Source organism: Neofelis nebulosa, chromosome 3 (assembly GCF_028018385.1).
Source record: "Neofelis nebulosa isolate mNeoNeb1 chromosome 3, mNeoNeb1.pri, whole genome shotgun sequence".
Lineage (NCBI taxonomy): Eukaryota > Metazoa > Chordata > Mammalia > Carnivora > Felidae > Neofelis > Neofelis nebulosa.
The window spans coordinates 172,122,433-172,699,148 of NC_080784.1; the positions used below are offsets into that span (position 1 = coordinate 172,122,433).

At 41.7% G+C, this 576,716-nt stretch overlaps 3 protein-coding genes and 1 long non-coding RNA gene across 17 annotated transcripts; 1 reads left to right on the forward strand and 3 right to left on the reverse strand.

Annotated features, from left to right (window-relative positions):
- Nucleotides 1-79,315: 79,315 nt before the first annotated feature.
- On the forward strand, nt 79,316-84,109 carry PHOX2B (paired like homeobox 2B). The gene is made up of 3 exons (XM_058722741.1): nt 79,316-79,791; nt 80,639-80,826; nt 81,821-84,109. Exons 1-3 carry the CDS (start codon nt 79,551-79,553, stop codon nt 82,334-82,336), a joined length of 945 nt encoding a protein of 314 aa, XP_058578724.1. The 5' UTR covers nt 79,316-79,550; the 3' UTR covers nt 82,337-84,109.
- Nucleotides 84,110-138,029: 53,920 nt separating this feature from the next.
- Nucleotides 138,030-468,583, reverse strand: LIMCH1 (LIM and calponin homology domains 1). 13 transcript variants are annotated; one of them, XM_058722742.1, is made up of 34 exons: nt 468,391-468,583; nt 340,907-340,977; nt 317,974-318,043; nt 246,325-246,431; nt 240,681-240,711; nt 237,851-237,961; nt 230,703-230,898; nt 224,338-224,590; nt 222,982-223,248; nt 214,135-214,437; nt 211,171-211,413; nt 210,070-210,399; nt 208,616-208,731; nt 208,395-208,506; nt 207,692-207,952; nt 202,857-202,892; nt 197,923-198,049; nt 196,352-196,509; nt 195,733-196,141; nt 191,629-191,844; nt 176,655-176,745; nt 174,874-175,037; nt 170,496-170,601; nt 165,730-165,770; nt 160,970-161,050; nt 157,908-158,000; nt 156,941-157,045; nt 155,496-155,626; nt 153,403-153,524; nt 153,013-153,136; nt 150,865-150,942; nt 148,893-149,001; nt 146,596-146,698; nt 138,030-140,954 (listed from the first exon to the last, which is right to left on the reverse strand). In XM_058722742.1, exons 1-34 carry the CDS (start codon nt 468,484-468,486, stop codon nt 140,929-140,931), a joined length of 4,887 nt encoding a protein of 1,628 aa, XP_058578725.1. In that variant the 5' UTR covers nt 468,487-468,583; the 3' UTR covers nt 138,030-140,928. The 13 variants fall into 13 exon arrangements, with proteins under 13 accessions (XP_058578725.1, XP_058578727.1, XP_058578726.1 ...); XM_058722744.1 differs by lacking the exons at nt 207,692-207,952; nt 208,395-208,506; nt 208,616-208,731; ... (2 more) ...; nt 214,135-214,437; nt 222,982-223,248 and having other exon boundaries at nt 468,391-468,576; XM_058722743.1 differs by lacking the exons at nt 207,692-207,952; nt 208,395-208,506; nt 208,616-208,731; ... (2 more) ...; nt 214,135-214,437; nt 222,982-223,248 and having other exon boundaries at nt 160,970-161,053; nt 468,391-468,576.
- Nucleotides 212,088-214,091, reverse strand: LOC131507664 (uncharacterized). The gene is made up of 2 exons (XR_009259618.1): nt 212,555-214,091; nt 212,088-212,302 (listed from the first exon to the last, which is right to left on the reverse strand). It is a non-coding gene; the product is annotated as an uncharacterized LOC131507664 (long non-coding RNA).
- Nucleotides 468,584-532,577: 63,994 nt separating the features above from the next.
- On the reverse strand, nt 532,578-547,404 carry UCHL1 (ubiquitin C-terminal hydrolase L1). 2 transcript variants are annotated; one of them, XM_058722756.1, is made up of 9 exons: nt 547,357-547,404; nt 547,228-547,239; nt 546,624-546,752; nt 543,728-543,878; nt 541,564-541,649; nt 541,438-541,485; nt 540,495-540,561; nt 539,277-539,335; nt 532,578-533,015 (listed from the first exon to the last, which is right to left on the reverse strand). In XM_058722756.1, the coding sequence occupies exons 1-9, from the start codon at nt 547,387-547,389 to the stop codon at nt 532,929-532,931; spliced, it is 672 nt and encodes a 223-aa protein (XP_058578739.1). In that variant the 5' UTR covers nt 547,390-547,404; the 3' UTR covers nt 532,578-532,928. The 2 variants fall into 2 exon arrangements, with proteins under 2 accessions (XP_058578739.1, XP_058578740.1); XM_058722757.1 differs by lacking the exon at nt 547,228-547,239.
- Between the last annotated feature and the right edge of the window lie 29,312 nt (nt 547,405-576,716).

Sequence of the window (576,716 nt, forward strand, 5' to 3'; positions counted from 1 at the left end):
GACTTTTCAAGATTCCACATATAAGTCACATAGTACAGTAGCTGTCTTTTTCCATCTGACTTATCTCACTTAGCATAATGTCCTTAAATTTCATCCAAGTTGTTGCAAATGGCAGGATTTCCTTCTTTCTCAAGACTGAATAATATTCCACTGTGTGTGTGTGTGTGTGTGTGTGTGTGTGTATACATTTCTTTATCCATGCATCCATCAATGGACACTTACATTGTTTCCATATCTTGGCTATTCTGAGTGATGCTGCAGTAAACATGTGAGTGCAGATATCTTTAGCAGATTGGAGCCCCTCTTTGGCTTTGGCATATCCACTCACATTTTTTGACTAAAGCGAGTCATATGTCCAAGCCCAAAGTTAATAGCATAGAGAAATATTTTCTATCTTACAAGGAAGCACTGTGAGGGTAGGAAAGGAATAAAGAATTGTGAATAGGGGCACCCAGGTGGCTCAGTCGGTTAGGCATCCAACTTCGGGTCAGGTCATGTTCTCTCAGTTTGAGTTTGAGCCCTGCGTCCAGCTCTGTGCTGACAGCTCAGAGCCTGGAGTCTGCTTTGGATTCTGTGTGTCCCTCTCTCTCTGCTCCTCTACCTGTTCACGCTCTGTCTCTCTCTCTCAAAAATAAATAAACATTAAAAAATTAAAAAAAAGAATTGTGAATAAATAATATGGTCTACAACTCCCGAGTCTGAATTCTTAACTAGCTGATATGATCAAGGCACGAGGCACTTAGTCTTTCTGAGCTTCATCTATGAATAGGGATGATACTCATAACCCATAGGACTATGTTTACTATATGAGATAACCCCTATAAAGCAGAGTTTCCCGATGGTGTGCCACAAATGGATCACAAGAGTGGCATGATACTGTATTTTTCAGATGACAGACCAGCCGCATGAGGCCTGGAGCTTCCACATCCTCTCAGCCTGTGCACTAGCTGCACAAATAGTATCATTTTCTGCATTTCGTGATGTGAAAAATGTGAGGAAGCACTGGAAACCAAAGCACCTAAATGGTGCCTGGCTCTTGGTTAAGTTTTAAACCAGAGGCAGCTGTCATTACTGATAAATGGAGAGAAGACTGGGGAATTCTGCGGTTTGGATGGCAGTGAAGGCATCAGTGGGGATCACTGACAGCAGAGAATCTCGCCCTCACCGTGGCTTCAAAAAACTCTACTTGATGCTCTGCTGGTTTCCTCTCTGTGACCCTGTAAGGGTCGTAACCCCTCCTCCCCCACTCCAGCAATTTGAGAAAATCCTGGGAAAGAGGATGCGAAGACAATGTCCAGAGCCCGTGCTCTGTGTGACCAGAGTTGAAAGTTGAATCTAAAAATATGTCTTGCTATAGAACACCAATTGTGGCTGTTTCTATAGGCATTCCGCAGCTTATTACGAATCTACCCCAAAAGAATTCCTGGAATTGTGTTCGTCTGTGAGTGGCTGGGAAGACACAGCTCCATTCTTGGTCTGGCATGTGGTCGAGGCAGACTTGCTTTGGTTGGAAGTTGGAGCTCCTCACTGCCTCTCTGCAGCCAGTGCTTGGGTCTTTCTCATTAGGAACCTATGCTGGCGGCTGAGATAGTCTTTTCTTACTGCCAAGGACATGAGTATTCTCAGTGTAGACCAAAAACCCAGGCAACAGCCTAAGTCATGTGAAAACGTCGCTAGTCTCCCCCCCCCCCCGCCCCCATCCCCAAAACGTCTCTAGTCCTTAGGCTACTTATATTGCCAGACAAAGCATGTGCCATTATTTTACTCTTATGTTTTTCCACTACCCCGCATAGATATAGTCAGGGTCTAGTGTCCTAAAATAAATGTAGCAGTTGAGAATAACACAAAGAACCAAAGTTTTTAAACTAGAAAAGTCAAATCCAATTTTCATGTTATTTCGAAAACACAGCTTTGACACATAAAGTAATTTCCATAGCATGACTGACCATTGGTTTGCCTGACGTGGGTTTAACTTTCTTTTATTCTTGACTTCAACAGACGTTTACTGAAAGCCTTTTATGTGTGAGATGCTGGAGATACAACAATAAATAAGGCATAGGCTCTGGCCCCAAGGAGCTTACATAGTGGGAAGAGCCTGTTAACTAAAATCAACATTATCCTGAAATCCTCAGTGTCAACCACTACTCGAATATCTTGTACTGAATAGAAAAAACTGCATAACAATTCTCTAGTAATTAAGCGGCACTTTCGATACACATTTCAAAAGTGTTGGTAACGAAGTAAATCCCTTTCTCCAAGCTCAGGACTTGTAATGAGAGTCTCTGGTTATCTTTCTGTGGAGGAAGAAAAAGCACTTGGTCAGCAGTGTTGTGAAGGCAAGAGGGAAATGGACATTTTCATGACTGCTGATAGGGGTCTAAATTGGTTCAGGCTTTCAGGAACAGCAATCTGGCAATATGTAAATGCCCTACAATGGAAGATTCTTTAAATTGTGGAACATTGCACAAGGGAATACTATGTGAACCATAAAAATGATGCTCCAGATAGATAATGGAATGAAATATGTTGTTGGGTGAGAAAAATGCAAAACAGGAGACACAGTATAATTCCAATTGTGTGTGTGTTAAGTATTTATATACATAGACCAAACCTGGAAAATGATAATGTGGGTGTGTTAAAGGTGGTTGTTTCTGAGTCTTGAGATTACAAGTGACTTTTTTGATTTGCAAAGTGCTTTTCAGCACCTCTTGAATTTCCTACAAAGGACATGTATTGCTATCATAATCAGAGGTGGCAGGGGAGGGTTTTGGATTTTTGTTGGTTTTGTTTTTTAAGAAATAAAGTCTGGATCAGGTCATGTTTGCTCCAAGACCCTAGGCAGGTGTGTGGAGGTGTGTGTGTGTGTGTGTGTGTGTGTGTGCCTGTATGTGTGAATAATTCCAAGTAAAAATATTTATAGTATGTGGCAGAATTAAAACCAGAAGCTTGGTAGTTGATGGGATTTCTACTAATGCAGACTTTGCCAAACTAGGCTTATTGAAGAGGCAGCTTCAATTTTTTTTTTTTTTTAATTTGTGTAAGCAATGAAATGAATGGAAATTTAGCACACTCTCTGGGAGAGGATGAGCTCAGCTCTCCTAGACAAATCATGCTGTCTTTGGTGATTTTTCTTTGGAAATCTGGAAAAGAAGCAGCTGGGAGTCTGCTTGCTGGGCTTGTGTTAGAGTTAGCTCATGTCTTCCCTCACATTATTGAATTTATGGAGTTCAAGAGAGCTGATCTTTAAGATTTCTAAACAAATTGATTGTTTTTTTTTTTATGTTTATTTATTTATGAGAGAGAGAAAGGCAGAGCATGAGCAGAAGAGGGACAGAGAGAGGGAGACACAGAATCTGAAGCAGGCTCCAGGCTCTGAGCTGTCAGCACAGAGACTGATGTGGGGCTTGAATTTGTGAACCATGAGACCATAACCTGAACTGAAGTTGGAGGCTTAACCGACTGAACCACCCAGGTGCCCCTAAACTTGATTCCTTTATTTTAAATACTGATTTTTTTAAAAAAAAAATCATCATATATTTTAAACATACTTGAAAGAAATAGAAAACTATGGAAAGAGCACGAGCCTTATATACTGCCTTATTTTCTTCAGATGCCCCCCAATATAAATATTATAGATACAGCTGAAGCCATTATTGAACCCCAATTCTACTTCTGCACCTTCCTCCTTAGTGGTGACCACACTAATTATTTCAGTGGTTACCATTCTCATGCATATTTAGTCATTTTTTTCTACATATTTTGTATAAGTAAACATCCAAACTTTTTCTTCAGTTTTTACTCAACTTTTTGAGGGGCATTTTTTCTAAATTCCTGCAATTTACTTCTTTTGGTCACTGTTTCTGAGATTTATCCTTGTTGGTAGATGTCACTGTAATTTATCCCTTTTGGCTGTTGTATAGTATCCCATTGTATAAATTCGCCACAATGTATTTTTCCCTTCTTCCATTGAGGGACCCTTGGGTTGTTTGCGATTTTGTTTTTGTTTTTGTTATTTCCAACAATGCTGCAATGAACATGGGTAAACTGGTGTCCTTGTCTAGGGTGTAAACCTACAAGTGGGATGTCTGAGGGTTCTTGCAAATCTTTGGAATCATCGGTCATTCTTTAAATTCTTGCAAATCTGAAGAGTGTGATATGGCATCTCATTGTTATTTAATTTGATGTCCCTAATTAATACTGAAGCTGCCCTTCTTTCTATATGTTTATTGGCTATTGAGATTTCTTCTCCTGTTATTGATGTTTATATTCTTTGATTACTTTCTGTTTTTAAAGGTTTATTTATTTTTGAGAGAAAGAGACATAGCTTGAGCGGGGGAGGGGAAGAAAGAGAGGAGACACAGAATCTGAAGCAGGCTACAGGCTCTGAGCTGTCAGCACAGAGCCTGAAGCTGGGCTCAAACTCATGAACCATGAGATCATGACCTGAACTGAATTCAGACGCTTAACCAACTGAGCCATCCCGGCACCCCTGATTACTTTGTTAATGGGTTGTTAGTCTTTTTCTTCTTGGCTTATTCTCATCTTAGCTTTAAATAAATAAAAGAAAGAAATCCATCCATCCATTTAAAATATTGTTTGAATGAAAGTTGGGGGCAGATACCACGAAAGAAGTATGGAAAATGCATAGTCTCTTATATACAAATACTTGATGTATAATACTCTTTTTGATGATGAGAAGAGAAAGCTTCAGGGGTGCCTGGGTGGCTCAGTAAGTTAAGCGCCTGACTTTTGATTTCGGCTCAGGTCATGATCTCACAGCCCTGAGACTGAGCTCTGCCTCAAGCTCCTCCGCTGACAGGAGGAGCCTGCTTGGGATTCTCTCTCTCTCTCCTCCTCCCCCACTCATGCTCTCTCTGTCTCTCAAAATAAATAAACTTAAAAAAAAGAGAGAGAGAAAGCTTCTTTTAACCTCAGGTGAGTGTTGTATTAGGATGAACCTTTTCTTCATTTACATTTTTGTTCTTGAGGCTTATATCAGACTATTGCTAATAATAATACACAATTATGTGGTTACGTTTATTGCTTCGTTGTCCCTTAATTGTCAAAATGAACACACCTTCTAGAGTCTCAAATCAGAAAATAAAGGAAGATGGCCACGCTCCCCCAAGGTTATCTTGCACTCATTATGCAGCAGCACATGTGGGATGGATGGTCAGGGGTGCGCAGAGAATGACTAATGCATTAATAAGGCTTACATGTACCTCCCGTCCCCCCCCCCCCATAATTGCATTCCTTTCATTAGCTTTTACCCAGCTGCTCTGAGTTGCAGAAACAAAATATTGTGTAAGATCAGCCCATTGATGGTAAATCAGAACAATTTTTGTAAAACTCTTGCCAAGTTACATACTGACCCCAGGGTCTTTAAACCAGCCAAAAAAATGTGAAGCAAAAACTGAATTAAATCTATTATCACAAATTTGTGCCCCCTAATCTGATGAGACTTCCAGATGTCCAGCCTGAGACCATCTGCTGAATGTCTGTGGGCACACACTCCCAAAACATGTGCATGGATAAGAGTAACAGATCGAGGGCTTGAAGCTCTAAAACTCTAAGCAGTTCCTGCTCAGACATAAAAGCAGACAGAAAAACAAGTAAGAGAGGTATTGGGTTGTTGTTGTTGTTGTTGTTGTTTTAAACCATTATTTGGTTTCTGTTGAATCCACCAGTTGTTTTATTCTTGGAGTCAAGTGGCTTTTTCAACATATCATAAGACTGGCTCATTTCTCTCAAAGATTACAGACTGTGTGAATTCAAATATTTAAAAAAAATTTTTTTAATGTTTATTTCTTTTTGAGACAGAGAGAGACAGAGCATGAACGGGGGAGGGGCAGAGAGAGGGAGACACAGAATCCGAAACAGGCTCCAGGCTCCGAGCCGTCAGCCCAGAGCCCGACGCGGGGCTCGAACTCACGGACCGCGAGATCGTGACCTGAGCCGAAGTCGGCCGCTTAACCGACTGAGCCACCCAGGCGCCCCGTGATTTCAAATATTTTAAAAAGTAACAACACTTCTGGCAGTCAGCTGCTAACTTAGACTTGGTTATTATTCTGAGTAGTATGTTTTGTTCATTATGGTATCTCTGTATTATTTCAGGAGTCTGAGAAAACAGACTCTCAGAAGGAGTTATACGTACAGAAGTTTTACTGGGGGGTTGCTCTTGGGAACAAAATTAGTGAGAAAGTAGGGGAAGCAGGGTTAGGCAGTGGGGGGTCAGGAGTTAGACTGAGGGGCAGGGGCAACAGGGGAGCCATTCCTGGGGAGCTTTACAGGTTGACTGGCGTGACAATTAATTTTATGTTGACTTGGCTAGGCTGTGGTGCCCAGTTGTTTGGTCAAACACCAGGCTAGATGTTGCTGTGAAGGTTTTTTTGTTTTTGTTTTTGTTTTGTTTTTAACGTGTAATAACATTTAAATCACGATGCTGGGGCGCCTGGGTAGCTTAGTCGGTTAAGCGTCCGACTTCAGCTCAGGTCGTGATCTCGTGGTCTGTGGGTTCAAGCCCCACATCGGGCTCTGTGCTGACAGCTCAGAGCCTGGAGCCTGTTTCAGATTCTGTGTCTCCCTCTGTCTCTGCCCCTCCCCCGTTCATGCTCTGTCTCTCTCTGTCTCAAAAATAAAGGTTAAAAAAAATTTAAATCACTATGCTTTCAGCAAAATAGATTACTATCCAATAATGTGAATGGACCTCGTACTATCAGTTGAAGACCTTTAGAGCAAGACAGGTTTCCTGAAGAAAGAGTTTTCCTTAAGTCTGAAACACAAAAACCTTGCCTGAGTTTTCAGCCTGCTGGAAATTTGACCTCAAGACTGCAATATCAACTCTCACCTGAATTTTCAGCCTGCGTTACAGATTTCAGGCTGTAAACCTGACAGCCCCCACCGTCATGTGAGTCAAGTCCTTAATTAAAAAAAATCTCTTTTGCTCTCTGCCCAGGACCCTAGGGGTTTATATCATGACTCTTCTATCGGGGTTTGCCATAGACTGCAGTGTCTGTTTCCATCACAGTTTCAAGAAGTGTGAAGGGTGTGAAACTTTACCCTACTTGCATGCTAACAAGTTAGCCTGCCACCATTTCATGGAGGCTGGTAGAAGACATGAGGCTTTTGGGTCAGAGATGAAGAGTAGTTTATTCAGCTGTAGCAGTAGCCAGAATATTAGCATTTTTGAACTGAGTGTCTGAACCCCAATTCCCATAAGGTGATGCAAAGAGTGTCACATCACAGTTGTATCCACAGTGGGTTGTCACAGAAGAGGGACCCTGCATTTAGGGAACCCAAATACTTTTTTTTTTTTTTTTTAATTTTTTTTTTCAACATTTTTAATTTATTTTGGGACAGAGAGAGACAGAGCATGAACGGGGGAGGGGCAGAGAGAGAGGGAGACACAGAACCGGAAACAGGCTCCAGGCTCCGAGCCATCAGCCCAGAGCCTGACTCGGGGCTCGAACTCACGGACCGTGAGATCGTGACCTGGCTGAAGTCGGACGCTTAACCGACTGCGCCACCCAGGCGCCCCACCAAATACTTTATAGTGGGCAGTAAGTATGCCTGTTCATTCCTCCAGAGAGAAGTACTATCTTTATCTTCCAAGGCTGTTTGCTATACAAACATCTTTGAAAAGATTAGTCCAGAACAAAGGGCAGATAGTGCATCACTCACCTTGCATGCAATAACACAAAAAGCCATGGAAAATTGTCTCTCAACACAGATATCTCTAGCATATGGTCGCCAGGTTATATGGCCCAAATGGCATGCTTCTTTTTTTTTTTTTTTTAATGTTTTTATTTATTTTTGAGAGAGAGAAAGACACAGAGACAGAGAGATAGAGAGACAGAGTGACAGTGTGAGCGGGTTAGGGTAGAGAAAGAGGGAGACACAGAATCCAAAGCAGGCTCCAGGCTCTGAGCTGTCAGCACAGAGCCTGATGTGGGGCTTGAACCCACATGTTGTGAGATCATGACCTGAGCTGAAGTCAGATATTTAACCAACTGAGCCACCCAGGTGCCCCAAATGGCATAGCTTCTTGCACGGGGGCCTGGGTCTACTTCAGAGCCCTGTACTGCTCTGGGCTTTACCAAAATTGGCAGCCTTCCATGTCACCTGGTCAGCTAATTGGGGTAATACTCAAACATTTAGAATACACTTCTTTTTTTTTTTTTAATTTTTTTTTTTTTAATGTTTGTTTATTTTTGAGACAGAGAGAGACAGAGCATGAACGGGGGAGGGTCAGAGAGAGAGGGAGACACAGAATCTGAAGCAGGCTCCAGGCTCTGAGCTGTCAGCACAGAGCCTGATGCGGGGCTTGAACTCATGGACTGTGAGATCATGACCTGAGCCAAAGTCGGACACTTAACCGACTGAGCCACCCAGGCGCCCCAAGAATACACTTCTTCTAGGGGTGCCTGGGTGGCTCAGGTGGTTAAGCGTCCTACTCTTGGTTTCAGCTTAGGTCATGGTCTCATGTCTCGTGGGTTTGAGCCCCACATTGAGCCCTGAGCTGACAGTGACAAGCCTGCTTGAGATACTGTCTCCCTTTCTCTCTGCCCCTTCTTTGCTCATGCTGTCTCAAAAATAAATAAATAAACATTAAAAAAAAAAAGAACACACTTCTTCTAGACCCCAAAAGACATGGGGTTTTCTTCCTAGAGGCAGAGGTAAGAGAGGCACACTGTGGAGAATATTTACCCAGATGTCTTGGACTACTGAACTCCTATAAAATTTTTTAACATGTGAGGATTATGAATCTTCACAGGGTCTATCTTTGACACACTGGAATACATGGATCTTTTTTTTTTTTTTTAATTTTTTTTTCAACGTTTTTTATTTATTTTTGGGACAGAGAGAGACAGAGCATGAACGGGGGAGGGGCAGAGAGAGAGGGAGACACAGAATCGGAAACAGGCTCCAGGCTCCGAGCCATCGGCCCAGAGCCCGACGCGGGGCTCGAACTCACGGACCGCGAGATCGTGACCTGAGCTGAAGTCGGACGCTTAACCGACTGCGCCACCCAGGCGCCCCTGGAATACATGGATCTTATGAAAGCCTCCACCATACTTATTACTTCCTGCTTATCTAGTCTGATGACCATATGTCATTGAGAGAGTGGACCAATCTGATGCTTCGTGGTATCTGAGGATGGTCAGATACCTTTGGAATATATTATAACACAGGGCAGAAGAGTTGATATACCTGGGGACAAACCTATAAAAATACACTCTTATCCATCCCTTGTGTATGAAAATAGGTTTTGACTCCCCTTCCTTCTATGGATGGAAAAGAATGCCTTCATAAATTTTTTTTTTTTTTTCAACATTTTTTATTTATTTTTGGGACAGAGAGAGACAGAGCATGAACGGGGGAGGGGCAGAGAGAGAGGGAGACACAGAATCAGAAACAGGCTCCAGGCTCCGAGCCATCAGCCCAGAGCCTGACGCGGGGCTCGAACTCACGGACCGCGAGATCGTGACCTGGCTGAAGTCGGACGCTTAACCGACTGCGCCACCCCGGCGCCCCAAGAATGCCTTCATAAAACTGCTCCAGCAATGATGCTGCATTTGGCACAACAGCTGTCGCTGGGGCTACTACTTGATTGAACTTGCAGTTGTCCCGCTGGTGTCCACAAGGATCCATCTGGTTTTTGTAGGGACCAGACTGGTAGGTCGGAAGGTGGCACTAATCTCTACCATTCTTCTCCTGGGATGTGAAATTGTTTCGATGTTTTATTTTGTGTCGATGAGCTAGTTTCAGAGGTTTCCATGTATCTTTCTCCACTATGACAGCTCTTACACCTTTGGCCAAGTAACCCATATAGAACTCTGTCAATTACCAAGTGTGTCCATTGTATGTATGCATTTGGGGACCACGGATATGATGATCAGATGAATCTGTGGATTCAGTGGACTAAGTAACCAAACTTAGGCCTAACTTCCTTGGCTCCCATATGCTCCCACTCTAACGAGGCACCCCTGATAATGTTTCAGGTACCCAGGTAGAGTCCACAAAATGTGGAGGTTTTGTCTAACAGTCCTCAAGAGTCTTGACTTTTACCTTTGCTTAGCGTATGGTTACGTGAATAAATGGTCATTGGTCCCTTCAGGTAAGGACCAAAGGAATCCTTACTGTATATTATTGCCATTCTGTTGCCAGGCCTTTTCCCATGGGACCTATTGTCTTCTTTAGTCAATGAGTTCTGGATTGAGAACTGGCTCAATGTTCAAAATCAGGTGAAGGATCATGACTAAATATTAGGGCAGCTTCCCTTAGTCTCCTGATTATCTATCTTTGATTTTTAAAATTTTATTTTATAAATTGAGCAAAATCCTCGTGGGCTACCCATCTGCCTTGTCCCTAGGTATTCCGTATCCTATTAACCATCTTCATACATCTCTGAGGTCAGGCCTTCTTTGCTGCCAATCTAACCTTGCTGCCTATTATGATATGTGCACTCGCTTTGCTTCTGATTTTTAAGTGCCACTACCTAGCCTCTATTATTTTAGGATTCTATCACCCTCAATGCTATCGACGAGCTCAGTCCGCGAACAACATGGTCTACCATCGGTTATCACCTATCACTTGGAGATCGGCAAACTACTGCACACGTGCCAAATCCAGCCTATTGCCTGTTTTGTAAGTAAAGTTTTATCGAAACACACAGCCTTGTTCATTCACTTACATATTGTCTACATTTGTGCTACAACAGCAGAGTTGAGCCGTTGTGGCCGAGACCGTGTGGCTTGCAAAGCATAACATATTTACTCTCAGTCCCTTTATAAAAAGTTTGCTGATCTCTGCTATGGAGGACAGCCATCTCAATAGTGGTGGGTGTCTGTTTACTGCTGCATTGGTGATTGCTTCAGTAAAGGGGTTTCCTCTGGGTTTTCCCATGGAACACTGCCAGCTGGTAGCTTATTCTAAGGTAGAATACCTTACCTCTTTTTTGAGCCTTCGCTTCACTTCTCCTTCTGCCTTCAAGTGTCCCTTAAGGACCCCCTATGGGTAGAACCTAATAGGAACAGCTGCAGTTTGTAGTCCCTATGAAGCAGAAATGTATTTTGCAGGAACCCAAATGAGAGTTTAGAAAGGGAGAAAAACAGATTAATAAAGAGCCCAAGAAGCAGAATGTGAGTGGGGAAACCAGTTCAGAAAGTTTATTGCGGTAGCCTGAGGAGGCGATGGCAGTAGAAACGGGGGAGGGAATGGATTCAAGGCACATTTGACATTTATGTTAACAGGGCCCTGTGCAGAGAATAAGAGGAAGGGAGGAAACAGGGGGACTAACTAACTGGATGATGGTGGCATCTACTGATGTCAGGAATGCTGAGAGAGGAGCAACTTTGTGGGTAGGCAGTTTTGTGGTAAGATTTGAGCTGGCCTTGAAGGACAGGCAGAGAGCAGCTGGGAAAGGCAATCCAAGATGGCAGGAAAGTCAACAAAGAACAAGTTAAAAAACAAACGCCCCACAATTGTGTTTAGGGGACAGCGGGTCTGCCAGTTTGCCTGGGGAGAAGATGGGCACAGAGGAGGAAGGCCAAACCGGGTTGTAACCACAAGCTATTGAGGCCCACGCAGCCACAGAGCTATCAGCATGGCAGGCCCTCAGGACTTGCACTGACCGTTAAATATTTAGCTTTTGTTTTTCTTTTTAAAAAGTTTTGTGGAGAGATTGTCAACAAACATACAATTCACCCACTTCAAAGGATATGATTCGGTGGTTTTTAGTATATTCAGAGTTGTCCAACCATCACTACAATCTAATTTTAGAATATATTCCTGACCCCCATTCCTGAGAAACCCAATCCCATTAGCAGTCTATCCCCATCCCCTCCTCCCACCCCCAGCTGCACTTTCTGTGCCTATAGATTTACCTATTCTGGACAATTCCTATAGATGGAATCATACAATATGTGTTCTTTTGTGTCTGCCTTCTTTCACGTCACATGTTTTCATGGTTCTACATATTTAGCTTTGAGACTCATGTGTATGCTCTGAGAATGTATGGCTAAAATGAGAAGGAGAATAACATTTGAATTATTTCATCACCAAGGTATATTTCAAGTTTTTCTAATGTTTGTTTCTTTGAACCATCTACCACGAACAAAAACATGATAAAAAATAGCATTCTAGGAGCATTAAGAAAATGTTAACAAAATGGCGAGTAAGAGAAAAGGATGGGACTTTAATTCTTGAGTTTTACTTCATCTCATATTTTGATGAAGATGTTGCATTTTGTGAAAACCTAAGAATCTGCTCTCTAACTTTATGTTAGATTGTTCAGTCTTTCTTTGGCAACTTTTGATGAGTAAGTTAAGAGTCAGACTGACTCAGTTTGATCTTGGCTCTTTACATATTTGCCGTCACATAAATTGACCTTGGGCAAGTGAATCAGCCAGCCCTTTTGTGTCTTAGAGGCTTATCTGTAACATGAGGAGAGTAAGAGGACTTTTCTCCTAGGGTTGTTGTAAAATGTAAATGAATTAATATAGGTAAAGTATTTAGAACAGTACTTGGCACATAGCAACGCTGTGTTATCATTCAATGCCTTTGACATTTATGCTTAAAGAAACCGTTTGCCTCTTCCTCTTCTGCTCCTGACAGGTATGTGGAGGAAATGAATAATCAGTCCAGATGGAGGAATCAATTCATTTTTTTTTTGTTTTTGTTTTTTTTACAAATCTCTATTGCAGGGCATAGGCTAAGGTAGTGGATATTATTGCCTAACCCAATATCCATTTGCCCTCTCTTCCTTAGTACTAGAACTTGAATTCCAGGCTTGGACAAAAGACTATATTTCCAAACCTCTCTTGCAGCTACATATGGCTTTATGACTATATTCTAAATTTTTTTTTAATGTTTATTTATTTTTGAGAGAGAGAGAGAGAGAGAGAGCGTGCGAGCATGAGTGGGGGAGGGGCAGAGAGACAGGGGGACACAGAATCAGAAGCAGGCTCCAGGCTCTGAGCTGTCAGCACAGAGCCCGACACGGGGCTCGAACCCACGAACTGTGAGATCATGACCTGAGCCAAAGTCGGACACTCAGCAGGCTGAGCCACCCAGGTGCCCCTATGACTACATTCTAGATGCCGAAGTAAGCGGAATTGTTGTGGGGGCTTCCAAGCTGCCGAACAGTAGCTGCCTCAGCTTGTTGGGGCTCCCTTGTCCTTCTACCCTCCTGCCTTCTAACCTTCTATCTGATGTGATGGCAGTCGCTCCAGCAGCTACCCTAAATCAGGAAGGTAGAAGCTGTTTTCTGAGAATAGCTGCAGAGAAAGGAGACTGTGTCTCTGAAGACAGCATGGAACGGCCGTCTGTATCAACCTCATACCGTTTGACTCCAGAATTCATTAACGTGAGTTGAAATCAACTTTTTGGGGGTGAGCCATGGTAATTTTGCTTGTTTGACATCTGCTATATGCAGCTAGCCTCTCCTGACGCATAAATGCTAGTTTCTGTACTCATTGATTTTTTTTTTTTTTTTTTTTAATTTTTTTTTTCAACGTTTTTTATTTATTTTTGGGACAGAGAGAGACAGAGCATGAACGGGGGAGGGGCAGAGAGAGAGGGAGACACAGAATCGGAAACAGGCTCCAGGCTCCGAGCCATCAGCCCAGAGCCCGACGCGGGGCTCGAACTCACAGACCGCGAGATCGTGACCTGGCTGAAGTCGGACGCTTAACCGACTGCGCCACCCAGGCGCCCCTGTACTCATTGATTAATTGATTCTTTATTCATTCAAATGTTTATTGAGTCCCTACTCTGTGTGGTAGGCTCTGAAGAGTTAAAGCAACCTCCTGAAATATTTCCTTCTCCAGGTCACTGGTCTCATGGAGATGAGTTGTGGCTCCTATAAACCCAAATAGAATATTACACAAAATGATTATGTGTGTGTTATAGTATCTTCCTGCTTTTAAAAATGGAGCTGTCTAATGATCTGAAAATCACAAGTTCGGAGAAAAGAATGAAAGGACTGGAAGGACCATTGGTGATGTAATTGTGGAGTGCAGAGTGTTCTAGAAATTTGTTTTGAGCTTGCTTCCTGCTCCTTGGCTCTGAATTCTTCTCTGCCTTCCGCCTTTTGTTAGAGATGACATAATCTCTCACTCCCATCAGCCAAAAGTGAGCTGCCCTTCATCTCTACAACCATGAAAGTTCCTATAAAACCTCCTATCTTTAAGATGAAGGGGAATCAGAAACCAGAGTATACAAAAGAATCATGATGATAATAATCATACCCTCTCAGTTCTCAAAGTAAAAATCACCAGACAATCCACTAGGCACAGACAGCTTTCAGTCATCTCTTGATAGGCCAGTCTATTAATAGACATATTTAGGTTAGGTCTATTCACGCAAAAGGAAACTGAGTGTTGAAATTATAAAGCTTCAGGAACTCATGCAGTAACTATTTATTGAGCGTCAACTACAGATTTGGCACCAGAGATGGGGGAGGGCTGTAAAATCAGAATGGTCCTTGCCCTCTTGTTGCTTAGAGTTTTCTATAGTTCCCCTCCTTCCCTGACGAGAATCAGTCACATCCCCACTCCATGTGCATGAATCATGCGGAATTAGACTCTTAAAATGGAGATATAAGTGACATGGTCTCAACTTGACCTTTGACCCAGTGTAGACTCACTGTTAAAAATAACAGATTTAGGGGCCCCTGGTTGGCTCAGCCAGTGGAGCATGTGACTCTTGATCTCAGGTGAGTTTGAGCCCCACATTGAGGGTAGAGATTACTTTATTTTTATTTTATTTTATTTAAAAAAAATTTTTTTTAACGTTTATTTATTTTTCAGACAGAGAGAGACAGAGCATGAACGGGGGAGGGGCAGAGCGAGAGGGAGACACAGAATCGGAAGCAGGCTCCAGGCTCTGAGCCATCAGCCCAGAGCCCGACGCGGGGCTTGAACTCACGGACCGCGAGATCGTGACCTGAGCTGAAGTCAGACGCTTAACCGACTGAGCCACCCAGGCGCCCCTAGAGATTACTTTAAAAAAAATAACAGATTGGGGTGCCTGGGTGGCTCAGTCGGTTAAGCGTCTAACTCTTGACTTCAGCTCAGGTCACGATCTCACAGTTCCTGAGTTTGAGCTCCATGTCGGGCTCTGCGCTGACAGTGTGGAGCCTGCTTGGGATTCTCTCTCTCCCTCTCTCTCTGCCCCTCTCCCGTGTTCTCTCAAAATAAATAAGTAAACTTAAAAAACAGTAACATATATTTTTCCAAAGAATGCCCCCACTTTACTGTATATAAGCTGTGTTGTATGTAAGTCTTAGGGCGATATGAGCCACCCTTGGAGAGTTCTGTGCAATACACATTTATTTACTTCTCCAGGAATCCACTTTCCCCATGCAAATTAAATCCGATGTGTCTCTGGGGCAAATACTCAGTATTCTTTTTCTCCCCCTTACCTTTTGGAACATCCTCACCTGTTCAATGTAAATCATATTTATAAGGCAGCTTTTGTTGTTGTTGTTGTTGTTGATTATTTTGTTTTTCAATATCTGGAGTATAATTGAGATAAAATGTGGGTCACTGAATAAAAGAGACGTGTATTTTTCCTTCAACAAGCAGCCCTTTGATCTATTTAAATTCATCAATAATAGATTAAGCACATTACCATTTTATCTATTTTCCACAACCTCAAATCAGTTTGAAACTTAAAAAAAAAAGAAAAAACCCATATAACTCTATTTGTATGTTTGTATGTCTTTCAAATAGCATGAATTTGACAGGTTGGCATTTCTTTAGAATTCTGGTATGGGGGAAATTGTGTTTAATTGATGCGATAAAAACAAAGAGAAGTAGCCAAATTAAAAGGGCTTGCTTCTCTTTTAAGGAAAGAAGACCGGACGTAATATCAACAGTTGTATTTTTCAGTTCACTTTGTTTCGTGTTCTCCCTCCCGCCACCAATCTAATTTACTTTTGCATTAAATAATTCAGCTCCTTTCCCTTTGTAAGGGGTTGTATTTAGGGAGACGAAGACAAACTGCTTAGACCTTGAAAACCACATGGGCTCCTCGGGTAGATGGCATCTGTGAGGACTCAGAACTCTCTCTACATTCTATAGGGAAAAAACAGAGCCAGGTGCATTTCTTCCCAAATCAAATTAGCTGCAAGATGCCACATCCAATTGTGGCAAATTGATGTGAGAGTTTGTGATGTCTGCAGCCGCTCTTCCAGCAAAGGTCACCACGAAAAGGCACAGACACCGGGCGGGGGTGCAAGCAACTTGTGCTCAAGCCACTCTGACAATAGCAGGGAAGATGTAAAATGCAATCAGCTTTTTGAAAATTGCAAGAGAATCCAGTTGTAAGTATGTATTCTAATTGGATTTACTGTGCCATCATTTACCTCTTTAAGGATGTTAACATAACATTATGTTTAATTGAAAAAATGGGTAGTTAACTATTCAGAAGAGACTCTCCAGCCCCCTGTATAAGCCACAGTCGACTCAGGCACAAAATAGAGGATGCCCTAATCACATCGCCCGTTTTCACATTTCTTAAATAAAATTTACTTATTTACCAGCGAAAATTAACTAAAAATGTTGACATGTGACAAATTTGCCCATCTTGATAGTTGTTTTTAAAGATCTCCCCTGACATTAACAAGTTTACATCATGCTTTATGACATTTAATTAGTCATATTTTATTTAATTAGCATGGTAAGACATCTAAAGCAATTCAGATGTTTTCCGAAATGCCCAAACAGGAGGCAGCAGTTCCATACGTTTTAAGAGACCAGGCATATATCTGCTCAATCGCTTACCCCACAGTCTGCCCTCTTGGCTAGATCTGGTGGGGTGCTCTAGCTGAGAAATGGGAATATTTTAAGATTTCAACAAACTATTTCAGGACCCTCAGCAAAATCTGGTTGTAAGGTGCACATGCTCGTCTAAGCCAATTTAACCCAGGACATGTCTCTGCTTGAAGGTAAGAATAGAGTTATCTACCGCACCTGGTGGGATCATAATATAACCGGATTTATTACAGAATGAATGGATAACTAAGTATGTTACTTTGGAGGAGATCATTTTATGCAATGCAATCCTTCCCTCTCGCTACGTTCTTTTCAACTCCTCACATACTTTCTTTTCGCAACTACTGATGGTTTTCAGAGCGCCAAGACCCTGCTGTGAATCCAAGTCTTGAACATACTGAACGTGTATCGAGCACTTGTGATGTGGCAGGCATCGTGCTGGGCACGCTCATGCACTTAATTCTTCCTCACATCCTAGGGAATAAGAAGCCTCTAGCACTCCCATTTGTCAGATGGTGAAATCAAGGCTTAGGGATGCTTCCTAATAGCTGGCAAATACGTGACAAAGTTAGGGGTCAAACCCAGAGCTTCTTGGAGTAGAGCAGGTGCCCTGCAGAATATCACCCTGTCCCTCAGAGGGCAGATTTGTGCTCAGAGGCAACTCCTCAGCCACGTTCTCAGCCAGGCTGCTCGATTCCAAATCCAAAGTGTGAGATCTAATTTGTCCACATCTCAGCCCAACTCTTTGGTGGTTAATTGTGGCCGGTCCTATTCCTTTAAAAAATATCTAACACTAAACGATTCACAACACCATGGAATATTCGTAATAAAAGTACCGCAGAAAACCACAATGGAATGTTATTTCTAATTCTAAAATGTAAATTCTGCTTCCCTCCTGCTGTAGCCTGGTAATAAAACCAAGTCATCTACCCTGCCCTGGTTTGCCTAGGTATAAGATTTCATTTTAAATGCTTCTGTAAACCTGAATGGTGTGTCCAAACTTAATGAATTTTTTTCTGTTCAGACATAAGTGGGTTCAACTTTTTAAACTCCAGGAGGCAGAGAATCACCTTTGTTTTATGCTCTCTGAATTGAGGAGGCCGCGATACGCGAGGAATCCAGATTCTGTTCGGCCTTCACCTCGACCATACAAAAACCTCAAGGGGGGTGTTTAAAAAATGCTCACACATATCTGTTTCAGATTTGAATTGCTTACAGTTGAAAGCGAGATAAATGTAACTGTAAAGCATTTAACTTAAATATTCCAGTGGATACATGCTCCCCATATCTGTGGTTTCTCCCACTGTTTCCAAACTACCCCCCCCCATATAGGGAATGCAGATGTAGGTTTTATGCTAAAATAGCAGAGCTCTAAGTGCATTAAGAAAATCATTTCAATATAGCATTTACTAATGCAGACGACTTCTAAAATGAAACAAGGCAGATACAATAGCAGAGGCGCCACAGATTGAATAAATATCACTTAACCAATTACCAATTATCCATGGTAATGAAGAATGAGGCAGAGCCCTGATAAATTAAAACCCCAAATAAACCGAATGTTGGTTTAACCAATGATTCTCCCCCTTTTGCAAGAGAGTCTAAGGAACAACTATAAAAAGACTGATCTGAATTTTACTTCCTTGCCCTTCCTCTGTCCGCCCACCCTATGACAGTGGCTCTGATGGGCAGGAAAACGGTCAAAGGGCAGACAGCTGGAGGGAACTCAAAGGGAGTCGGGGGGACCCACAGAGTGGAGACTCTGCCCCTGGATAATTGAGAGTTGATTGGATACACAATGGCCTCCTATTGTCCACTTCTCATTTCAGATAAGGGGCCAAAGCCAAGCCTGACATAAGTAGCTCTTTCCTGGACCTTCCTCTCCTGGGCCAGCTGTGAGCATTCATGGGTGACAGCCGTATTTGGCCCATTGCTTGCTTCACTTCTCCCCTCTGAGAAATCACAGATTGAACTAGAAAACTCTGGCCCTACCAGAAGTTTGGTTCTTCCCATTTTGCATAACCTCAGTCCGGCTCAGAGACTGGAAAGGACTGAAGACGGCTGCAGAGAAATGTTTTCCAATGATCTGATACCAGGAGCTTCAGACCACAGCATTTCACAGGCCTCTGTTTTGTCCCTGACTTCCACGATGTCTTCCTTCCTTTCTTCTCTTACTGGCGCCCTATGTTCCCTCATCTGGATTCCTTCCCCCACTCGATTAATGCTTTAGTGTTCCATCTTGTCACCCTTGTCCTTTGCCTGATCTCTACTTTGTTGGTGGCCTCATTTCTCTGAGCCTCACCTACATCTTGCGTGTGACTGGGGTAACAGCCAGTTTTCTGATGCTCTAAGCACCTTGCCCAGGGTGAACAGGAAGCTAGGAAGCAACCGTATGGTGATAGCATTTGCTAAAACGTCCGAGCCGCTCAAGTGCTAACTTGGCCTTCTCAGCGCAACCCTTAGGATTCCCTCCATCAGATCCCCATGTTTCAGCAACAAAAAGGTTAAAGGTGAGCCTAGCAGGGCATCTAGTTGTATCCATTCTATTTGGTAGGTGCCATTGCCATGCCCCTTTGGAAAGACACGCTCTCACATGGTGCCATAGCTCAAGTGCACTCAAAGGTAGCCCCAGGAACTCACAAGGCTAAATGTTTACAGGCAGCAGTAGAGGAATAAGTATAAAATGTTAAATATTTTGTCATGTGCAGGCTAGAAGTTGCTTTCGGGGACTAAGAGCAGGGTTCTGACTTGTCAATGGCAGCAAGTGTTAGAACTTAACATAATTTGGGGGCTCCTGGGCGGCTCAGTCGGTTAATTGCCCACTTTGGCTCAGGTCATGATCTCACGGGTCTTGAGTTCGAGCCCCTGCTGGAACAGTGCAGAATCTGCTTTGGATTCTCTGTCTCGCCGCCCCCCCCCCCCCCCCCGCCGCCCTTGCTCACATGGGTGTGCACACTCTCTCTCTCTCTCAAAAATAAACATTAAAAAAAAGAACTTAGTATAATTTGAGGAAAAGATTTCCGCTTATTTTAGAATTCCAAAAATTGTTCACAGATCCATGCCTCTGTCCGTACTCCTTGCTGTACCTGGAATGCCCGTCCCAACCAAGTGCACTTGGCAAGCTGCCACTGATCTTCTAAGACTCTGCTCGTGTGTCACCTTTTCTGTGCAGTCTCTGATGACTCTTGTCTCTTTGAGGAGTCAGATGCTTCCTCGTGTTCCCACAGAGGCTTGTACCTTTCTCTCTTAGAGCCCGGATTGCCTTACGTTGGAGCTATTTCTTGACCCCTCTCTCTCCTCCACTGAGCCAGGATTTCTCGGCCTGGGCAGCACACGGCCAGCACCTGTAGTTAGTTCTCAGAGATTCTGATTTAACTGGGAGGAGGTGAGACACGAGCGCTGAGGGTTTGAATGCTTCCTCAGGTGACTGGGACATCGAGCCAAGTTTGAGCTCCACTGTAGTGGACAGTGAGCTGCTTGAGGGTAGTTACCGTGTGCCATTCATCTTTATAACCTCTGTCCCTGGCACCGTGCATGACAAACTTTAGGTGGTCATTGAATGAATGTGTACCTGCATTAATTGGCTTCGTGCTGGGTGATCTTTAAAGGCCCTGCGGCAGAGGCCTTTCCACCAATATTTATTGGTGGAATATAAGAGGGACCAATATTTATTTTCCCTTCTCTGGAAGATGAGGTCGAATTTTTAGCTGCAGGTGCCTGGCTACTCAGGAGAAAGTCCACATTTCCCAGCTTCCCTTGTGGGTAGGAGGGGCCAAGAAAGTGGTTCTGGTCAATGGGATGTGAGCAATGACAGTGTGTGCAATTTCTAGGCTCTGCCCTTGAAAGACTAGTTGTACCCGTCTGTGGCCTCTTTTCTCCCTCCCTGCTGGCTGGAATGCTGCCCAGGTGGTGGGCCATCTTGAAGCACGTGCATGAGAGTGACAGAAGAGAGGGGGACCTGATCCATTACGTGTGGAGCCATCATGTTGCCCTAGAGAAAGATGTAGGCTGAAATCACTATTATTTGTGGTCTCTGTTACAGCACTCAGCTGTTAGTGCTTGGCTAACTTGGAACAATTTTATATTTTACTACCACAGCATCTGATACTTGAACTTGTCTGCACTTCAGTCTGGCAGCCAATGGTTGCCTATCATTCCATGGCAACATTTACTCGGGGTCTGTGATGACTCCCCATCACTCTTAGGCTAAAAGACCAAAATCCGTGACACAGACTGCAAAGCATGGTCTCTGCCCACCCTCTGCTCCCCTGCGTCTCTCTGTCCCTGTATCATTGGCCTTCTCTCGGTTCCTCGAATGAGCTGTGCCTTCTTCCACTACGGGGGCATTGTATGAGCAGTTCCATCTGTCTGGAATGATCTTGCCCCGCGCTTACACCTGGCTAACTCTAGCTGAGCCTGCTGTCCTTTAGACCTCAGCCTTCATGTCCCATCTGACCTTTCTGACTCAGGAACCCCATATCATACATGCAGAAACTCTGAGAATTCACCACAGTTGTGATTTTGCATTTGCTGGGATGATTATCAAATTAGTAACTGTCTGTATCACTAGACTACTAGCTTCACAGGAGCAAGTCCTGTGGTTGTTTTGGCTCACCATTGACACCCCAATGCCTAGCATAGAGTGGAGCATATAGCAGTTGCTCAATAAACATTTGTTGCCTGAACAGATGAATATACGAGTAAACCCAAGGGGACAATCTTTCTCTTCTATTGCGGAACCAGGCAGAGGCAGGAAAGATGGAATACATATGGTTAAAATAAAGAGGGACTTTATTTCTTAACACTCTTGCCAGATAGCATCAGCCAACCATGATCTGGCTAGAGGAAAGTTAGCCAAGTGTGATCTCACTAGCCTCAATCCCAGATTAAGTTGTTCTTGGCATTGTTGCCACTGGCTCAGAAATGGGTAGACTGGCTCAGCTCTGGGTAGCAGCATTTCCTCCTTGAGCTACGATGAGGGGCAAAGCATGAGTTCTTACTCTATCCTGTTTGCAAACTCATCTGCCTAAAAGCCCCTGCTCTGAGCTCCCCTTAGAGAGTTATGAGCTCCTATCCCACACGGTTCTTCTTGCCTGGAATCACTTCCTCCTGTCCCCTTTCTAAGTACCCAAGTCCTACGCTTACTTCAAGGCCTGAGGTTGTTCTACCCTTCAGGGAGATTCGATGAGCTACAGCAACTGGGGAGCACTCTCCCCCTACCCCTGAACTTCAGGAGTTTTGTTGGAAGCATTCAACCAGCCCTTATTATAAGTTGCCTAACAACATTATTTTTATGTAACTATACAATGTCCCCAAACAGAATATAAGTTCATTTGGGGTAGGAATATGAATCTTTTATTCTTAGCACCAAATCACAGGGGTTACTGCCTAGTAAGAGTCTAGTGAAGCATGGATTGTTTTTTAAGAAGAAGTGGAGTGGGGCGGGGGGAGGAAAAGGATAAGGATGATATGAGGAAGTATATATTCTCTCCTAAAGGGTATTGGCACCTTGCTAACCTGTAATCCTGTACCCCAGAATTAGGGCAAGAATAGAGGGTACAGGGGTCTTAAGAAAATATTTCACCCCAGGATTGAAAGCTAAGTCACTTCCAGCTCTAATTTATTCACAGCCAGAGTAAAATAGCTGAGATCTGAATCTCAAAATTGCCCAGGGCAATGAAAACTAAGTGAATTGAAAAAGTCTCCTTTAACTTTGGTTGCAACGGAAGAAAACCACCAAACCAGTTAGGCTAAAAAAAGCATTAATCTTGGGTGCTAGGCCTGTGTTCTGTGGTAGTCACTTGGTGCCTCAAAGCCACTCACATTTGACCTACCTAATTAAAATACCAAATTTTTTTTTTAGGGGCACCTGAGTGGCTCAGTTGATTGAGCGCCCCACTCTTGATTTCCGCTCAAGTCATGATCTCACGGTTTTGATCTAGCTTCACATGGGGCTTTGCCCTGATAGGGCAGAGCCTGCTTTGGATTCTCTCCCTCTTTGCCCCTCCCCTGCACGTGGGCTCTCTCTCAAAAATAAACATTAAAAAAAACCCCAAGCTATTTTCTTCTGAACGTGGATTGGTGTGTTTGTTTGCTTTGGTCTGTCCTTCCTTTCTTCCACGCATCAGCCAGCCAGCAAAGAGATACTGAGAGTGACCCATATGCTAGGCACTAGGCTAGGCATATGATATAAGGACAGATCTTAGTAACTGCAGCCACCAAAATAACGGCTAACGTTTTTTGAGTGTTTACCAGGTGACTGACGTACACAGGGCTGCATTTAACCCTTCCAACAACACTTGATGTACAGGACCATTGTATGTCTCACCCCATTTCTTCTTCACTCTTTTTTTTTTTTTAAATGTTTATTTATTTTGACAGAGAGAGAGAGCGCGCGTGCACATGAGCCTGCACACATGAGTGGGGCAGGGACAGAGAGAGAAGGAGAGAGAATCCCAAGCAGGATCCGAACTGTCAGCTCAGAGTCCGACTCGGGGCTCGAACTCACCAACCACGAGATCCTGCCCTGAGCCGACATCACGAGTCCCCTGCTTAACCGCTTAACGGACTGAGCTACTCATCTTTTTAGTCCAGCTGTTGCCATGACAACCAGTTTCCTATAGGTGTGGCCCGGCCGTGCCTTGTTTCAGCTGCATCGCTTATGTCGTGCTTTCTGCGGGGCTTCGCTTGCCGCTGCCAACGACTGCACCTGTGTAACTGCCCGGGCCTTTCTGATGGGAGCTCAGAGTGAAAGTGTGAGCGTGATGCCCACGGGGCCAAAGCCACGCGGGTGATAAATGCTCCCTCTTCTGTCCCTCAAAAGGACAATTCCGAGGTCATCCCACACATCCTCAGAGGGTCCTCAGCAGGATGGAGCCCCAGCTGCACACAGACACCAGCTCAATAATGTATGACTTTCTCTCCTTCCCTGTTTTACTCTTCCTACTCCCTCTCTTGTTCCCTGGGATCGCTCCCCTCCCCCCCAAATCCTACCTGCGTGAGTCTTGTCTCAGGCCTGCCTTCCAGGAGGCAAAGCTCAAAAGCAATTAGTATGCACATTGTAACAGTTGAGAAATGCAGCGGTGGCCCCAAAGATGTGAAATCCCAAATCTCTGCTCCCTGTAAATGTTACCTCTTTTGGAAAAAGGGTCTTTGCAGTTGTGATTAAGTTAAGGATATTTAGATGGAAGATTATCCTAGATTATCCATTGGGCCCCAAATGCCATCATATTCATCCTCAGAAATGATTCACATGACGAGGCAGAGGGAACTCTGATACCCAAGGAATAGGAGGAGACAATGGGGCCACGGTGGCAGGGACTGGAGTAATGTGATCACAAGTCAGCGACTGCCCACAGCCCCGGGAAGCTGGGGCAGGCACGGAGAGAACTCTCTCCTAGAGTCTCCGGCTGGGAGTGTGGTCCCCTGACACCTTGATTTCAGCCTGCTGACACTGATTTCCAGCTTCTGGCCTCCAGAAGTGTGAGAGAATAAATGTTTGTTATGTCCAGTCACCAAGTTTGTGATCGTTTGTTACAACAGCTGCAGGAAATTGATAAAGACACTGAGGTGTATAGACCTCAAATAATTTGCCTACGGTTAGTAACCAGCAGAGCCAACATTCAAACTCAGTTCTGAGTCCAATGCCAAAGTTCTTAATACTTTGCTTCCTCTCCTCTCCACATAGAGAAGGCAGACAACTAAACAAAGAATCATAGCTGCTATTGGTAAGGGTTACAATGGAAGGAGGTGGGTGTCTGGAAGGTCTGGGGAGAAGAAGGCTTCCTAGTGGCAGCCAGGAAACCCTTGTGTGAAATGGATCCCTTCACTGGGGCACACACCAAACGGATTCCTGTCCACCCGTTTCAAGCCACTAATTCTTTCTTTCATTTCCTCTGATGCTGGCTGAAAGCCAGATCCCCACCAGGTCAGTCCAAAATATTTGTTTGGCTTCTCTCACCCTGTTACCTAGGGTGGGCTGAAATGAATTCTCCACAGGAAGGGCTTCCCACAGTTCTAGAAAATTCTCTAGGCTCCCACTAATGTAAGACATTCTGTCTTTGAAGCCTCCAAGAGATAATGTATTTGTGGACTCACAAGTACCTCCAAGGCATGCCCCACATAAAAATACAGGGCCCATCAAATGGGGCTGAGAACCTACAAAAAGCATGTGGGAGTCCACTCTGGAATGGCAGATAAGGGGACAAGAAGTGGGAACGTATGTGTAGCAAACAAGGAATTTTGCTGGGTTTGTTCAATGGTGGATGTTAACTCCCTAACTATGACTTTTCTAATCTGATCATTAAGTCGCAATAAAGTCATAAAAAATCCTAACCATTACCACTTAACATGAAGTGTATTTCACTTCTCCAATATTTCTGGGGCTACTTCCTCCTTTCACCCAACAATTTAACTCTGAAGAAATTCCTTGGGTGAGATGATGAGAGAGCCCTGCTTGATCCTTCTCAGGGTACTAGGTTGGCATTGTGAGGCTCTCTTATCCTATAAAATTTATCAAGCACCTTCTGCCAAACACTGGACAAATCTCTGGGGGTGCAGAGATGACTACCTCAGGAGTGTTCACAGTCCAGGTAGCAAGATGGTTGGGTACACAACACTCACAAAATGATACTAAAGGCATGCACGTGGTGATCTAGGAGAAGAGAAGAGGGACACCCAGATTAGCATGAGAAAGTTCAGAGAAAGCCACTGTGTTGGGTCTTAAAGTAAAAGACTGGAGTTACCCAGGTGGAAAAGGGGGAGGGTGGTGGTGGGGTGATGGGAGGAAGGGTGAGGGAAACATGTCAGCCTCGGGCTGCTATAATAAAACACCACAGACTGGGTGGTTTATTTTTTTATTTTTTTATTTTTTTATTTTTTTTATTTTTTTTTTTCAACGTTTTTTATTTATTTTTGGGACAGAGAGAGACAGAGCATGAGCGGGGGAGGGTCAGAGAGAGAGGGAGACACAGAATCAGAAACAGGCTCCGAGCCATCAGCCCAGAGCCCGACGCGGGGCTCGAACTCACAGACCGCAAGATCGTGACCTGGCTGAAGTCGGACGCTTAACCGACTGCGCCACCCAGGCGCCCCCAGACTGGGTGGTTTAAACAGCAAGCATTTATTTCTCATGGTTCTGGAAGCTGGGAAGTCCAAATAAAGGTGCCAGAAGTTTCGATGTCTGATGAGAATGCTCTTCCTGGTTTGCACACGACCACCTTCTTGCTGTATCCTCCTCTTCTTATAAAGGCACTGATTCAGTCATGGGGACACTACCCTCATGACCTCATCTAACTCTAATCACCTCCCAAAGGCCCCACCTCCAAATATCAACACATTGGGATTAGGACTTCAATGTACGAATTTGAGGAGGAAACACACATTCAGTGTGTAGCGTGCAGAAGGAAGGATGTGAGAGCAAGAATGAGCCAGCCAGACCCGGTTGTATTGGAGCACAGGGTATGTGTGCATGTAGCTGGAGAGGTGAGCATGAAAGCCCATATGCCATGTTGAAGTTAGACTTTGTTATGAACGTAATGAGGAGCCATTGAAGGATTAAGTCAGGACTGACACGATCAGATTTACCTTTTAAATGATCACTGTGGCATCAGTGTGCCGAATACACTGGAGTGAGGCCTGACTGGAGATGGAGAGGCCAGTTAGGAGCTATGGCAGTGATCCAGGTGAGAGATGATGAAATGAGCGTGACAACAGGGGACAGATGCGAGAGCAATTTAGGCTACAGAGTCAGCAGGAGGAATTGGCCTCAGACGAGCCCTGGAAGCTCAGGGACGAGCTGAGGATGACTTCTAGATCTCCAGCTTGTGCCAGCTGGTGAATGAGTAAGATCTGGGAGAGAGGGGAAATAATGAACTGTGTAGGGAATATTCTGAATTTGAGAATATTCCCCACCATCCCAAATGGAGATGTTATTCAAAAATCAGTTCTAGACCCTCTTCTCTTCTTAATCAATACCCTCTTCTTAGGTGGTATCATCATTCGTGAACATCAGCTGCCATCTCGTTGTTGATAACTCGAGTCTTTAAATTCTGCCCAGACCTCTCTTCTGAGCTCCAGCTTCCTGGATTCAACCGCTAGTTAGGTGTCTCCTCTTGGATGTCTCATCTCAGAGTTTGAGTGGCTACCTCCCACTACCAGGGCAAAATCTTTCGAAAGCTGTGCTGTCCAATACGGTTACTGTGGAGTACTATTGAGTACTTGAAACGTGGCTAGTCCGTTAAGAAAATGAAATGAGGCACAGACCAGGAAAGCATGCTTGCAAAAGACATATCTAGATAAAGGACTATTATCTATGACAAACAACTCTTAAAACACAACAATAAGACAAAACAACCCAATTAAAAAATGAGCAAAATTGGGGTGCTTGGGTGGCTCAGTCAGTTAAGTGTCTGACTCTTGATCTCTGCTCAGGTCTTGACCCCAGGGGTCATGGGTTCAAGCCCTGCATTGGGCTCCATGCTGGGCATGAAGCTCATTTAAACTAATTAATTAATTAATTAATTAATTTTTAAGAATAAAAAAATAAGCAAAAGACATGAGCAGTCACTTCACCAAAGATATACAGATGACAAATAAGCATACGAAGAGTTGTTCAACATCCTATTATCAGGCAACTGCAAATTAAAACAAATGTGAGATATCACTACGTACCTACTAAAATGGTTAAAATTCAGAACACCGACAACACCAAGTGCTGATAAGGATGCAGAACAACAGGAGGTCTCATTCATTACTGGTGGGAATAAAAAATGCTGCAGCCACTTGGGAAGACAGTTTAGTAATTTTAGGAAATTACAATCCAGCAGTTGTGCTCTTTAGAATTTACCCAAATGATCTGAAAACTCATGTCCACACAAAAACCTGTACCCATATGTTTATAGCAGGTTTATTGATAAATGCTAAAACTTGGAAGCAACCAAGAGGCCCTTCAGTAGGGGAACAGGTCTGTAAACGGTGGTACACCCACACAATGGAATATGATTCAGTGTTAAAAAATGAGATATCTCAAGCCATTAAAAGACATGGGAGAAACTTCAATGAGTGTTACTACGTGAAGGAAGCTAATCTGAAAAGGCTACATACTATATGATTTCAACTATATGACATTCTGGCAAAGGCAAAATCATGGAGACAGTAAAAGGTTCAGTGGTTGCCATGGGTTAGCAGGGAGAGAAGGATGGATAGGCAGAGCACAGAGAATTTTTAGGGCAGGAAACCAGTCTACATGATACTATAATGGTGGATCCATATCACTCTACGTTTGTCAAAACCCACAGAATGTACAACACCAAGAGTGAATCCTAATGTGAACTATGGACTTTGGATGATGATGTATCATTGTGCGTTCATCAATTGTAACAAAATGTCACCCTGGAGCAGGTTGTTGATAGTAGGGGAGGCTGTGCGAGTGTGGAGTGCGAGTGTGGAGTCAGTAAGTGGGGAGTCTTTATACCTTCTGTGTGATTTTGCTGTGAATCTAAAACTGCTATAGAAACAAAGTCTATTTTTATTTATTTATTTATTAAAAAAATTTTTTTTAATATTTATTCACCTTTGAGAGACAGAGAGAGACAGAGCACAAGTTGGGGAGGGACAGAGAGAGAGGGAGACACAGAATCTAAAGAAGGCTCCAGGGTCTAAGCTGTCAGCACAGAGCCCCACGCAGGGCCGAACCCATGAACCACGAGATCATGACCTGAGCCCAAGTCAGATGCTTAACTTACTGAGCCACCCGGGTGCCCCAAAGTCTATTTTTAAAAAGTGACCAGTCCGAATTGAGATGTAACTATAAAATGGACCCTGGATTTTAAAAACTTATACAAAGAAAAGGATGTAAATATCTTGTTAATAATTTTTATGCTGATTACATGATAGGAAGATAATATTTGGGATATATTAAGTCAAATGTCTTATTGAAATGCATTCACTCTTATTTTTAATTAAAAAAATGTAGCTACTAGAAAATTCTAAGTAGTATGAGGCTTATATTCTATTTCTCTTGCACAGTGCTGGCTTAGACTATGAACAAACAAGCACTAGAAACCAGGACTTCTGGCTTCTAATCCAGGATGAACCATTCATTCAGCAAACATACTTAATGTACCTACTCTGTGAGGAATAAGAGAGATGGTCCATGCCCCTGTGAAGCTTACAACCTTTTTCTGACTTATTACTGAGATCAGTATAAGAAACAATTTTGCAAAGTACAAAGCACCATAACAATATAAAAAATAATATGAATATAATTTCCAGGTAGAAAGAAGACATGCTCTAATTTCTAGATGAGAGATATATTAGGAACCTTTGTATGGGTAGAAAATCATGCAAGCAGTCCAATAATTGTGAACAACTAAGTGACCTTGAAATGGCATTGAGGTTATACCAGAGGATAAAAAAGAGAGGTATGAGGTCTATACAGATCGTAATTTCTAGCAAAATAAATTCAAGTTGGGACTCCCTGAATTATACATAACCAAAGGAGTTCTGCATGGAGAGTTTGCATGTTGACTAGTCTTTGCCTTGGTAGTAAAGTCAGAGGTTGGATTTTTGTCAACTCTTCCTGGACCAGTGTTTTTGGGAGAGTATGGCAGGAGCAGGCAGGGCAGAAGACATGGTTAAACAGGCCATGATTTAAGGGCAGCTTAAATCACACATAATTGGCAAGAAATGGCAGAAACAGCAGCCACATAGCCGGGGCAGCTGTGTTTTGAAGGGTAACTCACTTTGAACCAAACCTGTGGAAGGCCAGGGAACTAAGGAGCAGGTGACCAGTAGCTCCAGTATGAATGGATTGAAGGGTGGGGAAGTGGAGGCCAGGACCAAGCTTTACAGAGTGCTTAGCAAATGCTTACCTCAGGGACCCTGTGCCCGGGGAGGAGGCCTTCAAGACTAAGCCTCTCGTTTTGTAGATGAAAGGAAGGAGCAGCAGGCAGAGGTGAACTAGGCACCAGGTGAGCTCCTGCTTTGTACCAGGCCCTGGGCTACTGTGGGAGCTGGGAGGAAAGAAGTTGGTCTCTCCTTCTTGGCTGTGAGGAGATCCCATTTTTTTGGCAGAGTTGTTTCTACATTGGACAGTCTGTAAAATGATTAGCTTAAAAAGTACATTGTACTATTTAAAAACCAATTTTGATAAAATTGTCCAAACTTTTATGCATGGTTCTGTAAAGCTGGGATGGCTAAAAGAATCAATTTTAAGAGGACATTTTCTACTTCAAAACAAGCAACAACAAAAAAAGGGAACAAAAGGAAGAAACCCATTGTGCTACAGCGGGAATAGTTCTTTATTATTTGTGAATTTCCCCCCAATTCAGGTTCACGCTGGAGTTTACATAGTGATTAAATATGTAAGATGGGCTTTAGAGTCACAGGCCTGGTTTCTTTTTTTTTTTTTTTTTTTTTAATGTTTTTTATTTATTTTTGAGAGAGAGAGAGAGGCCCACAGGGCACGAGCAGGGGAGGGGCAGAAAGTGAGGGAGACACAGAATCTGAAGCAGGTTCTAGGCTCTGAGCTGTCAACACAGAACCTGACGCGGGGCTCGAACCCACAAACGGCGAGATCATGACCTGAGCCGAAGTTGGACGCTTAACTGATTGAATCACCTAGGCAGCACCCCCTTATTATTTTTTTAATGTTTATTTGTTTTTGAGAGAGAGAGAGAGAGAGAGAGAGAGAGGAGTTGGGGAGGGGCAGAGAGAGAGGGAGACAGAGGGTCTAAAGCAGGCTTTATGCTGACTGCAGACAGCCCCCCATTGTGGGGCTCAAACTCACAAACCACGAGATCATGGCCTGAGCTGAAGTGGGACATTTAACCGACTGAGCCACCCAGGTGCCCAGAGGCCTGGGTTCCAACTCCAGTCCCACAGCTTGCTAGCTGCGTGTCTTGGAGCAAGTTGCTTTATTTCATTAGGCATCTACTTCATTTGAAAAATGGGGTGATGATACCTTAAGAGGCTATAAAGGGGATCAAATTAAATAATTGAGTATGCTCAAACTCAAGGCATAGTATCAGGAAGCTAGTAATGCTCAATAAATGGTAGCTATTTTTATAGGTGGTGTTGTTAACATTTAAGCAAGCCTAATATCTGGATTTTTCCAAAAATTCCCCTCCCTCTCTTACATGCATTCGACACACTTACTCGTATGGTGAATGTGTCAGAAACAGAACTGGGGCTGGAAAGCCTTAGACCTCCATCAGTTCCCTGTGTGTCTGTCTCTGTCTCCCCACGCTACTCTCTGACAAAGGTCAGATTCTATTAGTGAGAGCTCCTAGAAACTTAAATACATTTTTTTTTGCACTTGAGAAAATGACTGCATTGACTATTAAATATGAAATATAGGTGTCATTGTATGTGACATAGAATTTTTTTTATTTTTTATTTTTTTTTTTATTTATTTATTTTTTTTTTTACAAAGGACCTCTGTACCTAATGTGGGGCTTGAACTCATGACCCTGAGATCAGGAGTTGCAAGCTCTACTGACTGAGCCAGCCCAGGAGCCCCCAGAAGCGTTTTTTTCCCCATTTATTCCACAAATATTTCCTGATCAGCCACCATGGGTCAGGCACAGTTCCAGGGCCTTGGGGATATAGTTGTGAAGAAGACCCAAATCCTTGCTGTGAGGATCGTCTGTTCTAGGCAAACAAGCATGGGGTGTGATGTCAGGGGCTCTGAGAAGCAAATGCAGCAGGGACTAGAGAATGAGAGGGTGGGCTGGTTTTGAAAGGATGAGCAGAGAAGGCCTCTTTGGGAAATTACATTTGAGCAGATGAAGCTCGCGAACAATCCATGGAAACACCTGGGGCGGAGTGCTCCCGGCAGAGAAAGCAGCAAATGTGATGGTGAGGTAGTTTTTGACCGTGACCGTATTCATCGAAGTGAAATTTGCCTCTGTGAAGATGGCTGTGTCTATACTCCTTAGAGAATTTGCAGTGCTTATATGGGATTTTCAAGAAAAGTAGAAATTTGGAGGATAATCGGTGAGAGGTAGGAGGAGAGTCTGGGAGCATGGGGGGAAGGCTTGAGGGAATAATGAGGAGAGATCTTTAAATGGCTGTATCTCAATGGTCTCATTCTCCAAAAAAAAAAAAAAAATTAATGTTTATTTATTTTTGAGGGAGGGGGAGGGGCAGAGAGAGAGGGAGACACAGAATCCGAAGGAGGCTCCAGGCTCTGAGCTGTCAGCACAGAGCCTGACACGGGGCTCAAACCCACAAAATGCAAGATCACGACCTGAGCCGAAGTCAGATGCTCAGCCGACTGAGCCACCCAGGTGCCCCTCAATGGCCTCATTCTGAGTGTCTACATCGGAGTTCCTTAATCTTGGCACTGACGAAATTTTGGGTGGAGAGCTCATTGCTGGGGTTGGGGGAGATGTTGTCCAATGCATTTGCAGAATGTTTAGGAAAATCCTTGGTCTCTGCCCACTTGGTACCAGTGACATTCCCCATTTGTGATCCAAAATATCTCCAGACACTGCCAAACATCTTGTGGGGAGCAAAATCACCCCTGCTTTAGAGTCACTGGGCTACATATTGGTGGAACGAGTATTTGCAATCTCTTTACTTAAAACGTTTCATCATGGGAAGTTAGGTCCCACATTTAATTCCAATTTGCTTGGGAGGTTAGCTGTGCATATTGAACAGCTGCGCACCCAAGCATTCTTCACGTATGAGCTTATTCTGATGACAGAAGTATCACCAGTGCTGTTTTCTGTATCAGGAGACTGGGACTTCTGGAAATTGAGTGACTTATCCAAGGTCACACAGCTAGTGAACAGCAGAGCCAGGATTCAAATCCAGGTTTGTTTGACTCCACAGACCTTCACTGATGTAAACCCCTGAGAACCAGATCAGACTCTCATTTTAGAAGCATGACCCCTCAGCTGTTCTGTAACCCCTGGCTACAGACATTCAGGAAATATTCACCGAGTTCCTTATTTGTGCCAGATACTGTTCCAGGTGCTGATTTTACAGCAGTGAACAAAACAAACACCCCTGCACATCTGGAGCTTTCATGCTACTGGGGAGAGACACACACGACAGAAAAGACCTGGGTAAAATACATAGAATGGCAGATGAGATCATTGCTATGGAAGAAAGTGGAGAGTTGCAGTTTTACGTTGAGTGCCGAGGGGTGATTTCCCCGAGACGGTGCCACTTGGGTAAAAACCTAAATAAAGTCATTTGGGTATCTGGGAGGCTCTGCATGTCAGGCAGAGACAGCAAGTGCCAAGGCCCTGGGGAGGTAGCAGGAACAGCAAGGAGGCTATAGCTGTTGGAGCAGAGAGAATAAGGGAGAGGGGCTAGGAAGTGGGTCAGAGAAGTTGCAGGGGCACCGGAGTCTGGAGGACCCTAAAGCCCACTGTAACAATCTGGCCTTTACTTGAGTGAGATGAGAAACCACTGAAGAGAGAATTGACATAAATGATCGTTCTGGGTTCTGTCTTTGAGAAGAGATTATAGAGGTTCGTGGTGGTTTAAAAATATGTGCCCACAAATTTTTTTTTTAATGAGAATTCACAATGGGTTTTTAAAGTTTATTTATTTATTTTGAGAGAGAGAGAGAGGGAGAGAGAGAGAGAGAGAGAGCAGGGGAGGGACAGAGACAGAGGGAGAGAGAGAATCCCAAGCAGGCTCCACAATGTCAGTACAGAGCCTGATGCAGGGCTTGAACTCACAAATCCCAATATCATGACCTGAGTGGAAACCAAGAGTCGGATACTTAACCGACTGAGCCACCCAGGCGCCCCTCTCCTCCCCCACCCCCCCAAATGCTTTAATGCTCTTCTTTTCAAAGAATGGAGCCTAATTTCCTCCCCTTGAGTGGGGACTGCATTTAGTGACTCACTTCTCACATATGAAGGTGGTGGGAGTGATGGTGCGTGACTTTGGAGATCAAACGTAAGGTGTAGCCCAGCCTCCTCCTTGCTCTTTCTTCATTTGCTTGTTCTGGGGGAAGCCAGTTGCCATGTCATGAGGGCACTCAAGCAGCCTGTGGAGAGCCTATGTGGTAAGGGACTTCGACCTCCTGTCAGTAGCCAGAACCGAGGTCCCGTGGCAGCAGCCACGTCGATGAGCCATCTTGGAAGCAGACTCTCCAGTCAAGCCTTCAGATGACATCTTGATGCTAACCTCATGAGATGCCTGGAGCCAGAACCACTCAGCTAAACCACTCCCGGATTCCTGACCCATATAGACTGTGAGGTAGTAAATGCTCATTTTAAACTGCTAAGTGTTTGGGATAATTTCCATGCAGCAATAGACAACGAACCTAGGAAGCAAAGGGAGAAGCCAAGAGACCAGCTAAGAGGCTACTTCAGTAATCCATGTGAGAAGGTGACTTGGACATGGTGAAGAACAGTCAGATGTGCAGTTAGACTGGATGTGGAGAGGATGACAGAGTGGTCAGGCTTTTAGCCCGGACAACGGGAAGATGAAGAACACTTACCTGAGCCCTGAAAATTATTGGACACATCCAGTCATTCTTTCTTAGAGTATTTTCTCTTGGCTTCTGTGATGCCACACTGAATCTAGTTTCCCTCCTATATCACTGCCCCTTTCACTGTCTCTTGCTCATGTGTTCTCTGCTCAAGCCCTTAACGCTGGAGTCCCCCAGGACTTGATTTTGGACTTCATTCTCTTTTCACTGTACAGTCACTCACTAGGAATTTTCATCCTCTGTTAAGACTTTAAATACTATCCTATGACCAATGATTCTCATTCTTCCGGCTGTGTCTTCCCCGTTGAACCCCAGACTCAAAAGCCCCATCGCTTATTTGACATCTTCATGTCTGTGTCTAATGGGTTCTGGATTTTAATATGACTGACATGGCAGGGTGTCCTGCCATCCCACTCTTACTACAATTATCTCCATCTCTATAAGTGGAACCACTCTCACCCTAGTTCAAGTTCAATGGATAGTGGTCCTTCTTGATTTCTCTTTCTTTCATTCCCACCTTCAGCCCATTAGGAGATCGGAATGACCCTATTTCAAACACGCATTTCAAACACGCATTTCAAATACTTCCTCCCATTGCTGCAGACACGACCCTACTCGAGGCTACCATCATCTTTCACTTGGTCTTGTTTCCCCACCCTCCCATGGCAGCCAGGGTGACATTCCAAGAACACAAATCAGATTGAAGAGCTCCTGTTCTTAAAACCCTTCGATGGCTTTCCACTGCACTCAAAATCAAATCCAGACGTGTCATGGCTAACAAGTTTCTACATGAAGTTGGCCCTGTCTATCTGTGACTTCATCTGCTACTACTTTCCTCCTTGATTTTTCTCCGGGCCCCCTGACCTTCTCTCTGTTTCTTGATGATGCAAAATTCATTCCTGGATCAAGACATTTGCATTTGTTGTTCCCTCTGCCTGGAATCCTCTTTTTCAGATATCTGCATGGCTGTAACCTTCCTGTCATTTTGGTCTCATACCAATGTCACTTTCTTGGAGAGCCCTTCCCCGAGCTCTAAATCTGAGTAGTCTTCTTCCAGTCACTTCTTGTCATTTCGTCCTTTTCAGTTTTCTTTATAGAACTTACCTATCCAAAAGTATCTCATCTATTCATTTGTGTACTTATTTCACTTCAGTCTTCTCTTCTCTGGATATGTCGACCCTGACCTTAATGCTAACCCCTATCTCTCTTGTTCATTAGCATATATATATCCTGAGACCCCATCACAACACCTGGCCATTGCAGGTATTAGATAAGCCACTGTTGAATGTATGCATGAAGGAATAGATAAATGGACTGACAGAGAAGAAAAAACCCAGTCTTTTTTACCATCTCTGTCTGAACTCGAGGTGGAGGTAAAGAGGAAGGCCTTTGAGTTTCACCAAGTCCTCTCCTATCTCAGGGCCTTTGCATTTTCTGACTTCACACACCTGATCCCTTCCTTCTCTCAGGTGTCTGCTCACCTTATTGAAGAGCTCTACTGACCACTCTTTTTTTTTTTTTTTAAGCTTATTTATTTATTTTGAGAGAGAGAGCATGAGTGAGGGAGGGGCAGAGAGAAAAGGAGAGAGAGAGAGAATCCCAAGCAGGCTCCACACTGTCAGCGCAGAGCCTGATGTGGGCCTCGAACCCATGAACCATGAGATCATGACCTGAGCCCAAACCAAGATTTGGACGCTTAACCGACTAAGCTACCCAGGCATCCCTCTACTGACCACTCTTAATCACATAGATGCCCCTATCATTTATTTCTAGGAATTTAAGGAAATACTTCAACACTATTTTCTCCAAATATTGCCCCACATATTGGAATGTTTTTTACTAAGTGGATGAAATTAATTACTATGTAGCCTCCCTCAGCTTGATGTTTAAGCAAGTTGCTTCAATCATTTATCACTGCATTACAAGGCACCTAAAACTGCTAGTGGCCTAAACCAGCAGTTTATTTTCTCATGATTCTACAATCTAGGTGAGGTCCTACGGGGCAGGCTGATCTACGTGGCTGGTAGGGCTAGAGGCTGGGGGTCAGCGGTGGGAGTGTCTACCTGAATGCATTAGTACTCCTCCACCTGCCTCTTCAGGAGGTGTTTTGCAGCAAGGCAGCTAGCTGGGTTCCAAGAAGGAGCTGAGTCTATGAAGTCGGAAGCTGCTGCTTACTTGAGATTCAGCCATGGCAGTTATACCTTGTCACCTGTGCTACATTTTGTTGACAAAGTCAGTCACAGGGCCACACCAGAATCAGGCACAGGTAGGGGGATGGGAGGAATGGTTTCCACCTCTCAATGGAGGATTGGGAAAGAATTTGTGGTTGTCTTTAATCCATCATCTTTAATCAATTCAGAAAGGCAATCATTTTGACTTCAACTCTTGTTGATGGAAATGTTTCTAAGAAAATATTAGTCCTACAAGTAGATTATAACGGACCTACTGTCCTCAATGGTTAAAGGTCTTTTGGAAACTCAGGGTTTCTGTTCTTCATTTCAATGATTATTGCCAAGTTTGGGTTCTAGCCCCAGCTCTGTCACAAGCGAACTAGTCTTATTATCTTGGGAAAATCACAGAGGACTTTAACACTTGTGTTCTTACCCACAAAGCGAGGGTATGGAGTTACACGACTTCTGTTTTCATATTCAGTTCTGAAGCACTATGATTTTATCATTTCTCGTAGAAAGTACAGGAGATTGGACTACAACTGTGATAAATTCAAGACATACCCTGTATGCCCAAATTTCTTGTAAGAGCTTTTGTTTGCTTATGTATGTTATTTCTCAGAGAATGGAAGTATATAGCATTTGTTAGATGGCTGAGGGGGGATAATTTTTTTTTTTTTCTAGATAAACAAAGTGAAGAAGTTTGTTGCTAGTTGAACCACTCTGAGGGAGGATAATCATTAAGTTCAGCTAATCAAGTTATGGTAGACAATGGTAGGTGTCCAAACCCATTTTCTCATCTTCTTGGACACATAGCAGAACTGGATTTCCCAGCCCTCCTTATAGGTAGGCGTGGCCATGAGACTGTGCTTTTACCACTGAGATGGGAGTGGAGGTCCTGTATGTCCTTGTCCCCGTCTGTAGGCTGGACTGAAGATAACCTCCTCCCTGAGAGTGACCTTGAAAGCCCCTTCTGGAAGATGGCAGAGTCTCTATCATTGTGTGTCCCTGGGCAACTGGAGGGTGGGGGGGAGGAAGGGCTGACCTGTTCACCTGCCCATTACTGTAGTAAATGAACTTTGTTGTGCCTGAGTATTTAAAAAAATATTTTTAATGTTTATTATTTTTTTTTTTAATTTTTTTTTTTTCAACATTTTTTATTTATTTTTGGGACAGAGAGAGACAGAGCATGAACGGGGGAGGGGCAGAGAGAGAGGGAGACACAGAATCGGAAACAGGCTCCAGGCTCCGAGCCATCAGCCCAGAGCCTGACGCGGGGCTCGAACTCACGGACCGCGAGATCGTGACCTGGCTGAAGTCGGCCGCTTAACCGACTGCGCCACCCAGGCGCCCCTAATGTTTATTTTTGAAAGAGAGAGAGAGACAGAGCATGAGCAGGGAAGAGGCAGAGACAGAGGGAGACCCAGAATCCGAAGCAGGCTCCAGACTCTGAGCTCTCAGCACAGAGCCCAACACGGGGTTCGAACCCATGAACCATGAGATCATGAACTGAGCCGAAGTCAGACGTTCAGCCTGTTGAGCCACAACCAGGCAAGTTATGCTTGAGTCTTTATTATTGTGCATGTTTATTTGTCACAGCAGCTTATAATACATATATTTCACTGTGTTTTTCAAGATGCTTCAAAATATTTTACTTCTACTCTACTGGCTACAAAAAAGAACTAAATACTTTTCTGTTGGAACATCTTCAAGGTTAAGATGATGTCCACAGTATCCTAGGTATCTCCTGAAGCCAAGTCTTAGACACTTCAGCTATTTTCAGAATATGTCTTGCTAGTGTTCTTTATACCCCTCCTCATCCCTGCCACCCAGACTTCCCATCAGCTTTTAGTTATTTATTTAACAAATATCACTTTGGGCATCAATTATGTACCACCAGTGTCATTGTTGCAAAAAGATCAAGCTGTGCCCTTATAAGCTTAGAGGGGGTTAGTGGCTTCAGGAGGCTCCTTGGTCAGTCATACTAACTATCCCAGTGCCGTCTCGAACCCCCGCCTCCCCGTCAATAAACTTGTTCTAATAATTGTGTTTACCATATAGTTGAGCTATCTCACTGAAAGTTTTTTAAAAACTATTTCTAAAATGGGTCACATATTCTTTTTTTCTCAACTCTGTACGGAATGCAATTCAACCTCGTTATCACTATAATTGCATTGTGTGGAAATACAGTAATACATCAAGGGGCAATGAGGTGCAGAGAACTATTTACCCCATATAAGATGGCCTCAGATTGCCATGCACTCTGAAGCCTTGTGTCTTCATCTCTGTTGGGTTGTCACCCTTCCGCCAGAACCCATTGTCACCTTGCAGTTGGCTCCACATAGCTACGAAAACTGAAAACTCCTATTTTCTTGAATGGGGGGTTCTAATAAGAGTGACAAAGTGAGAGGGCGTGTGGCTGTTGGGACCTTGGCTTGGTGATGCTGCTTCGGCTGCTTAGGAAACTTCCTTTATCTGTTGCCTCCTGAGCTGTAAGCAGCTGAGGTCGATGGATATTTGATTTTTGTACCTGAGCCAAAATCTTGCCTGATGTTTGCTTTATTATTCTGCTTTTATCCTTGTGTAGAGATGTTCACACTTTGCAGAGAGGGGGATAAAGAGATTAATTGCCAGAAATTCTGTCAGACTTGGGACACCTTATGAAAACAGATTTCAGAGAAATTTAAAGAAGTGTGATGGTGGAGAAAAAAGAAAATAAGAGTTCCAGTGCTCCATGAAAGCTGATGTCCAGGGAGCCGGCCTAGCCTGGGGAAGGCTTTCATAAGGAGAGACCCCGGGGCCTCAGTGGAAGAATTCCAGGAGGGGAGTCTCAGGTGACTCTGATGAGGGTAGTTTTGCCTCGAAATTTTAAGTTGGGCCTAAAGTCCAGACAGATAGGATTTTGCCTTCTCCCTGGGGATTGTGGTAAATAACTGTGGCATTGACTTAGGGGAGACACAAGTGGTTACACTGGAAAGTGGAACTGTAGTTGACTCTGAAAACCTACTTTATGGGTTAACCAGTGCCCAGTCAAAATGACTAATAATTCTGGGACTATAATTACCCACCTGTGGGCCTTGTTTTTGTCCTCCAAACTTTCTGTTTTTCTGTATTTTACAAATGTTTAATAATGAGCATGCATTCCTTTTATAATAATAAAAAAATCCCATTAACGTAATTAGAAAAAAATTACCCACCAGGTGATGGGTGTTTTCTCATTAATTTATCATCAGGCATCATAATCTGGCTTCGTGATATCCGCCCACCCAGGAACAGTTATTTTTTGTGCTCTCCATGGCTGACCCCGGGGGGGGGGGGGTGAGGTGCAGGGCGTGTGGTAGGGCAAGGAGGTGATAGGAAGAGTGAAGGGAAAGATTGCTTCCCGGAGCACTGTCTGTGAAGGCAGCCCCATGGCACCTCCTTCTGAGTGGGAGCAGGCACACATCGGCAAGTGGCTGTTGGTGACTTCAAGGGGAAAGGGGAGGGAAGGAAGCAGAGGTTCCGCTGAGGGTGGGGGGGAAGCTCTCTGAGTGGCTGGTTTTGTCACACTAGGTGCACCATCACCGATGGCCTTACATTTGGAAATCTGGGTCTGGTCCAAACGGGAGCCTAGAAGAGAAGTCTAAAACCGTGCTGCCTGTCTCAGGCAGGTATGGTTCCTGCAAAGGTGCCAGGATGGAGCAGGCAGCCCAGCCTCCCCCGCCCAGGACCATGTTCTAGCTTCAGCTGCTGGGCTATTTGGGTAGATTTGTTGGGTAGATCAGTTCGGGTACTTCCAGAAAGGTCACAAAGCCTTCCTCTGGGGTAGCCCTGACGTTGCTGTTTGGGGTCCCGAGTGGAGCCTCGGGCAGACCTGACGTGATTTACTCAGCGTAAATCAAATCATTCATTTTACGTTTTACTCATCTGAGAGAACGACGCAATCCTTGCCAGCTGAGCGTCCCGAAGAAAATGTCTTTCATTTCTCTGAAATGGGGTGCGATTCAGGGATTCTAATATCGCACACCACAGGTGGGGAGAAAAGGAGTTTGGTCACAGTTGGTACTGAGACTCAGAGGACTGCAGATGAGGATTGCGGAGACAGTGCAAAAAGAAAATATATCATCCGAGGGGGTAAAAAGTATCTGGAATTTGGAAGAATGTTCATACTCTGAAAGAGACACTCATGCAGTACGTATAGCCAATGCATGACATCTTCATAATAATCATTCCATTAGTGATTAACTTCACATGGTGCTTCAGTTAGTTAATTGTAGCCTTTTCCTGTTTCTGGCTCTGGTGTTTAAAGGCAAAATGGGCCCTTTGTTATGCCCTCAGAGGAACTATTTACACATTTTGATTTGGCAAAGAACAGCTCATTTTTCTGGGCCCTTCTGGCTTTTTTATTGGAATAGGCAAGCAAAACTGGCTGAACTTTCAAGTATCAGCTACAGCCCAATAATCACTGGAGCATTTCTTGCTTTGCTCTTCTCGAAGGGCTATATTTATTATAAACCAAGTCAACCTTCTGCTGCAGAAAGGTCATTGTCTCACTGGTACATTGGCTTGCTTACCAATAGTCCCAGAACCAGAGCCCCTCTGACATTGATCATTCAGCTTTGCAGGCATCCTAAGCTGGAATGCAGTTCTCTCCCCCAGAGAAGGGTCCCCAGGCATCATGGGGCGGGGGAGGTTGTGAGCAAAGTCATCAGCCCCTAAGAAGGCATCCTGACCTCCCCAGGACTGAACTTTCAACCTCTTGAGCTGACAGTTAGTGGTGGATGCACAAATTTTGTTTGCGACTAATTGCAGCTTGTAAATGGAGCATTGTGGCCCCGGAAAAGAGCCAGCAGTCTCTCTCCTCAGGGTCACCCAAGTGGAATCTGGACACAAGAAAGCCTGTCCCCTAATGGGCCTCCTCCCCAGCCCTTCCCAACCTCTGGGCCCTGGGCTCTCCTCCTTCATCAAGTTGAGAGCTAGAGGGCACAGCGGGGGACTCCTCTCCCACTCTTCTCCTCCAAATGCCAGGCTATTCATAGCAACTTACAGCTCCCTCAGGAATTCCCACAGACCAACTTGCCAGAGCGGACTATTGTCTCCCCACCCGGCAGCAACGGTATTTCACAGACCCAAGGACACACACGCCATCTCAAAGCACAAAACGCCCGGCAAACCATCCACAGGGGGTTCACCAAGGAAACCCCTGGAAGTTGAGAGGAGGAAAAGCAGAGACAAGTAGCAAGGGCAGATAAGATTTTCCAGCAGACTGCTTATTTTTAGTTTCACAAAGCAGCTGTGCTTTGTAAATGACGAATAAGCCGGAGAGTGGCTTAGAACGTGCAGCTACATTTCCATTCATCGGAGGCAGGACGAGGGCTGCTCCCGGCATCCATCCGCAGAGCACAGCTGGCTGCAGTGTGAATCGTGGATCTCACGGGCCAGGCGAGACCATCGGCTCTAAGACAAAAGGGGTAGCCAAGGGTGACTGTCTTTGTTTTCTCTGATAGTCTCATTGGACTGAGGTGGTAGCTAATATCATCCTGTATCCTTGGACCATGAAAAGAACATAAGGAACTCTGTGAAAGTGTAGAGTGAGCTTCCCAGGCAAGCATCATATTGTTCTCAGTTAATCAAATTTGTCAAATTGTTCCCAGTGCCTTAGAGCTAAAGGGTGATACTTAGGACCGCAGTAAACAAACCCCCAACCATCTGCTCTGACAGCTGTTGGACCTTGAGCAAGAACTTGTACCCGTGGAGTCTTTTGAGAGCCCCTAGGCGGGGGATGGACTAGAACGAGCCAATCATCAAGTGGCCAAAGGTTAAAACCACCAGCAGCCCTGGGATAACTACACCCAGCTAGAGGGGCTCCTAGGAATGAGCTATGCGAACAAAATTTCTCTTTCGCCAAAGCCTCCAAACACCCCACTTTCTGTGTCTGCTGGATATTTCCTCAATACCTTCAGCCTGGCCTTAAAAATCGATGCAGTTAGTGAACTGCTTAGTTGAAACTGAACACGTCTATCGATGCTGAAACGAGAGCTGGGCACTTCCAGCCAATTTAAAGAAATCTGCTCGGATGATCTGTTCGATTCTGTGCTTTCGAGTGCGAGGGCTCTGAGGATTAGCTCGCAGTTGCAGTAAATTATTTCTATGAAAGTTGTTTGCTTCTAACAAGTTAGTCTCTGTGTGCCAATTCCATTAGGCCAATTACGTTTCATTAACAATGTTAGAATAGGGTGACCAACTAGCCCAGTTATCCTGAGACTGCCCCAGTTTTAAAACTAAAATCCTGCATCCTGGGAAATGGCTCATTCCCAGAGGAACCAGGATGGTGTGTTACTATCTACCAAGGTGTTTGTCTGCCAATAAGTCAAATTCTCCTAGTGAATTTGAAAAGGGCAGCAACGTAACGGTAACAATGTAATCGACTCTGAGTTTCTGTGTTTAAAATCATCTTAGGGCACACACTGAAAGGGGGACGTCTGAAAGTGTTAAGGGGGGTCTGGCTGCTGGGGGTCTATTTATTTTGTAGTTATCCAAGAGTACAGGGACCCTTTGTGTCACCTGGCGGGTGAGGGAGCTTAGCACCCAAGTACCCCATGCTGCGTCACTACATGTGGGTATTTAATATCTAGTGTTTTCATCTTTGTTCTGTGTCCTCAATTTCTGATAAGGAAACAAACTCACAAGACAGATTTTTATAAATGTTTTCTTGGGACATTTTGTATTTCCATTTGTACACTTTTGGGCACTTGGGAAATGTATGAGAAAGAGATAAGATAGGAACAAATATTTTAATTGTGTAAACCTCTCTTTTCTTTTACTGCCTTCTTAGGAGATCAAAGTCATTTTGTATGTTACTACCTATCCGTATCTAAACTTACACTCCACTTTATGTATTCTACCCAATTTGACCTAAGTCAGTGCTTTAAAATTTTTTTTTAATGTTTATTTATTTATTTATTTATTTATTTATTTTGAGAGCGAGAGACAGAACACGAGCAGGGGAGGGGCAAAGAGGGAGACACAGAATCCGAGGCAGGCTCCAGGCTCTGAGCTGTCAGCACAGAGCCTGACACGGGGCTTGAAATCACGAACTGTGAGATCATGACCTGAGCCGAAGTCGGATGCTTAACCGACTGAGCCACCCAGCCACCCCTGTCAGTGCTTTTTTTAAACTCAAATGTGCCAACGGACCACCTTGGGGATCTTGTTACACGGCAGATTCTGATTCAGTAGGTCTGGGGTGAGGCCTGAGAGTTTGCATTTCCAGGTGACGGTGACGGTCGAAGGGCCACAGTTTGAGTAGCCAAGTCCTGGGCGACCAGATCGAACTTTGCTCTTCCCTTAGGAAATTTTTTAAAAGGGGAAGAAAAACATTTTAAAAGGAGTGGAGGGAGAAAATTGTGCTTCAGATCTTCACAGATGATGCCTGTTGAAACAGAGAACTCTGTGTGCTTAGCAGGCAAACAAATGGAATTAGAATCGAACCCAAACATCAGCGTACCTAGGAAAGGAAGGCAGATGGGAGGAAGTGGAGAGCAGTTAGGAGGGCCGTGGCAATTGCCGTGTCTGTGGCTGGAGGGGGGGCCACTCTTCTTCAAAGTCCTGGCACCTGCCTTTTCTTCCACCGCTTTCTTTCCTGGACCTTAGCAGCCAGGCCTTTCCTTCCGCGAGTTGCTCAAGTGTAAGCCGTACTTTTGGTAGGAGGCAGGGAAATGTTTCATTCTCTTTCAACTGGTTGCAAGAACTCTGCAAAAAGATCCATTAAAGATGAAAAATGAAGCATGCTCTGAAAAATGTACCAATCTTTTCATGTTGCTTATAGTTTATTGTGTTTCTGAAGACACAAAAACAGATAATGAAATGCATAAGTAAGGAGAAGAGGAAATATCATTAAGTCAAATGCCTGACAGAAAATGGATTCTAGTAAATCACATGCAGTTCTGATATTGTTTTACAATAAAAATTGTTAATGCAATTCAATGAATTGCTGTTGCTCACAGCCCCGGTTAATGAGATGACACATTTAGGGGCAGAAAAGGAATTCCGGGATTAAGTGTTTTAATTATTTAAGAACAAAATATATGTGCCTCCGAAACGGATGAGATGTTATTCCCCAAATTGCATCACTTCTGACCTTGGGAGAGTTTCCATCTTTTTCCCTGAAGAGGAGGATCGAATGTGGAAGATTAAATTGTCACAAAGCACCAAATAAACAAACAAAATCCGCCAACATATGCTTATGTTCCATGGGAAGTATGTAGCCAGGGCTCTCTCCAGCATGACTTGTACTTACTGTCCTTTCGGGGGGTTTTCGGCTAAAATAGAAAACCCTTTTTTCTTATAGGTCATCGCAGCAGAAATGACCCAAATCATGCTCCAGGTTGCTCTGTGTGTTCACAACGGAAGAGTGTGTCATTGGAACAAAGAGATTTCAATATTTTCCCCTTCCCTAGGAACCTGCCTCTGCTCAATTGTCTCCCTTATTGTTGTTTCGCATGGCCAGCTGCACATAAGCGTTCCTTTTGATCTGATGTCCTCAGATGCCCTGTTGCACGGTGACATCCTAGGGAGCGGAGCTGTTCATTTGCTCGTCACCAACACAGTCCAGTGCACCGCACTCCAGTTCAGCTGGACAGCGCTCTGTGCTGCTTTTGTGTCTCCAAAGGGAGGAAATTCAGTCGCATCTTAGGCTTGATTTCCTCTCCTTTCCCTTCATACGGGTGTGTGTGGGCTAATGGAGGGGAGGACGAAAGGGGGACATTGGAAGAGGACCAGTTTTATTCTTGTGGCCACGTTCATGTTCACCTCGGCTCGGAACCTCGCACACACCTCTATCTCCTCGCGACTCCACAGATTGGACTTTGTCACTGCTGGCGAGCATAGCTCACAGGCGGTGAGATTGTTTAGTGTCCCTCCTGGTTTTCTTTCCTTTATTTTGCTCAGTCATTTGCACAGCTTCGTGTAATCATTCCATTTATATGTCGTTTGCGCGCTTACCCCTGTAACTTCCCCCCCGCATTTTCCTGTTCGCGGCTACTGATCTGCACATTTCCTACAACTGCCCAGTCACATCTGACTCTGGGCTTTCCGTGCCTGAGGCACGGGCTCCTTCAGTCACTCAGACATTGAACAAAGCGTCTCCGAGTGCCTTCTATCCAGCAGGCACTCTTGTAGGTGAACAAAACGAAGTCCTTGGCTTCTTTCTTTCTAGTGGTGGGTGGAGAGAGCATCAAACAACAAGCAAATAGAGGGGTACTACCTCAGATGGTCATTAGAGAGAAGGATGCACGAGGTAAGGGAGATGAGTCCTGCAGGGGGTTGTGGGTGTGGGTAGTCAGGGAACCCCTCATCTGGGCTGGCTGGCTGGGTTTCACACAACCCCAGGGGTTGCCTTTTCCCTTCTGGCTGTTACACATCCACGGAGTTGTGAACATTTCCTAGCAGACGGTACCAAAGTGTTTGAGGATAGTGGTGGGCTTTGATAAGGGTGACATTTTAGCAGAGACCTAGGGAGAGTGAGGAAGTGGGTCACACACCTACCTGAGGGAAGAGTATTTTAGGCAGAAGGAACAGCAAATGTGAGGCCCTGAAGCAAGAGCAATTCTTGGTGTGTTAGAGGAACAAGGCCAGCGGCTGGAACAGAATGACTGAGGGGCCAGGTGGTAGGAAGTAAAGTTGGGGTGGAGGAGGGTCGATTACAGGGGGTCTTGGAGACCACTGTAAGGCTTTGTCTTTCATTTTAATGGAAACGGAAAGTAGGTGGAGAGTTCTGAACTGAGGAGTGACATGATTTGATTTGTCTATTTTAATGATCACTACATTGAATGTATATATTCAATGTAGGGGACAAGAGTGCGAGAAGATAATGATGAAGCCATAGTGATTCTGATTGCTGAAGATGGTGATTGGCCCAAGGTGGTTAACAGTGGAAGCGGTAGGATATGCTTGAGAGAAGCCTTTGATATGATTCTTAGGATCTGCTGACTTCTTGTGCATTGTGACGAGGGTCCCTGTTTTGCATGCCAGATCCATTTCACCAATTAATATCCTACAGAGGAAATGGCAGAACCTCAGGGTTGGAAGGGTTCTTAGAAGCAGGACATCTAGGGGCGCCTGGGTGGCTCAGTCGGTTAAGCGTCTGACTTCGGCTCAGGTCATGATCTCACGGCTTTTGAGTTCAAGCCCTGCGTCGGGTTCTGAGCTGTCAGCACAGAGCCCGGAGCTTGCTTCAGGTCCCGTGTCTCCCCCTCTCTCTGCTCCTCCCCTGCTCATGCTCTCTCTCTGTCTCTCAATAATAAATAAACATTAAAAAAATAGAAAAAAAAAGGAGGACATCTCGTGGAAGAGAAGTGAGAACAGAGATACCTGGTCTCCAAGTTGCATGGTGTCGAGTTTTGATGGGGCTAGATAAGGAAACGATTGATGCTTCATAGTAAATGCCGGTCCATTTGGAATTCAGAGGTCCCACACTAGTAATCTGAAGGCGGAGGCTGGATCCTAGTGTGAAGTGGCACAAAATTTGAAAACTGCCGGTCTCACTGAATTCTCTTTTGGGGCCGTCTGTTCCAACTTCTCACACATGCAGGGATCCGCTGCCCAGCATCCCAGAGTGCATAAACCTAGCCTTGACAACATTTCCAGTAGCAGAGTGCTCATTATTCTATGCACTCACCCTGTTGTTGGACAGCTTCAAGCTTCTGGAAGGTTTCTCTTGTACAGGGCTGAGATCCTTTTCTGCCCTTACTGCCCTCTGGAGCTATGCTGGCCAGGAGAGGCAATGCAGCTGTATCGGTTAACAGCATGGGCTCTGGAGCCAGATGGTCGAGGTCAGAATCCATGTTCTTTGTGACCTTGAGCAAGCTACTTAAGTCTTCCATGCTTCAGTTTCCTCATCAACAAGGTAGCATGTCTAAAGCACTTACAAGAGGACATGATACAGAATAAGTGCTTAAAACATGGTAATCATGATGATTCATCTTGTACATTGATAAGAATGTGAGAACCTGTCCTTCACAGATCTCATGACGACGTGCTTTTCGTGTTATTTGCCAACTGTCATTAAGTTCTGTGGCCCCACATCATCCCTGATAGCAACTTTCAGTGAAATCTTACAAAGGGGGCTGGTGTTCACCTTGGGCAGCAGGGAAAGGGGAATTACTCCTTACTCATTTGGGCTCAAACAGCAAGAAATCTGTTGGTTGGTTCTCTGGAATTTAGAAGTTAAGTCCATCTCAAATATTGATTCCCAAACCCCGTTTCACTTGGTAAGAAGAAGTCTTTCAGGACTCACTGAAGCAGTGTGGTGAAAAGTCTAGGTTTTGGAGTCTGATTTTCAGCATTTGAATCTGGACCTGGCAGGTATTATAATTATTGATAATTTATTTAATAATAATGCTACTTTTCCTTAGGTTTGCTATGAAGTTTTTTTTTTTTTTTTCTGTGAAGTTTAAATGAGACAATTATACAAAGTGCTTAGGACAATGTAGCAGATCAAGAAACATGAGCAACAATTTTAAGTTATGGAAATTAATTTCCAAATGAAGTCAGTTCTCAAAAATGACCTGGTTTGAAAGTAACCCAAACCACATCTTGTGGGCTTCTGAGTCCATGTTAAGGAGAGAGGAAGAAAGGAAAATCAAGACTTGCTGCTCCTACCTTCTTGCCAAAGTGCAGGTCTTGGGACTCAAGGAGGTTCACCGTTGGAACCACACAGAGCTGACTTCACGATCACGAGAAATGCAGGAGCCCCTGAGGTCGGCTTGCCTGATACCCACCCATCAACTGAAAATTTAAAAATTTGTTGGAACTCGTGATTTGGTAGCAGGTATGTTTAAATAACATTTTTTTTTTTTTGCTGAAAACAAAAATAACACATTTTTATTATAGAAACAGGAAAGCATGAAATAACACAAAGAAACAAATACAAAGAAACAAATTGTATATATTTCTATTACCTAGTAGTTGTCCCCTGTGAGGTTTTCTGCACAGCATACTAGGTGGGCAAGAGTGGGAAGCAGGGCTGTGTCTGGTCTATTTCCAAGATCCTAGCAGGCGACTCAGGGCCTAGTACAGAGGAGTGCTCAATTAAGAATGTTTGGATGAGGGGCACTTGGGTGGCTCAATCAGTTGGGTGTCTGACTCTTGCTTTTGGCTCAGGTCATGATCTCACGGTTTGTGCGTTCGAGTCCCACATCAGCCTTTGCACTCAGTGCTTGGGATTCTTTCTCTCCCTCTCTCTCTCTCTGCCCCTCCTGTGCTCTCTCTCTCTCTCTCTCTCTTGAAATAAATAAGGAATAAACTTTACAAAAAAAGAATGTTTGGATGAATGGCATATTATCATAAGAATTAATGTATTTCTGTCCCCACCAGGGATTCTAATTGCCAGGTAGATTTTTTTCTTCATGGTTGTTTTACTTAATTGGGTCCCCTAAAATACTGAATTTGAAGCAAGCAGGGAATATAAGTAGATCCTAAATGTGCCAAGAATCACAGGTTCTTGTTTTTCCATCTTATGGTCCACAGCCTAAGAAGTGCTCATATGAATGGATCCAGAAGGCTGACCAGGCTGATCTCAAGTGGGTGGACCCTGCCCTGCCTTCTCATTTCTAGGCTCCAAAGGGCAGTGGTCCCTTAGCCTGGTCCCACCAGAAATCTCTTCTCCTGAGATTTTTTATTTTTTTTAATTTTTATTTATTTAAAAAAAATTTTTTTAAATGTTTATTTATTTTTGAGACAGAGAGAGACAGAGTGCAAGTGGGAACGGGGCAGAGAGAGAGGGAGACACAGAATCGGAAGCAGGCTCCAGGCTCCCAGCTGTCAGCACAGAGTCCAACGCGGGGCTCGAACCCACGAACCACGAGATCATGCCCTGAGCCGAAGTCGGACGCTTAACCGACTGAGCCACCCAGGCGCCCCGAGATTTTTTATTTTTTACCCTGCTCTCAATCACTGGGAAAGTTTTACAAAAATCTCAGAGAATTTTCTCTCCCATTCTGACTCAACTTTCCTTCTGATTGTAACAGGTACTACTTGTCGAATACTTAGAATAGGCCTAGTCCTATGGTAAGACACAAATGGGTGGTCTTCACAACTCTGTGTTGGCTCTCACTATTCTTATTTTGCTGACGAAAAAAATGGAAGCTTAGAAAGGGGAAGGGATTTGCCCAAAGTCGCACAGTTTGTAAGCAGCAGATTCTAGTCTACGTCTGCCTGAGTCCCCAATCCCTGCTTCCACTGCCTTGATACACTGTCATTGGAGTTCGTGCAAGTTTGCGTGTGGTTCTCTGCATTTGGCTTCGTGTTATAAGCCTTTATTCAAACTATTCTATTACCTTCAGCATTATCATTTGAAATGTCAAACTCCTATTCGGAGTGGATGTACCCTAATGTCCTCACCTGCTTGCCACTCTGTCGAACACCTGGGTTGTACCGAATGTCAGAGCAGAGATGCTCAGAGTTTGAAATTCAGAAAGTCAGGAAGAGTGTCTCATTGCAGAGTCCCAGCAATGAGATGGAGGGAAAGAGAAAAACCTGTAGTGTGAAAGGACCAGATGGAAGCTGGATGCTAGGAGACTTGAGGCTAGCTAGGACCCAACATTTGGATCCCAGGAAATAACAGGAACAATGACCAAGAGAGCTACAGAAGAAGGAAAAGGAAGGTTCTAGACTTTTACATTTTCTTACATCTGGTTTTTGCCCATCTGGATACTTCATTGGGCCGAACGGTCCTTATTATCTAAATGACATGACCTGGTACAAGGGTTTGATCATCAGAGGCTGGGCGTAAGTGGGAGATAGTCTCAAATTTTGATCTGCTGCTATGATCTCTCTCTCCTGTGAAGAATCTGGAGGATGACTAGTGAGGGGTAAAAGAGGCTCTTTTTCCTGTCCCCCCTCCTCCCCTTCCCGGGGCTGGGGCTTTCTGCTCTCGGAACCCTTGGCCCTGTCAGTGATTGTAAGAGAGGCTGTGCAGACTCCTGCTTCAGACACTGCCTGGGGCAGAGCACTGGACGCCCAGCCCAGCCCTGCCTCATAAACAATGAAGAGCCTTCAGCTTCTCCACCCCTCCCCCAGCAGTCTGGGGCTACCCCTAGTGGCGTGGGGGTGGGAGACCAAGTGAACCCCAGTGCAGGAGGGCATAAGGAGGGAGGTAGAAGGCCACCGTGAAAATCAGACTTTTTTCTTGAACTCTGAGTTAAAATTCAGCCCTGCCATTTATCTGCGTAACTTTGGTTTGTGTTACTTCGCCTGGTGGAACCTCAGTTTTCCCGTCTATAAAATGGTGATGAGGATCCCTAATTTACAGAATGCGCTGAAAGAATTCAGTAAAATTGAACGGTTGTGTTTGCCAATCAATACATGGGCGCTGATATTGATATTGTCCGCCTTGGTATCCAGAGGAACTACTTTCTTCTATTTTAAAACACTCCTGTTTCGATGTAATCTTCTTCTACTTAGTTAAATGGCTTCATTTATGCCTAGATTAATTTACTAACCCTCCCTTCCCTTCCTCTCCCCCAGAGGTTTTGTTCTTCTAGGTTCATGGTTTGGAGAAAGGAGATGGAGGTCCTTTTTGTTTGAAGGATACTGGGGCCAGAGGTGACCCTCGGGTGACCTTCTGTTCTAGCTGGAGAATCTGAGTGTGCAGGAGGCACAGGAACCACGTGTGACTTTTTTGTTCATGAGTATCTAAAGGCACGTGTGAAGAAGCTATTCCAACATTTGCAAGGGAGAGAGTGCAATTCTCCTTTCTCAGGACAAGAGATTCTGTTGGCATTATCATGTTTTTAGTCTCGAGAGCCCAGAAGAAGAAAGTGGGACTCTGGGAGGAAAACGTGACCAGTAATTCCCAAAGAATTAACGCTACTCTGTGATCTGTGTGGTTGTTATTTGCAATACAGAATGACTGCAGCGGGTTTAGAACAATTTGGAAGAAAGAAAGAGAAAAGAAAGACATAGAAACTAGGGACAAGACGGTGAGATATTCTCTCATGAAGACTAAAAAATAATTCTCACCTAAAAGCGGATTGAAATGGCTGCTTGCAGCCTTTGGGAGAAACCGTGCACACAACACTCAGAATATAATTACTCCACTTGGCAGTTCAAAATGCGTCTTGTATTTTAAATAAAACAAGTTATTATGGAAGGAGAAAAGTTAGGTCCCAAAAGCAGGAAGTGATTTGGGGGTTAAATTGTGCCTGTTTACCAAATGCCTGCTTCATCTTTTTATTCCTTTACGAAGTTCTTCAATTCTTCGACGCTCACCCTGTTTCTACTTTTAGGGGGAAATCCTGTCATTTCTCTTGTGACCATGGCAAGCCACTTCTTTTTTCAGAATGTGGATTCAGACAACTGCAACTGTTAACACTTCAGTATAGAAATTTAGGACAAAACTGAAGAGAAAATTAAAGTACTGAATTGTTTCTAGGCACTATTTGAATTTAGGAAATTTTAAATCACCAGTAATCTCCCTGTTGAATTATTCTGGAAGTGATGGGGTTTACCTAAGTCTCAAAATTGTGCACACAGTTCGTTTGATTGCTATGTTGATGTTTCCCACAAATAATCCCTTAAAGCTCAGCATCCATTTTTAATTTTTCCCCCAGATTAGAATTTAGCTTTTAAATAAAATTTGTTTACAGTTATTTAAAATTCCATGTAAATTATATAAACTCCAACTTACTCCCATTTAATTTCTCTGCCATTTTCACAGGCAATTTTTACATGCAAATTGTGTCACCCTTAACAACCTAGCCTTATTTTCTAATTTCCCTTTAATGGTTTTGTGTTCCAAGTTTAATTTAAGAATGGATTGCTTACATTTCACTTACAAATCTCCCTTCTAATCATTGTTATTAATATCACAATTTGGTTGTAATATCTGTAAGAGCACAAAATGTGTCCTCTTAAAGATGCATTTGCCAACCACTGGATTGCATACATTTCAATTACAACTCTCCCTCGTAATTATTATTATTAATATCACAATCACTATTGTAATATCCATAAGACTGCAGAAGGTGTCCTGTCAAGGGTGCATTTACAAACAGTTTTCCCAGGATCCTCTTAAGAAAAATGCGCCAGACTTTCTCTAAATTCGACTTGTCCTACAATTTACATTAGGCAACACACGCCATCGATAAAACCATCAAAATGATCTACTGCATCGTAGACAAAAGTTATTGTGTCAAGTTGACACTAATCAGTTAATTCCAGTAAACCTTCAGATAAACAAAAGCTTGTTGTCTCCTACTGATGTGTGTGATGGGCCCCTTGTATGTCCTATGGTTATGCCCATCTATAGAGACGTATCTGGCAGACACTTGCCCTGAGGCATCTATATGGAAACTGAGACAAGATCTATAGTTAATGATGTTGACCCTGACTCACCCAACAGAGACTGAATTCAAGTCCTCATAATATCTCGACAGCTGATATGTATACTGTGCTAATAATATTAACAATTACTATGCCACTGGGATTCCCCAGGCTCTGGCTAAAAAAAGCGATCTTAAAGCTTCTCCCTCCCTGATATGAACTGATGTCCTTGTTTGTACCCATCATCAGCACTGTCTCTCCACTGAGACAAGGATGAATTTTTGAATGGGGAAAGGCTTTTCTTAACGTAGGTGTTTTATATTAATGAGAAATTCTGTGCGAGTTAAACAACTTCTAGAAAAGCTGATCACATCAGCGACGGTCTGAGGAAATGTTTAGTTACTATTTCCCTGGCAGACCGAGCTAGTACAAATGGGGAGAGAGAGTTAGCTTTACATTACTGTTGTTGACGTGGATCAGAAGGCATCCAGAATGTCAACAGGCCGTCTCTGACGTGGTTTTCCTTCGGACACAAAGGGCCAGTGCGCCAATCCCTCCCTGGCATGATGGGCGGCTGCAGAATCGGAAATCGCCCTTGGGTCTGCTCAGCTCGCTGCTGAGCCAGGACAAAAGTGAAGGGATTGAACCAGACCTCTTCTCCTTACCTGTTTTCTCCTCCCCTTCCTGCTCCTCATTCCTTTACAAAGACTGAATGGGAATGGGCACGGAGAAGCTTAGGATGAAATGTTGACAGGGGGCACTGTCAGAAATTAAATTCTGCCCTATTTTGTGTACCATTCTTGTGAGTCACATTTGTGAATAGTAGCGAGAGATTTAATGATCGCATATTTTTTATCTTATTTCCCTTCGGTCGATGGCAATTTTTTTCTGTTAATGTCAACTTAGAGCTCAAAGTAATTTAGTAATTGATTCTAAGCACAGCAGTTCGCCAATGGCAGCTCTCCATTTGTGGGGAATATCTTTGCTAATTTTATCCATCAGAATGAGATTACCATGCTAATCTCTCCTATCCTCATCTCTTGGTCATTTGGGACATGCTGATGCAAATGACTTATTAGACACAAGGCCTTCGTCCATCCCCAGGATGAGGGAAAGATGAAAGGAAGCCAAGATAAGGATATTATAATGCCTCAACACACACAGATGGTATGCATACCTAATACTAAAACGATAAGACCCTAAACTGGAAACCAGTAGAAAAACTAGTTATGACAAATGAAAAATGCAGTGGATCAAAATATATTAAATACATCGAAGGGAAAGGACAAAAAGAATTAAAGCAGAACAAATGCATCTGGGGACATGTAATTGGAAACCTAAACATTCACTGGGCCGGAGAAACCTAGAAAGTCGTAAGTCAGGTGGAGGGAGGGGGGCACCCTTAATGAGATTAAGTGGAGAAAACCAAAATGGCTGTGTTAACAAAAAGATTGAGGCGATATCTACGGACACAATCTGTCTGACTGTTTTCAGTGAATGGTTACTAAGTTAGTGATTGGTTGTTCGTCTGATTTAATTAAAATGCTCAAACCAGGGTGAGCGTGTGTGGTAAAAATAGCCTGAAACTAGTTTGGGTTACACATACACAATAGGGTATTGTGTCACACAATGGGCTGAAAGGCCTTCCAAAGACATTTCTAGTAAATGGACACATTCTAAAATGCCTTGCTTTATGAAATAGCAAAATACTTAGAGGGAGTTCAGAAAAGATCAGTTTAAATAATTCAGGTAAGAGGGGATTTCAAGAAAGAAAAATTAGCTAATATAGTAGCTGGGTGAATGTTTATGAAGGCAGAAGACCCCCCAGAGAGATAAAAGATATTTCGCATTTCAGATGCCTGATGTGAGATCAAAAGAGGAAAATCTAGATATTAAGCAAATAAATAAATCCTGTCTTTGGTTTCCTCCATGAAAGGGAGGAGGAACTGACATTATGGTCATTTTATCCTCAAAAAGCCAAAACCTTATTACCAAAATAACAAAAATATATCATGAAAATGTAAACCAAATTATTTCCAAGTTCTAATCACAGGCCCAATTATTTCAACCGTTTTATACTCTGAAGTTGCTATATAACAATGTCAGTAGCCTAACAATAGGACAAAAACCTCCAATGCATGCTGGCTGTCACATCCCCTGAATCTGAGGCTGACATCACCCCTCCCAAACCAGGGTTTTTCCCCTGATTTCCCAGCTCTGACTAACAAGGCACATTTCTGAAACTCAAGAGTTACCTTTAGCTTTTCCAAGTCATGCAATTGTCTTAGGGTCCTCGGCCTTGTTCTTCTCACACGTTGTCCATTGCCAAGTGATACAGACTCTTGTCTAAAAAGTCTCTCCCTGTGTTTTCTTTTTTAAAAGTTTATTAGTTTATTTTGAGAGAGGTTGAGAGAGAGAGAGAGGGAGCGGGAGGGGGCAGTAAGAGAATCCCAAACAGGCTCCGCACTGTCAGCTCAGAGCCTGATGTGGGGCTCGAACTCACGAATCGTGAGATCATGACCTGAGCCGAAGCCAAGAGTAGGATGCTCAACTGACTGAACCACCCAGGCACTCCTCTCCCTGTGTTTTCTATCTTCACTCCCAATTTCCTTATTTGGGTACTGATTCATTATTGTTGTTGTCATTGTTGTCATTTTGAGGGATAAACTTTTCTTTGTCGTCACTTTTTTTTTATGTTTATTTATTTTTGAGAGAGAAAGAGAGTGCAAGGCGGGGGGGGGGGGGGGGGGGGAGGCGGGGGGAGCAGGGGAAGGGGCAGAGAATCCAAAGCGGGCTCTGCACTGAAAGCAGAGAGTCCAGTTCAGGGCTTGAATTCACGAACTGTGAGATTATGACCTGGCCCAAAGTCGGATGCTTAACCGGCTGAGCCGCCCAGGCGCCCCTCTTCATGGTTACTTAGGGCAGTAGGTGAAGACCGGGATGGAAGGTACAGAACTAGAAGCTGGATTCCTCCAGCTATCTTGTTTTATAGATTTGACTTTGGAGCCACGCATTTTACTTAATTATAAAACAAATTAAATCAAAACACAAAGCTAAGATTCAAAAGCGAAATTAGCCAAACGATCCAAGTAGGTATCAGTTTGACGACATAACCACACGGAAGGGAACTGTTTTAAGAAGCTTTTAAACACAGTGATTTGACTGCTTTTGAGCCATTCTTGGCTATATTTTTGCACCAGCCCACTCTCAGCTCCCACTCTAAGTCATCACCCATCACAGCCAGATTACTTTTGTTTTCAAAGCAAATTCCCAGGGGGACTGGAACAAGGGTGAGGCAGGTAGAGGGCTCACCGAGGGTGCAAATTTTCAGGGGGCCATAAAACGCTCAGTAATCAAGATAAATATTATCTTAATGCAATATTTTTGTATCAAAATTATTGCTGAACAGAATGATAAAATATAAAAATGTTAAGTAAAGAATAGGATCCAGCCCTGTTATTTGTCCAACTCTGACTCACTTGCCTTACCTTAATCTTGCCCCTGATTTCAATCAAACTTTACAAAAAAAAAAAAAAAAAAGCAGAAAAGGGACTGGAGCTGTAGTTTGCTGATTTTATTTTGTTTTTAATATCGCATTACAATATTATTGATCTGGATTACTGGGTTTTTGGTAGCCCTTAAATTGTGTGCCCAACGTGAGTCGTTCATTGGCTTCCCCCTAGTCCCGGCCTGCCCCGTGGGCCCATCAAATCAAGTGCAAATTCCTCATCCTGGCATTTCAAGATTTTTTGACATGAGAGGTAGTATGGTTTAGTGGTTAACTTTATGGGGTTTGAGCTAGCCAGTCCTAAGTACAAATCCTGGCTTTGCTGCTCGCTGGCTGTGGCAAGTTTGGGCAAATGAATTTACCTTTTGGCTTCTCAGTTTCCTTATCTGTAAATGAGGATTAAATACCATTTACAGAAGACATCATTATATTTTTCCAGTCTTCCCAGTTCCCTGCTACAAAAATGCACAACTCTATATAGTGTTTCATTTACATGTTCTCATTTAAGCCCAATAATAACCTTGTCAGGGAGATATGATGCCGCTTCCCCTAGTCGGAACCTTCTTCTCCCTCAACTCCACGAGTTAAAATTATAGCCAACTTGCAAAGTCAGCCTCAAAACCACCACTTGTTTGAAGCCCCTCTTAACTTTTTCACAACCATCCAACAATAACAAACATGCACCGAGGGCCTACTAGGTAGCAGTCATTTGGGATTCCACGGTGACCATGACAGAGATGGGCCCCATCCTTACGGAGCTGGACTCTAATGGCAAAAATAGTGTGATTAGATGTTTCTGTCTCCTTTTATAAAATACTATGTGGTTAAATTTTTGCTCAATCCTGCCCCAATGCATATATACAAGGACTCCTAAGGACATCCAAGAAGGAATAAATCTTCAAAAAGCATTCCGAAGAGGATGAAGTGGACTCTTTACATCATGTATAAATGGGAGTATAACTTCAGAAATTTCCCAAAAAATATTTTGGGAAATATTACAGCAATGAAATCTAGCAATAGGTAATCCACAATATCATGTTATTAGATATGCATGTACACATGCTTCTGCATACATTTAATTTAATCTACAAGATTAAATTCAACATATGGTTTTACCTACTAACATCCTGTGAGTTAGGGCTTAAAATCAAAACAACAATAACAATAACTACCATGTATTAAGCGCTTACCCTATGCCAAGACCTTTGTGACTATTATCTTGTTTATGCTCATAGTAATCTACGAGGCTAACATTTCTTTATTTTTAATATATTGTTAGCTCCATTTTGTAGGCGAATAAACTAAGGCACAGAGATGAAGTAACTTATTGAGAGTCCTTGTAGAACTGGGGTTTGAAGCCCAAGTCTGGCTTCAAAACCGATGTTCTTGGTACTACCCTGGGTATTTTTCTCCCATGACCCCTCAGTCTAGTGTTCCGCTCTCCATTAGCCTTGCCTGAGTCATCCAATGTGTAGTCGTGCAGTCATTTCTAATATACATTCTCCCAAAGTGCACAGTGAAAACACAACACGCCCCTCATAACAACATGAATGGCCATCATCTCAGATGTGAAGGGGTTGATGGGGTCAGGACAGTTCTTTTTTGAAGCTGGCACGATCCCTGCACACATGTCACCTATGGCTTTGCCCGTGTCTGACTGCCCAGACCACCTTTGCTGTCACTAACTTGCCAAGTGCAGAGTTCTTTCATTAAGTCTTAAAGAACTGAGAAATCAGTGAAATTACTGATAAATATAGAAGAGGGCAGGAGGACATTTTGTTGTTATTTTAAAATGCTTTATTGAGTTCACACCAACAGGAATATTTTATTTATGAATTTAATATAAATGCCATGAATTATATGCAAAAATACATGAAATCTGTGAACAGAACATTATCACTACTCAAGTTCCACATGGTTTAATTTTACCAATATCCCCCCTGGGTTCCTGGGAAGAATTTCAGTATAACATAATTATTTTCAGTTCAAAAAAAAATATTGACCGAGTTTCTACTATGTGCCAGGCGCTGAATCTCTAAGAGTGAATAAGACCTATGCCCACTCTCTCTTTTCTCTAACTTTGCCTAATATGGTCCTTTCTAACCTTCCTGATATGAATTGAAAGTCTATCTGTAATTCTACATTTTAATAATTCCCCAACCCGAAGTCAGGTAAAATGGTTCCTTAAGTAGCCTTATGTACTGGCTTTTGTTACAGAAGAGAGAACTCGGGGTCTATAGGCATTCCTAACTGAGCGTGGAACAAATTCCTAATGGACCGAGAGTAAGCCTCAGAATCCTTCTTAACACAGCACTCCAAGCAGTCCCTAATGGACTGGGCATGGGAGGCGCCACTCCGCTTTTAAAGTTTTTCACTAAATATGTGAAATGCCATCCACTGACAGTGGTTACCATTGCAGCTACACTAACATTCAACATTCATTCCACAACGATTTATTGAGGGATATAATAGCTAATGTTATGGAGCTCTGGCGACTTGCCAGGCACTGTGCCAAGTGCCCTTCTTGCATTACTATTTAATTCTCATAAAAACCCCATGAAGTTAAGGTAGATGTTATCATCCACTGTAGTAGACAGATACAGATTAGTTTTGTTTTGTTTCCTGTCTTGCTCGGGACCCACTGTCCCTTCGTCTGCAAGTAGCAACTCAATTTTTCATCCAAGAACTGTCCAACAACGACCTCAGTCTGTGTAGTCAGGTGACATTGATTCCGTGCTTAACGCCAGCACTGGGCACATGACTCAAGCCTTGCTGGTGAAAACATACATCTTCTTAGCCACAGCAATTGTTCAAGTTGGGCTGGGACCCAAGTGGGACCAATCACAGGCAAAGAGAGCCACTCTGGGGACTTTTGCTGGGACTCCTGGCAAAGAGGCACTTCCTTCCCTGCGTTTGTTAAAGCTGTTTTTATAAACTGGGAATGAGCTGTTGTGCCCATCTCGCCCCTTCTTGGAGAGATCCTGGCTAAGAATGTGGGCAGTACAGAGGAACGCAGAACTCAGAAATGGAGAAACAATTCCCACGCCAGAGTTTGAGAAACTCAAGTTGGCCACATCTGAAAGGAACTCTTTAGCTTTCTTCCTCTGCTTCTGCAGTTGTGCAGTTGTAGTAGCTAGTGAATCCCAGTGTGTGTGTGTGTGTGTGTGTGTGTGTGTGTGTGTGTGTGAGAGAGAGAGAGAGAGAGAGGGAGGGAGGGAGATTAATAAGCCAATTTGGTTTCGGTTTTCTGTGTCTTACCACCAAAAGACTAACACAACCCCATTTTACACATGAAAAAAAAATTTTTTATTGTTTAATTTACATCCAAGTTAGTATATAGTGCAACCATGATTTCAGGAGTAGATTCCTTGATGCCCCTTACCCCTTTAGCCCATCCCTCCTCCCACAACCCCTCCAGCAACCCTCTGTTTGTTCTCCATATTTAAGAGTCTCTTATGTTTTGTCCCCCTCCTTGTTTTGATATTATTTTTGCTTCCCTTCCCTTATGTTCATCTGTTTTGTCTCTTAAATTCCTCATATGAGTGAAATCCTATGATATTTGTCTTCTCTGACTAATTTCACTTAGCATAATGCCCTCTAGTTCCATCCACATAGTTGTAAATGGCAAGATTTCATTCTTTTTGATTGCCGAGTAATACTCCATTATATATATATATATATATATATATATATATATATACACACACCACATCTTCTTTATCCATTCATTCATCGATGGATATTTGGGATCTTTTCATACTTTGGCTATTGTTGATAGTACTGCTATAAACACTGGGGTGCATGTGTCCCTTTGAAACAGCGCACCTATATCCCTTGGATAAATACCTACTAGCGCAATTGCTGGGTCGTAAGTAAGGTAATTCTAGTTTTAATTTTTTGAGGAACCTCCACACTGTTTTCCAGAGTGGCTGCACCAGTTTGCATTCCCACCAGCAGTACAAAAGAGATCCTCTTTCTCCGCATCCTTGCCAACATCTGTTGTTGCCTGAGTTGTTACTGTTAGCCATTCTGATAGGTGTGAGGTGGTATCTCATTGTGGTTTTGATCGGTATTTCCCTGATGATGAGTGATGTTGAACATTTTTTCATATACATAAAAAGTTCTAAAGTTACAGAAGGTAAGTGATGTGTCCAAGGTTATATAACTGGACAGTGGTAAAGCAGGCTTAGCCCTCAAAGTTGGTATTTTAATCATTCCGCTATTCTATTCAGGCCCTGTGATAGAACTTTCTCTCAGTACTCAAGACTGAGTATTGAAACCATAGAGTTGGTATTAAACATGACAGGGTTTCTTCAAGGCTTGAGGACTAATTTCCAGACAACTGAGGTGGAAGATATCAGCTGCAACAAAGTTGGCCGTGGTGAAAGGAATGGCGGCCAGACCCTGGGTATCAGGGTCTGGACAAAGGGCTTTGTCCTGCGAAAGGAGAGGAATGTATGTTTCATCTCCGAAAGTGGTAGAACTCTGGAAATCTAAGCATTCTGTTTATGTTTGTGGCTTTTGGGTCAGAGATTTATTTATAGACTATAAAAGAAGAAATTATTTCCTAGGTCTCAGAGTATGTGGAGAGCTTACCAGAAGCTTCTTTTATTATTTTAAGAGTCCTTGATAGCTCAGTAACTACCTTTTAAAAAATCCCATAGGGCCAAAAGTAAAGGATACCATCTAACGTTCTCTAAGAAATTATTTATTCCTAAAGGTAACAAAATAGAACCTCAACCTTATGTAAATCTTTGAAAAGTTTGGTAATTACCCCCAGATAAGTAATAGCTTACATACAGTCTATATATCTTTTCAAATCCAAAAACTTTTTTTTCAATGTTTTTTGTTTTTTAATTTATTTTTGAGACACAGACAGACTGTGAGTGGGGAGGGGCAGAGAGAGAGAGGGAGACACAGAATCTGAAGCAGGCTCCAGGCTCTGAGCTGTCAGCACAGAGCCCGATGAGGGACTCAAACTCCTGAACCGTGAGATCATGGCCTGAGCCGAAGTTGGACGCTTAACCGACTGAACCACCTAGGTGCCCTTCAAATCCAAAAACTTTTAAATGTATTGAGACATACTTAACTCCTGGTGGAACTAGGTCAAAAATGCTCATTTAATCATTAATTAAAATTTGGCTGTTCCCAAAGTGAAAAATAAAATTCCCTAACCCAGCCCTCAAAGAACTTAAACATATTCAACATATGTGGACTTAGCAGGTCTGCAAGCATTTGGTCAAATACTCATTGCCTCATTCCTAGGAAAAAAAAAAAAGGTTCGTTTGGGAATCTCAATCTTCCTTCAAACAGATTTCTCAGTGTCTCAATTTTTTTTAATGCTTTCTAAAATTACTTGAATTAATTGTCCTTTTTTTCTGGACTAGGATATCTGAAAAATATATGTAAGAAAGGTGGGAAGAAGTACCCAACATAGAACATATTCTCTGACATTTTTTTTTCTGCAGAGAATTGGCTGGAAGATAAAGCATGCCTGGAGGCAGAGGGATGGATTCAATGGCTTCTTAAAGTTCTTGGCAACTGGGTATGTCTAGGATCATGATTATGATTATGCTTATTTATTAACATTTATACTGGGCCATTTTAGTTGATTAGCACAATGCAATTACTAAAAACCTGCAGTTAAAAGTTCTGGGAAATGTCTGTAATGCTAGGAAGGGCTAGATATGATATCATTTCTGATTTTCAATGATTTAATTAAAATAAACAAGCATATTACCTCCATGTTACAACAGTCTCTTAGCATAGTGTCCAACACGACAAAGAACCCAGTCTAATTGCTTAAAGTGGGGGCAAGGATAGTTGGTTAGCAATCTCAAGTTTTTTGCTAATTACACATAGAACGCTTCTCTGTTCATAAATCAAGAAAGAGATATTCTCTTAAAGTGCAGGGGCTCTGGAAGACCTGAACGTGGCAGCCAGTTTGCTCTTTTCCTGTCTCCAATGGGTCTAGTCTTGTGGCCACAGCCTCCCTCTGGTCTGGAGCAAACTTCAGTGGAGGCTGAAGGGGTAGCAGCCCATGAAGTGGACCAGAACAGAGGATCCTTAACCAAAGACCTTCTGTGGTTTTGAAATGCTGCCGTGAGCAGGGCACCTGGGTGGCCCCATTGGTTAAGTGTCCGACTCTGGATTTCGGCTCAGGTCATCATCTCGCGGTTCATGAGATCTGATAGCACAGAGCCTGCTTGGGATTCTCTCTCTCTCTCTCTCTCTGCTCCTCTCTCTCTCTGCCCCCACTCTCTCTTTCTATCTCTCAAAAATAAATAAATAAACATTTAAAAAATAAAAAGAAATGCTGCCATTAGAGATTGATCTGTCTGAGGAAGACTTTATTTCTTAGTAAAATGCAATTTACTCCGAAACTTTCAACCTAGTAAGTGTTATCACCTACAAATGAATGATTATAGATTAATTTTATACATCATTTCTTTAGAGCAGTGGTTCTCAAAGTACAGTCTGGAGATCCCTGGAAATCCCCAATGTTCATTTGAGGGGTCTGTGGGGTCAAAACTATTCTTATAATAATACAGATACATTGTTGACCTTGTTCGTTCTCTCTCAAGTGTACAGTGAAGTTTTCTAGAGGTTACATGACATGTGATTGCAACGGTTTGCAAGCAGAAGCAGATACAAGTCTCTAGGTGTCTTCTATTAAGCCAGATATTAAACAAAAACTTGCAGTATTTGGTAATGTATATAACCTTTTTATATTTATACGATCTTATTTCTAAGTAATATGCTTTTAAAAGATTTTATTTGTAAGTAATCTCCACACCCAGTGTGGGGCTTGAACTCACAACCCTGAGATCAAGAACAGCCATGCTCTACCAACTGAGCCAGCCAGGAACACCTATAATGTATATAATTGTTGAATTATATACGCCCAAAGTTTGGGGCATACAACATACTGATTTTGTAATTTTGTAAGTCAACTATACCTCAATTAATACAAATTTTAAAAAGGAAAAGAAATGCAAGTTAAAAAATAATAAAGAAATTTGCAAAAATATAAAGCAATGCTACTCTTACAGTATTTTTTTTTGTTTAAGAAAGTATTTTCATCAAAAACATTTTGTTCATGTAAACAATTAGTGGATTTTTGTTATTTTTAAATAAATTAATAAGTATAAATTATACATTTTCTTCTCAGTTTTAACTTCTAATATGGCAAATATCGATAGATATAACCCACATAGGCAAAAACTCTTTGAGGTCCTGAATAATTTTTTAAGAGCATAAAGGAATCATGGGACCACAAATGTTTGCTGTAGAGAATGTCAGAGTGAGAAGCAGCCTTAACAAGCATTAAGTCCTCTTGGGGCGCCTGGGTGGCTCAGTTGGTTAAGTGTCCGACTCTTGATTTTGGTTCAGGTCATGATCTCATGGTTTGTGGGATGGAGCCCCGAGATGGGCTCCGTACTGACAGTGCAGAGCCTAATTGGGATTCTTTCTCTCTCTTTCTCTGCCCCTCCCCTGCTCACATGTGCACGTGCACACACACACACACTCCCTCTCTCTCTCAAAACAAACATTTTTTAAAAAATGTGTCCAATCCTCTCACATCATTTACAGGTTGGAAATCAATCTCCCATAGAGTTAGGGTGACTTACCTCATGTTCTGGTTACCTTTTGATATGCTAGGAACCACCCCAAAACTCAGTGGTTGAAAATATGACCATCATTCGTTTTTCTCTTGAATGTGAAATTTGGACTCATCTTGGGGGGGGGGGGATGATATCTTTGCCCCACATGATGTCTGAGGCTTCAGCTGGAGTGACTCAAACATCTGAGGGCTAGGACAACTGTGACTTTCTGGGCATCTCTCTCAATCTGGTCTTCCCTATTGGTCACAGGGGATCCTCACAGAATGAGCATTCCAAGAAGCTGGGGTGAAAACAGCAGGGCTTCCTATGACCCAGTCTTAGGAGACCCATAGCTTCTACCATATTCTGTTGGTGAAGCAAGTCACTGAGAGCAGCTCAGATACAAGGGGAGGGGAAGTTCAACTCCATCCCTTACTGGGAGGAACAAGAAATCTGAGACCATTACCATACCTGAAGTCCTAGAATTAGCAGGAAAAGAACTGAAACTACAGTCCATCTATCCTGAGTCTTGCTGCAGTATGACAATGGTCCCAGTTGTATGCTTGCATTATCTCAGAGGAATATTGCAAAAGACTTCAAAATGGCAGCTCTGTAGCTATTATAGCCACTGTAGTCTTGTGAATTCCTTGATTATAGGTTTCTGACTTTTTCATTATTGTTTTTGGAAATTCCTCTACCAGTTAGGCCACTCTCCTATGAACTACCCCAGTTTGTCAATTGCTCTTTCAAACTATTCTTCAAGAGGGATCTGAGCATCTCACCAGTGATAAGCACCCCCACCACATTCTGTGCACTCTGTTGTCATCCATGCACACTAATAATACCTTGTGCAGGACTGAACTCCTAAGTCTTTTCTCATGTGCATTCTACTACCCATGTTTCTCGTGTGTGTGTGTGTGTGTGTGTGTGTGTGTGTGTGTGCATGTACACTTGTGTGCTCATTTGTTTGTTTTTTCACTCAGTTATGGAAATTTACATCCATCCCTAGAAATTTTATCTCAATAGGTCCAACCTGCCAATATCTCTTTGAATCCAGACCCTGTCACTAAGACTACTCATTATCCCACCTAGCTCCAGATAATCTGCAGATTTGTTAAGTATTTGTTCTATACTTGTATCTAAATCATTGGAAAAAACGTTGACCTAGACATGGCCCCGTGTCACTCCACTAGAGACCATCCTCATGCTGATATCCATCTACTAATCAGCATCCTTTGGGTTCATTTATTCACCTAACTGTTGTTAATTCATCTAATAGTCCTATCGTTCAGTCCATATTTCTCCATCTTGTCCATAATGATATCATGATAGGCCTGGACAAATGCCCTGCTGAAGTCCAGATACATTATGTTGACTGCGGTTGGCTGCTCTCTGAATCCACTATCCCTGTCACAGGAAATGAAGCAAATCTGACTCTTCTTCAAACATGCTGTGCACTTTGATAATTCTGAGGCTTCGTTCATGTTATTTTTCTGCTCAGAACTTTCTCCATTCCACCTTGCCTGCATGACTCTTTCCATTGCTCAGATGTCACCTTCTTGCTGAAGCTTTATTCCCTGACTCCAGGCATAATTATTTCATGCTTGGTTTATTTCCCCAAAGCTCTTTATACATAATATCATGTCCCAGTTGTTTGTTTATGCGTAGTCTCCTCTCCTTCATCTAGAATGAGCCATGTCTTATTTAATAGATGCATGATGACTTTAATTCAACTAGACCCTGGTGCCTAGTGACCATTGCTTCCTTTCCAAAAAACTCATAAATCACTCATTCCAAAATCCAATCTAGGGACAACAGTGTAGTTTCTAAATACCAATTCCCACTAAAAAGGACCAGGGCTCCTTGGAGAAACGCCCGATACCAGGTCTAGGCAAAGAGCGTAAAAAAAGAGGCTGGGGCATCTGGTCAGACCAGCTAGCAAAGAAGCTCTCAAAGACCGCTAGGGTCCTGTCAAAAGAACTGAGAAGCCAAACTGCGGAGGCTTCCACTGGTCAAAGTTTGGATAATTTGGGCATAAATAAGAAGAAACACTGCAATGAAAGAAAATACATAAAATATATTTAGACCTATGAGTTCATAATGCTGAAAACAAAAACAACCCAAAAACAAATCAAAAAGCTCCACTTTTTATTTGATCTTTGAAGGACACTAAGGAAAAAACTCATTATTCTGCGACTGGTGTATAAAGGGAATGGATTCAGCATATATCTTGACTTGCCACACCTTACTATACCAGCCACCTTAGGTACCTGTTGATTGATAAAAGAAGGGGTTTTTTTTTCTTTATAAGAGCATTCTAGCTAATAAATTAATGAAAATGATATAATTATAATATTACCATTTTCATTCCTTAAATGGATGAAATCCTATAATCTAGGCAACACACTAAATCAGTGGCTCCTGAAATCATTAGGTAACAACCTCATGGGGAACTTTGTAATGGATAATTCCAGATGATAACACCCTAACCCCACTGATCAAGCCTGGTATCATAAAGAGACAGACAACCAGCCTCCTGATATGTGCCATAGGAGCACCTATGAGTATGCTTGCTAAAAAATCAAACCTGAGTCTGATTAAGCCTCTAAGTCCAACTTCTAGTTTACAGGAATTAATAAGGATTAAGATTAAACACCATCATGTGGGGGCCATCAGCCAAACCCAGGATATGTATAATTCTACAGCACATCAGAACCATTTTCCTCTAAAATAAATTGCAAGAAGGCAAAAAACGGGAGGAGGGATGTATAGATCGAAAGAAATTCATGAGACAGAAACCAAATGCAGTGTGTAAACTGTTTGAATTCTCACTCAAACCAACTAAAAAAACCTTGTGAGACAATTAGGGAAAATTGAACACCAGATATTTGAAGATATTTAGAAATTATTATTATTATTAATTTTAAGTAAGCTTCACACCCAGTGCGGAGCCCAACGTGGGGCTTGAACTCATGACCCTGAGATCAAGACCTGAGCTGAGATCAAAACATGGATGCTTAACTGACTGAGCCACCCAGGCGCCCCAGATATTAAGAAATTATTGTTAGGGGTGCCTGGGTGGCTCAGTCAGTTAAGCGTCCGACTTCAGCTCAGGTCATGATCTCACGGTCCGTGGGTTCGAGTCCTGCGTCCGGCTCTGTGCTGACAGCTCAGAGCCTGGAGCCTGCTTCCGATTCTGTGTCTCCCTCTCTCTCTGACCCTCCCCCATTCATGCTCTGTCTCTCTCTGTCTCAAAAATAAATAAACATTAAAAAAAAGAAATTATTGTTACTATTTTTGGTGAGACGGTGGCACTATGGTTATGTATTTTTAGAAAAGAATCCTCATCTTTTAGAGATAATACTAAAATATTTAAGGAGGAAATGATATGATGTCTTAGACTTTCCTCAAAACAATCTAGTCAGGGCATAGAGGGGTCAGAATGGTGGAGGTGGGGTGGGGTAGGGAAAAAAGATTAGCCATGAGCCAAAAATGGCCATTTGTGGATGAGAGGTGCACCATGTTTCCTTTTCTTTTTTAATGTTTATTTATTCAGTTTGAGAGAGAGAGAGAGAGAGAGAGAGCGAGCACGTGCGTGTGCAAGTGGGGCAGGGGCAGAGAGAGAGAGAGGGAGAAAGAGAACCCAAAGCAGGCTCTGTGCTCTCCACCTCACCAACTGTGAGATCAAGACCTGAGCTGAAATCAAGAGTCGGATGCTTACCCAACTGAGCCCCCCAGGCACTCCGCAGGATGTTTTCTTTATGCTGTTCTTTTCCTTTGTATCTGAGGGACATTTTCTATCACGATTTTAAAATTGAATCTAGAACTTCCCTGAAACTGTTGAGTCCAGCAATCTGTTGCTTTCACAACCCCCTTTCCTTCCTTTCCTGAAAATGTGTTTGTTAGAAGAGCAGCTTTTCGTTCCTTTTCCATCCTTTCCTAAAAGGAAACCCCACTGAAAATTGTGTGGTGATCTCATTGGCAAGTTCTCTTGGGCTCCCAGGACAGAGACCTTGCAGAACTCATTAAGGTGGTGAGGACCTTTCACAAGCACTCTGACCACGCGGGACTCTGGTCTCTGCCACTAACACTCACGCCAACCCTTTCCATTTGGAAGCCCATTCTCCATGACAGAAAAGGCAGAATTACTGTCTTTTACTTACTGTCTTTACTGAATAAAACTGGAGTTTTATTCAGCGTTCTTTATCATTTCTCACCATTAAAAAGAAAAAGCAATTTCCAGTGGTAAATGTATCCCTTTTATTGCCTAGTACTTTCTAAACCTAAGAAAAAGACCTTTTGTCATCATTAGATTTGAAAAAAAATAAAGGTAGATTATGGCATTTTGACTCTATTCTTACTGTTTGTTATCCTTAAATATGACCTGTTCCTGATTCCCTTCTTTTGCATAGGATTGCTAATTTCTTTGGGCAACCCTCTCCTCTTTCACAAGAATTTTTGCTCATTTATAATAGCAGAGTAGGAAGAGGGTTGGTAAAACTCACTGGTATTACACAATTTCAGTGAGTACGGTAAGTCTTGGAAAGCAGATACTGTCATATTCTCTGAAAATATAAAGGGGAACCACCTTTCTGGGAGGCAATTTTGCAACACGTGTCCAATGATTTTTTGAAAATGTTTACTCCTCGGGGTGCCTGGCCGTCTCAGTCAGTTGAGCGACCAACTCTTGATTTCAGCTCGGGTCATGATCTCACAGTTTGTGAGACACAGCTCTTGCTGGGCTCCCATGCTGACACCGCAGAAGCTGCTTGGGATTCTCTCTCTTCCTCTCTCTCTCTGCCCCCACCTCTCTCAAAATAAATAAACTTAAAAAAAAGAAGAAATAAAATGGGTACCCTTTGATCAAGGAATTTCACTTTTTAGGGACACACGCTAAGCATGTCAGGTGGATATGCAGAGATTTAGCTAAAAGGGATCCAGAGAAGTGCTTTTTAAATATACTTTAATAATTAGAAACAAATTAAATGTTCAACTAAACAGGGCTGACTGAATAAGCTATGGCTTGTCACGTAATATCACGGAGCCGTAAAAAATACGTTAGAAGAATATTTCATAATATGGGAAGATGTTCATGACACATAATTTAGGGGCGAAAGGAGGCAACAAAGCAGTCTATGGAGAAGGTTTCCCATTTTAAAAACATTTATATTTACATATGGAAAAAAAAAGACTGAAAAATTATATGAGAAATTCAAGTCTAACTGTTTTTAAGGAATACTTGCCGGGGCGCCTGAGTGACTCAGCCAGTTAAGTGTCCATCTCCTGATTTCAGCTCAGGTCATGATCTCAGGTGGTGAGATCAAACCCTATGCGGGGCTCTGCACTGGGAGGGGAGCCTGCTTAAGACTCTCTCCCTTTCCCCCTGCCTCTCTCTTTCTCTCTCAAAACAAAACACACGCCAAAAAAACTACAAAAAAGGAATATATGCCTATAGCATTTTCTCAAATGGGCATTTATGACTTTGAAATAAAAACAAAGTAAATAACAATAAAAAGAGGAAGAGGGCCCCCGAGGCCAGCTCTGGCCTCTTCACAGTCCTCTCTCAGTTGTGCGCAGTGTTCTCTGGCCTGATCACTTCCGGGGAGCGGTCGTCTACCTCCCCTGGAGGGTTTTTGCCGTGCTCCCTCTGTGCACTGAGAGGAGGGGGCAGAATGAGGGACTCCCTCAGTAGGACGTTGGGAAGATTGCTTCCCAGTAGCTGCTAAATCAGGAACTTGCCCTGGGAGCGTGGGGCTGGCCAAGGCAAGCCCAAGAAGCCCGCTCTGGCCTCACCTCGGCCTCTGGAAGGGCACGGGCTGGCCGCACCCTGGGGTTGTTCCGTGCTTTGTGGCTCACCTCTCAGCGGTCAACACTGTTCTTTCAAGAGGTTTCCCTGGGGTTTGGGTTAAAGCTGTTGGCCTCTGCTCTGTAGTCTCTTGTGTGACTCACTGTGCGGTTTTGTCCATTATTATGTTCTACCTCCCTCCTTGCAGCCTCCCTGCCTCTTCTTAAAAATGTCTGTCCTCTTCCTCCCCACTAAACCCAATCCCAAATGGTGCAGGTTTATGAATAAGCCAGAGAGTTAGGAGTGAGTTTGTGATTAGAACCCTCAGCCTCATTATTCTCTAGGCTGCTGTGAAACTTATGATCCTAAACAAATAGGAGACAGAGATAGGGAGAAAAAGGCGGTGGGGAGCAGAGAGAGGAGAAATGCTGTGTGTTTAAAAAGAAAATTAATATTCTCCATTATATATAACTGGGGAAATACTACAAACATGCATCACTATAACCATTTTATTGTCTTCTGGCTCCTAAGGTCTAGGACACATGGTGCCTGTCCCTGAGTACTGGATTACGTTTGCTTCTAAATTCTGAATCAGCTGAAATTCACATTAAAATGCATGATGCTGCAGTATGTTACTGGCAAACCCCACAAACTTCCCAAATAAAGCAAAATGACATAAACAAACAACAACAACAGCAAGACCTTTTGAAAACCCAGAAAGGAAAACATCTTTAGAAGTGTTAGAATTCTCATGCATTTTTATATGTATCTCAAGGTTGAGCAGATTAGAGAGTGAATGACTCCACTGTTCCCGACACATCTCTCTCAGTGGGCTCCCTGGGCTGGGTCAAATGCAAGACCATTTTGTTGGAATTAATTCTGTGTGTCGTGGAGGCAACATAGAGCCCTTGAGTACCAGGAAGTAGGCAGGCTTTCCTTGTGGGTATGGGTTACCTACCGGGTGTGACAGGAGTGACATAGGTAGGGAAGGGCCACCTAAAAAAGCTGCTCCCCTGTCTAGAATGCCCATTCTTTCACCATCAGTGCTTCTTCCCTCTGTGACATCTGGTTTTTGGCATCTTTGTTTGAAAATACTCCCAGAGTACAAAATTCTAAGACCCTAATGTAAAGAAAGGAGGAACAGAGGACAATCACTCTCTTCTCTCCGGTTCCATGTTGCGCTCTTCTCTGACCCCTTAAATACCTCCTTCGATTTCCCACTAAACACACTGCCCCTAAGTTTCTTTCTTTCATATGGAAATATACATACAAGAGGTTCTAAGCCCCCTTAATAATGATAATGATAATAATAATTAGGGGCGCCTGGGTGGCGCAGTCGGTTAAGCGTCCGACTTCAGCCAGGTCATGATCTCGCGGTCCGTGAGTTGGAGCCCCGCATCAGGCTCTGGGCTGATGGCTCGGAGCCTGGAGCCTGTTTCCGATTCTATGTCTCCCTCTCTCTCTGCCCCTCCCCCGTTCATGCTCTGTCTCTCTCTGTCCCAAAAATAAAAAAATAAAAAAAAAAAACGTTGAAAAAAAAATAATAATAAATAATAATAAATCAATTAACAAAATGTTAGGACTTAAAAGAACCTCACAAATACATATCTCAATTCCTGAGGCTACTAAAGTCTCTCCCCAGATTGAGCAGTGACAGGTCCAATGGCCAGTCCAGTGCAGAGATCCAGATTCTGCAAATTCAGTGCCCCGACAAAGCCATGCTGTATTGTGGGGGGTCCTCACCTTCAGCCCAGTGGCTCCCTCTCTACTCAGAAGCCCATAGACTTTGGGTTTGCTCCATCTTAAAAATGAGCTTTCAAGACAATATCTGAACCACTTCTAAAGTGGTTCTATAAATCTAAAGATTTCTAGGACATTGTACCATAGATATTTAATAACTTTGATTATTTGACCATAGATATTTTGATAATAACTTTGATTATTGTACCATAGATATTTAATAACTTTGATACCATCAAGTGCTACCAAACCCAGAGACGTGTGTTAATGAGGGTCACTAGACCCAAGTAACAGAAGTGAAGATCTTGCTCTCAGATATGGGATAGTTTTTGGGTTTATTTTATTTTATTTTTTTTTAATTTTTTTTCATATTTATATTTTCTTTAATAATATAATATGTTCTTATGCCGCTTTTTTTCCCCAATATATGAAGTTTATTGTCAAATTGGTTTCCATACAACACCCAGTGCTCATCCCAAAAGGTGCCCTCCTCAATACCCATCACCCACCTGCCCCTCCCTCCCAAGGGATAGTTTTTGTTTTGAGGTATCCTTTTGGGTCCCCTGAAATCCCAGCACTGGGCAGAAGAATTGTATACTCTGCCTGCCCTAAGACTCTACTTCTATAACATCTCTAGAATTCCTTTCCTTCTCTTCATCCTACATTTCGATTCTCTTGCTTATGTATCCATCATTTCTTGCCGAGAATAAGCCTCTTCATTTGTCCCTTGGTTTCCCCATTCCCTCATCCCCCCACCCCGTCCGCCCCTGCAAATCATATTACACTGCATCCATAGTCCTGTAGGACCCGATTCCAGCCTGTTTGTCCTACCTTCGGTCTCATCACACCCCTCTCTTGTGTGGCCCCCACCTCCTGGATTTCTCCTGCTCTAATAAAAAAAAAAAACAAAACACAACTAAGTGGAACTATTTATAGACTCCCACACACTCCATGTCCTCTGGCTTCAGAGTCACGGATTATCACTGATTCCTATGCCTGCAACTTTCTCTTTTTCCACTTCATCACCGTTTTATTTGTTTATTTCTACTCACTCTTTGGTACCCAACACAGAGAACGTCACCTCTGCCAGAATCCTTCCCTGAGACTCTAAGAAACTACATGTCCATTATGGGTCTACTGGGACCTCTTCCCCATGGCATCCTTATTCCAGAATCAGGCTGACAAAGCAGCCACTACCTGAGTTCTGTCAGCCGCCATGAAACAGGGCAAAAGAGAGAGAGTAGAGACTTAGACACTAACTCTTAAGGCTTTTGCCTGGAAGTCACATTTTGCACTTCCGTTCAATTTTCATTGCCCGAAGCAAGTCATATAGCCGCATCTAACTTTTAGATGGGGAAGCAAAATCACACTAGAAATGGGGAGAACTGGAAATATTTGTTAAGGAGCCCCAGTGTTTGTTGATTAGTAATTAGTATGAGTGTAGCTTGAGCACGTTTATAGGACAACAGGGTACGTCCAGATGAGCATAAGCGGTTGAAGATTCTTAAAAGGAGGAATTGGGTAAGTTCTCTGTGCGAGTGGAAGATACTGGACTCTAAAGCATGGTGGAGGGATTGGCTTTAGATTAGAATAGGCTTCCCTCCTGGATGCAGTAGGAACAATGGCGGAGCAAGTGGGCACAGATGTGAATCGGTTTACAGATTGCGAAGTAGGAAGTTTAGGGAATCTGGTTCAGTGGCTTCTGTTATTGTGAAATTGACTTATATAAAGCTACCATAATCCTTTCCACTTGGAGAAATTTAGGTGATCATTATAGGGGGAAAAAAAAGGGATGCCGTTTTGTAATACTTATGATTTCCTAGCATAACAGTTGGGAGGACGTTAGGCATATTGCCTCTCTCTATACACAATCCCCCAAATTGAGCCCCATTTCAGGCACCATGTGGACAATTTTAACTGCCAAATACCATCTTCTAAGCACATATATAAACCCAGTGGAAAAAATGCCTCATTCTTAGGAGTTTTAACATAGCCAGGAAATGAAAGTCTGTTTTTGCCCCAACTCATCTCTAAATATACTGGGATATTTTTATTAACCCCAGAGGCTTTCCCCTTACCCTCTTTCTGTCTTCAACGCAACCCATGCTATACTCACACAGGTCAGGACATTGCCGAGCTGAGAAGGATAATCTTACTTGACCCTTTTCTTTGGAGCATAAGATGCCTTCAAAGTCTCAGGACAGTGCTGCCTTAGCATGTTGCTATTCCAGTTACAACAGCAGCTGTTGGCCTGGAAAATCGTGATCCTCTCTGGAAATGCTCTTCTGCACCCTGCAAGCTTGTTCAGGGCTCATGATAATTTTTTTCCTCCTTTTTCAAATAGTTTTTTTTTTTTTTTTTTTTTTTGGTTCAGACAGAGAGGCCTCCCTGCCTAATTTAATTTTGTTTCTCCTTTCTTTGTTACAAGCAGATGTCACTTTTACATCTGTGACTCTGATCAAATGCCCCATGTCTTCCCACCACCAGCCCAGCAGATGTTACTACTATTAGCCAAACTCCAGCAAAAAAAAAAAAAAAGGTAACAGGCAGCCTCTTCTGCTAATCATCACATTGGTGGGGGGAGAGAACAAGAGAAGTAGAACAGGGCTCTTCCATGATGATGTCTTTAAAAAGATGTATACTGGAGATTTGTATCCTGTCAGCTATATAGAACCTAACACTTACATAGGGGATATCTCTGAAGTTAATCTAAATACAGAAACACCATCTATGAGTTAGCCATAAAGCTCCAACCCGAACCCGCACAGCTAACCCAGGGCAAATGCCTTTTAAAGTGACATGACGCTGAACACATAATATTTACATACAGGAGTAAAGCACCACACTACTCATGCATAAATATTGTGCATAAAGTAAGACAAAACATATCAGCAACTTCTATACATACATGTCTTCCAGTAAATTCTTTTTTTTTATTTAAAAAAATTTTTTTTCCGCCTCTCCAGTAAATTCTTAAAAGAGAAAATGTCTGCCTGATTGCTTTATTCCCCCCCCCCCCCATTTGCTATCCCAGAGCCTGCTCTTTGATTTGTCTCCCCTCTTTCATATGCATTATAAACATGCAGTAGGAAAGACAGGGTCCATGGAGTGTCTAAATTCCAAAGCCAAGTGTTTAATATGCAATTCAAGGAGACTGTACCATCATCATCGTCGTCGTCGTCATCATCATCACCACCATCATCATCACCATCATCATCATACTGATGTCTAACATTCACTGAATTCTTACCAGGTGCCAAGCACTGTGCTAACTGCTTTGTACACAATAATTGTGAGTCCCACAGTGCCAGGAGGTTAGTTACCAGAAATACAAAGAGTTTCTATTATGAAACATGTGTATTATGGTTGCTAGGCAAAGGGAAAATGTGGAAAAAATTCCAAAATGCTGGGAGGAGGTCTCTATCAGTGGATCTTCATACTTGGGGATGCTGTGGTCAGTTTGCTTGACGTTCTGGGGAAGTGTCTCAATAAATTCTGACGAGGTTATCTTCTTAGTGCAGGTGAGTAGGAAAGGCTGCTGCCTGCAGAAATCTTTTTGGAGAAACCTAAGGACAAATCTTGTCTTTTAATTCTCTGGTCAAGAGAACTGTCGGTTCTGAGTTGAGGCTTTGGCAGTCAGTGGTCTCACTGTGCCAGGATAATTTGGATGCAGTACCAAATAAAGCAATCAAAAAGAAAATTCCTCTGAAACTCTCACTGGTATTTAATATTTTATTCATTCCCATGTTATTGTGCTTCGCCTGCGGTGAAACAGCCTCAAAACAGCCTCCTAGGAGTGAGGCATTAGGAGGCTGACAAGCGTTTTCCCATGAATTGCTACTACAATACAATGGCATTTTGTTTGCTGTTTTGTTTCCTTGTCTTCTAACATTCTTTCTGACTTTCAAGGAAAAAAAGAAGAAGAAAAAGAAACCCTCCTATGAATGGCAAAGAAAAGGAAAGAAAAGTTTCTTTTAAACTTTCAACCTTTTTCATTTGGTACTGGGTAGCATGTAAACATTTTTTTTTTTCTCATGGTATATATGCCGGTAGTTTCTTCCCTTTTTTTTGTGCTTTAAATGGCTTTTTTCTTTCTTTCTTTTACCGCATAGCATTGCCTTTCCATTATTGATTCAGAAAATCGGCAGGGAAAAAAAAATCAACCGTGTACACATATTAAGAAAGGGAAGTCAGAAGAGGATGGACCAAACCATCCATCTATCCATGTGGTCATTTATCTATCAATCCAGCTCGCTACCCGCCCGCTTCTATTAAAATAAATAGCAGGCACTGTACCCATTGCTGGTTGGCTGAAGTTGTGATCTGGACAAAAGGTCTGTTTGGGAAAAGGATGCTGAAGCTCTAATTCTATTTGTGCCGGCTGAAAATCAGGAGGGGTTTTTCTACACTTCACTTTTATTAGATTATTTCTTATAGATGGTTTCTTTTTTCCTCCCAGACGCGTGGTGGAGGCTGCTGAAGCAGTTGGTCTATAGTTGGAATAATTAAATTAACCATTTGGTACAACTTTTAGGGGAGAGCTCGCGTGTAGAAAGCACAACTCTTAACAAAACAGGGCGCTGGGGCTGGGGCTCCGGTCTGGCCCAGCCCCGCATGCCTTTCATCTTTGGAGCAGAAGCAGGACCCCGGGCCACAAAAGACCCACAGAGGGGACGACCGGCCAGGGACGGTGGGGGTGGGGAGGCGTGGGGTGGGGTGGGGTGGGAAGGGGGACGGTGACACTGAACAAAATAAACCTACAAGGCCTACAAAGGGGAAAATGAAGTCAAGCGCATTTGCTCATCGGACCGTGCGGTCCCCGCGCTGAAAGGTCCCCTGGTACAAAGAGAAGGAGGCGCACAGCACCCCGACCGGGCGAGGCCGGGCGGCAGGGGGCGCATGGAGAGAGGCCAGGGCCGACCCGGGCACCGGCGAAAGGGCTGGTGCGGTGCGGCGAAGGAGGCGGGGAGTCGAGACGGGTGGGAGCCGCGGAGCGCAGGCGGGGAGAAACCCAGTCCGGGGGCCCAGGGTGCCTCGGGGAGCGCGAGGCAGTGCCCAGCTCGGGCCTCGGCTGGGCCTGCCCCTCACCCCCCACCCTTCTCTGGCACCCCCTACCGGCCTCGCACGCCCCTCGCCCGGGCCCTTTGGCGGAGTCTTAGCACTGCTCCCTGGGCTTCTCCCGTCTCCCCCCTCGGAAGCCTCCAGATCCAGCTCCCCCGACCTGCACACCGCAGTCCCCACGCCAACAGCTCCAGCGCTTAGGGACTGCCCTCGTGTACCGACGGAATCCCAAAGTTCTACTTTGTCACTCAAGAGCCACCGTCAATAGCTGTTGATATGAACCCTGCACCTCCGAGCTCCCCTCACACTCCGGGTCTGCGGCCCACCTCCGTCCCAAGGGCTATAGAGACCTCTAGGGACTGTCTGCAGATTAGGACGCAAGGTGTAATTGCCCTGCACTCCGGGCGGGCGCAGAGCCGTGGCTCCCGGAGGATGGAGCTTCTTGGGCAGAGCGCGCGCGCTCTACACCCGGCGGAGACACAACCCCGGGTGCACCAAGGCACAGGCGCCAAGAGAGGTGTAAGCCTGGTAATTGCCAAACACGGGCCTCGGAGCCAAAACGCATCGCCGCCCAGACGCACTGTGTCACTCTCCTGCAGAGAAACGCGCTTAAAATCCACGTGAGCCGGAGGAGGGGGCTTGCTGGGTGCCATCCAGACCTGTCTGTGCTCCCTGCATCCACACCCCCTGAATGCCGGCCTGGGCAAGCGGGGTCGTGTTCGGAAAACCAGGAGGCACCCCCCTCTCCCAAAAGTTCGAGGGATTCTAGAAACTTGGACAATCGCAGCCTTATGCTTGACAACCTATCCTCCACCTCCCTTAAAGGGGGGGTCGTGGCGGTGGTGGTGTAAATAAGGGGGGGGGGGAATTCCATGTGTAGCGTCCAAAGGGGCACAGCCACCTCCCGGTCCAAATGCAGATCCATATTCATGAGAACGGGATAAATAAAGACAAATCCCCACTGTAATAACACTTGGATTCCCATCCGTCTTTGCTGGCCTTTAGGTTTAGGGGACTGAAGACAGATGTTTGCATCTCTTTTCTCCTCTTGTCTGGTGACCATAAAGAAAAACCATTTAGAGCGTTGCAATTTGTTTCTCGGCGCAGTACAACCTTGTACACATTTATTTTCATTTCACCCCCGTGCACAAAAAAGTGCACACTGGTCACCAAGGGCCCTTCTTTATCAAATACGCATTGTACAACATACAACTGCAATAAAACTATCAGCCCTCCCCATAAAACTATCACCAGGCTGCTCCGCAGGTCCTGCTGCGTGCACTTCCGACATTAGCTTTTCCTCGCGTCCAGAGGATGCGCCATCACCTGAAACCAGCCTGAAACTCACCCAGCAGAGAAGCACGAGGCTGGGGGGCCCGAAGCCCCTGTTTAATCCATTACAGCGTCCGCTTCAGTTTAGTGCGCAATAAAACACGGTGGCAGTGGAGAGCCGGCGCCCATCCACTCCCCAGCACTAGCATCGAATTAAACCACTTAGTTTGGCAAACACTGAACGCCTAAATGCCCCTATAAAGACTTTATGAGTTTGTTACTTTAATTACTGACTTGTTACAGAGCACATAAAGGGGGTAATGAATGCAATAAAACTAATTATCTACACATTTAATTCATATAAAATATCCAGGGTTTGTTTACACCACACGGCGATTCAACTAAGCATTCCTCCTCTTGTCCACCGAGAGGAAGGATTTAATGAAATAGTTTTCCTTATTCTGCTAGAGCCTAACGAACCAAATGAAAATTACCCTCCGCTTAAATCATGGGGCCACCGAGGTCCACAAATCACCGCTCGCTTCTTTGTCTGCACCTTGCTGCCAGCACCCAAGAGCCTGAGGAGTTTGGACAAGGAAAGTGCCCGACCTGCAGCCTGGGCATTTAAAGAGCAAAGATTGTGCTCACTGCGGTCAACAAACCTGAAGGGCAAGCAGACAGGAATCTTCTTTTCAAAGCCCCGGGTCTGTGGGGGGCTGTGGGCACCTGAAAAAGTGTAGGTGATAAAAGAGGAGAATGCCCGAGAGGGATGGAAGAGGAGACACATTTGGGGACACTTCTTGCCCACTTGCCAGCTATGGAGTAATTAAAATCAAAACCGCACAGAACTGCCAAACCAACAAAAATGCAAACCTCGAGCTAACGCAGAAAGACCCAGAGCGGACCTCAAAGAAGCCATCGGTTGACAAGCCAGATGTTTCACATTCAAGAGCTTTACTCAGATGTTGTTTTATTTTTTAAACAGCTGTGTAAACGGAGTCTCTAGAAAAAGCACGTTAAGCAGCGACGAGAAATGCAATTTATAAGATGCTCTCTTTTTTTTAAACCCCCTCTACCAGGTGTATTTTAAAGAAATCCGCTTATCCTTCACATAAACCCCCTTGGCCCACTTACTCTATGTTACAGGGCGCCTGAGTCTTGCCAATGTCCCAGTCCTTTATAACATTTCATGCACTTCGGGGGGTAGGCTTGTTGTTAAATTGAGCGTGTAACGCTCTTACAAAACAGGTTTTCTATGACATCAAGGTTTCTTCTCCCTAACCGAGGGGGAGAAAAAAAAAAAAAAAAGAGGACGAAGAAGAGGGAAAACACACACACTATCTCAATTTATGCCTAAGGTATATGATCAGTTAAAAAGGCTTAAAAGCTCGGGGAAATTGGATCAGGGAGAATCGTCACCCAACTTTCATTATTTCCAAGTAGTGTGATTGAATTAAAGGGCAGGGAGCTGGTTAGAAGGGAGGATCAGGGGCTCAGTGCGTAATGGTGTGGTATTAAATTCTAATTAGAGATGCAGGAATCAATGATAGGGAGGTTGGACAGCTCAGTTCCCCAGTGCCAGCCCAATAGACGGATGAGTTATTGTCATGTAAAAAGCGCCAGCAATAAGACCAACCGCTTTGCTATTGTCCAAGTGGAAAGAGCCAAGTTTATTATGAGGACTATATGCTCTAGAGACCTCAGACAAGGCATCTCATAGGAGGCTTTTTCATAAAACTAGGCTCTGCTGGTAGTAAGGAGGCCAGTTTGGAGGCAGGCGTTGAGCTGTGCACATCTCCCCACTCCAGCCACCTTCTCCATACCCATCTTTTATTTCATTTTTCCACTTGGCTGAGCCATCCAGAGCCTTTTCAATGTATAAAATGGAATATTCTTACCTCAATTCCTCTGCCTACGAGTCCTGTATGGCTGGGATGGACACCTCGAGCCTGGCTTCAGCCTATGCTGACTTCAGTTCCTGCAGCCAGGCCAGTGGCTTCCAGTATAACCCGATAAGGACCACTTTTGGGGCCACGTCCGGCTGCCCGTCCCTCACGCCGGGATCCTGCAGCCTCGGCACCCTCAGGGACCACCAGAGCAGTCCGTACGCCGCAGGTAAGGACCGCCAGCTTTCTCAGCGGAGGAAGCCGCCTTTCCGCTCGTATATAGGAAGCCTTGATTGCATTTGAAAATGGAAATGTGTTTAGTATTTACCAAACGAAATTTGCTTACACAAATGAAAGAATTTATCACGTTAGAAGCGATTGCAGGGAGGGGTAATTCACTTACAGGGTTACACTATCCTAGTCACACCCGAACCGCCAACAAAATTATCTTAAGCTGCCAAAATGATAGGCATAATTTATTTACTTTGCGATGAGACGTAAAGCTTAGAAAATAATTAAATAACAAAGAGTAAAGCTCATTACTGGCAGTGTCTCTTTTTTTAAGAACCGACAGCGGCTCACACCTCTTTCGCTGGTCATTTTTATGATTATTTCTTAAATTTATTATTATCATTATTTTTTGCAGCACTTTCCCCCAACTTTTGGGCAGGGTCAACTTCTGAGAATTGAAAAGTTCCAACAGTGGGAGTATGGGGTAATTTCTTCCCTAGTTCCCTGATATTCCGACTGATGTTTTTGGACTTTTTTTCCTCTCTCGTCTTTCCTCTTCAAAGCACTATCCCGTGCCCCGGCCCTCAGTCGTCTCCGGCGCGCTGTTTTAACCTACCCAAAGGTGCTCGTGCCAAGAGGGACCCTGCCAAAGCCCGGAGTTTGCCTGTTTCGGTATATAACTAATTTGCACGGTTTTTCTCCGCAGCTCCTCTCAGCCAGTCTTCCGCGCCGGCGTCGGTGGCCGCTCCAGCGCTACCGGATCTTGGAGTCCCCACGTTCCGGCTCCGCGGCCCGTGCGCTCCAGACAGTATCGCTCACACTCTGTCCCCTCTGTTGTCCCCCAGTTCCTTACAAACTTTTCACCGACCACGGCGGCCTCAACGAAAAGCGCAAGCAGCGGCGCATCCGCACCACTTTCACTAGCGCGCAGCTCAAAGAGCTGGAGAGGGTCTTCGCAGAGACGCACTACCCTGACATCTACACCCGGGAGGAGCTGGCTCTGAAGATCGACCTCACCGAGGCGCGAGTCCAGGTATGCGCGCCCGGAAACCGACCCTGCTTCGCCACACCCGGCCCGGTAGGGTACGGAGGCGGGGAGCGGGCGGTGCTCCTGAAGGTTCGGAATACCCGGGCCTCTCCACACGAGGGCCTGGGACTCCAGGGCCGAACAGAGAGGCCAAGTTCCAGAAGGGCTGTGCACGCGAGGAAGGGTTGGGGCGTGCGCTCGTGTTTGTACGTGCACAGCTGCAAAGCGTTTTCCACCTCAGGTAGCCCTGCAGAGACTTTCGGGGTCTTGGGACGTGAATGAGCAGGGCTTTGGGGGACAGGAAATGCCTTGTGGCGGGGGTGCAGACGTTGCCCCCGTATCATACGTGGGTTTCTTGTTTTTGTTTTTCTGCCTCCTAACTCAAGTTCTTTTAACTTGGAACCGTGGAGTATAGGTGTCTTTCCCGGGTAACTATGACTGGGATCACATTTGCAAAGGGGCTGCAACTCCATGAAGGTCATGAACAGCGGCTAACCCTAACCTTTTAGGGACACAGGTGCACTCACGAGCTGGCCAGGCGCCACTCCAGATGAGCCCCATTGTACGCTACCTCGGGCTCAAAGGCCAGGATGGGCGGCGAGCGTCAAACCCAGAGATACCCTCCTTCAAACAATTAGGGTTTAACCTTAGACCTGCGGCCTAGAGTGGTATGGAGAGTTTGGGGTGGCTCAAGAAATTGACTGAGCAAAGGCCGGCCAATACAAAGGCTTCCCTTTCAGGGAATCTCGGCGACAGGGGGCCTTTTAACATCTCCTGCAAGCCGCCTTCTTCCTGGCATGCTCAGGTGACCCTAAGAAAGTTTCTCCGAAGACGCACCCGCGGGGGCGAACTTGGTGGCGGGGTGCGCGCAGGGGTCCCCGTCGCGCGAGGAGTTTAAAACAAACAGATGCGGAAAGAGAGCCGTCCTACTCCGCGCTTGGCTTGCGGGTTTCCTGCTTTCTCGCGCTGCTTCACCGCCTCTCCTCTCCCCTTGCGCCAGGTGTGGTTCCAGAACCGCCGCGCCAAGTTCCGCAAGCAGGAGCGGGCAGCAGCGGCCGCCGCGGCCGCGGCCAAGAACGGCTCTTCGGGAAAGAAGTCCGATTCGTCCCGGGACGACGAGAGCAAAGAGGCCAAGAGTACCGACCCGGACAGCACTGGGGGCCCCGGCCCCAACCCCAACCCCACTCCCAGCTGCGGGGCGAGTGGCGGCGGCGGCGGCGGGCCCAGCCCGGCAGGAGCCCCGGGGGCTGCGGGGCCCGGGGGCCCGGGAGGTGAACCCGGCAAGGGAGGCGCGGCGGCGGCGGCGGCGGCTGCGGCGGCGGCTGCTGCGGCGGCGGCGGCGGCAGCGGCCGGGGGTCTGGCTGCAGCCGGGGGCCCTGGACAAGGCTGGGCTCCCGGCCCCGGGCCCATCACCTCCATCCCGGATTCTCTCGGGGGCCCTTTCGCCAGTGTCCTATCTTCGCTCCAAAGACCCAACGGTGCCAAAGCCGCCTTAGTGAAAAGCAGTATGTTCTGATCTGCGATCCTGCGGCAGCGGCGGCGGCGGCGGCGGCGGCGGCGGCGGCGGGCGAGCCGGGTCCGGGCGGGCGAGCGGGCGAGCGGGTAGGCCCAAGCCTATTGTCGTTGCTGCTGCCGCGGCTTTTCACCGAGAACCCGAAGTTATCGCGATAAGAATAAAGAGAAAAATGGCGCCCCCATTTCAACCCCACTCCTCCCCCTATCGTGAACCCCCAAACAAAACAAAACTCAAAACTTCCCTGGCTTGGCACCTGCCTCGGGGCCGCGCAGACAGGCCAGGGCTCAGCCTGCTGACCGGGGCGGGGGGGGGGCGGTGTGCAGCGCGGCCCGGACTCGGGGGCACTCTCAGGGGGGCTGTGTCTGCGTGTCGGTATATGTCTGTCTCGGGGAATGTGTGTCTGTGGCCCGAGCAGGTGACAGGGAGAGATGGGGGGGGGGGGGCGCGCAACCGACTCAGCGACTTGCTTAGGAAAAGAAAAAAGTAAACAATCCCCTCAACTTAAAAAAAAAAAAAAAATTTAGTAAGGCAGAGATCACTTTAAAAACAAGCAAACAACCCGGAAAGGCTTTTAAATCCAAGGGAAAACAAGTAAGGTGGGGAAGAAGGGAGGCTGAAGCTAGCACCGTCTGAGGGCTCTATCTTGTGAACCCCCAAATTTGCGCCCTTCTGACAGCACAGACTCCCTTGGGGCTCCTCCTCAAGGGAAAGTAAGGGTGCCTTCCAGCCCCCCTTCCCCTCGTGTCCTTGGGTTCGGGTTGCTGAGGCGACGACTCGTGCAGACTGTCCCCGCGGCCAAGGTGACTTCCTCGCTCCCACCTGCCTATCCCACCTCGCCAACACCATCCTGCCATTAGCGCATCCGAACCCCACATAGTTGCAACTCCCAACCCCGAATCTTTGCAGCCACTCGGCCCTGAAAGATGCCCTATACATGAGATGCCTTTTCATCCGCAAACTCTGCGAACGGTCTATTTCGCAATTCTTCCCTTTTTTTTTTTCTTTCCTGTCACACCCCTCCCACCGGCATTTTCTTCTTCCACCAGCTTTTACCGAACTTTTTGGCACTGCTTTGGATTAGAGTCAATTGCAGTCCACGCAACTGGCTGCAGAGAAACCTACCGAGCAAAGAAAGGCGTGCACACAAGTTTGCAGAAGTGTCTCGGTTTGCATTTCTGTTTGATAGGAAATGGACTCACATCCTGTATGGTGGATGGACTGTATATTGATGATTCCATTCTTCAAGCAGATTAGACATCTCTGTTGGAATTTGTTTTTTGTTTTTGTTTTTATTTTAAAAGGCACAAACTATAGATATTAGTTGAATGTTGAGGCTTTAACTTTTTCCGTGTCTTTCTACAACTGTGTTCTGTGACTCAATTGTATCGTGTTAATATCAGTACAGACCGTCTCCTCTACGTGACCGTATAATGTTTTTCTCTTCTTGTAGTCTCTATGGCGTGTCTTTATGGAGTAATAAGGTTCTCACGGGTTCAATTCCTTTGTGTTTAGAGAGACCAAGGTTCAGACAATGGTATATATTTTTGTTATCAGGTGCATGTCTGTCTGATTTCTTTTTTCTTCTTGTTGGACTATGTTTGTGAACATAAGCGTCATAAGTTATGTTTCAGATTTTCAAATTTATTTATATGTGTTATAATGAATGCTTCTATTTAAAAGGGAAATATTTCTACATGTGCATATAGTTTTCCAAGAGTGTACCATTAACTTGATTGTTGATAATAAAAACAAAAAGCAAGTCTAGCAATTGAACTCTTCTGACTTTTCCTTGATTTTTTTTAAAATTTAATTTTAGAAATTATAAGGGAGGACAGAGGAAGAGGAAATTGTACAAAATATCTAGAAGCCACTGTAGCTCTGGAAACCCAAGCAGATTAGGGAGTCTAAATGCACGCATCCAAATTCAGCCAATATAAAATTTAGTGCTTGGGATAGCAGGCAAGATTCTCTGGTCTGTGTTTATTTGTCTTGCAGTCACCAAACATAAAAGCACAACTAGGGCGTTGATAAAAATGTTCACATGGATGCCTACACTGAGGCCAGGGGACTCAGTGACAGCAAAAGTAGGTTTTGAATACCCAGCTTGGAGAAAGACTCATAAGTGAGGATTCCGTGTGCAGGTGCTTTCGGGACCAAGGGCATCTAGTAAGGTCCGAATGGTAGAGCCTCCTTAAGCCTTGCAGAATGCCAGCACCCGGGAACACCAGAGGGTCTCTATGTGGGCAAGTGGATCCGGAAGGCCTTGGCCTGAGAACAGCTCTGCAAGGTTGGTGTGTTTGGAGACATAACACTGGCAACAACCGAAATTAGTGAGCACTTGCATGTAGCTATCTGTGCTTTCCATGCGTTATCTCATCTACCCCTCAAAACAACACCACAAAGCAGGTAATATTCCTATACTCATTTTCTTATAAACAGATGAGATGCTAAAGTGACAAAGAAGTTAACTTGCTCTAGAGTCTCTACTGTATGAGTGATGGGGCCAGCCTTTGAACCCAGGAACTCTAATTACAGAGCCTGAACATTAACTACCCCACTGGTCCCCCCAAAGTATGGTCCCTGGACCAGCAGCATCAGCATCACCTGGGAACTTGTTAGATACACAAATTCTTAGACTCCATCCTACATCTACTGAATCAGAAACTCTGGGAGTGCAGCCTGGCAATTTATGTGTTTTAATGAATTCTATAGAGGATATGAGAACCACTGAACAACATTGTAAGAAACCCAAACAGGAAGGTTCCAGAATTGGGACTACCTTGGGAATAGGTGTGTGTGTGTGTGTGTGTGTGTGTGTGTGTTGAGGGGGGAGTGCTGGCAGCTTCAGTGATCCCCTTTTGAAAGGAGGGAATCATCATCACAGCCCCAAAATGGAATCTGCTTCTTCCTTGAACTGTTTGGTTGGTCAACCTTCTTCAAGCAGAAGCCTGTGTGGTACTTCTCCAGGCCTTACCAATAGATGACTCAGTTCTCCTCATTTGAGGAGAGTCCATAGTCTGCTTCCTCTGGCCTGAGGATTAGCTGCTGATCTGGCTTGAATTTATCAGAGCTTCTCACCTTAGGCATCCAAATATGGCTTTCAGCAAATCAGGCAGATTTCCTTTAGAATTTTCAAACATTTGGATTTTATCTAACTTCTAATAGTGTTTCTAAAGGACTTTTAAGTAGTCTAAAAAATCTGTTTTTGGGGCACCTGGGTGGCTGAGTCAGTTGAACGTCCGACTTTGGCTCAGGTCACGATCCCGCAGTCTGTGAGTTCGAGCCCCGCATCGCATCAGGCTCTGTGCTGACAGCTCAGAGCCTGGAGCCTGCTTTGGATTCTGTGTCTCCCTCTCTTTCTGCCCCTCCCCCGCTCATGCTCTGTCTCTCTCTCTGTCAAAAATAAATAAACAGGGACACCTGGGTGGCTCAGTCGGTTAAGTGGCTGACTTCGGCTCAGGTCATGATCTCGCAGTCCGTGAGTTCGAGCCCCGCATCGGTCTCTGTGCTGACGGCTTGGAGCCTGGAGCCTGCTTCTGTTTCTGTGTCTCCCTCTCTCTCTACCCCTCCCCCATTCGAGCTCTGTCTCCCTCTGCCTTTCAAAAATGAATAAATGTTTAAAAATTTAAAAAAATAAACATTCAAAAAAATTTTTTAAATCTTTTTAAATGCTCTATGCAAACTCCCAAGACAATATTCCATAAGAAATGGCATTAATTGTGCTGATCTAAAATGCCAACAATTGCAAGATCCCTTAGACCCCATCCCTTGATTGTAAGTGTAATTTACAAGGTCTAGGAGAGGCAAAAAGTAGGACAGGAATTTATAGAGGAAAAGGACATTCAAAGTCCAGGTAACCCAGTCCTAGGCTTGGCTAGAAGAAAATTAGCCTTCCCTTAGGCATCGAGGGCCACTGTAAATTGATGGCCAGAACAGTGAGCAGGCATTCTGGACAACTTACAACCAGGAGAAAGAAAGAAAACAAGAAGCAGAAAGAGGAACAAAAGAGAAAGAAGGAAGAGGAAAAACAAATAGCCAAAGTAGAGATTTTAGAAACCTCAGTGAAAGTCCTAGACATCCTTTCAGATGGGTGCAAACTAGATGAAGATCCCCAAATTCCCTTCTCTTGGCCTTGACTTGCTTGAGCAACTTAGCTCCAGGATAAGGGAAACTCTGGAGATTAATGAGGAATAATACATGCTTCCCATCCCCGTACTGCCTTGGCTTCCCAATGGATTGCATTTTTAGTGTCTGGAAGCACCCAGCTTCAGTATTTTAAATATTAACTTCTTTTTTAATTTGGGTCACCTCTGCCTCTCTTACTGATCAACGAGGCAAACTATTAGGAGGCAAGTTTATGATCAAATGCAAAATAATGCCCTTGTAATATGATGGAGCCTAGTGGCAGGACACTGTGTCTCTTGAGTTGTGTCATTTCCTTGGAGCCCTGCACAGTGTGAACAAGCTCACTTCCACTTTTCCTCTCCTAAAGAATTTGCATTTTGGCTCATCAAGGCATCCTTTTTCCTGGCAACTGCGGGACCACATGTGACTTCACAAAAGCTGCATGAGCTGATGCCAGATGGCCACCTCTAAGCCAAGTCTCCTTCAAGATGGCTGAGTATAGAGAACCAGAGAGTGGTTTCTGAGGACAGCAGGTAACCAAGCAAATAGTAGCTGTCTACAACTCACCCAGATGCTTCTCTCTGGCCATACCACATCCTTAGAAATACAGCCTGTGACTAGATTGAGATGATCCTCAATTCAGGGAAAAGATCCACATGACTTTGGACTGCAAGTAACTTAATCCCTTTGAGCCTGATGCATCAACTATAAATGTGAATAATAATACAGACTTTGTAGGGTTGTTGGTGGAATGAAATAAAATATACAAGCATCCAGCATAGCAGGAAGTTTTCAGCAAATGTCAGATATGATGATGATGATGATGATGACGAAGAAACTTCTAGATCCTTTCTTGATCTCTCTAGCCCAGGCTTCAGAAGGTTAAAAAGAGCCCTCAATTGTCACTGAAGTCAGTGGCCCAGGAACACAGAGTGTGAAGAATATGCAAAGCTTTGCTAAGGGTAACAGTCACAGCCAAGGGCTGACAAAATAACTACTAATATTTACTGAGTGCTCATTATATGCTAGACATTTTTTTTTAAGTAGGTTTCGTGCCCTGCACAGAACCCAATGTGGAGCCCAACTCAAGCTTGAACTCACCACCCTGAGATAAGACCTGAGCTAAGATCAAGAGTCAGATGCTTAATTGACTGAGCCACCCAGACACCCCTATGCCAGGCATTTTTAAGCTTACAAGTTTTAAAGCATTTAGTCCTCACAACTGCCCCCTGGAAAAAATACTGTTCCCACTTTTTTCTTAGGAGGAAACTGGGGTTATTCCTCTTAGGAGGCATAGAGGGGTTAGGTAACATGGACAGGATCACACAGCAGGAAGCCAACCTCATCTGGTTTGTCTCCACAACCCATGTTCTTTACAGTCTCTGCAAGAGGAAGAATTCATTTCAGCCCACAAAATCATACCTTTCCAGACCCAGGAAGAGATCTCATTTTGCAAAAAGACTCAGAAAGGGAAGTGAAAGTTAGAAAGGGCAACAGGAGGAGTGGTGTTGGGATAAGTATCCCAGCCAGGTTCGAAATGAAGTTCAAGGCCTGAAAGGGGGCAGGCTTTGCGATCCCCAGGAGGAGGGAGAATGTTCTCTGCAAGGCAGCGTATTTATAGCTCATGGTATCTTTCTGGTAAGTGAACAAGACAAGGAGTAGGCAGAGGTATGGAACACAAAAGGAAAAAAGACAGTTATGTCTATGAAGAATGGAACATCGGCCAGTGGATCAGAATGGATGTCAAGAGTAGATGTCAACTTCTAGGCTTATTTATCCCTGACATGACAGATAGGTGGCGCAAATGGGAAAAGCCCACCTGAATCCTTAATTTTCCAGCCTTGATTCTAGAGTGAGTATTCATAAAATTACATGGATAAATAATGACTGAATGCCTCCACCCAGTGGTACCTCCATATTGGAAAACAATGACCTGCTACTTCCCTAGGCCAGTAGGCAGGATTATCCGCAAACAGCCTATAACCATGTCCCTAGCACCACAGTAGACATTTTGGATCGTGTTAGTCTTGGTTTTTTAGACTTTTTAGTAATCTCTACCTGAAACTGAGCAATTTTGTTCATGATCAATGTGGGCCACAAAGCCACATTTTGTTAGTACCTGTGACTGTCACCAATGGAAGTCATAGATATTTTTATTTCACATTGGAGCTTTTGAAACTATCTCAATGTATCATTTATATTCCCCATTAATTTGAAATCATGGTAATTACTAGACTAGCCACTATATCTTGTTATTTAATATATTAATAAAGAAACACATATATGACTATATTACAAATTATGGAAGTAGCCCAAGTGTCCACCGATAGATGAATGGATAAAGAAGCTGTGATATATATATATATATATATATGCACACACACACACAATAGAGTATTATTGAGAATGAAATCTCAATATTGCCATTTGCAATGACATAGATAGAGCTAGAGAGTATAATGCTAAGCAAAATAAGTCAGAGAAAGACAAATATTATATGATTTTACTCATATGTGGAATTTTTTTTTTCAACGTTTTTTTAAAATTTATTTTTGGGACAGAGAGAGACAGAGCATGAACGGGGGAGGGGCAGAGAGAGAGGGAGACACAGAATCGGAAACAGGCTCCAGGCTCCGAGCCATCAGCCCAGAGCCTGACGCGGGGCTCGAACTCACGGACCGCGAGATCGTGACCTGGCTGAAGTCGGACGCTTAACCGACTGCGCCACCCAGGCGCCCCTCATATGTGGAATTTAAGAAACAAAACAAACAAGCAAAGGGGAAAAAGAGAGAGACAAACTAAGAAACACACTCTAAACTACAGAGAACCAACTGATGGTTATCGGAGGGGAGGTAGGTGGGGGGATGGGCAAAATAGGTGATAGGGATTAAGGAGTGCACTTGCTGTGATGAGCACTGGGTGATGTATGGAAGCGTTGAATCACTATATTGTACCCCTGAAACTAATATAACACTGTATGCTTACTGTACTGGAATTAAAACAAAAAATTAATACATAAGAAAATTAAAACATTTTTGATGATTTTATTTTAATTGGTTTCTTTTGCAATCTTATGCATTTTAGTTTTTGCGTTTAAAAATGTTATCTTGAGAAGAGTGCATAGACATAACCAGATTGCCAAGGGGTCTATGGCACATAAAAAAGGTGACAGCTCCTGGTTATTTGATGAGAGCAGGTGTCGACCCCCTCCCCGTCCTCCGCCCCCCATGTGGTGAAGCTCTGACTTTCAGAACCTTTATTAGGACCAGAGCTTGTGATCCATTTGCTCTACAGGTGGAAGAAGTCTTAGAAAAGTTTTAAAGCCAACAATACTTCTTCAGATAAAAAATAGAATAAAACAACCCCAAAAGCTGAACAAAGAAAGTTCTAGGATTTTAAAGATCACTGGCTGACTGGAGGAGACAGTGGAGAAGAGGCAGTGATTCCAAGGTTTCAGTGGGACTTGAATGCCCACCTACTATTTACTGAGTGTGTGCACAAGCCAAGCACTGTGCTGAGTGCACCCCAGAGCAGCCCTCTGTGATGAAGGAGATGCATTCCTTCTTTTACACTATTGAAATCAAAAGCTATTGAATCACTTGTCCAAGCCACATCGCTAATGGTGAAGTCAGGACTCAACCCAAACCCAGCCTCTAAAACAATATGCTAAAAAGTTTAAAAAAAGAGAGAGAGAGGTGGGGGGGGGGGGGAGGAATTCTTCATTTGCCTAGCTGTCATTCACTTTATTTTTTGTCTGAACCTGAAGCTATTTGGTTTGTTAAAATACCCCAAGGCCAAGTGATTGAGCAATGATGTTACTTTAGCCATGTGTTTTATGTCAAAGACCTCCCTCTGGGGAAAGTCAGACATCAAGGGGGAAGTAAAGCCTTCTTACCTGGACATAATTTCATTAGGGAACCAAATGGATGACTGTTTGCTATTTGCTATCCAATGATTTAAGCAGTGATTTCCAGAACAGGAAGAGCCTGGGTGTAAAACTTAATTTCTTTAAGGTCCCAGTGGCATGGCCACCTGAGGCAAAAGTAGAGTGTAAACTTGGTTTGTCTGAGTCATAAGATATTGTGCTATAGTCCTTTCTATGTGTTAGATACTCTGCTAGCTGTTTTGCATTTGTGATATAGTATAGGTTTTCAAAACTCCCGAGGTAGATAATTCTCATTTTATAGATTAAAAAAAAATACAAGTAACAGAAAGGCTGAGCAACTTACTTAAGATCCTAGAGCTGGTAAGTGCTCCAAACCCCTGTCCCTTTGATCCCCAAACCTTATTCTCTAAGGGTCCTTATTCTCAGAGTCCAGAGGAGTGGCTGAGGTTAACAGTCTAGAGCCAGGCACTGCCCTTAGCCCACAGCTCACTCCCTAGGCCAATGTCGAAAAGGGTAGAAAGGGTGATGGAAATGTTCTGGAATTTGATCATGGTGATGGCTACCCAACTTTGTGAATATACTAAAACCTCTTGAACTGTATACTTAAAAAGGGTGAAATAATTTTATGACATGTGAATCATATCTCAAAATTTTTTAATGAATAAATTTGACATTTAACATTGTTCAAGTTTAAAGTACTTGGATACTTTTATATATTGTAATATTATTGCTGATGTAGTGATATTTATTACATTACTAAGAGTAATAATTGTAGTACAATATTATTGTCTTTGTTCATTATACTGTGCATTAGATCTCTATGGCTTATTTAGTACTCATTATTTAGACTTATTTAATACTTATTCTATCACTCTTATTCCCCCAATCCTCATCCCCTGGTAACCATCAGTTTACTCTGTTTTTTATAGGTTTAACGTTTTTAGATTCCACATATAAGTGATATCATATAGTACTTGTTTTTTTCTGTCTGATTTATCTCACTTAACATAATGTGCTTAAGGTCCATCCATGTGGCACACATGAAAGAATATCCTCCTTTCTCATGGCTGAATAATATTTCATTGTGTATATGTACCACATTAAAAAAAATCAATTTGGGTTGTGTCCATATCTTGGCTATTGGGAATAATGCTGCAATAAACAAGGGAGTGCAAATGTCTGGTCAGAGTCTTGGTTTTAGGCACTCGTTGGCCTAAAACTGCACAGACCAGGCTCTGCTCACTGGCGCATCTGGCTCTGCTTCCTCTGCAACCATGTCTGACAATCTCAGTGTGCCTGAGATTGAGAAACTCAAGAAGTCGAAATTGAAGAAGACAGAAAGACAAGAGAAAAATCCACTGTCTTCAAAAGAAACGATTGAACAGAAGAAGCAAGCAGGTGAGTTGTAATGAGGGGTGTGCCATCAGCATGCACTGTATATTTCACAAGCATTGCCTTCTTTTAGCTGTTTAACTTTGTAAAATGCAAACAGATCAGATCAAATTTACGTGACTGAGCTGCCCCTTTTCACATCAAAGAATCGGGAACTACTGACAATGAAGGCTACTCCAGCCTCTCCCATCTGCCTGTTTAGCCGGCAGGGAAGGAAAAGAACTTGCGTGTTGGGGAAGGAAGAAGCTGGGTGTGATTGACAGAGAAATTTAGAGTAAAAACTAAGCCAATTCAAGGTGCCCTGCAGGCTGTAAAATGCAGTTTAATCAGAATGCCATTTCTTTGTTCAAATGATTTTAATTATCAGAATGCACAATTTTTAAAATATGCTAATAAAAAGTTTAAAATCTGAAAAAAATCCTGTTTTTAGTTTCTTTGGGTATAGCCCCAGATATGGAATTGCTGGATTGAGTGGTAGATTTATTTTTAATTTTTGGTGAACCTCCATATTGTTTTCCATAGCGGTTGGACTAATTTACATCCCCACAAACAATGGGTTGGGAAAAGGGTTCCCGTTTCACCACATCCTCAGCAGCACTTGTCTCTTGTCTTTTTGATGATAGCCATTCTAACAGGTGTAAGGTGATATCTCCTTGTGGTTTTGATTTGCATGTCCCTGATGGTTAGTGATGTTGAGCATCATCTCATGTATCTTGGCCATCTTGCTGCCCTCCTCGGAAAGTCTATTTAGTTCCTCTGCCCATTTTTTAAAGATTTTATTTTTTTAAATGTTTATTTATTTTTGAGAGAAAATGAAAGAGAGAGAGAGAGAGAAAGTAGGGGAGGGGCAGGGAGCGAGGGAGACGGAGGACCCGAAGCAGCAACCTGCCGAGGGCAGAAAGCCTGATGTAGGGCTTGAATTCATGTGAGATCATGACCTGAGCTGAAGTGGGACACTTAACTGACTAAGTCACCCAGGTGCCCCTTAAGATTTCATTTTTAAGATTGACCTCATGACCCAGCAATAGCACTGCTAGGAATTTACCGAAGGGATACAGGAGTGCTGATGCATAGAGGCACTTGGACCCCAATGTTTATAGCAACACTTTCAACAATAGCCAAATTATGGAAAGAGCCTAAATGTCCATCAACTGATGAATGGATAAAGAAATTGTGGTTTATATACACAATGGAATACTACGTGGCAATGAGAAAGAATGAAATCTGGCCTTTTGTAGCAACGTGGATGGAACTGGAGAGTGTTATGCTAAGTGAAATAAGTCATACAGAGAAAGACAGATACCATATGTTTTCACTCTTATGTGGATCCTGAGAAACTTAACAGAAGATCATGGGGGAGGGGAAGGAAAAGAAAAAGTGAGAGAGGGAGGGAGCCAAACCATAAGAGACTCTTAAGAACAGAGAAAAAAGTGAGGATTGATGGGGGCTGGGAAGGAGGGGAGGGTGGGTGATGGGCATTGAGGAGGGCACCTGTTGGGATGAGCACTGGGTGTTGTATGGAAACCAATTTGACAACAAATTTCATAGTTAAAAAAAAGATTTCATTTTTAAGCAATCTTTACACCCATCATAGGGCTGGAAACCACAAACTGGAGATCAAGAGTTGCCCGCTCCACCAACTGAGCCAGCCAGGCGCCCCTCCTCTGCCCAATTTTAATTGGATTTTTAAAAATATGTATTTATTTTGGGGAGAGCACAAGTGGGGGAGGGGCAGAGAGAGGAGGGCAGAGGATCTGAAGAGGGCTGTGTGCTGACAGACTGACAGCAGCAAGCCTGAAGTGGGGCTCGAACTCACGAACCTGCGCGATCACGATCTAAGCTGAAGTTGGGCGCTCAACTGACTGAACCACCCAGGTGTCCCTAATTGATTTTTTTATCATTAAGTTGACTGAGTTCTTTATATATTTTACATATTAACCTCTCATCTGATATATGGCTTGCAAAAATTTTCTTCTGTAGGTCGTCTTCATTTTGCTTATTGTTTCTTTTGCTGTGCAGAAGCTTTTGAGTTTAACATAGTCCCATTTGTTGATTTTGGCTCCTGTTGTTTGGTTGTTGTTTGTGCTTTTGGCATCATGTCCAAAATCGTGTCTGAAACCAGTATCAACGAGCTTCTTCCCTATGTTTTCTTCTAGGAGTTTTATGGTATCAGGTCTTCTGTTTAAGTCTTTGATCCATTTTGAGTTAATTTTTGTAAGCGGTATGAGACAGAGGTTCAATTTCATTGTTCTGTGTGTGTTTCTCCAGTGTTTCAGCACTATTTGTTAAAGTGACTGTCCTTTCCCCATTGAGTATTCTTGGTTTCTTTGTCATATATTAGTTGACCACGTATGCTGGGATTTCATTCTGGGCTCTCTCTTCCGTTCCATTGTTGATGTATCTACTTTTGTGCCAGTGCCACAGTTTTTATTACTATGGTTTTGTAGTATAGTTTGAAATCCTGAAGCATGATACTTCCAGCCTTGTTCATTTCTCAGCTTTTTTTTTTTTTAAAGCAGAGACTAATATGGGAAACCCAGCATTGATTTGTCTTCTTTTCTGATGTCCTTGATTTCTTGCAGGCAAAGTTCATACACACCTTCATCTTAGTCTTAAGTCAGAACAACATAAATTAACAGAGAGGGAAGAGAGTGGAAATATTACTGTTTTCTTAAACAATTGTCCTTCCCCCCCCCCCCCCCCCGTCTAGTGAATGTACTACAATACTGATTTCAAAACAAAGTGGGCAAAAATTTCTTAATTTTGCCTTATGTTTTGTGGTGGTTTTCTCCACCTAATCATTGAAAGTCCAGAGAACTGTGAAAATAGTCAGACATTTAAGTATCCCTCTACCTGACCATAGAGTGAAGCAATCATGTGTGGAAACTCCTCTGTAGGGCCAGTCTCATCTTCTGTTAAAGGAGAAGAAGTTGGGGCACCTGGGTGGCTCAGTCGGTTAAGCAGCCGACTTCGGCCCAGGGCATGATTTCATGGTCCGTGAGTTCGAGCCCCGCGTCGGGCTCTGTGCTGACAGCTCAGAGCCTAGAGCCTGTTTCAGATTCTGTGTCTCCTTCTCTCTGACCCTCCCCCGTTCATGCTTTGTCTCTGTCTCAAAAATAAATAAACATTAAAAAAATTAAAAAAAAAAAAGGAGAAGTCAAATTTAAAGGATATTTGAAAAATACGTGAAAGCATCCATCCACTTTTACTGAGATTTTCTTCAAGTCCATTGAAACATAAACAAGTAATTTCTTAAAAAGTCCTCAAAAGACTAAACTTTCAGCACACATTTATTAGCAGAAATCAGAGGAGCCCACCCAAAATGTTGTTTCGTGTTTTGTTGTAAGGTCTTTTGAGAACTATAGATGATGTTGGTGTATGAGTTTTCAAGAAGACATAAGTTGCCTTTTGAGGAGCTGATTTTCTGGCCTTAGAACAATTGTGGCTTTTTGTTAACTTGGGATTCTCCTGGTTTACAAAGTTTCTGCCTGGAAAGAGAGAACCGCATCTAGATGATAGTCCTGTGGTTACTTTCTTTTTGGTGGGATGTTCTTTAGCACTGTTGGTGCTATGATTGGTTAGGATTGGTTTCCTACTTGTTGAAAAAATAGTTTGGAAAAGTAATAGAACTGTATCTGGAAAGAAAAAAAGAGAGAAATATATCTGAATGATTCAGTGACTTCGAGGTCTTAAAAAATCACTTAGGTAATACAGACACACAATTCAAATGATTTAAAAGGTTCTTCAATGATGGGGCACCTGGATGGCTCAGTCGGTTAAGCATCTCACTTTGACTCAGGTCATGATTTTGCAGTCTGTGAGTTCGAGTCCCATCTCTGGCCCAGCTCTGTGATGACAGCTCAGAGCCTGGAGCCTGCTTCGATTCTGTGTCTCCCTCTCTCTCTGCCCCTCCCTCAGTCATGCTCTGTCTCTCTCTCAAAAATAAATAAACATTTATATATATATATATACATATATATATATATATGTATATATATGTGTGTGTGTGTGTGTATATATATATATATATATATGTTTTAAAAGGTTATTCAGTGAAAGGTATATTTCCCTCCCCCTTTGTCCCCCCATGTTAGTTTCTTAAGAAAGATTAAAAATTAGTTTCTTAAGAAAGATTAAAAAATCTTTCTTAAGATAGTCTATATTTAAGAGCACCAAAGCTATTACATTATACTCAATTTCTATATTTTGGACTTTTATTTTACTTAACATATATCCCAAAGTTCATTTCCTGTCAAAACTTGTAGATATGCCTTATTTTTAATGGCTGCATAGTATTTGGTTTCCAAAAAGGAATGCAACATGGTTCCAACACTCCTAACGGTACCTTGAAGGGAAAGGAAGAATGTGACAAGAGACTGCTGACTATTCCCTGATAAACAGTCTCCTCTTCCAGTTAGTAAAAGAACCTTGTGGTTTTTTGACTGGCTGAGACATGGCCATCCAGATGGAGAATACGTTTCCCAGCCTCCTTTGGACCTAGACATTTCCATATGCCTGAGTTCTAGCCAATGAGATGTGAGCAGAAGTGACATGTGCTACTTCTAGGTCATGATCTTTAAAGAAAGCTACTTACCCTCAACTTCTTTTCTTTTTGCTGTGGGGTAGAAGGGTAGACATGGTGGTAAAATATTAGGTGCCTGGCCCATGGACAGCTCCTTGGAGTAGAATCATCCTATTACCCTTTACTGATTTTTTTAAAGTTTATTTATTTTTCGAGAAAGAGAGAGAGAGAGAGAGAGAGCGCACGCAAGCACCAGTGGTGGAGGGGCAGAGAGAGAGAGGGAGAGAGAATCCCATGCAGGCTCCTCGCTGTCAGTGCAGAGCTGGATGTGGGGCTCGAACTCATGAACCGTGAGATCAGGAACTGATCTGAAACCAAGAGTCGGACCCTTAACCGACTGAGCCACCCAGGCACCCCTTATTATCCTTCACTGATTTTTGCAGAGAAATACATAAACTTACTCCTCTGGCAATTGTTTGGTCTGTGTTAGACAGCTGAACCGTTGTCTTAAATAAACGATGTATCCTGGAATATTTGACATTACTGCTGAATGTTGAGTAGGATTCACTAGATGGACTGGGGTGTGAGAATGGCAATCCAGGCTATTGCATGTACAAAGCTGGGGAAACTTAAATGATTTTTTAAAAGAGCCAGTAAGTGGCAGATAGATTAGATAATTCAGGACTATTGTCATCAGAGTCCATAATCATTTTGCAACACCATTAGTATGATGTTCACTTAAGGTTTTTATTCCCCTGGAAAATGTTGATGGACGTGGTATTACCCCTATAAACTGCCTACTTTGTGATTCACTGGGAAATCCCAGAATAGATTTTTCCACTAGAATGACATGAAAACCAGTCCTAACCAATCCTAGCGCTAACAGTCTCTCCAAAGGGAAAGTAACCACAGGGTTCTCGTCTAGATATGGTTCTCTCCTTCTAAGTAGAAACTTTCTGGACAGGAGCATCCTGGGTTAACAAAAAGACATAATTGTCTTCAAGTAAGTAAATCAATTCCTCAAAATGCAACTTGTGACCTCTTACAAAACCTCGCATGCCAGCATCGTCTATACCTCTCAAAATACCTTACCATGAAACATAAAGCAACCTTACCAAGGACTAGATTAGAGGGATTAGGTACCCAGTAAATAACTTCAGAGGAGGTCTAGAAACATACTTACCTTCATGAAAAAGGAAACCCACTACTGATTGCAAATAATAATATTAACTTTTATTCAGGGTTTATCGTGTACTAGAAATTGTGCGAAGCAGTTTACGTGTATTCTTTCACGTAATCTTGGTAACAACCTTATGGGATGGGTATTGCAATTATCCCCATTTTGCAGGTAAGAAAACCAGGACTTAAAGAGATTCGGTAGCTTGTTTAAGTTCCTTCAGCTGGTGAACAGCAGAGCTGGAACTTGATTTCAACTCGGGTCAGCCTGGCTCCAGAGACTACTCTGCCTTACTGCATCTGGTTGTATACAACAATCTTGTGCTCACTCATACATTAGAGCATAAAATCTTCCTCGTGACCCCAGAAGATCTTGATTGTGTACAAGGCAGTACTTGTGCACAGTCTTGTAAGTATTCAAGAGTCTTTTATCGTTGCGTGCAATAATCTACAGGTTCAACGGCATATCCCTTCCACTGGCTAACACTTAGTCTATGTTTAGTGGTGTTAGGTGTCCACCAAGCCCAAGAGTTGGAGCACGAAAGATTCCAAGGTACTCTGGGAGTGGGTAAGATCCTCATGGGGTCTCTACTTTGGGTGCTCCTCTCCTTGCCCATCAGTCCTTTCCCGGGCACCCTTTCTCAGAGTCCCATTCACATAGGATAGCCAGAAGCAGCCATGTGAGGTTCAGTTTAGGAGGTTGGCCCCAAACGACAAGGATTCTGTCCTTAGGTCCTCCTTCTTTGTGAACCAAGACTTTTTCCTTGGAGCAGAGTTCCTCTTCCGAGCACAGTGCCCAAGTCACTATCCCACTTTGGTAAGTACTGTAGCAGGTTAATTCGGGAATGCCAACGCTTTTCAGCCTGAGCCTGGGACATCTTTTGCAGGTGATAAATGGATGGCACATAACCAAAGACCAACAATGTCCCCAAACTATAGGTCCAGAACCTGTTGTGCTCCCCAATTGAGACAGAGTATGATTAATTTCACTTATTCCTTACAGCAACCTTATGGGTATGTGTTCTTATTCCCATTTTCCAGATGTATGAACTCAGGCTTGGATGGGAATAAATAACTTGCGTCAGATTGCTTGCAGGATAAATGGTGGAAATTTGGATTCAAAACCCCGTGCACTTAATTCAGTGGTTCTGCTGCCTCCACTAACCCTATGTCTGGAATGGAAAAAGTATAGAAATGACTTAATTACTCAGGGCACACACGACATTCTTTGCACCTCCCCCTTTGGCTAATTTAAACAAGGAAATTACACATAAAAATACCATCGCCTACCCAAATATTGCTGGGAGCAGAGCACACTCTGAGATCACTGGTTATTATTGAATAACAAGAACCCTGCAGGAGTTAAGCATCAGCTCTGAGGCCATTCAGACCCAGAGGAGCCAGGCCAGACCCGAGAGTGTCAGAATGATCCGGCCTTTTCCCTGCAGCAAGATCATTTCCAACCACAGCCTGGGACGGCAGAGGCATTAGCAAGCCTGCAACATCAAAATGGCCAGATCAATTCGCAGAAGTGCTTCTAAGGGAAACAGATCAATAAATTCCTTCTTCTAAAGACTGACAACATCATCAGGAAGCAACAGATGCATTTTAGGGCTCAGTACACGGTGGAGGGGAGGTAAACCCCCTGCGCTATAGTTTTGTCTCAGGGAAAGCAATCGTAAATCAGTGGTTGAACATCACAGTTTGCAGCACCTGTCGTGACAATAAAAAGTGACATTCCAAATGCATGCTGCAGGCTTCAAAGTGCCATCAGATACTTTGCTTCTTTTGATTAAGATCCTAAAATGTGGATGTTACCATCCCCATTTCACAGATGAAATTCAGCAAAACTAAACCACTCAATTTGCTTAAAACCATGATTATTTATAACCCAGCTGGGGCTTGAATCTTCCGACTTGGAATTCTATATTCTGCCTACTGGTCTAGTACTCCCCAGACTTCATTCGCTCTCTCACCGCAGCTTTGACACATCAGAGAACCTCTATGTAATTTACCATTTTCCTTTTCATTAACCTTATTTTTTTTACCTAAATAAATTTATGTTAAAAGGACATTTCTTATCACTATTATAAATGAAAAGAGCATGATTTCCTGTAAACAGAGACCATAAAGGACTACATAATCTTTAATTTTTTTTTTCATGTTTCTTTATTTTATTTTGGGAGAGAAAGAGACAGAGCACAAGCAGGGGAGGGGCAGGGAGAAAGGGAGAGAAAGAATCCCAACCAGGCTCCATGCTGCCCCTGCAGAGCCTGACATGGGGCACAGGCTAGGGCTCAATCTCACGAACCTTGAGATCATGACCTGAGCCCAATTCAAGAGCCGATGCTTAACCAACTGAGCCACTCAGGTGCCCCAGGATTGCATAATCTTTAAAAAGAAAAAAACAAACAAACATATGTCTATATATTACCTTTACCAATGGTACATGGACCGTACTCTGTGAACATAATGTTATACTGTGGGCCTTTATGGGGAAATAAGAACATAATAATTTTAAGTTTCGAGGTCCTAAAACAGGAACTCTAAGTAAGCTGTGTTATTTTTTGCCAAAATTATAGAACAAGGCTCACTTTATCAGTGATAAAAGATTGAAGGTTTTATTTTTTTTATTTTTAAAAGTTTTTTAACATTTATTTATTTTTGAGAGACACAGAGAGACAGAGCATGATGGGGGAGGAGCAGAGAGAGAGGGAGACCCAGAATCTAAAGCAGGCTCCAGGCTCTGAGCTGTCAGCACAGAGCCCGACGTGGGGCTTGAACCCATGAACCGTGAGATCGTGACCTGAGCTGAAGTCGGATGCCTCACCGACTGAGCCACCAAGGAGTCCCAAGATTTAAGGTTTTAGGGCAAATGAAAGATGTTTTTGTCTTCTCTCACCCAGAGGCCTCTCCCCAGGTCACTGCCCCAGGTGAATGGAGATGCCAGGAAGAGTAAACCATGATAGACTTCCTGAAACCTGAAGAATAGAGATTAAAAAATTCCAAATAATACTGTCATTTAGACAAAGATCAGACCAGGCCATGCATACGAAATGCAAATTAACTAACATTTTAGTTAAAACACCATGAGAAGGGGGTGCCTGGCTGGTTCAGTTGGTGAGCATGTGACTCTTGATCCCAAGTTTGCGAGTTCAGGCCGCATGCTGGGTGTAGGGATTACTTAAAAATAAAATCTTAAAAGCAAGATAGATAGGTAGATAGATAGATGATAGACAGATAGATAGATAGATAGATAAAACACTATGAGAAGAAGCCAGAAGAAGCATCTAACTTCACTACTTCACCCCGAAGATTAACCTATCATTTAAATTTGTTTAAGAGCCATTTAAATCGTATTGTCAGTCCTGACAGCAAAGTGCTCTCCCCGGCCCCGCCCCGACCTCAGCTATTTATGGATTCCCTCCCTCACATTCCCTGGACCCGCCTTTAATTTGCATCCTCAGTCGAGTGGCCTGAGCTCAACACCTCCCCAACTCCCCACACAACATTGATTACCTGGGCCATCCCTGGGGCCTCCTCTGTTCAGTTCCTTCGAAGCAAATCTCCTCCAATCCATCCTCCATGAGTTTCCTGCATCATCTCTCCAAAGTACAGATCTCCCTCACCCCACACATGCCACTGAGCATGTTTAATGGCTCCCAGTTGGTATAATAAAATCTAAATTCCTTAATAGGGCCACAAGGTCCTTCATGAGGCACCAGCCATAGACTTCTCTTTTTTTCCTAGCCTTCCAGATTTTACCCAAAATAGCATCTGATTTAAAAGATGTGTTTTATTTTTAACATTAAAACTTAACTCTTGACTCCATCCCTGCCCTTTCTCTAATGGTTTCTTGCCACCACCTTAAACTTCTGTAACACAGAGTCTAGAAGATATGCAACAAGTACTTGTTGATGGATCTGCAGAGAACTGGGGTATTTTGCACCTCCTGGGCAGGTGTTTTATGAGAGCAATGCTAAAGAAACACAGAAAAATCATTTGCCAACCCATGAATTATGCATCGATTTCTACTTCCCTTCCCAAAGGTAATTCTTTAGAAACAAAGTTTATTCATTGATTACTTCCTTTTAGTAAGTGGAAATGTTGACTGAAATTTGGTTCTTGGTGTGAAACACAAGATTTTGGAAATTCAAATACACATTTAGAAAAGCATACATTTTCATCTATTAGCTGACAATGACTGAGGCAGAAGGCTCTTCTTCTTTTTAATGTTTATTTATTTTTGAGGGAGAGGGAGAGACAGAGCGTGAACAGGGGAGGAATAGAGAGATAGGAAGACAGAATCAGAAGCAGGTTACAAGCTGTCAGCACAGAGCTTGACATGGGGCTCAAACTCACAAACATGAGATCATGACCTAAGCCAAAGTCAGACACTCAACCAACCGGAGCCACCCAGGTGCCCCAGCAGAAGGCTCTTCTTAAAGCAATTGCCAGTTCAAGGAAGTGTAAAACTTGAGCATAATTCATGAGCTGGTTCATTTTTCTTTTTTCAAACATTAGTCTGGGTTTGGTATGAAATAAGCCCACACATACCTTAAGTACATCCTACTTTATGCTGTTTTTGCCTTACAAGGTCATCAGATTCAACACAAGTCCATTCTTTTACTCAAGGAGTACTGACTGAGTACCTACTCTGGGCCAAGCATATTCTGAAAGATAGGATTGTTTGACACGATGATTGACATTAACTACCCACTATGATAAATCTTTGCTTTAATCCACAGGGGACCTGGGGCATGGGTAAGAGTAGAAAAAGAGTGAAGATAGAGGACAAGAAAGGAGAATAAAAGCAAGACTTAGTTTTATTGAGTGCCTATTGCATCCAGTCACCCAGAATACCCTAGTTCATTCAAGTCACATAGCAATTTGCGGTAAGTGCTATTATCCCCCATTCTACCAATGTAGAGCTTAGTTGTACATATTGTAAACAAGAAACTGGGATTCAAGCCCATTCTTTTCAGCATTCCATGCTAGTATCCAGACCTTAGTGCCCCACATCCAGTGTTCCTTCCACTCCGTCATACCTCTCTAACCCATTGACAGAAAAATTCGATGCTCTGAAGATGTTCTTGTGGGGATGAGGGCTGGGGGTGGGGAGAATCGATTAACTAATTCTGTCTTTCCCACATTTTAATTTCTTAAAGTCTTGTTCACATTGTTTTGAACACATAGCATGAGTCTCTTATTCATGAGCTGAGCTTTTTTCTCCTCTAGCAAAATAAACATTGCCCAAAAGGGTCATATTCACTGATGTTCTGGGTCATGGAAATAGGACGGATTCAACTTCAGGTTTTGTGTATCTAAAGCAAGATTTCAAATGGAAAATAAGGATGAGGTTCAATAGCCTCTGTCTGTTGCGCTTTTGTCTTTCTTTTAGAGTGGATTCAGTGGCTGAAGAAGGCCATTGGATGTTGGACTTATAGCCAGGGGTGATATTCAAACTATCAATAATCGGCAGTGACCAATCAAATAGACTGTCCATCAGAGAGAATTTGACCTCTGAGGTCCCTCTCTGTGCCAGACATTAATCCTTTAGCAGCTGGATCATGAAAAAAGTCTGAGGTTCCCAGGAGAAGAACTAAGAGGCCAGGATCTCAGGCAGGCATTCAGGAGACCTTAGAGGAGCAATTCTTTATCAAATGGCACAGCTTTATGTTAATATTTTAACAACCAGTGTGGCCATATTGGTGCCTACTGACTGAATATTGGCTCTGCTTCTGGCCCTTCTCCCTACCTTCGAGCTCCTGATCCCACTTCCCCCAACAGGCGACTTCCCTCTCCTGAGTTGACTTTGCTTCTGAAGAGGGGATAAAAGGGACTATATGCAACCTTGAGTGGTTGTTTAGTCTTTTTCTTTTCTTCCCTCTTCTCCTTCCTCTTCTTCTTCTTCCTCTTCTCCTACTTCCTCTTCTTCCTCTCCTCCTCCTCTTCTTTCTTCTTTTTCTTTTCCTCCTCCTTATTCTTCCTCCTCTCCTTTTTCTTCTTTCTGTCCTCTTCCTCCTCCTCCTCCCCTCCTCCTCTCCTTCTTCTTCTCCTCCTCCTCCTCCTCCTCCTCCTCCTCCTCCTAGCTATGCTGCAAGCCTCAGGGAATAATGCTTTATGGCAATGACTGCTGCTATTCACCAACATTCATTCTTCCCTTCTTATAATAAACCAACTCTAGAGTTTTAGCTGGACACATGGCTGCCCAGCTACACACTACATTTCTCACCCTTCCTTGAGCCTCAATGTGATTATTTATCTGTTCTAGCCAATGGGATTGTACTAAACTATACCTATAAACAAAATGAGTGGGCTCCCTTTGCTCTTCGTTCTGAGGACTGGGATGCATGCAGAAGATAGAGTAGCCGCCTTGGGCCACAAAGAAGCTGCATGCTGAAGATGGCAGATTTGCTCTGCCAGCCTGGGCTCAGCTCTGGACTGAAACAGGGGAAAGAAATGTTGAGCCCTTCTCGTTTAAGCCAAACAATATCAGGGGATCTTTTTCACAGCAGCTTAGACTCTGCCCTAGCAAATACTTCTTATTTAAGGTGCCATTAATTGGTTCCCATAGCTTACTACCTTTGAAAAGAGAGAAGGGGGGCAATGGGTCCAAATAGCACAGCATATACAGAGCCTGTAAGGTAAAAATAACAAAGCCAAAATCAAATTTCAAAAACAGAAGTGCTTCAAGGGAACTGTGTGGATGAAGCATGGATTGTTTGGGGGAATTGTTGAGAGGAGAGGTTGCAAAGATCAGCCCTAGAGGCCATGTTGTGACTTTATTTATTTATTTTTTTAGTTTACTTTTTTTTTTTTTTCAACGTTTTTTTTTATTTATTTATTTTTGGGACAGAGAGAGACAGAGCATGAACGGGGGAGGGACAGAGAGAGAGGGAGACACAGAATCGGAAACAGGCTCCAGGCTCCGAGCCATCAGCCCAGAGCCTGACGCGGGGCTCGAACTCACGGACCGCGAGATCGTGACCTGGCTGAAGTCGGACGCTTAACCGACTGCGCCACCCAGGCGCCCCTACTTTTTTAATGATTATTTACTTTTGAGAGAGAGAGAGAGAGAGAGAGAGAGAGGTCAGGGGAGGGGCAGAAAGAGAGGGAGACACAGAATCCAAAGCAGGCTCCATCCAGACTCTGAGCTGTCAGCAAAGAGCCCGACGCGGAACTCAAACTCATGAACTGCAAGATCATGACCCGAACTGAAGTCGGATGCTTAACCAACTGAGCCAGTCAGGCGCCCCTGTTGTGACTTTATTTTGAGTCCAGGCAGAGTTCCTGAAGAGTTTTGAGTAAAACAGTAACACAATCCAGGGTGCCTGGGTGACTCAGTCAGTTAAGCGTCCGACTTCAGTTCAGGTCATGATCTCACAGCTTGTGAGTTTGAGCTCTGAGTCAGCACTCTGCTGTCAGTGCAGAGACCACTGTAGATCCTCAGTCTCCCTCTCTCTCTGCCCCTTCCCCTGCTTTCTCTCTCTCTCTCTCTTTCAACAATAAATAAAAAAAAAAATTAACACAGTCCAATGTCTATCACCCTGGTATGAAGAACAGATTGGGGGGTGGGCAGGAATTAAAGATTGAGATACCAGGTATAGGGCTGTGGTGGTAGAACAGGTGAAAAATAGTGGTGGCCTAAACTAAACGAGGCAGAAGTAGACAAAGGGAGAATTGTGAAGAGGTGAAATTCTTGAGCTGGAGATAAATGATGGAGGTGGGCTGGGGAAGGGAGAGGTGTTCCTGGTTTGCGTGGTGGCTTATGGTGTTCAGAAGAGGGCATCCTGGCAGAAATAGACAATTGATAAAGCTAGCCTGTCATCTCCCATTGTCCCTGTAGAATGCCCCTTCTGTTCATCTTCTTCTTCTTTCCTTCACTCTCTTCTCCCCAAGGTCTTAGCTGTGATCCTATCTATTCCTGCTTTTCTCCAGACATGCCTTTCACTGGTGCTTTTCTGTTCTTCACTGAGGATTTCTCTGAATCAATCTCACACGTACCCCACACTTTAAGACATTTTTTCCCCAGTACAAAGAATATATCTACTTCTTGTGTCAGTCACTTTAAACCCATTTCCAAGATCAATTCCAGATACCACCATTCACTTCAGAAACTCCAACTATCAGATGAAGGTGTTTGTATTGCCTACCCACTTCAGAGATTCCTTGGAATTGCTCAAAAGCCCATCAGAGCTTTTTTTTTTTTTTAAATTAGTTTTCTTTATTTTTGAGAGGCAGAGAGAGACAGAGCACAAGTGGGGGAGCGGCAGAAAGAGAGGGAGACACAGAATCCAAAGCAGGCTCCAGGCTCTGAGCTGTCAGCAAAGAGCCCTATGTGGGGCCTGAACTCACGAACTCATGAGAACTGTGAGATCATGATCTGGGCTGAAGTCGGATGCTCAACCGACTGAACCACCCAGGCACCCCAGCCATCAGAGCTTTTGATTCACAATATCATTACAACAGTTGGCATCACTCAAGAAAAAAGGAGGGGGAGTGACATTTTAAGTAGTCTGTGTCACCAGAAGTCAGGTACGTGTGGGACTCCGCTGGGTGTTTTGAAATAAATGTGACCCTTGGAGAGAGTGTTCATTACTTACTCTCTTATGGCTAAGGCTCTGTGTTGGGTTCCTCTGTACAAGGAGGAATAAGTGTTAGGTCTCTTTTATGTCTGGTAATAGTTCTCCTTCCCATTGAGAAAATTCTTATTCTACTTCATGGAATTCTACTGGGGCTTTCAGTCTTCTCTGGCCACAGGGACAGGCACATGTCCCAGAGTGTACCGATCATAATGCCCCTTCCTGTGACAGTAGGGGTGGGTATGTGACCCATTGGGCCACTCATGGCTTTCCCTGGGATTGATAGATGCTAGATGAAAGAAGGGATCTCTCTTATTGATGCTGTGAGGATAACAAAAGTATAGATCTGTCTGTATTAATTTTCCTTGGCTGTATAAGGTAAGTTCATCTTTGTAACAAGATATTATATTAACACCCGGAGAGAAACAGAACTCTCAACCCAGAAGACAGGTTGGGAGAATTCTTGTGGTGTCAAGTTTGCTCCCAGACCACATGACCTTCTTCCCGAAGCTCTCCTCTCACTCCCATAAGCTACCTTCAGTTTCTCAGTTCCATGAACCAATGCATTCCTTACTTGCTGAAGCTGGCTTAAATTGGGCCTTTGCCACTGTGGGGTTCTTATAGTACATGGCCAGTTCCTAAGGCTTATCTATAACAAAATTACCAATTAATGCCAAGCTCTCATAGATTCACATGAATTAATATGTTCCTCATCTGGTTTAACATTTGCATTTTACCAAGGACCTTCTAGAACTAATGCTTTGATGCAAAGGAGACTTTTCAGTGGAGGGAACAGGTTTTAGGCAGTTTAGCTAGCCATAGGGAGAGAGGTTTGCTGGGATACCTGGACTTTCTGCATCTCCTCAAGTTATTTGGGGCCATGAAGCAGAATCTTTCACTTCCAGACTCTACTCTGTCTATAGATCCCCTCTGCGGTAGCTGGGAGCAGGGGCTGCTAGTGGATGTCAGGACCGCATTTTCTGAGCCCTCTTCCAGGGTCTGGACTTCCCACTTCTTCCTCTCTTCCTCCTCTCCAGCAAGACATAGGTAGGTTGTTTAGCAGGAAATTCACCACTAAATAACAATTGCCACCAATACTGCCACACTTCAGGGAAGGACAGTTTGCAACTAATTACTTCCTATGAAAATACCCAAACATAATTTTGTTCATTATTAAAATTTTCCAATAATAGATTTATCTTCCCCATTAAGTAATACATTACTCTCCTACAAAACACACAGCGAACTAGAATTACTAGGCACTGTTTATATTAAATTGTTGCTTAATAAATTAAAACTCCTATGGTTATGAATAAACTAGGTCATCTGCACATTTTGTAAATTAGTAGTTTCTTGTAGTTATTCTCTCCTGGTCAAAGCCTAAAAAAGGGGGAGAGAAAAAATGATTATCATTATTATTTTATTGTTTTCAAGCAAAGTACTGCTCTCTGCACTGTAGTTTAAAACAAACCACTCAATCTAATACAGTAGAATCAATATTGTTGAGTATCAATCAATAAAGATGAATTTTAAAGGCAATGGTCTGTAAACTCTTAAAGTCACATTAAAAGCTACATCTACTTGGGTATGGAAGATCTGATAAATAACCAAGCTCAGATAGTATTTGAAGACGCTCGATGCAGCAAGCACTGTCCACAGTGATTTTAATTATTGATCAAAATGTTTTCTCCGATTACCACTTTTGGGTGGGTGGGGAAAATTTTCCTTCCTGGTTTTAGGAGAAGTCAACTTCTCCTTTGTCATCTCTTTAATTTGAGATCATTAATAGAGATTTTCTGAGGTTACATCAAAAAAGGTTGACACTATTAAAGAAGCCAATTACAAGGACACTTATAACTCAGTTGGTTAAGCATCCAACTCTTGGTTTCAGCTCAGGACGTAATCTCACGGCTCATGAGTTCAAAGCCCCACATGGGGCTCTGTGCTGACAGCATGGAGCCTGCTTGGGATTCTCTCTCCAACTCCCTCTGCTCCTCCCCAACTTGTGTAAGTGCGTGCGCGCTCTCTCAAAATAAATAAAGAAAACTTAAAAAGGAAGAGGAAAAAAATAAAAATCAATTACAAGGACTCCCCAAGTTGCAAAATCCTGACACACAGAATCATAGCATGTGAATAGATTGCCGCACACTCGGGACAGCAACCAGGCCACACTAAGACAATGGCCCCACCTCCTGGTAACACTGTGGAGTTGTTTGAACCCATGTATTTATCACTCAAGTACCTCCTTTTTTCTCCTGAAGGGAGAGCATACAGAGTCTATCCTATCCTCTCCCATCCTGTTTTTCAACAGCTAGAGTTTAGTTATCTCTATTCTGCTGATTTTCTGCCTCATATCTGCATGTAGGTATTCTTGAAACACATTCCTCTTTGTTCCCTCTTAAACTATTGTGAATTAGCTCAGGAGTCTCTTTTTCTTTCCTGAGAAACTGCTCCTCTTCTGCACAACTCTCTCCACCTCTTCTCCTTTTTTCTCACCATGGGACAAAAATAAAATAAAAAAAATAATAATAAAAAGAAAGAAACAAAACAAAAAAACTTTATCCTGTCTAATATATATAGACATAAAATAGTGCTGATCAAGGCACCTGGGTGGTTCAGTTGGTTAAGCGTCCATCTCTTGATCTCGGCTCAGGTCATAATCTCAAGGTTGCGGGTTCAAGCCCCATGTTGGGTTCTACGCTGACAGTGTGGATCCTGCTTGGGATTCTTTCTCTCCCTCTCTCTCTGCCCCTCCCCTGCTGGTGTGCGCTCTCTCATTCTCTCAAAAATAAATAAATAAACATAAAAAAAAGGATAGTGCTGAAAATAATAAGGTAAAACAAACAAACAAAAACATTAAAACTGTAGATAACATAAAAAGGAATCAGTGTGGTCAAACCGTCTGGTGTTCTCAGAGATTTCCTCAGATTCCCTACAAAATTCTACCCACTTACCTGTTACTAATTAGGCCACTTAATTAATATTAACATTAATATTTTTTCTGTTGAATCAGTAATTTAAAAATGAACGATTTCTTCTCTCCTTAGTTCCCAATATATAGTAGTCCAGTTACATTAAATAAGTCAACATTATTTCTATGCATAATAACTTTCAGTGATATCTCCTCACAATCTTCTCCCCCAACTACCCTTAGTTAAGTATCTTTATTTTTTAAAAATTAAATATTTAAATGGTTATCAAAGTAGAAATTATTCACTGGGAAAAGATAAAATGATAAGGTGGATAACATTTAAAAGGTCCCCTTCCTTACAACTGTCTTCATCTCTCATCACAAATGGTCAAAATTTTGAAGTGTTCCCTTAGAGAATATTTTTTCTATGCAGTCACAAGTATATTTCTCTCTTTTTGGAGGGGGAGAAATTCTCTGTCTCTCTCTCTCAAGTAACTTTTTTTTCCTGCTCGTCTTGGCATCTTTTGGTGTATAGACACAATGAAAAAAATCATTTAAATTTCTTGCCTATTAAATACTTAAACAATTATTTCTGGTAAAAAAAAAAACAATAGGGGATCCATATGTATCTCAGCCGGTCTGAGATTGGAAAGTGGGAGGGTGGATGGAGGGGAAGTTCCCTCCCCTCTGCAGGCAGAAACTCACTTGTTCAGAGCATAAGAAAGAGAAGAAACTACCGGTTCATGAAGTTTTGCTGAACTTTCCAGGAATAATATCTTCTTTTTTAAAGTTTATTTCTTTATTTTGAGAGAGACAGAGACAGCACAAGTGAGGGGGACAGAGAAGGAGAAAGAGAATCCTAAGCGGTCTCCGTGCTGCCAGTGCAGACCCCAATGCAGAGCTTGGACTCATGAAACTGTGAGATCATACCCGGAGCCGAAATCAAGAGTTGGATACTTAACCAACTGAACCACCCAGGCACCCCAAAGGAACGATATCTTCTTTTAAAGGATACTTGTTTTGAAGAACATAGTCAACTATGATTATAAAATAAGTAATAAGCACGCATTTTCACATGTGCTGTGCCTCCTCCTTCTGAATCCTCTGAATATATTTTCATATTTTGCCAATCCACACGCTTTTTTTTCTGCTAAAGAAAAACCAAAATGGAGGCCACAGTCTGAGTATACCTCTAAGGCAACCACCCATAGCCACGTAACCCAAATTACAATTGCTCTGATTTTCCCAAAATGCTGACTCTGACTTTAAGCAAAGCTTAAGCCTTCTTCACGTAACCCTCATCTTGCAGCTTCCTAGCCAACCAGCTACAAACAAGTAAGCTTATGCAGAATTACTACTACCCTGCGAGAAATGAGAGTTTCTAGTAACTGATCACAATTAAAACCAAACCAAACCAAAACAAAACACGTACCTGGTCATTCATGCTTTAGAAACTGAATTGTAACTGCTGAGAGCCAAGCTGCTTACCACTGTCAGATGTGAAGTCTCCCTGTTCATGGTTTGTTTCTCGCTCGATAAAATCTTCGTATCAAGGAAGGCTCTCTGAATTTTATTTTGACACCTCTTCACATTAAATGTTATGTCATTCATGGAGTCCAAAAACAATTGAAACTATGGAAGATTCAAGGCAGCCATGCTCTTTTTTTAAGCACGAATGACAAAAGGCAAATGCCTTTTTATTTTATTTTCGTTTGACTCCATTGAAAGCCAAGCAACTGCAGTGATGGAGGAAAACTACACGCCACGACCGAGTTAATAATCCTCCCGGGGCTGACAGGTGGAGCTGGGCTGCGCCTATCCTTTCTGTCCTATTCCTAGTCATTTACCTTCTCGCAGTAATTGGCAACGTGACACGATTGTGTTCATCAGAAGCGATTCAGAACCCCAGTGTACTTCTTCCTCCGTCACCTCTCCTTTGTGGATCTGTGATGCCGGCTCAGAGGCTGGCTTATTTTGTACCCGAGAGAAAAACCATTTCTTTCATTGGTTGCTTTTTTCAGTTCTACTTTTTCATTGCCCTGGAAACCACAGATTATTATATGTTTATAGGGATGGCCTTTGACCACTACACAGGCATCTGTAAGCCCTCCTTACCTTGTTATATCGGTAACAAAATGCCAAGATGTGTCTACCTCTCTCTGGTTACTGCTCCTTATATACCTGGCTTTGCAGGTGGTCCGCATGGACCATCCCAATTCCACTGTCCTGTGGACCCAATGAGATCAACCACTTTTACTGTGTGGACCCTACCTCTCTCAGCCCTCACTTGCTCAGATACCCGTGTCAGAGAAACTGCCACACGTGTGGGGCCACACTGTCTTTTGAAACTCGAATATAATTTACAAGGATTAAACAAAAATGTTAAAACTGTAAGCTTTTAACTCAATTTTCTTCCTTTGAGATGTGTAATAAAGCAGAGGCATTATATTATTTGTGGCAGTAATTCCACTGTGAAGAAACCGTCCTATGAAAAGTTTCTCTGCATTGTGTGTTCCTATTACTTGCTCATTATAATTTTTCCAGCTTGGATGGATTTTTGCCAGAGGGAGAGCAGAACTGTAATTTCAATGCATCCTTTACTTTCCACATTAATGTTTTTAAAATAATTGATTCTTTCCCGTCATTAGGGGAAATGATGCCTATAAAACAACATGATGTTTACCTAGCACTCTAAAATAATTCCTTGGGGCTGATTTTCTCTAGGCCTCTCCCCCCCCACCCCCCACCCCCCACCCCACATTATGAAGACTGAAATTATTCTCCCCCTGGTGAAGGGAGTGAGTGGTTTCACCCTTTATTTGGTACTGATTAATCATTTTTTCTTTTTTTTCCCTTCCTCCTCCTCCTTTCCCCCCTTCTTCTTCTTCTTCTTCTTCCTCTTCTTCTTCAAAAAGTTCTTTCTTTCTTTCTTTCTTTCTTTCTTTCAAGTTTATTTTATTTTGAGACAGAGAGAGAGACAGAGAGAGAGACAGAGAGAGAGAGTGGGGGAGGGTCAGAGAGAGCATCCCAAGCAGGTTCTATGCTGTCAGCACAGATCCTGACTTGGGGCTAGATCTCATGAACCGAGATCATGACCTGAGTTGAAGTCCAGAGTCGGACACTAGTCGGTCCCTTAACCTACTGAACCACCCAAGAGCCTGTAATCATTTCTTCTTATTAGAGGCAAAACATCTTTTCCCATTCACCACTACCTTACCTTTATTAGTTTTATTTGTTTGTTTTTAAGATGTTTATTCATTAAAAAAAATTTTTTTAATGTTTATTCACTTTTTGAGAGACAGAGAGAGACAGAGCATGAGCGGGGGAGGGGCAGAGAGAGAGGGAGACACAGAATGCGAAGCAGGCTCCAGGCTCCGACGACATGGGGCTGGAACTCACAAACCATGAGATTGTGTGACCTGAGCTGAAATCGGATGCGTAACCAACTGAGCCACCCAAGCGCCCCAAATGTTTATTCATTTTCGAGAGAGAAACAGAGCACGAGCGGGGGGGGAGGGGGGCGCAGAGAGAGAGGGAGACACAGAATCTGAAGCAGGCTCCAGGCTCTGAGCTGTCACCACAGAGTCTGATGTGGGGCTCGAACTCATGAGCTGTGAGATCATGACCTGAACTGAAGTCAGATGCTTAACCAACTGAGCCACGCAGGCACCCCAAATTTATATTCTTGGTTAATTAATTCATAAGGAGGAAGGCTGATTTGAAAGGGGGCTTTTCTGGGCAGTGACATGTCAATATTGCTGAGACTACCGTCTGAAAAGCCCTTAAGTGGAGTTTTCATGGAATCTGTAGTTGCTCCCACTTTGCTTGTCTCTGTGACTACCATTGACCCTGAAAGCCGGAAAACTCCTCCCCATTGGCCACTTTCTCCAATAATTAGTGTATTTTTAATAACACCACAGTATTGCAATGCCAAGAAGCCAGCAAATGTTAAAGGGAAATAATCATCTTGTAATTCAGACTGGTAGGAAACAGTCATTTCTAATTATTCGTTATTTAATGGAATTAAAGATTCTGGCTGAGACTACAGCCTCCACACAGCCACTGTTTTGATTCTTATTTTTGACTGTCTGAAAAGACAAAGACAGTCAGATTGGCCATACGTTCATTCAAATTGCTATATACCATGACGGAAGACACCTTACAGATGTTTCATGGTCTTGGTGGGTGTTATTATATAGACTTGGAGAACTGGTTGTTCAAAGCCAAGGTCCTTAGGTCTGCAGTAGTCATTAGGGGTTATTTCAGAATGAGATTTAAGCACATTTATGCATGCAGTCGGTGCTTAAGCATCGCAATAAACATCTTTTTTTGTGGGCCCATTGTGGTGAGCTGCTTAGGATACAAAGATAATTTTGTTGCCCCATCCAAAAGACACTTTTTATCCTCACCCTCCTTGACCTTTGTCACAAAGACAATATTATGCAGTCACTAAATTCTATTTTATGTTCCTATTCCTCGAGGTACAGGAGTACTGCATTTTCTAGGGTCCCCTGTAGTTAGTTTGAAACCTATCTGTGGCCAAAACCTCCACAGGAAAGTGACATGTGTGACTTCTGTGCTGAAGCACCGAAGAGCATGTGTGACCCTCCATGCCCTCTCTTTCTCTGTTAGGGTTTTTGGACCCTTATCTTTCAACTGGCAGAGACACAGAATGAAATTGGCTTGGCGTCTTAGATCGCTGTTCAGGGTGAGCTTCCTCAGAGCCCTGCAGCGGACTGAGTGTGAGGAGGAAATAAACTTTTAGTATAATGCTGCAGTGATGCGGGGGGTTGTTTTGTTACTGCATTGTCACCTAGCTTATTCTGGCTTACACCCTGTTTGAAGTCATCTAACTCTGCCGACCTTCCTTGGATCATGTGAATCAAAGCTCTCCTGATTTTCCTTGTGACTCCTTTGACTTCACCTTGTCAGTCTCCCATTAAGGTTCTTCTTCCCAATCCCAGTCTTTAAATACTGGAGTTTCTCAGTTTTCCACCCTGGGCTCTCTTGTCCTCTTGTTCTACTCACTCTTCTCATATCAATTACCATATGATGAGGACTCTCCAATCCATACCTCTAGTCCAGTCTTTCCTCTTAAATTACAGATCCCTATACTGGTCTCCTTCCTACTGGATGTCTCATATGCATCTGAAGCTCAGTGTATTCAAAATTCAACTTAAAAGCTCTCCTTCTCTGAAAGCTGCTCCTCCTCCAGTTTTGTTTTGTTTTGTTTTTTTGATTCTCGGTGAATGGTATCGCCATGTATTGTAGCTATTTTCCAAAGATGGCCCCGATGAACCATACCTCTTGTGTTCACACTCTTATTCATATCATCCCACATTGAATCTATTTGGCTCTGTGACCTACTTTAATCAATAGAGTGTGGCGGAATTGAGACATGGCACCAACAGCTTCCACTTTTGCACTTTTGGGAGGCTTGGACTGCCACCAAAGGTGTCCAGGTACCCTCTGGGGAGTCCCCATAGAACCAGTGAAGCCCTGGGTCTATATAGAAAGAAGGGAGAGGCTCAACTCTCCCAACATTCCAGATGAGCCAGTTTCCCAGCCATCTGCAACAAGGCCCTAGACATGTATTGACGCCAACTTGGATGTCAACCCAAGCTGCTGGATGATTGTAAACACATGAGAGAGAACAGGTCAGCAGAGAAACCATCCAGCTGAGCATCATCAACCGACAGAATAATGAAAAATAATAAAGCAGTTGTTTGTTTAGCTAAAATAAAACATTGTTTTCTCAATGGCGAGTGGTTTGTTTTACAGCAATATGGGTAACTGAAACGCTCTATACCCAGAAATCTGGAAACCATCTTTTCATTTTTCCCCTTCACCCTTCACATCAAGTTCCCAGCCCCTTTGATTATACCTCCTAAACATGTCCTGAATAGTGCCCTTTTTTCCTATATGCCACTGCCCACTCCAGATTACCATCATCCCCTTCTCTAGTATTGGATCCTTCCTGTAGCAAGAGGAATCATCTAAAATGCAAATATCATTATGGTTTTTGGTGACCCTTTATAACTTTCCCATTGATCTGTATTGTTTTTAGGATAAAATTCAATCCTTTTAACCTTGCTAATAAAATCTGTGCAGGGTCTCATCCCTGCCTATCTTCCAGCTTTTTCTCATGTGACTCTACATTCCAATCATCCTCGATTGGTTCCAATCTCTTCAGGGTGCCATGTGTGTCTTGACTCCTGGCTCCTTTAATGGTTGTCCTTCCTACCTAAAATACTTTCTCCTGTGGTCATCCCTTCCCTTTCTCCTTTTTCAAATTCCTACTCATCCTTCAGGTCTTAGTTTAAATATAATTTCCTCCTGGAAGCCTTCTCCAATCCTCCAAGCCTGAATTAGTTGCCCCTGCCAAATGCTTTCATATCATTCATCAATTCTTTCATTCATCAAATTTTTATTGAGCTTATACTATGAGTCATACACTATGTCACCCTTTCCCTATAATAGCACTCATCATCCTGTTCTGGAATTGTTTGTCTAGCTCTGCCACTAGCCTGCAGGCTCTTCGAGGAAAAAGACTGTTTATCTCATTCTACTTTGTACCCCCAGTGTTTAGCACATAATAGATGTTCAGTTGCATATGTAATGAATGAACGAAACTGAACGTAGTCTCCATAGATGGTACAACTAGCGGGAGGAAATAATTATTCAATAAGTACTCATTTCTGATAAACACACCACTTCATACTTTAGTAAACATTTGGCAAGAAAAAAAGTTCATGGCTTATTGGAGCCAAAGTACAGTTTTCTGTGACAAATTAGGATAAACACTTAAGTCCAGTTTGGCTTTCTGAAAGCATAGTTATCCACAAATTAAAGGGTTATAGTAGAGACCATTCAGTATTATGCCAGCGGCTTTGATTCTGGACCATTGTAAACATCAGGCTAGATCGGAAAGCTAATGCCAGAGAGTCACTACGTCATTTCACAGCACTGGTAGTTTCTGGTACTCCGAAAAGAGCTTGAATATATTTACTACAAAAAGATCGGGTGTTAGAAATATCTTCGTCTCCTCTGGAAGACCAATATGCCTCAAAGATAAGTGGTTTCCAGGGTGCTTAAGACCTGGTAATTGTGGCCACTCTCAGTAATGACTCTGCCCCTGGTTGGCCGTTAGGTGCTTGGAAAATGCTAAGTAGACCAGTTTGCTTAAATAGCCTACCATCTTTAAAAGTCTTCAGATAACTACTTCTCATTCTTGGCCCCGTTTCAAGGTGATTTCTGCAATAAGCCTGGAGCAGCCACCAAACCCTATACGGGCAAACAGGCAAAATCCCTGGCATCATGGGATACATGTTGGGGATCATCCGTTTCTATTCTTCTTAACATCACTGTTTCTGGTCAATGAGGTTCTTGTCTTTGTTGCAAAGCCTTCTACTTTTAGCCTAATTTCAGTAGTCCTTTGGACTATTAGGCATATATAGGAAGCCACCACAAGTCCTTTTTGAAGTGTGTTGGATGCAAATCAACATTTCACGTAATAGTTGTTTGTTAAATTAAAATACAGGCTCTATGCCAGAGTGGTTTCTCTAAGTACTGGGAATAGGTGTGAACTTTATTTTTCTATGGTTTCTGAAATGTTTTTTTCATTGAGAATATTGTTTTACTGCAATAAGTAACAGCATAATAATTAATAGAAAACAGAGGTACACGGGACCTTAACGGTTATTTTGCTATGCCTGTCATCACACGTGAGGGGAAGATAAGACCCAGAGAAGATACGATTTACTGGATCTCTGATAACATGCAAACGTTAGTCAAAACTGACCTTTTGTTTAGCGTTTTCAATTAAATGTTGATACAGCTTATATCCTCAAGACCAGGGGGAAGCTTTGGCTTTCTAGTCATACTCTTTTAGACTACCTTCACCCCAAACATGACAAATTGGCTCATCATTGAGGATGAATGTTTCTGACATCTGTATCTGAACTTGGATTACACATGATCCTCCTGGGCTGTGTGAATAACAGAGCTTGAGTTAGTGTATTAGTTTATGAGGCTGCCATGACAAAGTACCACAAACTGTGTCTTAAAAAAGAGAAATTTATTGTCTCACAGTTCGGGGAGCTAGAAGTCTAATCAAGATCAAGATGTTGGTAGAACTGATTCTTTCTGTTGGCTATGAGAGCATCTGTTCCCTAGATTTTGGCATTTTGCTGGCAATCTTTGGGTTCCTTGGTTTGTTGCATCAGCCCAATCTCTGCTTTCATGTGCACATGGTGCTCTCCCCATGTACGTATGTCTGTGTCCAAATTTTTTCTTTTTATGAGGATACCACGCATATTTCATCAGAAGCCCAGCCTACTCTAATATGACCTCAACCAACTCCATCTGTGATGACCCTATTTCCAAATAAGATCACATTCCTTGTCCATTCCTGGGTACTGGGCAATAGGACTTCAACATACAAATTTTGAGGGTGACACAATTCAGTCTGTAGCAGTATCATAGAAAAGGGGATATTATGGCATAAATGGATTGCAGAGATTCTTGGTAGCTGGTTTACTTTGAGGGATGAGTTCTAGCCCAAGATGCATATGGGGAATTTGAAGTTTAGACCTGGGTTTCAGGATGTGCAGGGATCAGTTTTTTCTAGCACAAACCCAAGCCCTGGGTCTATGTCTTTCCCTGGCCACCTGAGAATTTTGTGGCTGCCATACCTCAAGTCCAGACTACACTGTTTGGGCTTCTCTGGTGAAGGGTCTTTTCTGACCCATCCAGCCTGTAGGAGGTGGATAGCTGCCATTTGGTATGTTATTTTCTGGCACCAGAATGGTGAATGAACTTGTAGTTTATATTCAATAATCGGGCAGGTCTATTGCATTGAGAAATTTAAAAAGTAAAACGACCACTATGCCAGTATTAAAAAGGACTCAAAATTCTAAATAACAAAATTCAATAATCTCTTCTACTCCTGAGCCCTCATATTCTAGGGAATGGGTCAATCTTTAAGACTGTGGATTTGGGCGCCTGGATGGCTCAGTCGGTTGGGCGTCCGACTTCGGCTCAGGTCATGATCTCGCGGTCCGTGAGTTCAAGCCCCACGTCGGGCTCTGTGCTGACAGCTCAGAGCCTGGAGCCTGTTTCAGATTCTATGTCTCCCTCTTCCTCTGACCCTCCCCTGTTCATGCTCTCTCTCTCTGTCTCAAAAATAAATAAATGTTAAAAAAAAAGACTGTGGATTTGAGATCTATGCACCCCTATATTTGTTGCAGCATTATGTATTATACACAATAACCAAGATATGGAAGCAACCTAAGTGTCCATCAATAGACAATAGCTTATACACACACACACATACACACAGAGGAATATTATGCAGCCACAGAAAGATGAGATTGTGCCATTTGAGACAACACGGATGGACCTGGAGGGTACTATGGTAAGTGAAATATGTAAGACTGAGAAAGTGAGAAAGACAACTACCATATAATTCCACTCATAAATGGAATCTAAAAAAACAAAACAAAATAAATGAATAAACGAACAAAAAGCAGAATCAAACCTATAAATACAGAGAAGAAATTGATGGTTGCCAGAGGGGAGAGAGATGGTGGTTTGGCAAAATGGGTGGTTTGGGTCCAGGCAAAAGAGAAATGCGGGCTTCCAGTTATGGAATGAGTAAGTTATGGGAATAAAAGGCACAGCATAAGGAATATAGTCAGTGATATTGTAATAGTGATATAATGGGACAGATGGTAGCTATACTTGTGGTGAACACAGCATAATGCATAAACTTGTCAAAACGCTAAATTGTACACCTGAAGCTAAATGTAATACTATGTGTCAACTACACTGTAAAGAAAAAAGACCGTGGATTTGAAACTATTCAGAATAAAGAGAAAAATGAGTTATAGAGTTTACCCCCAACTTTTCTTAAAGCACAAAGCTTGGGAAACGAGTGAATAATTGTGTGCCAGAATTTGCTGAAATTACCTATTTTCTCAATTGCTCCATTCATCACTCTTATTTTATAGACAAATATGAACTGCCTGCATTCAACACCGGAGACATGTTCCTTCTGTAAAGAGATGCACAAGTCTTTAAAAACACTGTTAGGAAGTTTTAAGGACTTCGGCGCGTGCCTTTGAAATATCGAGATAGATTCTTCCTGGCTGATTGAACATAATTCAGCTAGGAGTTCTTCCTCAAACCAGATACCTTGTGCTTCAGCATGGCAACAGCTTGGAGAAAATGGCAATTCCAGGCACCAAGCAAGAATTTGAGACATACCACATCATACTTTATGTAAGAGAATTAGCAGAAACTCATCTCAGTGTGCCTTCAAAAGAGGAAACTAAGCAGACAGCCTTGTTAATTTAGCATATAGACTTGGAATACAGGACAACATCCATCATCTCATCAAAATTCAATTAAAACATGGGTTACTGGCCAAAGAGAAGGAGCCAATTTTCTCTCTCCTTCCCTCCCTCTCTCCCCCTCTCCCCCTTTTGGGAAGAGTTCTTGGAACATCACTAAGCCCTTAATGGTTCTTTCATGATGGGAGCCAATTTAAAAGGATAGATTGAGCATCTGAATGGCCCCTAATATTAAAAATTAGAACTCATGCAGTTATGTAATTGCTATTAATTTAAAGCATGCTGGCACTAGAATGCTGGGCAGGGAAGAAGTATATTTTAAGGCTTTCTTTTTAAGGACTTTTGATATAATTATAAAACTCTTTGGATTCTATAGACTCTTCTTTTATATGGCAGAGAATGTGTAGCAGTGATTATCCACTTAGCTCAGATCCATTCCATGATTTAAAAAAAATGTTATTTGCTAACATACACCAGACTTCACACAGGGAAAAGGTAAGCCCACAGGTCCTGTAACAAGATTTGCAGTGTTAAATGTAATTGGGTCTCAAATTTTAAGCAGTTAAATGTCTTAATTTGTTCTTTTCTTCCTACCATAATATAATGAGGATAAACTTTGACACACAGCAGCTCTGCAAAGAGAAGATTTCTCCTTGTTCATTGTTTCTCAAACCAATCTTCTTTCCTGAAATTTGATTTCCGAAGTGCCTTACAGTCCTTAAGCCAGGTGGCTGCAATGAGTCCACTTGGAACATTCATAATCATCTGAAATAAAAGCACACTCTAGGAGCCAGACACACTTAAGACAATCAAATGGGGTTAGTCACCAAGTAGAAATAACTCTTTTAACCTCTTGCTAATTCTGCCCGTTAGCCTACCAACTATAGCACAGGTTGCTGAACGGAATCACCTTGGCTCTGAAATAAATAGTATGAATCTCTGTGGGTTAAGTACGTAGGTGTTGTCTTATACACATAATTCATTTTTCTGGTGCTTTGGCCCAAATATTGTCAATCAGAGATTTGCCTTGTGGCTTGACGAAGGAAAGCCATAGTATGTTTTCCAAAGGACCCACGAAAAACCGGTCTATAGAGGCCTTTCAACCCCAGATGTCAATATTTGAATATTATAAATTGTATAATATTATAAATATAAAATTATCAATATTATAATGTTTTTCCATATCAGTTAGCTTTCCATCTCCAGAACAGGTCATTTGAGAAAGTGAAATGATTCTTAGAAAATTAAAAGATACAACATTAAATTTGGGGTGGGGGGAAACCATGGATTTGGATTTGACCACACTTGGCCATGTTTTTGTTTGTGTGTTTTTCAACAAAATTGGGCTGGCACACATGTTTTCCATTACTTGGTTAGCCTGAGGAGTAATTGCACTTCATCGTTTGCGTAGACCCCTTGCAAATAGGCGAGCTGCCACTCCTGATCCTGAAAGCCAACTTTCTAGAATTTTTTATGAAGTAGAAGTAACTGCTGATTTTAAAAGAGATATCAAGAGGGTTCCCGTTTCTCCACATCCTCGCCAGCATCTATAGTCTCCTGATTTGTTCATTTTAGCCACTCTGGCGTGAAGTGATATCTGAGTATGGTTTTGATTTGTATTTCCCTGATGAGAAGTGACGTTGAGCGTCTTTTCATGTGCTTGTTGGCCATCTGGATGTTGTCTTTAGAGAAGTGTCTATTCATGTTTTCTGCCCGTTTCTTCACTGGATTATTTGTTTTTCGGGAGTGGAGTTTGGTGAGTTCTTTATAGATTTTGGATACTAGCCCTTTGTCCGATATGTCATTTGCAAATATCTTTTCCCATTCCGTTGGTTGCCTTTTAGTTTTGTTGATTGTTCCCTTTGCAGTGCAGAAGCTTTTTATCTTCATGAGGTCCCAATAGTTCATTTTTGCTTTTAGTTCCCTTGCCTTTGGTGATGTGTCAAGTAAGAAATTGCTGCGGCTGAGGTCAGAGAGGTTTTTTTCTTGCTTTCTCCTCTAGGGTTTTGATGGTTTACTGTCTCACATTCAGGTCCTTTATCCATTTTCTTTTTTTTTTTATTTTTAACGTTTATTTATTTTTGAGACAGAGAGAGACAGAGCATGAATGGGGGAGGGCCAGAGAGAGAGAGGGAGACACAGAATCTGAAACAGGCTCCAGGCTCTGAGCTGTCAGCACAGAGCCGGACACGGGGCTTGAACCCACGAACCATGAGATCATGACCTGAGCCGAAGTCGGACACTTAACCGACTGAGCCACCCAGGTTCCCCCATTTTCTTGCACTGTTGGTGGGAATGCAAACTGGGTGCAGCCACTCTGGAAAACAGTGTGGAGGTTCCTCAAAAAATTAAAAATAGATCTACCCTATGACCCAGCAATAGCACTGCTAAGAATTTACCCAAGGGATACAGGAGTGCTGATGCATAGGGGCACTTGTACCCCAATGTTTATAGCAGCACTTTCAGCAATAGCCAAATTATGGAAAGAGCCTAAATGTCCATCAACTGATGAATGGATAAAGAAATTGTGGTTTATATACACAATGGAATACTACATGGCAATGAAATGAAAGAATGAAATCTGGCCTTTTGTAGCAACGTGGATGGAACTGGAGAGTATTATAGCTAAGTGAAATAAGTCATACAGAGAAAGACAGATACCATATGTTTTCACTCCTATGTGGGTCCTGAGAAACTTAACAGAAGACCATGGGGGAGGGGAAGGAAAAAAGAGGTTAGAGAAGGAGGGAGCCAAAACATAAGAGGCTCTTAAAAACTGAGAACAAACTGAGGGTTGATGGGGGGTGGGAGGGAGGGGGGGTGGGTGACAGTCATTGAGGAGGACACCTGTTGGGATGAGCATTGGGTGTTGTGTGGAAACCAATTTGACAATAAATTTCATATTAAAAAAAATAAAAATAAAAGAGATATCAAACCTCTTCCCCCTGTTTTAGTTTCCCCTTAAATAGGAAAGTCAGGAGGGTGGTGTTGAAGAAGAATAAATACGAAGAAAGGTAAACCTTTCTTCAATGATATTAAAGGCAAGAAGGGTGGTATTAAGGAAAAAATATAGAGCCTTAAAATAAGCCTTTTGACCTTAAAATAAGCATAATAATAATTTTTAAAAATCCCAAGTACTACCAGGAATGAAATTGTAATTACCTGTGCTCATTTGAATGTGATTTTATGGCTGTGCCCTAGCCTAATATGTCTTCCTCAATTAGGAAGCTTTCCATTCCAAGTAACGGAAAAACCAACTCACATCGGATTAAAAAATAAGGGAATTAATAGGTTTCATGAAACTGCAGTGGTGTGAGTTCCAGAACTGGTTAGTCTGGAGCTCAATGATATCATTGTTGACTCTGTTTCTTCAATTTTTTCAGAGCTATATCTGCCATCAATAGTGTGGGCTTCACCCTAAGGCTGGGCCCCTTGAGGTTATAGGATATCTATCAGTACAATAGGTTCACATGCTTCCTTTTTCTCATCCAGAGAAAGAGTGCTTTCTTCAACAAACAAAAGTTCTGAGATTCCTGCTGACTGAGCCATTAATTGACTTAAACTAAGGCCACTTAAACCAATATCCATGGCAAGAGGGTGGGATTATCCTGATGGATCATAACAATCAGACCAGAGCCCTGGAGCTGATGGCGCTGTTGATTTCATCTAAACAACACAACTGGTAGAATGGATGTTGGGCAGGCAATAGACTTCCCACTGTAGGTACCTTGGGAGACAGTGAATTCAAGAGTCCCCATCTTTGGGATATCTGTTATGATAGGCAGTGAAGAACACAATGGTTACTTTAAAGTTATTAGAAATCTCAGTGTTTTTATTGAGGCCCCTTTCTGAGAGATATTAGAGAAGGAGAGATTGTGAGGTTGTTCAACAGAGTCTCCTTGTTTACGTTCTCAGACTTTTCTTTTATGAATCACGTAAAAGTATACTGATTTGCATACTTGTTCAATGCAGAGTCAAAAATAATTCTCAAATTCTACTCAAGAGGATCAAGGTAGACGAGACTGAAGCTGGGAACTACCACAAATGTTTTCCCAAAACAACCAAAATGATTTATTAAAGAAAAAGATATTTCTTTACCTTACATTTTTTCCTTTTTACAAAAACAAAGAAGTTAGACAAAGGCAAGTGATAAACTCTGCCGTTCAAAAGATTCTCCAAATAGAAAAAAAACCAACAGCATACATTGAATACTCTTCTGAAACACCAAAGAGTATTAGAACCTGGTTGAGTTGGTCACGTAGGCAACCAGCATCAGAACTTAACAGTGCTCTTTCACTGGCTCTCTGACTTTCAGACACTCCTCACTTTGTCTATCACAATAGATTGTCTCATAACACCTTTTTAATACCACCTCATGTGGGTAGTCTGTTCTCCTTAAATCTAGCTGAAGGCAGCTATACATGTTCTAGGATGTATACATGGATTCATGTTCTGGGATGTTCTAGGATGGGTTCTAGGATGTTCTAGGATGGGATGTTCTAGGGCCCACCGGCCCTCAAGACAAGGGGTAATGCTTGAGATCCTTGGATACTAGTTTTCGAGCTTTTTCTCCTGAGTGTTGGGGGAAGCAAGGAGAGAGAAGGACATGTTTGATAGGGCAAGTACTCTTTTCTTCAATATTCAACTCTTGACATATTACAAACGTTGTACTTGCGAAATTATTATTCCTGCACTGAGAAAGGAATACTTCAACCATTTTCTTGACAGAGTTCCTAATGAAAGCACTACTTTCCACTGGAACTCTCTTAGAATTAGTCCCCTGAATAAAAAGTGCTAATGATTCCAACAATTCCCACAGCTGCCCTGGCCCCTCCCTCTCATGAACGTCACTTCCTACTTCCATAGTTCCAGGCAGGAAGTATCCCAGTTGTATTCATTGTTGCCATTCTTGAGATTGGACATTAAGAATTAAAAAGTGGCCCAAGAATTAAAAAAACATATTGGACCATTATCAAGGTACTTGTCATATTCCCCAAATGCATCAGTTGTTCAATTAATATCTCCCAAAGTGTATTCTGTGGAACCCAAGTGCTAGAAGATTTGTGAGTAGAGTCAGGAATAGAGTTTCTTGGTGAAATATATTTAGGAAAATGTGGATTTAGCACATTCAAATGGGACTACTGCAGAATTGCTCAGGCCTTTAATATGCATTCTATATCTCTAAAAAAAAGGATATGCAGTACTTTCCACACATCTTTGACCACGGAATTCTTTGCTTAAAGAGCATTTCGTATAATACATCTGAGGAACACACTTTGGGAAATGCTCATTCATGTCAAATTACCACGTTTTCTGGGACTCTATTTGATCTGACCATCTTTTGTCAGCCTTTGTTACTAGATGTTTCTAGGATTCTATTCCATGACAGAACCCAGTAAGAAAAGCTTTGCCATTTTTTCCCCAAGGAGTAGTAGGATGGAAAAAGGCCCTGCAGCTATTTTCTCAAGGAGAGCAGATCAGATTCAGAATCAGAAGCCTCCGATTCATCTTAATTGTCATATTTCTGAGGGCAGAAGGACATTTGCCATTAACCTCTATCTGGAACCTTTTCCCCATCTTAAAGCACATTTTGCTATGTAAATACGCGGTCATAATAAACTTGGCAAGTGGTAACATGGTGGCTTTAGACAACTGACACACGTTTATGGAAGCATTTTTTCCAACCCACTTTGAAGGCAAGGGTGAACGCTGCACACGTAAGCTGTAAAAGGAGATGAGGGTCTGGAATCAGCTACAAGTGCATGCTAAGATCTGAGTCAGCCCCAAGGGAACAGAATTCTAATTACTGCACGAAGGGACTGCAGCTGAAAAGATCACAGGCCACTCCCAGAACAGCTCCATGGTCACACGATGGCAAGGCTCTGCCAGGATGAAATACCCAGATGAATTCTCTCTTTGTTTAAGCTGAGACTACATTTCATTGTAGAATTTTGTAATTGAATAAATTCTAATAAACTGTCTTATCTGGTGTGGATGTAGAAGAAGGCTTGCTTTCTATATTTCGTAATGTTCTTATTTTTTTCATATTATAAAAGCAGTTGATGGTCAGCGTGGGCAAAACACACGAGAGCATGCAGAGAGAATAAAAATCATGATCTCATTAATCAGAAGTAACTGCTGTCAGTATTTTGGTTTATCTCTTTCAGTGTTTTATTTCCTTTTGAGTTGGTAGGTATTTATTTTGCACAAAAGGCTGAGAGTATTTCTGTACTCTTTGTGGACTTAGTGAGGTAGGCTAGAGTTTATTTTGGGGGTAGACTCTCTTCTCTCAGAAGAGCTACACTGGTAAGCCTGTCTAGCCATAAAGATACAAGTTCAGCAGGAGTTTTTCATACTGTAGCCCTGAATATTGGTAGAATAATTCTGCTACAACTTGTACTGTATTATACCAACAACATGGCGATCCTGATGCTAACGGAAACTGTGAACACTTTTTATATGCTAAAATATGTCCTATTTTAAATACATTGTCCTATTCAATTCTCACAATAACACTATGTGGTATGTTTTATTATGCCTCATCTCCAAGGCACAGAGAGGATAAATAACTTGCCCAAGATCACGAGTAGGAAGTGGTGGAGCTGGACTCTGAACCTGGACGTTTCCAACTCCAGAGTCTGTGTTCCTTCTTTAGACTGAGATGTTAACTGAGACATGTAGTAAGGCAAGGCTGTCTTCATTGTGGACTGAGATAGCCCTAGGAAATCATCATGACAACAGCTGGCCTCATCTGATTCCTCTGGCATGTTCATAGATAAGGGTGCATGCCAAGTGGCAGGAATGGGGAATGAGGGGAAGAGAGAGAGAAAGGAAGAGCAAACTCTAGTTGGGTGTGTCTTTCATGCAACAGCTGGCCAGAGGCCACAGGTAAAGAGGAAGGAAAGACATCGCTCCCTGTGAACGGGTGCAGCCAATGGATTTTAAGAGCAATGACACATGCAGTATAATTTGGTATTTTTCTTTCTTGCCTTTTAACTTGGCTATGCTATGCTTAAGCCATATTTAAGTTTATTAAACCACAAGAGTCCTCTGTTAGCTGGTGTCTGAAGAATAAACAAATGATGGATTGTGTCCATGTTTGGGGCTTAAGTATCAAAAGAATGACACATTTACTGAAGAAGAAGCCTGCGGAACAGCCAAGCATGGAAGGTGGAAAACAACAGGGACATGCCAAAGATCATCATAAATAACCACAGAGGGGACTAGACTTCCCAAAGCCCTGTAGGATTGGGTGTGGATTTATAGTTGGTTATTATGGGGGAAACTCAGTCCTGTAAATCTTGAACACTGGGGACACTTGGGTTTCATATTGAATACAAAACACACAATATGTAATACATTTTATATATAGAATACAAAACACACAATATATAATACATTTTACATATAAAATTTGAATCATAATATGTATCATTAGATATCATGTGTTTTTAGTTTTATTTTTTTAATTTAAAAAATGTTTATTTTTGAGAGAGAGCATGGGGGAGGGGCAGGGAGTCAGGCACAGAAGCTGGGAAGCTGGCCTGTGCTGACAGCAGCAAGCCTGATGTGGGGCTTGAACTCATGAACTATAAGATTATGACCTGAGCTGAAGTTGGACACTTAACCAACTGAGCCACCGAGGCGCCCCTCATGGCTTTTTAATGCAGCATTTTAGTGTCAGCAGTTTTAATAATTGAAATGAAATGTTTTTGCAAATGTAATTTTTCAACGGCAGAATGGCATTATAATGATGTACCATAATCTTCACAACTATTTCCCTATTGCTAGGTATCTAGAATGTTTTCTAGCTGTTTTGCCAATATAAATAACGATGTGATTTTAGTACAACAGTACAAAAGACAGGGACTATAGTTAATAATATTGTAATAACATACGGAGACAGATAGTGACTACACTTATCATGGGATACATTGAATAATATATAGAATTGCCAAATCACCATGCTATACACCCGAAACTAATATAGCATTGTATATTACAGTAATAAATATTTAAAATGAATGAAATTTAAAAGTGAAATAATTTAGAAAGTAGCAATGGAAGACAAGGATACTCATTATCACTGTTTACTAGTCATCTTAACGATGCAATTAACAAGGGGTGCCTGGGTGCCTCAGTTGGTTAAGAGTCTGACTTTGGCCTAGGTTATGATCTCACTATTCCCGAGTTAAAGCCCTGTGTCGGGCTCTGTGCTGACAGCTCAGAGCCTGGAGCCTGTTTCAGATTCTGTGTCTCTGTCTCTCTCTCTGCCCCTCCCCTGCTCATGCTCTACCTCTCTCATTCGAAAGTAAATAAACATTAAAAAAATTATTTAAAAAAATGTGATAACAATGAAAAAATGAAGATGTAATTGGAGAGAGAAAAAAAAATCTTTTTTTTTTTTTGTAGATGATGATTGACTACATAAAAAAATCCAAGAGAGATGACAAACAATGTGTTACAACCAATAAGAGAGTCCCACAAATTTGCTGGCCCAAGAGTAACATTAAAAAGATGGCATTTTTGTATACTAACAAAACCAACTAGAAAATTATAGTCTATAAAGTTTGATTTTGATCAAAATCCCAAGAGGCAATTTAGAGAAGCTTTACAGCTTAACCTAAAATTCATATGGAGGAGTAAAGTGGCTAAGACAGTTTTGAGAAAAGAAGGAAATTTGCCCTTCCATAGATCAAGGCTTAATATAAAAATATAGTAATTAAGAATGATATTGGTGTAGGGCCAGACAAACAGACCAATGGAATGGAATAAATGTCCTGAAACAGACTCTCAGACTTATGCAAAACAGTCTCTCACAGAAGTGATATTACAAATCAGCAAACAAAGGATGAGTATTTAATAAGTGGTTCTGGGAAAATAGACTATCCAAAGGGAAAAAGAATTTACTTGATTAAAATCCAAATGTGAAATTCAAAACTTAAAAAAATTTTAAGAGTAGCTATCAGTATATCTTTACAGAATTGGAGTAGTCAAAGATTTCTGAAGTGAGACTCAGGAAGCATAAAACCCATACAAATATTCATATATTTACTATGTCGAATTAAGAAGTGGCTGTTGAAAGACATGATAAAATTGATGAGATAAGCCACAGATTGAGAGAAGCATTTGCAATGCATGTGGTTGATAAAGGAGTAGGATCTAGAATATTCACAAAACCCCTAAAAAGTAATATAAAAAAAACAGCAATTCAATAAGAAAATTGGCAAAAGAAATGAACAGGCAACTCACAGAAGGGAAACTAAACCATTCAATAAAGATGAAAATATGCTCAGTTTCACCAGTAGTTGGGGGAATACTAATCAAAACAATGAAGCACCACTTCCCTTCCAGCCGAGAGGAAAAAATGAAACTGACATAGTGAGTTTTGGGTATGGTGGGGGAATGGATCTTCCACATATTGTTATCAGAGTACTTGAAACAGTCACTTTATTTTTTTTTAATTTTTAATTATTTTTAATTACTTTAATGTTTATTTTATTTTTGACAGAGAGAGAGAGAGAGAGAGAGAGCATGAGTGGGGGAGGGACAGAGAGAGAGGAAGACACAGAATCTGGAATAGGCTGCAGACTCTGAATTGTCAGCACAGAGCCTGACCCGGGGCTTGAACTCATGGACAGCGAGGTCATGACCTGAGCTGAAGTCGGATGCTCAAACGACTGAGCCCCCAGGAATCCCTTGAAACAATCACTTTAAAAGCAGTTTAGCTCATTCTATGAGACCAGCATTACCTTGATTCCAAAACCAGACAAAGACCCCACTGAAAAGAACTAGAGACCAATTTCCCTGATGAACATGGATGCAAAAATTCTCAATACCCAGATGAATTCTCTTTTTGTTTAAGCTGAGACTACATTTCTTTGTAGAATTTTTTAACTGAATAAATTCTAATAAACTCTCTCATCTGGTGTGGATGTAGAAGAAGGCTTGCTTTCTATATTTTGTAATGTTCATATTTTTTCATATTATAAACTGGGTCCAACAATACATTAAAAGAATTATTCACCATGATCAAGTGGGATGTATACCTGGGATGCAGGGCTGGTTCAATATTCGCAAATCAATCAATGTGATACATCACATTAATAAAAGAAAGGACAAGAACCACATGATCCTCTCAATAGATGCAGAGAAAGCATTTGATAAAATACAGCATCCTTTCCTGATAAAAACCCCCAAGAGAGTAGGGATAGAAGGAGCATACCTCAAAATCATAAAAGCCATATACAAAAGGCCCACTGCTAATATCATCCTCAATGGGGAAAAACCGAGAGCTTTCCCCCTAAGGTCAGGAACAAGACAGGGAGGTCCACTCTCACCACTGTTATTCAACATAGTATTGGAAGTCCTAGCCTCAGCAATCAGACAACACAAAGAAATAAAATGCATCCAAATCAGCAAAGAGGAAGTCAAACTTTCACTCTTTGCAGACGACATAATACTCTATAGGGAAAACCCAAAAGATTCCACCAAAAAAACTGCTAGAACTGATCCATGACTTTAGCGAAGTTGCAGGATATAAAATCAATGCACAGAAATCAGTTGCATTTCTATACACCAATAATGAAGCAACAGAAAGAGAAATCAAGGTATCAATCTCATTTACAATTGCACAAAAAACCATAAAATACCTAGGAATAAACCTGACCAAAGAGGTGAAAAATCTATACACTGGAAACTATAGAAATCTTATGAAAGACACACACGCAGAATGGAAAAATATTCCATGCTCCTGGATAGGAAGAACAAATATTGTTAAAATGTTGATACTACCTAAAGCAATCTACATATTCAATGCAATCCCTATCAAAATAGCACCAACATTCTTCACAAAGCTTGAATAAATAATCCTAAAATTTGTATGGAACCAGAAAAGAGCCCGAATGCCAAAGCAATCCTGAAAAAAAAAAAAAAAAAAGAAGCTGGAGGCATCACAGTTTTGGACTTCAAGCTGTATTACAAAGCTGTAATCATAAGACAGTATGGTACTGGCACAAAAAACAGACAGATCAGTGGAACAGAATAGAGAACCCAGAAATAACCACAAATGTATGGCCAACTTATCTTTGACAAAGCAGGAAAGACTATCTAATGGAATAAAGGCAGTCTCTTCAGCAAATAGTGTTGGGAAAACTGGACAGCAACATGCAGAAGAATGAACCTGGGCCACTTTCTTACACCAGACACAAACATAAACTCAAAATGGATGAAAGACCATAGGAAGTCATCAAAACCCTAGAGGAGAAAGCAGGCAAAACCCCCTTTGACCTTGGTCGCAGCAACTTCTTACTCAACAAGTCTCCGGGGCCAAGGGAAACAAAAGCAAAAATGAACTATTGGGACCTCATCAAGATAAAAATCTTCCGCACAGCGAAGGAAACAGTCAGCAAAACTAAAAGGCAATCAGTGGAATGGGAGAAGATATTTGCCAATGACACACCAGATAAAGGGGTTAGTATTAAAAACCTATAAAGAACTTACCAAACTCAACACCCAAAAAACAAACAATCCAGTGAAGAAATGGGCAGAAGACATGAATAGACTCTTTTCCAAAGAAGACATCCCGAAGGCTAACAGACACGTGAAAAAATGCTCATCACTCATCATCAGGGAAATACAAATCAAAACCACAATGAGATACCATCTTACACCTGTCAGAATGGCTAAAATTAACAACTCAAGCAACGACAGATGTTGGCAAGGATGTGGAGAAAGAGGATCTCTTTTGCATTGTTGGTGGCAAGGCAAGGTGGTGCAGCCACTCTGGAAAACAGTATGGACGTTCCTCAAAAAATTAAAAATAGAGCTACCTTACGACCCAGCAATTGCACTAGTAGGCATTTATCCAAAGGATACAGGGTGCTATTTCGAAGGGACACATGCACCCCAGTGTTTATAGCAGCACTATCGACAATAGCCCAAGTATGGAAAGAGCCCAAATGTCCATCGACAGATGAATAAGTAAAGGAGATGTGGTATATATATGTAATGGAGTATTACTCGGCAATCAAAAGGAATGAAATCTTGCCATTTTCAACAACACAGATGGAACTAGAGTGTATTATACTAAGTGAAATTAGTCAGAGAAAGACAAATATCATATGGCCTTCACTCATATGTGGAATTTAAGATACAGAACAGATGAACGTAAGGCAAGGGAAGCAAAAATAATATAAAAACAGGGAGGGGGACAAAACAGAAGATACTCTTAAATATAGACAACAAACTGAGGGTTGCTGGGGGGGTTGTGGGAGGGGGGATGGGCTAAATGGGTAAGAGGCATTAAAGAGGACACTTGTTGGGATGAGCACTTGGTGTTATATGAAGGGGATGAATCACTGGATTCTACTCCTGAAATCATTATTGCACTATATGCTAACTAATGGATGTAAATCAAAATAAATAAATAAATAAATATATTTTAAAAAATATATAAAAAAATAAAAAGCAGCTTGGGAATATCTAGTAAGGCCGAAGGTACTCAAAACAGAACTTATGAATGAATGACAGAAAATAAAAAGGCAATAAAGTTGCTACTCCCAGTGTGCCCTTCTTGACAGCATTTCCCTCCTCTGACTGCAAATCCTGACTTTTGTATTATTCCTTTGTTTTACTTTTTTATCACATATTAGGTACCCCTCCCAGGAGGCTATAATAGTTAATTTTCCATTGTCTTTGTGCTTCATATCAATGGTGTCGTAATGTATGTCGTATTTGATGTCTTGTTATTTTAGCCTATTATTTTTTCTGAGATTCATCTAGATGTATGTATGTACATTATAGTTGACTCATTTTTTTCACTGCTAAAATGAGATGCCATAATTTGTATCCAAACAGTGCTGTGAGGGACATTCTTAAACATGTCTCAGGGAGGACATCCGTGAGAGTTTTTTGAGCTTCTTTAGAGTCTAGGCTAAGGTATTATGTTCCAGAAGTGAAACTGCTACATTAAGGGGTATGACTTCACTATTTAATGCAACTTCACTATTTAATGCAGAATTATTTACCAATATACATTCTCTTTAAAAAAGTCTGTTTCACCCTCCGCCCCCCACTTCCCGTCTGGCAACCACCAATTTGTTCTTTGTATTTAAGGGGTTTTTGTTTGTTTGTCTCTTTTTTTCTTTCTTTGTTCATTTGTGGGTTTTTTTTTTCTTAAATTCCATATATAAGTGAGGTCATACAGTACTTGTCTTTCTCTAGCTGACTTATTTCACTTTAGGTCAGTCCATGTTGCTGCAAATGGCAAGATGTCATTCTTTTTTTTTTATGGCTGAGTAATATTCCAGTGTGTGTGTGTGTGTGTGTGTGTGTGTATAAAACACATCTTCTAGGGGCGCCTGGGTGGCGCAGTCGGTTAAGCGTCCGACTTCAGCCAGGTCATGATCTCACGGTCTGTGAGTTCGAGCCCCGCATCAGGCTCTGGGCTGATGGCTCGGAGCCTGGAGCCTGTTTCAGATTCTGTGTCTCCCTCTCTCTCTGCCCCTCCCCCGTTCATGCTCTGTCTCTCTCTGTCCCAAAAATAAAAATAAACGTTGAAAAAAAAAACACATCTTCTATATCCATTTATTTACTGATGGACACTTAGGTTTCTTCCACATCTTTGCTATTATAAATAAAGCTGCAATAAACATAGGGTGAATGTATTGTTTTGAATTAGTGTTTTTTTGTTTTTTTGGGTAAATATCCAGTAGTGGAATTACTGGATCATATGTTAGTTCTATTTTTTATTGTTTTTAGACTTCTTATTTTTATTTTAGAGAGAGAGAAACAGAAAGTGGAGGAGAGGGGCAGAAGGAGAGAGAATCCCAAGCCTGACATGGGCTTGATCCCATGACCCTGGGACTGAGCCACCTATGTGCCCCTCTATTTTTAATTTTTTGAGGAATTCCCATACTCTTTTCCAGTGGCTATACCAATTTGCATTTCCCACAGACAGTGCATGAGAGTTTCTTTTTTTCCACATTCTCACCAACACTTGTTTCTAAGTGTTGTTGATTTTAACCATTCTGACAGGTGTGAGGTGATATTGTGGTTTTGATTTTCGTTTTCTTGATGATGAGTGGTGTTGAGCATCTTTTAATGTGTGTTGGCCATATGCATGTCTTCTTTGGGAAAATGTTTATTCAGGTTCTCCACTTGTTTTTAAGTCAGATTATTTTTGGTGTTGAGTTGTGTAAGTTCTTTATATATTTTGGATATTAACCTTTTACCAATATACATTAAAATTTTTTTAATGTTTATTTTTGAGAAAGAGGGATAGAGACAGAGCATGAGTGGGGGAGGGTCACAGAATCCGAAGGAGGGAGACACAGAATCCGAAGCAGGCTCCAGGCTCTGAGCTGTCAGCACAGAGTCTGATGTGGGACTTGAACCCACGAACGGTGAGATCGTGACCTGAGCCGAAGCTGGACGCTCAACCGACTGAGCCCCCCAGGCGCCCTTGTAATACACATTTTATAAGCAGTGTTGGAGTTCATATTGCTCCGTATCCTAACACTGGGTATCATCAAAGCTTTAGATTTTTATCAATTTGGTGCGTACAAAATGGCATCTCATAATGGTTATAATTTGCATCTCCTTCTTAATAAAACTGAATATATTTTTGCTTTTTTTTTACTGTTCATGTTTTCTATGATCTCACTATTCATGTCTTTTGTCCATTTTTTTATTCACTTATTTGTATTTTTCTTATCGAATTTTGAAGTTCTTTAGTTTGGATACTAATTCTTTGTTGGTTGTACATGTGGCAAAACCTTTCTTGGCTTGTAGACATTTAAAAACTTTATTTCTGTGGGGCACCTGGGTGGCTCAGTCAAGTGTCTGACTCTTCATTTCGGCTCAGGTTATGATTTCACTGTTCGTGGAATGGGACCCTGTATCGGGCTCTGCACTGACAGTGCGGAGCCTGCTTGGGATTCTCTCTCCCTCTTTCCTGACCCCTCTGCTTGCCCCCCCCCTCAAAATAAATAAACTTAAAAAAAAAAGAATAAAAAATAAAAATAAAACTTTTGTGAAGTTTTCAATTCTTAATATAATTGAATGTGTATTTTGGGAGATGTAGGGAGAGTCTTGTCTTACTGTTTTAATTTACATTTTTTTGATCACAAGTACAGTTAAACATTTGTTTCATGTTTACTAACCATTTAGAGTTCTTTTTTGTCCAGCTTTTTAATGTCCTTTTGCCCATTTTCTACTGATTTGTAAAGGACTTTTTATGTTGAAGATATTAATCTTTTGGCTTATTTGTTGGGAAATATTTCCCCCAGTTTTTCATTACTTTTAAATTTTGCTTAAATTCCTTTTATTACGTATTTAAACATATTTAAACCTACGATTCTTTCTTTTCTTGCATTTTTGTTGCACTTAACACTTTAATTCATCTGGAATTAATTTTATTGTGAAGAGGTGATACTCACTAATTGTATCTCCTTTAGCCACTGATCTGTGATATCATTAATATACACTAACATTTTTATGTTTATTTGGGGCCTATTTCTGGGCCGTATGCTTTGCTGTGTTAATTATAATGTTTATTAATTCTTGCCCAAGATATGCCCTTGTTTATTGTTATCTTTATAGTAAATTTTCCTGTTTGGTAAGGCAAATTATTTTGATTCTTCATTTCAAACTTTCTTGGATCATCTCAGAATAGGCGTTCTGCATTTAGCTATCAAACATTCCACTTGTTTCCCAGATGCTATTGTATAAATAAGGTGTAGCTTCTCAGTCTTCACAGGATTAGAAAATGTGAAATATTATCATCAGAACTTTTCATAGAATCAGGAGCAACTGTTGAATGCTCCAGGAACAGAGCTCAGGATAGTAATTAATGCCTGGCCCATAGAGAATAGGAGTGCTGTGCTTGACAAAATGTTTGATGGGACTTTCTAGAGATGTACTTTGGTCACTTTCTAGCCACAGTATTTTCTAAACCAATGGGACCCACTGAAATAATTCTCTGTCTCCTTTGGTGGACAGTGAAGAAAATAGACTTTTTTCCTGCTGAAAAAATGGAATGCCTTGATTAAATGTATCAGTGAATCTGTAAGCAGGGAAATAATATTGTGATAGAGGAATCAACACGGTGTGCCTTCAGGATCATCTCCCCACCCGAGTGGTTAGAAAGAGGCCCTTCCTTTGTTTAGGCCTTTGCTGTTGAATTTGAGAAAGTGGAGATCCAGTTGTGAAACAAAGGTTGGGCTGGACAAACGTGTTTTTCCCAGCTCTGGAAAGCAGACTTGGGGAGGGTAGAGAGGGTTTGGAGGTGTTGTGTGTCAGGGTAGAGGCCTTTGGGGCTTTGGCCAGGAGTGTGGATGGCTGAAGAGACTCTTTAGCCTCCACTCCACCAAACACCAAGATACCCAAGGTCAAGTCACAAGGGCCAGATTTATTCTCTCTTCTCAGAGAAAGAGATCAAACCCTAGGGGATAAAAATGGAATTCCAGGTCCCTCTGAAAATTTTCTAAGTGCATATTTACTATAAAAAGAATGTTCTCCTCTCCATTTGAATGTAGATTAAATTCTGCCAAATTCCACCTGTGCTCAGAAGTCCTCCTAGTTGGTCTCACGTGAGATCCCAGACACAAGAGCCAGGCACAGTTGGGTAGGAGGTGAACTTAAATCACCCGGACTGGGGACAGCTGGTGAAATACACAATGATATAAAATCTTATACACATCCAGAATAAGTCACTTATTCCTCTTACACCTCCATTTCTCATCTATAAAATAGGGGTATATTCTCACATGCCAAAAATGCTTTTTGATAAAACAATGCTGGCAAAACTACATTTGACGAAATGATGCTTAAGAACTTGAGGAAAGGGGCGCCTGGGTGGCTCAGTCGGTTAAGCGTCCATCTCTTGATTTCGGCTCGGGTCATGATCTGATGGTTTGCAAGATCGAGCCCCCGCATAGGGCTGTGCTGACAGCATGGAGCCTGCTTGGGATTCTGTCTCCCTTTCTCTCTCTGCCCTCCCCGCCCCCCCCCGCCCCCCCCCCCCCCGCCAATAAATACATAAACTTTAAAAAAAAGTAGTTTAGGAAAAAATTCTACTTTGTCATGTACACACACTTTGCTGTCCTTTTGAGTCACTCAGAAGAAAGGAGCAAACTATTAAGGGGAAGGGCATGGTTCAGCAAAAACACTGCACGTGGGTGTTTAGAAAATAGCAATCTTTGGTGACAACACACAAGTAATGCTGCCCCAAAGTGGTATGAGTTGTAGCAAGACACCCAGCTGATTGATGACTCATTAGTTTCCTTCTCGGAATGACTCAAGAAACTCTGCAAGTAAATATTTTGCTTAGGCATTTCTTGATATGTTTGTCAAAGGAAATGACACGTAGGAGAGCAAATTAGTAGTAGCAGATAGATAAGCAAAGAGAAGATGTCATTGGTTGCAAACTGGGGGCCTGAGAACAAACTTAGACCTGCAGATGTGTTTTGTGGTTGGTATATGTTGCAAAATGTTTTGAATTGTTGTCAACATTGAAAAAGCTGGAGATTTCATAGGAAAACAATTGCTTGGCGTCCCGGCAGCTGCCTTTTTCTTTAGGCAGAACTGTTCATTTGTCAGCTGGCTGTAGTCCACACCACGCAGTAACATCCACTTTTGGTTCCTATTTACGGTGCATAACTGGTCCCTGTGGTCACTTGAGTTTGTAGCCCCTGACTTAGGTAATGCCAAAGGTTGGGGAGGGATCCTTTGGGGTCTAGATCAGGACCCTAAGAGGAAGTCCTTACATCTTGAAGAAAGTCAATGGAAAGAAAGCTAGTTCAGCATATCTGAGGTAGAATGTTATTCTTTTAATAAAGACATTCTTTAGAGATCACATGTTGTAAGAACAATCTTGTCTTTGAAATGCATTGTAGCTGAATGGACTCTCATTTAAATAACAACGGATATATGACACCACTCTGATGATAGCAAGTGAAAGTTTCTTATGAAAGGGAAAGGATTCACTTATCTATGGAAACAGTAGCAACTGCTAACTGCCTACCAAACTTTGCAAAAAGAATCAGAATACGACTGGTGGTGGCAGTCAGAATGCTGCATTTTAGAGCAATGGGGACTTTCACAGAATTTACTTGCCTATCGTTAAGTATGCACACTTTCCTGTCCTTACAAATCTGGAACAGAGGGCCAGGCAAGATACATGTGTACTTTGGAAAGTTCGCAGCATCAGCTGGAAGCCACTGTTGAGCAGAATATTTCCTGGTTCAACAGAGAAAAAAAGCCCTCAGTAAAATGACTGCATACAGTGAGAGGGAACATTGGAGAAGTGCTGAGGACAGTGGCAGAATCTAGCCACTTTAAGGCGTTGGCTTGGTTCTCTCTAGCCAGTGCTGGAAATTGACCATCATTTGGTTGCTTCAGATAATCTCCACTGGCATTTGCATAGTCTCTCCTGGTAATTGTGTGTCTCATTTTAAGGAGTCTGAATCCTTCAGTGCAAGGCACTTCCTTAGTGACTCCTACAACCAGCTGCTAAGTTTGACTTGCCTTCAATAGTTGACCTCAAAAACGCATCAAGATGCATATGCAAATATGTATCATTGCCATCATCTGACCATATATAACCCTGGACCAAAAGCTACCAGAGAGCGCGGGGGTGGGGGGGGGGTGGGGGGGGTGGGGGGGAGGGGGGGGCTTGATTCTCTCTTCCCCAAGTATGAAAGCTGACCCCTCAACCCCCCTCCAAATTAATGGAATACAAAGTTGATTTGAGTATTTTATTTATAAATGTACATTTACTATAAAAGCTGTTGCATTTTAGACAACTTTTAATTTTTTTTTTTTACTATTTCTCAGAGGCATTTTAGAATAAATATTTTAGATGAAGGTTAGTATAACTGATATAGAACATTGGTCCACCCAGAACAGTAACATCTTTTGGACGGACTCACACATGAGGTGGATCGTTTCAGTCTGTTAAGTCTTACATTGTGTATAGATAACTATATTATGTATTGCATTAATAACACTACATAGGAAGAATGGGGAAATGACATGAAAATTTGCTAGTGAAAAACAAAGAGTGACCCATTTTTCCTTAAGGAAGAGAAAGGACTAGCTTTTGGAGTATGAGGGGAAAAAATCAGATCTATTTCCTCAGGAACAATAAATCACTCACTTGCCTCATCTGTTTTTTAAACGAACACATTTACATTGTAGCTCAACGGAGCAGAGCATTTTTTTTTTTCCCTGGGATCTCAAAGATTATTTGAAAAGAAATAGATCATACTCATTATGCTGCATTGGAAAAAACAAGATCTAGTCTGCCCAAGCTGCCATGTAACAGACTCCAAATGAAATCTAAATCAAATATAAATAGAAACAGTTGGCAATTAGAATTTAGAAAATGTTGGAGATTATTCTGTGCTGGTGACTATTGTTCATTATGGGAAAGCACATTTCGCAGTTGGGAGAATGGGGCTTTATTTTTCTTGACTCGATTCAGGCTTCAATACATGTACAATGAGTCTCACTAAGAAATATGTATAAATGGGTTTGTGAAACCAGAAGAGAATGTGCAATATTCATATAATCCTTACATAACGGATGAGTTCCACATGTAAAAAGTATTCTATAAAAATTGGTTATGAATGATCATATTGTACATGTTTTGTGCATTACTTGTGGTAAAGTACTCTGCTAATATCATGCAAAGTGTAAACATCCACATTATCAAAATATTTAATAAAACATGCAGGTGGTTAATCAAAATATTGAACTTAATCTGTACATTTTCAAAACTTTTTACTTTTTTTTCTATTTTTCTTTTTCTTTCTTTTTTTTTTTTTTTCTTTTTCTTTCTTCCTGTAAGACAGCAAACACCTCCATGGGAAGTCTTGGTGACTTGGAAGTGACTTCATCTCCTCAATGTACTGCATCCATAATTCATCACTGACTATGTGCAACAGCTTTGCATTTTATAAGGCACAATTTTTTAATGAAATGATGTATAAATTTCAATCTAACAACAGCTCATCCAAATGACAAAATGGTCAAAATACCTCCAGTGGCTGAGGAAATTTCTGCACTTACATGGAACCCGCATGCAGAGAACAGTCTAGCATGTAAATAAATAATTGCTAGCCATACCAAATAAGACACAGAAAAAAATTATTGCTTACACAACAGAAAAACAGCTACTTGATCTCTTTTTATGACTACATTAACCTATTAGGAGTATATCCATAGTCTACATTCACAAAATATCATCCTCACTTATTTGCCATCATTTTAAGGCAGAATAAATAGTTCCCCTTTCCCCAGTCTTAAAGAAAACAGCCTGGAGATCTAAAACGTGATGCTTTTTAGTAACTTGATTCCTTTCTTGGCCAGCTGAAACTCATCACACAGGGCAAAAAGTAAACCAGCTCTCCACAAGAGTTCCTCTCTAAACGTCTCCAGGAGCAAGGTCCAGAATTCTCGATAGTAAAGAGAGTTGGTGATAAAGGAGAATGGAAGAGACCAGACGTCCACTGCAGTGGGTGGGGCACGATGTGAACTGTAGGTTCTTGCTGATCACACGTCAGTGGCTTATCACAACATATGTCATCGGATCCTACCAGGAGGGACTTAATGCTTTTCTTTAGACACCTGTGCTCCAGGCCCTCAAGGAGAACTTGCAGGCAAGGGTGCGCAGTGGCCACACCTAACGACAGACTGATCTCGATGACAGCTTCCGTATGCCCCCTATTGAGTCTCTTAGTCAATCTACAGCCTGAAGAGAAGCCGGCAACGAAGCTCTCACGGCTATCACTGGCCCACCACTCTTCTCAAGATTAAACTTCCTCACAGATTTTGGTGATGACTTTGGAAATGAGGACTGAGATATTTCCCTATGGTTTCTTCCTACCCTTGGGCAATGTCCCAGAGTGTATGTCTAGCCGATATTGGGAGGGTTCTCTTTACCTAATATAGACCAGCCTATATTAATGACGTAACTTCCAAAGCACACAAAATCTAACACTAACGGTGCAATAATTTATTGGTATGACTTCTACCTCAAAAGGTAAGTAACAAATGGTTCAGGATTACAGTATACATTATCAGACTAGCGTCTCTGCGTTAAAAACAAGTTATAGCTCAGAGCTATATGATGTGATTTTTAGTTTCCGAAATGCATGAATCGTATGCTTCTGTCTTAGAAGAGCACGTATCTCAAAATTGGCATGCCTTGCACTTTCTGCAGCTCCATTCTGTAAACATGAAGTGTTTGATTCCTAGAAAGACTAAAATAAAACAGGTATATTGTATCATTTACCTCATTAATTCTCAGAGAAGAGAATGAACACATTTGAAACCATAAGCCTGGTGGCCCATGCTGAGATCTTTTTGTGAACTACAGGATCATTACAGTTCAGTATTCTTTTGTATATTCTGTGCAAATGCAAAACCAAAACAAAATCAAAATCGAAACCAAAACAAAAACAAAAACCGGAAGAACACAAACACTGTGCTACAAAAGAACAGATACCACCTTTAGGAATAGCCTTTCAAAAATTAGATAAATGCCGAGAAGCCCCTGAACTTGGGATTTTGTTAAACGGTTTCCAGGGGACACTCTCAATAAAGAAACGGTGAGTCATCCGGAAGCTTGAAAACCACGTCACAATGTTGTGGGCTGGCCAGCACCTGTGACAAAGAACACAGAGTAACATTTGGTTAAAGGACTCCAAGCGTCTTGCCTCAGAACATTTAGACATTTCCAGTATTAGGAATGACCTATGCCCAAATCTCTTCTCTCTAGGAGGGGAATCTTGTCTCACTCTGCTACTCAAAGTGTGGCCCCAGGAAAAGCAGTATTGACATCACCTGAGCTTGTGAGAAATGCCCTTCTTGAGTCCCATCCCAGAACTTAACATCCTAAATCAGATGATCTTCATCAAGTTTTCTACATTGTCTTCTGGGGCAAATAAGCAAGAAAATAATCTCTCTTCTCTGTTTCTTTAGGTTTTGGTTTCTCTAAGAATAAAAACATTGAGGGGCGCCTGGGTGGCGCCGTCGGTTAAGCGTCCGACTTCAGCCAGGTCACTATCTCGCGGTCCGTGAGTTCGAGCCCCGCGTCAGGCTCTGGGCTGACGGCTCAGAGCCTGGAGCCTGTTTCCGATTCTGTGTCTCCCTCTCTCTCTGCCCCTCCCCCGTTCATGCTCTGTCTCTCTCTGTCCCAAAAATAAATAAAAAACGTTGAAAAAAAAATTAAAAAAAAAAAAAAACATTGAACATCTGTAGCATCTGATCTACATGTGAACTTTTATAAATAGGATTGCTAGATTTAGTAAATAAAAATACGGAACGCCCCATAAAATTTGAATTTCAGGTAAACAACAAATATTGTTTTAGTGTAAGTATATCCCATGTGATAGTTGAGAGATATTTGTGCTAAATCCTGACCGTGCACTATTTGGGACACACATGTACTAAAAAAAAAAAGGTCATTGTTTATCTGAAATTCAAATTTAATAGGGCAGAAAAAATTTAATGCGCATCTTGTATTTTATCTGGCGAAGGATGGTTTGGGTTCCATATTTCCTGCTGAAACCTTCACAAAGTTTCTCCTTCATCTTAGGCGCCACAGTTGTAATGAGGTGATCGTGACACTGGAAAAGACCCCGGGGATTTTGTTTTAAATGCATTTCACCAGAGTAAATGATGGAACAGCCACAGAGGCACAGTCATCCAACACCCAAGCACAAATGGCACAAGTTAACCACGTGACGTGACGGCTTGATTTGTGACAGGTAATTTGTTTTGCACTTCCATTCCCATTTACATATGAACTTAAAAACTGTTTACATTGCTTTTAGGAATTGCATTTTAATATGCTGTTATGCTGTTTTTCCCCTCCAAGAGAAAAATTTCATTTAAATGTGACTAGTTACTTGAAGAAAATAGGATTATATATTCAGGTTTTATTATTCCACACAATGAAATTATTTTGTTTCACTTAGAATGCCTATGATGTAAACCACCTCTCACATCTACCCATCTCCCCTATTTGCAACTCAGATCAAAATCAAATAAAAAAGAAAGAAAAATGATTTTTAGCCATTTCTTTCCATTCTGCCTCTTTTTATTGCATCTGGGATATACTCAACCAATTCAAGTGTATTTATACTTCTCAAGCCAGTTATTACCTCCTCTACTATTCACTCTTAAGCTATATTTTTCTTCTTCTGACACCAAAAGAGAAGTAAGGGCTATGCTCAGGTATGCTGGTCATTGTCCCTGTCATGTGCTGAGTAAAGTTTAGCCCAAAATACTATTACTATTTATCTGGAAAAATAAACATGAGAGAAGAGTTAGGAAAAATTGAAAAGAATAATTGGAGACAAAGTGGCTATTATTACTCAGTATTAAAACATATTATGAAGCTATAATAATTAAAATTGTACAATATGAGAAAATAAGTTAGTAAGACATAATAAAACATCCAGAAATAGATCCAAATATTTATGGGAACTTAGTTTATGAGAAAGCTGGCATTTCAAATTGGTGAGAATGAAAGGGATTATTATATCATATTTGCACGACTTTTAACTGGGAATAAAATAAGTCTGGATATCTATCTCATTTCTTATCCTAAGATACATTTCTGATGATTGTATACTTATATGTGAAAAAGAAAATAACAATTCTAGGAGAAATCTCAGCTAAACCCTTGGAGTGGTGAAAGTTCTTCTAAATAGGAAGCAAAACCCAGAATCCAAAAACTAACTAACTAACTAACGATATGTTTAATTACCTTAAGTGAAAATCTTTTCTATGAAAAAAGTTCACAAAGTGGAAAGACCAATGACAACTGCAATAAGCAGCAAATATAAAGGGAAAATTTCTTAAAAAAATTTTTTTTAATGTTTATTTTTGAGAGAGAAAGACAGAGAGAGAGACAGAGCACAAATCCAGGAGGAACAGAGAGAGAGGGAGACACAGAATCCGAAGCAGGTTCCAGCCTCTAAGCTGTCAGCACAGAGCTCTACATGGGGCTTGAACTCATGAACCATGAAGACATGACCTGAGCCCGAAGTTGGATGCTCAACTGACTAAGCCACCCAGGTGCCCTGAAAATTTCCTTAATATACAAAGATCAAGTCATTCAGATCAAGTGTCAGTAGAACAATGGGTAAAAGGTAGAGAAGAAAGATAAATTTTTTATAGCAAAAAAGAAATATAAATGGTCAATAAACACAGGAAGAGATGCTCAAATTCACTTATAGTTAAAAGACATACAGATCAAAGCAATGAGGTTTTCTCTTTCTAACATAACAGAGTGGAAATTTAAAAAGTTTGATGATATCCAGAAGCGACACAGCATGGAGAGAGAAAGAGGCTCTCTTATACACTTTGCAGGGAAAGTGCACTTTTCTGGAAGATAATGGGACACGTTGCCTAAAAATTTTAAAAGCACATGATGGTTGGCAGTCCCATGGCTCAGAATCTATCCTACAGATAGGCTTTCAACTGTTCATGAAGACATATATACACAGATGTTCACTGGAGCCTTTACAAAAATATCTAAAAACTGGAAACAACCAAAGCACCCATTCATGGAGAATTAGTTTTAAATTATGGTAAGTCCATACAATGGGATGGTATTCAGGAATTAAAAAGCCTTTGAAAAGAATGTGGAGAAAGAATGTTATATGAAAAAACTGCCATAATATATCATTAAGTTAAAAACAAGAGCCACAAAATGAACAGAACATTTGACTATGCGATTAGCTTTGTGAAAACAATACGTGTGTAGGTAGACGTATTGCACACATATGCATCTGTGTGTATGTGTGTGGGTACACATATATAAACGTACACTCTGTCCCTCTCTCACAGTGGTTAATTTTGGAGACTTTCACTTTTAATTTGGTATCTTTTTAAACAACCCAGTTTTCTAATCTTATGCCATTCATAATTTTATTTACTTTGTCTTTTGAATGTCTATAGAAGTGATCTAGGCAGGGAAGTGATGAGCCTTCTTGCTTTCTTCTTAGTATCCAAAGAAAAACAATCCTGGGAAAATATTAATTATAAATATAAAATAAACCAAAAAAATCCTGTTAGTCTGACTCCAATCACTTTTTAATTTTTCATCTTACCAGACTATTACAAATTATAGACTATTCCAACTCCATGGTTCTTGTCTTTAGATTTGGAATTAAAAGCAGTTAAATTTTTTTATAGATACGCAAGAAAAAAATTGCTGGCCTAGATCCAAAAACCTAGTTTCCAAAAGAAATGACAATGAGTCACTCAATGTCTCAATCAAAATAAAAACCTGGATGAAAACAGGTCACTGTCACCCAGAGGTAGGTTCAGGTTTGTTCTCTGCTGACATCCTTCAAGCACTTTAAATTATGAAAGAAATTCACATTTACACTACGTTTAAAATCTGGCTCAACAGTCCTTCAACCTAACAGTGCCCTCTTCTGGTTCTATGGTTCACATTCATCTGGTTCACAGAGGTTGAGAAAAATGTATGGAATTTACGGAAGGGGATTGGAAAAAGCACTTTGAAATCTGGGAGGAAAGCATTTAGTTCTCCATTCTAATGTATAAAAACAAAACAAACAAAAATACAGTTTAAATAAATATATTTAATTACTAGTATATTATATATATATGTATACTTACAGATTATACACAGTATACTGTTTTTTTTGTTGATCATTTTATGGACTTCAGCTCTTTTTCAAGATTTTTCAAGATTAATATATGTCATATGTGAATAATACATAATATAAACTTAAATTCAATATTATGCATTATATCAATATTGTATCTTATATCAATATTATATATTATATAAATGATATATTATATACAATTACTTTCTCTAGGGGCACCTGGGTGGCTTAGTCAGTTAAGTGTCTGGCTTTTTATTTCACCTCAGGTCATGCTCTCATGGTTTGTGGGTTCAAGCCCCATGTCAGGCCCTGTGCTGACAGCATGGAACCTGCTTGGGATTCTCTCTCTCTCCCTCTCTGCCCCTCCCCTGGTTGCACTCTCTCTCTCTCTCTCTCTCTCAAAAATAAATATACATTTTTAAAAAGCTTAAAATTAATATCTCTATATAATATGTGGTATAAATAGTTCAGTTTGAGGGCAGAAGCTCAAAGTTGGAACTGTTTTGATTTTAAGTCAAACGTTTATCACAGATCAAAACCACCTGGGTTTGATCCAATTCTTATTTCCCATTATTTATTAAAATAGGAATATACCTCTCTGAATTTAGTAAATCTATAGCAATAAAACAACTTAATTTCAATTGTACCCTTAAAATCTTCAGGCTTGCAGATTTAGAGACCTGTTAAAAAAGACCAAAAATGTCCCTTCACTTACTTTGAAAAATGGTACAAGATTCTTGCATTTCAAACTCTATCTCTTTACTCCCATTTTTTTCTTAAAGGTAGAATTTCTGACTGAATTTGCTAGAAGTCTCCTGCTATCTAGGTTGCCCACCAGAAGGATGGTGGGCAGACGGACTTATGAGGGAGAGAGGATTCAGAGGTGAGCCACTGGCTACTTGCAGAATTTTCTGAACAGCAGCTGGGCAACAGCACCCCCTGGTGCCCTCAAAACCAACAAGAACTTTCTATGGTTTTAGACCCAGACATGACCAGAGGACAGGCTGCTCAAAGGAGCTTCAGGGAAGCACGGATTTGTCAAGCTCTGTTTGTGTCCTCAGGTGTTTTGGAGGAAGGTGGGGTGGGGATTCACAGAGAAGTAGAACCCATCATTTTGTCTCTAAAGGAGCTTTTAATTCAGTTGGGAACAAAACCAGATCATGTCATGAAACTCCTGAGTGCAGGGAATGCAGACATTGCGGAGTTGGTGTTTGATCTGATGAACACTGGAGAGCCACTGTTCACATTTAAACCATCCCAAATGGTGCTGGTCTTCTAAAGATATGCCTCTACAAATGAGGAGTGTTTCACAGATCTTGTTATCTTTCTTCTGTCTCACCCAAATCTCTATGGTGAGCTCAAGCAAGGTCTCAAACAATCTACAGTTTTTACCTGCTGGTGTACTAATGGATAAAAACATTTTTTCTGGATAAAAAGAATTTGGCCCACACAGTAAATGTCACTTCCAGTAAGAAACAAATGGTAAACAGAGATTATTTCATTATTGTTTCTTTCACCTAGATGCTAATAAATCTTACCCTCAGAGTAGGTATGTCAATCAATGAGGAGGTTGAATTCCTAAATTGGGTTCTGTAAGAGGCATGTGATCGCACTCACTCATTTTGAAGCATCCTTCCCCACACCCCAGTACTTACTTCTGGATCGCATGTAGCAATCATTACAATTTAGAAGACCATTTCGAATCCTAACATCCGTCCCGCTTACTGCATCTCCAAGCTGTCCTTTACAAATTCCACACTGTAGGGCAGAAAGAACAGAACTTATAAGGTGTACGAGAAGTCATTTCTTTATAATGCTTAGCTGTGGTTCCCACAAATACACAATAATCACTTGTACAACCTCCACATTTGTTGTGTTAGATGCTGCACCACAAGCTGGCTTACAGCCACAACACGCTTCTAGCAATTTATCCTAACTCCTTGTATTTTACAGAGAAGGACACTGGTTCAGAGGCTCCCTGACTTGTTCAGGGCTGTAAAGCTGGTAGGTGATGTCAGGTTGGTCCCAAATCAAGACAGAACAGCCACTTCAAACAGATGAATCCATGACCAATGGATTATCAGTTGACACTTGTCTGTGAATAATCTTTAAATGCTTTCCAGAATTGTTGGCCTGTTCTACCGGATCAGGATTACTAGGAAACAGCGATTCCACTTTACATTTCCACACTAAAAGCAGTAACACCCAGAGTAACAAACCCGCTGGGAATAGAACACCTCTTAGCAAAGTCAGCCCGAGTGCAGGAGGAGGCTGGGGGCTAAACTGCACTGGTTGGAGCAGAGAAAGTGGCAATGGGGGTTGGTTCAAAGGCCAGCCTCTTGCGGGGGTGTGTGTGTGTGGGGGGGGCGTTAAGACCCAGCTCCCAAGTAGAGGGCCAGCCTCAGACTCATGCTCTGAGGTCACCAGGGGCAGAGGAAGGCTTCATCCAAATGATGTGAGAAGCTCCGACTTCGCAGGGGTTGGGGGATAAATCTAAGAGGTGATGTGCCTTAAACGTCAGACCAGCTCCAGGAAGTGAATAATTAGAATGAAGGCCTTGACAGCTAAGAAGGCAAGTCTCCAATCCCTTGAGAAACTGCAAAGACTCTCTGCCATCTGGATTATTTCAAGTTCAGAGAAGGTCTCTGAGAACAAACTGGTGTTGGAACATGTTATCTTGGCATTGTCATGAAATTTTAAAAAGTATATTCTTTGAGCCTCAAAACACTCTGAGACAATTTAGGATATACATTGTCTAGCTTCGTTTTACAATGACAATACTGATAAATTGAGTCTAATTAAGTATCCATGTAGTGTTTTGCCCATAAGTCTTACTTTCCAGTAATTACTGCTAGATTATTAAATAACATCAGTAATTCACTCACTTTCTCTGAGCTAATAGGTAAAGCGGGAGTTATTTTAAACCCATGCAAGTTTACTTCATAGCTGAAAAAGCTATCAACAAAGAAACAGAACAAAATTCAAGAGGGGAAAAGAAAGCGTATTAGATTAACGAAGAGGAAGAAATGACTCTTGTTTAGAGTTTGAGGGTTTAGCTTCAAAATTAGATATTAACTTGAACTGTGTCCATGAGTGAAAAACAAAAAGGAAATGCTGATACAGCACAACTTGTAAGTTTTGTAATAAATGAGCTAGAAGTGGTTAGCGCACCTCCTTCTAGTGGGGGATCTGGGATTAGAACGTAGGCTTCCTCATTTTCAATGTATTTATCAACTCATTCATTGAAAACTATTTACTGACACCATCTCTGCCAGGTTCAGAGGAAATCATGGTGAGCTGTCCCTTATGGAGCTGACAGTTTATTTGAGGAGATGATAATTACACATTTAAAAAGGTGAGAGACAAGGACCATGAAAGGCTCTCTAAGGACCTGTAACACAGGCAGCTGACTTAGTCTGGTGGGCAGGGCGGCTTCTCAGAGGGGGCGATATTCAATCTGTCATCACAGGCATATTAGTTCGGAGACCTACAATTCTGCAACTAGCTATTAACCATTTAATTGACAGAACATCTTTCATGAAGTCAAGGCAAAAACCCTTGACGTTAAGTCACTTGAGTGTCAGAAGCAGCGAAGATATTATATTCCAAATAAATCCACATGACCTTCACAGATTCAGAGGTATCACTGTCCTGCCAGGGTGGCTTTCTCTGCTTCCTGCTGGAGCATATGCTTTTTAGCAATGAAAACAGTCTTGGAAAGACACTGCGCAAATTGGTTTTGCTTCTTCTTGCCCGATATCTCAGAGGGATGTGCTGGAGGACGGTTTCATCCTGAAGGATGGGCTCCAAGAACAGCACTTCTGTACAACCTAGAGGGGCTGGCCTTCCAAGCAAAGGCTGTCAGGGTTTCCAGGAGGTACTTTCTCAGCACAGAACGATGCCAGAGGACATCACGGAGCTGCACTTGGGGAGGAGAGTGGTGCTTACATACCCGAAAGCACTGGATGTGGAAATAGAGCTGGAGGGTCTCAATGATCATTGCAGCTCCTTTACCCAAAGGGAGCCCACAGGACGAGCACAGCTTCTTCCCGCTGATAGACCTAGGTTTCAAAATATACGTAATAACAAAATGTTCATTTAGAATAGTTGGTCAAACACACAAACATGTAGCCTCATGTAAAAAAAAAAAAAAACACAGATTTTAAAAATGTTTATGTCATTAATGAAATGGCGATTACTGAACTGATAATGAGCAGGAATTAAGCATTAGAGATGAGTTGCAAACAACTGCTAAATACAATAGGCTTCCACGATGGTATGGAATTTGTGGTGTGTGTGTGTGTGTGTGTGTGTGTGTGTGTGTGTTTCAGTTATTTGTTTTAAGAAGTCTATGTAGTGTCTATTCAACCACAATGATTAAATGCCTTGAAATGATTCAATGTTATTTATCATAGGTTTTCTTAAGTCTGAAAAGATCATCAAATTTAGCTCCACTAAGGTTTCAGTGTTGCTTTAAAATGTTCTATAATTGGCTCATTGGCCCACTAGGGCATTTCTTTTAATTTATTAAGAAAAAAAGATTGGGGGGCTCCTGGGTGGCTCAGTTGGTGAGGCGTCAGCTCAGGTCAGGATCTCATAGTTTGTGGGTTTGAGCCCCACATCGGGGACTGTGCTGACAGCTCAGAGCCTGGAGCCTCCTTTGGATTCTCTGTCTCCCTCCCTCTCTCTCTGCCCTTCCCCTGTTTGCACTCTGTCTCTCTCAAAAATAAACATTGAAAAATTAAAAAAGAAAAAGAAAAAAAAAACTGTTGTGGTTGTTTAAAAATAGAGAAGCAACTAACTGTGATACGTCCCAACAGGTACCAGGCAGACATGAGACCTACACTATGCTCTGTCACCAAGTTCTATGATCTGGTGTAAAGAACTCACTTTGGGTTTCCCTTTCATTTTTAAAGCGAGAGGACTGGATTTATCTACCCACCACCTCTTCCAGTGCAAACACTCTGTGCCTCCATGAGCTGGGCACTAGCTGTCTCTGTGCACTGTAAGCAGCTGGAGGGCCTGGGCCGAGTCTCCCCCATCTCTGCTACCCTGCAGCCTCTAGCACAGGGCCCACCACCGGACTAGAATGGGACCCCGCGGACAGCACTAGAGGGCTGTCCTCTAAGGCAGCTTTCCCACGACTAAGATCCGATTGCAATGATGCCTACTGTCTGGAAAGCTCTTGGAATTACACAAGACATTTAAAAATCTGACATTTCATTCCAAAGCCAACAGGGTACAGAGGAACTGAAGAAACAGAAAGGAAGACAAAAGAAAAGAGGAAGAGTTGCTCCAAGCAAACTCTATTTATTAGGATTTCCCTCTTATCCGGTAGTTAAATGAAATCTCCAAATCAAAGAAAACATCTGAGTACTCAGCGATTCGTCTCTCCCGTGAATGAGAACTCAGGCAGCTTTTAAGAATATCATGGGGCCCAATTAATGTCCAGAAGCAATCACGACAGAGCTTGAGTGGGGTAAAGAGAAGGATGAAGTTTCGCAGCTAGCCCCCGCCCGGTTCACTGTAAGAGCCATCAGCAGACCTTGCCTAGAAGGACCAGGCCAACTCGGAGAGAGAGGCGCCGGCTGAGGAGCCCAGCAATTGTCTAGTGGATTTTATTATTAGATTGCAGGTCTGCACAATGTAATTAAAGCCCTATGGCCAAATCCGTGCCAACATCATACACTTGGCCTTTTCTATCATGGGCTGAGAAAATCTGCAGGCGGATGGCGACTGTATTCTTTCCTCTTGTCTGTGTGTGTGTGTGTGTGTGTGTGTGTGTGTGTGTGTGTGTGTAGCAAGAGAGGTAGATGGACAACTCTCTTAAAATCATCTGGCAAGCACTTATTTGGTTGAAATCATGCTCAGCAGGCTCTAGGCAAAACCAAGCAGCCTCAGAAAGGCTTTCCAACCTCTTGTACCTGTTTGGTGATTGGCCAGGAGGGGTGGGAGAACAGGGGGACAAGTGCCCAGCCTGGAAATTCTCTCGAGGGCTTTTCCTGTAACATGGTAAAGGAGCCAAAAATTATGAGAAATAAAGAGAAGCCCATCCCACGAGAAAAAACAACATTTTAGATTAAAACAAAACAAAACAAAACTCCCTTGACAACCAAATAAAAGACAACAGAGTGTCCTAGTGGTAATTCAGGTCAGGATCTTGCAGTTTGTGAGTTCAAGCCCTGCATTGGGGTCTGTGCTGACAGCGTGGAGCCTGCTTGGGATTTTGTGTCTCCCTCTCTTTTCTCTCTGCCACTCCCACACTCTCTCTCAAAAATAAATAAATATTTTTTAAAAAGTTAAGGGCACCTGGGTGGCTCAGTCAGTTAAGTGTCCCACTTCTGCTCGGGTCATGATCTCGTGGTCCGTGAGTTCGAGCCCTGTGTCAGGCTCTGTGCTGACAGCTCAGAGCCTGGAACCTGCTTCAGATTTCTGTGTCTCCCTCTCTCTTTGCCCCTCTCCCCACTCACACTGTGTCTCTCTGTCTCTCTCCAAAATAAACATTAAAAAATTTTTTAAAAAGTTAATTTCATTTGTAAAGAAAGGGACAGAACACAGAAAAGAAGGAAAAGAGAAGCGCCAGCACAGAAGTGAACAAGTGAACGAGACGAGTCCATCTGTCTTCAAACCGTTTGCAGAAAAACTCCCTGAAGCGCTGCCCACTCAAACCTCCCTCCTCAGGGAGAGTGTGTCTTTTCCAGAGTATCAGATTTGCATGTAATACCCTAAAGTATAAGTACATTGCCTTTAAAAAAGGTTGAAAATCGGGGCGCCTGGGTGGCTCAGTTGGTTAAGCGACTGACTTCAGCTCAGGTCATGATCTCACAGTTCGTGGGTTCGAGCCCCATGTCGGGCTCTGTGCTGACAGCTCAGAGCCTGGAGCCTGCTTCAGATTCTATGTCTCCTCCCCTCTCTACTCCTTCCCTGCTCATGCTCTGTGTCTGTCTCTCAATAATAAATAAAAACGTTAAAAAAAAAAAAGGTTGAAAATCACACAGGAATCAGCAACAATAATGATTACTTCTCTGTGATGTGACTTTCTATTGATTTTGCGTGTCGCTGGAACATATGGAAACAAAACTGGTTAGATGTAAGAGAAAAGGGAAAATGTGTCATTGAGAAAAAAAGTGTAACATGAAAAATAAGGTAAAAAGGTGAACTTACAAACGAGTCACCACCACCACCCGCACTGCATAGCTCTACATTTGCTATCTTCCAGGCATGAAACCCCCTGAGGCAGGTACTAATATTATCTTGATTTTACATATGAAGAAACTGAGGCAGGGAAAGATGAAGTTACTTGCTCAAAGTCCTCTGCAGGCAAGTGGCAGAGTTCAAGTTTGAATCCAGGTGGTCTGGTTCTAGGTAGAATCTAGTTTTTAAGAACTGATTACAAGAACCTCTGGTCCAAATATGATCTTATAGTGGAACTATGGCTTTATTTTGACTTCCTTTACCACTTAACCAGTCAAATACTTTGGATGAGCCTCAAGATTCTCATCTGTAAAATGGAAACCATAACCCAGTAAAGTTATTGGAAGAGTTCAGTGAATAAATGCATATAAAAAAGAGGGGAGATATGTAAATGCTTCAACACACTTTCATACATTGACATGCTTCAAAAATGATAGGAACTATTCTTATTGTAAAATAATACAGTTTTTGCAAACTTAGAATATAACCTGGAGTAGTTACTTAATGGGACAGCATGTAAATGAGAGAAAAAGTTTTATTTTTCCTTGAAAGAACATTTGTTGATAGTCTACGAGACAGTTTAACTCACTTAAATAAATTCATAATACAACAGGCCTGTAAACTCTTCCCAGTGTTTAGATTTGTGGGTTAAAAACATTACTTTGCTCTGACAGATTGATAAAAATCAGAGTGAATATTTACTTGCCAAGAAGACTGTCTCAAACATCCATAAATACTTGTTATCTGGTCACTCAGAGTCAATGGAGAGAAGCACAAAAATGCTGCTGACATCTTGCCATCTCATCCTACTTTCCCCGTTGTTAGTTAAAGAAGAGCAAACAAAAGGAATTCCACATGCGTCTTATTTGGCTACTCACTTCCGCCTTTCACTCGGAGACTCGATCTGATGGTTAATGCTTTTATCCAAAGGGAGGGTTTTTGGCTTCACATCTTCTAAAATGTGCATTGGTGGGCTTGATACCTGCTGGCTCTGGGATGGATCTGAGGCCAAGTAAAGAACATAAACTTAGTGTTCAATAGGGTCACCCTCGTGCTTTGTATGTCACCTTTCTTTAATGTGCTAATGCCTGCTGTGGTCTTACGGGGAGTTCATCTAGACTCTGGGCCCACCCTGGTGGGAATCTATTCACTGTGCTGTTTAACATAAGCTAGGAGAGAAGCTTGCAGTCAGCAGAGGTCACACCTGTCTGAACCATGTTATGGGGCTTACAATAATTTAATCATTGGGTTTAAACACCCATTCTTACCCTGAGCTAGCTGTGGGTTCATCCCACAGTGTAGGGCTCCAGTTTCTGTATCCAGCTGACGGTCCTGATGGATTCCTTTTGATACAGGACTCTTAGAATGAGCCATGGCCCCTTGAGTTAGGCTGTTAAGACAAACCAGTATATTTCAGAACAGAAATGAAAGCAAATGAAGTGAACGTATCCTATCCCTTAGGGCATGGAAGTACCAGTTGTAATATGAAAACAGAAATGGGACTAACTAAATGTTTATTTATTCTTTTCATTTTTTTTTCAATGTTTTTTATTTATTTTTGGGACAGAGAGAGACAGAGCATGAACGGGGGAGGGGCAGAGAGAGAGGGAGATGCAGAATCGGAAACAGGCTCCAGGCTCCGAGCCATCAGCCCAGAGCCTGACGCGGGGCTGGAACTCACGGACCGCGAGATGGTGACCTGGCTGAAGTCGGACGCTTAACCGACTGCGCCACCCAGGCGCCCCTCTTTTCATTTTTTTAATGCTTATTCATTTTTGAGAGAGAGACAGAGTGTGAGTGGGGGAGGAGCAGACAGAGAGGGAGACACAGCATCTGAAGCAGGCTCCAGGCTCTGAGCTGTCAGCACAGAGCCTGACACAGGGCTCGAACTCACAAACTGCGAGATCATGACCTGAGCTGAAGATGGACACTTCCCGACTGAGCCACCCAGGTGCCCCTATTCTTTTCATTTTAAACCAGATGTAAAGTGGACTTAAAACACTGGACAATGCTGCACATTTTCATGTCCCACCAGTTTCATAAGCTTGGAAACCATTATTTCTGATGTCTTCCCCACCTCCCTGTCCATAAAGCTCTTCTTCCAATAATATCAAGGGATGCCAGGGCTAACTGGAATCTCCCAGATTTTCATGAGGGAGGACTTATTGTAGAAATCACTTAGGCCGCATAGGATTTGGGCAGCCCATACTAATCACTGGCCTCGCAGTAGATTCTGTATGCCAAGGAAGGAGAGACGGAGGAGGTTTAAGAAAGTTTCTGGGAAAAACAAGTTTCAGGAGATGACAGGGAGTGTCTGAAGAACCAGTGCAAATCCATGTATAATGCTTGGCAGTTTCATTCAGATATTCCCGAGTAGTGGCTTTCGTTGCACGACACTTGGAAGTTCCTTTGAAAAGCGTTAACTGGAAACAGGCATGATATTCCAGAGATTCTGCAGACTCTGGACCTGGGCCTAAAGCTCCTATGTCCACAATTCAACTGGTCTTCCAGCTGATGGACATGGGAGAATTCTCAGAGCAAATCCCACCAGAAGAGCCCAGCTCCCAGCCACACTTCCAAATTAGACCATCTTTGACGCTTAGCCTTTCATGCCTTCGGGTCCCTCTGAGGATGCTGTGTGTGGATACACATGCTGTATATATGCACGCTTGTACATGTGCATGCACACACATCCTCGCATGCTTGCTAATCTCTCCCTAGTATCTCAAAGTCCCAGAAGCAAACATCTGTCTCACAAAAACTTGCTGGTGCCAGGGTACTGCCAGCTTCCTGGGATTCTGTGGGCTCCTTTCTTCTAGGAATAAACTCACTATAGCCGATAGCTACAACTGGATTCTGTTCCAGTTTGAGCCAGCTCTGAATGCTCCACGGGTTTCTTCGTGTCCTTTTCTGATCTCCCATGGGACACAGTGGAACCCACGGGGTGGGGTGATTAGCCACAACCAATGTGTTAGTTATCCTTTATATTGTCACCCAGAATAAATGTAGCTTCTCGCACCTGAGAGGATAGTGGCAAAGTCCAGTAAAACCACAGTGGGTAAGACCCTAGGGCCTCATTTCAACCTCCCTCCCTCCAGACACATTAACCATTTCAGGTGAACGATATTTAGATTTGGAGCTTTGAAGTGACAGCATGTTCCTTTGATGATCTATACTATCTCCCCTTCCTCAGACTGACTTCAGAGCTATTAGAATGTGTTTAAGCAATATGTAATGTATTACTGGAATGATAATTTCAAAGCTGAATATGATTTGCATTAGAAATGGGTACCCTTTCTGGGAGCGAATGGGTAGAGCCTGGCTTTGCACATTTAGATGGACAGCCTGGTACAGTTCATACCTGCCCTTTTCCTCCAGTGAATGACCTTCCTTGGTCTTGAGCAATAATAAATCATTTTTGTCCCCTTGGAGTGGTTTCTTCTGTCTTATCTGTTGTTCCTCCTCTCGGCAGTTTTCCAAGTCCGTTTTATTCTAATGGAGAAAACAAGGATAATATTGAATATAGTTTTTAAACACACTGGACAACACTCATCTCTGGCCATGGGATATTTGAAAAATTTTTTCAATCACATTGCCTACAATTAAAAAAAACAATTGTCTAATTTAACTGATTGGTAACTGATTTCCAGTGATTTGAAATAAGTGTGTAATCTGGATCTCTCTCGATAGTTATCATGAAAGAGAACTGGTTAGAAAACCCACCTTTCAAAATAAAGTCAGAGGAGTCTTGGCTTTCTAGTGCCCATGAGTTATTATGGTTTTTTTTTACACAGATTACGGACTATTCAAGTCTTGGTATGACTTCAGTTCCATATCTCCACCATCTTACTGGGAGGATATGGAGGTAGACCGGCCTTTCTAGGCTGTCTCCAGCCCCTGAAGACACATATCAATTTCATGTGGACTCTGAAGAGTGCGTTAGAAGCAACTTTCATGGAAGCTGGTGGGAGAGCATATTGTTGGTATCCTGTTGCTACTATGCGGTGCAAAGGAACGTACGGTGTGGCAGAGAGGAATACATGTCTACTGAAGAAGTGAATGATGGGGAGTAAGAAGGACATTCCAGCACGGGGCTCCACTAACCAGGACCTTGCCAGCCAGTGCAGAGAGACTTTGGTTGCCAGCCTGTGGGAGCAGACATGGCCCCAGTAATGATTTTACTGCTCCCTAGGAAGTGTCTCTGGAGTTTGACCATGGCCACATAGTAGCTGACATGATTCTAGGGAAATAGCCAGTCTTGGATTTAAACCGGTAAGAAACTTGGCCTTATTGTTTAGTACTTCTATTTAGGCTTATTCATTTCACAAATTGATTTTATTTTATTTTTATTTTTTATTTAAAAAAATTTTTTAAAGTATTTATTTTTGAGAGACAGAGAGACAGAGCATGAGCAGGGGAGGGGCAGAGAGAGAGGGAGACACAGAATCCAAAGCAGGCTCCAGGCTTCGAGCTGTCAGCACAGAGCCCGAAGCGAGGCTCGAACCCACAAATCACGAGATCATGACCTGAGCCGAAGTTGGACGCTTAACTGGCTGAGCCACCCAGGCACCCCAATTTTATTTTTAATTTTTATATTTTTAATTAGAGAGACAGAGAGAATGCAGGGGAGGGGCAGAGAGAGAGAGAGAAAGAGCGAGCATCTGAAGCAGGCTCCATGCTCAGTGCAGAGCCTGATTCACACCCATGACTGTGAGATCATCACTGAGCCAAAACTAAGAGTCAGACACTCCACCACTTGAGCCACCCAGGCATCCCTCACAAATTGCTTTTAATCTATGATCTCACCACTGTCCCACTGCCCTCAGTCACAGAGGAGGACATAGACAGCTGGTCTGCAGAACTTGAAGAAACAGTAAATGGAACCACAGTGTCTTCAATTATTTTGCGCTCCTAAAGGGAAGAATAGGAATTAATGAAAGGGAGAAAATATAAAATCATATTTGTCAAGAGAAAAATTTCATTAAGGAACTTTAGGAAAAGAATATTGGAATTATGTGCAAAGAAGCAGGGCACTAAAAACAAAAGGTATTATTTCCCAAAAGCATGTAAATCAGATAACACTTTCTATGGGCAACGATTTAGAAATTAGCATTTGGTTTAGAAAAACAAAGTCTTTGTGAATTACTTAGTCTGATTCAAAAAGCCTAATTGGAAATGATTTTAGGGATCAGATTATGCAGAAAAATTATTAAAGATAAATTCAGAAAATTAATCATAAACAAATTTTAGATAATATACATTAAATGTAGCTCCCTTCTAATTCTCTGATGTGGTCTGGTTTGTTTCTAAAGAAATGAGACAAAACCAAATTCTCCTCCCTCCGAATCTCTCTAGTGCCATACAGTGAATGCAGTGGGAAGGATCCACTTAGCCTCACTACCAAAATCATCCTCCCAAAATGAACTGACTACTCCCAAACATGCTTTCCTCAAAGCAACCCACAAATAAATACTTTCATGTCATCTCTCTAAGGTAAATCAAGAATCTGACTCTCTGCATAGAGAAAAGATAAAATTATATTGTCGCCCCTGACCGTGACTCAACATGCCCTTACCACAAACTATATTTGGGGGGAATTGTGGTCTTTCAGAGTCTATAGGAGATGACTCTTCGGAGAAGTAGACAGGGCTCAGCTGTGGGTAAGGAGAATCAGACACAGCCGCATGCATACAGGTACCACGGACAAAAAATGCGTTGATAGAATCTGAGGAATCAAAACTACAAGTCAAATTCCTTCTTGGGAATTTCCTACCTCCTCGTAGTATCTGCGTTCCTCCTCTTCCACCTCCTTCTGAGCCTTTTCCCACTCTTCTTTCAGCTTGTTCTGTTCCTTCTGGTATCTCTCCTGTTACAGAATTTCCACAGATAGTTCTTGAACTGACCGTGGCACACGTACATCACTGGGACATTTCTCTCCCACCTCTAAACCACCATGAACAATTTATCACAAGACTATCTCCAGACTGTAAGATCTTCCTTCACTTGGTTTTTGTCCTGGGAGGTAGACTAAACTGATGGTTTGTTTCTACTGGGCCCTTCAGAGAGGAGTGTTGCCATTTCACTAATAGAAATATGTTGCCACTGAGAGGGTCTGATAAAAGACAAACCAGAGGGGCGCCTGGGTGGCTCAGTAGGTTAAGCGGCCAACTTCGGCTCAGGTCATGATCTCGCGGTCTGTGAGTTCGAGCCCCGTGTCGGGCTCTGTGCTGACAGCTCAGAGCCTGGAACCTGTTTCGGATTCTGTGTCTCCCTCTCTCTGACCCTCCCCCGTTCATGCTCTGTCTCTCTCTGTGTCAAAAATAAACGTTAAAAAAAATTAAAAAAAAAAAAAAAAGACAAACCAGAAACCAACCAACCAAACAACAACAAAAAAACCTTGTGGGTTTCAAGACACACAATGCAGAAAGGTCCAAAGTGGACAAGATGATAATTAGCTGAGTAGCTGAGTTACTCTTTGCTTGTAGCCATTCTCCCGGAATGGAATCTTCCCAGGTTTAAGTAACTTCTGAATTAAGAGTAGCTTGTAAACAGCCCATTAGAAGGCTCCAGCATCAGAACTGCCATTACTGTTTTCGGAAACAATACAACACCAGTCACCACTTCTGGGGGAAAAAAACACTCTGAATAAGGATGGCTTCAAAAATGTGCCTGGAGTCCCTTGGACAGCTGACTAGAAGAAATGAATAAATGGAGATTAAAATTAGTGCCTAAAATGGGAGCTGACACCCCAGATGTCTTGGGAATGGTGCCTGTGACATGCCAGAGACAAAGGCATCACTGAAGTGTACCACACACAGTCGAATATTTTAGTCTAATTACTGTCAATCTTCTCTCTGAGGCTAAAACAGTCTGCTTCTATCTTGCTGGAGAAGGCACTGAGATTTCCTCCAGGTATCACCTGTGATGTCATTATCTTAGGAGCAAAAGGGCTCTACCGGGATTGCCTGGAGCCTGATGTTCTTATCAATGTTCTGGAAAAGCCATTGTTGGCCAACCCATGGCCAGCTTTTAACTCTAGGTAAAAATGTTGTTATCAAAACCTAATCTTATAAAGTTTCTGAGAGGGACTTTAGGGGCCTTTCAGAGAGAGGAAACAGACTCTAACAGTTAACAGAAACTGAAAAACAAGCAAAGCTTAGGCTTATTGGTTCTAGGAGCTCACATCACATCCTTCCCTCACCAGGAGGATGAACTGAGTGAGGGAGTGAAAGATGCCATACATCTATGCCACACATACACATACACACCAGCACATACCAACACACACATGTACACACACCAGCACGTGCACACATGTGTGGACACATGCGTGAACACACGCGTGCCCACACCGGCAGGCTCGCACAGGCACCTTGCCCCAAAGCTCACAACCCTGCAGTGCCACGCTGCGTAACAATTTGGTGGGATAAGAATAACACATATGTCTGCATCTGTAACGGTGGCCTCCTTGGAGACTGTAAGTGACAGAGTGCCACCCTGGGAAGCACGCTTGCTTGTCTTCTTTGTGGGATTTCTGACTCTTAGCTGTTCACCACTTAGCTGGGCAATGGGCATCTGAGTTCCAAGGGAACAGTAGATGCCCATGGCTGGTCTGGGGTCTCCCAGTGGACCTGAAAGTCCCCACAGTTCTGGGACTTTGCTGAATCTGGGTTCTCACTAATACGTGGGTATTTATCCCTGTGCATGTTGGGTTAAAGATATAACCCTGTGCAATTCTGAAAAGTGTTAAACTTAACTGGCAGACCTAAAGCTATACTATAATTAACTAACTATCTAAACTGACCCCTGCTCCCAGCCCCTGGGAATTAGGCCAAGAGTGACGGTCAAAGCAAAAAGATAAGGAAAAAGAAGTAAAACACACCAGCCTAAAGTCATCAAAATTAATGAGATTTAACATTCTTTTTCTTTATGCTCTTTTGGTAAAATCAGTACTAGTTGGAATACAGCGGAAAGAACATGAGTTCTAAACTCATACAGACTTGTATTTGAAACCAGGCTCAACAACTGTTAGCTGTCTGACCTTAACTTCTTTGAAACTTAGTTTCTTCAGTTGCATACTTGGACTATAAGGCATACTTTGAAGAGTTTTACGAGGATTAAATTAGATGTATCAAGCACCAACAAATATGCCAGTTCTTGGCACATGCAAGTACTCAGGTTAGTTTCTAAGATTAGTAGGTTACTTTTGGAATCCTCATTACTCTACAAAACTGGCTTGGAACAAGCAGCACCATGATCAATTTACTCCCAAAAGGTTTCTAGGATTAAAAATGAGCAGCCTTTACTCAAACATGGAGCAAACATTTCCACTGAAGGAACAAGACCCAGGCCACATTTTATTTCACATGTATGTTACCAAATAGTTTTTTGATCATTCATCCCCACTGCTACTTGGACTGGAACTTGGCAACTAAGGAGGTGATGAATGGATGGGTTGGCCCCTAATACTTGGGTTTTTTCTTTTTAGATTTTATTTTTAAGTAATCTCTACACCCATCGTGAGGCTAAAACTCACAACCCCAAGATCCAGAGTCACATGCTCTACTGACTGAACCAGCCAGGTGCCCCCTTGGATTTTCTTTTTTTTTTTTTTTTTTTAAGTGAAATGCTTTTTCATTGTGTTCATCAGTGTAAACTCTGGCAGGAGGAATCAGACACAGGACACTGTTGCACTGGTACCAAGGGAATGGCCTTAGACTCACCAACTTCTGAGAAGAATCCAATTCCATGCTTTCCTGTGCTAAAAACTTATTTAACAGTAACGATGAGAGCATCATCTAATGGAAAAAAACAAAGCAGTAAGCCCAGTCCTACCTGGAGCAAACGTTCCTGCTCCTGCTGCCATTTTTCCTGTCTCCGACGTTCCTCTTCTGGGTCCCATGCCCAGAATTTAAACTGCTTAGAAAATAAAACCATGATCAGAACTAAGCCACGTCCTCAAGGCCAGGACAGGGCAAGGGACACAATTAGCTTACAGACTGGCACTCCGACATACGGAAGTTGAAGCCTCCACGTGTCTTAAAGACCCTCTTTGCTGCCGGAAACCACTTTTTAATCCTAATTCCTCTTTGGTTTACTTCCAGGAAGCTGGTATGATCTGTGAACCTTTTTGCAGCTAATGAAAACATGAAGTAACTAGCCCCTGGCATGGGAAGGCTTTGGCTTCATTTCTTTTAGAAGTGATCTCTTAAATGTATGCACGCTTCTAAGCATGAGATACTCATTCTGCATATCGATCCTGGTCCAAGCAAATCAGAATGCTTATTTCAGCAGAACTGTATTTTGTGAGAAGTGGTGTTTGCCATACTATACAATTCATCTTTTTTTTTTTAAATGTTTATTTATTTTTGAGAGAGAGAGACAGAGTCAAGTGGGGGAGGGGCAGAGAGAGGGAGAGGGAGACACAGAATCTGAAGCAGGCTCCAGGCTCTGAGCCGTCAGCACAAGTGGCTCAAACTCATGAACTGTGAGATCATGACCTGAATCAAGGTCATTTAGCTGACTGAACCACCGAGGTGTCCCCTATAGGACTCATCTTTTTTTTTTTTAATGTTTATTTATTTTTAAGAGAGAGAGACAGATCACGAGCAGGGAAGGGGCAGAGAGAGAGAGTCAGACACAGAATCTGAAGCAGGCTCCAGGCTCTGAGCTGTCAGCACAGAGCCCGACGTGGGGCTCGAACTCACCAACAGTGAGATCATGACCTGAGCTGAAGTCGCACACCTCACCGACTGAGCCACCCAGGAGCCCCCAAAACTCATCTTTTATGCTGCTATTGCTTTTCCATCACAGCTGTCTCTAAAGTGGGTTATTTAACTCACCAATGCTCACCAGCATCACCTGTGATTCAGGCAAGAGGGAGTCCCTGCCCTGGTGCCAAATAACCAACATACAAACTTAAAGACTTTTTTTTTTTTTTAAGGGTTTTGTGAGTTTGGCAGCAATGAATGAATGGGAATAACAGGAGAAGGATGCAAGAACCAAAGTGTGCAACCGGGTCACACAATATACAAGATGGAGCAGGTCCACGGGGGAAGAGAGATCACAGCTGGCCTCTGGGAAACCGGTCGCATTTAAACTTGGGCTCTCCCAACACCCAGGGGGAGGTGCCAAAGCAAACCACGTTCCCCACTAACTGTGCTTCTTCCCTTCCCTCTATTCTGATGGGCTGGTTTGGGGAAGCACTTAGAACTGTCTAGGAATCTAGAAAGAAAAAAGCAAGATAAGGCTGGCGGAATTTGAGAGGAGGGGGAGGGCCTGGGGGTGGTGGGCAGCAGACAGACTCTATCTACCTGAGCTGCCTGAGAAGCTGGACAGGGTCAGTTCTGTCCGAGGCTTAGATGGGTCTAGTTACTGCCCAAGATACCTGGGCCAGCTCACCCTCGGCTCTGCCCTGCCCCCAACAGATCCATGCTACCACTTAGGTGGACAAGGGCTGAGCTGGCCCAAGGAAGTGTCTCCGGGCTGAGAATGCAGGCCAGCCATGGGTGTTGCTTGATTTATAACAAGATAAATATTTATAACTTTAATGTATGTAGACACATGAAATGTGAGCCTCCATTGGTACTCTTGCTATGGTACCTGCAAATGGTTAGGATGATACCCACAAAAAATCAAGGAAAGGTGGGCAAATCAGGTAGGGAAATGTATTTCCTATACACCACTCTTGGGATTCATACTGCAATTAGTAAACTAAAGGCTCTGACAGGTTATGCAGGAGAAAAGCTATTTAAGATATTTAACTGTATATAATTCAAAATTTCCCAACTTTCCTTGGATGATCATAAAATGTCATCCAAATGGGATTCCAGATAATAAATTGGGAATTAACAGTGTTAAAGGTTGGCTCCACTTGGCATTTTCCTAAAACTAAGAAGCCATTTAAGTGTTCAGAACGCCTCTCGAAGGAATGACCCTTCTTTGTCTTTTAAGGAAAAGGGTGTGGTTCTGTGAACAAAGCCATAGGGAGTCCAGTGGGGAGAGTCTGTCCAATCATGGCGGAAAAAAGAACAACAATTAGGAATTATTCAATTTTCAGATTTTACCAGGCAGTAATTGCAAGAATAAGTAAAGTGTGAGCAGACAGAAGGGAGCAGTGTGGGGTAGGGAGATTGAACACAGAAGAAAATAGGGAATATTTGTTAAAAAGGAAGACAAAAATAGTGTCTTCAGAGGAAGAAAGATAAAGAGGAAGATACTCGCGTGATAAACAAAAGGGAAAGCAAAGTGATCCCGCTCCTTCCTTTGGTGACTGCTGAGCACCAGTGTGGGTCAGGCTGGCCAAGGGTCCCAGCCTTGTGGAGCTCACAACTGAGTGTGTGGGGAGGGTGGCTGTGAAGGAGTGACCAATGTATAAATGACACCAGAAGACAGTGTGATAACTATCATAAAAGAGATCTAAAAGCTGCCAGAGAAAGTCAGAAGGAAGAGCATTTAGCCCACTTTGTTCTATAATTTATCTGTTTACAAATCTGTACTTTCTTTGGCCTGGGGTTTCCTAGGCAGAGAGGACCCTTATCCCCCTAAGTATCCCAAGACCTTGCACTTTTAGGCCTTCAACAGATGTTTGTTGAATAGATGGATGGAATCACCTCAGGCCAAGGAATGCATCTCCTTCTCTCCCCTTTCTAGATGCTGAGCCAGGCCACTCCAAGTCTGACTGCAAGTGTTCTGATCTTTTGAGGTCAGCATAATCCAAGCTAAGTTCCTCTTCAAGCTTCTCTTATTTTCAAATGTCACTTATTTTTCTGTTCTATGAAGAGCTATCATTGAAAGAATGTCAAATTTGGGTGGGTATTTTCAGAGAATTCACTTATATAGGTCAGTAATTTGTTTCTTTCTTGTTCTAGTTTCCATAAACCAGAAATAAGGACGTATCTCTTCAGGGCACCCTTCCCCTCCACCCCTGCCTAGGGGTACAAGAACAATATGACTCTGTTGCTCCCATGTAAATTAAGATGGAGGGGCGCCTGGGTGGCGCAGTCGGTTAAGCGTCCGACTTCAGCCAGGTCACGATCTCGCGGTCCGTGAGTTCGAGCCCCGCGTCAGGCTCTGGGCTGATGGCTCGGAGCCTGGAGCCTGTTTCCGATTCTGTGTCTCCCTCTCTCTCTGCCCCTCCCCCGTTCATGCTCTGTCTCTCTCTGTCCCAAAAATAAATTAAAAAAAACGTTTAAAAAAAGATGGAAATCAATGTGTTTCGTATACTCTTAATGTGCCAAGGATGCCACCTCTGGGATCCTTCTGGGGGTTCCCACGTACCGGGAGTATACTCAGCTTCCTGAGAAACTCAAGATTCCCAGTATTGGCTGGAGACTCAGACTGCACAAGTGGTTGCTAGTTCTGGAATGTGGCTGGAAATACTTAGGGCTGTGTGACCCTTCCCCATTCTGCACAGACACTTAGGACTTCTCAGAGTGAGACAATGTACCTATAGGTAAGAATTAGTATTGGCGGGGTCCCTGGATGGCTCAGTCAGTTAAGCATCTGACTTCAGCTCAGGTCATGACCTCACGATTCATGAGTTTGAGCCCCGCTTTGGCCTCTGCTGTCAACACAGAGCCTGCTTCGGATCCTCTGCTTCCCTTTCTCTCTGCCCCTCTTCCGTTTGCACACACTCTCTCTCAAAAATAAACAAACATTAAAAAAAAAAAAAGAATTCCTATTGGCTATGGTGGGCCTTTTGGATTAGCCACTGGGAGGATTTGTTCATGGATCAAGCACTGTGTTAGAGGCTTCACGTAATTATTTCGATTAAAGCTCACAACATCCTGAAAGGAGGGATTATGATCTCATCGCATAATCAAGGAATATAAGGTCCAAGGAAGTTATATAACATCTGCAGGGTCATATGTTAGTAAATCTGGAAACAGAGGTGCAACGGTGATTATGTGGCTACACCTCGGGGGCTCCGGGGAAATGCTACAGTTGATTGTGCCATCGAGGAAGTCTCCAAAGCCAGTGGAGTTTCAGAGGCTGAACAAGGTGCCAGGCCCAGCACTGGGAACACGCAGTTCAGAGAAAAGTCAGGTCTACAGAGAGCGTTCACGTACAATTCAGCAGCAAGCGGTTGCCACAGCATCATGTGTCTTAATGTTTACTTTTAGCAAATGACTTTTTTTGATGTAATTGAAAGAAAATATTGAAAACTAAACATACAATTAATATTATTCAAGATACTCATTGTGAAAAGGAGTGAACAGGGGCAGCGTGGGTCTCCCAGGGAGTTTTAGCTGCGCCCTGTCTGTCGACAGTACACTATGTTCAAGTATTGAAGTATTACCCTCGGTTAAAATAATGATGTTGAATGCTGATAGGAGCTGCATGTTTTAATACTAATTCCTATGGTCACCTTCATCAGATTTTACTTTCCTAACTCACTTACCATTTTGTTTCCAGGCATATCACAACTCTGTGTAAGGATAAACCACCCGTATAATGTCTTTCCTCACATTGCACCGGAGAGCATTACACAAGACTTTTAATTATTCTTTTATAATCATTTAGAGTCCATTTTTGGTTGAATTCTTTCTAAGCAAATCAAATACTTTATAAATTAAAATCACACAGCTACTTACAGGTGTCGTTACAGGTGACTTTTCACTGCCTGGAGAATCCACTGTACAGAAAGAAAGAAAAGGAAAAAAAAAGAAGATTAAGCAGCTGCTAACAGTGTTTCTCTCTGATCCTCTGAGTGGAGGGTGGTTCCTATGTCAGCCTTAGATCAATTTTTTTTTTTTTTGGTAAGCCAAGAGCATTAGAAGATCATAACAAAGCAGACCCTTGAAGCAATTTGTACCCATCACCAAAAGGAGTTATGACCAGTGTCATATGATTGATCACATCAATTAGCACCAGAGACTAGACTATAAGAAGCAAAAATTATAGGTGCTGGTTTTTAATGCCCCTTGCATTCCAGCTTGCTTGCCTGGTTCCCTCACTGTCTGACATGGAGAATTATCATACAGGGAGAGGCCAGACACCATCCAGAAAGTAAAGAGAGGGACACAGTTAACAAGAGAACCATTACCGGTTCCTGGCAAATACTTCTAACCTTTGTTTACAAAAAAAAAGAGAAGAGCAGAAAAAATGATTTTGAATGCCTATTGTTTTTGTTTTTTTAAAAAAGAAAGAGCTGAATATTATGTCTTTAGATTTTCAAAATCAAAATAAAATTCTATGCATTTCCTTCCAATTTTAGTGTAAGTGGTACCGTTACCAAAGAACCAGCTCTTTGCTAACTGTGTGTCAGAAACAAGCATTTGTTTTTTTTTCTGAAATCAGAAATGAAGAAGAATACCAGACAGTATTGGCTGCCCCCAACATGGATTTTTGCACAAAAGAGATACAGCTACCCAGTATGCATTTTACCTGACTGGGAGAAAAACTGGGAACGTCGCCAAGAGTTCTGAACTCTAAGCGGAACACTGGCAATGCCAGGCGACTCTAGATCAGATGGCAGAACAGAACAAACAGAAAACCATGAGGACGGGGTGAGAATTGGATAGAACCACGCTCTCAAGTACTGAAGGACGTTTGGCTGTAGTCGATACAAGAGTTGAGAAGGAGGGACTCTAAAGTACAAAATATCCCAATAAAACTCATACAAAACCTGAAGACATGGACAAAAGCCAGTAGAAATGGGACAGTTCCTGCCGTGGTTGGTCTTCCTTGGCGTTAGGTGAAATTTTATAGGCGTATACTTAATGGTGATACTGTTAAAAGTTAAATCTCAAATGATAGGATGATACGCTCTGCAAGAGCAAAACGCATAGTTTAAATTGCTTTTGGAGAACACTGGGAAAGTATAAAAGACAGCAGAGATGAGTTCAATGATTCTTTTCTATCCTTTATAAAGCATATGTATGGAAGTCTGAGGCCAAAGTTGTGCATGTGTGTAGCAAAAGGATGTGTAGATGTCTGTCTGTATAGACACAAGCTCATGGTCAGCATTTACATCCTTAAACGGGGCCCTGTGCAACTCTCACATCATTCTCAGTTCAAAGACATCAGTTTTAAAATGTTCACGTATTTTCCCAAAACACCAATATATCTTTGAACTGCTGGGAGATAGTTGAGAAAAGGAAAACTGTCACCTTCAAATGTATTCTGTGAATGTTTTCAGATTATTTAAAGGCTACTTATGGGGCGCCTGGATGGCTCAGTCGGTTAAGTGTCCGACTTCGGCTCAGGTCATGATCTCACAGTTCATGAGTTTGAGCCCCACGTCGGGCTCTGTGCTGACAGTTCAGAGCCTGGAGCCTGCTTCAGAATCTGTGTCTTCCTCTCTCTCTGCGCCTCCCCTGCTCATGCTCGCTCTCTCAAAAATATAAATAAACATTAAAATTTTTTTAAATAATAAAAGAAAAATAAATGAAAAAGAGACTCCCTGTGTGTGTGTGTGTGTGTGTGTGTGTGTGTGTACGCGCGTGCTTAGGGGGAATCTGTGAAATATCATTAGGGCTCACCACCAGATCTTCAGTAGCCTGTAAATCAGTCTATAAACATACGAGTTTGTAGAAATGGGGGAGATATCATTGTCTAAGGGAGAGAGTATTAGGTATGGCTCCAAGATTCCTGATCCTAAATGTATAGCTTCTTTGGACTTGATGTGTGACCACAGACTAGTCACTTACATAGTTCCACTGACTTTTTCCTTTAAATTGAAGTACAACTGATGCACAATATTAGTTTCATGCACAACACAGTGATGGATAACTCTATACAGTATGCTATAGAACATACACATAGAACAAGTATAGCCACCATCTGTCACCACACAACGCTGTCACAATACCATGGACTGTATTCTCTGAGCTGTACTTTCTTTCCATCCGGTGACTTACTCATTCCATACCTGGAAGCCCGTATCTCCCACTCCCTCTGACTTTTTATATCTGGGCAAAGCCCTATACTTCCCCCTCTCCCCTCCCAATTTAAGACAAATTCTGTCTTTTAAGGTTACATTTATTAGAGGCCTTTTCTTCTCGAAGATAGGAATTTATTCACTGTAAACAAAGTATTACTGTTATTTTTATATCTCTTGGCAATGTCTTTGGCCAGCAATTAAAACACATACTTCAAGTCAGTGGTTTTCAGAGTGTGGTCCCTGGATCTCCAGCATCAACATCACCTTTGGGAACTTGTTAGAAATGCAAATACTCTGGCCCCAGCCCAGGCCTACTCAGACACTGTAGGAATGGAACCCAGGGACCTGTGTTTTAACCAATCCTGTAGGGAACCCTGGCATGTACTCATATTTGAAAATTACTGCTTAAAGCCATATCTTTACAGTATCCATTCGTATTTTAAGACAAGCATTTAAGAATAGCTTATTACTGGGAACCTGGGTGGCTCAGTCGGTTAAGCATCTGACTCCTGACTTCAGCTCAGGTCATGATCTCACAGTTTGTAAGACTGAGCCCTGTGTTGGGCTCTGCACTGACTGCAGAACCTGCTTGGGATTCATTCTCTCTCTCTCTCTCAAAAATATATTTAAGTACAGTACATTACATTTAAAAATAAATTTAAAAAGGAATAGCTTATTATTGCCTGGTATCTTGCTCTGTACTTCTATTCCTACTATTCTGAAACTACCAGATTATATTAGTGCTTATTCTGGGGCAGGTATCGAGCTAAACACTTTTTTTTTTGTTTATCTCATTTAATTATTCCCAAACTCTTATGAAGTTGGTACTATTGTTTCCATTTTACAGTTTACAGGTGATGATAAGAGATTAGGAGATCTTGGTGGGGAAGATCACACAGCTAAGAACTAGATGAGCAAGAATTCAAACCCAAGCATTGTCTCCAGAGCCTGCAGCTGTCATTACAGCTTCCGTGAACCGAACCGTTTCTGAACCGGACAGAACAAGTGTACATCGAATAGAGTTCTATCTTGAAGACTAATTTTTGAAATTCTCTAGTGCTACTAAATTTTACTTTTTATCATTCAATTTAGATAAAGCATGATGTAAAGTCCCTTAATTAACAGCACAGTTCACAAAGTTGAAATGCACAACAGGTAACAGAATGTAAAAACATGTGAGACAAGAAAACTAATTAAGATGGCTTAAAATATATACTTCCTCTCTCTATTACTTCTCCACACAATTAAAAAGTGGTAGAAATAGGGCAGGATTAAAACCTGTCTAAATATGGTCAATTTCTGGCCCAGTTAGAAGACTTTATTTTTGTCAATTCCCCTCAGGACAGTAGGGCCGACAAATTTAAAACAAATGCTTGGAAGGCAGTATTGAACTTTTTTCCACATTAAGGAACCAGAGATCATCAGTGTATGTACTAATTAATTCCCTCCAAAGTACTTCCTGTTATACAAATAGAGCCCACCTTATCACCCAGCCATCAACCAGGGCTAAAGGAAGCCAACCGAGATTCTGCCAATTGTGGCCCCAAATAGCTGCCCATCCTTGAAAAGAAAAAAATAAAAATAAATCCCCTGCCACAATGACCCTGTACCATCTTCTCTTTGCCTGAGCTGATAAATCTATAAAGTGTACTGGGAAGAGGACATTAAAAAAAGATAAACAAGAAACCTCACAGCTCTTGCCTCCTAAACTCCAGCTGTTTTCACATCTGGAGAGAGAACTCACACTAGTAATGCCCAGTAGTCTATATGTTTTGCAGAACAGGCAGGGAATTCTCAGGACACTCCCCTATCCTGTTCACACCCCTAAGACTCCTTTCTGGTGGTTGTGGGCACCTGAGTTTTTCACAAGGATAAAGAGATTCAAGTGGAACTCTTAAAGAGTAAAGGGGTGAATTCACAACCTGTACATGGCCGGGGAGTTTGCAGAACACGTTTAATCTATGATTGTGAATGACTTCTCAGTAATCATCATGCACACCCGGGAATTATTATGGAGTAAGAAAATCTGATTTTCTTCCAAAGGAGTCAAATTGTCAAAGGAATGAGTATTTTGTAAAGATGAGATAATTGACAGTTAATGAAGTTGACATAACCATTAAGATGATAAACTTTTTATTAAAGTTATTGATTTTTTATTTTGTAATTTTAAAAAAATTTTGGAGCCAATAAAATTCTTTCAAGGTATCAAACACTTGTGTAGGTCCTACTGTGCCTACAGCGCCGGGCTGACAAAACAGTGTCAGTAGCTGGGTTTCTGGCTGGGCCACATAGACAGTGCGATCCCAGATTTCCATTCTGAAGTTATTTAATTTAGCCACCACGGATTCTTGCAAACACCATGGCTAAAGGGATGTTAACATAAAGGAGGTAGTCTTCCTTTAAAATAAAGAATATTTTACTGCAGATGGGCCCAGGAGAACAGGCAGAGCTAATAAAATATTTCTTTTATTTTACCTTGAGAATTGAGATTTGGCAAATGTAATTGGTTGGTTTCAGGCATTTTGTCCAGAAATGGATACGTCAGGGTTGCTTCTGGCTCTGGCGATTTTGGCTTTCCCACCTGGATCACGGGCAACAAACAGAAACATTCTAATATTTTCCATTAAAAATTGCACAGGTGAAATACAATTTAAGAACCATAGCTATTACATAAGTCAATAAACCCAAATGTTTAACTTTTAAATGGAAAATTTTGCCCCTTCCCCAAAACTCTTTTGTGTTTTCTACATTAATATAGAGGCCTGGGGTGCCTGGGTGGCTCAGTAGTTTAAGCGTCCAACTTCCGCTCAGTTCATGATCTCATGGTCTGTGAGGTCAAGACCCACATTGGGATCTGTGCTGATAGCTCAGAGCCTGGAGCCTGCTTTGGATTCCATGTGTCCCTCTCTCTCTCTCTCACACTCACTCACTCACTCACTCACTCAATAAATAAATAAATAAATAAATAAATAAATATTAAAAAAATAGAGAGAGGCCAATTTTTTTTCAGAGAAATCAAACTAGAGCATAGAAGTATGATGATCACTTTTCTCCAAACCCAGAAGATAATATTCTATCTTTGGGATTATACACCATTCTGTACTATTTTCTGATCAATCAACCACATATCCTCTTCTTGGTACTCCATAATACTGATTTTGTAACATCAGAAAGTGAGATGCTCCACATAAGATAAAATAAATCTTACTATGTAAGTGCTGAGTATTAAAATAATATCACCTTCTAGTGGACATTATTCTCAAGACAGTACACCACCCTCCCACAAACTTATGCAGAGCACATTAAAGGCAATATATTTTGCTTGTTGACAAAGAAGTGTCGTTTTAAATAACTACCATCCACTAGTGTCCTAGCAATGGTGCCATTAGGGGATTGTTGAGGCAGATTAGACCACTTGTCCTTATGGCAAATAGTTTCAAAATTTTAAGCTTTATGAATTCTTCTGTTTGCTTTGTAGAAATAGATTGTTTTCTTCTTATTGTTATCTAATTTTATTTTGTTTTTCCCCAATCTGAATGGCTTTGGGCAGAAGAAGCACCTTCCTTCTGACTTATTGCTTCCAATCAACTGAAAGACCAGATTACTAAACTGATGTCTAAAACAAGAGTCAGTAGACTCCGAGCAAAGATCAGAAGGATGGGCATGGCTATATCAGTTCGCGTCCCTTCGGCTGCTTACAGGACTTGCTTGGGTTCACTCTGGCTAGTGGCTATGTTCCCAGTAGACTAACTTGATAGCAAACAGGGCAAGTCAGGCTGTAGAGCATTTGTTTCATCATAAGCTGACCTCTGATTTGGTTCTCAGGATGATTTCATGCCTATAATTTCTTCTTAGTAGGATTTTATTTTTCTTTATGAATAATATATTTGGCCCTAATGGAATCTTGAAGAAAACAGTTAATCACTTCATTCTGCATTGCAGAGGTCAACCAGATGTCCCAATGAACTTCAATGTTAAAAATACAGCAAAGGCTAAGGCTTACACTTACCAAAGTTGACAAGCCCCAAATCTTAACCTTATACCATTTCCTCCATAGTTGAGACTGACAAAAAAAGTGTTTCAGTCATGCTCAGTTGTAAATGAATGTTACTAGCAGAAATGCCTCAAATCACCACTATGTAAAAAGGTCAGCCCATGTGCATGAACACTTTGTTTTATAAAGGTAACACTCTCAAGAGAAGTCAGAAAACAAAAGCTGCTGCAACCATAGTGATGACCTTTCTCCTTTCCCCTAAGTGTTAACTCCACAGTATGGAAAATAGAGGGGAGGGATTCTTATGGTGTACGAAAAGCGTTGGGATCCAAAACCATTATTGCATCTGCTAACCAACTAGTAGAGATTCTTAATCTGGAGTCCACAGAACAGAATTTAAGGGGTTTATCTCCTTGATAGCACTTAGTACATAGGAAAACATGGTAATCTTGTGTATTTTATACTTTTAAGAATATTATCTTGAGAATACTGTTTACCAGATGCCAAAGGGTCTGGTAAACACACACACACACACACACACACACACACACACACACACAGAGTTAAGAACCCCTGAAAACAGTGTTTTCCATAGTAGGGTAGACATGACCCTGGTGGTCTAAAGATGGACCACACAGATGAGGTTAGGCAGATGAGATATGCAGATTAATACTTTTTAGTTATTGTGTTTCCTTTGTTTCATAAAAAAATATTTTTTAGTGATGAGACAGTTTTCCTTCCGGTTTAGACTTAAGTGGGAAAAAAGTTAATTTGGAAGAATAAAAATGAAATAATGGCTACAAGCGTCATGTGGATAAAGCAAATCTGCAAAGGTGGGAAATCCTGTCTGCCCCCAACGTTTTCCTATGGTTTAGTTCCTACTTTCAGACCTCTAGACCATTCTTTAATCCTCCATGTATAAAAATGAGGAATAACTGGAGTCTGAAATCCCCCAAAGGCATCAAGACAATAGGCATTTTTGACGTTCTACCTAGGACACAGCACTGTCCTCTCCATAAGGCCCACGGCTGTATCTTGTTTGCTGTTGAAACCCAGTGTTTAGTACAGTGCCTGGCTTAGAGTAGGTGCACAGTCAATACAGGCTGAGTAAATGACGAATGAATTGGAACTAGAAGTGGTAAAAATGTCCAATCCAAATTTAGGGTTAATTCTTTTTTTTTTTTCAACGTTTTTTTTTTGTTTTTTGTTTTTTTTTTAAATTTTTGGGACAGAGAGAGACAGAGCATGAACGGGGGAGGGGCAGAGAGAGAGGGAGACACAGAATCGGAAACAGGCTCCAGGCTCCGAGCCATCAGCCCAGAGCCTGACGCGGGGCTCGAACTCACGGACCGCGAGATCGTGACCTGGCTGAAGTCGGACGCTTAACCGACTGCGCCACCCAGGCGCCCCTAGGGTTAATTCTTAAAGCTGGAATGTCACCACATACAGTATGCCAGTGTGCAAGCCCATGGCTGTCTGTGTTGGTGGCCCTCTTGGAATCACCAGGGGAGCTTTTAAAAATACAGATGCCTGGGACCTTCCCTCAGCAATTCTGATTTATTTGATATGGAGCATGCTTGGTATTTTTTGAATTCTAAAGGGTAGCTGAGGTTGAGAGCAACTGGAATAAAGACGAAGACTTTTGAGACTGTGCCTGAAAACAAACCAAATTAGTATGAATGAGATGAGACTCTAAACAAGGAAGAAATTTAATAAAAACAAGACATTAAAACTCATTATATCAGAAAAATAATTTTCTAGTTTCCTCGTTGTGCAAGTCCAGAGGCATCAGAAGTATCATTGCTATAAAAACAGGTAAATGTGAGAGAATATTTAGTAAGCTGCAGATAAGCAAGCTTAGGCCCATTACATTTTTCTTTTAACTATATAACTGCATAATTAAAAATTATTTGAAATAAAATTTAAAAGATGTTGACTGAATATATACAAACCAATATGTATCAATTGCTACCAGTAGAGGTAGGTTTCAGTGGCTATCTCTCTTTATTTCTTTTAAAAAAAATTTTTTTTTTTAACGTTTATTTATTTTTGATACAGAGAGAGACAGAGCATGAATGGGGGAGGGTCAGAGAGAGGGAGACACAGAATCTGAAACAGGCTCCAGGCTCTGAGCTGTCAGCACAGAGCCCGACACGGGGCTCGAACTCACAGACCATGAGATGGTGACCTGAGCCAAAGTCGGCCGCTTAACCGACTGAGCCACCCAGGCACCCTCTCTTGCTTTATTTCTATTTTTTAATTTATATATTATTTTTTATATGTTTACATATATTATTTGACAGATTTGTCATGTATTTACAGGTACATTACTATAAATATACATATAAGTTTTAAAAAATGCGTAGCTACAGAATGAATGGTTGTGGCCTCCCAAAATTCATATGTTGAAATCCTAACCCTTGAGATAGTGGTATTAAGAGGTGATTCGTATAAAAAGAGACTCAAAAGAGCTCCCTCGCGCTACCCAACAAATGAGGGCACTGCAAGAAAGTCATCCGTGAACTGGGAAGTGGGTCCTCACCAGACACCTTGATCTTGGAGTTCTAGCCTCCAGAACTGTGAGAAGTAAATGTCTGTTATTTACAAGCCACCCAGCCTGTGGTAGTCTGCTATAGCAGCCCAAGTGACTTAATGTGTGTATCTTTCTATACGCATTTCATTTTTTTTAAAGAAAGAACATGTAGTATATTTGCATTTAGAAGAAAATACAGATTAAAGATAGGAATAGATTCAGAGAGAAAATAAATCCTCATTATGAACAAGCGCCACTGATATAAGTTCCCTTCATAAGCCAGCTACAACATGAAGCCACACTAATTTGGACACTGTGTACCTCACCTTTTGTGACAGCACCAACTCCACCTTTCCACTCATTTCATTTTCCAGCTTCTTCTGGTCATTTTCTTCTGGCACGTCATTCTTCAGTCGGGGGCTGGAGGAAAACTCCACAAAGGGCACAGTCGGGCTGGACCGAGTCACAGTTGTTGTAAAATGCTGTGGCTCTGAAATGGAGTTACATTCAGAAACATAAAAAAGAAGGACATCCCATGAAGGACCATTTCCCCTGCACTGCCATGAAATACATCCAATACGTATCCTGCCCTGGGCCGTAAGAAGTTGGATTACAGTGTGACGAGAGTTATAAAGAGGCTGAGATGCCAGAATTGGCCAGTCTCTTTCAAGACATTAAAAAGAAATCAAGCAACATAAGACACATAAAGAAGCCCACCATGAAAAATTTAAGTTCTTAGTAAGAGTCAGTTTCCATATGAAGAGCATGACATGAGACAAAATGTTGACACAAAATATTATGGAAGGTGGGTTGGATGAGAGAATACTTATAGACCCTTTCTTTCCAAATGACTGAGTGGCAGCTTGACTCTTTCTTTTGAATTTCAATGCCCCTTTTAACCGTTACATTTTCATAATTGAAATGTGTTAATGAGTGTGTGGTATATATAATGCAGTGAAAACAAGGTGTTCTCGGATATATATGGAAGAATTAGGTATACTCTAGAGTGGGGGGCATATCAAAATGTGGAGGTGCAATCTATTTGGAAAAAGCACATGCTAAAATTTGTAATAATGGTATTTAATTTATTAAGAAAAAAAAATTTAATGTTTATTTGTTTTTGAGAGAGAAACAGAGACAGAGCATGAGCAGGGCAGTGGCAGAGAGAGGGAGACACAGAATCCGAAGCAGACTCCAGGCTCTGAGCTGTCAGCACAGAGCCCGACACGGGGCTCAGAACTCATGGACCACAAGATCATGACCTGAGCCGAAGTCGGAGGCTTAACCAACTGAGCCACCCAGGCACCCCTATTTAATTTATTTTAAAATGCCACTTTAGGTGTGCCTGGGTGGCTCAGTCAGTCAAGTGTCTGACTTTTGATTTTTCATGGTCATGAGATTGAGCCCCTCATTGGGCTCTGTGCTGAGCGTGGAGCCTGTTTAAGATTCTTTCTCTCTCTCTCTTTCCCATTCCCTCTCTCTTTCTCTCTCCCTCCCTCCCTCCCTCAGCTCCTTCTCAGCTTGTGCATGCACCCTCTCTGTCTCAAAAATAAAATAAAATAAAATAAAATAAAATAAAATAAAATAAAATAAAATATAAAATAAAATGAAATAAAATAATAAAATAAAATGCCATTTAAAAATGATTTGGTATTAGAAGAGGGTGGGCAGTTTCTATGTTTGCAAAAACAAAAAAATTACTTTATTAAACTGTCTGCCAGCTTTATCATTTTAGTGTCTATTTTGATAACGTATTTTTGGTTTATATCTTATCTATTGATATTATGTGTATTAAAATATGACCCCTAGTTATTAGCATAATTGTTTTTGGAAACATAATCTTTATGATGATGGAGATACACTTTCAAAAAAACCAAGAAATACCACAGTAGCAAAGATGTATGGGCTCCTGTTTCTGTAGCCAGATAAATCCTACGGTCAGGATTTCCCCAGGAAGTCTCTAGGTGGCAGCACAGTCACACCCAATTGTAGAGCCTTGACTCTACCTACATCTCTCAGATCAGTGGGAGAAATTCTTGACTCTATTTGCATCGTATCTTAACAGTTATCACGATTTCCTTTAAAACTAGTCTGTTAGGAAACGAACCTGGTGAGGCAAGTTCTGTATTCCCTTTCTGTGTTTCTTTGCCATCATTCTCATCTTCTTGACTGTTGGGTTCAGTTTCTTCAGTGGTTTCCTGAAAAAAAAAAAAAAAAAAAGATTTTTTTTCCCCCTTTGACTAAATTATCCCTTTGGTAGTTCTAAAAGACAAAAGATTTCTTTCTTTCTTTTTGAAGAGGAATTTTTAGGCCAATGAGGTAAACGGCCTGTATGAACTCATTCTTTTCAATTTCCTAGGCAGCTTTACGGTGAAAGGCTGGATTGGCTGGAAGGAGATACACTGTGAAGGAGGAGAGGGCCATTATGAGGTCACACGTGCCCACCGCACCCCCACCCTTTCTTACTGTCTCAGATGCACATCCCACTTTCCCTTTCCCATCACCACTGAGTTTTCAAAATCATAGTCACTACCTACTTGCTCCCACATGCCTTTAAAGTTGGCTTAGGGTCATATCACCGTGGGAAAAAAAATTTCAAGGTTACAATTAACCTTCCCATAGCTTGTCTTCAGCACAGATGCCTATGACTCTTAGCACTGTGGATTTTACTCCTGGTGTTCTTTTTCTTCCTGGGGTTTCAAGAACTGTCTATTACCAATTTCTCTCATGCTCTCTCCTCTTCTCTGACTCGTTCTTACTCCTTTTCATCTCATCAAAATATGGGTCATTTCTAAAAATTTCAACTATTTTCCATCACCTGTGCTGAATCACTCTCAAATGTATCAATTATTCTCAAGCACTCACCGTTACGTTCTCTATCCATATATGAATTGTTCTTTCACCTCCAGCCCTGAGAGTTCATCAAAGCTTCAGTCTAGCACATTGATGTCATGGTAAATGGCTCACACTAGACATGCTAAAAGTTACCTTAAAATAAGCTCTGCCTCTAAATCTGACTATTTCTGTTTATGGCATCACATGAAAAAACTCTTAAAAACTTTTTTTTAAACATTTATTCAATTTTGAAAGACAGAGAGAGACAGGGTGTGAGCAGGGGAGGGGCAGAGAGAGAGGGAGACACAGAACCCAAAGCAGGCTCCTGGCTCTGAGCTGTCAGCACAGAGCCCAACATGGGGCTTGAACCCACGGACCGTGAGATCATGACCTGAGCCGAAGTCGGACACTTAACCAACTGAGTCACCCAGGTGCCCCCACACAAAAAAATTCTTAAGTGTTTTCTGATTCATATCTCACAACTGCCCATCATTTGTCAAGTCCTGCTAAGGTTCTAACACAATCCTTTTCATATCCATCTCTTCCTTACTGTTTCTATAAGCGAGGGCCTGGGTTTATCCTTGACTCCTTTGTCCTTCCACTAAAGGGTCTCTGATTTGGATCTTTCTGTCTACTCCACTTGGCACATCACCATGATGTTCACCTCTTTCGGTAGTACTTTAGTAAATCACTTTTATGCCTGTGTTCCTCTCCTTCAGAAGCACTTCATTTTATCTGTTTTATGCTTCATAAAAGTTATGATGTCAAAAAAATTTGCAACAACCTAAATGTCCAACAACTGGGGAATGGGTGAATGGATTACAGTATGTCCTTAGAAGGAAGTATTATGCAGTCGTAAAAAAGGGTATTGAACAATTGTTAATGATATGTGAAATACTTGTCATCTAATGTTAAGTCAAAACATGTAAAACATATATTCAGTATGATGCTTATAATCTACATATGTAAGATTTTATATATGCTATATGTATACACAAATATACCTGCTAATACATATATGAAAGTATACATAAAAAGACAGTAAGGAAATATACTAAAATGCTAACAGTGATTATTTTTAATGTGCTTAAATTTGGATGACTTTTCTTTATAAATATATTTTCTGTTTTCTAAAATGTTCTCCAATAACTATGTATTGCTTCTGTAATCAGAAAACAGTATCACTATAATTTTATGTTATCTTTACTTGGGAGTCAGTTGATTCCAGAGTGATTCCAAAATTCTCCCACTGATATTATAGTACTTGCTTGACAAAAATGAATGAAAGGATAATTAAATACTGGCTAGAATATACCTCAACAACCAAATTGAATAAATTAATGACTATTGTGTTTTTTGGTAATAGTATCTTATTGTGAAGGGCTAAAGAATTTTAAAAATATGTATAAAATAATAAATTTTAATAGGTTTTAAGATAAATATTAAAATTGGCTTCAGAAAAGTCATTATTAAATGCTTTATAAAACATTCCCATAGGTTCTCAGAAAGCTATGAATTTATTGGTCTAAGTATATATATTTTATTCATAAATCAAAATTTGCTTTTCAACTAACCAAAATGACCCATATTTTGATGAGATGAAAGTTAATATAGTGGTGGAAACTGTTATTGAATTCTTTAAGAGCAAAGAAATTTTATGAAAGAATGCAAGAATTGTTCAATATATGCAAATCAAAAATGTGATATACCACATTAATAAAATGAAGGATAAAAATCATGTGATCATCTCAATAGATGCAGAAAAAGCATTTGACAAAATTCAACATCTTTTCATGATAAAAGCTCTCAACAAATTAGTTACAGAAGAATGTGCCCAAATACAATAAAGGCCATACTTGACAAGCCCACAACTAACATCGTACTTAATGGTGAAAAGCTCAAAGCTTTTCCTCTAGGATCAGCAACAAGACAGGATTTCCACTCTCCCCACTTCTATTCAACATACTCCTGGAAGTCCTAACCAGAGCCAGTAGGCAAGAAAAAGAAATAAAAGGCATCCAAAGAGGAAAGAAAGAAGTAAAATTATTTCTGTTTGGAGATGACATGATCTTATATATAGAAAAAGCTAAAGACTCCACATACACACACACACACACACACACACACTACTACTACTACTACTACTACTACTATTAGAACTAATAAATGAATTCAGTTAAGTTGCAGGATACAAAATCAATATACAACTATCCAAAAAAGAAGAAAACAATCTCATTTACAATAGCATCAAAAAGGAGAAGATACTTAGAAATAAATTTAACCAACGTGAGAGATCTGTACACTGAAAACTATAAAACCCTGATGAAAGAATTGAAGAAGACAGAAATAAGTGGAAAGATAGCTTGTGTTTGTGGATTGGAAGAATTAATATTGTTAAAATGCCCACATTACTCAAAGCGATCTACAGATTCAACGGAATCCCTATCAAAATTCCAGTGGCATTATTCACAAAAATTAAAAAAAAAAACCCTAAAATTCATATGGAATGTTAGAAGATCCCAAATAGCTAAAGCCATCTTGAGCAAGAAGAGCAAAGCTGGAGGCATCATACTTTCTGATTTCAAACTATATTAGCAAGCTACAGTAATCAAAACCATGGTACTGGCATAAACACAGGCACACAGATCAATGGAACAGAGCAGAGAGCCCAGAAACCAACCCACACTTTTACAGTCAACTAATTTTTGACAAAGGCACAGCACTAAGAACACACACTGGGTAAAGAATAGTTTTTTCAATAAATGGGGTCGGGAAAACTGGGTCTCTACATGCAAAAGAGTGAAATTTGATTCTTATCTTACACCATACACAAAAAACAATGTCTAATTGGATGAAAGACTTTAATGTAAGATTTGAAACTGTAAAACTCCTAGAAGAAAGCAGGGAGAAAGCTCCTTGGCATTGATCTTGGAAATTATTTTTTTGGATTTGGCACAAAAAGCACAGGCAACAAAAGCAAAAATAAACAAATGGGACTACAACAAACTAAAAGATTTCTCCACCGCAAAGGAGATAATTAACAAAATGAAAGGGTAATCTATAGCTTGGGGGAAAAAAACTGCAAATCATTTATCCAATAAGGAATTAATGTCCAAAATATATAAGGGATTCTTACAACTTCACAGTTGGGGGGGGGGGGGCGGGGAGAGAAAAGCAAATAATCCCATTAAAAATAGTTAAAAGACCCAAACAGACAATCCAGAGAAGGTATACAAATGGCCGACAGGTACACGAAAAGATGCTCAACATTACTAATCATCAGGCAAATCAAAACCGCAATGAGATATCACCTCACACCGGTTAGGGATGGCTATAATTAAAAAGTCAAAACATAGCAAGTGTTGTCGAGGATATGAAAAAAGGAAATTATTGTGCACTGTTGGTGGGAATGTAAGTTGGTACAGCCATTGTGGAAAATAGTGTGGAGACTCCCCCCCAAATTAAAAATAGAACCATCATATGATGTAGCAATTTCACTTCTGGTTATATAGCCAAGGAAAATGAAATCAGTATCTCAAAGAGTTATCTGTACTCACATGTTCGTTGCAGCTTTATTCATAATAGCCAAGATATGGAAACAGCTTAAATGCCAATGGATAGATGGATAAAGAAAATGTGATATGTAAATATTACATTATATGTATAATGAAGTACACAAATAAAATGTGATATGTTAATATTATATACAAGTTGATCATATGTATACATATAATTTGTATATATATGCAAATAAATATCTATCTCTAGCTACCTATATACACACATACGGACATACACACACAGTGGAATATTACTGAGCCACAAGAAGGAAGGAAATCTTGCCATTTGCAACATGGATGGGCCTGGAGAACATTACACTAAGTGAAATCAGCCAGACGTAGATAAATAACGCATGATCTCAGTTATATGTGGAATCTAAAAAATAAAAATTAAAAAAGCCAAACTTGTAGTAACAGAGAGTAGAGTGGTAGTTACCAGAGGCTGGGGTATGGGGTACAAGGGGAGGGGAAAACAAAGGAGAATGGTTGTTGCCAGGGTCTGATGGCAGGGGTATCATGGGAAGTCATTGTTTAATGGCTACAGAGTTTTGGTTTTGCAAGAGGAAAAAAAGAGTTCTGAAGATGGATGGCAGTGATGGTTACACAACACTATGGATGTACTTAATACCACTGAAGTATATGTATGAAAATGGTTAAGATAGTAAATTTTATGCTATGTGTATTTTACCACAATAAAAAAAATTGGAAAAAATTGGAAAAACCACTGTAAAAAAATTGTTGCCAAATTTTCTAAGTTTAAAAAAAAAACACAAAGCAACTTCAGGCAACAAGCCTTTCAAGCTTTCTAAGAGATTTTACAATAGTGTCTACTGGCAAAATGTGTTTTTTCTTTTGGAGAATGGGGTGATTTTGAAATCCTCAGAATTAGATGGGCATTTTCTAATGATGGATCACCATGTCAATTCTGAAAGAACATAATATTAAATTAAAATACACGTTTAAAACCCTAGGCAGGAAATAAGCATCATATTTTTATTATTTGATGGATTTTGTAACTTTTTACTACATTAACAAGCCTGAGTTGAATCCCTTTAAAGAGACCTAATGAATGAAAATAGTCAAGGAAACCAAAGTCTCTTTTATTATGTACGTATATGTTGTGTGTGTTTACATTGTTATATGAATGACTGACATGATAGCAGCATTTGAAGACGAACCAGCCTAGCATTACAAAAGAGTAAGTTAGGTTTTATAATTTAACATGCTTCCCCCGCCATACACATAGAAATATTAATACGTGATAGTACTTTTGTCTTATGATGTCAATATATAAAATGCCATCAGAAATACTGATTTTTAGGTCGCCCCCAAATTGATTAGATTATAGAAGTCTATCTGAGATTGGGAATCAAATTTGGAGATTTAAATACTGACGAATAATGCTTTTGAGAACACTAGTGTTTCCAATTACTAAAAAAAAAAATTAACTACAAAAACCAGGCCAAAGCCTCCCTGCTCCAAAAACGAACAACGAAACAGGCATGGTTTATTAAACCTCAGATGCCAGCAATTTTAAGTTGTATTATTTTAGGTACTACTGAGAAAGAAAATATACTGTCTGTTAAGTATGATATACCGATTGTAAGATATATACCGATTTAGAAACGTTCCAATGTGGAAAGCGTGCCACTTGGAATCAAGGAAATAATTCATGAAGTCCTTTGCACATAATTTATAATGCAAAGGAGACAAAATCCTCAAGCACTCCTTCACTAAGGATTATTTTACTAGCACATCACATTCCAGGAAGATTTTACTTATGCATGACCAATGGAGAACTTCCATTTCCAAGAATGCTCACACTTCTGAAAGCATTTCTATATGGCTAAACACTCAAATACTGAGTTCCCAGATGACCCTATTTTTCTTCCCTTAAAATGATGCTTTAAAGGTTACATCTTGTAGTCACAATACTTGCGGCATTTACCATGTATCAGCACTGTTGGGGCATCTGACGTGGATTATTTCATTTGATTCTCAGAGCAAGCTTATAAAGGTATGTATCGATATGATTCTCTTTATACAGGTGTGGAAACTGAGGCCCAGGAGGCTGTGGCTTACTCAGGGTCACACTGCTAGTAAGCCGGGGAGGTGGGAACCCTACCCGGTGCTGATAACCCCAGTGCTCCATTCTCTACCTCCACATTGTCCCCAGGTATTTAAAGGTTTTGATCACTAAGAAGCAATCTAAGAGGGGTGTCTCGGTGGCCCAGTAGGTTAAGCGTCCGACTTCAGCTCAGGTCATGATCTCACGGTTCATGAGTTTGAGCCCTGCATCAGGCTCTCTGCTGTCAGAGCCCACTTCGTATCTTCTTTTTCCCCTCTCTCTCTGCTCCTCCCCCGCTCACACGCTCAAAAATAAATAAACATTTAAAAAAATGTAAAAAAAGCAATCTAAGAACCTGAGAGTCCCCAAGTTTATTGCTGAAATCGTTCAAACTGCCTTTTCCATTCCCTTTCTTTTTCATCCATTCTTCCTCATTCTTTCCATTCTACTTCTCATCCATTTGTCCTGCAAACGATGAAAACTCTCCGGAATCTCTCAGGAGAGGAGGCAATTTAGCTAAGTCTCTACTCCCAAGGGCAGCTTGGGACCAGAAAGCCCCCAGCCACCACCCCATCTTGGGGCTTTCCATCAGCCCCGGTTCTGAGGGGTCAGGGATGCTCACAGCAGAGTATCTGGCATAGAGCAGATATGTAATCCATGTTAGGTAAGCAAATATTCTGTGCATTATTTATGGAACTTATACTCTCCAGCTTATTTTAAAGACATGCTAGTCACCCAAATCAGGCGATTAACTAGCAAAATATTCAGGATAAATTAAGAGAAAAAGCAAGCTGTGACACAATTTAAATAACATTAACCCACTTAAAAAATATTTTATATGTACTGAGAAAAAGAGGAGAAGGAGACACATTTGAAAAAGAATCTTAGGGGGTGCCTGGGTGGCTCAGTCGGTTAAGCATCCGACTCTTGGTTTCAGCTCAGGTCATGATCTCGCAGTTCGTGAGTTCGAGCCCCGCATTGGGTTCTCCGCTGGTCGTGTGGAGTCTGCTTGGGATTCTCTCTCTCCCTCTCTCTCTCTGACCCTCCCTGCTAGTTCTCTCTCTCTCTCCCTCTCCCCCTCCTCTCTAAGAAATAAACTAAAAAAATTAGAAAAAATAAAGAAGAATCTTAGTATCCATTTACGAGTGGCTGGAAGCAGTACATAGTTTCTATTTTCTTTATACCTTTCTGTGTTCTGCAATATGTAGAGACCACAGTTGGCTCTTGAACAAAGGTGGCGTTAAGGGTGCTGATCCCTTCACACAATCAAAAATTCACATGTAACTTTTGATTCTTTAAAAGCTTAACTACTAATAGCCTATCGATAACCAGAAGCCTTAGCAATAACATAAACAGTCAATTAATACATATTTTGCATGTTACATGTATTATATGCCGTATTCTTGTTTTTAAAGTTTATTTTCTTTTTTTGAAAGACAGAGTAAGTGGGGAGGGGCAGAGAGACAGAGGGAGACACAGAATCCCAAGTAGGCTCCAGGCTCTGAGCTGTCAGTACAGAGCCCAATGAGGGACTCAAGCCCACAAACTGTGAGATCATGACTTGAGCTGAAGTCAGACACTTAACTGACTGAGCCACCTAGGTGTTCCTATACTGTATTCTTAAAATAAAGTAAGCTAGAGAAAAGAAAATGTTACTAAGAAAATTACATGGAAGGGAAAATATGTACAGCACTATACTGTATTTATCAGAAAAAATCCACATACACATGGACTGGTACAGCTGCAAACACGTTGTTCGGGTCAACTGTGTATATAATCAAGGGAAATCCCCAAAGATAGTTTAATTAACTTGTGTCTGGATACTGCATCTTGAAGGTTTGTTATTTTTGTACTCACATCACTATTTCAAAGGAAATGAGTTCAAAATTGGCAGTTTTAACCACTACTGATAGACTTAGAAATTTGCCTGAAACAAACCTTGCCTTGCTGGAAAATTCACTTTCTGACCCATACTTTCCTTCAGTTACAGCTAAACAGAGAGAGGTCTTTAATTCTCCAAACAGAACACTGTTCAAGAATGAAAACAAGTAAATAAGAATGGACTCCTGGGCCTGAATAAATGAACGCACAGAAAGGTTGCTGGGGCCTAAGCCAGGAATGAGCTTCTCCTGGACTGAGAACTTGATCCATCCAAACTAGGTCTGGGGCCAGACTTGGCCTTGAGGCCGCAGGTGGGAGGTAGCCGATTCCTGGCCCAAGAGGAACAAGGTCTAGCCACAAAATCTACCTAGCATCTGGCTGCTCATTCTCACAAGGATCTGATTGGTGGATTGGCCCAGAGAGTGACACTAGAGAAGGAACTGGAAACGTGAAGCACGAGAGCAAAAATTGTGCTGAGACCCAGAGCCTGGGTGGTCCTGTTTCCAGGACAGAGGAAGAATGAGAAGCTGGACTGATCATTTAACCTCCATGGGTTGGAAGATGTGATACCCAACGTCCTTTCCTGAGCTTCTATTCTGTGACTGAGTGATTTCCTGGCTTCAGTCTCGAATAACTTCTCTGGACAGAGGCCTGGAAAATCTGTCTATTTATGTCTTGGTACCGTGAGCCAGGTGCCACAGATGTGGTGCATGTGTTTCCCCTTTCACTTTTAAACCTCTAAGTATCTATTTTCAGTGGATTGAAAGAGGATCCACGTGAAGAATCAGACTCTCCATTCCTTGAACTTTTTCTTTTTGCCTTAAACTTTTCAAACCAACAGGTAAGATGGGCCAGCTTTGATTTTTTAAATTATCTTTGATGTATACTTTTTTGAAGCCTGTCACTGCTTCTGTACCTAAATGTCTTTAATGATTTTAAAAGGGCCTTAAATTGAACACTCTTACAATTACTTCTAGATGGAGAAAAACAGTTTCTAAAGAAAAAACTCTGACGACATTTGACATCTAAAAGGAATTTGCAGTTGGTCTCAGTTGTAAGGAAAACAGCACCTACTCAAATGCCTTCCCCTTGCTCTCACTGCAAAATGAAATGTTTCAAGAAAGATCTGATTGTCTGTTTTCCTGGATCAGAAAACATTAGTAAAGTACTACATTTTCAAGAGGAAGGCCTAAAGCTGATGTTTTCAAGGCTGAAAAAACAGACCTACCTACCTTATTACTTAGTTTGAGAAAAGCAGATGAGGTAGTCTGGATACCTACTGGTGAAGTTTGGCCCTTCTTGGTCAAGGAGGGAGAACTGCCACAAATCTGGTAAGAAGGTGCTGGCCAGCAGGGGGCGCCTGCCTGGCACCACCTGCAATGAGTTGGCAAGTGGGAGCTGATCAGCAGGATCTAGGTGGCAGAGGCAAGCCAGAATTGGGGAAGGGGGAATAATAGAAGGAGCAAAAAGGGCTGCGGAAGAATCACACGAGCATCTGCAAAGGCGATCACCTTCTGGAAAAAGCTATTCACATCTGCGTGTTTCTTAGTGAATTATAGCTGGAAAGGCTGACAAGCTGAGTTGGACGATGACAAGGAATTCATGTCATTTGTTTGAAATGCACACCTGTGCAAGAGGGAGGGTAATTTTGACGATCTTGCTCTAACTGAAAAAACTTTATACCTCCTTAACCTTTTGGGGCTTCTGAAAAACATATTGTAATTTTCTCCCATTTGTTCTTTGACCATATTAAAAATAACTTAAGGACACCTCTGTCTGTGAGTCGTCCTGACATTATGCCAAATGCTCTTTATACATACATTCTCACAATAACCACCAGATGCATATACTATTATCTCCCTTATTTTAAATATAAACTGAGGCGCAGGTGGGGTTAGATCTTTGACCTACTGCATGGAGTATTCTAGGTGTTTTAGGAAATGGTCATTTTTGGTACCACTGAGGAAGGAAGAAATTTAAATACAAATACAACTCACAGTGGGTCAAGAAAACACTGGACTAGCTTTGATGGAGACATAAACGTCATTGTGTAGGTTACTAAACAGAATAAATTCATCATCAGAGAAGAAGAACTTCCAAATTATTTTCTAATCCTGGATTCTAGGAGTCTGCATTTGTGCTATGACATGATTTAATTACAGAAGCCAATATACTAAAATGCAAAAAAAAAAAAGGTGCTAGGCTTTTGCTGGGAAATATCTTAGGGATATCAGGTAAGGTCACAGGAGACAGGATCCATCTGTTTGGAGGATATAGCATCCTACTCACCCTCATCACCTCTTAGCCCTGTGACCACCTCCCCCCACCTTGGAATCTTCTCATGGGTTCCTCCCCACTGTCCATGCTTTTGCTTCCGCTATTCCCAACATGAGGAATAGCCTCCTCCATTCCAATGCAAATCCCGCTCTTGAGTTCGAGATTCAAAACCCACATCTCACACAAAACCTTTCCCACTAAGCGCAAACAATAGTGATCTTACTTGTTCTTTGCAATCTTATACCCTTCTAGCCTGCCGACCCTATTGTCTACCACTTAAGCAAATATTATTTTATATACTTTTCTGGTTGCTTTATGAAAACTGCCTTCCTGGCATGTTTTTGAGTTTCTTTTCCTGTCTCAAAAATGGGGCAGAGGGCAGTCCTTAAATCATGCTTCTTGGTTAACAGGCAACCATTGGCAAGGTAACTGCCATCACAGTCTCATTATCTTAAAGGTGATTCAACGGAGGATGATCTGGAGTTTGCTGGTATTGACAGATACAGCCAGAGCATTAAAAAAAAAAAATAATAATAGCAAGCCTCACTTAATTTGGGATCTATTTCTAAAGTGAGAGAGCCATGGTCCCAAGAGTTTTCAATGAGAAAGATGAGGTAGAAATGAGCCAAAGAGATGCCATAATATTGTACAAAAGTGGTCATGCTGGCCCAAGATGCTGATGCTCCAACCTCACCCTGTCCCCCCCACCCCCCCCGGAGGCCTGCGATCACCCTTCTCTGCTACTCTGCCTCCACGGTCTGAATTAACGCTCCTGCCCACTGCCGCTATGCCCTTTGAACGGTTCCAGCTTGCCTTGGAGAGCCGTGACATTTTAGTGGTGGGTGAGGCTAACTCCTCTGTAAAGAGTGTATCTGTTGGGAGTGCAGTTTTTGGAAGAAAGACACCATTTAAACAGAACACTATTCCTTTGACAACCCCACAGAATGGGGCAAATGAATTAGAAACAGCAAATCAAGTCCAAGCTGGTATCAAGCCTGGGGAGACTGTGAAGCGCAGTGCCCTGTTTTAAGCCGGCTGCCATATTTTGCCATGACCAATGAATTCCATCACTTCAACAGGAATACACTGGCTGTTAACACAGTCAAGAAATGCTTTTCTTGGAATACGGTGAAGGAAGTAAAATGAGCAGTAAGTTTATTGGAGAAGAGATTCTTTTAAAATGACTCTTCGGACAACACACTCAGAATGGAAAACTTTTGGTGTCATACGTTGTAAGAGAGCATGAAGAGTGTTTTAATAATGAGCCAACATCTTGTGTCATATAGCTAACAACTTGGCTTAGACTCTAACAGATATATACAGGTAGTTATCTACCCAGAAAATAACGTAAGAGCCGCTGACATAGTTTATTCAAGAGCCAGAGGTACCAGAGCCAGGGTAAATAAATGCCACTTCCTATTCACAACCACTAGGACTTATTGAACTAGAAATTACTCCAAAACTAGGCAGTTTTTCCAAGTAAGAGATACTTGGACAACAAAGGAAGAGACTCCCAGGCTTTTCCATGAGTTTGGGCCTGCATCCTGAGACTGCCCAGGATCAGACTGGTTCGGGGGAAGAGACCACCTGGCCACCTTGTGTTTGGAATTTTCCTTGTTACACTGTGTAAATTTCTGAAATAACATGATTTCTTTCAGAGCATCTAATTTTGCTTCTCTTAAACCAAGATACTTTTGGGGATATGCAATCAATGTGAAATATTTCAATCCATTTTCTCTTTGCCTTTAGGGAGTTTTACTACTATTACAGTGGAAAATGCCTGTCATTAAAAGAGAACAAGCTATTTTTTTAATATGCTCATTGTGAAAGTAAAAAAAAATTACTATTACCAAGAATGGGTATATATATATATATATATATATATATATATATATACACACATATGTATATATATGGCATGTATATATATATACCTATTCTTGATAATAGTAATTTTATCAAATATATATAATAGTAACTTTATCAAGTATATATAATTTAAATATATATATTTATTTAACATTTTCTTATTGTTGAGGGACAGAGATGAGCAGGGGAGGGGCAGAGAGAGAGAGGGAGACACAGAATCTGAAGCAGGCTCCAGGTTCCGAGCTGTCAGCACAGAGCCCGACGTGGGGCTTGAACCCACAAACCATGAGATCATGGCCTGAGCTGAAGTCAGACGCTTAACCGACTGAGCCATCCAGGTGTCCCAGGAATGAGTATATTTTTAAAGGGAGGCTCTACTGCTCTAAAACCAAACAACTTCCGTTTTCTTCTTTAGGAGTCTTCTACTTAAGGTCATAAGTAAAGTTTTTTTTTCCTTCCAAAGCGTTAAAAATTTAGAACAAGAGAGATTAAATAGTTGGTTTAGGGAGTTTAGGCATTACACACCATCTAATCTCTTCACTTAATCCTTTAACTTCTATCAGGAATAAAATCCATTCATCCACAAGCAGGGTTTCCCCCAAATTCAAATAACAAAATGGTGGGGGAAGAAATGGTGAGAGGCAGAAAGTAGACACGTTCCTGATAGCAGAGCGCTCAGGATTTGTGTTTATAATTAATCTGCCGGGCCTTGGTAAGCCCTGTGTACCTCCGTTATGTGGCAGGTGTCATGGGATGAGCATAGCGCCAACACTGTTGCTTTTCCAAAGTACGATGAGAAAGAGCTGAGCTCCACACTATGTGCAAAGGCCCTGTGACCTGACGGCATAGTCAAATTGAGTCATGGAAAGGTATTTATGAAAGGAACTTAAACTTGCTTCTCATTAAGTGTGGCAAAGATAAATAAGAACAGAATTACTAACTGTCCTAGAAAAGCAATTCTACCACTGTAATGCCTAATTAATTCTAGAAGCATCTAATTTACAGGCATATGTTTGACTCTACCAGTAAAGTTTCCATGCTAGTAGCAAAACTCACTATTTCATCTTATGATAATTGGTAAAAACTCTTCAGAGATGATAACATTTACACAAATGAAAAGTGAAATGAAATTCCAGGTTGACAGACTCAGCATTTGCCTGGATCACAAAACTTTGCTCCTGGAGACCAGTAAACACATTTCCCTGGTGAGGAAATTATTTTGGTTTATTCCAATTTGAAACTCTTTCATAGGATTTGAGCACTGTGGGGAAGAATTAGATCCTCTCAGCTCCTCTGAGAAAGAACACTTTATTCTTCAAAAGACAAATCCCAGAATGAAATTGGACCATTATCTTACACCATATACAAAAATAAACTCAAAATGGACTGAAGGCTTAAATGTAAGACCTAAAAGCATAATATGCTCAGAAGAAATTATGGACAGTAAGTTCTTTGACATTTGTCTTAGCAGTATTTGTTTGGACCAGTCTCCTTAGGCTAGGGAAACAAAACTAAAATTAAAAAAATGGGATTACATCAAACTAAAAAGCTTTTGCACAGAGAAGGAAACCGTCAACAAAACCAAAAGGCAACCTACTGAATGGGAGAAGTTATTTGTAAGTCATACATCTGATATGGGGTTAATATCTGAAATATATAAGGGATTTACATGACTTAATATCAAAAAAACCAAAGTGGTTAAAAAATGTTCAGAGGACTTGAATAGACATTTTTCCAAAGAAGACTTACAGATGGACAACAGGCACATAAAAAGAGGCTCAGCATCGCTCATTAGGGAAATTCGAATCAAAACCACAATATCACCTCACTCTTATCAGACTGACTACTACCAATAAGACAAAAAATAAGAATTGGCAAGGATGTAGAGAAACGGGAACATCTGCACACTGTTGGCGGGAATGTGAATGGTACAGCCACTGTGGAAAACAGTATGGAGGTTACTCAAAAAGTTAAAAATAGAACTACCTTATGACCCGGCAACTGCACTACTAGGTACTTACCCAAAGGATACAAAAATACTGATTTGAAGGGATACACGCACCCCAATGTCTATAACAGCATTATCAACAACAGCCAAACTATGGAAAGGGCCCAAATGTCTATCAGTTGATGAATGCATAAAGACGATGTGATATATATTCACCAAAAGGAATGAAATCTTGCCATTTGCAACAATGTGGATCGAACGGGAGTATATTACGCTAAGCGAAATAAGTCAGTCAGTGAAAGACAAATATCATACTATGTCACTCATATGTGGAACTTAAGAAACACAACAGATGAACAAAGGGGAAGGGAAAGAAAAATAAGATAAAAACAGAGAGGGAGGCAAACCATGAGACTCTTAAACACAGAGAACAAGCTGAAGGTTGCTGAAGGGGAGGTGGGCGGGGGGATGGGCTAAATGGGTGATGGGGATTTAGGGGGCACTTGTTGCGATGAGCACTGGGTGTTGTATGTAAGTGATGAATCACTGACTTCCGCTCCTGAAACCAATACTTATTTTTAAAAAGACATTCTTTCACAGTGGAATGATCCCAAAAAGGAAAAAAAAAGAAGTCTGCTCTTACTCTCAGTTCTTGGGGAACAGAATTTGGCTTCTTTATGTTGATCTCAATGCTATTGTTGTCTTGTTTGAGTTCCACTGGGGACCCATCCACTCTGGCCACACCTTCAAACATCTGGGATTTGGTTAACGAGGAGGCAAGTACCACTGTGGGACTCTCTCTTTCCTTCTCCTTGTCACCATGAACTGTTTCTCCATTCACACTGACTTTCCCATCTACCTATAAAAAACACAGTGAACAAAAAACACAAGCTATTCCCCAATGAAAGACTATAACAAAAGAACACATTCAGAGTCACGGTAAAACATTATCACTTAATAATCAGGATCCAACCAAAAGTAAGGCCTCTCAAATGCTTCCATTGGCTCTGGAAATTAGGGTCCCCATAAATGACCTCTTTAAGGACCTCTTTTATTTATTTTTATTTTTTAAAGTTATTTATTTATTTATTTATTTATTTTTAATTCTTTTTAACATTTATTTATTACTGAGAGACAGAGACAGAGCACGAGCAGGGGAGGGGCAAAGAGAGGGGGAGACACAGAATCCCAAGCAGGCTCCAGGCTCCGAGCTGTCAGCACAGAGCCCGACGCGGGGCTTGAACTCACAAACTGTGAGATCATGACCCGAGCTGAAATCAGACGCTTAACTGACTGAGCCATCCAGGTGCCCCTAGTTTACAATTTTTTTTAACGTTTATTTATTATTGAGAGACAGAGAGAGACAGAGCATGGGCATTGGAGGGGCAGAGAGAGAGGGAGACACAGAATCTGAAGCAGGCTCCAGGCTCCGAGCTGTCAGCACAGAGCCCAATGGGGACTTGAATTCAAGAACCGTGAGATCGTGACCTGAGCCAAAGTCAGACACTTAACCAACTGAGCCACCCAGGTGCCCAGAACCTCTTTTAAAATTCATCAATCTTCTCGGGCCACTTCACTTTGGGTTAAATTTCCTGTTCACTTGGTCTCTGCTCTCATTTTAAAGTATAGAAAATTAAAGAATCTTAAGTATAAATACATGTCACATATTTGGGTTGCAGTGTACTTCTTCATTCAAGTTCTGATTACTATTCCACAGTTTTGAGATTTTTTTTTCTGATTATCATATAAATTAGGTAGGACCCACCTCAGCTCAGGAAACTTCTATAGGTTATTCTGTGGTAAGGGGGCAATGGGTACATTTTTGGAAGCTAACACGGAGGGCAGGGGGCCTGATACTATGCTATATTACAGTGAATCCCTATTTCCAGTTAATTTTACAATCCCAATTTTTCCAAGAACAAAAGGCCATCACATTAAAATATTTTTGTTTTGTACCCATGTGTAGGGAAGGTGGTAAAAGCAAGAAAGGAGGAGCAGAGAGGGTGGTTAGTCTGGCTTCTTGAAAGGCACCTAGAACCCTCCGTCTTAAAGTCTGGGGCAATATACACAGTGGTTATAAGAGGAAGCTGCAGTCAGACAGTCTAAGACTCAATCCTGGCTCTACCATTTAAAAACCACATAATCCTCAACAAGTGTCTTATCCTCTGTGCTCAGATTCCTCATCTATAAACTTTTATAATGGCATCTCCCTGATTGTGCTGTTGAGGGGATTTTATGGGTTAACATATGTACAGAGTTTACAACAATATCTGGCACAATTTATGTATATAAACATTAGCCATTATTATTACTAGGCCTTCTAAAATCTTTCAAGAGGAATAATGGAAGGTCAGATATTAGTTAGGGTTTATTTACCTTAAGCCTGTGGCTTAAAGAATCTATTGTCTGTGATCCATAAGAAAGAAACTTAAATCACAACTGAGCACACCCACATAACTATAGCTGAAATAGGGGTTTTGCAAAATACTTTTTACCTTTATTTTATGTGATGCACTATTTTTTTTTTTTTTGTATTCTATTTTACTTTATTAAAAAATGCTAGGGGCACCTGGGTGGCTCGGTTGGTTAGGCGACTGACTTCGGCTCAGGTCATGATCTTGCAGTTTGTGAGTTCAAGCCCCGCATCGGCTCTGTGCTGACAGCCGAGTACCTGGAGCCTGCTTCAGATTCTGTGTCTTCCCCTCTCTCTACCCCTCCCCTGCTCACGTTCTGTGTCTCTCTGTCTCTCAATAATAAATAAATGGTAAAGAAAAATTTTAAAAAATGCTAATACTAAGCCACTAAATTGATTTCATAACCTGGCAACAGGTAATAATTCTCACTTTGAAAAACACTGGCTTAAACTATTTCACTTGATTTTCCTTTACTCTTAATTCTGTTGTACTACGAAACTAAGCCTGTATTCTCTGTCTCCCTCATCCCACTGCCCTACCCACATGAGCGCGCGCGCACACACACACACACACACACACACACACACACGTACCCCTTAGCTTCTACCCTGGCATTATCTGGTAACAACTTTCCATTTATATACTACCTTTGACCATAACTGGGTTCACCCACTGAGTGGTGGGGCTGTGAATGGGGCTGATAGCCATAAATGCCTATGATGAGTCAAGGGTTCATTGGTGGTCAAGAGTGAACCCCAGCTCTAAAAAGATCTCTACTTAAGTTCTTCTCCCCATTCCTCCATGAATGCTCTTCCTGAGACCTTTGACACTGTTTTGCCACAATGGTGAGAGACAGGGATTCCTCAGGGCCAAAGTCTTGCCATAAAGTCATCTATCAAAATTCTTCTGTTTAAATGATCACCTTGCACTATTTATATAAAGAAAGGGAAATGGACATCTACATTATCTGATCGGATGCTTTGGATACCAAGTTAAATAAACGTATTATCTACCCCTGTTCTGGGCCACCTCAATATCAAATCTTCCTTCATGAAACATCACAGATAGTTCATGGTCACGAGCCCTAGGTGAAGGAGACCTGGTGTAGTACTTAGGTGGGATATTGAGCATGTATGGGGACATGATTATCTATATGTGAGCCTGCCTGATGAGTGGCTCATTTTCTCAAGGAACATTCATGTATTTATTCAATAAGAACTTGGTGAGTGCCTACTATTTCCCAGGTCCCTATGCCAGGCTCTTAGGAAGAAGCTGTGAACAACAAAGACACAGCTCCAGCCCTTCAGGGGACACACATCTCTATTCAACCCAGATGAGACATCCAGGGTACTTTCCTTTTGTTCTGGCAAAGGCTAAAGCACAGATATTTAAGATCCATTCTGAGTTATGTAAGCAATAGTCAGAAAGTATATACTTTGGTTCCCTCTGAAATTCAACAGGAAGATACATGACATCACATTGCTCAATTAGTTTAGCTGAGCAAACTTTCTTCACAGTCATGTGCCCTTGTCTCCTGGTGATGAAGTCCACCTCTGTCTTCTATTAAGAACCCATGTGGCGTGCAGGGACCATGAGAACTGATTTTTCTTTGTAGTCCAAAGAGCTTTAAGCCAAAGAATGAGTGCTTCCTCATGATGTGAGGGAGAACACTGAGATTTGAGGAAGTGAAAAGATGTCTGGTTGTCAAACGATCCTTCGTTCTGGAACAGTATTTTACATATTCATGTTGGTAGGAAACAACCTAGTTTCTTTCCACTTAAAAATTTAAAAACCCGTGTCATCTGGGAATCAAGTACATCCCATGTTCCTATGTACTCCTTGTATTACTCTTTTTTTTTTTTTTTTTTCAATTGTAGCATCTTTTTGGCTAGGATGTCAAATTCCTTAAAAAGAAGAGGTGGCTGCCTATGCTTCTATTTAAACCAAAGGCAATTAAAATTTTGTTCTGAGGACTTTGCTATAGCCCCAGGGTATCCTGGGATACCCAGGGTTTTACTAAACTAAGGGTCTGTTACCACTACTATAGAGAGACCATGCCCTTATATCAAATTCAAAAATAAGCCTTGCTCATGGAGATGTCTCAATTATCAATCTCATTGGAGTCTATCAGTATTAACAGTAGGAATTGGGGGGGAACATCTGTCCTTTAACTATTTGCAAACCAAATTTCCTGAGGCATAAACTTCACAATTGTAAATGCTAATACATTCCTCTTTTGTCTGATACAAATAATTCTATCTTCTTGAGGCGAGATGCTTTCTTTCTTTACCTGGGGTTTGGTTTTGCTTCTATTCTTAAGGAACGTATCCTACCTTAAAGGTCTTCAGAACCTCTTGAGAGTTTTTGGGCTGGGAGTAAGGCTTGGGTGTCAGCATAGGCACTGCTTTGGGAGTGACAGTTTTGCTTGGAGAGCCACTGCCTGCTGACATGCTGGTATCCAGAACGCTGGTGCGAGCGATGGTGGTTTCCACAGTGGCAGTGAACTTGGGTGGAGGCAGTGACTGTTGCCGCAGGTATTTCATGGGGTTGGGGTCATTCAGGAAGGGGGTTAAGTTTGGCTCTGTTGAATGGCTTCTTTCCAGAATTTTTGGCATCTCCAAGCGTTCGAGAACAGCCTCGCTGATGGTGAACCTTTCGATGTACTGTTGAAGGATCCCCTCTGCTTCCTCCTGAGACCGTGCATTCTTGTAGGCCTCATGCAACTCCCTCTCTCTCCGCTCTCTAAAGGAGGAGCATGGGAAGGGCAGCAAGAACAAAGTCAACAGTCACAAAAATGGCAAAGAAGACCTTGGTAGGAACCAAGGTCGAGCTGAAAGGGGAGCACGAGGAGTGTGGAATACTGGTGTCAGAGCCTCTGTGAATACCAACGATTTTTAGAAAAAGCACATCTAGAGCATATTGCACATTTAAAAAAACAACCAAAGAACTCACTTTTCTTGAACAATTTCTCTGTAGGTTTTGATGCTTTTCCTTCGTTCACTTGTTCCATCCTCTCCAGCCAGTAACTTCTCCATTTTCTTCCTTTCTTCCTCTTTCTTGATTAAGTCCTGGGAAGCGCTTCTTCTACGACTCTTCCAACGAGCCAGGTCCTAGTGGGGGTGGGGGGTCAGGGGTAGACAGGACATACTTCTCCAGGCTTACACACAACTCCATGTTTACTCTTTAGAGTTTAGTGAGCACTCACGATGGGCCCAGCACTATGCTAGGGCATTGCCACCCAATCCAATGTAAGTCTGGTTGGAACAGGAATGCCTCAAAGGCAGGAAATATTCAGATAGAGCTACAATATCCACAGCAGGGCAATGCATTCATTTAAGCACAGTAATGTGCAATGCAATCATATTTCACGTCAGCTGCTAAATTTTAAACTATTGCTTCACAGGGTATCACAAGAAATTTCATTTCTTCCGATTTATGACCTGTGCATTGTGAATGGACTTGCTGACAACAGGATAGTAGGAATCAGCCACAGACCTACACAATTTCCTCTGGGAAGGAAGAAAAGGCAGAAATAATTATTTCTAGGAGTCTGGAGTCAGGTGGATGGGAGTGCAGCTGTGGGAAGTAATCCTAGCGCTATCTCTTCCATGCTTTGGAATCTCAGGCATGTTTCTTAGCCTGTCTGTACCTCTGTTTCCTCATCTCTAAAACAGGGTGCCAATTACACCTACTCTTACCAGCCTATTGTGAGGGTTAAATGACATAGTACATATAAGGTGCCAGACAGAGTAAGTGCCCAATATATTGTAGTCATAATTATTACTACGTAGACTTTGGAAATGTTAACTTTTGGACCACCAATTTTGCATTAGCCACCTCAGAGTGCTCTGTGAGGATTACATGGAAGAATCCACAGTCCTTCTTGTCATCCCTATCTTCGCGTTCTTCCCTGCCCTTGCTCTTTGCTCTCAGCACAGAGACGATCTCAAGGCCCTCATCAGGCCATAGAGACCTTCTCTGGTTCTAATTTTGGTTACCTCACTCACTGCTGTGTGACTTTGGGTGAGTTACTTAGCTCTTCTGGGACATATGTGTGGAACTGAGGAGGATACTAGTTGCTACCTCATCAGGTTACTAAGGAAACTGAAGAATTCCTACATGCAAGGCAGAACAGTGCCTGTAACCGGCAGGCTTTCAATGTTGGCGATTATTGTTGCCATCATCATCGTTATTGATTTCAATGTATCATCTCAAAAGACAGGGCATCCTCAACTCTACATCCCATGCCGGTTGCCTCCCTCCTGCTCCCCCTCCTTTGTGGCCAACCTTCTAGCAAGAGTACCTGCCGAATACACATCTGTATCCTTCACCTTTCACGTTGCCCGTTAACTTTCTTACTAATCCCACACTTCCCGTCACTGGTTTGAAATCCTCTACGGGCTCCCTCCCTCTGCATGGCTTTCAAGCCTGTCTACCCACCCCCCTGATTTCCTGCTCCAAGGGGGCTCTGACCCACGGTTTGGGCAGCCTCCTCGCTGCCCGTGGCCTTGGCCGACACTCACATCTTGCCATTTGTCGTCCTCTTCTCGCAGCTGGTTGTTTATCAGCTGCAGCTGCTCCTGGCGGGCCCTGCTGTGCGGCTGCACCGCGGCCTCCTCCTCACACCGCATGTCAAACATACTCGTGCTCCTGAGCGTGGAGAGAGGAGAGACAAAAATGGACCGGCGCCCGGGGTGTGTCTGCGCGTCCTGCCGCGCGGGGGCGCTACCGCGCTTGGAAAACCGCCCCTTCCCCGCAGCAGCTCAAGCCAGCCCGGTGATGCGGCCAGTTGCGATCCCCCCAGCCTGCAGCGGGCATGCTAGCACCCCACTTCTTTTGCTGCGAAAGCCAAAACGTGGCCATCTTTGCCTTCCGTGGTGGCTGCAGCAAGTCAATGTCATTTTATCCGTAGGTGCCAAAATATGTTTATGGACGGGCTAGAAAAAGGTATTTGGAGCTCTAGGCTCTTCTCATTTGGAAATGTACTAGAAAATAAAATGAAGAGAATTACAAGGTATAACGTAGGGAGAATTTGTGGGGAAGGAAGGAGGGTGCCATCCCACGCAGCAAATACTTTATTACCATAAATGCTTCTTTGCGTAAAGAGCTGTCTTACATGCTTTCTACATTACCTAAGGCAATTTCTCCATTTTCAAAAAAAATCATCCAGCCTCAAGTCTAAGACACCACCTTTTCATATTGTATTTTCTGACTTGTGGATGCATCCGATAACTACACATGAGTGATTCATATATTTGGTGTACTTATTTGTATTTCCTGTAAAAAATGTCTGTAAATTGGAAGTGCAGTTTGATAGCATCTTGGAATCAAGGAAATAAGGTATTTTGTACTAAGATTAAGGAATAAAATATATAAATCAGCATATACTTTGTATCCTAATAGTCTCACAAGCATTTTACCTTATTTTTGTCAGGATACTACTGAATTTACTCTTTTAAAAGAAAAAGGATAGGGAAGGCAATTTTTTCAACCCTGAGGCTGTACGTATAATTGATATGTCCTATAGGAGGTTATTAAATGTTGGACAAGACCATAGGGCCTTTTCTATGGTGCTTACATAGACCTTTGTTACAGCAGAAGCTGAAGCAGCAAGGCGAAAACAGAAATAAAACCCAAAGCAAAACCTTCCTTTTTCTTTTTCCTTTCAAAGAAATGAGCTCTGGGGCTGAGTGAGTCACAACAGTCCAAAGTCAAGAAATGGAGGTTCACTGTTCAACTCTAAGAACAGAAGACTATGATAGTCCATTTTCGAAGCCAGCGTAACACAAAGAAAAAGAAAAGCCATGCACTTAGACACCAGTTAATTCTACACATCAGCAGTGATGTCCAAAATAGTTATCCCCACGGCCGGACAATGAACAGCATTGGCATCACTGGCTGCCAGTGGGTTCCTTGGCAGACAGCTCTCTGGAAGGGGAAGACGTATCCTCAATGCAATGGCTGCCCACATTCAAAATGAATCTGCATGGATCTGTTGGGTGCCTCTTCCCTCTCTCTAGATGTTGGACAATTTAAATCTGACCTAAGAGAGCTAAAACTGAAGATTGTACTTGGACTCTGTCTTCCCCACAAGTATTCTAATACTCTGACTGCATAGAAGGACTTTCACCATCTATTAGCACAAATATGACAAACCACCGTGTGAAGATGCCTCTACATACTCAGAGGATGATGCGGACTATGGCAGCCATGTCTCCCAAAAAGCTAAACTGCAGTCCTCAAAGGGGGAAGGGGCTGTGATTTTTTCATCCATTTTACACTACTTATCAATGTTGCTTAAGAAAGATTTAGGAATTTGCAGAGGTAGGTTGAAAAGTCTAACCTCACGTTTTTTTAAACTCCAGGGATGAAAATTCACTTAAGGAGGCTGTGTAGAAAGAGACTGAAAATCATCCCATTTCTCCTCTCAGTTAAAAAAAAAAAACAAACAAACCCAAAAAACCCTTAACCTTAAATAGATCCAATTTAGTCAGTTCATCTTTAAAGGCAATTTACAGTCTTCACGAAGACCGTGGAAGATAAAAACCTCTCTAAGCGGGGCTCTCTTTTAATCGAAGTCGTTGGCAGACTGTGGGTTAGAAAGGAGGCCCCCTTTTCAACTTCGCTATCTACCATTTCTAAAGGGCAGAATTTGGGTTTAGGCCACACTACGTAGCCATAGAGCCAGGTCTTCTTCTAGAACCTCAGGAAAAAATGGCAGTCTTCTCTAATATTTGGGATTTGGTTATGTCACTTGGAAGAGAATGGGAGCAAAAGGCCTTGAGAATTGCCTCTTTTGTCCAGGATTCCTATCTCTGCTCCCACCATGAAGTTCTAATTATCTCAGCCCCAATGTGGCCAAAAGCTGGTTAGTGAAATCAAAAGAGAAACTCTTGGTTGCCCTCTCATATACCAGGAAGCACTATTTCCCCCCAGAGGGGCTTATTTATTTATTTATTTTAAAAGAAATACCAGCAAACTGGCCAAAATAAAATAAAATAACTGAACTATGAGCAATATCTCTATGCTATTTCAAAAAAAGGAACTAAGCAACTTGAAAATTGATAATACTAGACAGAAAATGGGCTGAGTCACCATTCAGAAAATGTTCCTCAGCTCAGAGGTTGGACTCAGCCTCCAAAATGAAGAAGTGTATGTCTAGGCACAGGGTAGGGGATCCTGGAGGAGCCCAGGTTCCAGAATATTCATACTAATGTGACTTGCACTCAAGCAGTGCTTCTCAGCCTTGTGCTGTTGGGACAAGGGTCCCTGGCTACAGAGCCCCGAAGTCTCTCCTGGTGGTAGGTTGGCATTTTTGAGGACCAGGATTAAATCACCTCAAGGGGAGCCTGGAAAATGGTTTCTGGGCCAGGTCTACGGTGAGCAAATTAGGAATAAAATAGTCTACGGCTCTCACGGTACACTCGCTCCGTTGGTGGGGAAAGCCTTGGGAGAGGAGGAGTGTGCAAATGAAGAAAAGGGCAAGAAGGTGAAACTACATCTATGGAAACATTCTTGGCTTGCCAGGAGGCGGAAATCTCTGTTTGCCTGTGTGGTAGGTCTGCCTCTGACCTGCATTTTCCTTAAAGGGCACATCTTTTTTTGATTGGGCTGTATTTTAAGAATGTGTCAATTCTGAATAAATAGAGCCTGTGCCAATAATTGCCCTTAAAGATGTTGAAGGAGGGAGATAGTTGGGGAATAAACTAAACATATATTAATTTCTATTTAAAAACTAAACTCCCAATATAAACTTTACATTTGGCTCCCCGCATGGTTTCATGTTAAGTTGTGTCTACTTCCAAGAAGGAAATTCAGCACTTTGTATACTCCTAGATAAGACCTCTGGAAAAGAAGTTTTTATGCTTCTTACTCCAGGAGGCTGCTTTTTGTAAATTTAGAGCAGAGAAGGGAGTCCCCACCTCCACCCCTTTTAAAGATCGTTAACTTTCCCTGTCGGTGAGATTTCACATTCAAGTACGGGCAAGATTCAAACGCACTTTAACGTACCTTCTTTTCTTCCACCTTTTGGGATTTCCCAGAGATCCTTCTTAGGTAAAGTGCATGATGGCTTTGCATTGATGAAGAATAAATCCATTCCCTCAAAATGTTTTTGCTAACCATATCAAAGTAGTGTTTTACCTATCAATCTTAGGTAATCCACCTTTCAGTGAATGTTACATATTGCCACTGCAGATTTTAAAAGTAATAACCAGGGCTCAGTTTTATAGACTACTTAACTCCGTGCAATCAGTCAGGCTCAGGCTGAACTTGGTTTTGAGACATGACTGTTCTGCACATCAGCCGCAGAGCAATCGTAGAGCGCACGCTGGGATCATATCCTGGCACTGGAGTCAGACCGCTTAGTGCTGGGAGTACAAACCAAGCTGATGTGTTGAACACAGACATGGAACAGGTACTCAAAACAGTAGTTTTTTGGCCCAATCTCATTATCGTTGGTGGCAATGGTTTTTGTGTTTTACATTCTTATTTAGACTCCTCACTTGGTGACTTAAAGGCCAAGACTTAAGGCCATTTAAGTCTTTAAGGCCAAGACTTAAATGTCTTAGGCCAGCGTTTGCTTCTCCCATGGCTCAGACTCCCGTGAGGGCACAGAATGCCTCTCACAGAGGAGACATCAGTCTCAGCAGGCCACTGATGTTGTGATTCTTAAAACACAAATTACTCAAATCTGAGAAAGCTAGCATTCTACAAAGAAAACTTTTGCCTTAGATATCTATTTCAGAATGCTCTGCAGATGGGAAATCCATTTTTGAAACGGAGTAAATGCAGTCACAAGCGGGAGAGTGTTGGCTTCTTCTCAAATTTGGACGTGAGGCGGAGGTGGGGAATGAATCTCTGAGAAGACCGGCACTAAGGGGCAGGGAGAGGAAGCCCACGTCGTGTTTGACATGTTGACCCCTTGCTATGCCACAGAACTGGAATATAACCCCGATGTCCTGGTCGTGAGCACCCCACAGTTTATATTACTCCAACCCGGGAGGAACTTGGGCTTCTGAATCTATAATTAGTGGCTTACGATTTGTTTTCTTCGTTCAGAAAAATATGGCTATAAGAATGACTGCTCCATTGTTAACTCCAAGTCCTAACATATCAAGAATTAAATGCAAAACGCAGAATAAGTCTGTGGTTCAGAAGGGCTACCAACATCCAAACCGTAAGAAGAAAAACTTCACCGTGCCACATCTAGGAAAAGCAAATGTTAAGTTTAAGCAGCAGCTGCATATTAGAATCATGCTTGTTACTCCTTCATTCATCTGTCCTGCACAGAACATATGTTCTGCATTCCAAGTTCAAGTGCTTTTCTGAGGCTGCATGAGTCAGTTAGCTGTTCAGTTCACTGTTGCATCAATGGCGTTTCAATTAGTAGTGAGTACCGGAAGCATGCAGTTTAAGCTAATAATTAATGTATTCCTATAAACACAAGGCAACTTACTCTGCGTCATCAGACACAGGAGTTCTCGGACCGTATCTACAAGACCAAATACACAATTAGAGGATGGGCATGACAGAAGGTAAACACTGTAACCAAGCTGGAAACAAACACTACTGGTGAAATATTGGCACGCCAAACCTTTTTTGCTGATCACACTGGAAGAGAAGTGTCATTATACAATTAGCAATATTCATGAGCTACAGAAAAGGAAAGAAAAGTCTTGGCATTTCTAAAGAACGCAAACTGTGTATTAAAACACAGAGGAGAAATGAAAATAATCCCCATGCTACCCACAAAAAAGAAGCTGTTCAACACAAACACAAAAAGGCTTAGGTGCAACCCACAATGTTTAGAGAAGGCAGTTTAAAAAGAAACAAAACAAAACCTGTATTATGGTTGTTCACAAACAGTTAAGCTCTTCATGCCTTTATGTTCTGCAGTAACGGCTGTAACGGACACCCAACATAGAAGCACACGCTTACTGACCCTTTCCCTGATGTGTTAATGCATTTGCACAAATGACATCAAAGAGTGTTTCTGCACTTTTCTGAAAGCAAACCAGAACTCCAACCAGAACCCCAATCAGTGCCTTCTGCATGCATTTGACAAAAACCACAATTCCTAGAAAACTGGCAGCCTTAATCAAAACCAGGCTTGGATAATATTCCATAACTTGAAAAACCAATGTTTTTTTTTTAAATCTTCTATATTCTTCTGATTATTTAAGTGTACACAGTTGTACCTTCTACAGTATAGACACTTTCGATTTTAATGTGTTTGCTAAAGCAAGGAAAAAGGTTAAATTAGAAAAAAGATATGAGGACATTATAGGGCATATTTTAAAGCACATTTTAAAAAAGCAGCTTCCACAAATGACTATCTCCTCAGCAAAGGGAGATTTTAAGAGAAGGTTCTTACCTATGCCCCAAAAGCATTTCTGCACTCTGATGGTGGACAAAGAATTATTTGGGTAAAGAAAACAATGTCCTGCTTTCAGTTTCCAGCAAATTAAATTTTGGGGTTTTTAGCAAAAATTATCTAGTCTAATGTTCAGTTTCATAACAGTTTATGGGGGAAAATTTCTAAAGATCTCTTCCTATAATCTTAGGGAAAACACCCTGGAATTCATGGGTGCACGCACACATCCTTCTCTCTTATCTGCTCTTACCATTCTAGAACAGTCTGCATTCATTAACAATTGTTTTCATTTACAGTGAAGGCAATGACACCAGTGCAAAACCCAAAGTTTCTGTTAAAATGGCCAAAAGGTTTGTGGATATTTCTCTTCTGGTAGTAAGACTCATTTTCTGTTTCTCCAAGGGGATAGTTTCAGAAGGAGCTAAAGTTTAACCTAATACCCTCAAGTTTCTAAAAATACTACTACATTGAAACAGATGACCAGTGGATTCCTCCATAATGAGAGAGTGCATCAGCGGTGTTCATTCTGAAGACTGGATCTATGCTTCCCAGTTAATTAATAGGCCTGTTGGAACAGGCTTATGCAAATACAGTGTTTTCTAAAGTATCTATGGAAGAGAGCAGAGAAGTTATGCCTAGTTAACTTAGAAATAATCAATTAATAGTTAGCATGTGTTTTTGTGTTTCTATCTGAAGATTTCTCTTAATGTTTTATTGAAGTATAATATATGCTGCAGAAAGTGCACCTACCATACACACATTCCTTAGTGAATCTACACAAACCATATATACCCAGAGATTAGTATCAAGTGTTTTCTGCTGTATAAATGGACCCATATAGTATGTATCCTTTTGAGTTTGGCTTCTTTAATACATTTTGTTGATGAGATTCAGCTATGTGTATGTTGTATGTAGGATATATTTTCTTTTTTGAAAATATCTTTAGTTTTGAGGAGGTGTGGGGGGAGAGGCAGAGAGAAAGAGGAACTGAGGATCCCAAGCCAGCTGTACATTAAGAGCAGAAAGCCTGATGATGTGGGGCCCAAACTCACAAACTATGAGATCATGACTCGAGCTAAAGTTGGATGCTTAACCAACTGAGCCACCCAGGCGCCCCATTTTTTATTTTTCTCTTTTTTTAAGAGAGAGAGAGAGGGTGCACACGAACAATGGAGAAGGGCAGAAGGAGAGAATCCCAAGCAGGCTCCATGCTGAGCATGGAACCCAACATGGGGCTCAATCCCATGACCTTGGGATCATGACCTGAGCCGAAATCAAGAGTTGGACACTCAGTCGACTATGCCACCCAGGCGCCCCACTTGTAGGATATATTTGAATTTAAACTGCTTCTACACAAAATATTTAACAGCATTTCATGGAAATCTCTGTCGACAAATGTAGATTTACACTAAAATGTAAGCTCCATGAGGGCAGGGATTTTTCTTTTTGGGTTCCCTGATGGTGACCAGACTAGGACTTTGACAACTATTTATTGAATACTCTGGAAACTGAATAGTGCAGTTCCTAAAGATAATGTTCATTTAGCCCTTTACTCTATACTTATGGGTTTAAGGAATTTCCTCTCAGACTAACTTATTAGTTTTAAGAGGGCATCAATTTAAGCAGAACTGCCTTTGCAGTTAAGGAAAAGATAATTAAGCTTGGGCTGCAAATGGCTTTCTCAGTTGTCCTATGGGAAACCGAAAAGTACAGGTAAGTTAAAAAATCACTAATAAAGAGGTTTTCTTTTTTTTAAATGCAAAGTAGGTGAGTCAATAGGTACAAAATTGGCCAGACAAATCAGTTGGTATAAGCATCCCACCAAAAAGAAAAAAAAGAAAGAAAGAAAGAAAGAAAGAACGAAAGAAAGAACGAAAGAAAAAGGCAACGAATAAACTTTAATTGTGAGGGTAGGGATATTCAGAAAGATAAAGAGAATATTCTATGCATCTATTGATTGCATGTATGTAACTTTCAGCACTAACAAAGCATTTCAGGATCAATAATTGGCTAGTTATAAACTTCCTTATTGTGAACCGGCATATGCTTCATTTGAAGTGCGAGGGAAGAACGGGTTTCCTGCCCATTTAAAATTATCCCCTAGCACCCAGACCAGTGTTTTACACATAGTGATTACTCAATAAATACTTGTGGAAAAGAAACATGAGTTCCCAAAGCGAATGCTTACTCAGTCACACAACTGTGTCACACAGTTAATCTGACCATATCTCCTTCTGCTCAAACTAGCCATTCATTCTCATTGGAATAGAAAGAGGACTTTCTCTGAATCACAAATAGGGGGGCAGATAAAAGTGACAGGCAATTCATCAGGCTTCCACAGCTTCCCCCATGCGCTGGGCGGTGGGGGGAGGAGGGGCACTGGCTTTCCGCTCAGCTCAGGCAGAGCTGGGTTTGAATGTTGGAACTGTACTTACAGCTGTGCGGATGTGGACCTCGGTTTCCTAACTGCAAGATACAGATGAAAATTCTTCCTCCCAAAGGCTGTGTGAGGACTAAATAAATGGGAAAACACCTGGAAAGTGTCTAGTAGGCGGCCACGGGCTTTGCATCCTTCCTCCCTTTCGCTCTAACTGGCTTTACGGCAGCGCCCATAATCCCTGGCTGCACTGTGTCAGGGCGTCTGGAAAGTGAGTGAGTGCGGTGGACCAGGCAGCCCAGTCAGTCCCTCCGTCACTAACCAGCCCTGACTGGCCTTGACCAGCCGGGATCTGCGTGTGATCCACGCACTCGCTTCCTTCTACGTCACCCTACCTGTGAATTGCCAGAAGAAGGCAAGCTGGAGGGAACAGACACACTTTGACAGGGCCACAAATATTACGAATATTACCCTTGCTTCCTGAAGCCAATGTTTCAAGAAGGCTCTCCTCTAGTACTAGTATGATTCAGAGGAATGTAAAGCAGAGGTTAGATCCAGGTTATAAAGATAGCTAGGATATTAACTTAAAAATGTGGATGTTACTTGAGATTTTCCCTGCTCCCCATCCTACCTTCTGCCACGCTCCCTTCAAGGTCCTTCGTGAAGCAGAACTCCATCATTCCTGTTTTATAGTGGATCTTTTTTTTTTTTTTTTTTTAAGTTTAGACATTTACTTGAGAGAGACAGAGACAATGCAAGTAGGGGAGGGGCAGAGAGAGAGAATCCCAAGCAAGCTCCATACTGCCAGCACAGAGCTCAATGCAGGGCTCGAACTCATGAAACCGTGAGATCATGACCTGAGTCAAAATCGAGTCGGACAATTAACGGAGCCATCCAGGCGTCCCTATAGTGGATCATATAATTATGCAAAACACTCCTCACTCCTTTACCCTACACAGGTCTGGCAGACCACACTTTTAACAAAAAGATATCACTCTTACTAAATAGCAAAAGAGGCTTCGACAGATAGGCCTTTAACCATAAACCCCAGATTATTTCTTTACTCTTCCTTTTAAATCAAGTCATGGCATGGAATAGAAGAAATCTTACCTCTAGAAAGCACTGAGTGTTTGCTAATGTTGAAATTAAATTAAATTACAAACTGCTAAGTGGTATACATCTTCTTTGGGCCTGAAGGCCCCCCCAGGAATCAAAATGAAATTAAATAGGTCAGAAAGAAGGTCAATTCGTTTACCTGAGGGCTCCTACATGCACTAATAAGAAATAAAAGAGTTACCCATTTAGGTTGCCCACGAGATGAGAGTCAGAAAAAATGTTGAACAGGAAAACTTGCAACTGGATATTTTTTCCATACCTGCTTATATGCAAAAAAAGGAAGAAAAAAAAAGTCTTGGCAGCCTGGGCCATTTCTGCAAGCAATAGTGGGTAAGTACCATAATGTGTTAATAACATACTCAAAGCATCCATGAAGGCTCAGACTAGAGAAACAAATCACAAAGGCTCAGGATAGTCTTCTGACCTCTTATCTTTCATTGGCGGACCTTTGGCAGATTCCTCCACATCCTGTTGCTTTGCAAATGGAACTGGGAGGAACTGGTTTGCGTTGGATCCAGTGCGTCTAAGAGATGTCCCGGTTCTCCTGACCATCATGTCATCTTTTTGTGAATCATACAACTTTCCTTGGCCTTTCAGTCCCCTGCCACTCCAGGCAGGAGCTGTCATCTTCTCCGAGCTCTCTTCTGTCCCTGAAGCCTTGCATTCAGCGGCTGGGGGACAAGAACTAGGGCAACATTCAGGCCAGCCAGTCAAAGGCCACTTATTGCTAAAGATGTTTTCAGTAGCATTCCTCACTGGCATTAACCCAAAACAGAAGAAGCCAATGTCCATGGAGGCAGCAGCACACATAGCAACTGAGTATTAATACCGTGGACCTCCATCATGCAACTGGTACTTACACAGGAATGGGTTTCCCTTTCCGATTTTCATGATTCCTGAGAATGAAATTTGGCCAGCACCCAACCACATGCAAAGGCTCAAGTCTCTACCCGGAGAGGGCACTGAAAGCAGGACTCTGACCCTGGGATGGGTGCATTCTTTTAAGAGACTTAACTCCACGCCACATCAGTCATCAAGTGCATACTGCGGCTCTAAGCTGTTTTCTGAGAACACAACAGCCACACACAGCAGAGGCAGCACACCCTGGAATGCAGGCAAGCGCTCACAGTGGCTGGCCGCTCTCCTCTGATCTTTCAGCCCTTGGCAGCGTCTCAGAATCCCTTTGAGTGGCTCCTTCTTTCTCCTCTTTGCCATCCTGCGGCAGCTGTTTGCATGTAACTAAAGCCAGAGAGGACGGCTTTACTGCTAGGGAAGAATTCACACCAGAGGCCTTGACCCCCACCTGTCATCCTTCACCTCCTGGGAAGGGAGAGAAAGTCCTCCTCACCTTCCTCTGTTCTTGGGCACTCGCCCAAACTGCAGGCATGCTCCTCCTGGGTCTCCAGCACAGGAGCCAGCCGCGAGACCCTTTTGCAATGGTCATCTACACCAGAATCCACTATTCTGTTGATAATCAATTAACAGTGGCGGCAAGAGAGAAGAGGAAAAAGAATTAAGAAAGGACACAACGAAAGTTGTTGAGACTGAGAGATTAAGAGAGTTCATTGCTCTCATTCCGGAAGCTGGTTAGTAAGGATGACATACTCAGATGGAGATAATGGAATGTGAATCCCAGCGAGGGCCTGGGATAGGTCAAAAAAAGGCTGGCATGACCCTGGACGATGGGTCCCTCAGTAGTCAAGGACTCAACAATGCATTTCTTACTAATGTCTCATCCCCACCTCCTCCACCCCAGGTCCCTATCAGCCTCTGAAATACCAACTATGTATTTCTGGTCTACTAGGGTTATGTATATCTACAGTCTGCTATCCTCCATGGTGTCGGCTACACTACTGGACCAAAGATACCCCTCTGTATGTCATGGACCCTTCACTGTTTCCTTTGGATTGCAAGGCCAAGACACGAGGAAGGTATCTTGAGCATTTCCTGCTGCCACGGATAGCCTTACTTTGCTCCCACCATGCAGGTGGAATGGAGGTTCCCAAGAGAATCCAGACTCCAAAAAACCCGCTATACCTGCTTCCTGGAAGGGAGACCAGCCCCCTGAACTTGAACCCCCAAAAGAGGGCTTGGTAATTCAAAGCTGGAAGGCCTCCAGTGAGGATGAGAACTGGTGGCGGGCCTATGAGGGCTTTACCCAGGTGATCCCTCACAAATGTGGATGGTGATTCAGCCAAGGAAATTCTTCACTCATAGGAACCCCAAGAGAGAAGTCTTTTTCCATTCACGATTTATTATAGTTTTTTTTTTTTTTTTTTTTTTTTTTTTTTTTTTTTTTTTTAAGTAGCGGAGGGAAGAGACCTTTACTTTCTTTTTGTCTCCTTCTTTGTCCAGATTTGGACTTAACGATATTAATAACTATTTTTTCCTCCCTCCATGGGATAAGAAACAGGGAGGTTTTAGATAAACCTGATTTTTATCCATAGATCTTTAGAAGAAACACTAGGGATATCATTAAAACATTCCATCTAGTTCATTCAATATTTCCAACTAATAAAATAGTGCTTAATGCAGCCGAGGGAAAAAGGGTCATTCGCCAAGATTACTGGCATTCCCAGGCAGTGATTCTGGTGACAACAGAATCAAAATGGACGCCTGCCATTAACGTTCACATACATGCGCCTCCCTAGGGTGACCCGCTAACGTTACTTCTCTGCCAACCAGCAAAAGAGCCTGTTAAAACTACGTGATCTCCGGAGGCTTCTTTAATGTGCTTCAGCAGGCTCTTTAAAAGCAGCAGTGATTCCCATGCAGATCTTGCACATGGATGGTGAGAAATACCTGCAGTCATTTTGTGGATTAAGCGTTCGGTCTTTTTGTAAACCGGACGTAGCCGCTGAGGCTGGGGTGACAGAGTTCATTTCAATCTTGCTGCCGTGACCCATGACTTCTTCTACATCCTCCCTAGGCCCAGCCTTGCCGATGCTGAGTCGCTTCCACTTCTGCTGATCTATCTCTGTCACGGGTCCAAAGTGCACAAACTTTTGCCTGGGGCTGGAAGCTTTCTCATAGGCCCTTGCTCTGCGGCTGGCAAAGTCATCACGAATGGCAGTTTCTGCTTTAATTTCTGGTGAAGGCTCAGGGGCACAGATGTGCTCAACATCTCCATCCCTAGTCAGAACCAGAAATGAGTTCCAAATATTTCTAAGGCAAGTACAAATGAGTAAGAGCTCTTTTTCTTAAATACTAGATTTATGAAAAACACTTCTATGGCTACAGCAGAATTGATTTTCCACTAATCAATCAAATGAAGAAATGATCATTGTCTTGCCTAGGTAATAGTGCTTGAAGTTTCTATGGCTTTCAAAATATCACTTCCAACATCATAAATGATGGCATGAGAAAATCAGAGGTACGATGGGGGTACCTGGGTGGCTCAGTCGGTTAAGCATCTGACTTTGGCTCAGGTCATGGTCTCGCAGTTCGTGAGTTTAAGCCCCATGTCAGGCTCTGTGCTGACAGCTCAGAGCCTGGAGCCTGCTTCAGATTCTGTGTCTCCCTCTCTCTCTGCCCCTCCCCGCTCGCGCTCTGTCTCCCTCTCTCTCAAAAATAAATAAAATATTTTTAAAATTAAAAAAAAAATCTTAGGTACAATGAAATAACTAACATTAGCTAAAACTCAAGTCTAAATTGCTTACAGTAAACAAGCCTATCCACATAACCATTCACAGTAGCTGGTTCGATTAAAGAGGATGTTTTCCATCCAGTGGCTCGTAAATTTTAGTATTAATAACTTTCAACTCACACAGAATATACTGTGTTTTGAGAGCTTTTGTTTTTCTAGCCCTGAGAATATAAAATGATAGAAGGATAAGCATTTGATTCCTTCAAAGTTCAATAATACTACTGCCAGGGGAAAACCAGGGGAAAAAAATGACACACCTTGTCTTTCCTGACACTTTCAGTCTCTCCCACGTCTCCAAGTCAGCCTCTGTTATATTGGAGACTGTGACAAATCTTGGAGCCTCTCGGTGAGGGGCAAGGTGGCCCTGAATTCTCCGCTGAGCCAGGTCATCCTTGTAAAGATCTGGCACCCTCCTCACTCCTTCTTCTGCAGGTTCGCTCTCCTGAGTCCGAGTAACACAGGTCACTATTGACTTCGTTTCTTCTATTTGGCCCTGGTTTCTGTCAATTTTATCCGGACCCCCATATCATTGGAAAAAACAGGTTCAAGGAAGGGGAACAGACAAAGAGCAATGTCAAGCAAGGAACTTCAGAGGCTAAGGACAGACGGAAATGATGGAAGCAACTTTCCCTTTCTCAAAAAATATGGAATCAATTGGAGTCTTGATTCCCTTTGCCTATGCTGCCCTCCTGACACTCTAATGAGATGAAGTTTTTCCACCCGATGACAGTCTCAAGTTTAGTTTAGGAAGAGAAGCCAGGGCTTGCTGAAAGACTATTAAGAATGGTAATGAGATTTCGGTTTGAGAGTAATGATGCCCAATTCCCACACTATTCAAGTTACTATAATGAATTCAAGTTTTCTGATTGAATCCCTGAGCCCTTTTGGAATGTCTTTTACAGCACCAGTAAAATGTTAGTAACGAGCTCTGCATGATCCAAATGCTAGGATTAGTTCGGAGATAGCTGGAACGTCATTCACATGTTAAACATCTCAACCGTAAACACACAACTGCCAGAAAGTACATTGAAGTCAATTCAGAACAGAAAGTTTTTATGTTCAAACTCAGCCTCTGGTCCCCAATAGCACCGGTTGGATTTGGGTGATGTAAACCTGAAGAATAAACAGTGTATCCCATTTATCTGGACCTACAGAGCCAATACCCATTTGTCTCTTGTGCTAATAAGTCATCTTTATTGATGTTAACACTGATATTTTCAATTGTTCTCCTAAGAAGTGGATGTCAGGTGGCTAATGCCGACAATGCTGTAATCTACATCGAAGAAGCTGTGACATCCCCGTGCATTAACATTCTATGGCATTAAAGATCAATTTCCAATTAAATATGCCTCTTGAGATAGAAAATCTCAAAAACCTACATAAATAGGACTATTTATTTTATTTTATTTTTTTTTTTAATTTTTTTTTCAACGTTTTTTATTTATTTTTGGAACAGAGAGAGACAGAGCATGAACGGGGAAGGGGCAGAGAGAGAGGGAGACACACAGAATTGGAAACAGGCTCCAGGCTCCGAGCCATCAGCCCAGAGCCTGACGCGGGGCTCGAACTCACAGACCGCGAGATCGTGACCTGGCTGAAGTCGGACGCTTAACCGACTGCGCCACCCAGGCGCCCCAGGACTATTTATTTTTTTTAAAAAATATATCATCCAAGCGAGAAAACTGTGAGGTAGTCTCTTGTTACCTGGATGACACGGTGTATTTGCAAAGCCTCTGCAAGTAGGATGTTTACTTTTAGTTTGGGAAAGGGAATGAAGGAAGGGCAGAGCCGAGACCACGAGGGGCCTTATCTTCTTTCATCCGTTCTTTGATGCTCTCACAAGAGGTCATGGGCCATCCCAGACTCAGAGCTGTGTCCCCAAACACAGAGTCAGGTGACAACAGACAAATGAGGCTGGAAATAGCAGGAATTAAAATTGCATGCAGGAGAAAGGAAAAAAAGGAGATACAAAAGCTATTCCTTTTCCTAACTCAAGTTGCTGATCACCATCAATGTGCCTTGGTGCCAGCCCGTTGTCTAGAAGCCCTTTTTTCATGTGCAACAACTGATCCCTCCCACAAGGCCCTCCTAGAATGGTTTGTTACAAGGCATGCCAACAGGAACGGCACAGGGCCAGAGACTCCTGAAGCTATAATGTGTCCTAAAAAAACCATGCCAGGGCCTCTGTGCTCTAAACCCTGTTCTACATCTGAGGATCTTCCATGCGCTTTGTATCTGGTACCTCCCAGAACAACAGCAGTGGCAACAATAACAACGACAACACTAACAACTCCACTGAGCTTAGTGACTCTGTCCAAAGAACCATTTGAATCGTGTAAAACACAGTTAAGATGTTTATATTCTTCGTTCAACAGAATTTACAAACCTCTTAAACGATAGGCCAAAGGATGGCAATTTGACGATGCAAATCTCTGATTTTGATATAAGGAAAAAATATAAGAATGATCAACTCTGTGGGATGAAATTTAGCAAGGTGACACCTTAAATAAAATCATATCCCTCCAAGGATGAAAATCACCAGCCAAAACCCATTTCGCTACAATTTTCCTTTCCCGAATTAAGAGGATGGGGAAAAAGTTGAGAGAAGAAAACTCACTTAAAAACAATTTCCATAATAGAACAAATGGAAGTATATTACATTTGAGAAGGTTTTTTTTTGTAATAAGAAATCTCCATTATTAAATGCCTAAGTGATCTCACTGGGACGCAGAAAGAGCAAGCCTCATTTTCCCCCTTTCAATATCTAAAAGGAGCTAATCAGAGAGAAGAGCCTATAGACAAGGAATAACAGTGTTTTCAGCTTCCTGTTAATGGACTGGAGCAGCCGTGAGAGGTGGCTGTCACTGAGAGCCAATGGCACATGTCTGCTTGTGCCAATAATACCAATCATATGTGGTGATGTGTCCACTGGAACTCAAAGTTTATTTGGTAAATTCAGCTCTAGTTTGGACATGGCCATTCTACTTTCTGCCGCTGCTTTTAGGGAGATTGGATCTTTGGAGTTCCACTTTAAAATCAACCATTACCAATTCCTTGTCATCGAGGCAGGAAAGAAAGGAATGGGGGGCTATGGCACAAGTCACCTTCACTTAATTATGCTCCATCTCTCTCTCTCTCTCTCTCTCCCCACTCTCTTCTCTCTCTCTCTCTCTCTCTCTCTCTCTCTCTCACACACACACACACACACACACAGTGCACACCTTTTATATTCTAGACTTTTCTTTTCTGAAATTCCCTTTGAGAGTTGTTTGCTGCTATCTGATTTCTCTGCCTCTTTTTTTCGGTAAGGCCCATAGAGGAGCTGGTTCAATGGCACCGGTGGCTTTGTCTGGTTCATCCTCACTCTCCTTGCAGCAAAATCGTCTTTCTCAAGATCAGGCCGTCGACGCACAACTTCATCTTCTGACTGCGGATCTTTGCCACATTCGTGGGTCAGGAAAGGGTTTTCTTTGCGAAGGATAATGTCGTGAACAGCTTCTTTCTCATTACTTAATTGCTTGTGGCTGCCAGAGCAAAATTAAATAGAACTCTACACGTGATCAGACCGAATGGTTTTTTTTTTTTTTTTTTTAAATCCCCATCTCCAGACACACAGCTGTGTTGTTAGTGAAAGGTCTTCTCAACATCATTAGTGCAGGTGACATCTGTTTACTATTTTAGTCCAGAGTTGTAGCATAGTTAGGGTGGGTTTTAAAACCTTGAATTTAGCCAGCTACTAGCAAGACTAAAAATTCATGTAATTGACAGGGCCCCATCAGCATCAGCAATGCAGGACCCTAAATGGCTCTGAGCGTGACCCTCCAAACTCTTTTCATAAAACCGGGAAGAATGAAAGCTTTTAGCTGTTTTGTTTTGTTTTGTTTTCCTTTAGCACATGAGCAACACACCCAACAGGTACTCAATTTGTTTTTGAGTGATAGGGCAAAAATTTGAGGCACCAAGAAACTGAGCTGGGGGAAAGCTAATGTATGCAGCTGGGGGAACAGCAAACCTAGTATATGTTCCAGATTGCAAAGTGTGAGGAAGGTCTTTCTGCAGAGCTGAGCTAACCTGAAACATCTGGAATAGTTTATGGCCATTCACAGGATAGACCCAAGACATAAGTGCTTGTTTTGCCCTGAACCCTCCCGTGAGCAGCTCTGTCTTCTATCTTCTACCCCAGTGACTGTCCACCTCTCAGCTTTTCTTCATCGTATGCTAAATGTCAAGTAAATTGTCGTAAAACATTTTGCCAAAATGGCTAAAAAATTACTACTTTGCACCATTTCCATTTTCAAAGAGATGTTGAAGGCCCCAAGTTTTAAACCCCTGAATGCAATTTAATGGTGGAATATTAGGACTTTTCACTTAGTTTAGTTTAGTTTTAGTTTTAGTTTTTGTTGGAGGCATGTGGGATAGGAATAGGGTCAAATGTGTCCATCTGGTGTTCACACAAACTCCTCTCCCCCTACTCAGAAGATCAGCCTTGCTTCTAAGTAATTATTATTGTAAGTAATAATAAAACGTTAAAACATTTTTTGTCATTTATTTTCTTCTTCCCGTTTCATAAAATATCTTGATATCTAAAGAAAGCTCACCTACTTTGTATCCAATTTCTAAGAGAGGATTAAAAGTAAATTCTTCATCCTCAAAGGACAACTCATCTCAGAAATGAAGAAGGAATTGAACTAGCCTAACTAGGTGTAGAGCGAACAATGAAATTGTGTTCCCTGGTCGATCTGGTAGCCCATGTTAGCTGCTCGGCCCCATACTGCTCCTGCAGGGGCATCATCTTAAGACTACAGTAGGCCCTCACTCCATCTGACTTTTGGAAAATCAAATCACTAATCACCAATTATGTCCAGAAGATTCCTTCTTCTCACTGCTGACATTGTTCTCAATAAAAATTTAAAACACAAAATTTGGAAGCAGTTGGTGGTGCTTTGCTCCCTGAATAAATTTATTTCTTAAAATATGAAATCCTGCCTTTGAAGTGCACACCTAACCCCTCAGTGTTCTGCCTGGCCAATCCTGAATGGTGCTTTCCTGCCTCCTTAGCCAATGTATCTGGCAAAAACCAACTGATGTTGGTCGACTATGGCCATAAAGAATAGCCAATGGAAATCATAGGCCATTGAATTAATCTCTCCAAAAATGCACTATTTAAAAAGCACACGGGTGCTTGGGTGGCTCAGTTGGTTGAGCATCTAGCTCTTGATTTTGGCTTAGGTCATGATCCCAAGGTCATGGGATTGAGCCCCATGTCAGGCTCTGCACTGAGCTGGAACCTGCTTAAAATGGTCTCTCTCTCCCCCTCTGTCCCTCCCCACCTCTCAAATAAATAAATAAATAATAAATAGCACAATATTGATGATAAATACAGTGGCTAACAATTATTGAGCACCCAATATGGGCTAGAATTCCTTCTAAGTGTTAATTCATTTAAACCCAATATACTAACCCTGCAATCGTGGTGTTATTAGCATCACTCATTTTAAGAGAGTGGAAACTAGGTTTCAGGTTAAGAAATTTGCCCAACGTCAACGTGTCAGTGGTGAAATTAAAATTTAAACTCAGGCAGTCTGGCTCTGAGGTTCTGTTTGTAACCACTGTACCATGTTTCGCAAAGGACCAGGCCATGAACAGTACTGAAAGCAGAACATCATATTAAAAAAAAAAAAAAAAAAAAAAAAAAAAAAAGGCACTACCATGACTACGAAGTAGGAGAAAGAGCAGTATTTTGGTTACCAAATCAAGGGATCCTGTGTGCTGTGCTTAGATTGGGGTTGTGATTTGCACTGCTGGTCATAGACCCCTATGTTCTTCTGGGATTACTGGTAGCAGAATGCTAACTAATCATACCTTACAATGCTTGCACAGCACTTTACAGTTTACAAAGCACTTTCACATTCATTATCTCATTTCAGCTGATCTGACTCCAAGTTAGAGGGGAGCAGGCCCCTAGTTGAACCTCTTAAGTCCAAAAGCAGCACTCTATTCAGTTTTTGAGCAGCGGTGGTCATGGGTTACAATCTCCCCCAACTCAGGCAGAATTCTATAGAATAAAACATACGCATTTATGCAAATGACCATGCCAATTTGTGATGCCAAGTGAGCAGGGAGAATCTGGTGTTCTCGGCATCACATGAGCCCAAGCCAGGCCGCAAACTCCCTGGGGTGTTTCTTTTTAGGCTACATGCCCAGTGTGACAAGACTTGTTTCAAATGATCTCAATTTAGATGTGTGGACTTAAAAAAAAAAAAAGAGGGTGAAGAAAGCTTTCTGTATCATTGGCCACTGAAAGCCACTCCCTGCCCACTTGAAAAAAACGGTCATAATGAATGATTTTCTGCTACGTGCTTGAATCCTGTAAATTCAGAGTTTCAAGGAAGACTCAGAGAAAGAGGAAAAAAAATAATGACACAAAATCTGGACTAGTGAGGCTGGTCATGTGGTAATAAATAATATGTATAAGGCAGATACGTAGGATTGTGTTCATAGGTGTCTAGTCACTAAAATTTTTTTTTTTTTAATTTTTTTTTTTTCAACGTTTTTTATTTATTTTTGGGACAGAGAGAGACAAAGCATGAACGGGGCAGGGGCAGAGAGAGAGGGAGACACAGAATCGGAAATAGTCACTAAAATTTTTAAATAACCTTTTATAACGTGCTTTTCTTTTTCCCTTGAAGGACCTTAAGGGCAGTCTACTGGAAAGGTTCAGTATGTTCTCCTTCAGTTCTCAATAATTATAACTCTCTGAGCAGCTAGTCTATTCCAGATACACATGACAGACCTGGAAGACAGGAGTTACCAATGCCTACTTTGCAGAGGAGAATACTGAGGCTTCCAGCCCCAGTCATCTGAATTTAGATAAATAGAGCAAATTTAAGGGGCAGACTCGGGCTATCTGGCTCGATATTCATGGGGGAGATCTGACGTTTTTATTTTTTCCAAGTCATTCATAGATGAGTCACTTTGGGAAGAAGGGCTACTCTGTGGGCACAGCTCACCGCTTCGCTGAGAAGGAATACAGTGCAGTGCGACACAAGGAATGCCAAGCCCTGCCTCCAACCTGGCAACCCTGTCCAGCCTCCTCTGGAACAAGGAAGGCTATCTCTGTAGGAGAGAATATGGGCTCGAACGAAGCAGGTGAGGGGAAAGAAAAGGCTGTTTTCTCGAAGTTCTATATTTCAAAGTGAGCGAGATAATGATTTCAAATTAGGAAGAACTGGCATTCTCTTTCACCCCTTTTCACTTGGTAACACTCAAGCAACCAGCTCAGACTGGCAGCCAGTTTGTCTCCTATTGAAAGAAACTGGGCTCTCCAGAAGTGCCTGTTAGGTCTCCTGAGAAAGCCAAGGGCAACACCAGAAACCTCCCCGCTCAGCTGGTGCCCAAACAGTGCGGCCGCATCCAGAGTCACGGAGGCTCACGCGAGCTCTGTGTATCTGGTCCCCGATCCCCAAGGATCGGTTCAGCAACAATCAGTGACACAGGTGTCCGGGGGGCAGGGTGTAGAGGACTACGTGTCTGGCACTCAGCTGCACCCACCCTTCCTCTAAAGTTTTTGAAAATGTCTATTGTTCCTTGGAGGCTTTCCCCCCCCTCTGTAATTAATTACTATGTGGTCGAGAAGATCCACAGACCAGCAGAAAAGACTGAGTGCTGAAACATATGAAAACAATTAGAAAAGAAGCACGATCACGTGAAACCTATAATTCAGTTCAAAAAAATAAAAGAAGTTTACTTCTCCAATGGGAAACACCAAGTAAGAAAACTCAAATCTCCATGGCATTTTAATTCAGGGGAAGTGAATCTTGGTTCCTATTTTATCCTCTTAAAAACAGAAATCTTGGCTATTTTTGGCAGAGTCTCAGATTTGGGGGTAATTAAGCTCACTTAATCATAAACTAAAACAGAAGAAAAAATAGTCTATATACTTTTTACTTCAATGGTGACTCTAAGAAATATTAAACTCCACACATTTATTAAGAAGTCCTACTCTATCCCTCGATGCTAAGATACCTCCTAATATATGTTTTGACAGGAAGCTTGGGATTTCTAGGCTTCTAAACTCATGTGAAAATGGAATAACATGCACTTTTGCTCCTTCTTATATACTGTATTAGAAATAATACAAGGAGGCGTTTGACAAGACTTGGGGGAAAAAAAAAAAACAAGAAAACAGCCTACAAAATTAAAGCCTTGTTCCTTGTCTGTGTGCCTCCGTCCCTCACCTATGACTTTATATTATTACCCATATCTACAAATGCAGACTTTCCAGGCTACAAAAGGGGCCACAGGACATATACTGGGCCTCTTGCTGGGTTCAAAGATGTGGTGGCCAGAATCCATCTGCTGGCAAAGACAGGAGACGGAGGTTAAATGTTTTAACAGACATTGGCATATTTACATTTTTTATATTCTTATTTTCCAGATGCCAAGAAGCCTTTTCATCTTCATGATACGTGCTTCATTCCAGTTAAGCTACTTTCTGCCACATTAAAAGCAGGATTCCAAATGTGGATAAACTTATAATGGCTCTCAACTCTGGCAAAGGCTGCAATAAGTAAGTGACAGAGACACAGACAGGCCAGGCTAGTGCCATGGTATGTGTAAAACGTTTATGAGAGAGCTAGCAGCTGGACAGTCTGCCGACAAATGAATTCTGGGTGTCTGGAGTAGCTGTGTCACACTGTTGTTGGGGACATTCTCTGGGAATATGCATAATTTTCCGGAACCCACTTTTAGGTGTTAAGTCAGAAGATCCAAAGGGTGGTGATATTAATGGACCTGTGAATTTTTGCTTAACAGAGCTAACTTGGACAAAATATGTAAAAAATTAAGCCAGATAACAGGAAACGTGGTTGACAGCAAAAATTAGCACATAAATGTAATATTCATCCATCAGACTTACATTTGTAAACTAACCATGATTCTAGGTTTGTGCACAGAATGGGGACCGTCATAAAAGATGTCAGTATTTCATTACAAAATAAACCTCGCAGTTACGGAAGTGGCCCAATCTCTTCTTTTCTCTACATCACCATGATTCCTGGGTGTCCTGAGTTAGCTCAGTGTAGCTCCCCACTCATCTCTTGTGGTTCTTTTGGATACTCTAAAAATGATTAGAGGTTCCTTGAAAAATTAAAAATACAACTACCTTAGGGCACCTGGGTGGCTCAGTTGGGTAAGTGTCTGACTCTTGATTTTGGCTCAGGTAATTATCTTATGATTTGTGAGTTTAAGCCCTGCGTCGGGCTCCATGCTGACAGTGCAGAGCCCGGTTGGGATTCTCTCTCTCCCTCTCTCTCTCTCTGCCCCTCCCCCATTTGCATGCATGTTCTTTCTCTAAATAAATAAATAAATAAATAAATAAATAAATAAATAAATAACAGAACCACTACAAGATCCAGTGGCCCCACTTTTGGCTATTTATCCAAAAGAATTGAAATCAGGATCCTGAAGAGATAGCAGCACTCCCATGTTCATTGCCCCACTATTCACAATAGTCAAGATGTGGAAACAATGTAAATGTCCACTAATGGATGAATGGATAAAAACATGTGCTGTTTACATATAATGGAATATCATTCGGCCTTTTTTTTTTTTTTTTTTTTTTTTTTTGGTTTTGAATTTTAGCTCCTCTGTTTACTAGTTATGTGACTGTGGGTCCATTATTTCAACATTCTTTTTTTTTTTTTTTTTTTTTTTTTTTTATTTTTTATTTTTTAATATATGAAATTTACTGTCAAATTGGTTTCCATACAACACCCAGTGCTCATCCCAAAAGGTGCCCTCCTCAATACCCATCACCCACCCTGCCCTCCCTCCCACCCCCCATCAACCCTCAGTTTGTTCTCAGTTTTTAACAGTCTCTTATGCTTTGGCTCTCTCCCACTCTAACCTCTCTTTTTTTTTTTTTTCCTTCCCCTCCCCCATGGGTTTCATTCGGCCTTTAAAAAGGAGAGAATTCTGCAATATATGAGAATATGGATGAACCTTGAGGACATTAGGCTAAGTGAAATAAGCTAGTCACAGAAGGAAAAAAACTGCATGATTCCACTTACATGAAATATCTAAGAATCAAATACATAGTATCAAAGAGTCAAATGGTGGTTGCCAGGGGCTGGGGGAGGGGGAAATGGGGAGTTGCTAATCAATGGGCATAAAGTTTCAGTTAGGCAGGATGAATAAATTCTAAAGATACTAGTGTATAACATTGTGCCTATAGTTAACAAAACTATATTGTACAGTTAGATTTGTTCAGAGGGGAGATCTCATGCTGTCTTCTTACCACAATAACATGAAATTCTTTTAAATGAAAAAAAATGGCAAAGGATATGAGACAATTTATGGAAGAAGAAACCCGAGTAGCCAATATACATAACATTCAACTAGATTGGTAATTATAGAAAAATCCATTTTTAAAAGTGAGATTTGTTTTAACCAGGCAGAGTAGTAATTTTTGACAATGATAATAAAATAGAAAAAAATAAAGATCATGGCATCTTTGGTAAATTTTAGCTTAAAGACATCACAGGTGTGATAAAAATGAAGGAATGTATGTCAAGGATATCAAGATTTTTTTTTTTTTGTAAATTCATACTCTTACCTATACTCCTACTCCCACTGGGCCCTAGATTTGAAGACAGAAGCAGGAAGTCAGAAAATGATACATGGTAAGGGGATACTCTTCATTTTTGTATTCTCAATATCTAGTTTGTTCTCTGATATAAGTAGATGCTCAAATGTTGAAAAAATATATATCTGACAAGGTCTTTGTTCCAAAATGTATAGGATATCTGGATTTGATTTTGTTTTTTAAGATTCTATGACATTACTTTTCCTGATTTCAGAAACCCAGAGAGCTCCTTGTAATGCAAGCACAATTTTATGGTAGGGTTTTCGAGAAGCCCATATATGTTTAGGACAGATATACTTATCTGTGGGATACCACAGACAGGGAAGACGTATATCCTTGGTTTTTTATCAATACAAAGCTACTCTTAGGATTAAATTTGTGTAAGTCAATGCCGGAACTTTCAGTTTGAGAACGAGACCATGTGGCACTAACTACAATTAGAATTGTACAGAGACATGGCAAATGTTCTGTTAAATGTATGAGAGGCAGATGTGGCACTGTAGTCAGAACACCTGAGTCTGGCCACCAGGTCAACGGTAACTGGCTCTCAGACCAGCAAGTCACTTACTATCACTGATCCTCAGTTTACTCTTCTTGAAAATGGGTATGTCACCTACCTCTTCTGATTAAATGGAACAGCAAGTGGCAAAGGAATTTCAATTGTCACATTGTTATGGATTTTAATTTGTCAACTAGATTTTGGTCTCATTATAATTTGTTAGGATCTTTGTGGTTACTATATGAGAAAAATTAACCAGCTTCTCAAAACACTACGTAAAACTGTAGAACTATCGTTTTCTGTGACTTCGGCTGCTGAAGGTTTCCATCACACATGTAATATGAAGTCATCAGGGCTGTATACTGGTGCCTTTGTTACGATTAAGAGAAGGAATTACTCTCTTCTTTGTTTTTGAAATCAACAGGCTTCAGAAAGGGAGTCAAATAAGCACAATCTTACTACTCCCTTGGGACAAAGCAAGTGAAGTAGATTTTTGTAAGCCAACTACTCTTTCTAAAGAGATGGCTCCCCATTTCAAAGGAACCATTTTCCAGTGATGTGTAAAGTAAGATAAGAGCCATTTAGGAGTAGCGTGAAAATTAACAAGCTGCAAACAACTGAAAAAGAAGATGTTATTGCTGGGTAAATCCTGCCCCCACAAGTGACTGACCACAAGACTAGGACAAGGTCTCGTCAAGCAGCGAGAAGCTCATTCCTCTCCTCTATTGAAAACAGCCAAGTTCTTGGCAGAGGCATGTCCTGAGGTGAAGACTAGCAGCTACTTCTATTTGCTCCCGTAGGAAAGAGAGCTGCAAAGGGAAAAGCGGGAAGTGGGAAACAAGACGGAAGCTCCAAGCCAGACAGATTCCAAACCCCAGGCATGCACAGAGCCAGCCAGGCCAGGCTTCGGCCTGCACAGCTAACCTGGCAAAGCGCTGTGCTGCCGGCATGACCTTGATTCCAGCTTGCTCTAGCCTCCTGCGCTTTTGCATTTCAACAGCATCTTTGTCTTCCGACTTGGGAGCTGGTGTCATCACAGACCCCTCGTGGGGAGGCTGCTCCTTGCCACCGCCAGTGGGTAACTCTAAACCACCATCAGAAGGCTTCCCACTAGGATCCATTTGGCCGACTGGGTCCTCTTCACAGGGAGACCCCACTTCACTTCCCTCTTCCTCTATTGTCTCAGGATAGCTAGTGAGTTGGACAATATGGTTTACCAAACTACCAGCCCGGGCTGGGGAGCAGACCATATGTCCTCTCCTGGACATTCTGACATTACTTTTCATTAAAAAGAAAAAAAAAGTCACGGTATGCAACATGGTCCTGGTGATGTGAAGAAAGTGAACTGCAGCCATTAATTTGTTAATAAGTCCAATGCATCATAACCTCAACATTATTAAGAGTTATTTCAATACTGGTATTGAAAGGCAAAAAAAAAAAACACCCTTTCTGCTGGAAAGAGGAAATTCACGTTTTATCCAATAATTAAAACTTTTAATAAAATGTTTACTCAGTGGAAATTGTGGATAATGCAGGTAGATTATGAGAAATAAGCGTGCAATGATCGGGATGGTTTTCCTCAAAAGAGTAGACTAGACTCTAGGTTTCTTGTATTGGACTATAAGGTTCTTGAAGGCAGAGACTCTATTTTATTGATTACTGAGTCCCCAGTGCCTGAAAGGCAGCACCTGGCATATATTAGATGCTCAATAAATACTTGCTGAACAAAGAGAAAAACATAAGCAGAGTGTAGGGGAAATCACCGCTACTTCTCAGAAGAGATGAGTGGTTCAATGTACCGCCCGTTTGTTGAGTTTCTACATGTGATTCTGAAACACGTTCCACGCATTCCTTACCTACTTGAGCTTGTATCCAGACAACCATGTATCTAGATTTAAGAAAAAGCCTTTTTTTGCACGAAGACCTGGCTTTCTGTACCTAATTTAACAAGAGTGGGAGTCGGGCAGTCTCCACAGAAGGGCATGGATGACAGACTCACACTCAACGTCTGTCAACAGAACTGGTTTCAAAAATCTGCTCTTTGGACAAGGATTTGTCGAATACCTACTGTGTGCCAGGCACTGGCCCAGGTGCCTTCACGAAGCTTACACTCGATCATGGCAATCTCTCTCCAAAGAAAGGTCTGTCCTGCCCGCCTCCCTTTGTAGTCTTACATCAGAGCTCTGAAAGGGTCATTTGAGCTCGTTTGTGCGTGGGAGCTGTGGTTCCCTCAGTGCTAGGGCTCAAGCCAGGACGGGAGCGGCGTGGCTCGGGCCTTACCTGAAGGGCCTGTCCCCACCCAGGGGCGAGGTGGCGGTACTCCAGCTCTTCCGGTATTCCTCTCGCTCTGCCTTCTTCTTTCGCAGAGGAGCGGGGACGTAGGCCGTCTGATTGCTTTTGTTCGGGAGGTACTGGTTAAAAGGCACTGCTGATTTCGGCTCACCGTGGGAAGTCCGCCTCGCGGACATGTCATCCTTCTTCACATCCGGCAGCTTCCGATGCGGCAAGTCGGATTCAGAGTCACTTCCTCTCCCTGCGGAAGAGAAGACAGGCGCTGAGAAGGCGTGCTGGGCTCGCAGAAAAGTTCCCAGCGGCAAGCGTGGAGTATTAGGGATGCCGTTAGATCGCTGGGTTCTGGGGACTCCGTCCTTCAGTTATTCACTTAACAAATCTAAAGTATCTGTCTAAATTAGCCTATTCTGGGAAAAGCTCTGAACTCAAATGGGGGGCGGGGATCAAATTGGAAAAATAGAGATAAACCTAATGGTATCTGAGAATCATGATTCACAACACATTTGCAGCGGAACTAGAGCCTGCTAGGATTCTGCAAAATGTCTTTTCTCAAAAGAAAAGCCATAAATTAACCAACGGAGTTTTTACTGAGCACCTGTTGTTGCACGTCTTGCACCACGGGAGACAGTCACACAAATAAGAATTATAAAGGACTCTGTTTATAAAGGAAATGTCATAAAACGACATTTTGTCTTTGAGGTACCTTTAGCCAATCTATGAAACACCTGGAGGGTATTAGCGATAATCAAAGAGCAAAGACATACACAAACAATAGGAATTCAGAAAAGTGGCAGATTGAGATGACACCAAGGTCTGCCTTCCAGGAAGTGGTCTGAGTTATAATAAATGCATATTCCTCTAGAGCAGAGCCCTTTCTGGTACCCATGGCTGGAGGCAGTCTTTTCTTCCTGTGAAGCCCATGGCCCAATCTAGTCTTTTCTTTGGGCATGTTACACTTCTGACCTGCTATTTCGAGAACAAGGGCTTTACATCATTCACAGCACTTATCACAGCGTCTTTGCACCCAAGTGGGCATCCTCAGAAGACCTGATGAATAAACAAACTGGTTTGGGTTAAAGACTGTTTCCGACAACACAAAAGAATTCAACGTTGCCGAATCGGTGTTCTGGGGGCAAGAGCCCAATAATTTTATCGTATCCTTGTGTTCCTGAGTCTCAGTCTCACTAGATGGGTAAGACCTGACAGAGTGACGCTGTCGTTGAAACAAACACTACCCTTACAGGTAGCTGCCGTGTGAAAAAGTTCGTTGGGAACTCTTAATCAAGGGCAGCACCGTGAATAGGTTATTCAGCTCCGCTGAGAGCAAATAACATTTACTTTTTTTACATTTGTGAAAAGAGCCTTCAACTGAGTCAAGAGATGTGGCAGGATGCAGGGTCATTGGCCAGAGCCACTTTGTTTTCAGCTCTGCCACTCCCTAGCTCTGAGACTCTGCAGTTATGACATCACCTCTTGAAGCCTCCGTTTCCCCAATCTGCAAAGTGAGGATAATAATGCCACCTACTTCAGAGGGCTTTGGGGGTGGGGGGGGGGGTGCGGATCAGGTACTTGTAAACTGTTGGTAGAGTATTTGGTACAGAGTCAGTGCTTGATGAGTGTTGGCCACTCTTTCTGCCCTAAGAATTCTGGATCTGTCACTAATGAGCTGCGGGCTCCTAGGCTGGTTCTAACACTTGCCTGTCCTTCTCTGTAAAAATAGGAATGAAATGATTTGCCCTGGAGATTAAATGATTTCATGGCTTTTAAAAGACTTTAAAAGTTAAAAGCATTGACCATAAACAAGTTGTTCATTGTTGCAGATGAAATATGCAGGTTATGAATTATTCATGTAACTTGGTTTTTCAGCCTCCCTTCTGAAGGGAGTTTTGACCATTTCAGTACTTGCTGGTTTTTGATTCATAACAGCACCTTCCCACCCAAGTCTTCCATCAAGTATATCTGTCTGTCTCAGTAACATTTAGAGGCCCCTGTGAAATGCTTTATGAACAAACACTAACACTACCTTGCCTTGCCAAACTCTTGGACTTGTTTCCTGCTTTGACATTATCCCCATTTTATAGAGGTGGAAACAGAGGCTCAGAAAGGCAGATAGAGCCCCTTCTTTGTGGCTGGTAAGTAATAGCTCAGGACTCCCAATTTCCATTCTCTAGATTCCAGCCCAAAGTCCCTCCCTCTGTGAGCCACGTCTCTTGGAGAAATGTCCTTTGCTTAAAGCATCCTGACTAGAGGTAGCGCTGTACTTCGGTGAATAAATAAATGAAAGAAAATGATTCTTAGGTCAACGATGAAGGCTCCAATAAATTGGAGCCGTCTCAGTTTTCTCACTTCTAAAATCCTATAATCTACAAACCTTATTTGTGTCCAGTATCTATAAAAACGTATTATCTGTAACAATCTTAGTGAAAGCCTCAAATCGGTTGCTTAACACATATACAGATCACCCTTTTCCTTCCCACAATTACCCTCCAATAACTGTCTTCAATGGACAGTTCAAGGAAAGTTAATGTGCAGATGCCCTGAGGCAGAGTGAGCGACCCAGTTGAAAGAAGTGTAGTTTTCTGGACAAGGGTCTAATTTCTCTGCAAAACGTAAACCCTCTGTCCCTCAGGGTCCTCACTGGGAACATGGAGATGATAACACAGCTCTCACAGTGGTTGTGAGGATTAAATGAGATGGCACAAAGCACCTAGTAAGGTATACGCTCAGTTAATGTAAGGCCAGGAGTTCAAAAGATTTTGAATTCATCCTGAAAACGTAGAAATATACTAGGGTGGCTCCTCTATTTATTCCCAAAGTTAGGAAATGGCAACACAGCACATGATGACAATGGCATGACTTTATCAAAGTATGGTCCTTCCTTTCCATGGGGCTACATTTCTCTCCCTTCCAGGAACTAGGGGGTCTTTCTTTTTTCCCTTATCTTTGCCATGTACACCCCCAACCTGTGCCTTTCTCGTCTTCGTCTAATTTCTCTCATTCCTTGTTTCTCTCTCTCGACTCATCTTTTCTTTCTTTCTCTTTATTAAAATTTATTTTCAGAGGGAGAGAGGTGGGGGGAGGGACAGAGAGAGAGGGAGAGAGAGAGAATCCCAAGCAGGCTCTGCAACTGTCAACACAGAGCCTGATGTGGGGCTCAAACTCACAAAACTGTGAGATCATGACCTGAGCTGAGATCAAGAGTGGGACACTTAACTGGCTGAGCCATCCAGGCACCCTCAACTCATCTTTTCTATAAAAGAGTATTCATTTAACAAAATACATCATATTTATAAACTATGCCCTTAATTTTAAAAGCACGTGAATTGTTGTATTTCCTCTTCAGCGAAGTCCATTCTATGGCTTCAGGAGGAATGCTAGTGGAGGTAAGGGAGGAACTGGCACCTATTTAGCAAGACAGATTGGCTGAACGGACCCTGGAGACCACAGCATCCCAACCAGGTAGCTCTCATGAGCAACCCATGGAATCATGGCATCTGTTAGTGGCTCCTGACTGTCCCCACCGAATGGGGCAGTGGGCCTCAATAACAATAAAATATTGCCCCAATATAGAGCCAGAGAATTTTATGCTAAGACTTTCCCTAATTGATTGTGAGTGCTTAGGAAATAAAATTCCAAGACTTAAAAATGTTTTTCTAAATCCAAAGGTGTTTATTAGGACTAGCAATCTTCTTGGTAAGTGTCGTTTAAAAAATACCATAAAATCGGGGTGCCTGAGTGGCTCAGTTGGCTAAGTGCCCAACTTTGGCTCAGGTCATGATCTCACAGTTTGTGGGTTCCATCCCCGTGTCCGTCTCTGTGCTGACAGCTCAGAGCCCGGAGCCTGCTTCAGATTCTGTGTCTCCCTCTCTCTCTGCCCCTCCCCTGTCACACTCTGTCTCTCTCTCTCTCAAAAATAAATAAACATAAAAAAAACCCATAAAATCTAATAAAGACAACACCTATTTGAATAAAATTATACTACATTTTCTAAGGCAGATAAAAATGTTTTTTTTTTTAATTTGTTTTTTAAAAACCTCACTAGGTCTTGATCAGTTTACAAGAACATAAGCCTGAAGGCGTCGGGCTATTTGGTGAAATCTGTATATTAGGTGCTCTTTTATGGATGGTGTTTTGTGAAGATCAATTTCATATTTTTCTTTACATGGAAAAAATATTTATAAAAAGACCCTAGCTTAGGGGCATCTGGGTGGCTCAATCAGTTGAACACCGACTTCGGCTCAGGTCATGATCTCACTGCTTGTGGGTTCAGGCCCATGTCGGGCTCTGTGCTGACAGCTTAGAGCCTGGAGCCTGTTTCCAATTTTGTGTCTCCCTCTCTCTCTGCCCCTCTCCTGTCCACGCTCTCTTTCTGTCAAAAATAAATAAATGTTAAAAAAAATTAAAAAAAAAAAGACCTTAGCTTATCAATCTTAATTGTTGCAAGCTAAATTGTGCCCAAGCACATATTAGTGCAATATTAGTAATTAGCATCTCAAATCTCTTCAAGATGTGGCTCGTTATAAACTCTGAACCCTCAAAGCTGGTGACAGAATAAAGGATCTGTGTTGCCACTTCCAGAACACCAAGATGAATAAAATAATAATTTTTTTAAAAAACAATCAAAATAATATGAGATAGTTTGGTTTCGATAGGTTTTGTGAAAGTAAATCCCCACCTTTTGGTGGGGCTGAAACCTCAATTCAGTCCTGCCCTTGGTGCTGTAACTTCTAATACTGTGGGTGTGGTACTTAAGATGTTGTATACAATTTTAGAAATGTTTCCCAAGCAGCTCACAATGCACCATGGGATTCTTTTGGAGTCAAAGACTATGTGGCCCCTTGGTCCATCTATTTGTTGGAAAGCTTAAGTACTACACAAAAACATTAGTTCAGTCATTCTAGAATTTAAAAAATTTATTAGGTAAACAGAAGTGTGCGCAAATTCAGTTTAAGAGTGTAAGTTTTGGACTCACGCTTCTTAAGGCAAACATTGTTACACCACTTAATAACACTGACATTTGTCACTTAACAACGCAAGGGCAATTACTTAACCTCTCTAAGGTTCATCTGTAAAATACAAATAAGAAATGTCTCTCAGGCTTGTGGGAGGGCTAAGTGAGAAACTATGTTTCTCATAATCTGCACTAAGGACTAAATGAGATACTAGCTGTCTAGCAGTTAACTCAGGACCTAGGCACATTAAACACTCAAGTACTTTAGATAGAATGTTATAGCTGAAAGGGGTCATTTAGCCATAAAAGAGAATTTTTATCTCAGAGAGAAGCCTTAAGTCTCTAGAAACATTAGCAACAATCAAGCACCACATTAAAAAACTCAGAAACAAATTAAAAATTCCCCACCAGCCTTAGCGTCTTTCTGCAAGTTTATACATGCAGAAGTAAGCCATCTTCCCTTCCTAAAAGTACAAAGGTGCAAGATAAAGAACGTAAACAGCTTCTGGAAAATAGGCATTAAATTCACATCAGGTTGCACGACCACACATTTCTCCAACGAGAAATGATCATTCCTTGCAGGTGATATAAAATCCATGGGATTTAAATCAAACCCAGACTCAGAGCAAGCAGGCAGTCTGGGTTGTGTACATTAAGGGCCACCCGCGTGGTTCCAGTCAACGGTCAGGTATCACAGGCATGGAACAGATTGCCAAAACCCCGCCAATTAAAGTTTCCTGAGCTTCAGAACTTTCCTATGTGTGTATAGTGCATTTCCAGTTTGCTGGAAGTTGATTCATTTTCACGTATACAATGTGGTGCGCAAACATTTCCCTGCCTCATACCCAGAGCACATAAACCTTCGGCACACTTTATGAGCTAATGTCCTGCACAGCGTCTTGATTCACGGAGACCAAGGGGAGGAATGATGTAACGTATTTTCCGCTAGAAGATATGCTCACTGAGGCAACGTTCAGACTGCTGGCAAAGCCAACCCAAATTCTAAGGACCACGAAAACCGACACGAAAACACGTTTTCTTCTCCCTGTTTAGAGTTACCAGGTTCCAGCAAGGTGGATACGGAGCCTGCCTCCCCTCCACCGGGGACAAGGCGGCTCTTGTTAATGTTTAGTTTAAAGATGGGCAGCGTGGGGCGCCTGGGTGGCTCAGTCGGTTAAGTGTCCGACTTCGGCTCAGGTCACGATCTCGCAGTCCGCGGGTTCAAGCCCCGCGTCAGGCTCTGGGCTGATGGCTCAGAGCCTGGAGCCTGCTTCCGATTCTGTGTCTCCCTCTCTCTCTGACACTCCCCCATTAATGCTGTGTCTCTCTCTGTCTCAAAAATAAATAAAAACGTTAAAAAAAAAAATTTAAAGATGGGCAGCGTATGAAGGCTGCGACCTACCATCGCTGCTTCCCCTGAGGACTACATCTGGTGAAGGTGTCTGCCGTGAACGGGAGCCAAAGGAATCTAGGCTGTCGAAGGAATCATCTCTGCCGTGGCGAGGGGGGGAGAGGGAGTCACTGCGCTCAGAATCCCAGCAGTCTATGTAGCCACTGTCTCGGATACTACGTTTAGGACTCTCAATGTCATCCGTCTCCTGTCCAAAAATAAAACGAAAGGATTATAGACACTTCGGCAACAGAGGGAGAGCCTACAACGCCAGGAAAATCTGTCTCCAGTGATCTTCCAAAGATCCCTCATGTAGTGTCAGCGTGGAAAAACCATGGCACGGATTATCATCTACAAGCCAACATTTCGTTCCGGGACCTTCCCTGCTGCCACTGTCCCGATCAGAAAATCGTGCGCCTTTCAAAATATAAATAAATAAAAACAAAAATCCAAGTAGCTCCTACCCCACCACGTTTAAAAAAAAACAAAAAATCAAAGGAATTAAGAGTAAAAGATCATTACGTTCGGATTCACAAGGATACAGTGACAGACAAAAGCAAAAATAAAAAACAGAAACCTTAACCTTGACCCGTCTTTCGGAATCCATAACCGCATGCCCGGTCTGGGACCGAGCCCCCGGCGTAGCCACGCAACTGCTCCTGTTTACGCTATCTGGCAAATGCACACGGCATTTGTTTTTTGCAGCAGAATCAGTTCCGTAAAGTCCTGGAGCAGCATGCTTCCATCTCCTGCTACCTTGAAGGGAAATTCCTGCTCTGAAAAGGAGCTGTCTTTCTGAGGCAGAAAGTTTAAAAAAAAAAAAAAAAAAAAAAAAGCAATGAAAAATATGCAAAATGCTTTTCCTGATGCCTCAGAAGAATCCAGGCATGCTTTCGCTCTCGGCCAGCTCCTGGCGCTGGGGGAGCAGAAAGCACTTGTGGCTGACCCACATGTTCAGAGCAGTGAGAACAATGGCCGTCTTTGACAGCCTGTGATTATAAATTCTTTCCAGCGCAAGCAGCACATACTAAAACACTGAAACCCCAGCAGAAGAAAGGTCAGTCAAAGCCATCCTCACCCTTGTATTATAATAAAAGCCTTGTTCCCGCCACTGTCTTCGCATTAATTACAATAGTCCAGGCTGACGAAAACAAAAATAACTCCGGTCACTCAAAGATAAACCTCAATTTAATCTCCTCCAGACTGTCGCTTAAAATGAGGGCTGTGGATGATGCTGGCAGAGGGGCATGTTCTCATCTGCAAGGACTGGAATGTCACACTGTGGATGTCCTGGGATGATCAGGAAGGTCCCTTCCACATTCCCAGCAGAAAGGAAAAATAAACAAATATTCTCTCCATGTTAGCAATTTTGGAAGCTGTCTGAGCTGACTAATATGCCCACTGGAGCCAATGCCTTTGTAGGAAGTGCCTTTGCCAGCTGCTTTTGTCAGTTCTATCCAGCCCCTCTGACACACTCCCCCGCGGGAGGCGTGCTGAGGGGACAGGGAGGCTGTAATTCACAAGGCACACACGGGTTTTGCCTGGAGGGAAGGGAGGAGTGGGAGAGAGGAGGGCAGGACCAACAGGAGCACTCTGCAGTCTCCACACCTAGGACCTGATTACTGCCCCCCAAGAATAGGTTGTCCGGTGGCCTGGGTGAGGGTGGCCCATTTGACCCTCCAGAGGAAGGCAGAAATTCCAGTTATGGAAATTAAGGTAGTTTATTTGTAGGTCAAAAGTTAACGGGGACTTGAACAAAAGCCAGGCCCGACTAGCTGCAAAAGAAAGAAGTCATAACTAATTGAAAAGCATAGATCTAAACTGGATATGGTTTTGTATTTAATTTCTTGGGAAATGCAAATAATAATCTTGGGTTATTTGTTCACTGAGATTTGGGCCAAATGTCTGAAAAAATGAAGGTCGCTTTTACTGAATCCTTACTGTGTCTAGGGCCATGCGTGATGCTTTTTTGTACATGTATTTAATCCTCACAACCCTACAGTGATGTGGTTAGTCTCGTCCTCATTTTATAGAAGAGAAAAATAAGAACCAGAAAGGTTACATAACTTAACTGAGGTCACATAGTAAGCAGCAAAACTGTGATTCCAACGCAGGATTCCGTCTCCAAATCCCAAGTAGTAAAACCTGACAACGTCCCATCAACTTGGGTGTTATTATAGTTGCCATTACCAGCATCATCTCTTCAACCACTGGACCTTCACTAGGTTCTTACTCTGTGAACGATGCTAACCTGGATGATGCTCTTTTGCTAAATGCCATTTATGCCTAAATCACCAAACTATAACCACTGCAAAACAGAGGTAGGTAGGGGCATGGTCTTGGAATCTCGACTGCCTGGGTTTAAATCCCGGGTCTACCTCTCGTCATTTGTGTGACCTTAAGCAAGTTATCTCACCTTGCCTGGTCTCAGTTTTCTCATCTATTAAATGGAGCTAGTAATAACATCTATTTCACAGGATTGCTGGGCAATCGAAAAATGCCTGACGCCTAAGTGCTCAAAGAGTGTTAGCTATGGTTATAATTACTACCATGCATTCATTTGGGCATGTGCATGTCAACATGCAAATCATACAGAACTTATGAATGTAGTTAAGGACACAATCTGTACATGCACTGATACTCTTCTTCTCCATTTATACCCCATAACTAGATGCCTTGGATGCAATTTTCATCAGGGAGGGCACGCACTTGGAGCTAGGCCACTGGTCACATCTAGAAAGGACACAGTTTTACGAGCTGCTTGGCATAGCATTACAAACTGGATTTTCAAGGAAATAATAATAATCAGAAATGCTCCCCCAAAGGCCCAAATGTCTTCTTCCCCCTACCCTACAAACCACAAGAGAACAGAAAGAAAGAGAAAGTCAACATGTCTCTTGGAGCTTCAGCTGCTTTCTCACAGCTTGTTATGGGAAAGAAAAACAGAGAAGCCATTCTGTTCATGACTGCATAGAAAGCCAAGAATGAAATCGCGGCTCAAGCAAGAGCTGGAAGCTAAAAGGCTTGGCCAGTTTGTAAAGTGAAAAACAAGCCACCCGTGGTCATCCTTGGCCAACCTGGTCCCTTGGAACCTCAGGGTGAAGCAAGAAGCTGGTTCTTCTGCCAGAAATAAAGATGTGGACATTAGCTGGGTGAACAATTTTATTGGAGTCCATCAAGTCATGCGAAGTTAAGCTTCTGGGGGAGAGCAAAAGCTATCAGCTAACACAAAGGCTAGCGCAGTCTAAGTTCCTTTTTTTGTGGGGTCTAGTTATGTCATCGATGGTTTTTGTCCAGGAGCCCAGCAGCATTTTGTCTTCTACAGAGAGCACTTTAGGGATGGGAGAGAAGACTCAAATCTGTCCAGTGCACTAATTGCTAGTTGTTCTAGTAAACGTGAGCTAATGAATGCGGTGTGAACTACCAACATCTCTGGTATTTTTGGATTGTTTCACTCATCTGTCCTCTTCTTATCCCCCTTTGTCAGAGATAATGAGAACCAGCTAAGGTTGCCGGGTGACTTACAGTATCCGAGAAACTCCAGATGCCGCTGTGTTACTACTCAACATTTTCTTCTTCTCTGTGATTTATAACGTGGCTAACTCCCATACCGGAGTGTTTCGGGGTTCTACTTTTCCAACCTGATGACCCATCTGCACCCACCACACTCTGGTCGGGGAAGCTATTTACGCCTCAGATATTGACGGAGCATCTTCCATGGGCCAGATACAGTCCTAATGCTGGGGACACAACGTTCTGCAAAGCTAATAAATATCCTGTCCTCGCAGGCCTTATGGTCTACTGGAAGAGACCAAAGATAAACAGATAAATGAATACAAAGTTGGGCGGTAGCATCGTGAAAAAATAAGGCAGGGTAAGGGAAGAGAAGTGGATGTTGGCAGAGGTCCGTTCCTGCCTATCACATTCCCTGCTCTTCATCTCTTGCTCTACTTGACACCCCTCACCTCCTGAAGCAGTGGTTCTTAGGTCAGTCACGGCACCCGTTGGCCTGGTCACAGAGCCTGGTTCAGGAATAGGACCCACACTGGGCCAGGGTAAAGCCCTAGCAATTGTGCAGCCGGGCCGAGGAGGAAGAATTCCCTTGCTTTCTGGACAAGGAGCTAGAAGTAGGTAACCCTGTGGACGCTGTTGGCCATGTTCCCCGATGTGAGGAAATCTCAAGGAGAGAGAGAGAGCCGTAGAGAGGAAGAACCTGGAATGTTTGCCTTCCAGCTCCCGTCCCCACGATTCTAAGGCCACCTTAGTCCCCGTGGTTCTTCCTTCAATCTCAACGTTCTTGCAATATTTCTCCTTTGCTCCACTTCAGAGTCCCCTCTTTTGGGAAACCCCCCTCTGACATATCCAGGCTCACTGACAGGCCACCGTCACTATGCTTTCAGAGATCTTTTCTCAGTATATAGCAACAGCAATCTACTATGAATACCCACTATGTGCCAGAAGCTTACGCTAAGGGCTCTACATGTGTCACTTTACAAGTTGATAATTTTTATACACATTTCTCACCCTAGGAAAATGAATATAAAAAATTTCTGGCTAGTCTCCTTTGTGAAAGAAAACATTTTAATTCCAAATTTATTTCAGCCTGCATCCGTGCAGAAGTGTTCCTGGCTGTCCCTTCAATATCTGTTCTCCGTTTCTTCTCCATTGAAAATATCCACAGTTTTTAGCTGCGGTACAGTCTACCTCTCTCAAGTCTTTCTTTGCAGTGAGGCATGGATGTGTGACTGAGTTTAGGTCAATGGGATATGAGCAGAGGTGCGTGTATGACTTCGCAGAAGTGTGTTTAAAGGGAAAGCATAGGCCCTTCTTCCCCTCATCCCTCCTTTCTCTGGACCCCAATGTGGATAAGATGGCTACAGCTTGTACAGTCATGTTGGACCAGAAGGTGAGAACCCAAGGGTTGAGGATGTTGGAGTAAAAACAAGGACCCTGGGTGCCCGACCTGATGATCACCTGCCCACTACTCACATTCAGACCTCTTTTATGTGACTTTGAAATAAAATTCTAGCTTATTTAAGCCGCTGTTAGGGTTTTCTGCATTTCTCAGATAAGCCCAGTTTTAATAGATAAAATGAAATAAAATATATTCCAGAGAAACAGATATCTCCAGCACCTCCAGGTGTGAAGTTCAGGTCAATTACTCTCTACCTAGAGGTATGGGAATACCACAGCAGGCCATTTTAATTAAGTCATGCCTTGTCCAGGGATACCAAGTATTCCCTCATGTCCTGTGATATTGTCTACATTCATTAAAAAAAGGGAACAGGTGGAGGCGCCTGGTGGCTCGGCTGATTAAGTGTCCAGCTCTTAATTTAGGCTCAGGTCATGATCTCATTGTTCGTGGGATTGAGCCCCATGTTGGGATCTGAGCTGACAGTGTGGAGCTCGCTTGGGATTCTCTTTCTCCCTCATCTCAACCCCTCCCCCATGCATGCATGTGCACGTACTCTCTCTCTCGCTCTCAAAATAAGTAAAAAACATTTTTTTTTAAAAAAAAGGGAACAGCTATTAACAACAACAGGTCATTTCAAGGCAGCTGACATAGAGAATGGTCTCAATAGAAAGGGAAGCTAGGAGAGTTGAAGATTATAATTTTTTTTAATGTTTATTTATTTTTGAGAGAGAGAGAGAGACAGAGCATGAATGGGGGTGGGGGGCAGAGAGAGAGACACAGAATCCGGAGCAGGCTCAGGCTCTGAGCTTCGGCACAGAGCCTGACATGGGGGTCGAGTCCACGAACTGTGAGATCATGACCTGAACTGAAGTCGGATGCTTAACCAACTGAGCCACCCAGGCGCCCCAAGAGAGTTGAAGATTATAGAGGAGCTGAGCTAGTAAGAAATGTCCATAACAAAAATAAATCAGATTCCAAGAGTATCCAGCAAAGAGAGGAACTGTGAGGCAGGGCTTTTAAACAGTTGTAAAAAGACGACGCGGGGCGCCTGGGTGGCTCAGTCAGTTGAGCATCTGACTCTTGATTTTGGCTCAGGCCATGATCCCAGAGTTGTGGGATCGAGCCCCACATCAGGCTCCATGCTGAGTATGGAGCTTGCTTCAGATTCTCTCTCTCTTCCTCTCTCTTTCTCTCCTTCTGCCCCACTCCCCCACTTGTGCTCTCTCTCTAAAAATCTAAAAGAAAGATGACCCATCTACCAGTAAGATTCTTTCTCTCTCTCCCTCTGCCCCTTTGCCACTTGCTCACTCTCTGTCTTGGTGGGGACAGGAGGGGGGGCAAGTTTGTCAAAGTGCGAATGTCTCTCAGGGGGTCTCATTAGTGCAGTTAGTTTGCATGTTTGAGAAATGAGGAAGGGCAAGGCCTTAACTATTTGTGCTACAATACGGACCTTATCCAAAACCCATGGATGACACAAGTGAGCCTCAAGTGAGCCTCACCACGTCACTAGGCTGGTTGGGTGGGGCTGCTCACAGGTAATACTATATCCTAGAACTTTGGATGAGTTCACATACATCGCTGAACCTTAAAAGGAACATACAGGCAGGCACACATAAATCATCCCACTGTTTCTTTGACAAATTCCTACATTAGATCAGTCTTTCCCATAATCAAATAAATAAATAAAGCTTTGAATATTGTAAAAAATGTTTTCCAAGTTTCCAGGTCATCCGAATACAATGGCCATAAAATGCACATCTCAGGAGAGAATGTTTCTAATTTGTCAGAGCCCAGTGGATGCCCACCCAGCAAGAACTTGGCAGACTTACCTCTCACCCACACCAACGCCCTGACGGGTAAGCAAAATGACCTTTAGGACAAATGCAGAGCAAGTCTTCATTTTCGTATAATACTGTATTGTTTAACTCAGGCGTTACTCCCCCAAGAAAACAAGCACTGAGCTCTCTGGCATGCAAAGCCACATACTCGCAGACTGAATTTGCTCTTTGGGAATTAAAGTTGGGGAGAGCTCATACCTTCCATTCTCTGAAGGCTACAAAAAGTTCAAGTAGGCATGGGATACACAAGGCAGAGAACTCATTGGTAAGACAACCGGTCCTTCCCTTGAGTGCAAGACATCACTGTGCAATTTCACCACACCAAACCATCATCTTAAAAAGGAGCAAATGTGTTGATTTCCCTTCTCATCTTAACCTCTTGGGATAAAGAAGAAAAGTCAAGTTACCTTTCTCATCTGAGCCAGCAAGCCTTCGAACTCCTTCAGGTTCAGTGTGGTTCCGCTATAGGATGCAGAGCTGTTTGCTGCTTTTCCCAGCCAGTAAATGGTAACTAATACCTGTGAAACAAAACCATGCCCAAGGGCAAGAGAATTTTCCCTCGAGAATTACTTTTTAAGCTAAGGAATCAGTAATGCTCTACTAACAGGAAAGCAGGAAGGAGAGAATGTGCAACACCAATTCATAAAAACCACCATCCATGAGGTATCCATTAAATGTAAAATCATTTTATTTTTTTTATTTTTTTTTTTTATTTTTTAAAAAATTTTTTTTTTTCAACGTTTTTTATTTATTTTTGGGACAGAGAGAGACAGAGCATGAATGGGGGAGGGGCAGAGAGAGAGGGAGACACAGAATCGGAAGCAGGCTCCAGGCTCTGAGCCATCGGCCCAGAGCCTGACGCGGGGCTCGAACTCACGGACTGCGAGATCGTGACCTGGCTGAAGTCGGACGCTTAACCGACTGCGCCACCCAGGCGCCCCAAATGTAAAATCATTTTAATAAGAACCCAACGCTCTATCAGTCAACACAAACATGATTCGGTAGTTAAAATAAAGCTCCAGTTTTAGGAAAAGGTTGGTTGTAACAAAATGATCTCTCAGATGGCAAGAAGGAGAAACAAATCCTCCAGAATTATTTTTATGTAATAAAGGTTTCAAAATTAGGAAGTACAAGTTTTCTATAACTCCGGAGCCTTTACCCAGGTGAGCAGGAAACGGGATGTCAATCCCTTTTGAGAGAAGGTGTTTTTAGAGGCTCACGATTTCTATTTGTGGGCAGAGAGGTTCTGCTAAGATCAACTGCAAAACCTCAGAGGAGTGAGCCAGGTTAGTTAGTGGTTCGCAACACAAGAGCAACACAACCCATCTAACTGAAATCAGAAGAAAGCAATCCAATAGAGAGTACGATTTTCAGATATCCAGCTTTGGGGTATAGTTAGATTCCTATTAATCTGAGACGGGAATTTGTAGCCTGGACAAGATTACTGCCAGTTAAATAAGCTTGCGTGCTTACAAATGTCCAAGAAGTTTCAAGAGTCTGAAGCTGCAGTCCCAAGTTAATTTTTTTCTGTTTTTCCAACGAAACTGTCCACAAAAGCAAATGCTCTTTCCATCAATTTTTCCAGAAAACCCAGAAGGCTGAAGAGGAGCTCCTTAAAACTGAATTATTGGGATCTGAAGCTTACGGAAAAGCTATTATTTTATTTTCACATGTGGTCTTATTGCTTCAGTCAGGCTGGGAAGTACTTACGGTACCTCCTCCCTCCACTTGCTAGACCAGGAAATGCTTTGGACAATGTGATATGTGTACATGGTTCCAGATGGCAACAGGCCCAAAATATGGTTGTGGGTATTGATGCTACGATGTGATTCGGTTTTCCACCTCTGTGGGAAAATTGCACTTCAGGAATCCTTCAAAACTTCCAGAAAGTCTTGTTAAACTGATTGCTTACGAATAAATTTCCAGAGAACAGACAATTCCAAATGTCAGGACATTAACTAGGACCATAAACTAACTAATGTGGGCTAAGAATATGAGGCTATTTTGAAAGGTGTAACAGGAGAAAGATAGAACGGTGTTGTGTTTTAGATTATGGGTTTTCCGATTTGTTTAAATGCATGAGAACAAATGGCCTATAGCCCTAGTTTTACAGGAGGAAAAAGAAGACAAGAATGAAAATGTCAACCAAATATAATATCACCCTGGAAATTAAAAAAAAAAAAAAAAAAAAAGGAGGGGTCATAGCCACTTTTAAATTTTATATACACAAGGTCATTTCTTAGATTCCTAATTTAAAGTTAAATTTTTTTTTTCAACATTTTTTATTTATTTTTGGGACAGAGAGAGACAGAGCATGAACGGGGGAGGGGCAAAGAGAGAGGGAGACACAGAATCGGAAACAGGCTCCAGGCTCCGAGCCATCGGCCCAGAGCCTGACGCGGGGCTCGAACTCACGGACCGCGAGATCATGACCTGGCTGAAGTCGGACGCTTAACCGACTGCGCCACCCAGGCGCCCCCCTAATTTAAAGTTAAAATAAACAAGCACTGGGAAACCTGGGTGGTTCAGTCGGTTTAGTGTCTGACTCTTGATTTCTGCTCAGGTCATGATCCCAGGGTTGTAGGATTGAGCTCTGTTTTGGGTTCTGTGCTGAGTGTGGAGCCTGCTTGAGATTCTCTCTCTCTCTCTTTCTCTTTCTCTTTCTCTTTCTCTTTCTCTCTCTCTCTCCCTTTACCCCTTCTAACCCTCTCCCATTAAAAAAAAAAAAAGCACTAATGTACTTGCTCTTTGAAAATAAGATCCAACTCCAAAAAGTTGATTTGGGGAAGTATTAATAAAAACCGAAAAGATTAATTAAAAAACAATAGAAAAAGTACAGGCCCATGACAGTCAACACTATTTACATCATGCTGATCTTTTCCCTAAAAAAAGTGTGTTCAGCTGCTTTATTTAATAATCCCATCTGTGCCTACAAACAGAAAGGAACTGAGATTAATGCTGAGACAGATCATCTTGTATTTAAGAAACAATTAGAGTGCAAGCTTTCATTTATTTACTTCTGGAATGAGTTCTTATTAATTACAGAAAACTCCCCCATCTATAATTTTTGTTTCTATCACAGTGATTGATTATTCTATCAGAGACACCTATCCTTGTTTTCTAAGGACTCTTCCTAGCAAGGCGTACAGAAGGCAATGAACTTATGAGCTAAATTTTACACCTGAACCATAAAAATTAGAAGGAAAGATGTTTTGAAAGTGAAGTGAAAACACTTACATTTTTCAGCTTCCTACTGTAATCAAGGCTCCTAATTAAGGAAAAGGAAAAGAAAATACAGTCAGAATAGCAGTTGCTTCCCTGTGATCTTCCCTTAAACACCTCTAAGATGTACTTGAAGCAGACACATATCATGAAATCAGCAGACTATATCATTTTTTCTAAGGTCTATGATGAGTGATTTCAGGTACTAAATAAAATCATTTAGGAAGCAAGATGCAAAAGGACGAGACGAAATCAGCCTTCCAAAGTGCACCATGAAAAGATGAATGCCTTTTAACATCTGGAAAATGAAGGATTCCATCTAAAAACTAGGACCGTTTATATTTGTATTCTCAAAGCTCAGCTGTTAAGGTAAAATTTGTGCCTTGATTATAGACCACTGTGAAATCAAAATCTTACTACCCTTCCAAAATCTTTGTACAAGTAGTACTAAAAGTCTAAAGGGTCTAGAACCTTACTTAATTAAACAGACCTGAAAATATATGCAGAAGAGGCAATGTTACCCAAATATTTGTTCTTGTCTGCTACAGATAGAAATTAGTGTTGGGAATTAGCCATAAGCAGGAAAATATGTGTGTTATGTTCGAATATACACACGTGCATTCTAAAAAATACATAAGTACTTATTCTCGAACTATAAACAAAAAAAGCTAGTTGTTGATACTTTCAAAATATTAATATAGTGGAATATAAAAATTTCTACAAAATTATTCCGAAGTTTCTTTAACATGTCAACAAATAAATGCTAGGAAAAACGAAGGACTGCATTTCTTTTTCCCACAGTAACTTCAGTTGGGGTGCAGAGCAGGGGAAGGGCGAATATAATTGTATTGTATACACCAGTCAAAAATTCGTTCAAGCATTTAGACACCAATTACTTCATTGCTGCTTATTCTGACCCAAAGAACATATTAATAAATAGGTGTACAATTTTAAGTCAGTGGATATTTCAGGGAATAGAAAACAAGATAGTATATGCTAAGGAGATAAACCCATCAACAAGGACTTGGATTGAAGGAAACGTTGGTCTCATTCGGATTTAAGAGAAAATTTCCCCTTTTTAGTAGAAAAAAAATATGGCATTACCTGCTTAGATGTTTGCTGGGATTTTTTAACTTACAAAAACAAAACAAAATGATGAAAACAAAAAAAAAATCTATGCAAGATTTGAAATTGTAATGAAAGATAAGTTAAGAATGGGGAGCATAAAATGTATTCTGTATTGATAATGAAACTTCATTGACTATCATTGTGACCCAGTTCTAAAAAATCCTGCTTGGCCCATAGTAGGAGCTCACAAAATATTTGCTGAATGATTTCTACCTAACAACCAATTGTGTGAAAATGCTTCCAAAATTTTCAGAGACATGCTCAGGAGCAAGCCATAGCCTTTCCTCATTTTTATGCAATTGCTTCAATTCCCTGGAATAAACTTGCGGCATGCCTTTCTGGATTAGGCTTTCGTTCCCCATCAAGGTTGTCTGGCATCCATTACAGGTAGAGTTCACTAAATTACACATGCAGTAATCATTTGCAGCTTGTCCCTCTTTTTTTTCTTTCTTTCTTTTTTCTTTTTAGTCTACTCAAGTTACCTCTCAAAAAAAAAAAAAAGAAAAGAAAAGAAAAGAAAAGAAGAGTAAGAAAAATTACCTCCAATAAAAGCTAAACTAAAGAGCATTAAAAAAAAACACGTCATGGGAATCTACCCCTCCAAACCAAGAGCGCACTGTATACACTGTATGTTAGCCAACTTGACAATAAATTATATTTAAAAAAACAAAAAAAAAACATTTCAGGAAAGTATCCACATTTGCTCTGTGGGATCTGCCCCTGTACTGTATGGCTTACGCTATTAATTAGCGGCGTCAAGGGGTGTTTTCCATCTCTACTAATGTTCTGCTCAACCCTCAGAGGGTAAAGCAGAAAGATGCAGCACTTGTATTTTAATCTACCATAGCGATAAGAATCTACATATGTTACAAATGTTCCCTGTCTGGTGCCAGATGAAACCAGCATCATTTACAGAAAAGCTGTGAAGCAGATAGCTCATTCTATGCCCCACCCTTCATTAAAACTAGAAATGAGTCTCTAAGTACTGTAAATGAATTTATGGTATAATTTTAATACAAAGTTCCTTATGTTCTTCTAGAAACTCATACAGTGAAGGAAACACTTTTCTCCGTAATGATTCTAGGTTCAGCATCCTGCCAGGCTTGTGGGCTGCCCACCTACCACACTCATTCTTGCTCATTACCCTTCGACCACACCAGATACTTTGCTTATCCTTTTTTTTAAATTTTTTTTTTCAACGTTTTTTATTTATTTTTGGGACAGAGAGAGACAGAGCATGAACGGGGGAGGGGCAGAGAGAGAGGGAGACACAGAATCGGAAACAGGCTCCAGGCTCCGAGCCATCAGCCCAGAGCCTGACGCGGGGCTCGAACTCACGGACCGCGAGATCGTGACCTGGCTGAAGTCGGACGCTTAACCGACTGCGCCACCCAGGCGCCCCTGCTTATCCTTTTTAAAGAGCAAGTCTGTTGCTCCTCTCCAGGCTTTCTACTTGAACTTCCTCTGCCTTGAATGCTCTGTAGGTCTTCACATGGCTGGTTCTTGCTTCCCATTCATGTCTCAGCCCACAGCCTTCAGCTGAAATGCTACTTCTTTAGAGGGGCTATGTTTGACCACCTCTGGACTGGTCACTATCTTTTTTTTCCAGTTTTACTGAGATTGACATATGGCACTGTATAAGTTTAAAAAACACAACATGATGATTTGATACATGTATATGTTGTGATGGTCACTATCTTTCACATCATCTTTTACATCCTTCTCAGCACTTATCACTCACTCCCTGTGATTATCTTTTTGATTTACTTGTGTATTTCTTATCTCCTGACACTGTGTGTAAATTACCTGTGAACAGGAAGTGTTGGCTATCTTGTTCATTCCAGTTGTCTAATGACTGGAAAGTATCTGACACATAGTAGCCGCTCAGTAAATAGTTACTGAATGAATGAACGAAAAATGATAAAGTTACGGAAGGTGATAGGAAAGCCTTGCCTAAAGAAAATACTAATTCTCAAGTGAAGGAAGAACCAAAAAGGGAAGAAAATGAAGAAAAAGAATACAAAAGGGGAGAGAGATGGAAAGACAAGATAAGAGAGGGGAAGCACAGGGAAGAAAAGGAGATGGAGAAAAGAAGCAGCTGGAAAGATAAAGGAAAATGACAGAAGGGAAAAAAAAGACAGGAGAAGGGGAAGATGATACAGTGAGAAGGGACTGACTGTATGTCATTCATTAGTCTAAGTGACTTTTCCTCTTTAGGTTGTTTTCTGTGTCTTTTTCCTCACAGGTTGGTTGGACCATCTGTGGTCCAGGATAAGGATAAGCCAGACTCCTGGCTTCCTGATGCCCAGGTTTTCGTAGATAGGCAGTAGAGGTGATATAAATTCTGAATCTCTAAAATCAAACTATCTCAAAATTCTCCTGGTTTAGTGACACATTGATTTAGAATAGCTTCAAAAAAAAAATGCAGTTGCCAACACCGTCAAAGCAAACTTTCCTTTACCCTCCAAGCGATGTGCATATCACTAATTGTTATGATGTCGTATAGTTACTACTGCTTCTGGCCACTTGCCACCTAGGTCAAACTACGCATGTCAGATGAGGCAGAAACCATCTCCTAAAATGAATAATTTATAGAGGCTGGATTAATATATGGAGCATGTGATGTCTAAAATGAGGTTTATGGTGGTTTCCATAATCAAATACCATAATTGGTATTCTGTTTGTGCCCTTAAGTAATTTTTTTCCATGAGAAATAGTAAAGAAAGGTACATTGACAAGAGTGAAATGATTTTATATAAGCAATTCCCAGTCACGAATCATAAAATCCAATGTGAACTAACTTGATTTCATTCAGTAGCTTCCTTCCCCCCCCCCCCCCCCCCAATCAATACTGGCAACGAGTATACAATTAAGAGCCCTGAGTTTTGGCTTCTCTCCCTTTTCTGTTCCTCCATGACAAAATGGCCCAAAAGTAATCAAAAGAAGTGTATGCAATCCACAGACCCTATCCATGTAATTAAGCTTATTATTAGGGCATATTCATGCCAAATGTTGTTTGACCAAAGTGGGAAATGTTTTGTATGTAATGTGTAGAGTGTGAAGGACTTCTAAGCTACAGGAAAGTTATCTCTACCATCTCATGACGATCTTTCTTCTCATTACCCTGGTCACCCGCTATTCCTTTCCAGAGAAGCACACTGCCTTTTCTTTTATTGAACCATTCTTTCCCAAAAATTCTTTGGCCACAAACATGGCTCAGTGAGTAGACACAGTCAACAGCAGTCAAATAGCCAATAATCCATCTTCAAAGAACCTGATCACTGACATATGAGAAAACAGTTACAAATGTAAATGAGGAAGCGATTTCTCCAGAATCTATTGCCCTCTTTGCATAACAAACAGTGCTCGGATCTGTTTACCAAGTTTGTAGTCTTCCAAGAGCCTATTCAAATGCCCAACTAGAGCCAATAAAGGCTTTTTGTCTAACACAGATTCTGTGCATATTTCTCTCTTGCTTCTCCCTCCAGTAAGTCTCACCTAACATTTTTCTCATTCTTTTTAACATTCTAACTCTCCATGTGTGATTTTTGCTTTAAAAAAATTACATTTGATCAGAATGAAAGCCGTACACAGGGGGAAGGCCAATATGTCTTGTTTGGAAAGCTTAATTTTTACCTTCACGTTTTTATTTTATGAGACATGTGCAATACTCTGCTTCTTAGACCTTACAACATCATTACAAAGTTACAAGTCAAACCATAAATAGGTTTTCCTTAAACATAAATCTTTTTTTTTTTTAATTTTCAAGTTAGTTAACATACAGTGTAGTCTTGGCTTCAGGAGTAGAACCCACTGATTCATCTCTTACATATGGCACCCAGTGCTCATCCCGAAATGTGCCCTCCTTAATGCCTGTCACCTATATAATCCAGTCCCCCAAGCTCCCCCTCTACCAACCCTCAGTTTGTTCTTGTATTTAAGAGTCTCTTATGGTTTGCCTCCCTCTCTGTTTTTATCTTATTTTTCTTTCCCTTCTCCTATGTTCATCTGTTAAGTTTTTCAAATTCCACATATGACTAAAATCATATGATAGGTGACTTATTTCGCTTAGCATAATACCCTCCAGTTCTATCCACATTGCTGTAAATGGCAAGATTTCAGTCATTTTCATCATCAAGTAGTATTCCATTGTGTGTGTGTGTGTGTATATACACACCACATCTTCTTAATTCGTTTATCAATTGATGGACATTTGGGCTCTTTCCATACTTTGGCTATTGCCAATAGTGCTGCTATAAACATGGGGGTGCATGTGCCCCTTTGAATCAGCATTTCTGTATCCTTTAGATAAGTTCCTAGTAGTGCAATTGCTGGCTCGTAGGGCAGTTCTATTTTTAATTTTTTGAGGCACCTCCACACTGTTTTCCAGAGTGGCTTCATCAGTTTGCATTCCCACCAACAGCGCAATAGAGATCCCTTTTCTCCATATCCTCACCAACATCTGTTGTTTCCTGAGTTGTTAATTAGCCATTCTGACCAGTCCCTTAAACATAAATCTTGTGTTACTTACTTGACTGTTACTCTGTTGGATGTATCCTGTAGGTCACTAGGATCAAAAAGTTGAGATTCTCTAAGGCCGAGCTCTTTACAGCCTCTCAAGAATAAGATGATATTGTCCTGGAGGGAAGAAAAGAAATCCAAGTGTATATTATTTTATATTATTTTTATGATCCAGCCCTTCCACTTTAATAGTCCAAATTACCAAAGGGATGTCAGTCATTAAGACAGCAAGAGTCAGACCTAAATTATGGCTTGTTGGAAAATAAAATCATACTTGGTTAGGATATGCCAAGGTAAACAGACACTTTCAAATTTCTAAACCCACAGCCATGCCAAATTCATTTTTTTTCCTTTACCTTAATACATCTGTGTACAACTGCAAGTAAAATATCATTGAAAAGCAGAATATAGCATCTTTTAGGGCACCTGGTGGCTCTGTCAGTTAAGAGTCCGACTTCATTTCAGGTCGGGATCTCACAGTTCATGGGTTTGAGCCCCATGTTGGGCTCTGAGCTGACAGCTTGGATCCTGGAGCCTGTTTCAGATTCTGTGTCTCCCTCTCTCTTTGTCCCTCCCCTGCTTGTGTGCTCTCTCTCTCTCAAAAATAAATAAAACATTAACAAAAATAAATGGGAAAACAGTCTAGACTTAATTGGGAAGAGAAAAAAGAGGGGCATTGAAAGCTTTCGAAAATAATGCAAAAGACCCTTTCCAGAGTGAACATTTTCTCTTTGAACTGGCAGAGTAAGAGGCACCATTGACCATTGAGGATCCTGCCCTTCATCTGTTGAGAGTCAAGAATAAACAGATGGCTTCTGAAAGGGACTACAACTGTGGGTCACCCTTCTGGAACTGCAGGGCATTAGCAGCAGGTTTGTTGGTTACAAGGTCCTCACTGTCCTCTTCCTAGAAGACTTCTGCTAGAGAGACCTACAGGAGAGGAATAATAAAGGGGCCCGACCAGTGTGAATCCATCTGAAGACTCTAAGAAAGTTACTACAAAAATCTGAAACGATGGTGGTTACGGAATTATATCCACGCAAGTGCTGTTCAACAAAGTAAACCAAAGAGCATTGTGTTTCCCAATTACCCAGTCTGTAGGCCAGATTCTAAGATGACCCCCAAGAATGCTGCCCCCTGGTGTACACATCCTGTAACAATCGCCTCCCCTGGAGTGCTAGGGCCCCGTGAATGTGATGGATATCACTCTGTGATTACCTTACTAACCAGCTGGCTCTGAGTTAATTGAAAGGAAGATTATCTGATTGGGCCTGACATAATCAGGGGAGGATTTCAAGAAAGTGAACAGAATTCCTGGTGGCCATGAGTTCTGTAGCTGCAAGGAGATGAATTCTGTCAACAAGCACATAAGCTTGGAGGAGCCTTGGTAGCAGAGATAGGACCTCGGCCCCAACCAACACCTTGATTTCAGCCCCACGAGACTCTTAGCAAAGGACTCAATCATGCTATGTCCATACTTTTGATCTACAGAAACTAAGAGAATAAATGGGTATTGATTTAAGACTCTAAGTTTATAGTGATTTTTTATGCAGGCAACCAAACAATTAATATACCCAGGCTCAAAACAACAAGAGCAATAGCAATAAATTGCTAACCTTTGTATAGCTTATATTGAAAGCGTTCTCCCAAGAGCTATATACTAACTCATTTAACCCCTGTACAACCTTAGTAGGTATTTTACCTTAGTAGGTATTTTGTAGGCGCTGATAGCAGGTATTATTGTCATCCTCATTTATAGATGAGCAATCTGAGGCACAGAACAATTAAGCACTTTGCCCAAGTTCACACAGCCAGCAAAGGATGTGGCATATAAGGTGGACACGAGCATCAAATCTGAGGCCGGCACCAAAGGAAGATGATGCTGTGGAATTAGGGGCTGATCACAGAGGGCCTTGAAGGCCATAGAAAGCAGACCACAGAAATCACAGAGGGGCTGTAATCTGAGAAATGGTGCTCAGATCTGCAGCAGAAGTAGACTGTTGGGGGTAGGCCTAGGGGGAAGTAGAGAGTGTGAAGGAAGGACTTCAGAGCGGTAAGACAGGAGGCAGGGAGACCAATGAGAAGATACTACAGTCTCACTTCGCTTCCATGGAGGTGACCCCTCCCGGAATGTTTTGTGTCTTTCCCGTGTCCTGGGTTTTCGTCAGCAGTCACGATGAGCCATCAACGCGCAAGACCTGCATCATTCACACACCTCTTACAGAGTGACAAAAGCTGGTCATAGTCCAAAGCTAGCCACACCCCTGATAGTCTCTCCTTCAGTTACTTTGCATGTTTTAAAAAGATCAAATTTCTCCTTGAAGTTTTCCTCCTCTCCCTCCCATCTCTAGAGTTTTATTAGACGCGCGTGCCAGTCGTTTCCAGGGCATGCAACTACCTTTTTGGTTGGTCTGTGAGCTCTGAGGACTTCTCACCCAGAGGAAAACAAAGGATGGGTCCTGGTATCCTCTAGGAATCATTTGGGACCACAATAAAAGGACCAAGCTTTGACCACCACGGAGTCCCACAAGAGGCACACGACTGTGGCACTTCTGGTCCTTAAGAAAGGCAAGGAGGTGCTCTTCCCTTAGGCAACCCCAGATGTGCCCTTGAACGCCATGCTATATTCATCACACAGACTGCGTTGCCAGCTGGGCTGACTGATGGGGCTGGCAGATTTCAATGACTGCCGGCCTCCTCTCAGCTCCTTGCTGCAACCTAATGAGACTGGAGGGGAGCCAGACCCCGGTCAGGAGAAAAGCCCCAAGAAAAAGCTCCGCAGCCAAGAGCTCACAGGGGCAGCAGCCAGAGTGGGTAAAAAGGACTGTGCCTTTAATTACATAAAATGCATTCTGCAAATTCCCATCTGCCTTGCTCTTCACACTGAGATTTTTCCACATGTACAATTCCAAGAAAAACTCCCATCTTCGTGTTGTACCTCCAGAAGCCAAACTGTACAACAGAGTCTCGGTCCCACAGGAGAAGAAGTAAAAGACACTGATTTACGGCAGTGACCATTATATTACCTCCTACTATTGTCGTATTACAAACCCATTAAAACTTAGTAAGCCTTCAAAAAAAGTTTTTGAGTGACTCTTCAAAAATGTCAGTCATTAAAAAACAAAAAATTGGACACTGAAGAGACACGATGACCAAATGTAATTTATGACCTCTGATTGGATTCTAGTTGCAAAACAGAAAAGTAAATAAGGCTATAAACATCTAATTTAAATATGGACTGTATGTTGGAGGACATTATTGAATAAATGTTAATTTTCTTAGGCAGGATGATGATGCCATATAAGAGGATGTCTTTATTTTTAAGCAAACGTATGAATTATTTACGGATGATTTATGATAATGTCTATGAGATAATTTCAAATAGTCAGGGGAAAAAAGGTGTGTGCATATGAGAGAGAGAGAGAGAGAGAGAGAGAGAGAGAGAGAGAGAGAGAGAGAATATTTGCCCGTCATGAAGAAAGAGATAAAGCAAATATGGCAAAGTATTAACAATTGGTGAATCTAAATTAGGGATTGGCAAACTTTTTCTGCAAAAGGCTATGTAGTAAATATGGCTTTCTGGGCCCATAATGGTCTCTGACAAAATGACTCAGTTCTTTCATTGCACCCAGACAATACATAAATGAATGGGAATGTCTGTAGTCCTATACATTTTATTTAAGAAAGCAGGCACTAGGCTGGATTTGGCCCACAGGCTGTATAGTCCACAGGGCCTATGCCAGGTGAATGCTGCGTAGACATTCACTAGGCCATTCTTTCAACCTCTCTGTACCTTTGGAAGTTTTCCAAGAAAAGTTGGGAGAAGAGGGTTTTAAATTTATAGAAGCATATTCAGCTACATGGCTTGGCTGGCAAGACCAATTTCATAAAATTCAAGGAGAAAATAATGGTTGCCTCAGAGTCAACTATTGCAAAGTCACTGAGGTAAGTGATCAAGTGTCACTGATGGAAAGTTACCATCTCTGGCTAACTGGAAAGTACTGTAACCCGAGTCTCAATTCAACACAGGTACTTAATGTATAGTTCCTAAAAAGAGTCCATTTTGTGTTAGACTAATATTAATGTGTGTATTTAGACCGCTGTTTTTGTAGCTACCATGCATTAGCTCCTCCTTGTTCTTGGTTCAGTGGTTTCCCATTTCATTCATTTGTGGACCCGCCCCATGCATGAAAACACTCCTCAGGGCTCTAGGGTTAAGAAGGCCTGAGCTTTCCGCCCTTCCTAGGGCCTCTTCTCTGAAAAAGTCCTTGTATTTTGCTACCTGCTTTTCTTGCTTCAAAGGCAAAATGAAGGAAAGCCCAGGGTGGTCTCTACCTCCAGAGTGAAGCAGTATCCCTGGCCTGTAGTAGGTACTCACTCAACATTTAAAATGAATTAAGTGCTGCATTCTAGGGACTTATGAGAACAACAACAACAACAACAACAACAACAACAACAACAACAAAAACCAATAAAATTCCTTATCTTCATGCAGCTGACATTCTAGTAGGTAAATTCATAAGGACTTACAACAAAAGTCTCTTATCTTCTGGATTAATTTCCATGATACATTAAATGGCTGGATTTGTTCAAGACACCCCTAAACAGAGGTCTGCCTTCCAATCAGTGGAAGTGAGAGAAGAACAAATATATCAAGGGACACTGTAAAACAACTTTGGAGTCCAAAGGTCTCCAATTAGAATTCCAGTCCCATCCATTTATTAGCTTTCGGCCTTAGGCATCGTTTCCGAATCTTACTGATCCTCAGATTCTGAATCTATAAGGTGGGGGGGGGGGGGTGCCATCAACCTTACAGGAACACCAGAATTATAGAGGATATATATTAAGAACACAGCCAATGTCTGGCACCTTCTGGGCATTCATTATATGGAAGTTATTATTATATTCTTGTCAACTCAGGTCAAAGGCCTATGGAAAGTGAAATGAGGAATGGTTTATCCATCCCTGAAAAACAGACACAGTGTATATACACTATAAATATACACTACAGCCCTTGCCAGTGACATGGGACATGGTGAGAGGAAGGAAGGAAGGAAGGAAGGAAGGAAGGAAGGAAGGAAGGAAGGAAGGAAGGAAGAAAGGAAGGACGGAAGGAAGAAAGAAAAGAAAGAGAGAGAGAGAGAGAGAGAGAGAGAGAAACAAAGAAAGAAAGGGAAAAGAGAAAGGAAAAAGATAAAGAAAGTTTAAAAAGGTAGTTGCTATTATTGTTTAGTTACTATTATTAACTGCCAACTTGTCACTTTTCTACAGGCTACCTCAAAGTTACTCACAAGCTATGTACCAAAAGTCCATTTGTAAGACAGCTGCTGACATGTCATTTGTAATTATCTCACAGAAACAACCTCTGCATGGTGGTTCTCAGAACCAAACATGCCCACTTAATCCAAAATGTACGTGGAGGGAGTATTAACCATATTACGAACCTAACTGCTGAGCAGAACAACATTTCAGCGGGAAAGTGCATGCGTTGAGAAAAGCCAATCACGCAGCCTTCTTGGCTTCCAGGATTCCGGAGGCCATAGAAAAAGCTTCATCAGCCCAAGGCAGTACCATGGGAGGGAGGAGGGGAGAAGGGTGGACAAGCAATTCAGCACAAACCTCTGATCACACCACGGCCTGATCCTTTCTCCCCCTCATATCTTCAGAAGGCAGGTAGGAGCCTGCCGCTACCTTTCCCCTTCTCCAGCTGTCATTTCCAACTGGACAGGGACTTCTCTGTTCCTTGATCCTCTGCAGAACAGCCTGCAGCTTTCCAGCTCGGGGGAAGGAACCAGCATTTAATGGTTCTCTAGGGAAACCAAACAGGTGGTAAGAGGCTGCCTTCTTTGTCCGATCTCCTTGGCTTTCTTTCCTTTACAGCCAACAGGGAAAGGTCAACATGATGGTGGGTTTGGAGTTCCCAGAAAATGAAAGGAAGCTCATTCGTGTTTCAAGTGAACCTAGATGCCTACATTGCCAGGTATTCAAGATGCCATATACACCCAGCATCCATATAATTTTCTGTTTCAACAAATGAAAAGACTCAGTGGAAATAATAAAATGTAAACTGCGATGACATCCGCTGAATTTCTTATCTTAATACATTTTCTATAATAAATATTTGCCTTAAAAATCTTAATAAGGATTAGGATATCTCAGAAAGATTTGCAAGTATATCAGAGAGGATCAGATCCTTTTGGAGAATCAATAACTAATACCAATATTACTTTTCTGTATTATATTACAAGGTTTGATTTAAAAAAAAAAGAAAGAGGGGCGCCTGGGTGGCTCAGTAGGTTGGGCATCCGACTTCAGCTCAGGTCATGATCTCACGCTCTGTGAGTTCGGGCCCCGCGTCGGGCTCTGTGCTGACAGCTCAGAGTCTAGAGCCTGCTTCGGATTCTGTGTCTTCCTCTCTCTGCCCCTCCCCTGCTCAAGCTCTGTCTCTCTCTGTCTCAAAAATAAATGAAAACATAAAAAAGAAAGAAAGAAAGAAAGAAAGAAAGAAAGAAAGAAAGAAAGAAAGAAAGAAAGAAAGAAAGAAAGAAAGAAAGAAACAGGGGGCACCTGGGTGGCTCAGTCGGTTAAGCGTCCGATTTCAGCTCAGGTCATGATCTCACAGTTCGTGGGTTCAAGCCCGCGTCTGGCTCTGTGCTGACTGCTTGGAGCCTGGAGGCTGGAGCCTGCCTCAGATTCTGTGTATCCCTTTCTCTCTGCCCATCCTAGCTCACACTCTGTCCTTTCCTCTTTCTCTCTCAAAACTCAATAAACATCAAAACAATTTTTTTTAAAGAAACATGACTTTTGTTAGGTTTTCTACATGTGAAGCAAACCAACTCCCTTTAGCAGAAAAGCAATTACGGATTTCAGAATTTAAGGAATACGTTACCAAAACATCTCCAGGAATTTACCCCACAATTAACAGAATTTGGGGATTTCCTGGACCTGCCGTGTGCTCACGGTCGCTCTCCCAGCCTGTATGGGTTCCCACCAAGCTCCAGCAACTGGCAGGTGCCCAGAACAATCAACACTGGCCAGACTTTCAATGCATTTATATTTGCCGGGAGTGCTTAATGAGGATAGCAGGCCTTCCACCGGGAGGTGGCTTGTTATGCCGGCGGGGGGGGGGGGGGGGTGAGTAGCGGGGGGGCGGCAGTTCTGGGGAAGCTTGACCCAGAAGGTGGCAGCTGGGTGGCTGCTAGAAGGAGCAGAAGACAATTTATGGATGGGAAATGAGCAGAAGCATGGCTGGTGGCAGGGAGAGAAGGAAAAGCTGGGGAGGGGAAGAAAGCCAGGAGAGGGCAGCTGGAGGAGCATGTGAGAGCCCTGGGAAGGATCTGGACTATTCTCTGGGTGGTGAGGACACAAGGGCAGCTGAGGAGGATGGAAGGAGTCTGCGGATCTGACCTTTATTTACAGAGACAATGTCTGGTGGCAGCAGGGGGATCCACTGGCTGGAAGACAGGGTGCACTTAAGAGATTATTACAAGAGCTCAGGGAGAGATGAGGAAAGCCTGAACCCACACAGAAGCAACAAGAACAGAAAAGAGGGGGCGGTTGTGAGCACCCCCGTTGGCTGGTCAGTTGAGTAGATTTGGAAGTAGAAAAAGAGAAGAAGGAGGGTGTTTGAGGCGGTGCTGAGGTTTTTAACCACTGAGACCATCTTCAGGAACAGAGGAGGGGGAGATTTGCGAGAACTGGAAATGATAAATTAAGTCTGGAACATTCTGTATTCAAAGAACCACAGCTCTTTGGGAGCTTCTATTTGGGTCTGGAGCTAAGGGGTGAATTCTGGTGGAATTATGCAGGTTTGGAAATCACCAGGACGTGCCCATGGCAGGACAGGGAGCATGATACTGCCCAGGAGAGTCCAGACAGGACAGGAGACACTAAAACAGGACCATCCAGAATGCCAACATTTAAAGAACCGTCCGAGGAGAAGGAGCTCATTATGCCTGAAGAGAGGCAAATGAGAATAGGAGAACCCAGGCAAGACTGCCAGGGAAGCCAAATGAGAGCACTGTTCAGGGAGCCCCGTGTTTTCCAGAGCCAAATGCTACCATGTTGCATCTAGGGTACCCCCACTGCCACTTACTGGCTGAATAGCCACAGGCAAGTTGCTTACCTGGTCCCTGCCTCAGTTTCCTCCTCTAAAAGAGTAAATCCTCACAATGGCCTCCCAAGCCCTCCAGAAGCTGCTGCCCACTACCTCTCTGACCCCGTCTCCACCGCCCTCCCTCTCTCTGCAGCCAGGCCCAACTCCTTGCTGGTCTTCAGCCAACCCTGCCAGTGCCTCTGCACTGCTCTTTTTCTTACCTAGCTATTACCTAAAACAATCTCTGGTATATAGTAAGTCAACATCCAATAATTTGCACGGAAGGAATGAATGACCATCAAAATGGAGGTACTCATAATATCATAGGGCTGCTGTGAGGAGTTAAGTAAGAAAATATACATAAAGTGCTTAGAAGAGGACAATGTTTGGCACGATGAGTGTTTTCTATTATGAGACTTATTTCTATTAGAATGTAAACTGTTAAGTCGTCAATGAATGGATTTTCTATTTAAAAAAATTTTTTTTAATGTTTATTTATTTTTGAGACAGAGAGAGACAGAGCATGAACGGGGGAGGGTCAGAGAGAGGGAGACACAGAATCCGAAACAGGCCCCAGGCTCCGAGCTGTCAGCACAGAGCCCGACGCGGGGCTCGACCTCACGGACCGCGAGATCATGACCTGAGCCGAAGTCGGCCGCTTAACCGACTGAGCCACCCAGGCGCCCCTGGATTTCCTGATTAGAAGGACATTACTGACTTTTGGGAGAATTTCCCTGCAACGGCAGGGTAGAAACCAGACTGCCAAAGTCAGGAAGTCAGTGCAGAACCAAAAACATTGGAGAAAACACACAGAGACACCTTTGGGAAGTCTGGCAGAGAAGAGAGTCTGAGGTGAGGGATGGTGGGTCCAAGGAAGGTTGGGGGGCTGGTTCTTTCAGGCAAGTTGCATGGCAGGAGAAACGTGGTGCCCTGCTCGGCCTAGAGCTTCCCTGCCCCTCCCAGACCACTGATGCTATCATCCTCATGAGCAATGCTCATTCATTCGAGGTTTGAGCCATCAGTTCTCCACCATAATGACCTTCCATCCTACTCATTATTTCTGTCACGATCATGGGGGACGCTGACGCCAAGCTCACCACTCAATACAATCAACATTTTAGTTTATTTAGACTTTAAATTCTCCACGGGCAGCCTGTTCGATAACCTGGCTTTCCAGTTCTTTAACTGCTTTGATTCCAAAAGTTTTTACTTACACGCCCTATTTCGGGTCATAATCATCACCCAGGGTCATAAACGTCACGCCTGTGGAGTTTTAAACTCCAACATCCTGCTGTGGGTTTAGCCCCTCTCCCTCCAGGCTCCTCATTCCTTCTCTCCCATAGTGTTTGCTCTTCCAACCCCAGATGCCCCTTTGCTCTCAGTCCATTTCCCTCTCCCCTTGCTGCCTGGTTTTCTTCATGATCCAGTCCAGACCAGTGAGACTCTTCTACTGCTCCCCTTCTTGTGTCTTTGGCACCCCTACCTCTCTGTCTTTCTGTTAAGGGGCAAGGACTAGGAAAAGGAAATAGCGCAGGTGGAACAGTTAGCCTTGGAAATGAGCCCGGTGGCCAACCAACACAGCCATCTCTTGCCTCTATTCGAAGAGGGATCAGGTATGCCCACTCCTCATGTTTCTACATGGGGACAACACTTCCGGCCCCTCACTCTTCTTCTGCCAGGTTGCTGTGGGAGAAAGAACAGGGCATGCTCAGTTCAGCCAGTTTGGACTTCCCCTCTGTGGAAGACAGCCTGTCTGTAAGACATATGTGTCCTGTCTGTCTCTGCCATGTGGTAAGAGGCTTCTCTCTGTGGGCGAGGGCTGTGGTTGCCCAGCTGTGCCAGGAATGGGTGGATAAAGTTAATTCAGGAGTGAGGATTAGCAAACCCACTTGGCTACAGCTCTAAACCCATGTTCTCCTATTTGTTTCACGAGAAGTAAATCTGATATTTTGGTCTCTATTTGCCTCCTGTGTTTATGCCTCAGCTGAGAGGGGAAGAGAGGAGTGTTATTTACCGATCGCCCTAAATCCCTAATGGCCTGCCCCTGGTGCTACTGGAAATAATGATGCTGTTATTGGGTCTGGGGCTGCTATAAATTTATAAGCTTCCACCTCACTGAGCCCCATTGGATTTACTTGGTAATCCTTCTAGGTATCTTTGATCAGCCCCTCTCCCGGTCCTTGCTGAGGTTTTTACATGCCTCCTCTGCCTTCTAAAATCTCTCTGCCATGCCTTCATCTTCTTCTCCATCACAGATGTCATTAGCCCCCAAGAGGTAAATCCCTTCACTCTGGGTGATCCCAGTTCTGCGTGTGAAAGCTTTTTTTAAAAAAAGAATATAAAGTAGGATATTTTAAGGCATTTGAAAACAATCTGATAACATTTTTTCAGCCATGGGTGCAAAATGTAAGTCTACGTTAGAGTGATGATCAAACAGCCAGTGGTATGCTACATTACTTTTAGTTTATTTCTTCTGAATTTATTCAAATATATTTACTGCATATTCATTAAATGAAAGGCAACGTACTGTGCTAGGTGCTTTGGGCAGAAAGGGGTCATGGTAAGAGCTGGGACTCTTATTTGCAAGTGAGAGAACTCTGGATGGAAACAGACATATACTGGATTACAGAGCCCAGTACACCCCAGCCTCAGGGGAGTGGGGATGCTCCTGACCTTTTGAAACTGGAAGCCAGGACCTCATGTGTTTGGAACCTGCAATTGCTTCATTTCTTGTCTGCTCCTTCTGCACGTTGACTTATTTGCTTTCATTGCAGACAGGCTTCCTCCACATGGATCCCTAGTTACCAAGTTTCATATACGAAGGTTGTCACCCCCTAAGAGGACTAATTCTTTTTTTCCTGTGCAGTTCGAAAAAATCCCAGGAAAAGGAAAAGACCCTTATTGGTGAGGTTCCCTCCCACAGTGACTAAGGAGATGGGTAAAAGAGACCATGAGTCATTTTAATCAATGGTAGGGTAAGGGTACGGGGGCAGAAGAATTTCCAAAAGGAGAATGTGATTCCCTAATCAGGGGACCCAGGTCAGACAAAGATAAGAACACTAGCTACCTTCACAAGGGTGGACCAGATATGGACCTTTTCCTCAAAGTTAGTACGGAGTAGAATACAGATGTATTTAAAGATGTTCTTTTGAAAGGGCCTATATGTTACACTGTAATGCAGACTCAGTTTCCCAAACTTAACAGACCTGGTGCCAAAGGTGGCTAACCACAGAATGAAACAAGCATAATTAATGAACTAATTCTGTTGGAAGAGCTTTCAGGCACAATTCCTGGTCAATACAGTGGTTGGAGCTGAGCTCTTCTTCTTTCAGGACATGTAGGAAAATAGAGTGCCCAATCCCAAAGGTCTAGCACCTTGATTTTCTCTCTTGTTCTGGATTCCAGACTCATGACTGTCCACATGGCAGCTGCTTCTCCTCTTCAGGACTTGACATTCAAGCCTACTCAAGGGTCAATACCACAGTACTATCTCAGGACAACTGGGATTCCAGTCTATCAGAAAAACTGTCTAGATTCCAAGGTTTTATGCCTCCAAAAAATGACTACACTACTCCCCAAACTACTCAGACTAACCCTAAAACTCAGCATAAATGCTATTGTTATATCGCCAGATTGTTTTCCGGCATAATTCTCTCTTTGCATTTGGGAATTTAATGAAAAATAGCTTCATATTATGCTAGAATAAAACTGTTCAAGCTCTCATACCTCATTAAACAATACTGCCAAACTGTTGTTGACATGGAATATATGACTTCAGCATTTCTCAGGACACTGATAGTCAAACTGCGGTCTGTGGACTGCTGCAGGTTTGGACTGCTGAGCCAGGATGAGACAAACGCAGAACCGGAAGTGAGGTTTTAAAAACTTTAATAGCAATTTGGCATTCTAAGCACATCCAAGCATATGATCAATAGACACATTTCCCTGAACAAGGTAGACACCATTTTGGATGTTATCCAACCTGCATATCATGGGAACTGTGTAGTTAATTGTAGGATCACATATCAGTCCAAACTAGACTAGAAGTTAAACAAACAAACAACAAAATGCAAATCAAAACCACAATGAGATGCCATTTGACACCTAGTAGAATGGCTATTTTAAAAAAAGCTACAAGAGGGGCGCCTGGGTGGCGCAGTCGGTTAAGCGTCCGACTTCAGCCAGGTCACGATCTCGCGGTCCGTGAGTTCGAGCCCCGCGTCAGGCTCTGGGCTGATGGCTCGGAGCCTGGAGCCTGTTTCCGACTCTGTGTCTCCCTCTCTCTCTGCCCCTCCCCCGTTCATGCTCTGTCTCTCTCTCTGTCCCAAAAATAAATAAAAAACGTTGAAAAAAAAAAAAAATTTAAAAAAAAAAAAAGCTACAAGAAAAATAATAAGTATTAGCAAGGATGTGGGGAGACTAGAATCTTTGTACACTGCTGGTGGGAATGTAAAAATGTAGCTTCTGCGGAAAATAGTTCGGCAGTTCCTAAAAAAGTTAAACACAGAATTACAGTATGATCCAGCAATTCCACTTCTAGGTATGTACACCCAAAAGAATTGAAAGCAGGGACTCTAACAGATACTTGTACATCAATGTCCACACTCGCAATAGCCGAAAGGTGGAAACAAAGCCAAACCATCTGCCTATCAACAGACAAATGGATAAACAAAATGTGATACATACATACAATGGAATACTATTCAGCCTTAAAAAAGAAGGAAATTCTGACACATGCTTCAAGATGGTTGAATCTCGAATTCATTATGCTAAGTGAAGTAAGCCAGACACAAAAGGATAAATTTTACACGATTCCACTGGTATGAGGTACCTAGAATAGGAAAATTCACAGAGACAGAATGTCTAATGGGGGTTACTACGGGCTAGAGATTCAGATGAATAGAGTTATTGTTTAATGGCTACAGGGTTTCAGTGTGGGATGATGAAAACGTTCTAAAAATGGATAGTGATGATTATCAGGATACATAAAGCCACTGAATTATATACCTAAAAATGGTTCAAATGGTAAATTTCATGTTATATGTATTTTACCTAACAATAAAAAATGCACACACCCCTCCCCCTAACAACAATTATTCTTCATCACAATTGTTGTAAATTTCTGTCTTAGTGTGCACATCTCCTAGGGGGTCAAATAAATAATCAAATAAAACTTGCAAAGTGCTGCCCCTCCTTGGAGTTCATAAGGCTTAGACTAACGCTTCTGAGAAACTCCTTCCATTCTTCTCATTTTAAACTCTTAATTTTAACTCAGCATTTCCTAAACGTACTGGACTTCAGAACCCTTTTGCCCCCATATACACCTGTTGCTTTCTCACAAAACACAAAGAAATGCTGAACTCCCAAAGAATGACCGAAACACGGTTTATACTTCCACGTCGCACACAAATGAGAGTGAAATAGTCACCACACTTAGGCTGTGGCCCCTAATCTAAAACCGTCAACCTTTGCTTAGACCCTCGGATCAGTTCCCATGCTGACAATGCCAACCTCCAAGGCATACCAGGCTAACAGGAGTCAAACAGCCAGGATCTGGTTCATCTCTGCCTCCCTCAAGCCTCACAATAAGGATACATTTTACATCTGTCTTTATAGGGCTCCCAGTGAAGCCAACAATTTACTAGTCAGAATGACCCCAAGAACAAAGTACCTCATGGTCCAGGGCAGACATGTGGAGGACATTAGAAAAAGAAACAGGCTTTTAGAGGGCAAATGAGAGTGCAAAGCAGGAGCCATATTGATAGGTCCAAATACCATTACCCCTATCATATTTAGAGGTCACAACCTCTCTACTGAGAAGGCGAAAAAGCCAGCAAGAAAGGAAATACCACAAAGTAAAACACCAAAATCAACCTTTGCACTCGTCAACATATACCATGGCCTGAAGTAATTTTAGTATTTAAAATTTTTGGCTGGAGAAAAGTTCACTTAAGATGTTCTGCTGATATTAAAACATATGCGAAAAGGAAGAAGAGGCATGTGGAGTAGGAATTTGAAGCAAAAAAGAGAAATCTGGTGAAAACATCACTGCCACTCTTTTTATTCTTTTAAGTTTATCAGGTTCTTAACCCAAGTCAGGGCCCCCTTAACTATTCCAATTTTTTTTTCTATGTAATTCAAAAAAGGTGTGGAGAAAAGATTATCTTCAAATAACTCTAGATTCTCGACTTTGTAATCACGCACAAGTGGAAACCACATTTCATCTTCAAGAAACATTAAAAAAAAGTATATTCAAAACAATAAATTTTCCGTGGATACTGGCTTCCTCTTTCCAAGTTAGTGTTTGGCCTAATTTAGACAATAAATCTAATGGGCAAGTTATCTCTCACAAATAGCACCTAGCACATTCTTGGCATCGGAAAAGAGTTAACACATTGCATATGCCGTTCATGTTCACAAAACAAGATATCCGAGCAAAAAAAGTCACCAGAGCTGGGTGGGGGAGGATGAGCATAGGAATGTAGAGGGCCACCAATGTGGCTGCAGAGGACCCTGTTCTACACGCTCAGAGTTCTGAAGTCTCATCCAGGGGGCCGGAACCAAAGGTTGCAAAGTACTAAGATGTTTGGGACTTCACAATTTCTAGCACACTTAATTTTAGCAACACAGCCCTAATTAGGCCTACCTTAACAGACGTGGGAAAAAACGGCGTTTAAAACAAGTTCAGTTGACTTGCTGTTCAATGGTACAGAGTTTCAGTCTGGGATGATAACAAAGTTCTGAAGATGGATGGCAGTGTGATGGTGGCACAGTAGTGTGAATGCCCTGAATGGTACCGAATTGTACACACAAAACTAGTTGAATGGCAAATTTTCTGTTGTATATACTTTACCACAAGAAAGGAAAGGTAAGTTCGGTAACTTCCCAAGGTTACACCGTGCATCAGTCACAAGGCTAAGAGGCGTTCCAGTCTGTCTCAGAGCCTACAGTCTTTCTCTGCATCTCTCGAAAATAATGATAAAGATGATGGTGATAATAATAAATACTCTCCTCCTCCTCCTTCTCCTCTGCTTCTTGAGCGCTCACTTTGTGCCAGACAATATTCTAAGCAATTTATGTGTACTTACATACTAAATCCCCACGACAACCCTCTATGGTAGATATTCTGGTTATCCCTATCCTCCAGATGAGACAGCGAGGTACAGACAGGTAGTGTAGTTTCCTCAAGGGGACACAGCTGATCAAACCCCAGGCAGTCTGATCCCAGATCCTCTACTCTTCACCGTGTCACTTTACTGCCTCTTGGCATAGAAATTTATATACACAGCATAGAAAGACATAAACCTCATTAGTCTCAAGATAATTCACAAACCAAAAATGCTGATAGGTTATAAATAATGTTTAGATGGGTTAATCAATGTTAGTTCACACAAAGTCTCTGAGGAAGATACTCTAAAGATGGCTTAACTGTTGCCTTCTAGAAAGTGTGCCATGTGGCTCTGGGCCATGCTCCCCTGGTACTGCCTGAACCATGGCAGCAGTAACGTGCACACCCAGCTCTGTGTTCCCTGGTGAGAGTCTAGGACTTATTTTTCCACTGTATCATGAGCTCTCACACACGAATTCAGGCTCACACGTGTACCCACGATTTTAGGATTAGCACTATGGCTAGTATATGTCTTCAGTAAGCTTTTCTTAGTTCACTTAGAGTAGTTTAAATAATATTGCTATTATCTGTTCTTCAAAGGTTAGCTCTCTCACCATCCAGTTCTCCAGTCTTTGCCAATGGTAACTTTTCACCTTTCCAGTCTCTTCTATTATAATTCAACATCGTCAGGGTTTCTACTGTTCTTGGGGGACAATTTTGATCATGTATATTTTGCTAAGAAATCATCCTTTTCTGTTGGTTTTCAAACCTCTTGCCACAAATCTTACCACAGATTTGTTTATACACGTCTCAAAATGATTTTAATTTTTCTTCTGTCTTTTGCTTTGCCATTTCTTTTTTTTTTTTTTTTCCAAACCTTCGGCTTGCATTCTCTTGCTATCATGTTTTATCCTTAATTGCGCTTGCAAGGACTTTAATCTATTTTATTGATCTTTCCAAAGGACTAGCTTTGGGATTTATTTATCCATCATTCTATCCCTTTATTATTTTTTTAATTTTAATGCCAGCATAGTTAACATACAGTATTATATTAGTTTCAGGTGTATATTATATTTATCCCTTTAATTAATTCATGTTTTAAAAGATTTTAAGAAATCTCTACACCCAACATGGGGTTGGAAATCACAACCCTGAGATCAAGAGTCGTCTGCTCTGTGACCAAGCCAGCCAGGTGCACCTATATCTTTAATTTAAACTTTTATCTATTAATTCTCTCTTACTAACGTTTTTTTCTCTTACTAATTTTTATTTCATGTATTTCCTGAGTAATAAGTTGCCCTGTTTTTTCTTTATTCTTTAACAAAGAATAAGACACTTCCTCTGAGTACAGCTTTCACTACACTTAGAAGTCCTCACAACAAAATGTTCTTTACCGATTTCTTCCCTAATAACTTTACTTCTTCTTTGATTTCCTTTTTGATTCCCAGGGTTATCAACGAGAGAGCTTTGGAATTTGCAAGTGGATAAGGTTTTTTAAAAATTGCTTCTTGTTTCTTTCTAATCTTTCTTTTTAAAAATTGCTTCTTGTTTCTTTTCTAATCTTTCTAACCAGGGAGAGCACCCTGTTAAATCTCCCTCCTATCCTTGAGTATTTGAAGGTGTTTTTGTGGGTAAGAGCATGATTCGGGAGAAAGGCAACAGTATTAAATGACTGGGGACATTTACCTGGCTATTTTTATTGACTGACTATGATCTTTGCAAAGTTGACATGAAATCAGTTCACACAGCAATTGTTCTCCAGGATATCTACTATGATATGATGAGAAAAAGCATGAGATTTGGAATTTAAAACTCCTGTCTCTTCCCTTTGTAGGCCTGGGTCTCGGTTACCTGATCTATACAATGTAAATCATGCTTGCTGGAATCACAATATTATTAGTGAGAAAATTAAATAACCTGGTGTAATCTGTCTACAGAGCCTTCCTGAAAGTTCCAGTTAGTCATCAAAATACTGCCTTTAAGAAGCAGCTCTCCACAGCCCTGGTAGGCGAAGAAAACCCTCCAAATGGGGACTGTGTCTTGTCAGGTGCCTGGGACCACACGGTGTGGAGAAACGGACCTACCACTGCATGGACGTTACACACGCCCTTGTATGTTCCACACACCCCAGAGGATTCTAGAAAAAGGCGGTCATCCCCAACCAAGTGGCTTTGAAGCAGTTAAGTGTTTTTAATTCCCTTAAAACACTGTATGAATGTGCGGAAGCAGGAGAGTGGCGGGAGGGGGGTGGGCATGGAGAAGGAGACTTAAAGCAATTTTGCTGTTATACTCAGCACTGTAGCGAGTATTTTTGAAACTAAAGACTGATTGAGAAGGACATCAAAAGAGTTTGATTTGTTTGATGTTTGGACATATACACATGATGCAGATAGCTGCTGGATTAATGATGACCGTCTGTACGCCAGATGGACGGTGACTATGTGGAGACATCTGACTCAGCACCATTTGAAAAGCAGATTAAGGTAAAACCATCCTAATGCAGATGATCCCCCCCCCCATGTTTAAGGGTACAGCATTCTATTGTTAGTTAAAATCATTCAACAAACTACAATTAACTTTTAAGACCTCTTCTTTCTGTGTTAATACCATCATGTAAGAATCAGAAGTGGTGATATAATTGGCTGGCCCGTTTCTGCGAGGGGGTAAGACTCTTTTAGGACAGGCAGTAGGACGTGGCGAACAGCCCTGACACTGAGAGGGAGAGTCCGGTATAACACGGCAGCTAGCCTGTAGATTTACATAATCATTTTATATTTGATATTGGTAAAAGCTTTTAATCTGAGTACATGGACAAGCAAAAAGAAAAAAAAAACATAATCCCATCCTCCCACATTTTTTTTAATGCTTATTTATTTTTGAGAGAGAGAGAGAGAGAGAGCGCGCGCAAGCAGAGGAAGGGGCAGGAGAGAGGGAGACACAGAATCCGAAGCAGGCTCCAGGCTCCTAGCATTCAGCACAGAGCCCGATGTGGGGCTCGCACTCACCAACCGTGAGATCATGATCTGAGCCCAAGTTGGACCCTTAACTGACTGAGCCACCCAGGTGCCCCCCAGAACAAAGGCATTTATCCCACTAAAATTTCTTTTGCTAGCTTTTCTTCATAAGAAATACAAATGACCAATAAATATGTGGGGGAAATTTCAACCTACTGAAAAAATTTCAATGCAAATTAAGACAACAGCATAAGAATAGTTTTACTATCAGATTGGCCAAGATGAGTACAAACAAGAAGATCCAGTGTTGGGGAAAGTATGAAAAAGTTGGTAGGCCCGCTATTCAGCTACCAAGAGTGTAAATCACTTCTATACTACCTTTCAGGGGTGATTTAGAAATAAGCGCCAACTTGTTGTGATGAGTACCAGGTGTTGTATGGAAGTGACGAATCACTAAATTCTACACCTGAAACTAATATCACACTGTATGTTAACTAACTGGAATTTAAATAAAAACTCAGGAAGAAAAAAAAGTGCCAAAAGCCTTAGGATTTTAGATTCTTTGGCTTTGGCAATTTCTGCTTTGGCAATTTCCCCTATGTTCTAAAGACATAAACATGAATCATTCACAAAGATTTTTTGTAAATGAGGGTCCATTGCAATGTTGTTGCAAATGAAAAATTGAAAACAACATAAATGTTCCATGACAGGGGATTGTTTAAATAGAACTGTACTTCTATTGGAAACTATTGTGGTATATGCTCCTGTTGGTATATGCTTATGTTAGGCACTAAAATGATTTGAGGAATCTGGGCAGTTTAATCCTGAAGCCCGAAGTATACAGATACTTTAAAAGATGATTATAAAAACTAACTTAGAGTTCAATACTCAGAATAAGCATTATTAGCATTAGTATAATTTTAAGTGATTTTTAGTAAGTAGATAAATAATTTTTCCTCTTTCTAAAATTCTTTTGAATGTTTGAAGAGGTGGCTTATTCACATGTTGAAAAAAATATACAAAATGCTTCTGTCTTGCAGTCTTCTAGATTCCCACTCCCAAGGCAATGGATATTTCCAGTTTCTCGTATATTTTTCCAGAAGGATCTTGTGTGTATACAAATCTATTTACATATATTCAACCTCCTCTCCCACCTTTAAAAAAAAAAAAAAACCAATGTAGGTACACCTTGTTTTTTAAAAATGATATTAATCAACAGATAAAGAATGCCATCATTTTTTATGACTATCTGGTATTCTGTGGTATGAGTGGGCCAAAATTAGGGTAAAAATTATTTATTGCCCAAATCGAGACACTTTTGAAAGGGATGTTCCTACTAATTATAGTGAAACAGCACACATAAGCCAGGCTGTGCATAAGCAGGGCTGTCTCAGACAAACCTAGACATACAGTCATCCTATCCATAAATGAGCACAACTTATTAACCAGTTCCCTTTTTGATGGAACTTAGGTTTTTTCTAATTTTACTTGCTAGAGCAAAAAGTGCTGCTATAAAAACCTGACATATGTAAATTTCACACAAGTGGGAGTACATCTGTAGGACAGAATCCTTAGCAGTGAAATTGCTTAGTCAAAGGATAGCTGCATTATTTTTATTTGATAGATATTTCCAGATTGTCATCCAAAAAGGTAATTATTTTAGGGTGCCCGGGTAGCTCAATTGGTTGAGTATTCGACTCTTGATTTCAGTTCACGTCATGATCCCAGGATCATGGGATTGATCCCTGCATCAGGCATCACGCTAAGCATGAAGCCTACTTAAGATTCTCTCTCCCTCTCTGTCTCTCTCTCTCTCTCTCCCAATCTTTCTCCCTCTCTCCCCCATTCACACACACTCTGCCCCTCCCTGGCTCATGCTCTGTCTCTCTCTTTCTCAAAATAAATAAACATTTTAAAAAGAATTATTTTCGGGGCGCCTGGGTGGCGCAGTCGGTTAAGCGCCCGACTTCAGCCAGGTCACGATCTCGCGGTCCGTGAGTTCGAGCCCCGCGTCGGGCTCTGGGCTGATGGCTCGGAGCCTGGAGCCTGTTTCCGATTCTGTGTCTCCCTCTCTCTCTCTGCCCCTCCCCTGTTCATGCTCTGTCTCTCTCTGTCCCAAAAATAAATAAAAAACATTGAAAAAAAAAATTAAAAAAAAAAAAAGAATTATTTTCATTTTTTCTGAAGTATTGCTTTATAGTAAGATGAAACAATTAACTATAATTTATTTGATACAAATATGTATATATTTAACATAAATTAATATTTAATAATAATTTAATTAAATAAACTTGTAAAATTAAATAATGTGAAAAATGTAGATTTAGCAAGTTAAAAGCGTTCTTTCTTTTTTTTAAATTTTTAATATTTATTTATTTTTGAAAGAGAGACAGAGAGAGACAGAGCATGAGGCAGGGAGGGGCAGAAGAAGAGGAGACAGAATCTGAAGCAGGCTCCAGGCTCTGAGCTGTTAGCACAGACCCCAATGCGGGGCTTGAATTCATGAGCTGTGAGATCATGAGCTGAGCCGAAGCCAGATGTTTAACCGACTGAGCCACCCAGGGGCCCTGCAAGTTTGAAGCATTCTTAATCATAAACACATATAGAAACACAAGATTGGGAGTAATTAACATTGAGCATACTTAGACCATATAGAAGTTTCAGGAACAAACAAACCCCACAAGAAACGGTGCCAATGAACAGATTAGGCAGTTAGAGGGTTCAAGGGTTCGAACCCACAAACCGTGAGATCATGACCTGAACCGAAGTCAGACGCTTAACTGACTGAGCCACCCAGGCGCCCCAAGTTAGTTTTCATTTGAAGTCAGTAAGTGACAAGAAATGGCTGACAGAAGCCTGTCTTTTTTTCTTTTCAGAGAACAAACGGTTCTGAAAAGGCAGCTCTAAGACTTCCGGGCAGCTATTGTAGTGCCCACAGTATCTGTTACAGTTGCTGGACCTGAAACCCAAAAGTGGCAGGGAAATCTCTGGTGAGGGCCAATGGGCTCGAGTGTCCGCTAAAACTGGGCCATCTCAACACTGCAAGAGGCAGATACACGCTGCCTCCAGGATGGACTCATTCTTGCTTCGTGTATAGAAAAGCTCTGGCAGACCAGCCACGGATTCTTTCACTTATTAAATGAAATCCACACCTGCCAAAATATGTTTTAATAAATCTCATATATTCAGGCCTTAACCTTAAACCTCTTCCTACTATTCACAAGACATTCCCAATATGAGCTTTAATATCTACCACATAAATCTGTATGCCAAGAAGTTACAAAACCAACTACAGAGTGGTCTCAAATGTTATGAGGGAGGATTTCTATGGATGCTTTTGTAAGAATTTCATATCCACACGATGAAACACCATTTGAAAATTATTTCCAACGACTACACACCAAAATGAATACAATTTTTAATTTTTGAACTTGTAATGAGTATGTGAATCCATAGGACAATGCTGGCACATAATAAATATTTCCTGAATGATTGAATTTGGGGTGAGACAGACATTTACCTATTAAAACGGCACCTGATGACATAATACAGAGTTAACAGGCAACACTGTGCTTTCTCAATTGTAATTCCTTTAAAAATCAAGATGTTGGGGGCACTTGGATGGCTCAGTCGGTTAAGGCACCGACTCTTGATTTCAGCTCAGGTCATGACCTCACCGTCTGTGAGATCCAACCAGGCATCGGGCTCTTCGCTGACAGCGCGGGGGCTGCTTGGGATTCTCTCTCTCTCTGCCCCTACCTCACTTGCTCATGCTCTGTCTCCAAATAAATAAATAAAACATTAAAAAAAACCAACAACAAGATGTTAAAGAAATGCTAATCTCGTCAGTATCCTCACACTTAAAGCAGTAACAACAGCTACTAGTCATGGAATGATTACATTAGTCTTACGTGGATGGAAATTTAGGCTGTCTCCAATCTTCTACTTCATACTATGCTATAATAAATTGTGTGTGTGTGTGTGTGTGTGTGTTTGTGTGAGAGAGAGAGGAAAAGAGAGAGAGAATGAGAGAGAGATTTCATACAAGTGGGAGTGCATCTGTAGTATAAAAATCTTAGAAGTAAAACTGTGTCAGGTATTTAAAAGACATTATTATCTTGTTCTCACAACAGCCCTACAAGGTGGGCTGAGTTGCTCCTCATACATGGACAAGAAAATTAAATCGAAGGCTCAGAGCGGTGGAATGATTTCCCCTCAGTCACAGAGCCAGCAAATGGTAGAGCTGGAGTTCTAACCCGATCCTCGATGTCCTGCCTGTTCCACCGCTTTACAGTCTCAAAAATGTTTTCCCATAAAGTTCCAAAGAAAGAGCATCACAGAGGACTCAAGCGACACTTGAAGTCTTGAGAGTTTAAACTCAACCAATTAAAACAATGGCAGCAGTGATGGTTAAGCAGATAGGTTTGGGGCCTGTGCTAGTCCCCCAGCGATGGGGCTAGAACCTACGATATGAAGACAGACTCTGATGGATGACAGGGAACTCTGGGCCGGTCCTCCCACACACCCTGAACACATTGTGCCTTTTTAAAACTTCCACTCAGTGATCCTTGCCAGGTCCCACCTGTACTGTACTTAAGGTGTGGCTGGAATAAAGCTAGTTTAATCAAACCCCTGGTACTTCCTGCCTCCTGGGGTTGCTTTATAAAAAAAGAGGTCTGTTTGTTCAATTTGGCAGAAATTGCCTCACCAGTGGCATATAAGAAAGATTTGTCTTCTTAATTATATTATATATGGGAGCGTATAGCAAAGGTTCAGGACACAACATTTTTCAAATAGGTCTCAAAGCTCATGACCGAATAGCCATTAGCCTGTAAAATCAAGTATCCTGCCTTACGCATTCATAGCGCTTCACATAAGCAAAGTGTGTATTACAACCTTCTTGAAGGGACTTGGCGATAGGTCTCAAAAACTTTAAAGATGTGGGTTTCCTTTGTTCTTTGGACAGTTGGAATTTGTTCTAAAAAGGGGTCAGAGAAAAAAGAAAAGATTTATGTACACTATTTTTCATCACAAGTTTGTTTATAATAACTTAAAAGTGGAAATAACTCAAATGCCTAACAAAAAGGGTACACTTAAATAATAATATTGTACGTCCATGTGGGGAAAAATTATACAGCCATCGAAATGGTGTTTTCAAAGAAAACAACGCAGACAAATCCTCATCACCAAGGACAAGGGAAAATGAAAGACAGAAAACTGATATGCAGTGTAACATGAACCCTGTCATCTGTATACATAGATACATACAGAGAAAAAACTGGAAGACTGTGATCCAGAAGCTAAAGATCTGAGTGGACTATTACGCATAATTTTATTTCCTTTCAAGTATTTTTTTATTTTTATGTTTATACATAAAATGTAGAGGTTATGATTATACATTACAGTTAAATCCAGAAAAAGATAACAAATAGTATTTTTTAAAGGCTTAAAAAAATGTTTATTTGCTTATTTCTGGGAGAGACAGCACAAGCTGGGGAGGGGCAGAGAGAGAGAGGGAGAGAAAGAATCCTAAGCAGGGTCCGCACTGTCAGCACAGACCCCCACACAGGTCTCGGTCTCACAAACTGTTAGATCATGACCTGAGCTGAAATCAAGAATTGTACATTTAACTGACTGAGCCACCCAGGCGCTCCTTAAAAAAGAATCTTTACATAGGTTGTTGATAGTATTGACATTCTCAGCTACGAGCTGTCTCCAGTTACAGCCAAGTCAAACAGGCAGCACTATTCTCTTTTGCTTTCTGCAGTCTGACCAATTCATCACTTATAGGTATTATCACCAGTGTAGGAAGAGGGAATGAGATAGTAAAACTCAAAGCCAGCTTTTTCAGTAGGACAGAGTGATTGCCATACATTTGCTTGGAGAAGACTTGAAAGTCCAGAGTGACTGAAGTTAGAGATTTCCTTTATCTATATAACCTCTGATGTCTAAATTATTCCATTACTGCAGACAACCATATCTTGGTCTCAAGGAATAAAAACCTCTTCAACTAAGAATTTCCATGACGTCACTGAATGGCAATAGCCCCTGTGAAGTGCCTGCCTCCTCCTATGTGAATGCTCTCATCTGTCTCTTCCTTCCATCTCCTGATGCCTCATAACTAGAAAGTCCTTAGCCAACCAGAGATTCACTTAACTAGGTCCTTCCCCGCTTTTAAGCCAAAGTCCTATCTAACTTTTAAGATACTGAAATCAAAACCCAAAATCCATGTGGCAATATTCTGGTAACCCACTGTTACAAACTCTAATTCCAGTTCATTTCAGTCTGATCTTGTATTCTTCCTTTCTGTGTTCTCTTGTCCTTGATTATAAAATAATCCGTTTCACATTATTTTCCTTAACTGTACTCGTTTAAAATTTGCTACTAAGAGCCTCGTTTTCTTTTGCCAGAATGTCTTCTCTCATGGACCCTTTGTATCTACTTCCCTGCCAAATCCCTTCTCACTCAAATTCTACTTTTAATTTTCCTCCATTAAGACGTCTTCTCTTTTCTTTTTCTAAGTAAAAAACCAGGACTGTATCAGTTATGGACTATGCATTCTTAGGCATTGAAAGGGAGTAGAACACCAATTCTAATGGTAATCTACCTAAATCCAGTACATGGCTAATTGTCAAATATTTGCTCCTCTCTGATTCTAAACCCACAAACTGTTAAGTATCTCTATATTATTTATAATCATTTGAGTGGGGCATTTATTTGCAAGATCACTTTTGATGAATCTGAGAGGACGTTAATTATGTTACATTTGCCGATGGAGCTGCTTGGGAAAGTTTGACCGAGGTGAATTCAGCTCGGCAGCTGAAGTTTCTCTCTTTCTTTTGTCATCACAGCTTACACTCTCTCCAGCTGCTCCTACCCCTACCAACAAACCAACCAATGAACATTTCTGAGAACTGTCCCTTTCATCTTTCATTCGGGCTTAGCTAGAAGTCATTACATCTGAAAATATTACCAGTGTCAGTTCTATTACTAGTTTACTATAAAAGCAAGGAAGTATATAGCACCCAAGATAGGAATTTTAGGCTCCTATGAATACCTACTTGGGGTAGGGGTGACTTTCTGCAGTGACAATGGTGTTTCAGCGTTCCTGACATCAAGCCACACAGGAGCCGTCTGTATTACCTTCCTGCTAGGCCAGGCTCCACTCTGGAGACCCACTGTAACTCTTTTCGTTACCTTTAGTGATACCTTGGAAAATCCAGTGCTCTGTTCCATGGTCCAACACATCATCCAGCTCTCTCTCTCATGCTCAAAATGCACTGGTTCTTGAACTTCATAACAAACTTCAAACCCCTCGATCACTCAATGGAACATGTTGGCTCCACTATAAATTTGTGACTTCTAAACCCAGCTGAGTCCTCGCCAAGAGCACTTTCCCGTTCCCCTCAGCAACAAATCCAAGCTCCCACATCTCTCTTTGTGTGTTTGTGCAACAAACCTCCTTCCTCATCAAGGTCATCCCTTCCTATCTTCTAAGACATCATTCCATCTAGTTTACCCTCTCTCCTCTCTCTTTTTTTTTCTTTTCCTCACCAGTATTGTCCTTGTCCTATAAACAAGATAAAACAGTCCCTGCCCTATAGAAAAATCCTCCATGGACTGTGGGTCTCCCTCAGGTTAACACCCATTCTCTCTGCTTCCCTCGCGGCTTTCATGCCTGTAAGCATTGTCGCCAGTAACAGTCTTTATTTCTCTCCTCCTTTTTGAGCCCCTGACAACTTGACTTCAATTCCCACCATCTGGTATAAGTGTTCTTAAGGTCAACAATCATGCCAATCCAAGGGAGACTTTTCAGTTCTTACAATGGGCTGATTCACTGCCTGTGTTGGACAGAGTCATTAACTTTTTCTTCCTTGAGACATTCTCCCTCCTGTTGATGCAATCATACTCCCCTTTCCAATATTTCTCTGTCCCCTTTTCTCAGTCTGCTTCCTGAGTCCCTTTTTCTCCCTGTTCTGGAACTGATAGTTTCCCCCACTCATACCCCATGGCTGATTTCTCTTCTTGGTCTTTTCTTGGGCCATACCATTCATCCCTGTGGTATTTACCTTTGCTGGAACAATTATAATTCTTGAATCCTTCAAGACTTCCTGCAGGACATCTTTTATGCTACAAAATGTCCCGAGAATGGTCACTGTCACAGATGGTGCTGAATGACAATTTCCTACCTTCCTTGGTGCTAAGGTCCACAATCATGATTCGTTCTGTCTACAGAATGTCTGCCTAAATGTAAGCATGCGAACAAAAATAAATATGGGTTTATAGCTGCCCCACTACAACATAAATGCAAACCATATCACTTATGAAAAAGAGGGCGGAATGGAACAAAAGCAAGGCTTAAACTTCAGATTCAACAGCTCCTGTTGAAACCATGGAATCTCTATAGTGATTAAGCAGAGGTGAGGCCACATGTTCTGATCATTTATTTAAACCCCATGGGAGACAAAGATTTCCTAGAGTTATAAACAGAATGCCTCAGGTAAGAGCTTTGCTTAAGAATCTTGGTTAAATCATAGAATGGCTATAGGATTGTAAGTGCCAGGCAGGCTTACCATTTTCCAGTGTTCAAGAGGATGCAGCGTATCTCCAATTTTCTGGGAGTCTCAGAGTATGTTGTCAAGGGTACTGCAGTATGTTACTGAGACACATCCATGACACCCATGCCCAATATCACACACGGGGACCTGATGCCACAACACCAGCCTGCAAACCTGTGGCTAATGCTGTGCGACCCTCCGCTGTCCTCTCAGCCATGAAGCTACGATGGCTGCTTGTCTTCTCCTTTCCTCACTGAAGAAAGATTCAGTCGTAATAGCAAGAGAAATGCAAAGTAGATTAAATGGTGTGGGGACTTTTATGCAAAAACGCTTTCCTGATGATGGGGAAATCAACAGGTTCTTCTTCAATGGTGAATTTGATGCACAGCCAGAATTGAGAATTGCTTTTAGTGGCATTTTTGGAGTCCTTATTATGTATGTACCATGATCTCTGAAACTCTCCCCAGTACTGAATATGGCTCTGGGCTTTACTACCTTGACAACCCATCTCCAGTAATCCGCATATGTATGATATCTTAATTATTCTACTTGGTAAGCACCACGTACTATAGTTAATGTGTTCAGGTTTTGAAAAAGTCCTAGATTTCAGCTGCATCTTATTTTATAATTTCTCATTGAGGGCAGGCAGACCCTTTTATTCCTTTGCTTCATATTTCCAGGTAGAGGGGGCTCCATTAGAATAATGCTCCTGGGCACTTTTCTGTCAACCTGCTCATGAGCTATCTGAGTGCCAAGAAAAGGAGAAGAGACAGCATTTTCAGCCAAGCCTCTTGGCGAGAAGTTTGCTTTCTCTCCTCCTCCCCACTATAAGTTTTACAAGCCCACCTCCTTCAGGGGAGGCCCGTTTTGTGGGTTCTCTGTGGGGCTGGCTGGCTAAGTCCAGCTTAGTCGGGGCTGAAACAGTAGCAAGCACACTTGCCAGGCCAAAGTCATGGTCTTCAACCTAGTTCCTATCAGTAAGAAAGTGAGCATTCTGACCTTTGAGTAACTTCTACATCACTCAAGTGGGGTAACAGGTGATAGGGCATTATTATAATGCAAAACAAAACCAATTACTAAACAATATCTATGCTGGTTAGGGTTCAGATATTTACATAGTCGATTCTTTTCTATTTTCCCTGGTGGAGAATTCCTATTTTAGTACAATGTTAAGAAGCACAGCATTGTTTTCTTAATTACTTAGAACATATCTCTATTACATTCAGTTTGTATTTTCATTACGCCAATATCTAGAAGGTCAACGGGATGAAGAAGTGGCAACACAAACACAAATAGACCAAAAGAAAAAAAAAGGAGAAAAATTTAGTGAGATTGCCAAAGAGCCAAGACAGGCAGGATAACCTGAGTAGAAAGTAAACATGTCTCAAAGACCTAGAATTTGGGAAAACACTTTTAAATGTTTATTCTTGCAATCAATTTCAGAGTCAAGCATTGTCTTTCAACAGTTCTTTACTATTCATAGGAAATGCCAACACCTAGAATGTAGTCTAGCTCTATTTTATGACGAAGAAGACAATTTACATTTGACTAGATGCTAAAACGTCCATAGACATTTCATCAACATTTGGGCTCATTTTAGCAACATCATATTTTTCTTACTCAGTCTTTCTGAAGAAAAGCCAGAAGAAATAATCCATTTTTGAGTATTTTTCTAACGTTGGTATTTGAAGATATTTAGGTCCAAAAATAAGTAGAACATTATGTCACCACTGTTTTGAATACACAAACTCAGTGTTCGTATGGGTCAAATTCCATGACACCCCTTTGCAAGGGACTGTGCAATTCTTGTCCTGTCATTCCGGTGTTTCAAATAGTACATGAGCAGGACCCAAGGCTGAGTCTTAACACTCTTTCCTACAAAAATTATTTTCTGGTCACGTGATTTATCATACAGTGATAGGAAAGCTTTCTTTGTGGTGAGTCTGTAATTTCGTGATCACTTTTAGTTGTAAATACCGGATCTTGATGACCATTTATTCTCAATGCCTATGTTAAGTAAATGTCGGAGCTGCAAATCTTAAGGACATTACCTATAAAGTGAAACAAACTTGTAATCATTTCTGAGGCCACTTAATTATGGAGTTTTAAAAAAGGGCAATGTATTATTACTGCACAGAGCTAGGTATCTGTCCAAAGACAAACATAGAAAGACCTGGGTTCTAATCATGCTTTCCTACTTACTGGTGACACTGGGTGAGCTACATAATCCCTCTAATGCCCACGTTTTTCACCTGTAAAATGTGATGAAACATATGTACCAGGTTTTCCTGAGAAATAAATGAGATAATTTAGGTATAGCACTTAACTCAGCACCCAGCACCAAGTAGGTAGTCAAAAGTATGGACTCTGGAATTTAATTCTGGCTTATCACTATAACTTATCACTACGGTTGCTGCTGCTATTCAGCTTGTCATGATTATTACTGAATAAATGTCTCACTTAGTTGGCTGAGAGCAAGTCAAAAGCACATCACCTTTATAAAGCTAACACTAACACTAACACTGAGCACCCAAAACATGCCAGGCACTGTTCTGAGGGCTTTAAATGTATTAACTTATTAATCCCGAAAAGATCTCTATTTTAACATTAGCCTTTTTATAGCATAATGTATGAGGAACCCTGTGCTCAGACAGGCTTAGCATCTTCATCATGCACACACAACGAGTGGCTAAGGCAGGGTCCAAACCCTGGCACACCCTACCCTTAGCGTGAGCATTCTCTCTTCCACCCTCTGTGCATATCCATCAGTCTTGCCTTGTGCTGTGATGGACCATCTGGCAGAGCCCTTGGGAGTTCCCCAAACTTGGTGAAAGGAAGAACAGGTTCAATAACAGAGAAGTCAGAGTATGTGGACAATTTTGCAACTATTCTGATGGGCACTCTGGGGCACTTATGAGAACATTACTGGTTAGAATCAAAGAATTGTAAGACTGGCAGTGGTTGAGTCCTTACCGTGGAGCTATCCAGCCTGAGCTTGAAGGGCTTCAGTGATGAGGCAGTGATCAATTTCTGAGGCACTTCAATCCATTTTTAGATAACTCTGAATGTGACACAAAACCCTTTCTTGTATCATGCCAACATGGTGTTCCCAATGACTTCTCCTCATTGGTTCTAACTCTGTTTTCATGAAACTAGCTACATCACACTCAGACTGTCCTCCACACAACTCTCCTTCAATACTGTGCTATTTCCTCGTGTCTCCTGTCTTCTCTTTCCCACACTCAAAGCCTCGCAGTTGCTTCCATCCATGTGGCATGCCTTTGGTGTCCACTCCACCAGGGATCTCCACTTTAGCAGCTAACCGTTAGGGGATGGAATGAGACTGACATTGGTTTGAACACCAGCTCTGCCTTACTACTTCTGTGACTTGAGGCAAGTTTCCTTAACTGCCAAACAGGAATAAGAATATCTATATGAGGGGCGCCTGGGTGGCGCAGTCGGTTAAGCGTCCGACTTCAGCCAGGTCACGATCTCGCGGTCCGTGAGTTCGAGCCCCGCGTCAGGCTCTGGGCCGATGGCTCAGAGCCTGGAGCCTGCTTCCGATTCTGTGTCTCCCTCTCTCTCTGCCCCTCCCCCGTTCATGCTCTGTCTCTCTCTGTCCCAAAAAAAAAAAAAACAAAAAAAAAAAAAAACAAAAAAAAAAAAAAAAAAAAAAGAATATCTATATGATAAGCAACGGGGATTAAGAAATCCCCAAGAATTTTTAAGAAACTCCCAAGAACTTAGTGCCATGCCTGGTACACAGTACATATCCCAAGATGTTAGCTGCTCATAGTTGTTGTGAGACTGCAGGAGCACAAGTGGGAATGAGTCCCCCACTCTGGTCCAGAGTCAGGACAGCACAGGCAGAGCCAGAAACACACTCTGATTCCTAAGTTCCCATCACACACGTCATAACCCAGTTCTGGGAACGAGAGTCAACATGCCTGCCTCTCCCTTTCTCAACGTTACTTACCTGGGATTTGGAGATTTAACTATTTACCACTTCAAGAATACTAATGATAACAGATACCTGAACTGTGTCGAACAGGATGGAATTCTTCTTAGTGAAAGACATGAAAACTATGTGATGAGAAACCACGAGATGAGAAATTCTGAAAACTATAGGCATCTGTTTGGATCAATGAAAACAGACACTAGACGAATACCATGTTGGAAAACAAAAATTACAGAAGTAGGTAAATCCCGCCCCCCACTCCCGGGAGTTAAGTTACTTCTAACCTTCTTTCCAAGGATGTCAACCCATGATGAAAAGCAATGGAGCCATTACACATAAACTAAGGAAACCGTGGCTCAGATGGCTGATCCTGGAACAGGATGGCAGCAACTCGAAAATCACTGCAAACCCACTCAAGCTCTTGGACGCTGACAACACAGAACTGTCAAGTCATTTCCACCACTTTATCCAAGGTCTAATCTGGGGACATTCTTTATTCATATATTAGTATCTTATTTAATAGGAACTATTAACCTTTCAAGTAATTTAGATTTCCTAAAGACTCGACAGGGCTTATAGTGAAAATTGATATTAGTCATGCTAACACTATTGGAGTCATTGTGAAGTTTCAGAAATAGAACATATTTTCTTTGAGGACAAAGCAGGGATCATCTCTCTCTCTGTATTCCCCCTCCTTCCTCCCCCCCACCCACAGAACCTAGCACAGACTTTAACCATAGTATGTACTCAATAAACCTTTTCTGAATAAATGTTCCTGAATTGCACCAAAGCAGGCCCTTATTTTTCATCATAATGACCCTGAGCAATAGGGCTTATGTGAGAACCAGGAACCTTCTCTACAGAAAGCTGGAAATAGCCTCCATCTGAGTTCTAGTCCCAGTTCTGTTGGATGAGCAAATGGGTGAGAGAAGCCTCTGGAGTCTGCCACCTGAATTCTTTTTTTTTTAATTTTTTTTTTTAACGTTTATTTATTTTTGAGACAGAGAGAGACAGAGCATGAATGGGGGAGGGGCAGAGAGAGAGGGAGACACAGAATCCAAAGCAGGCTCCAGGCTCTGAGCCATCAGCCCAGAGCCCGACGCGGGGCTCGAACTCACGGACCGCGAGATCGTGACCTGAGCTGAAGTCGGACGTTTAACCGACTGAGCCACCCAGGCGCCCCTGCCACCTGAATTCTAATCCCAGGTCTACCATCTTGGGAAAGTTACCCGATATCTCTCTGCACCCCTTTCCTTATCTGTTCAATGGGGATAATAGTATTCGTGATACCTCTTGGGATCCTTATGAGAAGTAATTGAAATAACATATAAAATACTTAAGGAGAGCTTTTGGCCTACAGTGAGCACCCAGTATAATGTTACTACTGTTCTATTATTTGCTAGTTGAAAGGCCTGGGGTAAGCCACTCAGCCACTGTGCTTCACCATTTTCTCGTGTGTAGAACACAGTGTAATATGGTGTAAAGGTCCCCCTGCTCTAGGACAGAATGAAGAGGACTGCTAAGGACTCCAGCACTCCTGACCTACAGGGAACGGACAGGAGGCCCTGGATGGAAAAGTTTCTGATTGTTGGTATGAGAATGCAGAAGTAGGCAAAACATCATTCTTCTGTTTCCATCTCTCATATAGACATCTTAGGACTTAGGTAATAAAATCTGATGATAGCTGGTTAGTATGAGGAGAGCTGCTATGTATTACACTTGACTTGAAGCTGGGTAGTTTATAAGGAGGGAAGTTGGACCGCCACTGTGCATTCACAAGCCATTCACAAGCATTGTGTGCATTCACAAGCCATTGTGCATTCACAAGCAAAGTGGTGCATTTCTGCAGGATGGCAGGAGGGAGGTGCTATTCTCCAAAGCAAAGCCGCTTTTCAAACCATTGACTCACTGGGTTTCTGAAAATTTCCCCAGAATTTCTCAGTAAACTATACTGACTTAGAACAATGGAGACAAGAAATTTGCTCTCCTTTTGGTATCTGTCACTGTGAGTAATTGAATTCTACCTTTTTGTACAGGAAAAATAGTAAAGTCTGTCTGCAAGTGTCTGGGCTGGTGACCTGAATTTGGTGGATACTCCCTTTTCTTTACAAGCTCTTTGTGGGCACCACATTTTTGCAGTGTAGTGGTTACCATGTTCACCTCACAAGCTCTTTGTGGGGCTTTGATTATCCATGTTCAGATATATCCCGGGAGGGAATAACACACATAGAGCATGGACATCAGGAGATTGAGAGCTTACTGTAGACCCACACGGTGCTGGCCACTTTATGTATATCATCTTTTATCCATACAACAGTCCCTTGAACGTATTACCACTAAGTTTCACAGATCAAAGACACTGAGTGTTGTGAGGTGTATGACTCACTGTCACAAGTGATGGCATTGAGATTCGAACTAAGGTCTACATAGTCCATAGTTCATGCTATAAACTTTCCACTACTAAAGGTGGAAGATAAAACTTCCCAACTTAAAAACACTGAAGTTTACAAGACCATCCTTTCCAGTGTTCCACCTGGAGAGGAAAAAAGATCTATCTTCATTAGAAACGGTGCTGTTCGGGACACCTGGGTGGCTTAGATGGTTGAGCGTCTGACTTCAGCTCAGGTCATGATACCACGGTTTGTGAGTTCAATGCTGTCAGCTCAGAGCCTGCTTCAGATCCTCTGTCCTACTCCGCTCACACTCCTCTCTCTCAAAACTAAATAAAAACATTAAAAAAAAAAAAGAAATTGTGCTGTTCAACTTCATCTAGTTAGGAATGCTATAATTAGGGAATTACGTCCTTTCATAATACACCGCCAGTGTAATGTTACTGCCCATGGCATTCTGAAGATTTTTCTATCACATGTCTATCAGTTCTGGTAAAAGGGAAAGCAAGAACCACCCTCCCACACAATGGCCCAGAAAGAGCAATGTTTTCTCCCTGGTACAGATATTCAAATATTTACATAATATGAAGGTAATTCTGTCAAACCCTTAGACCCACAAAAAACCTAAAGTTTCCCGTTTTAAATGTTTCTACACCAACGATCATGGTCACAGTGGAATATGTAGTAGTCCAATACTAGGGGTAACAATCTTAAATTTAGCCACAGATTTTGCTATCTGACTGCACAATTTATTTAAAGTCTAAGTTAGTTTCTTTCAGGACAAGATAACTGGACCCATGCTACCATTCATGGTAGGTCAGAAAATACTTCCTTTTATTTAAACATTTCACCTAGTTATCCTACTACCATACTTATTAAACATTTCCCCTTTTCCTTTCACTTTTAGATAGAAACTTCGCTGACATTTTCTATGACTTCTTTGAATGCTAGCGGGGACAAAGGAAAGCTAAAAATAACAACGTAGAAAGCATGATTCGCCCTTAAGACATTGAAAGGAGCAAACTTCCCCAGTCCACCCCCATCGCTCAACCTGTGGTAAGATTTAAAAAAATACTTTAAAGGAAGCAAAGAGTTTGTGGAAAGTTCTGGCTGAAAAGTGAGGAAGTGGCTGATTACCCACCATGCAAAGGGGAGGCTGAATTCTGACTCTTTCGCACCCCAGGCCCAGCCCCGGTGCCAGCAGCACCTGGAAACAGCCACTCTGGCTACTTTTCAATGCTGCTCAGAGGCTCCCCACAGAAGCAAAAGCAAAGAAACCCCAAGCCCACAAGCAATAATGGCACTGCCTATAAAAGAAGGGTGAGACGTGCAGAAAACGTTTTATCATCAGAGTTCTCTCCAGACAGAAGGATTTTTAGGGGCCTTTGGGGAGATTTCTGAGGATTCTTAAATACCATTTTCAAGCAAATGTTTATTGAAGTGCGTGTTCTTGTGACATCCTCCTATTTCTTCACTGTATAATTAAGAGGCATAAAGAATAGAATTGTTGGGGACTTTTTGCATCCTGCTTTGCCTTTTGTCCCTTGTTTATCAAATTCCTAGTAGCAGTTTAGTTATTCAATGTCAGTGGAATTTTTGAAGAATATCCATTTCTTTTTTTTCTTCATGATGCTTGTTCCATATTTTAATGCCCAAGAATATGAATTTAAGATTAAGAGAGATTTAGAGAATTTTATAGACCAGTTTTTCATACAGGGTAAAGCACACAAATTCCCCTTGAAAAGCATAAACAAGACTTGATTGAAAGCTCCATATTTATTTACAGCCTTCTTCTCGAAACCACACATACGAGTGCAGCGACTATACATTCTAATTAGTTTATCTGTATTCCGCTCATGCACTGCCATGCTCAAAGAACTTTAAAATTTTCATCACCATTTACGAACAAGCCCTGACTCACCAAGATTTACAAAGCAATCAGTGGCAAAGTTAATTGGAATCTAGATTTTCTAACACCTACAGAAAAATCCACACAGTGCTAGAAAAAAAAATAATATATATATATATATATATATATATATATATATATATATATACACACATAGCCAAGGAAGCAAAACTAAATTTAAGTATGGCATTTCTAAACCAGAGGGAGAGAGATGGGAAGGGAGAATTCTTTACAAAGGATTTAAATATGTGTTAGAGCAGTATTGTTTCTTTTCCTTTCACATTTAGGTTGGCTGGATTAAGCAATACAGGGTCAGGAAAAGCCTGGCAACCTCTACGGATTCGACTCTCCCCTTGGGTCTTCTCACAGACCTGAAGTACCCTGCAGTGGAAAAGAGTCAGAATAGTTTTGTACCCAAACCCAGGACAGACTGTAGAGAGGGGAGTATAAGAGGATGAAGCTTAGAAAGAAGAAATTAGATTTGAGAGTGAGGAGGACCAAGGTTTTTGTTAGTATCTGTATGCCTCAGAAGCCTGGACTTTTATCACTAACAGGGTGTTGCCTTCCACCATGCCCTTGTAATTATATAAAGTAAATTATAGTCAGACCCACGTGGTCTTGAAAGCCTTTGTAATGGAATCTGAAGTCTTTCACTGTTTTACTTAATGGGCAGGGTAGTAACATAATCCCCACTGTGTGACAGGAGCTTTGACAAAGGCTGGTGGGAAGAGAAAGGAGGAGATGGATGCGTGAGAGAGGACTTGAGTAGAATTTACAGGACTTGAGGAAGATGAGATGTAGGGGTGAGTGTTAGGGATGCCTTCAAGCATGATGGCCAAAAGGATGGTGTTGCCATGAAGAGAAATAGGTTATTAAGGGAAATAAGGCATGCTGATGTAGGAACAAGTTGTGAGATCAATCCTATTTTCAACAGAATGAAATTAAGGAATTGTCAGGAACACAGGAAATAAGGAAGCAAACCCGTGGAGAAGGTTGGGGCTGTCAATAAATACATGGGAGTATACTTGGGAGTCCTTGACATATGGACCTGGAGCCCTCAGCATGAAGACAGTGGTTGAAATGAAGGGGGTATGCAGAATTGTCAAGAAGAAGGAAGTACAGAGAGGTGCAAAAAGGACCAACTAAAGAGATGCCCCCCATTGTAGGGAACAAATACAGGAAATAAGGGGGAAACTAGAGCCTGTAGGGTTGCGACATCAAGAGGAAGGGTAATTCCAAGGAGGGATTAACCAATGGGATCAATCACATGGAAGGTAGTTGGTGACCTCCAGTGACTCAGAGAGTAGGTTTAATGCAACGATGGAAGTCAGTAAAGGATTAAAATGTGAAAACATGCTGAGAAAATGGATGATGTAAATGGAGAATGTTTTTGCAACAAATCTGTCCCTGAAGAAGAAGGTGGAGAGGTAGAAGCTGGAAAGGTTCAGGTTTAGGAAAGGGCGTGTTAAGGGTAAGAAGAGGCTGAGGTTTGTAGACTGTAGGGAAGGAGTTGGTGGTGAAGTGAGAGATGGAAAATGTGAAAGAGATGAGCTACAATAGTGCAGCCTGGTTCACCAAGATTCTAGAAGAAAGTTGGACCAAGACAGTATTGGGGGAAGGGGGACAAGACACAGGCTCCAAAAAACATCTGGGATACAGAGGAAGAAAGTTGAGAGTGTTTCTAGAAGACAAGTTGAAGCTGGACTTTTAAGTTATTTTTTATCATATTTTAGGGGCAACAATAGCATGAGAATTTTATTTAAAAATCTACTATTCTTACAAGACTAGGTTTAAAAGACAAAATTTAGAAACCCTACCTTCTGGCACATACTGTCATAACCCTACCCCGCCCTGCAAAGCTAACCTCCCAAACTGGACAAAAGATTTACTTTTCTTTCATTACAAAGATGAGGACTTTTGGGGTAATACAAAGTAAACAAATCAACTCAAAATTCTACATGTGTTTGGCAAAATTTCTTCATTATTAAATAAAAAATGTATCATATTTTATATGGTAAAGCCATGTTTGTTGAAATGAATGTTGAAATTAAAAATGTAAGGATTTTAAGTTTATTTATTTATTTTGAGAGAGAGAGAGAGAACATGTGAGCAGAGAGAGGGGCAGAGAGAGAGGGGAGAATCCCAAACAGGCTCTATGTCCAATGCAGAGCCTGACTCTGGGTTTGATCTCACAAACCAGGGGATCATGACTTGAGCCAAAATCAAGAGTCGGACACTTAAGCAACTGAGCCACCCAGGTGCCCCACAAAATTCAAGGATTTTAATAAAGAAGGAAGCACTGCTTGCACTGAGATTATATGCAGGAAGCTTCCTCTTTACACCATTTATAGCATTAATTCAATCACTCACGAGCAAGAATTATGCCACACACTGAAGGGACTGATAGAAAATGGTCCCCATATCCCACAGAATTTACTGTCTTAAGGAGAAACACAAACTCATCCTTCCTAAATACAATCTGATTGACACTATCACATAGAACTGTACTGGAGTGTGGGAAAACATTCAGAAGTGCCCACAGGAAGCTTCAGAGAGGTGGTGTGAGTTGGGTGTCCAAAGATGACTTTCCAGTTTGCTTCTTCTCTGAAGAGGGAAGGGACATAACAGGAAACAGCCTTGGGTGGTGGGGCAAGTAGGAAGGAAGGAGCAGAAAATGAGGCTGGGAAAAGACTGGGGAAAAATATGAATTGTATCCTGCTGGGGAATGGAACCAATAAAAGAATTTGAACTGAGAAGGAGCATAACCAGAAACCACTGCCTAAGCTGTTTCAAGCCATCTATTTAGATGATGGCTCAACTCTTACTTCTCTGAATCCTCCCTTTCCCTCCCTATAGGGTATTTCCACAGGTCTAAGGCAGGATGATCCTGTCTCATTCTTCCATTTATGACTCTGAGAAACAAATTTTGAAGTTCTTTTATTTTTTTAATGTTGGTATCTATTTCTTAATGACTTTTAGAGAAGAGTGAACTAGTCTGTGAGTTGTCACACAGTGTCAGAGTGTCCCCAAAGCAAATACTGTTTATGGGCGGCTTTTATTTGGTCAGACATGAATATCGCAGCTACACTTGAATAAATCTGACAACCAGGCACCGTGAGGAGTCACTGAGAAACTCAAACCACCAGGCTGGCAAGTGAGGGCACCACAATCAGGCTAAGAATCAGCAACCCTTAAAACCTGTCTGTTGAATGTCAATTTTCAGGAAAGGTTGAGGTCAGCACGGGGAAGGCTGGAAAAAGAGTATGTGTAGATGCCAGCTTTAGCTCTTCTGTATCCCTAGTCAGTGCTTAAGTCCACAACGGAAGCCCCCACCAAAGCCCCACACTGATTGACTCAACCTGCACTAGGATATGGCTTAGAACTTCCCTTGGAGATGCCTTCACTGCTCCGCCTGCACCCAATGGGACTTATCAAAGGATCCCTTCAAGCATGTAGCACCTGGAGAGATTCTAAAACAAGTTTTCCTCATCACCTTAAATTACTAGTGATGTTTCAGCACTTTGGTGACTGAATCTGTATTGGTTCTGCCCTTCAGGTCCCACCTTATTAAGAATTTTGACCACTATCTACACACACACACACACACACACACACACACACACACACACACACACACACCTACATATATCCATATACACATATACAGCAGCTGTAATTTTAAAATACATATATTTAATGCCTTTGCTTAAGTTAGGGCCATTTATTGAAAGAAAAAGTATCAAATGTGGATATCTTTTTTTTAATATGAAATTTATTGTCAAATTGGTTTCCATACAACACCCAATGCTCATCCCAACAGGTGCCCTCCTCAATGCCCATCATCCACTTTCCCCTCCCTCCCACCCCCCCATCAAACCTCAGTTTATTCTCAGTTTTTAAGAGTCTCTTATGGTTTGGCTCCCTCCCTAACTTTTTTTCCCCTTCCCCTCCCCCATGGTCTTCTGTTAAGTTTCTCAGGATCCACATAAAAGTAAAAACATTTGAATGCAAACTGGTACAGCCACTCTGGAAAACAGTGTGGAGGTTCCTCAAAAAGTTAAAAACAGATCTACCCTATGACCCAGCAATAGCACTGCTAGGAATTTACCCAAGGGATACAGGAGTACTGATGCATAGGGGCACTTGTACCCCAATGTTTATAGCAGCACTTTCAACAATAGCCAAATTATGGAAAGAGCCTAAATGTCCATCAACTGATGAATGGATAAAGAAATTGTGGTTAAAATATATAATGGAATACTATTTGGCAATGAGAAAGAATGAAACATGGCCTTTTGTAGCAACATGGATAGAACTGGAGAGTGTTATGCTAAGTGAAATAAGTCATACAGAGAAAGACAGATACCATATGTTTTCACTCTTATGTGGATCCTGAGAAACGTGGATATCTTTTTAAAGAGACCCGGGCTTTCCAAATCATCTCTCCCAGATCTTGTAAATTCTATGTATGAGACAGTGGGGCTGTATTTTTTTTTTAATGTGCTATAAGTACACTAAATAGTACATGGGACACCCATATATAACTGTTTTTATAGGGTTCAAAACATAGATGTAGATAGGTTATACAAAGAGCTCTAACTTAGCTGGATGATCAAATCAAATACTTTGCCTTATTTGGGGAGGTTTCCCAGGAAAAAAGTGGCTCCTGAGGCAGAATTTGCAGAATGCGTGAGCGATGTAATTTTGTCTCTTTTAGAAACCTGATCTTTTAGTTCCAAGGACACTCCCCAAATCTCTTGATTCAAAGGGTAATTCCCCAGTCTGTTCCCACCAATGTTATATACATGAGAGAAACCACATGGCAAAAGGGAAAATGCTCAGGCTTCAGGAGTTTGAGTTCAAAATCAGATGGATTCAAATCCCATCTCCACGGATGCTTCTAATAAGAGACCTGTAAATTTATCTGAGTCTCAGTTTCCTCAACTGTAAATGGGGATTGATAATATAGCCTACCTCCTAGGCAGATTCCAAACAACATATGCAAAATGTCCAATGTCTGGTCAGTTACAGCTGCTCAGTAGCAATATTATTGGCTGGCTGACAGAGTTAACCACAAAAAGGTAGAATCGGCGATTTAGATACTAGTTGTTATCTCTGGATGTTATGATATTTTCCCATTAGCTACATGGTTCTCTTCTTACTATTTTAAGATGCTTGATCGAATATTATCTTCTCAAGGAGGACTACACTGACCAGTCAATCACTCTATTTAACAGGACAACCAACAGCTGTTCCTCCCAACATTTTATGATCACCTAACATACTCTATAATTTTCTTATGTATTAGTTGTTATCATTATTATTATTAGTGATAGTAGTGGTAATAGTAACTGCCATCCTATTAGAATATAAGCCTCACAAGGGTAGGAATTTTGTCTGGTTTTCCTACAGATAAACTTCCAGCATTAGGGAATTCTTGATATTTATTAAGTGAAAGAAAGAAGAACTTCGCTTAGGTTTGTTTTGTATTTGAATGTTGGGTCAGTTGAAGGAGGTACTGCTTGCTCACAGTGCTCACACATCAGCGTTAGGGTCAGGGCAAGACCAATGGCATCGCTAACTGGGTGCCCAGAACCAATGGAAGGCATGTAACGGGCCCTAGCACAGGCATACCAAGTAGGGTGAGGGACAGAAAGCTTTTCTGAGATAGGCTTACGTATTCACAACGTGCTTCCTTGCCTAAAATCCTTCACACATTATGCCCATCAAGGGAAAGATGTGTGAACTTTCCATGAAAACAGTAGGAAACTCTTGCTAAATCAACATCACCGTGAGTGTGATGTCGATCAAGTTCATAATGTTGAACAGAAAGCTGCCTTTTGAAATTTGTGAACAGTTTCCACATCCGCTAACTTATTCATGCCTTGTTCAAGCAGACGTGTCAACATCTCACCAAATTATCAATCAAATGGCAATGACTGGAATGTTAATCAACTACAGGAGTTCTCAAAAGAATGGAGAGGCTGCCATAGCAAAAAAAAAAAAAAAAAAAAAAAGATGCTGTAAAGTTGATCATGCCTTTTACTCCTGACTGCTGAATCGTTAGCATCCACCCTTCCAGGCTGCAGTTATAGCACAGATTCCACAAAAGCAAGGACAATGTCAGTATCTTGTTCCTTACATAGTGCCCAGCACCTAATAAGCACAGGATAAGTAGGTACTGAATGAATGAACTCAGTTTCTTCAATACATATTTCAAAGACTCTTTACAAAACTCAGCTGACACAGTTCAAGGAGTAGATAAAGATTTTGGTCAACGGGATGAATGAGACTTGGCAGCAGTAATCATGGAAAGAGATCTGAGAGGTTTTGTTTTTCCCAAGCCTGACATGAGATGAGGGCCAACTGTGCAATTCATTGGCTAAATAAGCTAATGCCATATGAGCCCAAATTAACAATTAACAGAGCCATGTGTCCTGGGAGTAAGAAAAAAAAAAAAGGTTCCTTTGCATTTGAGCTGGTCAAACCACACCTGGAAGAGAGTTAACCAGTTGAACCTAAGAGTTCAGGAGCTAAGTCTCAGAGGTAACAGTGGAAGGAGTTGGGTAGCATGAGAATATGATGAGGCATGAGCCAACTGAAGCAAGACAGACAAGTGGGACAGCACTGGATCGGCCCATCACCCTGGCTGTCAGCAAAGTCACCCCCCTGACATATGAGAGGGCCCGGCCAGCCCAGCAGACACCAAGCTACCCAACCCAGATATGTGAGCAAGAAACACTTGTTCAGGGCACCTGAGTGGCTCAGTGGAGCATCTGACTCCTGATTTGGGCTCAGGTCATGATCCCAGGGTCATGGGATCAAGCCCCGTGTTGGGTTCCACCCTGAGTGTGGAGCCTGCTTAAGATTCTTTCTTTTTCTTTCTCTTTCTCTCTCCCTCTGCACCTCTCTCTTGCTTGTGCATGTGCACACACTCTCTCTCTCTGTCAAAAAAAAAAAAAAAAAAGAAAAAGAAAAGAAAAAAGTTAAAAAAAAAAAGAAACACTTGTTTTACACTCATGAGGTTTTGTGATTGTTTTTTCTATAGCTTAACTCTAACACAGATAGAGAAATAGTGGATGGCCTATTATATATAAGAGAAAGCAAAATAGTTCTCTTTCTTTAGGAGATGACAATGGAAGAGTTAATTCATACTTAGTGGCTCTTAAGAAGAAGACTTTGGCTTTTAGAAAACTGAAGCTTGAGGCACCTGGGTGGTGGCTCAGTCGGTTAAACGTCCGTCTCTTGGGGCGCCTGGGTGGCTCAGTCGGTTAAACGTCCGACTTCGGCTCAGGTCACGATCTCACGGTCCGTGAGTTCGAGCCCCGCGTCGGGCTCTGGGCTGATGGCTCAGAGCCTGGAGCCTGCTTCCAATTCTGTGTCTCCCTCTCTCTCTGCCCCTCCCCCGTTCATGCTCTGTCTCTCTCTGTCTCAAAAATAAATAAAACGTTAAAAAAAAAATTTAAAAAAATAAACGTCCGACTCTTGATTTCGGCTCAGGTCATGATCTCACAGTTTGTGAATTCAAGCCCCACATCAGTCTCTGCATGGACAGTGTGGATCCTGCTTGGGATTCTGTCTCCTTTCTCTCTGTTCCTCCCCTGCTTGCTCTCTATCTCTTTCAAAAAAAAAAAAAAAAGAAAGAAAGAAAACTGAAGCTTTATAAGGATTGAAGCCATCCATCAAACAAATAGGCTTTACTGAATCTGAGCTTAGAAACCAGCAAAGCTGAGCACCCCATTACAAGTTTGCAAGCCAGGGCTGCTGGACCTGGCCTGTCCTGGCTTAACATTAGAGAGCTTGATTCCAGTCACTTAGGTCAGGAACCTTATCTGTTTTGTTGTTTCATCCTTACACATTCAGACAGTAGCACAAGATCTGGCACATAGTAGGTAGTCAATAGATATTTATTCAACCCCAAATGAATGGGAGATGGCAAGGCTGGCCCCCAGTCCCTGAATCCAAGAGGGCAAATTGTTGAAATCGGGTCTAGAAGCCACACAGATCTAACCAAATATTTAGAGAATATTTAGAAAAATATTTATAAAAGCTATTTTCCAAGTTCCTGAGAAAAGGAACAGAAGTAATAAATAACAAGCTGAGTGTCAAGGGAAGGTGGAAGCATATTGAATATTTCGTGGCACAAAACTCTAAAATAGTCATGTTTATAATTTTTACAGATTAGTGAGAAGCCGCCTAGGACAACAAGAAGCAGGGAACAGGGAAAAGGCACAGGTTCCAGGAGAACATGAGCTGGTAAGGAAAGGCTTCAAAGGCAAGGTGATGGTATTTATAAATATAATGGGCCTTGGGTTCATCATTCCAGCCTTCTGGAATATTCTTCTCAGATGGATCCTGATGCAGGCTTGGCAGATGACATGTTTTAAAGATCAGTACACGAGGTTATAAGAGATGAGCCAAATGAATAGAGACCCCTGAGGCTTAGAGAGGCCCCTGTCCCTTACAGAAAACAGCTCTTGTTTTTACAGACCCTTTGCACAGCCCATGAATGCACAGAAAGTACTCTCTCCACTATACCAGGAGTTAGCAAAGCTTTTCATCATGGTACATATTTTAGGCTTTGTGGCTGTATGTAGCCATAGGCAATACATAAATGAATGAGCATGGCTATAGTCAGATATAACTTCATTTACAGACACTAAAATTAAAACTTCACTTTATTTTCATGCGTTACGAAATACTCTCCTTCAATTTTTTTTTCCAGCCATTTAAAAGCCATTCTTAGCTTACAGGCCATGCAAAAAGGCAGTGGGCTGGTGCTGGCCTGTGGGTCATAGTTTGCTGACGCCTTCTCTACATGAACACTCTAATTTCATCTCATATTTGGATCCTCCTACTTCCCAATGCTAGCAAAGTAGACTGCCCCTGGGAGATTCTCAGTAGTGACCATTTTGATCTGATAAGAGCAACTTTGAGTTTTATGCTACAGTTGCATAAGGAAAAGCAAAACTTACTAGGCTTACTCTGTCCCAAGCAACTCCCTTAGAAAATTTCGAGGGTCGAGCACTGTTTTGAATGGTCTCTAATGAACTTGGCAATATAAGGAAAGGCTGTTATAAATACCCATGATCATGAAAGTCCAACTAAACTTATAAACCCTGTAGACAGTGCTAAAGGGATAAAAGATACTTATTTCCCATGACAGGCCAGTGTATTTTTTATCTAATTGCACAACTACACTGACAATGATTTTAAATTTACTTTTCATGAATGGTGTCAATTTCCTACCATGGAGGTAGAAAGGTAGAAGAAACACTCTGAGTTTTTAGAATCAAAGAGTTGGTCTCCCACAGAAATACTTACAAAGGAATTTGTTTTAAAACTAGATATTAAGAATAGCCTTGTCCCTAAAAATCAATTAATAGGACTGTGTCTCATGGAAGTGAAAAACCTTTATAATTAATCATGCTTTCCTTTTTGTTGTGGCTGCCAGAAAATTCAGAGTCAAGTTTGTGCCTCAACTTTATAGAAATTAAATAAAATATTTATCCTTTGGTTATATTGAGATTTTCCATGCTCAAAGCTTTTACTTTTTCCCTCAAGGATATCTCGATTTTTCTTCAGAAACAGAATAAACAATGTGAGCAATACACTCATATCAAGACAGGCCAAATGAAGCATTTCTTTCAAATACCCTTTTAGAAGATTGCCTTCCATTTCTCCATATGTTTCTGTTCTTCATCTGGCTGTTAGTTTTTTGTTGCCATGACGCTTAATATTTACACAAACAATAAAAAGCAAACTATCAACTCCTGCCCACTTTCTGTCAACTCTAAGTTAAAATTTCAGGCCAAGTGGTGTGTGATTGATTCCAACTTGATGCACCCAGAGATGGTGAGATGGGTTGGCCTTGAGTCATTTACTCCATATCATTTAGAAAGTAGAAGACTTGGGGCACCTGGGTGGCTCAGTCGCTTAATCGTCTGACTTTGGCCCAGGTCATGATATCACAGTATGTGGGTGCGAGCCCTGCATCAGGCTCTGTGCTGACAGCTCAGAGCCTGGAGCCTGCTTGGATTTCTGTGTCTGCCTCTCTCTCTGCCCCACCCCTATTGGTGCTCTCTCTTTCTCTCAAAAATAAATCATAAACATTAGGAAAAAAAGTAGAAAACTAAATTTTTTTAATGCCTGGGAGAATAAAATGAAGTAAGGGTACCAAATTATTTTCCTCATTGATTCAGCCAACAGGCATTAATTGAGCACCTACTGTATGTCAGGCATACAATAAAAATTAACCAATATATCGAATTTTGGGTCCCACCTTCCTGTAAACAGGAAATAAATTTTGAACAGCAGAGTAAAGAATTCAGGTTAAGTAATTAGAGCTGCATTAAAGATGTTAGGAGTGAAGCCTGTCATCTCTTGCAATTTGGGTTCATGATGAAGTTTTATTCATTCAAATAGCATTATTTGGAATCTAAGACAAACTAGACAGGAACTAGATTAAACTGTAATATCTTACCAAGTAAAAAGAATCTATTTGCAAATAGATTAATATGTTGCTTACAAAGTGATTTATACCTGGTTCTCTGAATAAATCTGATACATGTTTAAAAAAATCTCATCACTTAAAAGCCTCTTATAGGCTTAAAAAAAATAAAATACGAAAACAAAATGTACCATCATTTAGCTTTTCACTAATCCCAAAGGTACCTATGAGAGCAGTGAGAAATTCACTGAGGCCACAGTATGTGCTGGGTAAGAGCCAGGCTTGGGTTTGAACCCCAGTTCTGTCCCACACCAGGTGGGTTACTATGGCCAAATGTTTTACCTCCCTGTGCTTAGTTTCTTCATCTACAAATTGAGGGTACCATTACATCCTTCCTAGTGTTATTGTAGGAAGTTAAAGGGAAGTGCTTAGGAATGATGTATAATAAAATGACTAAGGACAAGGGTATGGCATCACACTTCTGGATTCAAATTCCAGCTCCATTACACATTCACATGCTCCCTTATTCCCCTTGAGCATACACCTAACATCCCTGTAGCTTGGTTTTCCCATCTATAAAAGGAGGATACTGGGGGTGCCTGGGTGGCTCAGTCGGTTAAGCATCTGACTTCAGCTCAGGTCATGATCTCACGGTTCTTGAGTTCGAGCCTGGTGTCGGGCTGTATGCTGACAGCTCAGAGCCTGGAGCCTGCTTCGAGTTCTGTGTCTCCCTCTCTCTGCCCCTCCCCGGCTCACATTCTGTCTCTCTTAAACATAAATAAGCATAGATAAATAAATAAATAAATGAATGAATGAATGAATGAATGAATGAATAAAGGATACTAGTTGCATCTACCTTGTTGGGTTACTGTGGGGAGTAAATAATAGATGTAAAGTGCTCAGCATACAATGAGCACTCAATTAATGTTAACTTAGAATAACATCCGACATTTATAGGTACTAAATAAGCAGTAGTTAAGATTGACGGTATAGAAAAGATGCTCAACATTACTGACCATCAGGGAAATGCAAATCAAAACCATAGTGAGCTATCACCTCACACTGGTTAGAAGGGCCACTATCAAAAAGACAAGAAATCGCAAGTGCTGGCAAAGATGCAGAGAGAAAGGAACCTTGTGCACTGTTGGGAGAATGTAAATTGGTGCAGTCATGGTGGAAAACAGTACAGAGGTTCCTCAAAATATTAAAAATAGAACTACCCGATGATCCAGCAATTCCACTTCTGGGTGTTTATCTGAAGAAAACAAAAACCCTAACTTGAAAAGATATATGCACACCCATGTTCACTGCATCATTATTTATAATATCCAAAATATGGAAACAACCTAAGTGTCCACTGATAGATGAATGGATAAAGGAATTATGAGATCTATCTGTCTATCCATCTACCTACCTACCTACCTACCTACTGGAATATTATTCAGCCATGAAAAAGAACAAGATTTTGCCATTTATGATAACATGGATTGACCCGAGGGCATTATGGTAAGTGAGACAATCCAGAGAGAGACAAATACCATATGATCTCACTTATATGTAAAATTTAAAAAGCAAAATACAACAGCAAAAAAAACAAGCTCATAGATACAGAGAACAAATTGGTGGTTGCCAGAGGTGGGGGTGAACAAAATGGGTAAAGGGAGTCAAAAGGTATAAACTTCCAGTTATAAAATAATAATTCCTGGGATGTAATATACAGCATGGAGACTCTAGTTATTAATACTACATTGCATATTTGAAAGTTGCTATGAGAGTACATCTTAAAAGATCTCATCACAAGAAAAAAAATTCTGTAACTATGTATGGTGATAGATGTTAACTAGACTTATTGTGAGGATCATTCATAATATATACAAATAACAAATCATTATATTGTACACCTGAAACTAATATAATATTGTATATCCAATATACCTTGATTACAATAAAATAAAAATAAGCCACAAAAAAACAAAATAGTGTGAGATAAAATGGGAAGGGATAGGTGGAGTGCCTGGGTGGCTCATTCGGTTGAGCATCTGACTCTTTTTTTTTTTTTAATTTTTTTTCACGTTTATTTATTTTTGAGACAGAGAGAGACAGAGCATGAACAGGGGAGGGGCAGAGAGAGAGGGAGACACAGAATCGGAAACAGGCTCCAGGCTCTGAGCGGTCAGCACAGAGCCCGACGTGGGGCTCGAACTCACGGACCATGAGATCATGACCTGAGCCGAAGTCGGACGCTTAACCGACCAAGCCACCCAAGCGCCCCGAGCATCTGACTCTTGATTTGGCTCAGGTCATGATCCCAGGGTTGTGGGACTGAACCCTGCATCAGGCTCCATGCTGAGCGTGGAGACTGCTTATGGTTCTCAAACTCCCTCTCTCTCTCTCTCTCTCTGTCTCTCTCTCAAACAACAGTAAGTGTACTATCCATAGCCTCACAGCTCTGGGGGCAGAGCCTGGATTGTAACCCAGGTCTTTAGGCTTCCAGTTTGATGTTCTTGGTCTGAGACCAAATTGCATACTTGGTCTTCCTACCTCAGGGATGATGAGATTGGAATGGAAACCAGTTTTCATATCTGTTCTCCAAAAAGAGGATGGGGATTTGGGGGGTAGAACAAAGTGAGAGCAGCTATTGGCAAAGAGACAAAACTAAATAATTTTCCTCCATAGGGATAAATCACAAAGGCATCAGGATTTAATTTTCAGTAAAACTGGCCAAGGGTTTACAGATTAAAAATGTTAACAATGAGACATAAGAATGGCTTTGGAAAATTACAGACTGATCAGTTACACTTTTGTATAGGGCCAATTAATATAAACAAAACAGCCTGATTTTTAAGTAAGAAAATTTACTAAGAGATGGAGACTACTTTACTAAAGGTCTTTGGTGGTGGAGGCAAAGAAGTTCTTGTGCATGAGTTTCTCATTAAGAGGTATTTTCAAAATTGAGTTGACTGTGGAATGATCATTGCTAAAATACTTCAGAGGAAGAGACTATTCAGAGCACTTAGTTCAACGCTGTCATTTTACAATGAGTAATAGGAACAGAAAGTGCCAGTGCCTTACTCAAAGTGACTTGGTTAGTTTGGTTTCAGGTCCTCATGGATTGGTTTATGGCTTAAAGTGTAAGCCTTAAACAAATAATAGAGATAAACAGGAGAAGTATCATGAATCTACATCATTGTAAAAGTCTTTACCACCATTCACTAAGAGCATATAAGATGCCAGCACACTAAGCTGGTCCATATATCTTTATTCCTCAAAAATCAGTGAGTTAGGTACTATTACTATGCCATTCTACAGATGAGAAAATAGAGGTTTCAGGAAGGATGTGAGTGACTACCACTTGTATCAACACTAATAGCATCACTACATTTTCCTGTATTATGTACCAGGGAAACATCCTATTTCTACTTGCATTAGCTCATTTAGCCCTTACAACAGTCTTACGAGGTTGCTACTACAGTTGTTCCTCATTTTACAGATGAGAAAGCTGGAGTTTAGAATAAGGTTAAATAAATGACCCAAAGTCACCTAGCCTGGAAGTGGTTAAACCAGAAGATAAATCTGGGCATGGTGACTATCGTTAATAATACTGTATTGCATATTTGAAAGTTGCTAAGAGTATAGATCTTACAAGTTACCATCACAGGAAAAAAGGTTCTGTAACTATGTATAGTGACAGATGGTAACTAGACTTGTGGTGATCATTCGTAATATATACAATAACGAATCGGTATGTTCCACACCTGAAACTAACGCAATATTACATGTCAACTTTACCTCAATAAAATAAAAAAATAGTGATAATAGGAAAGAGTGCAAAGAAAATGTTCATTTGCAAATCTTTGTCTCTCTCAGTATTAAAAACCCACGATGACAGGTAGGTAGAAATACAGTGAAGACCTTAAGAAATTCCTGGGGGGAGGCGGGGAGGGAAACCCTTGGCATTTCTGTGGCTAACAGAACATGGAATTGAGTAGAGGAAAAATGGAGCTGACCCAGGAGAGCAAGTTTTGCTGCGATTGCACTAAAGCTCACTAGTATTTCAGTGCCATCATTTATCACAGGGGAAGCGATCCGTTCATTGCCTAGAATGCCATGCTGGCGGAACATTAAATCAGGCAAGGAAAGAGGGCACTGAAAATGCCCAAAAGACCTAGGAGTAAAGAAATCAAAGGAGTGTTAAAAGGGAGCAAACATTGGAGAAAGGTCAGAAATAAAAACAATCAACACATTGATTTCATTCCACGGACAGACAAGTGTAATGGAACAATGCAGACAATGTCTCCTGGGAATTTTTTTTATTTAAAAAAAAATAGAAAAAGGCAAGGGCTTCTTTCTACTCTCCATAGAAGGCTGTCTCCTGTGCATTGACGACAATATGTCACAAGATGTCTGCTTATAAATCTATTTGCAAACCCTGGAAAATCTTGGTGAATGGATGAATCGGTAGGCCAAGCAGGAATAATTTATTTTTTGTAAAGTATTCAGTCCTTTGCTAATACTTTATGCTGGCAAATGTAACCAGCAGAAGATTTGGGCCATCTAAACCATGGCTCAAAAAATGAAAATGCCAAATGAGTATGAAATGAAATGGATACTCTTGACTAAATGCATCATTCTGTCTTCCAACTGCTTAAGTACATGAACTCTGTGTTTATTTAACTTTTTGAAAAGTCAAACTCATGGCTTTTTTCATGAATATTTTCTGATCAACCATAAGGGACTATCACTCACTCATTTACTGATTAAATAACCACTTAATAAGACACAATGTAGCTCCAATGCCCTACAGCTCAAGTTGTACCAGTTTCTTTTCAGGAATATATGTGAGTCAAACCTTTGAACTAACCTGCAGAGGGAAGGCCAAAGCCATCAGTCAAGGGCAATGTTAAGTTTAGAGCCAGATGACATGGTAGCTGTCCAATCACTCTTGCTATGATTTTCTTAGCAAAGCTCTTTGTTTTCCATTCCTGCTTACTACTTGCCTAACGCTTTCCACAGTAACTCTCCCCTCATACTGACAAACAGGAAAAAAACTACTCAAGTTCTTTCTTATATAATGTCTTGTGGGTGTGTGTGTGGGGGGCGGGGGAGAAATACAGAACTCAAAGAGCCTTGATGCTTTTTATCAATTCTACTAAACGTCAAGGGCAGGAAATAAAAATATTTTTCTCTTCCGACTCAAATACAATACCCCTTTGTGAGATTGCTAAGAGGGTACAAATAGCAAATCTGGGAAAAATTTCAGGTGAGAGATATGCATCAAAATATTTCACTTTTCTAAAAATACCTCTAAGTTGCTCTTAGCATTCCAACTTACATCACACTGCAACTCAGGATGATGAATAAAATCTGTTTCCCCCCTATGTTGGCGGTAACTCTGAGGTTACACAAAGAAGTGAAGTATCCTGTCCTATGACATTAACATCCCGGGAGGCGTTGTCCAGTTCAGAGCAGTTGTTTTCAGGATACAAACAAGAGAGAAGAGGGGAGAGAGACCAATTCAAATTACTGCATCTTTGTTACCTGGTAGCCAGAGTTTAGATCAAATACCCAAGAGGTAACTCAGGCAATTTGGGAAGTCCCACAGAGAGCTAACCCCATAACAGCAAAGCCTGCACGATCATAACCAGCAGCCCCAGCACAGACAAATGAGACCCCTAAGGAAGCATAACCACCCTAATGGCAGTAGACTCATCTAGTGTCCAGAGAGGAGCCTGGCAGCAATAGGGGATGTGTGTGGTCCAGGGTAAAATCCAGCACTCCCGCCCCACACCAGTGGAGACACATGAGAAAAGAGAAAAGAAAGATTCAGCCTTGGGGAGCAGGGTGAAGGCAATGGAATAAGTAGGTAAGCATTTGGCCCCCAGTGTCACCTGGGCCTCTCTCTCCTCTGCAGGCTTCTCCCTGCCACCCCAGAGTCTCATAGCCCAGCTGCTCCCCTCAACAGGAGCAGAAAATAGATGACAGCTAAGTTTTCTTCAAGTCCTGCCAAGAAAAACATTGCAAGGTTAAGAACACAAAAGGCTTCAAAAATCTTGCTACTGAGGTTCTTTTTTTATAAATTTCAGTACACACACATACACACACACACACACACACACACACACAATTCGTTTTTAGTCAAAGGGTTCAAGAATGTTGACAATCTTTCAAGGAGTCCCTATGTTCTTAAACTCTTTCAACAGCTCTATTTGTTTTCAAAAGGGTCATAGATTTATTTAATAGCAGTTTATCTTTCAGCTGGCCCATTACAAGCCAAAGCATAACACAGAAAGCATCCAGCATAATCATGGGTTGGAGTTGAGGTGGTGGGGGGGTGGTGTTAGAAACACAAGACCAAGAGTTCACCATGTTATTTGCTTCAGGAAAGCATGTCCACGGGCAAAAAGACTGAATTTCAGATAAAAAGATAGAAGTAAATGTCTGGAGAGGAAATATTTCCAAGGCAGTCTTGTTGACATGCCCCCTAAATCCGTCACCCGTGTGAAGAAACAACTAGGATCTGTGAAGTGATGGGGAGAATGATCATTCACTTCAGATACAGTAACATCTTTCTACCAAGTGATAAAAGCCTATCACAAAATAAATACACACCATATGCTCTCTATAAAAAGTATGACACAGAATGCCTTTGTTTTTTAATCAGAAACCTGGCCAAGACATCAGGACCCCAGAGCATAGCACTCCTCTGGGGTTCAGAAGCCTGCAGGGAGAGCTCAGATGTGGACAGCAAAATTGAGATGGTGACAACATTCCTTCATCTGCTGTCCAACTAGTCATGCTCATAATGCAGACAGAATGGTCACAAAGGATACATTTCAGTCTACTGGATAGTATGCCAGCCTTGATCCCTGTGCTCAAAGAAAAAGAAGAAAGTTTCAATTGGGGACAGAATGGACCTAAAGGTTAACTGGCATATATTAAACCTGGTCTGTTGTTTTATTTGAGTAAATTTCATGAAAAATCCAACTGTTTAAAATTCAGGTTCTTGCAGGGGCAAAACACTGTCTATGCCGTAGCTCAAAGATGTCCCTAAAACCATACCATACCTAATACCTAAAACAGTATTTCATGTGTTTAATGTTTTTACATTTAAATCATTAAACGTAGGTTAAAGTATTTCTATTAAAATAAAGATATACTATATATATATATATTTATAGTAAAAACTAAATACTTTAGGCCAAGTTAGACATTCTGCGCTTAAAGGACACCAGTTGTCTTAGGGACTAATACTCCTCAGTAGGGAAGGAAGTGCTGGACCCACCAGCAGAATTAACACTTGTATCTCTTCGACACAGTGCCGTGGGTTACTTTCTCCCTCACAAGTCACAAATTTTAGCTCTCATCAAACCAATATGTCATTTACCAAAAAACATGCTGATGGTTCCAAAGATAGGACTGTTGATTACTTCTTGAAAGTCAACTGATCCCTTGACCATTATATTTGGTAGTCAGCTTTGTTTACATCAAAACAGAAGAATTCTTTAGCAGTAGTACAAGGAATACTTCATAATTTGTTAGTCCTCCTTTTCACTGTACTAGAGTTTGTCCATATAAGCACACTAGAGTAAGTTTTTCTCTCTTACTGTTAATACTTGCACTGATGTAAGACTGTCCACTGACATAAGAAAATGCTGTGGTCAGGTCCGCTCATAGTATCATAAAATGTAAGTTGTGGAGGGATTTTTGGACAAAACTGAAATATCTATGTGACAAAAAAACCTTTCAAATATTTGTTTTACAGTAATGGAACAAGAGAGAAACAGGGAAAATAGGTCAACTTCTGGAAATAGGTAGCATGGGCTATTTAAGGGCAAAAAAAAAAAAAAAAAAAAAAGCCAGGAAGAAAAAAAAAGGGTGCTCAGCTGCCAGCCAATCAGTTTTCTCATTCCTCCCCCACCTCCTTTCTGTTTTACAAATCCACCTAAATCAATTTTTTCTCTTAGGTATTTCTTTTCTTCTTATTGATTTTTACTGCTAATTTAATTTATTTAAAGTTTTAGTCCTCAATTACCTTGTTTGAATAGTTTGAGAGTACATAGTACCTTCTCAGAAAACAAACTATGCACACACACATACACACACACACATATCATTATCCATAGAATACACACACACACACACACACACACACACATATATATATATATATATGTATATATATACATATCCATGGATATATATATGTATTCATGAATATGTATATATACACATACATCTCTCCCTATCCATAAATATGGATACATATCATATAAATGTGTATATATATCCATATCTATATCTATATCTATATCTATATCTATATCTATACTATATCTATATCTATACATATCTGAGAATTTCCTAGGCTTCTCCATAGTCCTAAAAGCAAAATACAGCAGCAATAGTCTGGATAAAATCAACAAATTGGGAACTTATAAGGTTGGTTAGTTACTCTGGCCATGAAAATTCAAACAGAGGAGGATGAAATGAGAGTCTATCAAAAAAGACTCCAGCAGACTCAGGGCTAGGATGAAAATCCTAGGATGTGCAGTAAGAGGAAAGGAAACTTGATGCAGTTGGAACTGCACTCCAGCATAGAGCAGCCGAGAAGAAGGCAGCAAACACAGGCCAACTCCTGGCTGCTGCTCAGATTACAATGTGGCCGAGGTCAGGTTTGCAGATGTCAGTCCTGGGGTCAGCTCTGGGAAGGGCAGGGGAGCCTCAGTGAGTATCCAAGTTGTACCCTTTATGGTATATATAGGGACCCGGCCAACGACAGCCAGGGGGCTATTTACCAAACTCATTCTCCAGCACCACCCACAAAAACGGTGTGGAAATCACTGCCAAAGCTTACAAGGGAATCAAACAGAACGAACTGAATACAGCCATGCAAAACATGTCTCAGTCATTTCATAAGCTCCACAGACAGCTGCTGTGGAAGAAATGACTGTTTACGGAAAACAGAGACCCCAGGAATTGATCCAGCTGCCAGGATGCAAGTAGAATGAGAAATTGTTAATTATTCCATTCCACAAATCGCACCAGTGACCTACCACTTCTGGGCTGTAAGACATCTAAGGATACAACTGTCATTCGAACACAGATCTGGCAAAGTTGTGGGGATGGTTTCAAAGGGCTGGTATGGATCACTATTGAAGTTCTCCAAAGTAAGAAAAAAAAAAAAAAAAAAAGATTCCCCAGATTAAAAGATCAGAATGTTCTGCAGACTGCCAAAACCAGATGGAGATAAGTAGCTCACATGTATCCTTGAATTTCCAAGAGATGGGAAGCTCCAGGCTCTGAAAAGGACGAAACAGAAGCCCACCTGCATGGCAGTAGCCAGGAGCTGAACAGGGAGGAGGACCTTGAAGAAATCCAGCCTTCTCCAATCTATACTCTCAAAATTGAGCTTGGAGACTCTGAGGCCCTAACGGCTCTTACCTCCTATCATTATAACAACCGCTTTATTTCTCTCATTCTTTCACTACTAACCTGTGTTCCTTTATGTTCCACGGCTTGATTATCCATACCATTGCTTTGGATTTCCCACCAGTTTCATAGGTCAGTCCAGCACCCATGCCTACCTACCATTCACTGGAGAATCGGGCTTTGTACACCACTCCACACACATACACGTCTCCCCACTTCCTTACCCCTCACCCGTTGTTGGGAGCTAAGCTTGAAAGCATCATTCTTTTAGGTCAACATACCTTTTTAATAGAGAAAAAGGAATATTGCCGCTGTATGCACTGAGCCAATGAATTCTTAGTGCCCAATAGAGTCTAGACCACAGCATCTGTGACTGTGTTTGTTTCAACACTGAATAGCCAATGTTTAGTTTAGTACCTGGCATCGAGTAGGAGCTCAATAACTATTTGTTGAGAGATTACAAGTAATCTTTTTTTTTCCCTTAAATTCTACTTTATTCTTCTATTCTCAAGTTATTCTCTGTACTAAACAAAGGCGGGTTTATAAATCACTGAAATCATGGTTTAAGGGAATTACTAAACTCAAAAGACAGGGTCAAAATCTCAAAAGTTCCCAAATTCATCTCAATAACCAATCCTCTTCCTCCCCCCGCCCTCCCCCTTTTCCTCCTACTTTTCTTCTTCTTCATATCTGGAACCACAACACAGGGGGGAAAAAAATCTAGGCTCTTTACCTGTATTAACTTATTTAATCTTCATGAAAACCATATAAGGCAGTTACTATATTATTCCCATTTTACAGACAAGGAAACAGAGGCCTCAAATGATTCAGTAACCTGCCAATGAGCACACAACTAAATTACAAATCCAGGATTTGAATTTAGGCCATCTGATTCCAGAATCACCACCAGCTCTTCATCACCACACTACAATGCCTCCTGAAATACAGCTGTTAAGAAAACTAGCCGAGGGCTATGAGGAATTATATCCTGGCCATCTGTTCAATAAAACATTTATTGAGTGCCTACTATATACCGGATGCTGAGAATACCCCCAACAGCCATGAACGCTGTTTCTATGTCAGAGTCAACATTCTCGTTGCTAGCCTCATTGCCATTTACCATATCTCTCAAACAGTAAGCATGCAGAATCTGTTAGAGTAGGAAATTCAGTAAGAGCCATTCTTTATCCTTGTCTTAATCTTCTAAAATTCCTTATAGAAAAGTCATGACTCCTGTCAGCATTATATGGAATTCTAGCAAGAGCCATTGGCAATCTGCAGCAGCCTGGAATGGCACAGACATTGAAGGGAAATAAAGAAATGAATAAAATGGTGTCTGGAAGTCCCTTTCTGCTCTACTGATTGAAGAGGTGTGTTGGCAACCTTTCCGTGCTCTGCTTAATAGCCAAAAAGGCAAGCCAGACAGCCGCGTATTCTTGCGCCTTCTTCCCACCCTTGGAAAGGTCTTCTAGGCTAGAAGGGGGACCCCGTACACACCTAACACAAAAGGCAGGAGGCAGAGTGGCAGGTACCCCAGGCAGAATCTCTGAATAAAAGGCTGGCTGCTGACGCGTGCAGCCTCTGTTCGGTCTGACCTTCACATTGCGCAGGACCCACCCATGCGGTGCAGAACAGCCCCCTTCTCCCGGGGGCTGCTGAATCAGCCAGGCTGGGAACAACCCGAAGGGAAATTTCAGACTCCCGAGACGTTTGGTTTATTCAGCACCATGAAGGAAATAGCAGCCGTTCAGTGAGGGAATAAAAATGAGGAGCTGGCTGAATAAAGGTGATAAAAATAGATTTTCCGACTCTACGAAGATGAATCATTTTGCCATGGGGATTCGCTAGGCTCTGTTTCAGCTTGGTTTTCAACCCGGCCTCATAAATTTGACTAAGGAAAATTTCCTTCCTCTAGATAACCAGTGCCATGAAGCCGTTAGCATTCAGACAGGTCTGACAGGATTTTATTAGAGAATTGCCCAGAAATAACCTCCGTGCCTTCCCCAGCCTGCGATAAATACTGACTTTGAAGGACAAGGTTCTAGGAGGGCTAGGTTGGGAGAAGCAGCCCTTGAACCCAGACTCGACGTCCCTTCAGACTCTCTCCCCGATTTTCTCCATTCTTTCCCTCCTCCTCTTCAGAAATGGAAATTTTTAGAAAGCAAGGGGTCAGTGGAGACAGGAACAGAACGTGAGCGGGGGCTCAGGTGAAAGCGCACCTCAGACGTATGCAGCCATGTTTTCCCCATGACGCCACACACAGCCATGAGGCTGCCGGAATAAAGCTTTCAGATGCAACAGAATTGCTTTTAATTCACAAAATCCTTGAAACTCTTCTTTCTTTTGATGAAACTAAGTGCCACGGCATACCCCAAGAGAAAAACAAACCAACCAACAAAGCTTTCCTTAGAGAATAAAGAAGAATTAAAAGCAACAGGTAGTAGAAATATCAGGGGACAAGGTGAACTCTCTAGGAAAGTAATTGTGGCAGTATTTTCGCCACATAAAAAGGGCATAAAAAGGAACTTTTTTCTAAACAAGTGTTAAAATTGAAATAGCTTCCTTCCTTCTCTCATGGACACCCATAAACATGTACACTTGGTGGCTTTTACTTACCCCCCCAAGTCCTCATATTCTGCATTAAACTCCAGCGTGCCCACCCGGGGAGACGGGCAGGCATCCCTCCTTGGTGCTCCAACAGTCAGTCCCCACACAGCAGCTGCTACATTCCTTTACACTCCCTTTCCCCAAACTGTCCTCAACACAGCAAACCCAGCTCTGCCCAGGAGCAGGCTGCAGCAGCCTAAAGTGCTGATGCAGGGAACGGGGAACTTACTGGAAGGGAGCGTGATTGCCACACCTATTGGGGAGGGAGGCGGAGAATTCTGCTCTCTCTGAGGAAGGGGTACGGAATCCCCAAGAGGTAGAGATGCCCACATGCAATTCTGCAGGACAACTCTGCGACTGTTGCTGCTGGTGCACAGTAGGCACCAGATACTATCAGTCGATGTGGATCTGGAACAGGCACCCAACAGGACCTGAGAGACAAGAGTTCAAGTCCTGACGCCGGAACAAAGAAGCTGCATGACCCCAGGCAAGTCACTTCTGAGTCTGTTTCTTCATTTGTAAAACAACGGTGTTTCAAAAATATCTCTCTCAACAGCTTCTGGTTCTGAAATGCTAAAGCCATCATCACAATCATGAACATAGTAAGTAATAAGCACAGATACCATTTGTTGAAAACCTACTCTGTGCCGTCCACCACAGTAGGCATTTTACATATATCATCTCATTTAATCCCACAACAGTGAGATGAGATTTATCAACCCCATTTTATAGATGAGGAACCTGGTGAAGTCACTCCATGAATCCCCACGAAAATAAAGAATCCTCGTATCTACTCAGCGGTTTGAATTTAAATGTAGGCATTTAATCTTTGTGCCTGAAATTGAGATGACATCTGAGAATGGAATTTCTGCACTGTTGCGTGATTAATGTGTTTACGACCCGCTGCTGGTATAATTCTGAGGTAGTAGTATTTACGGTTATGACTGTTCGTGCTACTGCAAAACCCATTTCCCACCTGTTGTTTTTTTATTAAACCTCCCTAAAGGACATGAAATATTTCTTTGTGCAGATTCTAAAAACGGGGATCCTGAAATATGTGAACAGAAAGCTCGTGTGTGGATTGACTGTTTGGAATCTTCGAATGCCATAACACACAGTGTTTACAACTAATTCATCATTTGTAAAAGTTCACCCGATTGCTATGCCAACAGACTCACTGGTATCCACCTGCCATTTATTGATACATCACATGGCAGACTGACAGTCAATATTTATTAATAACTTCCGTGTTTCTTTGTCTATTTTATAGAGCATTATGCTCTATTCTATCTTTATCTTCCTTCTATTTTTTAAGCAAACTTTTTATTTCGGTACAGTTTTCAGATTCACAGAAAACTGCAGAGAGAGTACAGAGAGTTCCAGCATAACCCAATACTACTCTTAACTAGACTCTATGTTTTGTTTGGATTTCATTAGCTTTTCCCCTAATGCGCTTTTTCTTTTCCGAGATCCCATCCAGGACACCACATTATTTTTAGTTATCCTATCTCCTTCACTTCCTCTGGACTTTCTTGTTTCTCAGACTTTCCTAGTTTTTGAGGGCCTTGACAGTTAAGAGGAGCACTGGTCAGGTATTTTGTACTTCATTTTGCGTTTGTCTTATATTTCTCTCATGGCTAGACTAGGGTAATGGGTTTAGGGAGGAAGATGGCCGGGGTGAAGTGCCATTGTCATAACATCATGTCAGGCATCTTGGTTGGTTTTTTTTTGTTTGTTTTTTAACATTTTTACTTATTTTTAAGAGAGAGAGCACGCAAGCGTGAGTGGGGAGGGGCAAAGAGAGAGAGAGGCACAGAATCCGAAGCAGGCTCCAGGCCCTGAGCTGTCAGCACAGAGCCCGATGCGGAGCTTGAACTCCTGAACCCCGAGATCATGACCTGAGCCAAAGTGGGACGCTAAGCCGACTGAGCCACAGAGGCACCCCAGTCATCTTGTTTTTTTAATAAACGGGGAAAATTATTTAATGAAATCAAAACTTTAAACTGAATAAGATTAAATATCAACAATTCCTAACAAATGATAAATTAAATACCAACTAATTGACTCAGAAATATAACATTTTATATTGGCAAGAGAATGACAGAGAAGGAGGCTAATTTTTGCACCCACTGAGGTGGATGGGAGGCTTGAGATTCCAGCAGGAAGCCAGCTAATTACAAGAGAGGTGTCTAGCAAGTTCTTTTGAAACTCTTGCCAAGACAAACTTCCTACAAAAACAATCTCAGATTATGGCATATTTTAAGAGAAGTCCTGGTTCAACCTAGCGTGGTCTCAGCCTTTCATACAATGCTTGCAGATATTAGGTGAAATTTCTTCCTGTTGTCAAACAGCAGAATCCCTACAACTCCAGGTTTGGAGCGTAAGCTAAAACTTTACAGTAATTTCTTCTTGAGGTAAACTATGACTATATATATATATAAAAGAAGTAAAACTTAGACTGAAATATGTATTTCCTGCTATTACATATTTTTTCCTCACAGTTCCTAACTGAAGGTCTGTTCCTGAGGGGGATAAAAGTGAGGAACTGATGTAATGTCACAAACTACTAAATGCTGTCCAATGAAAGATAAGGGAGAACAAGTGGTTTCTTTCTTCAAAGAATGGGTTTTTTTGTTTTGGATTTTTTTTTTCCCCAGGGACAGGAAGGGGGCTGGGGGGGGGGGGAACTAGAAAAAAAAAAGTTTTATAGCACTGCTATATATAACCTTCCACCTCGGCAGAGACACAAAATAATTATGGAAACAAGCTTGGAAAAATAATTTGTGGTGCGTAAAGAGGATTTTAGCCAGCAAGTCTAGGCATTCATAACATATGCAAATAAGAATTTAAGTGCTCAGCTGGCTTACTCACTGTTAGGGGCTAGACTGTGTACTCTCGTTCCCCATTTATATGTTGAAGTCAGAAGCCCCAGTAACTCCGAAATGTGACTGTTTTTGGAGAAAGGGTATTTAAAGAGGTAATTGAACTAAATTCAGTCATTAGAGTGGGCCCTAATCCAATATAATTGGTGTCCTTATGAGAAGAGATTAGGGCACCGACACACACACACACACACACACACAAAGGAGACCATATGAAGATGGCTGTCTGCAAGCTGAGGGGAGAGGCCTCAGAAGGAACCAACCCTTACATCTTAGATTTCCAGCCTCCAGAACTGTGAGAAAGTTAATTTCTGTTATTTGAGTCCCCCGGGCGGTGGTACTTTGTCACAGGAGCCCTAGCAAACCAACCTGCCTACCTAGTATTAAGAGGGAAGGATCACAGAATATAAAAGAGGCTAGAGGGTATGGGATTGGTGGGATATTATACTTCAATGAACAGTCAACTATACGAAGATCTTTCTAAGTCACGATCTGTCATAATTTTCGTATCTAAGTACGGTTATTAAGGGCTCCTCCTGTGGTCTCAAACTAATTTCAACACCTCTCCTTCCTCCCCACTCTCTCTGCCAATGTAGCTCACACACTCCAAAGATAAGACTATAATTTGGGATGGAAAAGCTTCAAAGCTTGTGGCTTCCGAAAAAGAAATAATTTGTCTTCATATATATGTAAGCATAAGGATTTAACTTCAAAATAATCCATTCATTAACCTCATCCAATTTTTTATAACTTTTTCCTTGAGTTCCAAACCAACATTTCTGGTTATCTGCCAGACATCTGCACATGAATGAATACCTCTTAGATATAGCCAACTCAATATGTCCAAAAGAGAATTCATCTTTTCTCTTGGAACCCACCTCTCATCCCTTGCTCCCACGATTCCTGTTAATGGCATCATTCTCCTCCAAGTTGTTCAAGTCCAAAATGTAGATGTCATCTTCCTAAGATTATTTATCATATTTCATCAATTCTACAAAGTAAATTTTTTTAACCTCTGAAATAAAGACACATCTTTCCATTGCTGGTGTCTAAGTGCTGTGCCATAATTTAATTGGCAGTTTTTTCAATTAGTCATACTTTAAAAAATCGTATGTCTTATAATTGATGGCATATTCTATTCAAGGAAAAACACAGAAACATAAGTCCTGTCCCCTCACCTCCACTCCCACCGTTTCTACCAAGATTTAGGTCCTCATCATCTCTTATTTGGACTACTTGTCTCCTGATTGATTTTTGCTGCTGGTCTCTTTACACAATCTGCTTTCCACATAGCCACCAGAGTTGTCTGGAACACAAGATTCCTTTGTTTCCAGTGGCTCTTACCGCATACAAAACTTGTCCAAACACCTCCAGGTGGCATTTTTGGTCTCAGCTTGCAATTCCTTGTCCATTTTCCACAGCATTGATTTCTCTCAGGGATCCTGAGGCTCCAGCTGCAGCCATAGGCAAAAATACTAGTTCCTCTCAGACAAGACCCAGGCTCTTGTGGCTCAGAACCTTTCTCATTCCGTCCTCAGAGGCTAGAATGTGCTTCCCCCAACTCCAGTGCTCCTCACTATTTGTGGAAGCCCAGTTCAGATGCCACAACTTCCTAAGTTCTTAATCTCAAATAGAATGTTCTTCCTTGTTCTTCCTTGAATATTCTATTTCATTAACATTTCACAGCCTACCTTTATTAGACCTTATTTGTGTATTTGTCTCCCAGAAGGTGATCTCCTGAGAGGCAGGAATTATGTCTTGAGTCACAAGTAGATTTTTACTTGGAAAGCAAAAGAGAACACACCATCTCTCTTTGGTGTATCTGTGCAGAAGAAAACTGGAAGACAGATCTTAGATGCCATGCAAGAGAGGTGGGCCAAAGAAAACTGTGTTATCTTTAAAGTCCTGTAACTATAAGAGATGCATTTTCAGGAAAATAAGAAATCTATGCCCTGATTTCTCAATAAACATACTATTTCATTTAATGTGGCAGGCAGCTTCTGAATAGTTCCCAGTGACCCTTCCTCCTGTATACAGGTCCTATGTAATCTCCTCTTGAGTGTGGGCTGGATTAGTGACTTGGATTAGTGACTTCTTAATTAATAGAATATGGCAGAAGTGATAAAATGTCACTTCTGAGATTGTTATAAAGGACTGTGACTTCCATCTTGTTTGGTCTCTCTCTCTCTCTCTCTCTCTCTCTCTCTCTCTCTCTGGTTCTTCTTGCTTGATTACTCTAAGGAAGCAAGCTGCCACATTGTGAGCTATTTTATGTGAACAGGCCTACATGGCAAGGAACTGAGGATGGCTTTGGCCAACATCCTGCAAGGAACTGAATCCTGCCAGTATCCACATGAATGAGCTTAGAAGTAGATCCTTCCCTAATCAAGTCTTGACATGACATCGGCCAACTCCTTGATTGTAGCCTCCTGAGAGACCCTGAACCAGGGCCCCAGCTAAGCCATGCCCAGAGTCTTGACCACAGGAAGTATGAGTTAATAAAAGTTGCTTTAAGCCTCTAAGTCTTGGGGTCATTTGTTACACAGTAATGGATAGCTAATACACTCACCAAATAAGAAAATCAGAAGGTAGGCAATAAACACAGGATGAACGGGAAGGACAAAAAAACTCTATTGAATCTTCCCAAGTACTCAAAAAAGATGTGCAAGGAGACTAACTTATTGGTTGGATCCAATCACATTAGTAGTAATCAAAGTTACCTTTCACTCTGTCCAACTCACTGGAGAATGGTTTTCATCAATGGTCACATTTTCATGTTGTAATCACTATGTGGCCAAGACTTTTGATTTAGGTCACCAATGAACTGTAGTTCTGGTTCGTAAGAGTCATATATTCAGTGGGAAATAAACCTAGAATAAACCTCGAATGTTACCTTAGCTCAGAGAAAGCCAAAATGTCTTTCTGAGGTATTTGGATTATATTCTGAATGCAGTGGGCAGCCATACAAAGTTATTTGAGAGGATAAGAGACGTGAGACAATCTGTACTTTTAGAAGCTACCTGTGGATGCTGTTACAGCTAGCAGTGCACGAGCCATACTGACTTGGGGGAGGGGCATCAAATAAACCAAGCACCCTCTAGGTTCATACTCTACCATTCAACTGAATGCAGGATTGAGTACCTAAGACCTCGTGCGTTTTGTTGTTGTTTTTCCTACAGTCTGTGTTCTGTTACGTCCAAACCTACTAAAATGCTAACCACCATCCCTACTTTGGTACCAAACTCAAAAGCAGCAAATTGAGCGCTCCTTCTGTGTGTGGTATGGGAACAACCCAGGTTTCTCTCACCGTGCCAAGGATGAGGATAACGGAAAGAGTGTCATTAAATTCAATTTTGGCTGAGCTTCTTCACATGGTCTATTCATTCCTTCTCAGCCAAAATTCCTCCTTCGCACAGAACATCACTCACTTACTAGCTTTGACTTGTGCCCTAAAGAAGAGCAAGACCACCTCCAGAGACCCCTCATCATACCGTGCAACTACCACAAAGAGCAGAGTGAGGCAGGAAAAATACCCTGAGTGGGAGTATTCCAAGTCCCTCCTCCTCCCCTGGCCATGAAGGAGAATTCTCTGTCTGCTTCTTACCGAGTTTTTGTTACCCAGAATCAGAACCATGTGTGAAGGGGGAGTTGAAAGGAGCTGAGTGTAGTGCTTGCTTTGCACTAGAAAAGGCTGAGGGTTATTCGTGACAGAGAAAGGGATTAGAAGCAAGACAGACAAGACCTCGTACAGTGTGAGTTTGGAAGATTTTAGGTAGTTGGAGATGGAGAGAGATTTGAAGTGAGTTGGCAAGCATGAGGGGTGTGTGTGTGTGTGTGTGTGTGTGTGTGTGTGTGTGTGTAAAGAGAGAAAAATAGAGAGTGTTTTAGAAAGTTTTGCTGCATGTTATAAATGAAATCACTCTATGACATTCTTTTGAAAGATTCAGAAAAGATTTCTAATGTTCTCCTATTATTTTATCATTTGTTGAACCGGTGCTTCTTTGACTACGATGCTTGAGGTGGGGCCACATGGAGAGCGATTTCATAGAAGAGTAGAAACACTACATTGAAACCAGGACACTGTCTCAATTTGGTAAAGTTAATAAATCTTAAGTGAGAGGGATGAGAAGTTGTCTTCTGAAAACATATGCTGTCTCCTCAGAGGCTGTCACCTCCAAAAGCGGATGCTCGGAGGTGCTGAGGTTCAATGACACAGCGCAAGGCCTAAAGGAGATGGTGCAACACGGTAGAAAGGGCACGGTCTCTGGAGTTGGGCAAACTGGGATCCAAATTTCAATTCTGCCTCTTATTTTTCAGAAAGCTGGTAACTTACTTCTTTGCACTTTTGTTTCCTGACACGTATAAAGATACAGCGATAACTACAGTGCAGGGCAATTGTAAAGATTAAGGATGATCTAGCACCATACCTGACACATGCTAGGTAGTTAATGTATGACGGTGATCATTCTGGTCACTTACACCTCTGGCCTCCCTCTGTGCCTGTTCTGCCTCCCTCCTGGCCTAAAATGTTAACTTTAACTGGAGGAGAAACAGAGGCAGAGAACACAACTTGGACCAGCTTCTCCTGAGGACACCTATAAGACAGATTGCTGAAGAGAAGGGAAATGCTTGAGAAATTCCAAAGGCAGTTGTGGAATATAAACCTAAAATATCAGACACTGCTGGGGATGAGCTGAGGCACACAAGAGCTAACCTCCAGGTAGAATTTGCAGGAAACCAGTCCTTGGCAGACAGACACCCAAAACACCTGGGACTCAAATTTATGGTGTTGTCATCTTCCTAAAATTATTAAGTTTGTGTAAGGGCTTTCACAACTGCTACTCAGTTTTCAACAGCTCCGTGCATTTGCCTTTTGTCCTGAATAATATTTTTAATCTTCTCATAATGTGGAAATCTCGACTGCCTTTTCATCTTTTCCCCTGCTCTGACCTCCCTCGAAAAATGAAATATCAACTGTTCTGGTATCAGTTTCATAAAATAAAGCAGAAACCCCCGGAAAGCTTCCTAAAGTACACAAAGTTTATGGAAATTTACATTTGTATCCATTTCAGGAAGCTCCACTCTAAGTATATTTGAAATATTATCTTTTGATTAAAGAAAAATACATCCTCTTTCTAAAGAATAAGTTTTTGAGTGGGCTAGGGTAACTAAATGGTAGGACAATTCGGCCAGTTTCATTTCTGCTATATTCTACTGAACTCCAGCTAAAGTCGAATTTCCAGCATTCATCAGGCAAAGAGACGTTCCATGAAGTAAAGCCTTTTGTAGAGCTTGGGAAGATATTTTGAAGGTAGCAGCCAAAAGGAAAGAAGAAAAAAGCAAGATGAACTTTATCAAAACGCAAGTCTCTGCTTTCTCCTCTTTCTGGGAGCATTTATGAGTAACACAACCAGGGAGGAGGATGGCCTGGGCTCTGGATCCATCTCAGCGTTTACTCTGTGTGATCTTGGGCAAATAGCTCCCCTTTATAGACCCACATGTCTTCATCTGTAAAACAATTATCTCTAAGATGCCCTTCCAGCTGTAAAATTCTCTTTTTCTCAGATCACTTTCATCCTCATGGATTCACATGCAAGATCAAGCAAATATGTCATGACAGCTCTAGAAAGGTTCAGCACCCGGGGGCAGAATCCCCAAACATCATCTCTTTCCAATTATACTTCACACGTGCACACACACACCCCCACATATACAATGGCTGTAACAATTAAAATCTGGGCAAGAAAAAGCTTAATCCCTAAATTCCTATTGTTAGCAAGGATTTCGTACATTTGTGTCTCTTGCACAAAGTCTGTTTCTGGGATGAAACAATTTAGCACAATCTCTAATGACCATTAAATTGAGTTTCAGGATGTGGCTCGATTGTGCAATCCTGACCAACTGGCAGATTACAGGGCAGCGTTTTTTAAAGTCTTTGGTATGCCAAGACCTAAATTTGAGGTCTTTCTCTCTGGCAAGAGCTAACAGTATCACTAACACCTAGAAAAGAATGCACACATCTGCAGGCAGTCACCACGCGGCTTCATGTGTCAGCAATCGTTACAGAAGAAACCCAGACCTGGATCCAGGGTCTTTGCATTCTTGCCAGGAAATCATTTTCAACTACTTTGTTTTAACACCTTCACCCCTGAATTCTTTGTAACCACAGCTCAACTCAGGGGCTAAAATACACCTATTCATGCTTTGTAAATCTACACGTGTTTATAATTTGCGATTGCTATGTGAAAACACACTTTTCTATTTATCTTCAAGTCAAGCAGCTGGGCCATCTTAATGGATTCTTCTCAACACCAGGCCATTAAGACACACAGGCATGGGGCGCCTGGGTGGCGCAGTCGGTTAAGCGTCCGACTTCAGCCAGGTCACGATCTCGCGGTCCGTGAGTTCGAGCCCCGCGTCAGGCTCTGGGCTGATGGCTCGGAGCCTGGAGCCTGTTTCCGATTCTGTGTCTCCCTCTCTCTCTGCCCCTCCCCCGTTCATGCTCTGTCTCTCTCTGTCCCAAAAATAAATTAAAAAAACGTTGAAAAAAAAAAAATTTAAAAAAAAAAAAAAAAAAAAAGACACACAGGCATGGGTTCCAGGCATGAAAAGCCCTCTTGCCACGCTTCCTAGATCTCCATAGCCCCCGCTACTGAGGACTTCTTGATTACTAGATGGTCAGTGAGCTGTCAACCCCTGACAAAGTTCAAAACCAGCCTAGAAGTCTGTAGGTGCATTTGAGGGGCTCTGTCTGCTTTTTCCTGTCACCAATAAAAAAGGAAGGAAAGGTCACGTGAAGAATATGCCCACATAAAGGACTGCCATCTCTGCTAACGCAAGATGGCCTTTGCCATCTTCAAATCTGCTTATTCAAGACCCCACCCAGTCCCTCAAGAAAAGATAAGAGAATTAATGTTTTTTAATCTCCAACTCTATATTGCAAATTTTCAAGCCTACCAAAAAGTTGCACGAACAGTACCATCAAAACTCTATACCCTTTCTCTAGATCCAACATTTTGCCACATTTCTCTTCTTTTCTTTTGTCTCTCTCTGTCCAGTGTATGTATATATAAAATTATACACTGCATACACTGACTTCTTTTTGCGGAACACTTAGAGGATTAATGTACACATTGTGACACTTCATCTCTAGATACACCTCCTGCCATCAAGAGAATTCATTTCCCTAATTATACAACTATCTTTGACAATACACTTGTCACATGCAGGAAGTTCAATACTGAGAGAATACTGTTATCCAATATTCAATCTACACTCAAATTGCCCCAATTGTCCCAATAACCTCTATCATAGTTGCTCCTTCTCAACCAAGGATCACATGTCCTTTGGCATATCTCCGAAGTCACCTTTCATCTGTAACCATTTTTCCAGGCTTTGGGAGGTGTTTTCACAGTATGTCTCCTCAAATTGGATTTGTCTGATTGTACCCTCAGAGTTGGATTTGGCAGATACTCTATCGATGTGATGCTGTGACTTCTTAGTGCATCACTAGGACACCTTACATCATTTGTACCCATTACACGTATTGGTAAGTTTGATTATGGCCAATTAACTGTTTAAAGCTACAATATCTTAGCATGAATACTAAACCATTTACATACCTTCTATTTCAAATTGTTAACAACAGATATTCAAAATCTTACTCCCCAAAGCGTATTTCAACAGAGCTATCTTTGATCTCTCTAATATATTAAGTCATTTTTCCTAAACCAAGAAATGCTAACTGTATTCTATAATAAGACTGTATGCACCATAAACATTAAAGGCTTCACCAAGGAAGTGGGTCTTGATAAATAAATGGGATTGTGTCAAGAATCCAGGGGGAAAGCATTATATTCATAAGAAGTATCATGAGCAAAGGCATCGTGCATGAGAGTGAATAATATTTGAGGAACTATGGGTTGATTGTAATAATCCAGGCAAGAGATGAGGCCTGCTCTAGGCCTTGTCTGGTGGCCAAGGAGACTCAGACAAGCAGATTGGAGAAAATTGCTAAATTCTCTTGAGAGCTGAACCGGGCCTGTGCATGTCTATGATGCCTTTACTGACATTGGGAAATTGGTGAGTGGGAGTGGTCATTTAAGTCTAATTTGAATACGTTAAGTTGTGGTGCTGATAGGACATTGGGATGGAGCCGTCCAGTAAACAGAACAAGAGGTTCAGAGTTCAGGAGAAAAAAAAGTGGTGAGCAGTGATGATTTGGGTCACTATTATGAAGAGATGGAGTCAGGGAGACAGACAAGAACATGGGTACGGAAAGGCAGCAGACCTTAGGTTTGAAGAGAGAACCTAGAAGGACATTAACAGAATGGGGGGATGGAGGGGAGAGGGTGGCAGTTTTGTTTCTTGCCAGGACCCCCACTACCGCCCTAGTTTTTGGCAATGTTGTTTTGAAGGTAATGGGAGGAGAGAAAAAGGGTTTGACCAGACTTGTAGTTTCAGGAATCATTAATGAATGGGTAGCAATTAACTATACTTATACAAGTACTTTTTTGAACTAAGGATAACTCTGTTGTGTGTTTTTTCAATACCATCAAGCAATTCACTCAGTTCTGACATTTACTTGGAGAGAGCGTATGATCCCACAGGTTAAGGGCTCAGTCGCATAAGACTTGCCCCTCTCCTACTTCAGATGCCAATCCCAAAGCCAGGTTGTTACCAGTGCTTCTGACCAACAGGCTGTAAATCTGAGGTTCCCATGACCCCCTTCTTGGGCTTGACTAATTTGCTAGAGTGGCTCATAGAACTCAGAGAAATATGTGCACACAGTTACCAGTGTATTATAAAGATATTATAAATGATACAAATGAACAGCCCCATGAAAAAGTACATAGGGCAAGATATGTGGGAAAGGGCAGAAAGCTTCCATGCTTTCTGGGACCACCACTCTCCCCGAATCTCCATGGGCTCACCAGCCTGTAAGCTCTCCAAACCTCTGTCCTTTTTGGGTTTTTATGGAGGCTTCATTGGCCATTGGCGATTGAACTCAATCACCAGCCCCTCTCCCTTCCCTGAAGTTTGGGGGTTGGGGCTGAAAGTTCCAGCCCTCTAATCACCTGGTTGGTTCCCCTGGGAACCAGCTCCCCCCACACCCCTTAGGGCTCTCCAAAAGTCACCTATTTACATAAATTAAGGTGTGGTTGAAGTGGGGGCCGGGAGGGCTTGTTATGAATAACAAGATACTCCTTCAAACCTCAGGAACTGGAGCTATTTCAGGAACCAATGACAAAAGACCAAATATCACTACAAAGATCCTCCCCGCTGCTGTTCTTGTTGCTTTGGAAGTTCCAAGGGTTTTAGGAGTTCTGTGCCCGAAGCAGACAAAGACCAAATATTTATTTCTTATTATAAATGACAGTATCACAATAATAAAATGGTAAAGACGATGTAAGGGATGAATAATGAAGGTAAGTGAGGAAGTATTATTTGGAAAAGGGCAAGAGAGAGAAAAAATGATGGCAAGGATAAAGTAAAAAGGACATTCAAATGAAAAAGGAAAGAGGAGAAATAAAAGTCAAGGACATAAATGGAAGCAAAGCAACCAGAGCCCCTTGTTTTCGTGACTCGAACTCCTGCCTGCTCCAAGTAGAGGCATCATGTAAAGACCAACATTTGATCTATGATAAGAAATGATATAAAGATCAATGCACATGTCCTAAACCCTTAATTTTACTAAAATGATTTATGATTCACATTTGAATTAAGGTTTCAAAACCCCTTCTCCTTAGCTTTCTGGACTCTGGGCTACTTGCTTCTGTTGACATGGATTGTACTGGGACCTCCCTCAACTTCAGGCTACACATTTTGTTCCGATAACATGAAATCCCAGAGTTCCAAGGTCAGGAGATGCCACGGGCTTGGGGCCACACAGATATTTGTCAGCATCATTAAGACTATGACCTTAACATCTGGAAGAAATGGACTTAATAAAAAGTTTTAAAATAATATATGTACACATTACTACATATATAATAATATATAATACAGATATATGGATTACTTATTTTATAAAATTATTCAAATCCATTCCTTCCAAATCTATCTATCTATTTATTAACTTACTTGGCTACATGATTCTGATAAACAAAATTAGAGGGGTTTTTAGTGACTAGTCACCAGCTTACTACTAACCAGTATGGGAAATAAAATGCATCCACAGAAATAGCAATTATTATGATAAAAAAAATCAACTTCGTTAACTTGCTGAAATCAGGTACCTTATTACCATGACCCTCACATGTTCTCAAACACAGTTTTCTTTGGGGGGGGAGGGGATACATCTAATTTCTTTTTTTTTTTTCTTCTCATGTTTATTCATTTTTGAGAGACACAGAGAGAGCGTGATTGGGGGAAGATGGATACATCTAATTTCAATTAATCATCCTGATACGGCTGAGAAATTTTTTAACAACAACCAATAAGGTCTATGTAGGAGGCTGCCTAAATTCTTGACATTTTTTTTCTAATTGTTTTTTGCAAAAACCACATGCAGAGAAGGAGGTCACAATGGACACAGTGAGTCCTTACCAGGCCACACATATCCTCAGCTTTTTGTGCACATGTGTATGTGTGCATGTTCCTTCCAGAACTAAGGTGTGTTTGTCTTCTTGATCATCCACCTTTCCCCCCCTTTTACATCAAAGGCAACATCAACTAGAGAATTAAGATTAGTTGCCAAGAGTTAGGAAACATATCAATGCATAAAAACCTGCCTCTAGCCACGTGTGAACATGTGAATTTTGTCTGTTTAAATGGACAGGTTCAGAAGGGCAAGGGCTTTGCTTCAACAATTCTCCAGATGACATAAGGATCACTTTAGTGTCCATTATGTCTTTAGAAGAGTTGGTCTACAAATGTGGTATTTAAACACAAGTAGATTTTAAGGTTGAAAACAGCAGTTTATGATGGAAGTGCTGCTTGTTAATCATGAACTTCTCTTTCCTTACCCCCACTCCCCTTCCTTCCAGGGGAATGCAATGAAAAACTGAAATCATTACAATCACATTCTTCCCCCTGGGGTCAACCTAATTATCATACTCTCACCTCAAAACAAATTTACCTCTTTAAGAATGAAGGTCCTTATCACTCATGGGAAAAATACAAACAAAGGCTAAGATGCCATTTAAGCGGAACTGCAATCTTCCATTTTTAAGTGACCTCTCAGTTTAATGGATTCAATGCGTTCTCACTCAAGTGGAATATATATTGCAGGGGAGCACTGTAATAAATGGCACTGTCATGACCCTTAGGTTAGAGCAAAGGAATATTGGAAAATAAATCTCAATTCTGGATACTCACCAATCCCGCAATGGGGGTAGGCAATCTATTGATCTTTTTAACAAGTCCTGGCTTTATAGCATTCAGCAACCTGTCACGAAAAAGGCAGAATGTCAAGTGAGACATTAAAGCAAGATGGATCACACAAATCACCTTTATCCGGGGCTATAGCCAAATTGCTGAATAGGAAAAGTAGTGAATTTAAAGCATATAGTAAATCTCAGTAATCTATGAGCCTTCATGCGTACAAGTGAAAAGCTTTGCCTACGTCAAGTTTGTCCAGAGTGGGCGAAGTTTTAGAACTTAGAAATGTTGGGAGAGAAGAAGAGATGGAGACGGGAGCTGTATCAAGGGAAGGGACAAGGATTCGAACTGGAATGGGGGTGGGAGGGAACTGTCTAGGACTGAAGCCAACTGTTACTATAGGGCAAGGCCTGTTCCCAAATTTCCTGGCCAAGGCAGGGGTCTCTCCAGGAATGCATTAAGTTCAGGGACCAACATCTGTCTTTGCAATAATTTGCCAAGAACTAATTCTACCTCCAGACCCTTTTGTTCCTTGAGAGTGGCTTATTAAATGTGGGTGATCTTCACTTAAGAAAGGGAAGAATATGTTTAGCCAGAGGTTAACCAATCATGTCTTAAAGATTCTAAATAAGGCTCACCACAATTCCCTAGGTACAGAAGATATGTGAACAAAACATTTTGGGGGGTAAAGGTTGAAATCACGTAAAAATGGTAATATAAGCAAAGGAATGCAAAAGAAACAACTATAACTACTTGTCTTCAGGAAATAGTTCAGAGTGAAAAGAAACAAGGAAGGCAACCTGTAAAACAAAAATAGGGTTGGCACCGGGGTGATGTGGTGGAGCGTCGCATTTGTAAACCAGGTTATTCAGAAAGGAATAGTTGAAGGTAAGGAGATGTAGAATGCACGCATTTATTCCCACAGTCAGGAATTACAGGAGAGGCCATCGGGTAACTTATCTCAGGATGCAGTGCAAAGAGAAACTTAGGCCAGGGGTTTATTACAACTCCGGGTTCCGCATACTACAACCGATGGGCCGAACATGGCCCAGTGCCTGTTTTGTAAACAAAGTTGTAGGGGTGCCTGGGTTGGTTAAGCATCCGACTCTTGGTTTTGGCTCAGGTCATAGTCTCACGGTTCATGAGTTCGAGTCCCACGTCGGGCTCTGCGCTGTCAGTGCAGAGCCTGCTTGAAATTCTCTCTCTTCCTCTCTCTCTGCCCCTCCCCTGCTCACTCTCTCTCTCTCTCAAAATAAATAAAGAAACTTAATTTTAAAAATTTTTAAATAAAAAAAAAGTTTTACTGGAGCACAGCCATACCCCTTCATTTATGTACTATCTACTGCTGCTTTTGTGACAGCACAGTCGAGTTACTATGACAGAGAACATATGGCCCACAAAGAAGACAATTTTTCCTATTTGGCTCTTTACAGAATAAGTCTGCCAACTTCTGTTACAATTCATGGAATCTGAAATTATAGAAAATTCTGAAGAACCTATGCTTGATAGATCTCTACAAATCAGTAACAAAAGATTCATTGAAACAGTATAGTGAATTAGTCTTAAACACAGCCTATGTTTGACTCTGACACACTGCGTATTAATGAACTGCGAAATATTGCCCCGGTGCTTATGACAGACAGGATAGTGGTTTGCTCCAAGGATCAGTTGCCTGTTCTTGGTAACTTTCCCTGCAATTCCAACGCACTGCCACCAACAGGCACCACTCAGAGCAGACGCATGCCTGTTCGCCTGTCGAGAGTCAAGACGGCACTCTTTTCATGATCCCACTTAGTTTTAACCGTGAGTCTAATCTTTTTTAAAAAGCGCTTCTTTATAACTTATTTTGGAATTACTGTTTTTTTTATGTCAGAAGACAATGTGTTCTCTCCTCATTTTACCGCTTAGAAAACTGAAGCCTGATGATGATGAATGAGTAACTTCTCCGGAGCTGATTAGTGGTATAATCAGGCCCAGCACCCAAGTTTCCTGGATCAACATGCTCTCTTGGGCAGTGTTAACGTCCCATATCTTATGGTTTAAAATAAGCAGATAGATATGATGTATCCAAAGCAAAGTTTTTAAATATATGAAACTCTTAAGATGTGTTACTTTTCTCACTAGTCCTTAACAGTGCCATTTTAAGCTGGATTTTAAAATGTTTTCTGTGCACATTATTGATAATCCAAAAGGATATACAATAGAACATAAGTCTCACTGTGACCCCAGTCTCACAGGGCCCCAGACTATTCCTGGAAGGTAACTTTAAAGACCTTGCAAAGAAAACGTATAAAGATATATATATATGTATATACATATATATACATATATATACACATACATATATACATATGTATATGTATATGTATATACACATATATGTATGTGTATATATATATATATATATATATATATATATATATATATATCTTAAAAGGACGGATGTAGCAAATCATACCCACTGTCCTATACCCTGCTTTGCCACTTACCAATATTACTTGGAGGCTGAACAATGTACCTTTGAGAGTATGCCTTATCTATATACGTGGACCTGTGTCATTTTTTAATAGCTGTTGACTGCAGACAGATATGGAGCTGACAGGGGTGAGAGCACTGGCTCCAGAGTCCAACTGACGAATCCAGAGCCCAGCTCGGCCATTCACTAGGAGTATTACTTAGGGCCGAGTCCAATGACTTCAGTTTCCTTGACTATAACACAGAAACACAATAATACCAATTGCACTGGCATCACTGAGGCATAAATGTGACAAAACATGTAAGGAGCTAGCACAGAGCCTGGTGCATAATAAGCTCTCTATAAATGTTTCTCTACATTTGTGTGTAAGCATTTATTTTATACTAATTCAATTCATAGCATTTTATTTTTTATTTTTTTTTTTTTCAACATTTTTTATTTATTTTTGGGACAGAGAGAGACAAAGCATGAACGGGGCAGGGGCAGAGAGAAAGGGAGACACAGAATCGGAAACAGGCTCCAGGCTCCGAGCCATCAGCCCAAAGCCCGACGCGGGGCTCGAACTCACGGACCGCGAGATCGTGACCTGGCTGAAGTCGGACGCTTAACCGACTGCGCCACCCAGGCGCCCCAATTCATAGCATTTTAGATCAAGCATCTTCTCTAATGCTTTTAGATTTTTCTAATGAAATAGAAATACCATTGCTACAAGATCCCCAAGCTTTGCCGCTGATTAGCCAAAGCAGAAAGAACAACAAACACCCTAACAAAGAATTTATAAATTAAAACTCTTCCTTTAAAGAGGCACCTTTGTATTAATAATTTTAATAACAATGCTCACCAACCCCTCTTTTATCCAGGTTTAGATTTTTCAAAGTCTTAAGTACTTCATTATATTTTTCCTTTGTAGAATTATAAGGCAGAAATCTTTCCTGTCACATGATGTCAAAAAAAAACAACTATGATTCTAGACCTTAATTAAAAGAGCAGCAAATAAACTATGACATCTGTCAAAATGTTTAACCATAAATTAAAAAATAAAATGCCGAAGTATTCTTAAAAGATCAAGGCAGGTATATTTTCTAATATAAACATTGCACCTGCTCTGTACACAGTTTACAGTACACAACAATAGAAGATTACACTTGGGGCGCCTGGGTGGCTCAGTCGGTTGAGCGTCCGACTTCGGCTCAGGTCATGATCTCACAGTCTGTGAGTTCGAGCCCCGCGTCAGGCTCTGGGCTGATGGCTCGGAGCCTGGAGCCTGCTTCCGATTCTGTGTCTCCCTCTCTCTCTGCCCCTCCCCCATTCATGCTCTGTCTCTCTCGGTCTCAAAAATAAATAAAAACGTTAAAAAAAAATTAAAGAAGATTACACTGAATTTACATTGCAGGAATGCCCAACACCTGCTTATCCTGTATTTTGCATTAAACCGAGGACGTTTCTTGCACGTTTCAAAATAAAGCTATGAGTAAGAGTCAAGGATATTCACTTGCAATTTTATTGAAAACCACTATTGCCTTGCTATGTAAACTAAAATATAAATATTTTCAATAAATACTTACTGATGACGTACTTTAAAGAGATGATGATATTTCATATTCATGAACCTTCTGAGATGTACCAGCTCCAACTATCCTATCCTATAGAGACAGGTCATGTATTCATTCCACCATTTTTCTGGAAGAAAAGACTGAGCTCCAGACAGATGTAAAGACCTTCATGTCTTAGGGACAGGACAGCCTTTATGTCTTAGGCCAGTCATTTTATACTGAAACTTAGTGCTTTAGAAAGTCCGGCTTCAGTATGTACCATCAAAGTACAACTCAACACACACACACACACACACACACACACACACACACACACACACACAAAGAGAAGGAGAGAGAGAATGAGAGAACGAATCTTTAACATTTAATGAATAGGAAGGTGGAGTGACTTTGGAGTAAGTAGTCTAGGTTTTAAAAGCTAAATTGAACACTCATTAGCTATGTGCCTTTGGGAAGTCATTTGATCAGAATCTCAGTTTTCCCTTATTGGGATTCCCAAAACGGGGATTTTGAAAACCTCACTTTCCATCCAGGATTGTAGTGAGGAGCCAGTGGAACAGTGCGTGTTGCTAGCATTTGGTAAGTGGAATTTTGCATATTCATACTCATTTAGTATACTGAGCATACCTCTTTCTGCTAAGTAAATTCAGGTCATCTTAGTTTCAATTTTTCCATCAGCCAGCTGCCAAAGACTAAGATAAGTTTTACTTATTTTCTTTTTCTGGCCACATTTGGACAAAAATCTTACATAAATGAATCAACTCAACAAATGTGTATAGCTTGCCTAATATATGTGTGGTCAGAAATGACTAGAAACAGGAAGGCAAGTCATGATCTTGGATAATCCTCAATTATGAAAAAGTTAATGACATTAAAGGTAAGCAAAAATACATGTGTTTCTTATACAATGGAAATTAAATGGTATCTACTGAACTCACATTCTAAATCTGAAACACACTGTGACCTATTTCAAGGAAGGATATTTCATATGTTCCTTCATGTATTCAACAAATATTTATGGAGCATGCATGATGTTCTGGCCTGAAGCTCGGCACAGGGATATAAAGGAAGGCAGGAGAGACCCCAGGTTGTTTCCTCATGGGGCATGCTCACTAGTAGATTTAAAACCCACAGGAAGACCAGAACTATGCACATATGTGGTTCATTGTCACACAACCTAATGCATGGTCATCTTGAGTTTTTGGGAAGATGAATTAAAGACATGCTCTGCACAAATTCTATGGAATATAGTTCTTAAAAGATTAAAGATTAGATTCCTTAAAGAAACAATTATTGAAACACCTAGGAATTATGCTGATGTTCTGATTAGACCACAGGCTGAATTTATTAACTCTTTGTAACACTTAATATTCAGCTGTGGCAACCCTCAATCATTGTTTAATGGTTATAAAATACAAACTGAAGAAATTTGTTCTTATCTGTGATTAAAAAGAAAAAACCTCAAATCTCTACTTCACTCTGGTTCATTCTGATTCTTCCAGCAGCCAATATAATAGCTCTGCAAGGGACGTAACACTGAGAATATACCTACAAAGGATACATTACAAGACCATCCAGACATTAGGAATTATACCAATGAGAAGTTTGTTACTGAACTATAACATAAACATTAAAGGCAAGATTTTTTTTAAAAATTGCAGAATTCAGCTTACCCTACAAATCATTCAATTCATAAATTCACATCTAATAATGATCCTAGAGTTTGGGGGAGAGCAGAGAAGCTATCTAGACCTTGAGCACAGGGTTGGGAAGGTCATGCTTAATCTCATGGGAAATCACTTTATTCTTTGCAACAAGAGATTACATCACCATCTCATTAGCTTGGTTTGTACAGCTGCAACAAGCAGCTATGATCACAAAATTACCTACTTTGTGTCTCTTTTAATTTGGCTCAATAGTGTTTTTCTAGTGGTTTCCTTGATCACTTTCTGAGTTTGACTATGCATCCTGAATGAAGGTGTATGCACTTTCATTTAATCTAACATGGCAACTGTTTTTGAACCTAAGCATGAGATCAATTTAACCTTGACTGTGAACCTGTTACAGATGTCATTTTTAAAGACTTCTCTTTAGAGTTGCCTCGGCAGAAGGATAAATGTTAATAAACCTTCTGAGGTCAAAAAAATGGACTAAACTATAGGGAAAAGTGAAACTTGAACCAAACAAGAGTTTTATACAAACAAAACAGTGATGGAATGTAAATTGCCATCATTAATATCTACCAAACGTTTGAGGGGTGCTATGCATCATCCAGAATGTGTGAAATATAGGTCTATTTAAGCCACCTGCATTGAACGTACTCAAAGAAGAGATCAGGAGGGCTTTAGAAGGTTTTTGTCTTACAATTCCCAGAAGCTGGGACCAACTCTGTGAATTGTTCAGCTCAGCAATGCTGGTATTCTAACACACCTCCTGTGGCAGAGAAAACCCACCACTTGTCTCCTTTTCCTCCTGAGCACATATTTCCCACCTTGGCTACATTTTCCACCCTCTTCTGCAATTTTCTGTAGCCATATAACAGAATTCTGGCCAATGGGGTGTAGGCAGAGTAGTATATGTCACACGCAGGCCTGCCCCGAAAACGCCTCCCAAGTACTGCTCCATTCTCCCTCTCCTCCAGCATTTACAGGTTAGATGTTGACACCCAGGAAGACCTGAGAAAGAAGTCAGGTGTTGAGGGTGGAGTCTCTATCAGCTGGGATCCCTGAACCACTGCCGGAAGCAAAGTCATCTCCACTCTTCCCTGTCGCCAGAAGTGGGCTACACAAGAGTAAGAAGTACATTTCCATGGTTTTAAACCACTGAGATCACAGCATTACCCTACCTATCGCAGATAGGTCTTTCTCCTGTAAAAAGGGGTCCTACTTTGCCAAACTATACCCAAGAAAATCCCGTCCTAAAATGCGGAATTGAACGCCTGGCACATCCTTTCCTCTGGGGCTCACTGGGAGGGCAGCTAGAAGGGGATGAACTAGCAACTGACACACTGTAAACAAGTGGACCCATTTTTATTTTCCCGCATTTGCTAGAGGAAAACTCTTCTTACGTAGGGCTCCGTCCTCAGTACTAAAAAACTAACACTAATGAAATAATCTATAAGCATGGAAGAGAAACTCTAGCAATTATCTGAGCATCCTGGATTCCTTTTGATTCATTATCAGTCTCTCCCACAGTCCAACCTTTTTATGGCCATTCCTGCTGTCAGGCAATTATGGGAGTTTTGGACTAGAAGAGGCTGAAAAATCAATAAATCAATCTAGATAAGGAAACTGCCATCAGGCACACGTCTAAGGTCAGAGCTTGTAAGGGGTATTAGGAGTACAAACTCACGTTTCTAAATCTGAGAAGACGACTTTCCTTTGATGCTTCACTTTCTGCACTTCAGGAAATAATCTCCAGCTACTAGTATGTACCATCTGAATCAATCTGCTCACCACATCCAAAATGACCCCTTCTAAATCTTGGCTTTGGCCATGCTGCTTCCCTCCCCCCGTGACTTCTAGGCTCCCAAGTGCCCACAGGACACCCTCCAAATGCCTTCACCTGGTAATCAAGCTCCCCCCACCAAACTGCCTTCCCCACCATGCCTCCCACTCAAGATCCTCCTTGATTTTATAAGGCACAAGTTTGAGATGGCACGTGTGATCAATGAACTGTGAAACCTGGCAATATATGAACAGAATTCAGTATAACCAAATAAAATGGAAACTTAGAGTTGCCCTGACACAAGCAATGATACGTGTGATCACAATTGTGCTATGTAGTAATTATGGATAAATGATAGTAATTAGTATTTCTTTTGCATAACTAAAACCTGGTATTGCTACGTGTACTGTCAGGAGGGTGGAAAGAAAACAAGGAACACGCAAGTGCTGTGATTTATCTCTGAAAGCTGCTGTAGCCTGACTTGAGCAGGATACACAGCCAGCCCTTGCTCTCCACACTTCAGGAAGAAGGGCTCAAAACCAAGAGTTACAGGATTGGCACTCAAAATTCCAAGATTAAGAGTAGCCTCCAGAGACAAAAAGACATGGGTTCAAATCCCAACTCTGCAACTCACTAGGCAAGTTATTTAAGTATTCAGTATCCTTGAGCCTCAGTTTCCTCCTCTGTAAAATGGGGACAATAATACCTATTAGTCATGGCACGAGAATGTGAAATAGTGCATGTAATACACTTGGCACCAGCCTCGTGTGTAGTATACACTTGACAAATGGTGCTGGATATTACCATCTCCATGCAGGTTTTGACCCCAGCTCTCCCCGAAGATGGAAATCTGATATATCCATCATTGTTCACCTCTCCTCCCAAGCATCCTGCCTGTAGCTAGAGGGAGGCTGAGAGTTGGAAGAGATGAAAAAACAGAAGGGAAGGAATGAGATAATGTCAGTCCTTTTGGAGAGACTATGTCTCTGGGCGTAGTCTCCAAAGCGGGGGATAGGGAGGAAGGAAGGAAGGATGCCGACAAATGAAAGGCAGTAAAAAGCTCCAAAGACAAATTCGGCTACATTGCAGCTGTGCCCACAGCTGCGGGTGGCCCTGCTTTCCTGCCAAGTTCTGGCTAATCCTTTAACTCTTGCTCCTGTCTCCCTACCTCTCTTGCCATCCTGAGAGTGATGGAGGAAAGCCAAGAGCTGAAGAGATGCTTTGCTATCCTAGGAAGGGGAGGTCAGCCCCTATAAGGCTAGTTAGAATTCTGAATTGATTTACTATCCATTCCACATACTGTTATCAAACGCTTATCCCACACCAGGTGCTGAGCTATGCTCAGATGCCCTCAGAAATTGGGGTCTACAATGGGACTGTCATTATTTCAGATGTGATAGGAGTTACATAACACCGTGAAGAACATTAGTTCTATAGGGAAACTTCCAGGTTCTCAATGGTGACTTGGAAGAGAGTTTTGGAAACACAGTATACATACAGGAGTTGTAAACTAAGGATGGACATAGTAAGACAAGTGTAGGAAACATCTCTGCTTCTCCTTGGGAGGCAAAGCATTTTATTCAAATATTTGTGTTTGGTGCACAGCAGAAAGTAATCAAGTGTCTCCACCATCACCAGATGTCATTTCCTAGAAAACAAACATAATCCCATCACTCCTTTATACAGAAACCATGTTGGCTGCCTATTGCTTGCCACATGCTATTGAAACTCCCCAACATGTTATTCAAGGTCTTCTGAAAACTGACCTGATACCCACCATTCATCTCCAGCCTGCCCCATCTTGAATTTGTCCCAGGCTCTGGTCACAGTTTCTTCCCTGAGCACTCAAAGCACCTTCGTGTTGCTGAGCATTTCAAGTTATTGCTATTCCTTCTGACTTGCCATTACCACAGGCCTCCCTTGACTCCTTTGTGGCCTGGCAAACTCATACTCATCCTTCAAAACCCAGCTTACATGTTACCTTTTCTTCACCCATTTCCGAGGTACAGATTATATCTTCACCTCTAGATTCCAGTACTGTTTGGCTTCCTTACTTATCACACATCGCAGAAATTGTCCAACATCCCCATCAGGCAAAGGGTGAGTTCTCTCTGCAACCCCATCTCTACTGGAAGGGCTAGCTCTTGGTAGGGCCTCAATGTTTGTTTGCTGAGTAAAGTGATATTAAAATGAGCAACAATTGCAAAGTATTGGGAAACCCAAAACATCAGGTTTGAAACTGCAATGAACTTCAGAGCCACGAACAATTTGGCAACTTTGGTTGTTATTCTTCATCACATCCTAACCAGTTTCTCAGCACCAAGACTAGAGTTGGGTTCAAGAAATCACACCATACAAGGATCATCTGACAGGCTTCTGGTTCATTCCCACCAATTACAATTATTTTAGTAAGTTCCTGTTGGGTCTGTGGGACGGGATGAAAATGAGTGGAGTCACCCTGTTCCCCTTTAAAGGACTGTTGGGAGCTGGTTGGCCCCAAAGGAAGCAGTAAAGTCTCTAGGTTCTTCTTTTCGATGTCCCACAGGGCACACAATGGGAAGGGTGCCAGGGGAGGCAACACCATGGTCACTTCCCCTTGGGCAGGCCACACTACTGTGGGTGCAGTAGAAATACAAAATGCAGTCTTATTCAGAGGAACAGAGAATGTGTTCTGGAGGTCAGAGGCTCTGGCAGGGGAGGAATCAGACTAGAAGTAAAGCCTTTTCGTCTGTGGTAGAAAAAGACCTTTAAGGGAAGAAAAACTATAGTATTTAAGCAACAAAGTTTCCTCATTTCCCCATCCCATGGCCTTTCTATGTCTAATGTTATGATGTCTCATTTTAGTTTTCATTTGGAAACTTTCTTTAAATCTTACTGGAAGTAGAATATTAGTATATTCAATCTACAGTACATGCTCTTCAATAAAGTTCTAGAATATTAACAGCACATTACAATATGATATTAGTACCTCTAGAAATGCACTAAATGACATTTGGAATGAGTCTTTTAGATAGCATTTGAAAGATCGTGAAGCAAAAATTTTAAATTCCATTGTGAGTGAGTGTACGGGTGTGCATTTTGTATGTGTGTGTTTTAACAGCTTGAGACATAACTCACCCATTGAATGTGTGGAATCCAATTTTTTTGGTACACTGACAGGATCACACAACCATCTCTGCAAACTAATTTTAACTATCCTTCCCCCGAAAGAAACCCCTTACCCATTGGCTTTAACTCCCACCCCACCCACACACAACTCCCAGTCCTAGGCAACCACTAATCTACTGTCTGTCTCTATAGATTTGCCTTCTCCAGGCATTTCCTATAAATAGGATTATATAAGACGTGGTCTTTTGTGACTGGTTTCTTTCATTTAGCATAATGATGTTGGTTCATCCATATTATAACATGCATTGGTAGTTAATTCCTTTTTATGGCCAAATAATATTGTAATCCATTTATCAGTTGATGGGCATTTGGGTTGTTTTCAACATGTGGCTATTACGAATAATGTCACAAACAGTTGTATAGAAGTTTTTGTTTGGACACATGTTTTCATTTCTCTTGGATCTGTATCTAAAAGTATTATTGCTGGGTCATCTGATAACTTAATGTGTAAACTTTTGAGGAACTATCAAATCATTTACCAAAGTGGCAGTACCATTTTACATTACCACCAGCAGTATATGAAGGTTCCAATTCCTCCACATCCATACCACACTTATTTTTGCCATTCCAGTGGCTGTGAGGTGGTATCTTATAGTTTTGATATGCATTTCTCAAAAAATTAATGATGTTGAGCATCTTTTCATGTGCTTATTGGCCATTTTTATATCCTTTTTGGAGAAGTATCTATTCAGACATCTTTGCCCATTTTTATTAGATTGTTTATTCTTTTATTATTGAGTTATGAGTTCTTTATATATTCTAGATACAAGTCCCTTTTCAGATATACAATTTGCAAATATCATCTTACTTTCTCCCATTCTGTGAGCTGGGAAATGGTATCGTTTGCAGGACAAAAGCTTTTAATTTTGATATAGTTCAATTTATCCACTTTTTCTTTTGTCATTTGTACTTTTGATGTTATATGCAGGAAACCATTGCCTAATCCAAGGTCACAAAGATATACTCCTATGTTTTATTCTAAAAACTTTCTAGTTTCAGCCCTTACATTTAGGTCTACAATGCATTTTCAGCTAATATAGCATGTTTTTAATACACATTGGTTAGTTATAAACATGTTAATAATTTGAAAATGTGAATTTTGGAGTAATCTTCCTTTTTCCCACTCTTCCTCCAAAATGCTTTTTACATTCCTACACAAGAAGCATCATTCAGCATAGAAAGATAGGTGAGTCACTGTCCCTGTATCAAGAATTCATAACTAGAAAGTTAAAACATACAATCTCATGAGTAGTACCTTGTGTAAGACAAATTACTTGCTCTAGGCATAGCCAAAACACTTTTCAGACCAGAAACAAGAGACAGAGCACTTGAAATCACAGTTGTCTCCACCCCAGGATGTATGGTTGTTACCACCATGGTTGCTAAGAGGAGGAAGGAAGCACTGAATGTAGGCTGCGGTGAGGGGATATCTTAGTGGAGGAAAAGACACCCAACATGTGGGTTTAGGATTTAGGGAGATGGAAATGGACAGGAAGTGAACACCCCAGGTGGCTGGAACAAAATGCAGCAAAGGCACAGAGATGGAGAAGCACAAAGAAAATCATTAATACAATAATTTTCTGTAGCCAGTGCAAAGGGATGGTGAAGATAGAATAGAAACACTGCACCCAGTGAGGGACACCGGGTTCCAGGCAAAGGAACTTGAATTATGTCCTATTTTGGGGGAAGGGTACCGGGCATGATGAGGTCGTGTCTGGGAATGTTGGCCTCATGGCAGAGTCTACAGTGGTATAAGGAAAGGCAAGCACCAGAGCTAATCGCTCAGCCATAAAGTCCTAACTTTCTATTTGTCATGTCATTCACTCTTTCTTCTTTTCCTTAATATAAAGAGGGAAGTCTATTTCTGCATAGTTAACTTTAAAAAAAAGATCATTTAAAAACCGGGTCCTTGGTGGGCTATTTAAAAGGGTCCTCTTCTGTGGGTTACCAAAGGAAACATTTGGAATGGCACGCTTGAGGCAGGAATTTTGCACACTTCATTGTGGGAAGTCAGCCCACCCAGCCTGACAGCCCAGTAGAGACAATCAAAAAAATGGATTATTATGGAAATACAATTAGGGAGCTACTAAATCCTCTCAAATACAAGCAAAGCCTAATCCAGCATGTAACTCCAAAGGCAGGCAATGAGATGGGCCAGTTTCCCCTCTACCACACAAGCAGCCCATACTTAAACCTGTTGTTATATGTTTTTTTAGTCAATTGATCATTCCAACAAATGTGGAATAAATTTGTTCAGGAGTAAGGAGATTAAGCATGTGATTTAAGTGAGCAGAAGTTTAATACTTTTTTAAGGCACAGATTGGCAGGGTGAAAGAAATCACCACGTTTTGAGAGGAATGGTTCCTGAATGATAACTGTACCAATTAAGTTTCAAACACGTTTTCTGGCAGCATAAAGACAAGTGTATAATTTCCCTACTGAGTCTAGGTCATGTAAAGCTGTGTATTAAGAAAAAAGAAGTTGCAACCAGGATTATATAATTTTAACGGACAAAATATTTGCAAAGATGGATAAGCTTGAGAATGTTTCAAATGCACACACGTTCCCCCCTCCCCCATCCAGCAGACTCCTGTAATTGATGCCAAGGCACAGTTTGAATGGGGACAGTAACCCCCCCGCCCCCCCCACACACACACTGCGCTAAGAGTCCCTCTTTTGAGTAGGAACCAAGGGCTGTTTATTTCATGAGAACGAAAGAAGGAAAAAGACAACACTGGGAGTCCATTATGCTCATTACGAATCCTACAGATTCTCCTGCTATGGTTTTCATCTTTCCTAACAGAAGGCTGTTGGGATACTCAGTTCTTGCTTAAGTCCCCACCTAAGCCAGGCCAATCTTCAAACAAAAAGCAGCTTTTCACTGGAGAACTTAAAAAAAAAAAAAAAAAAAAAAAAAAAAGAAGAGTGGGTTGAGACGTCCTCACTTGAACTTAAAAGCTTAATGAGTCTTGGTGCCAAAGAGTGGGAGACTGGCCAAGTCAGCGAAGCCAACTGTGATATGGTCGAAAGACAAAGGGGAACCCTACACAGAAGGCCTATCAAATTCTTACCAGCCTGCTAAGGCCAAAATCAGTAAAGGCAAAAGGACCCAAGCTTGCTGAGATTTGAGTGAGCATCTGGGTTAGCGAAAGAGCTCCAGACAAAGCGTGCGAAGACATACTGCACTCTACCATCCTGGGTCTCCATCTCATCATTACAAAGGGAGGCGGGAAGAGCTCACCCAGATTGTTCACCTGCCAGGGCTGCTGTGAGGACTAAATAAGGGTTGGGTTTGCCGATACTGATCAAAGCAGTGGTGATTAGAAGGCATCAGTCTGGAGTCGCCAACGACCGGGCCGACCACACACAACCCCGTTTGCTGAGGACAGGCTCAGATTTCATTTGTCGTTCTAGTGTCTTGGCCAGTCGACACCCCCTTTTACTCTCAAAACCATCTCAATTGAATGACAAACTATATTATATAGTCGCTCTACAAAGAAGACATTAGGCCAGATGAACCTCTTTTCTTTTTTAATAGCTGAGGAAAATATTGCATATGTAGTTTACATTAGATAAGGACTCTACCAAGAGCCTACTGAAATGATGTAACAGAATGAGCCAGACTTACAACCAATGTGGAATCATGACCACTGGTCTGGCAGTTCTCAGAGACAGCTAGTAATTGACAAAGGTCTCCAGTGCCTCCCTCTACCAGTAAGGCAGACCTTTTCTTAGGTCTTGTGCAAGCTGACCTCTGCTGGGGCCATGTAATACAGGTGACCACCAGCCTCTTAAAAGTCTTCTTAGTCTCCCTGGTTTCCAAGACATACTTTCCTGGGTTTCCTCTCATCTCTCTGATCCCCCTTTGTGAGCTTCTCTTTCTCTTGTCCCTGATCCGGTGGTGAAGCTTCCTCAAACGGAGACCTTGTTCTGCTATTCTTTCTTGATGCGATCTTTTCTGCAGAGAGACTGTCACAAATCACAGCTTGGCCCTGATGTCCAACAATGGCTGGCAAATCATATTTGAGAAAGTGAAAGGCATCGCTTCATCTCTAAGCTCCAGGCCCCTGTCCCCAACAGTCCGCCGGACTGTCCCCTAGGTGGGCCTTCTATATCCAAAACTCACCTTGCCCAAACTGAAATCATGACCTCTCCCAACAAATAAAGGATCCTCTTCAGTGTGCATCAGGGGCCCTACTCTGCTTGCCATTAATAACTGAAACACTAGTTATTTTGTAGTCATTTCTTTCATTTATCTATATCCTTTACCTTACTAAGTCCTGTGATTTCTTCAGCATTCTTCTTATTTCCATTGTTCTGGAAGTCAAACCCAAAGTCCTTCCATGGCTTCCAAGGCCCTGAGCAATCTTGCCCCTGCCTCTTCCTCCTCTCCATCTACCCTCATCTCACACCATCATCCTCTGTTTCCTATATTTTGGCCCAATGAGTCCCTTGTAATTCCTCTAATACACTTAGAGACCTGAGACGTGTTACTCTTTCAGTCTATAACATGCTTCTTCCCTACTTCCATCTCCCCTCCTTATTTCCTGGCTAATCTCTACTCTTCGTTCAGATCTCTACCTTAATGTCTCTTCTACAAGAGAAGTGGGGTTTATGCCCCTTGTGGAGTCAGGATTTAGATTCCAGATCTGATCAGGGCACCCCTGTTACATGATTTCATTGTAGAGTATACTAGATTTTCTAGTAACTTACCACACTTGTAAGTGGGCTTTTCAAAGTGTTACTTGAATGAAGAAAAAGAAACCCTCCTTGCTGTCAGGCAGATCTCTTCTATGTATACTAAACACAGCATCCTCCTTTCTGACCCCAAACCTTGCCTTCTACCCTTGTCTCTGTGTAGGATGCCTTTCTCTTTCCCTCAGACTATTCTCATTAAGTAAAATTCACTTGATGTAGCATCTCTCCAATAACTATCTCCCAAACTATAACAATCTTCCTTTGTCTAATGTCTTATTAAATCCTGGTCACTTGCATTTACTCACATATTGGTTTACACTGTTACTTAACTATTTTGTGAGTGTGTTCAAGCCCCCAAAACATTATAAAACTCTTGAAGATCAGGAATCACGCCTTCCATTCCCTTTTCATGTCTCTCAGTTCCTCCTTTGGGGCTGTGCAGAACATGGTCAACATCTAACAAATCCTCCATATGACAAAGTGTCTCCATGCAAAGTCACACCATCAACTTCTAACCTGTCCTAGAAGGCTAGTACACATCTGTGGCACACCACATCTCACACTGAAATCAGGACAAGGATCCAGGACAAGCCTTCCTTCTTAGAATAAGCAGCTCATTCATCAGTGGTAATACAGACAAGTGTTTGCCAACAGATTTCTTATCTTCAGACAATTATTTCACCAACATAAGAACTGAGACAAAAATACACCAAGACAGTCTCTGTTGGTCACTTATTATTTGCAAACTGACATATTCAGACTTTGCATTCCATGAAAACACATCTGTAGAACAAAACCCATAATTTGACCTCTATAATTCCAAAGAAGATGGGGATGTAGTGGAAACTCTTATACTAAAAGTAGATACTTCTGTGCTTTGGTCTCTAGACTTCAGGGATGGCCCTATTCTTTATGTAAAAGTGTGTGTGTGTGTGTGTGTGTGTGTGTGTGTGTGAAAGGAAGGGAGGGGAGGGGAGGCAGAGGAGGAAAGAGGAAAAAAGGAAAAAGGAGAAAAAGAAGAGGGCAGGGGACCGGAGGGGTGGGGACAGAGACAGAGGACGATACTGACAATGACAACTAAGACTAGGAGAAAGTTAAGGTCACTGATGATTAGGTAATCTAGATAGCAATCTTACTACTGGACTCAATTTATTCAACAGGTGCCTGTGATAGACATGTTATGTGCCAGACCAGTGTCCAGTGAAGGAAATACAAAGATAAACAGAAGGGGTCTTCAGGAAGCTTTCACTCTGGTACAGGAAGTAGGTGTGGGACAAAGAGGTAGAAACACTGTGATACATGCCAGCCCTGAGGTGGTACAGGTCCTTAGAAGCCAGATGGGAACCTACTCACTCTCCCTGGAGGATTCTGGAACAGCTTCCCAGAGAAAGAAACCAGGCTGGAGAGAGTGAGAGGAAATGACATCACCACAGAGGTCAAGGTTACTGTTTTCAAAACAATCACTCTAGGCCTCAAGCTTCTGCCAGCCAAAGCTCATTATTCACAGATGATCAAGTTTGTAAGGGACTCAAACTTTCTTGCCCAGTTTTCGATCACAGGCTAGGCAAGAGAAGCTGGAAAGGAAAATCCCAGTTCGTTCATCCTGTAGCTTGTTGGCTGTCCTAGAGAAAGAGCTGATGGGTGCCCCTTGACATAGAGTTGCATTGACAATGTTATATTCATAATTGACTTCGGGCCTATTTCCAACAATAATAATGAGAACAGCTAGTGGTCCAGAGTGCCAAGTGAGCACCAAACACTGCTGAGTGTTTTACAGTATTCTTTTCCTGGAATCTCTCAGGGACCTTATGAGGTAGTGATTTCCTCATTCCATAGGTGAAGGGAGACAAGTTAATATTTAAGTGTCTGCTATGTTCCACGCACTAAACAAAGAGATTTATCCATATCATCAATTCATTTAATCCTCAGAAGAACTCTATTAATTAGGTACAATTACATTGGTTTTTATAGCTAAGGAAACTGGGGTTCTAAGAGGTTAGGTAACTTGCTTGAGGACACATAGGAGACAAACCGAGGATGTGAGCTGTTAACTAGGTTGAACCATATGAAACCACATTTTCTGACTGTTTTTGGTCTATTAGTATAGTTGCACAGGATTCAACCTAAGTGTTCCCCGATCCATTCACTTTCCACTATACCATCTCATAAAAGCACAGGAATTGGCTTTGTTAAATGTGTATCTTTGGATGGTAACAAAAAAGAAAGTAAAAGGGGTGAGGGAGGATGAGAAATCAAACAGAGAAGGTAGGAGAGCATATACCCCGTAACTAGATGCTACCTCAGTTCCCCTGAACAACATGGGGGTTAGGGGCACCTACCCCCTACACAGTTGAAAACTGATGTATAACTTTTGGCTTGCCCAAAACTTAACTACTATTAGCCTAATGTTGCCCAGAAGCCTTACTGATAATATAAACAACCAATTAACATATATTTTGTATGTTATACGTATTATATACTGCCTTCTTACAATAAATAAATAAGCTAGGGAAAAGAAAATGTTATTAAGAAAAGCATAAGGAAAAGAAAATACATTTATAGTTCTGCACTGTATTTATCAAAAAAATCCTCATGTAAGTGGACCCACACGATTCAAACTATGTTGTTCAAGGGCTAACTATATTATCATCTTGCCATACTTACTTGATCTCTTTCTGCATATGCCTCTTTTTTCCTGAACATTTGCATCCAGTTGCAGGCTATATGCATAATCCTTATATTATTCTTATAACTTTTCTATGAGTTTGAAATTTTTCAAAATAAAAAGTTGGGTGGAAGACGGACTTCTAAAAGGTCCTGAACGGGGCGCGCCTGGGTGGCTCAGTCTGTTAAGCATCTGGTTCTTGGTTTAGGCTCAGGTCAAGATCTCAGTTTCATAGGTTTGAGCCCCACATCTTATCAGTGCAGAGTGCACTTGGGATTCTCTATCTCCCCGCCTCTCTCTTCCCCTCCCCTACTTGTGCTGTCTCTGTCTCTCTCAAAATAAGCTTAAAAAAAAAGTCCTGAGAAAATCTTTTCTAAAAAGTTATTTCATTTACCTGAACAGCATTTTTGCACTGCCCAAACTCACTTAACTTTATGTGGGTAAACAATTACATCCAAAATTTATCCCATAGTCCTTATGGGCTGGCAAACTTTCTGTAAAGGATCAGATAGTAAACACTCTAGGCTCTGTGAGCCATATACCAACTCTTGTCTTGTTTTACTTACAACCCTCTTAAAATATAAAAACCATGCTTAGTGAGAAAACCAGTACAAAAACAGGCCAAAGGCCATAATTTGCCAACCCCTGATATAGATAGAATTCCATAGAGTTCTATCTAAATAATAAAGTCATAGCCAGGAAACCAAGTCAGAAACTTTCCTTTCTGGAATTATTTCAAAACAGTCTGATCCAGGGACAGGGAAGTAGACGGCAGTCATCAGCAACACTGTACTGGGAGGGACTTCCTTAGGGAATAGTTATTTGCAGCCTTCCTTTTAAACCCTGAAGTCATATATTTGCCACATTTTGACCCCATTTTATTTACTGTTCCGCAGAGGACTCACATCATTTGATCGTTTAACCTCCAAACTTCAAGTACACACAGTTGGCAAAATCAACAGAGAAAGAGAGAAATGATTATAGCAAAAACACATCTACTAGAATTCTACTTGGCACACGCAGAGTCTGGTTTGTACTTGCTATTACCGTGAGTTATACATTTATGACGAAGTATTACTGAATATGGGGGCAGCCTATGCAAAGCCATGGGTACTGCACTTGACAGGCAAAGTCAAAAAAAGCTCCCAGGGTGACTCTGACGCTACTCCATTTCTACCTTATATGCTGCCTGGAGCCAGTCTTTTCTCTCTTGTCTCTGTAGTCCTTAGTAAACATCAGCACCCTTGCCTTTGTCTCCATCTGGTTTGACGGCTGTACGTAAGAAAGCTGAAATCCCCACATCTTCTGCAGACTAGAGCCTCCTTAGCCTCTTCGCTCTCTCATGCTTTCACTCTCATGGGACTTGCCTTCTTAAGAAGGACCACCAGGCCCTTGATACTTACATCCCAAGACCACCAACCCCATGCAGTCCTCCTTCACACTCCGTCATGCTGAGACCCAGTGGTTATCCTCTGCACTGCCCTCCTCTGCTTGCTCAGTGTTTTCTGGCACCAATTCCATGCCACCATCACTAACCTCCAACCAAACCTCTTGCTTTTCTCTCCCACTGAAATCCCAACTGTAGGCACAGGACAGTTGTTTAGAGCAAAAGCTAAGGAATCAGACTTCTGAATGTAAAACTTTCTTATCTGTATAACCTCAGCCAAGTTATTGAATCCTCTGTGCCGCTCTTCGTTCCTCTGTAAAATGGGTATGATAATAGTTCTTACAGGCCACATGAAAGTTTGGTAAGAAGGGAAATCAGGCCCCAGGCACAGAAGGGTGACCTCTGTTTGATGAGAACTATGAATTTTTTTTCAGACTCATAAACAACTCAGGAAATGTTTAGTGAACAAAGAGCATGTCTCTCCAGTTGCAACCACCATTTAGAGCTGATCTAACTCAGACAAAAAGACGAGAGTTTGCTGAACAAGAGGAATCATTCACTGATGCCGTTCATGTATTTTTCAACTGGGGTCATTACACTATTACAAGACACCAACTGCGCTTCTGTTTTGAATAATATAAAGTTGAAAAACCCAACAATTTTTAAAAAGAGGGCTGTATGTTATGAAAGCCTGTCTCAGAAGAGCTGAATTGCTAGTTTTCTAAATCTGAAATTATAGGGATTTCTTCTTACGTTGTTAAACGTTGCTACATGAGTGGAGGTTCGGAGTTAGAACTCCTGAATCACCAGCATCCACGAAACTCCCTCTGCTTCTACAGAGTGGCACAGCCTTACACATTCTTCTCTACTCTCCAAACACAGGTGCTTAAAACCTGTATGGATCCACTGTCTGGGAACCCACACTTTCCTGAGACCCTCCAAACGGAGTTTCCTGCCTTTTGGTCCTTGCCATCAACCAGCCCCACCCCTGGAACAGTGCAAGTCCCTCTTCTTGCCAGATGGGTCTCTGGATACAAGTCCCAGAAAACAAACCTGCTGATCTCAGTCTACAGCAGCCCAGTATGCTCCAGCTTGGCTAAAACTTAGCCATGCCCCCGCCCCGACCAAAGACGAGGGGAAAATCTTCCTCCATTGCTCCCAACCTTCAGTGCATTCAGCTTTTGGGCCATGCTTTTGTTTCTCATTGCTCTGTGGGTCCTGGACTTAGAAATCTGTTTGTATCTGGTTTCTCCAGCTGCTGACCCAGCTTTCCCTCAAAGCCTCTGACTGAGACTCATGCTACTGGCTCTTTTGATGCAGTTCATTTCACCTTAGCAACCTCTGCTGGAGCTGCCAGCTGGAGTCCCACAAGGAAGCCAAGACTTGACCCTGGTCCTCAGACTCCTTCAAATACACCAGTGGGTCTAATCTTCCATGTGTAGAAGACTTAGACAATAACTCACTTATTTTGGCCGTTCAGTGACACTTGTCCAAGCCTCTGTGTTGGCCCGTTCACTCAGCGTCATTCTTGGCTGTCAGCAGTCCAAACCCTTTATAACTTAAAGAGCCCCCTGGCTATAATCTGTGCCTCTATCTTGGCTAACCATAATATTTCCTAGGCCCAAGCCCCATCCCTCCACCCCTAAATAACTCTAACATTCAGTAATGTGTTTGTGAAAGGCCAATGGATAGTGCCACTGCTCACATGACAGAATCCATCCTCTGACTCAACATCTTTATCTAGGTAAGAAGCAAGTTCTATGCGTGCAAATGTCTCCAGACCCAGAGCTTCAGCTTCAGATGAGCCTTCTCAGTCTAAAGTCTGGCAAGCAATGCTACTCCTTCACAGATTTATTCACGGGAATATAGTGGAGAGATGGACGCCTACAAGAGTTTTTGAAGCAAATGTTAGCTAAACAAAAATTGGTACCAAAGACCCACTTCAACAGAATTAAGACAGCATGATGCACATAAATTAGATCAGATTGTGGCTAGTCTGTAACATCAGGAGAAGGCTAAGCCCAGAATCATTGGAGAAGCAGGTGTTAGAACACAAGGGAAGTGTTTGGAGTCTGCCTGGGTTTATCTCTGGGGAGATGCTAAACTAAGTATGGTTTATGTAAGAGATGAGCTCAGATTTAGATTTAATAAAGGGAAAAGAGGCAATGAGGGAAGTAAAGTATGAGAAGAGAGAAGAGGCTCCACAGGAAGGACGGAATGGAAACAGCAATCAGGGCATGTTAATTTCTCTTTGAGGAAAAAAGGACAGTGGGGAGCAGGAAAAAAATGTTGGCATGAACTGTGTTAAAAAGTGCTGCCTAATAATCAACATTTGTATAGCAAATATAATTTTTCAAAGCACCTCACCCACATTATCTCATTGAAATTCATAAAAAGTTTATGAAGTAAGCAAGAGTTGTAACTTTTCATTACCATTTTAGAAAGAAAAGATTGAGACTCAAGAAGGTTAAATGATCTAAGGGGTACAGTAAGACTTGCATTTCTAGTTCTCAGGCTCCAAAACCGGAAGTCTTTCAACCACATTGGTAGGTCCCAAACAATATTCTGGAAGTCGCCAAAATAAAGGTGCATTCTATGTAATTTCACATCCACAAAGTTCAAGATATAAGGCAAATAAATGCTATGGTGATAGAAATTAGAACAGTGTTTTTCTAGAGGTGGTTGAGATGGATTGGGAGGGGACAAGAGGGCATTTGCTGTCCTATATCTTCATCAGGGTTTAGGCTACATGCATGTACACAGTTCTCAAAATCCATCAGGTTGTATATCTGGAGCTGTGTTTTTCCTGTGTGTACATTTCACCTCAATGGAACAAAAATCAGTATCTGAATTATAGAGCCTATTAAGTTCAAGTTTTGAGACCTTAAAGTGTATGTTCATCCATCTCTAAGTGTTAAGTCTCTAGTTTATTTTGTGTCTAGAACCACTTCACAGCAAGCTCTTGAAACCATCCCCACAGCCGCGCTTTATGACAAAACCCAGGTTCAAACCATAAAAGTTAAACATGGCAGTTATTGTTCACATTTGAAATTTGCCAGTAGCATAATATATTCAAAATGCGTCAGGGGAGCAAGCCCAGTGAGGAACATTAACTGCCATGTTTTAAGAAGTTGTAAGTAATTAGATGCATTGCTTCACATGGCACAAATTGCTTTTGCTTGGGGGATACAGGGGAGAAAAGCTGCTACTTTCACTACAAATGGGTCCACATCCTTCCAATTACCTGGGCTCAGATTCCTACATTATAAATATTGGTTGGAGCTGAGTAGCAGCTACCAGATAGATACATCTTCTTTACCTGATTAGAAATGCCACAGTCCCCATCACTTCCCCCCCTACCGTACACTAAAACTTCCTCACCTACTTAGGTTTACTGCCTAGCCCAGTGATTTTTTAAAATCTCAGAATCAAACTATGAATAAAATGCAAAACAAAATACGAAGCTTTACAGATGAACTGAATAGTATTGATGATTCTTCTTGAGCAAAACCAGTTGAACAATAGGCTATACTTACTCGCAGAGAAGGATTCCATTTTCTAACCCTGTCCGAAAATCTTTATCACCAAAACTTCTGCCGGTTACTTGCTGGAAAAAAAAGAGAGAGGGAGAGAGAGAGCATAAATTTTTCTTTTTTAATCAAGAATTTCAATGATTTTTTTTTTTTTAATATTTAAGAGGCTTGAAATAACTGGTGGCATTCCAAGAATGGAGAAAATCTGTTAGGTCTGAATTTCTTTTCCATGTGTAGTTTGCTGAGATCAGCTAATCCTAAATGTAGACCATTATTTTGAAGCTTTTTCCTACCCAATTCCTTAAATTGTCTGTTCTTCCTGATAAGGGTGTTACTTTTAGGGTTTGGCCATGATAAGTCAAGGCCACAGCCTCAGTCCACACACTTTCAAAAAAGCCTGTAGAAAGCACCACCTAAGGATAAAACATCTGTTTGTTAAAATATTATTGGGGGTGGGGGGAGTAGTGGGGAAGATACAGACACCTATCCTCAAGAGACAAACATCAAGACAGGAATATTAAAGCCAATATCCATACTAACTTGGTGTGAAAGAGGAAAATAAAAGCTGGAAAGGAATGACTAACAACACAGGACTGATGACCATTCTTGATACCTCTGGCTCTCAGCAGCCCTTTGCCCTAGGCGCCTAGGGCAATCATTTGTTCATTCAATAAGTATATATTGACTATCCAGAATATGCCAGGTAAATATGTATACTAAAAACCCTAAAGCAACCTTTAAAACAGCAAAATAAAAAGTTACAGTTAATAAGCTTAAAAAGGAAATAAAACGGAATCATAAAAAATACTCTTAACAATGAAAAAAGACAGAAAAAGAGGAAAAGAGAATACAGAACATATGGAATAAAAAGTAAATAACAACACAATAAACTTAAACCTAACCATATCAATAAGTACATTAAATATAAATGGACTAAATATCCCCGATGAAAAGACAGACATTGTCATATTGGAAATAAAAAGTAAAACCGAACTATGTGGTGCCTAGGAGAAATGCCCTTTAAAGATAAAGAGAGAAGTAGATTAAAGATAGAAGAATAGAAAAAGATAATAACATGCTAATGCTAATTTTAAAAAGCTGGATATTAATATCAAAGAAAATTTTAGAAAAAATAATAATACCAAGGACAAAGAAAGTCATTTCATAATGACACAAGGTTTAGCTCATCAGGAAGACATAAAAATCCTAAACATTTGTACATTTAATAAAAACTTCAAAATACATAAACCAAAAAAAGTCTGTGAAGAGAAATAGACAAATTCACAACTAGAGCCAGAAGAATGTTATTTCTCTTTCATAACTGATAGAACAGTAGACAAAAAATCAATAAGGATATAGAAGACTTGAACAACACTGTCAACCAAATTGACTTAATTAACATTTCAACAATACTTCACCCTACAGTAGCAGAATACATATTTTTTTTCCTAAGTTCACAGTGAACATGTATTGAGATAGACCAATTTCTGGGTCTGTAAACAAGTCTCCACAAACTTAAAAGAATTCAATTCATAAAAAAGCATGTCATCTGGCCACAGTGGAATTAAATTTGAAATTAGTAACAGAAATATCTTAGGAAAAAAATCCCCAAATAATTTTAAACTAAGTGACACAATGTTAAACCTATTGATCAAAGAAGAAATAAAAAGAAATTAGAATATATTTTATATTTTGTAGAGGAAGAATGTGACAAAGGCACTAAAGCAGTATTTTGGGAAATGTATAGCACAAAACACCTATATCAGAAAAAAAAATCTCAAATCAATAAATTCTGCTTCTACCTTAAGCAAATTAAGCCCAAATTAAGCCCAAATTAGGTAGGAAAAAAAAGGAAAAAAACTATATCAGTTGAAATCAATCAAACAGAAAACCAAAAAGCAATACAGAAAAAAATCAATGAAATGAAAAGTTACTTACTTGAGACCAAAAAAATTGAGAAAACTTTAGCCAGATTGATACATCTTTAGCTAATAAAATCGACAACTTTTGGTTTTTAGCCAAAAAAGAAAGACACAACTTAACCAACAACAGGAATGACACAGATGATATCATTACATATTTTATAGACATTAAAAGAATAATGGGGGTGCCTGGGTGGCTTAGTCGGTTGGGTGTCCAACTTCGGCTCAGGTCATGATCCCACAGTTTGTGGGTTTGAGCCCTGCACTGGGCTCTGTGCTGACAGCTTGGAGCCTGGAGCCTGTTTCGAATTCTGTGTCTCCTTCTCTCTCTTCCCCTCCCCCACTTGAGCTCTGTCTCTCTCTGTCTCTCAAAAATAAATAAATGTAAAAACAATTTTTTAATTAAAAAAATTAAGAGGGAACATTACAAATAAATTTATACTAATACATTCACCAACTTAGATGAACTAGAGAAATTTCTTGACACAATCAACCAAGTTCATTCAATGAAGAAATAGGTAACTTCCCCAAAAGAAAATGTCAGGCTCAGAAGGTTTACCTGGTAAATTACGACAACTATATAAGAAAAAAATAATGCAATTCTACACAAGCTATTCCAAGCAACTGAAGAGGAAAGCATACTTCTCAATTCATTCTATGAGACCAGCATTACCTGATTCCAAAACCAGACAAGAATATTATTACAAAATAGACAGATACACACACACACACACACACACACACACATACACACACACACAAAATATGCCAACATGTTACCTCTTCATGGTGGAAAGCAGGTGTGATTTTTATTTTCTTCTTTAAATTTTCCCTATTTTCCTAAAACGTTGTACAATTAATACACACTACTAATCATCAGAAAATCCAAACAATATTGTTTGTTTGATGTCTGTTTTTTATTTTTTTAATGTTTACTTATTTTTGAGAGAGAAACAGAGAGAGACAGAGCTCAAGCAGGGGAGGGGCAAAGAGACAGGGAGACACAGAATCCAAAGCAGGCTCCAGGCTCCGAGCTGTCAGCACAGAGTCCAGGGCGGGGCTTGAACCCACAAACTACAGATCATGACCTGAGCTGAAGTCAGATACTTAACCCACTGAGCCACCCAGGTGCCCCCGTTGTTTGTTTTTTAAAGAGCAGTCTAAGGAAACTAAGTGATCCCAACTCTTCCTTGTAAACCATAGTTCAAATTGTATTATAAAACATCCTCATTGCCAATCCCACTAGAAAGGCAAATCACAAGTCAATAAAATGTATGCCTGAAGGAAAGAGGAAGGAAGGAAGGAAGGAAGGAAGGAAGGAAGGAAGGAAGGAAGGAAGGAAGGAAAGAAGGAAGAAGGAAGTCCTTTGTTAATATCTTCTCATTCTTATTTAAGGGATGGTGAGAAAATGTATAAAAAGTATTTTGTATTTACAGTTTGTAAATAAATAAATAGGAAAGATGTCCTTTACAAAGCTAAGATTTTAAACACAGACTTTAAACATTTTAGCATTTTCTTCCTGAATCCTAATTTATATTCTCAAAACACCACTAATATCTATAAAACTGACCCCTATTCACCAAGAAGTCATTAGAAAATTTTGAAAACATTTTCCCCCAGGTCTTTACATTTTTGTTAAAATTATTATGTCCTAGCACAAATGGTGCTAACTAACAATGAAACCCAAGAGAATTTACCTACATCTATTACAGAATCTCTGGCCAAGATAACCCAGGCCCCTTTCCATTTATTGAGCCATAATGACAGGCAGGGCCTAGAGATAGAAATACAAATGAGACATGGTCACTGCATGCAGAAGGCTCACAGACTGCAGAGGAGAGCAGATATCTAAATTCATACCATAAACAGACAGTAACAGGACCATTAAGATTATAAGAAAATATTGGTGGTCCATGGACCACCTAAAGTGCCCATGTGCTATTTAAAATTATATTGTATATGACATGTAGCCAGTGAAATATTGCAAGTAGATATGTTTAACAGTCCCAAGTCAGCCTGCTAATCCACATCCTCCAAGATGTAGTCTGATTAAGTTCAATTTCCTAGACTGCCAATTCTGGAGATGGGAACAAACGCCATGCATTTGGAGGAAGGTGATCATTTCTGCCTCTATTCTTTTGCTTCCTTCCTTGCTCCTGCGTCTACAGGTCCCAGCATAACCTTCTCACTGCTCTCCACTGACTTTAATGTCTCCCTTTCTTCCAGGGCCACGTTATTTAGTATAGAGGTGTCTAGATCTTTGTTGGGAGGGTCATCAGTGGAATAGACCCCAGAAATTCAACAAGGACCATGCCACTGAAGAGTTAGGTTCTTAGACTAGTAGCAGCAGCATCTTTACCTGGAATTAACATTAGAAATACAGACTATCAGTCCTCCCATTCCTATAAGACCTACTTAATCAGAACCGCATCCAAAAAAGATCCCCATGATTCACATGCAAAGTAAAATTTACAAAGCCCTGAACTAGTATACAAAAGTAAGCCAACAGTTCAGAATCAGAAAAGGAGGACCTTCAACTGGAATCAGGATTTTGAGTGAACTGTCTCAACAATGCCTCTCAGCAACATCTTTATCATGTGTTTACAATGCCACACATTTATTTTAACTCTAAAGACTAATTACTATTCCCTTAACGACAGCATAAGCCATTGCTATAAAAAACAATATGGCTGCCAAGATTCAACCACCATTACCAACAATCTGTGAGCAAGGTAAGGGAACAATAACCACCCAGACTCTTCACTAACCTTCCCACCTGGATTCCAACTGACTAAGGACTCTCAATAACCTCTCAGACAAGGTGCTGGCCAAGCCATGAGCTCCTTATGATTTTCCAAGGACACAGAGCAGGATGGGAAGATCTAGTAAAGTTCTTAAAGAGAACCTGAAAGGGGGACCTGGGACATGGAGTGGGTGGTGAGAGAATCCAGGTTCAGGAGCATCCCAGGACTAGCAGTGGAAGAGCAACTTGAAATGTCAAGAGCACTTTATCATTTCCCCTAAATCCTGCTCTCCCCGCGCTGCTGATCCTCACCCATCTGATCAATTAATCCTTGCAGCTTCATCCTTGCAGTTGTTCAGCTTAGCAATGCTTGACCCTTACCTTTCATACCAATCACACCCACCAACAAATTCTGTTGATTTTCCCTTCAAAACTTATCGCGAATCCAACCACTTCTCACTGCTTCCATGCTCCCACCTACTCCAAGCCACCACCATCTTATACCCGGATAAGTCCCTTACCTGGCTTCAGTGCTTCTACCTTGCCTCCCTTCCATCTATTCTCAATAGAGCAGCCAGAGGAATCCCATAAAGTTGGATCATGTCACTACTCCACTTAAAACCCCTCAATACCTCCTCATCTCACTCATAGTAAAAGCCAAAGTTCCTTCAGTTCCCTGAAGGTATTCACCAGAAAAACAAGCAAACAAGCAACAACAACAAAAAAAACTGATAGGAGCACATGGACCAAACCCTAGACACCACCATGACGTCAAGGCTGGCCATAATGAACATCTCCCCATTCAAAGAGATCCTCAGAAGCACTTACGGTGGCAGTTATATCCGCATCTACGTCCCCTGTGCGTTTCAGGAAAGCCCAATAACAGATTTCTTTCCTGCTTTATGGTTCAGGGTTAATTCACTTTCATTACTAAGCAAAAGATTTGCTATTTACAGCAGTGGAGGGACATGCTGTAAGTGTCAGATTAAAATACTCAATGAATGGATAACTCACCGGAACATTGATTGTTTTAAAGGAAAAGGAGCACTTCCATCTATCTTAGCAATTAACCAAAAGCAGAAGCAAGAGGACATCACAATGTGTCATCACACTATTTTATGCACGTAATTATGTTTTTAATTTAATTTAATTTAATTTTTTTCCAATTATATTTAGTTCTTTTTTGAATTTTATTTTTTATTTTTTAAAATTTACATCCAAAGTAGTTAGCATATAGTGCAACAATGATTTCAGGAGTAGATTCCTTAGTGCCCCTTCCCCACTTAGCCCATCCCCCCTCCCACAACCCCTCCAGTACCCTCTGTTTGTTCTCCATATTTATGAGTCTCTTCTGTTTTGTCCCCCTTCCTGTTTTTATATTATTTTTATTTCCCTTCCCTTATGTTCATCTGTTTTGTCTCTTAAGGTCCTCATCTGAGTGAAGTCATATGATTTTTGTCTTTCTCTGACTAATTTCACTTAGCATCATACTCTCCAGTTCCACCCACATAGTTGCAAATGGCAAGATTTCATTCTTTTTGATTGCCGAGTAATACTCCATTGTATATATATACCACATCTTCTTTATCCACTCATCCATCGATGGACATTTGGGCTCTTTCCATACTTTGGCTATTGTTTATAGTGGTGCTATAAACATGGGGGTGCATGTGTCCCTTCGAAACAGCACACCTGTATGTCGTGGATAAATGCATAGTAGTGCAATTGCTGAGTTATAGGGTAGTTACATTTTTAGTTTTTTGAGGGAACTCCATACTGTTTTCCAGAGTGGCTGCACCACCTTGCCTTGCCACCAACAATGCAAAAGAGATCCTCTTTCTCCACATCCTCGCCAACATCTGTTGTTGCCTGAGTTGTTAATGTTAGCAATTCTGACAGGTGTAAGGTGGTATCTCATTGTGGTTTTGATTTCTATTTCCCTGATGATGAGTGATGCTGAGCATTTTTTCATGTGTCAGTTGGCCATCTGGATGTGTTTTTTGGAGAAGTGTCTACTCATGTCTTTTGCCCATTTCTTCACTGGATTATTTGTTTTTTGGGTGTTGAGTTTGAGAAGTTATTTATAGATTTTTGGATTCTAACCCTTTATCTGATATGTCATTTGCAAATATCTTCTCCCATTCTGTCGGTTGCCTTTTAGTTTTGCTGATTGTTTCCTTCACTATATGCACGTAATTATTAAGTAAGCTCATCTGTATTTGATTTCCCTCTCATTGATCTAAAAGGTAATTATGTTTCTGAGTCTGTTCATGTCAATGGCACTACTCTAAACCATTCAAATAACTGAAATATGGAGGATTTAAAAAAAAGTCTAATAAAAATCCACAGAACTTTATGGTGATATTTTTATGATGTGTTTATAATGTAACACGTTATATATCAAAATGCTACACTTTGCTAATTACTTTGTTACCACTGTTATTAATTGCCATGAATAGCCAAAGATTGCCAAGAATCAGTCTCTCAGCCTGATCATTACCATTTATACAAACTGTATTTCAGAAATGTTTTCATAATCTTCAGGGTTTTTTTTTAAATGCAATCTAGTGGGTAAACTGAAGCCCACCAATAAACTGTAAGCCTGAAGAGGATTTTAATATTCTTTAATGTTTTTTATTTATTTTTGAGAAAGAGAGAGCATGAGCAGGGGAGAGGCAGAGAGACAGGGGACAGATCCAAAGTGGGCTCTGTGCTGAGAGCAGCAAGCCAATACGGGGCTCGAACTCACAAACCATGAGATCATGACCTAAGCCGAAGTCTGATGCTCAACCGACTGAGCCACCTAGGTGCCCCAATGAAGAAGATTTTCAATAAATGTTGGAAACCCTATTATAATGATCTTAAGAGGAGATTCTATTGGCTGACAAATAATGGTCCCTGGATTCAAGCAATTGAAGAAAATACAGAATTTAATATAGATTGACTTAACTTTTGAAAACCATGGATATTTTCTCTAAATTGCTGTACAAAAACAGGTACATTTGATATTACATTATTATTTTGTTTATTGTCCAGCTCCACCCAGTCAGGTGAGAATGGGAAATTTTCTTTGTTCTCTTCACTTTTGCATACTCTGTGCCTAGAAAAGTACTTGGCTCACAGTAGGTACTCAATAAATATTTGTTGAAATAATAATAATTAAAAAAAGGTATGCTTTCAGAAGGTAGTGATTTTCTACTATAAACAGTAAATGAAAAATAATACCTCTTTAAAATTCACCAAAGAAGATTATCTGTGGCTTATTATGCTCCCTTGTCTTCTGATCATATTTGACTTATTTAATAAAAAAGGACATTTCTGCATATTTTCACACTTAAATTGCAAAATAAAACAGTACAGAACTGCTCTTATTTTTCACATTTACTGAGAAACAAATCCGCTGCTATTTCCGTCTCCTCTGTGGGGTTGCTAGAAAAATCAAACCAAGTTTCTATGGGAACTCTTCATAAACAATCATAAGTCATATTCCTCTGAACCAGAATTAGCAGCTAACCAATCAATCATCTACTGAATACCTATTTCATCCCAGGCAAAGTAATAGGTGTGTGTGTGTGAAACCAAAATAACAAGCTCTGTACCCTACCCAGTAAGAGTCCACAATCCAAGGGGAAAGACCAAACAGTATAGTAGGTGTTGGAAGAGAAATATGGACACAGCTCTGCAAGAGCAGAGAGGAAGCAATTAACACAAATTGCACAACTAAAGGAATAGTTGAAGGATAACAGTTCACCTTCACATACTAACTACCATATCACATCCCTCTCTGTTCTAGATGCTCACCAAATATCTTATGTAATCCTCATAACAACCCACTAAGGTGGATCCTAGGACTATTATTACCATTTTAAAGTCAAGGAAACCTGGACACAGAAAGGTTAAGTAAGTTGCCCAAGGACACAAATCTACTAAATAGGAGAGCCAGGATCAAACCCTGGTAGTGTGACTGCAGAGTTCATGTTCCTAAGCACAATTCTGTGCAGTATCTGAGCAAAGGAATGAACTCTCTCTGCCTAAGACAGTCAAGGAAAACCTTTGGGGAGCTGACATGTGAGTTGGTCCTGAAGGATAAGAGGGATTCTCCAAAGTACGAAGATGAAGTGGGACACTCCAGGCAGACACAAAGACTTGTATGGGTTTCTTTGAGCAAAGAGGAAAAGTTCTAAGGGCTGACCACAGGAGGGAGGCAGGTGGGGAGGAGCGGGGTGGTAGAACATGATGTGCCAGAGTGAGCATGGCCCAGACAGTAACGGATCTACGTGTTACAATTATGGGTTGTACTCGATCCTGAAACAAAAGAGATACCCCTGAAACAAAAGAAGATGAAGGCAAGGGTGTGGTTCTTTGGCAATCATTCTCCCCATTTCCCACTAATTCTCCATTCCCAAAGAGACAGTCTCAAAATGACATTTTGCTTGTTGCTCTCAATTACTTCCTTGCAGATTCTACCACCCCCATGTAATATAGAATGGCTTTGCTTTTGGAATCACAGTGCGATGGAAACCATCTGGCCAGACCTCCTTTAGGACCACTGCTTCCAGCCTCCCACACATCCCTTTATATGCAGGACCTACACCTACCTTTTCATCCTTTCCTCAAAAGGAAGAAATATACCTTCTCTTTCCTCTATCAAGGCTCTGGATGCCATCCCTCCCCTTCCCCAGGTGCTTACCTTACCCCTTGGTCCACAGCATTCTTTACCTCCCTGCTGGTTGAATGAGTTCCCTCTTCTCCTAAGAATGCTAATTCAATCTAGCCCCATCAACTATCCTGTTTTTCACAGTCCAAACTCCCTATACGAGTATCCAGTACCCATTGCCCTTATCATCATAGCTCAGGTGCCTACAAGCTGTCCACGTTTAATTCACCGAAAATTCTTAGAGGGTTGAGTTGAGACTCATGAGTCTGACCCTGAGCTCCACAAGCACAAGCTAAATCATAAGTAGATTGATGAACTTCTTTTAATCCTCAGCTCTCCTACTTATGAAATGATACTTCTACCTACTCCAAAGGTTTTCAGGAAGAGTAAATGAATTAGTCTATGTCAAACCCTTCCCACAGTACCTGACCCACAGCAAGAGTTTGGTCAATCTCATTGTTAGTATTGGCAACAATACTGGAATTAGATCGCATTATTGACTTCTCTTTTTCCAATACTCTTTACAGGTCTTTCCTCCCTGATATTAATTGATGCCATGGCTTACTGGTTCTCTTCTTAAATTCTAGTATTACCATACTGTCTGATCCACTGAGACATTTGCTCTGCTGATGTGCATCAAGGCCCCAGCACCATGACAGTCAACCACTCACCCCTGTTTGGATCACTTGCATGTTCTAGGCTTTTCCACAACCAGACACTCCTGCTTTTCTTTCTACCTCAGTAGAAAGTAAGCATTTCAGTAAATACCCCATCACTGTAGCCTTACATACATGTACCTCATTCATCTCCTACCTGTACAACATGGTTCTTTTTCTCCTTTCTTCACGCTGCCTTTTTCTCTCTCTCTAGCCACACATTCCCTTCCCTGGGTAGCCCCATGCCTTTAAATACGTCACACACAATAACTCATAAATTGTTATGAGTTTAAATATCCCCCCTTTAAATATCTTGCATATCCTAACTCACACACTTTCCTAGGTGGTACTGACCCTTCCCCCTTGAAGTCAAAATGAAATCATCCAATTTCTTACTTGACTTCTCCACTTGGGTACCTAATGAACAAGATCAAAAGAAAATTTGTGATGTGTGTCCCCTGGTCCAACCTGTTCTACTCCTGGTCTCTTCCATATCAAGGGAAGGCACCACCATCTCCCATCCCTAAGAACACAGAGATGCATTTAAACCATCAAGAAGGGCAATGCTTCTCCCTCTAAATGTACTTTATGCCTGCTCTTTCCCCTCATCTCTACACCACCACACCAGCCCAAGCTTCCACTGCGTCTCCTCAAGATAACAACAGCAGCCACTGCCATGGTCTCTCTGCTCCCACTGTGGCCCTTCTGCAAACCGCCTCCCTCCCATGCAGCACCCAGGAATCTTTCTATAGATCCATCCTGTGTCCCTTCTCATTACCCAGAATCAGTCCAAGTCATATACACAACCCCTTCATTTTACGTTTAAGAAAAGTAACATCCTGCAAATTAAGTGACTTGCTCAAGATCATACAGCTAGCTATCAGCAAGGATGAGACTAGAATCAGGCCTTCCTTCACCCAGGCCAGGGTTTCACTGCCTCATCACACTGCCTTCTGAAGTCACTTCTTGTGACACTTACACTGCCATACTCTCTTTAATAACAATAGCTTCTTATATCCATTCAGTTTGAGTTGGCAAAGAAACAGCACAGAAGTCCAGGCCTGAGATTATTTAATCAACATTATCAGACCATGATCCTCTCCAGCACTAGATCGGAGCGCTTAATACTGAGGATAATAAAATGCAATCTGCAGAATCCATTTATATTTTCATCATGTCATCAGAAAACCAGAAGGCGCTGTTTATAGCCACAGATTGACAGACTCCACTAAAAAAAATACATAATTAAGAATACAGGCAATGCTCAAAAGCACCCTGGGAGCATTAAATCCTCTGATCTGGCCATTGTATGCTTTAGACACAGAAAATGGGTCAGTCCAGGAACATGTGAGTGGGTTTAGCAGTAACTGTGTTTGCACATCCTCAAGTTGTTCTTGCCTTACAAAGACACAGAACAGAAGCTGCAAAGGAAAACAACACTCAAAGTGAGCTTTAACACAACAGAAAGTGTTAGTGACTGATTTGAGAGCAAAGAGGAAGAAGAGTCCAGAGAGAAAATGGCTAGTGGAGGGCTTCTGGGCTATGTGTGTTGTCTCCATTTCAAAGGGCAGAGGCATGCTTCAGCCATGGTGTTATTTTTACCTGGCTATCATGTTTAGTTCCTTAAATAAATACTTCAGTTCTAGGCTAATTTTGGTAAATCAGTGTATGTAACTGTCATCTAGTGCTCAGCACAGTGAAGTATAAAACCTCTGAATTAGGCGAAGCTGGGTCCAAATTTCAGGTCTGACACTTAGGAGTTACGTGACACTGGACAAATGGCTTAATTTCTCAGACCTGCTCTTGTCTTTTTTTTTCTTTTTTTTTTTTAATTTTTTTCTTAATGTTTTTTTAATTTATTTTTGAGACAGAGAGAGACAGAGCATGAGCAAGGGAGGGGCAGAGAGAGAGGGAGACACAGAATCGGAAGCGGGCTCCAGGCTCTGAGCCATCAGCACAGAGCCCGATGCGGGGCTCGAACTCACAGACTGTGAGATCATGACCTGAGCTGAAGTCGGACACTCAACTGACTGAGCCACCCAGGCGCCCCAGCTCTCTTGTCTTTAAATGACAGTTGCAGGAGCCTGTTACAAATCATAAGTGAAAACCATCTAGTAGGATATTTAATGCTGATCAGAAGTTCTATTACTTTTTTTCTCCAAGCTTTATATCTAAGGAGGAAAGAAACCCACAATTTAAGTGTTTAAATCAAGTGGTAGCAATTTTTGTTCAGAAACAGTACTCAGGAGAAAGTGAGTATCGCTGGGGCAGACCAGCCATTCATTGGTAGATGGATCTGGGTTTGTAGGTGCTGGGTACAAAATCACACAGGGAAGTCAATGTGCTAACTTCCTATCCACACGGTTTGGATTAAATGACACCATGAGAAAGAAATTGTGCAAATCCAGAATATGATAATTTTATAAGAAAATTGACCTTCAAAAAGCCAATATCATGAAGAAAGGGAGGGTTGCTATTATAAAATAAGAGACTTAAGGTACAACCAACTGCATTATTTGCTCTTTAAGGAAATCCTAGTTTATTATTTTTAATGTTCATTCATTTTTGAGAGACAAAGACAGAGAGAGAGAGAGAGAGAGAGAGAGCATGCACAAGCAGGGGAGGGGCAGAAAGAGAGGGAGTCGCAGAATCCGAAGCAGGCTCCAGGCTCTGAGATGTCAGCACAGAGTCTGACGCGGGGCTCCAACACACAGATGGCGAGATCATGACCTGAGCTGAAGTCAGACGCCCAACCAACTGAACCACCCAGGTGCCCCAAAGGGAATCCTAGTTTAAAAGAAACTTTATAGAAGACATTTTGGGTACAACCAGGGAAATCTGAATACATACCGGTGACCTGATAATACTAGGGCATTACTCCACTTTATTAAGACTGACAGTGGCCTGGTTATGGAGGAGAATGTTATTACACTTTGGAGACACACACTAAAGTATTTAGAGGGAAAGAGCGTTGATGCCTGCAATTCATTTTGAAATGGTTGAAAAAATAGTTGGGGTATGTGTGAAAGTATGTGTGTATGTGTGTATAAGAGGTAATACAGAATATGTTTGCAATCATTGAAACTAGGTGTAGTTACATGGGTTTCTTTGAACTTATCTATCTTCTTCCCTCCCTCCTCCTCCTTCCTTCCTTCCTTCCTTCCTTCCTTCCTTCCTTCCTTCCTTCCTTCCTTCCTTCCTTCCTTCCTTCCTTCTTTTCCTTCTTTCAAATGTTTCAAAAATATTCGTAATAAAATGTTGTCTGGGTCTAGGACTGAAAGTCATTAAGCAGTGCCCACAGAGTACTCAGGTCAACAACCTGACCAGTGCTTCCTCCATTCATTCATTCACTCATTCATTTCCCTGGAGCACTTTCTCTTATCTCTACACTGATGACAGTCACTTACCAGTTCACTATTGGTCATTTCATTTATATTCAACCCACTTCCTCACCAGCTCACTACACAGAAATGGCGCTTGCCAGCCGTCAAATCAATGACGTGAGCACTGAGGATGGGAAGGAAAGAGAGGTCAAGCCCCTTGGCTTCCTGATTTGGGGAGGAGAACTAGAACGAGAGGCCCTGCCAAGTACACACAGTCCTGTGACAGTTGTAGAGCTGTGTGAAGAACTGATCGATTTCACCATTTGATATTCTAATAAATGAATACTTTTTAGCTAAGAATCCAAAGTAACCACAAAACTGCTGTACTTCACCAGTACTTGGCATTTAAAAAGGCATCTAAGTTAAGTTAGAAAACTACTAGAATTCACCCAAACAAGTTATTAGATTACTAAATGAAAATAAAACATGGTGAAAAAGAATGAGATCTTGCCATTTGAGACAACGTGGATGGACCTAGAGGGCATTATGCTAAGTGAAAGAAGTCAGACAGAAAGACAAATACCATATGATTTCACTTACATGTGAAATATAAAAAACTAAACAAATGAACCACAAACAAACAGAAAAGAAAAACCCAGACTCTTAAATACAGGCAACAAACCGATGGTATTCAGTTGGGGAGCAGAGTAGGGGAAATGGGTGAAATAAATAAAAGGGATTAAGAGATACAAACTTGTGGTTATAAAATAAATAAGTCACAGAGGTGAAAAGCACGGCATAAGGAATATAATAAATAATACTGTAATAATGTTGTATTGTGACAAATGGTGACCACACTTATGATGAGCATGCCTATCGTGAGTAATGTATAGAAATGTCCAATCAATACGTTGCACACTTGAAACTAAGATACCATCGTATGTTAATTATACTTTACAAAATGATGAAATGCTCATTATACAGATAGGATGACCACACAAATAGCCTATCCTTTGAGAAGTTTGTATGGCTTGGGCAACACAACTATGAAGAAAAGTAAGAAAGTGACCAAGATAAATGTCAAGAGCCATCTCACTGGGGAGAGCCCAGGAAGGGCTTCCAAGATGGCAAAATTCTACTCCTTGATTTGGATCTACTTCTTGACACAGGGATTCCAAGACTGTTCATCTTCAATAATTAACTGAGCTCTGTGCTTGTGTCATGTGGTTTTCTATAATTATGCTACATTTTACAATTTAAAATATTTTAATTTTTTTGTTTATTTGTTTGAGAGAGAGATAGTGTGAGCAGGGGAGGGGCAGAGAAGGAGAGAGAGAGAGAGAGAGAGAGAGAGAGAGAATCCCAAGCAGGCTCTGCACCGTCAGCACAGAGCCCAAAGTGGGGCTCAAACTCACGAAACCATGAGATCATGACCTGAGCTGAAATGGACACTTAACTGACTGAGCCACCCAGGCGCCCCTACAATTTAAAAGATTTTAAGAGGGAATACGTAGGCCAACCTCCATCATGACTCAACCTCATTTCTTTTTTCTGTGTTTAGTAACTAAAGCCATTTTCCATTTGGTTTTACTTAGAGAATTTTGGAGTGGGAAAGTGCCACTTTCCAAAGGTTTTTCACTCAAATGAAGCATACCTCCATGTAATAATATTCCTCAAGTTCACTGTTAAAATGGTGGCTGGGATCTACACATGCTCTCTGCATAGTATATTTTTAAAAAAATATTTGGATATCAGACAAAGGAGCCAAAGTACTGTTTAGCTTTGAAAAATAAAAGATACATCATCTTCTGCAAATTTGCCATGTGAACGGCTCTAGGCAGGCACTTGGTGTTGGGAATGGCCACAGTGCCCCTCACTCCCATCTTATATCAATGGCACTTTTGTTTGAATCACACAGTTGTCTAGTGACACCTACTCAGCGTTGGTAGGAGGCCAAAAGTCAAGACAACAGGGTTCTAGTCACAGGTCTGCCAATAACCAACAGCTTCTAGCAAATCACTTCACTTCTCTAAGTCCAAGACAGCCCTGCACAAATCTATAAGCCCTGCACAAATCTATAGGCTTTCTGAACCCTCTTCCACCCTACCCTCTCACCTTGAAATTTAACAGCATCTTTTACTGAACCCTAACTGACTCGTGTACTCCTCATCTCCCCATGGCTGGTTACACAGGTTGTGCCCTGGACAAGGGTGCCCAGCCGAGGAGACAAGTTGAGGGTAAGAACCAGCCTGGGCTCTCTTTATCAAACCACACCAACTCTTCTGAAGGGAAAGTCATGTTTTCCAAATACACAAAGAAAGCCACTGTCTGTACCCAAACTCATACATTCTACCCTCAGATGTGTTTCTGACTTTATATAAAATTGCTCAAGGGGCTCTCAGATATAAGTACTATTATTATCCTCATTATCCAGGTGAAGAAACTGAAGTAAAGACCAGTAAGTAATTTGTCCAATTTCATATGGCTGGTAGGTGGCAGAGTCCAGACTCTAAGCTGGGTGGTCTGGCTCCTGACCCATGTTCCTACACAGCATGCTATGCTTCCTAAATACATCTGTATCCGTGTGATTTTCCCCTATTATCAGTTCAGTTGTAAACTATTCCTAAAGATCTGACTTCTCACTGCCTGTGCCACCTTCTTTTCCTTAAACTATGGCATAAGAAAATAAGCCCCCAAATCCAGAAGAATGTCAAACTGCCTGTGCATTTACTATCAATTCACTCACCACCATGGGGATAAAAAAATAACAACCTGTGATGTCACTGCATTTTTATCTCTGTATGTAAAGAATCATCACAAATATCCAAAGAATCCAAACTGAAATAACCCTGTACACAATGTGACTCCCTATGGAATGAAAAATAAATATCCATTAATGGAGAATGGAGGGGATGAGAAGAAAGGAAGACAAGATGCCTCATTTAAGACCATTAGGCATTTCTACAACAAAATATTTCCCTATCTTCCTCTGGTTCTTTAAATTCACAAATAATGTATTATGGCAGGAAATCTGTTCTTTTGGCTGATTTGTGATGAAGACAGCAGGTGGTAATCCCAGCCCACTAAAATGTCATTCATCATGGGACCTCATGACACCTCAGTGTAATGGCAGCCCCAGACTGAGGAAGCAGCTGCCATCTTGGCATCCAGGGAAGCAAACGTTGCTCAGGCTGTGTATTTAGCTCTCCTTACCTCTTCCTGCACAAATAATGTGCACGTCAACAGGGAAGGAGTCCTGTCTTCAGGGTGTTACAAAGAAAATAGGGTAACACAGGACTACTACAGGCAAATTCAAGAAAAAAACAAGAAGACTATTCTTTGTAAACTCAACAGGTGAGAGCCATGTTTAACCAAAAATGAAACAAAAGCAACAATGAGAACTTCTGCCCACACGTCATCTTGGAAAACATGAACCAAAACAGTGGGGAGAGGAAGAAACGAGAAGAGGTTTAAAGGGTAACTCTGTTATTATTAGAACTTGTGCTATGTTCTAAGAGGTCCTTGATTATATTTTAAAAACCTTTTATAATCGAGATGTCCTCAGAGATGGCCTAGAACCAATACCGTTCTGCTAAATGCTTAACCATGGGTTCATGGGGGTAGAGGGGGAAGCCCTGATGTGTGGCATTTGCCAGTCCCCGTGGTGTAAAAATGCCCACCGCTGTCAAGTTCAAACTCAACCTGATGTCACTGAACACAGAGAGGAGCAGATACACACAGTCTTCTCTCCTGAGCCATATAAGCTGGCTCTGAAATACCACTGCAAAATTGCAATCCATATTACATAGACACGATGAGGCTAAGAGTTAAGTACAATATTTCAAATGTATTACAATTTCTAAATATCCATGATATTGGAGAATTTATCAAATAATAATTGAAAACAAAGCATATGACCACACAAAAATGTAAATGCTTCTAAACTTGCATGTACTCCTCTGTGTAAATAGTCAACATCTTACAGAACATGCAACTATTATGACAATACAAGCCTATTATCTCTTCAGATAGCTGCTTCCAATTTCCTGGCTACTAGGGAAGCAATAGAAAGCAAAGCAAAAGGTCTCTACTAAATTCCCGAAAATTGGAGCAGTAGCAACAATCCAAAGACTAGGCCTTTTGCAAACATTTGAAATCAAATATAAAAACTTTACTTTTGTTCTCCTGAAGTAAATGTTTCTGAGATATGGGATACAGCTCAGGTCCTTGAAAGTTTGCATGCTCTCTAGTCCTAAATTTGAAGACATGGCTCCTCCTTTTATAGGAGAGCCAAGAATTATAAGCAAAGCTAGTAGCTGTTCCCAGATCCGTTCTAGTATACAGCGACAAGATTTTTAACTAAATAAATTTGTGGATATTTACCAGGATGTAATACCCTCACAGAGGACAAACACACATCCCACCTCCAACTTAAGAACAGAAACTATCAAACAAAAGCTTTGCCCACACTGCTAGGGAGGCAATCAGAGCGAGCAGTGCTATTTCGCTCCTGATGGACACAGAGAGCTGCTGTCTGTAGAAGGAAGGAGGGAGGACGAATGCTATTTCCAACAATCAACAGCTCTGTTCTTTCTTCTTCTTCTTCTTCTTCTTCTTTTAATTGCTAGAACACCTGCTGCCTCAGTCTCTTTAGCCTCATCCATTATGCAACACGTTGGCGGTGATGGGACCCGTATATGCCACTGCACACAATGACAAACCTGATGAAAGACAAGGGAGCAGACCCAACATCTCAAAGAATACACAGCAAAGAGCCCACACGTGTCCTCTCCCCACTCTTGGTACTGGACGGCCCTTCAAAGACCTACTCACCAAAATGTATTGAGTTGTCGTTTTATGGCACAGGGTGGAGTTAAAATGCCAAGACAATACTTGATCTTCACATCATGTCTTTAGGGGCATTAAATTATTATTTCATGGGGATTGGCCTTCACATTTACTCTTTGGCCTACCCAAGAGAGGAAATACTTAACAGAAGCATTTCCCGGTGTCCCACAGTATCCTAATTCCACAGGATGTTAAGGGATGTGATGTGGAAAAAAGGCTCCATGGTCAAGTAAGTTTGAGGAACGCTGTGTTTAAAAACAAAACAAAACAAAACAAAACAAAAAAACCACTTTTTTTCAACTTTGAGCTTCTCAGAGCTCAAACATTAGTAACAGACTAATGTGCACAGACATTCTCCAGTGGGGAATAACATAGCACTTCCCAATCCATCTACCCAAGACCTCTTTTTGAGAAAAGTCTCTGGTGAGTGGAACCATAAGAAAGTCTGGCTTTCTGCAGAGCTGGCTAACTCTTGGCCTGGGGGACTAAATAGGGCCTCACACATGTTGTTTGGCCTTCGTCACATTGTATCACCTGGTCACCTGGTTTTTAAAAATTTGAAAAAGCCACCAAAATTAAAAAATCAGAAGTGCTGATACTTAAACAACAACAAAGGGTCTTTATTGCTTCTCTTAAAAAAAAAAAAAACTGGACTAATGGAGCATGCTGTGCCCACAGACTTGCTTTCTCTGTGCAGAATATTTTAAACCATAAAGGAATTTTTTTAAAAAACTGTATATGGCATCCAGGTTGGGGCAAAGTTAAGGAAAGAAAAATTACAAGTGCGCTTGCATATAAATGTTCAGAGAAGTGAAACAAAGTGAGTGAGAATGGGATGGTAAAGAGGTCTTCTGAAAAGAGGGATGAGCTCAGATGGGCAGGAAGAAAGGGGGGATATATGCAGAGTGAAAGGAAGGTCCAAGAACACAAGCACAGGGCTGGGATCAGAAAGTCATAAAAACAGATCACAGACTGCCTCAAATTAGAGACACGAAACACACATGTTTGATTTAAATTTGCAATTTAATCGAGGAACTCAGCAGTCAGGAATTTTAATAATTAAGTAGCTCTGAGCCATACATAGGGTCAACTCAAGCGTTTTGGCCATTAAACCCAATCTCTAAGAGGATAAACACAGATATTTCTGAGATATATGACTAAGTAATTCCCCAAACAATTTCCATCAAATGCCAGGTGCAAAAGCAATCACATCAAAATCCTCTCCAGTTCCACAGACCTGGGATAGCAAGGCCTCCAAGAACCAGTGAACCAGTCGAAAATAATTCTGGAACTTCAGAGATCCTGTTACTGAGAAGCAGAAATAGATTTTCAAGTGCTCACTTTGAAATATTAAGCACTGTTCCACCCAGATCTTTCCACCATCCTAGAACATTTATTAAAAACCAGTTCAAAGTGAGTCAGCTTCTAAAATAAAGCTCCACCTTGCCTCAAGTCACGATGCATAGTAGTTTAACTTCACCACAATGTGATAAGCACAGTCTAAAAAGCAAAACAAAAAAATACAAAAGTACTTTCTTATTAGGAAGTTAGATCTAACATGATAGGAGCTCAAAACGTGTTTCTCACTATGAATTAAGATCTAACTGTTGCTGTTCTACAATTTGTTATTTTTCACATGATGACTCTTTTCAAGATTTCTCTTTTTTTTAAGTTTATTTATTTATTTGGTGGGGATGGGGGTGGGGGTAGGGGGGAGGATGAGTGGGAGAGGAGCAGAGAGAGAGGGAGACAGAGAATCCCAAGCAGGCTCAGTGCTGTCAGTGCAGAGCCCAACACGGGGCTCGAACTCACAAACCGTGAGATCATGACCTGAGGCAAAATCAAGAGCCACCCACGTGTCCCAACTCTCTTTAAGAGCTCAAAACTGCTACCCCCAGACTCGATTAGTCTTCTACCTATATTCTCAAAAGAATGCCTTGCTTTGAAAAGATTCTCATCCTCAGACACAAAAAAGATCACTCTCCAAAACCTTGGGAGCTACCAGAATCCTCCCTAACATTAGCACCTTTTTTTCTACCTTTGAGAACTGCCTCTCCTTCTTTCAGAGCAAGTCCTTCCAACTCAGGCCTCGGTTCCACTTGTTCCCCCTCTGATCCCCTCCACTCCTTTCTCTTTGCACTGCTGGCCAAGCTGGAGTATCTTCAAAATACCTGACTGCATATGGCATTCTTGATTCGAATATTTCCAAATGTTTCCTACTGCCTGAAGCTCTAGCCCTAACTCCTTGGACTGCTGATCAAGAAATCTCCTGAAAGAATCTATTCCTTGTGTAAATTCACCACACATATCCATGGCTCTTTACATGCCATTTACGATATCCAGAATACCTTTACTCTTTATTTACTTATATCCAATCCCATGTTCAAATCTCCAGATCAAATATTCTAAGATTTCTACAAAGCACCCACTAGTACCTGGTGTCTCTTTGTAAACCACATTTCTCAAGCTATACAGAAAAAGACAGATACCATATGGTTTCACTCTTATGTGGATCCTGAGAAACGTAACAGAAACCCATGGGGGAGGGGAAGGAAAAAAAAAAAAAAAAAGAGGTTAGAGTGGGAGAGAGCCAAAGCATAAGAGACTGTTAAAAACTGAGAACAGGGGCGCCTGGGTGGCGCAGTCGGTTAAGCGTCCGACTTCAGCCAGGTCACGATCTCGCGGTCCGTGAGTTCGAGCCCCGCGTCAGGCTCTGGGCTGATGGCTCGGAGCCTGGAGCCTGTTTCCGATTCTGTGTCTCCCTCTCTCTCTGCCCCTCCCCCGTTCATGCTCTGTCTCTCTCTGTCCCAAAAATAAATAAAAAATGTTGAAAAAAAAAAATTTAAAAACTGAGAACAAACTGAGGGTTGATGGGGGGTGGGAGGGAGGGCAGGGTGGGTGATGGGTATTGAGGAGGGCACCTTTTGGGATGAGCACTGGGTGTTGTATGGAAACCAATTTGACAGTAAATTTCATATATTAAAAAATAAATTTAAAAAATGTTATAATAAACAAACCCTTAAATAAAAAAAAAAAACACATTTCTCTCCAACTCCTAAAGCATTTACTGTCTCTTACACATGAAGTAGACAGGATTTATAATCAGAAGATCTGGGCTTAAATCCTGACTTCACCACTAATTCTCTGTGATTTGGGGAAGGTACATCTGTACTGTGGCTCTTTCTTCACCTGTAAAATAGGGAAAATGATAGCACTGATCTTAGGTAAGTATTAAATGAGGTTATGCAGGGGCGCCTGGGTGGCTCAGTCGGTTAAGCATCCAACTTCGGCTCAGGTCATGATCTCACAGTCCGTGAGTTCGAGCCCCGCGTCGGGCTCTGTGCTGACAGCTCAGAGCCTGGAGCCTGCTTCACATTCTGTGTTTTCCTCTCTCTCTGCCCCTTCCCTGCTCATGCTCTGTCTCTGTCTCAAAAATAAATAAACATTTAAAAAAAAAATTTAAAAAAATGAGGTTATGCATATGAGAGCACATGAAAATTGTTCATGTAACTTACCTACTGTCATTAATACTTCTATGTTTTACCCCAGTGTTCCTGAGTAGATTAATTTATTCGACAATTATTTACAGAGTCCATGTTCTGTAACTGGTATTATTCTAGACCCTGGAAGTGTGGTCTCTGAATTCATGGCACCGTCTAGTAGACAAGAAAGAGAATAAATAATATAACATACAGTATAAGGTAGTGATAAGAGCTATGAAGAAAAATAGAGTAAAACAAGGGGATAAAAAGTGGCAAAGAATGGATGGCTACTTGAGATATTTTAGATTTAAAAGGCTTCTCCAAAGCAGTGACACATAATCAGAGACATGGATGAAGGAGGTAGTGAGGAATGCTCATTGCCGTGGGAAAAGCACAGCAGGCAGAGAAATGCAAGTTCAAGGCCCACAGGTCAGTGTGAGCACGGAATTTCTGGCGAAGAAGAAAGCAAGTGTGGCTGAAATGTAGCCAGTTAAGGGTGGCAGGGCAACAAGATGAGAGCAGAGAGGTAGCTAATAGCCTTATAGACAATAATAACATTGTAACTTACTCTCAGTGCTATTCAAAGCCACTGAAAAGAGAGTTTTGAGCAGGGAACTGATACAATTTGATTAACATTTTAAAAAAGCCACTCTGGCCATTGTATGGAGAGTTGACATGGAGAAACAAATGGGCAAGACTGGGGACAGGAAGACAGTGGAGACACAGTTGTGTAGGCCAGTTGAGAAAAATGGTAACTTGGACTAGGATAGTAGCTGAGGGGGTGGTAAGAAGTGGTCAGATCCCAGGCTTACTTCGGAGATAGAAGCTAAAAGGTTTGTTGATGGACTAGCCAAATATGAGATATCAGCAAAGGAGAAGAGTAGAGAATATCTATATATTTTGACCTAGAGCAACAGAATGCATGGTAGTACAAGTTCTTAAGATAGAGAAGGTTTGGATAGGAGCAGCTTTGGAAAGAAAAATCAAGAACAGTATTTCAGTCCTATTAAGGTTGCGATGACTGTGTGATATCCAAGTGGAGACGCTGGGGAAAGAATTAGACATAGTGGAGCTCAAAGGCAGGAACAGAGCTAGAGATACATGATTAGATGTGGGCCACAAGATAAAATCATCCATGCCATGTGCAAGAGAAGAGGTCCAAGGACAACCCTGAGACCAGCCAACAATTAAAAGTCAGGAAAAAGAGGAGAGTCCAGAAAAGGAGAACCAGAAGGGATAGCTAAGGAGTTAGGAGGGCAGTTATAAGATAAGGATGGTCTGGAAGCCAAGGGAGAAAAAATGTTTGAAGAGGGAAGGAGTCGTTAATGGTCAAACCATGCTGAGAGGTGGTATAAGATGAAAACTGGGAAGTATCTGTTGGATTTGGGCAGTGAAGGGCACAGGTAATTTCTTTGGAATAATGAGTAACTTCTCATGAGTAATTTCTTTGGAATGGTGAGTATGTGCATCCTCTGGAGTAGATAATGCAAGGAAAGTACAGTCAACTCTTCAAGTGCGCAGATCTGGAGAAGCAGGCAGAGATGGGCGTGTACTTTAGAAAGGGCATGTGCTAAAGGAAGGACTCAGTGGCAAAAAGAAGTCAGTGATGCAGAAAAGAGAGAGATGACAATTGAGGGAGCAAAGAGCCAATTTTTGAACCTGTGGAGGGATGCAGATCACAAGGGGAAGGTCTGGCTTCAGATGTGCAGGGAGAGATCATTCATTGGAACAGAAGGAAAGCAGAGTAAATGGGTACAGAGCAGGGTAGATGACAAGTTTGATGGTAGGAAGATAAGCAGATCTTTTCAGATTGCTTTTTAGAAGGCATCCATTGAGGGTAAGGGGAAAAGAATGGCATTGGAGGTTTAGGAAAGAAAAAGGTGGAGAGTGAACTGATACGCGGGTGGTGAATACATTCAAGCTGCCATCTGATGGTCCATCCCTCCCTCACCACCTACTTTGGCTCTCCTTCAAGAACCTGTGCAGCTTTGCAGCTGTTATCCAAAAGCACACAACCCTGGGACTTGTGCTTCAAGATGACCCTTACTTCTCTGAGAAACTCTAAACCTGAAGCCAGAAGAAACTCAAAGCCAGAGGAACTTTTACAAGTTGTTCAAAACCAGCAAAGATATTATCCTGAAGTGGGGTATTAACTCTAAAGGGAGAGGTTTCGTGGACTGTGTGTAGCCAGCCACACTTGAGACACTATGAAAACGCCTAGGACTGCAAGCATGGCCCACAGCCCACATTCAGAATCACCTTCACCTCTCATTTTGACAAGTACATGGGAGTCATTGACAAGCGGGACATGCCAGAGAAACAATACTTCAAACAGACTTGGGGAATCTATTACTGAATTCAAGGAGACAGAAAACAAACCAGCATGGTCTGAGTTTTGAGTTGTGACCACACTCACATATTCTGGAGTAATATTAAGGATCCCATTTTCCACAAAAAAAGGAAGCAAGCTCAGCAAAGGTGGAAGAGTGCCAGTCACTCAAATGTAGTTGGCTCCCTTTCAGTGGTTGTGGTGGTTTAAACATACCAATGTCCGATTACCAAGAGGTACAGCTTACCGACTTTCCACCTCCTAGGAGGTATGATGGTCTATATAGCTCAATTGATTCATAGGATGAACCCTGTGACAGCTTCATAATTATGGGGAAAGCTGTCCAGTTGATGATATTTAAGTGGAGCCATTACGACAAATCCTCTATAGAGTCTCTTGGGAGAAGGGTTTGAAAATCACTAAGATACACATCTTGCCTGGGTTTTCAAGGGTAGTATGACAGCTTTGTAACTTCTTAAAAATAAGAATCTCTCCACAAATGAGCTTCACGCACATTCCCAACAGACAAAGGCCCAGAGTTAGAAGTCTGAGCAGCTACCCACATGCTATGGTGGCCAAATAACAGAAAGAGTGTGTAAAAGTAAGCAGGACTCCAAAGGGGAGCTAGAATGTCATCACCAACCTTGATCTTATCTGAATGAGAGAAAAACAGATACTTGATAATGCAGGGCTAGAAGTCTTGCCCCCAATGTATTAGATTTTAGAATGGTAATTGAATGTATGTACTGTCCCCTATGTAACACCTCCAAGAAGTCTAGCCAAGTACCCTGTAATCAAACACAATATTTTTGTGGTAAAAAGTTTGAATGTTCACATGAAATAGAGTAAATAGTAAATAAAGATAATGAATACCATGAAGTCATTTCAGATCAGGTCAAAGTTTTGCCTGAATGAATTATGGTAGGAAGGAAGGAAGAAAGGAAGGAAGGCAGGAAGGGAGGAAGGAAGGGGAGAGACAAGGGAGGGGAGGGCAAAGGAGGGGAAAGGAAAAGGGAGGGAGGGAAGCAGCGGAGGGAAGAAGAAAGGAAGAAGAAAAAAAACCCCACATTTTAAAAACCTAAAATTAAAAGGAAAACTTGTACTTCTCAAAGCAGTTTAGGTTTTGTAACTGTGCCCCAATGACCGTGGACCTATAAAAGTGAAGTCAATGTGCAGTTTGGCTTGTAAACGTGCCATATTAACTACCAGACTCCCAAAGAGCCGGCGCTTTTACCATGTGAAAAGCGAAAGGAAAACATGAAGATTATCAAATATTTAAAATCAAAAGGCAAGACCCATCTCTGGAGGATGATTTGTGATACTGTATGAATGGTGCCCAGCACACGCCAGTGCTTCTGACCGCACGGTGAGGGACACGCTAAATATTACGTGGCCTCTGGGCTCAGTGCTACCTATAAGCATGACGTTGGTATTCTGTTTTCTGGTAAAGCTGCAAGATATACAATGCTTAGTGACCATTGACTTTTCCAGAACATCATGTCCAATGTGAGAATAATAAGGACCATACGCCAGGTTCAAATTCCTCGTAGACAGGATCAGAGATATCAAGTTAAAAAGGAATGTAATAGACTTGAAGAGATACTTGTAGACTCACGTTCATAGCAGCATTATTCACAATAGCCAAGAGGCAGGAGCAACGCATAGAGGTTGCTTTTAGGCAAACAGGCTTGAACGATGGAAGGTAGAAAGGGTTACAGGGACCCCTGGCTGAATACAGATAGGCCGATCACGTGACCCACCTCAAACTATCCATAGGCCCTAACTGACCAATGGGCTACTTAAAACTAGGTGCAGTTACCAAAAAAGGGGAAATTCCTTATGTCACCATACCTCCTCATCTTCCCCCTTTAAAAACAGTCCTCACCCACTGCCTCGTGGCAGATGGCCTCTCCCCTGCTGTCCTGCCTGCCGCTCCCTTGCAATGTATTCAATAGACTTCTATCTCCTTTGTTCCTGCCTCAGGTGAATTCTTTCACCACCCATACCACCGGCTTCCACTTGATCATCGCCCCACATCTGGGGGCCCCTAACCAGTTAAACACCCCATTTATTTTATTTTTTTTTTAATTTTTTTTTTTTAACATTTATTTATTTTTGAGACAGAGAGAGACAGAGCATGAACAGGGGAGGGGCAGAGAGAGAGGGAGACACAGAATCGGAAGCAGGCTCCAGGCTCTGAGCCATCAGCCCAGAGCCCGACGCGGGACTCGAACTCGCGGACCGCGAGATCGTGACCTGAGCTGAAGTCGGACGCTTAACCGACTGAGCCACCCAGGTGCCCCTAAACACCCCATTTAGACAACACACAACCCAAATACCAGTTGACAGATGAATGGATAAACAAAATATGATATATACATACAATGGAATATTATTCAGGATTAAAAGGGAAGGAAATCCTGTCACATGTCCTAACACCAATGAGCCCTGAGGACACTATGCTGCGTGAAATAAGCCAGTCACAAAAAGACAAATACTGTATGATCCCACTGATGTGAGGTGCCTAGAGCGGTCAAATTCAGAGACAGCAAGTAGATGGTGATTACCAAGGGGGGGAGGGGGGCGGACAGGGTAATCAAGAGTTATTGTGTAATGAGTACAAGGTCTCAGTCTTGCAAGATGAAAAGAGTTCTGGAGATCGATGACTGTGATGGTTGCACCATCTGAATTCACTTAATGCCACTAAACTGTCTACTTAAGATGGTTAATGGTAAATTTTGCGGTATCTGTATTTTACCACAAAATAATAACAAGGAATTTCCTAGTACAAAAAGGCATAGTGTGAAAAAAAAATGTACTGAACAACCTGAAACATAACACAGGAACTCTATAAGGAACAGCCAAAAAAAGTCCAAAATTCCACGGAAAAGTATACGGACGAACCAGGAAGTTATCTATGTAGGAGACTAACAGGAAAAGAAAACTGAACTGTATCTCCTTGGGAATTTGCAGTGACCTTCAGCGAGCAGCTTGGTGGCTTTCGAGATGATATGCAGCACGGGGTTCTCTCTCTTAGCTGAGGCTAAGCAACTGATAATGGTCAGAAATTTGGGAGGCCCAGGAGGCAGAGCTCAGTGAATAATCAAGAAGGAAGAAAGGGGAAACTATTAGCAGCACTTCTCATTTTGATTGCACATTTACAATCACCTGGAAATGCAGCTCCAGCCAGAGACTCTAACTTAATCATTCTGGGGCAGGGCTTGACCACTGACATTTCTTTCAAAGCCTTTCCAGGTAATTCTAATGCACAGAGAGGGCGGAAAACTGACCTAGAGCAGGGGTATGCAAAGGTTTTCAGACAGATAATTAGGCTTTGCAAGCTATACTGTCTCTGTCACAACTACTCAACTCTGCCTTTGTAGTGTGAAAACCACCATAAACAAGCCTAAATGAATGGGTGTGGTTCCAACAAGACTTTATTTCTAAAACCAGCAGTGGGCCACAATGTGCTGACCTCTGCTCTAGAGGGAAAGAAGGCTTCAGATTTTCTAAGTAGATAGAAAACTATTACTGGGGCTTTGGCAGGAGAATTTCAAATGCAGAGAGGAGTAGGGCCAATATAAAACACTAGTTTTGAATTTAAAAACAAAAACAATGGAAATGAAGCACTGGAAGAACAGGAATTGTAATCTGGGCTGCAGAAGAGGTAGTAGAAAGGCATGTTGGTAGGAGGTAATTCTAACCCAAGGCCTGGGGTCCAAAAGTTGAGGGAAGCCGAGCCTTGAGCAGGATCATTTGGCTGAGGACGTTTTGGACCTCACAGGCATGCTGGCAGCAGGGACTTGGGAATCACTACCAAAGGCACCACCAGTTTATAAACCCGTTGAGCTGACATCTCAGATGGGAACAAATGTGGCGGCAGGTGGGAACCATCCCAGGAGACCAGCTCACAGATTTTAGAGATCCAAACAGGGAGAAACAAATGGCAGCATACGAGTGGCAAAGTTTGGGGACTCAGCCGAGAATGAAAACATAGAAACAGGCAGGAGAAAGCTGTGCGGAATGTAAAGGAGGAAGTCCCTCCTTTAATTTTGGAGCAGCCTGCTCAATTCAACTCTGGACTGCTAGGAATGTCCAAAAGAAAAGTTTGAAAGCTTGAGGTTCTGAATATGCATCAAATAGTGGACCGGGATCCCGGGAAACAAAGAGATGAGAGGTGCCACGATTGCAAAGTTTTAATTCTGCAAGCAGATTGGGTATGCTTCTGGTCACTGTGATCCAGGAATAGCTATACCCTGCAGAATATTCACTGATTCAATAACTATTTGTGTGTACTTATGATGAGAATGGTGATGAGCCATGCAGAGGGGAGAAGCGGTCCTTAAGTTACAGACACGTAAAGTTACAACAGCTGTCAGTTCCACAAAGGAAAAACATACGGCTGTAGGTGAGCATACTATGAGGAGATTTGATCTACTCAAGAAAATGGCTCCAGAGCTGAGATTAGAAGAATGAGTAGAAGGTCAGGAAGGAAAGAGAAATGGAAAAGCCTTCCAGAAAGAGGAAATAGCATGTGCACAGCCCCGTGCAGGGAGGGAACATGGCAAGCATGAGGCATGCAAAGAAGGATACTCCATCAGGAGCTCAGGGAGCAAGGTGAGCGTGAGTCCAACACCTGGAGAGAGAGGTGGGTGGAAAAGAAGACCAGCACAGTCTCGCAAAGCACTTGAAGATATGTCACCTGAGCCCGGGAACAGTGGGAAGCCATGGAATGAAGCTGAGTCAGGCAAGAGGGTAACAGGTCAGACGAATGTTTGAGGAAGATCCCATGGTGAAGAAAAAGCACTAGGAGAAGGGAAACGAGAGTAGATGCAGAACAACACTGGCATGCTTTTGTTGTAGACTCCTAACCAGAAACCATGCCACAATTAACCAATGATAGCAGACTTCTACCAACTCAAAATGCCCTGGATTCTAGACATTTGTCACAGATTGACTGGCAAAGATAAAACCGTGAAGACTCTCTTGTTTTCTCCTGTTCTGAGCTCTAAAAACAGAAAACATAATCTCTGTTCTAGGCTAACACTGATAACATAAATGCAGGTTTATATCCTAAAAAGAAAAAATGACCTCTAGGAACTCAATTGTGTCTAGATCTTAAACAGGTGACACTTTGGTCACCCCACCCAAGCTCTTCAGGGGGCCTCGGAGGTGTTGCAAAAGAGCTTATTAAAAAAAAAAACAAAAACATGAATTTTCTCAACAGATTCTCTGTGTGAGTCCCTCTGAGACCTTCCAGGAAGGACATGATTGCAGTAGCACAGAAGACAATATTCAGTTGGTTCAATATTTGATTCAATATTCAAGATCCTGGATCCTCTCCAAGTAGCCCCATCCCAAGAGAATTAAGAATTGTGCCATGTTGGTGCTCAAAATTGCTCTGGTCTTTCACGTAATACAAAGTACGCATGAGAGACCAATGTGTGCTATTAAACCTATGTTCACTGACTTCATGTCAAGATGGAATTTCAATATAAACTCTGAAAAAGTAAAAGGTCTATTTTAAATTTCCGGGCAATTACAAGTAAGGCAAAATGTTGCCTTTTGCCAGCTGTATTAGTTTTTTGGGGGAAAAAATCCAAACAGACTTTTCCTCTTTTATGTTTCATATCCAAGCCACAAGCCAGAAAACACTGGTATTTACTCCAATGCTAATAAAAGTAAATTACTTTGTGGTTTTGGGTCACTGGTATAAAACTTGTGCTCTTTTGAGTTTATGTAATGTACAAAAGTTCAAAATTTCAGGATGCATCCAGCACAAACTGATGATTTACTTATGCTTTTCTATGTGATTCAAAGCGTTGTTTTTTTTTTTTTTCAGCTAGTGTTCGAATTACTTCTTCTTCTCTATGCCAAATGCTCTCACAATTCCTGTGGGATTCTTTTTCTCTCTTCTTCTATCTTTTTACCTTTATGATGTTTGAACTTTTTTTTTCTTCTTGAGCCATCTCCTGGATTGTACTACTCAAGGCAGAAGTCAAACCCATCAGAAGTTATATTACCAATGAAAACTCTCATCTTAAACCGTAAGTTACCAATAAAGATTTTGTTTTTCCAGAGAAATGGAATCTAATTAATCCTTTTTGCAGTTGTCTTTTTATTTCCTAGAGAATACAAGTCAACTGGGACCGGAATGAACAACTTGAAAGGAACATTCTAGGACCTAAATACACAGATGCCAAGCATACTGCCCCCCCCCCAAACCCATCAAGTCCCCACACCAGATGTTGGGGCTGTATACACCCAAAGTTCAGCATGCTTTAAAGTCAGTCTTTCCATCAGCCAGATGCTCAAGTTGACAGTTCCCTTTATAATTATTTATCATACAAAGAACTGCACAGACATGAAGCAGCAGACCCCTCAGTAACGCTGGCCAAAATGCTAAAGAGGCTGGTCTTCTGCAAGCTGTCCAAAAACATGCTACTGATTTAGACAGTCCTGCAGAACAATCAATCATGGTCTCAGCCCCGATGAAGGGCCATGGTCCACACATGTTCATTTCATTAGGATCTTAACTTAGGTCTGAGGACTTTTCTCCTTTATGTTTTGAAACTAAGGTAATCATTTCCATGCAAAGTAAAGGGACAGGATGTGAAGGGGAAATGCCATTTGGGCTAATGTTTTGCTGATGGCTTTCACAATTGTAAGTCATCAAAAAAAAAAAAAAAATCCAGATTATGTTGAGGGCCTCCCAGCCCTTAAGAAACTGCCAAGCTTTCACAAACCTAACAGAAATCAAGCACCAGCCCTAGAAGCAACCCCAGTAAGGCCTTTTCTTTTTTCTTTTACAATTTTTTTAACGTTTATTCATTTTTTGATAGACAGAGAGAGACAGAGCGTGAAGGGGGGAGGGATAGAGAGAGAAACACACAGAATCCGAAGCAGGCTCCAGGCTCTGAACTGACAGCATAGAGCCTGACACGGGGCTCGAATTCACGGACCGTGAGATCATGACCTGAGCCGAAGTTGGATGCTTAACCGACTGAGCCACCCAGGTGCCCCCCAGGAAGGCCTTTTCTATTATTTTTGAGCTAAGCGTGTCATAGACATCCTAAGGGAGTGTAGCAGTAAGCTAAGACTATACGTGTGATCTGAGGCAGGCATTAGGTACCAATACAGTGAAATGGGACCACCGACCCTCAGCTTCTCAAAAAAACACATGTAATTTTTTTTTAAGTTTACTTATTTATGAGAGAGAGAGAGACAGCATGAGTGGGGGAGGGGTAGAGAGAGAGGGAGACACAGAATCTGAAGCAGGCTCCGAGCTGTCAGCACGGAGCCCGATGCAGGTCTCGACCCCACAAACCATGAGACCATGACCTGAGCCGAAGTTGGACGCTTAACCGACTGAGCCACCCAGGTGCCCCAACATATGTAATTTTCTTTCATGTTTTTCATCTTGTTGTTTTTTCAAGCAAATGACAGAAAAGTTGTGTAACTCACTATACAACCATATATTGAGTGAGGCAAAAATCTCCTTGATCATTTTAAGCAAAGAAGTAAGTGCAAATAAACTATCTAGCATTAAATCTAGGCTTCGAGGGGCGCCTGGGTGGGTCAGTCGGTTAAGCGGCCGACTTCGGCTCAGGTCATGATCTCATAGTTTGCGAGTTCGAGCCCCACATCATGCTCTCTGCTCCCAGGGCAGTGCCTGCTTCAAATCCTGTCTCCCTCTCTCTGCCCCTCCCCTGCTTGTGCACATGTTCTTTCTCTCAAAAACATAAAAACCCAAACGTAAAATAATAAAATAAAATAAAATAAAATAAAATAAAATAAAATAAAATAAAATAAAATAAATGACGTGTTTGAGAACAAAAAACAAAAAAACAAAACCCAGCAATTTCCTAGCATCAGCTACACACCCGCTCCCAGGGGAAGCGAGGACAGCACGAAGTTCATGTGCACAGGCGTTTCCTTGCCACCAAGCCTGTCACTTCGGTTCTGAGCCTCAGTTGACTACACAAACTGAAATACCAGGCTTATCTAGAAAAGGAAAAGGTGAAGGGACATCCTTCCCAGCCACTCATCATGGCATACAAATGATGGGCAGGGGCACTTGTGACCAAAGCAGATGGCTCTTTCCAAAGAGTGAACCAAGCTGAAATGTAAGTTGGGAGGAGGCCTGACAAAGCCAGGCTCCAGGGCCATTCGCACTGGCGGCCGCTGCGAGAGGTAGACCAGAGCTTGCTAGTGACAGCTATAACCTCACCACCAGTCTGAAGTAATAACCATCTCATTTTTGGAATGCCAAGGTCAAGTTGCCTTAAGTCTGCCCTGTAGGTTGAAACGTGATTTTATTAAATATTAGCACAAAGGTATAGGTAGAAAAATTGTTCACAAAATTTTAGAACTGGCTTGTTCTCCAAACTCCTCCAAAACCAAAACAAAACAAAAACCTACCTCTTCAGCATCCTTCCTGCCTTAACACGGGTCTAGAACCTGCCCGTCTCTCTCCTTCCTCTTTCTTAACTGTCTTTGTAGCCTTGGCATTGGAGTGCAATGGTCCCCTCCCCCCACCCCCACTCAGAACTAGAATCACCTCTGCTCTCTCAGTTCTAGTGTCTTAGCCCACCCATTTCCTCTGTCCTCCAACCATCAAATCTTTCAGACTCTTTGGATGTGGGGCCAGCACCACATTTTTAACAACCTCCCCCACCCCATGGAGATCCTTACTCTAGTTTAGACTATGACTTCCTGGAAGTGACAGGGCTCTATCTTTAATAGGTTATGCCCAGTGCCTATCATAGTGCTGGGCACACAGCAAATGTTCACAGATATTTATTTAATGGATGAATCCACAGCAATTTCAACTTCTAAAGGGACTAATTTCTTTGAATCTCCTTTTTGCCCCTCCACCCCATGTCTGCCTCACCTCAAGCCTCGTCTGCACCCAACACTGTACAAGCATCTCCTGAACAAACTCAAGTTTCCTAACAGGAAACTGCTCTCCCTTTTATTCTTGACATTACCTCCCACTTACTCAATTGACTTTTCCATTTCCATCAAGATCTCCAATTGCCCTATTCTCCTAAATCTGTCTCTTCTGTTTTGCTTTTGATGACCTTCCCACGCAGCCTGGGCCACATGATTGACAATTTCAGATGGAGTCATCATCTCTTGATTTGCCAAGGCTTGAACGACATGGTCTACTTTGTCCCTGTATACTCAACAGTCACAAATCCTTAGTGGGTGGCCCTCTTCCTAAAAGTTCAAAAATCACTTCCATGAGAACTTTCAAATTTATATTTCTAGCCCAACCTCTAACCAGATCCAAACACGCAGCTGCCTAAACACCTTCACACATACAGCTTGAGTGGATCCTCAAACCCATCATGGCCCAAAATAGGCTTAGTCTCTCCCTTCCCAAAGCGGCTTCCCCTTTGCTTCTAGAAGTGCTATCAGTGCATTTGTCACAAAGACAAGCTTCTGTCTTGTCTTTATTTCCACCATAATTTTATAATGTCTGTTCATTTTACCTCCTCACTGCCAACAGAACTTTCTGCAATGATGGACACGCTCATGTGACTCTTAAGCACTGGAAATGCAGTCGCTAGTGCGACTGCACTAGCGACTGAGAAATTGAATTTCAAATTTAATTTAAATAGCCATGTGTGGTTAGCAGCTACCACACTGGGCAGCACAGATACAGCCAGTTATAATTCCATCTGTGCCAGTCTTTTGTTTGCTCTCAGAACTATCCCCTCCTGCCTACACCCACTCTCTGCTTTATATCACAGGGCACTTCCAATTCCTGGGCTCTCTTGATAACTATCTTCCAAGTAAGTGAAGTCAGTGAGAGGCTTTGAGAAAGACTAGGGCAGAAGGAGTAGAAAAGCCAGAGAGCTGTCCCCTCCCTCGCTGTGCCTCAGGTAGCATCTCTAGCAGCGGCCAGCCCCTCCCTCTACATTGCTAGATCCCAATCTAGCAACGGCAGCCTTCACTGCGGTCCAATGCCCACTGAGCAGCACCATTTCTGAGCTCAGGTAACACTATTTTCTCCCTATGTCCCTTAGCCCTAGGAGTAGTGGCAGCTTTCTGCCATTGCTAATCTCTGGGTTGCTTCACGGTCCCATTTTGCTTCATACCCCTTAAACCATCTATATAACCAATTCCCTCTATTAAATGCTCTCCATTGAAACACCTACTATGGTTTTTATTTTTCTTACTGAAGACTGACTGGAGTTTCTTCTTTAACTCTACTCTAATTCATCCTGACAATGGCCACCATGAAGCCAGCCATAATCATCTTTGTCATCTAAATAATGTATGATATGAAGGTACATCAGGAATCACCATTTAGGCGGTGCTTGCATGTCATGCATTACACTGGGGATTTTAGGGGGTGCCTGGATGGCTCAGTCAGTTAAGCAACCAACTCTTGATTTCGGCTCAGGTCGTGATCTTTTGGCTTGTGGTTTCCAGCCCCACATCAGGTTCTGCACTCACAGCGAGGAGACTGCTTGGGATTCTCTCTCTCCCTCTCTCTGCCCCTCCCCCACTCACACATGTGTATGCCTGTGCTTTCTCTCAAAATAAGCAAACATTTTAATAAATAAATACATTGGGAATTGTCCATATCATAGCTCATTGTTCCTTATAAAACCTATGAGGCCAGTGTTTTTATGCCCATTTTATAACTGAAGATAATGAGGCCTGGAGGGTTAACTTAGGCAGCTTAAACAGCAACAAAGAGACTTTCTGCATGCCTCAGAAGTTCCTGCCAGCTCCTCCCACTCCAGCACATCATCTGACACCATCCAGTATGCCCCATGGTCTCAGGAAAAAGTTCCCCGTCCTCAGCCTAATCTTCACAAGAGACTCTCCGTAACGAACTATAACTCACCTTTCCAGTCCTGACTCCTCCTTTCGTCTTACCAGCATCCCAGCTTTCTCTCCACTGTTTCCCTCACATACACGATCTGTGTCTTCCCACCCAGTTCTATCACTCAGAGACCTCCCAAGACCTACTCAAAATTCCATTTAGTTTCAGCACAATAAATATTTATTAATTGCCTACTGTTTCCAAAGCCCAGTCCTCTCATCTTTCTCCCCATGTCCTTACTTTCTCCTTCAGTTTTCCATTGTCTGGCTTCGACTCCATTTATGTTCTTATTGTGGTATCTTTACCAAATAGTAAAGCCCTTGAGAAAAAAGGTGGTGTTTTAAGGAATATTTAAAATCTATCAGTATCTAAGAGTGACTTTTACAAATCCCTCTTCGACGATTCGCAACTATTTGTTGAGTTCATTTATATCACTCTTCACACATGCAGCATCGTGTGGTTTCTCAGGAGACATGGAAGTCAAAGGCCTAAGGTTTGTCCAAAGTCTCTACCTTCACCACAGTTAGGGACATGGATTCTATCGCCAAAAACGTCTAACCGCCTATGTTTAACTACATGGGCCACTGTTTTTTCACCTATAAAATGAAGATAATAAAACTACTTGCCTCATAATACTATTGAGAGGATGCAGGAGCTATTTATATAAAGTGCTTATAGCAGTGCCTGGAACATACTAAAAGCTCAATAAATGTGAGTTCTTATTAATATGGCATCGCCTCTCAAATCAGTATGATGCACTTGGTTAAAATGCACATAAAGTCTCTTAGCCATGGAAGTAAAAATCTCAGATCCATAATCTCTCTCAGGTCTCGCCCTGGCCTCCAGAAAATAAATCATCTACCTATAATACAAGATAATCAAATTTACTGTAAGCAGAATATATCGGTACAACTGTGAAAGCAAGATAAAATTGACAGTTAAGATGTTAAAATATTTCACAATTTGTCTACATTGAGAGCTTGTATGTCCAACAAATCCAAGAGATTTGTTCTGTCACGCCTATTGTAGAGAATGCACATGTATTCTCTGTATCTAATCAATGTGTGAATTCTGGATTTTTATGTTTGCTATGCCCAGTTTCCAAGTGGTACTTTCCTTTTGTGTGCTCTGGCCCTGATGGTCTCAGGGCCAGTGACAGAGTGCTAGGTGGCCTCCCCTTCCTACACAGAATACTGTCCTTGCCCTTGAAACCCAGCCCCCATAATTGCCAGGAAGCCCAGGCCATGTGAGAGACCACATGTAGGTGCGAAGGCACTGGTCCCAGCTAAGGGCTCAGCTGACTTCCAGCATCAACCATGAGATGTGGGAGCCGGTGAGCTGCCGAGAATCTCAGCCTCCAGCTTTGAGCTGACCTGGCTGACAGACACTGAGTAGAGCAGAGACAAGTTATCTCTGCAGAGTTCTAACCAAATTGCAGGTTTGTGAGTGAAATAAATTCTATCATCGTTTCCAGCAACATAGTTTGGGGGCAATTTGTTAAGCAGGCATAATAGCTATAGCAGACAGTTTGTTACACAGCAATAGCTAACTGATAAAGGCAGTAGCTTCTACCTGCTTGTGCCTTAGCATATATCCCTCAAAATTACAACACTGGTCAAAGAAGATGATCCAGGCCAAACAGTATTGTTTTAAATCTAGACCAGTCTGATAATAAAGCTGAGTTTAGCTAAAATTATTAGAATTATTATGAAAATTATTAAAATAATGAATTATTATAGATTGTCTAATTAGTTGTTTAAGACAAGGCATATTACTTGCTGCACCCAGGAAATCTGTGGTCCCTTTTTTGAGCAAGGAAACATCACCAAAAAAACAAACGAAAATAAGAGAAATAAGAAACTGTACCAAGGAGTGGTACAGATTTATGAAAATTACAGGAATACAGAATCCTGTTGATCATTAATTTTCTCTATTGATAAAATGATATGATGTGAACCCTAAAACCAAAGTTAATAAGCTGTGTGAGAAATATAAACCTAACCATGTTTCAAAATAATGGCTGACAAAGCTCATGTGGCTCCTAAGTCGTAAGTTTTATAAACATCAATAGACCAAACCACTGACAAAACCACTATTGTAATAAAAGATATCAATCTAGCTGTTTCCCTGATACTTCTTCTTTTTTTTGCCATGCAGACAAAAAAAAAAAAAAAAAAAAGTAAGTATCTCAGACACAGGAGCTAAATAAAATTAGAAATAAAGGAATGTTAAGATATAAACTCACTAACTAGTTAAAGAATTATACTAGTCATTCTAAAAAAACCAGGCATTTCTATGTGTTTAGGATCAAGTCAGAAGGGACTACTATCGGATATCTTATCTGAAGCCAGTCTAGCCTCAGCAACAGGTTAATACAGCCAAAATGATGAACAAAACTATTGACATTATAGACTAGCCACAGCAGTAACAATTTAGGGCTTGGATAATTCCTCAAACTCAGCATTAAATTTATCTGTGTGCTGAGTCAAAGCAAGCAGATGCAGAGGTCGTCATCAGCATGTTTGCAATATGGCTGTGTGTGTGTGTGTGTGTGTGTGTGTGTGTGTGTGTGTGTGTTTTAAATCACTTTGGGCAATGGATAAAACTGATCTAAGAGAAGGCTCCATTGAGGATGCCAGCCACCAGAAAGGAGCTGAGTTTAAGCCGCATCGTTAGAGGCAGATTGGAAGAAACAACTAAAGATCATGTGCAGCTGACCTTGCACAGCTGGACTAAAGCAATGTCTTCCCCAAATACCCATGCTCATTTATAAGGTTCAACCCAGGCAATGTCCCTCTCCCCTCCTCACAATCCAGCCCCACCCTCTCTGCCCTGTGGATTGGTTCCAACCTCATCACTTCTGGCTCACCCCTCTCCTTAAGGGTCAAGGGGAACACACCCTGCTGTGGTCAACCAAAATTTGCTCACAATATTGTTTGATACATTAAACAACAACTCATCCTTTTATCTAAAGCCATACTTTCAAACACTATAATTAATAGCAGCCTCTCGTTTCTTCATCTTTCAGAATAGGCAGTTATTGTTTTCCTTCTAATCTGGCAAAACTGTATTCTAGAAAAGAAACTACACATAAATATTTATAACAGTCAAACCCGCAAAGAAACACACTACATTTTATGGCTGTATCTATAGTATCCGTGTCAATAATCCCAACTAACCAGTCAAAGCAGCAAATTTGCATTAAATTTGATCACACACGCACGTACACACACGCTTCTGTGCATACACACACAGCTCTAAGACCCTAAAAAATACGTTTTCTGTGCTATCAAAGCATTTGATGCAGAATCAGAAAAGGTCAGGATTTCGATTTCTCATTTTCTCACCACTGAGCAAGGGATTGCCCTTAAAAAACACCTACCATGTGTGAAAATAGCCTGATAATCAGATCAGATTCACAAGTGCTCTCTAGAAAACAGCCTGCTGTGAATGTTGACGTGCCTTGCATAGCTCATGCCTCTGCTTTATCTTTTAGAAATAGCTGTAAAATGTTCACTGCCACTAGACCCACCGCCTTAAGACACTCTCAAAAGGCTGTTTGAATATTACAGACTTCTCCCAGAGCTGACACGGGCAAACAAACCGGGAGGGGTGTAGCATCCTTGAAACAGGGTGCACAGCTGACCACACCTACTCCCAAATATGCAGCTGTCTGGCTCCCAAATGCGAATTCTCTCTCTCACTCATCCACCCATTTGACAAAACTCCCATTTTCATTAATTGTCATTTAGCAAACATATAAGTGTTTTTTTTTTCAGAATGCAAGTGGAAGTCTTTAAACAACTTCTTTACCACCTGATGAAATAGAAATTAAATTTTAGTGTAATTTCATAAAACAGTGATCAAAGAGAATCACTTGGCCGTTTAATTTATTCATTCCCTTATTTACCAAACAGATTCCATCCCAGCCCCTGAAGGGGTTTCACTGTAGTGGTGGGTAAAAACATTAAACATGATGGGGCGCCTGGGTGGCGCAGTCGGTTGGGCGTCCGACTTCAGCCGGGTCACGATCTCGCGGTCCGTGAGTTCGAGCCCGCGTCGGGCTCTGGGCTGATGGCTCGGAGCCTGGAGCCTGTTTCCGGTTCTGCGTCTCCCTCTCTCTCTGCCCCTCCCCCGTTCATGCTCTGTCTCTCTCTGTCCCAAAAATAAATAAAAATTAAAAAATAAAAAAAAAAACATTAAACATGCATATAATTGCAAATGGTCGTGGGGGGGGGGGGTTGCATGAGGGAGCATGAAGGAAGTTATGGAAGAGAATAAGGGGAGGGGTTGATATACATGAGGTGAGAGCAAGGGACTGGAGGCCTATCCTAAGCGGCAGTATTGAAACTTAGCTATGAAGAGTGAGTCCGAGTTGACCACGTTAAGAGTGTTACAGGAGGCGGGACACGGAGAGGAGGGTGGAGGAGGAAGAGAAGGGTAGAAGAGAAAGAATGTTCTTTCCAGAGAAATAGTATGAGTGGAGGCACTCAGGCAGGCAATTCATTCTAAGTAACAAGCTTTACATAATACATAAATAGGCAACATAAAATTCTTAATGTAAAGAGTATTAAAATTCTTAATGCAGAAAAAGGTCATACAAGCAATAAGACAAACACCCTAAAAGAGAAAAGAGCAAAGAACATAAACAGAAATCTTACTAAAGGAAAAAAAAGATTATATATATTGTATATATAATATATACATGATATATATATATATATTATATTTATGCTAGCTAATATTTATAAGATGTCCATCTTAACTAATATTGAAAATAAATTAAAGCAAAGAGATACCATTTTCTCCTTGTCCTACTGACAGATGAATGCCAGCATGGGGCAGATGTGAGGTGGAAAGTCCTCTCATTTCTGAAGTCCTTCCAGAGCATGAGCCTACAATAAGTGCCTATCTTTTGTTGGCAACCCCACTGAATATTATGAAATAAGAAGGGTGTGAATGATTGTCTAGAACATACCAGGCACTGAAATGTTTGCGTAAATATTTACTTACCAAGCACCTAAAACATACAGGGCACAGATACTGTGGGTGCTGCAAAGATAAGTAAGACTTGCTTACCCTTAAGAACTAATCTATGGGGTCAACAAAAAGTATTTTTTAGATATAAGATGTGGTAGACTATGGTGAACATAAAATGTACAAACAAAGTGTTTCTTGTTTGTCCCTGAATAAGCAAGAGCCGTCTGATTTTGAGTGAGCAAGGCAGGCTTTGTGGGAAGATAGGGCATCCAAAATTGGCCTTGCAGTACAGAGGAAGGATGGAGGAGTTGGATTTGGGTAACTCCTGGGGGTGAAATGATGAATAAGCCGGCACTGTCCCTGCCTCTTAGAGTCTATAGTTTGACAAGGAGATTAAACAAGTGTGATGAGAAGACCAAAGCTCAGAAAGCCGTGAGAACATCATAGAGGCAAGAATCAAAAAGACAACAAAACCCAGTGTGAGTGAGCATGCATGGAACTGAAATTCAAATACAGCACTGGGGGGAGATTAAGTTGGCATCATCACTTTGAGGAGCAACTAACTCTGACCAAAATCTAAAAAGGCTGAAGACACACGGATCATACAATTCAACAATTACACAAATAGACCCAGAGAAACTCTCGTACAAGGGCATATGCAGAATTGTCCAATCCGTCAGGGTTTGCCACCGTGAAAAGTTGAAACACCTTAAGAGTTTATTAACAAGTGATATGAATAAGCAATGTGTTTTTTTTCATGCAGTAAGACTCAGTAGCATAAATCTCAAAGTTACAAGATGATAGGATCAGTGTGCTACTATTTCTATATACATGCAAAACAATATTACACATAATTTACGGAGACACACATATTTAGTAAAAATATAAAAACATGCATGGGAATGATAAAAACTAAAATCAGATTGGTGATTGTTTCTAAATGTGGAAAGAGAATGGAATTGGGAACAGGGATAGAGTAGGCTTCATATATATATTATATATACTTCCTTTTCCAGATGAACTGGACACTCCTGAAGCCAGCACAACTCCGGTCTCCAAGTCCTCATCATCTAGCGCTATGCCTCACAAGTCATTAGTTCTCAAAATCTGTTGAGTGAGTTGATGAATTAACATTTCATGTGAGCATTACTTGGATGCTTGTCTCTCATGGCTTTGCTTGGACACATCATTTCTTTCTACTGTCTCTTCTAGCCACACAACAAATGCAAATGTTTCCCTACTGTCTAGGGAATTTAAACAGTTGGGAAAACCCTGTAATAAGCTGACACAATGACAGATCTTAGAAAGGCAGTTTCAAGAAGAAAGAACTAACTAACTAAGTAGGAGATGGCCAAAGACTCCTAAACAGCAGACCCTTTCCAGACCCTGAAGGTAGTTATGGTGGAATAGAGAAATCTTCTTGGTCCAGAAGTCATAAACGGGATTCAGGAATCATGTGACGCTAAAGACTTTAGGATTTTTGCTTCAACGACCATCCAAAAGAAGGGACCTCAAATTCCAAACCATGTCATTAGAAGCCACCCTGCGTGCTCCTCTTCATTGCCTGCACACAATTTTGTGTTTTCCCACGATCTTCTGGACATCTTCATCCATTCTAATGGTAGGAATTAAAGTAGCCTATTGTTATGAGTTGTAAAGAATTTTTGCGTTCACAGAGGCCCAAAGTGATCTATATCATGTGTTCTCAAGCCTGCAGTCTTGAAAATACCACCCTACGTTGGATTTGCAGCCAATTACAAGTCTGCCAAAAGATATTTTCACACTGACAGCGCATAACAAGCTGATGGACCTCTCACACGGAGGGACTTGTAGGTCTCAAGACAATCGGCAGGGAACACACTCCACATATCCGCAGTGGAGAAATCCTTGCACTGTAGGAGCTATAACAAAGGGTTCCAAAAGGAAGTGAGGCAAAACCTTCTAATGAGGACTGGGAAGGGTTAGCAGCATTTAGCCCCACAGGTTGATACTGTTATGCAAATTAACCTTCACAACTAAGAAATAACTTCAAAATGAGCTAATAAGTGGCAGGCAGTGGTTGCCCTAGCAGCAGAAGCATGTCCTGCCTTTTTTCTTTCTGTACGGGGAAGAAGTGGAGGGGGTGGGTGTCAGACTCTGGACTAGAGCTTGAGCCTAGACAAAATCCCAGCTGGGGCTGGATTGTTTGATTCTAAAAAGAAAAGAGTTCATCCAGAAAGCGCATCGTGGGGCTTCTGAGGAAACAAGGTGGTAATCCGCAGACTCTCATAAGAAAGAAGCCTGAAACCGACAGAGCCTTCCCAAAAGGTAAAAGGATGGGGCAGGTAGGAGCTTAGCTCAGGAGATCAATTTTCGTGCAGAATAAAAAGAAGATAGAGAAAGGAAACAATGCAATGATTGAATGTGCGGTGCCACCCTGAAGGTAGTTTAAACTAAGCACTGGAGTAAAGTCGCAAACATCAAAGCCACTCTCTGAAACCAGAACTGTGGATCTGTGAAATGGAAAAAAATCCCCATGCTTTCAAAACTTAAAATATTTCTCCTTTCATCTATAGGACTTGAGATGAAATATGAAATGCTGAGTGTTGACACAATAGGCCAATCCTCACATATTCCTGAACCAGCACTCCACCAGGAAGAAGAGGACTCGGGAGGCAGAAAAAGTCCCCGGAGCTGGAAATGCAATAGGGTATATAGCAGAAGGCAGACTTGAATCTTCTTTTGACCATAAAAACAAATCTTTTAAAAGAATTACCCTTTTAGGGTAATTATTATCATTAAGGGTGTTTATAAATAAGGGTATTATAAATAAGGGTGTTTCTTATTTTTTTTCTGTGTAATATAAATAACTTTCAATTACCTGTATTTCTGAAAGTAAAAGGAGACCTTAGTAATGATTTATTTTATGCAAACTTCTCATAATAGTATTTCAGATCCTATGCTTCTATGATAAGCTAAACCCACATAGTGAAATATCAAACTAAAAACTCAGTCTGCTGATAAAGGACAATTTTAGACTAACTCAAATATGTCAGTAACCCCAGATATCCAGCAACATCTCCTACAATTTTTATATTCCAAAGTTAAATTTTCCGCCTTACTCTTCTACTGTCTCTCTAGTTATTCAGCAAATGCATTCTACAGATATTTATGGAACGCCAACTATATGCAAGGTACCCCCCCCATTCTCATAAATTCCTAACACAGTTTACCCCACATTCCTATTCTTTTGTTATTTTTCAAATACTGCAATTTTCTAAGTGCCCCAAATCCAATAAATCTATAAATTTAATTGACAGTGATAAACAGGTCTTACACAGAGAGATACAGTTGACCCCTGAACAATACAGTAGGGGCATCAATCCCTGTAGAGTTGAAAATCGGGTGTATAGCTTTTGACTCCCCCAAAACTTAACTACTATCAGCCTACCGTTGACCAGAAGCCTTACTGAGAACATAAACAGTTGATTAACATGTATTTTGTATGTTATATGTCTTATACACTGTATTCTTACAATAAAGTAAGCTGGAGAAAAGAAAGCCATTATTAAGAAAATCATAAGGAAGAGAAAATACATTTACAGTACTGCACTATATCGAACAAAATTCATATACAAGTGGACCCACAGTTCAAACGGTGTTGTTCAAGGGCCAACCAACAGTAGATCTTGTCCCTGATAGGAAAAATTCAATAATGGGGCACCTGGGTGGCTCAGTCAGTTAAACATCTGACTTCGGCTCAGGTCATGATCTCATGGTTCGTGGGTTCACCCCAAGTCAGGATCTGTGCTGACAGCTCAGAGCCTGAAGCCTGCTTCAGATTCTATGTCTCCCATTCTCTCTGTCCCTTTCCCACTGGCACTCTGTCTCTGTCTCTCTGTCTCTCTCTCTCTCAAAAATAAACATTAAAAAATTGTAAAAAAAGAAAAGGTCAATATTATAAATACATGAAATCTCCCTAAATAAAATATAAATTTAATTTTGTATCAATTGATATTAGGAGTTGAATTATGTCCCTCACCAAAAATTCATATGTTGACATCCTAACCCCCAGAGACTTTATTTGGAAATAAAGTCATTGTAGATGTAATTAGTTAAGCTGAGGTCATACTGGAGCAGAGTGGGCCCCTAATCCGACATAACCGGTGTCCTTATAAAAGGGGAAAATTTGGATGCAGGCACACATACAGGAGAATTGCCATGAACACAGCATAGAAGGGGCCCTGGGACAGATCTTTCCCTCAAAACCCTCAAAAGGAACCAGCCGGGCCAACACCCACATTTTGGACTTCTTGCCTCCAAAGCTGTGAAACAACAAATTTTCATTGTTTAAGCCACTTGATTTTATGGTACTTTGTTATAGCTGCCCTAGCAAACTGATACAAGCAATATCCCAATAAACAAGTCTTAAGGCTTAGAATCACTTCAATCTGATATCCAAGTAATTCCACAATCTGATCCCAACCTATTTTTCTGAAAACATTTTTTTCATTATGACAAAAAAATGACATCAACATTATAGCAAACTATCCTAAGAAGGCAAGTGAAGAGATTCATGTACAGAAGTTGTTCTTCATAACACTGTTTAGAACAGTAAAAAAAAAAAAAAAAAAAAAAAAAGGTAAACAATCTACAAATGTAATCCCTGAAGTTTAGCGGGATACCCACAAACCTGCTAAGTGACATAGGAGATAGGTAAACAGCTCTGGGATGTGAAGGGAAGAGAGAGGCAGAGCATTTGTGCCTCTGTGCTCAGGAGATTTAGGAAAATTAGTGGAGGACGTAAACCCGCATGTTCTTTATGGATTAGAAAGAATCCACCAGAAGGACGAAGGGAGGGAGAGAATCCCAGGCCCGGGGAACAGCTAGGACATGGCTTTGGCATCATGAAAAATACCCTCAGCATCTAGGAAAGCTGGCTGGCGTTTGTGAAAAGGAGGGTGGAGTGCTGGAGGACAGAAAAAGAGGCTGAGAACTCAGCTGAGCCCTAACCCAACTGGGCAGTCCACACTAAACTGAGGGCATCAAATTGGGGTGGGGGCACAGACAGGGGCTTGTAGGGAAAACAGCTCCCTAAATCAGACATGGCCTTCGTCTGTGGTGGGACTTTTTGGCCTAGCCAAGCCTAAAGCAGCCTCCAACGTTGAAGCTCTGGAATGCAGGAAAAATACATTTCACATCATGATTGCACACACACACACACACACACACACACACACACATCACTGATACAGAGTTCACAGAACAGTACTTACCTTTTACTATGCTCAGTGTACACGATATTTTCTATTCCATTTCATTGTTTTTAAATGCTACTCACAATGCATTACTTGATATTTTTATCTTTGCCACGGTCACACCCAGCAGTGGGCAAGCCACCGCTTTATGGGCCAGAGGTGAGACAAACAGGCATCTGTCTCAGTATGGTCTCCTCCATTTTTCCACATTTTCAGGATCTAGTATTAATGCCCTCGACAAAAATTTTCCCTCCACTTAATAAAAGATGTAGCGATTAACATATGTTCCATATTATAAAAAACAGATTTTTAAGAGCAGATGTGCAAATCCCAACTCCATTACTTTATTAAAAAAGAATATTTGGTTTTCCTTGAAGATTCCATGATTCACAGTCATCTACTTTGGATTGACATCACTGCAATAATAATAAAAACAGCATTTTGCTGCCTACGAATCATCTTATTTCCAGACATAGACACGAGTGGTGACCCTGTGAACGCAGCAGAAATCAGTATTTGGCCCAACTTAACCAAAGACCCTATAACCTCTCACAACACTTGCTTCTCTTGAAATGCAATGAATTAACCTTCTAATTTGTCTCTGATGTTTCCATTACACAGATTCACACTAGAACCTTTAATACTTTGAGGCACCTGGGTGGCTCAGTCGGTTGAGTGTCTGACTTTGGCTCAGATCATGATCTCGCGGTTCTTGAGTTCGAGCCCAGCAAGGGGCTCGCTGCTGTCGTCAGCACAGAGTCTGCTTTGGATCCTCTGTCCCCTCTCTCTGCCCCTCCCCCGCCTGTGCGAGCTCTCTCTCTCTCAAAAATAAATAAAACGTACATTTTTTTTAATTAAAAAAAAGAATCTTTAATATTTTAACAGAGAAACACACACACACACCCTACAATCATTCTGCCTTTTCCTCTCTTGCTAATTCAATTTCTGAAGCCACCTTTCATTTTGAAGAAACTTTGAAAGATCAAGAAAAGCATAAGGGTTTTATCACTTGTCATTATATGAAGTGTTACCAATCGGGTTTATACACAGGCTTTCACTAGTTTAATCATAAACGCATGGTTTATTCCTTTAAATTCCAGCTAATTGCCTAAGGGCTCATGTTGTCTTCCAGTACTTACTCAGCACATCTCTCCATTTGTTCACCATTCCAGAAAGGTTAGAGGATGTGTGGCACATTAACTCATTAGCTAGTATGAAAGTAAAGCAATCAGCATTCAAAACTCACTTCATTCCAGTTATTCCCATGCTGTTCTCTGTATACTGACTTCTAAAAGTTATGGTTCCATTAATTATCCACATTTGTGAATCTCTCGGGATAATCTTCCCCTTCCGTATCGATTAGGGATCTAGTCTTTCATCTATTTTTATGTACACTTGTACAGAGCCTTAAAAGCTTTGGACGTTTCAAACGTGCAACAGGAATGGATAGGAAATGCCAGCCTAATTCCTCGATACCCTGCTATACCCCCACCCCCACCTCCAGGCCATCCTGATCTCTTATGTTTCATCTGTGCTTCAAACAAGCAACGTCTGACAGGATGGAGACATTTTCTCTACTATGTTCCAATTGTACCTGAAGTTGCGACGTGTTCCCCTCATCCTCTGCTTGGAAAATGGACTGGCAGAAACCCTCAAGCCCCTTGACAAGAAAGACCGATTTTAGAGCAATTACTCAACGTACTGAGGCTTCAAACCATAATCCTGTAGGGAAACGTCATTCTGTTATATTTGAACTTTTAATTCTTTCCACAATTGTAATTCTCTAGGAATTCATTCATAGAGGGAAATAAAACCCACTCTAAGTTGATATATATTTATCTCAGCCACAAATAGTCAAAGTCCTCCAAAGACTGCGTTTGTTTCGCTGACCCATTCTGGGAATGCGTCCTGGAAGAGAAAGGCACCGCCAAGAGCAACAGTCCGTAAAGCAAGATATAAAGGTCAGTAGCTACCCCTATCTCCAGAATGCACAGAAACTCTAATTCCAGGCCATTCCTGCAAAATTCACTTCCATTTTGGGGAGCCTGGGTGGCTCAGTTGGTTAAGCGGCCGACTTCAGCTCAGGTCATGATCTCGCGGTCCGTGAGTTCGAGCCCCGCGTCGGGCTCTGTGCCGACAGCTCAGAGCCTGGAGCCTGTTTCAGATTCTGTGTCTCCCTCTCTCTGACCCTCCCCCGTTCATGTTCTGTCTCTCTCTGTCTCAAAAATAAATAAACGTTAAAAAAAACCACAAAAACAAAACAAAATTAACTTCCATTTTTAGGCTAAATAAGCTCCATTTTGAAAAGTACTGTGAAAAGATACAAGTCAGCAGACACACAGATAAGGAAACCTTCACAAACTTTCATGTTTTCTTGGAATACCTAATTGGAGGAACTAATTATACCAATTCACTTTTACTATTTTTCTTGAAAATACTAAGAGTGCTCCCATTATCATTTTTATTGCCAAAAAGTTTAAGGACAAAAATTCCACAAGTGTCTTCAATCCTTCTGGCTTTATGGTTTCCTTACAGGGGCTCTCATTTCAGAAGGCAGCCATCATTTTCAACCTACACTAGTGCTGGCAAACTCAGGATGGGACGAGTCCACCTTTCATGGTCAATCAACTCATCATCAGTCAGAGGCCTGAGATCCAAATATGCTTCCTACAAGGTAATAAAGACCGGGGAAATGGTGAAGAGCCCTTTAATCTGTACCTACAAAAGCACATAGTGGTTACTGAGCAAGACAATCTGAGCCAAAAGAAGTTGGCAACATCACCAATAAATCATCCGGCACTTTAACCTCAGTCTGGTGGTCTGGTTATCACATCAGAGACTGGATGGGCAGACTTGAGCAAAATATAGTCCACAGAAGATTTCTTTTATGAAAACCATATGCCTAACCACTAGGGAAGGGAAGATTATCCAAAGAGATACTCAAATCCCCAGTGTTGAGCAAGACTAAAAATCCCATTGCTCTGATGGCCGGCTCAGGGGCACTCAGGTTTCTAGAGATGCCCCTCCTTAGGGCAGATGGAATCTCATGTTGTTGTACTTGGCAAGGGCTAATGGTTGTGTTAGCTCCTCTTTTCCCAGGGTTATTTGGGGAGGGAAGGGCTGCTGTGATATGTTGACCCCCTTAATGAGAGGTAGAGTTTGCCAGGCAAAGATGCCACTGTGTTGGGCAATGAAGTCACCACAAACACAAGTTTGAGCTGGCCCAGCACCAACCAAATATTCCCAGGACCAGTGACTTACCTTTAAGGTCAAGCTAATGTATTATTATTGATTTTTCCTAAAACTCTATAACTGTATGTCATCCTTACCACTTCTCCATAGACACTATGTCCTGAACAATATATGTGTGTGTGTGTATATATGACTGAAGAATCACCACGTGGCTGTTTAGGAGTACCAAAAATAAAATTTTGTACAAAGAATATCTGCTAGAACTTAAACTAAATGAGTGTCTAAGTTTTTGGAACTATTCGGACTCCTACAAACTGGAAGAGGTCTTCAGTCTCTGAGTCATCTGTACACATTTCAACTCCCTTCAGACCCACTGACAATTGCAATCAGATAGAAACATCTGCACTGTCTCTGATTACACGGTTTTCTCTGACAGCCTTTTCTATCAATCACAGTTTGAGTTAGGTCTAAGCAGCTTGCATTTCCTTGAGTCAGTGAGTTTCATGTGGGCACATCCTTCAAGACAAAGCAAGTAACCAAGTAGGGAGTTGCTGAGTTGTTCATGTTAATGGTTCTCAATCCTTGGAGGCCAGGCAAATCTCCTCCCATCCTTTGCATGCTGGAATGAGAGGCCCAGCAGCCCCAGCAATGTGGATCTCTCTTATCCAAACTGCTCCCTTGGTTAATTGAGAACATTCCATTTTATCTGGCATGAGGGCTTTCCTTCACCAGGTGTATTTCTGATGTTCTCAGAAAAGAGGTTAGCCATTGCTTACAAATACCGTATATTAACAGATCTGCATTTCTCCTAGGAAATGGTGCTTTTGGATGACATATGAAGGTTTTGAAAAATACAGCTGCCTTGGCTTCCTGAAATCTGGAAAGCTTTACAACATGAAAGAAGAATGGTTTCACTGGATAATAATCCATTTGCAATAAGAGCACGGTCCATACTATTAAATGTGTTTATCCACTGATTTGTCTGAATATTCCTTGATTTGCTTTAAATACTATAATCAAATGTTGTTTTTTTAAATTCAACATAGATCCAGGAAGAGCAATCTGGAGTCTCACAGGTGGTCTGAACTCACTACGTTGGCTGTGTCTGATGCACTCTCCAAACCAGAAAGAAAAGACATCCAATATGACTTTTTTCTCTTTACACTACAAAGCTTTCATGAGGGAACTCGCTCCCTAGAAGTGAGACTGTTGCTTGCTAGCTTATGTTTCCATTAACACAAATCTCTAACTAAACACACATGAAAAACGATATGACCCTTCCTTTGATAAGAATCTAGCATCAAACATTGGCAGGCAAAATTTAAGTCACTTCCCGAATTGCTAAACAAATGGCTACACAAAAAGAATCACCAAACACAAGACGTCCGCATTTTTCTCCTCCATTTACTTAGCAAGCCCTTTCTTCAAACAAAAAACTGTAGTTTTCCAACAATTATTGTCTATCTTGGTAAAAACTACTGATGCATAGCAATGTAAGTATCTGTGATAAAATTGAGTGAGGAGGACAAGGAGACATGTGCCACTTACGTGATTAAAACTCAGTCTGTTATGATTTTCCATTTGCATCACTGTAACATGAGCACTTGTGTGAGAAGCTATATTTAGACTTCTGGGTGGTAGTCTCTTCCCTCATCAACACGGAGTACAGAGAAAATGAATACAGAGAAAGTTTATTTGAAAAATAAGGTGATTTCACTCTGCAATGGTGACCCACACAAATGAAGTTCTAAACTATCACTGCAATCAGTCAATTAGTTGATTGGTTACATACCCAATTTCTTCCTTCACTCATTCACTGCAGAAATATATCCTGAGGGCTGTGTGTGTGCCAGGAAATATGCTAAGCATGTACATAATAGTGAGAAAAAATAAACACTAACCCTAAATGGCCAAACTTGCGCCTTTTGCAAAATGCTTTTTTGGTGGCCTGTTTTTTTCTATTTTAGAATTCATGCCTAGAGAAGAAATCCTATCTTTTGTTTCATGTATGGTCTCCATGCTCCCACTAACCCAAGAGTTTAGGGACAGAGAAAGACAAAGAAGTGAAACTATTCCAGATTCTAACTACCTTATGTTTCCTTACCAAATGTCCCACAATATATACGTATATATGTAAAATTAATATATTTTAGCTTATACTATTATTGGTTTATTCCAGCAAATGAGTTTGTATTAGCAAAATGAATACTTGGTATTAATTTTTTTATAAGAAGTCTTTCGTTCTTTAGGAAGTCAAAATAAAACCCAAGGAGAAAGAAAAATAGAGATTGTCACATACAATTTAGCAACCAAAGTTCCTAAATGAAATAGCACTATTCAGAAATCGGAACTTGTCACCATTTAGAAATGCATTTTTTGAGTATCTGTGAGAGACCTTGTTTCTAATGTGTTTTCCAAAGCCCATGCATATTTAGATGTTGGGGGTGGAGAAGAAGAAAAATTCCAAATATTTAATACAAATTCCACCCCATCTTCATTTTCCCTCATATTAAAACCAAGGCACAATAATGCCTTTGCCAAAGTGGAAAAAAAAATCAGAGATTTGAGAGACAGCACACCTTAAGTTTTTAAATCTTTCTCCATAGAAACATAAAAACAGAGAGAGCAAGAGAGAGGATTGATGGGGCGCCTGGGTGGCTCGGTCAGTTAAGCATCTGACTCTTGATTTCGGCTCAGGTCATGATCTCACAGTTTCATGGGTTTGAGCCCCATGTCAGGCTCTTTGCTGACAGCACAGAGCCTGCTTGGGATTCTCCCTCTCTCTGCCCCTTCTCTGCTCATACTTTCTCTGTTTCTCTCAAAATAAATCAATAAACTTTAAAAAGAGAGAGAGAGGACTGAGCCAAGGAACCTAAAACACACACAAGTATTTTTTTAATAATTAGATCTTTACTTAAGATATTATGAATAGATTTTATTTACAAAGAAGCTGCTTAATTTTCATTTTTCATTAAAACAAAGGCAAATTTCATCTTTTACTGATTTCTATAATAATTTGGAAGTGCAGCCATATTTTCTCCCTGTAAACTAATTTCAATCAAGAGATCAGTTTAAAAGAGAATCCCTAGCAACCCAGGTCATCTTTGACCTTCCCAGACAAAGAAGTGGTAGGAAAAGGAATTGAAGTTGGTAACGCCTATACATCACTACCAAGTGAAGCAGGCACCCAAACCATGAAACAGAAAGTGAAATCTAACAGGCAGGAAAAGAATTCGTGAACAATTAGAGTCAAAGACTTGAAGACAACGTTTATTATCCTTCCACTTCGTATTCAGCCTTATTGTTAAAGGCTTTTGAGAATGTCATTAATTTTTTTTATACTCAGTCACCATAGAATTAGGTCTGCCCATATTACTAAAGATAGACAGTGGTATTTTTCCTTTATTTTGTAGACTCTAAAATTCTAGAAGATTGTTTACGACATCTTGGGCCAAAGAAACCCAAATGGTACCATATTGCACAATTTAGCCCGTACTGGCTCACATAACAAATTATCCTGCTACGTATGGGCAGTTTTCTCACTTCTGTCTGACAGGTTTTGTTCCTGAGGAAAGTGTTAAAGTCAAAAATATTTCAGCAAGATGTGATTTTCCCGTAGAAGCATTGTTCTAATCAGATGCCAGTTTCCTGGTTAATTCCCTTAAAAAATACAATTACTACAAAAAACCATGCTTAATCACCTATAAAGGATATAATTAAGCTTTAAACATTTTCTTATAATTGTTACTTATAGGGTAATAACAACTAATAACAAAATTAAAACTAATGTCTATTTAATGATATTTTTTAAGTGTCTTTTACTTCTTCCCTTCCTCCAGCAGCAATAAGCTACAAGATACAGAAACACTTCTTTAATCACGTCACATCTACTAAAGTGCCTGGTGTACAACAGGAGAGGCTCAGTACAGGAGCCGAACAGATTGCCAAGTGAATTAATAAGGACTTTAGGGGAAACTACTGTAAAGATGAGTGTTTTGTTGCCCTCCCCTTTTGAAATCTCTCCTCCCAACCCCACCACATGCAAATTCTGTTGCAGGCGCTAGAAATCACTTGGTGTTTCCCCTGCACAGGAAACTGCAGTGTGTTCCTATCTGACTTGAGAGCAATGCCCTCCCTGCATATAACCGAATAAGAGCACGGCCACCGGGATCAGGCTTGTCTTTGAGAGAATAAGGAAACCATACCATCTGCCAGCTGACCGGTCGATCGTCCACATGTTCAACTTTATCCCCAAAGCTTCTCTTCAGTCAGAGTCGGGCTTTCGCATGGCATATGCTCCCCTCACCCTTACACTAACGTAGCACCACTCAGAGTATGATCTGTGAATCGATCATTACCTGTCCATGATGTCATAAATTACAGGAATTGAGAAGAAGCACTTAGAAATCGTCACGGCAATGTGACCTTGCCCTACATCCAAGCACATGATCAGTGGACTCATCTTGCCGAGCAGGTGTAAATGTTTAGGTGTGGGCTCACCACCTAGGTGAGTCGCACAGGATACAGATTGTGTGCTAACTGTGTACATTCAGTATTACAATGTATAATACACAGGTACAGTATTACAGTGGATTAGAAATTTAAAAAACACCCAGAAACAAAAAAAAAAAATTAGTCCTTCGCCATAAAGGTCTGAGAAGCCCTGTAATAAAAAGCATAGACTTGGGGCGCCTGGGTGGCTCAGTCAGTTGGGCGTCCAACTTCAGCTCAGGTCACGATCTTGCTGTCCGTGGGTTCGAGCCCCGCGTCGGGCTCTGGGCTGATGGCTCAGAGCTTGGAGCCTGCTTCCGATTCTGTGTCTCCCTCTCTCTCTGCCCCTCCCCCGTTCATGCTCTGTCTCTCTCTGTCTCAAAAATAAATAAACGTTAAAAAAAAAATTTAAAAAGCATAGACTTTTGGAGACAGACCTAGGAATGAGTCCACTCACCCTACCACTCACCTGATCGTGGGACCTGAGCAAGTTACTGAGCCACTCTGAACCTCTGTCTTCTTCTCTGAGCAGATCTGTGTGCAGGAGGCTATATCTCTGCTAAATGCACTGCTGCCTCTCCATCTCACGAACTGGGCAACAATTGAAGCGTGTGTTCAACACACTTGAAAATGCTTTGGATGTGGTTTGCTCCACAGCTGTGTGAACAAACCGATAGCTATTTTGGGCAACAGCTAGCCCCCAATAGCATAGTGAATGCCCCAGCACCTTCTCATACCCCAGTTAGAAAGTATCTTGGCAATAAATCCCATACACACAATGGACTGGATGTGTATATGATAATCCTGTGGTCGTTGTGGGGTTTAGACTTCACCACATGTGACAATTCACTTTGGGCCATTGTGAAAGCAAAAATTTCTCAACTCCATCCAACAACAGCTGAAGACCTAAAAACAGCTTTCTGGGACAGCTTTAATGACTTACAGTCATAAACATGGAAGATGATGTCTAGGAGAACAAGACAGAGAAAAATTCCACTTATGTGGAAAATGGAGGGAAACACACAGATGACTTCTCACTAGCATGCATAAGGCATTCCGGCCACTCTGGAAACGCAAAACAAAAACCGAAACCTTTTTCGTTATTGTAAAGGCCATCTGCAATACCCCGAGCACAATATCTGGCAAGAGCAGATAGGAAATAAACATTCCCTTTGGATCCGTCTATGCAAGTTTTGCCTGTAAAATTATGTTTTAATTCTGCCTTCACCTTATTTAAGTTAATGACATTAGGGAGTTTCCTTTCTGTCTGTTATAAATGCTGTCCGGATGGCAACCTCGCAATATGTGACTGACGCTACTCACACTGGTTCTACAAGTTTCTTCACCCTCAACCTGCAAGACAATCCACAACAGTCCTCAAGAGGCTAGCAGCCCAAACCAGGAAAGCTCCATAATGCCAGCACCGATTTACCATGACAGTCATCAAGCTCGGGCTCCTTGCACACCTCTGGCTCCTGTTACACTAGCTGAGTGAGAGGTCACTTGGGTCACGTGGGACCTTACAAGGTTTCTGCAGAGAAGAAGAGTTTTTCTGTATCCCCTCCTTACGAAAGGCAACTGATCAGCACCACCGTCTAGACGTGCAAAGATATTTTTCATGGGCACAAACTAAGTTTTTGTGGGGTTCTTTTGTTTTGGGTTTTTTTTTAGTTTTAATGAGAAATGGATTTACTTGTATTCTAAAGCATGCACACAGCTTCAGTAACCCTTCTGGAAATCCTCCTTAAGAGAAGATTTTGGTGTCAGGCTCAGGTTCAGAAATAACAAAGAGCATAACTAAAGGGATGGGAACACCATGACAGTGTTTGACATGTTACCTGGGGGCCTCTGAGACAGTTTTCATTGTTCAGATTAAAGAATTCACCTTTCTTTTTTTTTTTTTTAATTTTTTTTTAATGTTTATTTTTGAGACAGAGAGAGACAGAGCATGAACGGGGGAGGGGCAGAGAGAGAGAGGGAGACACAGAACCGGAAGCAGGCTCCAGGCTCTGAGCCATCAGCCCAGAGCCCAAAGTGGGGCTCGAACTCACGGACCGTGAGATCGTGACCTGAGCTGAAGTCGGACGCTTAACCGACTGAGCCACCCAGGCGCCCCAAAGAATTCACCTTTCAGATAGGAAGTGTGGAAGACCAGCCAGAAACCAGGGATCTCTACCCTAATTTCCCCCTTTAGAATCCATATCCTTGGTGATTTTTTTTTTTTTACCACATTTCCAATATAGACCTGCACACTGACCAAATCTGAGTTTCCCCATCCTCTGTAAGCAAAGCAGTAAAACACATATTATAGTTGCTTGGGGGGTGACCAAAGCTCATGCACAGAAATTTTCAAATGCCTGAATTCCATCTCCAGTTCCGATAGCATGTCTCCAATAGACTGCTCTGGTGCTATTATTCTATTACTTTCCATGCTGTCTCTACAGTCCTAACGACAACATGCAAAAGCTGTTTTGTTGGAACTGGTGCTGCAAATAGCACAATGACAACGTTAGGAAAAAATCTCTCTGGGTATTAACTGGGTCACAAAGATTACTCTCAATGCAAGCTGTCCCCAACATATGGATATGATTTCTGAGTGACCCAGGCTCACGAGCTGGCCCTGAGTAAACCTGCAATCCCAATCCACCACTGCAGACAACGGCCCACCTTTCTTACTTTTTTTTTTTTTTTTTTATTTAAGCAGGCTTCACGCCCAGTGTGGAACCCAGTGAGGAGCCCAACACAGAGCCCAACACAAGGCTCGAACTCACGACCCTGAGATCAAGACCTGAGCTGAGGGCAAGAGGCAGACGCTTAACTGACTGAGCCACTCAGGCGCCCCACTGCCCACCTTCCTTAAATCAGAAAAGCTGAAGGAGAAGTGACCTGGAGGTGTGCCCACATCCAGATGGGGAAGTCCAGAGTGAATAATTCTGGTGTCTAGATACCAAGATCCAAGTGAGGAAACAAGAGGCTCAAACCACCGCCATCAACGTCACCTCCAAAGATGGAAGGAAGATGCCTGGCATCCTAATTTAGAAGTCAGAATGTAGTTTTATTATTATTTTTTAATAGAAAACCAAAGCGTAAAGAGATTTTTTGTGTGTGGCTCTATGAACTTCCCCACCAAGGGAAATTTGAATTGAACTTCGTAAAACACTGTAAGTGAATTGAAGACTGCTTGTAGCATTAAAAGTAGAGCCAGTATTGGTGTACTTGTTATTTCTTAAGGATGAGTGGGTCATTTAGTCCTGTAGTGGTACTCTTTTTCACAGGACTTCTAGAAGCATCGTGTCAGTATGTTCTATAACACAGGACTTTTAAGATAGGATTTTTGAGATCCTGAAAGCTGACTCATATAGATTTCTACCTGATACACTGTACTTGGCATGCTTTGGTACAAGACCATGCTCTTGCATGGCGTTCCCAGACAGCTTCATCTATGGCTCTAGAACCGAGTTCCAATCCTGGCTCAATCACTAACCATTCCATCTGGACGAAGTTCCTGAATTCACTCCCTACCCCTAATGTTCTTAGTTATCAAATAGACAAAACTGATATCTTACTAGGAGAATGAACGGGGAGTACTTTATTCTGCACTCACGTGAACAAAGAAATTTCAGTTTCAATGTTTCTAAGGGACTTTGGCAGGAGGTGGTAGGGGTGGATTCCTTTCCGACTGCTGCCGTAACAAATTACCACATTAAGTTTAGTGGTTTACAACAACACAAATGTTATTCTTCTAACAGTTTCCAAAGTCTGATATCAAGGTGTTGGTAGCACTCTATTCCTTTTCCGGGATTCCTGGGAGCTCTCCTTGGCTTTTGTAGCCTTTAGACCACCTGCATTCCTTAGCTCATGGTTCCTTCCTCTGTCTTCAACATGTATAATTCCAACACCCGGTTATATCATCATATCTCTTTTTACTGCCTCTGATGTCCTGTGTCCTTCTTATAAGGCAACCTTGTGATTACCTTGGGCCTACTCAGATAATCTAGGAAAATCTCCCTAACTCAAGATCCTTAACGTAATCACATCTACAAAGTCTCCTTTACCATAGAAGATAACATATTCAGAGGTTCTGAAGAGTAGAGCATGAACACATCCGGGGGAGGGGATTATTCGGACTACCAGAAAGAAAAAGACCTAACTGTAGACAAGTTGGTGAATATTTAGTCCAAAGCAATAAGTTACACGGTTATTTTAGGCTCAGTCTCTTTGGGCATCATGATGAGTTGCTCAGATTTCTCACCCTCCTCCGGCCCATCTCCAAGAGAGTAACTAGATGCCTGAGGAGAGGGTGTGTGTCTCCCTTTGTCATGATGATGTGGGAGATGGAAAATGCAAATCAAATGGTGTCCCCTGGACCCTGGCTGCCCTGTGCTGCTAAGTGGCTAGTCTGGGCTAGTCTGGGCTGCTACCTGGCCTAGGGACTGGCTAGATCTTCAACCCTGGATATTCCATGGGCATCTGTTGCTGACATCCAAGCTGGTGGCCTTGGGATGCTACATTGGGTGCCACAGCCAGCACAGGGTCTCACATTCCATCCAGTTCCTGACCTAAACCCACTTCCTCTTCATCAGCTATCTTCTGAGTCCCCTCCTGACCTCATCATTTTGTCCCCTTATGTTGCTGTGCACTTCTTGCAGCTTGGCACGAAGTTAGCCCATGTAGCAGTCTCTGCCCAGAACCCTAGAAAGGAAGTGGGACAAAACTTACCTCCACCTCTGGCATTTCCATCAGCCACAAGGCCCTCTGCCCTCAGTACTACTCTCTATCTGTCTAATTTTGGCCATCAATTCCTTCCCTCCTTTTAGGCACATGTCTATTCCATCCATTAAGAGGTGTGATCTATTCCCACAACTCCCCGCCCTGGAATCTGGGCTTGACTCCATACTTCTCTGATCGAAAAGATATGGTCCAAGTAGTGTTCTGGGACTTGCATGCCTAGTCTTAAGAGCACCGGCAGCTTCTGTCTTCTCTCTCTTGGAAGCCAGCTAGCTGAGGAAATACAACTAAATCGAGACCACCACACTATACGAGAGCCCAAACTAGCCACGTAGTGAGATCATGAAGAGAAGCACTGAGGTACCACACAGGTGGGAGAAGACTTTTTGGACCTTCCTGCCCAGCCTTGACACCAGCTGAATCCGGTTACCTGCTGACAATACATGAAACAGAACTGCCCAGATGAGCTGGTCAACTCTGAGAATGTTGAGAAATAATAAATTGGTGTTACTGTAAGCCACTGAGTTTGGAGTGGTTTCTTACCCAGTAATAGGTAACTAAAGCAGTCAGTAAAAAAAAAAAAAAAAAAAAGCAAAAGCAAAAACAAAACCCAGAAAACAAACTATATAAATATATTGAAGTGTTTCCTTTAAAAAGTGATCATGGTGACACAATAGTAAGATATACAGAAAATGACAAAAATGTGGTAAGGAGACATTTCAGCAGAATGCCCACTTATTTGCAAGAGTTTTGTTGTGCTTTTTCTCAATACATGCACTCACTCATTTAATTCTGTAGCCAAAGAACCACTTACGTACTTTTTTTCTTCCCCAATTAGCATGCAAGGATTTCCCTCCCTTTTAAGAGAATGTAATATGCAAAGTCACTGGACCACTGGCTTGCATAACAAACCAAAGTCTTTTGACATCAGTGAGAAAATTCCTCAAGAATGCAGAGGACATAATGCCAATTGTGAAGTGTGAAATTCCAGGGTATTAACCCTTTGAGAGATGCTGTCTTGTTCAGTTTTATTTGTGGTTGATCAAAAGGACCGTGAAACTAGATTAGAAAATCATGCACCAGCTTCCACTCCCTGCTTAAAAAATGCACAAATAAATAAACATGTAAGAATTTGGGCCTTTTAAGATCTCCAAACTGCCCTACGTTTTAGCAATCAGGTTTTAAGTCATGAAAGATCATTACCATTTAAAATGCTGTCCAGACAAGCAAGCATCATAATTCAAAGTAAAAATCCTGATCCATTGGCTGTCACCTGGTCCATAACATTTACCTTAGGAAATGTTTTTAAATGGAAAACTGACAGTGAAGCCATGTTCAAATGATACTGTTCCAAACAAGGACAGAGGAGCCCTAGATTTACTTTACCAGGCCAATTTGTTTAGAAAGTGGTCAGGGGTAAAATTAAAAAAAAAAAAAAAAAAGAGGGAGCAATTCAGACAGGAAGGCAGGGTCTATTTTCCATCTTTCTTCTTCTTACTCACCCTTCCATCATGGATGCCTAGGAAGGCCAGAGGTACACAAAATCTGAAAGTACATATGGAGAGTTACACAAACAACAGGCTTTTAAGCCTCAAAACTTTGTCAGGAATCAAGAACAGACCACGCTTGTATTTTACAGTCATCCGGACAAGCAAGTGTAGAATGTACAAAAAGGCAACAAAACACCCTGTTATTTTTAGTTGCCATGATTAATCTATTCAAACAGTGCTCACACAGCATTCATCAGCCAGGAATACAACCTCCCTATTTTGAACTCAAATTTGCCTGGACCGTAGAGCTTAGTGGGGGAAAACAAGCTCTTTGGGAGTCAAAATGTCCTGGATTCAAATTCTAAGAATACTGCTTGTTAGCATTTACTAAGTGTGTTGCCTAGGGCCAACTACTTAACTTCCCAGCCTGAATTTCTTCATCTGTAATGTACAAATAGTCCTCAGAGCTACCTCAACAGGGTTCACAGAGTTTTAGCTATGATTTCATATGAAAAAATAGCCTTTAATTATGAGCTAGGTACAGATTCAAATAATGTTAGCCCCTATCATTGAAAATACAGGGCGCCTGGATGACTCAGTTGGTTAAGCGTCCGACTTCGGCTCAGGTCATGATCTCATGGTTCATGAGTTCCAGCCCCACGTCCAGGTCTGTGCTGACCACTTGGAGCCTGATTTGAATTCTGTGTCTCCCTCTCTCTGCCCCTCCCCAGCTCATGCTTTGTGTGTGTGTGTGTGTGTGTGCGCGCGCGCGCGCGCGCATGTGTATGAGTGTGTGTGTGTGTGTGTGTGTGTGCGTGTTTCTCTCTCTCTCTCTCTCTCTCTTTCAAAAATAAATAAACATTTAAAAAATTTTTTATTTTTTTTTCTTCAACATTTTTTTTTTTTATTTATTTTTGGGACAGAGAGAGACAGAGCATGAACGGGGGAGGGGCAGAGAGAGAGGGAGACACAGAATCGGAAACAGGCTCCAGGCTCCGAGCCATCGGCCCAGAGCCTGACGCAGGGCTCGAACTCACGGACCGCGAGATCGTGACCTGGCTGAAGCCGGACGCTTAACCGACTGCGCCACCCAGGCACCCCTAAAAAATTTTTTAAATAAAAATACAGAAGTTTTTGCTTTCCGATAGTATTGGCACTAACCCCCTTTAGTCCGTGATCATTGCTCACTAAAGTAATCACTCAAAACTCAAAAGAGCATGAGAAACGATTTATAAATTAAGGAAGGTAGTTAGTGGGACTCAGTCTATACAGAATCTAAAAAGATGATAAGTGAGGAAAAATGTGAACAGAAGAGAAGAGACACACGTCATAATTAAATAAGATCTTTGCTAAGTCAACTGTGACTCTGACTCCAAAAGAATTCAAAGTCTTTTTTTTTTTTTTTGCAAGTAAATGGAAAACCAATTTAGCTATGTGCCTTCCATGTCCTTGATTTATTCCCATGAGATAAAAATGCAATGAAATCCTTTGAAAACCAGTAAGCACTGTGCCAGTAGGGAATATTTATTTGGTGCTTGTTACATGTCAGATATCGTTGGCATTTTCTATAAACTATATACTCAACTCTCACAACAACCCTTTGAAACAGTTCTTCTGGTCCTCATTTACTGAGAAGGAAACTGACACATAAGGAGATTATGCGACTTGCCCAAGGTTCTACAGGTAGCAAGGGGCTGGCGGAGATTTCAACGTGTGTCGACAGAGCCAGAATGTCTGCTCCTCCTACCAAGTACAAGAAGGTGGTGTGTCTTAAAGCTTTGCGACCTTCCTCTGAATTTTGCAGAGACGAACGGGAAATGAATTACACAATCATTTTTCATTTCATGTCTAGACTCTAGGAAACAACCCATAACCCACTAGGAAGCAGACACGAAGCATGGGGCTGCGAACCCAGCACTGAAAAAGCCTTTGAGGAGGATGAGAAGTAACAATCTGGACATTCAGTTGCAGTTTAGAAGGTCAGCACCAACTTCAGACAGATGTCTGATATTTTAAATGACAAATTTCCTTGTGTATTGTGCAGAAACGCTACATGCTCAGTTATGAACCCATAATGCTGGTTTATTTCCAGTTTCAGCACTGAAGGACACATAGAGGGGGGAAAAAAAAAGAAAGAAAGAAAACCAATTGGCTTTCAATGGAATTCTGGCTGAGTTTTCAGCCAGCATGTAATAAAGAAGTTATTCTCCTTAGGCACATTCAATTTTTAGACTGCTAAAGCATGGCAAAAACACAAAAAGTGTGCGTTTCATAAAGAGGACCCAAAACTTGTGTAAAATTAAGTAAAGCCAATTTTTCTCAAACAGATTTACATTCTGAAGATTATTTGGTAGCTATTTGTAACTTTTGGAAAATAATTATAAAAACTAGAGAAATGGAATGATAAAGAAGACATTCCCAATCTTTGTAAATACAGAGATCATTTTTAAATCATCTTTACTTCATCATTATATTTTTGAAATTCCTACATAAAGCTGTTTCCCCCAAATTTAATTTCTCTAGGACTAGGGTACGCTCCATTCATTTTTGTGCTCCTAGCAACCATTATAGTATCTGTTATATGTAAAGTCTGCGGTAAGCATTTAGTGCTACTCACCAAATATTTCTGATTATCCTCCCTCCATGAACATGATAAGATTATGCTTTCCTGCCCACTTGGAGTTAGGCATGGCCATTGATTTGCCTTGACCAGCCTTTTATTGACTGGCCAACGAAATACGAGTGGAAGTAATATGATTTCTAAGACAAATCCCTTAAATCACACATGATTCGCCATGCTTCCTTCCCTTCACCATGGTAACTGACAACATTCCAGATGGGGAAGACTCCATCACCATGCATTCATGAATGAGGTCTACATGGGGCCCAAAGCCAGCCCTCACTAGATTGTAATGTAAACAATAATGAAAACTTTGTTGTCTTAAGCAATGACTGTTGTTTGTTACTGCAGCATAACCTAGCACAGTCTGACTGATTAAAAAAAAAAAACTCTGAATGAAACTTTTTAACAAAGAAAACTCAAGAAAGGAAAACTTGAAGACAATAGGTAGAATCCTTACGAACTCACAGTACTTTCTTCATAATTCTTTCCAGGTTCAAACCTGAGGATAGTGTGCAGTAAGTAGCCTGATAAAAATATTAATACAACCAAGTTGAATATTTGTTTAAATAGAATATCATGCTACCAAATGCCACTATTATCAGCATCACCTCTCGAAGATACTAAAATCTGTAGAGAACAGTCCGTTCACATACCTTATGCCAGAATAACAGGTTTGTACTTCAGAAATAAGTACCCTTCACTCAATGACTGAACACAGTAAATTTATACTCAAGTAACCAAGGGGTCAGAGTACTAGAAGCAAAAAACAAATGCTGCTGCATAGAACAAGAATATTTAAAGAGGCCGAGGGAAAAATGAAAACAATAAAACAATACATGCACCCCCCCATGCACGCGTGTGCACACCCCCCCCACACACAAACCATACACATAAGAAAATAGTGCACAGATGGACCAGAATATCAAAAATATGCTATCAAATTAGGCAGGAAGAATTCAGCACAGCCACGTACGCACTCTCCCTTTGTTGGAACTCATCTGGAGTACTTGCACCTGCTATTTATGTTACTGTTAGCATCTTATGCATGCCACTTTCTTCCTTCCCAAGCAGAGAGATTTCAAACAATAAGGCCCTTTCACATGCAACTTAGAAAGGGAAAGGATCAAAAAAAAAAGAAAAAAAAAAAGAAATGGGAAATGGAACCAAATGTTTGAGAGGGGAAAAGAAGAACAGATGTAAGAAACCCATGAAAGTCGTAAGGCAACATTGAACAACTGTTGTCATGAAGCAACTCATGTCCTCAGCCTTGTCCTCTTTTTTCCATTCATGTTCAGATAATGACAGATACCAGGCGTGGACTCTATAATCTCTCCTCAATCCTACCTGAAACCACAATCTAGCTGCCGCTGCAAGCATTTCACTAAAAACAGAAACTAGGTCCATGGATTTCCAGAGTTGTAATAAACATAAAAGACCATCTAGCCAGTGGATTGTCACCTTTTATAGATGGGAAGTTAAATGACTTGCTTAAAGGTCACACATCGGAATAGTTAAAAGCCACTTAAGATCTCCAAACAGCCACCTTATTGTCTACCTTTTGACTGCCAACCTACTTGCTTTCTCTTCCACTTTTCTCCCTGCTAATTATCTCTTCTCATTTTAAATCGACCCCCTCCTTGGGGATCTTGACACTAATCTTTCCTGGCATTTTTCCATCTTCAGTTCTTTTTAATTTATATAACAAACATTTATCGGCCATTGTTCTAAGTGTAGAAATATTAACTTGTTTAGAGGTGCCTGGCTGGCTCAGTCAGTACAGCATGTGACTCTTGGTCACAGGGTTGTGAGTTCAAGCCCCATGCTAGGTGTAGAGATTACTTTAAATAAATCTTAAAAAAAAAAAAAAAAAAAGAAAGAAATATTAACTTATTTAATCACCATGACATGGGGTGGTACTATTATTATCCCCATTATACAGATGAGGCACAAAGCAATTATGTAACTTGTTCAAGGTCCATGCTAATAAGAGGCAGAGCCAGGAAACCAAGTAGACTGGCCTCAGAGTTCTGTTCTTTGCCACTGCCCACTGCTGTCTCTCTCCATTGTTGCATCCCCTTCTCTCCCAAAGACTAGAAAGTCAACAATCTCCTTGCCTCCTCAAGAGGTCACCTTTGAAAATCTCAATTTCAGAGTAATCTAGCTATTGGGCTGTTAAGACCACCCAAAGAAAACTGCTTATTATTCCCCAGAACACATTTTGGAGCCTTTTCGTTCTAATTGCTGAACACATGGAGAGGAAAAGAAACCAGTAAACCATTATTTTTTTTTCCAAATGGACTCACCATTTGTTGGGTAAACAAGGTGAGGAAACCAAACTAAGCCCCGAGGACTAGACAATGTGGTATGAGTTAACGATAAAGCTAAACCTGCACTGAATTCATCAGGGATGATTGATTGAAACTTAACTGGGGAACTCATTTGTTTGTACAATCTAAAGAAGGAAGAAGTCCTGTTTTGGTAAGATAACCTTAAGTCTGGCTTCTGTTTTATTTTTGTTATGTATTTTTGTAATTTGGGGGCTGTATGAGCAGGAGTGCAAAGGTCTTCTGGCTAAAGCTCCTTTGTTAAAATCCAGAAAAACAAACAATCAACACTGATGTTTTGGAACAGCCCAGAGCTGCCCTGCTTTCAAATATTTCACCTTCCATTTATTTAAGGAAATGAGCACACACAAAGGCTTCCAGAATTGTTTGACACAGAGGAGGTCACTACACTGGACCAAGTGATTTCTTGCATAAGACACGGAGAGGACAGTAGGGTAGGAAAGAGGAAATGGCCATGCAGACTGATAAATACAAAACTGCCCACTCTCTTGACCCTCAAGAAGAAGGAAAACAAAATCCATCATTTGCGAGCTTGGCAAAGGAGTCTTTACTTGGAAGACAAACTTTATGTAGTTCTTCGAATATACATGAAACGGCTTTCCTTTGAATCAGAAGAAATGAAAAGTGCATACAGGAAGACCCTAGACCGTTCATGGTGGAAAGAAGGTAGGGAAGTAAGAGCAATGGAAATTCCCCCCAAATGCAAATGATCTCAAGCCATTAGTCTCAAAACATCTCCCCCTCCAAATTTCCCAAGAAATGTTCAAATGTAAAATAACTTAGGTCTGGCCACTTTCTCTGATTATCAGATGGAATCAGGAAGTACCAAAGATAATTCGTTCGTTGACTGACCTAATGTGAACCGGATGCCTTTCTCTCTGCCCAGTGGTTGTGCAAGGCGGTGGGTGTAGAAACTAACACCCCACGTCTCCATCTGTGGCCTCAGGGGGCTTGCAAGTTCACTAGAATTTCAACGAAAACACCAAGCAGGTGTGCTTTTACATACCAAGAATAAATGAATGTACTTTTTACCTAGTATCTTACCTGTAATGATTATTTTACGTGAAAGAGAAGCCAACAATTGCTCAATAACTGTGAATTGTGAATGTGACAGCTTAGATCTGTCCATGAATTTCAACAAGGCTGAAGAAGTTTGTTTACAAAAACCTGTCAAACTGCACTCGGGAATGGGGTGGCTTATTTAAGCAATACTGTTTCCGTGCCAGCCCTAACTCTAAAGGGGAGAGTCCCTGGTAGGAAATGACAAGGCCGTGTGGAAACAACTGTAGTACATATTGGATTCTTTACACCCAGAGAATAATCTTTTCCAAATCTCTCCTCAAACATGAAAGGCAGCAATATGTAGACAACCTTCAAGAGATTCAGTTATCTGAATTACTCTAAGCATATAATATTTCTAAAGTAAAATTGCCAGGATACAGTTATGACTCATAAATTTCACTAAAGTCTCCTATGAAACATCTACACAGAATAAATCTTTCACTATTAGAAAGAAGAATGTAGAAAAACACTTCTTATATACATACATGAAAAGAACTAAGAATCACCTGGAATTTTATAGGAATCTTTTCACTCTCTCAGATTTCATAGCTAGCCTCAGTTTCAGATCAAAACTGTTCACATGCATATAAATGTCCCTAAAAATTGCAGCACGTCAGATATCCAGCTTTCAGCTGCCCAGAAACCCCAGTTCTCTAAAACAGCCATGAAACCAGAAGTCTAAGTGTCTGCATATGTGAGCAGAATCCCAGAGAAGTCTGTGATGTGAAGAGTGAGGAAGAGGCAACGTAAGTTGTTTCTTAGAGATTGGCAACTGATCGCCCAAGCCAAAGCCCACAGACACCCGGTCTGTGTGGAAAAATAACTAAAAATCCATATAATTGGTTAAAAAAACAGCAAGAAACAGAGGCAGTGGACAACAGAAATAGAGATGGGGTGGCAGGAAAGATTCCCCTGAATGCATTGAAAAGTGAGGGTGGAAGCTGGTGTCCCTAGGACGAGGAACAAGAAACAGATGAGGCCAGAACTGTTCATGGATCACAACCCTTTACCGACTCGAAGCCACTAGAAGTCATTCTCTCTGTATTTAAACAAGGAGATTATTCTTTACAATCTGTTTCAAGTTCAGAATCTTCTTAAATATTCAGAAGAAAAACAGATACGCTCTTCTGGATTTAAGAATCCATTTATATCCACGGCCAGACCTAGGTTGTTCAAAGCGGTGAATGGCGTCACATTCTTTGAGAACTAATAAAGAAAGAAAGGGACCAGGAGAGGGACTGGGAAACTTGGTGGCCGAGAGGGAATACTTTTACAATTAAGAGTCAGGGCTAATCAGGATCTAACACAGACACCCAGAGGGAAGACCAAAGATGAATGTTCCCCTGGTTTTCTCTTTGACCGTGGAACATGAAAGAAATACAGATTTCCTGCAGGAAACAGAAGACAAATGGTATCAATGGCCACTCTGTCTGACCCAGAGGAATCCAACTTTCAAAGGCAACGGCCAGCAGCAACATAAGCAAGAAGTAGTTGCAAAGTGCTACCGTGACCCGCAATTCCTGATGCCCACAATCCCCAAATCCCAAGAGCTCCAAAAACACAAAGTATGTAAGTTTGGTAAAAACTCAGTTTGTGACAAAACCTGACCTGAATTTACTCGAAGCTGTATTCAACGTGAACATTCTTAAGTTTCATTTAAAAAAAAATTAATGCGTTTGAATGTAAGGTGCTGCGACCTAGAGATGTTACATAATACATGTTATGTGCCCTGAATATAACCTCTTAAAACTGGAAAATCCTGAAATATGAAACATACTTAGCCTGCAAAGTTGCAGATAAGTGTTCACGGATCTGTACCTCGTGAGATTATTTGATGTTGCCAATAAGAACCTCTGAAACCGTTTTTTTCCTAAGTTCACTTTGTTTTGAGAGAGTGTGTGTGTGCTGGCAGGGGAGGGGCAGAGAGAGAGGGTATCCTAAGCAGGCTCCGTGTGGTCCGCGCAGAGCCCAAAGCGGGGTTCAAGCCCACAAACCATGAGATCATGACTTGAGCTGAAATCAGGAGTCAGACACTAAACCAACTGAGCCACCCAGGTGCCCCTCTAAAACAGTTTTTAACATTCACCTGTGTTCTTTCATTCAGGCAACATTTGTAAAGCACTATGTGCCTGAAACAGTGCTAGATATCAATGTGTTTATTTCCAGAAGGCCTCGGCTCTATTTTTGTCTTAACCGTAAAACATGATCAGTAATAAGAATCACCATAGCTGCCTAAGTTATCAACAGAGTTCTATGTTCACAGGTCATGAAAGGAAGGAAAGAAGGAGAAGCGGGGGAAGGAGGGAGAGAGATGGGAGAGGGAGAAAGGGAAAGGGGGAGGGGAAAAGAGGCAGGGACAGAGACAGACACACACAACAGCGCTATCGGCAGAACCTTCCTGCAATTATTTAAGGCTCAGAACATCACTCTTGGGGAAAGAGTAATCCACTGACTGGTCCCGCCAACCCGAGACACCACTATGCTACTCTGCAGTTTTCCCCCAAGCCACCTCCACCTTCTCTCCCCTAAACCCTTCTTTTCCCCAAAGCCCGGGCCTTGACTTCACCTTAAAATTTAATTTCTCAATTCTCAGCCTTCAACCAAGAACTCTCCCAGCTTGAGATGATCACAGCAACCAACTGGGATATACTGCATCAGTTTATAAAACTTACACACACACACACACATACACACACACACACAGTCTGTAAGCTTTGAAAAGGCAGGGACTTTGGACCTGTTTGCCTAACACAGTGTCTGGCACAATACGGGGCCTTTAAAAAATGCTGGTTAAATGAATTAAAGAATTTTAAGTAAAAGTGAGATACAGGTCTCAGGAAACTTGATTACTCCTTGCTCAAGTATTGTTTTTATTTTATACTTAATTTTAACAATTGTGCCAAAAAGTATATACTGAGCCCTGGTTCAAATATTCTTTTCAACTGCTGAAAGTAATCTTACCATATACAGTTCTAGACAGAGCTTTATTTGAAACTCTTGAGTCTGGATACGTTTTATACTTCAGACTTGTCTAGATATTATAAAGTTAATACAGGACACATATCCTATATTACATAAGTGAATATGCTGGCCTGCTCTTAACAAACACTCGCTTTGCAATTCTGGTATCTGAGAGCTGGAGGGATAGTGCCAGAACCCTCATCTCCACCAAAGCAGCAATCAAATGGAGTACTGGAAGCTGATACTAAAGACAGAACCCGTGAGCCAACTTTGAACCAATAATGACAAAAGTGTGAAGAATAAAATTGATAATAACCAGCACTTCTTGTGCACATACTATGTATGTGCCAGGCATCCTGGTAAACACTTTGTGTGTTCTAACTCACTTAAGGCTCATACAACCCCACAAATAGATGCCAGTATTGCTCCCACTTTACAGATGAGGAAACTGAGGTATGACAAGGTGAAATAACTTAGTACGCCTACTCAGGTAAGCCTACTAAGGGAGGCCTACTCAGCTAACACACAGTGGACCCAGAGGATGAAATCCAATAAAAGCTGATGGAATTAATGAACTGATGAATTTATTTTTTACTCAGTTATACAGCCTAGGTTAACAATCAGAAAAAGTTAAGTGTAGTGGGAAGAATATGAACTTCTGCAGTCAGAAAGAATTCAGTCTGAGTCCCAGCCCCACCATTACATAAATATGTGGCCATGAGGACAGGATTTGAACTCTGATTTGTCACCTCCTCAACATAAAAGAGGTTACCTCACTGGACTGTGAGAACAACACTTCAAATAACACTTTTTTTTTTTTACCTCACCTGTACACTTAATATGCCAGGTGCTATATGTTTTACTTAATTCTTGCAAAAGTTCAATAATATAGATACCATTATTATTCTAACTTCTGATATACTTAGAGACACACTTAGAAACATGGAAACACACTTAGAGACATGGAGTATTTATTCAAGATCATAGAGTGATTCTTTTCCTTTCCTGTTCCCAGCTAAGGCTGTGGAGAAAGAATGATGCTCTTGTTTCTTTTCCTGGATGCAAGAATTCTGTTTCCCCAGTAGAACAGGTACCTGGAAGGGTCTTTTTAATTTGGATGTTTGTGAAACAGCTTCCTGGCTTGTATTCTTCGTGATGATGTCAGCCTTATTCTCATCTCAACAACTTATGAGCAGCAACTTATTCTCATCTCAAACCAAATTAAAATCATCTCCCAATGCTGAAATTTCCTAAATGCAATCACGCATTCACATATCTGACGTCTGCAAAAATTGCTGCCTCGGACTCGATTTAAAATACGAGTGAAGTAAGTTGTGGCGGAAGTTAACAACCAGAGCCACAGCTACGACTGGAAATCCTAGATTAAATCCGCTGTAAAATAAACATCTGGCTTTTGTAGGTCTGATCTAAAAGTTTTAGAAGAAAGTACCGATGTCACATTCAGAGACATTCGGTAGGTCCGGTGTCCTGCCTCAGGCGGATTAAGTGATAGCTTTCAGTCCTGTATGGATGAGGAACATCTGTGATTCTGCATAGATTTTAATAAACCAGGGATGTGCCTGAGTTTACTATCCTCCAATCTATAGCTCCAAGCAGACAGCTCCTGTCTACGTGTGTGTCCATGGTGTGCATGAAGACAACTGGGTAATTACATCAAGTTGGTCTGGGGGCACTTCCAGGTTATTGCCCCCCACCCCCACCCCCCGCCGCTGCCCCACGTGGCTAACTACTTCCTCTTGCCTTCAGGAAATTCTCTAGAAGCCCATAACTTGCCCTCCTCTGCCTCTCCAACAGACCACCACCAAAGCTTCACCCCACGCCTTCCACCTCCACTCTCAAATCAATAGCTGGTGCTCTCCTCGGAGCCCTGCAGGCTTTCTTCTTACCCCAAGACAACGGCCTTGTATTTAATGCAAATCATTTTTTTACTCATTTGCAAAATCTACTTTAGCCGCCTCCTGAGCACGTTGGTGTGTGTCCCGCCCAAATCTCTCTCCCTGGCTTCATGAAATTCAAATGTTTCCATTTGTTGATGTCTGTAGTCAGAGCCAGAAGACTTTCCCTTAGGCGATTACCCTTGGAAAGAAAAGTTATGACTTCAAGCCTGTTCCTAAATGCGCTCTTTTTTACTTCTTCCTGTCACACAGAGGGTTTCTGGCCATATTTATCAAGCGCTCTTTGAATACTAGCCTTCGGTGTAGTCTCTCTCAGGGTATTCACTTCTGCATTGAGGCTGCTGTGGGTGCGGGGAATGGCATTTGAAATCCTCCTCTCAGCTGGAACCACATAGGAAAATCATAATCTTGCCATGCCTTTAGTTTTTGTTTTGTTTTGCTTGTCTTTTCAGTTTGAGAGGGAGAGCACAAGGCGGGGGGGGGGGGGGTGGCAAGAGGGGGAGGAAGAGAGAGAAAGAGAGAGACAGAGACAGAGACAGAGAATCTCAAGCAGGGTCCATGCTCAGCACAGAGCCCCATCTGGGGCTCAGTCCCACCACCCTGGGATCCTGACCTGAGCCAAAATCAAGAGTCGGACGCTCAACTGACTGAGCCGCCCAGGCGCCCCTACATTGAAATATTTTTTTTTAATTAGTATGAACCTTAACGTTTTTAGTTAAAATAAGGTAATGCTGATTGTTCAGGCAATTTCCAAAGAGAAAGAGAGTACTGGAGGAGTGACAGCCTCAGTGAGACGACTATAGCCTCACTTTAGAAGGGAAAATGAGCATTATGATTTACACCTTTTTGTTCATTTTTTTAAAGACTTCATTTTTTTGAGTAATCTCTACACCCAACGGGGGGCTCACACTTACAACCTTGAAAACAAGAGTCGCACGCTCCACCGACTGAGCCAGCCAGGCACCCTTGTTTCTGCTCATTTTTTAAATTCCATCCTTTTTATAGTCTTGCCCTCAAGGAAATCTCATTTGATTGTTATATTGGAAATATCATCTTCAGTCATATGCTTTCCGTGTTCATTATAAAATTAGGAAGCAGGTATGAAAAGACGAATGGCATTTTAAAAATATCAACAAAAGTAACATCAGAAGTCATTTCAAAATAATTACTATGTGGGGTGCCTGGCTGGCTCAGTAAATGGAGCATGCAACTCTTGATCTCAGGGTCATGAGTTCGAGCCCCATGCTGGGCACAAAGCTTACCTTAAAAAAATACTACTATGAACCTCAGTTTCCCCATATGTAAAGCAGGGTTAACAGCACTACTACTACTAATAATAAAAATAATAATATTTTATTACTGTGATCTCAAATATCTTCATACACTCCTTTCTGAATTCATGTTTTAACATCAAAACAACAACTTGTTCGACACAAGAAAAAGTAGAAAGATCACCAGACTCAGAATCAAGAGATTCGTGTTGGGTCCCCGCTCTGCAAATCTGCTAAGGCAAGCCAGCCACGTGACCCCTGGAGTCTCCATCTCTCCCCATGTAAAGTCTTGGTTCTTGCCCAGCCACTATTCTAAGGGCTTAAGCATATGAACTTAATCCGCACAGCACTCCCGAGGTGAGTACCACGAGCCTTACTTTACAATGAGTAACCAAGTCACAGAGCGATTAAAGAAGTCAACCAGGATCTCACAGCTCGTGGTAGGACCTGGGTTCAACTCACAGAAGTCTAGCATCACAGCACCAACGGCCCTCATTGATACTCCGTCACATCGCTTGGGGACACCATTCCTGAGCAAATGCTAAGAACCATCAGGGTTACTGTAAGCTCCAAAGATCCAGGTCAAGGTGTATTTACTACGTAAATGTGAACATTAGTTATTATGGTGTTACTTCAGGAAGCCTTGGATCCAGTTTTGAAATAAAGTCTACAGCAATTATGGCTGGCAAGAATAAATTCCGATTGGCCCATGTACAGTAAAATGTGCTTTCTCCGGCATTCTTGCAATGAGGAATCTCTATCATCTAGCACTTGGCAGCCACAAGGTAACACCTGCTGTCAAATCTTCCCAAAGCCAAAGCCATCTCTTCCACGCTCTGCACTGCGGAGTTGGGGAATTTCGGTGGAAGACCCTGCCAAGGTCTGAGCATATCTCAGGAGCCTCCTGAGGCTAGCATGTTGGCCCTGCCTTCGGGGCTTCCAGAAACTCACCTCCTTGGGGAGGAGGAATTGAATTAAGCAAACCTAAGGCGTGGTTCATATTCTGAAGTCTTAGGTCCAGCTCATCTATCAAATAACTGTGTTCTAGCCAACTCTTGAAATAAAGTTGGCATATTATGGAACACAATCAGCCCCTCCAGTAATCTCAAGAGGCCAGGCTAGATTCTGGAATCATCTTGTTTGGCTAAATCCAAACCATGGCTCCAGTAGATCTTTTATTCTGGCCTCTACGGCCAACAGATTTTTATATAGATGATACGATGACTACTTCCACTCACAGACATGCAGAACTGTGGTGGGGAGAAATATTTTTTAAAGCGCTACTATTATTAGAATTCAAGGCTATCGTGTGCCAAAGCACTATGTTGGGCATTCTTGCATGCTACGTCAGTTAATCCCAACCAACATGTGAGGTAGGTATCATCATCCTGACCCACCTTTACACACAGGACAGCTGAAGCTCCTGAGTCTGGCCAACAGAGTCCCCCATAATTTCTCATCATTCAAGTCTCAGTGGAAAGGTCACCCACCCAACTGAAAGCAGCAAGTCCCCTCCCTCTCCACTTCTCAGACCCCTTATGACATTATCTTGTTTAGTCTTATCCATAGCACTTAAAATTATCTGAAATTATTAATTTATTTATTGTCTGTCTCCCGTGGAATGACAATTTCTGAGAGTAACAACGAACTCAATGCCAGTAACAATACCTGGTAAAGAATAGGCACTTAAGGGGAGCCTGGGTGGCTTGGTCGGTTAAGTGTCCGACTTCGGCTCAGGTCATGATCTCACGGTCTGTGAGTTCGAGCCCCGCGTCGGGCTCTGTGCTGACAGCTCGGAGCCTGGAGCCTGTTTCAGATTCTGTGTCTCCCTCTCTTTCTGCCCCTCCCCTGTTCATGCTCTGTCTCTCTCTGTCTCAAAAATAAAAATTAAAAAAAAAAATTAAAAAAAAAAAAAGAATAGGCACTTGAGTATGAGAGGAAAACAGGAAGGAAGGAAGAAAGGAAAGAAAGAAGGAGGGAGAGAGAGGGAGGGAACACAGATGCCTCCATAATTTCCTCCATAAGGAGGAAGGCTTATTTTGAGCATTAGAAAGAACTTTGTAACTTAGAAATGATGTCAAATTCTGAGGCACATTCACTGAAGAAAGTTGTGAAATAACTAAGAATTCAGAGGGAAAGTAAGTGTTCTAGCCCTCTAAAAAAAAGTGTTAGTATAATCCTTTGTGAAGGACTTTAAATTCCAGGGACATTCAACCTTTCAGATACCTTTGTTTTATCACTGCTGACATTCAAAACCTCTCCAAATAGATGCTTGTTCTCGGGTTGGAAGTTGCTTGTTGGCTGTTCTTCATTTCTGTTCCCTACCCCAACGTACAACACACACCATACACACACAACACATACATACACACCACACAGCAGACACACACACACACACACACACACACACACTCACCCTGTCAGCCCTTTAAAAGCCTGAGTTAACAGAGTTTCACAGTCACAAGCAGCAGCATTCTAAAATTGGAATTTGGCTGCCTGACCACACACTCTAGCCCTGGAATTCAGCAAACATCTGGGCCAGCGAGTGTGAGAAAGTTCTGCGGTGACAAAAGTTTCTGAAGCAACAACGAGAGCTGGCATCCCAAGGGCAACAAGGTGCAGGTGCCACGGGGAGGCCGCCGAATGGATGGCAGGACCCACGGCCTCGCTGCCTCCGGGCAGCTCCTGGGAGCCTGGAGACTTCGCTGGCACACGGTCACCTGGTGGTGGACTCCTAAAGCGGACCTGGACGCCGTTAGGACCCATACGGTCTACGGACATGTGCGCACGGGTGGCCAAGGCCTCCCCGGCCAGCTGTCAACTGCTCAGCCAGGTGAAGTCCCTTCTCACACTGCTGAACGAAGAAGGCAGGTTTAATTAAGCTTTACAACTTCCATATAATCTAGGATACATTTGGTTTATTAATTTTTAAGTTTATTTATTCTGAGAGAGAGAGAGAGAGTATACACGAGCGGGGCAGAGAGAGAGAGAGAATTCCATTAGTGCAAAGTCTGATGTGAGGCTCGAACCCATGAACCGTGAGATCATGACCTGAGAGGAGGTCAAGAGCCGGAGGCTTAACGGACTGAGCCCCCCAGGCACTCCCGCCTTTGGCTTATTCAGTTTTTGAAAGTTGAAGAGTTAGTTCCCTGAGGGAAAGAGGCATGTGCCAGCCAGCAAGCTGTCGTCTTTTTTTTTAATTTCTTTTTTTAAACATTTTATTTATTTTTGAGACAGGGAGAGACACAGCATGAACAGGGGAGGGTCAGAGACAGGGAGACACAGAATCCGAAGCAGGCTCCAGGCTGTGAGCTGTCAGCACAGAGCCCGACGCGGGGCTCGAACTCACGGACCATGAGATCATGATCTGAGCCGAAGTCGGCCGCTTAACCGACTGAGCCACCCAGGCGCCCCAAGCTGTCGTCTTTTTAATAGTCACGGAGATATCACACTATATTATGCACAAGCTAAAACTTCACTCGCTGCGCAAACATTGCAAATGAAAGTCAAGGGAATTGCTGCGATCTGGGAAACAGGAAAATGGTGAGCAGGGTGAGAGGAAAAAAAAAAAAGAAGAAATCATGGGTATCTCTTGTTTTGAATAAGAAAGCAAAACTCCTTTTTGTTTAGAACTATCATTTGTTGCTTCATTTTATTAACTATAAAACAATACAGGCTCACTGTAAAAAAAAAAAAAAAAAAAAAAATCAAACCAAATAGAAAAGCACCCTACAGAGAGTAACAGCATCTCCACAAATTCAGTCCCTAGAGACAACCGCTGTTGGTTCCTTGGTGGATGACCTAGCAGGCTTGTTTCTTCTCTGCTCAATAAATGCAGATGGCATTCTACATCCTGGCTTCAACCTGTTTTTTTTCCAAGTCCAAAATACTCAGTACCTCTTCCTGTGCTAGCCATGTCGTCCTACTTCACCTGGAAATTGAGGATAATCGCATCCAGATTTGATAGGGACATTATAAGGATTCAATGAGATCGTTGTTCAGTGCTTAGAATAGGACCTGGGACATAATAAAAACTTCACTAACCTTATTATCAGCTGCCCGGTGTTATATGCCATGTACATGGCATCAGCTACTCAGCAAACGCCCTCATGGTACAAGTTTCAGTTGTTTCCAATTCTATTCCAGATGATACCACAATAAAGATTACAGCTTACATTTCAGTATCGTGACTTCTCTTTTATTACCTTCTGTTGCCCAACATTTTGAAATTTCCAAAAAATATTCACACGTGTTCATTTGAGCTCACATCAACGCTCTGTGAGAGACAAAGCTAGGTGTAATGCTCAGTGGAGAGACAAAGAGATGAAGGGCTTAAAAACAGGATCATCCAACAAGGAAGACTGCAGTCATGTCCTGATCCGGGCCGTGCAATCACGCAACAAATCTTTATGAAGTCAATATTCAGCGCCAGGCTCTATGCTGGGCACTGAGAATATAAAGGTACATAAAATCCTCTCAAACAACTCCCACTCTGGTGGACAGGCAGCTGCTTTTCCTTTTAGTAACCATATGGTATTCCAGGCATAACTGCGGTCATGTACACAAATAGCACCACCAGGCATGTAGACAAAGGAAGCAATGCATACCTGAAGCACAGAAGCATCAAAGAGCTGGTGATGTTTCTAAGAGCTGTCCTCCAAAGCTGAAAACAGATGTCTAAGCAAGGGTGGGTTTCAGACCCCTGCTTCTAATCCTGCTTTTTTTCCCTGCAGCACGTTATTTCATTAACTCAAAGAATTTAGGGGGCACCTGGGTGGCTCGGTCAGTTAAGTGTCAGGTCATGATCCCAGGGTTGTGGGACTGAGCCCCAAGTCAGGCTCAGCATTGAGTGTGGAGCCTACGTGGGATTCCCTCCCTCTCTCTCTCTCTCTCTCTCTGCTCACCCCCCTCCTGGCTTGCTCACACATGTGCACACTCTCTCTCTAAAAAAAAAAATAATAATTAAATTAAAACACTTTTTAAAATTGTTTTACATTTATTTATTATTTTTGAGAGACAGAACACAAGTGGGGGAGGGGCAGAGAGAGAGGAAGACACAGAATCCGAGGCAGGCTCCAGGCTCTGAGCTGTCAGCACAGAGCCCGACGCGGGCTCGAACTCAAGCACTGCAAGATCGTAACCTGAGCCGAAGCTGGACGCTCAACCAACCGAGCCACCCAGGCGCCCCTACATTAAAACACTTTCTAAAAAAGAATTGAGATCATTTAGGCCAGCAAAGATTTCATACCCACGTTATTGCCACCAAATTTCTCTTCGAGGAGAAAACAAGAGAGGAGATGAAAGGCTTAAAGAACATTTCACCTCAACTGGATGTTTAAAAAAGAAATCAGTATAAAGTCATCTCCCTTCAGGACACGTTACTGGCACTCTCCATATGACTCTAAAGAGTGCTCAAAGACAGAATAAATATGTTCTCCAACATCGCATCAACGACATTAACCCTCCCGCATTTTCAGGAAGGTACCACAAGATGCTACAAGTGGTAATTTTATTATTTATTTCTATCATTATTATTAATTGCAGCTAGCATTTCCTGAGCACTCACAATATGCTTGGCTAACGCCTTTGTAAGCGTCATCTCAATTAATCATCACAACATCCCCATGAAACAAGTATCGTGCTCTCCCCATTGTATATATGGGGGAAATAAGGTTGAGAGACATTCACTACTAAACGGGAGGATCAAGACCTAAACCAACTCTCATGTTCCTGATCACTTTCCTTTTTATCTATAACACATTTTTTTAATATTGTGAGTGCAGTATGTGCACAACGCTCTTCGAAAGCACTGAACGGTTCTGTTCTTTATATATTGAGAACCCTTTGTAAGATTTAAGTTCCTTCAAAGCATGAATGTCTAAAACTTTATCATCATGGCTGGCTGACATCTGGATTTGAAATTGGCACCCTTTACTGCATTTCATACTCCTGAAATTAGACAATCAGAACCAACATCAAACAAAGGCTTCTGTGATGATTAGCTGACACAGCAACATAATGCATCATTTTACATCAGGCTCCAGGTCCGACATAATTTACATTCATAACAAACATGGCAGCCGCCCAGTACCTGTCATATGGATTTATGGTCTCAACTGTGGCCAAGTCAAAGCCCATTAGCCTAGTGTGTCTAAACATCTGACTCTAATCATTACAGGGAGGATCAAGTCAGGCATTAGAAGCATATAAGTGTATTTCACTGAGTGTGGGAAGTTGAGAGGAAAACAGGTTTTAAGGGGGAAGGGTGGGGTAATGTTTTCTTAAAATTTAAGATCGTCTGCTGTCAGTAGTAGGTGAGTTGTCTCTTCCTCCACTTCCCCTTCCTCTCGTGAAGGATTCAGCTGTGTCCAGTGTTGTCCAGCCAAGAAGGTCAGGCAGAAGACCGGGGAGAAAATTCTGTGGGAGTCTGTCAGCCATCAATGGTTTTTATATTATTCATTGTTCTATATTGTCCACATACACACCCTCTTCCTGCCTCCCCCATCCTGTTAATATGAATAATAGAGGATTATTTGGGTATTTACTCATTCCCAGATATTTTGGGGAATGAGTTATAATAAATCTGTAATCTAATCTCTTCTCATATAAATATACAGAACTGAAGTATAAACTGAATATATTTATTACCCTCTAATGCTATTTCCCATTCTACCAGGAAGGAGGGAGGCATGGCCCCACCACCTCTTACGCTGCACCAGTTATCCCTGGCCTAACCATCTTCAGTGATCACTCTCCTCCCCAGACACTTCCTTCGTAGAAACCACAGCAATGTTTGCTAGTCTTTTTTTTTTTTTTTTTCTTTTAGCCCATTTATCCTGCTCGTATTTGAGGTCAGCCTTCCATTATGTGGAACTGATCTGGTCATTAACCACTCCACAACAAAACTCACAGCCATGAGTATAAATGGTATAGTTACTAACATCTCTTCATTTTTCTAGTTGTTTAGGCTACATCCTACTGTTTTCCTAAAAGTTAAATTGCAAATGGAATCTTCTTGGCTTCACAAGACTTCAAACCATTTGGCCAGATAATAACCTCCTGGAAGTTACCTTACAACATCCAAAGTTCTTTTTTTTTTTTTAACTTTTTAAGTATACATGCTGCATTTCATAAAATCGCTATTTATAAGGTGTTATAAGACGAAGAGGACTAAGCAGAACACAAATAATGTCATCAGGAAAAATGTAAACAATTTATAAACCAGTATGTAAAGGAAGGAGAAAGAAATTTCACATTTATCAGGTACCAGATACTTTCATATACATAATTTCAGTTAACCTCAGATGTAGCAGGCAAGTTCATCCCCCCAAAACTTTTCAGGTTAGGTATGAGGATCTCCACACTTGTGGTCTAGGCCCTGAAACTTACACGGGTTACAAAGCTGGAAACCCCAGAGCTGTACTAACCCATTTTTGTGAATCAGAGTCAGGTAAAGCACATTGGCCCCCAAGACAAACAGCTCTTTCCATTTTTTTCTCTTGACATGGTGAATTTTTTTACAATCTGTTTAGAGAGAAGGCAAACGTGAAGCATATATGAAGGCAGAGGATGTATTTCAACACTGGCTCTGTCTTAACTACCCCATGGCCCCTTCGTCAACTCATTTAACCTCTCAAAGGCTCATTTTTCCATCTGTGAAGCACTATTCTAATATGTGACAGTATTCAAATGTAATGCAAAAACGTCTTCCCTTTTCCAGTGCATTTGTCTTTCTCATATGCATGCATACATATATAAGCTGACCCAATTACCACTCTTTTTTTAAATACTGCCCTAAATATTAATATTTGAGAGTTTCCCATTTTACCTCTATTTCCCCCTATGACTATAAAACCTAAAGTCACTTGGTATCCTTGAGTAACCTCTATAGATGATGGAATTATCTAAAAGTCTTCAAACCTTGGGGCACCTGGGTGGCTCAGTCGGTTAGGCATTCAACTTCGCCTCAGGTCATGATCTCCCGGTTTATGGGTTCAAGCCCCACACTGGGCTTGAACTTCCTTCTTATATTGTTTCCAGGAACTCTCTTATAAAAGTTTCTTTATTTTGGGGGGCGCCTCGGTAGTTCATTCGGTTAAGCGGCCAACTTCGGCTCAGGTCATGATCTCGCGGTTCATGAGTTCAAGCCCGCATCGGGCTCTGTGCTGACAGCTCAGAGCCTGGAGCCTGCTTCGGATTCTGTGTCTCCCTCTCTCTCCGCCCCTCCCCTGCTCGTTCTCTGTCACTCTCTATCTCTGAAAAATAAATAAACATTAAAAAAAATTCTTTTAAGTCTTCCAACGTGAAAGCAAAGGAAACATATGAGTTGAGACATGCAATTCAGCACCTAGAACAACAGCTGTCAGGCATCTCCAGGACATAATTTCATGTATTAACATCCTCCCATTTTCAACTGGACCTCTTCTTAGACACATTCGAAAATATGTGGCTGCATGAAGCAAGAGGAAAACCCAACTCCATATGAAACCTTCGATCTGTACCTAATAAATCGTGGCTCGGCTGCATCAACTCCAGGGTGCGAGTGTTAGGACTGGAGCTGTGGGTCACAGGCTCTAAGGAGAGGGAGAAAACATTTTTTTTTTTTAAAAAGGAACTTAATTTAAATTGGATATAGCTGTGCTCGCTTCGGCGGCACATATATTAAATTGGATATAGCTAATAACCTCTGCTAATGGAGTTGCCTTTTAAAAATTTACACTCTCTGCAATCGGTTTTAAACAGGCGTTTTCAACCTGTGTCACGACTACGTTTTCGTTCTCTAGGAGCTAAGCCCATGGGCAGGTGTAGGACACAAGAAGGGATGGTACAAGTGTCACCCAGGCAATGAAAAGGTGAGGTTTGAAGGTCTCTTTAAACCTGCAAGGAAACGCACTGAGAAAATACAAAACAGCAACATAGTAACTTTTGACTGATGAGACCTGAAGACAACTTTGGCCATGATCAGTTAGAGTACCAGGCAGGCAAAAAGACAAAACAAAACAAAACAAAACAAAACAAAACAGGTTATATATAGTATAGGGTTTTGTGCAAGGTCTTAGCTCTCTATTATCCCAAGTACAAAACTTAGTAATTTAAGAAAATAGGCTCTGGAGCCAGACTACCTGGGTTCAAATCCCAGCCTAGGTTTTAGATATATTTGTAAGCTCAGGCCACTCTACCCCTATGTAATTCAATATTACTGTCTATCTCACAGGAGTATTTTAAGGATTAATAAATGAGTGAATATGTGCAAAGTATATAAAAGAGTGCTTGGTACACAGGAAAGGCTCTATAAACGTTAACTGTTACCATTTCATATCATCATCATTATCGTTATTATGAAATGCTAAATCTTCCCTGGGTGCCAACTGAGTTCATAGAATTTTAATTTTCACTGGATTTTAAATACACACGCGCACGCACGCACGCACACATACACGTTTTCTCAATAAACATCCAACTTGAAAAGGAAAGAAACAGATACATTAGAATGGTTAATTCCACATGTAGCTATGCACTACAGAGGATAATGTCATTTCTAACCCAGGGACGGCACAAAGAAAAGAGATAAGGAATCCCGGATTCCTGATGTGTGGCTTTGACAAGTTATTTAACTTTCAGGAACAGTTTCCTTTCTCATCTATAGAAAGTTGTCTGCTAATTGTTCTCTCTGAAACATTCCCTCAATTTCCTGACCACTCCCCCCAAATACTCCCCAACTCTTTCCACCAGATCTTACAGATCTTAATTTAAACTTTTTGGCCTCTGGCCATCTCCCATCCTTGATGTTAGACTAGGTCTCCATCCTGTACAGTCACACAGCATTTCTCCACCATGTCCCAAGTGCCTAGATCTGATGTAGAGATACCTGGTAGATAGTTGATTCAATAAATATTGGATGGATGGAAGGACAGATGAAAGGAATAATAATAATAATAATAATAATAATAACCTTTCTTCCCTCTTAAGATCAAATGAGACATTGAAATGAAAATACACACTGTAAAAATGCTTTATACATTTAAGCTATTACTAAACATTGAGTTTGAGAAGACAGAGAGTCTTAAATGCAATCTAACAGAAGAGAAAAAAACAATCTGATGATGGCGAATAATTTCTTGGGCTCTATAAACATGTACAAACACAAAGGGCAAGGCTGCAGAATGGGTTAGTTTATCCGCTTTCAGGGTCAGGGCAGAATCAGGACATGGAAAAGACAAGAAAGGTAGGATGGAAAGAACAGGTGGTGTCTTGTCCCAAGCAGATAAGGGCTGTGGTGCAGGAAAGTCAGCTAAAGCCAAAGGTTAAGTGAGCATTGTACATAGACAGGTAGGAGTCTACTGATCATGCTGGAGGTATCTGTGAGTTTGGAAGAAGAAAATTACATTTTTACTTCACTAAGTCTGACTGAAATTTACCATTTCCTTTAATTAAGAAACCACAGTAGAATCCACAGAACCATTGGCAGAATCTGTGATTTTGTCACCAAGAAAGAATCTCTGAGCAAAGATTGTTTTGCTTGTAACATTACAATTTTAGGCATCAAACACATCTTTTACCACTGCCATTACTTTAAAATTATGGTAGGGTTTTGATCCACCACTGAATCTCGTCATTTCATTAGCTTTTTCAAAAAGCACATATGTGTAGCCATATGTAAACTTAACATTTTCATAACTTATTCCAACATAACTGGCTTCCTTTGTAGCACTAGGTACATTGTTTGATATGTTTAAAAATTATTCTGAGAGAGGTCCATAGGCTTCACCAAACAATCAAAGGGGCCCAGGGCATGTGAAGGTCCCTTGGCCATAAGCAGATTCCTACAGGGCAGAGACAAATCAATAGCGGTTCAAATAAAAAGCGTCCGTGATCCGACAAAAAGGTGATAGTAATTCTTTTGAGTTTTGCAACAAGCATGGAGAAAAACCAGAGGATTTCACTAATTCAAGGATGAGCCGACGAATGCCAGAAGACAGCTAATGAACCAATTATGCAGTGGGAACAGAAGCACATAACAACCCCAAAATGTCTAAGGCCCAAACACTTGTCTCTGAATCCCAAGGATAAGGGAGGGACTGCTGGCAGTGATGGACAACATGGGGGAGGTACTGTTTGCAGGGAATACATGTTCTATTTTTCACCACATTTTATTAAAGTGCGCCCAAGCAGAGCTATCACATCGGGTAGAAATGTAAAGTAGTTTGAGGGCAGATTCTTCGGAGCAAAGCAAAGAAGGACCGCGGATAAAAAAGTAAAAAGCGATAGTACGCTAACAGGAAGAAATCATTCTTTCCTACAGCACCAGCAACACAGGCCCTGATGGAAGAGAACAAGCATGTGGAGAGGAGTGCAGATCTTCACTGAACCAAAAGAAGCTACCCTGAAGACCGTGAAGCTGAGTTCATGGACAAGACAGAAGAATCAAACTGTATAAGATGCGATCAATCCATAGACCCTAGGAATCCTAAACAGATTCCTAGGAAAGCACACAGGTATCAGTTGGACCCAGAATCACCGTTGTTTTGGAAAGGCATCACAGTGTAACTACATTCATCTTCTGAGACTACTCCACTAAAATCAGCCCTAACACTTTTTTTCTTTTCCCTGTGCTTTCATTCAGAATCAGACGGGTTTGTTTTTTTTCCCCCAGTTTACATAAAAGGATTCTGGTAGCATGAGATATAAAGCCCGTTATGAATTCATTTTCAGGAATTCCTAACACAATACACTTTCTCAGCTATTCTGAGGAAGATTTTTTTTAAAAAAAGTAACTTTTTTAGGATTTTTTTTTCTCTTTTGGTTTTAAAGAATTTAAATCAAAAGGATTGCAATGGAGGAAAGACTTTCATTAAAAGGACCAGAGAAGAGTGAATACAGCTGGCTATTACCAATTCCATCAACTTTTAGCATGGAAACTAACTTAGCATTAGCCTTTTTGCTTGGAATGAGTAAACAGGGCAATTTTCACATTGTTTCAAGTTACACTGCAGCTGTAATATCTGGCAACATTATTTGGATAAAAGAGCCAAGAATTGACTTCTAAAAGATTAATACAGTGTTACTGTATCATGACGTCATTTATAGGAACCACCCATACGTTAATTTCAATACAATTTCTGAATAAAGACTCCACCAGCTTACAACTATCAAATCATCACTCTTCTCCACTTAGGTATAAATGACAGATTTTTAATTATAGTAAGGATATCCAAATTTTTTAAAGATTAATCAAATCAGTCAATATTTACCCAATATTAAGCTATTACTGGTTATCACTAGATACATTTTCTCACTCCCCTCAATGGCTATCATTCAAATTTGAAATATCATAATGGCAATAGTCTACTAGCTGCAATAATCCCCTTGATACTCCAGGCCCAGAGGGGATCCAAGAATTGTTTGCTGAATATTTCCTAATGAAGCAACTTAAAATTCAAGCCACTGACTTCAGGTGTTCATTAGTAATAATGAGTCAAATGTAATTCCTTACAAATAATATATTTTTTTTAATTTGGCATGAGAAATAAGCCAAGTCCTGGCATCAACTCAGGAATAAGAAGTCACACCAAAGAATTTCAAGTCAAGTGAGAAAGTCTTTATGTAAGCTTATGTAAGAAAGAGTCCTCAAAATGAAGCAGTAACACTCCCCCCACACTTATCTACACACAATGTATGGGCTGACAAAGTCAGGGGTGGTGAATTTCACAAATACTTTTAATCAAGATACTGATGTGGACAAATTATTCAAGGCCATTGGTCCTTGCAGCTAAGGTGATAAGCCTTGATTCCAAGACCAAACTGCTGATCATCTTGGAACTTACCAGAAACATCAGGACTAATTTAAGTGCTAGAAGACTCTATGGCAATAGTTGTTGGGGCTCTTGAAAGCTTACCTTCATTATAGTCCAAGTGAACTCTCAAAAGTTCCAACCATCGCAGATGCTTCAAAAGGGGCTAAACAAAATGAAGATATCAATCCAGGTGGAAGCAACACCTGTTGCTTTTTGATTCCACAGAATCAGACAAGAAACAACACTACTTGGTTCTCGCCCACTCCCTACTTTTGTCCAGGGCAAACAGACGCTATACCCTCAGCTGCAGGAGAAAGACTGGAAAAGCCAACATTTTTCATGTGAGACTGCATTTTGAGGACCAGCAGGGAGGCTCTGGCTGTGTTTCTTGACTCTATTGAGTCTCAATTTCCTCATTTCCAAAATGGGATAATAATGGAGGCTGTGCAGCATGTTGTAATCACGGAAACATACACCATGGAGTCATGTTATATTTGCATTAGGTTGCAGAAATTCAACCATATGGATTCCACAAAGGAAGTTTCCATGGGGAATTCTTAAGATGAGCCTTTTACCGCACAACACGGGATGCCAGCATTAAAAGGTGTCATGTTTTCAAGAAACTGGCTCCTTAGTGCAAGTCAACTATCAATCTACTCAACAAATATGTACTGATCACTCTTCTAATCCCTGGGCTATAGCAGTGAACGAAAGCAACCAAGTCCTTGGAGTTAACATTCTAACTGAATTGAGAGAGGGTCGAAATTAAGGTATTTTAGGGATAATTTTTACTGTATACACTTTTCCACTGTATAGACTTGAGTTTTAAGTTTAAAACCTAATCCCTGTGTACGATGAGACCTGGAAGTGAATTTAAAATATTATAGGTGCTTAAGGACATCATGGATGCTTAACAAATAATAGCCGATATTAATTCTGCTTGCGTGCTGTCACTAGGAAAATAAAGATGCATTAGATCAAGGCCAGCACGTTAAGTATTGTGATAGTGTCCTTCATTTTTCTGGGACCCTACCGCTATATTATTACTATAATATGACCAGTAAATACTAAATCTTTAACCTCAAAATTTCTCTGAAGTATTTTTTAAAGGGGATGGAGGGTTCATGGCAACGTGACCACAATGAAAGCTAACACAGTGACAACTTATGTTATTTTCACTGGACAGGCTAACCAGCCCCGGTGGGCACAGGAGGACCTCAAAGGTCTTGTTCTGGTTGTAAGCATCTAGAAGACTGGCTCATCTTAGACAGCCCAGGTTCACAGTCCAGCCCCACCACTCACTAGCTGGACAACCATGGGCACGTTGTTACTGTCCAATACCGAAGTGTCCTTATCTGAGAAAAAAAAAAATAATAATACCAACCTAATATGTTGCATTAATAAGTTAATACTTGGAAAGTAGCACCAAGTTGCACTCAATAAATCATAAAATGAAATTTTATACACACACACATGCATAAACACATGTATACACATTGCTGTTAGCCACTCTTATGCGTATTATTAATTCTCAAGAAGATATTGAGCGGTGTATAATGTTATCCTAATTATTCAACTTGTACCAAGAGCCCAAAGACACTATGTAGTCAGCTCAAGGTGACAGCCAATAAGTGTGAGCCCAATTCTGTCTAATTCTAAACCCTATCCTTTCCACAAGCTTTGCTGTGTTCCAAAGAACATTTCACAGAGTGATAGCTTCAGGAAAATCTTTCTTTTTCCTGTGCTCCAATCCAGCCATCTCTGTGCAAACTTCACTGACCTCACCAACCTAGAGAGCATTTTATTTATTTATTTTTGACTCATTAAAGCACCCCCAGGCAGGTCTCCCTACCCCTGCCCACTTGCTCCTTGCTTGTTTCATTCCCTTCTATTGGTAAATCTGCCTACCACTCATTCCTCGTCCATTTAACCCGATATTTTGAGCACCAACTATGGATAAGACACAGAGCAAGAGGAAGTATGAAATCAGGCCAGGCCAATGACCTTAAAATACTTCCTACTTATGTTGTTTCCAGGAACTTTTTTTATAAAAGTTTATTTATTGGGGGTGGGGGGGGGCGCCTAGGTAGTTCATTTGGTTAAGCGGCCAACTTTGGCTCAGGTCATGATCTCATGAATCATGAGTTCAAGCCTGCGTCGGGTTCCGTGCTGACAGCTCAGAGCCTGGAGCCTGCTTCGGATTCTGTGTCTCCCTCTCTCTCTGCCCCTCCCCTCCTCGTGCTGGCTCTCTCTCTCTCTCTCCCTCAAAAATAAACACTTTTTAAAAAGCACAGAGCCCAACGTGGGGCTCGATCCCACAACCATGAGAGCATGACTGAACTGAAATCAAGAATCTGAAGCTCAACCAACTGAGCTACCCAGGCAGGCGCCCCACCAGGAACTTTTTTTTAATGACATTCATAAACTAAGCCCAGCAGTATGCACTTATTGAACCTGCTGAATGACAAACTGAAGTATTCAGAACACTAACGCCCTAGAGTTTAAGAACCCGAAAAAGTAGCAGCAGTTGGCTTAATGGTTTTCAAATACTCAAATATTCAAGTCTAGACCCAGGCTGTTTGGTTTTGTCTTGTTTTTGTTTTTCTTAACCTGGCACCTTCCCGGGCCAAATGGCAACACTGACACCACCCACCTAGGGACACTGACTGCTCCCCCCAGGACCTCCTGTGGAGGATGAAGACAACAGGAAGCACCCAGTGGGGAATCTGGACTCACAAAGAAGGGGGTTTCTTTCTTTTACCCAAATCCCCAGAACCAACACAAGGACCAACACAAAGCCTCTTCAGTAGAAGCCCATTATCATGAAAATGGTGCTGGTCTTCACTAAAGGATCCTAAAGCCACAAGGCACATCAACTTGAACTGATACATGAGACGCTAGGAACATTTTGGAACATTCAGCAGTGGTAGTCACCTATGCCTGGAAGCACAGAGACTGCCAAGAATGCCTGTGGCTTGTGAACAAATGTCACAAACTCTTAACCATATTTCCTGAAGCATGGTAACTCTGGAAGAATCTTCTCATGGAAGATTCTCATGGCCTTGTTGTGATCTTTTATAGTGAATATATACCCTGCCTTCAGCTCAGAGGAATAAAATTATTACCACACACACCAAAGGAAGGTACGATTATCCAGTATCTTGTTGCAATTTTTTAAAAATTTTAATGCCAGTCTTGCCAAAAATCTTGCCAGTCTCTTTAGAATGTGACACTGTAATCCACTGTTGGATTCTTTTAGAACAAGTCTTCAGAGAATCCCAGCCACAAAACAAACTCCTTGACATTTCAATAATTTTTTTCAACAATGTCCAAACCCTTGGCTTCTACACTACAGTAAGAGGGAAATTAATAAATGGCAGCATCATCCGCAGTTACCTTCTCTTTGTGAACACAAGTGTAGCCTTCCCATTCACCGTGAAGTATTTTCTTGTGCTTCAGCCTTCCAAGTACAGTAAAGTAAAAGTCAAGTTTCTGATGACATCACACAGCTGCTGTAAATAATTTACCACCAAATAAAAATGAAACTAATCAACTAAAAGAACTGCCATAAAACCCAACCAAATCCTGCATGTCGACTTTTCAGAAACTATAAATCAAGTGATATTCTTTGCCTACAGTCAGAGTAGCTTTTAAAATGTCAATTAATTATGTTTCTCCAAGGCAGAAACGCTGGATTTGGTCCCAGAAGAGTTTACTTCAAACACTCTCCTGAAAGGAAGATACTGAAGTTACTGAAAAGAAAGTTCAAGTGATTGATAGACACTTTATTATATCAGAATAAAGGGAGTTTTGTTGCTGTTGTTGTTGTTGTTTTAACTTCAGAAACATTAATTTTGTAGGGGCAAAGTGAAAAACATGGCTCCCTTGAAACACATCAAGACAATCTAAGCAAGCTAGAACATTCCATACAGAGAACCTCACGTGCAGTCTCTTTTGTCCCACCTTCCCCCAGATTTAGTTCTGCAACTGCTTTCGGTGTGAAATGACTGTGAGTCCGTTTTTCACATTGCATCACATGAAAACTTCACTCACTGTGGATGATGAAAACCACATCCAGTTAACAAGTTTTTATCCACCTGTTACTATGGACGAGGTACTATGTGAGGTTTACAAGGGGTGGTAGGCTACAGAGACAAGTAAGACACTTCCTGTGCTCAACCAGTTTTGAGAGAGACAAAATTATAGAATCACATTAAGGCAGGCCGTGCAACAGAAATGTGGAAAGCAAAGAAAAGATGAACCAAGGGGACAGTGATTACTGGGGGGGAAAAAATTTTTTTTAGCTGCACTCAAGGACTCTGCCATGTTTCACTGTCTAATTGAGACCACTCCTCTAGAATAATGTTTCTTATTATTCCGAAGTGTTTTGAGTGACCTGTATGACATGTCTGTCATTTGACTCTATAGGTGAAACAGCAAGGGAAAAATTATGTGTCCTAGATAAAATTTTAAGATGTTAATTGAAATGTTAATAAATTGGGATTGTTTTGTTTTGATTGAAATTGCTTTATGGAACTACTGAGGAAAAAATACAACCATTACACCATGCTTACTCCTTGGTTATCAAATCTTTAGTAAGAAAACATTAGGATAGTATGGTAAAGCAGTGCCTGAGTATCTCAGGTAGTTGAGCGTCTGACTTCGGCTCAGGTCACAGTCTCACGGTATATAGGTTTGAGCCCCGCATCGGGCTCTGTGCTGACAGTTCAGAGCCTGGAGCCTGCTTCGGATTCTGTGTCTCCCTCTCTCTCGTCCCTCCCCCACTTGCACTCTGTGTGTGTGTGCGTGTGTGTGTGTGTGTGTGTGTGTGTGTCAAAAATAAATAAACATTAAAAAAAATTTTTTTAAGGATAGTATGGTAAAGAAAACAGATCAGGTTCATACCCCAAAGGAGGTTAAAAAATAACAGATTCAAAATAAACATACATACAAGAAATTGGTAAGGCAGTAAAAATGTGTTAAAGAAACAAACACCAAAGAGTATACACGTCAAATAAAAATCAAGAAAATAAATAAGTCAAGGCTTACGTTATGTCCTTGACATATGATAGCTCAATAAATATTTATTGAAGGGATAAAGGAACAAAAGAACGAAGAAAAGAATGAATAGACAAACATGCCCTGGGACCACTTATGCCGCCATTGCTTCCGCAAGCGATATTGGTTTATTGAATTCTGTTCTCAGATTTTTAAAAAGAAGACACTCTAAGAGGGGCAGCACAGGATTCAAGTGGCTGGCCCTATACCCACCTTAACCTGTACTGATCTTGCCCTTTGTCAAGGAAAGGCAGTGAGTACTGTTAGCTATCATGGGTTTCTGTCTTTTCTGTTCACACACGGCCAGATGGATCTTATCTGCCCCCTCTACAGCTGGGCATCCTGTAAGACTTACTTTGGTCAGTGACTCACTTCCCAGAAAAAAGTTACTTTCCCTTCCCATTGTAAGGGTGGTCATTTAGGAGATATTGTGGAGGAAGCTTCTGCCAGTCTGGGCACCAGCCCATATCAGATATATAGCATGAGTGAGAAAAAAATTTCCGTTGTACCAACCAGTGAGATCTTGGGATTGCTTGTTATTGAAGGATAATATAGCTTATCTTGGCTCAGGCACACGCTATTAAGCACATAAAATCATTCCCATTTCCCCTGTTCCTACACCCATATCAAACACTCCTCACTTGCCCAACACATTAAATCTTAAATACCCCAAATCAATGTTTTTATGATATTGCCTTAAAGCAAACTATTTGGACAGAAAAAGAGAAAGAGAAAAGGGAAGGAGGGAGTGCAGCATTCCATCTTTTCATCCAACAGAAGCCACCATAATTCCAACTTTTCTTCCCAGCAGTTGACAAGGCCATGGAATTAATGAGATTAATGAACCTTGCCATGGGAATTCAACATACAAATAAGTCAACTCAAATGTACCGGATTGGAAAATATATAGGATCATTGTAGGAGCTAGGGGAATTACAGGGTTACTACCAAAAAGTAGTGAGTCTTTAAAACAGAAACACAGTCCTTTACATCTTAAATTTCATGTGATAAATCAAGTAGGAAATTCCATCTTCCAACCTTACCCTGAGAGAAAATTTAGTCATAAAATGTCTGATAGATAGTTGAAGCATTTTTACAGCATCTAGTCTATTATCCTAGATTTGATTCACTAAGCTTATTTGTTTTTTGAACTTGGAAAACAGGTCATGAAAACTACATAAAACCATCAGCATGAAATATTTCACCCTTACCAACTCCCTACTCATTTCATTTTCAGCATTTGGATAGGTCTTTTTTTTTTTTTTAATAAAACAACAAAAAAAAGTGAGCTCAAAGAACACTTGAACGTATTTAACTTTGAAATTTCTGTTCCAAATTTTAAATTGCAAAGTGTGATTTGTAGCTAATCTCTCACATTCTCACCAAAATATGTCCAAGAATTGACATTGTAGGCTCAATTTTCTGTACCTCTATATTTGCTTTATTTTTTTTTAATTTTTTTTAACATTTATTTATTTTTGAGACAGAGAGAGACAGAGCATGAACAGGGGAGGGTCAGAGAGAGGGAGACACAGAATCTGAAACAGGCTCCAGGCTCTGAGCTGTCAGCACAGAGCCCGACGCGGGGCTCGAACTCACGGACCGCGAGATCATGACCTGAGCCGAAGTCGGCCGCTTAACCGACTGAGCCACCCAGGCGCCCCATTAAATTTGCTTTATATTGATATCTATTTTAAGATCATCTAGAAAACACCAAATAATGTTTGAACTATATTCTAGAGCCCTTGGCAGAATTACAGCACAGGAATAATCTTAGTTACCATTGGTGAGCTCTACACTAGAGCTCTACTCTTCTTACTCTGTGTGTAGAGAAAATTTACAAGGGATACGAGATAGGAAAATTTACTGCATCCCAGCTTGGCATTCAGTATGAGCTACCAAGTACACATAATTCTTCAAGCATTTCTCATGACAGGGTCCAATTTAAAATAGAGATCTGCCCTGACAGTTATCATGAACAACAAGCTGGAAAACAAATTGACTGGGCAGAATATGCATTTTACCCTTTTTGGAGAGTTGAAATACAGGGGTAGAGGGGCGCCTGGGGGGCTCAGTCAGTTAAGCGTCAGACTTCGGCTCAGGTCACCCTTCCAGTTCTTGAGTTCGAGCCCTGTGTCGGGCTCTGTGCTGACAGCTCAGAGCCTGGAGCCTGCTTCAGATTCTGTCTCCCTCTCTGCCCCTCCCTCCCTCTCTCTCTCTCTCTCTCAAAAATAAATAAACATTAAAAAAAATTTTTTAATGGAAATGAAAATCGTACTCACCTCCCAGGACAGTTAAGAATAAGATGAGCTGGATAATGCACACAGAGCCTTGCTTCTTCCCAGTGTGGGTGCCCATGTGACAAGCATCCATGAACCATCAGCCAGTACTGTTGAAAGGTGTGTCTAGAATCTACGTATTTGACCAGCTACATGCAAAATCTTGTATTAGGGCGTCTTCCTTCTCTCAACCGACAACTGCTCTCTTTTATTTGAACTAACATACCTCCACTTGTTTCATCTCCTCGGCTGATTTCCTGTGAATCCTGTCATTTCTTCTCCTTCTACATTCCCTCCCTTCTCCCCACCCCCTTCAGCCTCTCTATACACCTTTTTAAATTTTTTTTCATGTTTATTCATTTTTTTAGAGATAGAGCATGAGCAGGGGAGAGACACAGAGAAAGACACAGGACTCGAAGCAGGCTCCAAGGCTTTGGGCTGTCAGCACAGAGCCCGACACGGGGCTCGAACTCAAGAACTGTGAGATCGTGACCTAAGCCGAAGTCGGACGCTGAACTGACTGAGTCACCCAGGCGCCCCCTCTCTATATCTTATGGGAGCGGTTTTCCTCTTATGTATCCCATCGAGCAGTCTTAGTATACAAGCAAATAAGTAAAGGAGTCTGTTTTGTATAAAACATCATGTTTGTTAGCATAAACAATAAGACAAAGTAATGAGACTGATTTATACTAAGCCTCACATGAAAATTGACCTCTTTATAATGACGCCTCCTGCTTTCCCCTCTAAGCGGGCAAGGAGACCAAGGCAAATTTTTAATTTATCTCAGCAGAACTTAACACATCACATGGTGGCACGGCAGGTACCCTGTAAATGTTAATTAGCTGAAATCTTTTCATAGATTTCGCCTTTTATGTTTGCGGGCACCAAAACACAGGAGTTCCTAATTTTGCCAAAATAAAAAAGGAATTGTCTTCCTGCAAGGCATCTGGGGTGGTTGCATTCAGGGGTGAAAGAGGCGAGAGAGAGAAGTATTTTTAAGTCTGTCAGTATCCCACAGCCATGCTCTGCTTGGGATGGGGATGCTTGGGCAGAGAATACTTATTTCATGGTTTTTTGTTCACCTTCTCCTATAAGGTTTTAAAAGAGAAAGAGAATTCCAATCTTTTGGGATCGATTAGCAGAAGCCTGTCACGTAGCTCACTCCAGACTCAGCAATCAGAGGAATATGCACAAAGCTACCTTGTGCAGAACCTCGGAACCTCTCAGATTTCAATTCCGATAGAGAAAAGACACTCACTGTTACCATTTTCCCAGGGTCTCGGCCAAACTTTTCATTTTACCTGCTCACTCCTCACTGGAGCAGCAAGGATCCTTCCCAAGCCTTTAGAACTACCAAGAGAGATGTGTAAGTGAGGACAAAACACCAACAATATTGTTTCAAAATAAATAAAGCAATAATGTTCCTAATACCCTACACTTAGGTGACAGAAAAGTACAGAAATTGATGAGGCTTCCGTTCTGCCCACCTTAAAACCCTTGCATCCTGGTGTCTCAATTTACCATTTTCACTTGTGCTTAGGGATACTCTCAGTAAATAAGCGGGATAAAGGCATGAATCCAAAGCTGTTGGATGGTACCTTTTAAGTTCTTAAGGTATCTGGGTTTATGTGAGAATAGCTCCCAAAGCATCTGGCATATGGGCATAGGTTTGTACCTTAACATTTGCCTTCACGTTTCTAGCATTGCCAGTTCAGATGTTTAAAGAATTTAACTTAAAGAGCAGAGTAATGATCATCAGAATAAATTACTATTGTCTAAAGAGCCCTATTCGCTCTTTAAACACACAAAGTTATCATATATGCAAAAATCTATATTCACATATGCGAAACTCCAGATATTATCCATAGGCTATTTAATGCAACCATGTTTCCATTTTAATTTTCTAAATTATTTCAGTAACTTGAGAGTCCAGGCAGCCAAGTGTCCCTGGAATATAGTAAGTGTAAATCCACATAATGTATTCTGAAAAGAGCTGCCAGAAGAGAACAAATCTTGATCCATTCGGATGCTTCCAGCTGTAAATGGAACAATAAACAAACAAACCTGCCTCAAGCCATAAGGATATAATTTACCTCAATAAGGATACAAAAAGCCCAAAGTGGGTGGGCTCCAGAGCTGGATGATTCCATAGCTCAGAGAGTACTGACTTCATTGTCAGGTTGTAGCAAGGTGGCCGCAGCTGTCCCAGGCATCACATACAGACACAGCAATGACCAGAGGCAAAAAGGCAATCTTCTCTTTGTGTCTTTCTTAGAAGCCAACACTTCCTGGAAGTTCCCCCAACTTTGGCCACGTCCATTCCGTAACCAACCCCTGGCAAGGAGCAAAGGAAAGCCATGACTGGCTTAGTAGAAAAGACTGGATATAGGGAGCCAACCACAGTGACCAGCGTGGAGTGGGGTAGACTGGATGTCAAGGAGTCAACCACAATAACCATCATACCAAACACATACCTGTTTTCCCAGAGCTTGCTTTCTAAAAATGTCCTGAGGCAGGTGAACTTCAAAGCCAGACACACAATCACAAAACTACACAATACAATCCCGAAACAAACAGTATATCAAGCTTCTATCCCCACAGAGGGTTCAGTACATTCTGTTGGACCGGGAAGGGCACTGAGCTCAGCATATTTAAATAGGTCAGGAGCAAATGCTGCTTTCCCCAGCAAATGACACACGTAAAGAAGAGTGTTTTAATAGAAATAGACACCCAGATTTCACTTATTTGCACTTAGCACTTTGTTCTTTGGGTTGTTTTTGTTGGTTTGGTTTTAAACTTTACCATGTCTGGATGGTAGAACAACTGGGGCTGGTGCTGGAAGAGGAAAGAGGCTGGGCAGAAAGTGAGCAGCAATCGCACTGAATCCAGGATCCAAAATCTTTCCCTTGACCTATGAGAGCCTACACGTCTGGTCCCGTGACCTCTCGGAGGCCATCTCCTATCACTGCTTCCTCCTCTCTCTCCACCCACTCCCCCACTCTGGCTCATTTGCTGGGTGCTACAATGGTTTTCTCTCTGGTTCCTTTCGGGTCTCTGCTCAGATGTCACCTTCTCAGTGAGACCACCTTAAACACACAGCATATTCCCATCCCAAATATGCCCCATCTCAACTGCCCTGCTTTCTTTTTCTCCATAGCACTCATCACTACCTGACATATATATGTATCTCTTTTCTTTTGTCTTTACCCTCTGGAATATAAGTTCCCTGAAGACAGGGATCCCCAGGAGCTAGAAAAGTCTCTGGCACATAATAGGTGCTCAATACATATTTGCTAAATGGAAGAATGGAGAGAACAGGAAACCATAGCAGGAAAGACTTTCATAAAAGCACACCCAAGCTTAAGAGAAGGAAATCAAGACCTAGCCACTAAGAAGTACTTTAAGAGAGCGGTATATTTTTCTTTCTTTCCTGAAGTCAAATGTGAAAATAATTATACCACCACTGAGTATAATACCAGCTGCTAAAGAAAATCCATTTAAAAAATATAAATTAGAATACCAAATTATTTTTTCCAGGGTAAGCCCATAAAAGGAGTCCAATGTAATTATTTTGCTAAAATTAACATGTGATGCCCAACAATCACCCAACATAGGCAAACTTTTTCTCCTCAGCTCCCTGTTTTTATGAGACACTAATTTAGGATGACAAAGGTGCTAGACCCGTAAAGAACAAATTCTTGGTACTTCCCGTCTTATGCTGACAGTGCGTTAATAGTCTCTTTAAGTGCATTTGCAATTCGTTCTCTCTGACACCCAGCAGTATATCTTCTCCTTTTGTCCAGAGAGGGAAGCAAGGCTGTTCTGTTAGGTTTAATGATCCGGTCTGCACAGATCTTCAGAACTCATGCAGAGTCCACGGTTTCTGCTCTGACCTGGATCCAGGCAGTGCCCTTGCTCTGAGCATAACGTGGAAATGTCACGACCTGCCGCAAGGTCTCCAAGAACTCAGATTCCTGCAGCCACAAAAGCTGCTCTGAATCAGCTGCCCTGCCCTAAATACTTCCCAATTACAGAACCAAGAGACAGCTACTTAGGTACTCCCTGACACATGTGATTTCCAGGGGAACACGAAGGTGACTCATAATAAAGAGTCTTGAATTAAAGGTCACAGAAGCCCCTACAATCCCAGATCAGGAAAAGCAGTAATTTCCCTGGCATTTTCACTTCTATACTCCCTTCCACCACCAATCTCAGGAAATCCAAAGGTTTTAAATACCAAGACCAAGGGTACGACTGCACAGCTTTTCCAGCTTGCAGGGAAGTATGATAGAGATTTTCAGATTAGGTTTAGCCCACAATAGGTCTTTATTCTGTACCTCCTATATGAAATTTAAGAATTTAACAGGCTCCAAGAAAACGAATATTTCATTCTTGTTTCATAGTATAATAAAAAGTCCTTTTCATTGGGAGGTTTAGATGTAACCTAAGAATCCAACTTCTGATTCTATCAACATGCCACAACTTGGGTTCTATTGGAAGTGTTCGTTCCTTAACATATCACAACAAGGGACACAACAATCCTCTCCCGACGATGCTGGTAGGGCTCAACCGCAAACTGTCAATAATACATAAAACACAACGAATTTTGGCATAGTATGCTTCGGAAATGGAGGGAAAATTCCTTATGCTGTTACTTTAAAATTGTAGGAACTAAGTTTCCACAGACAAAGAATTCCATCCCCAAAACAAGGGTAAAAAGCTGCCCTCACATATTAAGTTTCTACTTAAGCCTATAAATTTCAGACTCAAGGACATTTTATGTTATTCCGAAACCATTGTTATTTTTCCTAATGACACAGTAAAAATAGCACCTGAGATAATGCAGTTGAAATAGGCTGAATAGACTGATAATTCAGTCTCCTAAAAATGACAAAGTCTGAGCCAGCTGATAAAAATGCATTCTGAGTAAAAGGAAACTTTATTTCTTTTTGTACAAGTATCTTCAGGTCTTTCCAATTTTACCGTTTATATTCAGGTATACGCATCTAGATGCTTAAGAAAGGGATCCATTTTTATAGGCTGAAGAGGTCAAGATAAAAGCATGTTTTCTTTTGTTAAACAGTTTTAAATCCATGGTATTCGTTATAAGGTATTAAAGCTCCAAATGAAACTATGATTCTCTGGTCTGTGGGAGAAACCTTCACTGTTTTAGTTCCTGTGGAGTTTCCCAACATTCTGCCTCTATCACAGGACTAGCTGCATGTGAGGTACTCGAACCACAACTGTATAACCAGTCCAGTCCTTCTCACCAGGTATGTTTAAAGAGGCTGTCTTTTATGACCCTATAATAAAGGAATCCTTTTATCAGAGGGCATGCCAAAACCAAGTGCAGCCATCCCACAGACTCTCCCAACACACTTTATTGCCGGTGAGAGTGACGTTCATGGACAGCAGAACACAATCATCATAATTTGCCACCTGTAGCAGCTGCCACATTCTCATCCTCTACCAAAGGGAAGAAAGACAGAGCACACTCCTCCTGGCCACTTCTCTCGGGGAGGAAAGTGGGCACAAAATGCAGAAAGTCAGAGAAGACTGATAGCCATCAAGGAAAAAGTCATCCTTTTCCAGCTATACTCAACATGTCCATTATGGATGTACTATGTAGTCACATGCAAGTCACCTTTAACACATTCAATGTAAACAAGAGCCAAACGATGGAAAGAGCCCTAATGTCCATTGACTGATGAATGGATAAAAAAGATGTGGCATACACACACACACACACACACACACACACACACACACACACACACTGGGGTATTACTCAGCCACCAAAAAGAATGAAATCTTTCATTTCAATGACATAGATGGAGCTAGAGTGTATTATGCTAAGTGAAATTAATCAGTCAGAGAAAGATGAATGCCATGTGATTTCACTCATATGTGGAATTTAAGAAACAAAACAGATAAACATATGGGCAAGGGGAAAAAAGAGAAATAGAGGGAAACAAACTGTAAGAGACTCAACAATACAGAACAAACTGATGCCTGATGGAGGGAAGTGGGATGGAGGGATGGGCTAGATGCGTGATGGGGATTAAGGAGGGCACTTGTGATGAGCACTGGATGTTGTATGTAAGTGATGAATCACTGAATTCTACTCCTGAAACCAATATTGCACTGTACGTTAACTACCAAAATTTAAGCAAAAATTTAAAAAAGAAAAAAAAAATTCAATATAAACCATATGTGGTTGACCAAAAAAGTAAAAGAGAGAAAAATAATGTTTTGAATAGTGTGACCATTTCAGCCCTCCATTTCAGCAGAGAAGCCTAAGGCACTGGATGAGATGGAACACGGCCCCTCCCATCAGGCTGAGTTCCCACGTGCCTCTCACAGTATAAGCATCCCAGCAAGCTGAGTGTGATTCCAGGAGGTAAAGATAACATGTTTTGCCTACAGTATGACCCCAAATGAAAACTAGCCACTTAATCTGAGGCTCAAACAAGTAAACAGCATCCCTTGTTGTTCTTCAAATATATCAAGCAAGTGATGCCTCGGGACCATTGCACATGCTATTTCCTCTGTCTGGGAGGCTTTTCCTCGAAATATCTATATGGTCTATATGACTCATTTCCTCACTTTCTTCATGTCTTTACATTAAAGTCATCTTCTCAGTAAAGTCTTCTTTGAGCCTTCAAACGAAACTTTACCAATGCTCCAACACTTTATTTCTTCCTTCACTGCCTTATATTTCTCCACAGCGCTTAAAACTATTCAACATGCTATATATACGTTTTGCTCTTTTATCTTGTTTGTTATCTTCCTCTACAAGAATGTAAGCTCTTGGAAGGCAGAGAATTTCTTTTACTGTTGTGTTCACTGTTGTATACCCAGTACCAGAAAAATCCATGTGTAAATATCTATTGATAAAAGAAAAACAGACATGCTAATCTTCTTTGAAGGCGGCCCATAGTTCTCATTCATAACATGGGACATTCTCAAGAGAATTTCAGGAGTAGTTTTTTCAAAAAACATTAAAAGAGTAACTTTAGATTTAATAAGAATTGCAAAGAAAATTCTCGTATGCCTTTCACCCAGCTTTCTCTAATGTTAACATTGTATCTAACCACTTATATTTATCAAAACTAAGAAATGAGCATTAGTACAATATTGTTAACTAAACCACAGTTTCTTCCCCCCCCAGGAACGTCCTTATTCTATTTAGTCATTTATTCTATTTGACTGTTTACTCTCCTCCTTCAGTGACAGCTTCTCAGTCTTCCTTGGCTTTTCACGATCTTGACACTTTTGAAAAGCACTTGGTCAGATAGTTTATAGAATGTCCCTCCTTTGGGTTCGTCTGATGCTTTCACATTATTAGTCTGGGATATGGATTTTGAAGAATAACACAGATTTGAAGCACCCTTCTCGTTGCATCATATCAAAGGGCATATAATGCCAACTATCATTATCATTAGTGACATTAACCTTGAATAGTTGGTAAGGCCAGTGCTACCAGGTTCCTGCACCAAGAAGATACTATCTTTCCCTTTCCATGTTCTATTGGCTCAAAGTAAGTCACCATGTCAGCCCACACTCAGGAGTGCTTTCCAACTACATATGATGTTTGCTTCCTGTGCTGACTTTAGAACCTAATTCTTGCAAAAATGCACCACCACAGGGGCACCTGGGTGGCTCGGTCAGTTAAGCATCTGACTTCAGCTCAGGTCATGATCTCACAGTTTGTGAGTTCGAGCCCCGCGTCAGGCTCTGTGCTGACAGCTTGGAGCCTGGAGCCTGCTTCAGATTCTGTGTGTCCCTCTCTCTCTGCCCCTCCCCCACTTGTGCTCTGTCTCTCTCTGTCTCTCAAAAATGAATAAATATTAAAAAAAATTTTTTAATAAAAAAAAATGCACCTCCACTTTCACTCGGTCACCAAGACAAGATGTGGTCTATAAAATGAAGGTGACGTGTCCCAAAAGTGGGATCAATAAGCAGCCATATATTATGATTATTTCTGTGGACCCAATCAATGTGAATGGGGGCAGGGGGAGTAGGCAGAGTGTGACCACAGAGGTAGAAAAAGTAGAACACTTAAGGATTAAAATATTTCCCCAACATGGCAGAACAAAACAGCAGTGAATTGAATCCAAGAATAATCTCCCATTCTGCATCCTTGGCAATGACCCAAACAATTTCTTGACTGTTGCAACTGGGTAATACCCTTCGTTCTATTAATTGTGTTTGATCAATAGCATTTATTTTTAACAGTACTGTAGAAAGAAAACAAAATGTGTGGGCAAGACTGTTAATTGTCCCCAAGTTCTTCCCATATAATAGAATCCTCAATTTGTAGCTTAGGCATATGGTTGCCCAGAATAAAGACCCAATCCAAGCCACCCACAGGCAATGTGTAGCCGTTTGATTAAATTCCAGACAATAAATATAAGAAGTTCTAAGCTCAGCACATAAAGCTAACCACTGTCTGCTGTGAGCTTGAAGTCCACTGAGAAGGAGGGGAGCCCACACTTATAGGTGATATTTACCCTAATTTTCCAATAAAGAAACCAGGGTTCAGAGATGTTAAATAACCTGCTAAATTTCTAACTAGTCAAGTGGAGAAGCCAAGAGTGAAGCCAGGTCTGATGGAAAGTTTAGGGTTGTCTGATAAAACACAGGAGACAAAGTTAGATGTGAACTTCAGATGAAAGAAAATATTAAACCTAAAATTTCCGTTACTCATTTCAAACTCAAATCTAACAGGGCACCTTGTATTTTTATTTGCTAAATCTGGCAACCCTAGTTAGACTGCAAAGCATGGGTACCTTGATGCCATCTGATAATCCAGGGGCACAGGAACATCACACACTATGACACAGCAGATCTTCTACACATCACACTCCCTCCGGAGCTATTTGATGACCTGAGCTGAACTAAGCAGGATACATACTCAAACAAAAGGGACAAACAACAACCAGTCAACAAAATGAAGAAAACTGTACACCCCAGAATTCTAGGGAGTCGGAGGCTGCCCAGCCTGAGGAGTCACCTCTCTTTGAGAAGCAGCAGTAATACGCGGGGTCACCTAAGCTTTGGAAAGGAGTGGCATAAGAGGCATACATCAGCAAGTTGGCAGAGGGTCACAGAAAGAGGACACCCAGGATTTAGGGGGAAAGAGAATGTTGTTTTCTCTGTGATTAATGCTACTTTTCTGTCTTTAAAGTAAAATTAAAAAAAAAAAAATCCATAGCGCTGATGCTTGTGAGGTGAGTTAGCTCCCCATGGTGAATGCAAAGAAATACCAAGTCCGGGTTTAAGTATGAGAAGAAAGGCTGCAAAGCAAACCATGGGGCTCTGAGGGTCGGACTGGACGTCTATTTAACACAGACCGGAAGGAGAGGTGAAATCAACACCTATTGACTATGCATGTTCTTGTATTTACAGTAGTTCACGATCTAGAGCCACAGAACAGTGGTGTCCCACACAGCTGGCCAGGACAACCACCTGGAAGAACACTGAAAGCAAGGATGCTAAGGCTGGGTTTTAGGCCCAGGGCTCCTTCTTAATTTCTCAAACGATTCTCACAAGCAGATAGGTTGGGTAATTCTGGCATCTTGAGGAACTTCTCTCACCAATCCCTGCAGCTCTTTATTCATCCTTGGCCTTGATACTTGCAGGTGACTTCTAAAAGGCTGCATTGCAAACAAAAATTCAGCAGGCTATTTGATGGACCTTTTTATAGCTTTTCTTCATGAGAAAAGGGAAATGAGATACTAAATGACGCTGACCTACACAGTGTTGGCAAATCCATTCTTTCTTGAGCTCGCTTCCTGGAAGTCAGCTACACGTTCTCCAGTGCTCTTTTACTTCATTTCCTAGTTTTAGAATTTTACTTTCAGAAAAACAAATGAGCATTCTCTCAAGTTTCCATGGTGATTTTTTTTTTTTTTTTGCTCATTCTGGAACATTTTTTATATGCAGAATAAGATATCTTATAGCACTCTGACAAATCTGAATTATCCCAGAGGATAAACTTGGTAGCTATCATCCACAAAATTACATTTTCAAAAGATTTGTTGCAGCAGACATTTGGGGAAAACCCATGACAATGATTTCTGCATCACTCAAAATATCAGGAAAAAAAAATCTCTGATTTATCAATTTAATCCATATAAGGTGTTCAGATAATAAATACTCACAGTCCCAAATGGCTTTACACAAGAGAGGGCTTACTTATTTGCATTAATTTCTTCGTAGAGAAGTCTAAACTAAAACACAGTGGAATAGAAACAGATGTTCAATCCATATATGCAGATAAGAATTCTTCACTTGCCTGCTTATCACTAACAGATGAGGAAGTGCATTCATTAAGGAAACAAAGCTTGCCCGAGAGTAACAGAGCCAGATCACAATTACCATTGGTCCAGAGTACAACTGAATTTTCCCAATTTCCAAAGGACAGAAGTTAAATACACTGAAAAACCAAATACACAGTTTGAAAATATAACAGAGGCAGTCCAAGTTGGTCATCCAAAGAAGACTGTTTCTCTTCCATCAGCTCTACTTCATTTATGCCCAGAAATGAATTGTTTCATTCCCTTTTTTTCTTAAATTCCTAGATTTATTACTGTGTTTTCATGCAAGCTCTGTCATAGTCCCAAGCTTACCAGGCTAGTTTTGGCAACTGCAAGTAATCCCTGGTTGTATTTAGAATGGGCTTTGAAGGCAATATTCTACTTATAGAACAATCAGAAGAAGAGTATCAAACTCAACAAGCACAAAAGCCCACATGCACTCTTTTCTTTTGCACACCTAAGACACAAAACCAAATTTAGGCTGTTCCTCCTGCTTTGCTGCAAATCTCAGCAAAGGCCATTACCAAGGGCCCAAACATCAGGTTAAATTTTTTGTGTTTTTTTTTTAATGTTTATTTATTTTTGAGACAGAGAGAGAGAGAGTGAGAGAGAGTGAGGCAGAGAGGGAGGGAGACACAGAATCCGAAGCAGGATCCACGCTCTGAGCTGTCAGCACAGAGCTGGACACAGGGCTTGACCTCATAAACGGTGAGATCATGACCTGAGCCAGAAGTCAGATGCTCAACCAACTGAGCCACCCAGGAGCTCCCAGGCTAAAATTTTGCGCCATCTTTAACCCCTTCCTCTCCCGTTACCAATGCTTCCACTTACTTACAACTCAGGTGCTAAGGAACTCTATGATGACCAAGATGGCAGAACCCAAGGCGAAGGGCCTTTGACTGCCCTCATTTTCTCATCTCCCACTCACCACTCAGCCCCCTGCAACCAAGTTTCTCCCCCATCATGCCACACTTCAGCCTTCAGGAGTCATGTCCATTGGCCACTCTCAGTTCATTATTTGCTTTCTTTGCAGCATCTGACAGATGTGCTCACCCCTTCCTTCTTAAAAACGTGTCTTCCAGTGGCTTCTGGGACTCCACCCTCTTAGCTGTCCACCAGCATTTCGGACGTCCTTATCCTAGCTTCTCAGTACATTCCTCTTCTACTCATCCTTTAAATGATGTGGTTCTTTGCATTCTCTTCTTACTTTTTGCATACTCCCTGGTCAATCTCACCTGTTATCATGGCCTCAAGTGTCAGGTATACAGTGATGATCTACAGTTCTTCAAACTAGATACTTCTCCTGAATTCCAGACTCTTGAAATTACCTAGCGAACAATTCTAGGTGAAGGTTCCACTGAGTGTCTCGAACTCAGCTAAAACTAAAAGCCTTACCCTCCTCACAAAACCTGCTCCTCCTCTGACATTTCCTAGATCAGTAAAGAGCACCACTTACCACTCTGTGGTCATTCTGGGTGTCATCCATGAACCAGATCCTCTATCTCCCTACAAGCAATCAACCTGACAGTCCACGGATTCTAACTTCTCAATCTCTTAATGCATGTATGTTTTCTCCAATCCCACTTGAACGACTCTAGCTGGAGCCACCATCATCAGCCACCTAGATTACTCCTTTCTCTGACTCTGATCTTGCCCCTTCCCTCTGTTCCTTCATCTCCAGTGCAGGCCTAGGGTTCTTAACCCTGGCCACACACCAGAATCACCATGGGGTTTTAAATATATACATATACATATATATGTATATGGACATACACCTATATCTACATATACAGGCCACATGCTCTGGTCATGGTGATTCAACAGGTTTGGAGTGGAACCCAGGAATCTGTATTATTACAAGTTCCATACAGAGGTTCTGATGTGCAGCCAAGATTGAAAATGAATCGGAGTGATTTTTCCCAACACAGCTTTGATCATATCTTACAAGGCCCTTCATGGTCAAGCTATGCTCAACTGTATGTTTCTCAAATGTGTGCATTTTCCTTCAATCCAGTCATAAAACCCCCAGTTCCCTGGCTTTAATACCTTCCACACCACTACCTCTTTTCCATTTCATTCTTCCAAGAAGCCTTCACTGGAACCCTCTGTTCCAGGTTAAGTGCCCCTCCTATATCCCCCTATATCCTTCTATATCTCTCTCATCAGAGCACCTACTGTGATTTTCTGTTTATCTGTGTGATACTCCACTAGGCCATAAGCTTCAAGAAAGCATATACCTCTCTAATTCAGTTATACCCAAGCACCAAGCACCAAGCCAAACACAGAGTAGATGCTTAATAAGGGAATTAGCAGTCAATAATGTGGAAAAGACAGACTTACGACTGATTAAATGATAAGACAGAAAATTCAATAGTCCTATGAGGAAGAAAACAAAACAAAACAAAACAAAACAGAGGTAAGAGCCATATGAACTCTACCACGATGGGGCATAGAAGACCTTACCAAAAGACCTCCCTGAGTGTTCAGCTGAGTATTAAAGATTGAGTAGAGGATCGCTGGAGAAAAAGGGCATTTCACACAAGGGAACCAAATCTGCAAAGGCAACAATGTATGGGTTACCAAGTTGTATCAGTCTTACACCCAAATGTGTCTGGCAGCCATCCTCTCCTTTTTTTGTTTTTTTTTTTTTTATTCTTTTAAATGTTTATTTACGTTTGAAAGAGAGAAAGCGAGCATGTGTGAGCAGGGGAGGGGAAGGGGGGGACAGAGGATCCAAAGCAGGGTCTGTGCTGACAGCAATGAGCCTGATGTGGGGCTTGAACTCACAAACTGTGAGATCATGACCTGAGCTGAAGTCAGACGCTTAACTGACTGAGCCACCCAGGCGCCCCAACCATCCTTGCCTTTTTAAACTCACAGTCATCCTCCTAATTCAGGCCTTCTGCACCAATCAGCTGAACTACTGCAAAACCCTCACCCCAGCCTCCAATCTCCCTTCACCACTGCTGCCTAAAGTATAGACTGATAACCCTGTTCCCTCTGCTGCAGATAAATAATAAACACATAAATAAAACTTCTGATGGCTCCCCTCTGTGCACAAATAATCATGTCCACAATTCTTCCCAAGGCACCTTAAGTCTCCATGGATACAGCTCCCAACCCAGCTTTCAACCTTGTCTACTACACTGACCCCCACTCTACCTAGCAACCCACTCTGTGCTACTATCATACGGGACTACTCATTACTGTCCAGTTCCACCTCCCATTGTCATGAGTCTGTGTACTCACACAACTCATTGTATCAGCTACCTATTCCACAATAATGCTACATAGCAAACCACCACCAATTTCGATGGCAAACAATAAGTACTTATTGCTCATGCATCTGAGGTCAGCAGTTAGGTAGTTCTGCTGATCTTGGATGGACACACTCCGAAGTCTAGGGCGGTGGTTCTCAATCAGGGACAGTTTTGCCCCCCAGGGGATATCTGAAGACAGTTTTGGTTGTCACAACTAGAGGCGGATGAGTGCTACTGGCATCTGGTGGTTAGAGGCCAGGGATGAAGCTAAATGTCCTAAAACGGACATTTCTCCACAACAAAGAATTCTCCGGCTCCAAATGTCCATAGTGACACAGCTGAGAAACCCTGCTGTCGGTGTTGGCTGGCCGTCAGCTGATCCAGGATGGCCTCCATCAACTGAGGCAACTTGGCTCTGTCCACCGTCTCTTCTCCTTCAGCAGGCTATCGTGGCCGTCTTGTCATAGTGATGGCAGAGAAGCAAGAACAAGCAGAATTTTGTAAGGCATTTACAGTCTAAGCGTAGAAATGGTACATCATGACTTCTGTCACATTCTGTTGGCCAAAGCAAGTCACAAAGCCTGCCCAGATCCAAGTGGTAGGGAGACAGACTCCACCTCTCTAGTAAGAACTACAGTCACTTGCCAAAGGATACACAGGACAGAATGAAGCATCGGTGCAGTCAACCATATGAATTCTGTTCCCTCTACAAGGGCAACACGAATTTGGAATTATATATGTTCCCCTTTCTCTGTGCTCTCTCTTGTTGACACTTTTCTTTTCATATTTAAAATATCATATGTTGTGCTACCTACACTCAGGGGTGATAGACAGCTGGTATGCACTAAACCAGTTGCCGATGGCTGGTACACCGTAACTGGGCTGTTCTGACTGGTAGGCGCTGGGCTGTTTTGATAACAGCTCTTAAAATTTCAGCTCCTTTGCCTCTTATTTGCCTGCTGGTCTCCTGCACTGGGATGGAGAATTGCTCACTCGAAGGAAACATCTATGTCTTATTCTGCCTGCACAGTCCTGACACATGATAGCTGTTCAAGAAGTGTTTACTGAATAAATGAATGCATTCATAAAAGGGACAGTGACAAGGATATAAGCACATGCTCTGGGACATCTGTGACTCAATGCAGAAAATAGGAAGATTCTCCTAAAGAAACTGTTGTCAAATTTGCTCAGATATTTGGAATTTCAGACTGTTCTTTAGCGTCTGCCATGACAGACTGACTATTTATTCCATCACATGAGCCAGGAATGATGTTGTTGGCAGAAAATATAATATTCCCTGGATGCACATCCCTCACACACCCCCCACGGAAATAATCATTAAAATAAGTTTTGAATCTTACATCTGCCAATATTGCCCTGTGCAACTTACTCCCTTGTTTTGTCATCTGCTGGGTTCTCCACCCCGACTGCACACTGGAATCATTTGGGGGAAACCGTTACGAACTAACAATTCCCAGGCCCTGATCCAGATCATTTTAAATCGAAAGCTCCCAAGTGACCGTAATGTGCAACCCGAGCCGGGAACTGCTGAGCTAGAGATATCTGCTAGCAGGGCCATGGGAATCATTATTGAAGGCTTATTTTAAAAAATAAAATTTGAGAATATCCCAAATTCCTCTAAGACTTTATTTGAATGAAAGGCCCCAGAATTAAGCAAAATTGGGGGCAATGTGGATTTGGGTGTAAATGGTCCATAGGACCAGTGATTACCTGCATCAGGGTGAGATTCAGGCCCGGAAGCTCTTCTATCACTCTCTTGTTTGGTGTTGTTTATAACCTTATAATTTAAAAGACTAGGTTCATTTTAGAAGACATATCTAGAGAGAACATCCCAAACTTACCATTTATCCAAATAGACTAGATTAGGACTAATGATTACAGATTAGAATATCTAATAATGAATCCTTTATATATCAAACACGACACATGAACACTGAGTTAAAAGGACGTGCTGATTCTATAGCCACTTGTGGTGGCTTCAAATATGTCCACCACTTCTTTAAGGCTCCTCCCTTTGAAAGTGGAGCCTAATTCCCCTCCTCTTGAGTGTAGACTATACTTAGTGACTCATTTCTAGGGAATAGACTGTGGCAGATATGGAAGCCTGTAAGTCTAAGGCTAATTCACAGTAAGAGTTGTGCTCTCCTCCTTGCTCTTTTGAGGCACTCACTCAGGAGGGGAGGGGGAAGTCAGCTGTATGTTATTAGGACACACAAGCAGCCCCACGGAGAGGCCTAGATAGTAAGGTACTAAGACCTCCTGCCAACAGCCAGCAAAGACCGGAAGCTCCTGCTTACATGAGTGAACATCTTACAACAGGCCCTCCCAGCCCCAGTCAAGCTGTCAGGTGATTACAGCCCCAGCCAACCTCCTGTTTGCAACCTCAAAAAAGACCCTGACACGGAACTATCCGTTCAATCTTTCCCTAATGTCTGACTCACAAAAACAATGAAATAATGAATATGTGTTGGTTTAAGCTTCTGTGCTTTGGGTTAATTTGTTATAGAGCAAAGATTATGCACCATCACAAAACTTTAAGTTTTCTTGACAAATAGCTAGAAATGTCCCTTCTTATGTTTCTATATACTCTCAATACCCTCCCTGTGTATCTCAGGAACCTTGTTTTACCAATCCTTTCTTCTCTCTGTCAGATAAGCTGTAGCTCCCGTTCTCTTCTCTGAAAGCTTTCTGATATGTTCCAGTCTCTCCCGTCCTTAAACGCAGAACCAAAAAAATCTGACCGTGGCCACACTCCTCTCTTCTCGGTCCTCGTTGCTCTCCCTTCTCCACTGGCAGGCACCATGAAGTAGTAATCTACAGTCCCTCTCTGTTTTCACGCCTCCCACAAGCCTTGAGCCACTGCAACCACTGTGATAACAAAGCAGTTCACACTGTCCTCCTAACTCCCACAACCACAGACCTGCTTCTTGAATATCTCACGGGGTCCTCAAAGCACACACGCAAGCCAGAACTCATCCTCTCTCCTCACACCACCCCTCTTCCAGGCTTCCCCACCTTGGGAAATCACTGCACCCCGGTAACCAAGCTATATATTCAGGAGCTGCCCTCGATGTCTCCATTTTTCCACTTTCCTCCCACATCCATTCAGCCACTGAATTCCATCAATTTTACATCCTTCACATTCGCTCCCACTGTTGTTACCATCATCACCTCTTGTCTATATTCCTGCAACAACTCTAGCCCCTCTGCTTTAGCACTGGCCTCTATAATCATTCCCTATGTTGCCGCCAAGGTCATCATCCTGAAAAATACTATAATTATGTCCCTTCCCTACGTTTCAGTTATTCCCTATGCCTTACGGATAAAATCCAAATTCAATATTAAAATATGAATAGCAGTTAACACCTATTGAACATTTGACCACGTGTCAAACGCCTTTATTGGGGCCTTACATGTATTAATTTTCTAATGCTAACCACAATTCCTGACTCAGACACTGAGAATACCTTTACCATTACATAGAAGATGAACTAAGTCTCCACAGAAGCCAAGTAAGTTCCCCCATGGGTCAAAGAGCTCGTAAATGGCACAGTCAAGTTTTTAACTCAGGCCGTCTGATTCTGGAGCCCAGCCCTTTTAGTTCCGGCACCAAATCCTAAAGCATGATGCGCAGGGCCTTCATTGATATCACCCGGAGTCTTTTCTCATGGCAAATGCTCTACTCCAGCAATGCAGCTAATCTAAATGTACCCTGCTCCCACAAACCTCCATGCCTCTGCTTAAGCCACTCTCACAATCTAGAAGGCTCTTCTCCAGCCCTTGTTCTCACCATTCCTCACTCTTATCTTTCTCATCCAAATATCAATATTTGCTTATTTTTCATGCCTCAACCCAACACCCATCTCCTCAAAGATGCCAATCCCTGCCAAGGAAGAAGTGTTCACTTCTTCCATTGTGGCTCCAAGAAAACATACACAAACTTGCTTCCTAATACTTTGTGATGGACTGAAGTATTATTCACCATATATTCCCTCCACTCCCCTCCCACTGTAAGTTAGAATGTCTTTCATTATCCCAGGACTCCGGACCTGGCCACGTTTCTTGCTTTGATAGTACAACATGAGTAGATGGGAAGCAAGTGGAGATTTTAAAGCCATTTAAGATTTGACTGTGCTGTAGTGCACCTGTCATTCATTTGCCACGAAGACAACATCCCCTCGCTTGCTTCTGATCCAGGGAGAACACAGAGACACGAGAAGCAGACCTGTACCCAACCCACAGCCCTGAGCTGAATGCGGCCAACCCAGAGATTGAAGCAGAACCACTCTAGCTGTCCCTTGGATCCGTGAGCAAGAAAAAAGAAGCATCACTATCTGCCACTGAGCTTTGGACGTGGTTTGTTACACCACAATACTGTACCAAGAGTTGACTAATACATACACAGAAGTCTTAATTTGTTTACATGTCTTGAAGGCTGAGAACAGTGCTTAGGACATTCAGAACTCCTGACATTGTTGAGATGTATTTCATATACCATAAAACCCTCCTAAAGTGTATATATCAGAATCTTTTAGTACTTTCACTAGGTACTATAAATGAAGGGGCAATCATGACCACTACCTAATTCTAGAATGCTTCCATCACCCCAGAAAGACACTCAGAGCCATTAGCAGTCCCTTAGGTTTTTGTAAATGAATAACTTAATGAGTGAAAAATGTAAGGAAATTCTTAGAAGAACTCTTACTCCAAGCTAGCAGGATGATATAAACATTGCAGAAAAAGAATCTTTTTCTGCAATGTTTCTCTATTAGGTATTTTAAGGTCATTTTTAAATAACTTATACACATATTTCCCATATATTTTAAACATAAATATTTAATATTCTTTATAACTCTATTGCAAGAGGCCATTTGGAGATTTAATTTTGATCTACAGATCACAGAGAGAGGTTTTACATTAAAAGCCACAAAGCATACAGGATGGAAGAAAAAAAATCTCACATAGTTCAAAGCTATCAGCAACTGAGGAAAACACTAAAAGAAAAAATCTCTTGGTCAAATGCCAAAAATAAAATCTCAATATTTCTTGTTTTTTAATATTTATTTATTTTTAAGAGAGAGAGAGAGAGAGACAGAGTGTGAGTGGGTGAGGGGCAGAGAGGGGGGAGACACAGAATCTGAAGCAGGCTCCAGGCTCTGAGCTGTCAGCACAGAGCCCGACGTGGGGCTCAAACCCATGAACTGTAGATCATGACCTGAGGTGAAGTTGGACACGTAACCGACTGAGCCACCCAGGTGCTCCTAAAATCTCAATATTTCTAATAATAGGGACAAGAGCTTTAAAAACTAGCAAATTCACACTTTAAAAACACAAATGTCAAAATCCAAAAGAATGGCAGGATTGAAAAATTATTCTGGTTGGATAATCGACACCGTATTTAAACACTGTTACTCATTTTTTGTTGTTACAAAGAAAACCATATATTTTTTTTAAATTTTTTTAACGTTTATTTATTTTTGAGACAGAGAGAGAGCATGAACAGAGGAGGGTCAGAGAAAGAGGGAGACACAGAATCTGAAACAGGCTCCAGGCTCTGAGCTGTCAGCACAGAGCCTGATGCGGGGCTCGAACCCACAGACTGTGAGATCATGACCTGAGCCGAAGTCGGATGCTCAATCGACTGAGCCACCCAGGCGCCCCAAGAAAACTATATTTTTAAAAAACACTCTATAATGACAGGCTCATTTCATTGTATTAACCAAAACAGAGAGAGCGAGTGAGAGAGAGAGAGAGAGAGAGAGAGAGAGAGAGAGAGAGAGAGAGAGATCTTATTTCAAAGAGTAACTCCATAAAAGAGATGCCTTTGGAAACAAAGTTTATTGAATTCTTGTATCTTGAATAATGAGTTAAATAAGAGGCTCATATCAAGGGGGAAAGGCTCTAAACACAAAAAAACATTTTCTTTTTAAGTATGCATTTATGTATGTATGTATGTACGTATGTATGTATGTATGTATGTATTTTAGTAATCTCTGTACCCCATATGGGGTTTGAACTCACAACCCAAAGATCAAGAGTAGCACACTCTTCCGACTGAGCCATCCAGGTGCCCCCAAAAACATATCTTCTATGTATACAAAAAGTAACCCAGACTTTATTTTGCTATGCTGTCTGAAACTATTTTACCAAATCTAAGAAACTAGAAAACCATCCTTCTAAACAATATTACAATGAAGTGAAAATCGGATCAAGGACTAGCAAAGTGGTCAGTAAGCTTTCAAGTATCCTGACCCCATCTAAGCTGTCCAACCAGTTTTTATTTTTACCCTCCTCCTTCCCGTGCTGGCTCTGCATAGGACCCAGCTGCGCTGTGCCAATCTGGGTCACTCAACCAGGGGATCAGTGGGCAACAGCCGCCTCTCCACTTTTAGAAGGGCCCCACATGCCTGGGGAGTGCACAGGCCCGGAGCCCAACACTCTCCAGCCAGAGTATCCAGCAAATAGCAACTGTGTGGTTTTGCTATTTCTAGGCTTCAGGCTTTAAAAAATACATTGTTACCTGAGGAACATGGAATTAAATGGGGAAAACAAATCAGAGGCTGGTATCGAATACTTTCATTTTGAACATTTTTTAAAAGCTGTTTTATAACTCAGTGGAAAGGTCCAGATACACTGGGAAGAAAGGAAAACAGGAGTACCCAGGATGGATCTTTCTATATTCTTTTATCTTCAGCTTTACTGAGGTATAATTGATAAAACTGTAAGATATTTAAAGCACACAATGTGATAATTTGATATATGTATACATTGTGAAAGAATTTCTCTCATCTCATCTCTCACCTCACATATTTATTTTTATACATTATATAAATACAAATATACATGACAACATATATATGAGAATATATATACATATATATATATATATATATATACATATATATATATAAACATTTAAATTCTACTCTTAGCAAATTTCAGTGATACAACACATGTTATCAACCATGGTCACTATGTTATACTTTAGATCTTCAACTTTATTTTTCTTACAGCTTCAAGTTTGTATCCTTTTACCAACCTCTCCCTATTTCCTCCATCCCCAACCCCTGGCAGACACTTTTCTACTCTCTATTTCTATGAGTTTAAAATTCTTTTCTTTTTTAAGATTCCACATGTAAGTAATACCATGCAGTATTTGTCTTTCTCTGTCTGGCGTATTTCACTTAGCATAATGTCCTCAAGTTCCATCCATGTTGTCACAAATGACAGGATTTCCTTCTTTCTCATGGCTGCATAATATTTCTGTGTGTGTGTGTGTGTGTGTGTGTGTGTGCGCGCGCGTGTGCGTGCACGTGTGTGTGCATGCATGTGTGTATGCATACACAAACATCACATCTTTATCCATTTATGCATTGATGGGCACTTGGATTGTTTCCATATCTTGGCTATAGTGAATAATGCTTTAATAAACATGGGTGTGCAAATATTTTTTCTCATTGTTTTCATTTCCTTTGGATATATACCCAGAAGTAGAATTGCTGGGCCATATGGTAATTCTATCTTTAATTTTTCAGAAACCTCTATACTGTTTTCCATAGTGACTGCACCAATTTACATTCCCACCAACAGTGCACAAGGGCTCTCTTTCCTCTACCCTCACACCAACGTTTGTTGTCTCTTGTCTTTTTGATGATAAGCATTCTAACTGGTGTGGGGTGATATCTCATTGTGATTTTGATTTGCATTTCCCTGATGATTAGTGCTGTTGAGCACCTTTTCCTGTACCTGTTGGCCATTTGCATGTCCTCTCTGGAAAAATCTCTATTCACTTAGCATAACACTCTCCAGTTCCATCCATGTTGCTACAAAGGGCCATATTTCATTCTTTCTCATTGCCACGTAGTACTCCATTGTGTATATAAACCACAATTTTTTTATCCATACAGAGAAAGACAGATACCATATGGTTTCACTCTTCTGTGGATCCTGAGAAACTTAACAGAAACCCATGGGGGAGGAGAAGAAAAAAAAAAAAAAAGACATTAGAGTGGAAGAGAGCCAAAGCATAAGAGACTCTTAAAAACTGAGAACAAACTGAGGGTTGATGGGGGGTGGGAGGGAGGGGAGGGTGGGTGATGGGTATTGAGGAGGGCACCTTTTGGGATGAGCACTGGGTGTTGTATGGAAACCAATTTGACAATAAACTTCATATATTGAAAAAAAAAAAAAAAGAAAAATCTCTATTCAGTTCCTCTGCCTATTTTTTAATTGGATTGTCTGGGGTTTTTGCTATTGAGTTGTATGGGTTATATTATTTTTTATTTTTTCATTTTTTAAATGTTTATTCATTTTTGAGAGAGTGAATGGGAAAGAGAGGGAGACACAGAATCCAAAGCAGGCTCCAGGCTCTGAGCTGCCAGCGCAGAGCCCGATGCTAGGAAAACCAGTGAGATGCTGGGTTGAGCGCCTGCCATTCAATGACATCTTTATTTTTTTTTAAATCAACTTTATTGCAACACTAAATTCCTGAATTGCTATCCTTTTTTTTTTTTTTATGTTTATTTATTATTGAGAGACAGAGCATGAGCAGGGAGAGAGAGGGAGACACAGAATCTGAAGCAGGCTCCAGGCTCTGAGCTGTCAGCACAGAGCCCAACACGGGGCTCGAACTCACAAACCACGAGATCATGACCTGAGCTGAAGTCGGACACTTAATCGACTGAGCCACCCAGGCGCCCCTCAATGACATCTTTAAAACTGACCCTTGTCTAGTCTTATAAAAACAGGAATAAAACAATCTCTTAAAGCCTTCTTTAAAGTCTCAAACCTCATGCTCACTTCCAAGAACTAGCCACTTTTCTGAGTTTTTATTTAAAAAAAAAATTTCCTTGCTTTTCCCTATAGTCTTTCCACCCCTGTGTATGCATTCCTATATACTATCACATTTTAATTAAAATGTTGGTATCTACTTCCCCAGACTTGACTTTAGGGAATTCAGCGCTTTGCTATTGGGTAGTAGCCAGAATCTTTGTTAGAGATGGACCAGGGTGGACCCTGTTTAGCTTAAGCTAATCAACTCATCTATTCCCCTGGTGATCACAGAAGAGGGATGGGTCTCCTTCCTTTGCCCAGAGGGCGTAAAGAGAATATGAGGACTGGATTTGGTCTTGCCCAGCCAGCCCTCAATAGGAAAAGCCTAGACTTCCCAGGATAGTGTAGGACAGGTGTGGATGCACTGTGTAAATCCTGAGCATAAAGCCCCATAATGCACAGCTCAGTGAAAGGCTGAGGGAATCCTTGTCCTTACTGATAACATTTTGCTGCTGAGTCAGCTTTTTCTGAAGTGGGGATCCACCATATCAGAACAGTACCTACCATATCAGAACAACAGGGTCCATCAGGCCACTAGGGGCCCAGAGTCCCCATATGCATTAGAATGTGGAGTTGGGGACATGCCTGGAACCTCCTTTGGATAAGCTCTTTCTCCTTTCTAGGTGGCACCAACTATCAAGCAGTGTAGTGGCTGATGAGATTCATTTGGGGAGATTTCTTCAAAAATACCGAAAGCATGTCTAAGGCCAACACTGGCCTCCTGCATCCTTAGGCATTCCCCAACCCCACCCCACATTCCTCACTACGCTCCCCTCGCCACTATCCCTAAAGGATGCTCTTGGTGAAGAGCCTGTATCACACCCCATGGCACAGTGGTTACCAGCCAGGCTGCCTGGGTCTGAAGGTCAGCTCCACAACCTAATGACTGTGTGACGTCACTTGTTTCTCTATAAAGTGGGAATTAAAAAGAGTTTCAACTTAGCTCACAGGATGAGTGGGAAGTAAAATGCTTAGAACTGGGCCAGCCAGGTTACAAGCCTTCAAAAACTTTTGTCATGGACTATGCTAATTTGCGGGAGTTTGAAGAATATCTGACCTTCCAGAGAGAGCCATCCATGGCCCCAGGCTCGGGCCAGGCAGCACTGAAGACACCTTCTGCCTGAGGGCTGAGCAGTCCTTCCACTACACACGGCACCTCGGCACCTCGATGGGCTCCTTTGTCCCTTCCACACATCCTGTTCCTTTTTGCCTGGCCAGTTCCTGCTCATCCTTTGGGTCTCAGCCTAAACAGCCCTTCCTCAGAGGCCCGCCTAAGGCCCAAGGTGGTCCCAGCTTCTCCACGATCCACAAGACCTGCTCTTCCCTTTCTGAACATGTATGACACGTGGAATTCTGGGCTCAGAATTCTGTGTTCACCGTGGAATATAATCGCACAAGGGCAGTAACCACGGGTGTCTCACATACTGCCGAGTGTCCAAGGTCTTGTGACAGTGGATAGGAAATGTGAAGTTCCTAAAAAAAAGTCTCCTTATGACCCAAGATCCCAGATTCCCAGATTACAGCTGTACACAAGAGCTTGTGAGTCTGTATAAAACGTTAAGATCCAAGTCTTTCTATTGCAAAACAATACACACATCCCTGAAAGTGAATGAATAATGTCCCAAAGTAAGACAAATAGCCAACCTCGTGTTTTGCAAAATCACACACTAAAAAATAACAGGGCTTATGGGAAATAGAGACTTCAGGCAGAAGGCTCAAATCCCATTCAATTTTGTAACCAGAACACTGAAAAAAAGCAGTAAGACCACTGCAAATTACTAGCACAGACAAAACTGTTTCCTAGCAACTAATACCACCATGCACAAAGAAGATGTTCAATAAACAGCTGTTTAGGGGAAAGGAGGGAGAGTGGGAGGGCAGGTCACCTGCTTGGTTAGAGAGTTAGTTGGGATCATGACTTTTAGAAGTTTTGCTTTTTCTTCTGGAGCACAGCAGTCACTAGCCCAAGCTCAAGCTCTGGAATGGGACTGCCTGGGTACAAACTCCAACCCTGCCACTTAGTTGTATGATACCAGGCAAACCAGTTAACTGTATTCCAGTTTTCTTGTCTGTAAAATGGGCATAAAATGGTGCTTACCTGAGAAGCACCTATGTACAAGGCACAATGCTAGGTGTGCTGTATGCACTATATATATATATATATTATAGATATATATACAATTATATTTATACAAGATAATTTATACAATTATAATTATGCAATATAGATATACTATATATATATGGTATAGATATACTATACATATAGTATAATCCCATTAACTCAAACAAGGGCCTAGACTAGGCACAGGCACATAGTGGTCTGGAAATATGTTAACTATTACTATTTTCCTTGGCACTGAACTCGCCACTTTATCACTTTATGTTATCACATTCTGTCAACTTTTGCAACATGATGAATCAGGCTCCACTTATCACCCACCCCTCCTATTTATGACATCTTGCAAGGTCTCTGTGGAAACAGGCGGCAACCACATCTGTTGGCCGATGACAACATTCAGCTCCAAAAGGTCCTTTGTACATTCTCTGCAGGAAAGGCAGAGAGGATGCTATTTCTCGGGGTTTCCATTGGGTCATGACAATTGATGGTCATAGCCATGGTCATTTTTTACTGCCAGCTACTGGTCATTAGTTTTTATGGGATATTCTCCTTTTAAAAATACCTATCTAATAAGAACTCATACAGGCCACCACTGTAATAAAAATTCCTCAGTGCCTTTTTTTTTAAAAAAATATCCTGTAAGCAGAAGTACTCTGATCTTTCTTTGATGCTAAGAGGTGGGACTTATCTGGACCCCCACAACAAGTAAGAGAGAGGAAGCTGACTGATTGCTCTGAGGTGGGAGAGGAAGAGAGGAGAGTCCCAGGCCAGAATGCCGGGGGCATGTTTATTTAAAGAACAGAGATGTTTGCTCTCCATCCCTGCAGACAGGAACTGTGAGCCCCACATCGGTCCAATCCAACCTGAGGAGAAAGTTGGCCTCCTAAGTCATTCCTTCAACTGATATCACCTGCTTAAGAGCCAACAGTGAAATCACTTTCCAAGTGTCCAATCACTGACTGTCTCCAGGCAACCACTGGGTAAACTGCTTTTTTTAATCAGCCTTAAAAAAAAAAAAAAAAAAAAAAAAAAAAAAGCTTTGCTTCCTGTCAGGGCAGCAACAGAGTCTATTTTCTCTGCCACGGCTGAGTCCAAGTGCCAATCAGGCAATTGTAGCTGGGCACAGGCTCCCTGAGAAACTTTTCAGGCCGTGGGTAATGTGGCCACGGGGCTCCAGTGGGGAGCAGACTGAGGAGGAGTGGGGACAGGGGCGAAAACCCAGTCCTTGTCCACAAGAGCTCTGGGGTTTATCAAAGGAGGCAGATCCCAGGCAACCATACATTTGTTACAATGATACATGACAACGTTTCTAACAGAATACTAAACGCCAGATTTGCACAGAGAAGGAAGGATTAATGGGCTTAGAGGAATCAGGGAGTCTTTTTCAGAGGCAGACATATTGAAGCTCTGTCTGGAAAGGATCTGTCCCTGGAGAAGTGAAGAAAGGACATCCCAGTGTCCCCCTACCTCAAGAGCCATTTTCCCCTTTCTTCTGAGTAACAGAACCCAGAGTATGACCTGAGGACACTGCAGCCTTCCCTGTAACCAGGAGTGGCCATGGTACTGAAAATCTGGGCAATAAAATACAAGCAGAAGTATCAGGAGGAATTGTCTAAAAGGCATCTTATCAGGGAAGGATGTAGTCTTCATTTTCCATTTTTCCATCCTACTTTCTGGAGAGATGATGTGATGATGAGTCTCTAGCAGCCACATTGAACCATGAGGAAGGGGGTCTAGAGATGGTGGTTTCAAGGGTTTAAAGAAACCAAAGTCACAGACCTCCAGAGTTTACAATTTCTGGGGTTCCCAAATGGTACATAACTTTATTAGTTTAGAAAGTTCCTTCTTTTAGAGGAGTCTGGGGCAAGTTCCTCAGTTAAAGGACATGTGTAGGTCATCACCCAAATTCTCATACAAAATCATTCTGCTTACTCACTAAAAGGCAGGCAGGTTTCTTGCAAGCCTCTTCTTACCACAGAGTGAGGTACGCCTTCTACAGAAGAATTTTATAAGATTTTCTAAAAGAATTTTAATTCCAGAGTCCAGGCTGAAAAAAGAAATCCCAAGATCCTCTCTGTCACTTCTCTTAGAAGAGTTCTTGATTTTTCAGTGCCTGGGTCTAAGAGGTGCAGTGATCATCATGCAAACCTTACTCTGAGTGGCCTGCAAGAACATTCAAGAACTCTTACTCAGCCCCCTTTCCTGCCCCCTCGCCTCCACATACACACACCTTCAATACATCTGGAGAACTTTAACAGCATTTCTATTCTACCTTTACTCAAAGCATAATCACAATAAAAGCATGCAAGCTCTTGTTTCAATAAATCAGTATCCAACTAATTCCCCCATTCAGCACCCTTCAATGGTCTTAGCTTAATTACTTTCACTGAGTCCTTGTCCACCTCAAATACTTTTCTCTTAAGCCCCCATTTTTTGTCTTCATAGTACTTACCCCAATTTGCAATTGTGTATTTATTGTTCAAGCTCAACTCATACACATACAACCTTGCGTATTTCATGTAGATGGGAAGTCGAGGTATGTTGTTCACCACCTGACCCTGGTTGTTAGCACTATGCAGGCCTGGCACATTGTTGGAGCTTAGTAACCACTTTCCAGGAAACAAATTTTTTAATTCATTTAAAACGCTTTAACACACTGATATTTATTTCCACCATTAATGCTTATCTTTAGTGTTTACACTGAAGTGAACTTACAAATGAGAGCCAAGTGTCCCAAATAATTATTTGATTATTTTCATATTTGAAACCATCTGGCTGAGGGGCGCCTGGGTGGCTCAGTCGGTTAAACGTCCGACTTCGGCTTAGGTCACGATCTCGCGGTCCGTGAGTTCGAGCCCCGCGTCGGGCTCTGGGCTGATGGCTCAGAGCCTGGAGCCTGCTTCCGATTCTGTGTCTCCCTCTCTCTCTGCCCCTCCCCCGTTCATGCTCTGTCTCTCTCTGTCTCAAAAATAAATAAAACGTTAAAAAAAAAATTAAAAAAAAAAAAAGAAACCATCTGGCTGAGCCTATCCTAGCCTTCGTTCAGTTTCCTATTAGAATAAGATAATTGTTTGAATATCATTCTTTTTTAAATGTTTCTTAGGGAAGGAAGAGAGAGCTGTGTACTCAGCATAATAAATGAAACTTCAGGGGCGCCTGGGTGGCGCAGTCGGTTAAGCGTCCGACTTCAGCCAGGTCACGATCTCGCGGTCCAGTCCGTGAGTTCGAGCCTCGCGTCAGGCTCTGGGCTGATGGCTCAGAGCCTGGAGCCTGTTTCCGATTCTGTGTCTCCCTCTCTCTCTGCCCCTCCCCCGTTCATGCTCTGTCTCTCTCTGTCCCAAAAATAAATAAAAAACGTTGAAAAAAAAATTTTTTTAAAAAATAATAAATGAAACTTCAATCCCTTGTTAAGGAAAATAAGGCTGAGGATTTTTTATAACAGTGTTGGGTCATGGAAATAAAAATGCCACAAGCCCTTGCCCTTGACATTTACTTAAAAAAAAAAAAAAAAAGAACAAGTGCAGATCTATTCTTACATGGCCTCCTAATGGGCTATTTAGGGATAGATGGGTGGGGTATGGCTCTAAATTCTATGGTTGACCAGGTGTCCAAGCTGCATCTTGCGCTAGCTACCCCACAGTTACTAGCACAGGCAGAATGCAGAGCCGTGGAAACATGGAGCTTTCTCAGCCTAACCAATATTTTGTTCTTAAGGTCCCACGCTAGATATAAGATGCAGTTTTGCTGATAGTATGAGTTTAGTGAGAAAAGGTACCCACCAAGATATTCCTTAAGTCCATGTTCTATGACTATGTCACCTCATTTTTTTCCCTTACGCCAAAGATAATTCCCTGAGATACAAGGGCCATCCCGTCAGGGTCAGCTGCACAAGGACATCTCTCGGGGAGTGTTGTTTTCAACATTGCAAACATGGAATTCTACCACAGCAGCACTGAACTCCATGACATCATCTTTCCTTGCAGAGAGAGATATAACATCTCCACATGTCCAGGCAGAAGTCTTTCCAATATTTTGTCATTTTTGGGGGCGCCTGGGTGGCTCAGTCGGTTAAGCGGCCGACTTCGGCTCAGGTCATGATCTCGCGGTCTGTGAGCTCGAGCCCCGCGTCGGGCTCTGTGCTGACAGCTCAGAGCCTGGAGCCTGTTTCAGATTCTGTGTCTCCCTCTCTCTCTGACCCTCCCCCATTCATGCTCTGTCTCTCTCTGTCTCAAAAATAAATAAACGTTAAAAAAAAAAATTAAAAAAATATTTTGTCATTTTTTAAGAACTATTTTTTTCCCCTGTATCATCTAGTAACCCTCTAGTTTAGGCTATTTTTATATTTCCCAATCACTTAAAAACAAAGTTCTATTATCCTTTCCTTTCCTCATCTGACTTCACTGAAATTGTCCTTTTTCCCACCCAACCCTCCACCCCAAAAAGACCATATCTGAGACCTTTCTTTGGCTTCAAATGTAAACACACACACATCCTTAGGAACAAATGAGGGGAAATATTATAAAATTGTTCTGTACATTTTTCTGAACCACAGAAGAGCAAACGGGCCTTAAAAAGAAAACCTAGGGGCGCCTGGGTGGCGCAGTCGGTTAAGCGTCCGACTTCAGCCAGGTCACGATCTCGCGGTCCGTGAGTTCGAGCCCCGCGTCAGGCTCTGGGCCGATGGCTCGGAGCCTGGAGCCTGTTTCCGATTCTGTGTCTCCCTCTCTCTCTGCCCCTCCCCCGTTCATGCTCTGTCTCTCTCTGTCCCAAAAATAAATTAAAAAAAAAAAAAAAAAAAAAAAAAAGAAAACCTAGCTCCAGTGAGAGTAGTTTAGTCAAAGATCAACCAGCGTTAACTGATTCAGTCCTCACCCGTGAAAATGAAGGCCAGAACGATTAAGGTTAGACTGCAAGGGAGGTGACAGGGATGCTGAGTACCTGCCAAGATTCCCAGAAGTCACAGAGCTGCTTTGTTCAGACGCTCTGGTTCTTCGGGATGGGACAGGGATACCTCCAGGGGAGGCTGACAAGCTCCTCTCTGGGAAGGACTTGCTTCCTGGCTGAACTCAACAACGAAGCTGTTCCCAGGTGCAATCCTAGCCAGATGGGAGCACTCCCAGGTGAAGGTGAAGGAGCTGTGGTAAAGGCCTCAGACGGATGCGCCAACAGCGCTTAAACACATCAGCACGGAGAAAAGACATCGCTTCGCACCCATCTTTGGAAAATAAAACAGGCCACACGGGTCTTGGCTCAAACTCTCTGGGGAATGTAAAGTATGAAATAGTGCACCTTCTCCATTAGATACTGTTAAAAGCACACACAGACTATGCATTTATTCAGTCCCACTGTGCAACAGGCACTGGGGAGAAAACTGTAATGAGAGAGCCGTGGTCCTGAAGATCGTAAACATAATATTCTGGTACTGCCTTCCTTAAACAAGCATATGATAATGAATCAGCAAGCTTTAAAAAAATTAAAACCTTCTCACCTACCTATTGGCCACTTGGCCCTAATAAAAGTTCAGCACAGTGACTGTGGGCTGTGGCAGTGACAACAGGAGACAGAAACCAGATTCTAGCAATCCTGAACCACAAACAACTCCAATGCCTACGTTAGCAACGTGAGGTCTGAAGGCAGCAGGCAAAGGTGAGGAGCCTGATACTTCTCACCTGAGGGCCTCCATAGTACACCTCCTTTGTCTCCTGCTCCCCACCAATGTTACACCCCACACGTGGTGTGTCCAAGTGAGGAGAGCCCCTAGGTCCTGCAGCTGAAAAAGACCAGCCATGGGAGTTGTCTAGGGACCCACAGCTTCAGAAATCCACATCCTGTCCGCACCTACAGGGAAATGGGGTGGGGGAATGGGAGATTTCTGCAGTCAGAGGAACAGGATGCTTAGTCCTTACAGGAGTTGTTAAACCCGGTCCTAATGTGGGAAGCAACATAAGGATCAGACAACAAGGGTTGCAAAGTCAGACAGCCTGGGTTTGAATCCTGACTCGAACAAGTTCTTACTGACTAGGTGACTCTGGACATGTTCCCTGATTCCTGAAAGCCCCAGTTTCCTCAACTATAGATTTGAGGTATCTAAAGATATAGATATTCATAAAAGTTGAGAAACGGTGCCTAAGTCCTAGTTATGCCAACTTACTTTTAACTTTGGACAAGATACCAAATCTCTTAGAGCCTCAATTTTCTCATCTGTAAATGGGGATGATAATAGTACTTACTTCTAAGGGATTCATGCAGACACAGACTTTTTAACCCAGCACCTAGCACACAGTAAGTACTCAGTATCAGCTTTTTTCATCATGAGCCTCAGTTTCATTACCATCATCATCACTACCATGGTACTCCTAACTATAACACTCTTAAATTTCAGAGTGATTCAAAGCAAAAAGAGAAGCTGGCAGGCTGATTTCCAGGAGCTGCCTGGTCCCACCTAGCACTGACTGCCACCCACAGAATCACAGCCAGATGTCTGCATCACGGCTCCATTGTCATGCATCAGCGGAGAGCAGGGGGCCAAGGGCTCCAGTCGCTGGGAACACACGTCCCACCCTACCCCTTCCTGGTGACCAGAGCTCAGGCTTGCATTTGGAGCTCCCTTGATGCAAACTCGGTTTCCGGGGAGATGCTGGGGCAAGAAGTACCCGCTCAACCTCCTATTCTGCTTCCCCTTTCCCCAAATCTGTGGGACCTCTCCGTGCTCCTACCACATGACAACCTTGTGTCACAGCAGCCCTTGCATACAAACAGGCCAGATTATTTAAATGTCCTTGTGAGAAAGACGCTGCCTGCTCTAATTTACATATCCATTCAGACCCCTACTCCTTTCTCCATCGAGCCAGCAAAGGTTTTCTTCCTCTTCCTCAGCTCTCCAGGCAATGCTGGAGAAGCATGTGCAAAGTTACATCTTCGCTGTGGTAAAAAGACGTAAGACTCATGGGGTCCCTAAGAGGTGGAGAATTTGAACGACTATATAACTTATGGCACATGTTCACTTGTCATTACACTGCAAATGTCATATATTACTGGCCGCTAAATGCTAGGTTCTCTCAAAGACTACTCATAAATTTTCCCCACTGCCAAACAATACAACATCTTTCAGTCTCGGAGAGCTAAGGTATCCTCGGTGCTTTTAATCTTCAAACTCAGGTCCCAGTTGAATAAGAAAACAATTGTATATGGACAGGGGAAATGACCCAAAATGAGGAACTGATCCCTCCCGGCACTAGTTCCCACTCCTGTGAAATACGGATTAGGTCACAAATAAGATTATATTCAGCACCAAGCCCCAGAGGCATGCTATGATTAAAGTTAAAGGGGTCCAGAGACTTCTTGAGTCGAGAAGCAAGCAAGGCTGAGTTGGGTTAAAATTTCCAACCCCTCCTCAAAGACCTGGCAACCTATTCCAAATCATAACTGAAACCAAGTTGAAGGGACATCTGTTTCTCCAGAAAGCGTTTGGCACTGCAGAGAAGAACTACAGATTAGAACAGATAAATATTGTTGTGGGCAGAGAGGCAAAGGGTGGGGAGGGGGGGGGTCTTGATTACTAAAAAAAAATTAGAATCATCTACCTGCTAACAAACTCCTGTAAGTCAGTAAATATCATCAGGGGAAAAAAGGAAAGAAAGGAAGGAAGGGAAACAGAGGGGGGGATTTCTCCTTCTTCCCAGCAGGTGCAGGTACAACTTTAGTGAACAAAACACTGCTATGTTTGAGATGAATATTCAGACAGCCACTATGTGTCTAATAACCTAACTACTGGGTCGTCTGCCAGAGGAGAGGCATTGAGCACTCTGCCTAGTGGTTAGTAACAAAGATTCTGCATTAAGCTTAAATTTTCAACACAGTATTGAGGAATGATTTTCTAAGCATTAATGGACTACCAGGATCGTTTTATGAGTACACATTACTGGTTTTGCTCTGATCCCTAAATCTCTTTGAATGTAAGTTAACAGAGCATCTACTTAAGTTCTAGGCCAGGTGTTCAGAGCTAACAAGGTAAATAACGGCATGAGATCAGTAGGTGATTGAATTACACTTTTTACGGGAAGAAACTCAGGGTCCTGAAGATTTTCTTTCAAAACAGCTGTAGGAAGACGACAATAATAGCAGTAATAGGAGTGTTAATCATGTTAGTAGTGATGACGGTCGTGGTTCTAACAGTAGTAATGGAGATAATGCCAACCACTACCCGGCACTTCCTAATAGTGGGTCCCATTCTAAGCATTTAAAAACTATTAACTCATCTAATTCTCACACACTCACACTAGAGACAGGCAAGCTATGATTAGTGCCCCTGTTTTACAGATGCTTTCCACACTATGTTTTAACAAACAGAGCTAGCTTTCAAAGAAAATGTTTAGAACCAAAAGGAAAGGAAACGCGGCCTAAGGTCACGCAGCTAGAGGGCAAGAGACCCAGGATTCAAATCCAGACTCCCCAGCTCCGAAGTCTGACCTCTTAATCCCAGTGCTGTCCTGGCTGCCCCTTTGTTTAGGAAGGCCTTCTAGAAAAGGAATCTGGAAGGAAGTTAGGCTCCTGCCTGCCGGTAGCCACAATGAATACTGGAAGTTTGCTGTCCCCTTTAGGGGTGCCCTAAACCCACATGAACACATGCAGCTATAAAAAGAGGCACAGCTTTACGGAGCTGTTCCCACATGGTCTGTGACCCCCATCAGGGTTTTCACCTTTGCCAGCTAAGGCAGAAACTGGGGGCGGGCTGAGGTGGCAGCATCAGTTCCCAGGCCACCGTTTCCTGCCAGTAACCCGGCCCTCCAACAGCCCGGGCTGAAGGCTGAGAAATTCCTCACTAACAAGTGATCTCATGGAGCTTGTTCCTCAAGCCTTTATTAAGAATGAACCTTTTCTCGCCAACCCATGACTCAAGGAAGACCAAGGACTGAGGAGGAGAGACAAGCTGCAAAGTTTGTTGATTAACCTGCTGCACCCAAGGGAACATTTTTCTGAAAGGGTGAAATTCCTGACCACTCAAGGGGGGGAGGGGCGCCTGTGGGAAATTTAATCACCGACGGAACAAAAGTGAAAAACAAAGCCCTACCAATGAGGATGTCGCTGAAGACAATGGGGCCCCTAAAGGAGATGCAATTGTCTCGAGATAACGATCCATCCAGGAATTCAGCTCGCTCTGAGTGCTACATTATTGCTATATTAGCCGAGGAATCTTTGTTCACCGGGCAACTGCGTGCAAAACCATCTGTTACTGCTCCCGGGTTCCCCGGGTTTGTAGACGCGGCATTTACATTTCAAGAGGAACCTCCGCGAAGGAAAGGGGGAGGTCACTATCTCTCTCTGGAGCAAATACCTTTTTATACAGCCTGGGAGGGGAAGCTCTCCTTTCCCAGAAACCGAACTCCGCAATTGAAAGGAGATAGGCCGCTTCAATAATGCACGCGCAGAGCGGAGCGCCTGGTCCTAAAGGCACGCGCGCCCCTCGGTTTTCGCAGGCTCAAACTGGCATACTGGTAAGGTAGGACGAATGCCAGACTGTCCACAGGGCCTAATGGGGCTCTGCTTTCCTAAGGAAGCCCTTCTTTTCTTAAAACGAGTGGAACCAAGACAAAAGCTGATATCCTGCCCTGCATAATAAATATGTAGCCTAATGTACACCACCACTTAAAAACAGACCGTGGTCCTCTGGGCTGAAGGAGACGGTTTAGATCTTCACCTAGGTGGGGACTATAATTGTGTATATATACACGTGACAACATTCGTGGAGATGTGCACTTAAGATTTGTGCACTTTCCTGGGGCTCCTGAGTGGCTCAGTCGTTAGGCGTCCGACTTCGGCTCAGGTCATGATCTCACAGTTCGTGAGTTCGAGCCCTGCATCAGGCTCTGTGCTGACGGCTCGGAACCTGGAGCCTGCTTCGGATTCTGTGTCTCCTTCTCTCTCTACCCCTCCCCCCCCCCTTGTGCTCTGTCTCTCAAAAATAAATTAAAAATGTAAAAAAAAATTAATAAAAAAAGATTTGTGCACTTTCCTGCATGTAATTTATACTATAACACATTTTTTTAAATAGGCTATATCAATGTTAGATTAAGGATATTGAAGATAAACCACTTGCCTTCAAGAATTGCAAAATTGCCCTGCCCTGATACCCTCCCCTTACCTACTCTCCACATCCAAAATCTCACCTGAGAATTTTAAAGTTCAAGAACATGAAAAATACAGTTCTCCAACTCTCAATAAGGCAGCGAACACGGATATGTCTCCTGTGTGCCCTGGGGGCAGCACAGACAGCACCATCGCGCCCCAAGCCTTTCCAGCCACATACCAAAAATTAAAAGCCCGAGTCGTCTTCTCATCTGGTCATGAGCCATCACATTAAGAGAGATATGATTGGGGTTTTTATCAAAAAAGCCTCGAGTTTATTCTTCTGTTTCTTTAGCCCTATTTTTAAATAGATGTTTCTAAACTCTGCCTAACAATCCTGCGGGCAGCAGGTTAACCCACTGAGGTGGAGGTCCCTTGCTGGAGCATTAGGGCAGCCTTAAGTGAGGGTGGTTTCTGCAGGCAGCTCAGCAGGTTCAAATCTGTACCATGTAGCGCTGTTACCCCAGCAGCATCTTGAGAACTGTTGTGCCACAGGGGATGTCACTGAGTGACAAGCTGGGTAGGAACAGGCTTCAACATTGCTGGGCCAATGACTTAGCGGTACCTCTCTTCCTTTGAACTATCGGCAAGGAGGGCTGCCTGTCACTGAGAAAAAGGGTCAAATTTGCCTTCCGCTAAGCGTTCAGAAAGGTGGTCCAGCGAAACAGAGGCTCAGTGCACGGATCACAGGGGGTCACCTTTCCCCCCTCGCGCCCTCCAAGCGTCCTGATTCCCGGCAGACACGTCATTTCGAGAGCGCAGGGCCACCAAACTGCATCTACAGATAGACATCGAGAATCAGGATCACCCAGCGAGCGCTTCCCGGACTGAGCCGAGAGCTCCAGTGATTTCCCTGGCCTGCCACCGAGTCATTTAAGAAGTGAAATATGCAGCGGGGCCGGATACCCGGCCCCTGGGAGCCCGCCCCACCGCCTCTGGCATGGAGTGGGAGCTGCCAATGGCTAGGCAGCGTCTATGCGGATGGCGCGCTCGCAGGTGGGTCTTGCAGGCTGCCGGCCCTGTGCGCTATGCCAGGCTCACACCTGACCCACTGCCAGGAATACAGCCAGAAGCTCCGGTGGGTACGCGCTTCCGTGGAGACACTGCCAACTCCGCTCGGGAGTAGCTGAGGGGGGGGGCGGGGGGCGTCAAGAGGCAGAAGGTAGGACGGTGAGCAGGACCCCCTGAAATGCGGCGCCCGCAGCACTCTGGGTCTCGCGCTTCCTGCGCCTTTGCGGCGCCTCTGCGGGCACAGCGCTTCCCTTGGCCCCGCGTGGAAGCGGCGGGAGCTGAGATTTGCGCGGCTGGCAGGCAGGAGGGATGGAGGCGCAGGAGCCCGATTTCTGCTATCCACGCGCGCAGCTAGACTGCAGCGTCCCTTACTCGCGCCCACCCTCGCCCGAGACCCGTGCCAGGCATCGCAGTTCGCCCGGGGCCCCGGGCGGATGACCCGGAGCAGCTGGCAAAAGAAAGTGGGGGGGGGGGGGGGGGGCGAGACCGGACCTGTCGTCCGTGTGTGCGGGTAGGTGGCTTCGGACGCCCCTGCAAGGCCTCCCGCCAGTCCCGAGTACCTACCTCGATCCACTTCTGCGCCTCGGAGAAAGCGGGCTCGGGGGGCGGCTCCGGCTGCAGAGGCTGAAGAGCTTCCAGACCCAGGGCGGGACAAGCCATTTGCGAAGCCCCGCGTGCACTCGAGCGCTGGGCCGCTGGGATGAGGACGGCCGCCGCCACCGCTGCCGCCGCAGGAGCGCGCTCCCCGCCCCTTCCCGCCCGCCCGCTCGCTCGCTCTCCCCTCCCCTGCCCGCCCCGCCCCCGCCCGGCGCAGGTCCCGGAGGAGAGCGGCGCGCTGCCGGAGGACGCCGCGGCAGCTGTTCCCTGCGCCGCCCGGGCTCCGCAGCGCCCTGAGTCCCCGGCGGGAGCGAGCGCGGAGGCGCCGGGAGCTCCCTCTCTCCCCACCTTCTCGGGCGGCTCGCCCCCCCTCCGAGGGGAGGGTGTCAGCTACCGACTAAAAATAACCACGAGGGAGCACTGGGTGTCTCCCTCCTTGCCCGCAACGGGGCCTGGAGAGGGACTCGGCCAGCCGCCCCGCACGTCCCCGCGCCGGGCCTGCTGCGGACGGGCGGGTCTGGCGGCACCTGGGAGACGCGTGTCCACCGTGACGTACACGTCCCCGGGCGAGCCGGCGCGGCCGCAGCGGGGCAGGAAGACGCACGGGCAGTGGCCTGGCCGCACCTGCCGTCCTTCCCGGCCGCGGAAGTGGGGGCAAGAGGTGCGGCCTCGGTCCTGGCGCTCCGGAGTGTTCACTCACCCGATCCTATTGTACGAAAAAGGAAAAACGACCCTTATAAGCCTTTTCTCTTCAAGAGAGCTATTTGTGACCCAGTCTTTGGATTCATTCAACCCATATTTACTGTGCGCCTGCTATATATCAGACACTGAGGTTGGCGCTGGGGCCCCAGAGATGAAAAAAGAAAGAAAAATTAAAAACTCCGAAATCTATCTATGCCCTCTAAGATAACTACATTTTAGAGGGAATGGGGGGAGGGACAATAAACGTGTAAAACAAAATAAGGTAATTGTGGAGAGTCATGTATGTTAAGAAGGTAAAAGAGAAGATAAACGCTGACCTGGGAAGAGAGAGCGTTGGCTAACTTCTGATTACCTCTCCATCCTCCATCTGAGAGGCTGATCCGATCTGGGTGTCCAGGTTCCGTGAATGGGAGGGAGGCAGGAGGTGGGGGGGGGGTGGTTGGAGGAGAGGGAGGAGGAGTGTTTAAGCTGCCCCTTACCGCAGAAGCAGATGGGCTGCACCAATCCCCTGAGGACCACAGCTCTGTCTGGGGCCCGTCCTTGGGTTCTCCAAAGTTCCCTGCCTCCTCTTGTGCCATCCTATTTCCCCAGGCCAGGTGGTGGTAGAGGCCTCCCCATCTTATTGTGGTTTCCCCACCCTGCCCAATTCCTCCTAATGGTGTCCTAATAAACTCCCTCAGCCAGTCTCCTGAAGCATGCCTTCTGTTTTGCTTGAGAGCCCAACGGATGATCCTGGAAGGTTTTTCTGACGAGATGAGGTGATGAGGGGACATGAATGGGAGAGATGTTAACCACGCAGCAATCTGGGGAAACGTTTCCAGACGCATACACAGGCTTTGAGATAGGAATGAGCCTGGAGGGGGTCAAGGAGGCCACAGAAGGCCAGCATGACTGAAGTGTGCTGGGGAAGGAACCAAGTGGGAGTGACAACATGGGAGACGCAGGCCAGGCCACACTTGGGGTGGGGAAGGGGGAGGTGAGGTCAGGCCATGGTGGGGTTTTACTGCATGGGCATCCACAGGTGAGCCCAGGGCTGGTACATAAGAACTCAATAGTCTTAGCTAACTTTAAGCAAATGGATTCACATTTTAGAACGGCTGATGGCAAGAGGGGTTGGACAGGGCAGGAAATCCATGAACGTCTCAGCAGCTAAGTCTCTGTTCCCTGTTCAGAGTCCAAGTTTAGTTTTTGCCCAATTCTGCTGCTTTAATAGGGGAATGGAACAAAAAGCAGGCCTGAAATTCCACCATTACCGGCTTTAGAGTCAGACAGCTTTCAGTTTATTTACTTTTAAAACACTTATATGGCACTCACATTGTGCCAGGCACTGTTCTAAGTGCATTACAAATAATTGACTAACTCATTCCCTATTCCAACCATGTAAGATAGACTATTATCAACCCTGTAAGGCACTAGGAGAAAGAAGGGGGGAGAGTCCCCACAGCTGGTGAGCACTGAAGCCCTGATTCAAGCCCAGACAGCCTGGTGCCAGATCTGCCTTTACCCACACACCGCCCTGCCTTGCCAGCCCCGGTCCAGACCCTGCCTCTTACAATGTGTGCCTCAGTTTCCTCATCTCCAATGAGGTTGAAATGGCAACATTCCTGCAGAATCATTGTGAGGAGCAAACAGGATTTCTGAATGCGAAAGGACCAAAGTTGGGGCTGGCAGATAGTCAGTGCTCCGTATAAGCCAGCTGACCATCCCTCCCCTCCCGCCTTCCAAAAAAGGAGGGAAGGGTGATGTTACAAAGACGAGTAAAGAAGACAAGCTGAGGAAAGGGGCTAATAAAATATTGTCAGAGGATGACCTTGTCTCCACAAAGAACCACGGGAAAGTAAATAATTCACAAACTGACTCGAACACGCTAACAGGAGTGTCGCTAGGAGGAGGGGAAACCACTGCCCCAGATGACATATCTGAATCTGTTTGAAAATGCTTTCATTAAGATGAAATCTATCATATCTGTAAAAATCTGCTACTGAAACTGACACTCAAACTAAAACATGGGTTTTTTTCTTTAAGTGAAAATACTTTGTCTTTCAAGGTTTGTAATCACACAATAGCACCTACTTTTCCGGGACTCTGTTACCAATAAGAAATTCATGTAGATTAGCAAAGACCCAAGGACTTACAACCACAATAGAGTTCAAACCTAGTGCCATTATCAAGAATATCTACAAATTATTGTTAAACACCTACTATGTGTAACAGATTCAGAAGAATCCACAAGGGACACAGACCTTTTTCTTTAGGAACTAATAATTTTGTTAATGAAACAACATTTGCATTTCTCTGTAATGTAATTTTCAAATATAAAAGTAATGTACACCCATTGGAGAGAATTTGAAAACTATAATGAAGAAACCAAATCCAGAAGAAACTCCACAATTCAACGATCGTCACTATTTGGAAGGTATGAAGCAACATTTTGGTTGGAAAAAATAACCATAAGACAAGGTACTCTATGATAAATGCCAAATGAAGGATAGTATAGTGTATTCAAAGAACATGAATTTTTTAGTGATATGCTTATTGAGATATCACTCACCTACCATACAATCCACCCATTTAAAGTGTACATTTCAGTGTTTTTTAGTACATTCACTGAGTTGTGCAACAATCACAATTAATTTTGGAACATTTTGATCTCTCCAAAAAAACACCCATACTCTTCAGCCGTCATCTCCCAAATTTCCCATGCCCCTGACAAACACTGATCTACTTTCTGTCCTTATAAATTTGCCTATTCTGGCATTTTGTATAAAATGAATCACATAATATGTGGCCCTTTGTGTACTGCTTCTCTCACTTAGCATAATGTTTTCAAGGTTCATCCATGTAGCAACATGTATCAGTACTTTATTCCTTTTTACAGGCAAATAATATGCCATTGTATGAGTATATCACATTTTGTGTACCCAATCTTCAGTTGATAGACATTGGGTTATTTTCACTTTTTAGTTATTGTGAATAATGCTGCAATAAACATTCACATACAAGTTTTTGTGTGGGCATATGTTTTCATTTCTCTTGGATATATGCCAAGTGGAATCGTTGGGTCATATGACAATTCTATGTTTAACCTTTTGATAAACAACCAGGCTGTTTTTCCAGATGGCTGTACCATTTTGACGTTCCCACCAGCATCCCCACCTCCTTGTTAACACTAACTATTTTCTGATTTTTTGATTATAGTTATCTTAGTGGATGTGAAGTGGCATCTTATTGTGGCTTTAATTTGCATTTCCCTGATGACTAATTTTCCCTGATGCTCCTTTAATTGAGCATCTTTTCATGTTCATCTTCTTGGGAGAAGTGTCTATTCATATCTTTGTTCATTTTTTAATTGACTCATTTCTCTTTTTATCATTGAGTTATGAGAGTTCTTTATATATTCTAGATAGGAGTCCCTTATCAGATATATAATTTGCAAATGTTTTCTTCCATTCCATGTGTTGACTTTTCACTTTCTTGATCCTGTTCTTCGAAGCAGAAACATTTTTAATTTTAATGAAGTTGAAGCTACCTATTTTTTTTTTCTTTTGTTGTTTGTGTTTTCGGAGTCATATCTAAGAAAGCGTTGCCTAATCGAGAGTCACGAAGATTTGTGCCTATGTTTCTTCTAACGACTTTGCAGTTGTCACTCTTATGTTTCGGTCTTTAGTGTTTTTACTTATTTTTTATAAAAACCTATGGGTTTTGAGGTCACACAAATTGAGGGTGATAGTCGGGGTCTTCTGAGAAGCAGAACCAAGATGGAGTTAAAGACGTAAGATTTTTTAGAGAAATGACTTCGAGAGAAAATGCTGAGGAAGCAGAGTACAATGTAAGCCTGACCTCAAGCCAAGAGAGGGAAGGAAGGTCAGGTAGATAGTCATCTTAGGCTGCCTTTCAGTCGGAGGAAGGTTCAGCAAGGAGGTCAGGGAGCCAGTCTGCTGACAGAGGAGTCCCATGTCTGCCCCAGAAAAGCCTGCCTTAGTATCCCTGCCATATTTAGTAACAGCCTGAGAGCAGACCAGGGGAAAGTGGGGCTCAGTGCAAACATGGCAATGGACCTCAGAGCACAGCAGCTGGGGCCATTGGCCAGCTAAGCTCCCTGAAGTGTGCATTTTACAGTTGCCACACTAATGTTTGATTCCAGCCCTGTCACTCATTAATGTTACATGATTGAAAATCTTGTTTAGTCTTCCTAGGTTTTCAGTTTTATTGATAAAGCATCTGCTTCCTTGCCTGACACTTAGAAATCAATGGTTAATAATAACTTTGATGACGTCGTATATTAAAATATGTATATCTATTAATATATAAGATGAAGTAAATCAATTGGACAAAGACTAACTCTAAATTTCACTGTGCAAAACAGCTTGAAGATTTATGGTTGATGGTAAATAAGTGTGCAAATTGCTCATTCTCCAAAGTCTGACTTTAACCCCACCTTTCTGGTGACTTCCTTAACAGCCAAGTCAAAATTAATCACCTCTCCTTCTCTGTTCCCATAATGTAGTGATTCTCAACACAGGGAAATAAGTGTGAGAATATTTAAGGAGGGTTTTGAAAAATATTCTCAATTCATCATTGCTTTGACATTTAAAACCATTTAAAAATAACATGAGTAGGGGCACCTAGGTGGCTCAGTCGGTTAAGCATCTGATTCTTGGTCTTGGCTCAGGTCATGATCTCACAGCTCATGAGTTCAAGCCCTAAGATCAGCTCTGTGCTGACAGTGCAGGACCTGCTTGGAATTCTGTCTCTCTCCCTCTCTGTGCCCTTCCCTTGCTCATGCTACCACCCCCTCCCCAAGAATAAATAAACTTAAAAAAAGTTTTAGTATAAAAAATAAAAAGAACATAAATAGCAATTTCAATTTCCCACACTATGACAGACTAAATAACTTCTCTGCTACAAAATTCCTATTAATGCCACACAAAACAATATTCTTTCCATGAAGAGCTGAGCTCAAAAGAAACTAACAGAGGTTCCCCAGGAGGCAAAATGGAAAGGAAAGATAAAACCAGGGCAGTAGATTCATGATCTGATGCTTGACTGTCCCATGGAGAGCCATAGTGCATAGTAGCTGCTAGACTAGGAAACCTAGGGCTAGGACTGAAGTAATAGAAGTTGAGGCCTGGGGCCTGTGCCATGTGGAGAATGCAACTGAGCAGCAATGCCCACACACACACACACACACACACACTGCTTCCACAGAGAGAGACTGCACTAGAACATATTCCATCACCAGAGAAGGAGACAATAAGGAAGCTGTTTTGTCTTGACCTCGGCTTTGGGTTGGGGGATGTGGGTGAGCCTCCCTGGAAAATGTGTAAACAAAAGCCTAATCCTCTTTATGGACAACATATACATGATCCAAGGGCCCTCAAGCCAAGACCCTAACTGGGAATTTAGTCTAGGACCTCTTGGACACCTAGAAGAAACAAATGTAAAATTCCTTTGGAAGACATGACTTCCATCCAATCCTCATGGGACTCCCACAGACACACCCTGATAAAGATGAGTTTTCAGTTTAAAAGTACAATATATGGGGGCTCCTGGATGGCTCAGCTGGTTAAGCATCCAAATTCAGCTCAGGTCATGATCTCACAGTCCATGAGTTCGAGCCCTGCATCAGGCTCTGTGCCAACAGCTCAGAGCCTGGAGCCTGCTTCAGATCCTGTGTCTCCCTCTCTCTATGTCCCTCCCCCACTCACACTCTGTCTCTCTCTCTCTCTCAAAAATAAAATAAAAACATTAAAAAAAATTTTTAAATAAAAGTACAAAATGCATGCAAAAATAATGTAATCTAAACAAAATTTTAGGAGACACAACAAAGAACCCAATCAAGTTTCCCAGAATTCATTTAATAGAGCTATCAGTAAATGTTATAAAATAAATTTTTAAGTGATTAAAGACATAGAATAATGAATCCAAACAGAAGAAAATAACAAGATACAGTAAAAAGGACACACAGATATGAACAATTGTGAAAAGAACAACTAGAAAATTGTGGTGATACATTTAAAATGCAAAGGATGGGTTAGAGTATAGGTTAGACACAAGTGAAGACAAGATTCATGAACTGGAAGATAGATCATTGGAAATTATATGGAATGAAGCATAGGAAAATCAGAAAAAAAATACTAAAGAATGGTTAAGAAAATACAAATTTCTTACAAAACAGTTACTAGGAATTATAGAAGAAGAGAATGGAGACAATGAGGAGAGGTGATATTTGAAAAAAGAATGGCTAGAATTTTTTAGAATTTATGAAACATATGAATCATTAGATTCAAACAGCATGAGTCCAGAAAAATGTATTACACTTATTTAAAAGAGACATTGTTTAATTACAATGATAAATACTTGGATGGCTGCTTCTTTGTGCCTCTACAACAGCATGTATAATACTATACTGTGGTTAGATGTATAGTAGGAATCAGTCCTTTCCTTTGACACTGAACTGCCATGGCTTGGCACCAAGTAAGTGCTGAATAGATGCATGGATGGATGGATGGATAGATGGATGGATGAGTGAGTGAATGAATGAATGACAACGGCCAAATGTCCAATGAATAGTTTGAGCCAGACTATAGTGAAGATCAATTACACGTCTAACATATTCATCTTTAATCGTTTTAATTTTTCAACTATATTTGTTTCACAAAATTTTAAGATGATTTTGTAAGAGAAATGCAAGTAAAAACTATACTATATAACACTCCTGAACTATGGATCTTCTGGGTAGTAAGAGATTCCTTAAAAGTCATATCATTCTTCAAGTCTGAAAATGTTTATTTCTTTCAAAGTTTTTTCCCTTCCATTTTCTTCTTCTGGGACTCCTATTTTTTGGAGCTGGTCCTCTTGATGGTCCCCTGTGCCTCATCTTTTCTCTTCTTTTCTCCATCTCTTTGTCTTTCCACTTGATGTTCTGGGCAACCTCAACCTTCCTCAACTTTCCTCAACCTTCATTTCTAGTCTCTCTGTTAAATTTCTTAATTTTAATAACTCTAATTTTATTACTAAGAGTTTGCTTGTGTTGAGTATTGCTTTTTCTTGGCAAAATATTCTCATGGATACAGAAACTCTTTAAACCTGAGAATATTAGAAATTTTCATTTTTTTGAGGTGATGGAAATGTTTTACATCTTCATGGATGGTGGTTATACAGTTATGTAAATAGGTAAAATTTTAATGTATACATTTAAGGTTTGTGCATTTTACTCTCTGTAAATTCTTCTCTAAAAAAACTGACTTTGCTCTTATGGGGGAATAAGAATAGGGTAGATCTGGGTTTTACTCCTCCTGGACCTTTTACAAATTACAAATACGAAATTGGCTTTGAACATGAATATTTATTTAGAATGATAAAAGAAATAAAACAAATTACAAATTTTAAGCGGCTATCAAATACCATAACCATTACAAAATCCAGAAAAATAAAATTATTTTTGTTAATTGACTGCCTGACACATCTCTGTAAGGCTTTTTCCTACCTTTTTGGGGATTATCCTGTTTGATTACTTCCTCATATGATATTTGGTATAATCATTTTCTGTAGAGAGAAGAGATAGAGAGAGATGCAGTCTTATATCTTGCATGTAAATTGACATTTGGTTTGGTTTTTTTCACCGAACTTTTCCTTTATTAGACTTTATATACTCATAATAGGAATAAATAAAATAATAAATATCACGACATACATTACAGAAAGGGCACAAAGGACAAAAGTAATAGGTTAATATTTTAGTTGCATTACTGTGTTTAGTTATATTACTCTAAAATGGGGGGAGAAAACACATGAAAAATTGATTCCAAAAAAGAAACTCGCGAAGTTCAGAGGTTGATTTTCATGAAGAATAACAGCATTAAAATAACTCAAGTTCTATTTCTTCATATTTACAATTGTCATGCTATCATTGTTTATTTAGAAGCTGCTGGTTTACATGCAGAGTACATATTATCACTGGCATTAGAGACACCTGTGTTTACGGTAAATTGGAATAATTCCGAGCCATTATGAGCTTACTCTCAAAAACAAAAACAAAAACAAAAACAAGAGAAAACATGTGACCGCATCAGTGTGTGTCTGAGGTTAACTGTATAACTGGGAGTTTTTCAGACATAACTCCCTCCCCGCCCCAAAAAATACATAACTCCCATGTAGTATATAATGCTGATTAAAGAACAATAATACAAGATGAACTAATTTAAGCCCTGTACATATATTAGGTTGTAAAAACTCAACAGTAACAGCACTAATTGTTTAGGACTTAGACCAGTAAATGATTTTGTAGAAGAGGAGTATTTTATCACTAACAGTGGCATGCGTGGCATTAATAAATTCTAGACTTTTGTTATTGTTCGGAAAGTTTCTTTCAGCTGCAACAGTCCATTTTGGACAACATGATGTAAATTTTCAAGATTATTATCAAATTTGGGAAAACGTCTATCTAATTTTTTTATACAAGTTATGAGCTTTTAAGCCTTTCAAGTTTCCTGTAAGTCACAGTCACTGTAGTAATGACCCATCTTAAATGCTCTTTGAATCAACTGGTCTCATTAACCATTTTGTCATCGGTGTTACTGTGGTAATCATGTACTAATTTATTTTTTTTTTTTAATTTTTTAACGTTTATTTATTTTTGAGACAGAGAGAGACAGAACATGAACGGGGGAGGGTCAGAGAGAGGGAGACACAGAATCCAAAACAGGCTCCAGGCTCTGAGCTGTCAGCACAGAGCCCGACGCGGGGCTCGAACTCACGGACCGCGAGATCGTGACCTGAGCCGAAGTCCACCGCCTAACCGACTGAGCCATCCAGGCGCCCCTCATGTATTGATTTTTATGTTACCTTTGTCATCAGTGTTTCATGAACTTCAGATGGGAATTTAATTATTTAATTATAGAAATTCTCATAAATTCCGTATCACACAATTCCCATAAGAATATAGTGTGTTTATAATTGTATGCATTGCGTTATCAAGACTATTTCCCATAGGCTAGAACTTCCAGTTTGTCTAGAACATATTGAAAGCCAAATCCTCCATTTATAACTTTACCTGTCTGATGATGGAAAGAATTTTCCACAGGCTAGATCCTGGCTCTACTTAATTTTGTTTCTCCCCCACACCCACATCCCAGGACGCCAGGAGCCATACTCCTGCCTCAATCCAGCCTCTGAGCTGGCCCCTTTGTATCATGGAGCTGACACATTGTAGATTGACATAGTGGGCAGTAAGAATATTACTAGAAGTTATTCCTACTCCAGGACAACTGGCAGTAACACACCCATACACAAAACTGTGACCCACATATATCCCACTAAATCCATAATGAATGTATCCCCAACTCTATTCCCCTTACCCACACCTCAAAAATCCCTGTAGCCGTCTCATCATCCATCAACTGGAGGGAAATTACGATGGAGGGCAAGTTTGAGTGGAAACAGACAGCAGTCTTAACCACTGCAATGAAAATACCTTTTACAAATGTTACAAAAAGTTTACAAAAATATATGGCAATGTGAATATTCTGGAGGCTCACTCCAGGGCCTTGGAAGAGGCTAACATAACTGAGGGGACACGAAGCTTAAATTCCCTTAGTTTCCAGGTTAATCCACCTCTGGGTGAAAGACACAAGTGAAACGAACCCTCTTCAGTCATTAATTCAGAAAAGCATAGTACTCTCCAGAGTTAGTTATTCGTCACATGTTGAGTGCCTGGAAGTTCAGACAAAATACATATTAATGATATATTTTATTCCTTAAAAAAAAACCCACACGGACAGAAAAAATACATTTGTATGAGTTTTGAATCCCTTAAGGTAAAATAAGATTAAAGCAATGATTTCTGCATGGCATGGGCTCGCTTAGTAAAGAACACAGTTTTTGTGCTGGAGACAACTAAAGCTTATTAATGATTTTCAGATTTCAGCCATTAGATGCTTACACTTTCTTTCTTGTGTCTGATACTCATAGACACTTTAACCCATTTAAGCATGTCCCTGAGTATCATTTATTATCTGGTTATTAGCTAAAGTTAAAGCACGCTAGGAGGGAAAACTAAATATACACCGGGAGAATGGTAGAATAGTACAGTCATTTCTAAAACTATGCTGATAGGGAGGCTGTTTCCTATTCAGTTCAAATGCCAGGCAGTATGGCTGCTTCCTCTGTTCCCATGGAAACCTTGGCCTTGCTGAAGTTCAAGTTAATTTCTTACTGCCATCTGCCTGTTGAGCTCCAGGGCTTTCTCCAGCTGATATCATGCAGAGGCCTGTTAGGAGAATGAAGTTTACTTAGGAACTCCCTGGGCTATCTCCACAGGGGTCAAGATTGAAAACAGAGTCAGCTGAACCCAAACGCAGAATTAGCTGAAGGATGAAAAGAGTTAAAAAATACTGTGTGCGGTTTTTTTTTTTTTAATTAACCTATGTATAATGCAAATTGACTAGATGGGCTATTAAAAATAGTTCACATTACACTGGACAAAGTTTGTGTAATGTTTTATCAGCCCTTTAAACTCTAAAATTGCCTCATTTCTATGTGCTTCTTGAAAATGCTAATGATATCTCAAATCAAAGGTCACAAACTGGTGACCCGTGAATCAGTTCTGGCCGGCAGACATGGTTTTTTGGCCTGCAGAGTGTTTCAAAACGATGCTTGAATTACTTACCAGCTTCTAGAAATTCAGAAACTTCATGGGGAGGAAAAACAAAAGCAAAAACAAAACAAAACTCTAGATTTCCAACTTCTCTTGAAAACTTGGAAGATGTGGCTGGTTCTGCATTACTGTCAAAGCCAGGGCTCAGCAGCTGTCCCCTGGGAGGGGCGTGGAGCTCCCATTTGCCACAACCCCTGTCACTCTTGATCCTTTCACTTTAGCCTGCTTCATTCATTAGTAGTCGCTGCTTGGCCTCTACAGCATTTGCATTGACAATGTCTGCCTTAAATTCATGTAACGCTCACTTCCTAAAAAGTCATACATAAACTCAATCACTTTCTAGCTCACCGAAGACATTATTTTTACCAGCCCGACAGAAAGCAGCAAAAGAATCAGTCATAGTCACTAATCATCAGTTATATTAACCACTTCTTTTGCCTCTCTAGCACTAATTCTCTGGCATAAATTACTTGATTTCAATAATTCGTAGTGCTGCAAAGCACTAGACTGTAAGTATCAGCAAAGCAGAAGACTGTAAGCATGTCAGCTTTTCTTTTTTTTTTTTTTTTTAATTTTTATTTTTGGGACAGAGAGAGACATAGCATGAACGGGGGAGGGGCAGAGAGAGAGGGAGACACAGAATCTGAAACAGGCTCCAGGCTCTGAGCCATCAGCCCAGAGCCCGACGCGGGGCTCGAACTCACGGACCGTGAGATCGTGACCTGGCTGAAGTCGGACACTTAACCAACTGCGCCACCCAGGCGCCCCCATGTCAGCTTTTCTGTTCTCCACCTAAGAATATTTAACAATAATCACCTGTATTTGTTGTTTGCTTACTAAGTGGCAGGCACTGTGCTTTCAAATAATTCCGTATCAAGTCACTATAATCCTTCCCATTTTGTAGATGAGAACATTGAGGTTGTTCAATAACTTGCCCAAAGTCATATGGTTAGTAAATGACAAATTCTAGCTTTACTCGATTCTTTCTGATTCTAGAGGTTGCACATTAAACCACTCCTGCTCATTAATCTTCATCTTAGTGAAGTATATTCAACAAAAGCTTAAACTATTTCTTTTTTTTTTTTTCAATGTTTATTTATTTTTGACAGAGGGAGAGACAGAGCATGAGCAGGGGAGGGGCAGAATCTGAAGCAGGCTCCAGGCTCCGAGCTGTCAGCACAGAGCCTGATGCAGGGCTCGAACTCACAGACCAGGAGATCATGACCTGAGCTGAGGTCAGATGCTTAACCGACTGAGCCACCCCGGCGCCCCAAGGCTTAAACTATTTCTGTACTTCTAAATCTGTTTTAGGACATGTTTGGAAAAAAAGAAGCCTATAACACAGTCCTTTCCTTCAAGAAATACAGTATTTCAATGAGAAGAATAATTGTTTTATCAGGTTTTGTTGTCGACACTGCCCACAAACGAATAAATACGCAGTTACCTACAGCATGATAAATGTTAATTTGGAGGGAACTAGAACTATGATTATACGTAGAATCGAAGAAGGAGTTAACCGGAAGAAAAAGTGTGCACAAAGACATTTGCAAGTACAGGAGAGTATGGTCCTTTGAGAAAGTTGAAAACAGTGGGCATAAACAAAGAACAAGAACAGGCGTCTCACAAAAGGATTAGTGCAATTGGCCGATCCTAGCATAAGATAATACTCTAAAACAGTAGCGGGTATTTTTCACTGGGGAATTGCTTTCTTCCTTTGCCCTTCCTTCCCTGCATTTCAACAGCTGGGTGTTCCACACTTACTGCCCTAGGGACATGGTGGCCCTACCAGGCAGATGGAGCCTCTGACAGCCTCAGGATCTCTCTGGAGTGCCGGCCTGTCACAGAGCAGTACAATGCTACCTGTACCCAAAGGGAGCCTCAGAAATGGCAAAGTGAGCTGTCAGCACTGAAAGCTCCTCTGGACATTTTGACATCTTGTTGTCCCTTAGCCTGCAGGGACAGATAGGTGATCAAGAATCAAAAGGATAGATGGCCATCTCATTCCAGTAGACAGTAGTGTGGAAAAAATGGCATTGTCAGTCAGTTGGATTCCCCCAAAACACACACACCCAATGCCTTCAACCTCAGTGCCCTGGAATTTGGCTACAATCCCTGAGAAGAGTGAATGGGACTGAGGTTGTTTCCAGCCTTCCAGTGGAATGAGGACTGGAAGGCTGAGGAAAGAGGCTAAGTACAGAAAAATAAAGAAATAGTGGCTTTTTCACTCCTGCATTGTGGAAAGAGTGTCATATCTTTTAGAAATCATTAGTAATCAGAGATACACAAATTATAACAAAATTCCATTTATTTTGCCTAACAGATTGATAAACATGAAATAGGCTGGTAATGATACATTACTAAGAATGTAGGGGAACAGGCATTCACAAATACCATTGGTGGGAGAATAAACCAATATAAATGATCTTGACATTTTGGCACCAATTTTAAGGAAATCTTTGGACATGCAAGTTAGTATATATAAAGAATGTTCATTTCAGTGTCACAATAGTGAATAATTATAGCAAAATATTCAATAGGGGTAAATTATAATAAATTATTAAAATGAAACAATATAGGGGCGACTGGGTGGCTCATTCAGTTAAGCATCCGACTTCAGCTCAGCTCATGATCTCGTGGTTCATGGGTTGGAGCCCTGTGTCGGGCTCCGTGCTGACCGTTCAGAGCCTGGAACCTGCTTCAGATTCTGTGTCTCCCTCTCTCTGCCCCTCCCCCACTCATGCTCTGTCTCTGTCTCTCTCTGTCAAAAATCAACATTTAAAAACATTTAAATGGACCAATATATAGCCATTAAAAATCACTAAGGATGTTCTATGCTTACTAACATATTCAATGTTTGTAATATATAGTGAAAGAGGAGAAAAATAAGTTTCTAAATGGTGTGTATATTATGATCAAATTCTTGTAACCATATGCTTGCATAGAAAAATTTTGTAAGGAACACCAATGACTAACAGTAACAATATTTGATACGATTATTAATAATTTAAACTTCTCTGTATGCTCTATTTTACAATGGGCAGGGATTGCTAGTGTTACTATTTTCTTAATTTTACTTAAAAGAAAAAAGTTCATTGAGATGGCTGGAACGTACCATGACCATACTTGAACATAGGTGAGAAATGGATAGGCACTTAAGGTTCACATCATAAGCTCAAAAATATTTGTCATGCCTTATACATCACAGAGACATTTTTTCCCCAGCATTCCAGTTAACAACATAACTGTAAAAATGACTGAGCTATTTCTCTCAGCAGGCACTGAGAGCCTTGAGAATTAATACGACAGCCCATATCTTAACATTTTAAATCTTCTGTAAATGGCTTAAGTATAGATCATTTATTTCCTTTTGCCTATGTTGTCTAGGCAACCAAATATAGATTGGCATGCCTTCCAGGTGATAATCATCTGCTGTCATCTGATACACTACAATTATTATCTATACTGGGGTTCTCCTGCTTTGATTCAGATCCAGCCCGGTTGAGGGCCCCATGTCTTCCCAACAACAAGGTAGTGATTTTTAAAGCAGAACCTGCCCCCAGTTTGGTACCTTCCTCCCTGGAAAAGAAGTGCAGTACATGAGACTTTACACCTCCTCCAGGTGATCCTAATACATTTCCCCCAAACACTCCCATCCCGATCTATACTATTCAGTTGTAACAAACCGCATCCTTTTTCTCGGTTTACAATTTGTGTTGGTTTCCTAGGGCTGCTGTAACAAATCACCACAGATGTGGAGACAAAGCAACAGAAATTTATTCTTTCACAATTCTGGAAGCCAGAAGGTGTCAGGTGTCAGAAGGGCCACACCCCCTCTGATGGTTTAGGGGAGAATCCTTCCGTGTGGGTTCCTTTCCAGGGGCTCCTGGGGTTCCTTGGCTTGTGGCAGCATAACCCAATCTCTGTCTCCATCTTCAAGTGCCTTTCGTTCCTGTGTCTTTCTCTTCTTTGTCATTGGATTTAGGACCCACCTAAATCCAGTCTGCTATCATCAAGTTGCATCTGCAAAGAACCTATTTCCAGATAAAGTCACATTTGGGGCACCAGGGGTTAGGATTTGCACATATCTTTTTGGAGGACACAATTCAACCTACTACAAGTTACACCTAATATATGATTTTCTTTTTAAATAAGAAGCTAATCATAATCACAGCTACCATTGATGGAGAACTTATTCGGGCAACGTAGTAAGCATTTTACAAGCATTATCTCAATTAAGTTACAAAATGTCTTTCCCCTAACCTACCCCTCCACATCCCATCAGCTATTGAAATATCCAGTTTCCATTACTTTGCTTTCTGGTAAGGAGAGTCGCGTTTCAAAATTCCAGCCAGTGAATAGAGCAAAAGCTTTCACCGGTGAGGAAGAATTGCTTCTTCTAGGCAATCAGTAGTATGACCTGTTTGGCCACTTTTTGAAGCTGTACAGCTAGACTTACATTTGGTTGCAAGACCTATGTGATCTGCAAAACTCAATACCTGATACCAGGCTCTTTTCAAGGGATATAATCTCTGTCTGCTTCCCAGCTTATATTAAATGCCTGTGTCAAGCTAGACCATCATAAGGCAGACTGGTTTTTTTTTTCCCCCAACATTTTATTATGGAAAACTTCAAACATGAAGCAGAATTGAAAGAATTTTATAATTAGCACCCCTATACCACTACCTAAATTCTGTACAACATTTTACTATTCTTGTTTTATTCTATAAATATGCATCTATCTGGGGCGCCTGGGTGGCTCAATCAGTTGAGTGTCCAACTTCAGCTCAGGTCATGATCTCAACAGCTCTTGAGTTCGAGCCCCGCATCGGGCTCTGTGCTGACAGCTCAAAGCCTGGACCTTGCTTCGGATTCTCTGTCTCCCTCTCTCTCTGCCCCTAACCCACTCGCATTCTGTCTCTGTCTGTCTCAAAAATAAATAAACATCAAAAAAGTTTTTAAAAAAATATGCATCTATCTGTACTATCTGTCCATGAATTCGTCTTACTGTCTCTCCCCTCCAAGCACTTCAGGGATGCATCACAAAACTAGGACAGAACACCACTTTGGTGGCAGGCAAAGCTCTACAGAGAGGAAAGAGGGAGAATAGCTGAGCATGCCCAATTCCTTCTTCCATACTACCAATTAAACCAGGCATTCCTCTTGCCGTAGGGCGGAGTAAGAATGGGCAAGGGAGGCCAAGGGTGTGACATTGAGGATCTCTCTGCACAAGGAAACAGGAAGCGTGAGGAGTGTATTCCTTTACAAAGCGTGCATTGAGTGACTTCACGGATGAGCATCTTCAATAGCAGCCAAATAATAAACACAGCTGTTTTCTGCCATTCCTAACACTGCTACCAAGAAACCATTTGTACTTGAGTAGTTCTAGTGTCTTCTATTTTTTGCAATTTCCTCTTACTCTATCCATCTCTGTTTCTCTTTGCTTTCACTTGCCTGCTGTTCTTTCTCTGATACTCCGAAAGTTCGCTCTCCATGCAAGGAGTGATATGGAATATGGTGGCCTGTGGTGATAGACTCACATCTCAATAGCTCCCTGTTCAGGAATGAAAAAGAACTGTTTACTTCCAACTCCAGGCTGAAAAGTTCCAACGAAGGACAAAAACCGGTCCAGCTTGGATCACATGTCTACCTTGGATCAATCCCTGAGGCCAAGAGGACAGGGTCCAACTTGGGTCTTGCGTCAACCTCTGTGTTCAAAAGGATAGTCTAGTAGAGAAAGAAGTTAGGGGTTTCGGGCCTTGCTAGAAACACAAAGGAATTCCAACATTCTAATTCATTTATTTGTATCCCTTTTACCCCAATGCCCACTCCACCCATAAACTTTGTTAAAAGCTGAAACTCCTGTTAATGTTATAGTGAGAAAATCTCTGCAGCAAACATTTTTAATATTGTGACATTGGGGGGCACTGATTTTTTAATGGATCTGTTTAGATTAAGTGAGTGATTAGTGAAACATTAATTGGCTTTCATATTAAGGAATACTAATAATTTTTACTAAGACTGAACATGAAAATTTTTGTTTTTGAAATTTTTTTTGAGCAAAATAGCAACTTTAAAGTTGAATTCAAATGCCTAAGGAACTTGGTATGAAGGAGAACATAAACTGTTTAACCTCTGTTTAACCTTCTCTAGAATGTTTATTTAAACGTTCTGCCAATGTTGATGTGATTCACCCAAGAATGTAACCCAGGTTATGTACAGTGAGATATAATTTATTTACAAATCTGCAGAACTTTGGTTGCTTCTATAACAAACTTCAAGAAAATAAACTGAATGTGTAATGTCTTTAATCAACCAGTGTCAACATATCAAAGTAAAAGCAAAATTGAGACAATTCCAGTCTTTAACAAGTTTGTTTTACCAATTCAAATATTTGATCAGTAGCCAAATAAAAAGATATTAGAACAGAGAACACAAGTCCATTATCCCTTTTATCAAAATCTCACCCATTTCTCCAACTTTAATATCAATAATCAATTCATTCTATCCAAATCACAATAAAACCAGCCAAAAATCCATTTTATTTTCCAAAAACTACAGTTGCTTTTTGTGGCAGCATTAACAGACTCCTTAGGATTCCTTATCTTTCCCAGCACAAGGGTTTTCAAATCTCAAATATTCTGACTTTTTTAAAGTTCCAGGGCTAAATCCTGTAAGCAATTAGAACTTAAGTAAAAATGTACTTGGAAATGTAATCAAAGAAGGAAATGAAAGACCAACCTCCCCCCCCCCACCCCCGCCCAACCTTAAGACCTCTTCACCTCTTCAGTTTAGGGATTTCAGAGATGCTGAGACAATCTGGCTTGATCCTAAACCGAAGACCCTTCAGGTTGCCTGACTGAATGCTAGTGTCCTCCACAGCACTGATTTGACCTTCAGTCGGACCCTTCCAATGCATCGTCTGCCCCTGCTTTGCAGAGAGCCATCCTGCCATGGGAAATTCTGCCTATCAGTCCTAAAAGTCTGGGCGGGGTTTCCCCACAACTGAGCTAGCCTGCTTCTATGGATACCCTGGGAGAGAAGATAGTCAAGTTGGATAGTTGAAACATAACAGGAAAGCAGTTCCTCTAGGTTCCTGTACCAGGAAATGGCTCCTAGTGCCAAGACCATAACTCCAATGCCAAGACCACAATCATATGGAGTTTGACATTCTGTGTTTAATTCCATTGCTACTAATGGGATAATGCTTTGGGGGGGAAAAAAAGCATGATGTCTAAAGTGCATCCTGTTCAACGTAGAGCCTTGAGCAAACACAGAAACCTTTGTCCCTGTTTGGATCGTATGGTGGACAAAGACTTCCAGTCACAATTCTCATTCTGAACAAATCAATCCTTAAAAAAAAAAAAAAAAAAAAGAAATGTAAGACATTAGAACACTGGGAACCACTGAGTCAGAGTGATGAGGAATCCATTCAACCCAATATTTTGTTTTTAAGAGTGGAGACTAATAAATGTTTTTTTTTCAATATATGAAGTTTATTGTCAAATTGGTTTCCATACAACACCCAGTGCTCATCCCAAAAGGTGCCCTCCTCAATACCCATCACCCACCCTCCCCTCCCTCCCACCCCCCAGGAATAGTATAATTGCCTTTCATGATGTAAAGCCCCCAAGGTATCAGTGGACCCCAGATATCTCCAGTTGCCCTTAATTACAGCTTATAAGTCCTCATAAGACTAACACAGTCATATAACATTTCTACCTTGAACCCAGCCAAACAGACTGAGTCAGTTTATACAGTCATCATTCAGCATTCAAGGAGATAACTCCTAAACTTCCCTCTTCTCTTACTTCCTCCTCTTCAATCACTTTTTGGACATCCTTCAGTGCATTTTTTTTTTCTTGGCTCTCCAGTTTAATGAGTTGATGACTACCTCTTCTGCAGTCTACCCCAAGGTTCTATTTCTTGGTTTGTAAACTCCTATGTCCCTCTGATGGCTTTTGATCACAACCAGGATGTTGGGAGCCATCTTCTATATTTATCCAGACACCCAGACAAGTCACACTGAGTATGGCCCAACCTTCCAGACACACTCTTTGATAGGAAATGCATCCCTTAGGTTAACTGCTCCTCCCCTTAATAAAGTAACATTGTCCCTTATTCACAACAAACTACTTACTTCAAGTATTTAACCAGGAGTTTGCAACCTGCACATGGAATCAAGGGAGACATTTCAAACCATCTATGCCTGTATCTCACCCTCAGAGTCTGGCTTAATAAACACAAGGTGCAACCTCTTTAAAGGTTCAAAAGTTTAGGTGAGGGTTCCTAGATTTCGAGCGTACATTTCAGTTCAAGCCAACTTTGCCCTTCTCCACGCATCTTTACTGACTACAAAGTTGAATGCTTTTTAGTATGACTTCTTACTGAATCCTTCTGTCCTCTTGATTATTTTAACTGCTGCTCTCAACTCACTAAAGTTTGTGATGTTAATTTGGGCAGGTGAAAAAAATGATCGATAACACGTCCTTGGCAGCTAGAAGTCAAGCAGATGGAAACAATGATACTGTAAGATTCTCAAAGGAAGGGACATGCCTTATCCATCTTTGTATTTCCCCAGTATCCACCATGGTACTTTGCTCAAAGGAGGTGCCTAATACTCATTTAGGAAGGAAAGTAAGATAACCTGTATATAGGATCTGCTCCCAACTGTTAAAATATCTGTAATGTATATGATGTCCATGTAGTTGAAAAGTGGTTTGGTGGGGAATAACAGTATTTTTTTAATTGGCTCACTTTTTTAGGCAGCTTTATTGGGTGATAAATCACATACCATGCAATCACTCTCTTAAAGTATACAATTCAATGGTTTTTAGTATATCCACAGAATTGTCCAACCAATACCGCAATTAATTTGAGAACATTCATCACCCTGGAAAGAAACCCCAAGCCCACTAGCAGTCATTCCCATTTCTTCCCAAGCCCTTCCCCTCAGACCTAGGTCACCACTAATTTACTTTATGTCTTATAAATTTGCCTATTCTGGATGTTCTTACAAATAGAATCACACAATGTGTGTTTTTTTGTGTGTGTCAGGCTTCTTTCACTTCGTATAACGCTTTCAAGCCATTCATTTTTATTGCCAAATAAGATTCCATTGCATGGATATAGGTATTTGATTTATCCGTTCATCAGTTCATGGACACTTGGCTTATTTTCACTTTGGGCTAGTGAATAGTGCTGCTACGAACATATGATTTTTTGTGGACATACATTTTCAGTTCTCATAGGCACCTGCACTGGAGTAGAATGGTTGGCCCATATGGTGACTGTGTTTACCCTTTGAAAAACTGCCAGACTGTTTTCCAAATTGGCGGCAACATTTCTCATTGCCATAATCTCCCCTTCTTTCCTTGGACCCTCCATTCGAGTAGCTAGGCCTTTCTTCTCCCCTTGCCTCAAGGAAAGGATGTGACTGGCTGAAAGAAGAAACGAAGGGGTGTTCCTGACTTTCCAAAAGCCTACGCCCTCAGGGGAACAATGAAGACTGGCAGATGAGACAAACAGGATTAGAGGGAGGACTTCCCTCATGCATTCCACTCCACCCCATCCTCAGTACAAGAAAAGTTTCCTCCAGGGCTGGGAAGAAAACAGGAGATGGGACAGAAGAGATGAGACCATAGTTACTGGGTCCCAGAAGGTGGTTGTTAGGTGGGCAACATGCTTTCCTTGGTGACTAGACTCCACAAAGCAGAGAGAGGAAATTGCTGGAAAACATATGCCCCAAGTCTTTCGAGAATCTTGCAGCCATTTCCTTGCTCAGTGTGGTAAAAAGAGCACATGTTTCCACTGCACTCAAAACTGATACAGAAGAACCAGCTTGGCAGGAATGAGGGGCATCTCAGTGACAATGTAGATAGAGAGGAAGGACCTAGGGACTTCCCCCTAACACCCTGTAACTGCATAAACCTCCTGGGACTTAGATTTAATCTCATGGAAAAGAAGTGGTAAGAGAATCCCAAACTGATTAAGATTAATTTTCTACCAGTCTGGCAAAATACGAGCTTATAATTGAAATTCAGTTGTGCTTTGGCAAAAAGAAAAAAATTGTACTTTTGAGTTAACGTACTGAAATTGTACCTCCCAGGCAAGATTGGAAAAAAAGACTAAACGGAGCTGTTGGGTGGCTCGGTTGGTTGGGTGTTTATCGTCGGCACAGGTCATAATCTCATGGTTCTTGGGTTGGAGCCCTGAACTTGGCTCTGTGCTGACGGCTCCGAGCCTGGAAACTACTTCAGATTCTGTGTCTCCCTCTCTCTCTGCCCCTCCCCTGCTTCGCTCTATTTCTCTCTCTCAAAAGTGAATAAACGTTAAAAAAAAATTATTTTTAAAGAAAAGAAAAAAAGACTGAAGAAGTCAAATGTCCAATAAGTGTATGAAAAAAGAACCCCACTGGTGACAATAATATGTGGAGCAAGCATCCGGAACAAAAAGAATGCTTCCAAACTGCTTGCTGGTAGAGTAATCAGTGAAAACAGCAACTTTGGAGAGCAAGTTAGCAACATTTAATGAAATCGAACAGGATGTAGAGAAAAGCGAACCCTCATGCACCGCTGGTAGGAACGTAAATTGGTGCAGCCACTGTGGAATTCAATCTGGAGGTTCCTCAAAAAATTAAAAATAGAACTACCATACAATCCAGCAATTCCACTTTGGGGTTTTTATCCAAACAAAACAAAAGAAAAGCAAAAACACCAATTCAAAGAGATATGTACACCCCTATGTTTATTGCAGCATTATTCACAATAGCCAAGATAGGGAAGCAACTAAGTGTTCACTGAGAGATGAATGGGTAAAGGATATGTGATGTATACGTGTGACGGGCTATTATGCAGCCATAAAAATGAATGGAACCTTGTCATTTGCCACAACATGGATGGACCTAGAGACTATTGCGTTAAGTGAAATAAATCAGACAGAAAAACGAATACCATATGATTTCACTTTTATGTAGGATCTAAAAAAACAAAACAAGCAGAAATAGACACATAACTACAAAGAACAAACTGGTGGTTGCCAAAGGGGAGGGTGGTGGAGGGATGGGTGAAATAGGTGAAGGGGACTAAGAGGTACAAACTTCCAGCTATAAAATAAATAAGTCACAAAAATGAAAAGTACGTCATAGGGAATATAGTCAATAATATTGTGATAACTTTGGTGACAGATGGTAACAACAGTTATCATAGGTGAGCATTTTATAAGATATATAGATGTCGAATCACTATGTTATACACCTGACACTGATATAACATTGTATGTCAACAATACATGTATACATATACACATACATACATACAGACAGACATACATACATAAAATTGAACATTTTTAGACCGTATGACCCAGCAATTGCCTTCCTGGGTGTATAACCTAGAGAACTCTTGCACAGGTGTGCCATGAGATATGCAAAGGGTGCTCACTGTAAGAGTGACTGTAAAGGCAAAAAGGAAAACAAGTTAAAAAGTCCATCAACAAGGGACAAGACAGGTTAATTGTTCCATGTGTACTTGAAGTATATTACAGCCTTGTTCCCCAAAATGAGATTCCCGACCAATCTTGTTGACTCCACCCGAGAGCTCCAAGACCTACTCAACCAGAATCTGTATTTTAACAAGATCCTGGTAAGTCATGTACCAATCAAAGTTTGTGCTGTCCTATTCAGTTAAATGAATGAACTAGGACTATTTGGGTCAACATGAATAACTCTTAAAAACATAATATTCAGAGAAAAATAATACAAGTTGCCAAGGATGAGTATAGTACAATGTCATTTAAATAAAATTTGAGGGGCGCCTGGGTGGCTTGGTCGGTTAAGCATCCGACTTCGGCTCAGGTCTTGATCTCGCGGTCCGTGAGTTCGAGCCCCGCGTCGGGCTCTGTGGTGACAACTCAGAGCCTGGAGCCTGTTTTGGATTCTGTGTCTCCCTCTCTCTCTGCCCCTCCCCTGTTCATGCTCTCTCTCTGTCTCAAAAATAAATAAAACATTAAAAAAATTTTTAAATAAAATTAAATAAATAAATAAAATTTGAAAACATGCACAATAATGCTATATATGTTTATGAATGTGTTTGTATGTACTAGATATTAGACATGTAGGGAACTGTATAAACACCATATTCTAGATACTGGTTATCTCTGCAGAAGGAGGGAGGGGATTGGGAAACTATAGAGAAGCTTCAATTGCAATTATAATGATTATTTTTTTCTCAAGCTGCATGACAAGTACACTTCGATTTTTCATTAATTTTTACATGCTAATGATTCTGATACCCAATTCCTGATATATGTATGGGGGAGGGGTGTTAAAAAAAAAACAAAATTCAACTGAGTAAATTTGAAGCTCTAATTGGCTTTATTAAATGATTCATGAATCAGGCACCTCCCATCTTAGCAGATAGAAAGGAGCTCAAAGGATCTGTGAAAATGGGAAGACTTTTATAAACAGAAGGAAGTGGGTCCAGGAAGACATTCTTGCAAAGCATGGGTTGTTTCACGTAAAGTCACCCTCCTTTGGGAGAAGGCAGGAGTCTACTGGGCAGATTACTTTACTAGTGCTGACCAGGTGATTCCAGATCGACTAGTTGAAGGTCACATTCCTGGGAGAGGGTGAAACTACACTTAGGTTATGTATTAAGTCTTGGCTTGCTGACATGGGGCTTAGCACAAGTGACTCCATTTGAGGGCCATTTCTGTTTTCCTCTTTAACATGGGCCAGGGAGCAGGGGTAGCAGGGGCCACTGGTGGATGTTCCCACCACCAATTTGCTGACACCAGCTAGGTGTCCTACAATTCAACTCAACTCTGACACTATCTACCCTGAGATACCACCAGATCCCACAGATTAATGGCTCAATCCCACAAGACTGCCCTCCACTTCAGAGGCCAATTACAAGTCCAAGTAGTCACTTATGCTTCTGATCAACCAGCTGTAAATCAGAAGTCCCCACGACACCCACCTCCAATTCAAGTAATTTGCTAGAGTAGCTCATAGAACTCAGAGAAACATTTTACTTACTAGATTATAACTGAGATATTGCCAAATGGAAGAGATACATAGGGCAAAAGATGGAGAATGGGGACAGGACTTCCATGCTCTTTCCCAGCATGCCACTCTCCCAGAAGTTCCACGTGCTTACCGATCCCAAAGCTCTGTCCTTTAGGGTTTTATAGAGGCTCCATTACATAGACATGGTTAGTTAAATCATTGGCCATTGGCTGCTGATTCAACCTCCAGCCATGCCCACCTCCCCTGCATTCAAAGAGGTGGGACTGAGAATTCCAACCCTCTATAATCACGTGGCAACCAACTCGCATCTTTAGGTGCTTTCCAAAAGTAACCTCATTAATGTAACCTCAGGGGTGGTTGAAAGGAGTTTGTTGTGAACATCAAGACTTTCATTACCTTCATCATTTAGGAAATTCCAAATGTTTTAGCTCTGTGCCAGAAAGAGGGATGAAAACCAAATATGTATTTTCTTATCACATATCACATTATTACATGTGCTAAAATTTTCGTTTGAACAAGAAATTTTTAAAAAGCAGAATATCGGGGGGGGTGATTTTTATTTTCTTCTGAATGTTCTTGTATTTTTAAACATTTTTGTAATGACCACGTATTATTTATATGATTTAATCTATTCTAAAAGTAATGTTGAATATTACTTTTGATGAACTAAGCATACCTTTACTTAAAGCATCAAACCAATTGCCAGAATTATTGCATTTTTATTACCCATTCCAATCTCCTACGTGGCTCCTTACCTTGGCACACAGGTTAGGTAGGGTCCAGGAGTCACTAGTAATGCCCAAGAAAGCACCCAGCCTGGTGGCTGGCAAGTACAGATGGGAAATGGTTCTGGATCAGAGCTCTGGTGGCTGTCCTGACTTTGTCACTAGGGGCCGTGAGGAATCTAGGAAAACTTGTCATTTCTCTGGGCATCTTTTCTTTAAAATGGGGATAACTCAGGGCACCTGGGTAGCTCAGTCCGTTAAGCATCTGACTCTTGATTTCAGCTCAAGTCATGATCTCACGGTCGATCGTGGGATCGAGCCTCAAGCTCCTCACTGAGCCTGGACCCTGCTTGGGATTCTCTCTTTCTCTCTCTGCCCCTCCCATGCTCTCAAACTCTGAACTCTCAAACTCTCCCTCAAAATAAATAAACATTTTTTAAAAAATAAAATGGGGATAACTTGTGCATGGTCTGTCTCATTGCATTCTTGTAAAGACAAAAAAAACAAGAGTATGAAAATGGTTTCAAACCTTAAAATGCCTTGGAAAACCCAAGTTCTTCCTCAACTCCTCAACTCCATGTGTCAGTCCTCAATCCTGGGCCTGCCTAAAAATTAATGTGGTGATTCTACCCAAGGCATGTCTTCTCTGTATTCCATGCTTCCCTTGGAGGGTAGTCTTTGGGGTTGCTTTCCAATTTTTCCTGTTTGTTCCCCTTTTCTGGGCACGTGATAGGAATGCATTTCACTGTTTTCTTGAAATTAGATATGACTGTATGACTTGCTCTGTCTGATGAATTTTGAGTACAAATGATATATGTCATTTGTAAAAAGAACCTTGAAGAGCATTTTTGAGAATCACCATATCCCTTCACAACTGCAGGGTGATTATGGAAATGTGTACTGATGAACCTCAGAGACCCTAGGTCTCTGAGTGACTAAACGGAGCAGAATCTACCTACAGTGGACTTGTAGCATGAATAAGAAGTAAATTTTTGTTACAGTCAGTACCTGAGATTTGGGGATTACTTGTAACCACAGCAAAAATAAGTTTAGCCTGACAGATACAATTTTCTAAAATCAGTGTAGTAAATGTATTAACGAAAAGAATGGATGAGAACAACACAAGTCTTCATCAAGAATAAAAGTAATAGATATATAACCGGATGTGGATTCTCAATTTCCTTTCAGTTACTCTCTCCATGACTTGGCAGAGACATATTCTGTCATTCTCATTTAAGACCAGGGCAGGGACGCCTGGGTGGCGCAGTCGGTTAAGCGTCCGACTTCAGCCAGGTCACGATCTCGCGGTCCGTGAGTTCGAGCCCCGCGTCAGGCTCTGGGCTGATGGCTCGGAGCCTGGAGCCTGTTTCCGATTCTGTGTCTCCCTCTCTCTCTGCCCCTCCCCCGTTCATGCTCTGTCTCTCTCTGTCCCAAAAATAAATAAAAAACGTTGAAAAAAAAAAAAGACCAGGGCAGCAATTTCTAGCCTCCTTTTGACCCTTGAAAAGAAGCACTCCCATCTCTTTCAGAGAGAGTAGTATACCCAGGTGATAAGTTGTCAGGTTGGGGATTGGCATGCCAGTTATTAAATCTCTTTGCCAAATATTTCTTATTTTCCTCCTTTCCAGGGATATAAAAAGATTGTACTTCCTATTCCTCTGGGAGTTGGGTGGGCCCATGTAACTAGTTCTGGGCAGCAAATTATGACTAATTATGACATAATAATGACTAATTATGACTAATTGACAGTGGGAGAGCTTCCAGAGATCTTTCTCCTCTGGTGTGGTGACCCACAGTGTTAGAGATGTTAGCTGCTCCATCAGTAAGAGTTCCTAGTTGTGACGAGTCAATCCCTCCTGCCCAACCCAAAATGGACACATAGAGTCATGTGAAAAGCAAACCTCTATCATTTTAAGTCACTGAGACTGTAGGCTTGTTTGTTACAGCAGCATAGCTTAGCCTTTCCTGATTGATCCAGAGGGAAATACTGAGATAAAGTCCTTGATTCCTTTGAAGTAATCACAACCACTACAACTCTTCAATGAACGTTTACCATTCCTCTCCACAACTTGGCAAAAACAAAATAAAACAGAAACAAAGCAAAAAGCACACTCAGCCCCCAAAGATCTTATTAATGGAACCATAGTCCTCTGATGAAGGAGCCTGCGTGTTCCTCCTACAAGCATTCAGTCGGTTTTCACGTACTACGTGTGGCTTAACCTCAGGGGTATCTCTAAAATTGGGAACATGGAGCTTAAAAAATGATATTGTTTTTCCTCTTGCTTCCAGTTCCAAGACTGGGTTCCCAGACGTGAGTTAACAAGTGAATTTTTTTTTAATTTTTAATTTTTTACTGGGACACCATTGACCTATAGCATTATGCTAGTTCCAGGTGTACAACATAATTATATATACTGAGAGAGAGAGAGAGAAAGAGAGAGAGAGAGAGAGAGAGAGAGAAATGATCACCACAATAAGTCTAGGTAACGTCTTTCAACACAGTTACGTTTTTTTTCTTTCGGTGAAAACTTTTAAAATGTACTCTCTTAGCAACTTCCAAAAATACAATATTGTTAACTATACTCACCATGCTGCACATTATATCCCTATTGCTTATTTATCTTATAACTAGAAGTTTACATCTTTTTACCACCTTCACCCATTTTGCCCACCTCCCCACCCATCGCTTCCAGCAGATACCAATCTCTTCTCTGTATCTACAAGTTTCGAGTTTTGTTATTTTGGTTTTTGTCTTGTTCTTTGATTCCACATGTAAGTCAGGCCAAATAGTATTTATCTTTGTCTGCCTTATCTCACATAGCATAATGCCCTCAAGGTCCATCCATGTTGTTGCAAGTGACAGAATTTTCTTTTTTTTTTTTTATGGCTGAGTAATGTTTGAGCGTGTGTGTGTGCATGGGTGTGCACGTGCATGCGTGTAAGTGTGTGCACCACATCTTCATCCTTTCATTCGTCAGTGAACATGACAGCTGTTTCCATGTCTTGGCTATTATAAATACTGCTGCAACGAACATAAGGGCATAAGGGGGCAGGTATCTTTTTAAGTTAGTGTTTTCATTTCCCTCAGATAAATTCCTAGAATAATTGCTGGGTCATAGGGTAGTTCTATCTTTAATACTGAGGAACCTCCATACTGTTTTCCACAGTGGCTGCAGGAATTTACATTCCCACCAACAGCGCACTAGGGTTCTTTTTCTTCACGTCCTGGCCAACAAGTGAATGTTTAAGTTCTGTTAGTGTTTATGAGCTTTTCTAATCTCTTTCACAGTATGCTCATTACTCCATACCTGTGTGTTTTCTTACAAATGTGTTTGTCCTTCTAAGAAACGAAAAGAAAAAAACTGCCTAATGCAGTCAGGTGATCTCTAGCAGGTGATTAGCTATTATAACTTTGACCTTCAAATCCCCACAGACATTTTCTTTACTTGCCTTTTGCAAAGTACTTTATTTCAAATTCTTAGAAGAATACCTGGAGAATTACTCATCTCATCAACTAAGGCTTTCATCTCAGTGTGAAGCACTTTTATTTGGTTTTGTTTCTGAGACAACATTTCTAAAACTCTTGAGTCATTGCCAAGGGTATTTAAATTTTATTTATTGACTGGACAGATCCATGAGGTTTGAAAGCTGATTTATTTACTGTGTTTTCATCTGATTAAGGAGTCCAGAAGATAAAGAATATCATCAAAGAATATCCCTGTAGCAGGAGAAGTTTTCTGAAGTTGATTTTCAGATACTGATATTCACTAGAAATGGGGGTAAATGGTCGACAGGTTTTTAGAAAGTTAATTTGAATAGATACTTTGAGAGGACAGAGAGGCACCTCCAGATGCAGTTGTAGGCTCACTCAATGGTTTTAAGTAGCTGGGCTACTGTAAACTACTCAAAATGTAGGAGAGGATTTCTTCTGCCTCCCCTCCTTCCTTTAGCTGGGTTACTCCATCTAACCTCCCAGCCTCAAGTTAAATGTTGCTCTCTCAGCAAACCATCCCTAACACCCTGACAAGCTGATTCCTCACATACCCTCTTATAGAAGAGTATATTTCCATCCTAGCAATCACCGTAATCACTGAATACACATCTTTGTAATTACTTCTGTGTTAATGATCTCCTCCAACAAATCATAAGCTCTGTGACAACAATGATCATATTTGCATTGTTTGCCACTATTCCAGCCCCAATTTATCGACTCAACCAATGCAGGCAAACCTCATTTTATTGTACTTCACTTTATTGCACTTCACAGACCCTGAGGGTTTTTAAAAAAATTTTTTTTAAGTTTGTTTATTTATTTTTGAGAGGAGAGATAGAGAAAGTGGGGGAGGGGCAGAGAGAAAGGAAGAGAGAGAATCCCAAGCAGGCTCTGCAGCGTCAGCGCAGAGCCCAACACGGGGCTCAAACTCACAAATCTCAAGATCACGCCCTGAGTCAAAGTCAAGAGTCAGACGCTTAACTGACTGAGCCACGAAGGCATCCCAATACTATGGTTTTTGTTTTGTTTTGTTTTGTTTTTTAATGAATTGAAGGTTTGTGGTTAACCCGCCTTGAATCTATCAGTGCCATTTTTCCAATATTTGTTCACTTTGTGTCTCTGTGTCCCATTTTGGTAACTCTTGCAATATATAACTATTATTATTATATTTGTTATGGTGAACTCCAGATCAGCGATTGCAACTCATTGAAAGCTCAAATAATGGTTAGCATTATTTGGTAATAAGGTATCTTTTAATTAAGGTATGTACATTGGCTTTTTTTAGCCATAATACTGCTGCACACATAATAGACTACAACATAGTATAAACATAACTTTTATATGCACTAGGAAACCAAAACTTTATTTGACTCACTTATTGTGGTATATGCTTTATTGCAGTGGTCTGGAACCAAAACCACAGTATCTCTGAGGTATGCTTGTATTAACAAACGTCTATTATGTGACAGTCACTGTGTTAGGTACTTGGGATGCATGGTGAACAACAAAAAAAAGATCCCTGCTCTGGGACGTCTGGGTGGCTCAGTCAGTTAAGCATCTGACTCTTGATTTCCGCTCAGATCATGGTCCCAGGGTCCTGGGATCGAGCCCTAAGTCAGGTTCTGAACTGAGTGTGGAGCATGCTTAAGATTCTCTCTCTCTCTCTCTCTCTCTCTGCCCCTCTCCCCCACTCACACACTCTCTATCTCTAAAAAAATTAAAAATAAAAAAGGGGGTGCCTGGTGGCTAAGTCAGTTAAGCATCTGACTCTTGGTTTCGTCTCAGGTCATTATCTCACAGTTTCATGAGTTTGAGCCCCACACCGGGCTGACAGTGTGAAGCCTGCTTAGGATTCTCTCTCTCCCTCTCTCTCTCTGCCCCTCTCCCACTCAAAATAAATAAATAAACTTAACAAAAAAGATTTCTGTCCTGATTAAACTTAGATTCAGGAGCAAGAACTCAAAAAATAAATGCCCAACCTAATAAAGTATATGGCATGTCAAAAGTTGAAAAGCATCATGGAAGAAAAACAAAAGGTGGAGCCAGGTTAGGAAGGGGAGCTGGTTTCAGTGTCAAATAGGGTGGCCACGTTAAACTTCAATGAGACGGTAGGATTTGAACAAAGACTTGGAGGAGGAAAGGTAATTAGTCCAACAGGTATTTGGGTAAAGTGTTCCGGGCTGAAGGAGCAGCTAGAACAGATTCTTGAAGGCAGGAAAGTGCGAGTTTTGTTCAGGGAATAGCAATGGGGTCAGTGTGGCTGGAATGGGGTAAGCAAGAGAGCAGAAGAGAGGTCAGAAATGTTCAATCAGTATTCGTCAAGGGAGGGCACCTGGGTGGCTCAGTCGGTCAAGCGTCCGTCTTCAGCTCAGGTCACAATTTCACAGTTTGTGAGTTCAAGCCCCGTGTCGGGCTCTGTGCTGACAGGTCAAGGCCTGGAGCCTGCTTCGGATTCTGTGTCTCCCTCTCTCTGCCCCTCCCCCACTCACGCTCTGCCTCTCTCTGTCTCTCAAAAAATGAATAAACGTTAAAAAAAATTTTTTTAATATTTGTCGAGGAAATGAATGAAAAAACAAACACTTATTTTTATTTTTTTAATGTTTATTTTTGAAAGAAAGATAAAGCACGTGAGGTGGGGGGACAGATATAGAGGGGGACAGGGTACAGGAAGCAGGCTCTGTGCTAACAGCAGTGAGCCTGATATAGGGCTCAAACTCACAAACAGTGAGACCATGACCTGAGATGAGGCCACCCAGGCACCCCAACAATATTTATTTTTACAATTCACTTTGAAGGATTTTCACACTATTCGTATATTTTCCCATAGGTGAGAAAAGAGTCTCTAGATCCATCCAGTCCAAAAACCGTAATCTCACTCATGTTAAGTGGCAGCTCTAGAAGGCATTGCGTCCTTTTATTGCCAAAGAGGAAACATCTCCTGTCTGTGTCAAGAGATGGCCATGTGTTCTCTTATCCATAAGTCCCCGGACGCCTCCTGGCATGGGTTCACACAGAGTCTGCAGCAGAGAAGAGAAAGTTGATTCTGCAGTGCGAGGCAGAAGCCCACGGTGCTGACAGGCCACTCCACCTCAAGGCTGATGTGATGGGAACCAAAGTGCAGCAGAGGAACAAGAGGGCATTCAAAGGGGCCGGGAAGCATTATCTCACTCAACACATTGAGCAGATGGAGGTGGAAAGGAAAATGGGCTCTTTGTGAACAAATGGTTTACCCTCATTGAAACTCACTCTCCAGAAAGGTTCTGTAATCCACGCACATTAATGGTATATATCAGGGGTTTCCAAATACCGCTGCGGAATCACTTGTGAGATGTTTGGCCAACTCTCTCGGGACCTATTTGGAGCTTTTCTCAAAATATGGATTCTCGGAGCCCAACTCTGAAGGGTCTGAACCAGTGGATCTAAGTGGACTCGGAAATTGGTACTTTTAATGGCTACCCAAGAGATTCCAATGAGCAGCTAGCGGTGGAAAACCACTGCTGTAGTGTTCTGATTAACGCGCCTGCAAGTGACCAGAAAAAAAAAAAAAAAAGCTTTTGCTAATGGTACTGGTTTCAACTGGTGGTATTTCAGGCATCAGAGATCAAAGGAAGAAGTTAGGTTGAGGTAATAGGAATGGGAAGCCCGCCAGAATTTCTGTAATCACAGGCCTGCACAGCCATCTTCATAGAACAGATGTCCTATGAGACAGCAATGGGAGAATCGGTCCCTCTTCCCAAGTTTCTCCTCACTCCTACCAGCAAGTTCTTCCAACAGAGTCACCAGTTTACAAGTAGCTGGAAATCTTTGTGTATATTGATGAAACTGTAACACACACACACATACACACACAAAGGGAAGTTTGGGAATCTTAGAATTTCTACAAACATTCTAGTAGGGGATGGTGAGGAAGATGGGTAGGGGAGCCAGCCAACAAGATGGCTCCCAGTGCCTACCTCCTGGTATTCCTCTTGGGTAGTCTCCTTTCACTATACTAGGATTGGTCTGGATGACCAACAGCATGCAGCAGCTGTGATGGAATGGCATTTCCACAATTAGGTTATTAAAAAAAACCACTGTTTCTCTCATCTTAGAATCTCTTCTCCCTCAGCTCTCTCATCCCAGGGGAAGCTAGCTGTCATTTTGATAGGACACTCAGGCAGCCTATGGAAAGGGCCATATAACGAGGAACTGAGGACCGGGCAACAGCTGGCAAGGAGCTGAGTCCTGCCAACAAGGTGAAGGGGCCAGGAAGTGGATCCTCCAGCACATGAAGGTTTCAGACGACTGCAACCCCATGAGAAATTCAGAGCTTGAACTACCCATCTAATCTACTCCCAGATTCCTGACCCTCAGAAACTGTGTGAGATAATATTTGTTGTTTCCAGCTGCTACGTTTTGGAATAATTGCTATGCAGCAGTAAAAAAATATACTAACCAGTTTACAAGCTCATCCAAAAATTATTCACATACATGCTAACCTAGACTTCCCTCATCCACTAAGTCATATAGCATTCGAATAAACTTTTATTGAAATATAACATATATATGGAAAAGCGTACAAACCCTAAAAGAATACATCATTTTATACAGCACCTAGACCAGGAAATAAAATATTGCCAGGATTCCTTATGCCCTTTACCAATTACATAACCACTTTCTTCCTAAAGGCAACCAGCATGGTCATAGAATAGTTTTGCTTGCTTCTGAACTATACATAAATGGGTTCATAGAGTATATGTCCTTTTGTGTCTGGCTTTTTGAACTCACCATGTTGGTGAGATTCATCCATATTGCTTTGTGTTTGGGAAGTATTTAATTGGCTTCTTGATTTGTAGAAGTTAGTTACATATTCTGGATACCAGTCCTTTGTCAGATATATGAAATACAGATATCTTCTCTCCCATTATTATTATGCTCCTTAATGAGATCTTTTAATAAAGAAAGTTCTTAGTTTTAGGTAGTCCAATTTATTACTTGTTTTCTTTGTTGTTTGTGTTTTTTGTGTCTTGAGAAATAATTGCCTACACCAAGGTCATGAAAATATCCCTTTTATTTCCTTTCAGAAGCTTTATTTTGTTTTCCTACAATACATATGGAATTGATTTTGTGTATTGTTTGAGACAGAGGTCATAATTCACTTTTTCCTAAGTGGATATCCAATTGACTCAGTGCTGTTTATTAAAAACCATTCCTTTCCTTGCAATTTCTTGATCCTTTGTCATAAATCTAGTTATCATATATGGTCTGTTTCTGGATTGCCTATTCTGTTCATTTCTTTGTCTACCCTTGCATCATCATTGTCTTAATTATAGTAATTATCTTGATACCTAGTAGGTTCTTCAAGATTACCTTGGCTGTCTTGGTCCTTTGCACATCCATATAAATTAGAATCATCAATTTCCATATATACACAAAACCTACTGCAATGCTAAGGGGAATTACATCAAATCTAGAGATCCTTCTGGGAAAAACTGACAATATGAAGTCCATCACTTCATGAACATGGCATATTTCCCCATTTATTTTGGTCTTGTTTAATGTGGTTCAGTAATATTTTGTAGTTTTCAGTATTTTTTTGTTTTTGTTTTACTTTTTATTAAAAATAATTTTATAGTGGGTGCCTGGGTGGATCAGTTGGTTAAGTGTTGAGTCTTGATTTCAGCTCAGATCAGGATCTCAAGGTTCATAATATCGAGCCCCCATCAGGCTCCACACTGACAGGATGGAGCCTGCTTGGGATTCTCTCTCTCCTTTTCTCTCTGCTCCTCCCCTGTTCATCCATGCACGCTCTCCCTCAAAATAAATAAATAAAAATTTTAAAAATTAATTAATTAAAATAAAATGTTTAAAAATAATTTTATATTTACAAAAGAGTTGTAAAGATAGTACAGAGCCCCACATATCCATCACTCACTTTTGCCTAATGTTAACATTATGATATATTTACCAAAATTAAGAAAATTAACATTGGTAACTATTTTTTTAAATTTTTTTAAAAATCTTTATTTATTTTTGAGAGAGAGACAGAGTGCGAGCGGGGGAGGAACAGAGAGAGAGGGAGACACAGAATCTGAAACAGGCTCCAGGCTCCAAGCTATCAGCACAGAACCTGACACGGGGCTCGAACTCGCGAACTGTGAGATCATGACCTGAGCTGAAGTCGGCCACTTAACCAACTGAGCCACCCAGGTGCCCCCATTGGTACCTATTTTTAACTTAAACTATAGACTTTATTTAGATTCCTATCAGTTATCCTACTAACATTCTTTCTTTATTCCAGGATCCAATTCAGGTTACCACATAGCTTTCAGGCAGCTAGCATTTTTGAGGTGAGTTCCTGTCAGCATCTGCTTGTTAGAAGTGGCTTCATTTCTGGCCACTTCCAGGACAGGCGCAGTTTCTGCTGTCTTCTACAGGGCTTTCCCCACATTCAGGGAGTTGGCTAATGGAGGGATGGTAGGGCAGAGAAGTTACAGCTGATGATACTCCATGGTGGTGAAAAAGTTTCTGCAGAAAACACTGCTGTGCCAGAAAACTGCATACCTCATTTTGTCACTCCATTTGGGTCTCTGTTCAAAAGTCCTTCCTCAAAGATGTCTTCCTCGACCACTCCATCTCAAATAGCACCTCCTTGCTCTCTAACACGCTTATCCAGCTTCATTATTTCTTCATAGGACTTATGATCACCTGCTATGACATACATCATCTGTTTGCATGTTTATTATGTGTCCTGCCCACTGGGATGTAATGTTCTCTGAGGACCAGGAACGTTTTCTCTCTTGTTCCTTGCTGTATCCTCAGCATTTGGAACTGGCTTGGCACCTGATAGGCTCTAATTTTTCCTGAATGACTAAGTGAATGCATATGCAGATTTAACCCCAGAGAGCCTTCAAAGAGGTTTCAGGGTCAGGGGGAGGGTGTGCAAAAGTACCTGTCTCCCCAGCACAATTGCAGAAAGCCTCGCATTCTCCTGCAACGGAGAGGACAGAACGGAAAGAGCGTGGCATATGGAGTCAGAGCTCTTTCAGTCCTGACTCTCACCTACAAGCTTTTTTTTTTTTTTAATCTGAGGAAAGCCCTTACTCTGAACTCAAATGTTCTCACCTATAAGATGGATACCGGAATACCTACCCTTGCAAGGTTCCTCCGAGAATTGAAGGCATTAGCATATGTGAGCTGATGGTCACTTATGTAAGCATTCGAAAATTACTGGTGAGGCCATCTGTGTGTGTGGCTGTGTTCTGGGAAGGTCTGGGAACCACCCTGAGGTGACGTCGCTGAAACAGGGCCAGGGACACGGAAGCCAGGGGTTTTATATTTGCAAAGGGCTCTCATCATCTGTAGGGATCCCTCAATTTTGTAGTTCCGTCCCCTGAATAGAGATAAAGGGAAGGAGGGAAAGAAGAAGATCCAAAGACCCAATAGGAATAAGAGAGTGATGGAGTGGAAGCAGAGAGGCGCTTCAGGACTGAGTAGCCATGTGACAAAAACAGATGCTGGACCAGGAGTCCTAGGACGATTTGTGGCAGAACTGGGATAAGTATCCATGTTTTCCTCCCCTAGCAGCCAATCTCCCTTCATTTCAGCCAACACTTGTCTCCTTTTTTATTTATGATCTTTCTAATTAAGAAGCTGCAGCCCTGCTTAGATGTCCATATCAGCTCTTCCTATCCACTGCATATGTTTGACAAACAGAAAGTGGGCGCGTGGGTATAATAGACCAAGTGTCCCAAAAAAAAAAAAAAAAAAAAATCCACATTTTTTAGTTGGGTCTTTTGTGGTTGCAAGTGTCAGGACCCAAATCAAACCAGCTTAAGTGAAACCAAACCAAAAAAAAAAAAAAAAAAAAAGCCTTTAGCTGTTCGCGTAGCTGTAGAATCCAAGAATAACAAGCACAGCGAGACACAGAAGCTCCCACGATTAAATCAGGACCAGCTTGTCTACTTGTTAGTTCTGTTTCCTCTGTGTTGACTCCCTCCGGCTTACAGTCCCCCCTCACCCACAAACAATGGCGGCCAGTAGCTCCTGGAGCCCCATATTTCCTGATTCACAACTACAAGGAGAAAAGCAGGAAACTCCTTCTCTGAGAACTGAAGGAAGAGTCACAAATTGCATCTGATCGCCCCTAACTGGCCTAACTTGAGGTCTGTATCTGTGAACTCTGGGGTAATATGTTCCGATTGCCCGATATCTAGGTTACATACTCTCCTCTGAGTCAGAAATGCAGCCCCTCCTGAAGAACATGGCTCAGGGTGGGGGAGAGGGTCCGCAGGGGAGGCATCGGGCTATATGCCAGAGGATGAATAGATGCTGAAGAACAAAAACACCAGGTGGCTACTGTGCCAAGTCTTCAGACCCATAGACCATGTTCTTTGTCCGTAAAACAACTATTACTTTATAAGATTAAGGTCATTATTTTTTTTTTTTTTATCTAACGCTAGCTTGTTGGCTTCACTTCTGTAAAGGCCATATCTTTTTTTTTTTTTTTAAGGTTTATTTATTTTTGAGAGACAGAGAACAAGCAGGGGAGGTGCAGAGAGAGAGGGGGACAGAGGACCTGAGTTTGATGCAGGGCTCAAACTCACGAACCCCGAGATCATGACCTGAGCCGAAGTCGGACGCTCAACTGACTAAACCACCCAGGTGCCCCAAGGCCAAATCATTTGCAGAGAGATCTATTCAGGTTCACAGAAAGAATAATTTAAACAGTCTTAAATCTGCACAGTCATGCAGAAGAATCCGTAAGAAGAAGGGAAACTAAGTTATAGGAGAGAAGACAGAAAGCAGACGGAGAAAGATGAACTGAAAATAGATGGCGAAAGGGTGTAACCAAGAAAGCAGAGAGGAGCAAAGCCATCAGAAATTCCAGCACCTATTTGAGTATTTTCCCTCCTCCATTCTTAGGTTGGGGTCCCTAGAAGCAGAGTGGGGGAAGGTTCTCAGGGAGAGACAGGACAGTGGAGCCGCTAAGCAAGATGCCATTCTTCCTGAAGACTAAGCCCCCAGGACATCCCACCCGGAGGCAGGGGGCTGGCCTTTTGTACTGCTGTGCCAATCAGTGGGGTGGGGTACATCACCTTCCCGGGGAAGGCAGCTCCTCTCCAGCCAAGGACAATTTTCCAGAAAAAGGGAAAGCTGTGAGTTGTTATCAGCCAAGGCTCACAGCAGCCCTGGGTGGGGGATTGGCAGATAAAGACGACGAGGGACAGAGTACCAGGGGTGCATGCCCTCCGCCTGCAGCCTGTTACTCACTCGAGCTCAACCTGTAACTTCACCTGAGCTTTAATACAACGTCCCATCATACAGCTAGTTCTTACATTTCCTAAACATCTGCTTCTCCACACTGACACACCGCTAATGTAGTTCAGCCCCTCATTGTCTATTGCACCGACACTGAAAGTAACCCCCTAGTTCTGTGGCCTCCCATTTAACTGTGCTTCTCATCTTTGTGCCTCCTCCTTCTCCCGCATGGCTTTGAGCCGTAAACTCCAGCAGAAATGACACTGTGCCACCTCCATGGGAGGCCTTCAGAAGACTCGAAGCGTCAGCTTTTGCCTTCTTGGAATACTCTCACCACGATGTAAGAAAACGTGGCCTAGACACTGAGCGATGAGCAAGCACAGAGACCATGTGGAAAGAGTCCTGGCCAGCCCTCTGCTGCCCCAGCACCTGAAGGCTGCCACATGAGTGAGCCCAGGTGAGACCAGTAGAAGAGCCACCCAAGTAATTCACAAAATTACAATAAATGATATTTCATCATTGTTTTAAGTCATTAAGTTTGGGGTCATTTGCACACGGTGATTGATAACTAAAACACTCACTACTTGCCGTTATACCCAAAAATGCATCCTCCACACTCCTTCCCAGTTCTTTCCAAAGCCTGAATCTGGCCATATCTCCTCCCTAAGTAAACCCTGATGGACTTCCACTCATACAGAATCAGGTCTCAACTCCTTCTTCTGCCCTGGGGCATACGCAATCCTTCACAATTGAGCCCCAGCTTACTTTTTCAACCTAATCTTCAACCATGAAACCTGAACTCTAGCCACCACGAGCTTCTCCTCTATCTCCGGACACACCAGCTTGTCACATGCCATCCCCTGTCCACCACTCTTCACACGACCAACCCAACTCCAAGGGCAGATTCTCTTTCCAGCATTCCCCAACCCCTTTTGACAAAGTCAATCACTCCTGTCTCTGTGCACCTTCTCACCTCCATTACAGTCCTTATGATGTATCACTTAGGCCAGTCTCCTACAGACAACAAACTCCTGTGGTGCAGGGGCCATCTTGTATTCGTTGTTGAACCCCCAGAACCTCACTCAATGCCTGGCACGTAGTTCAGCCATCAAATGGCGGTTGACTGGAGTATTGCAGACTACACGCTTCTTGAGAGCAAGCCCTAAATATTATTCATCCCATTGTGCTAGGTTTGGAGCCTGGCACGTGATAAGTACTGACTGAATATTTAATTGAATTGAGCGATGGGAAATAGGAAGTTAAATGAGAAAGCAAAAGGACAGAAAAGAGCAAATTAGAAAGTTCTGTGAGAGGGGCACCTGCATTTGACTTCAGTCAAGCTGAATGCTTAACTGAAATGCTTCGGTTAAGCATTTGACTTCAGACAGGTCATGATCTCTCGGTTGGTGAGTTTGAGTCCCACATTGGGCTCTCTGCAGAAAGCCCACTTCGGATCCTCTGTTCCCCTCTCTCTCTCTCCCCTCCCCTGCTCACTCTCTCTCAAAAATAAATAAATTTTAAAAAAGAAAAAGAAAGAAAGTCCTTTGAGAGAAAGTAGCCAGAAGACAGTCTTCAGAAAAACAATGCCAATTAGAACTTCTCAGGGTGGAAGAATTCCTACATTCTCTGAACATTTTGATTTTAATTAGCTCTCAATTTATTCTTCCCTCTCTCTCTCCCTCTCTCTCTCTTTTCAAACCAAGTGGTAAATTTTAATAGAGGAAGAATGGGTCTCCGAATGCAGTTTGAGGGCTGATATCGGTGGCTTTTCTCGGACACCTTCCCACGGATGCCCTGGCACAGACTCCCTGCTCGTAGATTGGGTTTGAGTGAGACAGTGCCAAGATGGGAGTCCAGGCCTGCAGGGACCAACCCTTTCCAGTCATTTCCATATGCTGTCTTATCTGCTGAGATAAACTGGAGCCACTTCAGACAGGCCTGGAGCATACACCTTCCTTTCTTGTTGACCCTGGGGCAAAGAGCCGAGAGATTTTCCCAGGATTTTTAAACTTGGTTTAATTGTTCAGGAAGCTCAAAATGACTTCCATTTTCAGTCATTAAAATGGGGGGAAAGGGAAGACACAGGTTTGTGTTATAGTTCAGGTGAGTCACAAATTGTGCCATTAGTGAAACGGAAGATGGGGTAAGCAGGTATAGATAATAAATTCCTAGACTAGTTGTTCTCAAACTTTAACCACATCAGAACCACCGGGGCGGGGGGCTTCCTAAAACAGATTACTGGGGCCACATCCAGAATTTCTTTTTTTATTGTTTTTAATGTTTATTTCTTTTTGAGAGAGAGACAGAGCACGAGCGGGGAAGGGGCACAGAGGGAGAGGGAGACACAGAATCCGAAGCAGGCTCCAGGCTCCGAGCTGTCAGCACAGAGCCCCATGTAGGGCTCCAACCCACGAACCCAGGAGATCATGACCTGAGCCGAAGTTGAAAGCTTAACGGACTGAGCCACCCGAGTGCCCCTCATTTGCATTTCTAACAAGGTTCCCAGTGACGCTGAAGTGGCCAGCCAAAAAACCACTTTAAGCACCAGGCCCTAGACCATAAGCTTCTTGTAGAGAAGGAACTGGCCTCTTGTCTCTGTGTGCTCAGTGCCACCATGTAGTGGGTGTCCAATGTGTGCTTTTCTATTGAATCACATTAACGTTAATCATCACTATTGAAAAAGTTATTCAAAAGGCATTCTATCATACATCCATAATAACATCTTTTTATACTAAGGGAAAAAAACCCCACAAATCTTTATGGAGATTAGTTCTTCCATTTTATCTCCTCCAGCAAATTCAAATGAAGAGGGCGACTCAAATAATACTGTATCTAGCACCAAACAGGGTCTGGAAATACAAATCATTCAAGTAAGTTCCCTAAAAAGGTCTTTGCCTGGAGGTGACCACTGACTGCTCTTAACACTGTGTTTGTTTGGTTTCAGATGATAGAAACACTTCTCGGAGCAGCTGGACAAAAAGCAGAATTTATTGGTTTGTAGAACCCAAAAAGAGCAGAACAACTAAACCCAGCAGGGATGTTGCTGAACCCAAGGGATGACCAGAACCACGCTCCTAAATCCGACCAGAGCTCCCTTTTTGGTCACTCTTCTCAGCCTCTCGCTCCATTTCGGCACTATGATCTGTCACTGCGCTCCTGCTGTCTTCATATTACAATAAATTCGAGGAAAAGACTCAGCCATCGAGGATGACAGGGTGGGGTCACATAAGAAAATAGCGTCTCCCACAGTGGCCATATGGGTGAGGAAGGTCACAGATCCCACAGGAGTGGGGATTAGAGATGCCAGCCCGGCATGTGAGACAGAGTCCCAAACAAATTGACAGTCAATGCTATCCATTGTCTTTTGGACACATATGAAAATCTGCCCATTCTTTTTACTCTGTTGGTTCTGAATGTCTGGCATTTTAAGTGCAATAACGTCAGTTTTCGCTTAGATGAGAGTCCAGGGACATAGATTCTTCAGAAAGAAAGTTAAACTGTAGCAAACACTATTGTGCTGCCGTTAAACAAGCTGATGAGATGCCAGTTATCCAAGTTCATTTTGAAAATGAGTGGGTTTTTTTCCCCCAACATGCTGACTCAGCGGCTATGTTAGGGGGATGTAGTAACACAATGGTTCGCCTCTGCCAATCTAGGTCACCGAGGCTGATTCTAATGGACACTAACGTTTGCAGCGGGATTGCTGTGGCGGGTTTCCTTTGTACATGGCAATCACTCGGGTGAACATTTCTGTTGTGTTCTTAGACAGAATTTAATGTTTACTTTCCGACGTGCTCCTCCTTCTTGCTCTATTATTGTTGAAGGTGGAAAATCCAGCAAGGAGAGGAGTTCCAAATGTGTTGATTTGATGAGAAATCAAGCGATGAATACATTCAAGTTGGCCACTGAAAATGTGGAGGAAAAAATGGTAACTAACAACATAAAGCACACAGCAAAGGTGTGGACATTTTCTTCAAAGCGCACTTAAGAGTAGAACAAAAATTAAAAGGTGCATTAAGCCATGCGAAGCAGATGTTAGTAACAACAGAAGTCCAAGTAGAAAGTGTTTCTTTCGGGAATGTTTGACCACTGGGACTTTACCAGCAGAGTACAGGTATATACGTATCAAAGTGGATGGATCTATGCAACGGTTTATATTCCTCTTATAAATTTAGACTTACCATCATTTTGTTATTTCCAAAGAGATAGAGTCTATCTCATTCATTAATTTTACCAACAATTACAACTCTCCATTCTGTACCAGACCCTGAAATAATTGCTGGATATACAACAATAAATAAAGTCAGACTCCCCTTCTCAAGCTCTTCAGCCACCCAGGGGACAGACATGTAAATAAGTAATTTAGAAGAAAAATAGGGGTGGCTGGATGGCTCAGTTGGTTAAGTGACCAACTTCAGCTCAGGTCATGATCTTGCGGCTCATGAGTTTGAGCCCCGTGTCAGGTTCTGGGCTGGACAGCTCGGAGCCTCGAACCTGCTTTGGATTCTGTGCCTCCGTCTCTTTCTGTCCCTCCCCAGCTCTCTCTCTCTCTCTCTCTCTCTCTCAAAAATAAATAAACACTAAAAAAAAATTAGAAGGAGTATAAATCATAATTTTTCTCCTTCACATCTGGAATAAGCACTGGACTCTACTTGACCATGACTGTCAAGATTCCGGGGGCCAGAACAGACAAAGCTGCATAAGCACCATCCTTACGGGTCATGGCTTTGGCTGGACTTCCCTCTGGACTTATAATGCATTTGCTCTAACAAATAACTGTTCAAGGTGCTGTGGACAATAGGCCATGCCTGTGTCTATTTCCCCCTATGCTCTCAACCTAAGAAAAGAGTATTTGGATGGTGGCAAGGCAGAAAGAAAATGTTTATGATGGCTATAGAAAATTATTTAAAACTCGTAACTTGGACAGGCAAAGTGAAATAGGAGATTTCCTTCTGCAGATATAAAGATTACTGAAATATGGGGCACCTGGCTGGCTCAGTTGGTAGAGCATGTGATTCTTTTTTTTTTAACGTTTATTTATTTTTGAGACAGAGAGAGAGCATGAACGGGGGAGGGTCAGAGAGAGGGAGACACAGAATCTGAAACAAGCTCCAGGCTCTGAGCTGTCAGCACAGAGCCAGACGCGGGGCTCCAACTCACGGACTGCGAGATCATGACCTGAGCCGAAGTCGGCCACTTAACTGACTGAGCCACCCAGGCACCCCAACCACCTTACTTTCTTGTGCTAAGTTGTGCTAATTCTTAATGTTTATTTGCTATTGAGAGACAGAGAGAGAGGCAGAGCATGAACATGGGAGGGGCAGAGAGACAGGAGAAGACACAGAATCTGAAGCAGGCTCCAGGCTTTGAGCTCTCAGCACAGAGCCCAACACGGGGCGCGAACTCACAGACCGCGAGATCATGACCTGAGCCGAAGTCGGCCGCTTAACCGACTGAGCCACCCAGGCGCCCCGAGCATGTGATTCTTGATCTCAGAGTCGTGAGTTCAAGCCCTACATTGGGCATAGAGCTTACTTTTTTTGAAAAAGATTAGTGGAGTGCCTGGGTGGCTCAATTAGGCATCTGACTCTTGATTTCAGCTCAGGTCCTAATCTCACAGTTTATGGGTTTGAGCCCCTCTTTGGGCTCTACACTGGCGACTCAGAGACTGTTTGGGGTTCTCTCCCTTCTCTCTCTGTGCCCCTCCCCTGTGTGTGCTCTCTCTCTTTCAAAATAAATAAATGAACATTTTAAAAAAAGATTACTGTAATAAATGACTTTTGATTTATTCTACTTGATTATCAAACTCATGTTATTCTTGTCAAGCCTAAAAAGATACTAGAGGAATGCCTCGCTGGCTCAGTCAGAGAAACACGTGATTCTTGATCTCAAGATCATGATCACGTTAGGTGTAGAGATTGCTTAAATAAGTAAATATTTTTTTAAAGACACTAAAAAAGAATCCTCGTCTTGTGGATTTTCTACCCCAGGTAGAACCATATCCTGGTCAGCACTAATCACTGAGCTAACTTCTTAATTAGGAGGGGACCAGGCCAGAGGATGGACATAACCCACAGAACAATTTCCCAGGACCCAGCCTTGAACATTCTGCCAACCATGCCCCTTGGAGATGTCACCCAGGGTCTCTACTTCCCCCCACACAACACGAAGTTGTTATGGGGGATTCTATTTCTTTACTTTGGGTACATCTTAATCCCTCTGCTGCTTCTGTGACTTCTCAGCCCCTTGAGCAGGCAGGTCCAGGTCTCTCACCTTGGAACTCTCAGCTTGTGGGTATAGTGCCAATGTAGAACTGAGCATGCTCAGTGACTCCGTGTGTAACCAGGGAGCGCAGGGACAATTAGTTTTCATAACAAATGGCTACAACATCCAATAGCAACAAAACAAATAGCCCAATTTAAAAATGGGCAAAAGAGGGGCACCTGGGTGGCTCTGACTTCAGCTCAGGTCACGACCTCACAGTTTGTGAGTTCCAGCCTTGTATCCGGCTCTGTGCTGACAGCTCAGAGCCTGGAGCCTGCTTCAGATCCTGTGTCTCCCTCTCTCTCTGCCCCTCTCCCAGCTCGTGCTCCTTCTCTCTCTCCCTCTCTCAAAAATAAATGGGCAAAAGATACAACTAAATATCAGGAAAAAATTAAGAAATAGCCAAAGAACATTTTCCCAAAGAAGACATACGTACAAATGACCAAGGGCATGGGAAGGTGCTCAACATCACTAATCATCAAAACAATGCAAATCAAAACCACAATGAGATATCAGCTTACACCTGTTAGGATGTCTATTATTAAAAGGACAAGAGGTAACAGGTGCTGGTAAGGATGTGGAGAAAAGGGGAACATTCCCAGTGCTATTGCTGGGAAAGCAGTATGGAGGTTTCTTAAGAAATTAAAAATAGAACAACGCTATGATCTAGCAATTCCACTTCTGAGTAGAAATAAATAAATAAACAAACAAATAAATAAATAAAATCAGTATCTCAAAAGAGTTATCTGTACTCCCATGTTTATGGCAGCACTATTCACTCTAACCTCGGTATGGAAACAACCTAAGTGAGCCTCCACAGATGAATGCATAAAGAAAATGTGGTATATATTTATGTACAATGGAATATTATTCAGCCTTAAAAAAGAAGGAAATCAGGGACACCTGGGAGGCTCAGTCAGTTAAGCATCATGGTCTCATGGTTCTTGGCTTCAAGCCCTGGGTCAGGCTCTGTGCTGACAGCCCAGAGCCTGAAGCCTGCTTCAGATTTTGTGTCTCCCTCTCTTTCTGTCAGTCTCCTGCTCGCACTCTCTCTCTCTCTTAAAAATAAATAAATGTTAAAAAAAATTTTTTTAAAGCAATCCTGTCATTTAGGACAACATGGTTAGAACTGGAAGGTGTTATGCTAAATGAAATAAGCCAGACAAATACCACATGGCATCACTTATATATGGAATAAAACAAAACGTCAAACTCACAGAAACACAGTAGAAAAGAGGTTGCCACAAAAACAGAATAGAGAGCCCAGAATAGAGAGCCCAGACCACAAATGTGCAGTCAACAAATCTTTGACAAAGCAGAAAAGTATATCCAATGGAAAAAAGACAGTCTCTTTAGCAAACAGTGATGGGAGAACTGGACAGCACTATGCAGAAGACTGAAACTGGACCACTTTCTTACACCATACACAAAAAATAAACTCAAAATGGATGAAAGATGTAAATGTGAGACAGGAAACCATTAAAATCCTAGAGGAGAAAACAGGCAACAACCTCTTTGACCTCAGCCACAGCAACTTCTTACTCAGCATGTCTCCAAAGGCAAGGGAAATAAAAGCAAAAATGAATTATTGTTACCTCATAAAGATAAAAAGCTTCTGCACAGCAAAGGAAGCAACAAAACTAAAAGGCAACCAACGGAATGGAAGAAGATATTTGCAAAGGACATATTGGATAAAGGGTTAGTATCCAAAATCTATAAAGAATTTACCAAACTCAACACCTGAAAAACAAATAATCCAATGAAGAAATGGGAAGAAGACATGAATAGACACTTTTCCAAAAAAGACATCCAGATGGCAAACAGACACATGAAAAGATGCTCCACATCACTCCTCATCAGGGAAATACAAATCAAAAGCACATTGAGATACCGCTTCACACTCGTCAGAGTGGCTAAAATTAACAACTCAGGAAACAACAGATGTTGGCGAGGATGTGGAAAAAGGGGAGCCCTCTTGCACTGTTGGTGGGAACGCAAATGGGTGCAGCCACTCTGGAAAGCAGTGTGGAGGTTGGTCAAAAAATTGAAAATAGAATTACCCTACAATCTAGCAATAGCACTACTAGGAATTTATCCAAAGTTTGCAGGAGTGTTGATTCATAGGGGCACATGTACCCCAGTGTTCATAGCAGTGCTTTCAACAATAGTGAAATTATGGAAAGAGCCCAAATGTTCATTGACTGATGAATGGATAAAGAAGATATGGTATATATATATTCTTTATCCATTCATCAGTCAATGAACATTTGGGCTCTTTCCATTATTTCATATGGTATATATGTATATATATATGTGTATGTGTGTGTATATATATATATAATATCTTCTTTATTCATATATATATCTGTATCCATATATCCATATACATATCCATATATATCCATATCCATATATCCATATATATATGGATATATATATAATGGAATACTACTTGGCAATGAAAAAAAATGAAATCTGGCCATTTGCAACAACATGGATGGAACTGGAGGATATCATGCTAAATGAAATAAGTCAGTTAGAGAAAGACAGATATCATATTTTTTCACTCATATGTGGAATTTGAGAAACTTAACAGAAGACCATGGAGGAGGAAGGGAAGGGAAAAAAAATAGTTACAAACAGAGAGGGAGGCAAATCATAAGAGACTCTTAAATACAGAAAACAAACTGAGGGTTGGCGGGGGTAGGGGAGAGGGGAAAACGGGCGATGGGCATTGAGGAGGGCACTTGTTGGGATGAGCACTGGGTGTTGTATATAAGTGATGAATCACGCGAATCTACTTCTGAAGTCAAGAGCACACTGTATACACTGTATGTTAGCTAACTTGACAATAAATTATATTTTAAAAATAAATAAAAGAAAAGTGGTTGCCAGGGACTGTTATGTGGGGAAAATAGGGAAAGGTTAGTAAACATGGTACAAATTTCCAGTTATGAGATGAATAAGGTCTACGGATCTAATGTATAATATGGTGACTGTATTTGATAACACTGTGTTGTATAATTGAAATTTGCTAAGAAAGTAGAACTTAAATGTTTTCACACACAATAAAACAAAATAAATATGTGAGGTGATGGATGTGTTAATTAACCTAATGGGGGGTCTCCTTTCATAATGTGTATGTATATCAAATCACTATATTGTATATTGTATATCACTATATTGTATATATCACTATATTGTATATCAAATCACTATATGCTTTAAATATCATATGATTTTATCTGTCAATTATAGCTCAACAAAGCTGGGGAGGGGGGTTCAGGGAAGTAGAAAGAAAAAAAGGAATAGCTACAATAATGTTATTCTTCAAATTCAGAGGTGGTGCCTTAAAAAAAAAAACAAAACAAAACAAAACCCCAAAACTGTGGATACTTAAGCCCTGCCCCAGAAACGGCATCTCTAGAAGAAGGGAATTTGCCTCTTTTCAAGCTCACTGGAGTTTTTGTGGAAGATCCAACATTGAGGACTGGACTAGATGGTGTTTCTCAAATTTGCCTCCTTCAAAGAATGTGGATAGCTTGTCAAGCCCATTGAGTCCCCTCTCTCTTCTAGAGAGCCTTATTTGATAGGCCTGGGGTGGGGCCCCAGAATCTGAAAGTTTAAGAGAGTCCCCAGTGATTTTTAGGACTCAGCAAGCTTGGGAAACACTAAACTAGGCTGGGTTTCCCAACCTTCTCTCATGATAAGAATCCCCTCTAGTTGGAAAGCAAATTCCTTTGCCCTCGTCCAGAACAACAGAATCAGAATTTCTGGCTCAGAGATCCGGCAGTCTGTGGATTTAATAAAGACCTCCACTTGATTCTGGGAAATAGTAATAAAGGCTCATTGATTCTCAACTTTGGCTTCTCATTAGAAGCATCTGGGAACTCTGTGTGTGTGTGTGTGTGTGTGTGTGTGTGTGTGTGTGTTAAAATACACAAACATAAATTTACACACAAGTGTCATATAAGTGACATTTAGTACATTCACAGAGTTGTGCAATCATCACTACTACCCAGTTCTAGAATATTTCCATCACTTATCTGGGGATTTTAAAACATCCAGATGACTAGTCTCTACCCCAACCAAATAAATGAGAATCCCAGGGGTGGGACCCAGGCATCAGTACTCTTTATAGCATTCCAGGTGATTACCATTTGCAGTCAAGTGCAGTAATGAATCCTACCCGGTTTCTCATGCTGCTACTCCACACTCCCTGTGTACACCACCACTTTGCTCTTTGCCATTCTCTTTTTGAGGTGCTGCTTAGTTTGAGTCTTATGCCCCATCAAGAACCCTTAAATTCTCATGTCCTTCTAAGGAATGGTGACCAAGTTTCCTATAGCTTTTGTACCTCTTCCATTGCCCTAGTCATAGTTATGCTCCCAAAAGTTCTCATTTAGTTGAATGAGTTTATTTAGAGTGACCCCATAATGATATTGTAGGAAGCAACATTTTACATAATTCAATAAACATTCTCAATGGAGAACCAATTGTGTACTAAGCATTGTGTTAGCATGGGCCCTACTCTGATGGTGGGAATCAAGAAGGAAGACAGATATATGACAAGATGGCCAATACTGTGACATATTCTATCACAGCAGGATTGAGAGTGGGAATACATAAAGAGAGGCATCCAAACAAGAGCCCACAAACTTTTTCGGTAAAGGCCCAAATTAACCCTTTGATGAAGGGCTAATTAATATCCACACTGTATAAAGACTTCCTACAACTCAACAACAAAAACAAACAACCTGATTTTAAAAATGGGCAAAGGACGTGAGTAGACATTTCTCCAAACAAGATACGCAAATGACCAGTAAGCGCATAAAAGATGTTCAACATCACTAACCATTTGGGAAATGCAGATCAAAACCACAATGAGATACCATCTCACACCCACTAGGATGGCTAATATCAAAACCAACCAACCAACAAAACAGAAAATAACAAGGTTATTTGAGAATGGGGAGAAACTGGAACCCTTGGGCATTGCTGGCAGGAATATGAAATGCAACCATGTAGAAAACAATATGGCAGTTCCTCAAATGAACTAAAAGTAAAAGTACCATATGCTACAGAAATTCTACTCCAGGGTATATGCACAAAAAAATTGAGAGCAGGGTCTCGAAGAGATATTTGTACCCTCATGTGCATAGCAGCATTATTTACAATAATCAAAACATGAAAGCAATTCAAGTACCCATCAGTGAATGAACAGATAAAGAAAATGTGGCATATGCATACAATGGAATGTTACCGAACCTTAAAAAGGAAGGGAATTCTGCCAGGTGCCACAACACAGATAAACCTCGAGGACATTACGCTGGGTAAAATACGTCAGTCACAAAAAGACAAATACTGTAGGGTTCCACTTGTATAAGGCACCTAGAATTCAAATCCATAGAAACAGAAAGTAGAATGGCTCCAGGGGCCGGGGGAAGAGTAAATGGGAAGATATTATTTAATGGGTACAGAGTCTCAGTTTTGCAAGATGAAGAGTTCCGGAGATGGATGGTGATGATCGTACCCCGTGTACACGCACTTAATGCCACTGAGATGCACGCTTCAAAATGGTTAAGATAGTAAATTTTATGTTGTATGTGTTTTACCACAATTTAATATTTTTTAAATGTTTTCTTCGTAATCGAGTAAGAAGTGCTGAGTTTGACCTGAGGCAATGTCAGTGAAGATGGAGCAGAGAAGACAAATTCTGAATACATTTGGGGGGGAAATAATCAAAGAGTGCGTATGGAGATGAGGGAGGGGCTCCAGGTTTCAGTCTTGGGAGGTAAGTGAGCTAGAAAGGACACATCGTTTTATCCACGCTTTACAGTAAGGTGATGAAATGGAGACCCATAAAGATCTGCCACAGATCTTCCAACTTCTGGCCAGGAATTCTTTAAAGTTTGCTGATTCCTCAGAAGCTGTGATGTGAGATCCTCCAGGAAAACTGATTAGGGTTTTTGGTTTCCACGAATTCTGAAACGACTAGAAGGTAGTAGAGTACAGAGCTGAATAAAAGAAAAACGATAGACTACGTCACAGAAACGTACGAAAGGAAATCCTGAACTAAACAAATGTTTGCTGAGTCCTACAATCTTGCAAGCACTATCCTAGGCATTGGGGTAAGTGCAGGAAAGACAGGCAAAGTCCCTGGCCTCAAGATGATTTTAGTGAGGGGAAAGCAGGCAACTTCCAAAACAGTAGCAGTGAGCAAGAGGTGTGAGTTAACTCCAAGAGGGGGATGTGTCAGGTGAGGGTGATACCACTGCCAGGGTGATAAGTGAGTTGCACCCTAAATGATGGGATGGAGCCTGTCTTTCAAAGATATGGAGGAAGAGTATTTCAGATAGAGGCAACCTCATGTACAAAGGACACGAGGCAAAGATGATCTCAGAAGATTTTAGGAACAGGAGAAAAATTAAAAGGCCAATATGGCTGCACTCTTTAGGACTTGATATGTTTGAGACCTTGATTAGCCATCTCTGTTAGAATTCATTCTCAGAATATGTCGGTAGACAGTTGAAGGCATTGTATTAAAAAGTGTATCACAGGGGCAGGGGGTGGGGGGGAGTAGGTGGAGCACAGAGGATTTTTAGGGCAATGAAACTACTCTCATGATACTATAATGATGGATACGGGTCATTCTACATTTGTCCAAACCCATAGAGTGTTCAACACTGGGGAAACACTCACGTAAACTGGTCTTCAGGTGGTGACGATGTGACACTGAGGTTCATCAGTTGTAAAAAATGCACCACTCTGGTGGGAGGTGTTGGTAATGGAGGAGGCTATGCATAAGTGGAAGCAGGGGGAAATGGGAAATCTCTGTACTTGCCCTCTCAATTTTACTATGAACCTAAAACTTCTCTAAAAAATAAAGTACTTTTATTTTTTAAATGTTTTTTTTAATGTTTATTTACTTATTTTTGAGAGAGAGAGAGAGACCGAACATGAGTGAGGGAGGGGAAGAGAGAGAGGGAGACAGAATCTGAAGCAGGGCCCAGGCTTGGAGCTGTCAGCACAGAATCTGACGCGGGGCTCGAACTCATGAACTGCGAGATCATGACCTGAGCTGAAGTCGACGATTAACCACCTGAGCCATCCAGGTGCCCCTAAAAAATAGAGTATTTTTTAAAAAGCAGGTTGAAAAAAAGCTCTGTAGATGAAAAGGGATTTAAGAGACAGATTTTGTTAAGAAGAGAAAATCACAACATGTAGGTTTGCACTGTTGAATGACGACAAGCAAGAAAGTGACCATCTTAAGTCAGGACAAAGGTTAAATTTGTGGGGAGGCAGGGAGATGTGACTGAGACCAGGCACACAGAGGACTCGGCCGGCAGGCAAAGTGGTTTCTTCATCTGGGTGGTGGCTCCGAGTGTGTTTGCCTTAAAATAATTCATTAAGTTGAATGATCATCCGGGCGCCTGGGTGGCTCAGTGGACTAAGCCTCTGACTTCAGCTCAGGTCGTGATCTCACAGTTTGTGGGTTCGAGCTTCACATCGGGCTCTGGGCTGACAGCTCGGAGCCTGGAGCCTGCCTTGGGTTCTGTGTCTCCCTCTCTCTCTGTCCCTCCCTTGCTTGTGCTCTGTCTCTCTCTCTCTCAAAAATAAACAAACGTTAAAAAAATAACAGTTTTAAAGTTGAATGATTGTCTATAAGGTCTTGCTGTATGTGTCATTTATTAGAATAAAAAAGGTTTGAACAATAAAGTATATTCATTCTGATTTTTTTAAGTGCATTACAAGCATTTTCTCTCCTTCAGTCCTTATGACAACCCTGCTAGGTAGCTCTTCTCTCCCTGGCTTAATGATGATCGGGAGACATTTAAGCTGCTTGCCCAAGGAAATGTGTATAGTTAATAACAGAACCAAGATTCAAATCCAGGTCTTCTGGACCCGAAGTTCTTACCGACTTACACTACCTCTCACTGCACATTCAAAATAGTAACAGAGCACATTTTACAAGGAGGTCTTGAAATCCGCTCTTGGGGAATCCATGGGGGCCATCAGGGAATTCAGCTTTAGAGACTCTCGAGCCTGAGGAGGCCACTGTCACACATGGCTCATGTGTGAAAACCGGTTACAAGATAGTCACCTGTCCCTCCCATTCCCTTCTCTGCAGACACTCCTCAGGACAGTGGCAGAGAATGAGGCCCATCCTCTCCCCAGGCTACCTTCCTGAATGGACTCCGTTACACCAACACCAGCTTTCGCTCTGTGCAGCCAAAGACCTTCAAGGAAGAGTCAGGGTAGTGGACCCAGAATGCCAGTCTGATGTGAGAGGACAGTGTTGGAATTCTGACCCTGACCTCTCCTTGTGCTGCCTCTTCCTCCAGGACAGGTCTCCAGGAATACTTCCTGAGCCACATCTCAAATCCCTCAGCCTGGTGGCCTCCGTGAGAAAATTCAATCCCTCCACTGAGGAAAAGGAGTTCCAGTCTCTCGGTCTCTACCTGCACTTTGCAAACCTGAGCAATGCTTTAGATTCAACGAGATGTTCATTAGGACTCTCCTCTGCTCAGTCAGCAAAGAAATATTTGCTGAGCACCCACTATAGGCTGAGGATTCTGAGGGTCTTAGCCTCAGTTTCAGCTTGGGCTTCGGGCTTGGGGCGCTTCAAGTCCCACCAGGGAGGATGCAGATTCTGTATTCAGTCTTCCCACCAGTGAGAGGTATAGATGATTTCCCACGGGCACCTGAGCAGTGAGCACACATCACAATGACATAGTCAATGTGATGCACTCTCATCTAGAGGAAAGGATGTTTCTCCCATTAATCTGGCTTTGGCCCTTTCTACCCGCTTTAAATTAAAAAAAAAACAAAACAAAAACAAAAAACCCACACATTTCTTAAATGTCCACCAAGCTCCAGGCACAAGCCCTGGGGCTGGGAACACCACTGTACATATAAGGCCCTGTCCTCGCCATTTTCTAGCAGGGGGTCTGGCAGACAAATGGTAGAAGATTGCTAGCCCTGCCTGTTCGGGAACAAGATAGCCTCTGCTGTTATTGCATGAAGGAGATTTACCTCTTTCCCGCCCGGCCGAGCCTGGCTTGCATCACTAGAGGAACCACCCAGCTGTAAATGCTTGCTGTAACGGGCAATGGTGCCAGCTCCCATTAAATAATCTTGATTCCAAGTCCTGCCCCCCCCCATGGTAAAGGGGAGGGGCTTCCACTTCTGTTAAAATCACAGAAGTTACACGGAAAATCATTTGAGCTCATTCCTCTGCTTAAACCCCACCCACGACAATTCCCCTCTGCCTGAAAGATAGCGTCCAAATTCCTGAGCTGGGGCTCTCAAACCCTCACAATCTGGTCCCTGCCTGTATTCCCAGCACCTCTCATCCGCCCACCCCCCCACAGAACCCTTACCCTCCCTTATGTCAACCTCACCCTCAGTTGTCTGCAGTTTTTGAACCAGAAAGGCACGCTTTCCCCTGTGCCTTGGACTTCACTCTGCCTGGCACACTTTCCCGCCAGCCGTGTTTGCCTGACAACCTCCTTCTCCTCCAGGCTTAGCTCAGCCCCCAACCACCTGAGGTGCTTCACCTGCGCCCTTGGTTCCCCATCCTCACAGAGTGAGGGATCTCGCTCCTCCCCTCCCAAACCCCTGGGGCTGTGCCAGAGACCATATGACCAGCTGGGTCTTGGCATCGTTGTGGCTTTTGCTTGTCTCCACCCCCCCCCCCACCCCACCATGGCCCGTTTGTGTCTCTTTCTCTCCCTCTCTCTCTGGGACATATTGTGTTCTCCTATTTCTGTGCCTCCAGAACAAGCACCATGTTCACACATGGTTTTGCTGGAGATGAGAAAGAACCAGAAGGGGAGAATCCCCACCACAACCCCAACTGCATCACCACTCACATGTGATGGTGTGCATATTGGAGTGTGTGTGTGTGTGTGTGTGTGTGTGTGTGTGTGAAAGAAGAAAAGGAAAAAGAAGCAGATATTGAAAGAGAAGGTGGACAAGTCCAGTACTGTGAAGTTACCAGTTTTAACATCATTTAAATCTGGTCGTTATGAACCTCCTACTTTTTCTCTCTGCTCCTCTCTCATTTCCCTACAGTCTATTTTCTTTCTTTTTTTTTTTTTAATTTCTAAATGCTTATTTATTCTTTGAGAGAGAGAGAACACGAGTAGGGGTGGGGCAGAGAGAGAGAGACACGCACACAGAATCCAAAGCAGGCTCCAGGCTCTGAGCTGTGAGCACAGAGCCTGACACCGGGGCTCGAACTCACTAACAGCGAGATCATGACCTGAGCAGAAGCTGGACTTGCTTAACCGACTGAGCCAACCAGGCGCCCCCTACAGTCTATTTTCCACCCAGCAGTTACAGGGATTTTTTTTGTTGTTGGTTTGTTTTTTAAGATCAAACCATTTTGCTCAAAATTCTGCAATGGCTTCTCATCAATGCTGTCACACAGAATACAGCCAAAGTCCTTACGATGGCCGTCCAGGTCCCATATGACCTGCCCCCACCAACGGTCTCTCTCGCTCCTACCCCACTGGTTTCCTGGCACCCTCTTCTCCAGATCATCTGTTTGATAACACATCATTTTCTCAGTGAGATCTATCCTGGTTGCCCCATTAACACTGCCAATGCCCCTGCCCCGCCTTCTTGTCTTGCTCTGCTATCTTATTTTTTTCTTTTTTCCATAGCTCTCTTCACTTTCTGTTGTACCAGTTTATCGTTTACTGTCTGTCTTGTACCCTTCCCCTCTCCCCCTACCCAAGGGCCCAGGTTTTTGTCTATTTTGTGGTTATGTAGCCACTTATTAAGCCATTCCCCTTGCTGCGGTCAATTGTATTTTTCCCTTTTTTCACTATTATAATATTGTCAAGAACAAAGCTTAGTACAGAAATCTTCACATAGATCTTCGATTACTTCTAAGAATTGGACTTATTTAATTAGATGGTGTATATTTATAAGACTTTTTATACATATTTCAAAATTGATTTCTTATCACACTTTTTGAATAGTATGTACTTATTGAGAAGGAATGTTACTCTCTGTTTGGGGGCAGTTTATAAACTTAAATTTATTATGTGCCCCAGCAACTCCACTCCTAAGAGTCTACCCAAGATAAATGAAAACCCACCTATACAAGCACATGTATATAAATATTCAAAGCAGCATTCTTCATAATATCCCTAAAGTGGGAAAAAACCCAGATGTCCATCAACTGAGAAATGGATAAGTGAGACGAGGTGTTTTCATACAATGGGATACTATTCCACAATTTAAAAGATAGAATTATTAGTACAGGCTACAATGTGAATGAACTTATGCTAAGTGAAAGAAGCCAGGTGCAAAAGACTACATTTGTAGAACTCTATTTATATGAAATATCTAGAAAAGTCAAATTTATAGAGGTAGAAATCAGATCAGTGGTTATCTCAGGCTGAGAGTGGGAGCAGGGATTAACTGTAAACAGACACGAGAAATTCTTAGGGTTGATGGAAATGTTCTAAAACTGGATTTATAGGGATGGGCTTACAACTCTATTTACTAAAATAATTGAAATGCATACTTACAATGGATGAATTTCATGGTATGTAGATCACACTTTAAAAGCTATTAACAAGATGGAGAAGAAATGTAATCAGAGGGAAAGATTAGGAAGAAAATATAAAATGCATGCTGTAATTTTAAAAGTTTGAGAAATGTTTGAGATGTTGAGAAACAGTATAGCAGAAGAAATGTAAATGTTCAGTACCGTGCATTTTAAGAACATTATTTTTTTTAATTATATTCATGCAGATTGGATTTATGTGAACTTCTATAGCAATGAGTAAAATGCGTAGGTCAGATTTCAATAAGTGATTACGGTTACACATCATTTTTCCTGTTTATATTTCACCAACCTGGTGCCTTGTGATGAAAACCATAAGCAGAGTTACGAACGTGTTAGTAAGGCAAACTCAGGCTGTGGGCTGGACCAAGGAACAGAGTGACCTTAAACATCCCCAGGGAGGATGTAGAATAAGGAAGGGTTGTCAGTTCCTGTCATTTCAGCACATTGTTCACACCCTTATACTCAGAGATGGGGGGAGGGCAAGGAACTGAGAAGAATCAACGTGATTTGTTCCCAGTGCAGCCATGGGGTCAACGGTGGGGACTGTGGATGGGTGGTTTATAGTGGACAAACAGGGCAATCCAGTGACTCAGTGACCATGCTGCCTTGCCTTGTTCAATTACGTGTGAGATTTCTGTTGCTGTGTAATAAAGGACCACAAGCTTAGAGGCTTAAATCAACACCCATTTCTTAGCACAGAGTTCTATAGGTCAGAAGTCCAGTATGGCAGGACTGGGTCGTCTCGCAAAGGTCAAGTTAAGATGTTGGGTGTGCTGTGTTTCTTTTTGGAGGCTCTAAGGCAAAGCTCTGCTTCCAAGTTCCTCCCGGCTGTTGCTCGCGTTCAGTTCCTTACCGTTGTAGAACTTAGATTTTCATTTCCTTGCTGACTGTCAGCTTGGACTCACTCTTGGCTCCTAAATGCTAACCACACTCCTTTGCCAGGAGGAACCAAATCCTTTTTAAGGACTAGGTCAGGCCAAACAGGGATAATCTATCTTAATGCCAATTTATTTGGAACCTTAATTACAGTTGCAAAATCCTTTCAGAGCAACATCTAGATTAGTGTTTGATTGAATACCTGGGAGAAAGTCTTTGTACACTGGGGGCTGGGAGTCTTGAGGGCCATTGTAGAATTCTGCCCGCAGCCAATTACTTAGGAAGGATTCTCCAGTCTAGGTAAGTGATCTTCAGGGTACGGCGATACCAAGCCCTAATGGATGTTCTGGAAATTGCTGGGCAATTGTTTTGGGGTTGTAGTGATGGAGGGTAGGTTCCACTGGCACTTAGTGTCCATGGCCAGCTTGCCGGATGACAGCTCACACAATGAGGAATTGCACAAGGTACCACACAGTCTCGGATGTCCCTCCAGGCATTCGTGTCGGTGAAAAAGCTGTGTAGCTTTCTGAACTTCTCTCTATTTTTTGCTCAGTTTTTGCACTCACGCGTCCATAAATGCACTTCGTGAATAAATTATTTCCAGAGAAATAATGTGGTTATTCTGTTGGGGACTTTCCCAAAATTATTCGCCATCTTGGAAAATTCACATGACCAATACCAAGGCTGCTCGTGGAATCTGAACTGTCAACGTGCCATTCCTGCCTCCGACTGAAGTCGTGGCTGTCCCTGTCTCGGCGTTTTTATGTTAAATACAAGACACCCTACTTCCTGTCTTCTAATAATATAGTATTACCTAAGCGTTTACCAGTTGAACATGTATTCCTTTTCTTTTTTCATTTTTTATTACAGTCTAGCTGACACACATTACATTAGTTTCAAGTGTGCAACATAGTGATTCCACAAGTCAATACATTATACTCTGCTCACCACAGTGTACTTACCGTCCGTCACCTACAACTCTCATTGCTGCAACAGTCATTGAGTGTATTCCCAAAGCTGAACCTTTCACCATGTTTTCTTTCTTTAAGTTGACTTTTTAAAATCACACGTGTGGATAGGTTATATCAACTCTAAAGTCTCAGGATAGTAAAGGAGGCATTACAACGTAGTGGTTATAAGAAAGGGCCAAAGGTTTACAGTGTGGACTTGCTGAAGCTGGGACTGGCCAAGAGAACGAGTAGTGGAGCGTCTGATATATAAACTCACAGAGATACAAAGGACTTCTAATTCTGTTCTTTTTTAAGGAAGAAACTGAAACAAACAAACAAAAAAGGGAGTTAGTTAATGTCACCCAACTAGCTAATGTCAATGTTGGGACCAGACCCAGTACTTATAATGGAAGGGTCAAATGAGACAAGTATGAAATGAGTATGAAACTACTTGAAAATAAAATTGACATTTTTTAACTGAAGTGTTAAGGACAATGCTTCCCTAAAGATCTAACAATTTAATACGATACAATTAATTCCAGTATTTTCTAACATTAAGATGGATTTGGAAGCAAGGTTTTACTAGAGGCAGAACTGATTGTAGAATTGGTTATCTCACATCGATGGTACTTGGGATAATATCTAACTCAGCATTGGCAGGCGAAGTATTTATTTAGCGAACTTGTGATTTGAACTTCTTACTGCTTATTTCTATTTATTTTTATCAGAAAAAATAAATAGAACCTGGGTAAATTATGAATAACCTAACAAGCAATTCAGAAGGCTGGCTTTGGCCAATCTATATCAAGACTGGTTAGTCCAGTCCAAAACACTGGGCCAAAATGAAGCCCAAACACTATCACACTTCATTTGCTCAGAAGGGCCAAAGACCCCAATAGATTGGTTTTTCTTCCGGACTCAATTTTGTTCACTTGCTTAGCTACAAAATTGCCATAAGTTTTCTTATGCTGCCACCTACTGGAAAAAAGAAGTATAGTTTCGAATAAAGATTTTGTCTTTTACTCAACGGGCTTGGATGTGGAATGGAGAATTTATTTAGCCTCTCAATTTGGCCGTAAATATCCAAATACTGAACCTTTAAAGGTCGTTTTCTCTAATGCCTAGAGATACCTTAATGTCAACCAAAGCAAACAAACCTATGAATCTCCATTTGCAAAACACCTCTTCTGTCCTTAGAAAAGATAGTTAAATCATGAGTCCCTTAAAAACCCCTCCCTACAAGAGGGTAAATACACTGGTACCGTTCATGTCTTGATGTAAAACGAAAAGTACCCTCTCACTGCAAAGAACAGCACCAGTGGTCAAGGAACCACGGTTTAAGATAACTTTTAGGAAGAATTGTTTTGGAAATAGCGTCTTACCCCAGAAAATGAGGTCTGGCTCGGCAATGAGCAGAAAAGGACACATACTACCTTAGGACTTAGCTTGGAAAACAAAGAGAGAAGGATAGAAAGAAAATAGCTGATGACAAAAATAAAAACAATAGTGGGGCGCCTGGGTGGCTCAGTCGGTTAAGCCGCCGACTTCGGCTCAGGTCATGATCTCACGGTCTGTGAGTTCAAGCCCCGCGTCGGGCTCTGTGCTGACAGCTCAGAGCCTGGAGCCTGTTTCAGATTCTGTGTCTCCCTCTCTCTGACCCTCCCCCGCTCATGCTCTGTCTCTCTCTGTCCCAAAAATAAATAAACGTTAAAAAAAAAATTAAAAAAAAAAACAAATAAAAACAATAGTATCTACTGTATTCCAGGCACATGCCCAAGAACCTCAGAAGTATTTTCATATCATTCTCACAACAAACCTATGAGGAAGTACTGAACCCACTTTACAGATGAGGAAATCAAGCTTTGGAGGCACCCGTCTGGTAATGCAACTGACCGCACAGGCTGCAGCTCTCAAGCACAAAGCTATGCTGTCCCACTGACAAACAGCATTGCCCGGAGCCAAAGCAGCAGCAGCCCCTGCTTTCGTGTAATTGATTTTATTTTTAAAAAATCACGGCCAAAAAGAGCCTAAGGGATACATGACAACTACATGATTTGCAGTATCCTCGATGGGATTCTGGAACACAAAAAGGGCATTAGGTGAAAACAAATATGAATAAACTATGACTTTAGTTAATAATTTATCAATATTGGTTCGTTCACTGTGGTAAATGTATCATACTAAAGTTAAGATTTTTTGAAATACTTATTTCTGAGACAGACAGAGAGAGGGAGAGAGAGAGAGAGAGAGAGAATGAGCGGGAGAGGGGCAGACAGAAAGGGTGACACAGAATCTGAAGCCCGCTCCAAAAACTGTCAGCACAGGGCCCAATGCCGGGCTCAAACTCATAAACCGCAAGATCATGACCTAAAGCTTAACGACTGCGCCACCCAGGAGCCCCAGGTTAAGATTATTTTTAAACCTGCTTTTTAGAGAACGATTAACACTACGGAAAACGTCTGATTCCTAAGAATTAGGAAACACATCAGTATAAAATTTGATTTTGAATCGGTTTAAGAATATTGATTGCAAACACAAGCAGTGAAAGGCAATCATCAAATTATTTAAATTGTCCAAATCCAGAGATTTTGTATTAGGAGAAAACATCATCTATACTGTTTATTCTGCTGAGACTTTACTTCTCTTTGTCCTTTTTCATAAAGATTCACATACACACACACTCCTCAACCCTGTATTAACAGTTTATGTTACATTACTACAATTACTCAAGGCATGTTCACCATGTACTAAGCTCCATGTGGCTTAACTTAGCTTGATAAACTAAGATAAATCCTGTGGGACAGGTCCTATCATTCCCATTCTACAGGATTGCACCAGACTGACTATCGACAATTCACAATAGCACACTCTGAATGGTTAAGCCAAACCACACCTTGTTCCTCAGCTAATGCCAAGTCAAAAAATCAAACAGGTGAACAACTTAATGCTATTATACCAACGAGTTAAGATCCCATCATTCAAGGGACGAAGAAAGTAACTCTGCCAAATTAGCATGTCAAGCCATTATTTAACATGACAGGCTGTGTAAGAAATTGAACATGTCCCAAATAATTTGAGGTTTAGGAGAGCATAACGATGATTATTTAAAGTTCTAAAATAGCCTCATAATGGGAGCGTCTGGCTGGCTCATTCGGTAGAACATGCAACTCTTGACCTCGGCGTCATGAGTTCAAGCCCCACGTTGGGCATAGAGCTTATTTAAAACTTAACTAATTAATTAACTAAAATAGCCTTATAATGGAGCCTGTAGAAGACAGAAGACAAAGTTAATAAGTTCCTCTGACTTTAACCATAAATTAAAGAAACTTGAGAGTAACCAGCAGGAGCTCACTGCAGATTTCTAAGTCCTAGGGAAAAAAAACTCACACTTTTTTATCATGAATAATATGGCAATTTTATAAAGCTTGGAAAAAGAGAACATAAAGTTAAAATAACCCATAATCTAGAGACAGGGACAGATCCACGTTGAGAAATTGCAAATTTCACAAAGTCGCACAGCCAGGATGTTGGAAGGGGTGATTGAAGTATAAGACCCTGAAGCTTAAACTTCATTTTAAGTTGGGTCTATCTATGCCTGGCAATAATCAATATTGTGGGCTCTTAGAGCTAGTCTGCTTTGGTTTGAATCTCGGTAATATTTACTACCAAATAACCTTCAACAGGTTGCTTAAGCTTTGCGGCGCTTTAGTTTTCTATTTGCAAAATGGGGATAATACCAATCTCATATGATGACAAAATTTAATTCAGAATATAGCCAAAAACTTAGCTGTTATGGTCTTCTCTAAGCACATATGTATCCACGTTTATAAAACTATCTCACTCATTTCATGCATGAATATTTTCCCATGTTTTTGGGTCTTTCAGACAGACCAAGTATTATACTCAATAGATGTGTAACCTAAAGATGTCCTCAGTTGGACATTTTGAGTGTTAGTTTAAAAAGGGAGATGCTTAACATCAGGTGGCTTTGCCTGTTGAAAGCACTAGTCATCTTCAAGGTCAAAGACTAATAACATTTTAAAGGAAGAAGCCAACTGGACACAGATCCTTGACAAGTCCAAGATGTCAGTTAAGAGGGCTTAATAGGGAAACAGGTGCATATTGCCTTCACGTGGAATACAAAGTCAGTGGTACCCCTTGGAGCTGTACATGGCTGGGGCCCCAGGGAGAGCAGTGGGGAAGATGTTGCTACTGGATGTAACCTTCTAGAGGCACTTTCCCAACATCTTCTCTCTTCTGTCCAGTGTAATATTAAACAATGAAGATTGGGGGTGGGGGTGGGGAGTAATTCCTTTGCCCAAAGTTACTGAGAGGCAGAAGTGGAGGTCAAAGCCAGGTTTGATAAACCTTAATGCCTATTCTACTGACTCCCAACCTATGGTAGCTACCTTTGGGTAGTCAGTCCACAGTCTAAGCCCAGTTTCCCTAGTGAATAGCTGTGAGGCTTTGGGCATGTAACCTAACCTCTGTGCCTATAAAACTGAAATTTCTCTGCACCTCCAGGGGTGGGACCACCCACATATATTAGCTATTGCATAACCTTTCATGGTGTGGCATGGTAAGGCATGTTAGTTTGGAATCATTTTAATAAATAGGTTTCTCATACACAAAGTATAAAGGCTTATAGTTACATTTTGTGATATAATTTGTATTTCAGAGGCCAAGTGATTTTTTTTCTGGCTCACATAAGTAGGAAGAAGCCTTGATTTGCTTCCTTTCCCTTAAGTCCTTCTTTGTAGTAATTGTATAGAAGTCACGCAATAAGTTAAAATTCAAACCACATCCCTCTGGCTTCAACCCTAAGCAATTAGAATTCTCTCAATCACCGTATATTTTATTTTTTACACTAAAAGGATGTCAATAGTAGTGACCATCTTCCTCCTGGGAACCAAAATATCTTTCACTTGGAAGTTGGAATCAGATGTGTTACCACCATAGAACAATCAGAGCTGAAAAATTTAAGGTAACAGAGACCCAAATTATCTGGACTCCTGGCAACAAAGCTTTTCTGTGAAGATCACAGTTAAGAGCATTGAGTTTCTTCCCCATTGTCCTTAATTCCTTTAATTAGTGAGAATCAATTATATCCAAGCATCGATTGTTGAGAATGTCATTTACTCTTTAACGCAAGCTTACACATCACATATTTGCATATCCTTATCTATAAAATAGTAAGCCTTAACAACAAATGGCAGACATTTGCTCAAAAAAACCCCTAATTTCTGGAAAACAAGGACTTGCTTAACAAAAAGCCCCTACATTTATAAGGTAGGTCAATGGCCAACGCTAGAACAATTTGAACAAAACATACTATGGGATTATAACCCAGAGTATAAAGTATCTGTGAGTTCATACTGATGATTGAATAAATAGGGGAGAAGAGATAAATCTCCCTTGGAAGATCCCAAATAATTTATACTTCATCCTCAGGGAGAGCAAAATTCAACTCCCCACTCCAAAAGTGTGGGCTGTGCATAGACTTCCTTCCAGAAAGTATAGTATGAAGGGGAGGAGGGTGGGAAGTAACTTTACAGTGGAGAAAACTTGACAAATCCCACCTCAGCCAGGCGTCAAGGTCAGTATCAAGTGATAAATCCTGTTGATACTGTGTATGTAACCTTTATATAAGGTGATGAAAATGACAACTTGATCCCTGTGGTCTTTCTCCCCCAAAATACAAAACCCTAGTGTGAGAAAAACATTGGACAAAGTTCAGTAGAGGGGCATCATGTAAAATACTTGTCCAGTGCTCCTCAAAACTGTTAAGTCCTCAAAACCAAAGTCTGAGAACTTGTCAAAGCCAAGAGGAGCTTAATGAGATATGACCACTGAAAGTAACATGGTGTCCTAGATGGGATCCTGGAACAGAAAAAGGGCATTAGGTCAAAACCTGGAAGAATCTGAATAAACAAACTATGGACATTAGTTGACAGTAATTTCAATTGTTGGTTCACTAGCTGTAACAAATGTTTCCTACTGACGCAAAGGTTAATAGGAAAAATGGATGAGGAATATATGGCAACTCTGTAATAGCCTCTCAATTTTCTATAAACCTAAAATTGTTCTAAACAAAGTTTAAAAATCTTTTAAGTCTACAGGTATATACAGTAATAGAGATATACAGAAAGGGGCACCTGGCTGCTTCGGTTGGTACAACATGCAAGTCTTGATCTCAGAGTGAAATCTGAGCCCCACACTGGGCATAGAGGTTACTTAAAGTCTTGAGGGGCACCCGGGTGGCTCAGTCAGTTAAATGTCCAACTCTTGATTTCAGCTCAGGTCATGATCTCACAGTTCATGAGACAGAGCCCCACACTGGGCTCTGTGCTGATGGCACAGAGGCTGCTTGGAATTCTCTTTCCTCCTCTTTCTGCCTCTCCCCAGCCCATGCTGCTCTCTCTCTCAAGATAAGCTTAAAAAAATAAAAGCTTGAAAATAAACAAGTAAATATATAGGAAAAAGTCTGGAGACCCACTGGACCAATACTATTTTCATCATCATTTTCCTATGGGCTGTAGGAGTTGCTTATATGGAAGGCCATAAACGTGTAACACTAGGAAAACATACTGGAGGGTAAGGTAAAGGAGAAAATGAAAACCAGTTTAGGCTCATCCCTTAATCAGCAGAAAAGTTTTATTTCTTTTAAGGACAAACAATTAAACCACATCCAAGGCCTGAACTTACAGACAGAAACCAAAAGTAGTCATTTAAAGCATTAGCTATTGAGGTACAATACATACACTGGGGGAAAATGCTTCGCCATCTGAAGCTTCTATCAAACTTTGCTCGATCGACAGCTGAGCTCTGCTAGTGCCTGGGTGTGGTGGAGGGTAAGAGCGTATCTGCAGAACCAAAGGAGAACAGCTGTGTTCCACAAGTACTGAAGCATTTTAGACTGCACTGTGGGGACAGGTTTCACGCTGAAGGGAAGGGGGTGGGGGGAAGCTCTGTCCCTCCCCTAGGGCATCAGGCTGCCTTGCAGAGTGCCACAGCAGAAAAGCGGACCTCCCCTTGCTCACGCTCAGTGAATTCTCTGCAGACCTTCGCGGCATCCTGCAAGGAGAAAGGTCATTAATATCCAAAGCAGCAGCAGCTCGAAATGAAGTTTCAAAGGGAAAGGAACAGGTCACCCTGATCAACTTCAAACCTCCCCTTAAACTTCAGAACCAGGGCTGATTTAAGACAAAAATCAGGTGATGGGTTGGGGCGCCTGGGTGGCTTGGTCAGTTAAGCGTCCGACTTCGGCTCAGGTCATGATCTCACAGTCCGTGGGTTCGAGCCCCGCGTCGGGCTCTGTGCTGACAGCTCAGAGCCTGGAGCCTGTTTCAGATTCTGTGTCTCCCTCTCTCTGTGACCCTCCCCCATTCATGCTGTCTCTCTCTGTCTCAAAAATAAATAAACATAAAAAAAAAAAAAATCAGGTGATGGGCAGACAGGAACCCACAACACACAGACTTGACTTCGGAAGCTCTTTTTTTTTTTTTTTTTTTTTTTACTTCCACCAAATACTCTGTGCTTTTCCAGCCTTGTGCCTGGTTTTGACAAGAAAACAACACTATTAGTGCTCTTCTCCTCAAAACAAAACAAGATAAAAAAAAAAAAAAAAAAAAAATGGATCCTCTCTCCCATAAGGGATAAGGGGGCATAAGAGAAAAGTTCCCCTAACTCAGAAATTCCAAGGAGACACAAATTTCTTTCAAGTGAACATTTCACAAAACAGCCTGGTTTTCCAGGTGCAGATGATGAATTCTTATTGATGGTGGAACGACATGTGTGACTAGTTCTAAGGCCTAGATTACAAAGATTGGTAATAGAAAATTGATGCCAATGTTAGTTATTTACCAAATTCTAGGCTTTAAAAGCCTTGGCATAGTAAATATCAATCACTGTTTAGTCTGTAAAAAGTCCAGTGGAAAGACAGCTCCACAAACCATATTGAATATGACCTTTAAGAGGATACAACAGTCAGCTCCCAAGGTCTAAAACCAATCAACCCCGTGAGTTTGGCCCTTAAAAGGCATCAACCACACCCAGAGTTTTGCTCCTGCTTTAGAACCACTTGTAAAAACTAGATTCTATAGATTGGATTCTGGATTCTGTAAAAACTGGATTCTAGGGGCGCCTGGGTGGCGCAGTCGGTTAAGCGTCCGACTTCAGCCAGGTCACGATCTCGCGGTCCGTGAGTTCGAGCCCCGCGTCAGGCTCTGGGCCGATGGCTCGGAGCCTGGAGCCTGTTTCCGATTCTGTGTCTCCCTCTCTCTCTGCCCCTCCCCCGTTCATGCTCTGTCTCTCTCTGTCCCAAAAATAAAAATAAAAAACGTTGAAAAAAAAAATTAAAAAAAAAAAAAAAAACTGGATTCTATAGATTGACATCTACATATTTCACTGTCAGAATTTTTAATTTTTTTTTTTTCAACGTTTTTTATTTTTTTTTATTTATTTTTGGGACAGAGAGAGACAGAGCATGAACGGGGGAGGGGCAGAGAGAGAGGGAGACACAGAATCGGAAACAGGCTCCAGGCTCCGAGCCATCAGCCCAGAGCCTGACGCGGGGCTCGAACTCACGGACCGCGAGATCGTGACCTGGCTGAAGCCGGACGCTCAACCGACTGCGCCACCCAGGCGCCCCTCACTGTCAGAATTTTTAATATACTGATATTCCAGATGTTCCTTCCCCAAATTGACTTTCCTATAGGGCCCACAATGATGATTAACATTAAAGATGTGTCTATAAACGGAAGAGCCATCCCCTACAATGAGCAGTGACCTCAATCCTTTCACGTTCAGAATTCTTGGATCAAGTTTATGTACTTTCTTACCAGATTAGCAGTAATTTACAGTTTAGATAATCTAAAACAACTGTAACCACATATAGCAGCAGCCTTACTTAGGATAAGAATTTTCACTATGATGCTGGTTTATATTCCATTTAATTTTAAATGAGATTCGAAATAGTTGTTGTTGTTTTAAAACAAAGTTTTATCTTACCCACACCTCACAAATTCGACTCAAAGTAACAGTTTTAAGTTTCCTATGTGGGGCACACTTATCGTACCAGCAGTGTTCAAGAGGACAGTAACTACCTCAAACCTTATTAGAAGGACCAGTCTTTCCCCCAAATGGGTCATAAGCAGAAGTTCCGCCTCTGTTCTTATGCTCTCCCATAAGTAAATTCGACTCTGCAAATATCCTTCAATCCTGCTTTTCTAGATCTAGGTCTCATTCCGTACTGTTCCCATATACCCCTCGTAAATCCAGACTTGTCTCTAACTGATCTCAGGTGTGTAACAGCAAACTCGAGGCAGTGACCCCACCTACTGTGGCATAATCTGGCCCACTAACACCTGCAGCTCATGAGGTTTAAGGATGTTCCAAAGTCCCGTCTTTTACACAGAAAGGTAGTATCGAACAGTGGCTAAGATTGTCCAGATTTGAACCATGGTTTTGTCATTCAAGTCACTGACGACCCTGTGCATCACTTAACTTCATTTTCCTCATCTGTAAAAACGTGAATACAATGCCTCAGAGCCTCGTTAAAAGCATCCCTAAAATCTGTAAGTCACTTAGAAGAGCATCTAGCATACGGGTCGGCAAACTGCAGCCAACTGCCTCTTTTTATGAATTAAGTTTTAATAGAATATGGCCACACATTCACTTGGACACGGTCAATGGACAGCTGTAACAGAACTGGATATGAGCACCCTCATTTTATTGCCCTTCACCTTACCGCACATCTCAGACACTGCATTTTTATAGTGAAAGTCTATGGCAATCCTGCATCGAGCAAGTTATCAGCGCCATTTTTCAACAGCACTCGTTTGCTTTGTGTTTCTGTGCCCCATTGTGGCTACTCCTGCAACATTTCAAACTTTTTTCTTGTATTTGTTACGATGACCTGTGCTTAGTGAGATCTGACGGTCACTATTAGGATTGTTTTAGGGCGCTATAAACCACGCCCATACGAGACCGGAGACCTTAGTATAAATGTCGTGTGTGTTCTCACAGCTCCGGTGGCCAGCTGTCCCCCCCGTGTCTCTCTCCCCTCAGGCCATCCTATTCCGAGACAATGTTGAAATTAGGCCAGTTAATAACCCTACAGTCATCTGTAAGTGTTCAAGTGAAAGGAAGAGTCCCATGTCTCTCACCTCAAATCAAAAGCTAGAAATGATTAGGCTTACTGAGGAAAACATGTCGATCGCGGAGACAGACTGAAAGCTACACCTATTGTGCCAAATACTCAGCCCTGCCGTGAATGCAAAGGAAAGGTTCTTGAAGGAAATTAAAAGTGCTACTCCAGCAAACACACGGATGGGAAGAGAGCAGAACAGCCTTATTCCTGGTATGGAGGAAGTCTGTGGGGTCTGGATAGAAGATCAAACCAGCGAGAACATTCCCTTAAGCCAAAGCCCAACGAAGAGCAAGACCCTCACTCTGTTCAATTCTGCGGGGGCTGAGGGAGGTGAGGAGGCTACAGAAGGAAAGTCTGAAGCTGGCAGACACGGACTCAGTAAGTGTAATGAAGAAGGCGCCTCTGTAGCATCAAAGTGTGCGGTGAAGCAGCCCGTGCTGAGGCAGTACCTGCAGAAGGTCAGCTAGGATCGCTAACGAAGGTGGCTACACCGAGCAACAGATTTCCGACACAGAGGACACAGCCTTCTACCAGAACAAGATACCAGTTAGGGCTTTCATAGTGAGAGGAGAAGTCCATAGTTGGCTTCAGAGCTTCAAAGAACAGGTTCTCTTGTTTGGGACTAATGCAACCGATGATTGGAAGCGGGAGCCAGTGTTCACTTACCATTCTGAAAATCCAAGGGCCCTTAACAAGTATGCTGTATCTACTCTGTGCTCTATAAATGGAACAAAGCCTGGATGACAGTGCATCTGTTCACAACATGGCTTACTAAATATTTTAAGCCCACCGTTAGACCTGCTGCTCAGAAAAAAAGATTTCTTTCAAAATAGGACTGCTCACTGACAATGCACCTGGTCACCCAAAAGCTCTGATGGAGATGTGCAATGACATTAATGTGGTTTTCATACCCGCTAGCAAAACATCCATCCTGTGGCCCCACGAATTAAGGAGTCATTTCAACTTACAAGTCTCATTATTTAAGAAATACATTTTGTGAGGCTTATAAGCTGCCATAGATATGGATTCCTCTGATAGATCTGGGTAATAAATTGAAAACCTCCTGGAAAGGATTCACCATTCTAGATGTCATTAAGAACATTCCTGATTCCTGGGAAGAGATCAAATATCAACATGAACAAGAGTTTGAAAGAAGTGGATTCCAACCCTCGTGGATAATTTTGAGGGGGATCAAGACGTAGTGGAGCAAGTAACTGCAGATGCAGTGAAAACAGCAAGAGAACAAGAATGAGAAGTGGAGCCTGAGGATGGGCCTGAGTTGCTCCAACCCCATGATCAAACTTTAACAGATGACGGATGAGCACATTTCTTAGGATGAGATCTACTCCTGGTGAAGATGTTGTGAAGACTGTTGAAACAACCAAAGGACTTAGGACATCACATAGACCAAGGCAGCAAAGCAGCGGCAGGGTTTGAGAAAACAGACTCCCAATTTTAAAACAGGCTCCACTGTGGGTACAGTTCTATCAAAAGCATCGCAGGCTACAGAGAAATTGTTTGTAAAAAGAAGAGTCAGTGGATGTGGCTAACTTCCTTGCCGTCTTATTTTAAGAAATCACCTCAACTACCCCAACCTTCAGCAACCGGCATCCTGATCAGTCAGCAGCCATCAAGAACGAGGCAAGACCTCCGTTAGCAAAAACATTACCTACCACTCACAGAAAGCTCAGATGATGGTAGGCATTTTTTAGAAATAAAGTATTTTCTTTTTATTTTTGTAATGTTTGTTTATTTTTGAGAGAGAGAGAGAGAGAGAGAGAGAGAGAGAGAGAGAGAGAGAGAGAGAGACGGAGTGTGAGTAGGGGAGGGGCAGAGAGGGAGACAAAGAAGCCGAAGCAGAATCCAGGCTCTGAGCTGTCAGCACAGAGCCCGATAAGGGGCTTGAACTCAAACTGCGAGATCATGACCTGAGCCGAGGTCGGACGCTTAACCCACTGAGCCACCCAGGCACTCCAAGAAATAAAGTATTTTTAATTAAAGTACATGCACTGTTTTAGACATAACGTTATTGTACACTTAATAAACCACAGTATACTTATACTATAACATAACTTTTACATACACTGGGAAACTCAGAATTTCATTGGACTCACTTCATTGCAATATTCCCTTTATTGCAATGGTCTGGAACAGAGCCCACAATATCCCTGAAGTATTTCTGTACTTGTAACAGAGCCAAATGCCACACGAAGCCGAAAACATTTTCTACCTGGCTCTTTACAGGAAGTTCACCAGCCTTTCATCTGCACATAGCAAGCACTCAAAAAAAATGAAGTACTTTTACCTTAACTGCACTTTTTTTTTTTTTTTTTTTTTAATTTATTTTTGGGACAGAGAGAGGCAGAGCATGAACGGGGGAGGGGCAGAGAGAGAGGGAGACACAGAATCGGAAACAGGCTCCAGGCTCCGAGCCATCAGCCCAGAGCCTGACGCGGGGCTCGAACTCACGGACCGCGAGATCGTGACCTGGCTGAAGTCGGACGCTTAACCGACTGCGCCACCCAGGCGCCCCGACTGCACTTTTTATTGTATCACGATGAAACAGCTTTCCTTTATAACAGTAAATTGATTCTAGAAACTTGTTTTTAGGGTGAAGGGGCCTACAGTAGCCTATTGTCCAGAATTAAGAGGTTTCTATAGTCACTTAGAGTAGGATAGTGATCCTGGATCTTAAGTTCTTATCGAGGCAGATTTTGAATCTGCTTCTCTTGTGCTGTAACAGTGGACCAAAGGAGAAGAAAAAACTGAAGTTGACGGCCTAACCAGAATCCATAGTGCACTACCTATAAGACTGACCCAAATCCATCAGTTTGAGAGGGTTTAGGAAAGGCTCAGGCTGCTGTTCTTTGAGCCGTTAGCTATGATGTAATTTGACAAGAGAACAATGGTCACCTTAATCCCGCGAGGAAGTTAAGCAACAGCTTTCAGACTAATTCTAACCATAGGCTAAAGTCAGCACACGAGACAGATTAGTCAGGGCTGTTCTGAAGGATCCTATTTAAAACCGTATCTTATAAGATAAGGTAGACAGGAATAATCCTTAAACCCTAAAGACTGCTATTAACCCAGGTGATTGGTGCTGGCCGCACTGACAAGGTATTAGCACTGTAGATAATATGGCTAAAGAAACGTGGACCCAGTCGGAGGCGGGTTCCGAAGATTACCTGCAGCAATGAGTCCTCTGAGCTGGTGCCATGGTTCACCGGAAAAGGCATTCGTCCATCTACAATGAAGAAGCCAGGCATGTCAATTTCTCTGCACATTTGCTGGCTACTGTGTTCACCCAGCCTAAAGGGAAGTTTTAGATCTCCCAAATACCACTGCCACTCCACAAAGGAAGGCTGGTCAGAAGCAAATAAGGTTCAAATGCTCCTAGATGCCCATCCCGGGCAATTCTAATCCACAAGCAACAGGTCCACACAAGCGAAACATAACCATCCTAACAGAAAGGCTTGTGCCCCATCTGCCGGGCAGGACCCCAAAGCAAAAGCCAGATGCAGCCTCCGAAGTACAGGGAGGAGCAGAGACAAGAAGGAATGCTTCGGATTTCACTGCCCCTCAATGACTGCCAACTGACCCCACGTTAGCTTTGCTTTTATTTGCTCAAAGGTAGTTCCTGACTTGAGGCAACATGGCTACCAGTCTTCCTCCGTTAATACAGAAGGGAGGACTTTTACAAGATGGATAAGCTTTCTTTATTGCCGTATACAAGCTAAGGGAAATTATCCCCCAACACATCCAAATTCTTTCTATACAAGCAAGATCACGTGCATTTATCTTTTTCCAAAAGTATTCCTTGTCAGGTTGCTGCTAGCACTCCTAAGCCAGTAATGCTGTAGTGGAAGGAGGGAAGAGGAAGTCTGACATGAATGCCCTGAACTGGCACTGATCTCCTTACCGGTGTGTGACCAAAGTCATTCCTTCTGCAGGTCACTGACTGACTGGTCAAGGGAAGGGTCTGGGTATGATAAAGGATTAAGTGCCCCCATGAGAATACCTTGCTGTTCTGACTTCCTGAACAAAGATACACTCCACAAACATACATTAAGTGCCACAAAGTCACACACCAATACTGTTAAAAGGAATCTCATCTGAAAGAATGCATGAAACTACGGGGCGCCTGGGTGGCTCAGTCAGTTAAACATTTGACTTCCACTCAGGTCATGATCTCATAGTCATGGGTTCGAGCCCTGCATCAGGGTCTGTGCTGACAGCTCAGAGCCTGGAGCCTGTTTCGGATTCTGTGTCTCCCTCTCTCTCTCTGCCCCTCTCCAACTCGTGCTCTGTCTCTGTCTCTCAAAAATAAATAAACATTAAAAAAAATTTTTTAAAATAAAAGAATGCATGAAACCATACCGGGTTCCCAAAACGGACAAACTTACCAAGTTCATAGAGGTGGCCATCCACGTTGTTAAACAGAATAAAATGAAAATTCACTTTGTCATCTACCTGAAGAGTCAAGAAATATTTTGAAAATGAGTTTTTATTGTAATATACATTGCATTAAAATTTTTTTTTCTTCAGCTTTACTGAGATATAATTGACCTAATATCGTGTAAGTTCAAAATGTATAACATGTTGATTTAATACACATATTCTGCAAGGATTTTAAAAGCAGAGCTTAATTTGTTAAAAAATAAATTGTCACTAAGTATGTGCTTGAACTGATTCGCTGATGCACCATTTTAAATTAGTACAGCTAACATGTATTTCCTATATAATAGACAATATTAGAAGACTCTTTTAATACCTTCATCTATTATGGTAGATATAGTGTAACTATCAGAACTCTGCTTTTCACTAAGAAAGAAATTCAGGCTTAGGGAGGATAAGCATCTCACCCAAGGTCAAGACTAGAAAGTGGCAGGGTCAACTATAGTCATAAAGGCACTGATAACCAACGTAAATCTAATTAACAGTTGACAGGAGGACTCTATTCAGATTAATGGTATATTTAAGCCTTCTAGAAACCATCAATCCTAGCTGGTAATCTTACTCTTGGCCAACAGTCTGTGAGAGAAGTATGTGAAATGCTCAATTTCCAGGAGGGGTGTTACTCTTGTAGAATCATTTGGATCTAAACAAAAAACCATCAGTTTGAATTTATTCAAGACTCTTTTATTGCCAATTAGATTTGTGGGGAGCTGTTTTATGAACAGTTGTAGTCAAAGTATTATTCTGGTAGAATGTTCTGGTATTAATGGGCCTAGCTGGCCGTGGCTGGAAACATTTGCTGTGTCCAGGGAAGAGGTTCTTGTTCGTATCAGGGGAAACACAGACAGCACCTGGGCGGCCTGGCTCTGATTTGCATCTGCATGTATTTACCCGACATTGGCCTTCCTGGGCCACGGCATCATGGGCTGCCTGAATGGCCTGCAGGAAAGAGAGAATAATTAGCACAAAAACCTCTGAAGGAATTGAAAACTGATACTCTAGAAGCCATCTTCCTACCTCATTCTTCTCAAAGCATTTTGCTCTGTCTTCAGGGGACAGCTTCTCCGTTTCAGAAAGAAACTGTTTCAGGACTGACCCATCCTCTTTGGGGGGGAAGAAAAGTCTATTAGTATAAATAAAATAACGCAATGGGTGCACAGCCAGCCATGCTCAGTGACTTAAGTCTTTACTGTGGTCTCGGAGGTGGAAGAGCCTTCCTTTCCCCCTCAGCCGCTCTTGCAACCACCCCCCTTCTACCACATTCAAGTCACAGAACTCTCCATTCCCCCGGTGTGCCAAGCCCTCTTGCATCTCCTCCCTGCTCTCTCAACCTCTTTTCCCTCCCACCTCACACTCACCTCTCCAATCCCTTACCGTCTTCTTTACACTGGTTGTGCATTTGTGACATGTACTTGCGAGATTTGTCATCCCATAAAGGCAGGAACTGTGGGTCTTGTGTGTTACTGTGTGTTACTGTTACCTACAGCACCTGACAGTACACAATCCTACATGGTACAACTACATTCTAGTCTAGTTAACAATTCTCAAACCAAGATGTTTTACTTCAGGGTAGAAAATGCAATCTCCGTAGTATGGTTATCCAGGTGGACATTAACCTAAGGATCTTTTTTAAACAATTTTTTTAAGTAAGAGCTTGAATTCAAACCCTGAGATCAAGACCTGAGCCAAAATCAAGAGTCGGATGCTCAACCGACTGAGCCACCCAGGCGCCCTGACTTAAGGATCTTAAGAAATGGAAAGAGCCTTATACCTGGCCCAGAGACAAGTGACCGGCTGACAGTGTGGAATAAGCGTTTTGTCATTGCTCAATATGGGTAAGTCTAGGAGACACTGAATACATAGCTAGAGTAAGAGTGAGTTATTTTTCTAAAGACTGCATTCGAACTTTCAGCTCTAAGCGAAAACATATTCGTTAAGTGAAGACGGTTTAAAATCTGGAAGTGATAGGAATCCTCTTAACTTTATGGGGAGGGCTAGGACTCAGATTACATCTTTGGCTCTATCATGACCATGGTTACAAAGAGTTACAGTATCCCTCTGACCTCCGAACACAGTACTCTAAAGGGAGACTTACTGCAGAAGAAATAAAGGATCAAGCTACAATACTCTTTAATATGGCAAGTCAACATTCAAAAAAGTAGGTTCTAGAAGATTTGGATTATTATAGCCAAACGAGTTTTGTTGTTGTTGTTTTAATTTCAAAAGTACACTAGCAGTGGTCTTGGCCACACTTACACCTTGTTTAAAAAAGTATTTGACCTGCTTGCTACAAGCCACACCGTGGACTTTATTAGCTGAAATTATGCAATTCTTAGCCATTCCCATCCATTGTCTAGATCAGGAGCTGGCAAACTACTGTACCTATTTTTGTATTATTGAAAACAGCCACACCCATTGGCTTACATCTGGTCTATGGCTGCTTTTGAACTACAGAGACCAAATGGCCCTCAAAACCTAAAAGACCTATTCTTACCTTCTAAGAAAGTTTGTTGACCCTTGGCCTATATCATACGTTACACCGTGTATCTTAACATAGCTTAGTGCTATTAATTGTGCTTCGGACAAACGTCAGGGCGGAGACTGCTTTCTTCTATATCCTCCACAGCATTCACTGGAGGGGAGCTAACACCCCCCGACATGACTTTGTTCACAGCTGCATCTTTCAAGGTTTTGAGCTGCTGCTATGCTTCCCTGAAGGAATGTTCACAACATCTTTGTCCAGCCATTCTAGGCTTTTGGTTCTCCTGTTGCTTAGGAGACCCAGAACCATTAAAGACAGGTCCTTAGTGTTACTATTTTATGGCTGAACATCATCTCTAATTCTTCCGAATTGTTGAGACCTGCACAGGGGCACAGGGGAATCATGACGACTGGCTGTCTGCAAATGGAAGAGCAGAGGCAGAGAGGCAGTACAAAACTGCGTATCACTCCCTCTTCCCCTCCAGGTGGAAGAAGCTAGACCGTGCTTCTTGGAAAATGAGTTTCCTTCCCTCAAAAGAGAATCAATGTTAATTCGCCTACTGATTATATCTGGAGAAGTAGGTTTCAAAAAAAATTTAAGGCAAAGACTTTGCAGAGTAGACCCCTGGGGGTTTTGGAATGACAAGTTATCGTGAACTAGAGGTCAACTAGAGGAGGACTACCCTCCACACCCACTTACCAAACTCCAGTTTGTCCTGGTTATTGGCCACTGCATGTATCAGTCCGATGGTACCACAGGAGTTCCCGATGGTCTGCTTCATGAAGTACACCTTGGGACTGACTTCTTGTCCCTTCAGTTCTTCAATCTGTTTTTTCCTGAAGTTCTCATGCTGTGAATATAAAAAAACATTTTTGTATCTCAAAATGAAAATGCAAAGAACTAACAGATGGCAGCACAGCGAGTTCTACCACCTAAATGGAAACACAAGTGGGATGTGGGACCAGGAGCCTTGGTCCTAGGTGTTGGCCAGTGACCAGAGAATGGCCTGTCTGCCTCCCACACCCACGTCAGCCAGTCCGTGGGGTTCTGAGAGGCTCGGAGACTCCACCCTCATGCTGCAGTGCAGTAATGGCCTTGGATGTTGCCCAAGGATTTGTCTAGACACCACTACAACCTTTTAGCTTGAAATGGATGGTGTCCTGAAGAAAAACACACAAGTTCATTATTTTCTTCCTTAAACACCACCACCAACTATCTCAGTATTCTTTGAAGTTCTACCTCTATTGTGTGCAAGTATAATTCAAAAACAAACACAAAGCAAGACTTAACTGCTGAAAGGAGCAATTTAAAAAAATTAACTATTCCCTCATTCTTTTGGAAGGAAAGACAACTGGTCTAGGGTTCTGGGCTGTGATTTCACAAAATCGTCTCATCCTACAAGAGCAAGATATGACACTTGTTTGTGTCACATTTGCAAACTACAGTTTGAGGACAGATTAACAATGGGGGGGCAGTCCTAAGAAATCAACAAATGAATAAGAGTAGAGATAGTGTCCCTCCAAGAATCCATTTGCTCTTTGTACAGTAATTTAGTGGGCTTGTCTGGACCTTTTGCTAATGAATTTTAGACCTTAAAGGTAGGACTTCACAGTTAAAAGCAAGGTGCCAATGTTATAGAAACACTAATTTCCCATAACCAGTGTAATTTAGACACGATACCAGAAGATTTCCAATTCCAGTTGCCTCTCATTACTGTACACATAACTGAAGTTTAAGCCTTGTCTGTGACACCATACGAATAAGAGGGCTTGTTCCACCAGACCAATTCAAGCTCCAACCAACAGGAAGTTCTAGCATCAAAGATGTACCGCATCTTTGAAACGTGTTAATCATGGACTTAAGGGTTTTCACTTTTCTAGGTTAACTTTTTTTTAATCGGATAGCACCATTCTTTAGTTGTTTGAGCTCTTGCATGGAAATACTTCTGCAAATTTTTCATTACCACTTAAAATTTAACGTTTCAGACGTGATCCAGTTAGGATTTCATAACCTTCTCTTAGGCAAAAGTGGATGCTTTCTAAATTAACATCAGCTTGTTTGGAAGTCAACATATAAACTTCAGCTTTTCTTTGAATTTGTCTCAGTGTTTAGCCTAGTCGGTGTTTTGTGTCACAGAACAGGTGGCTCAATAAATCTGACTGCCCAGCTGGAAGTGAAGGAGTATGAAGTATCTCGCTTGTTCAAACCAGACCGGTTCTCTACCAAGAGCAGCTTGATCAGCAAAAAGCAAGCAGTGGGCTTTTGAAAGACAAACACGAAGCACCACTGCCTCCCAGAGGCCTTGCCTGTGAGTGCTGCTCAAAATCTCCGAGTCATCATGGTTCCTCTAATAAGAGAGCTCGAGAGAAGCTCAAAGGAGAGAGGAGATGGTGTCTGATTCGGTCAACAGGGAAGCTAATTTGCCTTGCAATTATTTAGCGGCTACGTTTTACCTAACAATAAAAAACATGTCAGTGGGATTAACCTAATAGCTTTAATAAGGGTTTTTAACTCACAACACAAAGCCCATTTACTAGGAGGAACGCCTGGAACTTCCCACAGAGCTTAATAATTTATGCCGAGGATGCTTCTAGAATACCCAGCCTTAGCATGGTGCTTCAGTTCCGCTTACTGTGTTTGGAATGATGCCCCAAATGCTAATATCCCAAGTTTTGTTAATGCAGATTTCATCACTCCCCAGTCAGGGGTCAAGTGACAGCAATAGGAGATAGACAATGCCATGCCAATTAGTGGGATTTCATACATCGCAAGACAACAATTAACCCAGCTACCTTTTTATATCTGATGCTCAGTCTTTGAGGTACATACATCCATGCACACTTGTAGGAGGAAGACCATCTAAAGGGAAATGAAAAGGTGTTTCCAAGACTGCTCTAATGCCCACCTATTTCATTTAGCTACAAGGTCAGAGAGGAAAGAGGATAAGAGGTGGAAGGAGGTCCCCACACAGGAACCACACGCAAATGAGTAAGGTCTTTTTTAAAAGCACATTGGGGAGGTTAAAAACCAAGTGTGCATGTTGTAGGGAGTGGAGGGATGGGAAGAAACAGGAGTCCAGTGGAGACCCAAGAGTGGGGATGGAGCATTAAACAACCTATTTTGTTTTCCTGTGGTCTAGGCAGGCAAGCCCGCCCCCCTGTTTTACTGTAAGGTGGGAGTCTGAGAACCAAACAATAAACTGACAGGCCGCAGCCCTTAAAGGGTAACAACCAGCCATTCTTTGGAGTGGAAGGCTCTGAAAAGCGCAGGTTCAAGCTTACTTATGAGTAGGATGAGTGCTTTCTCTGGATAACTGAGATAATAGAACAGAGATGCTGCTTCTCTTTGAAATTCCAGGCAGTCCTGGATGGACGAGCGAGGAACAAATAAATTGTTAACAGCCAGTGAGTAGGTAGCATGACACAGAGGGCTTCTCACCCCATCCCCCCGCAGAAAGAGGGCAGTTTTGCAGGTGTGGACGCGCAGGCCGGGAGGGGAGGGAAGCCGGGTGTCTACACTGTCCTCAACGCCTCACTCGGGTTTGGAAGCAGCGCACACGGTCCGAGGCCCGAGCACCCCTGGCCCCACGCCCTACCTGGGCCGTGAGGGGAAACAGCAGCAGCAGCGCGCAGGCGGGCGCGGGCACCGAGCCCAGAGCCTCCTCCTCCAGCCCCAGCACGTCCGCGAAGCGCCACTGGCCGGCGACCCCCAGCCGGGACAGCACCTGCAGAGAGGAAACAGGGCGGCCAGGCAAGCGGAGACCCTCGAGTCGCGGGCACCCGCCGGACTCCGGGGCCGCCCCCCGGCAGCCTCCGCGCCCCGACCCGAGCCGGGGAGGAGTAGCGGCCCGCCCCGCCCCCCACCCCTCACCCCCGCGGGCGCAATGACACAGCACAAAGCGCGGCCCACACGTGGCTCCCGCGAAGCCCGGGCACACGAGTCGGCGCGGCCCGCGCCACGCCCTCGGGGGCCGGGCCAGCGCTCACATCTGGGCGCAGCCCCCTCCTCCCTCCCACCGCTGACGGTTCCGCAGAGTCACCGCCCGACCCCGAAGCAGGGGCGGAGGGAGGGCGCCCGGATTTCGCCCCAGCCCGGCCGCCTGTGGAGCGCGCAGGATGCCGCTGGGTCCCTGCGAGACAGCCGGGGCCGGTGGGCGCCTCCGGGGGATGGGGACAGAGGCGGCGCGAGACGCCACTCACTTTGTTCAGCATCTGAAAGGCAAATGCAAAGAAAAAATACAAAAACAAGGCCACTCATCGATGCAGCTACCTGGCCAGGGCGGACCCTCAGCCCTGAGCTCCCGGGGCAACGATGCACCTGACGCTCACCTCGGGGTTAATCTCCATCGGTTTGAGCTGCATCTTCGCGAACCGCAGGAGGAGCCACTGCCCAGAAGAAGAGAAAAAACAGCAAGCGGAGCCGCCCAGGCTGCCGCTATAAAGCGCCGGCCTGACGCACTTTAGGTGCCTGCGCAGGGGGAGCAGGGGCAAAACCAAGAGACGGGGAAACGGTCAGTCGCTACCAAATGGGTACGAACCCCCCCATGCGCCGCGCAGAGTGGTACAGCCGGGCCCCCAAACCTTGCAGTCTCACTTGCTGGTGAGATAATCTGGTGGTTGTGGAGATGGTTTTTGTTGGTGGGTATTCCTTGAGCGTATGGAGCAGTGCTTTAGATGGAGTCTTTTTTTTTGCGAAGTTTCTGGAAACCTATCCTTCTTACCATCCCAGTTACCCGAGAGCTCAGGGTTTCTGAAGCGTTGAGAAAAAGCCCAAATTCAACAGGTATATATTTAGTATGAATATAAATATAGGTCTCCCACATCTTGCAGCAGTTTGCATTTGACCTTAGACAATTCATCCTCCATGTTAAATCAAGCCAGTACCGAGCTTCGTTTTTAATTGATTGCCTAGAATAAAACAGTCTGGAATGTAAACGATATTGTATTAGTAATGCTGATGTAATGTGACTCCCGGGGAAGAATTGGTGGGTCGCGGAGAAGCTGTAGAAAGCTGGGGGATGTGACCGTGATATAGCACAGAAGGCAGGCGGTCAGAGACTTTAAGAAACGGATCCAGGGAAAAGACAGGTGTGATTTCGAGACAAGAGGGTGTAAAAGGAAACGTATTTTTAAAAGAATGGGAGGCTTTGAAAAATAAAATTCTGAGTTCACGGCGGAAGATTCAGAGTGAAGGAGAAAGAGAATGGCAACTAAAGGAACCGCTGTTCTCTAATGATCTCAGGTGGGGCTTGTTTTTCCTACCAGCGTATTCAAAAGATGGAGAGAAAAAGCATATGCGGGAGAATGAATAAAAAGAGGGACAAAAATCTGTAGGAATAGTGTCGGTAAAGCTAAACCTCAGAATGAAGTGGGGCTTGCAGAGACGCTAGGGAAGCAAGAAGGTTGTTTTGTTTTGTTTTTAAATATGCTCATAACAAAATAATGATAATGGTGAAAGAATAGACCTGTTTAGGGGGTCCAAGTTAACAGTTACAGAGAGAAGAGAAGTAATCTACATTTTTTTTGTTGTTATTATCCCTACAGTGGATCAGTTGACAGATCTTTTGGATGGTATCTCCCTCAATCCTTGAAGTATCCAATGAAACAAACTCTTCCTAGTACAATTTTACAGGTTAGAATTTGTGGCTTAGAGAAGTTAATTAGCTTACAATCACAAAGAGAAATAAAACAGAAGTAAATCCTGGTAAATTGGGCTCTAGGAGCCCATTCTCTATCCAAGTTAACACTATAATCCACTTCTATCTTCTCCCATTTTTTACCATCAGAAAAATGACCTTCACACAGAAAATGAGAGAGAAACATGAGTAAGAAGACTCTAATGGGTGAATTTTATGACATGTAAACCATGCCTCAGCACTTTTTTTTTTTTTTTTTTTTTAAGATACTTACAGGGCACCTGGGTGACTCAGTTGGCTGAGCATCTGACTTCTGCTCAGGTCGTGATCTCACCATTCATGAGTTCGAGCCCCACATCAGGCTCTCTGCTGTCAACACAGAGCCTGCTTTGGATCCTCTGTCCCTCTCTCTCTGCCCCTTCCCCACTTGCGTGCTCTCTCTCTCTCTCTCTCACTCTGTCAAAAAATAAATAAAACATTAAAAAAAGACAACTTGAGAGTCAAGACAGATGAATAGGTGGTACAAGAACACCTGGCTGTGTTGAATGAGTTTTTGCCTTCAGACGTGAATGACATTCCAATTTACTTTAACTATTCGACAAATACTGATTAAGTACCTATCTGTGATGGGCATTGAGCTTAGAATTGGGGATGCAAAGGTGAACACAGCAAATAAACACAGAAACTTCCCCCATGGAGCTTTGATCAGTAATAAGACTCATGTGGAAGAGGGAGCTCAGGAACACCTTACCTAGTGGAGAGGCTCCGGAAGGCTTCCTGAAGGAAGTGACATTCAAGATAAGGGCTGATGGACAGGTAGAAGTTAGCAGGTGACAGTTATTACCAAAATAAATAGTAACAATGGTCATGAAAACACTAGAATCTCTGTGAAAGGCATTCATTCATTCACACAACAAATATGTATATGAAGGGCCTACTATGTGCCAGGAACCATGGAACATAGTAGGAGCAATGAACAGAACATCTCCCTGCTTACAATGAGATGCCAGAGACTGGACAAAAACAAATCTTATCCTGATCTTTAAAAAAGGCGGGGGAGGGGTATATTGCTGAAACTGCAGCCTGGGAGATTTGATATCAGTCATTAGCAAAATTCTGGGAGTCTTAGAAAAAATAGAATGGCTGCATTTAGAACAAGTTATGCCAGCCAGCACCTCGCCTTTTCTTTTGGAGTCACTGGCTAGCAGAACAGGCAAATCATTTCCCATTGTCTTCTTCATGTTGCCTGGGTTGGCATCAATTGATATCAGAGTAGAGGCGGTTTTATAGCTTACTTATTCTACCTTTAAAAACTTAAAAGTGCTGCTGAATGGAGTAATTTCAACCTGCAGCCACCTGGCAATGGTTTTAACCCTTGCTTGGGCGGTTTCATTAGAGCAGAGGTAGATGGCATGCATGCACGCAAGAATAAACAATCTTGGGGCGCCTGCGTGGCTCCATCGCTTGAGTGTCTGACTTCAGCTCAGGTCATGATCTCACGGTTTGTGGGTTCGCGCCCCGTGTCGGGCTCTGTGCTGACAGCTCAGAGTCTGTAGCCTGCTTCAGATTCTGTGTCTCCCTCTCTCTGCCCCTCCTCTGCTCACACTCTGCTCTCCCTCTCTCTCTCAAAAATAAATAAACATTTTTTAAAAAAGAATAAGCAATCTAAAAGCCAGAATTATGAGATTTAGAAAAATGAGTTCAAAATAAAACGATGAAATTTAATAGAGATATCAGTGATGATTATACACCCCTATGTATATACCAAAAAACTTTAAATGGTGAACGTATCTCAATAAGCTGTTAAAAACTTAGTAGGGAGATGTGTGAAGCTTCTCATGCCAATTAGCATAGTACAGTTTATAGTCACCTTTTCTTTTTTTAATCTACCAGAATCTATGGTTACAAAAGTATGTAATAATATGGGAAAATATCAAGGGAAAAGTCAACATTTGGATTATACTCACTTAAAAATGAATACACATGGGGCGCCTGGGTGGCTCAGTCGATTGGGTGTCTGACTTTGGCTCAGGTCATGATCTTGCAGTTCATGGGTTTGAGCCCAGCGTCTGTGCGGATAGCTAGGAGCCTGGATTCTGCTTGAGATTGTGTCTCCCTTTCTCTCTGCCCCTCCCCCCACTCCTGCTCTATCTGTCTGTCTGTCTGTCTGTCTCTCTCTCTCAAAAATAAATAAACACTAAATGAATACACAAAGGCAGGAACACATTTTTTTCAGTGACAGAAAAACATTTTTAAAAAATCAGTTAACACACAAGACAAACAGAATAGACCTGTTATAGGTGGAGAAACAAATCAATGAATGAATAAGTTGTCCTTCATAAATAAACATGCCATTTCTGATGCACCAGCAGCAGGATTTCTTTTTATCATAAGTGTTCTTTCTCTAACAATAATGAAAGTTGGGATGAACCTTTAAAATCTACCTTCTGAGGGGCACCTGGGTGGCTCAATTGGTTAAGCGTCCGACTTCAGCTCAGGTCATTATCTTACGGTGAGGTGCGTCAGTTTCTGGGCTGGCAGCTCAGAGCCTGGAGCCTGCTTCAGATTCTGTGTCTCCCTCTCTTTCTGCCCCTCCCCCCTCAAAAATAAATAATAAACATTTAAAAAACTTTAAATCTACCTTCTGATAATTCTGATGACTTAATAAAACAGAAACTCGAATGTCCTTGGCAGATCAGATTTACAGTGTTATGGGAGTCAATCCTGAAGGCTCAGCCCAGGTTTATTCCACCAGCACTTCACGGTGGCTATGCAAGCACCAAATTCCCTGTATTAAATCCCTTTCTACTTAAAATACCTAGAGTGGTTTTGGACTCCTATACTGGCATACTGCATGCATTTTAAGTGACTCACAAAAATGGAATAGTTATTTATTTTAATACTCATCAGAAAAGCTATATGTTCTTGTATATGTGTATAATTAGAATATCAAGTTTGTGATTTTACCCGTATTAAACCTTTGGGCAAATCTAACCTATACTAAGCAAATAGTATCATTGGTCTATAAGGATATTGCAAAAACTATAGGAGTCATTCACAAATCACGGTGATAGAAAAACTCTGTTTGATGACAAAAGAGCTTTATTGGTTGATGGGGTAGAGTGTGCAGTGTGTTTATGAAGGCAGGATACTCAAGCACTGAAGCAATACTCCCCAAATATTTTGCGGAGTGGGTATTTCTACAGAAGTTACCCAAGGAGGGAGATAAGAAAGGCAAGAATACTGACTTTTTTGTTGTTGTTATACAAAGGACATTGTATTTGTTATCTTCCTTTACTCCTCCTACCAATTTTTGGATATCCATATGTCTACACTGATTTTGCAGATAAGAAAACTGAGGCTCCAGAAAAGCTGTTTAACTTGTTAAAGTTCACATAGCTGCTGAGTGTCTGAGTCTGGGGTTCAACCCAATTTCATTTGCTTTCAAAACTTGTGCATGTTTAACTCTTCTGCCTGCTTCCATCTACAGCCCAGCCCTATGGACCTTAGTAATTACCACTAGAAATAAGTATGAAGTTCAGCCACTGAGAAGAAAGGGCTAAAATGATTTCTGCGATGTGCAGGGCCGGAACAGGTCTCTCAATCTTCTGATAAGCATTGCTCACTTTGAGGCCTAAGAGTCTAGTTTGAATTTATAATTAGCATGACATTAATAATTGACAGAGTACTTCCTCAACATTTTTCAAGTTACTAGACAATTCCTCTGTCAATAATATGTCCCCAGAAGTAAGGTTCTGACATCCAGAGATTTTAAAGTTAAAAATAACAGAAAGAAAGATGGTGTGTAATGCAAATAAAGTGCCCTACTTAGTTCCCATGGCGAAGTCCATTTTCTTCCTATTTCCTAAAAGCAGTTCATTTACTGGGTAGTCACAAGTATATCTGAAGAAAGAAAGATAATTGTGAAGGAGGAGAATATAGGTTCTCATTGACTTATACCTTATATATACTCATATATTTGTTCAACAAATGTTCTTTGAGTATGCACTAGGTGCCAGACGCTATACTAGGCTACCTGGGTTAGGGGTGGGTAGCAGATGACAGGCGTAAGGCATAAACCATATTTCCTAGCTTTTACAGATAAATCATCAATTTAAAGCTGCCTTTCAGGGGCTCCTGAGTGGCTCAGTCGATTAAGTGTCCAACTCTTGGTTTTGGCTCAGGTCGTGATCTCCCAGTTCATGAGTTCGAGCCCTACATCGGGCTCTCTGCTGTCAGCACAGAGCCCGCTTCTGATCCTCTGTTCCACTCTCTCAGCTTCCCTCCCTCCAACTTGTTCTCTCTCTCTCTCTCTCAAAATAAATAAATAAACTTAAAAAAAAAAAAAAGCTGCTTTTCAGGGAGAATGGGAGGGGGACCCAGGGTACCAAATGTATTTATCAATTGCAAGGGATTGCTCCTTTTTAAAATGTTTGAACATGACAAACATGTGCATCTTAGAAACAGGGAAATATTATTTTTATCAAACTCGTCACGTTTGATTTGTGTTCAAGATAACTAGCAGCATGCACTCAGTTTCCTCAACAGTGAAATGAGGATTGCATGAACTCTAAGATTCCACTTAGTCCAGCATACTAAGGACCTGGGCAGGAAAATAAAAGACACATAGATCGAATCATATAACAGCCTGGGTTAGGTCTCCATTCGTCTCTAATTCCTTAATTTTAGCCATTAGGCCTTTTTTTTTTTTTTTTTTTTTTTTGGCCATTAGGCCTTTTTAATGTCACTAGGCTGTAATAAACAAGATTTATTAGTTAAAATCAGCTTCTGAAGTGTCCTTCAGAGACATTTGTTATGTATTTCCTTTTACCAGATTAGTATATGAGGAATATGATAAGCAGAAAAAAATTTAAATCTATAAATATGCCAGGAAGAAATGTTTTCTTGAGAACACTGCTGAGTCTTAACCTAACCAAGCATTTTTTTTTTTCAGAATCCTTAGAGTGAACAAATCAATATATAGATGTCTGGTGTCTTGGTCTTACCTGGACATTTAGCTTCAATGGCCTAAGAATATGAAACAATTAAAAAAAAAAAAAAAAAGAACAACTGAATAAGTCAAATTGGAAAAAAAAAATTCAAACTCCTCAACCCATAAATCCACCACCCTAAGAAATTTACAATTTCATTTCTCCCCCTTTTCCTCCCAGGATTTGGACATTTATGTAACAAACTCTGCTGGATTCCTAACCAGAATTTATTCTCTTCCTCCTTCCTTACTGGCTGCCAACTCTTCTAACCCCAGCTCCATCCTGCTTTCTTCAGACCCCAGCTCAAATCTATTTTCGTTTTGGGAAGATGATGGGGGAGGAGGAGAAAGGATGGACTGTCCTTGGAGATCTTCATTGCCTCTTGGGAGACCAGCAGTATTTCAAAAAGTGTCCTATGTAGTGTATTAGTAGACCTTCCGTGGAAGAGCCCCTCAGAGCACCAGGTCAGCCATAATGCCAGAAGCAGATATCCTCTTTGTTTCTTTTTCTCAGCTCTGAAACTGTCCCCAGCAGCCCCTGCTCCTTGAAAATTGCTCTTGTGAAAACTGACCAAAACTGAGCCTTATGCCTATCTCAGTAAGGGGATTCCCATCACTTAAGGAGAGTGGGAAGCACATTGTATGTCAAGAAGGGAAAAAAAAATCTGTGTTGTATCTCAAAAACGACAAATTGAAGAAACACATTTTTCCCTAAAAGGAAAAAGAGAAATAAATCCATGCTTAAATATAGGCAATGAGGGGTGCCAGTGGTGCCTGGTTAAGCATCCAACTCTTGATTTTGGCTCAGGTCATGATTTCATGGTCTGAGTTTGTGCCCCACGTCAGGCTCTTGTGCTGGCAGCACAGAGCCTGGAGCCTGCTTCAGATTCTGTGTCTCCCTCTCTCTCTGCCCCTCCCCCACTTGAGCTCTGTCTCTCTCTCTCTCAAAAATAAATAAACATTTAAAAATCTTTGAAAAAATATAGGCAATGAAACTGCAGAACACCACAAACAAAGAAAGATTTTAGAATCAGCCATAAAGAATAAGTGAAAATGACACCAGTTTCCTCAATAGCAACTGGGGAAGCCAAAAGACAGTGGGACAATACACCTTCAAAATGTTGAGAGAAAATAACCATCAGCCTTGAATTTCATATTTGGCAAAATTATTTTTTCAAAACAATAAAAAAATACATACAAACAAGCTACCTCAACAATATGTAAAAGAAACTTCTAAACGATGTAATTAAACAAAGAAAAAAATGATCCAGTAGATGGTCTGAGAAAAAGGATTAAAATAATATTCGGGGGAGGCATGTATGTAAATCCAAATAAATAGTATTTGTGCATAATAATAATACCCAGTGTATAGTTTTAATAAAAAGAATAGCAATGAGGCATCTGGGTGGCTCAGTTGGTTGAGTGTCTGACTATTGATTTCTGCTCAGGTCATGATCCCAAGGTCATGGGGATCAGGCTCTACCCTGAATGTGGAGCCTGCTTAAGATTCTCTCTCTCTCTCTCTCTCTCTCTCTCTCTCTCTCTCTTTCTCTCCCTCCCCCCTCCCTCCCTCTGCCACTCGTCTCTGCTCCTGCTGTCTCTCTCTAAGAGCAAAAAAAATCTGGGGCACCTGGGTGACTCAGTCCATTAAGTGTCCGACTCTTGATTTCAGCTCAAGTCACAATCTCGTGGTTTGTGAGTTTGAGCCCCGCATAAGGCTCTGCACTGATGGTGCAGAGCCTGCTTGGGATTCTCTCTCTTGCTGTCCTCTCTCTCTCTCAAAAAAAAATAAATAAACTTAAAAAAAAAAATATTAAAAATATAAAGAATAACAGTGAAATACTGTTCTGCATAATAGTATGTATGATGGAGGAAAGTGCAATGAGAGTAAAAGTATTGAGAGGACCTTTTATTATCCTGGCAGAGTTAAGAAATTAACTTTAGACCTTTTTAAGTGAAATGGTCATGATAACATCTCAAGGTAAATTAATAAAGAAAAAAATATATATATATATATATATATGTCCAAATAATTAGGTAGAAATAGAATAAGGAAAAATACATATAATCAAATCCCCAAAAAGGCAGGATAAGAGAAAAAAACCAAAAAACAAAACAGAAAATCCAGGACAAATAGGATTAACGAGATAATATAGAAAAAAGTCCCAATAAAAAATCATACTAAATATAAATGGACTAAACTTAGCTGTTTTATCAAGTTAGATTTTTAAAATCTAGATACGTGCTATTTTTGAGAGACAGGCCTAAAGTATAAGGATACGACAAGACCGAAAGTAAAAGGAAAAGAAAAGGTTTTACAGGAAAAACATTAACCAAAGAAACCTAGTATAATTATATTAATAACAGCATAACAGATTGTTAAGCAAATGTGTTATTCAAGAGAGTCATCCATATGATTATTTAGTTCACTAGTAAGATATAACGAGTCTAAAATTGTATGCTTCAAAAAAGTCTTCAAATGGATAAAATAAACACAAAATCCCTTCAAATGGGATTACAAGGGAAAATAGCCACTATCACTATGAACCAAGCTTTCTCAATTATTTATAATCAAGCTGACAGTATGGTGAGGAGTATGGCTCCTGGTTAAAATGTATGTGTGACTTCTAGATATCCCATGGGTCAAAGAAGAAATCAAAAGAAAAATTAGAAAATATTTTGAACTTAATAAAGATAAAACCACACTGTAATAAATGGTAAAGAAATAAAGAAAATGTATGTGTGATTTTTCACGCCTGACCATAGGCAATCCCAAAGGCTTTATCTGGCAGGCCTCCTGGGGGAGGTTGCCCATCCCATACCAGACATCGACACAGTGCAGCCTTGGAGGAAAGCTGCAAAGACTCAGGCTCCTCTGTCCAGTCACGCTCTTTCACACACTGTATGTGCATTCCTAGCCCCAGAATCTTTATTTCTAGGTCTCTTTTTCTGAGCCCGGGGCAGAGGTCTTCCAGGTTCCCCTTCTGAGGCCTCCTTATGGGGAGCAGAGGAGGGAAAACCCCGAGGGAACTCCTACCCAGGCTGACTCAGAATTTTTCACTCCTGGCCTTTCCTCCATGTCCTTACCCTGACTGCAGACTCCATAACACTATTAGACTCTTTTGTTCCAGGGTTCCCTCAATAGTGAGATGACCCCCACATCTGCACCGATCTACCTGACCTTGACCAGTGTACTGTTCCATGGGGGAAAATGGAACAGGAGAAGTCTGCACTTTCTCCAGTGTAACCTCTTGCTTGTACCGTAGCATTAAGTGAATAAAGGCTTAGCCCTTTCATTTTTGGCACATTGTTTTAATCAGCTACTCTGAAACCTAGCTTCTCTCTCTCTCTCCCATCTCAGCTGGCTGAGCTCCTGACATATAAAAGTTTAAACAAAGTCTTTTGGAACACTACAACTAACAATCTCAATCTAATGGACATATATAAAACTCTGTACACGACCATTTTAAAATGTGCATTCAAGCATTCATGGAGTATTACAAGCGTTGATTAAATGCCTAGTCATAAAGCATGACTCAACAAATTTCATAGAATCAGTATTATGCAGACTCTGTTTTCTAACTGCAATGCAATTATTTCAAATACCAACAATAAAATGACAAATGAGACCTATAAAATTAACTTTGGATATTAAAATGCACACTTTTTTTGATAAGTCATTGCTCAAAGTAAAACTCATAACTGAAATTTGAAAATATTTATAACTGAACAATAATAAAAGTTGAAATATCAAAATTTATGACATGCAATTAATGTAATATTTGATGGAAATTCATAACATTGAATGCTTATATGAGTAAAGAAGAAACACGGAAAATTAGTGAGCTCAGGATCCAACTTAAGGTAGAAAAAGAACAACAAAATAAACTCAAGGCAAGTAGAAAAAAGTAGGTAATAATGAGCAGAAATAGATGATATAGTAAAACGCAATAGAGACAATCAACAAAAGTTGGTTTTTAAAAAAGATTAATAAGGGAGGGAGACAAAAAAATTAAAAAGATTAATAAACTAGGCCGTCACTTGGCAAGATTTATGGGAGAAAAGAGATCACTACACAACATTAAGAGTGTACATTGGGAAAACAATTGTACGCGTTACAGATTCAAAAGACCGTGAGAGAATACTATGAACAATTTTAGTCAATCAATTTGAAAACTCTGAGAAAAAATTTAAATACCTGGAAAAAATAGAAATCCTGCCTTGTGAAAGTAAAGTAACTTAAAGTAATTAAAAGTCTTTCAATGAAGAAATACTCAGCCTTCGATGCTTACCAGGCATCCAAGGATGTCCTTGGATTCCGTCCGTACATATACGATTCCTGAGAAGGTAAAGGAGGGAATGCTGGCTGACGTCAGTGGAAAAGGCAGTGTAAGGGCCTTTAAAAATGTACCCCTGTGTGAAAGCATTTCCCCAGATCCTCATCAACGCTTATTATTTTCCTTTGATTGTAACCATCCTTGTAGGCGTGAGATGGTATCTCATGGTCATCTTGATGTGTCTTTCCCTGCTGGCTAATAATATTGAGCTTCCTTTCATCTGCTTACTAGCCATTGATCTATCTTTTCTAGAGAAACTTCTGTTTACTATAACCTTTTGAATCCACTCCAATAATATTTTTGCTGACAGCACTCCACCAAAATCTCCCTTGGTATAGCCACATTTTACTTCAAGAGGACTCTTTTGTCCTCCTCTTACTAGGATGACCAGCAGCATTCTGTCCCATAAACACTTTTGTCTCTTGGCATCCAGGATAGACAGTCTTCTGGAATTTCCTCCCTCCTCCCTGACATTCCTTGTCATCTCTAGACATAGATGGTCTGCATGACTCAGTGCTTGAACCTCTTCTGTTCTCTGCACTCATGCCCTTGAAGCCCTCATGCAGCCCAGGGCCTTAAATCCCATCTTTATGCTAGAGACTCCCAAATTTATATCTCCAGCCAGACGTCCCCTCTGATCTCCTGTCCAGTGCCTTCTTCACATGTCCGTTTTGATGTTTAGCACCTAACTTGTCCCAGACAGACTGACTTCCTCATCACCTCTCCAAGCCTGCCTTTTCCATACTCTTCCCCGTCCAAAGTCCACCTCATTGAACTTTCAATTGCTCAAGCCAAAAACCTCAGCATCATCCCTGGGCCCCCTTCTTTCCATCCCAAAGTTTGTCATAAATCCTGGCAGCTCTATCTTCAAAACATATCCCAAATTCTTACCACTGAGAAAATTATAAGGCAGTCATTAAAAATAACACTCAGACATTTTATGATTAAAATATGGAGTGGAAAGGTGGCATGCAAGTCCTATGTACAATATGCTGCCAACAATGTGAAATATGCTTCTAATAAAGATTTGAAAGAAAGTCACAGAACCAATATCCTGAAAAATCCACAGAGATATTTTTATATTGTCCCATATTTTTCTTTGAAAATATTTATCCAGCTATAAAACTGCTGGAAAGATTTCAGTGTTTCTAATATTGACAGATGTTTGTGGAGTACAGTACCATTTTATTTTTTATTTTTTTGTAATTATTTTTGTGTTTTAGAGAGAGAGAGAGAGAGCATGCAAGCAGGGGAGAGGGGCAAAGAGAGGGAATCTTTAAAAAAATGTTTTTTAATGTTTCTTTTTGAGAGAGAAAGAGAGAGAGAAAGCATACAAACAGGGGAGCGACAGAGAGAGAGGAAGACAGAATCCGAAGCGGGCTCCAGGCTCTGAGCTGTCAGCACAGAGTCTGATGTGGGGCTTGAACCCACAAACCATGAGATCATGATCTGAGCCGAAGTTGGACACTTCACTGACTGAGCCACCCAGGCACCCCGAGAGAGAGAGAGAATCTTAAGCAGGCTCTGCACTCAGCATGGAGTCTGATGAGGGGCTCGATCTCATGAACCCTGAAATCATGACCTGAGCTGAAATCAAGAGTCAGATGCTCAACCAACTGAGCTACACAGGCGCCCCAGTACAGTACCACTTTAAATAGTTCTGTGACATAAGTAGGAAAGGGAGCTCATTTCTGGAGGCTCTCTTGTACCATTGTTTGCAATGCACATTGTTACCAATGTATGCAAATTAGTTCACAATATACTATCTCATTTAATTCTCTGACCCTTTTAAAAACACAGCTTGGGGCGCCTGGGTGGCTCAGTCGGTTAAGCGTCTGACTTCGGCCCAGGTCATGATCGTACGGCTTGTGAGTTCGAGCCCCACGTCAGGCTCCAGAGCCTGGAGCCTGCTTCAGAATCTGTGTCTCCCTCTCTCTCTGCCCCTCCCCTGCTCACGTTATCTCTCAAAAATAAATAAATGTTAAAAAAATTAAAAATAAAATAAAAATAAAATAAAAATAAAAATAAAAATAAAAACACAGCTTTATTTAGGTATGATTGACACGCAATAAATGTTTAAAATATCTAACGTGTAATTTGGTAAATTTTGACATATGTGTATATCTGTGAAATCATCCCCAGGTGAGGATATGGGCACATCCACCACCTAAAAAATTTCCTTGCACCTCTTTATAATTCTTTCCTCCTGCCTCTCCCTGCTGCTTGGCTCCCCCAGCAAACACTGATCTGGTTTTTGTCACTAAGGATTAGTTTGCATTTTCTAGAGTTTCATGTAGATGGAATCATACATTATGTAGTCTTTGTCTGGCTTCTCCCAAACAACCTTTTATGTCTTATTCACATCTATGGCTGAAGAAATAGATTCATAGAAGTTATGTAATAAGAGACGGCCCTGGACTTCCAATCCATTTCTGTCTGTCACCTCAATGCGTTGAAAGTAAAGCCTCAAATGGTTCAATTAACTGTCATACAGGTAAGTGGCCGAAGTAGGACAGAAACCTATTATGCCACATGTCTCTCTGTTATTACGTCGCTATTGCAAAGAGCATTATGATGACTTTTAGATTTCACTAAATCTGCATTTTCAGAAGTCCCAGCCATGAACTCGACCTTGATGGTGGCCTTGGACAGAAGATCCAATGTGGTACGTTTTGACAAAGCTTCCTTCAACACAGTTTCTTTCAACTCGTCCCAATAGAGATACCTACCTCTATTGTGTCTTTCCTTGAAACTGCCTTGTGATTTCCATTGGGTTATTGTGCTCCTTAGAACAACAGTTAGAACAACAGTCTCCTTAGAACAACAGTCTCTTAAAGAGAACCACAGTTAGGCTCCTTCCCTCTTTCCTTTCTCTGCTCCTTCTCTCTCTTCCTTACTTCCATCCTTTCTGTCTTCCATCCTTTCTGTCTTCCTTCCTTCCTTCCCACTTTCCCCTTTCAGCTTTCCCTTTTAAAGATTCAGTTGCAATTTATCCTCATTGTCATTTTTGTTACCACTGCTTTATACTCTAGATGGCCTAGACTACCAGAATAACACATGACATTGGAACAGAATGCTTGGTTTGTGATTTCCAAAACCGCCACATTGCTATAGCTTGGTTTTCAATTCATACATTTGTTAGGCTTATGAAATGCCTTTATAGCTAAGAGATCACACAAAGTTAAACTTGAACGCTTTTTTTCGTATCTGCAAAGTTTAATTAGTGCCTTAGGAGTTGTTTACTAATTGAAAAACAGGTTTATAAAGATATAAAACAGTTTATATAATGAGCAGTAAGATGATATACTTTGAAAAAAGTATTAAAATTATTCAATACTTGTCAGAAAGGTGGGGAAAATACCTTTATAGTGTTTTAAATCACCTGTTTAAATATGATTTTAATTGTGTACAACTATTGTATTCTATGAGTGTGAACTTAAATGCCAGAAACCATAAGTTTCAACAAAATTTCTGAAGATCTTGGCTAGCTAACCTATGAAAAATAATGCTCTATATCCACTGGGACAAAGTTTTTAAGGAAATACAAGGAACTGTGACAGCAGCCCCCATATCACAAATGCAAGCTGGAATACTCTGGGGGACAGTATGTCAATATGAGCATTAATTGACCTGTGAGACTGAATTATAAAATAACAAGCTGAAAAGGAATAGAAATCATCTTCAGAGCCTGGCCGTACCTGCCTCAGATTCTTGGACTTACGCCCAGCGACTCAGCAGAGTAAGGAGATAGTGCTAAACAATTCTTTAAATGATGTTACTGATAAGGGAGGGATAAGTTAACCTCCATCCTTTCTCCTAAAAAATTCCGGATTATAGATTTGAGTTTGTATTTATGAAACCCTGAAATAGCATGTAAGTCTTTTTTTTTTTTTAAGAGACAGACCAACTGTATACATGGAAACTGGTGAATTTTTAATAAAGAAATAAAATGTAACCTTTATAAAGAAATTCTTCATGACTTCTATGCTTGTGAAACCTGATTGTTCTGATTTCTGATAACTTCAAACTTACCTTCTATTCATTTTTACGTAGCAAGCCAGGCCTAAGAGGTTATCCCCAGGGCACAATTTATAAGGGTGATGACAGAGAAATAAATATAGCATGGTCAAGGAAAGAAGTCAATGTTTTCAGTTGAAAATATCCAGTTGAAAAACATGAAATCAAGAGAACAAAAGTATAAAATGAACATCAGGGTAAAAGGTGGGAAATGGAATGTTCTAATTCAGGCCAGATTTCAACTCTTTTGACTTCAGTGGCATTTATTCTAGAGATGCCGTTCCTGTATCTCTCTATTTTTATATGTCCTACATTCTATGAGCACAAAGAGTGGAGAAGATACAGAGTGAGCCGGAGTGAGGATACCCACATATTTTCCAATTACCTTGGCAAAGTTACTTCATCTCTCTGACCTTTTCCTGTGTGTAAAATGAGGCTGCTCACAGGGTGCTGGAGGGTTGAATCCATGTGTCAAGTGATTAGCAAACAGAGAGCCCTCGGACACGAGGGTTATTACAAGGGGAAGGACTAAAAACATAAATTGGTTTCATGGAAGTTTACTTTCTCTCCTTTTCTTGCCTTGGTTTACAGGAGAAAGCCTATTTTCTGCTCTTGTTCAAAGTAGCCACCACTAACTGCCTGCCAGTGCTCATCAAACTTTACTTAAGTACCGCTTATATCAGAAGAACCTCACGGCCCCTGGGTGGCTCAGTTGGTTAAGCGTCTGACTTCGGCTCAGGTCACCATCTCATGGTCTGTGAGTTCGAGCCCTGCGTCGGGCTCTGTGCTGACAGCTCAGAGCCTGGAGCCTGCTTCGGATTCTGTGTCTCCCTCTCTCTCTCTGTTCCTCCCCCATTCATACTCTGTCTCTCTCTGTCTCGAAAATAAATAAACATTAAAAAAAAAGAAGAAGAACCTTGAACTCTGGAGGCCCACAGTTGCCTGCATCAGGAGAGATGTGCCTTTTGAGATCAGGTATTTCATCCTTAAAAAAAATTGTTTTGCCCATTTTGTACATTATGTCATAATAGATGTGCATCTGTTCTAATATAAAATATTTCCCCCATGTTTTCTAGCACACTTGTCACTCTAGGAGGATGTGGGTTTATCCTACAATTTCTAATAACTCCTGGAATGTGGTTGCGTGTTCCCAGGGTGTGAAAAACTCAGTTTGAGAAACAGACTGGCTTGCAGCCCTTAGGATCTGTTTAGTCAGAAAGAATGAGTGAAAGCAGATCCTTTGTCTCAACCAGTGATTTGTCCTCTCCAAGGTCCTGTAACTAGTGTGGTTTTCACTTTTCTGGATGCTGCCTCCTCTCTCATGGGCATTTCCTTGTGGCTGGTTGTCTTAGGTCAGGTTTTAAAGAAGCAGAGCCAGAGAGAGGAATTCAATGCACCATGATTTGTTGATGGTAAAATTATCCAGGAAAGTCCTTATGAAGGAGGGAAAAGAGCCAAGCAGGGATCTGGTCTCAGGTAAAGTCTGACCTTGACCTGATCCACAGGGGAACATTTCTGGAGCATGAACCACCCTGCAGAATTGTCCTCCCTTTAAGACAAGGCGGCAGCTTCTGTATCCCAGAGTCAGTCAACTGTTGGCTGTGCTGTCTTGGTGGCCTGTTTGCCCCAGTGTTGATGGCTAACAGCTTCCAGGTGGTGCGTGTGGAGACCCAATCAGTGGATCCCTCAATCTTGAGCACATTCCACATCTTCTTTGCTATACAGTGGGTCTCCTAGTTTTACTTGTGCTCCCCTTCCAGGAGGAATCAAACCATCTGGAAGCCCTCGGATAGTGATGCTGGATGAAGCCCTGGAGACAGGAAAGGGAGATCCATACCAGTGATACATGTCTGTTTCTATCAAGATAAACTGTGGGCATTCTCAGGATGGAAGAGGTTCAATATAGTCAACATGCTACTGCATGGCTGTTTGGTCTCCTTGCGGAATGGTGCCGTATCAAGGGTTCATCAAGACCTTCAAAGCGCTAGCTACTTCATGGTCATCTGGCCTAACCCACCCAATGCTGTCACTGCAAGGGACCAATGTGATGTTCTATAGGATGTCTAGAAAGTGCAGAGCTCTTAACACTCCATTATGATGGAATGTGAGAAAGGAAGCATAGCCCTGGGGCAAGACCATAAATGTATATTGTTGTCAATTCCTCGGGACTACAAACTGTTTCTCCCCTTCTTTTTGGATTGGAATAGAAAAATGCATATCAGTGACAGCATACCATGTACCTGAGGCCATATTCATCTGCTCTAACAAAGATACCACACCCGACAGGTAGATATGGCAAAGCTACTAGTTTGAGAGCAGCCCATGGAATCACTACCAAGCATACCATGGTGTTGCAGGACCCTTATTCCTAGAGATTTAGTCATTGAGTCCGGATCTAAAAACTGAATCTTGTCCTGAACCAGGCAAGGAATTATAACTTCTCAATGGGGTACCTTCTCTTAGCCTCGTCATTTTCCATCCTTGATGTCTTTTACTTGTAAGTGGTATCCTTATCAATCGCCCACCTATTTTGCCCCTAGGGACATTGAGTTCCATTATCTCAATAAACCTCTGCAAGTCAGGCTGCCTCTTTATTGCCAACCTGACCTTGTTGATTATTATAATTGCAACTCCTGGCTATATACGTAGGAGTAGAATTGCTGGATTAAAAGGTAATTCTATGTGTAACTTTTGGATGAACCGCCAGATTGTTTTCCAAAGTGGCTGCATTATTCTATGTTCCTACCAGCGGTGTATGAGGGTTCCAATTTCTCCACATCCTTGCCAACACTTGTTTTTCTCCTTTTGATCCTAACCATCTTAGAGGGTATCTAATTGTGGTTTTAGATCCTAACCATCTTAGTGAGTATCTAATTGTGGCCATCCCTGATGGCCAATGATGTTAATCATCTTTCAAGTGTGATTTGCCTGGCCATTTATAAATTTTCTGTGAAGTTATATCTATTTGGATCCTTTACCCATTTTAAAAGTTGAGCTATTGTCTTTTTATTATTGAGTTGCAAGAGTTCTTTTTATATTCTAAATACAAGTCTGTTATCAGATATATGATTTACAATTACCTCCCCCCATTCTGGGAGCTATCTTTCCATGAAGTCAGTCATCTAGTCATCTAGCAGGGCCCTCACTGCTACTGAGTACCAGGTAAATGACTGATAACATACTGGATGGCAGGAATTTGTGATCAATTAGACATATTTTCTGCCTGCAAGAAAGACAGAGCAACACATAATTGGGGCACCTGGGTCAGCTCCTGATTTTCCTTAGTCCTCTGGCCACTGCTCATCTCTCTAACATTTCCAACTGCCCCAGAGCTCAGTCCTGAACTCTTCTTTTTTCTAACTCCATTCATTTTCTTAATGATCTTACCCATCTGTAAACAAATGATCCCAAAATTTCTATCTCCATCTCAGATCTCTCCCCTGAATGCCAGACTCGTTTATACAATTGCCCAGTTGACATATTCTGCTGTATATTTAATAAACATTGTGAACTTAAGTGACTATATCTGAACTTCCAATATTACTTTCAAAATGTGTTGTACCCCTACCCTTCAGTTTCACTAAATGGCAATCTTGTTCTTCATCACTCAGTTGAAGAACCTTAAGACAGTCAGCAAAACTAAAAGGCAACTGATGGAATGGGAGAAGATATGTGCAAATGACATATCAAATAAAGGGTTGGTATCTAAAATCTGTAAATAACTTATCAAACTCAACACCCAAAAAACAAATAATTCAGTGAAGAAATGGGCAAGAGACATGAATAGACACTTCTCCAAAGAAGACATCCAGATGGCCAACCGACACATGAAAAAATGCTCAACATCACTCATCAGGAAAATACAAATCAAAACCACAAGGAGATACCACCTCACACCTGTCAGAATGACTAACATTAACAACTCAGGCAAGGACAAATGTTGGCGAGTATGCGGAGAAAGAGGATCTCTTTTGCACTGCTGGTGGGAATGCAAACTGGTGCAGCCACTCTGGAAAACAGTATGGAGGTTCCTCAAGAAGTTAAAAATAGAACTACCCTCCAACCCAGCAATTGCACTACTAGGTATTTATCCAAGGGATACAGGTTTGCTATTTCAAAGGGGCACATGCACCCCAATATTTATAGCAGCGCTATCGACAATAGCCAAAGTATGGAAAGAGCCCAAATGTCCATCGATGGATGAATGGATAAAGAAGATGTGGTATATATATATATATATATATATATATATATATATATATACACACACACACACACACACACACACAAAATGGAGTTTTACTCGGCAATCAAAAAGAATGAAATCTTGCCATTTGCAACTACATGGATGGAACTGGAGGGGATTATGCTAAGTGAAATTAGTCAGCCAAAGATAAATATCATATGGCTTCACTCATACGTGGAATTTAAGACACCAAACAGTTGAACATAAGGGAAGGAAAGCAAAAATAATATAAAAACAAGGAGGGGGACAAAACATAAGAGACTCTTAAATACAGAGAACAACAGAGGGTTGCTGGAGGGGTTGTGATTGGGGGAATGGGCTAAATGGGAAAGGGGTATTAAGGCAAGACACTTGGGATGAGAAATGGGTGTTATATGTAGGGGATGAATCACTGGAATCTACTCTTGAAATCATTATTGTACTACTAACTAACTTGGATGTAAATAAATAAAATTTAAAAATAAAAATGAAATATGTTTAAAAAATAAATAAATACTAAGATATATTTGGGCTACTGGGAGCAGAAGCTCAGACAAAAGGGAACATGTTGATCCATCTTGTCTTCCTATTCTCAAGGAAAAAATACATTTAAAAAAGTGCATTTACTGTGATGAGCACTGAGCAATGTATAGAAATGTTGAATCATTATATTTCACACCTGAAATCAGTATAGCACTGTATGTTAATTATACTTCAATTAAAAAAACTCAAAAAATTAAAAAAAAATTTGTTTTGCAAAAAAAAAAAAAAAAAGAATCAAGAAGCTTAGGCTCATCTTTGACTCCTTTTTTTCTCTCACACCCAACATTCCACTTGACATTAAATCCGAAAATCTCCACGTTCAAAATATATCCAGATTCCAACAACTTGTCACCACATCACTCAGTGCTAATAGCTGGGTTTGAGTCAGTAACATTTCTCATCTGGATTATTGCATCGGCCTTTTAGTTCATCTTCCTGCTTCTGCCGTTATCTGCCTCCTACAGTCTATTCCTAACATAGCAGCAAGAGTGAGTTCATTTAAAATGTCAGATCATGTCATCCTACTTATAACTCTCCCATGGCTTTCTATCTCAAGTAGAGAAAAAGCTCAAGCTCCTGTATATTCTGTGAAGCCATACATGACCTTGTCTCTCTCCCCTTAGCTCTGTATCTCATCTCCTCCTACTCTCCTCCCAACTGACTCCACTCAGCCACACTACTTCCTCAGTCATGTTCATGCCTCAGGGCCTTTGCACTTGCTGTTCCCTTTGCCTAGAATACTCTTCCTGAGGTGGCCTTATGACCACTTCCTTACCTTTCTCAGGTCCTGGCTCAAATATCCTTGTATCTGTCAGAGTTCAGTCAGGGAAGCAGAACCTCTGTGAGTGTTGTAGGACAGGGGATTTATTATAGGAATTAGATCATATGTAGCTGTGGGACCAGCTGGGGACATGAAAGTCCAGAATGGTGATAGTCACTATCCAATTCTCCTGAAGTACTAATGCAAGACAGAGCTTGCCAGGAAATCTGAGAAACCAAGGACACCCAGCCACTAAATTAGACCATGAAGGGGGAGTTTATGGAGTGATCTATGGGAATCTGTTTCTTCTGTGTAGTTACAGCCTCTGTGAGTCTGCAGCCAAACTCTGTGAGTTTGCTGCCTTTCTAAACATATTTAATTTTATTTTTTAAAAAAATGTTTGTTTATTTATTTTTGAGAGAGAGAGAGAGAACAAGCTGGGGAGGAGCAGAGAGAGACACACACACACAAAATGTGAAGTAGGCTCCAGGCTCTGAGCTGTCAATGCAGAGTCTGATGAGGGGCTCGATCTAACCCACAAACCACAAGATCATGACCTGAGCCAAAATCAGACACTCAACTGACTGAGCTACCCAGCACCCCTAAACATATTTAATTTTCAAATAAAGACAAGGGCAAAAGCATACTTCTTAATAACATCATGCATCTAATAGTGCAAAATTCCACTGTATCACATTAGTTATTTACATAAATTCTTTTTTCTAGCTGAGTGAAGCTCCTTTTTGATATTCTGTAACATAAATTCTAAAATTTAAGGTTGACTGCTATTCATACATAATGTTAGATAGTAGGGGAATGGGGCAGAGAAAATGAAAATATATACACAAATATATTCCTATCAAAGTAAGAAAGAAATGTTCATAACTACCATAGTCCTTGCCTCTGCAAATGATCAGTTGATGATCATTCATATTTATGACTTCCTTCTTCTATTCTCATAGGCTCTAAGCGTGGATCGAGAGAGACAGAAGACACTATAGCAAGAATAGAAGCCATGGGGATCTGAGTTACTTGCTCACACAACTTACTTATTCTTTCAGGATCTGTTAGAGGTCTTATCTAGACATCCCACTTCCAATTAATAATGGAGTGCTGCTGTGCACATCCACTCTATGGCTTGATGGATCAGTCAATACTCAGAGCATTATGGACCCTTTAGTTTGAATAGTTTAGTCTTTGCTAGGGCCCACTAGCAAGCTAGAAGCTCTGTCTCAAAAAGGAGGATAGTTATAATCAGAGAGGAGCATAGTTTTGCCCAAAATCTTAACTCTCTGAACTGGGGAGCCGCTCAAAGGCTCCATACAGCAGCCCTATCAGTCACAGACACCTAGGTCACCATGGGATCTTCTGGACCAGACAGACCAGATGGCCACAGAGCTTTCATGGCAGCCTGGACCCATTGGAGAGTCATCTCTTTCTCTGTACTGCACTTGAAATGGGAAATCCTTTGCGTTTTTGGATAAATGAATCAAAGCAGCAGTCCTAAATATGCATATTGCCCCCCAAGCACCCTAACAACACAAGGTGTTCTACTTTTCCTCAGTGATAAGGGGATCATATGTGGCAACTTGTCCTTACCCTTGGGAAGGATGTCTTAACATAGCCCATGCCTCTGGACTCCTAGAGATTTCATTGAGGTGGTAGGTTCCCAAAGTTTTGTGTTTTGTATTCTACCTCCGGCCCCGTTGTCCATCCAAGATGTCTAGGATAGTTGCTATTTCTCTGTTGCCCACAGGTTCAATCCATGTGAAATCATTCTCATACCCTTTCCATGCAGATTGGTAAAGTCCAAACCTCCTTATGCACCCGACTCTACCAAACCCTAAGTTCCAGGAACACTCTCTAAAGGTGCAATGAATGCCTTCCCAGGTCTGCGGGTATTGATCATACTCTGAACATTGCATGACTGTTTCCTGTCTCCTCTTGGTAAATTTCTGCTCTTCCTTTAAGATAGAAATAAAATATCTCTTCTGTGAAGCCCATCCCTCATTCCTCTCTATTGTGCTCCTAAACCCTCTTTTATTCTTTGATTATACATTTATCATGTTATATGAGAATTACCTGCTTCCAGGTAAAAGCTCGATAGCAGAGTCTGCCCTACTCCTCTTTCTACCTTCTGATCTTGGCATGCTTCAGTGCATTAGTTGGAGCTCAGTAAATGTGCCTTGAATTCATTAAGCTTCCCACCTAGTTGGCTGTCTTCAAATTGGCTATGATCAGTACAGGGCTGAGCTATCCTAACTAGTCCTTATTTTGAATAATTAATATGCTAAATTTTCTTCTCCAATGCAAATTTTTAGTTGCATTTATTACACTTTTTTAATAAAAGATGATACATGGGAATGAGGTCCCCATATCCCTATTCCCACAAAAATTTGGAAATAAAAATTTTACCTGAAAATTAAACAAGAAAAAGAATTCACATATCATGGGTGTAACTCATCTTATGTTGGAAGAAGGCCAAGAAATTGTCTGTAAATGTGTGATGGAAGAATGGGTTTGTGCAAAACTTCAGGTTAGGCCACTGGCAGGTCAAATGAAGAAGACAAGATTGGAATTTGATTATGATCATAATAATGATCCTGAGATAATGGCTCTGAGAAGCCATGGTCTGGTATTGACAAGGAAGCCCCAGGAGCTAGAAGCTGGCAGGATCCTTTCCAGTCCTGCACAGGAGGACAGCCTGACCTCTAAAAGGGAGTCCTCCAATGCCACCATCTTACAGGTGCAGCAGGCTGTTGGAACCTCAGACCATTGTGGTCTTGGCCTCACATCACTTTCACCCTTATTCTGATTCCATTGGATCTAGCAAGTGATCTTCTGGTTGTAATTTGGCTTCTATCACATCATACAGGATGTGATAGCTGCAGTTCTTACTGTAAATTAAAAAGTAAGCTCTGAGTGTGGCAAATACGAACTACCCTGACCAAAACAAGTCTCTGAGACTAAAGGCTGAGACTCTGACCCAATTTTGGCAGCCAGCCTGCCTTTACCCTAGTACCTTACTTCCTTTTTTTTTTGTTTGTTTAATGTTTATTTATTTTGAGACAGAGAGAGACAGAGCGCAAGTGGGGAGGGGCAGAGAGGGAGGGAGACACAGAATCCAAAGCAGGCTCTAGGCTCTGAGCTGTCAGCACAGAGCCCGACATGGAGCTCGAACTCACAAACTAAGAGATCATGACCTGAGCCGAAGTGGGTCGCTCACCCAACTGAGCCACCCAGGTGCCCCTGGTACCTTACCTTCTTCTGTACCTTCCCCCAAACCACTACAGGTATGATCACCTCCAAAGCATTTGTATCTGCTTCTCTGTGGACTCCCTTTGGACTCACACAGTACCTTATGTTACTTTCTTTTTAAAATATCCATCTTGTCTCTCCTTTAGATCAGTGTCCTTCAAACATTTTTGGCTACCATGGACCATAAACAATGTACTTCCCTCATACATTTTTTTGACATAAAATTTTTTATCATGAGCTTAAATAAGTGCAAAGAATATAATTTCTGGTGCATTATGCACACCAACAAAGTTTTACTCTTTTGTTTAAAAAGAAATTAAAAAAAAAATTTTTTTACGTTTATTTATTTTTGAGACAGAGAGAGACAGAGCATGAACGGGGGAGGGTCAGAGAGAAAGGGAGCCACAGAATCTGAAACAGGCTCCAGGCTCTGAGCTGTCAGCACAGAGCCCGATGTGGGGTTCGAACTCACGGGCTGCGAGATCATGACCTGAGCCAAAGTCAGACACTCAACCAACTGAGCCACCCAGGCGCTCCAAGTGTTAATCTTTTAAATGTATCTAATGGAATTAAATGCCATAACAATTTGATACTCACTATCATGTATTTTTAAAATACTTAAGCCAGCTGTTCATTAACATTTTACATTGTTCCTTTTTGCTCTTTATCTCCTATTTCATTTCCATTTCTCCCAGAAAATTTCATCCTAATGTAATGTATCTTTATGCCTAAAACTCTTCTATTTATCATTCCAGGATAATTGTCTGCAATATGGAAATTCAGTTTTATTCTTATTTCTTGTGGCCTAAGTCTTTAAATGTTTGAAAGTATCTTCTAGTCTGACTTACCATTATTATAAGTGTATTATTAATCAAAATATCATAAATGTGTTACAAATTTTATAGGTAATTATTAAACATGAAAAGCAAAACTTTTTTTGAATACGGCTGCATTTAAAAAATGAATTGATGCATTTGTGGATGAACAAAGGACTACTACTGCTAGAAGGTTTATAATAATAGTAATATTAATAGTAAACACCCTTGCCCTACTATTGACACAGAGCTTAACATCAATTCCATTCCTGCTTTTCAGTGTTATAGATAGACCTCTGAGAAACTTTGTTCACATAAAAAAATAGATGGGAACAGAAAAAATTTTGTTGTGGCAACGTCACTACATTTTTTTGCACTCCATCTAAGTTACATGAAAAAAATACAAACTCTAATTTAGATTCGGTCATCCATTAGCTGATAACTCCATTCCTTCCCCCTCCAATTTTGTTAATTGCGAAGAGTTGGAATCAGTGGACTCATAAGACAATCCAGTCTCCATAGTCTCCAGTCTAACTCAGCACCACTGGCGGGATGTTGAATTGTACTTTTGCTTGGTTTTGCACTCAAGGCAATGCAACAGAGTTAGAAGTAGTTTGCAGAGATGTGCCTTCCTTCTGCAGAGAGGATGGAGAGTGAATGTCAAAAGGGAAGACGGGGAAGGAGGACCAGCCTGACACAAGCAAGCACGTTCGGGGCAGACTTTTAGGTAAGAGTTTCCCCCTCCATACTCTGAGGATTGGGGAATGGAAGCATCTGTACTCATCATGGAGTTCCTGCTTTGATGTCCGGAGCCGGGTTAAAAGAATTTACCCACTTTAATTTTGTTCTTTCTTTTTGCTTTTTGAATTAATTTCCCCTAACTTCTGTCTGTGTTTTCTCCAGTCTAAAAGAACTGGACAGATCTGTAGATGACTGTAACTAACTAGTGAGACGTTTAGTAGCTTGAGGTTACAGAGGCTGTTTTCTACATGTTTAACAAATATAATTATTTCAGGGGTGCCTGAGTGGCTCAGTCAGTTAAGTGTCCGACTTCGGCTCAGGTCATGATCTCGCAGTCTGTGAGTTCGAGCCCCGCGTCAGGCTCTGTGCTGACAGCTTGGAGCCTGGAGCCTGCTTCAGATTCTGTGTCTCCCTCTCTCTCTGGCCCTCCCACACTCACACACTGTCTCTCTCTCTCAAGAAATAAACATTAAAAAAAATTTTTTTTAAAACCTTTTCAAATATAATTATTTCATCTTACGTTTAGAGGACATTTGATTGGTTCATGTAGTGGACATCAGCTGTTTCTGCCTACTCAGCATTCATTCCCCTTTTATCAACAACACATCATTTTGTTTACTGAGATAAAATTAACTCTGAATCTAGGGAGGTTTTTTGTTTAGTGTGTTGTCAATGTATCACTACAGAAAAGGACAATGACATTTCGCAAGAACTTTTCAGACTTTGATAACTTTGGGCATCTCTGAAGTTTAGAAATACTAGTTTATGGAGGGGCCCCTGGGTAGCTCAGGCGGTTAAGTATCCAACTCTAGACTTTGGCTCAGGTCACGATCTCACCATTCCTGAGATCAAGACCTGGGTTGGGCTCTGTTCTGACAGCATGGAGCCTGCCTGGGATTCTCTCTCCCTACCCCCCCACCCCCCCTGCCTCTCCCATGCTCATGCACAGAAAGGGGGAGGGGCATCTCTCAAAACAAGTAAATAAAACTTAAAATAGGAAATATTAGTTTATGGTAATAAATTTTTTCTGGTGTAATACTTACCCATCTGTAAATGGGGTGAATGGGTGTATTGGTTTCCCATGGCTGAGGTAATAAAGACTACAAACTGGTATAAACAACTGAAATTTATTCCCTCAAAGTTCTGGAGGCTGAAAATCCAAATTCAAGGTATCAGCAGGGTTGCTTCCTCCTAAGGACCCTAAGGGAGAATCTGTTCTATGTCTCTCTCCTAACTTCTGCTGACAGACAGCAGTTTTGGGGGTTTTTGGCTTACAGATGCATCTCTTCTGTCTTTGCCTCTGTCTGCATGTGGCATTCTCCCCACGTCTCTGTGTTTCTACATGGCTGTCTTCTTAGGAGGACATCAGCCATAATGGTTGAGGGGCCCACCTACATCCAATATGACCTCATCTTAACTAATTGCATTTGTAATGACCCTATTTCCAAATAAGGTCACATTCTGAAGTACTGGATTAGGACTTCAACTTTTCTTTCTGGGGAGGGCACACAATTCAACTCATGGGACAGTGGCTCAAAGATGAACCTGATAATGGCTTGTGTCTTTTATAATACTCTGATAGTTTGGGGCGCCTGGGTGGCTCAGTAGGTTAAACGTCTGACTTCAGCCCAGGTCATGATCTCACGGTTCTCATGAGTTCGTGAGTTCAGGCCCCACATAGGGTTCTGTGCTGACAGCTCAGAGCCTGGAGCCTGCTTCAGATTCTGTGTCTCCCTCTCTCTCTGACCCTCCCCCATTCATGCTCTGTCTCTCTCTGTCTCAAAAATAAATAAACATTAAAAAAAAAAAAAAACTCTGATAGTTCAATTATGTGGGAATGGCAGATCAAACAGCACTATCACCAAAGTATTGCCCAGTACGTAGTAGGTACTCAAATATGTTTGTTAAATGAATGTTACCACTGAGGAGCTCAGGACCCAAAGACAAGAACTTCAGTCACTGTCCTGGTGAATGAGTCAGATCGTGACTGCTTGCCATATAGGGATTGGGCTTCAGGCAGTTCTGATGTGAGGGAATCCCCTCCTGTTCTCTAGTTACTAAGACAAGTAAGCCAGTTGGGAGAACCGGGGCCATTTGGGCAACAATTGTTTCCATTTTACAGCAAAGTGTTGAAAGAAAATGTTGGTGCTTAAAGTTTCATTTCCAGTGAAGTTATGTTTTATACTTTTGAATAGCTTTTAGGCCAAGGAAATTGAGGGGAAAACAACTTTGTGAGGAAAACAACACATATTCCAAAATGATAATGATATGCGTTATCAGGCTATATAATATGTTCCGATATTAACCAACTCCCCATAATCAACTGCTCATTTGCATTGCATGTTACTTCATCAGTGTTTGCTTTTGGAAGAATATCCTCTGAATCTCCTCTGTTTAAGCCTTACTTTTTCTGTTTCTTTCTCTCTTTTTAAATGCTTATTTATTTATTTTGAGGAAGAGAGCATGCGCGCACCAGCAGGAAGGGGCAGAGAGAGGGAGAGAGAATCCCAAGCAAGCTCCTTGCTGTCAGCATAGAGACTGACACAGAGCCAGATCCCAGAACCTTGAGATCATGACCTGAGCTGAAATCAAGAGTTGGACACTTAACTGACTGAGCCACCCAGGGGCTGCTCATTGACTCTGTTATTTTTTCAATTTCTATTTCATTAATACTCCTTATTATTTCCTCTCTTCTTCTTACTTTGGATTTAAATTGCTCTTTGTTTTTTTTGTTTGTTTGTTTGTTTTTTTGTTTTTTGTTTTTAGCATGAAAGCTTAGATTATTGATTTGACTCCTTTCCTTCTTTTAAAAAAATAGTTAATGCTGTAAATATTCCTTTAAACTCTTAGCGGTGTCCCATAAATTTTGATATCTTGTATCTTCATTTTCATTCCATTCATTTTATTTTCTAATTTTCCCTGAGACTTCCCCTTTGACCCATGGATTATTTAGGAGTGCACTGTTTAATTTTCAAAAGTTTGGGGATTTTCTTGATATCATTCTATTATTGATTTCTTGTTTAATTCTGTTATTATCAGATTGTGTATTCTGTTGTCATGAAACAGAATGTTATATAAATGTCAATTAGGTCAAGTGGATTAATAAAGTAGTCAGATATATATTCATGCTGATTCTTTGTCCACTTGTTCTGTTATTATTGAGAGAGAAATGTTGAAGTCTCCATGTATAATTACACATTTGTCTATTTCTCTTTTCACTTCTATCAGTTTTACTTGTTTATTTTTGATCTCTAACTTTTAGGAGCATACCCATTAAGATTGTTGTGTATTACTGATGAATCAACCCATTTCTCATTTTGTAATGTCTGTCTTTACTCTTGGTAATTTTTCTTGTTCTAAAGTCTATTTTACCTGATATAAATATATCCAGTCCAATTTTCTTTTGATGTTACGAACAAAATTGTGTCCCTGCTCCCAAAGTCCTATGTTGAAGCTCTAACCCCCCAGTACTTCAAAATTGACTATATTTGGAAATAGGATGTTTAACGAAGTAATTCAGGTTAAATGGGGTTAGATGAGTTGGCTTTTAGTGTGATGGTGTCCTTTAAGTAAAGAAAGAGGGGCACCTGGGTGGCTTAGTTGGTTAAGATTCAACTCTTGGTTTTGGCTCAGGTCATGATCTCACCATTTGCGGATTTGAGCCCTGCGTTGGAACCTGCAATGATAGCTGTGGAGAGACTGCTTGGGATCCTCTCTCTCCCTCTCTCTCTGCCCCTCCCCTGCTCACTCTCTATCTCTCTCTCAAACTAAATAAACATTTATCTATTTATTATTATTTTTTAAGGAACCTCTGTGCCTAACGTGGTTGGAGCTTGAACTCATAAACCTGAGATCAAGGGTCCTCTGCTCTACTGACTGAGCCAGCCAAGTGCCCCCAAATAAATAAACATTTAAAAAAATAAGTAGAGAAAAAGACAGCAGGGAAGTACTTGCACAGAGCACAGAGGAAGGGCTGTGTGAGGACACAGAAAGAAGGAAATAATCTGCAAGTCAGGGAGAGAGGCCTCAGAAGAAACCAACCCTTGTGGCACCTTGATCTTGGACTTCTAGTGTACAGAACTGTGAAGAAATAAATTTCTGTTGTTTAAGCCGTGTAGTCTGTGGTATTTTGTTATGGTATCCCTAGCAAAATAATATTTGATTGGTGTTTTTATCATATATCTCTTTCCATTTATTTTACTTTTATTTTAATTTATGTATATAATTATATTTAAACTGGCTTTCTTATAGATTGCATATAATTGGGTCTTCTATTTTTATATCCAATCTGAGTATCTCTGTTTTTTGATTAGAGTATTTAGGCAACTTACATTTAATGTAATTATTGATATGGTTGGATTTGGGTC

Bases quoted from the DNA above. Each gene is read 5' to 3' on its own strand.
- PHOX2B (XM_058722741.1), top strand. From the start codon at position 79,551: ATGTATAAAATGGAATATTCTTACCTCAATTCCTCTGCCTACGAGTCC. The intron at 79,792-80,638 runs GTAAGGACCGCC...GTTGTCCCCCAG, and splicing joins GAGCAGTCCGTACGCCGCAG to TTCCTTACAAACTTTTCACC. The intron at 80,827-81,820 runs GTATGCGCGCCC...CCCTTGCGCCAG, and splicing joins TCACCGAGGCGCGAGTCCAG to GTGTGGTTCCAGAACCGCCG.
- LIMCH1 (XM_058722742.1), bottom strand. From the start codon at position 468,486: ATGGCTTGTCCCGCCCTGGGTCTGGAAGCTCTTCAGCCTCTGCAGCCG. The intron at 158,001-160,969 runs GTAGGACTGGGC...ATTCTGTAACAG, and splicing joins AGCAGGAACGTTTGCTCCAG to GAGAGATACCAGAAGGAACA. The intron at 149,002-150,864 runs GTACAAGAGGTT...TTTGAAACCTAG, and splicing joins CCTGGCCAATCACCAAACAG to GTCTATCAGCGGGAAGAAGC.
- UCHL1 (XM_058722756.1), bottom strand. From the start codon at position 547,389: ATGCAGCTCAAACCGATGGAGATTAACCCCGAG. The intron at 541,650-543,727 runs GTAAGTGGGTGT...TCCCCCCCAAAG, and splicing joins CCAGGACAAACTGGAGTTTG to AGGATGGGTCAGTCCTGAAA. The intron at 540,562-541,437 runs GTAAATACATGC...TTGACTCTTCAG, and splicing joins CCCAGGAAGGCCAATGTCGG to GTAGATGACAAAGTGAATTT.